Below are 576,716 nucleotides of genomic sequence, written 5' to 3'. Positions count from 1 at the left end.
AAACTAACAATGGTCTAGTCCAGAGTTTGGGGCTTGAGCTGGCCAACATACCATCCTAATCCCTCCTGAGGGCTCTATGGCAGTCATATGGAAGAGATATGACACAGAAAGGAAGATGGCACCACCTCTTGTCCTAGAGTTCCTGGCAAGCTATTTTATGATTAGCCCTTTTAAAAAGATCTGAAGTCACAAAGGAACAAATTTACTGCTGGCCACTGAATATGCAGAGACCAGCTCTTTCTAAACCTGTAAGCATAACAAAAGTAAAGACTGTTGTGGGGACACATAAACTAACTGGTTAGATTATTACTAAGAGAGTCTTAGTATACCAAGGAGGAAAATGTTGTGTTTAATATTTTAAAGTCTTTTTAGTTTCTGTAATAGTGAGCTATGATACATTTCTTTGGGATTAGTTCCACATAAATTTGCTGAGCTAAAGAACCTCTGCTGAATGCTTATTTGTTTCCAAGTTGTTTTACAATTAGCAATACAACATAGAACCACATCTCGTCATACCCAAACTGCTGAACAGTTTCAACACACCAGCATTTTATATGAAATAAGAAGTTACTATTAAAATGCATTTTAGTTTATAGTGATTGGGCCACTCATACACTGAGCAGTTCTAAAAATTCCCATGACCTTTTTTCATAATTTTGTTCCAGCATTTGAGCATCCTGAGTTTAAAAAATACCTTAAATTTAGCTTTCATATAGCCCATTTCTTAACAAAAAGAAGCACATTTCTTTTAATAAAGAAAAAGGTATTATGAAGTTACCTAGACAGGAACATAGTGGTTATCGAGGCCATATACAAAAACATTCCAATGGAAGCAAATGACTTTCAGGGGCATTCTTTTTAATTCCTTGCATTATTCCTGTAACTTCAATGGCTTCGTTATTAAGTCAAAATGAAGGCCTTGGCAGCAAAGTCCCTTGAATGACGAACAAAGAAATTTAATTAGAAGTATTCTCACTTTTCCTAGGTTACAATTTCTCATAAGTAAAAAGAATTGAGTATAAGTCTGATTGCAGGGGGGGAAATGGCATTGTTTTTATACTCCCAGATGAAAAAACTAGACTATAGAAAAAGTAGCATTTATGGAAAATCCATAACAATCGTAAGGTTTTTGTTCCTAAAAATATTGACCTCATGCCATTTTTCTTCTGAAAGTCTTCTCCCTACTGCTATTACAGACTCAGCATTTTTACTTCACATTCTCTTCTTTCCTGTTTTTCTCTGTAGTTGTGAACTCTGTCTTCTAGTCCTTCTTGCCCTGTGTTTGAGAGGAAGCAGATTTTTTTTATGATCACCATGACATACAGTGGCCTTTTAATTACTGTCATGGACGTTTCCACTTCTCAGATTACCTCTGGCGCTTTCTGAGCCAGCTTCTCCCACTGTGCAGCTCGCTCCCAGAATGAATTCCCTGCCATCAGTTGCTGTGTGGGCAGAACATGCAAACTAATTTTAACCTTAACTTAACCAAAGCCAAAGCATCTTTAGAATCTTAAATCCACAGAAAATAAATCGTAATGAACAAACCCAAAACAAATAGGAATGATTTGGTGGTGGAGGGAGGAGTGGAGGTTATTCCAAATTTGGATTCCCTCAATGAATCCCAACAACTGAAAACAGAGTCTATAGCTTTGCATATCAGGCAGACCATATTTATCTTGGTCAGTGATATGGTAAAAATTAGGCCATAAGCATGGACCCTTTCCCCATAGAGACCAGAAAAACTGACTCAAAGGAAAAAACAAACCTATTTCACATTCACAAACTGTACCCCTAAACCTGTCTGGACAACTCACAAATATATGCTGTGAGCAACAATTGGGGTGGTTGAGAGAGAATGTGCTAACTCAGGGTAAATCCAATGCCAGTATTCTAGAGTTGACTCATAGTTGAGGTCCATCAGAAAGCAAGTCAGGGTTGGGATTGTATAGGAGGGTCAAAATTCACACTCTAGATAAAGCAGACACACAGATGCATGTCATTGACACTTGTTTTAGGAAATTGCATCAACATAGACAATACTACCTTATAGAAAATGGTTTGTTTCGAAGAGTTGATTATAAGTTGTTCCACTATTTTCAAGGTGGACTCTACCTTTTGACCACATAAGAAAACATCAAGTGAACATCATAATTTTGGAGTCAGAGAGACCTGAGTTCAGCACCTGCCTTCTTCTTTACCTCTTATGTGGCCTTGGACAAGGTACTCTTAACTTTTTAAACTATGCTTCCTCACATGCAAAATAAGATTATAATAGAGCTGTGCGGAGGATTCAGGGAGATGAGGTATATAAAGCTATTAACTTAGAACCTGGGATATAGAGAGCTCTCTGTTAACGGTGGCTTTTGGGGTAGCATGTGAAAAGTGACTGGTATAGTGTCAGGTTCACAATAGGAAAATAGGCAATCAATAAAGGCTAGTTCCAATCTTCTTCTCATTTTGCTCAGTTTCTGTTGGTCCCCTTAGCACTGTCTCTTTTGTCATTGCATTGCATTTCTGTTCCCTTTGCTGGGCAATCTCCATGCCCCCATCCAGGACCTTCCTACTCATGCAGTCACAGATTAGGTGCTTGGGAATCCTGATGCCACCTACCCACCTCACATATCCAGCCAGTGGCTCAAGCGGGCTGCATCCCACATGGTTTCAGACCTGAGTTGACCATGTTGCAAGGTCCTTGTTTGGATAGTAGCCATCTTGTTATTTAACCTTCTGCAGGGCTCACACACTGGGAGATTTGTTTATCCTTCTAACAGATGTATATTAGTGGTGCTAAAGAAGCCAGATGTGAGATATATATTTGAAAGGTATAGGGCACTTAATTTCCAGAAGGCTGAAAACATTGCCTCTCTATAGACCTTTTATTTATCCAAAAGCTGGATGTTGTGTTGGCTCCACATTTTACCTGCTGAGTTAATTTCTGCATTTCTTTTCCTAAGTGAAATTGAATAGTGGGCTTAATGAAAATAAATTGGTGAGCATGGAAGAAATTTGTAATGAACCTCAACTCTATTTTTGCATGTTAAGTTTCTCCAGGTTTAGTATTAGAGTAGAGATTCTGATTCAGTTTCCACAGTTCAGTGATATAAATGGTAAAAAAATTAGCATAATTTGATTTTTCATTTGCTTCAGGTGCAATGCTTTTAATTCCCCTTTCAAGCCATTAGGGAACAGAAATATCATATGCCCAGAGGCATATTCAAGGCTTTTATGGACTCCAGAAAATTCATGTCCTTAGAGTTCATCCATTCTTGTGGGTGGGAACCAATTATAGATGAGATGTTTTGATTAGATTACTTCAGTAAAACCTGAACCAGGTGGGTGCTCTTACTGGAGTCCTTTATAAACAGGATGAATATGGAGAAAGAGGCAGAGAGAAAGCCAGAGGAAGCCAGAAGCTGAAGCAATGATACCCAGAAGAGAAGGGAGGCCAGCAGATGCCGCCATGTGCCTTGCCTGATGATAGAGGCATTCAGGATTGCTGGCAGCTGGTTTTGGGAAGAAAACCATCACCTAATGAAGCCTTAATTTGGACATTTTCATGGACTCAGAACTGTAAATGTATAAGTTAATAAATTCCCATTTTAGAAGCCAACCTGTTTCTGGTATATCGCATTCTGAGGGTTGGAACACAGGAAGGAAGTTATCTTTGAAATCGGTTGTGAGGCTGATGGTTGGTCTACAGCCTAGGAAATACTCCACCATTTTAATACCATCCTAGGAGAGGGTGGAAGATGTATGGTTCAGTTTATTCATTCATTAAACTAATGCATATTAAGCAATTATATATATGATTAAACACCCAAGATATAAAAGTGAAGACATTGTTGTTCTCCACCATCTAATAGGGGGACACAGATAAAAATTAACCAATTGTAATATAAAGGGATTAATTTATTATATTTTTTTATTTCTTCTCCTCCTCCTCCCCCTCCCCTGCCCTGCTGTTTTTGCTGTCTGTGTCCATTCGCTGTGTGAGCATCTGTATCTATTTCTCTTTTTGTCTTCTCTTCTCAACTTTCTCCTCTAGGATTCACCATGATTCTATCCTAGGCCCCTCTGATGAGGAGAGAGGTTCTCTGTCAATTGTGTCAATTTACCTTGACTCTTCCCTTCATCTCTCTTTTGTTGCATCATTATCTTGCTGAGCGACTCACTTGCACAGGCACTGGCCCACTGCACAGGCACTGGCTCACTGCACGGGCACTGACTAACCAGGTGGGCACCCACGTGGACACTCAGCTCACTGCACGGGCACTCAGCTCACCACATGCGCACTCAGCTTGCTGCGTGGGCACTTGGCTCACCATGCAGGCACTAGGCTCACTGTACGGGCACTCAGCTTGCCACAAAGGCACTTGGCTCACCACATGGGCAGTTGGCTCACCATGTAGGCACTCACACAGGCACTAGACTTGCCATGTGGACACTCATGTAGGCACTCAGTTTGCCACATGGGTGCTTGCATGGGCCCTCAGCTCACCACACAGGCACTCGCCTCACTGCACAGGCACTCAGCTCACCACACCGGCACTTGGCTAGCCACACAGGCACTTGGTTCAGGTACTTGCATAGGCAATTGACCACCATGCAGGCACTGGCTGCTTTCTCTTCTTCCTTTTCACCAGGAGGCCCCAGGGATCGAAACCAGGTCCTCCCATATGGCAGGCGGAGGCCTTACCACTTGAGCTACATCTGCTTCTGGGATTAATTTATTGATAACTGACATGTTTTAGTTTATTTGTTGACAGTATATCTGTTTGCAATAGTATTGAAATATTACAGTTTTTATAGTGGAGTTGGCATCATATGTCTCTCTATGAGCCCGTGTTCTCTAGCTGCATTAGCGTCCCCTACTTTTCAAAAAATTTCTTGCCCTTCCTCTAGGACCCTGGCCCTCAATCAACCAGTTCTGTCTGGTTTTTCCATCGATGAGCTTCAGGGGAAGAATGAGAAAGTTTAGTTGTCTCTTGACCTCAGATTGTTTGCAAAATGTTGTTAAGAACTTAAAGTTATTTGACAGTGCTATTGGTAGAATCTCCAGTAAAATTATACATTGGGTCATACTTGAATCAGAGGCAACAATAGAATACTTTACCATTCCCTTGAGTCAAGGATTCAAATTTTAAGATCAAGTATACTTACACATGGAGTCATTAATAATGTATGTACTCATTAATTCAAGTTGCCTTCACAGCTATTTCAAAAGCCCATTGGATCCAGAATAGCAGGATCATTCCTTAAAAGGATATATATTTAAACAAATTACACAAAGTAAAATATCTTAATTAGTCAAACTAAACTAATTTTATTTACAAAGCTTTACATGGCTTTTTTCCCATAGCTCATCAGCACCTGACAAGTCATTTTCTCTTCTTTTTCTAATAGCAAATGGACTTATTAACAGTGATTACAATGATCAGAAGTGAAATGTTTAACAGAATTGACATTCAGGTGCTCATAATTGGGTTTGAATGTTACCATGGTACTGACATGGATAGGAGGAATTACTACGTCTTTTATCCTGTTGCAATGTGTTCTCCTCCATGAGAAATATTATATTGCCAGAGGGAGGTCAAGAAGTCCATAAAGTTCAAAATAGAATCCAGAACAAATCTCAAAAGAGAGCCATAAATTTTCAGAATTCATAGATTTTGAGCCCTCTCAGGTTTTTGTTGTCTTTGTACAAATTAAGAACTATTATTTGCCCATAATAGCATAACTGAATTTTAGCAATTCAAGTGCTATTTATTAAAGTAGAGAAATCACTGGTAATTAACTTAGGGTAAGAAGAGGTAACATAGACTACCATTCATTAAAAATACAGATCATATGCATTTGTGTGTAGGTGTAGTTTGTCTGTCTATATATTTTCCCTTTATTTCCTTTAGTTACATTTATATTTATTTTTACATATACCTTTTATTTTACATTTCGCCTCTTGAAGAAACTGATTCTTACTAAGTTGCTATAATGTAAGGAGTGCTTCTAATCTGCTGTGTTCATTCTTGGTACCAGAATCCTAAGAGCAAATTTCAGTTGTATTTGTCGATGTCCTAGTTTAAACACCTATATAAAAACATGTAAAAACAAAGAATCAATCTTTACTAAATCTTAATCAAATCACTGAGAGGTAGCTTTACTTAGGGATAGTTTAGTTAGGTTTAATTGTAAATGAAAACTGGTTCTAAAGTTAATATCCAATCCAACTCCTCCTTAAATTGGCAAGGATTCTTAGGTAAATTTGGCTAAAGAGATTGGCTCTGGCTCTGTAAGATTGTATTCTCTTCTTTGATCTTTATGGCTGTGTATTTGTCTCTTGTTAAAAGATAAAGTTCTATAAAGCAGGATGTTTTTCTATTTTGTTTAGTTCTGAATCTCCTGAGCCTAGATGGTGCTAAGTCCTGTTTCTTTGCTAAATATCCCTCCATCTTCTATGATGGTAGTAACTTAGGCTTTTCTGTGTAATTGTCACACATTTGCTTCTATGTAACCTACAAATGAATTTATATATATATATATTTACATCTCCGTATACGTATGCACACACACATAAATATATACACATGGCATATCATCTTTTCTTTTTTGGATAACATGTCACCATTGTATTTATTCTAATTATAAGGAGGATATTAGTTTGAAGTAGCAAGAACAATTTCGCTCTAAAAATGATTCCCACATCTTACTAGCTGGGTAGCATGGGACAAGATAGTTAATTTCTTTGAGCTTAGATTTTCTCATCTATAAAATTATAATGCCTGTCTCACAGGTTGTTGTGAGATTTAAATATGATACGTACACGGAGTGCTTAATCCAATGTTTGGCACCTAGTATATACTCAATAAATGCTATCAGCATAGTAGAGGTGGTTATTCTCTCTGTGATTGAGATGCATGGGATATGATAATTGCAAGGTAATGAAATTACTTGGCGGTATGCAAAGAATGCTTGACCAGAGTTATTGACAGGGAGCTCTTCTATGGATGACAAGGCCTAATCAGCCATAACATGATTGAAATGCTTATTTTGGCTTTATTTAACAATCAGTTCTGCACAGTTAGTTACTATCAAACCATTCAAAATGAATGGCTTTCTTATTAGTGAGACAGTACTTTGCAAGCTATGCCTTTATTTTTTGACCTTTTAAAGTGGGAATTAATGCAGGTTTCAAATAAAAAATCCTTCCCCAATGTCCAAAGTTAAAATACTGGTTAAAAAATGATTTGTATCAAGTCATGTCAATCCATTAGTACCACTGAGTCATAGGTTTCAGATGTTATTCAAATGTCAATTACTCATAAGCTATTTTCTCAGGCACATAGGAATACTGGGTTTATGGAAAGCAGTACTAGAATTCTCTTTGCATATTTATGTGGCATATCCCACACAATAGTTTCAAAGTTTCAAAAAGATGCTTTTATCAAGTCAACAATCCCTTGAAAATTCAATGAAAAAAGCTGCTGGAAAATCACAGCTGGTCACTACACCTACTATTCAGTTATGTCCCGCAACTTCAGTGAGTTCTAGAGAGAAAACCTGGCTTTGTCAATACAGGGTCCACATTTCCAGTGCTACTCTGCTTCTGGAGCTCAGCAGTGCTCCTGGCTGACCTGCATGCCGTGTCAGCTCATTATGGTCACCTTGGGCCCACTTTTGTCAAATTGGTTATATTCTTTGCCCTGAGTTATTAGAGTTCGGGCATCTAAATTTATATCCAGAGGGTGGAACAAAGAGCCTCTTTGCGTAGAAGGAAAGGGAACCTACTCTAAGAGTGGATTCCATAGGGCTGGATGTGTGGGAGGAAATAGGAGAGCCACCAAGGGAAGATGAATGATCCAAGTGAACAGCTGCCAGGAGAGAGGGAGGTACAGTATACAAAAATTAAGGTTTGAGGGTGAGACACGAGGAGGTCAAGTAACTTGCCCAAGTTTCAATGCTAGCAGTAGACTTGTGTCTCAGACTTTAATCCCTGGGATATTACTTCCGAATAAATCATGTCATGATTGTTAAGGATGGAACTCATTGACAGAGGAAGACAAAAAATTAATTTTTTTCCATCCATTACGTATGTTTACCCCATCTTTGTGCCTTATCTCTATCATTTGATTTTGAAAAGACATAATCAGTTTATTATGTTTCATATATGTAGTATTGATTGTATGCCAAACATGCTCTAAGTCCTTTGAAAATATCAACTCAGTGATTCTAGGGTACTATCTGGAGATATTATAGTTGTCACAGTTGTGGGGTAGTAGTGGGTGTTGGTACTGGCATTGAGTGGGTACAAGCCGGGGATGCTGCTGCACATTATACAATACACAGCACAATCCCCATCCCCACCCTCAACAATGATCTTGCCAAAAATTTCAATAATACCTACGGTTGAGAAGCTTTTCTAAACTTATTTATCCTTATAACGGCCCTGTGAAGTAGGTACTGTTATTATCCTCATTCCACAATGAGGAAAGTGAAGTACAGCAAGGTTAGGTAAACTTGCCCAAGGCCACACAGTTGATGAGTAGGGAGACTGGTGTTCAGGGTCAGGCAGCCTGCCTCAATAGTCCATGCCCCACCACCACACCAGATTCCCCTCTCTCAGGGGTTCTATGCAGTTTATCTTTGCTATTTTGAAATCTCACCAAGAAAGACCATGCTCCATTTCATCCCGCATCCTTTCCTCCACACCACAGAGCTCAGGCAACACCGCTTTGTTCCATGTTGACCACCCCTCCCACTGATGCCATCCTTTCCCACCAGCGTGGGCATGTCGCTTGCAAGGCATCTTCTCTTTCCCTAAGTTGAACTCAGCTCACAGTGCATTCTTAACCCCATTCTGAGAGTATTTGGTCCTTTTCATCATGACTTCTATCCTTTTGACTACTTTAGAGCTAATTTGTGTCTGAATCTGAAGGTAGGTAAATGGTAATGAAATACAAATGAATCTGCTTTGTGAGAAGTTAACATTTTTGAAGGAGGTGTGAATACACAGGAAAATTATTAATAAAATTAAAATTAGCCCATTATCTGGGTATTATTTATAATAGGACTTCTTAGATACTTTTCCTCTGATAACTCTAATTTAAGTATAAATATATTGTTTGATGGTTGTAAAAATTGAAGTGAAAGTGTATGATGAATTCACCTTTATCTGAAAAATAAAAGTAAGACTGGGTATTTATTTTATGTCCTTGCAATACTGTGTATATATTAATTGGGAAAACACAGGATTTCCAAGGAATATGTGAATTCTGTCACATAAAAGATCTGAAGGAAAATATACCAAAGTGCATGTTTCAGAAAAACTACTCCGAAATTTGTAAAACACGTGGCGTCCAATAAACCATGTGTGGGTGGACAGACTTACTCTCAGTAAATCAGAGCCAAAGAGCAATAATTAGACTTCTTTTTACTTTCTTCCAGAGTGCTCGATTGTTTATTTTACATATATGTTGTGAGACCATGATACATTAACCAGAAGTGCCTGGATCCTATGGTGCCCTGCCATGGGTGGCCTGTGACTTGGAATGACTCAAGGTGACAAACTGTGGCTGGTTATAAGTCCCTTTTCTTTTGCATCTCATTGCACAGAAAGCATCAATACCAAGCCAGGGTCTGTGTATGGATGCTGATTGACTATACACAGAGGGACACATATAAGGAGAGAGATGGATGCCAATGGACCAACACTTGAGTCCTCCAGCATTTAGAAGAAGAAGAGGAACCAGTGAAGAAGATATGGAAGTCAGTAGGGAAAGAGAAAAACTGGGAGACTGCGGTCTTCCAAAAGTCAAGGAAGAAAATATGTCAATGTTGATACAATAAGCCAATGCTACATTATATGGTATGGATTGAGTAAAATGGTCTGATCATTGATCATTGGGTTTAGCAACATTGTAAAATTTAACAGGGGTTCATTCAGTGGAGTGCTGGGGACAAACTGTATTGTGTTAAGCAGGTGTAGGGAGGTGAGGAAGAGGAGGTAGTCAGCATAGACTTTTCTTTTGAAAAATTTGCTATACATGGGGAACAAATAAAAGAGCAAGAGCTAGAGGGGGACATGGGATCAAGAAAGGATTATTTTGTTTTATTGTTTAGATGGGAGAGAGTATAGCTTGTTTTTATGCTAATTGGATTAACTGGGAAGAGATGAGAGAGAAAAGGGTGGAAAGAAAGCATTGTGAGAGAAATCAGCGAGGTAAGGAGAAATGGAACTCAGTACAGGTTGGAGTAGGTGACCTTGGATATAAACAAGGACACAGGGACAATTCATTTCTTTTAAACAGAGGTTAGCAGTGTATGGGACATGTCTACTGGAGTGCAGCAGATAATCCCACAAATTTCCTTGCCTCCGGCCACCTCTCCATTCACCTTGGTCACATGACTGTCCCATCATGAGATAACCTCTGAGGAGCAGGAGCTGACATCAGATGCTGGGATGGCAAAGAGGAAGAGGGAACAAGAAAGTTCTTCCTGCCCAAGAGTCACCATCTCTCTTACTGAATCTCTTTTATTCTGGGATATCCTCTCCAAACAGAAATTGTCCCCAGGCCATATTCCAATGTTTTTCTGCCAATCTTAGCTGATAACATGGGAAAATGACTTTTACTTTTGCTTCCCTTAGATCATTGGAATGTTGCAGCCAGGCACAGTAGGTCTCTGTGCACAATTTGCAGCAGAAGAAAGAACAGAACATATTGAAGCTGGCCTTTGCCCTTTGAACATTGAAACTAGCTACTTACGAACCATAATTCCTCAAATGAGCCAGGCCCAATACAAATGGCAGAATTGCTAAGTTTATTAATAGAGACTAAAATTCTAACTCTCTTTTGTGTAGTTTATCTTTACTAGTAGAAACTTATATGTGCAGAGGCACCATGACCCTCTGTCATTAGTATAAACAGTGGCCAGAATTCCAGGACACTGGTCTGCTTCTTGATTTGCTGGAGAAAATGTGTTCTATCACACCTTCCCTCAAATAGAGTTATCATGTACCTTCATCCTTTTGAGTTGAGGCCTCTATGCATTAAGAAGCAGCATAAACAATTCTACTATGTTACTTTCTGTTACTATGAGAATATACTTATGGAGAAAGAGCTCCCCTGCCCCACCCAAAAACCAAGTTCAGTTTGTTCTAGAAACTGATCTTCTGATTTCCAGTGTGGGATCCTTATCTGGTTGTTGCTCTCATCACTGCATTTATTTGAAAACTTAAAATGCCCCTTTGAATTGAGAGACAAACAGTTTGCTAAACAAATTTTATTTTATCTTATTTTTTCTGGAAGTGATCATTATTTCTGGTTCCTAGCAATATCAAGCTGAATTACAAATAAAGATGGTGCCAAATAAGAGAGGCTTTGAGATTCTGCTATTGAATCTATTCTAATGTTCTTGTGACTCTGTGAACCACTCTGATATTTGAGGGTATCAGCATTAACTACATAGGATTACAACCCAGGATACTGAGACTGAGCCATAATGAATTTAATAGAATTCCCAAGTTAAAATGTCCAGCAACAACAATAATGAAAATAGGTGGCTTGTACATGGACAACCCATAGAAAGAAGTACAGACTTCCTCAAAAAGAATAGAAATGATGAAGGAGAAAGTGTATGGGACTAGCATCAGACAACCCGGTTCTATTCCAGCTGCCTAAATTCCAGCTGTGTGACTAAGAAAATGATCATCTCTCTGCATCTCAAGCATCATCTGTAAACCAGATGCAATGTAATATTGAACCTGTTCACCTTATTCCTGCATTTCTTCACTCATGCTGCAAAGTTTTGTGATCCACCCTATCTAAGTTCCTACACTGGTGGAAATAGTGGTGAGGAGCCAAGGTTCTGGAGCACCACCACTTCTCCTTACATGGCATCAGGCAAGCTACTCACCCCTCTCTGCCTTGCTCTCTCATCTGCAAAATGGAGAAAATAATAGTACTGCCTCCTAGGACAATTTTGAGGATTAAACGAGTTGCTTAGTTCCTGGAAAACCATCAGTACTGGATATTAGCTGCAATGTTATTCCTGGCCCTGTACTAGATTTGGGGAGTAAGATGTCTTTGGCCTTTGTTCTCACAGAGTTTGCAGTAGAGTGTACAGGCAACTTCATATATTTTTTTAAGGATCAAGCCACATAATAAAGGAAAAAAAGCTTTATAACTTAAGTTCTTTACAAATGCAAAGCATTAGTATTATTTGAATTCCCCATACTCCCAGGGAAGAAAAATGACTTTAATGATGTGCATTAAACTAAATAATGCAGAGTTTAATTAGTTTAAACTGTGGGATTCTGTATGAAAGACTTTTTAGGTGGGCTGGAGCATTGCTTTTTGGAAATAATGAGTCTGTTTTAGGATATTAAATGAGTTCTTCATGCTTTAAAGAATGAAAGCACCCCCTGAAGAGTCCTCCATATGATTGGCTTGGCATGAGGGCAAAGAGAGCTCCTTGTTATCCAGACAGCTATTCCTCCTTCCAATCAACCATCTTGAACTGTGTAGGAATGGTCTGACATTAGGCAAACTTTTCCTACTTGTCTTTTGTTTCCATTCTACTTTAATAGGTTGGACTCTTTCAATGTTTCATTTACTTAAAGGGTTTGAGTGCTCTTCCAATGTCCTTTCTTAAGGAACTGTAAGTTGTCTAGACTGGTATAGGAAATTATTGACAAATATAAATTGATTCAAATTTATAAATCTTATCTGTAAATCAACATACAGTGTATATCAATAATTAGCCTCACAACTGAACTCTTGGGTCACTTGACCATTAAAATATTAGTATAGTCTTCCCATAGTATTTATGTGTTACATCAAACACAGTCAAAAGAGAAATAGATATAATCCAAAAATCTGACAGTTGATAGTGTACACTTTCTGAAATGCCCTACAGAGCTATTCCTAAGGGAAGGGGATATTGGCAATGCTTAAGAGAAGTCTAAGTTCATGGAAATTCCTATCCAATTATCTGTTTCTGGAGGTGGGCACTTTGGGGTTGCATGGGTGGTGATAGAATAAACTAGACATTTTTTGTTGAAATAAAATCTCCAGCACTTCAAGAATTATCTGCTTTCAGAAAACAACAGGATCCATGTTTCATCCTGTTATTTTTAAAGCTAATCTATGAAGAGAGGTTGCTAAACCAATTATATACTTTTGATAGATTTCAAATGCCCAGGCAATCTAAAAATCAAATATATTAGAAAATAAAAACTCAAGCTAACAGTTGTCCATGTCTAATAATCACAAGCGTTAGGTAACATTCATTGAATTTTATATTCTACATTCCTTAATAAGGGATGGAAGGTGACAGGTTAAATGCCTGGAACTTGCAGGAGGAATTAAATTGAGAAGCCATAAAATAGGGCTAAGTAACACAGAATAAATCCAGGGAAGAAATATCAGGAATGGTAGGTAATATCTCTTCTATCATAGTTCAACTTTGTACAAAATGGTGGAAGAAGGAAGATGCTTTGTGAAAGAAAATTTTAATGTCATGCGTTGGAGTAAGCTGGACGTGGGCTTGAATCTTAGTTTTGTCACTTATTAGCTAGTGAGTTATGATGGTTAAGTTCATGTGTTAAGTTGGCCAGATTATGGTGTCCAGTTATTTGGTCAAGCAAGCACTGGTCTGTTTGTTACTGTGAGGGTATTTCATGGATATAAATCATTCATCAGTTGATCTCATCTATTGCTGATTATATCTATAATCAATAAAGGAGATTGCCTTCAGCTATGAGAGAAATTTCGTACAACCAGTTGGAGTTCTTAAAGGAAGAACTGGTGATTTCAGCAGTCAGAAAGAAGAATTTCTCTCTCTTCTTCAGGTAGACAGCTTCTCCTGGGAAATTCACTGAAAACTTCATCAGAGTTCCCAGCTCATGGCCTGCCCTACAGAGTTCAGACTTGTCAATCCCCATAGTTGTGTGAGCCAATTCTTATAATAAATCTTGTAATATTTATAAATATATAGCCTGTCAGTTCTGTTTCCCTGGAGAACCCTGACTAATATATGGGTATATGATTTGAACAAATCTTGGTGCTTTTCTCTGGAGATAGGGTGTAATAATGCTTATCTTTAGCAATGAGAGGAAAGAATGTGATACTGTAATTTATATAAAGCCCCTGGTTCATAGTAAATAATTTCAAATTGTATTTATTTGTGTGTTTCTATGTGTGTATGAGTGTGTGTCTGTGTCTGCATGTGCCCAGACTTTTTCCTCTTATACGTGAACGTTGAGATGCTGGGTCATGAAATTCTTTTTCCAAGGACACATAGCTCTTCAAAGTAGAATATGTGTGTGTGTTTTTTTAAGATTGATTTTTTAATTTATTTCTCTCCACTTCCCCCCACCCCCAATTGTCTGTTCTCTGTGTCCATTTGCTGTGTGTTCTTCTGTGACCGCTTTTATCCTTATCAGCGGCACCGGGAATCTGTGTTTCTTTTTGTTGCATCATCTTGTTGTGTCAGCTCTCTGTGTGTGGCACTATTCTTGGGCAGGCTGCACTTCCTTTCGTGCTGGGCAGCTCTCCTTACGGGGTGCACTCCTTGTGCGTGGGGCTCCCCTACATGGGGGACACCCCTGTGTGGCACGGCACTCCTTGCGTGCATCAGCACTGTGCGTGGGCCAGCTCCACACGGTTCAAAGAGGCCTAGCGTTTGAACTGCGGACTTCCCGTGTGGTAGATGGATGCCCTAACCACTGGGCCAAGTCCACTTCCCGTAGAATAAGTTTTAAATTCCAGACACACCTTTCTCATGGTTAATGTAAGCTTTGTAAAGATCAGTAAGTCAGTAGATCACTCTAATTCCCATTTCTGGCACTGTCAAGGTTGCTCTAATAGATTATCTCTGTACCTGAACCTGACTGAGTACTACAACAAAACAAAACAAAACAAACAAAATGTATATCAGCATTCAAGTGAAATAAACTACAAATCAGCATGATACAAAATGGAGGAAGTCTTCAGGATGCTAACTAGAAGAAAACCAATTAACTTTGGACTCAGCTTAAATGTAAGTAAGGCAGACAACCTGTTGGGTCTTTATTTAGTTTCTGAAATGGGAGAGAAATGTCTATTCCATTCATTATATAATCCAATCCTTATAATAGACATCAAAATATTAGCATTGCCTCAGAGGCTCTAGGGCAAATTCCTGCTGTGTTGTGCCTCTTCCAACTTCTGGTGGCTGCTGAAATTCCTGTGGCTGCCTCACTCCCATCTCTAGCTCGGCCTTCATATGGCCTTCTTATTTGTCTGTCCTAGTCTTCTCTTCTGTATGTGTGTCTCTCATCCAAGTGTCTCTTATAAGAAGACTTGCCATTGGATTTAGGACCCACCCAGATTATCAAGGATGATCTCATGAGATCCTCAATTTAATTACATCTGCAAAGACTTTTTCCAAATAAGGTCACAGACACAGGTTCTGGAGTTTCATTTTGGGGAACAAAATTTGACCCCCTACAACAAGATAGAAGTTTCCTTCTCTCTTACAAAATCTAGGTGAATAACAAAATACTGATATGATTCTCCACACTGTTAGAAATACAGCTCCTTCTATTGGAGAACCAACTTATAACCCAAGATGGGTGGAGAAATAGCACATCTGCTATTATCCAGTAGAAGAAGAATGGGTAAAAGAAGGAAAAGACCCAGAGTTAAAGGTGAAAATTATGCAGCTTTTCCCAAAGTTGTATGCATGTATTTACTCTTACATCTCTTTTCAAAATTTGAAATTTTGTAAAATGTTGGAGGTCAACCTGCAGTCTTATCTACAGAAAATCTGGCAGAGGTTTTTGCCTAGCTAATTTAACACCCTTTCTCCAGCCCTCTTGCCTTTTTCAAATTTGTAATAAAGACAATAAAAATTCATCTCCCTATGGTGGACTCCCTTGCTGGTCAGGGTAATCATATGATCCAGTTTTGGACAATAAAACTTGAACAGAGATTGTTCATGGAAATAAAAAACACACTTTCTTGATGAAAGAGATGGACTTGGCCTGTGCTTGCAGCTGGTGCTCCTGTCTTATAATCATGAGAGGGTTTAATTGTCCCTGATGTCTGAAACTCCTTACTATGTGAGAAATATAAACTCTATATTTTATCCCCTGAGAAGTTAAATTAACTTTTCTGTTACCTTGCAGCAAACACATTCCTAACCAATTCCAGACCTTGAGATATATACATACAGTTTTAAAGGCTATCTAGTCATGTAAGCAGTATAGCATTGGTAGTATAACACAGTCCAGAAGAGAGACCTTCATGGCTCAGATGATCTGGCAGCAGCTGGTTCTTGTACATTGTAAGCATTGGAGAGAGTCGGCCAGGTGGGAAAAATAGATTTCCAGGTGACTTCAAGACTTAATTGAGCTTTCTTGGCCACACAATTCAACCACTTAGATGGTTGTAATAATTTGTTAGCTACAACCACTTTAGATTGCCACATCAGGACAAAAATGTTCTTCAAAAATGTTCTTCAGTATAGTCTCCTATATTGTACTGCTAAATTCTGGGGTTTCGGTGTGATGATGGAGCTTAGCCAGGAAGGAGGACTAGAAGAAACCTAAGATTCTCCTGAGAGAAGAAGGCATATCTCAGGAACAACAACAAAATAGATCTGGAAGTTAAGAGGAGAGGTGAGGAGGTCGAAGTTTTGGGGCATTTCAGGGGGCTGCTGTTGTTTAAAATATGGTCTCTATGCTCTGGCAGTCCACATTTGCCCCCTCTTCAAAAGAATTCCGAACTGACATCCTATTATTGAAGGCTTTTGGAATAATATCTGGGTTTCCTTTTAATGTTAAACCATGTATACAGCAAATCTTAATGTTGGGGCAAAGCTTAGATTTATTTAGGCAGAGCACATGGAAAATTATTTTTACCTCCCAGATTTAAAAACAGACAGAAACAATGTAGAATGTATTCCAATCATGGTCACTCAAAATGATCCTGAAAGTGGATAACTAAGCTAGAGATGCTTGAGAAACTGGACACTGAGCTGTCCTTAAAATAATGGAAAGGTGGGCAGCACACAGAAGACAATTAAATATGGCATTAGCTATTGGTCAGTTGCAGGCTAATTTTTCAATAACATTTTATATTTATTGGTTTTTAAAACTAGTGTGTGTAGCATGCAAATTAGCATCATAAATACATTTTTTTGGTCTTTTTCTCCTCTTTTCCTTCTTTCTTTCTTTCCCCTGTGCTTCAGGTGATCTCCACATTTCTAGGAGCCCCTACCTGAGGAACAGGTGCTTGGTATTTACTTGCAATACAGTTCCACCTGGTGGTGATACTGCAAATTTCAGATACAGAGTCCCTGTGTTCCAGAGTGACTCATGAGGCCATAACTAGAGATGTCAATATAAGATAGAGATGTCAAATAATTAAATATATTGATTAACTTTAAGGAAATTTATCAATTATAAAGATAAATTTATTTGTTAGTTATCAATAGTATTCTTAATATATTGCTAGCATATTCCGAATGAAAATGAACTCAATGAACAAATTGATTCTTAATCCCTGTGCTTTCTTCACGATGAGCTTGTTTCCTTCACCTTAGACTGGGTGAATCAGTTTCACATGAAGCTAGATTGACGCATTAACTATTTGGAACTATTTGGTACTATTTGGAAGTACTCTTTTGAATTAGGTGACACTTCAGTAATTAAGGTCATAGTCCAAAGTCTTGCCTGTTGGAAAATGGAGGAGCTTCAGTAAACACTGGTGGAAATAGAAGTACATTCCTCAAGTTGGTCCAAGACCTTTTCCTTGTTTTCTTCCCAGACCTTGGATTTATGTATATGCAACATCATCTCTGTCTTTATATTTTGCTCCACTGTCCTGCATTGGAATTCACTGTATAATCTGCTTTCCATTAAAAAGGTTGCCTACTTTTCAGTAGACCTTCAGGTGGCCCCTTGCTTCCTTCCAGTAGATGTATATCTTTTGGAGTTAATCAAAGCATGATATTTAAGGTGGCATCTCTTATTGAGCATCTAGATGACTTATGCCATTCATATCAATGAGACCTTTTCAACCCTAATATCTGTTCTGTGATCTATGGAGTACAGCCTTGAAACTTAATTATGGTGATGTTTCAGAGGCTGATGGGCAGCTTTAAGCAACTTGCTTTAACATTATTAGACAGTCCCAAGTTTCAATGCTATGAAAGATTGACGATCAGGCTACTGCTCGTATTATCTTCTTTATGATGTGTAGCTATCAGCCTTCATTTCTCAGACTCTGTCAGATGGTTTCTTATCTTGTGACAGTGATATTTCACCTCATGTGGAACTACTGAAACTTAAAGGTGTTTTTAAAGCCTACTTAAGCCAGTGGATATTGCCCTGTTGCTGTCAAAAAGTATTTTGATTATTTCTATATAGTTGTTTACATTCTTAGACTTGGGCAATGAGTCCTAAAATCAGTCCAGGAGCAAAAGTAGGAACCATTTATGTTATAAATGGTTTTATAAAGTAATCTGGAATAAAATGGTAAATATGCATTTTACAATGTTTAAGCATTATTGGTTCATTGAAACCATTTGAAATATATATATACTTATATATATATATATATATCTCAAAATTCAGAATGTTTTCGTTATCACATTTATCATCAGGAACAATAAATATTTTGGAATTAAAACTAGGTAGCAATTTGGGGATGATGAATTAGCCCTTCTACAGCTATGTTTGCTCTAGAGAGCTGATTAATATAAATGTCAGTTTATTTGTAAACTAGGAATACATAACTGGGAAGGTGCAGGAAATCACTGATACTACCATTTCCAGTCCCTTACTTCAGATCCTAATTAAAATTTAGTCAATTAATGGCCACAGCTGATAAATACTGGATGCACTAATATCTAAAGTAACAAAAAACACAGCAACATCAAGGTTAAGAAGTTACATATACTGTTTTAAGAGCTCAGCATATAAATAGTTTCCAAGAAATTTTAAAGTAATCACTGAAAGCTGTGTGTATCTAACTGCTAAATCAAATGGAAGCCTGTGGTGTTGATCAAACCCAGTAATTACTCTTTAATATCACTGGGGAGGTAGCAGCATGTTGAAAAGGGTAAGGAAGGTATAAATCAAAGGAAGAAATCCAGAGTCATAGACCTTCATTTTTAAAAGACAGAAATTAAAACCACCAAGCTAATAATATCTGCTCAGGGACCCAGAAATATCAGTCAAAATTGTGGAGCGTGTATTCTCCAATGGCAAGTTATTTTCAGATTGGTTTATAAATAATAGTTATCTGCTGAAAACAGATCATTAAACTGTGTTTTAGCTTAAAGTTAATGTTTAGGTAGAGTTCTATAACTAGGATGCCTTATTCATGTATTAGTATTTATGTCTAATGGATAGGAAAGAAAGAAATATTACAAATAAATTTTGCATTAGTTTCATAATTCTGTCCTTCTCTCTGACCTTCCCCTCCTGTTCCCAGTAAAACTGCTTTGCAAATTTCTCCCCCTAATCCAAGATGCTACAGTGATTCTTTTTGACAATATCCATATAACTTCTTCAACTACTTCTGATAATGATACTATCCATTGAATGGTAGTCCTTCACAATAGATTGTAAGGTTCCTTAGAAATAACGTCTGTAATTTTTCTATTTCCAAGGCTATTGTTCCTGACAAATGGAAAGTGCTCAGTACAAAATTGTTGATCTGTAGAATATATAAAATAAAAAGACAAACAACCCATTTAAAAATGCGCAAAGACTTGAGTAGACATTTCTCCAAAGAGGATATACAAATAGGTGAAAAGCACATGAAAAAATGCTCAACATGATTAGCTATTAGGGAAATGCAAATCAAAACCACAATTATATACCTTTTCCCACCTACTAGTTCACCTACCTCTTATTATTACATATCATCTTGAGTCATTATTTATCTTTGTAATTCACAACTAAAATTCCTAAACAAGATTAAGGCTATTCAAGGATGAACATCCGATCTTAGATTTCATTATATGCCAGTTACCTAGGGCAACTGCAATATCACACCCAGGCACTTAGTGAACCTGTGCTCAAGGAATGCTGGTTCAATGATATTCTAATGGTAAGACATTGTAATAAAAATGAGATAGTGCCTGACAGCACAAATACAGAGTATGAGCAAAATCCTGATAAATTGTGTGAAAATATAGGCTAAAACCATGTAACATACATTGATACCTTTGATGATGAAATTAACTTAAAAAAATAAACTTGAATCATTATAGCGGAGAAGCTGGGCAAAAAATCCTACTTATTATTGAAGGTATGAGAAAAAAATGCCACTTTCTTTATGAAAACTTCCTTGTCAATTCCCTTCTCTTTCCCAGACAAATTATAAGCAAGACCTTCCTAAGACAAATACTTAAACATAGCATTTGTTTCTTAGCATTTTTTTTCTAAAAATTTAAGGTATACTTATCATCTCAATCTTGGAATGTATTAATTGAATATAATGTGTTTCGTATTTTTTAAACCATACGTCTTTGAAAGAATGGGATATGTTCAATTTATTTTTTAAATACTCCCAGCACTTGGCATTGTGGCTTAAGGGATTCAATGAATGTGTATACGCAAACATAAATGAATGAAAGTGCATATCATTAACATAGGGGCATGCAAGCTAAAACTTCACTCTTTACAGACCAACAACTCAGGTGTCCTCCCTTGTTTCTAAGAGTCACATTTTTTAATTATAAGGTTTCTGGAATCAGAATGCCTCTTACATTTTATGTGTGCATTTAATAGTGCTATTTTTGGGTGTAAAAGGCAGTCGTTAATCAATGATTCATCTTAGAATACATAGCATCTTTTAACTGTGTAACTAAGGAATAGATAAAAACTTCTCCCTTAAGGATCTGCTATTGGGGATCACATGTGTTCACAACAGAACAGGAATGATTGAAAATGAGGATGCTCTGTCTTCCCAGAGAAGTGCAGAGTTCTTTGAAGTATTTCATTCTTAGAATGGAACTAGTAAGTCCCTGCTATTATTAGAATCTGTTCTATTCTCTAGATAATTCCAAACGTGTTTAAAAGTCACGTGCCCATCTTGTTGTTCCAGGTATGGATTTGTTATCCTTTCATGACCTTATTATCACTGTGATTTTTAAGTATAATTGCATCACTTAGAAATCCCTGTCCATCCTTTCTCTTTTCACTCATGTCTTGCCTAAACTATCTCTTTTGTAATAAAGTCTAAATAGACTAGTTACTTTGGACATAGAAAATCGTAAGGCCATAGCCAAATAACAACTGACGAGTTTGCAAATTAAATCCTTGGTTACAAAGAGGTACAGAAAAGAGTAGAAAATATGCATCACGTAATGTAGTTAGAATTCTACTTCCAGAAAGAAATTCCAAGGCACTAGATGTGCTGACAGCATGACATGAGTATAACCTTAATCACAAAGGACAATTTGTTAAGCTACCTACATCCTAGGACAGGAAATAATCAAGAATGAAGAACCATTTCTGATCTACGGCCACTGAAATTGCAAGGTTTATAAAAATTAATCAAGGAGAGAAAAATCACACACTGCACTAATTTTGGACAGTACCCAGAACAGCAACTGAAAATACATATGAATATTCAGTAAGTCTCTGATAGGACAAGAAGACATTATAATTTCTTTGAAATATATATACATATATAAACACACATATATAAATATATATGGAAATGCTATTGTCGTTTCCCTTTTCTATAACATAAAGTGTCATTACTAAATGAGTGTGTGTTCACACACACCTGGGTAGAGGTAAGGAGGCAATGATAAAAATATATATATATATATATTAAATTGAGGGGTATTAGAGGTTTTATCATTGCTATGAGACACTGCAAATTTTCCTTGTAGGTCTAAAGAGTTAATTTTTTTCTAGTGTTATTTTATTTTACATCCCAAAGAATCAGATTACTTCCAGAAAAATGCCGCTTAAATGGGAAAAATAAAGGAGGCAAGAAAAGGATTGACAAAAAACAGGCTTGAATGCATAATGAATGCTTTGCAACACATTGATAGACAACCCTTAAAACAAAGCATTGTTGTGTGAAATGTTCTAGAGGAAAGAACTCAAGAGTTTATCAAATGAGTTATTGGAGAAAAAATTTTTTTTAATCTGCCAGAAATGTAACAGGCCATTATTGCATCTTATAAATTATTTATTATTCTTAGATATGTCATAAAATCCAACACAAATAGAAGAAAAATGCTGACAAGACAGAAACATCATTGTGAATATAGAGCTAGCTTCCTGAAGCCTTGGAGAAAAGTTCCAAGAATCTTTGCACCCTGCCTGCCACATTTTCACTACTTACATATTTTGCTTGTTTGTGTTTGAGGTTGTCAGCACTTTCCTTTCCCAACAAGACCACCCATTTCCTGTTTCCTTCACATAACTGGGTTAATAGAACACAAACCCTTTTTGCTGTGTGTATGTATGTATGTGTAAGAGAGAGAGGGACAGAGGGAGAATTAACTATGAAAAATTAAGTAAAATATGATAGAGATGAAAAATCCAATTTTAAAATGATCTCTTACTGTGATTGCCTAGCTTACATGCATCTCTGCAAGATTTTGCTCTTGCTCATGACTGCTTTGCTCTCCTTGCGCCTTACTTAACAAACCAGTGAAGTCCCCTATTCTTTTGTTCTTAAGAAACAGGCTAATGAAATACCATAGAAATGGTTTCATTTTAATACTCTGAAGGTATTAAGCATCTGAGTGTAAAATATTTTTCCCTTACTCACTTTTAAAGGTCTTATGAGAGTGAGAATGGCTTTAAGTAAAGAAATTTCAAAGTTTCCTAGTCACATGAAGACTCATTATTTCATCTCTTGCTTTATTCTTGGCCCATTACTTACTTCAGATTCTGAAAGTACACTTTTCTTCCACATGGCCTTTCCTGTGAATGGATGGAACTGGATCCCAAACTCCTTTAGGACAGACACTCTGCCTTGTATGTCTTAGTATCCTATGCAGCACTTCACCAAATGCTGTGCAGACCACAAGTATTTCACAAATACTTGTTGATTTTAACATGCGTGGGATGGGGGTGGGGATCTCTCGCCTCCTACTACTTGGTTTGTAGAACACTCTAGGACACCTAGCATCACACTCCTTTATCTGATCATCTCTGGAGCTGGTATATGGGAGGTCACAGGTCTGCTCTTTTGTATCTGAGAAATAATACTACATAATGCAGATATTTTCTCTTTACCTCCCATTCATAAGCACAACAAACCTAAAAAGACAACCTGCCTACCATCAATCCTCAGTAAAGTGGGTCAAAACTTTCCTTACTTCGTCTTCTTAATCTTATATCTAAATAAATTAACTTTTAATAAATACTTTTCCAGAAACATTCTTACATGCTTTATAACTGGTTGCTCTGGCAATTTTCAAGTGAGATGAATTATAGATGGCCTAATACTTAGCAGTAAGTGAAAAGTTTGCTGCATTGCAGTAAGAACAATCGTAGGAACTAAGATAGACTGAGGGATGTTGAAGTTTGTGCTATCTACCTAATGCCTGTAAATATGTGGCAAATGGGAATTTAGTTCAGTTTTATACTCTTCATTTCATCACCATCAGGATCTGAGAAAAACAAAGATTTGGGCCAGTGACTGGACCTAATGGATTCTATGACTTTAATGTAAGCATGGAGCATACATGCTTACATTAACGCAAAGAGCATTGGTCTGGTGGTGAGTGAATCTTGCACCAACTGGGAGAGACGCTTGGTAAGTATTTCCCCTCCCAAACACAGCATCTCTCTTTTAAAGTAAGGGCATTGGTCTGGAATATTTAATTTTCTATCAGTTCTTATTTTCTATGGGGTCAATTTCTTATTCTTCCTTTTTCCTGGGTCCTCATAACCAACCACTTCACAAGAGCTGCTAGTTTTTCTTGATATTTTTCCATCTCTTCTGGCCACTGTCTTGGTTCAAATCATTTTCCACAAAACCTTCCTAATTTATTCCCTCCTTTTGTCTTTAATGGCTAATTCATGCTGTACATGTAGTCTTCTCAAACCACCTCACTCTCCAGCTCCAGCATCTACAAAGTGGTCTCATGATTAGAGCACATAATTCAACTTCATCCAGGTCTTTCTTTATCCTGGGTTGCATTTATTTTTTATTTCTTCCTTATTGGGAAGTCAGCTACCAGATGACTTCTTAAACATTTTTGTTTCAGTGATAGGCCCAAACTTTTCTCATATCATGATTTCTAAATATAACCCTTGCTGGGTCAAGGGATCAACTTCCTTTCCTAGACCATTATACTGCACAGTGATCTCCTTCCCATCTAAATCTTTACTGTGCTAGCTGTCTGCTCCATTCATTTGCTGCTTTGCAACTTATTGCTTCATAATCATCTGTATCTGCCAGTTATTATCGATGTGGCTTGGGACGAATAACATAATTTCTCAAGTGTTCAATTGCTTTGTGTGTTAAATATGAATAGATGTGTGAATCCATGGATGGTTGTGGATTCCCTCAGATAATACATACAAAGCACTTAGCACTGTACTCAGTCATAATAAGCCCTGAATAAATGGTGACGACTGTTATTATGATCTAGAAAACATGTATATTGTCCTTTGTCATTGGAAGAATTTTGCTCAAATTACAGGAGGGCACAAGGCAAGGAAAAAATAAAAGCAACATGTAAATTTATGTGTAGAAGCACTTGTGAATGCAGGAATCGTTTATCCATTCATTTGTTGGAAGGTCAAAACTTACAAAACAACTGAAGCTGAGGCATAATGAATCATCCACTGGCTACAGGTAAGGAGAGATATGCCACAATGCCACATGTATTAAGACATAACAGAGAAAGAGACATTTCAAATATAAGTGTGAAATAAAAAAATCCTAAGGACAAGTCAAAAGCCAGGAAGAATGTGAGATTTTACCCTATTTTAAAGATAATAAATTAGACTGCCACAGTTTCAAGGATACTGGCAGAAGACACGAGATCCTTGGGTCAAAAAGATAGGATTTCATGAGTTTCATATGTGTATCCGTTTCCCCTTGTACCCCAAGCCTTATGGGTGACATGGAGTGGCCCAGGATGATGCTATGCACAGAGTGAATTTGTGTCATGATCAAGAAAACTTGAGCTGGAATCCAAATCGTTTATTATGGGATGTATGCAAACCCACTTGACCTCTGCTCTGAAAGGGAGACATTATTTTTATTATTCTATACAGTAAACAAATCTGCCTCTACTCCAGAAGAAGCCATTATCTCTATCTTCCAAGATTATAAACTACATAAACATCCTGAAAAGATAATCCAGAACAAAGGCAACCCATAGCTCTGCTCACATATGGGCAGAATTGCAAGAGAACCATGGAAAATTGTTTCTGAACACAGACAGATGCTCTAAATCGCAAATGCTGATTTATAATTGCTCTGCTTCTTACCTGTACAATTCTGTGTATTATGCTTCAGGGTAAATAGAAGCTGGGATTTATGTAACTATGGTTCACGGTTTTTCCAAGCAACCCAGAATAGTTCAGCCAGTGATGTAGAAATCCAAGGGCTAATTATTTAAAAGGGTTTTTTTAAAAAGGAAAAAAGGGAGAGATTTATACTGGTTGGACTGTCTAGAAGAAAAATAACAAACTAAGAAAAAGATAAGTCAGGAAAGGGATATAACCACAGGTAAAGAGGACCCAGAAAAATTATAAGTGACTAAAATACTTAACAGTATAATGCTGATAAAAAATTATGATTTTCTAGGAAAGTGTGAATTACATTTCTTTTTTTGCATTTAACTCTTTAGTTTATCTGATAAAATGTAAGTGTATATTATTATTGAGCCATTAGACTTTTAGAACATTATTTTATCAAATATCCCAATATCATTCATTATGTACTTTGTTTTTAATTCACTGGTATAAACTCTAAGAATAGATGAAAATAGCATAACATTAGCGATAGTAAAACATAAGCGATCAATAGATTTGATTTGTAATTTTATTACTCTCCATCCTACCATAAGAGATAGGGTAGGCTAACACCTAATTAGTGGAGACCAGGCACCTTGACTTCCTGGGTAAGAACTCTGTCCCTGGCCCTGAGTAGCTGAATGACTTGGGGCATGTTGCTTTACCTCTTAACTTCTATGTACCTCTTTGTAAAATTAGGATAATTATTATAACCATCTCTTATTAGGATTAAATGAGTTAATAATTATAGAAGGGTTTACATATTGCCTGGCACAAAGAAAACACCCAAAAAAGTGTTATCTATGACTATTACTTACTATTTTTTTTATTTAGTATAGCAAAATACCACAAATAAATAAAGATGGCAAAAGAAAAGAAGTGACATATCTCAGAGAAAGCCGAGTATTTAATTAGGCAGGGTTCTTCAGTGAAACAGAACTGATACATATAAAGAGACTTATTATAGGAATTGGATCATGCAACCATGGGAATTGGCAAGACCAAACTCCATAGAGCAGACTGCAAGTTGGAAACTCAATGAAGGTGAAGATGAATTCACCAGGAGAAGCTGGCTATCTGAAGAAGAGATAGAAATTCTTCTTTCTGACTGCTCAGATCTTCAGTTCTCCATCTAAGGTCTCCAACTCATTGGATAAAGACACTCCTGTCATTACTGAGGGCAATCTCCTGTGTTAATAGATTCAATCAACTGACTAATAATTTAAATATATCGACAAAATACTCTCAGAGAAACAATCATGCCAGTGCTCCTTCATCAAACAACTGGATAACAAAACCTAGCAAAGTTGACATATGAAATTATTACTGTCACATATCTGAGAAGCAGGTTTGTAGCTTTAATTTATAAGAAAGTTTTACAAATTCTTAAGGAAAAAATACATACCGTAATCAAAAAATTGCTAAGGGACATAAGCAGACAATACACACAAAAATAAATATAATGGAAAATAAACTATTGAAATATTTCATATTTTAACAAGAAAAAGGGAAAGTTGAATCAACCACATTTTCTCTTTTATTTCTAACAGATTGTTAAGATTAAAATACCCAGAAAAATATGTCTGAAAGCTTTCATATACCACTATAGGAAGAAGTATAGAGGGGTATCTATAAAGTCCTGGAAAGAACTATGGTACTGTGGATCAAAAGTCTTCCATCTTTTCAGAAGAAATTGCACTACTGTAAATTTATTCTAATGATAAAATCTAAATATATTCTATTGGTGAAATCAAACATGTCTTTAAATATGTATATACATACTCATCAGTGTTACTCTTAACAGCAAAACATTATAAATCACCCAAATGGACAACTCTTTGGCACTGATTTACATGTAAATTATAGGGCATCTATAGAAGGTGAGGGATAGGATTGAGATTACATTGAGGCCGGAGAGCCACTCAGGGTGCAAAATTTAAGGGATGACTCACTATTTCTGGTTTTGCAAATGCCAACCATGTTCCCTAAGAGGCAAATAGCTCCTTGAATTTTCTGCCCTCACCACCTCTTTTGCCTCACCCTAGTCCAGGTATGAATGTCATTTAAAATCATGTTGTAAAAGACTATCAAATGGTAAACATTCATATTTTTGTGTATTTTAATGAGAAAATGTAGACTAGACATATATACAGAAATATTAGGTTTACCACAGTCTTAATTATTCGTCTACTTATTTTTTTACATTTAATTTCTATTTTTTGTGCTTTGAATAATGTTATGATGATCTTCTTTGTAATAATTCTTTCTGCATATTGTAGATTGTTTTTGTTTGTTTCTTCGAATTGGGATTATTTGTTCAAAGAATATGAACTTTATCTAAGATCCTTGATAATGGTTGATGAATTGTTTTCCAGAAAGACTCTCCATTTTTACACACGAAAGTTGGTAATTTAATTTCCTAAGGTCTCCAGACTATGTATCACCTCTTTTAATGAAGCCCAAAGGCGTGATAAATTTGGGGCATTTCCCCAAATCACCAACTATATTGGATCTCTATGAAGATAGACTTGCTGTAAATATCTTTGTTTTCAAAGATGTTTTGCATATTTAGCCCATATTAGAAACTTCCTAGGCACTAGTTGATTAATAATATCTCAGATATAATTTTTCTACCAGTTTTAGAGCCTTTTTAAACCTGTGAGTTCTTTCTTTTACCTTCTGGTCACAGCAATATGAACAGAGGCTGACCAGAAGTCAAGGGAAAACAAAGGCTACATCTGGCTTTACCTGCTCCTGTTCGCTGCACAAGTCACATTATGAAGGACCCTAAGAAGTGGTGAGTCACTGCAGGGATTTGGAGAGAATTTCTTCCTCTGTGAACTGCTTTTTATTCTTTGATTGCCACTATGCTTGGATTAGGGACAAATTTTACTTTACCACTCAGGCGATATTAAGAATTTACTAAATTAAAATTGAACAACATGAGATAAAAGTCATTTAAAAAAAAAGAAAAGAATTCTGAGTTTTGTTCCCACTGCCAAAGTGTGTTAGAAAAGGATGCAGCTCTCTGAAATGTTTTAATGAGAATGGCATCAGTGTGCAAGTTACTATGTTGATACCCTCAGGCCTTGTCGGAAATGATATAACCAAATTGACCCAAGAATACTCTATTATTTTTGTTTTGTTTTGTTCTCCTGTCTATATGAATGGGAATTGCCACCAAATTATCAAGTCAATGATCTCAGGCTGTAGTCTAGGGCATCTGAGAACACAGAATCAATAGTGCCACAGTTGAGGTTTTCTAAGTCACAAGAACATGGTCTGAGAAGCCACATTAAATACCTTTGGCTTCCAGGACATTGTGGCTGGGCCACAGATGACAATTAACTGTGTGGTTAGAATTTGCTATTTAATGGGCAAACTGACTCACCAAAGAAATGGCATTATGTTTTCCCCTTAAGTTCCTGGAGAGGAGAATTTATTGTTTAAGCTTTGAAGTTTGTTTCATTTTCTCTGTTCCTTCCTCTATCTCCTTCTTTCTCGTATTTACACATTTACATGGCAACTTATAAATGTGCTTTGAATCCAGCAGGAGATTGACAGGCATATTTGCAATGAGACTCAGGCATATTTGCAATGAGACTCAGGTTTTAGTGGTGACACAATTTAAAAAACTAAAATGTCCAACAGCTATTTTCATGATAGGCCCAGAGATAGTTACTTTTTAGATCTATCAGGTTGCATTAGGTTAGATCCAAATAGTTTATTATAAGATGTTCATTCCTCTTTTGGCAGTTTTGATATTGCAAGCAATGACATAGGTTTAAAACTTCTAAAACTATTTCTGATAACAGAAACAAAAGAATTGTAATCCAAAGGGTTTTCTTTCTTTGATCCCTCAGTATCTACGTGGGTCAAACTTTCTTGACCCCTGCTGTCCCCAGTTGTGGTAGCTCCAATCTGGCTATGTAAAAATAGTGCGAATCAGAATTGTGCACCACCAGCTGTACTGTGTTCCCATGCCTTGTCCTCAGGGTCCCGTTCTGATTCTGGTTGACCCAGCTGGTTGTCCTGCAAGTGCTCTGAGCATGAATTATGAACAGCTCACCTGGCCCATCCATCATGTGCACTCTACAGGTCACCTATACTTGTCAGTGGTAGGCAGGTGGGTACTTTGTTAAAGCCTGTAGAAACTAACTTAGCACTTGGAAGAAAGACTAACATTCTCTGCATTGATCTTGTTTGGGCCAGTTCTAAGCCTTCCATTTGCTCTCATTTTGTCAATACAGCTTTCTTCCTTTCTACCCATTAGGAAGTTTTGTAGTCAGAAACCTTCTGACAAACATAAAACACAATGAGAGAAAAGAGTCTTAAGAAGTCGTGAGTCGGGAGTTCTACTTGAGCATGTGAGCACATTTATACAATCTGGACTTGCATATTCATCTAATGAATTCAGTTTGGAAATTTGGCTCCCATCATTACTTCCTAAAAGAGATGGAGTGCCAAAAGGATAGCAGCTGAGAGGGGAGGGACAGAAGGCTGGAGAGTAGGCGAGCCTAATTGGTTTTGTCATATAACACAGATTAGGTTATGTCTGGCTAAAACTAGGAGGGGGAAGGGATATTTAATTACTGTTTATAACAAAAAGATATAAAGCAGAGTATCCTCGTAGGACCAGATGCAGGGATAGAAGCACAAGCTTCTTGACAAGAAAACAAGAAAACTAAGTGTAAGACAATTTTTTAAATGATACAACAGTTTGCTTTTCAACTCTATAAGAGAACTGAGAACCAGAATAGCAAAATAGAACCAGATAAGAATTATAACTTTTGCTAAATCATGAAGGCCAAGGCTAGAACAGAACTTTTCCTTGCTACACTGATCCATTTATTTTTAGAGTGAGAGAAATTGGTGGGATTGTGGAGAGTATTTTAAATACAAAGGAAGACTGACTTTTCAGGAAATTAGAAGTAAACATTTTAATATAAATAACTCATTTAACTGTTAATGATTTTTATTTGTCAATAGAGTAAAGCATATTAAAACCGCTAATATGAGATTACTATTACAATTCAAGTTATTGTATAGTCTACACTGTAAAACTGTACTTTTAAAGATAATAATCTACAAAAACTCATAAACCCAAGGTGAGCTTTCCCTCACTTGCTCTAAATATCTAAGAGCCTTCTGCATTTTGGTTAAATAAACAAAATTACTAAAAATAGAAAACCGATGTATTTATTCTCTACCCTTGCTTCTTCCCCATTTCTTCCCTTTGCTCTCTCTCTCTTTCTTCCTTTCCTGAGATGCTTAGCTCCTTTCTAGAAAGCTCCAGTTATTTCAACATGAAAACATGAGGAAGACATAGAAAGTGTTGATTTGTGACTAAAAGTCTTCTTTAAATTCCATGTAGGCTCCATAGCACACCCTTTCTAGACTCTGGAACTCAAATGAAATAGATATTTCCTAGTGATCATTATCTCTGCTGTCTCTGGCTATGGACTGTAGTTAAATAAACTTCACTGGGTGTTTCATACATACCACATTGACGATCCCAAACACTCCTTGCTATTAAATCCAGCTATGAGATAACTAATGGTACCAAAATAGATTTTTTCTTTCATTTTTACTGTGGGGAAAACACACACCAGAATCATAGCTTCCTGTAAATAGCTGAGCTTGTTCTACAGCTTTTGTGAATAATCTGTGGCTTTATAATGTGAATTTTTAATTTAATTGACTGACCTGGTTTGTCATTGCATTGTGTCAAAGTTAAAGTTTTTGCTATTTTTTAAGCCATTTTCTGAGGATTTTCTCTACTCAAATCTCTGCAAATTTTTCCTTCTTTCTCTACTTTCTATGAAATATCAGTGATATTCCTAGAGATAATACTCTAGGGTTTTGTATTATAAACTTCATACCCATGTTCTCCCTAAAATGCTTTTAGGAAGAGAAATGCTAGGGTAGCATAATTACTGTGAAGGTAAAATGCATCAACTATTAGATGCTCAGAAAATAGCTTTCCTATGAATTAAAACTGGAACAGTTCTTTCTGAAGGAAAGGATATTGGGCAGAAAGCCCTAGTAGGGGAGATTATTCTTTGGCTTTAGAAATATCATAGGGTAATTTACAGCTTTTAACTTTACATGCACATAGTCCAAGACATTGATATGGTGAGGGTAGGGGTGGGCGAGTATCAGATGGAAGGAGTGTAGAGAAAGGAAGGGGGGTATTGTTTCCTGAGGGTATTATGGAAGAGTATTTGGGCTGAATATTCAGTCATGATGAAGTGAAAAAGCATAGGAAGGAACCCTATAATATTATAGTACAAACGGGATTCTCACCTGCCAGGTTACTCCAGGAAAGTCCTAGACATGTCACAGTGAATAGTAACTATTTGAACCTATTTAACCTACTGAAGAATAATTTGAGTAGTTTCCAATTTGGGACTAATACAAATAGAGCTGCTATGACCACTCATGTTCTTATAATACTTGTGTTGAACCTGTACAAATAAGTTTTCACTTCTCCGGGGTGTATGCCTGTATTAGTTTTCTAGAGCTATTGCAACAAATTACCGTGACTTGGTAGCTTAAAACAATAGAAATTTATCCTGTCACAGGTGTGGAGGCCAAAATGTGAAGTCAAGTTGTTGGCAGAGTAGGGTCCTTCTGTAGGCTATGAGTGAGAAAACATCCTGTGCCTCTTTCCTTGATTCTGGGAGTTGCTGGCAATTCTTGGCACAGCTTGGCTAGAAGTCACATCTCGCCAATCTTGGCCTCCATCTCAGGGCATTCTTGCCTGTATCTGTCTTTTTGTCTTCTCTCCTTATCAGGACACCAGTTATATTGAATTTCGGTCTCAGCCTAATCCAGTCCGATCTCATCTTCATTTCACTAGTTTTAACTTCAAAGACTGCTTTTCCAAAGATGATAGCATTCTGAGATTCTGGTTGGACATGAATTTGGGGGGGACACTATACAACCTGGTGCAAACTCCAAGTTTGCCTCAGCTTCCTGGCCGCCAAAACCAAAAGGAAACATGATAAATTACATAGTATTTTCATTGATTTGGGGTGACTCAATTAAAGGCATATCAACCCTCTTCTGAACTGGCCTTTATTTTCATTTTTCTCTTATGCTCCTCTTTCCACATTCATTTTTCTAGTTTCTTTTGAAGGGGTAAGAAAATTGTTATATGTGGTTCCTACGTTTGTAAACCCATATATTGCTAGAATTTATATTAATAGGAGGATTGTTATAAAGTGAATTCCTTTTAAAAAATAAATAAATGAATTTAAATTATGAAACTACATATTTTTGGCTAATCATCTTGGGTCATCAATACTGAAAACCACTAAAGAAATGGATAAAGATTATGAAAAGAGAAATATAAGTATCTGTAAGATATAGCCAATGAGCTGATGAATAAAATTTGACAAAATGCAAAGAGAAAACATTCTGTATTGTTCTCATGTCTCAAAATCTGGAGGTGTTTAGCTCTATCTGTGTGTCTGGGCACAGAAGATTCAAGTAGGACATGTAAAGTTGCTGAGAATGCTTGGTAAAGTCACAGGATGAAAATATTGGAGCATCTTCACAGCAATTGCTTTATTTTCTTTTAATTACTGACCTTTTTTTTTTTTCCTTTTTGAGCATCAACCTGCAAAATCAAGCTTCACAGTCATTAAAAGATTATTTATAGTTTTGAAAAATACCTTCATCTAGACCCAGATACATCAACTGAGCACTACAAACAATATGAAATGTATGTAAGAGAATGGCTTTTAGTTGTTTCCTACAGCTTTTATTCAGTTAAATTTTACTTAGAACTGAGTTTTTACCAATACATTTTCTAGCTGGCATTTTTGTAACCCTTGAACCATTAAAAGAATCATAGTTTCACTAAATTACGAATCTAATACTCTAACAAAATACTTTTCAGACTGTCCTGGTATGCTTTGTTTTATTTTTTTACCTTTAACAACAAAACAACAAAATTCATTACAATCTTATATTTACATCACATTATAGCACTCATGAAATTAGAATGTATATTAACTTGTTTCTGATTTGAATTCTGGGTATTTCCTATACAGAGGATACTATAATTTTAAATACTCTAAATATATTTCATATTGTTTGTAGTGTCTAGCTGAGGTATCTGGCTGTAGAGGAAGGCATATTTTCAGAGATATAAATATATGTATATTTTCCATTCTGGATGTTTTCTACACAGAAAATACTATCATTTTATGGTTAGGAAGAAAATGACAGATAAAAGAAGACAATGAAAAATCTAGAAAAAAAATATTCACAAGAGCTCATGGGATTAGAGAAATCAATTACTTAGAATAATTAAATTCAATGTTTTTGCTGACCAACAGTTTTGATAAATTGTCCTCCTAATTTTAAAGGAAATTGATTTTAAATTTTAATATAATTTCACTCCATGTCCACATCTTTTTGAGAACTGATGTTAAATTTTCCCATACAAAGCAAATTGAAACGTTTCCCAGATTCTAAAGCTAAAAGGACTTTTCATGTCATTATCAGGGCAAGCACAGTAGTGAATCAAATGTACTACCTCGACATCTGCATATGATGCAAAAATGACATAGTAAGCATAAACCACATCTGACTTGACTTGGATTTTTAGTGTTATTACTTGATCATTATAAAGAGGAGGAATTTTGACACAGGAAAGATAAGTCTAAGAAAGCATGATCAAACAAGCTCTCATGTAGAAGCCATGCTAGATTTTATAGATTTTATCTATGATCTATGTTGCCCAAGAGTATATATTTAGTGTCAGTAAGGGTCTATTAGGGAGAGATTGCTTTCAAACATCTACAAAAACTACTTTACATTTAGAGTTTTATGAAGGAATGAATGACATCTATTTTTTTAATGTTTTGTTTTGTTTTGTTTTAATACTGTATCCTAAGCACCTAGAATAGTGCCTGGAAAATAATAGTTATCCTTTAAGTAACAGTTGAATGAATGAATCAGGATTTTAGAAGGAGAAGGGAAGGATTTGCCAGTACTCCAGAGGATCTCCAGAGAATATATTCTATTCACAGGTGGGAGATAGGCTAAAAGCTTGAGAGAGAGCTGCCTGGCCATAATGATGGATACCTTGCAGTTCAGATCATCTAGTTTAAGTGTTGGCAAACATTTCCTGTAAAGGCCAAGTAGTAAACATTTTAAGTATTACAGGCCAGATGATCTTTCTTGCAACTGTTAAACTCTACTATTAAATTGCAAAAGCAGTCATAGACAATAAGTAAATGAAATAGGGTAGCTGAATTCAGCTCTTAGGCGGGCCATAGTTTGTCAACCTCTGATCCAGCTATATATTATTTTGCCTACTTCCTTCATTTAATGTGAACTTTTCATGTGGTTTTATTTAAACATTTCTATAAGGGTTCTATAAGAAATTGAGGAGAGCATGTGCTTGGGCTAGGTTGATTGCAGATGTAATCAGTGATAGATGCAACCAAATTCCTGATGATTTAAGTCCACAGAATATCCTCACAGTAATAATCAAGTCAGTGCTTGCTTCACCATAAAACTGGACAGCATAATCTGGCCAGTTGACACTTGAACTCAACCATCAACCAAAGCATCTTCAGGACATAGTGTTAAGCAATGATTTCTTATTTTATACACCAAAAGTACAAGAAACAAAAGAAAAAAATTGATAAAGGAGACCTCATAAAAATTAAAAACTTTTGTGCATTGAAGGACTTCATTATGTTAGTAAAAAGACAACCTACACCATGAGAGAAAATATTTGGAAACCATATATCTGATAAGGGCTTAATACCTAAAATACATAAAAACTTCTACAACTCAGCAATAAAAAAACAAACAACTTAATTTAAAAATGGGCAAGTTCTCTTCTATTTAAACCTATAGTTAGTACAAGAGTTGATAGGTGTATGTCCAAGAGACTTAAATCTTTGGGCTATGTGCCAATTGGACCCTGAATCTCAACAGAGTTGCAACACCTACTCTCCAGTTCATCAGACTCACCCAGGATGGTGGACAATGCCCATCCCAAAGAGAGTCTGCAAGCAAGATAGTTCCATCAATCTGCCCTATGGAATCGAAGCCACCCCCCTCAATTAGAGACGGAGTGGGCATCACCATCCCAGAATCCTCAGGATTGGGGAATGAAGGATGGATTAGAGTAGCTTTACTGTTATTCTACTACAGACTTATTGTTATTTTAGCAATGGAAGAACTTTTATCATCGATATGGAGGCAGTGGCCACTAGAGGGAAAAATAGGTGTAATTTGGGGGCATTTTTGAGACATTGGAATTATCCCGATGATGTTGCAATGACAAATATAGGCCATTATATTTCTTGTCATAACTTACAAAATTGTGTGGGAGAGAGTTTAATACTATAATGTAAACTATAATCCACACTTAGTGGCAATGCTCCAATATGTGTTCATCAATTGTAACAAATATACCACACTAATGATGGATGTTGCTAATGTGGGACGACGTGGAGGAGTAGGGAGCAGGGTACATAACATCTATGTAATCTAATATTTTTTTAAAAATAAAAATAAATTTAAAATAAAAATAAAAATGGGCAAGATACTTGAATAGACATTTCTCAAAAGAAGATATACAGATAGCCAAAAAGAACATAAAAATTTGCTCAACATCCTTAGTCATTAGAAAAATGCAAATCAAGACTACAATGAGCCATTTCACACCCACTAGAATGGCTACTATTAAAAAAAATGGATCAATTGCAAGTGTTGGAGAGAATGTGGAGAAATAGGAACACTCATTCATTGTTGTCAACAATGTAAAATGGTACAGCTGCTTTGGAAGACATTTTGGCAGTTCCTCAAAAATGGCATATAGAATTACCATATGATCTGGCAATCCCACTTCTAGTAGATATTCAAAACAATTGGATGCAGGAATTCAAGCAGATACTTGCACACTGATGTTCGCAGCAGTACTATTCATAATTGCGAAAAGATGGAAGCAATCTATGTGTCTATCAACCAATGAATAGGTTTAAAAATTCAGCTGTAAAAAGGAATGAAGTCCTAATACATGCAACAACTTGTATGAACCTTGAAGGCATCATGTTAAGTAAAATAAGTCAGATACAAAAAGACAAATATGATTGATCTCACTGATATGAAATATTAGAATATAGATTTAGAATATAGATTACCAGGGATAGGGCGGAAGTAGGGACTAGGGTTTTAAGATGATAAAGATGGGATATAAACACATTAAAAGAGGTTCCACATCCTAGACATTAAGAAAATGCATGTCAAAGCTTAGTTGAGATACCACCACAGACCTACTATAATGGCTAAATTTAAAAACATGGATAATACCAAAGGCTGGTAAATAATGCAAAGCAAATGAAACATAAATTGTTAGTGGGGATGCAAAATGTTACAGCCTCTCTGGAAAACAGTTTGGCAGTTTCTTATAAAGTTTCATATACATTTACCATATTACCTAGTACTCTCACTTCTGGGCATTTACCCTAGAAAACTCAACATTTATGTTGTTCATACAAAAACTTATGCATGGATATTCATAGTCGTTATATTCATTATATTCATGATGGGCCCCAACATGAAACAACCAAGATGTTCTTCAACAAGTGCATATTTAATCAAATGATGGTACATTCGTACAATAGAACACTACTCCCATTAAAGAGAATTGAGCTCTGCTCTCAATACACACAGTTTAGAATGAATCTCAAATGCATTATGCTGGAATAAAACCAGCCAGTTTCAAAAGGTTGCACATGCATGATTCCATTTATGTGACTTTCTCAAAAAGACAAAATATGGTGATGAGGAAGAGTGGTTTGACTACAAAGGGATAGGGAAGTGAGCTTTACGCGTGATTGATGGGTTCTGATTGTAGTGGAGGTTATGTGAATCTATTCACATTATATTTCAGAGAACTGTACATTTAAAAAGCCACTTTACTATATTTTAATTTGAATATAACTCTTTTAAAAATATACTAAATATCTTATTGGGGAAAATAAAATTAAAATGCTGAAGGAACTCTGAGTTGGATGGTCTTCATTGCAAATCTGTCTCTGCTACATGACTTTTATCATGTGAATTCATTTTTTCCTGGCTTCAGTTTCCAATCTGTAAAATAGATATAATAATACTTGACCCCAAATTTCTCTACAGCTGTGGTTTTCAATCCTTTTTGTCTGTTTCCATTCATGATTTTAGAAACTATAAAGAACACAAAATAATTTTTTGTTTATATGAGTTATACTTAAATAGTATCTATACTATAAGAAATTAAAGCTGAGAAATTTTAGATATTTAATTTCAATTCATTTAAAAATAACAAAAATAAATCAATTATATACTAACTCAAATATAGTTTTAATGAAAACTGTATTTTCCAGATTTTAAAAAGTGTGAGTTTTCTAATTGTTAGAAATATATTCAAATCTCTTTAGTGTTCAACTAAATAGTAGACAGCTAGATTTTTGTTATTTTTTTATTATTTTATTTTATTAGAAATGTCTTTAAATATCGGAAAACTATAAAATTTGCTGTGGCTGATATACATTTTCCAAAATTCTAATTATCACTTGGCAAACAATACCATTAGTTATTTTCCTCATGGTGACAGATTCACTTCATTCCTTTTCAGAATATATATACTGAATACCTACAGAATATATGCGCTAAATACCTACATTTGGATAGCCACTGTTTGACTCAACTGTTCTTTCCATTAAAAATGGTGTTACATGGGGGAAAAAAAGGCTAGCTCAGCTCACAAATCAAATTTGACCGGTGTCTTGCCACAACACAACATTTTGTAGTTTGGTATGCAACAGATGTGCTTTATGTCTACTTCCCATTTTGTTATATGGAGTATTAAAAAGATGTGTATCCAATGGTAGAGATTTAATAAAAGAAATACATTTTACTGCCTCTTCAAAGACCTTCTTAAATTAAATTGACTTTTTTCCTTCTATTTTTTTCTTTTTAACCCCAAGTATATGGTGGAAATGTATCAATTATTAAGAGTTTGGTGCCACTGCCCGGATTTGCGCTAAGAAAACAACTTTGCTTTTGTACTCAGTGAAAACATTAACCTGGTTTTTTAAAAAGGCAAATGCTGTTTTAGTATTATTATAGAAATAGTTTTTAATTTTATTTTTTATGAGTCCCTGAATGGGTCTCTCGTTCCCTTGGGGGCTGCAGATGATACTTTGTACCCTACTGCACTATAGGTTAGGAGAAATAATAGGTATTAGATTGCCTTTATCAATGGATGCTTATATACAAATCATCAATATTTTTTTAAATGGTGTGTGTATAGACTCATAGACAGAGCTGTCAGATACTTGTGTCTATCTGTAGGAGGACACAATAAGTTACTGCCTTAGCCAGGACTAGTATCTAAATGTCTTGATCGTAAATCATGTTTTCTTTCACTACGTCATCTAAATGCCTTGCTTAGCACATTATTAACCCTGTTTATTTATTTTTCCTCTGAACTATTTTGGAAGTTAGGTTGAACACTTCTAGAATCATTAGATATTTTTACAGTGAAAAATACTCTTCTGATTTAGCATAGATTTTCTGGGAAAAAAACAAAAAAACAGCTGTTCATTCTCAGGTTGGCTGTGACCCCAAAGCAGCAACAGCACCAAGCCAAGATTCTCTCCTTGACAGCGTCAAGAACACTAACTTTTTTCTGGATTCTGCTCCCTGCTAGATTCCCTTTGTATTTGAACTCATGGGAGATAAGAAGAGGAGTGAAGTTAAATAAAAACAGAATACCTTCTGGAATTTTTGCTTTGGCATATTTAAAAATACTGGGATGTTTCAAATTGCATTAATAAAGAATATATATGCATACTACTGTATGATAAAATTAAAGAATTTGAAGTGCCCTTGAGAGACTATTGTATTTCTCATCATATCAAGAATTGTGTCAAATGACTGCAAATATTTCTCACAAAAGAAAAGTAAGAGAGGCTTACATAAACTTCTTAAGCAACCCATTGTAATAGCTTTTGCTGTATAACATACCATCCCAAAATATATTTTTTTTAGCTGGTGATTCTGTGGGCTAACAATTTGGGCTAAGCTCAGCTGAATAGTTCTTCAGGGCTCAGATGGACTTATTCATTCATCTGTAATTAGTTCTATGGCTTATTTTTGCAACACGAGATCTTATCCTCTAGCAAGCTAGCCCAAAGGTGGCCATTAAGAATTCTGAAACAGGCAAGGCCTCTTGAGGCCTAGACTGTCATTTCTGCCACATTCTATTGACAAGAGCAAGTAACAAGCCCAGGTCAGATTCAAGGAGTAGGAGGGCAGAATCCATCTCTTGATGGGAAAACTCAAATAACATGGTAAGGAGCATGTCTATTAGAAGGAGAGTAACATCACCAGATTTCCACACTATCTACTGCACTCATTTTATAATGTGATCCAGAGAGCTACCCCAAGTCAATTTTCAGCACAAGAAAGAAATTATAAAGATATGGAAGTTGATATAAGAAAATGAGTGGGAAAATATCTAAACAGCCTAAGAGGAACACTTTTGTTGGTGACAGGGAGAGATGGAAAAAGCTGCGCACTAAGGGAAATAAAGAATACTTCAATCATTGCCATGTGGCGATGTAGGGTATAACTAGGGGTAATGGAGGGTGAAATTGAGAAAAAGAAAATTTTGGCAGAATTGCATGAAAGCTCTAAGAGTAAAAATTATTACTCTATAGAGTAATCTTATAGGCAAAGCAAAGTATTGTGGATGACATAAATATTTGAAGAAATCCTATAAAAACATGTTTTAATTCTGTAAGGAACTTACCTTCCATGTTGAAAAGCTGGCCAGTCATTTAATCTTCTTCCCCTCTATACCTATGCTGATGTCACCAATTCTTAAAGTGTGTTAGCCTTTCTCCTCCCTTTTCATAGTCTTTGGACTAGCTCTAATTGCGTCATGCCTGGTATGGGACACATCCCACATGGCCACCCTGTTTCTGTCATTTCTCTTTCCTACATGGTATTGAGAATTGAATTCCAAAGTGTGTTCTTAGAATTACATGCTCCTTAAAAATTTACAGTGCTTTATTTAGACAATCCTTTTTGGTCAATGAACATTTATTCAGTTCCTGTTGTATGCTGGGCAGTCATCAAATTTAGTTTTCCTATCAACAGTTTCCAACTGTATGGCTTCTTCTGAGTCATTTCAAAGAAATTTCTCATCTGTTATTTCATTGGACCTCTGTGAATTGGACAAACAGATGTTGTTTGCCTCCTTTTATACAAGTGGAAATTTAGGCACTGTGATTATATGGGGTTGACTAAAGCCATGTCACTAGTTACTCCACCATCCAGTCTCCCCAGTTAAAAATTAAGACTGAAAGGCCTGAGAAAAAGCTGGTAAAATTATTTTGCACTATTTGAAATGTTTGACCTGTTTATTCCAAAGCATGTCCTCTTCCAAATTGTCCCTCATTAAAAAATCATTGCCCTGTGAGCTATTGATGGGTTCTTCCTTCTGCCAGCTTTCTCTTCAACTCTTCAAAATGTTCAACACTCACCTTCAACAAGGAGTTGTCTCAGAGAATCCCTGGTTATAATACTTTACATTTACACACTGCATTTAGGAGAACATTGACACAGATACTATTTGACCTCAGATGGTGGATTCAGTGGTCATTCCTCCCCACCCCCACTCCGAAACGGCTCCCTCATCTGTCTGCTCGTAGCCACTGCTCACTGTGTCTGCTTGTTGTCTGCTCGTTTTCTTGGGGGTACCAGGAATCGTACCTAGGACCTCCCATGTGGGTGGTAGGCGCCCAACTGCTTGAGTCACATCTGCTCCCCCTTCAGAGGAAATTTTTTTTTTTAAGATTTATTTATTTATTTATTTCTCTCCACTTCCCCACCCCCAGTTGTCTGTTCTCTATGTCCGTTTGCTGTGTGTTCATGTTTCTGTCTGCTTCTGTTGTTGTCAGCAGCATGGGAATCTGTGTTTCTTTTTTTGTTGCGTCATCTTGCTGCGTCAGCTCTCCGTGTGTGTGGTGCCATTCCTGGGCAGGCTGCACTTTCTTTCGCTCTGGGTGGCTCTCCTTAAGGGGCGCACTCCTTGCGCGTGGGGCTCCCCTACACGGGGTACACCCCTGCGTGGCAGGGCACTCCTTGCGTGCATCAGCACTGCGCATGGGCCAGCTCCACATGGGTCAAGGAGGCCCGGGGTTTGAACTGAGGACCTCCCATGTGGTAGACGGATGCCCTAACCACTGGGCCAAGTTCACTTCTCTTCAGTGGTCATTTTAATCCTCTTTTTCAGCTGAAGGATCTAAATGACTCCAAAAAGTTAAGGGATTACCCAGGTTCACAGTCAGTGAAAGATCTCAAAACCAGACAACTGACTTCTACAATTCACTGGTTCTAATTGCGCAGTCAATCCAGCTTCTCCCTGGTGCCTGAGAATGCTGCTATTCCTCATTGCATATTCCTTCTGTTTATGCCTCTGAATTGAAGCAAGGGCTCTCACCCTCTTCAAGCCCTAGGCTACAGTCCTGCTTCCTACTCCTTATAATGTTAGTCTTGTTGTAACGTGACTGTTTTCATTTCCTGGTAGTTTTTGTCTTAACATAAAAGTTTTCATACCTTTATGAAGTTAGGTTTCCACTATCTTTAATCAGAAGGAAAAAATGAAAAACAAAAAACTTTAGCCACATTATTCTTTCCTCAAGATAAATCCTCAAATGATCTGCACTAAAACAACTGTTAAAGGTGTTCAGGTAAGGAAATGGGAAAAGAAAAGGAAATTTGATCTGGCTTGTGTTGTTTGCTATTACTTCATGCAGCTCAAGGATATCAGTTACCAAATATAAAGTGCAAGGCATCCTTCCAATATTTAAATGCTTATCGGGAGTTAGGAAGGTGTTTGTGTAGAAGAGTGTATCTGCTGTGTGATCATAATAACGATGTGTATTGCTGTAATAGAAGGTGTTTTTTCCTGACTATGTGTCCTTTCTTTTTCATACTGGAAGCATCTGATTCCACCAATAGGTTAAAGTTTCCAAACCAAGAAAACAGGGATAATATACATGGCAAACTGTTTAGCAATACTTGGTAAAAGTCTCTTTGGTTCTTCTGGTTTCTACCAGTACCTTCAGTGTTTCCTGATCACTTTTCAAGTGCAGCATTGACTTTGATTTCCAGCCTTGAGAAGACATGGTCATCCCCCAGAAGAAACAGTGTGTGAAATACAGTGAGCAGATGAGACATGGTGTAATGGTTTTACTGTATCTGAGCCCTGGCAAGGACTTGGGAGGGGAAATAACTCAAACCAACGCCATTCGCACCTGCCAGATTTTTGGTCAACTGATGCGCCAAATATTTGACAGAACAGTGATGAATTAACACTGAGAATGTTTATAAAACATTAAAAGGTTGCTTTAATTCTGAGATGTTCAGCACACAGACAAAACCTAACTTGATAGATTAGAGTTACAGTGAAGAAAAAAGAAAATCATGTAGCTACTGTTCCTCAGGCAAAAATCAGTAGCATGATGGAAAAAAGTGTAGTTATATCATTTTTTAGGAACCTATAGGATGTGGGGCATGGCCTCAGCTGTGCTTCTGGTCTGGCATGCTGCCCAGTTCTTGGTCTACACTGAACAGGAGGACTGTGAAGAAGCAAGTACCACTTCTGTTTGACTGCTCTTGGGGACTAACTCAAAGAGGAATGGCCAAAATAAATCCTGTATCTCCTCTTTGCAACAAAGAAACCTCACAGGTTACCCTAGAATTGGAATGGAGTTCCAGACTGAGTAGGAACCAGGACCAGAACAAGGCCTCTTAAGGACTGAGAATCAAATCAAATCCCAGATCTCGCCCAAGAACCAAATCAGCCTCGAAGGCTAGGAAATGAGAATGGAAGAGTATCCTTCATTCTAGACCAAAGCAGGGGGAAAGTCTGTAATCCAGAATTCTTCCTACAAATGTTTCTACATGTTTCCTGTGCTGTGTTGCTATGAAGCCTGGGAAGGACAAGGCATTTTTGTCAGCCGAATTCACTTCTTTTGCCCTTCATGGTTAGCACGTGGGTGGTAGGTAACAGATAAGGAGGCATACCATCCGCCTGAAATCTAATGTTTTTTCTGCTCTATGTACTTCATTAACAGAGAAGACCATGGTGTCAGAGGGAAGATTATGATCTGAAGCAGAGGAAAATATGGCGCAGCTCCCTATGCCTTGAAGCTTCAAAGTGCACATAAATAATTCAAAATGTAGATTATTAACTTGTTCATAAAGTTAACTTTTGCTAGCAATTCAGCATGCCAATATAAATGAAAGAACTTTTTCTCAAAGAGAATCGGAAAACACAGACTTCTATTTTCAGGAAAGAGCTTTTATATCTCTGTAGGCATTTTTCTTTTTATTATAAAATAATGCCTGCTCCTTATACAACAAAATTGAGACAATGCAGAAGGATATGAAGTAGAATATATACTACTCCCCTTTCCCTGCACTGCTCTCTCTTTCTGAATTCAATTCTCTAGGGATAAGAATTGATAAGAATCTAATGTGTAGTCTTATACAAATAGTTCTGTGAGTTAATAATTATACATATACATTATTCACACGCACACCCCATGCCTATGTGTGTGTGTAGTGTGTGTGTAATATATATAGGTTTTTACAGTAATTCAATGATAGAATACACAGTATTCTATTTTTTTTCCATTTAACAATTTAACGTGGATTTGTCCAAAACAGATTATGTAGATGTATCTGATTTTTTAACCAAGGCATAATATTTTAGTATATAGCACACCTTATTAACTAATCCCTTAGATGAAAACTTAGGTTTTTCCAAGTCTCTGCATTTAAAAGAATATTTCCAGAAACATAAATACTATGCCTATATACCAAACCATCCATTGTGCATTGTTTTCTCTTTTAGCACATATTCCCCAAAGTGGAGTTTATGGTTAAAAGGGTACGAACAACTAAAATATGGGCGTATAATGACAAATTGTTCACCAAAGGGTTGTAGTGAATTAATGAACAGACCAAACAATACCATGCAAGAGTGCCAAGTTCCTTCTTTCTCACCCAAACTGGCTATTACCACTCATTGTGTCCTTTGCCAGTCTGATAGGGTGAGGATTGCATCTCTTGATTGTTTTGGCATTCATCTGTGTAGTAAAATTGAACATATTTGATTTGATTTTGGACATTTATACTTCCTGTTTTGTGAGTTGCTTTGTCCATTTAAAAAAGATTATCTTCTTTATCATATTGTTATATAAGAGCTCCTTTTATTTGAAAGATATTAGCTTATGTGACATAATTATGGATGTTGTTAACATTTTGGGGTTTCTTTGTTCAGGCAGAAGTTTTAAATTGTATGTAGTGAAAATACATCTATTTTTCTTTTCTTTATGATGTTTAGATTTTGTGTCAGGCTTGAAAAAGTCTTCCCTAAAAACCTTCCTTAAAATTATCGAAATATGTACTTGTGTTTTATTCCAATATGTCTATGGGTGATCTTGTCTCTTTCAGAGACATTATTTTACATACAATAACTTTATTTTAAAAATTGTAAATCTGATAGGAATATAGCCTCCTGATTATTCTTTCCAGGGGTTTCTATCCAAGTCTTGAATATTTATAATTCTAGAAGATATTCACATTGGGAATTCATTTAATCTATAGATTAAGAATTTATATCATTACATTATTAAGTTTTCCTATTCAAGAATAAAGGTTGTTGACCAATTTTTAAGGCCTTTTTTAATTTCCCTCACTTATGTTTTATGGTTTTCTTAAAAGAGTGCTAAGTGTTTATTTTTTGTTTATTCTTAGTCATTTTATATTTATTTTTGTTATTTCTTTGTTTTAGTTATCTTTACCAATTACTGATTTTTGTATTGTAATTTTTACCTAGTACTAAACTAAGTTTTAAAAAATACAGTTGATACTCAAAGTTTTCTCTACAGGCATGCAGTATTAATGTAACCTGTAAATAATCTACCCCACTAGAATGTAAAGTCCATGAGTATAGCCACCTCATCTATATTTACATGATAGTATATCCTAGGAGCCTATTACATAGTGGTCACTTAATAGATTTCTTAAGCAATACCTGTGGAATGAATGGATAAAATAATAACCTCCCCTCATTTATCAACATTTCATATGTTTCTTTACTAGTCTTGAACACTAACAATAAAAATGGGCATCATTGTCACATTTCTGACAAATTGCTTTGCTTCAAATGTTTTATTCTTTAGCGTGGCACTAACTTAATTGACACAAATAATTTTTTCTGGTCAACAAAATGTCTGTCTATTCTTATTTCTCTGAAAATTATTCTTCTTGGATCAGGAATAGATAATAAAAATTTCCAAATATTATATCAACATATGTGATGCCATCATTTGTTTTTATGTCTCCTTTAACTTATTTATATGCCAAATACTATTAATGTAGTTTTAAATTTTGGATCAGTTTTGGATTTCTGAACCAAATCCCACCTGGACATGGTGAATTATACTTTAAATGTAGTGCTAGAGTCAATATTCACATCAATATTTCTAAGTGAGATTGGTCTTTAGTTTTCTTTTCTATATATACTTTTTATATCTTCATTATGGCTTTCACATAAGGAAATAGGAAGGTTACTCTCTTTTTTGGAGCTATAGCATATTTTAAATAAGATCCAAGGAATTTCTGACTTAGACCCCTTATATTAGTCAGCCAAAGGGATGCTAAGGCAAAACACCAGAAATCCATTGGCTTTTATAAAGACTATTTATTTGGGGTAGAAGCCTACAGTTACCAGGCCACAAAGCGTAAGTTATTTTCCTCACCAAAGTTTGTTGCCACATTTTGGAGAAAGATGGCTGCTGATGTCTGCAAAGATTCAGCCTCCCTCTTCCTTTGAAGGCCGCCTGGTCCCAGCTTCTTCCAATATGAGCTATAGGCTAGGGTAAGTCTTGTCCCTCTCCCGGAGCTTGTTTCTTTCCTGACTCAGCTCCTTGGGGCTCTGGTCTCTGCAACTGTAAACTGTCAGGCAAACAGTTCGTCTCTCTACCACAACCTTTGCTGTGTCTAATGGATCCTTCTCTGATTCCTCACTTATCTGCTTCTCTGTGTTCTTCTCCTGTGTGTTTACTTCCAGGACCCCAGCTCAAAAACCCCTACCTCCCTTCTCTGTGGTGCAGTTTCTCTGTGAGTTCCTGCCCACCAAAGGAGTGGGGACTCAACATCCTTTTGATGTGGCTCAATCAAAAAACCTTATAATCATAACTGAATGAAGTGAAAGTGAAACCTCTGGATCCAATACAATATAATATGCTCAGAGGAAAAGACCAGTTCACAAACATAATCCAATATCTATTTTTGGCATTCATAAACAATATCAAACTGCTACAGCTCTCCTCCCTGCAATTCTGCTGTCCGAAGGAACACTTAACCACAGTCCTAAGAGACATCCTCCTTTTTACAGGTTTAAGCTATGATTCCTGGCCTTTTCAGATTTGGCAAGTTTTAATACTTTTGCATCAAGGGCAAGAAAGCTTTAAAAATTACTCTGTGGGTGTCCTATATGCTGGAATACTTGAGCACACTTTCCTTTCTCCTTCATAACAACTTTGAATTTCACTATGTGATTCTCCTTTCTTTGCGTTACATGTTTATTTTCATAATTCTTATTCATATAAACATGTTACATATTATTAAAGGTCTTGTTTATATGCTTTGCTATAACTAAACATTCTTGTAGAATATTGCTTATCATTCAACTTCCATACAATTATTGTAATAATTTTGCAGTCAAAAGAGAACTGCAAGGTAACATTGCATGGGTTCACCAAAAGATGCTGGTACTTTGATGCGAAAATTCTGACATTGTGGCACTATCTAGGTGAATTTTACAGAATATGGTATTTCACTCACAACAGTATAGGTACAGAAACTTGATTTAATTGAGAATAATTATCTTAACTGAATAACAGATAATGATGCATAACTTGGTATAGTATTTTCTTCATTTACCTTTGAGGAAGATATGAAAGCTTCTTTTGGTGGATATAGAATCAGAATAAGGGAAGATGTTGCTATAAATCACAAATGGAACACTGTCAAAGATACCAAATTATTAAAAACTATGATTTAGGGCAAACTCTTAGCAACAGTTCGACAGTGCTGGCTTCTGATATCCCATTATTCTAGAATACTGAGGTGTTATTAAGTATCAAAATAACCATAGTTTTGTGGCCATAATAACCATATTTTGGTATTTTTTAAAAATCTGAAATATGCATCATCTCTGCCTTAAAATGTCTCCAGAGAATTGTCTGCTATGCTACAATTTTAACTGGAACAAATGTGTATTGGCTCAAAAGCAGTCTTCATTATTAAACTCCTTCTATGTTATCTTACCATCTTTATTCCAAGTATGTGTGTTACCAGTGAGGTTGGGCAAATTATATTTGTTGTCTATTTTTGTTTTGCCAGAGCCTCTTTGGATTCCTCCTCCATTTATAGAATCCCAAAGGGTTTCAGGAAAATGGAAGAAGCCCAGGGAAGAAGGAAAGGGGGATGGTGTTGAGAGGAGGTTGTAGGAAGTTCCCAGGCCCCAATTCAAAACTTCCTCTGTTACTTAATCACCTCTTTTCCCTGGAACTGGATTCCTTTCACTGCCTTCTTTTCTCCCTAAGGACCAAGTCCATTTTCTAAGGGCATACATCTTTCCCTTGCTAAGATAGAGGACACCCATTTATGTGTATCTATTGTATGTGTATATGGTATGTGCTTCTATATATATGCAAATATTATGAGATTTATTATAAAAATTGGCTCACATGTCCATGGGGATTGGCAAGTCCATATTATGTAGAGCAGGCTGCAAGTTGGAAACTCGATGAAGGTGAAATTGGATTCACTAGGGGAAGCTGGTTGGGTGAAGTAAGGATATAAATTCCTCTTTCTGATTGCTCAGCCCCTCAGTTCTCCTTTAAGGCCTCCAGCTGATTTGATGAGAAGACTCCTCTCACTGCTGAAGGTCATGTTGGTTGTAGACATAATCAGCCATAGATGCAGTCGACTGACTAATGGTTTAAATCCAGCCATGAAATATACTCACAGTAACAATCAGGCCAGCGCTTGCTTGACCAAACAACTGGACATTATAACCTAGCTGAGTTGACACATGAAATTTACCATCACACCATGATACCTGATTTTAAATAGGGACTCCTTTCCAGTAATCTGGCTGGGTAAGATTCAAGCATGAAGGACAAAACAACTCAGTCCCAGATGCTGAGGTTTTCTTAGGAGAATATTTTGTTGTAGTATTGAAATCATTAAATGCTTGTACAGACACAGCCAAATATTAAGTCTTTGGGGTTTTCTTTTCTATTTCGCCAAAAAATATATATTAATTGGTAAAATGCTATAATGAATACTGTGAGTCAGAGAAGTAATTTAGGAGATCTAAGATATTGCAGGCAAATGCAAGCACAAGAAACAAGAAAGGGTCACAATATTAATATTGGATACATGTATTTAGCAAAATGTCAGACAAATTTATTTAGCAAAAGGAACATATAACTCTCATGCAAATTTTTGCATTAAGTGACAAGATATAAATGAAAAGTGCAACTGTTATAACCACATCAGTAAATTCTCAAACATAAACAAACTAAACAAGAGGAATGAGAAGTTTAAGGTATAAGGTATAAAGAAGAGTATTATCAAAATTGTGGATTCCAAGGTGGAAATGTTAAGAAAGAGAGATTGCAATGATTGAATGAGCAATAGAGAGGTCAGTGGACTGGTAATTTCACTAGCTTGTTCACCAGTCTTGGTGGCATGTTGAAACCACACAGGATTTGGTTGAATTTGATTTGGAGAAGAATGTGATCAGTTTGTCCATGGGTGCAGTAATGGAGGATGAGTTGACCTGAGTGTGAAACGTAAAAAGTGAAAACTGAAAAGAAAGCCATATATGATTGTTAAATAGAATAGAAGGGTAATTGCTTGGAAGAAACAAAAGGGAGCAATAAAAAATGAAGTCCCATTTCTTGTGACCAAAGGGCCATAAAAATTATAGAATAAACTATCACTTGAGATATCACCCACGGAAACCAGGTCTTCAGATTAGAGGCAAATTTAATTAGGTATTCAGGAGGAGGAAGCACTGTGTGAGTTAGGAGGAGAGGCTGATAATTATGGATGCATAGCTCCAGGAGAAACAGAGGAGGAGGAACCTTGAAATACAAAGCCTTGGGGAAGTAGGGGGTAGTTGCTGATGTTAAAGGTGCAGACTGACAAAACACACATGTGGAGCATGCTGGATTTAGTATCATTTTGAAGAGTGTGGAAACTGTGCCTGATGCTCTAAGGCCTTTACACGTAAAATACTTTAGTGTCTACAATTGACAGAATCAGTATTTACTATTATTGACATAAAACAAGCAGTTATATAGAATACTAAACATAATTTCAGTTAATTCTCTTTTAATCAACGGTTTATACATCTGGTTGGTATTAGGAACTCTTTTATTATTAGCCTGAACAACATAGAATAGGGTAAAACCAAGTAGGAAGCTAATTATTCTGAGATGAGTTCCATGGCCCTTCATACACTAAAATTCAATGACGGAATCCTTAATTCCAAAGTCAAATAGTTGAGTGCAACAGAAACCTGACTTTAAATGTGCTTAGTATTTTCTAAGAAACTGCAATTCTCCTTCCACTGCATCATCCCTATTGTTTTGGTCCTGTTCCCAGGATTAGAATATAATTATTTTATTCAGCTTGCAAACTTCAGGATCATTCTGAGGTCAAGCTTGTTAAGATTCTGATATTGAAATGGATCACATTTCTGGACAGGGCTGTAATATTCCAGAATATTATTTGAGGAAATATGGTCAGAGTGCATATCAACCGTACAAACCTGAAGTGAAATAAACATTATTGGGTTTATTGCAACTATGGTATGATTTTCAAGTTATCAGCAAGGGTAGATATTTGAGACTTTGAGCAGCTTTCTGTGATGAAATATGAAGGAATGCAGAGCTGCCTTAGAATGAGGAAATATGACAATACAGAAATTGAAGTATAGTCTCTTACAGAATTTCTTTTTGTAATTTATACTATAGATTTTCATTGGAGACTACATATGTTCCAAAAGTAGATAAGCATCTTCTTTTTGTTCTCAGTTGAAATACACATACTGAAGCAAACATTAGTGTCAGATATTTTATATTTAAAAATCCCTGAAATATTCATCAATTCTTGTATCTCCCTTGTAAAAGAGTTTTTAGTCTACAACGTCAATGTGTGATAACATTTTCCTCAATAATTTTCCTGTGGACTCACTTGGAATGCAGATGAAAAGTTTAAATTCAGTATCTTCCAGTTGACAGGTATTTATTAAATATAACGTACAAATACAGTATGAATGTCCTAGATTTACTAGATGATTTTAGAGGACATTTAATAAATTAAATTAAATCTTTTGCTGTCCACAAAATATTTCCATATGGCAATTTACTGATAAATTTGAAAGTAGAAATCCTTAGTTTGCATAGCTTTAAATTATCAAGAATATGTCTACTCATTTTATTACTGCATTGTCTAAACATTGTTCAGATTGAGTGAATATATCCTAGAAAAAAATATACTCATTAGTATTCTGAATTTCAATCTCTAACATGAGCACTTTAAATGTATTGCCAGATATATGTGAAAACATGAACAGGTGTTGTTAAAATTAGAATGAGAAAAATGAAAAAAGGAGACTTACCATATCTCAATTCACATTAGCATATAAACACAATGAAATTTATTTTATTTGAGTTGGAGGGGTCATATGGAAATTTGGCCTCTGATTTTATTGCTCAAACCTATACAAAGTAGTAGAATTTGAAATTTTAGTGTATCCATGTGCACATAAAACAACCTCAACCTGAAAAGTAAAGGTGTTGGTATTTTGAAATGTACATACTAAAAAAACAAAAACAAAAATGAAGAACAAAATAGCAAACACTGAAGCACTGCTTAAAATGGTCATTTTCTCTCATTAGCATTGTATTGCATTATACCGTGGAGTGAATTAGATTCTCTGAAGCGCTCTGAAAATATTAACTTACCAAATTCAAGGTAATCCATAGACCATTGGACATATGCCCAGGTGCTTTTGGAGGGCAGTAGAACACTGCATATAAGAAAGAACAATTTAATCATAATAATATCAAACTCTGAAGGTTATGAGAATTTAAAATCAAAGAAGAACTTTCTTAAAAACACCACAATATGCAACGTTTTTTGACATCATAATGACACTCTTAAGTTTTTCATATAAAATCTTCATTATCTCTATGTAGTATGTGTACTATTCTAAGCAGCTTTATATAGGGTGATCTCATTCAAAAATGCTCTCAGTGGACATTAGAGAAATTCTATACACCTTCATGAGTTTTCATGAAGAAAATGAATATGGTGATTTCAATATAAAAAGGATTCCATTTACTTTTTTTGAAAGCATCTAATGCAACTGGGGAAACATATCAAGGTCAAGGTAGTGGGGATGGTCCAATCTCAATGGAAGATAGTGTTTTTTTATAGATAGTGGCGTGTGTGTGCACACATGTGTGCTTAATTTACAGTGCTTCCATTGATACTAGATCTGGCAGCTTTTCAGAAGTGCATGGAAAACTCAACAAATGTGAGTCAAATTTCCATGTAAATCTCCATTAAGCTTGGACCAACTCCAGAATTCAATCTAATGTTAGTGAAAGAACTATACAGTATCTGACTGTGGACACTCTTGCTCAGTTCAAGCTCGCTGAGTTTTTCCTTGTGCAAAATGGCAAAAATATGTCTTTCCAATATGTACCCACTAAATTAAATGACTAGTGCCAGAGCACTGCCCCCCTCACCCTTTACAATTGCCAAATTTCCAAGTCTTAGGACTTGAGTAGTCATGTTGAAATGTTTTCATTCAATACTATTTTAGAACTTTTCCAAAGGGTCGTGCATTTTCCTTTTCCTCGGGAGGAAATGAATGATGTTACTACAGCGTGGTAAAGATCAGAAAACAAATTGGTATTACTATATTCCCTTTCAGGCATCAATTTTCATGAATATCTTGATGACAAGCCTCTGAATAATAGATATTTTCAAAAAGTGTCATTTTCCACTAAATAACACCAATTTAAAACAGGATATTCCAGTCTCTCAATTGCCTGACAGGAACTCTTTTTGGATGAAACAGACCATATGTTTTCCAGGATGGAAAACAAAGACATGAAGGATTTGGTGGGAAATTATTAGACATTCCTCACAAGGGTGAAGGAAAGAAGCAGGAGCATGTTTGAGCTGCACTCTGAAGGAGTGTGTCATAACAAATTTTGGAAATGATAATCCAAGCCAGAGAGAAATATTTAGCTCTTGGGAGGAAGAATACATTTTCTAACCATGAAGCTATTTAACATTTAGTTCCATGGAGCGAAGAGTTTATAGGGGAAATTCTTTGGCTTCCTTGCAAAGATAATTCCCTGAGGAAGCCTCCTCTACCCTTATCTTAAAATACACCACTGAATCTTGGAATGGTAATGATTTCCATTGCTTTTATGGGACTTTGTCAATATTTTCTCAAGTTTGAGTGTGTGAATTATTTATTTCTCAAAAATAACTAGGGAAATATTCACAGATACTATTTAACAAGTATTCCTTCATTCTGAATTCAATTAGAAATAACATTTGCCTGGTTCCATTGCATCTGTAATTATGAAGAGGAATAACATTAATAAATGAAAACTGACATATACTCTGAGCAAAAATGGGATCATGCTAGTGATTCTCATTACGTTTTCTTCATTGTATTGGTAATGTGCAATGCGTTTGTATCATAACTAATCAATATTATAAGATATTCATTTCCTGTCTTTTAATAATAATTTTTTATTAGAGAAGTTGTAGGTTTACAGAAAAAGCATGCAGAAAATACAGAGTTCCCTACAAACACCCCCCCCCCCCCATAATTAACCCTTTGCATTAGTGTGGTATGAGGTCTTTATTTCTTTGGTCAATTAACATTTATAAAAGGCTTCTACATAGCAAACTCTGTACTAGACCCTGGGAAATCAGAAATTATCGAGAAGAATAACCTATAAAATACTACATGTTGTAACTATTAACTTTTTAAGAGCTAAATAATCTATTTATCACAAGATTTTTATGAAGCTTAAGTCCCTAAGACATTCCAGAAACAATTGCTAGTAGCAGGAAATATGAAAGCAGATAAAAAAGATGTGACCACTGCCTACACAGATCATACATACAGGATAGTGAAGGAAGAAGTCTGTTAAAAATAATTAGACCGTGAATTGAAATGTGATCAATTCTGAGAGGTAAGTATAGATTACAGTACAGTAGGTGTACATAGCTGGACCAACCAAATAATTCAAGGTAATGAAGAGGTGAAGCCTTTAAGGAGTAAAAGTATAAGTAGAGACCAAAAGAATTATTAGCAGTTACAAGATCAAGGCAGAGTGGAGAGTGGAGAGGGGAGAATGACAGGCAGAAGTCTGGGAGAAGAGAAGGATCTGAAAGAAGTTCAGTATGCTGAAACCCAGTGTCTGCTGGAGCAGAAGTGACAAGAAATCAGGATAAAGGTAATAAATGCAGGGAGCAGAACCTGAAGGGTTTTAACAGTACCATAATGGAATTGGTCTTCATTTTGATACTAAAACACTAAAATTTTACATAGGGAAACAATTATCACACTTAACCTTTGGAAATAGTACAGTGGCTGCACAATGAAGAATGCAATGAAAGAAGTACAGAGAGACCAATCAAGGCTTTTTAACCGTTATCCAGACATATATATCAGTGTTCTAGACTAGGGAAGTTAAGGTGGAGAAAAAAAATGGATGGATGAAAAATATATTTAGACGTTAAAGTGGCAGTTCTTGGTGACTGGTAAATATGGAGAGAAAAAATACAGGAGGCAAGGCTAGAATAACACAAAATTTCTGGTTTAAGCAACTAGATGTATGTAGTTTCTAATCACATAATCTTGGACTACACAAAGAGGAACTATTATAGAAGATGAGGAGACTTGATGAATTCAGTGTTGGGTATGCTGAATGTCAGAAGTTTGTGAGATCTCTAAATAATAATGTCTAACAAATAGTCTAGGAAGCTGAGGAAAACTTCCAATCCAAGTGGACTGGAAGAATAAATTTGGGAGTCAGTCATCTCTCAAACCAGTAGAGTGTGCTATCATAGAAGCCAAAGGCATCAATAATAGTAATTATTATAAACTTCACTTCTCTACCTGAGGACTGTTTTCCCTGAATGTAAAGTATAACTGGGCCTGTAAATAAGGCACCTCAGAAGTGTCAGTGAGGAAATATCCACCAACAATAGATTTCATTGACTGTTGGATAGGAAACTCATGGATAAATTGCCCCAACTCCCTTATTCCTTTTTTGGATATTTCTGAGGTATGTTCTACACTGTGTTCTAGAGCTGTGCAGTGGGATTAAGCCCCCATTGATCATGGTGATCATCTGCCTGTTAATTCACCCTTCATTGCTTCTGTCTCTGCCTAACTTCATCACTCTTCTACTTTTGTTTCCTGGAATCATCTCCAAAATTAACCAATTGCTCTCATTTCTTTGCTCCAGGATCTGCTTCTGAGGGAACTAAAATTAAGGGATTGGTACAAGAGTTTGTCTTAGGAAGACACTCTCAATGTACTATTATATAATTCAAACATGCACCATTCATATGGCCATAAGGACATCATTGCTGTTAATAAGCAAGGTTGTTATAACTCCTGTTATATTGTAGCCCTATCATTACTGAGGCCCTCATGTAGGTTGAATTGAGATGAATGCAGACAGAAGGGAAGGTGCTGGCTTATGCAATACCTCTAGCCTTAAAGGATATGGAGTCCATGGTAAGCATAAGGATTGTGAAGTAGGTTTATTGTTGCTAACTGCAATAGAGGCCTTGATGGAAGCTCAAGTTAGCCAACGATCAACTCAAAGCATGGGTTAAAAAACTATAACACTTCTATGGCACCATTTAAAGATATTCTCCTTACAACTAGAAAGTGAGCTGGGATAAAATGCACGATGAGAATCTCATAGTAAAAGTAGGAGACTTTCAAAGGGAGCTGAAATCCCAGTTCCTGCAATTTCCCCTACTAAAGTCAAGGCCCTTATAGAGCTCCTAAAATGGAAACATTTGCATGAATATGTTTAAAGAAACCTGGAACTTGAAGATTTCTCTGAGAATCCCCTTGCTAGAGAATGCTATTTACTTGGAGACCATGTAAATATCTCACCTGAGATAGATGCTTCACAAAATGATGTTTGCCTTCCTAAAAATCTGCCCTCACCTCTCCTTAGTGTTTCTGAATCAATAATTAAAGTTAGGTTCAGTAGGGCCACATGGGGAAAAGATGCCTCTGCTATGAAAGGAAAAGAATTACCAAGCAACAGTGGGACCTATCTAGAATATACTGGAAAGATCCAAGAACATATGCCTAGGAATAGATATTGTAAGTGATGGCTCAATGGATAAGGATAAAAGAGTGAATAAGGGAAAGTTTATTGATGTGGGGGCACTTTATCATCACTCAATATTTAATATTCTGGAAATGTCTCCTAGAACTAGTCCTAATAGACTGATGTGTTGGTTCCTTGAAGCACAAACCAAATAATAGTAATTGAGGTGGAGTTATCAGAACTGCCCTGCTAGAGTATTGAGAAAGGGGTCATAAGTCTCAGAGAGGTGGATGTTATAGAGTGGATCTATCATTTAAGTCAGAGATGATTGTTTTCTGAAAGAAAGTCCCAAAGAATATCCCTTTAATCAAGGGATAAGGAATGGGCTAATGAGGGGGTATCTGGTATCCCTGAAGAATTCAAACATGGCTACCTTTTCTAGGTAGTGTAGGTGGTACAGTTAGGTAATGGACCCTTCAATGAGGATGACAAGACTCTGGAATATTGGAGGCCAAGTAAAACCACTTAATCATCAGAGGCAAAATGGATATAATTACCATAATGGACAGAAAAGTCAGAATGGCAACCAGGGGGAACTAACCTGCAGAACTATAATTATAGCAAACAGACCTTGCTGTTTTGAAAGATGGTTGTAGGAAGGGCTAGTGCTAAGTGGAGTTCATGAACTTGAATTATTTGTCTCTGAGCACATAATCAGGATGGATGAAATCAACAGCTTCATGAATCCTCATGTTAATTCCCTAATCTGTAAATTAAGAGTTATAGCGGTAGGCAGAAAAAAGCCAAGTGGAAACTCCTAAAATAGTCCCCTCCCCGGCCAAAATAATAAATTTGTAGTAGAAATGCATTCTCTTTGGAACTGCAGAGATTATTGCCTTCTTCAAAGAGTTAAGTAATGCAAAAGCAGTGGTCCCCATCATATCACCATTGTATTTACCAGTCTGGTGTCTGGAAAAAATAGATGGATCATGGCAGATGATAGGCAATTACTGTGAACTTACACAAACGGCAGCCCCAGTTGTAGCTGCTGTGATGGACATGATACATTTACTAGAGCATATCAAAACATAACTTCTGAAACTATATGGTTATTAAACTGGCAAATGCACTCTTCTCAATCCCTTTCAATGATCTTAAAGGAAGCCCTAAAGAAGGGGTTCAGGGGGTCTGTGAGCTTGAATGAAAAAAAATCAACTTATTGTCTTTATTTTCACTGACCTTCAGTGTTGAGTTTCATAAAACTGTCTGCTGCTACAATCTGAGAAGGGGTCTGTGGTTTTCACCTGACTGGCAAAGGCATTCATGTTACAAAAAAGGTTAAGAACTCTTGTTCTAAGCAACTCACGTTCACCTGGGATGGATAGCAATATACATTATTGGTTTTGTCCCAGGGCTAAGCAATATACATTATTGGTTTTGTCCCAGGGCTAAGCAATATACATTATTGGTTTTGTCCCAGGGCTAAGCTAACGCTTCTTGCTCACTGCCACATAAAGAACAAGTGGCCCCACCTTGTATCTTCTTTAACTAAGAAAGAGGCACAGAAAAAAATGCATCAAACAAGAAGAAGCAAGGGAGAGGGGAAATCTAAGATGGTAACAGAGTAGGGTGCTCTAACAATCAGCTCTTCCCACAGACCAGCTAAATAATCAGTCAGATCTGTCTGGATCAACTGTTTGGAGGGACTGTCTGGAAACCAGAACACCATACACCATCCAGGGAGGAACAGAAGGAGAAGACTGACAATCTGCTGTGGGATTAGTGAGTAGATCCCTTCATGTTGCAGAGACGGTGCCATCCCCCACTGGCAAGGCAGGCCACCTCATTGGGAGGAAACAGGAACTCCATTTCCCAAAAGCAGGAGAGGGAAGTGACCTGGCACCAACTAAGGCTATTGATTAGCAAATTTGAGTAGCCAGATTTCAATTCTGAGCACAGCTGAAGATTAAACCCACCCAAGCAACAAAGAAGTCAGAAACCCTTTGTACCATCTCTGCCCCAGCAGAAATGGAAGCAGGGGTGATTGAAATATACCAGTCCCAGGACAGTAGGGATCAGGTTCAGTATGCCACCAGCAGCCACTGCTTGGGCCCCAGCACCCAGCAGGAGTGAAAGTTGGGTGCAGTTTGATCACTTTCTCAGGGCAGAGAGGGTAGATTTACCCAGTCCACCTTAAAGACCTGGCAGTCTGGCCTCCGATGCACTCCAGACAGGAGAGGAAGTGGGTGGCAGTCTGAATACACTCTTGAGCTACACCTCACCCCCCTTAAAGGGCAGGTGATCCCAGCTTTAATATGCTCCAGACAGGAGATAAAGGAAGGCTCAATGTGAACACTGTCTTGGAGCTGCACAGCCACTTTCATCCTGTTCATCCCTGAGTTCAACTCAGGGGACTCAACACAGGTTGTGGCAGTTAATTAGGGACCTCAGATCCCAGAGACTGGGAGCTGTGCAAGTTTCACCCTTACAAGACTGGCAGCCTCATTCTCACCCATGCCCCCATCAGGGGCTAAGTCAGGTGAAAATTAAAGGCATAGCAACAACTTAGAGCAGCCAAGAAGAACTGAACGGCAGGCGCTATCTGCTGGGTACTTTACAGAAGTGTACATTTGGGAAGCCATCAAAGAGAAGGCTGGTGGCCATTCGGTTCTCCTCCCTAAAGCACATTGGATCTACACCCACATCTTGGGTCCTTGGGCTGTTTTGGCTGAGAAATCTGATCTGGGACATTGAAGACCTAACTTCACACCTGGAAGAACTAGAAAAAGAACAACAAAGTTATCCCAAAACAAGCAGAAGGAAAGAAATAACAAAGATTAGATCAGAAATAAATGAAATTAAGAACAACAACAGCAAAAACAACAGGAATTGTCAAAGAAACCAAAAGTTTCTTTGAGATCAACAAAATTGACAGTTAGCTAGACTAACAAAGAAAAAAATGAAAACAGACCAAATAAATAAAACCAGAAATAAGGAGGGGACATTACTATTGACCTCACTGAAATAAAAGAGATCATATGAGGATACTATGAATAACTGTATGCTAACAAACCTAGAAAAAAATAGACAAATTCTTAGAAGCACACAACCTATACTGATATTAGAAGAAATAGAAAACCTCAACAAAACAATCACAAGTAAAGGGATTGAAATACTCATCAAAAATCTTCCAAGAATGAAAAGCCCAGGACCGGATTGCTTCACAGGTGAATTCTACCAATCCTTCAAAGATTTGATACCAATCTTATTCAACTTCTTCCAAGAAATGTAACAGGAGGGAACACTAGCATACTCATTCGATGAAGCCAACATTATCTTAATAACAAAGCCAGGTAAAGATAGTATGAAAAAAAATTATAGACCAATTTCTCTAATGAATATAAATGCAAAAATCCATAACAAAGTTGCTAATAGACTCCAAAAGAACATTAAAAAAAAGTATATCATGATCAAGTGGGTTTTATGTCAGGTATGCTAAGGTGGTTCAGTGCAAGAAAATCAATTAATGTAATACACCACATTAATAGATCTGGGAAGAAAAAAAGCACATGATCACCTCAATGGGTACAGAAAAAGCATTGGACAGAATGCCAGCATCCTTTTTTGATAAAAACATTTTGAAAGATAGGAATAGAAGGAAACTTTCTCAATATGATAAACTGCATATATGAAAAACCCACAGCTAACATTGTATTCAATGGTAATAAAAGACTGAACGTTTTCCTACTGAGATCAGCAACAAGACAAGCATGCCCATTATCACCACTGTTACGTAGTATTGTGCTAGAAGTTCTAACTATAGCAATTAGACAAAAAATAAATACATAAACAAACAAAAGGCATCCAAATAGGAAAGGAAGAAGTAAAATTTTTGCTGTTTGCTGATGATAGGATCTTATACCTAGAAAATGCCAAAAAATCTACAATAAAGCTACTAGACTTAATAAACAGGTTCAGCAAAGTGGCATGATCTAAGATTAACAAGCAAAAATCAGTAATGTTACTATACACTACCAATGAGCAATCCAAAGAGGAAGTCAGGAAATATATTCCATTTAAAACAGCAATTAAAAGAATTCAATATTGAGAAATAAAGTACATAAAAGTTCTATAATCAAAAACTACAAAACATTGTCAAAAGAAACCAAGAAAGACCTAAATAAATGGAGGCATAGTCTATGTTCATGGATTGGAAGCCTAATTATTGTTAAGATGACAATTCTGCCCAAATTGATTTACATATTCAATGCAATCCAATAAAAATTCCAACAATCTTCTTTGCAGAAATGGAAAAGCAAATTATGAAATTTATTTGAAAGGATAAGGAACCTTGAATAGCTAAAAATGTCTTTAGAAAGAATGAAGTTGGAGACACTTACTTCCAGACTCTAAAGCATATTATCTAGCTAACGTGGTAAAAACAGCAATGTACTGGCATTAGATATACACATTGACAAAAGGAATCGAATTGAAAGTTCAGACATAGAACCTCACATTTATGGTCAAGTGAGTTTTGACAAGGTTGTCAAGACCACCCAGCTGAGTCAGAACAATCTATTCAACAACTGGTGCTAGGAGAACTGGATATCTGAATGAAGGAAGAGGACCCTATCTTACACCTTATACAAAAATTAACTCAAAATGGATCTAGGACCTAAACATAAAAGCCAGAAACATAAAACTCGTAGAAGAAAATGTGATAAAACATCTTCAAGACCTTGTGGTACTAGGCCCTTGATATTGATGGTTGTACTTACGAACCTTTTCTTGTGAAATTTAAACTAAGCCAAGTTTATATTGCCTGAGAGTTACCTCCAGAAAGCATCCTTGTTGCTCAAATGTGGCCTCTTGCTAAGCCAAACTCAGCATATAAATACATTACCTTACCCCCACCACCACCACCATGGTGGGATGTGACTTCTGGGGATGCACCTCCCTGGCACTGAGGCATTAATACCAAGCACCAGCTAGCAATGAATATGGAAAAATACCTTGATCAAAAGGAGGAAATATTAAATAAAAATGAGTATTTTATGGCTAAGGCTTTCAAAATGAGCTGGGAGATTATTTCAGAGATTATGCTTATGCACGTCTCAACAGGATCTCATTGACTGCCACAGTACGCAATGCCTAAAACAGCAGGGCTTCTGAGGGCTCTAGAGACCTCTAGACACTATAGGCAGGGTAGATAATCTCAGTAATTTGGCACACTGTCAATGCCTCTTAATTTGGAATATATGCTCCCCTATGTAACAGAGTTAGACTCATTTATAATTTCCCTACACATGGCTCTTCTGCCCCTTTTTATTTGAGCATAATTAGCATTATATTTGTTAAATATATGTCCCAGAGACTTAAATCTTCAATCTGTTCTTATGCCAGTTGAGCCCTGAATCTCAACAGAGTTGTAACACCTACTCTCCAGTTCATTGGATTCACCCAAGAAAACTAACAAAAGAATGTTGATGGACAACACCCGTCCCAGGAAGCAGAGAGTGTTTACAACTGCAAGCAAGATAGTTCCATCCATCTGCTCCATGGTTTCTAAGTCACCTCTCAATCAGAGGCAGAATGGACTTTACAATCCCCAAATTCTCAAGATTGAGGAATGAACAAACATAAGGGGGGAAAGTAACTATGGACTAAAGTAGATTTGTTTTTATTCTAGCAATGGAAGAATTTGTGTCATTGATGTAAAGGTAGTCATCACTAGAGGTTCTGAGGGGAGGGTGAGGGAAGAATAAGAGCAACATTGGTGCATTTTGGAGACAGTGGATTTGTGCTGCATGACATTGCAATGATGGGTACAAACCATTATCCATTTTGTCAAAACCAATAAAAAATTTTGTGGGGCAAAGTGTACGCTATAAGGTAAACTATAGGCCATGGTTAGTACAATGCTTCCATAAGTGTTCATCAATTGTAACAAATGTACCCCACTAATGCAAGATTTTGTTAGTGTGGGAAAGTGTAGGAGGGGGAGAGGGCATGGGGTATATGGGAATCCCCTATGTTTCTGATGTAGCGTTTATGTAATCTAGAGTTTCTTTAAAAATAAAAAAAAATATTTAAAAAATTGTAACAATATTTTTAAAAAAGAACTTCTGGTAGGTGATATTTTCTTAAACCTTACACACAAAGCATAACAACAACAACAAAAATAGATAAATGACACCTCCTCAAAATTAAATAATTTTGTGCTCCAAAAATTTGTCAAGAAGATTAAAAGGCAGCCTACTGAATATGAAAAATATTTAGGAAACCACATATTTGATAAGGGCTTGATTTTCATGTTATATAAAGCGATCATGCAATTCAATCATAAAAAGATTTTAAAAATTGGCAAAAGAATTGAATAGACATTTTTCCCCAGAAGAAATACAAATGGCCAAATAACACAGGAAAAGTTATACATGGCTTTTCTGCCCCTTTTATTTGAGCTTATAATTTGCACTATACTTGTTAAATATATGCCCTAGAGACTTGTCTTTGGTCCATTTTTTGCCAGTTTTTGCCCTGAATCTCAGCAGAGTTGCAACACCTACTCTCCAGTTCACTGGACTCACACAGGACAACTACGAAGGAGATCATGATGGACAATGCCCATCCCAAAGAATAGAGAGTGTCTGCAACTGCAAGCAAGATAGTTCCATTGATCTGCCCCATGGGACCTAAGCCTCCTTTCAACACAGTGGGCATCACCATCCCCAAATCCTCAAGATTGGGGAATGGACTAACGTAGACATTATTATTCCATTAATGACTTATTATCATCCTAGCAATGGAAGAACTTTCATTGTTGATATAAAAGCAGTGGCCACCAGAGGTTCTGAAGGGAGGGAGAGGAAAAAATAGGTGTAATATGGCTGCATTTTCGGGACATTGGAATTGCCCTGTGTGACATTGCAATGACAGATACAGGTCATATATATATATATTTTTTGAATTTTTATTTTAAAGAAGGTTTAGACTACATAAGTGCTATACAAAAAATATGAAGGTACCCCTATGCCCCACCCACTCCCACTCCCACATTTTTCCTAAAGCAACAACACCATTGTGTGGAACATTTTCTAAAATTAATGAACACATATTGACACATTCCTATTAATTGTGGACTGTAGTTTACATTATAGTTTACACTCTATCCCGCACAATTTTTTTGTAGGTTATGACAAAATATATAATAGCCTGTATCCATCTTTACAATGTTGTGCAGGATAATTCCAATGTCCTGAAAATGCCCCCATATTACACCTATTCTTTCTTCGCTCCCCCTCAGAATCTCTGGTAGCCACTGCCTCAATGATAAAAGTCTTTCCATTGCCATAATAACAATAAGTCTAATAACAGAATAATAATAAGTGTATTTTAGTCCATTGTTCATTCCCCAGTCTTGAGAATTTGGGGATGGTGAGGCCCACTGTTTCTAATTGAGAGGGGGCCTACATTGCATGGAGTATATGGATGGAACTATCTTGCTTGAAGTGGCAGACACTCTGTTTCTTGGGATGGGCCTTGTCAATCATCATCTGCTTGTTAGTTGTCTGGGTGAGTCCAGTGAACTGGAAAGCAGGTGTTGCAACTCTGCTGAGATTCAGGAATCAACTGGTATGTAAATGGACCAAAGATTTAAGTCTCTAGGACATTCATTTAACAAGTATAGTGCTAATTATAGGTTCAAGTAAAAGGAACAGAAGCAGAATATGTAGGGAAACAATAAATGAGTCTAAGTCTGTTACACTGGGGATCATAAATTCCAGAGTAAGGCCCACTGACAGGGTCCTGAATTCCTGAGCTGTCTGCCCTGCTTATAGTGTATGGATATCTCTAGAGCCCTCAGGAGCATCACTGTTTGAGGCACTGTGTACTGTGGCAATCGATGAGATCCTGCTGAGATGTGCATAAGCGTAACTTCTGGAGCTACTTCCTGACTCACTTTGAAATCTCTTAGCCATAAAAGCTCATTTGCATTTAATATTGCCCCGTTTTGGTCAAGGTCTTTTTCAGATGCATTGCTAGTTGGTGCGTGGTAATAATCCCTCGGTCCAGGGAGTCTCATCCCTGGGAGTCATGCCTCAAGCCAGAAGAAGGTATTGCATTTATATGCTGAGTTTGGCTTAGAGAGAGGCCATATTTGAAGAACAAAGAGGCCTTCAGGAGGTAACTCTTAGACCTGGGGCATGCCTCTAAGGCATATGAATATGCTCAACTGTTCATGGGGCATTGTCTTGATGGGTGGAGACCCACAAAAACTGAAAGAATATTGAATTCCTATCCTGGGCAGCCCTACATTCTCTAACAGAATGGCAAGAACCCCCAAGTAAAAGGGCAGTGCCTAGTGAAGAAAGACAAACTTTATGCCAGGTTCTTGATATTGATGATTATACTTATGAGCCTTTTCCTGTGAAATTGAAACTTACACCTACAAATTTTTTTATGTAACATTTATATAAACTTCTTTAAAAATAAAATTAAAAATTTTTTTAAAAGCTGCTAAACATCACTAGCTATTATGGAAATGCAGATCAAAACTGCAATTAGATATTTCACACCTTATAGAATGGCCACTATTTAAAAAAAAAAAACAGACAACTACAAGTACTAGAGAGGATGTGGAGAAACAGGAACACTTTTTCATTGTTAATGGGAAAGAATCAAGTCTCAGTCTCTGTGGAAGACAATTTGGCTGTTCCTTGGGAAACTAAATATAGAACTTCCATGTGATCCAGGAATCCTGCTACTAAGGATATATTCAAAAGAGCTTAAAGCTAGGATGCAAACTGACATTTCACAGTGATGCTCATAGAGGTTTTATTCACAATTACTAAAAGATGGAAACAACCCAGTGTCCATCAACAGATGAATGAGTAAACAAAGTATGTATATACATATGATGGAAAATTATTCAGCTATAGGAAGAAGTAAAATTGGGACACATACGACAATATGGATGAACCTTGAGGACATTATGTTGTATGAAATAAACCAGACACAGAAAAACGAACATTGTATGTTTTCACTAATATGAAGCAAATACAATGAGTAAGCTCATGAAGTTAAAATTTAGAGTATAGGTGACTAGGCAATAGAATAAGGGTTGAGAAAGGGGAGAAGATGCTTAGTGTATGTAGAATTTTTATTAAGATTGATTGTAAAGGCGTGTAAGCGGATAGAGTTGATTGTAATACTTTAAGTGAGTATTACTTACCTGCTGATTTATAAATGTGATGGTGACTGAAAGGGGTTGTTTAGGGATGTAAATGTCATTTGAAAGAAAGCTAGAGGATAAACTAGGGACTTTATATAGTGAACTCGGTGTTGGATGAGGATTGGGAAAATAGTACTAATGCAAGAATGTTCTTCTCTGAACTAGAACAAATGTATGTCACTATTACATGGTGTTAAGAATATGGTGATACATTGGGAAGATATAGGAATATAGTTTACAGAAATATAGTAATGTTCTTTCCTCAATGGCAAATAAGGTACTATATCAATGCTTAGGATCAACAATAGGGGCGTGTGACAGGGTATGAAATTTTTCCTTTTGCAGTAAGGTGATGGCAGTATAACTCTGATGAAACTGAGAACCACTGAGTGTACACTTTGAATGGACTGTATAAGGCACAAGACTGCATAATAAAGAGAAATGTGTGGTAGGGAATGTACTGTGGTTAATAGTACAAATATGAGAACATTCTCTCATGAACTATTGCAAATGTACATACTAATACACGGTATTAATGAGAGGGTAGTTTATGGAAAAAACACACAAATGTAAGCTATGGACTATAGGTAGCAGTAATATTTTGATAACATTCTTTCACCCATTTTAATAAATGTTCCAATTCCACAACAATGCAAGGTTTTGGTAGGAGAGTCATGTATGTTATATAGGATTATTTTTTAGCTCATGTATTTTCTTACAAAAGTGTATTAGATGCATTAAAAAAAAAGAAAAGTCAATGGAGGAGATGCTAAAACCACTAATGCCTTTACAAATAAAGTGATAAAAAAGGAAGAGGCATAGTGCTTGCAAGGTCACTTTGTATTTGGAAGACAGTACATACCACACTTGGGAATGCTGCCCTGACCCATTTATCCAGTGATTTGGAAGCCTGATATTTTTATGGCACCCAGAGGAAAAGAGGGTTACACAGAAGATACAGACTTCTGTACAAACAACTGCAGTACAAACAGACTGCTTGGTCATGCAACCTGGCAGGTCTCATGATATTAGAGGATATATCCATAACAGATAAGGATGTCAAGTGGGTTTGTTAGTAAATCTTGATAGCAAAGTCTTAATGCACTTCATAGATTTCCTGAAACAAGGTTATATTATCTATATAGTAGAACTATTCCTTGTTCAAAAAGGGGCTTTAGCATGCTAGTATGCTTCAGTAGAGACTGAACACTTAACCATGAGACATCAATGACTATGCAATTGGAGCTTCCCATCATGAACTGCATATTATGTCATAAGGTAGATGAGCACAGAAGCAATCTATCATACAATGGAAATGGCATTTTGGAATTGGGCCTGAGCAAGATTTGGAAGCAAAAGTTAGTTACATGAATAGATCGTTCATACCACCACTATGTTATCTACCTCTGTTATATTAATCACTATCTTTTTTTTTTTTAGGTACCAAGGACTGGGGATTGAACCCACGACCTCAATTGTGGAAGCTGGTGCTCAGGCCTGGAGCCACATTGGCTCCCCTGAGTTGGTTCTCACACCTGTTTTGCTTGTCCATTTCTGTCTAGGAGGCACCAGGTACTAATCTGGATCCTCCCACGTGGGAAGCAGGTGCCCAACCACCTGAGCCACAGCTACTCCCCAAATTACTATCTTTCTTAACTCATGCCTAGGGCAATGTGGAGGGTTCCCTATGATCAGGGAATGGAGGGGATGAAACAAAATATAGTTTGTTTCACAGATGGATTGGCTTGATATGTCTGTGAGATCCAAAACTGGACTGAAAATGCAATAAAGTTCCACTCATGGGTGGTCCTAAATGATAGTGGTAAAATATAATATTCCAGCAGGCAGAGCATCAAGCAATACACCTGACCATTAACTTTGTGACATATGTACATATATGATCAGTAGTGAATAGCTTGGTTGTTTGGTCAGTCAGTGGGCCTGTTAGGAAAAAGATGGAACAATCAGAGAAAAAGATGTCCGAGGAAGAAACCTGTGTATAGAAATATGAGAATACATGCAGAATCTATAGTTCTTTGTGTTTCACAATCATACCTGCCAGACAGACTTCTCTAAAGAGAAGGCACTGAATAAATCTGTTGGCAGGAAGACTCTTCCTGTGAATGCCAGCCAACCCCTGCTGTTGGCCACACAATGTTAGCACAAAAGACCCATGAATAGAGTAGCTATAGTGGTAGAGCTGGAGGCTCCGAATAAGCCCAGCAACATATGCTGCCCCTCACCAAAGCTGGTCAAGCTTCTGGGCAGCTGAATAGTCAGTGGATCTGCAACCAAGGCCAACACTGAGCCCTCAATATGGCATACCTTCAAAGAGACCAACAAATCATTTGGAGGGCAGTTAACTATGTCAAACCTCTTTCAACATGGAATGGGTAGGGATTTGGAAATATTGAGATTGATAGTTTCCAACTATGAGTTTGTCTGTCATACTTGCATCATCTTAACCAGCACCACTATTCCAGAATTTACAAAGTGTCTGATTTATCATTGAGGAATCCTGTCAAACTTTGCCTGAGACCAATTTTGTAGGTAAGAAGGTTTGATTACGGGCACATAGCAATGCAATCCTCTATCATTTTTTTTCTTTTCATATATTTTTTTTCTCTTTTCATGATGCTTAAGTGGAGGAGTAGGGAAGGTTTGATGGGGAAGGGAGAAAAGACAATAAGGGTGCATTATTGAACTGGTTAGTCCTGTAGGTAAGTTTGGGCTCAATCCTCTGGAGATTTTGAAGAATGAGATCTTCTGTTCTTACCATTCCCACACAGCCCCAGCCAGAATGATATAGATTAAAATGGTCTCTTAAAGATACCGCAAAGGTTCCAACCTAAAGATGAGGCCCTGCAAAGTTGGGACACTCCTTCAAGAAGTGGTCTATATTTTGAAATAGCCACTATGTGGTATTGTGTCTTTGAAAGGTACAGCACATAGCCTGGGAACCATGGGGTGGGAGAAAGTTCCTTTCCATCATCACTCTCAGTGATACACTTGTAGAAAGGATACTTCCACAGGGGAATCATTAAAGGTTTACCAAATCATTTTGAGATCCTCATGTCAATAGACTAGCAAGCAAAGGATGGAGTTATTTTATAGTTAGTGTTCTTGATTCTAAATATCTTGAAGAGATGTGGTTGCCACTACATAATGTGGCCAAAAAACAGTATATCCAGAATTCAAGAAGTCCATATCCTGTAGGACCACTTGGTGCTTTCACGTCCTCCATTCCTGTGAATAGGGATTTGTAGCAGCCATGGCATCTTTACCAGGAGTTCTAACCCCTCAGAGTTAAAGGTCTGGATTATCCTGCTGGGAAAACCACCTAGATTACAGAGGAGCTGGCCCAGGGAAAGAAATAATAGAAATGGGTTGTAGAAAAGAAAGATAATAAAAACCAGTTACAATCTCAGGACCCACTGCAGCAGGGTAGACTCTAGCTTGTTCCACTAATCTATCTGCTGTAGTCTTTTTATTGGAAATTGTGACCAGCCATCACCTACATGAGTCAGTGACAAAATTGCATGGACTTAATTTGGGACACATGTATACATGAGTGAAACAAGCAGTGAATTGTAGCAGTTGCAGTGAGTAACTATATTTAATGCCATTTGCATACACATATACATGTTGAAATTGCTTACTGCAAAGACCTGACACTCTGCCGTAGGGTTTATATTGTGTCTAGCTATGGGAACTCTCTCTCTGCAGCAAGCAGAAGTACTGGAGAAGTTTTTTCTCAGAGTAACAGCCTTCAGTTGAAGATAGATAGGGAAGGGTTGGATTTTAGGGATCCCATAGCTTTTTAATTCAAATATGTGATCACATTCTTTAATATATTATTCATATATATAAACAGTGCTCACATATACATGTAAGATTTTAAACATTATTTATTTTATAAACTCTAAGAAACATATCAATTTCCACGTTAATGAAAAAGAATATTCGATTTTTCAGTCAAGACTAAATAAGAGTTTGTCATTGGTATGATATATACTTTTAAAATTTTTACATGGACTAGTCAAAAGATTAACTTGGAGTATAGATACATATCAGTTTCCATATGTAGACATAAGATAAGTGGTACTTTTATAGCTTAGTTTGGTGGCATGTACAAGAGATGAAAAATTACGTCTGTTACTGTTAGCACTCTCTTTTGAGACCTGAAAATATTTATTTATTTAAATAAAATGTAAATCATTGTACTCCATTTTACTTATTTCATATGAAAATTTGAAATATCAGAATGGTTTCCCTAAGCAATGTAATATATAGTATCCTATTTAGATATTTACATATGTGCATACATACACCTGTGTGTACATGCACACATACTTATATCTATACATATACACTGTATGACAATAACCAGTGGTATTTCTTTTCTTAGTGTTTTAGTTTCCTGCAGTGGGTTAGTGTAGACAATGGGAATTTATTTGCTTACAGTTTTGAGGCTGGAAAAACAAAGTCCAAATCCATGTGTCATCAAGGCAATGCTTTCTTCCCGAAGACTGGAGTTCTGTGGCTGACTACCAGCGATCCTTGGTCCTTAGACTGTCACATGGCAAGGCAGGTGGTGATGTCTCCTGTTCTCTCCCTTCTCTTCCATGTTCGGATGTTTTTCAGCTTCTGACTGCTCCTTTGTGGGTTTCTGTCAATCTGTTTGAATTTCATTCTTATAAAATACTCCAGTAATAAGTTTAAGACCCATGCTTATTGGGTTGGGTCACACCTTAACTGAAGTAACCTCATTAAAAGGTCCTACTTACAATGAATTTATCACCACAGGTATGGATTAGATTTAAGAACATGGTTTTCTTGGATACATGTATCTTCAAACCACTATGCTTGGATAGAGAGATGCAAAACTTATTTGGATGTGATACTGGGACTCAAAGAATGTGCCGAGAAGGTACTGTAATAGATAACTGATTAGGTTAAACATTTTCTCTTGCAGTTAAAGGAACTCTAACTTGTCTTGGTAGACAAGAATCTACCAAATCTAATTTCACACATTAGAAAATTTCTAAGATGCCTATTAGAAAATTATTATCAATATTAATTAGAAACAATTTTGCATATATGAATGGAGCATTTTTGGTTGTCTAAGAAATAAATTTGAAGAGTATCAGGAAAACATAAAAATGAGGGCTTGTCAGCAAGTAGTCTTTTATGTAAAATAAAAACAGCTGGCAAAGTGTGTGAGAAATCTAATTTTGGAAATAGAAAGAATAGAGCGATTCTGAGCATCTCATGAAGTTGTAAGAATCTGGGTTTCTTGAGCTCATATATAAAAGAGCGCCAGAGTGACTGCTTATGAGAGGAGATCAAGGAAGTGTCAACAAATCATAAAATCCTTGTATTAACAGAAATGGAGCTGAAAACACATGTGGACCAAATAAACTTCCTCCCTTATACTTATTAAATAAGGTGTTTTACCAGTTGATTAAAATTTTATATAGCATAAGATATTTGGAAAAATTATATTATACAGTTATATAGTTATATAGTGATGCTAAACACTTTACTATATATCATGTTACATCTAGAGGTAATGAATACATAATATACATACACACATAAATCCTTTATAGGCAAGATGTGAAAACCTTAGTCAATTCTAACATTTCATGAAACTTCAATGATTCATTGGCAGTGCATATGAACTTATTTTCATGAAAAAAATCAACATAGCAATACATTTTGAGATCAACAGATTTTAATCCACTTATTTATTTTTTAGTATTGTCCAAGTGTCCTCAAACTTCCTTTACATTTATAGATCTTAAATAAAAACCATAAGCACTGTGCCTTACTCCTAGGCCATGATCAATAACTATCTGTTAAATGAATTAATTAAGACCATGCATTATAGAACATTTTATATAGTGGGCATCTTAGAGATCAATTGTTCTAAATCCAATATTTTACACGGATAGATACTAAGGACCAGGGGTTAAATAATTTGCCCAAATCACCCAATTATTTAATGACAGAGCTGGGACAAGAACCCAGTAGATATTAAATGTTTGTTCATTTTCCACACCCTCAGTCCCACCTAGCCACACACACATTCACCCAAAATTAATGCCACTTCATGTTTTAAATAAATAATTTTTATATTACATTTTAAAAATTGTTTTAGGTGCATCTATCTTGCTTTCACAAAATTATAACCTTCGGCTAAAGCATCCCTGATGGGGCAACACAATATTCAATAGTAGTCAATTCAGAGTCTGATGACTTTTCACCACATGATGCTATGATAATCATCTCTATCTGATTACCACATAGCCTCCTAACTTGTTTCCCTGCTTCTGCCCTTGCCTCTTTACAGCCGATTATCTCCACAGCATCTTTAGTGATCCTCTTATGATGTATATTGATCATGTGTCTCTTCCACTCAAATTCTCACGATGTACTATAAATTACTCCATGATTCTATGGTGCTCCCCCATAGATCTCTAACCTCCTTACCTACTATTTGTTCCCTCTCTCCTCCTCTCTGTATCCACAAATGCTGTTAAGCTCCCCACTTAAGGCCTTTGAACTAGCGACTCCTTCTGCCCAGAATGCTATCACTCCACATGTCTACAGAAATATCTTACCTTTTTCATGTATGCTCAGATGTCACCTTTTAAATGGGGCCTACCTGACCACCCAAGTGTGCTCTGTCCTTCACCACAATCTACCTTATGGACTATACTTTTTTTTGTCTTTAGCTTGAATGACTTTCTAACTGGATAAAGGTTGCTTTTTTTTACTATATTATTAATTACCTGTCTCCTCCTACTAGAATGTAAGTTCACAAGGGAAGAGAGCATTATGTTTACCTGACTCATGTAGTGTAACTATTGGTGGCACTTAGTTGGTGTTTAATAAATATTTATTAAATTCAAGTGAAATGACCACATTTTCTAATAGAAGATTACAGAGTTTATTTACAGCATATTATGCATTTTAAATACCTCAAATAATTACATTTATATTAATTATAATGCTAAAATTATAGTATGTAATTACTGATTGGGCAGAAAAAATGAGAAATTAGGTAAGCTATAAACATTTTCTTAGATCTTATATAATTTTGAACTTGATATTTCAGTGTATAAGTTTTTCCTGAATGCAAGTTAGTCATCTTTGAAAGCTACATTAATTCTTTCAGATGACTAAATTGTTATTTAAAACACAGAATAAAAATGGCAGTTTACAAAATAGTCAAAAAATCTGCCTTCGTTTATCATTTTCCTACTTTAAAATTCATATAGAATCATAAAATCAACAATCATTAATTCTTATTGTGCTCTTACATATATAAAAAACTCATTCCTAAGATGTGATCTCATTTTATCTTTTAAATTCAAGTGAAAACAGATTTGACCAAATACAAAGACAAGCACTATAAGGGAACAATATAACTTCACATTTCAGTCCAGTTGGCTTTTCTTCGGTCTAATTATAAATGCATTTTTTTTCCTTCACTATAATGCTTTCTGGTAATTATGCTTTTCCCATAGTAAAAATAATACATTGGAGAAAATCTGTTAAGTAAATTATTGTTTAGGGAAGTCTACAAGTAAATTTTGTGTCCCTCTAGCAAGAGTTAATTGTAAGACAAACATCTTCAAGCATTGCTTTTTTGATAAATATAAAATTTGCTAAATGAAGCAGAGAATCTGTTGAGCTTTTGCTATCCCCAGTAGAGAAGCTAAAACTGCATGAGTTAATATACTGTGACTATGGAGCTCAGATCTATTAACAAGGGGAAAATGAATATGATTCTAGGCCACCATCCATTTTTAGTAACTATATTTCTAGCTATTATTTTCCCTATTGCAAAGGTACATTAGAATCTGATGTGCTTGGCATGCTGTACAGAATGCTAATACACTCTGATTATAGACTGTTTTCTGAAAACCAGGTAGATGCTGCATGTAATGTCCAACACATCTGCACCTGCAGAGTAGCACTTAATTCAAATTACTGAGAAAGCAAGTGATCAGTGAAGACTACTTCTCAATATGGCAGCTTTCATCTTAGTTTGTATTTCCTTTTCAATATATGCCTTTGTCTGAACATTTTCAATTATTTTCCTCTCAAATTTCTTTGTCATCCGGCTTAAAGACTATTTGAAAATTTAAAATACTGTATTTGAATTTTAGAATTTCTCTCCTGGAATGAAAAAAAAACCTCAGTGGATATTCACAAGTTGCAAGAGTAAGGAACTAAAATTAGATTAGATGAAGCTGCTGACAGACAAATTATTATGGTGGGAAGGCAGTGTGCATAGTTGAAAAAGCAGGGGCTTTGGGTTTAGCCCAATCTCAAATCAAATTCTGGGTTGGCTACTTTAAGTAAAACCATAGTTGCCTCATTTCTTATAATGTAATAAGAGAAACCCAGCCCATAGGATTTTTGTGAAGGATGAGAAACCATACAGAATCCAGTACCGTATTTTCCCAAGGTAAATCCTCAATGGATTACAAGTAATTATGTGGATTACTGTGTTAAAAGCTTACTTACATTTTTCTTTTAGATGATTAGAATATCAATACCAATAATTAATCAGCAATCAATAATCCAGTAGGACAAGAACATTAAAATTACACAAAGTCAACTTATTATGGTATCGATAAGTGTTTTTCTTGATTAAATAAAACAAAACAAAACACTGAGGTTTGTGTTAAAATCTCTACTAAACAAAAAATTTAAAGTGAGAGTTGCAAGATGTTGCAAGGTCTCATACCATATGGCTTCTGTAGAAAAATACCTCTGAAATCCAAGCTTCAAGATGAAGTTGGGCTGGTACTAACAAAGGAAAAGAGACGCAGATTGTCTCACTTTAGGGAGACTTCCTGGGGAGATATTCATTATCCCAGTGATTTTTTCATGGTCCAAGGACGGACCACCTAACTTACATGCTACAATAAAAGCTTGTTGTTACTATAATTCTTAAGATATAATTACAGTAGGTGGTAGTTTTGTTTTCTGGTAAAGTTTTTTTATACTGTTGCAAAACCAGAAGAACTGACTCTAATATTATATAATTTATGTAGTTGATATACTGTACCTTTGAAGATTTTTAACACATTTCCCCCTCTGTAAAATTAGAGAGACATATGCCTCTACTTATTCCCCAAATGCTATGTGTATGGCAGAAACATGACTTGATACATCACTCAGGAACAGAATCATATTAGCCAGTATAAGACTAATGTATGAAATTGGAATTCCAATCAATTTATTTATAGTGAATAATCTCTAATTAAACCAAAATTTTCAAAATCTTTACATGTAGACCTATGTGCTAGCCAAATAAATATTAGAAGTGTCTTTTGTAAGCAGAAGTCAGAACAAGGGTCATTAGAAGAAAGGAAATATTCTATACCAATTCCATCTTTTAAAAATACTCTTTATTGGTACAGTACACTCCAAACAGTATAAATTCTAACAGGTTTAACCCGAGATATACTTTTCAAATTGTCAAACTCTCAAGATAAAGAGAGAATACTGAAAGCAGCAAAGAAAAGAAATCCATAACATACAAGTGTCGTTCGATAAAATTAAGTGCTGATTTCTCATCTGACACCATGGAAGCTAAAAGGCAGTGATATTACATAGTTAAAGTGCTGAAAGAAAAAAACTGTCAGCCAAGAATTTTGTATCCAGCAAAGCTGACGTTCAAAAATTAGGGAGAGTTCAAAATATTCACAGATAAACAGAAATTGAGAGAAATACTAAAAGGAGTTCTGCAAATCGAAAGACAAAACAGGAGTGGAAAGGTTGGAGGAGAGTGAAGAAAGGTATATTATTAGTAAGAATAACTAAAAGGATAGAAAGATAAATAAAAGCAACATAAGACATTTTTAAACCTAAAGAAAGATGGCTAATGTAAGTACTTCCTTGACAGTAATAACATTGAATGCTAATGGATTAAACTTTTTAATCAAAAGACACAGATTGGCAGAATGGATAAGGAAATACAACCCATCTATATGCTGTCTACAAGAAATGCACCTTAAACCCAAGGACATAAAGACATGGCAAGTGAATGGTTGGAAAATGATTTTACTTGCAAACAATAAGCAAAAAAGGGTGGGAGTAGCTATACTAATATCAGACAAAATAGACTTTAAATCTAAAACTATTGTAAGAGAAAAAGAAGACCATTATATATTAATAAAAAGAGTAATCTATCAAGAAGAAAGAACAATAATAAACATTTATACACCAAAAATACAGGAGGAAGATATTGGAAAAACTAAGGGGAGAAATAGATACCTCTACAATTATAGTCAGGGATTTTAATATACCATTATCACAATTAGAACATTTCCACAGAGGATCAATAAAGAAACAGAGACCTTGAAGAATACTTTAGAGGATCTAGACGTAATAGACATATACAGAAAGTTACACCCAGTTATAGCAGGATATGCATGGTTCTCAAGCACACATGGATCATTCCCCAAGATAGACCACATGCTAGGTCCTAGAACAAGCCTCAACAAATTCAGAAAAATTGAAATTATACAAAGTAATTTTTCTGACCACATGAAATGAAGCTGGAAATTAATAAGGGGCAGAGAACTAGAATAGACATAAATATATGGAAGTTTAAACAACACTCTAAACAATCAGTGGGTCAAGGAAGGAACTGCAAAAGAAATCAGGGACTATCTTGAAACAAATGAAAATGAGAGCACAACATAGCAAAACCTGTGGGATGCAGCAAAAGCAGTGTTAAGAGGGAAATTCATAGCCATAAATGCTTATATTAAAAAAGAAAAAAGCACTAAAATTGAAGACTTAAGTGCACACCTGGAGGAACTAGAATAAGAACAACTAACGAATCCTAAAATAATTGAAAGAAGGAAATAACAAAGATTAGGGCAGGAAGAAATGAAATTGAGAACAATAACAAAAAATAAGCTATAACAATTAACAAAACCAAAAGCTGGTTCTTTGAGATGATTAATAAAATTGACAAACCCTTAGCTAGATTAATAAAGAAAAAAAAAGAAGATGCAAATACAAAAAATAAAAAAAACTAAAGAGGGATATCACCACTGCACACAGAAGTAAAGGATATCATAAGAGGATATTTTGAAAAATTGTATGAAAACAAGATAGATAACTTAGATAAAATGGTCAGATTTCTAGAAACACATAGCAACTTACATTAATGAAAGAAGATATTGATGAACTCAACAGTCCAACCACAAGTAACAAGATTGAGTTAGTCATCAAAAACTTTCCAACTAAGAAAAGCCCAGGACCAGATGGCTTCACAGATGAATTCTAGCAATCATTCCAGAAAGAACTAACACCAGTCCTGCTAAAACTCTTACAAAAAGTGGAAGTGGGGGGAAAATAGCCAATTTCTTCCTCTGATGCCAACATCACCCTAATATCAAAGCAACATAAAGTGCAACTGGAAAAGAAAACAGACCAATCTCTCTAGTAAATCTGGATGACAAAATCCTCAATAAAATTTCACTAATTGTAATCAGCAACACATCAAACAAATTATACGTCTTGATAAAGTGGATGTCATCTCTGGTATGCAAGATGGTTCAAAGTAAGAAAATCAATCAATGTAATACACCACTTTAACAGAGTGAAAGAAAAAAATCACGTGATCAACTCTATTGATGTAGGAAAAGCATTTGACAAGATACAGCATCCTTTCTTGATTAAAACACTTCAAAAGATAGGAATAGAAGGAAATTTCTTCAACATGATAAATGATATATATGAAATACCCACAGTTAACATCATATTCAATGGTGAAATGCTAAAGGTTTCCCCTCTAAGATCTGGAACAAGACAAGGATGTCTATTGTCACTGCTCTTATTTAACATTCTGTTAGAAGTGCTTGCTCAAGCACTTAAGCAAGGAAAACAAAAAATGGCATCCAAACTGGAAAGAAAGAAGTAAAAATCTCACCACTTGCAGATGACTTTATCCTGTATGTATTATAGAAGCCCTGAAAAGTTTACAACAAATCTTCCAGAACTGATAAACAAGTTCAGTAAAGTGGCAGGATATAAGATTGACTCACAAGAATCAGTAGCATTTCTGTGCACCTATAATAAGCAATCTGAGGGGGAAATCAGGAAAAATGATTCCATTTATAATAGAACTAAAAGAATCAAATATCTAGAAATAAACTTAACTAAAAATGTAAAGGACTTATACACAGAAAACTACACAACATTGTAAAAGGAAATCAAGGAAGACCTAAATAAATGGAAAAATATTCCAAGTTCATCTATTAGAAGACTAAGCATCGTTAAGATATCTATCCTACTCAAAAATAGTTATGCAATCCCAAGAAAAATTATAACAGCACTTCTTACTGAATTGGAAAAGCTCATTATGAAATTTATTCAGAAGGGCAAGGGACCCCAAATAGCCAAAACAAATTGAAAAGAAAATCATAATTGGAGAGATCATATTATCTGATTTTAAAGCATACTACAAAGGTACAGTGGTCAAAACTAAATAGTATTGGCACAAGGATAAATATATTGACCAATGGAAATGAATTGAAAGTTCTGATATAGATCCTCACATATATGGTCAACAAGACCATCAAGCCCACTCAACCGGACAGAATGATCTCTTCAACAAATGGCGCTGGGAGAACTGGATATCCACATCCAAAAGAATGAGTTGGGATCACCATCTCATGCCCGATACAAAAATTAACTCAAGGTAGATCAAAGACCTAAATATAAGACTCAAGACCACAAAGCTCCTAGAAGATAATGTAGAGAAGCATCTATGAGAGCTTATAGTTGGAAATGGTTTCATAAACTACAATCAAACCATGAGCAATGAAAGAAAAAATCCATAAATGAGACCTCCCCCAAATTAAAAACTTTTGCACTTCGAAGGAATTTGTCAAGAAAGTGAAAAGGCAGACTACTCAATAGGAGAAAATATTTGGTAACTATTTATCTGACCTAATATCCAGCATAAATCTGACCTAATATCCAGCATAAATAAAGAAATCCTGTATCTTAAAAGTAAAAAGACAAACAGCCCATTTAAAAAATGGGCTAGAGATTTGAATAGATACTTTTCCAAAGAAGAAATACAAATGACTAAACGGCACATGAAAAGATGCTCAACATCACTAGCTATCAGGGAAATGCATATTAAAACTAAAATGAGATATCATCTTACATCTATTATATTGGCAGCTATTAAAAAACAGAGGACTACAAGTGTTGCAGAGATGTGGAGGAAAGGAAACCCTCGTGAAATGCTGGTGGGAATGTAGCATGGTGAAGCCATTGTGGAGGAGGTTTGGCAGCTCCTCAAGAAGCTAACTATAGAACTGCCTTATGATCTAGCAATCCCAATGCTGGGTATATATCCAGAAGAATTGAAAGCAGGGACTCAAACAGATGTATGCACACCAATGTTCATAGTGGCCGTATTCACTATTGCCAAAAGTTTGCAGCAGCCCAAATGTCCAACAGATGAGTGGATGAGCAAATTGTGGTATATACGTACAATGTGAAATATTACTCAACTGCAGGAAGGAATGAAGTGCTGACATAAAATAATATTAATGAATCTTGAAGACCTTATGTTGCGTGAAGTAAGCCAGTTGGTGAAGGGCAAATATCATATTACCTCACTTATTTGACTAAGCAAATTGAGCAGACTCACAGAGCTAGAGTCTAAAAGATAGGTTAGCAGGGAACAGAAAGGGAGTAGAGTATGGTAAGCCAATGCTCAATATGGGCAAAGCCTACAATAAGGTGAATGGGAACGTTTGGCAGTGGACAGGGGTGATGGTGGTGCAGGGATGTGAGTGGGCTCAACAGTGCTGGAATGTGAGGGTGAGAAGTACTGGGTTGGAATATCCATGGAACTTGGTATGCTTCTATGGAACATGAATGTGTTTAAGTGGTCATGGGGTATTGCCTTGGTAGGTGGAGACCCACAGAATAACTGAAAGAATATTGAATTCCCATCCTGGGTAATCCTGCTACATTCTCTAAAAGAGTGGCAAGAATCCCTAGGATACAAGGGCAATACCTAGTGAAGGAAGTCATACCAATACAACAGGCCTTGATATTGATACTTGTACTTATGAACCTCATTCTCATGAAATTGAAACTTAGCCTAGTATTATTTATTGTGTAAGAGTTACCTCCTGAAGGTCTCCTTATGGCTCAAAAGTGCTTGAGGTACAGTTTACTGTCGCAGTCAGTGAGTTTCTCCTGAGAAACTCATAAGCCTAACTCTGGAATGACTCCCAACTTATATTGAAATCTCTTAGCCATAAAAAAACTCATTTGTATTTAATATTTCCCCCCTTTGGTCAAAGTCTTTTTCCAAATAATTTGCTAGTTGGCATTTGGTAAAAATCCCTCAGTGTCAGGTAGGCTTATCCCCAGGAATCATGTCCCACACTGGGGAGAAGGTAGCGAGCTCATACACTGAGTTCAGCTTAGAGAGAGGCCACATTTAAACAACAAGGAGGCTTCCAGGTGGTAACTCTTGGGCAATATACATTACTAGGCTGTTTCGATATCACAAGAACAAGGTTCATAAGTATAACCACCAATATGAAGGACCTGGTATGTTCATCTGTCCTCCTTTTGCTAGGGAATAATTTTACACTTATAGAAAAGTTGCAGAATAGTACAATGACTGTCATATACCCTTTTCCTAGATTCACCAACTGCTACCATTTTGCCATAATTTCTTATTTTCTCTCACATTCATTTTCTTTCTGGAACCATTTGAAAATAGGTTATAGATTTGGGCCCCTTTGCTTCTGTATGTTTTTCCTCAGAACAAGGACATTCTTTTATGTAATCATAGTACAATAATCAAAATCAGGAAATGTTACCTTGACTTAACACTATTCTACATTCTTATTCAAATTTCATCAATTGTTCTAATACACTTTACAGTCCTTTTTTTTTTCTGGTCTGGGATCCAATCCAGGATCATGATTCCATTAACTTGTCATGTCTCCTGGAACTAGAGACATGGAACTATTCCTCAGACTATATTTGCCATTCACGACATTGAGAATTTTGAAGAAGGGAGGTCAGGCACTTTGTAAAATGAGTTTTCTCCATGATTCAATTTAGGTTTTGTATCTTGAGTAGAAATACTACATAAATAATGTTGTGTCCTCTTCGGTGCATTTCATTAGGAGGCACATTGTGTTAGTTTGTCCCATTATTGATAACATTATCACTGACCATTTGGTTAAGGTGATGTCCATTTTTCTCTCTGTGAAGTTACTATTTTCCCTTTTGCAAGTAATATATAATTGATTAAGAGAGACTTTGAGTTTATATAAATATTCTGCTCCTCATCAAACTTTCAACCACTAGTCTTAGCATCCGCTGATGATTTTTTTCCTTAAACAATTCTTACTATCATGATCGGAAAATGATGATTTAATACTTGAAATTCCACTCTAAGGCAAAACTTCTCTTTCTCACTCATTTATTATTATAATCCTTCATTTAAAAAATATCAGTATGGATTCATGAATTCATATCTTACTCAATGGGTTTTTCAATGAGTTTTTTCAATATACTGCTTCTGTTATTTACTTTGACACTTATATTGTTCCATCTTTTGAGTCCCTTTTGGCTAGGTTTTTTTTCATTTTCTTAACTTCTGAGTATTGGGATAATCTAGGGCTAATTTACAGGTCGAATTTCTTTTCTAGAAACATTCATTATGATAACCTCATCAAATCCAATAGTTTTAAATATCATCTTTACACTGAAGATCCCAAATTTATATCTAACCCAGCCTCTCCCCCCAAACTCTAGATGTGTATTTCCAATTTCCCACTCTACATTCTAGTGTCTAATAGACACCTCAAAATTATACTACCCCCTGATGTTATGTATGTTTGTTTTGTAAGTTTGCAATCTTTACTACACACTTATTGTTTATGTGTATTCATATATGAATGATATACTTCAATAAAAAAAATTTAAAAAAACAAGCAGAGAGGGATCTTAAACTATAAAGAAAAAAATTATACCACCCCTAAAATCTCAATTTACCTGCATGAACCTGCATGCTTCTTCAATATGCACAATATGTACAATTCAATATGCACAATATGTACAATTCTCTTCAACTAATGCTCAAGCCAAAATTCTTGAATCCATGTTGACTTCTTTCTTTTCTTTTTTTCCTCTCTATTTTTTAAAAATGTTACATTAAAAAATATGAGGTCCCCATATACCCCACACCCCCCTTACCCCACTCCTCCCACATCAACAACCTCTTTCATCATCATGGCACATTCATTGCATTTTGTGAATTTATTTTGGAGCACTGCTGCACCACATGGATAGTGGTTTACATTGTAGTTTACACTCTCCGCCAGTCCACCCAGTGGGCCATAGCAGGACATACAGTGTCCAGCATCTGTCCCTGCAGTACCACCCAGGACGACTCCAAGTCCTGAAAATGCCCCCACATCATATCTCTTCTTCCCTCTCCCTACCGTCAGCAGCTACTGTGGCCACTTTCTCCACATCAATGCTACAGTACTTCCATTACTAATCACAATAGTTCTATAGTAGAATATCAGTAAGTCCACTCTAATCCATACTCTATTCCTCCATCCTGTGGACCCTGGGATGGTTATGTCCACTCCACCTCTATATCAAGAGGGGGCTTAGATTCCACATGGATGATGGATGCAATTCTGCTTGCAGTTGTAGGCATTCTTAGCTCCCTGGTGTGGTGGCTGACCTTCTTCACCTCCCTGTTAGCTGGCCAGGTTAAGTCCAATAAACCAGAGGGTAGGAGTTGTCAGTCTGCTGAGGCTCAGGGCTTGGCTGTCACATGGATAGTCCAGAGATTCAGGTCTCCTGAGTATACACCAAACACAGGTTCAGTAAAAGTGACAGAAGAGGCATGTGTTGAAAGGTCACATCTGAGTCCATCAGACTCAGGAACACAAACTCCAAAGTAGACCAACTGACATGGCACTGAACTCCAGAGTCATCTGCTATGACCATAGAACCTGTGGGTCTCTGTAGCCCTCAGAAGAACCAGTACCTGGGGTTGTATCTACTTTGGCTGTCTCTGGGACCCTGCTGAGGTGTGTTTTCATAGTAGTTACAGTTAAAAATGACAACTGAGAGAGTGCTGAGTTTCTAACCAGGGGAGCTCTATCACATTCCCCAATGGAACAGCAACAATCCCTCAAGTGCAATGGCAAAAACCAGTAAAGAAGGATGGTCCAACAATGAGCCCTTGATACTAATACTAATAATTATGCTTATGAGCCTGTGCACCTGAAATATGAACTAGGCCTAGAGCTGCAGGGTGCCTAAGAGTTATCTCATGAAAGCCTCCATGTTGCTCAAATGTGGCCACTCTCTAAGCCAAACTCAGTATGTAAATACATTATCTTCCCCCCAGCATGGGATATGACTCCTGGGGATGAGCCTCCCTGGCACTGAGGGATTACTACCAAGCACCAGCTGGTGATGTAACAAGAACTACATGTAGGATCAGTGTTAAAAACTGCTTTTTGACCTTGAGTAAATGGGGGAAATGGAAAGGACAAATGATTTTATACGGCTATGAATCTCCACAAAATAGTCAGGAGGTCATCTTTCTTTTCTTCTGATCACACCCCAAACCTAATCTCTCAGCAAGTCCTATAGTCTCCAATGTCATAAAATATCCAGTATCTTACTGCTTCACAACAATGTCAATGATACCACACAAATCCAAGTCAACATTATCCTTCAACTGGATTATTGCAATAGTTCCAGGCTGTTACCTCTGCTTCTTCTTTTGCCCACTCTATTATAACATCTCCCCAAACTAGTCAGTGATATTTTCAAAATATATATCATATTACTCTTCTTTACAAAACCTTAACAGCTTATTCTTTCAAATCAAATTCAAAGACCTAATCATGACCTACAAGGGTATAATCTCTCTGGTGATTACCTGTCTGACTCATCACTACCACTGTCCCTCAGTGTACTTGATCCATTCCTGTCTCCCTGATCTTTCTCTAGCCTTCTTCATTAGTACCTGCCTCAGGTTCTTCACATGAACTGTTTTCTAGGACAATTTTTCTCTTCCTTCAGATATTTGCATGGTTTTCTTCTTCACATGCTTCAGGTCTTTACTCAAATATCACCTTCTCACAGAGGATTTTCGTGATAACTTACCTAAAATAGCACTCCTATATCTATTCCTTTACCTATTTTTGTTTTCTCCAGAGCACATTTCACTGTGTGATAGATTTATTTGTTCATTTTTTGTCTATCCACTCTTTTTGAATATGAGCCCTGAAAGCATAGACTTGTCTTTATTATCCCATATTACATTCTCCTGTACATAGAAGAGTCCCTGGCACATAGTAAGAGCCCAATATATATAGTTGTTGAATCAATAGATGAATGAAATATGTTGATGGCATTACACTAAGATGGTCTTATCCATTCCTTTCTAGAGATGGTCTAGCAAACAAGTCCAAAATTCCTGTTGTTTGTTGGTGCCAAGGATTTTCTTCCCAGAACAGACTTGGGTGGCACTACCAAAGTGATTCTCCTTACTTGCTTCCTGTGGCCTACAAACTCCCACCCTCACCCTTGATAGTGTGTGGCATATTATATCTCTAGATTTGGCAATACAGTCAGATTATGGTTTCGTCTTACAGGCCTGGAAGTCATTTTGTCAATACAATGATTTTGCCCATCTATTCTTGCATCTGCTGTGAGCTTACACTTTGTAACTTTGGAAAGCCTATTATGATGCCTCTTTCCCAAGTCCTTGGGGATACCTCATTATTGCTTCTAGTTCTCAAAATTACAATTCCCTATATGAATTCTGCTTACAGAATCATTTGTCCCCTAGAAGAATTTGGCCAATTGTCCATGTACAAAATGGCAGTTCTGATTTAGGTTTTGTTTGCATAGTGCCATTTTGTTACATACTAGCTGATGAAAACTGAATTATAATGGTTAATAGGAATACTCTTTCCTCTTCATACAACACCATGTCTGCTCCCAGAATTGAGCATCTGTGATCGCTCTACACTTTTTCTGTTTCTTTCTGTGAACCAGCAGATTGATTTTTAAGTTATCCTGTTGACATTTTCAGTTCCTAGGAAGTAAGACGTTTGTTTTGCTCTACGCTTTGTCCCTGTAGATAACTCTACCCTGATGGCACCATTCTTTTAGGGATTTCAACAATCCCCCAAATAAGCCTAAGCCCATCTGCTAAAGGACCTAAAAGGAGTCAGAAGTGTGATTAAAGGAAATTGAGACTTTTGGTCTTCCCATTCCCTCTGGATTTTCTTTGTTTGGTTTTCATGAACTTTTGAATTTGCCAGGGAAGAAATATACTGTTCTGCAATCCAATGCTTATGTTCTTAGTAATATTAGAAACAGGGAGGAAAGGTGTTGAATGGAGATGATTATGACTAGAGAATACAAAAGGACTTCAATGAATGTGAAAAGAATATTTCAATATAATGGATTTTTAAAACATTTTTTTCACTATTATGCTTTAATCTGTGCAGGATTGTATCTTCCATGTATGAAGAAAGGACTTGGGCTCCAACTAGGCACTTCTAAGTTTCTCCTCTGGCTTATCCCTGCATTAACTCTATTATCTAAGCTCCAATTAATTTCTTCATCTGTATCATAAAGATATATTCATAGGGTAATTTTGAGAATTATGGAAAACAGTTTACCTGAAGACTGAGATTTCAATATATATTACAATTATTTTAGGTTTCCAGTACATTTCTTTGTATTTTACAATCTTTGGGAAGAGGAATGTCTGATAGGCTCTAACACAGAGGTTGTATTAAAATATTCTAATCATCTAAAATTTGATTTCACAATTTTTTTTTACTTGTTCGTTTTTCTCCTTTCTTTTTTTCACAGCAGTCTGATATAGAGCAGGATAAAATGATGTCTATTATTACTTTTGAAACTAATTGTTCCTCATATGAAATCATTTCTAAAGTAAATGTGCCCACTCTAGAACAGCCCTCTGTGCTCTACTTTGGAAGCAAATCTTAAGTATGCATTAAGCATACATTTGTGTTTTGGAGTCAAGATGGTGCTATGAGTTCATACTTTAAACTTTCCTCTGTAGTTTAAACACCTAGGAATGATAGAACATGTGTGTGTATAGTTGTATAACTAATAAGACATAGTCACTCCTGAGGAAAAAAGCTTAATATCTCTATGCACTATAAATGGAAGAAAGACTCAAAAAGAATCAGAGGCTGAAGTTAGAGACCTGCTGGGTTCTAAGCCCAGAAGTATGCAGAAGGCCCTGAAAGGTGAGGGTAGTTGGGATTGTAGTGGGGCCACCAAGTCTATGAGGGGAGACTGAAAACCTTCAAGTGCCACCTGAAGCTGTAAGGTATATAACGCTCTATACTGTGGATGGTGGAAGCATTGCAACAAGTAATATGGACTAGGACTGAGCTTCTTGGGCTAAATGATAAGATCTGAGAGGGACACAAAACACCTATGTTTTGCTGTCACTATTAGTCCAGATTCTTGGTGGGATAAAAACAAGGATCAGGGTCAGGCAACCACAAAACACAGAGAGAAGTACTAATGATTAAAGAAAGGGAGAAAATGAGAGAGACAAGAGTAAGGAACAAATAAACAATTAGAAATAACCCCTGATAAAATGCGTCTATAAAACACAATATACAAGGATGTGTAGAAAACTAATATATACTATGGAAGACAATCAAGGAAAGAAGAACATATTTTTTAAAAATGCAATGTGAAACAAACTGGCACATATGAATCAAGAATAAATGGATATTTAGAGAAAGGGAAAACAATCAAAGGGAAAGGCAGATAAGGAGAAAAACAATCAAAGGGAAAGCATGGTAAACAGACAGCACAAATGTAGACATAATTCCAAACTCAACAGTCTAAAATGTGATAAACTTAAAAATTAAAAAAAATTTAGACTATGTATTTTGAAACTAAAAGTATTTAAATAGCATAAATTAAATTTTAACTAAAATTTAAAATTATAAAAATTTACAATGAATATCATAATAGTTGATACTACATATTAAAACTAATGGGGGAACAGATGTAGCTCAAGTGGTTGAGAGCCTGCTTTCCACATACAAGGTCCCAGGTTCAATCTCTGGCACCTCCTAAAACAAACAAACAAAGCCAACTCTCACTGGGGCGCAGATGTGGCTCAGTGGTTGAGTGCTTGCTTCCCATGTATGAGGTCCTGGGTTCAAACCCCAGTACCTCCTAAAAAACAAAAACAGAAACTAATGGGATACAGCTACAGCAATGGTAAGAAAGAAAGTTAAGGCAAATACAATTATTTTAAAAATAAGAAAGATTAAAAGATTAGTTACAGACGCTAGTAAAAGAAAAACAGATTATACCTACAGAAAGCAAAACTAAGAAAATGAAAAAGACAAGAACAGACAATAATGAAATAGAAGAAAAAAGTAATATATAATCACAAAAGGAACAAAATGCTTCTTAAAAGATTAATAAACAAATTTCTAGCAAGGCTCTGAAAAGAGTATTCTGCATTTATTAGCTCATTTAATCCTCACACCAACCCTATATGATAGGTACCATCAAAAGAAGCTGTGAATATTCAGTAAGATAGAAAGGAAAAGGAGGACATGGCCACAAATAAAGTAGAGATTTTACAAATCAATGGTAAATTCTGAAGACAATTTGTTTTGCCCATAAATTTGAAACTGTCAGTTTCAATAAACAAAATAAATTAAGAAGGAAAAAACGAAATAACTCAATACCTCTTAAAACAATGAAACTGACAGTACAAAATTTCAACCTCACAAAAAAACATTAGCAAATCCATATAAGTTTATATGTATCTACAAACCCTATCAGATATTAAAGTTTCAGATAATAGAATTAGGGAATGGGTTAACAAGTGTATACTTGGTGGCTAATATAACTTTGAAAATATGACCTGACACAGTTCAAGAAAATCTAAAACTATAGCTAACCTCATGTAGTAATATAGATGTGAAAACCCAAAATATAATTTTTGTAAATCAAATCCAGCAGTGCTAATAAAATCCTTATAACCAAGGAGGATTTATCACATGGATTCAAGAATGGATTCAAGAACTTCAGAAAATACTGCAATGTAATTCATACGTTAAAAAATTAAAAATTTAAATTTAAAGCTTACTAAAGATTAAAACGTATCTAAGGAAAAATTTGTGTATACAGCAATACTTATGAAATATTTTCATTAATCAGGAATAAAACAGCATTGCCCACTATCACTCATAGGATAAATATTGTATTGAAATTTCTAGCCAAGGCAAGGGTACCAGGAAAAAAATAAATACATAAGGATTGGAAAATAAATAAAATAACAATTATTTGCATTGCGTACAGTTATGAACAAAAAAGATATATGATAATCTTCAATTAGAACTTGTAATCAAGTTCAGCACAATGGTTATGTACAAGAGTAATTTGTAAAACTCAAAAAGAATATTTAGTTTTGTATATGAAACATAAAAATTAAAAAAACCTAGTAACCAATTAAATTATAATAGAAAATTACACTGAACAAAATAGCCACAGAAATTATAATATACCGAGGGGGAAAAAAATCTACAAAAAATATGTAAGACCTTTATATCCCCAAGTTTAACTCATTATTTGAGGACATAGAAGATCCTGTCAATGCCCATCACTGAAGACCACTAGAATCACAACTGTAGTCAATTATATTGATTACTTGATACATCAAAGAAAACTGCATGCCATGGGGAATGGTGAATTATCTCAAGGAGAAGAGGGTGTGTATGAGGGGTTTGCGATAGGATTTGGGTTTGTGTTAGGTGATTTGGTGGGGACGCTTAAGGAAACTGGTGTTTGCTCTCAACTGAGTAGTGTCAGAAAGCAGAGGTAACTGTTTGGGGATTTGGGGTTAATGGGGACCTTAATTTTATCTAAGAGGTATAAGGAACAGAGTGGTTCTAATGCTGTGATTGGCAAAGAAGAAACACTGACTCATGTTAGCTGGAAGGAGGGATGCGTGGTCATATCTGTGGTTTGCACAATGTTCTTGATCTTGTCTGTTTCATTAAGTAGTGGACTTGTTTGGGTTTCACCCCATTGCAGTCCAACAGTGACCTCATCTATCACCACCGTCTTGATGTTAAGTACTAGGCCAGTCAGCAGCTGTCAGCTGTCAGGAGAGCTTTCCCTCATCTCACCTGAATAAATGATATAATTTACCATGACCGTGAATATGAATAGTATGAAAATGTCACTTCTACCCAAATTAGCCTATGAAGTCACTTTGTGGGGTAGAAAGACTTTGTGGGGTAGAAAGATGTGTTGGGGACTACGGCAAATTTGAAAGTGCATGCTATTCGCTAAAGGCATTAACATTTTTAGAAGGACAAACACAACTCATCTGTGGAACCCACTCAGTCTCCAGTCTCTGACTAATGACCATATATTCCAATCTGCTTAGAACAGTGCAGGCTCATACCTTGTCCCAGCTTCCAATTTGGTTAGCATTTTCCCTGGGATTTTCATGTTTAACAAAGTATTAATAATTGACTTAAAAATGAGCCAGATAAAGAGACCCATGAGAGTTATGGTCATGGCCGATGGGGTTTACTACCAGGGCAGATGGCCCCTCTCTGGAAATGGTGTTTATGTGTGATGAATCTGGACTCAGTTGGGATCTCCCCTCATAAGACTTTCATACTAATCTGCTGGAGGTGCAGTTAACGTTGGGGTTTAAGATATAGTTAGGGGATTTGAATCTCTGGACTGATAATGTGATAGCCAGGTCCTGAGCCTCAACAGACTCCAGCACCTACAATCTGATTTATTGGACTTATCACACTCAGCTAAGATGGAGTTGAAGAAGGACAATCACCACACCATGGAGCCTAGAGTGATTACAACTGAAAATGGGAGGATGGCAGCCAGCATCCATGTGGAATCTGAGCCTCCTCTTGACATAGAGGTGCAATGGACACAACCAATCCAATGTCCACATAGAAGAGGTGGCATTGGATTGGGAAAAGTGGACATGGTGGACGATGGGTATGGGGAAGGGCAGGAAGAGATGAGAGGTGGGGGCGTATTTGGGACGTGGAGCTGCCCTGGATGGCGCCTCGGGGGTGATCACCGGACATCGTGGATCCTCACAGGGCCCACTGGATGGAATGGGGGAGAGTATGGGCCATGATGTGGACCATTGTCTATGAGGTGCAGAGGTGCCCAAAGATGTACTTACCAAATCCAATGGATGTGTCATGATGATGGGAACGAGTGTTGTTGGGGGGGGAGAGGGGGGGTGGGGGGGGTGGGGTTGAATGGGACCTCACATATATATTTTTAATGTAATATTATTACAAAGTCAATAAAAAAAAAAAAAAAAGAGCCAGAATGGGTTTGGTGATCCTCTATTTTGTACTTGCAGCTTCTACCATAGCCTCATCACACACATCTGGTGTGTGATACATATGCATTGATCAGAGATTTCATTCAACATGTGGTTAATTCAGAAAATCAGTGCTTGATAACCCATCTCATTTTTTCCCCAAACTTTTTCATAATAATGCAACTTATATCTGCTATTTGAAGATAGCATGCAGAGCACTCACCAATAAAACAAACTGTGTGCCAGCAAAAGCAGCTAGAGAAGTCAAACCTTTCGACCTTCAGTTCAGTGGGGATATATTTCATCTGCCGTTCCTGTGGGCCACATGGTCTACCAGACCATTGTGCTGTGGCCACTCTCTTGGTTTGTAAGATGCACAGAACCCTGGAACTCCTGTTGGTGAGGTCAGCAGTGAACATGAGGAATTACAGGTTGGATGTACATGGCACATATGTAGGAAATGGAGGCTGAGTTACAGAACTCCAAGAACACTTTGAATGCTCTTACACAGTGGCTTTATAATTTTGGTAACATTTTTGTTCCTTCTTCCCCTTTTTATTTACTTTATTCAATTATCTATTTATGTATATCAGTATGAACTCATGGACTATTGCTTTCCAATAAATATTTATATTAGGATTCATTTTAGCATTCTACCTTGGCTTATTTATAACTTCTCAGAAAATGAGAAACTCGACTCTAATTACCTGCAATGTCTTTATTTCTTTGTTAAAACCTAGAACACGTATGAAATACTTTCAGAATTGTTAACCCATATATTGTTTGATAATATTTTAATTCCGTGATAATTTCAACTAATTTTAAAACACTTTTTAGCATCCATGAACTCGAGAAACCAAAGTATAGATTTAATTTAAAATTACAGACTGAATTGATTTCTCATAAATTAATAAATAGTTTCCCAGTAGTTATTTTAAGAATACAATGTCCAAAGATGATAACTTAAACATACAGTTTCAGAAGATGTCTTTAAATATAACTGTGACTTTTCTTTTAGATCAATTACTACACTAAATAGATTTTTGTTTATTTTCAATTCTGAGCTTTCTTTGGCTTGTTCTCCAAGTTAAAGCTATAGCGTTTAATATGTTATGTATATTAGCAGAAAAACAACTACACAAAAAAATCATATTATATTTACATCATCAGATCCTATATAGAGAAAAATTAGTTAAGATGATTGCAATAATGGTATGATTTTTTTCATATATTTCATGGAATTTAAATCAAGACTTTTTTGCATTTCATTCTCTCAAAGGTGAAATATCTGACATTACTATGAATACTCTTATAAATTCAATTAAAAAGTTCAACGTTGAAAATAAATGTTTTGTTTATACAGTAGTAATATCAATATAAAATTTATGAAGCATGTAAAACCATATTCTTAAAAAATGAAGAACTTTTGGGGGCAGAAATATTTTTTAAATTAGTTGTAGTGCACACATAATTCATTTTGCTAATAAATAAGCTGCAGTATTTTATCAACAGAAATATAACCTTCAATGGTTATATTTTAAACACACACACATTTGTAACTAAAGCTAAGATACCTTTACTACATAGTTTAGAAAATGACCATAATATTGAAAACAAATCAATGCTTGAGCATAACAAAATGCACTTCCTTTGCTATCCATCATCAATCTTATTTTAGGAATGTTTTGCCTTTAAAGCACTACTTTGTAAATCAACTTAAGTGTCCTACAGTATAGAACTTTTTGTGAGTCCTCTAAATTTTGGTTTCATTTGTTTGGAATAAATAGAAAATCTTTAATAAAATTATTCAACAAATCAAGTTGTCACAAAATGTAATTTTTAAAAGAATTAAGTAATTGAAAATATTGAAAACAAAGCTTGGAAACAGTATAACACAGACATTAATCCACAGAAAAGCAAGGGAGGCAGTGAGCAAATTAAACAATAGCTTAACCAACATTTAAGCTTTAGCTATGAAATTCAATGATTTTCTTTGGTATATCTTGACTGACAAGAACACTATTTCATTGGAGTTATAACATTTTATGTGAAAAATTATGTTCTGAAATGTAATGAAACTAACTGCCTATAATTTTGCAGGATCTAACACTGGGGAAAATACTCAAAAATCACAGAAATTTTATTTATACAATTTTTTCATATGAAATATTTGTTAAAGGAAGTACACTGAACAGAGGCTAAAATTCAGCATCTGTGAAAATAATTGGGTTAAATTTTTTACATGTCAATACAAAAATATTTACAATCAAGAATATCCTCTATGTAGCAAAGTTTGTTCTAAGCTTGCCAGGGAACTTGGAACATATAGAATATTTTCTAAACTAAAAATTTTATACTTTACATAGAAGATTCAGTTGAAGACATCAACACTTTCAAATTTGTTCACCATAAACTTCAGCTTTTAGAAGAATATTGCAGGCTATTTTATGGCAAAAAAAAAAAAAAAGGCCAAATTTGAGAAAAATTCCAATACCATTTTATTAAAGAGTTACAACTAAATAATTTAAGGTGATTTAAAAATGTAAATTTATATCAAGAATAATTATTCTGCTTGTTATTTGCAATGTTCAAATAATCTAAAAAAGTTTTTGCATATTACGTCAGTGTATATAGATGCATATTATTTTTATTTATTAAAAAATTTATTTCTAAAAATAGTTCTTGAGTAGAACTATTTTATAAATCCAGGTCCACAAATACCATAAAGCTATTTTGTTGGACAACAGATAAATAATTTTAGGATTTTAAAAAAATACCACTTTCACTCTCATAACCGACTCAATTTGCATGATACTTATGATCAACCTTTTTTATGACCACTGCCGTGTATATGATTTCTAGGGTTTGCTGGAGAAGCAAAGACTGGAGACTCTCATTTCTTGGTGAAATCTGTGCTAACCTACTTGACTTAATTAAACAGTCTGATTTAAATCCTTTTATTTCAACAAGCATTTCTTAAAAACTTGTCCTATTATGTTAACCTAAATGATTGAGACCAGTATAAATTAGTGCAAAATAACATCAAGAACAAAATAAATGGTGCAGGCAGATCCCATTGGAAGAAGGGAAATAAAGCACTAAGAATTACTGGATTTTCTGGGAAAAGTTTTAAGGTAACATAGGATTGGCTGCCTAGAAGTCTAGCTATACATGAGTAGGGCAAGGAGAAAATGGGAGGGTAGGCTAGATGCCATGAACAAAGGAAGGAACATGTTTTTCTTTGGGTGGTCAAGAGTTTGGTTAATAAAGAAGACTATAGTGCAAATAGGCTAGAATGCAAAGATGAAGATTTGAACTTCAGTTGACAGTCTGGAAAATCATGAAAGATGGATGTATATGACAGGACAGATTTTAATAGAAGGGCCATAAATTGCTAGATGGATTGGAGAGTGGGGACATTTATATCTTAGAAAATTCTGAGACATTTTAAATCTAGACTAGAAATGATAAGGACCTTGACTATGAAGTGAATGTGAGAATAAAAAGAAAGGGACAAACCCGAAAAGCATTTTGAAGAAAGAGTTGGGAGAAATTGGTAAACAACATTACATAAAAAACATGAATTTAAAAAAAAATAATTCTTTTTGGTTGTTAAACTTAGAGACTCTGCGTTGTCTGGGCTGGAGGCTAAGATCAAACAAGTACTTTCCCTATATAAAACCTGAAATAATGTACTACATTGATATAATCATCTAGTCACAGATGTATACTAAGAGGCTCACTTAATCAAAGTCACAACAAACACACAAAACAAAATTTCTAGGTAAGGATGTTTTTGTGTGTCCCTCAAGTGACTTGTACAATGTCTAAAGTTCCCACCATTAGTCACTGAATGAATAGAGAAGCTTTATTAAAATGGGAACAAGGCATTACATGAAGCCATTAGGATCCATTAACACCTTGAACCAACTTGATTGATCATATTAGCTAACCTCTTCCAAGCCTTGTGGAAGAGTGGGATGCAAGCAAGTATAGCAGGGAGGTTTCTTTGCCTGTGAGAAGAGAGACTACCAAAAAACTCAGAGGAAGGCATCTATCATATGGAATATTTTTGTGTGATGGTGCCTAGTCTTGGCTTGGATTATGGATTCTTCTTGTTTCTTTCTTTTTATTACCTACTCCCTTTGTCTTGGGGAGTTAATGTAGAATAAGAGACTGGATTAGGAATCAGAAGATCCCATGCTAATCCAGCTCAGGCACTAACTTGCTGCCTGCCTTTTATGACTCACTTATTCTTCCTGCCTCAATTTGTACTTATTTTTTGATATACTTTATTTTTTTTTAAAAAAAGAAACTTAGATTATGTAAATGTTACATAAAAAATATACGGGATTCCCATATGCTCCACCTCCTTTCCCTCCCACAATTTCCCACATGAACAACATCCTTCACTGGTGTAGTACATTTGTTAACAATTGAACACATTTTGGAGCATTGCCACTCAGTGTGGATTATAGTTTACATTGTAGTTTACAATTTCTCCTGCACAATTTTGTAGGCTATGGGCAAGATATACAATGACCTGTATCTGTCATTACAATGTCATTCAGGACAGTTCCCAAGTCCCAAAAATGCCCCCATATTATACCTGTTTTTCCTTCTCCCTCCCCTCAGAACCTCCAGTGGCCACTGCCTCCACATCAATGATAAAAGTTCTACCATAGCTAAAATCATAATAAGTCTATGGTAGAATAACAGTAAGTCTATACTTGTCCATCATTCATTCACCAATTCTGAGGATTCTGGGATGGCGATGCCCACTCCACCTCTAATTGAGAGTGGGCTTAGATCCCATGGGGCAGATGGATGGAAATATCTTGCTTGCAGTTGTAGACTCTCTCTGTTCCTTGAGATGGTCATTGTCAATCATCATCTCCTTGTTAGTTGTCCTGGGTGAGTCCAATGAACTGGGGAGGAGGTGTTACAAATCTGTTGAGATATAGGGTCCAACTGGTACATGGAGAGCCCAAAGATTTAAGTCTCTTGACAAACACCTATCAACTCTAGTACAAACTATTGTTGCTCAAATGTGGCCTCTTTTTAAGCCAAACTCAGCATATAAATGTATTACCTTCCCTCTAGCATGGGACATGATTCCTGGGGATGAGCCTTCCTGGCTCCAAAGATTACTGCCAAGCACCAACTAGCTATGCAATTGGAAAAAAACCTTGACCAAAAGGGGGAAGGGGTAAAGACAAATTAGTTTATATGGCTAAGGGACTTCAAGGTGAATCAGGAGGTCATTCCAGAGGTTACACTTATGCACATCTCAGCAGGATCTCATTTACTGTCAAAGTAAATATTGCCTCAAATTGTTGAGCTCCTGAGGGCTCTGGAGACATCCAGACACTATGGGCAGGTCTGACAGCTCAGGAGTTTGGTGTCCTGCCAGTGAGCCCTACTTTGGAATTTATGCTTCCCAGTATGACAGACTCAGTGTGGTTTCCCTACACATGGCTTTTCTGCCCCTTCTATCAGTTTGTACCTCTATGAAATGAGGACCCTAGTCTAGATAAATAATACCTGCACCAGCTTCTCAATCCTTTAAAACATTTTCCACTTTTATTTTCACAACTTTTGCCATTATTTTTCTTTTAGTACAAGGGATAGAGTTTTTAAAATAAACTCACATTTTTATCAAGAAAATCACCCATTTTAGATTTCTTTGAAATAAGTTTCAAAGAAATATATTTTCTGACATTTTTACAGATTAGCAAGTTATCTTGGTTATGATGAAAATCTATGAATTTAAATATGCATAAGGCAATATCAGTTTTTCTTTTAAAATATTTTACTTATTGCAAAGCCCCAATGTATGCTCCATTAGTCATTTAACTATCTGAGAGATTTTTGTTCCAGACTAGCCATTACATCAATGTTGAAACTATTAAATTTAAAAGTGTTTTAGTCTTTAATAAACATGTTGTCAAAATGTAGAAAGATTAAATTGATAAATCTCTGCTTATTGTATCCTTTTCATTTTTGTGGATTATATGCATCTGTCAAGCCTCCAGAGTTTCATAAAATTATCATTCCACTATCAAAAATGAAGTTACTTTTCTAATATCATTGATTTTCTTCTATAGAGGATTACTTACATTTTTTACAGAAATATTACTTAGGATATCAAATATGCTTTCTACTAAGCAGTTATACACAGGGAGAAAGGGCAAGTAGGATTGTTTGGGAAAATATGACATGCCAGGAGATCTCATACCTGGCAAAACTGTTTTGAAAAATGCCTCTTAACCTTTAAATACCTTTAAATTGGTAGAACCTTTACTGACTAGCATAATTTAGTAAGTAATGAGGGGGTTGGAATGGGGATAGAAGGAAGGAGGGAAGGAAAATATATGGCTCAGGATTCTTAGTTGAAGATGACAGGGACACACTAGCCATAATAATCAGAAGAGATTTATTATGAATATAGATAACTCAAAAAGTTGTTGGGTTTGCTGAAGTTAAGATGCAGGAGGAATTTCATGAATCACTCCCTGTATCACCCCAGAACTGGTTTGCTAAAATCAGGACACTGAATCAAGAAGTTTCCCTAGAGCTATTGACCTGTGTGGTGATTTGAAACTGTGCGTACCCCAGAAAAACATGTTTTTAAGTTTAATCCATTCCTGTGGATATGAACCCATTGTAAGTAGGACCCTAAATGAGGTTACTTCAGTTAAAGTGTGTGGTCCACCTCAATCAGAATGGGTCATAATTCTATTACTGGAGTCCTTTACAAGCAGAATGAAATCTGATAGAGAGCGAAAGGAGCAGCCAGAAGGTGGTTCAATGGAACCTAGGTCCCAGAAGAGAATGGAGAGTCCAGAAGGGGCCACCAGGGGCACTGCCATGTGGCAGAGGAGCTACGGACCTGTGATCACCAGCAGTCAGCTCAAGAAAGTCTCAGTCTTTGGGAAGAATTCATCACCTTGATGATGCCTTGATTTGGACATTTTCCTGGGCTCAGAATCATGAGCAAATAAATTCCCATTGTTAAACCTGATCCATTCCATGGTATTTGCTTGAGCCGCCTAAGAAATGAAAACAGTCTCAGACCTCCTCAGCCACTGCTAAGAGCTATTCCAGTAGGAGCAGTGCTTTGTGCTTGCCCTTTACACATGCATAACTAATTTCCAAATCAAAGTTTTTCTGTGGGTGCAAGGGAGGCTAAAAATGTTATTTTTAGTTGATGATGATGGTGGTGGTGATGGTGGAAACGGCTGATTTACAATGTGGAAAACTAGCAAAATATGCAGAGACTTCTCAAACTTTAGGAGAATCAAAAATAAAAGTCCAGTATGGTAAAAAAAAAAAATTAATAATCCAAACACTTGAAAATTTAAGCACTGATTCCAAAAAGAGTTAGCAGAGTTTGTTTTTGATGTTTTCAAAAGGAGCAGACTTTAACAAAGCAAGCACATTTGGTCAAAACATTCAGTAAACTTACTAAGAACTTTAGTTGTTTATGATGTTTTCTCCTTCTCTTTCCCCTCATTTGTTTACATTTTTTAATGAGAATTTTTAATTCTTTAGTGTTCTTCCTCAGTGACCCGAAATGAAGAATTACTTCTGAGATGGCAAGTCGATTTTGTATTCACACCATTCTATCATGCCTTCTTTTCTTGTAATCATTTATACAGAAAAGTTTGAGATGGAACAATTCGGTGTTCTTCTCCATTGTTCTAGAAGAGTTGCTTTCAGATAGGCTATTTCTTTGAACTGCAATTGCCCCATGGAATGGGTGCTCTTTATATTAAAAAAATGGTTCTTATCAATATATTATTGAAAATAATACTTGTGATTTTTATTTGAATGGCAACAAACTGAAGTTCTTCAATTTCCAGAAAGAAAAGCAGATGTCTGAATAAAGAAAAAGAAAAATGGTTTTCTTAAAATTGGTGCCAGATGTTTTCAGGAATCTTGACATATTTTGCAAAGGAATTTGCACCAAAATCTTGGAGAAATCACAAAAGACTAGATTATTCAGATATTTTTATGATAAAATTTTAAAACAGAATGATGACTATTTAAGCAGAGCCATTGAAATTTTTCTTAATCCTTAAAATAATGAGGAGTGCAAATTATTTCCTAAGAGAAAAACTGATACATTCTTTTCTTTAACACTAAACTAGACAATATTTCCCAGTTCCCTTGCATTTAGATGGAGCCATGTGATAAATTCTCCTCTTAATGGAATGTGAGTGGAAGTGACATGTTCCAAATTCAGACTGAGGTAGCTACCTACATAGTGGATATGCTTTCTCCACATTCTCTTCCTTTTTTGTCTATTGCCTGGTAGCAAAGATTACAGTAGTAGCCTTAGTGAATGGCAGGGCTATTAAGATGGAAAAAGCCTGAATCTCTGAAAGACTACATGGAGCAAAGTCCCTGCTGACATACACTGCATCATAAAGGAAGCGAAAAAGAAATCATTATTATCCTGAGCCAAAGGGATTTTTAAGGTTGTTTTCGAACGCTGTTAGCCTACCCTGACTAATGCACTTCTGTGAAGATAGTGTGCTTGGGGAGAAGTTAGTTAATATAAAAATTTGGTTACACCTTTTAAAGCTTCCCTAATTCATATTTCTGTGAAAATATATTGCAAACTCTAAGACATTTTACAAATGTATTATTTTTATCAACACTAATAAAAAAATTAATAGTTATATAGAATTTAGTATTTACACTTGTGCTTATTCTTCAGAATGGAAGTTGAATAAAAGAATGGATAGACAAGGTAAACTACCTTTAAACCTGACTTTTCTAAGAAATAATGTATTTTGCAGGATCATTAAAGATAGATTTAAAACTATTCTAATAGCATCATTATTTTAAGAAAAATATAGACATAAGAAAATGTAAAACATAAGACACAGGTAATTTAAAACATGTAACAAACCTAAGTTTTCTTTACATTGTTTCTCCCTCCTTTAAAAAAAAATGCGATTTTGTTTAATTTGGTTTAGCTATTTTAAAGATTATATTACGCTAGTCAGATGCAATGTTTTAGAACTCTGTTGGGTCACAGGAACTCTCTCACCATTCTATTCTAATTTGCAGTTTTGCTATAATAAGAGTCCTAAATATATTGCTACTGTCTAGACATTTTATCTGAAACAAGTGTCCTTTATAGTCTCAGAGGACTTTTCTATTTTATTTCCAGTAAATCAAAGTCTGTGAAGAGCTTTGGTTCTTATTAAGACATACCCTTCACAGTCCAGTGATTGCCAACAGTGGCAAGCCATTGACAGTTCATTTACATATAAGTGATGACTTCCATCAGGTAGTTGGCTCAAAAACACAATGGACATTTAGAGCATATCCAATATTTCTTGTACTTTGATAAGCACCAAGTGCCAATTTTTAAAGAGAAATTGACTACTGAAAAGTGAGGCTTCTTTCCCCTGACCTTACGCTGTCTTCTACTGCTCTAGAGTGACATGTTGTCAGTGAACACAATGTAGGATCACACCTTTAAAAGGCATTCAGTAGCCCTACTTTAGTTCGCTAAAAATCAAGACTAACAATTACATTTAGGAAGCACAAGAAAAGAACAATCACATTTTATTACAGGAAAAATAAATTTCATCTCTATCCTGCCCCATTTGTCATAAATCATAACTTAATTTATATAGTCTATTTTTATAAAGTAATTTTATAAAGTAAGTTTTATATTAATTATTTTTTTAATAAACATATTTACTATTTGAAATACTGATCACACAAGGAAATCCTGTATCCAAGTTTGCATGTACCTTTCATTTTAAGTCCGTGCATTTGCTCTCAATGTTTATGAGGGAGAGGGACAGAGGAAATCTGAATAAGATTTATCTTAATAAGAAATGGGCAGGATGAAGATCTATTACAATGCTGGGATTCAACACAGTGTTTACTTTTCTTTTCCTTTTTTTAAAATTTTGCATTTACCAGCTTTTTTTCAGTACTGAAATAAAGGAAAAATAAACTTTTTTCCTTAAAGTGAAATTCTCTTAATTACTCATAGGGACAACATTAATATTTTTTAAATACCTTTATTGAAATATAATTGGCATTCAATAAATTTGCATACATTTAAACTATATAATTTGATAACTTGATAAATCAGGTGTATCTTTATGATGCTATCATTATAATTAAGATATTGAAGAGATCCTTCACCCCCAAAAGTTTTCTTGTATGCTTTTTCTCTTTTATTCGGGAAGTTGTGGGTTTAAGAACAATCCTGCATAAAATACACGATTCACATATACCAACCCACAACCAAGACTTTTTATTGGTGTGGAACATTTGTTACATAGGATGATAGCAATTTTTAAAAATTGTACTATTAAAGTCCATGATTTAACTTAGAGTTCCTTTTTCGTGTACTATAGTTCTATGGATTTTTTAAAAAATTTATTGTTACCATATATATAATCTAACATTTCTCCTTTTAATCATATTCAGATATATATTTCAGTGCCATTAATTATGTTCTTAAAATTATCCATTGCCAAAACATTCCTATCATTCCACATAGGAACTTTTTACATTTTAAACCTTAACTTCCCATTTGTCAATGTCTACATTTTAGCTAATAATAACTTTTTTCTGATCAAATGTTTTACATGGATGGATGGACGGATGGATAGGTAGGTAGACAGAAAAAATAAATTCAAGATTCTTAAAGGAGCTGATGTTATACACTTTACTTCCAAGTCTTTCAGCACGAAGGTAAAAATATATATATACTGTATATTGACTTGGTTTCTCACTTTACGGTATATTAGGAATGAGAGTAGGAAAAAATAATACTATGACTAATAAAATAATTTTAAAACACATTTTGAGAAACCGTTTCCAAAAATTTGACTAATGAAGGATATTCTGGAATACAAGGAAATTCAGTGGCATAAAATATTTCACAGAAATACCACACTATTGTCATTTTTTTTAAATAAAAAAGAACCTAAAAGTATTTTATAATAGAATCACGCTATTTTGGGAAATAAGAATTTTAAAATTTCTTTATCGTATTTATTGGTAATGAAACAATACAAATTTCAGGCCAGTGAAAGGAATACTATGAATTCCACTTTATTATTATGAGAAAACAGGTTTTCTACAAAGAAGATCAAATGAATGATGTGCATCCAAAGATATTTAGGAATTGATAGACTGACTAGTTTACGTCCTTCATTGCATTGTACTTTATTCCTGTTGAAACAGTTAATCCAATGCTCATGTTAACCTATCTCTTTGAGTAAATAGGTTCAACTGTTATTGTGTTGAAATATTTAATGATTTATAATATTCTTTCATTTTCCTTTCTCTCATGGATCTGGTCACTAACTTTCCAACAATCCGGATATTAGCTCTTTTGAGTATTGGATGTCCAGTCGCTACAAGACAAAATGAATATTTGCATTAATAAACTTTCAATTAATATGCCTTTTTGAAATCCAACAATATTACAGGAAGTCAATTACGATTGTACTAGAACATGCAAAAGATTTGAAATGGGCACATCACTTTCAGATGCCTCATATTATCTTACATATCATGCCAAGAGAACCAGTCAGAGTTACTATTGGGACAAAAGGATTGAGGGAAGGAATGACTGAACCTGGATTACATCGATATATAGAACACTTCAAATAAATTAGATGGAGCATATGTTTCACTACAAAACAACAGTATTGAAATGTTTTACATTACAATATAATCAGTTCCAACACTGACATCTGAATCGATATAAATCAGTATTTGTACAGATTACTTCTATGTGATTCATTTTATGTATAAAATGGCTTTCCAAAAAAGAAATCAAAGCCATAGATTTTTGTGGCCACAATTAAACATACCACTAATCTACAGAGGGAAGCATATCTCTGTTCTTTAGTTTCTATAGTTGCTATTGAACAGAAAGGTAATAAAATGCCAATTATCAGTTAAAGTTAAGGGAATAACCCTCACTGCTAAAAGTAAATGAATGACTTGATGTGTTGTAAGAAACAGGATTTGTTGCTGTTTTCATGTTTGTCTATAGTGTCATTAAATAAAGAGAAAGGCCTTACAACAAGAAAATTAAATTAAACATTAACAATATTAATAAAATAATTCATATTGGTAGTGTGATTACAGAGAAAGGCAACCACAAATTGGTATCCTAGTCCAGTACGATTATATAAGATAAGCCTGAGATAAGCATGTTAATTCTCAACATGAGATATTAAGATGAAATGCTTTCCTATTGTGGGCTTTTTTTTGACAATATGTAATACTAAATTTATATTTCATCAGTTATAAGATAGTTGAAATATGGGATTATTCAAAGGAAGAAAAATAGAAGGAAAAATGCTTCATATAGTCCAAGTTCTTATTCTACCTATTTGTGACTGAATGCTGATTTAGCACTCAGTCTCAGTTTCCTTATTTTTCAAATGTGGATAATATCTTTTTTGATCAGTTGTTGAAAGTATCCAAAAACATTTATCAATTGATATAGTGTCTGACACTTGTTAAGTATTCAAACTATAATTCTGTATTTTTATTATTATCTGTACTATGACACTGTGATGTAGGCTTTTAAAAACAAATTTCCACCAACAATATTTAATTGATTTCATAAAAATTTAAATTAACTAAATATTTCAGTTTGAAGGATAAAATATAAGTACAAATGATGTATTTTTAATTGTTCAGAGTAAATATTCTTGACCTTCATATTTCATGGCAGAATAGATTTACAGAACAATCATTTTGATTAAAACAAGTGAAACCCTGAATAAAATGTTAAATGTATTATAACTTTATTGCTAAGCTGGCAGACAGAGAAGAAAATGTAGAGGCCAGAAATAAACTGAAATCAGTAAACTTAGTGGATACTTGAGTAATAAAGCCAGACTTTTTGGTTTGAGGTTTTTTAGCTGGGCCCTGAGTGTCAGCTTTGAGGAGTGACACTCTTAAGGAGATAAAGTCTAAGATGCCCCCAAAATGGGGTCCAGCATAAGACCAGAATACGTGGCTGGAGACCAAAGGAGCTACATCACAAAGGTAAGAAAAAAAGAAGTAAAAAAAAAAAAAAAAAAACCTTTAAAAAAGGAGACATAAGAAAACTTTCTTGCTTCACTGAGGCTGATTAGATGGATAACACGTATCTTCGGAAAATTCATAAACGCATAACTTGCTTAACTTGCCCCTGAATTGGTGTCCAAATTCATATCATCCATGTGGCTCAAAATAACTCAAATAAATCTGAAGTTTGTTGGGTTCCAAGAATCAAATGAAAAACCTCTCTGGAGAAAAACACTTCAACTGAGATCTTTAAAATATGTCATAGAAGCATATTTTATTAAGCTCCAATATATTACAATGTATTTCCAAATGGAAAAACAAGTTACAAAGCAGTATGCCAGTAACCTGATGCCAGTTTTTTGTTTAAACTTATGCTAAAAGAAAAACAAATACAATATTAAATACCCTGCTATTAAAAGTGGGTAGAAAAATAATTTAACTTTAAATCTTCTTCCACTAATCTGTATCTCTAGCACAAAATATTATTTACATAAAATAACAATATTAGAGTTTTTTAAGTTTCTAGATTGGAATATATGGTAGAAATTCATTTGTATTTCCAATATTGCAGAAATAATCACAAAGTAGATATTTATATTTTAATAATAGAAATTATTTCAAATTTGTAAAATAGTCAAATAAAAATAATATGCTTAATGTGCATTTTATAGGCTGTATTTTCAGAAAAAGACCATTAAATTTTTTTTCTCAGAAGTTCAAAGTATGCTTTTGTCCCCTGTTTTCTTTTAAACCACCTGCAATTTTCATATCTCACAAGTCTATTTTAATATTTTTCATGAAATTTCCTGGACCTATTGAGGATTGCTCATTATTCTACACTACTGGCAACTTACTATGAACTTTTCAAAATTAATCTTTTCTAGGACAACTTGAAAAGAAGTCCAAAACATACTGTATTAGAAAACAAAATATATGTAAGGCCATCAAATATGATTAATAATTGTGCCTATTCAGGCTTGTGCTAACTGCAGTGGGGTAATATAAAAGGCACCAGCTGAGAGATGTCTCCGTCTCTGTTTCATAATCTGGAAACCAACAAACAAATAAACAAAAAGCTGCAATTATTATGCTATTTCATACAGAATTAGTAAAAAGAGGCCCCTACCTATCATAGTATTATGGTCCTGTGAGAAGATGATTATAGTTGCTTTAAAGCAAAATATATCTCTAGATGATAAATAACTATGGATATTTAAATAAGTACATTTGATGATGGTATACAGCAGAAGTCCTATAAGTTAAGCATGAACTTAAGTTTGGTGTGTCTTAGGATTTCAGACAGGGGAATATTTGGAAGATTGGCAGAACAAATCTTTAGGTACTTTTTGCAAAGAAAGATTAAAAAAACCTAGTGGGAAAAACTCCAATATATGACATAATGGCAAGATGCAAGTAGCTAAGCTTTATAGGGATATGGTTTTCATCAAATTTAGAAACATAATTACAAATATACTACTCATGTCTTTTAGAAAATAAAATCTTTATGTCGACTAACTACCACATAATATTTCCTCCCCATTGCCCATGGATATCTCTCCCTTGATTGCCCTCGTTTTTCTCTCTTCATTTACTTATTTCTTGCCCATTCTTCAACATGAAGCCTGAGTTAATGACTGCTTGATAAATTCATAAGCATTGTAAATGCTTTGCCTACTAAGCTTCTTTAATATTTTTACTCTGTGCCAGTGTTTACCTTTTTTTTTTTCCTTAAGCTGTTTTATTACACCCAAGGTATTAAGACAAGTACAAAATAACCTTGTAATCATGATACTGTATCAGTCAATAAAAAAGGAGAAATTCCTATGGTACGAAGAGATTTACAAATGACTAAAACATACAAGTTCTGACAATTAACAGATAACTTGGTAAGGAAGGGGGATGCTCTTTTAGCCATGCTAAGTTTTTTAAACAAAAAAGTACAAATTAAAGACAGTGCTCCAAATAGGTGTAATTAGGAAAAGGTTAAAGAAAAGTTATCTTAACACTTACCACTATCAGCATAACAGACGTTATTGCTTCTATTTAATAGCCTTAGCCAGCACATGCCTACACCCTTTCCTAGCTTTAAAGGACAGTTTCCTCTAAGGGATACTAGTGCAGCAAACCCTTAAATAATTTCATTTATTTTAAAAGTTACAACCTATAGAAAAATTAACACCCTGTCAATCTAGATATAACAATGGTAACCCCTGTTCACATGTACTGCTTTTATTTTATTTTTTTTTAAAGATTTATTTTTATTTATTTAATTCCCCTCCCCTCCCCCAGTTGTCTGTGTCTTTTTGCTGCGTCTTGTTTCTTTGTCCGCTTCTGTTGTCGTCAGCGGCACGGGAAGTGTGGGTGGCGCCATTCCTGGGCAGGCTGCACTTTCTTTCACGCTGGGCGGCTCTCCTTACGGGGCGCACTCTTTGAGTGTGGGGCTCCCCTACGCGGGGGGCACCCCTGCATGGCAGGGCACTCCTTGCGCGCATCAGCACTGCGCATGGCCAGCTCCACACGGGTCAAGGAGGCCCGGGGCTTGAACCGCGGACCTCCCATGTGGTAGACGGACGCCCTAACCACTGGGCCAAAGTCCGTTTCCCACATGTACTGCTTTTAGAACAAGTCCCTGTGGCTAGCTGGGTAAGGTTTCTGCTAGTGTTTACCATTTTTGAGGGCACATTTTTCACTGACCTCCCAAGAGAGTGGTAAGTCCACTGACTGAAAAATTACATGATAGCAAAAGAACTAAACCAAACCAAACTAATAGAAAAAAAAAATTGGGGAGGAAGATGTACTGATAGTCTGTAACTTACTCTGAAATGAATTTTAAAAAAGAGTGAAGGATATATAGAGAGGGAAATAAATGGATATATATGTGATGAAGCAAATATTGTGAATTATTAATGATCAGACCTAGGTGTTCGGTAATTGAGTATCTCCTATAATGTTCTTTAAAATTTTCTGTGTGTTTAATAATTTTCATAAAAAATGTTGAGGCAAAAAGACATAAAAACATTTTAAATGATTGCATATTTTATCAATCACAAAAACAGCATTTGAAAAGTAGAAATTATAAGAATGGTAATAATAGCTTTCATTTATTGTACATTGATGCCATGCCAGGCACTGTGGTGAGCGCTTTGCTTGTATCATTTCAATTATTCTTCTACCAGTGCCTAATGCTCCATTATTATTGTGGGAAACTAACACAGAGACCTTTATGTGGGTTAGACAAGGACTTGCATCTACCGTGGTACATCCATTATTCAATCCCAGGTTTTCCTCCCTCCAAAATGCATGCTCTTAACCACTATACAACACAGACGAGTAGTTTACACATCAGTGACACATTTAATTAGGCTATTGGCAATTCTTGATCCTATATTCACATATTGATTTCAGGACTTTTTCCACTCACTCAGTTGAAACTCAGCACTGTTTATATCACTCATTTTTAAGGAGGTCATGTTACATTACATTGTTGCTTGCCTTCTAACATTTAGACACTGTGTCTTCAGAACAGCGGTATTTTACTAAGTCTCACTACACTAATATCTAGGTAAATGTCTTACAATATGAGTGCTCAATAAATAATTTTGATAATGCTTATATTTGTTTTACAAAAATGACGTATTATGCATATTCTGCTTTCTTTATTCAAGAAGAATCCATGAAAGTCCCTCCAGAACAACTAGTATAGCCTTAGTTCATTATTTTAAATGGCACATAATATTCATATGATTGTAGCATAATATATTCCTCTATTGATGAGTATTTACAGTTCCCCAATTTTCCTAATTAAAAATAATACTAAACTAAGCATGCTTTTAAACATACCAGTGCTTTTATTTCCATGCAGTAGATTCCAAGGTGAAATGAAGAGCCAATGTGTATATATCTATTAAAATAGTTGTTTTCCATAACTCTTTGAAATTCATATTTCCACCAGCAACATATGATACCCTCTCTTTGCTCATATCTCAGTCAGAAATAGCAGTTATCATTTTTTTTGTTTTAATTTTGACCATTCCAATAGCTAATAATCTCACAGCATTTCCTCATCTACTAAAGACCTTGAGCATCTTTGCATAATTTGATAGCTGTTGGATTTGCTGTTCTGTGAACTGTTGATATTTTTTTTTCTGTTTTGCTAATAGATTGTTTGTCCCCTTGTCAATTTTAAATAGCTCATTATATTTTACAGGTATATTAAACATTTGTCTTTTAAAATGTAATTCCGCCAAAACCCCAGTTGTGTTATTTATTTGTGGTATATATTAATAAGAAATTTATAAAATTTTTATAAATTCAAAGTCATTTATATTCTCTTTTATGTTCTTTGTTAAGAAAATCTTTCACGTTACTAGATTCCTGTTCAAAATGCCTTTCAGAATTAATTTGAACTTCTCACTGAATTTTATCAATTGCTTTTATTTCTATTTATTGATATTATCTTCTGATTTTAATCCTTAAAAGTGTTGATATTATAAACTATGGAAATATTATAGAATTCCTACTATGATTCGACCCTTATATTCCTGAAATAGAATGTGTTAAGCCTCAAAGTATATTATCCTCTAATATTTGGCTGGACAACTTCCTTTTCTACAAGTATTCATTACTCATGACTACTAAGGCAAAAATGCCCAACTATTTCCACTCTGTTAGAAACCTCTTTGGATCCTTCAGATTCAATTACAAGAAATCCACTCTCAGTAAGAGCTCTTCAGCCAGGTTTATATAAAAGTGCCTGGAGCTGCTTCGATTACATGGATCTCATTCTCTACGCAGTGGCTGTGTGATAAGTCTTCCAAGCAAGGACATGAGAGGTAAAAAGATAAGAAGTGATTTTAGGGTTTACAACTTGAAATTGTCCCGCGTCATATTTCTTCGTTTGAGGCTTTAAATGGGTGACAGCAAAGACGGGGCAAAAAAGCTGAAAACTTGATAGTCTATGTAAAAGGCACAAATAAATTTCTCTGGACTGACTTACATCCTAATATCTCAAATAAATATATGAGATTAACATATTAACATTTAAAAATGTAGAAAATGTGCACAAATGCATTTTATCCCAGGAGTTCTACATAACTTGGTATATCCCTTGATTGTCATTTGTTTTTCATCTCCTTCTCACAAATGAAGACCTTGTGATTTTATTAGAATAATCCACTAGTAAATACTCAAACAAGTGTGTCATTATTCATTTTAATCTGACTACTTCAGAACAATTCAGAATTGCCTCTGAGAAGAAATAATCACAAGAAAATTAAACAAGTGTTTCAATATATGTGCACAATGGAAAAAGAGCAAAGAAGGTTCAAACCATTTGCACTTGTAATCTATTGTGCCCTAATTGAAATACAATTGATCTTAATGGGTTTTAGATAAGGGCATTGAACTGACAAATTTTTCAAAGCAGGATGGTCAATATATCACTAGGAAGTGATAAAAATTCTAGAGACACTTTCAGCACAGTGCTTAAGAAAATATTCTTTGGAATTCGAAAGACCAGCCTTAGGATACTGGCTCTTCCTCCTATCATCTGTGTGATTTAGAAATGTTGAGCTTGCAATTCTTCACCTGTAAAATTATGATAATCATTTTATCTTAATTTTAATCCTCTTCAAAGGCTTCTTGTAGGAATTCAATGAGATACACATAAAGTACTTGATTGGGATTTCAAGGCATGGTAATTTCTCAAGAAATTTATTATTATTCCTCTTCTCTACCTTTTTTGTCCTCCACTCTGAGGAACAATAATATTTTGATGCATATTCCCTAATCTACATTTATTTGTTCATTGGGTTATTGTCTATCTCCTCCCACTAGAATATAAGATCCCTAAAATAGGACTTGGTCTTATATACCTCTGTATTCCATAGCACATAGCAGCTAGCCAAAAGGTATTAATTAAATAAATACATGAAAGCATATATAAATGAAGTGAATTCATATCTTATGTCAGGAACTGTCCTGAGCCCTCCTATTATTGTTTAACAATTCTGTTGGGTATGTCATTGTACTCAAATATGAGTGAAACCTTAGTGTAATCCAGTCTTGAATTCCAGAATTAGTAGCCCAGTAACAAAAAACAATCAAAAGCAATTCTATCTACCCAATTATCCACTCTCTCAAGCACACACCTAAATGGGAAGTGGTGAGTAATGTAGAGTAAAAAGTATTTTAAAATACTCAAGAAAATTAAATGACAAGCAATTCAAAATCTTCACTCTTGATTTTTCTGATTTTTGTTTCTACTTCCTCACATATGTACAACTCTTCTTTCTCTCCTAAAACATCATTCTCAAGGAATCTGATGGAAATATCTTCTCATTCTCTGCCCTTCCTTCCTTGCTTCTCTTTCATCGGTCACCCATCATAATCCTAATTTGCTTTTCCTTCCTCTTCCCCCATTGTTCCCATATGTGCACATGCATGGGCACACACAGAGTGCACATACTGCCCACACACTCACCTGGCCCTTTAGCACTGCTCAATCTCATTGAGCACTGCTTTACAGTCATCCCCAACCAAATATAATATTTATGCCAAAAAGCTGTCCTTGCTATGTGAATGCAACTTCCAAAAATGTAAGCAACCCCCTTCCAATGCTCCAGCATATTGCCTCCTCTGCCTACATTCTGATGTGCAGACCCTTGAATGTAAAATTATTCTTCTCTCTGATTTATAAAACAGTCTGTATCCTCCTCTGCACACACACACCAAAAGAAATTCTGAGAAATATAAATTCTTTGTTTTGTTAACTCTTCTCAGATAAATCAGATAAAAATCTGTTTGATGTTTCCAAGAGCTCTACCAACACACAGTCCAATTTTCCTGTCTTCCTATTGTCACTTTTCCTACTATGATCATGACTCTAAAAATATTTTAAGAATCAACCTGGGGAGGCGCAACAAATTTCTTTATTCTGGAACTGGAACTAGACAATGAGAACTTGTGAATAAGCAGATTTTTGAAAGGTGAGTATACATCCCTTTTCATCCAGGGCTCATGTCTGTGGAAGGGCTTAGAACAGATATGTTTAGAGGGTAAATACATTCACGTTGTACATTACCACTAGATGTCACTGTTTGTTACTGCTAAGTAAATATGGGGCCACATCTTATTACCAAAATATTCTACAGCTTAGACCTTGTCCCACACCTGAGAAACACCTTGAAATAACATTGATTTTGCTGGTGACCCACTGCATCACAAGAAGTAAATAATAAGGATTAATCTCCAACATAGGACCAAAGCTGGCTCTGAGTGTTCTGTGGTCAGTAGAGGAGAATCCACTTGTCTCCACCCACCATTTAATAGGTACCCACCTCCAAAAGGCTGAGGCACACCTACCTCATCATCATGAGGGCTAACGGACTCATCTTTTTTCTTTTATTCCCTCAGGTTGTATGAGTGTCACTAGCAGGAACTCAGATGGACCTTTGGTTTTGTGATGAAAATCAATGTTAGTCAAAAAAGCTTTAATGTGTCAAGGTCCCACATTAAGCTGATTCAACTATTCCTGATTAGGACTCTTTCTATCAATAGTGACAGACAGATGATGGAAGTTAATTTTCAGGCTGAGGGAAGCAGCTCAACTGATAGAGCATCCGTCTACCATATGGAGGGTCCGGGGTTCAATCCCCAGGGCCTCCTGACCCGTTTGGTAAGGTGGCCCATGTGCAGTGCTGCTGCACTGCACAAGGAGTGCCATGCCATGCAGGCACTTCCCCACATGGGGTCCTCCATGTGCAAGGAGTGTGCCCCGCAAGGAGAGCCACCCTGTGTAAAAAAAGCGCAGCCTGCCCAGGAGTGGCGCTGCATACACGGAGAGCTGATGCGTCAAGATGATGCAACAAAAAAGAGATGCAGTTTCCTAGTGCCGCAGGATAATGCAAGCAAACACAGAACACAAGCAAATGCACACAGCAGACAACAGGGGGGAGGGGAGAGGAATAAATAAAATAAATCTTTAAAAAATAAACAAAAATTTTTTTCAGGCTGAAACCAGTGCTTTTCTTTCTCAAAGATACAGATAGATTCCAGCAAATATTTCTCAATGAGAAATATCACCTCAGCTAGACATTTTTGTGGTGTTGAGTCAATGAAAAAACCCAGTGCCAGGTCTTTCAGATATCACTTTGCATTTCTCTGCTTCCAAATATGGCCATCCCTAGAGATATCAGTGGCATGTTCTAACCATGATCAAGCCCTTTCTCTTCATTTGCTGCTTCTCTCAAATTCTCAAGTTTAAAAAAAATTCCAGTTTAGCTTGAATTGATCATTAAAAACAACAACAATTTGCTTGACTATGAATTCCACAGTGGTGGGCACATTCTCACATTCTCAGAAGTCTGGCCAGACTTCTTTGGCCAGAGGAATTTTAAATTCTTTATAAACTAGGTTTCCATTGAAAGTTTGTTAAAACTATGTCTAATTGGAAATTTAATGAAGTTCTTTATATTTCCTCAATTTAGAGAATTTACACATTGCTGCATAAATTTGCTTCTTTTTCTGTTATATCTCATCCATTTTTGACTTCAGAATCATTAGCACACTGTTTCTTTGGAATTCTGATATTATTCCAAAAAAAACCATTTAGTTCAGCTTTTATAATGCCCTATCCTTTATAGCATTATTTGCCCAAGAAAAATAAATGGGGAAATTCACTTGACTCAGGTACAGAGTAATATTAATGCTGATTACACAGCAACTTAGATCTAAAACTCTAGACTGTAGTTCACAGTGTAACCCAAATATAATTTGGGATCCATGTCATCTCATTTCTGACACAACCTAAGGCAATGATAAAAGAATTCTAATTTTTACCAAGTCTCATGAGAAAATGCCCCCAAAGCATTTAAACTTCTTAAAAATTATTTTAAAGTAATTTTTAGATATCTTTTAAAAGCCAATATATTCACACACCCATCAGAAGATGCCGTTAAAAACATACTCTACTTTTCTTTTTCGAATCACCAATGTTCTCTAATACCCAGCCCATGGCTCCCCTTGTCACTATCTCCAGTCACAGTAGCTGCTAAACATCTCTCTCTTTTTCATCCAACCATTAAGTGGTCTCCCCATGGTCATACCCCTTCCTTACTCTCTTCCTTCTAGTTCCATACAGTTCATGTATTCATTGCTCCTGAAATGCTGTCCTCATCCTGCATCTCCACTGCATTCTTGTGACTCTCTAGAAAGATATCTTTCTTCTACTGTGATTGATTTTTAGGTGAGACTAAATCTATCCTTACCCCTCAACTTTCTAATTAGTGTTGCTGAGATTGTTGTATGGTTAAGGAAGCTCAAGCTTGGAGGGCACAGTAATTTGTCTAACTCAGTGGTTGATTGTGAATTAAAACCCAAGTCAGTACTACTCCAAGAGTTTGAGTTAGAGAGACAGCATTTGATGGTGATTGTGAAAACCAAGTCTGGCCGTACTGCCTGGGTTTGGATCTTCATTCTGCTGCTTACTATCCATGTGAACTTGAAACAATTACTTAATCTCACTATGCTCTAGTTTCTACATCTGTAAAATGAGGATGATGATCTTATCTCTGCCTAGAGATGTTGTTGTGATTAAATAAGTTAATGGATATGCAAAATGCAAAGAGTAACTACTACTTAGTTATTTTTAACCACTATACTGTATTACCTCTCAAATTCAAAAGCTATTTTAAAGATAAAGATAAATGCAAATTATTATTTGAAATAATATAAAAGTTTCTCCAACTCAATTTGTAAATATGAAGTTAACTGGACTTTTTTTAAAAGAGGCACATTCACTTACCTGACTATCTATGCCAAATACTTCACTAGGTGAATACTTGATCAGAGTATGAAATATATAGTGGATGCTTGATCATGATGATGATGACGATGATGACGATGATGATACAGAAAATAATAATAGCTAACATTTATTGAGACTTACTATGTACTAAGCACTCTTTTGATGTGTTCAACAACTCTGTGATAGGTGCTTTCTTTATCTCCATTTATAGATGAGGAAACTGCTGCTAAGTTTAGTAAGCTGTACGTACTCAAAGAAACATATTCTTAAATTTAATCCATTCTTGTGGGTGTAAACACATTGTAAGTAGAACCTTTTGATGAGGTGACTTCAGTTAAGGTGTGTCCCACATCAATCAGGATGGGTCATAATTCTATTACTGGAGACCTTTATACAAGAGTGAAATTCAGACAGAGAGAGGGAGAGCCACAGAAGCGAGAATTGGAAAACAATGAAATGCAGAAGATAAGGGAGAGAGAAGCAGATATTACCATGTGCCTTGTCATGTGACAGAGGAGCCAAGGATTGCTGGCAATCAGACTTCAGGAAGAAAGCATCACCTTGATGATGCCTTGATTTGAGCATTCTTTCTGGCCTCAAAACTAAGACTGAATACATTCCCGTTGTTTAACCTGACCCATTTCATGGTATTTGCTTTGAGGAGGCTATGAAACTCAGTTAGTTTAAGCTTAAGTAATTTCTTCAAGATCAAAAAGGTGCTAAATTTCAAAGTGTGAGGTTCAATCCACTTGGTGTGATTACAGTCCACAACTGACACATAAACCACACATAAATATAACCTTAATTTTCAGATAAATATGTTTCAATTATTTTTAAAGCAAGTTGTCTTTCTTCAGTTATCATTAAAGTGCATTTACACTTAATTTGATAAACTAAAATCATAGTATTTGTTATAGTCTAGTAGAATCTGCTACTGATTATAAATTTTAGGAGTAAATAATAATTGCTTAACACAAAAATATCCTCTGAATATTAGAATAAGAACTCCAGGAGGGGAGCAGATTTGGCTCAAGCATTTGACCACCTACTTCCCACATCGTAGGTCCCGGGTTCGGATCCCAGGACCTCCTAAAAAAAATAAAAACAACAAGTAAAACAAACAAGAAAACCAATTCAGGGAAGCCGATGTGGCTCAGTGATTGAGCACTGACTTCCTACATATGAGGTCCTGGGTTCAATCCCCAGCCCCTGGTACCTATAAAATGAAACAAAATAAAATTAAAAAAAAAACTCCAGAAAAAATGTGTCTGCTCAACCTACAGACATGCAGATATGTATAAATGTAAACCCAGTCTTCCCAAGAACCCTGCAAGGTAACTTCATTTTAGAATGGAGTAACAACAACCCAGGGACATTGATAATAGGTCTAAGGTCACAGCCAGTAAGTCTCAGAATGGGGATTTGAGCACAGGTTGGTTTTTCTGATCACAAAGTAGCTTCTACTAAACTGAGCAATCTTAGTTTAGTTTAGTAGTAAACCCAAGTGGGTAGGTGTTGTTTCTTAAATTTGCCTGTTATGACTTAAAAAAAAAAAAACAACAACTTATAAACAAACCTATTATCTTGAACAACATAAATCTGTAATTATTCTCTCAAATGCATCTCTTTTTCTTAGTTTTTTCTATTGTCATAGTTCATGTAAGGTGTGACTATATGAAATAATGAACAGATTATGCCTCCCAGGAAGACAGCAAAAACTAAGGCCTGATATTTTATCTTCAGAAAGAAAATGCTGACTGAACTAAAATTGTTCAAGCAAATTCAATAATTAAATGTAAAATATTTAAAATAAATATCCTGGATCGTATTCTCTCGGATATGATTATAAGCACTTTATCTGTATTATTTATTTCTTTTCACAATCTTATATGGGAGGTACCACTATAATCTCAATTTATATGCAAGAAAACTAAAGCACAAAAATTTAGAAGTAAATTCACATAGCCACCAGTCAAATAGTTAGTTAACTCCATAATTGAACTTCAAACCCAAGCTGTCCAGAGGAGGTACCTGACTCCAATATACAATAATAACAGCAACGAGGCAAGCTCTCTCTAAGCACTTCACACATACTTTCTCACTTATTCTCAATAACAACCCTTTGAGAGATTACTATTACAACTCTCGTTTTACAGATCAGAAAACTAAGGTTGAGAAGAAATTAAATAACTTCTTCACACAATTAATGAATGGCAAGACCAGGATTTGAATCTAGCCAGTCAATAGACCCCTTACTTTTGCCTTTTATCTGAATATAAATAACTAGTTTAAAAATTTAATTCAGATACATATGTGACTTTATGCAAATATTTTACTCACATTATGATCTTAGCTCCCAGAATTTAAATATAAAATAAAAGTACATATAAATATTTTCCATTCTTGAATATTGATTCTGTGGTGAATATAATGGATTGACTTCTCTGTTTTACTTTGCCTCTAGATCTAGAGTAACTGGAAATAAAGAACCATATATTTGAGGCACACTTGCAACTAAGACTCTAGATGTTAATTCTACCAATTAGCTACACTTACTTGAGATTTGGAAGGTAGAAGAGAGGTTAAGTGGAGATATTCGTTCTGTCCACCCCCCTTTCCTTTCATTTTTTCTACTAGCAAGTTCGAGGAGAGTCTGCTGCTGTGTTCTAAACACTGCTCTCCAGATTCTCTCTGAGTCAATTCTGGACACAAACTAGAAACCACCCTTTCAGCCCTTCAAGAAATTTTTAAGCATTTAATTCATTCTATTAAGTATGTATCTTCTTAACATTTCTGGTATGCTTTTTATTTCCTTTGCTGAACCTTGACTGATAAAGTATTAATGGTTTGCATTGCCTTACTGGGGTCTGACAGAAGTTCTTAAGCTGATGCTGTTCAGAGACTGTGGAGCTACTGTCTTAGAGTTTTGCCTCTTCATGCATTTCAGGTCCTCTTTTGCCCATTCTTTAGTATGCCTGTCCATTTACTACTCCAAGATCATTTTTGAAAGAGTAAAAGAGTCTTGACAGCTAAGTTCAACACACCCTTTGGTTCTAGTATAGGAATGTTAATATCATTTTGAAGGAAAATTTTATATAAATAAGCTGTCCAGATTTTGACTTGTTTTAAATGATGTTCCTAATGAAAGGTCTTTTTATTTCCTTTCTTCCACTTACCACAAATTTTGACAGCCTATTAACAAACTCCACTTCTCCCCAGCCCCCTCTTCTTTGGTGTGTTTCAACTGGGAAATAAGTCCCTGTACCTCCCTCCCAACTCTCTGGCAGTCTTGAATTTTCTACTAATTTCTGACCAGGGTTTTATTGCCACTGTTGCTGCTTCTGTTATTGCTGCTTAACTCTTCCCTTGAAAATTTTGCCTCAGATGAAGTGTATTTCCGTGTCCTGTAGTATATATAGGTATCCTAAACTGAATACTGTACAAAGTGTACTGAGTGTACTATACCTGGCACACAGTATTTGCCACACAATGTAAATGTCTTTTAAAAATGTTTATGAAAACTAGAGGTCAAGATCATGCAAATTCTTTGCTTCTGTCACAATACTATGAAGCCTAAGTATTGAGAATCCCGTCATCTTTCATTTCTTCTTTTTCTTTTCTTTTGCATTCTTTTCCTTCACTTATATTAGGATGCTCTCTATTAGCAGAAATTAGCCTAGGAGTAGCAGTAAGGAAGTCCTAAATCCATTCAGTTAAAAAGCTCAATAAAGTCACATCAAAGAATAATTTTTAAAAAAAATTTTTGCAAAGAAGCAATAGCTCTGGGGTCTCTATATAAATAATAATCAAAACTCAATAGCTCAAAGCCTCACATTAATAAAAATACTAAAAACTCATTAAAAATGGAGCCTGAGGGAAGGTTCCCCAACATTTACTGGTGGCAGCCTGAGAAGAGATTTGGGAATTAAGAAGAAAGAGTGGGGCCACAGCCAGTGAACAAGCAGTTCTTCCAAGTGCATAGTGTTTAATTTACACTTAGCTCCATGCAAAAATAAATGCCATACCTACTTATACATGGTGGTTGTTGGGAAGAATATCAACATGGTATACAACATTTGCAAATGCAACAGCCATTTGCTTCTTTGTACCTAATCAAAAATACATTTAGCTGGTATTTGTGTTACTACAAAGATGGGTGCCTATGGGCCATCTGATACTTTTACTCCCATACTCTTTCCCTGCAGAAGGAAGGAAGGCAGAGAAATGAAGATCTATACTCAAGCCCCAAAATGCCTGATGAAACCAGAGGGGTATCCTAATGAAGGAGAAAGTCCACACTGCCAGAAGTTAGGTTAGCTTCTACCTCTTGATTTCTGGGTGGCAATTGGGAAGAGGTTTGTAGAAAAAAAAAATTAAATAAAATGAATGCTTCACTTTGAAACTACTTTAAACGTTAGTTTGAAAGTTAGGGCAGGGACTTTTGCACTCTTTTTTCTTTCCTGTTCTACTACAAAACTATTAATATAATTAGTGTTGCTATTTTCTTGCTACTCCATTGTGTATTCAATATATTATAATTTAATTCAATGACTTTTCCTCCCACTTTGTATCTCTTTAAATTAAGATTGGCTACGGGGATGGTCAGAAGATGGCAAAGAAGGATGCTCCAGACATCAATCTCTCCACCAGAATAACTATTCAAAATGCAGGAACTACCTGAATCAAATATTTTGAAAACTATGGAGTCTAGCAGAAACTGTGCAACATCTTAGGATGGGCAAGAGGAAGAAGCTGGTAAATCATGGTAAATACCAGTGAGTTGAACTCTCCCAGCAGTGGTCACCATTATCTATCTCCCAGCCTCACAGGAGGCAGCAGTAAGGTGCTCAAGCCTGTCCTGTGACGCAGCTCGCTGGTGCCAGGATAAGATATAAAGACCTAGTTCCCCAAGACTCAAGGGTCTGTGGCCCACTGATGGCTGTTTTGATTAGCTACTTCAGGTCACTGGGTGTTAAACTCTGAAGGCAGGCATTGTCACAACCTGATTTGGGCAAAAATTGCCGGAGGGGACTGAAAAACAGTACCCTTCCTCAAAACTTCAGAAAACAGTTAAAGGGCTATAATGACTGGGCAAGTGCCAAATACAGAAAATGCAATTTCAGAGAGTCACAGGAGGTTCTGGCCCATTTATTAGTCTGTACCTCACTCCTGCCCGAGGAAATGTGAGCCTTGTTCTAGTTGGGAAAGACTGAAATGGGAAACTTCTCTCTAGCTCACCTCCCTCCCAGAATATGACATCCAGGCAAAGCAGCTTGAAATAGCAAAAGTGGTATAAGAAACAACTGACTCAGGAAGCCTGGTGCAAAGGCTTGTTTAAAGTCCTGGGGTGGAGAATCTGGAAGAGGGAGAAGGTGTGCTTCCTTGGGAGTAAAGGGGCATTCAAATTCCTATAAACAGGGGAGCCAATGAGTTCACCAAAAAGCACAAGCCCAGGACAATACACAGGCCCAGAAAAGACAAGGAGAAAGCTGTACTTTGCCTTCCCCTAGGGCTGAATTTCTTGATAGGAAGGCTGAACTCTGAAGGACAGTACCTCTCAATACAAATTCAATTTGCAAGGATGATGAAAGGTGTTTTTTGCATTGGTTCATTTGGTTTTGTTAACTCCTGGCACTCAAGAAAATCACTGTCATATCACTACCTGGATACAAACTTAAGAAACAGACATCTCAAGGAAGAAACCACAGATTTAATATTATAAAATATTAAAATGTACAGTGTGCAACAAAAGGTCACGAGACCAACAAAGAAAAAGAAAATGAGCGCCCATCCAAAGGAAGAGGATAAAAATCCAGAAAACAACAATGAAGAAGGTCAAACTGTGGACATAGTGGACAAAAACTTAAATTATTTTCAATATGTTCAAGGAGATGGAGGAAAATACTGAGAAAGAATTAAAAGATACCAAGAAAACAATGAATATATAATATGAGAATCTTAATAAAAAGATAGAATTTTCAAAATGAATTACTGGGGTTGAAGACCAAAATAACTAGGAAGGTTTTAAGAGCAGATTGGAACTAGCAGAAGAAATAATCAGTTAACTTGAAAATAAGAAACTTGAAATGTGTCAGACTGAGGAATTAGAAAGAATAAAGAATTGTTAAAAACAAAATTAGTCTAAGAGACCTGTGGCACACCATCAAGCATACCAATATACTCATTATGGGAGTCCCAGAAGGAGAAGGAAGGAATGAAGGGAGGGAGAGAGGAAAGAAGGAAGGAAGGAGCAAGGAATACTCAAAGAAATAATGAGAGAAAACTTTGAACACTTGGCAAAAGACGTGAATATACACATCCAAGAAACATAATGAACAACAAACATGATAAACTTGAAGAGAAATACACACAGATAAAAATGCAAAGAACAAGGAGTGATTTTGAAATCTACAAAAGAAAAGCTGTGTGTTATATACAGGGAGTCCCAATAAGACTGAGTGTTGATAACTCATCAGTAACCATGGAGCCAAGAAGGCAATGGTTTGAAATACATAAAGTGATGAAAGCAAACAATTGCCAGCCAAGAATTTTATATCTGGTGAGACTTTCTTTCAAAAGTAAGTGAGAGGAGTTCCAGGAAGATGACATTGGAGTAGGCAGGAAGGGCTCAACCCTGACCAAAAAATAAAAAAAGGAAAAAGGGACAAAAGCTGTCTAAGTAATCTGCCTTGGGGATCAGCAGACCAGGATGCTTCTACATACTCCCAGGAGGGTGAGGGACAGAGAGTTGAAGAACTTAACAAAACAAATGTGAGTTATGAAACCACAGTGGCACCCAGAAAGAGCTCCCCTTCCACATATCCAAGATTGAAAGACGGGGTAAAACCCCTGAGTGCAGCCGACTGAGAGGGGAACAGATGGCTTCTTCCCTGTCATCCATTACAAGGGAAAAGGGAGGGAAAGCTGGAGGTTTCCTTTCAGTAAAATCAGTCAGGAGAGCTGGCTTTGAATCTTGTCTCTGGTCAGACCAAAACACAGAAAAATGGAGATTGAAACAGACACCTCCTTGGAAGGGTGCACTGATAAGCACCATCTGCTGAGTCCAGAAATTGTGTGGAGAAAAAATGCATTTAGGATTCCCTTACTGCTGGGTATATACCCAGCAGAACTGAAAATAAGGACACAAACCGATATATGCACACCAATGTTCATAGCAGCATTGTTCACTATCGCCAAAAGTTGGAATCAACCCAAATGCCCATCAACAGATGAATGGATAAATAAACTGTGGTATATACATACAATGGAATACTACTCGGCTTTAAGAACAAATACACTATGAACACACGTGATAACATGGATGAATCTTGAGAACCTTATGTTGAGTGAAGCAACCCAGGCATTGAAGGACAAATACTACGTGACCTCAATGATATGAAATAAGTAAACCAAGCTAACTCAGAGAGCTAGAGACTGGATGATAGGCTTACAGGAAATTGGGGGGGTAGAGGAAGGATGTAAACTGACATCTACATGGGTGAAATCTATGATAAGCTGGAGGTAAATATGTGTACAAGGAAGGGATAAAATGGGGGCATAGGGTTACCTTTGGGTGGGGCTTTGTGGGCTTGAGGGGGGCTAGGGATGGGAGAATGGGTAATATTGCCCAAGAAATTGGGGGGAGGGTGGGGCAACATACAAACATAGGAGATTGTCAGGTGTTCGTTGAGAGTATAATGCTGAGAAAACCTTTTCAAAAATATAATAAGGAAAGTTACCTGTTTAAGATGCTTAAAGGGGATAATCTGACACAGGACAGACTCCTAGGGAATATGTGAATGCTCATTTTGCCAGAGTGGGTTATATCATTGGGTAGAGACCCATATAATGAGAGTGAAGGTATACCCACATCCTGGGGAGGACTGATGCCTTCAAATAGAGGGAACTGTATCTCTCAAGAGAAATGGTGGCTCCCAGGGCATTAGGCCAGATGAGCATGTCAAGCCCTCAACACTGTTGCAAGTATCTCTGAACATGGCTCTTCAAGAAATGAAGATTGACGGTCACTGTGGGCCCTAAGGGGAGGGGGAAATAGGTATTGAATAGATGGAACCAATGTAACTGTGAGGGCAATAGAAGTGTTTCACAAGAGTATGCAGGATGGATATAAGACATGTAAAATTACACCAAAAATACATAGGGGATGATAGGCTAAAATGTAAATCATGATGTAAAACATAAGATAACTAAAAATTTAGAAAATTGTATAGTCTAAAATATAAACCACAATGTAAACACAAATGTTACCTTGTTTGAAAGCTACTGTCTCAATATCTGTACATCAGTTTCAGTAAATATGTTATGAATATGTTAAAAGATTATTGCTGTGGAAGGGAAAAGGTTTTATGTTGGATATGTGGGAGTACTGTATATTGTATATATGAATTACTGTGATCTAAAACTCTTGTGAAGATAAGTTTAATAATTAGAAGAAATAAAAGAAAAAGATAGGATGTAGAATTTTTCCAAATTAATATGTATTCTATATCTAACCTTTAAACTCATTGCTATATTCCATTTTACTATTAAGGGAACCTGGCAATATAGTGGGCTTCACTTTTCAGGAAGTTTTGGATCACAGAGAGGTTCAACAATGGCAGCAGAGGAATACTGGTGTGGGATGTTATTGACAGGGGACACATGGTTGGCAGGGAGTTCTACAGGGCATATATCCAGGGTACATAAAAATGTTTGGATATTTTCATATTGGAAACAATTAAAAACAACAAATGCGGGAGTGCTGAGATCCTAGCCAGGGGAGCTCTATCACAGTCCCTAAAGGAACAGCAACAATCCCCCAAGTGCAATGGCAAAGACCAAAAAGGAATGAAAGTCCAACAATGAGCCTCTGATACTAATGACTATGCTTGTGAGCCTGTGCACCTGAAATAAGAACAAACCTAGAGCAGCAGTGTGCCTAAGAGTTCCCTCCTGAGAGCCTCCATGTTGCTCAAATGTGGCCAGTCTCGAAGCCAAACTCAGCATGTAAATGCATTGCCTTCCCCCCAGTGTGGGACATGACTCCCAGGGATGAGCCTTCCTGGCACCGAGGGTCACTACCAAGTACCAGTTGATGACATAACTAGAAAATGACCTTGAATAAAAGGCTCAATTCGGACCAGCAGAATATCTCTATCTACATATAATAACAGGAGTTAAAGATGCTTTTTGACCTAAATCATGAAGGAAATGGAAAGGACAAATGAGTTTATATGGCTATGAGTCTCTAAAAAAGAGCCAGGAGGTTATCAGAGGGGTTGCCCTTATGCACACCTGAACAGAGTCCCTGAGACAGCTAAAGTAGATACAACCCCAGGTACTGGTTCTTCTGAGGGCTACAAAGACCCACAGGTTTTATGGTCATGGCAGATGGAGTTCACTGCTATGTCAGTTGGCCCTTCTTTGGAGTTGGTGTTTCTGTGTGATGGAGCTGGACTCAGATGTGATCTCTTTTCACAAGGCTTTCCTGTTACTTTACCAGAATTGTAGTTGGTGCTGGGGTTTAAGATATACCCAGGGGATCTGAATCTCTGGACTGACGATATGATAACCAGGCCCTGAGCCTCAACAGATGTCAGCTCCTACACTCTGGTTTATTGGACTTACCCCACTCAGCTAACATGGAGTTGAAGAATGTCAATCACCACACGATGGAGCCAAGAGTGCCTACAACTGAAAGCAGAAGGATTGCATCCAGCATCCATGTGGAATCTAAGCCCCCTTTTGACATATATGTGGAATGGACACAACCAATCCGAGGTCCACAGGATGGAGGAATAGAATATGGATTAGAGTGGACTTACTGACATTCTATTCATGAACTATTGTGGTTAGTAATAGAAGAAAATGTGGCATTGGTGTGGAAAAAGTGGCCATGGTGGCTGCTGGGTGTGTGGAATGGGAGGAAGAGATGAGATGTGGAGGCATTTTCGGGACTTGGCGTTGTCCTTGGTGGTGCTGCAGGGACAATTACCGGACATTGTAGATCCTCCCATGGCCCACTGGATGGAACATGGGAGAGTGTGGGCTATGATGTGGACCATTGACCATGAGGTACAGCAATGCTCAGAGATGTATTCACCAAATGCAATGAATGTGTCATGATGATGGAGGAGAATGTTGCTATGGGGGGAGTAGTGGGTTGAAGGGGGGGGGACCTCATTTTTTTAAATGTAATATTTAAAAAAATGAATTTAAAAAGAGGATTCCCTTAACCTGAACTACTGGAAGAAAACCTGTGCCACATTAGTGAGTCCATGGCCCAATTTTGATAACTTAAACTGGGCAATTTCAAAGACTGAGAATAAGTTGAACCAAATATCAAAGAACAGCTGTGGGAGAAAAAAAAAAAAAAAGCAAGAGGCAAGAGTGAGAAATTGGCCATCAGAGTAAATTCACCAACATATGCAGATGACCAGATATCAGAAAAAAATTACAAGCCATACTAGGAAACAGGAAGAAATGGCCCAGGCAAAACAACAAACCAGATATCCTGAAGAGATACAGGATTTGAGATGATCAGTAATAATCAAATAAATCTCCTGAATCAATTCAAAGAATTGAAAGAAAATAAGACTAAAGAGATAAAAGATAATAAAAAGACACTGGGTAAGCATAAAGAACAATTTGAAAGCCTGCAAAGAAATTTAACAGAATTTATGGTAATGAAAAACACAATGGATGAGATTAAAGATATATTAGAGGCACACAAGAGCAGATTTGAATTGCTCAAAGACAGAATTAATGACTTTGAAGACAGAATATCTAAACCGGAAGAGACTGCAAAAAAGAAATAGAAGAGAATGGAAAAAATCGAACAGATTCTCAGGTAACTGAATGACAACATGAAATGTGCAAACATATGCATTATCAGAGCCCCAAAAGAAAAAGGTCAGAAATAATATTTGTAAAAATAATGATTGAAAACTTCCCAATCATTATGAAAGACATAAATATCAATATCCAAGAAGGACAACACACTCCAAACAGAATAAATCTGAATAGAACTATCCTGAGACACCAACTGTTCACAGTGAAAATGTCAGAGATAAAAAAAGATTCTGTATGTAGCAAGAGAAAAGAAGAGCAACACATATAAGAGAACCTCGATAAGATTAAGTGCTGACCTCTCATCGGAAACAATGGAGGAGAGGAAAAGTGATATGATGTAATTAAAGTACTGATAGAGAAAAACTGCCAGCCAAGAACTCTGTATCTAGCAAAACTGTTATTCAAAAAAGAGAGTGAACTCAAAGTCTTCACAGAAAAATACAAAATAATAGAACATGTTACCATAAGACTAGAATGTCAAGAGATATTATAGAAAGTGCTGCAGACTGAAAGGGAAAAAAAAAAGGGCAAGAGAACTGGAGAAGAGTGTAGAATTGAAGATTATTAAGAAGGGTAAGTAAACCTGTAAAAAGACAGCCAATAGTAAGGCATGACAACAGAAAGCCAAAGGAAAAATGGATGAGGTAAGTAATGCCTTTACAGTAAAAACTTTGAATGTTAATGACTTGAACTTCCAAATCAAACACATAGACTGATAGAATAGAAAAAACAAATATGAGCCATCTCTATGCTGTCTGCAAGAGACTCACCTCAGATGTAAGGACACAACCGGGTTAAAATTGAAAAGTTGAAAAAAGATATTCCATGCAAACAGTACAAAATAGGTTTGAAATGCAAAAGTGTTTTAAGTGATGAAGAAGGTCATTATATATTTAAAATAGAAGCAATTAACGAAGAAGAAATAAGTATACTAAATATTTATGTGCCTAACCTCGGTGCCCCAAGATGCATGAAGCACACATTGGCAAAACTCAAGGGAGAAATAGATGTCTCCATAATAATAGTTGGAGACATCAATACACCACTCTCAGTATTGGATAGAACATTTGGAGAGATGATAAATAAAGAAATAGAGAGCTTGATTAATATGATAAAAGAACTTTACTTAACAGAAATCTATAGAGCATTGCACACGAAAACAGCAAGAAATTCATTCTTTTCAAGCACTCGTGGATCCTTCTCCAGGATAGACCATCTTGGAGAAGTCGCAAGACAAGTCTCAATAAATTTAAAAAGATTGAAATTATACAAAATACTTTCTCTGATCATAATGGAATGAAGCTGAAAATGAATAGTGGAAAGAAAATGGGAAAATTCGTAAATATATGGAGATTAAACAACACATTCTTAAATAATCAATAAGTCAAAGAAGAATTGTAAGAGAATTCAGCAAATATCTTGAGAGACAGAAAATGAGAACACAATATATCAAAACTGATGGGACACTGCAAAGGTAGTGCTGAGAAGGAAATTTATAGTCCTCAATGCTTACATTTTTTAAAAAAAGAGCTAAAATTGAAGATCTAACTGCACACCTGAAGGAACTAGAAAAAGAACAGCAAATTAATCCTAAACCAAGCCGCAGGAAAGGAACAGTAAAGATCAGTGAGAAAATAAATGAAATTGAAACAAAAAAAACAATAGAGAGAATCAACAAATTTAAAAGTTGGTTCTTTGAGAAGATCAACAAAATCAACAAAACCTTAGCTAGACTAATAAAGAAAAAAAAAAGGGAGAAGACGCAAATAGATAAAATCAGAAATAAGAGGGGGGCATTATGATGGCCTCACAGGAATAAGAGAGATCATAGGAGGATATTATGAACAACTGTATGGAATAAACTTGTTTTACTAATAGACAAGTTTAGCAGACTGGCAGGATACAAAATTAATGTGCAAAAATCAAGAATGTTTCTATGTACTACTGATGTGCAATCTGAGGAGAAAATCGGAAAAAAAATTCCATTTATAATAGCTACTAACACAATCAAATACTTAGGAATAAACTTAACCTAGTAAATAAAGGACCTGTATTCAGAAAACAACAAAAATTGCTAAAATAAACTGAAGAAGACTTAAATAAATGGAAAGATATTCCATGTTCTTGGATTGGAAGACTAAATATTGTTAAGATGTCAATTCTACCCATACTGATTTACAGATTCAATGCAATACCAATAAAAACCCCATCAGCCTTTTTTGCAGAAATGGAAAAGCCAATTATCAAATTTATTTGGAAGGATAAGGAGTCTCCTGAATAGCCAAAAACATCTTAAAAATGAAGAATGAAGTTGGAGGACTCTCTCTTCCTGAATTTAAAGCAAATTACTTAGCTACAGTGGTAAAAACAACATGGTACTGGCTGAAGACAGACACATGGACCAACGGAATAGAATCAAGAACTCAGAAATAGACCACCATATCTACAGTCAAGTGATTTTTCACAAGGCTCTCAAGCCCTCCCAACTATGCCAGAAGAGTCTATTCAACAAATGGTGTTGGCAGAACTAGATATTCATGTCCAAAAGAAAGAAAGAAGACCCCTATCTCACACTTTATACAAAAATTAAGTCAAAATGGATCAAGAACCCAAATATAAAAATGACAGCAAGGAAACTTCTAGAAGAAAATGTAGGAAAACATCTGCAAGATCTTGTGGTGGGCAGTTTCCCTCATACTCAAATCACAAGTAACAAAAGAAAAAATAGATAAATGGGACCTCCTCAAAATTAAACATTTTTACATCTCAAAGGACTTTGTCAAAAGGATGAAAAGGTAGCCAACTCAATGGGAAAAAATATTTGGCAATTATATATCTAATTAAAGTTTAATATCCAAAATATATAAGGAGATCATCTAACTCAACAATAAAAAGACAAACTACTCAATTAAAAATGGATATAAAACTTGAGAAGACAATTGCCCAAAGAAGAAATACAAATAGTGAAGAAACATGTAAAAATGTTCACCATCACTAACGATTAGGGAAATGCAAATCAAAACTACAATGAGATTCACATCTATTAGACTGGCTATTATTAAAAAGTTGGAAAACTGTAAATGTTGGAGAGGAGGTGGAGAGATAGGAACACTTATTCATTGTTGGTGGGAATGTAGAATGGTTCAGCCACTGTGAAGGACTGTTTGGCATTTCCTTAGGAATTTGAATATAGACTGGCCACATGACCTGGAAATACCATTACTAGGTATACACCTAGAAGAACTGAGAGCAGTGACACAAATAGACATCTGCACCTGAGGATCACAGTGGCATTATTCACCGTAGCCAAAAGTTGGAAACAAACCAGGTATCCACCAGCTGATGAATGGATAAACAAATTGTGATGTATATATATATATATGATGAATATTATGCAGCATTAAGAAGAAATGAAGCCCCCTAAGGCATATGAAAACATGGATGAACATTATGCTGAGAAAGCAAGCCAGACACAAAAGACAAATACTATATGATTGTGCTGTTATGAACTAAATATATGGTACAAACTCATGGAATTAATAATTACAATATAGGTCACCAGAAAATAGAAGGAGGGTAGAGAATGGAAAGGTGATGGCTAATCTGTGCAGAATTGATAAAAAGTTTATTTGTAAATCTTTGGAAATGAAAAGAAATGGTGAAATCACATCATAGTGTTTGTAACTTTCAGAGCTATTATATGGGTATGACAGTGGTTGAAAGGGTAAGTTTAATATCATGTATATTACTAGAAGGAAAGCTAAAAATTGTAACATAGGGCCATCTAACATAGTGAGACCTCCTGAAAATACGAATATGGGTGATATTGCATATAAGTCTGTTTTTAGAAAACATAAATACAAATATATTAGAGAGAAGAAAATAGAATACCAGCTGTGTATGGCAGAGGAAGCACAGATACCTTGAGAGGTGATGAGTTTTGTTTCTTTGTTATTGTCATTATTATTGGAATAATGAAAATGCTTTAAAAAGGATTAAAGTGATGAATTCACTACTATGTGATTATACTGAAGACCATTGAAAGTACACTTTGGTGGTGGATTTATGCCTTATTAGTATGTATCAATAAAATTGATTTCTTAAAAAAATGAGGGAGATATTAAGATGTTCGCAGATAAGCAAAAACTGAGGGAATTCATCACCACCTACAAACAATCCTAAATTGATCCTAGATAGTGGATCAAGCAGCATAAAGAAATAAAATCCTCTGGTAAAGGTAACCATTTGGCTAATATAAATGCTAAAACTATTGTATTTTTTGGTGTGTAACTTCACTTCTTAATTCTTACAGGTAGTAAAATGAAAATCCATAAAATGTCACGATAAATCCATAGTTTTTACATGGAATGTACAAAAATATACAAGTACAAAAATGGGAAGATGGAAGGTTATCAAAATAATACATGTTTATACTAATGAACTTAACTTGTTTCCAAATAAAAAATGATTGTTATATATTTAGTATGTTAAATTTTAACCTCATAGTTTTAACACAAAGAAAATATATAAAAAATATATACAGAAAGAAATGTGAAGGGACTTAATATGGTACAATACAAAAGAAAACAGACACAAAAATATTAAATCAGGCACTAATGGAAGAATTCAGGGTCACAAAAGGTATCAGACTTCCAAAGACCAAAAAGCAAAATGGCAGTAAAAGTCCTGAATTATCAGTAGCTACTTTAAATATAAATAGATTAAATTCTCAATTCAAAGGCAGAGATTGGCAGAATGGATAAAAGAGTCTGATCCAACTATATGCTCTTTACAATAGACACACCCTAAATTCAAAGACATAAACAAGTTGATAGTGAAAGGGTGGAAAAACATATACCATGCAAACAGTAACCAAGAGAGCTGCCAAGAGTAGCTAGCTATACTATTAGATAAAATGGACTCTAAGACAAAAACTGTTACAAGGGACCAAGAAGGTCATTACATAATGATAAAAGGGTCAGTTCAATAAGAAGATGTAACAATTATACACACACACACACATAACAGTAGAACCCCAAAATATATGAAACAAATATTAGCAGATCTGAAGGGAAAAATAGGTGGTTTTACATTACTACTTGGAGAAATTAATATACCACTTTCAATAGGGAATAGAACATCTAGACAGAAGATCAATGTGGAAATAGAACACTTGAGCAATACTCCAAATCAACTAGACCTAACAGGTATATAAAGAATGCTTCATCTAAGAGCAGCAGAAAACATATTCTTCTCTAGTGTACATGAATAATTCTTCAGGAAAGACATTATGTTAAATCACAAAACAAGTCTCAATAAATAAAAAACACTGAAATCATATAATTTGTCATCTCTGACCACAAGAGAGTAAAACAAAAAATCAATAATGAAGGGAGAAAAGGAAAATTCACAAATTTGTGGAAAGTAAACAACATACTCTTTAACAACCAATGGGAAAGAATAAAGTGCAAGGGAAATTAGAAAATATCTTCAGGTGAGGAAAATGAAAGCATAACATATCAAAACTTATTGGATGCGATAAAGGTGGTGCTGAGAGGGAAGGTTTTAACTATAAATGTTCACATTAAAAAGGAAGAAAGAGCTGAAATCAGAGACCTAATCTCAACACTGGAGGATCTAGAAAACAAGAACAAATTAAACTGAGGTGAGCAGAAGAAAAGAAATAACAATGATTAAATTAGAGATAAATAAAATAGAGGATAAGTAAAAAAGAGGAACAACAAAATCAAAGGGGGGTTCATTGAAAAGATTGACAACACAAAAAAATCTTTAGCTATAATGACAAAGAAAAAGAGAATAGAAATAACTAAAATCAGAAATGAAATTACTACTGTCCCCATAGAAATAAAAAGGACTATAAGAGGACACTATGTACAACTGTACATTAACAAATTAGAGAACCTAGATGAAACCAACAAGTTCCTAGACACACAAACTATCTATACCAACTCAAGAAGAAATAGAAGATTGAAATAAAATAACTAGTGAAGAGATAGAAGTAATCCAAAAAAACCCTGACTTACTTAGGATTCTCTAGGGAAACAGAACCAACAGGAGATATATGTAAATATTACAAGTTTTTTTTTTTATAAGAATTCTTATGTGACTGTGGGTTTGAGCAAGTTCAAAATCCATAGAGCAGGCCACAAGCTGAGGACTCCAATAGTTTACATTGAATTCCCCAGGAAAAGCTGTCTGCCTGAAATAGAAATGGAAAATCTTCTGGCTGCTGAAATCATCATTTCTCCCTTTAAAGCTCTCAAGTAATTGGATAAGACTTTTCTCACTGTTGGAGGTAACTTCTTGAGTTGTTTTACACATAATCATCCATAAATACAATCAGATTACTGCTGCTTAAAGTCCATGAAATATCCTCACAGTAAAAATAAGACCACTGTTGCTTAACCAAACAACTGGATACCATCACCTCGCCAAGTTGACACCTAAAATTAACCAACGCACTTCCAACAAAATAAAACTCAAGATGAGATGGCTTCACAGGAGAATTTATCAAACATGTCAAGAAGAATTAACACCAATAAGGTACAGTAACTCTTTCCAAAAAATTGAAGTGAAGGGAACACTCCTTAATTCATTAAGTGAGGCCAACATCACCCTCATACCAAAGCCAGATAAAGATGCCACAAGAAAGGGAAAATATAGACCAATGTCTCTTATGAAAATAGATGCAAAAATCCTCAGCAAAATACTAGCAACCAAATCCAACAGCATATTATAAGAATTGTACATTATGATCAATTGGGACTTATCCCTGGTATGCAAGCGTAGCTCAACATGAGAAAATTAATTTAATACACCATATTAATAGAATGAAGGGGAAAAAACACATGAGCACCTCAATTGAAGGGAAAAAAGGCATTTGACAAAATCCAGCACTCCTTCTTGATAAAAACAATTAGAAAACTAGGAATAGAAGGAAAGCTTAACATGATAAAGGAAATAAATGAAAAACCCACAGCTAACATCAAACTTAATAGAGAAAGACTGAAAGTTTTCCCTCTAATATCAAGAACAAGACAGGGATGCCCACTGCAACCACTGTCTTTCAACATTGAATGGGAAATTCTAGTCAGAGAAATTAGGGAAGAAAAAGAAATAAAAGGCATCCAAACTGGAAGAAATAGGAAGAATTAAAACTTTTCCTACTTGCAGATAATATGATCCTATTACAGAAAATCTTGAAAAATCCACAACAAAGCTATTAGTGATAATAAATGAATTCAACAATGCAGCAGGGTAAAATATCAACACCCAAAATTCAGTAGTGTTTCTATACTCCAGTAATGAACAATCTGAAGAAGAAATCAAGAAAAAAGCATTCCCTTTTTAATAGCAACTTAAAGAATCAAATATCTAGGAATAAGTCTAACCAAGAATGTAAAGGATTTATACATGGGTCACTAAAAAGCATTAATAAAAGAAATCAAAGAAGACCTAAATAAATGGAAGGAATTCAAGTTCATGAATTGGAAGAATAAATATTGTTAAGATATCAATTCTACCCAAAGGCATTTACAGACCCAATGCAATCCCCGTTAAAATTACAACAGCCTTCCTCATAGAAATGGAAGTGACAATCATCAAAATTATATGTAAGGAAATGTAAAATATGGATCATAATTAGTAGTAATGTTTTGACGATATTCTTTCATAATCATAATTTGTAACAAATATTTCACAATAATGCAAGATGTTGGTGGTAGGATGATGTATGGGACTCCTGCATGATGTTATGCATGTTTGTTTTGTAAGTTCACAATTTTACCATACACTTATTGTTTATATATGTTCATGTATAAATGATATAAATCAATAAAATTTATTAAAAGAAATTTTTAAAAACTAGATGGAAGAATAAAAGACATCAAATAACCAAAGCAATCTTGAAAAAGATTGACTCTTGTATCCCAAAATTATAATTTATTACAAAGCCACAGTAATAAAAGCAAATAGTACTGGCATAAGGACAGGTACCTAGATCAATGGAATAGAATTGAGAGTTCAGAAGTCAGCCCTCACATCTACAGTATTTTTGACAAGGGTGACAAGTCTATTCAACTGGGAAAGAACCATTTCTTCAAAAAATGGTGTTGGGAAAACTGGATGACCATATGCAAAGGATGAAACTTGAACAGTACCTCACACAATATACAAAATCAACTCAAAATGAGGCAAAGACCTAACTATAAAATCCAGAACTATAAAACTCCTAAAAGAAAATAGAAACATCTTTAGGAGCTTGTTTTAGGCAATGGTTTCTTAAACTTTATACTGAAACATGGGCAACAAAAGAAAAAAAGTAGATGGAGAGGGACCTCAATAAAATTAAAAAAAAAAAATTTCTGCATCTCAAAGAACTTCATCATGAAAGTAAAACAACCTATGCAATGGTAGAAAATACTTGGAAACCACATATCTAACAAGGGTTTAAGATCCAGAATCTATAAAGTAATCCTAAAGTGTAACAACAGAAAGACAAACAACCATTTAAAAACTGGGCAAAATACTTGAATAGACATTTCCCCAAAGTGGATATACAAATGGCCAAAAGGCACATAAAAAACACTCAACATCATTAGCTATTAGGGAAAAGCAAATCAAAACCACAATGAGATACTATTTCACACGCACTAGAATGGCTATTATATTAATAATGTTAATTTACCAGTGTTGGAGAGGATGTGGAGAAATAGGATCATTCACTGATTGTTCTTGGGAATTTAAAATGATGCAGCTACTGTGAATGATAGATTGGTAGTTCCTCCGAAAGTTAAATATAAAATTACCATATGACCTGACAATCCCACTTCTAGGTATATATCCCAAAGAATTGAAAGCAGGGACTCAAAGAGATATTTGCTGGTGTTCATAGTAGCATTAATCACAATTACCAAAAGATGGAAGCAACCACGTGTCCATCAATCAATGACTGGATAAGCAAAATATGGCATAGACACACAATGGTATATTATTCAGTCTTAAAAAGGAATGAAGTTCTGATAAATGTGACAACATGGATGACCTTTCATGACAGCATGCTGGATGAAATAAGCCAGAAACAAAAGCACAAATATTGTATAATCTCACTAATATGAAATACTTTGAATAAGCAAATTCAGAGTCAGACTCCAGAATACAGGTTACCAGGGGCTGGGATGAAGGTAGTGAATGCTTATATTTTACAGTTCTGATTTGGGATAATGGAAAAGTTTTGTTATTGAAAGATGGTGATGGAAGCATAACATTGTGAATGCAATTAATAGCACTGAAATATATATTTGAATGTGATTAAAGAACTTTCATATTGCATATATGTTACTAAATTAAAATTTGTAAAAAAATATATATATCCTTAGGACTCTACAACACAGTAATCCCTAGAGTAACCATGGAATATAGTTAAAATATATTTTTCCATCAATCGCAGCAAATCTACCACACTAGTGCAAGGTCTTAATAATTGAGTAGTACACAAGAATTCCATACTTTAGACATGACTTTTCTAATAAAAAAATTGAATTGGAAGTATGGAATTTCCTCAGCAAACATAATTTGATGGTTCAGGATTAATAATTTAAATTTATTATAATCATTTGATAAAACAAATAAATGTATATTCCACTTTCATCTGATAGGTTCGTCACACAGCAGGGAATATAATGAATCTTGTTTCCAACAATTTACTATGGACAATTCAAGTACTCAAAAAATATGTACTAATTATACAATGCAAACCACAAAGATTCTATAATTAATATTTACTATATTTTCCTTATCATGTATTTTTCCATTTATCTTTCCAGTTTGACAATTTTGTAATCACTGCAGAAACAAATCAGTTGATAAACATTTAAAAGGATATGATATAAAGAAATATCCCTACTCCATTCCTTAATAAAGTTTTCCTGAATCCTTGACTTTGCTTTTTCCTAAACAGAAATGACTATAAAAATTGGGGGGAATGTTTGAAATGAATCATGTATTTATGATTCACTTCTCTATTTTTTTCAGGATCTCACATGTTTTTCAATAAAGTAAGGTTTGTTGAGCAGTAGAGGAGAAAGGGTTATCACTGAGTATCAGATTAATATATAAAGTTCCTTACATGCCTTCACTCTGCCCTCAGTTTTTAAATAATGGGATTTTATAAAAAGACTGAAGAAAGGACTCTAAAGTGATAAACTACAGAGAGATACAAGATGCTATTGCCAAAAAAAAAGAAAAAGAAACAGCATTCAATTAGTTTTTTTAAAAGGGATTCTTATCACATCTCCTCCTAATATTAGCTTTCTCAATGAACAATAGCCTGCTGCGATATTGCCAGGGCTGCCCAGCTGAGATGACAATGTGCAATGACAGATGATTGGGATTGTGTGAAACTGCTGATGTTATGCACAAGTGACACACACTGCCCTTTCAGTTTTTAAGATTATTCTGTGACTTTAACATGAAACCAGTTTAATATTTATATGGTAAGAGAGATAAGAAATGCATTTTTTTCTGCAATAAAAAACTAAAAATATTTCGTGAGTCCATTTTTAGCTACTAACTTTTATTTAGTGACCCAATGTGTACACAAAAAGCAACAAACAAATCTTTCTACTTTGTACAAAGGTTTTAAATCTTAGATGCCTATTCACAACTCCATTTAGGTTCTCAGATTGTATTTGCTTTAAATGAAGTAAAAAAAGAGCAAGGGAAAAAAAATCTCTACAATTTAACATAATACTATCATCATTCACACTGGGTTATTCCAGTCTCAGAACACATGAGTTACTGAGCCACATTACACTAACAGGCCAATTAAAAGTTTAGGATAATATTTTATAATGTTCTTTTTCTCCAGAGCAAAGAAAATTTCTAGTTTTTAAAACAAAAATAATCATTATTTTAAACCATCTAACTAGAAAGTATTTTATCAAGATGTTTGGACCAATCTGATAGGATTGAATCATTTCATCTTCTCACAAGAAATTACATTTTATTAAGGTGCCAAAACTAAAAGAAGACATATTGAAATCTTTATGGCATAATGATATTTGGAATTCATGACATAAAGCAATTGCTGGCTTATGATAAACACAAAATTGATTAACATAATTTATGAGGCCCTGAAAAGTCTGGCCCCTTCCTATTTTTCCAGTCTCCTCTAGTTTCCAGGTGAGTTGACTGACTAGTTTCTCCTACCTTAATGAGCTAATTCTTCGCAGTTTCTTTTAAGGATTTTTTCCTCCTTCTCTGAAATGGAGTCATTATCTGAAATTTGTGTTTTTCTTTATCTTTGCCCCTTGGTTGCTGTTCTCATCCAGTCCCATGTTTTAAATATTTTGAATTTGTTAATGACTTGAAAATTTACATCTTCAACCTGCATGTCTTCTTGAGCTCCAGACTTGGTGTGGAAAGGGGTCCTAAGATCCACTGCATCTCAGAACAATTCTGCGTTCAGTGACATCACTCTGGTAGCTTGAACTTGGCCAAGTTGGGAGTATTCAGTTTACGGAAATCAGCAAATGCTATAAATTGCCCCTAACCCTTGTTCCCAAGCACACAATTGTCGCTAATAATCTGTGGGGTCCAGGACAACCAAGACCGACACAATCATAAGTAATCAAAGTCTTCCTTTTTGTGGGTAAAACTGATGTTTTAGTTATTCTCTAAAGACCACTTTTAAGATCCACTGGTTCAGGGAAGCAGATGTGGCTCAACTGATAGAGCATCCATCTACCATATGGAGGGTCCAGGGTTCGCGCTCAAGGGCCTCCTGACCCATGTGGTAAGCTGACCCACACACAGTGGTGCCGCACGCAAGATGTGCTGTACCACAAGGAGAACCGACCTGTGTGAAAAATGGGCAGCCCTCCCAGGAGTGGTGCCACACACACGGAGAGCTGATACAGCAAGATGATGCAACAAAAAAGAGACACAGTTTCCCAGTGCCACCAGATAATGCGAGTGGACACAGAAGAACACACAGCGAATGGACACACAGAGCAGGCAATAGGGGGAAGGGGAGAGAAATAAATAAAATAAATCTTAAAAAAAATCCATTGGTTCAATTTATTTAAAGTGGCTCTAGACAATACTAAAAAACAATAAAACAATAAAAAATAAAATAAAATAAAGTGGCTCTATACAGATGACCAGCTAGATTTGATGACCATGAGATATTTAGCCTCTTCATTCAGATGGAATTACAAGGTTATGACAATATGTGAAGTCAGAGGAGAAAAAAAAATGACTTTAAGGAAATTTGGCTAAAAATTATTAATATTGTCTATGATACTGATCTCTAACCTCTCCCCAATTCAGATATTTACATCAGGAGGGGACTTTTAACTCAGACTGGCTCAATCATGCTTGCTCTTCTGGAACTTGTAGGTCAGTTAGCTGACTGGTAGCCAAGTTAGAAAGTCATGTGTATATACCATCCCTGACATTGCTGCTGTGAAGAGCCATGCGTTATAGGGCAGAGGAAATGAGCAGTGGAGGAGAAATGCACAAAAAGAAAAAGTGCTAGAGATCCTGTGGTCCAGGTCAAAGAGGGAGAGAAGGCCACCTTGACATTGTATGACCCCAAATCCCCTGCAGCATGGTTGTACTCCCTGCAATTGGGTTTCATGTGCTTCCATTTTGTTCTTTAAATAAACACATTTTTTGTTTATCAATTTATCTAATTTAATTTTTGGAATAAAAGTTATTAACAATTGCTATTTAAGATTTAGTTTTTAAAAAATGGATATTTATTACCCAGATTTAGTATTCAATTGACCCCTTGATGTCTCAGCTTAGCTGTGTAATATTTGTAAAATTAACATATCTAAAAGTGAACTCCTGAATTTCCCCCAAAGCTACTTCATTCACGTTTCTTCTAGTTCTCCAGCTCAGTAAATCTCTCCGTCTTTCAGTTCCTCAGAATAAAATCCGTGGATGTATCTTTGACTCCTTTACATAATTACATCCAACCCCATAGCCTGTCCTGCTGGCTCTATCTTCAGAATAATTAGAATCTGCACACTTTTCACCATCTCCATTACCACCACCTTCTTGCAAATCATTATTATCTCCTGCCTGAGTTATTGCAATAATTCTTAATGGTCCCTGCTTCTATCCCTAAGCCCCCTACAGTTTATTTTCTAAATAGTGTCACTCTTCTGGTCAATCTCCATTAAGTTTCCCATTTCCCCTCAGAACAAAAGCCAAAGACCTTAGGACGGCTCTGCCCATTTAGTTATCTGACCTCGCCTCTAATTACTTACCTCCTCACTCCTTCCTTTCCAACTGTACTGACTAAACTACTGTTCCTGAAACACAGACACTCTTCCTTCAGGCTCTTTGTAGTTACCATTCTCTCTGTTCCTTGGAATTTCTCCTCAATTAACCACGTGGCTCATTTCCTTACATCCCCATGTCTTTGCTCAAATATGGCCATTTAAGGGCAACTTCTCCTGATCATTCAACTTAAATTGAAGTATCATATACTTGCACATCTCCCTATCATCACTCTGATTCTTTCCCCCATAGTATTTACAAGGCTATTACAAGGGATATATTTTATTCATTTTGTTTCTTGTTATTGTTTTTTCTCTCCATTAAAATATAAGCTCTTTTGACAGCAGGGGTTTTTTGACTACTTCATTTGCAGCTGCATCATTATGTACCTAGCAAGATGCGTGGCATATGTGTGGCATGTAGTAGATGCTCAACAAATCCTTGAACAAATGAATGAGGGACTTGAGATAACTAAAAATTCTTGTTGGGGTGGGGTTTGGGAACTGGTTGAATTTCACAAACTATTTATCTTCACTGTCCTAATTCAGTGGAATATTGCCAAGTGTTTACTCTGCTTTGTTCTATTTAGATTCTGCATCTGTGTAGATTTCATTTCCAAAATCTGGGGATGTATAGTAATTTAGTCATTGAAAAAAACTTTCCATGGATGTCTCATAAACTGACTACAATGAAATTGGCACTGGGTCCCAGTTTTAATGTGACACTATGATATAGTATAATTCTAATATCTACTATAAAGTTTTTACAGTGGCAGAATGAGTGCTTTCCCAGGTCCTTTTTTCCTACAGACTTAGATAAAAAGCTCATGTTGTATTTGGCATGTGATTGCTTACAGCAATCTTCTCAGATAAAAACACAATATCAGTAAGAAGGAGAAGAAAGGAAAAACCTCCTGCAAAAAATGAAGGGAATGATCCCTTGCAAAACTGTCTCTGGATGCTAATGAGTCAACAATAAAGACCCTATTATGTGATTGCTTTGAGTGATGTTGTTCATAATAAGTTCCAGTGCTGCCAAAGGCAAAATCATCCTGAGCCTTGCATACATAAGAACAATGACACAGATTTAAGCTCATCAGTTTTGCTAATGGTTGGAGAATCTAGTTTAGATCAAAAATGAAAAATGAGATGAGTTTTATTTTACTCTTATTTTTATATGTTGACCAGAATCTTGAGTAGAAATAAGAAAAATTACATTGAGGCACCAATACCCTGAAACACACACAAATATGTATCCTAAAAAGACAAAACAACATGAAAAGGATATGATTCTCTCTGCTCCCCCAGGACTGAAAGAGTAACACTACTTGTGGATATCTTTAATTTCTTGTGTTCTAATACTGTAAGACTTTGAAGCCTGATTGGATCGGTAATTGCTTCCATTCTCAAATGTTGAACACTTTAAATAATAATACAGGTAGCATGCACTGGGGACAAAATGCATATTCAATACATTTTGACTTGCTCATAAATCTGGAAAATTTAGAAAATCTCTAGTCATTAAATAATGTCTGAAAAGATATGTGAATAATGAATTCCTCTTTGGCCCTCTAAGGATAATGCAGATTCTAATTTAGGCTCTAGAATTTTTTACCACATGAATGTGATACTGAGATAAAATGGACAGCATTTTGGCATATGCAATAAACTACATTTGTCACAATTCTTCCTTTACGGTATATAATTAAAGTTATGTCACAAACCAAGTAGCTGATTTCAGAAATTTTTAAATCTTTGGCCGTAAAATTGAGAATTAAATTTGAATAGCTGGATCTGTCTTGGTAAACTATGTTTATAAAGGGATGGATTAAACTCCATTATTAATCCTCATACTCTCTACAGAACATTCTGGAGTATATCCTTGATTAGAAATTCTAATAAAATGATAGTTGCTATGAATGTGAAGATCACATAGGGAGATGATAAGAATGTCTTGTAATGAAATTTGATATCTGAGAAGAACAATGGAGATCATCTTAGTTCAATTTCTTCATCTTACAGAGAAGAAACTGAGGCCCAGTAATATGATGTTGATCCATACTAGTCGGTATAATTGTATTATGTCACACACTTGATAGGAATGCCATTTGAATAAAGAGCTAGAATTAAGAATTTCCTCAGAAACAGCTCCTTCTGTGATTGTTTTATAACCCAGCTGTTGATGATTTAACTACATTATTGAAAATGTACTTTTATACATCCTTACAGTTTTCCACGCTACCCACTCCAGAGCTCCACTCCCTATTTACCATACCTGTTGTGAGTAGGTGCTGGGGGGAATGCGAAGGGGGTACGGTGAGGGGTTGGGGAGTGGGAGGATTCTGACTGCCATTCATCCTAAAAAGCCGCTTGAGAAAGGTAACAGAGGGAGCCTACTTTCTTAGTGTTAGACACTAGTGTTAGACATCCCGGGGTTTAGTTGTTAAATGATCTTAATCTGCCTCCTTAAAGGTAACTTTAACCCAATTATTGCCTACAAATGTCAGACACTTGCTAAACTATGGACACAAAGGATGTCATGATACGTATCCCCAAAGGCCTTGAACTCTAATGAGGAGACAGCTGAAAACCACGTAAGTGCAAGGAAGAGGTGACAGATGCCATGACAGCAGAAAGTACCAGAATACAAAGCATCAAGGCCGGAGTAGACAACTTTAACTTGGGATGGGTTTACAAAAATTAATAGAGGTGAACCATGATATGATGAAAATATGCTTGTTAAGGGCAGTGTCCTAATATATGCCAATTAAATATTGATAGAGCACAGATTTATCTCTCTCCCCCAAGAACAGACCCATGTATCCAACCAACTTACCTGATAAATCCATAAAGCTTAGCATGTTCAGAACAGAACTTAGGATCTTGCCTTACAAACCCGGTCTTTTTAAACTGCAGCTATTCCATCCTGTTTCTCAAGTTATTCTGTTTCTTCTCTATTACCAAACCATTGCCAAGACTTTTTCTAATTTTACCCCCAAAATATTTTTTCAAATAAGTCCAATACTTTCAACATTCTCCATTATTATAGTACCTTAACTCAAATTATGATCATCTACCACCTCTACAATTATATTAGTTCAACACCTAGAAGTGTGCCTAGCACATATTAAATGTTGAATAAGTAGATTTGAATGAATAAATTACTGACTGAACTGGATCACTTGCATCTCCTTTGTTTACACTCTAATACATTTTCCAGGGGGTGGGGGGTAGTCATGGTGATATTTTCAGTTCTTTAATGAGATCCTGTCATTCTCCTCTTTAAAACTCTTCATCAGCTTCCCACTGCTTTTAAAGAAAAAAAAAAATAGTAAGACATAGAAGGTCCTGCATGAATGGGTTGGTTAAGGCTCTGTCTTATACAAAACAAGATGAGAAATGTGAGTCCTGCACCTGCAATTTATTACCGCCATATAGGATTTGCTCTGTGATGTCACCTCAAGATTGAATAATCAGAAACTCTGAGTGTGCCATCCTTTAGTGGATGCAAGAGGAGAGAGAAGAGTGGGAAAGGCAACCATCCCTCGGAGAACACATCTTTTTAAAATAAATTTTTATTTTAAAAATTTCCAAACACAAACTATTTAGAGAATACATATAACAAACTCCATATACTTTCATCACACAGATTTAATAATTATCAATATTTTGTATTCTACTGTATCCAAGGCTTATCAATGTTTAGCTCAAATATTTTAGGCATTTAACCATACCTTGATGTTCATTTAAAATATGCATAATTTCTTACAAACCACAATGTCATTGCCACATCTAACAAAAATAGTAAGAATTCTTTGGTATTGTCTAATAGTAAAGCCATTCTGAAATTTTTTCAATTGTCTCAAAAGAAGTATTCTTAGAATCAGGATCCAAATAAGGTCCATGTTGTGTTTTGTTGTTACATCTCCTAAGTCTGTTCATCTCTAACAGTCCTCTCCCTGCTTTTTAAAAACATCATTCCATAGACTTGTTGAAGAGACTGGGTCAATTGTCCTGTAGTATGTCCTATCCTCTGGATTTTTTGGTTTGATTTCTTTGTAGTCACATTTAATTGCTTCACTAGCAATCCACATTTTCTGCAAATTGAAAGTTAGCTCAAAAGCCTTGAATAGATTCAGGTTTAATGTCTCTTATTCCCTGCCCCATCCCCACCCCTGCGCCCCAATTCATATAGCATCACAGAGGAGGCATATAATATCTAGTTATCTACCTCTTAGTGACGTTAAGGTAGAGGTGGGTTCAGGTGGTAACAGACTGATACTTCCATTATAAAATTTCCAATTAGACTTTTCCTCAATAGCTTCATTCTTTGACGACTTTGTTCTGAATTCCTTTTTAAGGTCCACAAAATGATTATTTTCTAATTCTTCTATATTTATTTGCTAGAATTTCTCTGTAAGAGAAATTTTCCCTTATCAATTAAGACTCCTTGTTTACCCTAACATATAGTTTATGTAGATATGGCAAGATTATTCTTCATGATCTCCTTTTAGTTAACAATAGAAGCTGGTCTAAGGCACAATTCTTTTTTGCAGCCTTAGTAGGATATATTTCACATGCCATAAAATACACCCCTGTAAAGTATACATTTTGATGGCTTTTATTGTATTCATAGAATTCTGAAACCATCAACAAAATCTAATTGTCTGAAAAAGTAGACTTTCAATACCCCAAAAAGGAGCCCATACCTATTAGAAGTCACTCTCCATCTCTCCCACTCTCCAGTCCTAAGCACCCACTAATAGAATTTCTGTCTCTATGAATTTGACTATTCTGGACATTTCACATAACTGGAATCATATAATACATGATTTTTGTGACTGGTTTCTTTAATATAGCATGATATTTCCAAGGCGTATCCATGTTGAAGCATGTTTCAGTACTTAATTTTTCTATTGCTGAATAATAATTCCTTTGTATGGATATACCACGCCTTATTTATTTATTCATCAGTCGATAGACATTTAGTTTATTTCTACTTTGGAGCTATTATGAATCATGCTGCTCTGAAAATTCATGTATAAGTTATGTGAAAATATGTTTGTATTGCTCTGGCATAGATATCTAAGAATGGAATTACTGGGTCATATGGTAACTCTATGTTTAGCCTTTTGAGGAACTGCTGAACTGTTCTGCAAAGCAGCTATACTATTTTACATTCCCACCAGAAATATGAGTGCTTCAATTTCTCCATACTTCCATCAAGACTTGTTATTGTCTGTCATTTTTATTTTAGCCACCCTAGTGTGTTTCTCATTGTGCTTTTGATTTTCCTTTCCTTAATAACTACAAATGTTAAATACTGTATATCTTCTTTGGAGAAATGTTTATTCAAATTCTTTACCAATATTTTCATTGAGTCATTTGTCCTTTTATTTCTAAGTTGTAAGAGTTTTTATATAGTCTGGAAGCAAGTCCATTATTACAAACATTATTTACAGATATTTTTCTCCCAAGTTGTGTGTTGTCTTTTCATTTCCTTGGTGGTGCCCTTTGAAACACAAAGTTTTTCATTTTGATGAGTGTAATTCACACATTTTTTGTTTCATTACTTGTGCTCTGGGTGTTGTTCCTAAGAAACCACTGCACTTCCTACAAGAATCATCCATATTTTCACGTCAGAACTTCATTCCTTTTTATAGCTGAATAATATTCCATTGTATGTATAAACAATGTTTTTTTATCCACTCATTAGTTTATGGACACTTGATTGCTTCCTTCTTTTGGCAATTGTGAAAAATGCTGCTATGAACATTGGTGTGCAAATATCTGTTCAAATTCCCGCTTTCAATTCTTTTAGGTATATACCAGTAGTAGGATAACTGGACAATATGGCAATGTTATACTTAACTTCATGGAACTACCAAACTCTTTTCCATAGTGGCTGCACCACTTTACATCCCACTAAAAATGAATGAGTATTCCTCCTCTCCAACACCTGCTATTTTCCTTTTTTTTTTTTAGAATAGTCATTCTAGTGGATATGAAATGGTATTTCATGGTTTTGATTCACATTTCCCTAATGGCTAATGATGTTGAGCATCTTTTCTTGTGATTATTGATCATATGCATATCTTCTTTGGAGAGATGTCTATTCATATATTTTGCCCATTTTTTAATTGGGCTGTTTATCTTTGTACTGTTGAGTTGAAGGTTTTCTTTATATATCCTACATATTAAACTTTCATTGGATATATGATCTTCAAATATTTTTCTCACTGTGTAGGTTGTCATTTACAGAATAAGAAAACTCATAGAGTCAAAACCTAAAATATATATTACTAGGGATGGCTGGGGATAGGGACTATTAAGTTAAGGTCTAAACGGTATAGAATCCTTGTGGAACTCTTAGTGTGGAACAATTGAAATGTTTTGGTAATGGATGGTGGTGACGGTAGCACAACATTATGAATGTAATTAATAGTAATGAAATACATATATGAATGTGGTTAAAAGGGGAAATTTTTGGTTGTCTATATGTTACTAGAATAATTTTTTTAAAAATTCATGGAAGTGCACAACACAGTAAACCCTAAGTTAAACCATGGACTATAGTTACATAGTACCATTATAAAAAATGTGGTTTAATCAATATAACAAATGTACCATATCAAAGCAAGATATTAAAATTGGTTGGTATATGGGAATCCTGTATTCAGTACATGATTTTTCTATAAATTCATAATTTCTCTAATAAAAAATAAAAATCACTGTCTAATACAAGGTCATAAAGATTACTCCAATGTTTTCTTCTAGGATTTTTATAGTTTAAGTTCTTACATTCTTGCATTTAAGTTTATAACTCATTTTGAGTTAATTTTTGTGTGGTATGAGGTAGGGTCCAAATTCATTCTTTTCTAAGTGGGTATCCAGTTGTTTCAGCATCATCTGTTGAAATGATTATTATTTCCACATTTAATTGTCTTGGCATTCTGGTAAAAAAAATAAATTGATTATAATATGAGGGCTTATTTCTGGACTTTATATATTATCCATTGATCTGTATGTCTATCCTTATGCCTGTAGTGCAATGTCTTAATTGCAGTTGCTTTGCATTAAATTTTGAAATCAAGAATCATGAGTCCTCCAATATGTCTTCCTTTTCAAGATTATTTTAACTATTCTGGGTCCCTTACAATTCCATATGAATTTTAAGACCAACTTAAAAATTTCTTCAACCAAAAAAAATCCAGCTTGACCTTTCATAAGGTTTTTGTTGAAACTGTAGGTCAATTTGGGGAGTATTGCCAATCTTAAAAAATGTTGATTATTATAATGAAAATGGAATATTTTTCCCATTTATAAGCTTTTCATTCTAAGGTCCACAGGATGGAGGAGTAGAGTATGGATTAAAATGGACTTACTGATATTCTATTCATGAACTATTGTGATTAGCAATCGAAGAAAATGTGGCATTGGTGTGGAGAAAGTGGCCATGGTGGCTGCTGGGGGTAGGGAGTGGGAGGAAGAGATGAGATGTGGGGGCATTTTCAGGACTTGGAGTTGTCCTGGGTGGTGCTACAGGGACAGTTACTGGACATTGTATGGCCTCCCATGGCCCACTGGGTGGAATGTGGGAGAGTGTGGGCTATTATGTGGACCATTGACCATGAGGTGCAGCGGTGCTCAGAGATGTATTCACCAAATGCAATGAATGTCTCGTGATGATGGAGGAGATTGTTGTTATGGGGGGAGGAGTGGGGTGAGGGGGGTGGGGGGTATATGGGGACCTCATATTTTTTAATGTAATATTAAAAAAGTAAAGACAAAAAAGAAAAAAGAGAAAAATGCATTATAGCTTTCAGCGTAAAAGTCTTGAATTTAAAAAGTTAAAGTTATCCCAGGAATTTTATTTTTTGTGCTGCTTTTTTAAAATGAATTTTTAAAATTTTATTATGTTGCTCATTGCTAGTATATACAGATATAATTGATTTTTGTAAATTGATTGGTCTTGCATCCTGGCACATTGTTGAACTCATTTATTAGTACTATTAGGTTTCATGTGCATGGATTCCTTAGAATTTTCTATATAAGATCATGTTATTCTCAAATAAAGAAACTTTTATTTCCTTCCAAAATGGATGACTTTTATTTCTTTTCCTTTCTTAAGTACCCTGACTAGAATATCTAGGAAAATGTTGTAATGAAAGGGAATGTCCTGGTCTTGTTTTTTCTTAGGGGAAGGCATTCAATATTGCTCTATTAAGTATGATGTTAACTGTAGGTTTTTCATGGACACTATCAGGTTGAGGAGTTTCTTTCTATTCCCAGTTTGTTGAGTGCTTTTTAATCATAAAACTCTTGGATTTTATTACGTGCTTTTCTTGCATCTATTGAGATTATGGTTTTTTAAAATCATTTGTTCTATCAATATGCTGTATTATATTGACTGATTTTTGAAAATCAACTAATCTTGCATCCCTTGAATAAAGGCACTTGGTTCCAGTGAATATTTTTTATATGTTGCTTTAATCAGTTTGATAGCATTTTGTGGAGGACTTTTGCATTTATATTTCATAAGAGAAATCCTGTGTAGTTTTCTTTTCTTGCAATATTTTTGTCTCGATTGTTAATACTGGCCTCAGAAAATAACTTGAGAAGTATTCTCTCCTTTTCAATAATTTTTAGAAGAATTTAAGAAGAATTGGTGTTAATTTCTTCTTTAGATGTTTGATAGAATTGAACAATGAAGCCACCTGAGCCTGGGGTTTTGTTAGAAGATTTTTTTGATTATTAATTCAAGGTCTCTACATGTTATAGGTTTATTCAGACTTTCTATTTTCTTGAGTCAGTTTTGATAATTTGTGTGTTCCTATGAATCTGTCCATTTCATGTAACTTTTCTAATTTTCAGCATAGAGTTTATCATTTTATTTTCTTATTAACTTTTTATTTCTGTAAGCTCAGTAGTGGTGTTTGAGCTTTCATTTTTTAATTTAGTTTTTTGAGTCTTCATTCTTTTTATCTTGGTCAGTTTATCTAAAGATTTGTCACTTTTGTTAGTATTTTCAAAGAACCAAATTTGGCTTCATTGAGTCTCTATATTCTTTCTTTAACACTTTATTTCATTTATTTGTATTCTAAACTTTATTATTTTCTTCCTTCTTCATGCCTTGGAATGAAGCTCTTACATTTTCATTTCATCAAGTGGAAGTTTATGCTGTTGATTTGAGAGCTTACTTCTTTTTTAGATATTGGCATTTGTATATAATTATTTCTCTAAACACTATTTTAACTGTGTTTGATAAGTTTTTGTATGTTGGATTTCTGTTTTCATTTGTGTCAAAGTATTTTCTAATGTCCCTTATAATTTCTTCTTTGACACATTGGTTATTTTGGAGTATATTTCTTTATTTTCCACATATTATAATTTTATCACATTTTCTTGTTAACTTCTAATATAATTACATTGGTGTCAGAGAACACACTTTGTATAATTCTTTTACACTAATTGAGACTTATGTTATGGCCTAGCATATGGTCTATCCTGGAGAATGTTCTAGTATGCTTGAGAAGAATGTGTACTCTCCTGTTGATGGGTGGTGTATTCTATTGATATTTGTAAAGTCTAGCTGGTTTTTAGTGATATTCAAATTTTCTATATCCTTGTTGATCTTCTGAACTGTTTTATTCATTACTGAAGGTTGGGCATTAAAAGCCCCAGTTATTATTATTGAATTGTCTGGTACTTCCTTTGTATCAATTTTTGCTTCATGTAATTTGGGGCTCTTTTGGTAGGTAAATTATGTTTATAACTATTTTCTTGTAGAAGTTTGGGAGGTATTCTTCTTAGCAAAACTTCATTAGCTATTAATTTGTTTTACTGACTGATTTAGTTTCCTAGGCTGCTCAAAGCAATACCATGAAATGGGTCAGATTAAACAATGGGGATTTATTCACTCACAGTTTCAAAGCCAGGAAAATATCTAAATAAAAGCATCAACAAGGTGATGCTTTCTCCAAGAAGACTGACTGCTAGGATCCTTGGTTCCTCTTTCACATGGCAAGGCACATGGTAGCATCTACTGGTCTCTCCCTTCTCTTCAGGGTTTTGTTGATTTCAGCTTCTTGCTTCTTTGGCTTTCTTTCTCTGTGTCTAAATTTCATTCTCTTATAAACAATCTCTTATAAACAATGGATTTAGACCCATTCTGATTGATGTGGGATTCACCTTAACTGAAGTAATCATACCAAAAGGTTCTATATACTATGGGTTTGCATCCACAAGAATGGATTAGATTTAAGAATATGTTTTCCTAGGGTACATACAGCTTCAAACCACAATAATTTAAGAGCAATAACTCTGAAAATGCCTGTAAGAGATTCTGCTCATATATTTTGTTGATCTATCTCATGTTCTCTCAATTCATCAAAATAAGTGAGGTTTTAATACACATGTAAAATTTCCATACCCTAATAAAATAGTTTTCGTTAATCTATGTGTGAAAATAAGCCAATTCCTAAACAATATGATACAATAGTTTAATTCATGCTTTTTCCTTTCAAAATAAATCCCTTAAAATAATCATTTTGGTATGAAAATAAAAATCACCATTATGATTTTAAAAATTGTGAAATGGGTCAGCAGAATGAATAAAGCTTATCAAATATAAACACAAATCTGGTAATAACATGCAAATAATAAATGAAGTAAAAACGTGATCACAAAATGAGGGCTGAAACATCATTAAAATAATTTCATGCCTGATAACATAATTCATGCATGGGCTCTGAGAAAACTTTGTAAGAATGTTATATTTAAACACTGGAATCATGGAAAGATAGAGGGAGGAGGTGGATAGCTCATATCCATTGCAAACACCCTATGAATCACCTACTTTTGTAAAGAAAATGCACATGGGGCAAAAATGAATAGAGTGATACAGACAGGAGTGTACGCCTGAAGATAAAGCTTTTGCTACTAAGGGGTCATTTGTTAATCTTCGGCATTTCTAACTGCCACAGCTGTGAACAGAGGACAGGAGACAAGCCATAAGGTGAGGAGGTGGAACTACTATCTTCATATAATATTCTTGAATGTTACAACCTCATTGAAAGAATGGACTAGACAAAACTCTAGCCTTGAGGGAAGGGAAATATGAAAACATGTATGATTGACCTGAATAATTGGCACAGAAAAAAAATTTCATTAAGAATATATAATCATGGGAAGCAGACTTGGCCAGGCAGTTAGGGCGTCCCTCTACCACATGGGAGGTCTGCAGTTCAAACCCTGGGCCTCCTTGACCGGTGTGCAGCTGGCCCATGCGCAGTGCTGATGCGCACAAGGAGTGCCGCGCCACGCAGGGGTGTCCCCCACATAGGGGAGCCCCACGCGCAAGGAGTGCACCCCGTAAGGAGAGCCACCCAGCGCCAGAGAAAGTGCAGCCTGCCCAGGAATGGCGCCGCACACACGGAGAGCTGACACAACAAGATGACGCAACAAAAAGAGACACAGATTCCCGTGCTGCTGACAACAACAGAAGCGGACAAAGAAGATGCAGCAAATAGACACAGAGAACAGACAACCAAGTGGGGGGAAGGGGAGAGAAATAAATAAATAAATAAAATTCTTAAAAAAAAAAAAAGAATATGTATATAATCATATTTCTTTCTTCATTGGGTTAGGCTTAAAATTCAAACTATGTGGTTCCAAAACTTTAAACTGAGAAATTAACTTATACTTGATCCCTATTAGAAGTGTTCCAGAACACCTTTAAAGAAGCCAAGACAAATCTTCACAGGGATTAATAAACTCAAGATCTGAAATTTACATAGTGCACCAGGAAAAAGGAAACTATCAGTGAAAGCAGGGAAAACACATAGCAGACTTAGAACTCCAAGAAATTCAAAATTTTTAAAAATGAAATATGATGGAACTTTAAAACATTAAATAAATTAAAATTTAAGAAAATGAGTGAATCAAAAACATGAAAAATTAACAACATACTATAAAAATCTCAATGTGGAAAGGAGTTAAATAGATTGCTAGAAAGTTAGAAATGAGAAATATAATAATTAAAGTGATAAACTTGCATATTAGTTAAATACTAAAATAGATACAGCTAAAGACAAATAAGTAAATTAGAATAAAGTGGTAGAAAATATGAAAGATAAATTATGACATATGAATAAAAAGGGAGGTTACAATATAAAATTAATGGGAATTTTAGAAAAAAAGCATATAATGAAAAAGATTAATTATTATAAAAGGTAGTGGATGAGAATTTTAAAGAGCATAATGGAATATAGAAACCCAAGATTCTGGAATCCCAAGCAGGATGAATAAAAACAGATCCACAATGAAACACTTTTTGATGAAGCTTTAGGAAATTAAAGTAAAATAAATTATAAAAGCATGCAGAGAGAAAAGCTGGGTTGCATAAAAAAGACTGATAATAAAAATAGCAGCAGAACCCTCAAAAGCACCAATAGTTCCATCATACTATCTTTAAAGAAAAGAGAGAAAATTACCATAGACCAAGAATTAATGTCCAGAAAAACAATCATTCCTGATTGAAAATAAAAAACAAAGATAATTTCAGAAAAATACAAATGAGAAAATTTAGCATCAATAGGCTCTGAAAAATTTCTAAAAGGCATGTTTTGGGGGGAGGGAAATAATGCCAGAAGGAAAGTCTGAGATTTAAGAATTGTTGGACAAAGAAATTTATTTTAAAAAATCTAAACAAATAAAATAATAAACATGATGGATCTGAAAATACTAAAAACAATCTCCAAGTTGGGGGAGATAATTTAAAGAAAAAATTCTCCAGAGATTCTGGTCAACCAAGATGGCAGAGTAAAACAAAACAGGATGCCATGACCCCACAGGATCTTTTAACTAGTAAAAAATTCGCATAGTCATCTTCCTCAAGACTCCAGAAAACAGCAAAAGGGTTTCAGTGACTGAGAGAATGCCAGATTAAGAAAACACGCTTTAAAAAGCATAGGCACATTTGCTGTCTGCCCAAACCCTTCACCTGAGCTATGTGGAGCCAGCCTGACCTCCCATTGTGGGTCCCTGGCACTGTTTTGAAGGGAGCACAGTAACCCCTATGTACATACTGGGAGGCCTGTAGGTTGAGGCCCATCTATTGGGTGACAGCTTGGAAGACTTAATATTGTCAAGATGCCAATTCTACTCCAAAATGATTTACAGATTGAATATGATCTTAATCAAAATTCCAGCAGCTGCCATTGCAGAAATGGAAAATACAACATCAAATTTATATGGAAGATAAGGGTCCTGAATAACCAAAAATATCTTTAAAAAGAACTAAGTTGGAGGACTCACACTTCTCAATTTTAAAACTACTACAAAGCCACATTGGTCAAAGTAGCATGGTAGTAGCCCAAGGACAGATTTATAGACTGATGGAATTGAATTGAGAGCTCAGAAATAGACCCTCACATCTATGTCCAATTGATTTTTGAGAAGGATGAGAAGTGCACTCAATTGGGAAATAGTCTCTGTAACATCATGGCACTGAGAAAAAAATATGCCTAGGCAAAAGAATGAAGATGGAGCCCTACCTTATTCCATATATAAAAATTAACTCAAAACAGATCAAAGACCTACATAAAAGAACCAAAACTATAAAACCCCTGAAAGAAAATTTAGGCATATATCTTCAGGGCCTTGTGTTCAGGAATGGTTTCTAAGACTTTACACCCAAAGCATGAACAACAAAAGAAAAATAGATAAATAAGACTTCATCAAAAATTTTGAAATTTTGTATATCAAAGGATTTCATCATGGAAGTAAAATAACAACTTACAGAATGGGAGAAAATATTTAGAAACCATATATCTTATAAGGGCTTAGTATCCAGAATTTAAAAAAAAATCTTACAACTCAACCACAAAAAAAACAAACAACCTAATAACAAAATGGGCAAAACACAGAGTAGACATTTCTTTATATGAAGATATATAAATGGCCAAAAAGCACATGAAAAAAAAAATGCTCAATGTCATTAACAATTATGGAAATGCAAAATAAAACCACAATGAACTACCATTTCATACCCACTAGAATAACTATTGAAAAAAATAACAAGTGTTGAGAGAATGTGGTGAAATAGGAACATTTGTTCATTGTTGTTGGGAGGGTCAAATGGTGCAACTACTGTGAAAAAGTTTCACGGTTCCTCAAAAAGTTGAGTATAGAATTATTATATGCCCTATCAAACCCACTTATAGGTATATACAACAAATAATTGAAAGCAGGGACTCAAACAGATATTTGCAGAACAATTTTCATAGTGGCATTATTCACACTTGCCAAAAGATGGAATTAATCCAAGTGCCCATCACCAGATAGATGGATTAGGAAAATGTGATATATGCATACAATGGAATGATAAGTAGCTATGAAAAGGGATGAAATTCTTTTTTTTAAAAAAAGATTTATTTATTTATTTAAATCCCCCCCGTCCCCTGGTTGTCTGCTCTCTGTGTCTATTTGCTGCATCTTGTTTCTTTGTCCGTTTCTGTTGTCGTCAGTGGCATGGGAAGTGTGGGCAGCGCCATTCCTGGGCAGGCTGCACATTCTTTCGTGCTGGGCAGCTCTCCTTACGGGTGCACTCCTTGCGCGTCGGGCTCCCCTACGCGGGGGACACCCCTGCGTGGCAGGGCACTCCTTGCGCGCATCAGCACTGCGCATGGGCCAGCTCCACACGGGTCAAGGGGGCCTGGGGTTTGAACCGCGGACCTGCCATGTGGTAGATGGATGCCCTAACCACTGGGCCAAGTCCGTTTCCCTGAAATTCTGATACATGTAAAAACTGGATGAAACTTGAAGTCATCATGTTGAGTGAAATAAGTCAGACATAAAAAGACTGATAGGAAATAATTAGAATAAGCAAACTCATAGAGTCAGAAACCAGAATACAGGTAACCAGGGCCTGGGCTGGAAGTATGGATGAGGAGTTAACTTTTACTTGGTACAGAGTTTCTATCTGGGGTGATGGAATAGTTTTGGTAACGTATAATGGTGATAGTATAGAGATGTAAATGGAATTAACACCACTAAACTATAAATATATATATATATAGATATAGATATATATGAATGTTGCTAAAAAGGAAAATTTAGGTGGTAAATATATTGCTAGCATGGAAATTAAAAACAACAACAACAAGGGACTTCTGGGAAGATGGCACCAGAATAGGTAGGCAGGACTCAATTCTCTCACAAAAACAATGGAGAAAGGGCAAAAAGCTGTCTGAGGGAGCTGCTCTGGGGATCTACAGAACTCAAAAGTGCTATGTATCTTTCAGGAGGGCAAAGAAGTCAAGAGACAGAGAAACAGAGAAGCCAAAATGAAAACTATGAAATACTAGACACTGTGGCAAGGAATACACCCATTCCCTACCCTCAAAGGAAACAACCTGGGTAAAACTCATGACACACTGCAGCCAACTGAGAGGGGAACAGGCGTCTCCCTCCCTGGTTAAAGGGAGGTGTGGCAGAGGGTGGAAAGTGGTTTCTCTTCAGTAAGTTTGGTCATCAGAATCCACTTTAAATCTCAGCTCTGGTCAGATCAGAATGATGGGCAAGTGAAGGTTGAAAGAGATACCTCTGTGGAAAGATTCACCAACAAGCACCATCTGCTGTCCTGCCAGGAATATGCAAGGACAAAAAAACAATTTGAAGTCTCTCATCCAAGATCCTTGGACTGGACTATGTGCCCCATTAATGGATACTGGTCCAATTTCAACAAATTAAGCTAGGCAATTTAAAAGACTTAGAATAAGTTGAACTAAAAATCAAAGAATAACTGTGAAATAAAACCACTAGGCAACAAAGAAAAATTGACCATCAGAGTGAATTCACCAACATAATCAGATGCCAAGACATCAGCAAAAAATTACAAACCATACTAAGAAACAGGAAGATATGGCCCAATCACAAGAACAAAGCAAAAGTCTTGAAGAACACAGGATTTAGGACAACTAAGCCATCATAATCACACAAATCTCCTAAATCAATTCTAGAAGCTAAAGGAAAATATCACTAAAGAGATAAAGGATACTGAGAAGACACTGGATGAGCATAAAGAACAATTTGAAAGCCTACATAGAAAAGGAAAAGAACTTATGGGAATGAAAAGCACAATGAATAAGATTAAAAATATATTAGAGGCAGATTTGAAATGGCAGAAGAATGAATAAGTGGAATCAAGGAGAGAACATCTGAACTTGAAAAGACAGGAGAACAGACAAGTAAAAGAATGGAATAAATTCAACTGGGTCTGAGGGATTTGAATAGCATATGAAACTAATGCAGTGTCCCAGAAAGAAAAAAGAAAGGAAAGGGACAGAAAGAATATTTGAGGAAATAATGAATGAAAAGTTCCCAACCCTTATGAAATTATAAATATCAATATCCAAGAAGGACAATGCACTCCAAATGGAATAAATCCAAAGAGATCTCTTTGAGAGGAGGTCAGACAATTAAATATATGACATAAGAAAGTCAAGCATTAAAATGATCTTAGTAATAATGTCTTTACAGTAATAACATTTAAAGTTAATGGAAAGAACTTCCCAATCAAAAGACATAGATTGGGGAAGCAGACTTGACCCAGTGGTTAGGGTGTCCGCAGTTCAAACCCCAGGCCTCCTTGACCCGTGTGGCGCTGATCCATGTGCAGTGCTGATGCATGAAAGAAGTGCCCTGCCATGCAGGGGTGTCCCCCATGTAGGGGAGCCGCACGCGCAAGGAGTACTCTCCATAAGGAGAGCTTCCCAGCACGAAAGAAAGTGCAGCCTGCCCAGAAATGGCACCGCACACATGGAAAACTGACGCAGCAAGATGACGCAACAAAAAGAGACACAGATTCCCATGCCACAGACAACAACGGAAGCGGACAAAGAAGAATATGCAGCAAAATGGACACAGAGAACAGACAACTGGGGGGGAGGGGAAAGGGGAGAGAAATAAATAAAAATAAATCTTAAAAAAAAAGACATAGATTGACAAAATGAATAAAAAAATATGAGCCATCTATGTGCTATCTAAAAGAGATTCACCTCAGATATACAGATAGAATCAGGTTAAAGTGAATGGTTGTAAAAGGTATCCCAAGCAAATAATATAGAAAAAAAATCTGGGGTAGAAATATTAATATTGATCAAAATAGATTTTATATGCAAAACTGTTATAAAAGATTAAGAAGGTTATTATATATTAATAAAAGGAACAATTGACCAAGAAGAAATAACTATGATAAATATTTATGCACCTAACCTGGGTGCCACAAGATACATTAGGTACACACTGGCAAAACTGAGGGAAGAAATAAATGTTTCTACAATAAGAATTTGATACTTCAGGATACCACTCTCATCATTGGACAAAACAACTGGACAAAGCATAAATAAGGTAACAGAGAGCATGAATAACAGACCTAACAGACATTTTAGAGTATTACACCCCAAAAAGTAGGATACATATTCTTTTCAAGTGCTTTTGATACTTTTTCTAGGATACACCATATGTTGGGTCACAAGACAGGTCTCCATAAAATAAAAAATATTGAAATTATATACAGCATTTTCTCTGATCATAATGGAATGAAGCTGGCAATCAATGGGTAGAAAAAGGGAAAATCCACAAATATATGGAGATCAAACAATATATTCAAATAATCACTGGGTCAATGAAGAAATTGCAAGAGAAAACAGTAAATATCTTGAGATGAAAGATGAATGAAAATGAAAACACACCTATCAAAACCTATGGGATATTGCAAAGGCAGGGCTGAGAGAAAAATTTACAGAGCTTAATGCTTACATTAGAAGAGAAGAAAGAACTAAAATTGACGACTTAACTGCCACATCCAGAGGAACTAGAAAAAGAATAGCAAACTTTTCCCAAACCAAGCAGAAGGAAGGAAATAAAGATCAGAGCAAATATAAATGAGTTTGAGAAAAAAAAATAAAGAGAATTGACAAAACCAAATGTTGGTTCTTCAAGATCAACAAAATCAACAAACCCTTAGCTAGATTGACAAAAAAAAAAAAAAGAGAGAGAGAGAAGATGCAAATAAATAAAATCAGAAATGAAAATGGGGACATTACTACTGACCTCACAGAAATAAGAGGCCTTATAAGAGGATACTATGAACAATTGTATGCTACCATGCTAGACAATGGTGATGAAATGGAGATATTTCTAGAAACCCATGAACAACCTACACTGACTCTAGAAAAAAGAGATGATCTAAACAACCAATCAGAAGTAGAATTTGAAACAGTCATCAAAAACCTCCCCAAAATGAAAAGCCCAGTATCAGATGGCTTCACAGGTGAATTCTATCAATCAATCAAAGATAATTTAATACCACTCCTGTTCAAGCTGTTCCAAAAATATTTAACAGGAAGGAATGTTATCAAACTCATTCTATATAGTGAACATTGACCTAATAACAAAGCCAGATAAAGATACTACAAAAAAAGAAAATTACAGGCCAGTTTCTCTTGGAATATAGATGCCAAAATAATTTCAAACCAAATCCAAAAGCACATTAAGTATGTACCAGCATCAAGTAGGTTTTATCCTAGTTATACAAGGGTTTTTTGACATAAGAACATCAATTAGTGTAATAAACCACATTAATAAATTTAAGAAGAAAAATCACACAATCCTCTCCATTGCTGCCTGTCAAGGCATTGACAAAATACAGCAACCTTTCTTTATAAAAACAATCCAAACTATAGGAATAGAAGAAAGTTTTCTCAATATGGTAAAGTGCATATAGAATAAACCTATAGCTATCATTTTACTCAAGGGTGAAAGAACAAAAGCTTTCCTATTGAGATCAGGAACAAGACAAGGATGCACACTATCACAACTGTTATTCAGTATTGTGCTAGAATTTCTATCTACAGTAATTAGGGAAGAAAAAGAAATAAGGCTCCCCTAAATAGTAAAGGAAGAAGTAAAACCTGCATTATCCACTGATGACATGATGCTATATCCAGGAAATCCTGAAAAATCCACCACAAAGCTACTAAAACTAATAGATGAGTTCAGAAAAGTGGCAGGTTACAAGATTAATACACAAAAATCTGTAGCATTTTTAAATACTACTGAAGGGTAACCTGAGGAGGAAGTCTTAAACACAATCCATTTTAATAGCAAATCAAGAATCTCATATTAAGGAATAAACTTAAGCAAGTACATAAATGACCTGTATTCAGGTAAACTACAAAACATTGCTAAAAGAAACCAAAGAAAACTTAAATAAATGGAAAAACATTCCATGTTCATGGATTGGAAAACTACATTTCATGTTCATTCTACCCAAACTGATTTACAGATTCAATGCAATCCAAATAAAACTCACTAGCCTTTTTTGCAGAAATGAAAAAGTCAAATATATTTGGAAAGGTAAGAAGTGCCAAATAGCCAAAAACATCTTTAAAAAAGGGAAGAACAAAGTTGGAGGATTCTCACATCCTGACTTTAATTCATATTACTTAGCTAAAGTGTTAAAAAGAGCATGGTACTGTCTAAAGATAGACAGATAGACCAATGGAACTGAATTGAGGATTCAGAAATAGACCCTCACATTTATAGTCAAGTAACTTTTGATTTGGCTGTCAAGCCCACCCAGCTTGGACAGAAAATCTATTCAACAAATGGTACTGGGAGAACTGGATATCCATATCCAAAAGAAAGAAAGAGGACCACTATCTCACACCTTACACTAATTTTTTAAAAAATGGACCAAGGACCTGAATATAAAATTTACATCCATAAATCTATAAGAAATTGTTAGGAAACATCTTCAAGCTTTTGTAGTAGGCAGTAGTTTCTTAAATATTATGCCTAAAGCATGAGTAATTCAAAATATTTTGTCAAGAAAGTAAAAATACAGGTTATTCAATAGGAGAAAATATTTGGAAACCTCATATCTGATGAAGGTATGATATCCATGTTATCTAAAGATCATACAACTTAATGATAAAAAGACAAGCAACCCAATTTAAAACTGGGTAAAAGAATTGAATAAACATTTTCCCAAAGAGGAAATGCAAATGACAAAAAAATCATGAATAAATATTCAGCATAACTAGAGATTAGGATTTTGCAGATCAAAACTACCAGATGTCATTTCACACCTCAGAGATGGCCATTATAAACAAAAAAAAAAATTAACAGGAGAAGATCCATGATGGCGAAGTAGGGAATGGCAAATTAACTTGAGTATTGGAGTAAAGTTGGACACCCACATGCCACCCCACCAAATCCAGTCCCACCAATTCCAAACTCACAGGAAGCTCATTGGATCTGTCTTCCACAATAGCAATTACATTACACACTGTGAAGAGTTAATCTGGAAGATATATTGTAAATAGTTTTGTGTTATCTAACATCCTTATCTTTAAAAAGTATTAATTTGAATATTTTTACCTAGTTGGTCATGGCTTATGTCAAAGAAAGGAACGTACATCAACTACTTCTAGAGGATTTTCTTGATTAATCAATTACACTACTTTGAATTCCACATCACTGTTTCTACACAATTTTATTTTATTTTTTTACTGGCTTAAAATTTCACTGACTCAGAAAACATCTTAGAAGAAAACCCAATGAAATAAAAACCTAGTTCCAGAGCACGTGTCCACAAATAGGTTTCTTAAGCTGTCCCAGTGAATCTAAGAATTTAAAAGAGGCCAATTCAAATGGGAAAGATGTCACAAAGCAAAACATATAAACATATCTATAGCTAACATTTGTTTTGATCACACATTCCTCTAGGAAGCACATGGCAACTAGGAAGAAAATTCTATTTTCTTTGCCAGCAGTTAAAGGGCTAACCTGTCTTGGAATCCAAAGTATTAGGGGTGTTGTGTATGTTTTAAAACTCAGTGTCACTTTACACAAATGGTAAAGACTCACTTTTGCAATAACGATAAGTGTGTCTATTACATAAATATCATTTGCTGACTATGTCTTTCAGGCAAAAAACAGTATGTGATATGATAGATTGTAGGTATAATTAAGTGATACTCTTCTGAGAATAGTTTACGTATGTGCAGCTTGGATTTATTGTTTTCTTGAAATCTAGTTTGTTTTACATAACAAAGGATGGGAAGTATAAAAGGATAAGTTGAAAAGATCCCAAGGGGTTTTGTATTACTTCTCTTTAACCACTGGAGAATTGTACAACCCACCTGTCATGGGGTTGTCTGTTCTTTGCCAAATAATGAGGGTGAATATTAAATTATTCCAGGTAGCACACTTCAATTTCCTACAAAAATTCCTGTCAGGAGACAAAAACTAACAAAAAATGCTATGCAAATGCTAGTAGCTTTAATTAGTATTAGGTCTGTTTACTATTCCCAGAAGAGGAAAATGACTACACATTTGCATCTTATAAAAATCATTGTAACCCTGAAATACTTAATGTGATAGTCATCGGCTTTCTCTATACAAATAAACTCAAATATTTCTTTTTCCAATTAGTCCTACTTCTCACCTGATTTCATTCTCCCTGTTGAACAATTGCCAAATTTAGCATGCCCCACCTTTAAAACAAGACAATTAGCAAAAACTGGGTTGGTGTTTATTAAATTTTAATATTCTTAATATTTTTAGCGATAAGGTCGACATCTCATTCAAGTCAATCATGTCTAATATTTACATTTTAACTTTTTACAAGTTATGAATATTATAACACACAGAAAATTGAAAGAATACTACAAAGAATACCTGCATTACCAGGCAATCAATTTGATTAAATAATTATCAACTTTTTATCATATTTACTTATCTATCACACAGAGAGATTTGCCAAATTATTTGAAAATTGCAAATGTAATTGTCCTACATAACAATGGTACCATTTTCTCATAAAAATATAGCAATTCCCTCATCTCATGCAATGCCCACTCCATAATCAAATTGCCACTATGGTCCCCCAAATGTCTTACCACAGTCTATGTAATAATTTTAATTAGTTTATGGCTTATTTATTTTTTTGAAAAGTATATATATATAGTTTTTCTTATTAAAAAAGTAGCACATTCATAGAATCCTACACTATGCTTTGTTCATTTAAAACTATATCCTGGCGATCTCTGCATGTAAGTGTATAGTAGTCATCCTCATTCTTTCTTGTGGCAGAATAATGCTTCACGTGTAGATATACTACACTTCGTGCAACCAGCCCCCTTTGATAGACATTTGGCTTGTTTCCAGTATTTTGCTGCTACAGATAATGACAGAGTAAATAACCTTATGTACATGTATCATGTTTATGAATCTAGCAACATTCATAAACAATCAAGGGACTCTTTTCTCTGAGTCAATCACACAAGGTGCTTTCCTTCAATGTCCTTGAGGTTTTTACTCAAATACCACCTTCTTGGTACAGCCTTCCCATACCACCCCCATTTAAAATGACGACCTTTAACCCAGCACTTTTTTACCTCCCACTAGAATTAAGATCCATGCAAGCAAGGACTTATCATTCAAGTACAGAAATGAATCAAAGATGATATTCACCTTGACCACTATTATTTCACATTGTTTGGAGACTCCTGACAATTCCAAAACAGATGAATTAGAGGTAAACTAAGAGAAAGAAGAGGCAAGAAATTTCATTTGGGGCCACCTAGAAAATGTGTACATTTATAGAATCTGAACAAATTAACAAAAAGATATTGAATTCTTAATATTTTTGAGGAAGTGGCCAGTTAAGGGCTGTTATAGTATAAAAAAAGAACTCCAAAATATGTATTAAGGACAGGAAGGGAAGGAGGGAGCAAGGAAGAAAGGGAGATTATAGACCTCTGTCTCAAATAACAATAATACGCTAAATATTTAGAAGTACATTAAAGACATTTGTTATTGTATAAAGAAAAACTACCACTTCCCCCTACTCATCTCACCTTCTGAAAATGGGCAGGTTCAAGTAATGATTAGGAAATTGGACCCTGAAGTCAAATTGCCTGGGCTTAAATCCTATCTCTTCTACTCTTTGACTGACTTTGGGCATGTTGCTTCATCGTCCTATGCCTGAGTTTCCTAATTTATAAAATGGAAATAATAATTCTAAAATTTCATAGGGTTGCTGTAAGTATGGGTTAATATATGGAAAAATTTTAGCACAATGCCTAGAACATAGCAATCTCTCAGGGAATGCTAATTTGTAGTCTTTTAGAGAATTACAAAAGAAGACTTGAATTTATGGAGAAAAACAACCTGCTTTTCACACACACACATGTATACACTTTTACTCCTAGATTATTTACTAATTTAGTGCAATAGGATTGCAGGCTCTAGATTGACTATTAAAAGCAGTAGCATTATCTTTATTGCTTGTAGTCTTTAACTTTAGAGCCTAGAAACCTCTAAGGCACAACCTTCTAGCCTCCATTGCAGCTACTGATGTCATGGAATACAAGTAATGTCAGCGAGGGTAGGTGAGAGTTCCTGAGTTTCTCATTTCATAAAGAGGCAACATAGTACAAAGAGGCCAAATTTTCCTTTTCATTCCATCTTTGTTCTTGGAACTTAGACCTGATATCCAGCGTACTTGAGCTATCTTAAAACCATTATTTAAGACACTTGAAAACAAAGCTTTACAAGTTGAAGAAAGAATGGAAAATAGAAAAAAACCTGATGGAAAATGGAAAATAAGGTCCTTGATGGCACCATTGAGCCCTTGTGCCAACTCTAGCTCACCTACTTGCATATGTCACATTGCATGAGACAAATTTCTCTTTTTAATAAGCTGCCTCTTTGTCTGGTTTCTATTTTTATTTCCATCCAAAGCATTCCTGATACAAATCAAAATCAAAATCCCAACATAATTTTTCTTAAAATAGGATTATCTTATTTTAAATTTCATTTTTTGGTGAATTAGTACTTGTGAATATCAAAGACTATTTGGAAAAAGAATGATAGTGAGCACTAATACTATCAGCTCTTCTGTATATGAATAAACATTATGAAGCAAAATGAATTAAATTGGTATATTATGGGTCACACATAAATGATAGATTAATGGAAGATTATTAAAGTCAATAAATATCTAAAAAGTATAGCTCATGATAAATCAAGCATGATCAAATGATGGAGAAAGAAATATTTGAAAACTGAAAAAAATAATAATAATCAATTCGGAAAACAAATTGAGTTGTTTGTTCCCAAATCCTCTCTATATAGGTTTATAAATCAATCCTTATGATATGCTACATCTACAAAGAAACTAATATGCCCTTTCCTGTGCTATCACTGCATTATTTGCATACTCCTAACACTTTTCACAAATATTTTGAGTGTTGGCACTCCAGCTCCTAAAAGAGTACCTGCATGTTCAACAATAAACAATAAGTTAATGCATATCCCTTTACATATTTCCAGGGCTGTGCTATATTTCATAAATAAGACATCCACTTTCAAAAACATCACCTTACCAAGCAATAATACAAGTTGAATGTTATAAATGTCTTAAGGTGGATGCCAATAGAGTATTCTATGAATTTACAATATTTGAATGAAGTTGAAGAAGACAGACATAAATGTTTATGTTTTGTCAAATAAGTGGATTCTGCTTGGGGAATCCAAACCCTACAAGTAATACCCATACATATCTAGACAAAAATTTTGCACACAATTTTGGGAGATTCAGAGAGTCCCTTGAAGTTGGACCCTGAACCCTCTTTTAAGGACCCTTAGTATAAATATTTGTAGTCAAGCTTTTATCAATATTTGGGTAATAAAAATTTAATTGTTCCTTAAATATAGACTAGCAGACAGCTTGTAGAACTATATTGTGATTTTCTTTTTAATAGAACAGAAACAAAGCTGGAGACTCAGGATATAATGAAAGTATAATTTAAAGTGCTGGTATCAAAGATCACATACATATGGTTAGGTGCATGTTTTTCTTGCCAAATAGGTTGATAAAGAGTATGATTATAGAGTGATGAAACTATTTCTAAATGATAATTTTCAGGATAGCTAGTGAAAATGACTTTTTAAAACAATTACTTTGTGTACAGTACAATTTAAAGATTATTTTATTTTATAAATATTTGATAGTTTCTAGTATATTGAGAGCATTTTGTCCATGCAGTTTTAATTAAAATTCATTTAATAACATTTTTAATGCACAACTATAAATGTGCAATTGTATCATGTGTAGATAGACTCAAAATACTTCTACATGGGGGAGAGGATCATGCAATGTCATTCTTTGTGATATTTAATGATGACCAGATCTATGGTGGGCTTCTGGGACCAAAGTTATTCCTTGTGATCTTCTACCTTTACCACTGAAGAAATTCAAGGCAGAAGAAGCACAATACACAGGCAGAGGTGTGTTAGCCAAAAAAAGTGTTTCAGAAATTTGCACTTGAGGGCAATAATGCTATCTTAGTGGTCATCTATCGGCTCTCAAAACGGCTTTCAAATATAAAGCCAACATCAAACTCTTGGCCATCATTGATTCCTTCTGTCTATGAAAGGGAAAGGATAGGCTTGGCCTAATAAGATGGAGGCACAGTAGAGAAAAGAGAACCACTGACAATGATAAACACTTATTCACGTTCAATAAACACTGTTGTTTTTATATAAAATAACCATATAGGGATCAACACACATAAAATTGAAAATTATCGAACAATGCTTTAATCAACATATGGAATATATAACTACTTATTACCTATGTATTAAGAATTTTTCTCCTTTTGATTATCCTATGTAAAATATTATTTTAAATGAGTATGCCTTCATTTGCAAGCTGCTTCACAATTTACAAGGCATTTTCACCAAAAAATAGTTTATTTAAACCTCGTAACCTTTGAGTAGTTCGCTCCAATTTTTAAAGGACGAAACCTAGGTTTTTCAATAACATATGCCTAGTAAATAGCCAAGCCAAGATGTTATTCAAGGTCTTTCAATTCTATCTTATTTCCATTTCAACATGATTGCTTGCATTTTATAATACAGAAAATGTACTTGTTTTAACATTTTTCATTTATAAAATAATTTATCATAATCCTCAGATGCCATTATTTGAAAATTCATAAAAATAAATTCAGTATAAGCATTTTTAAGTGAATGGAATATTTGGAGTATCTTAAGCATTTTATTTCTTGAGACTGAATTTAGTTAGTGTTAAATTCTCTTTAAGAGAGATATTTATAGATTAAAATTACCTTTCCAGACTGCTGGTTTCTTTCCAAACAAAATTTCTTTTTTACTTTTTTTCTCTCTGGCACACATTTCTGCATGTAACAGCAGAATACAAATTATGTCCAAAGCACTTACGTAGTTGGCAGAAGTATTTTCTCTTCTGTTATAAATTTAACAAAAAATTTTCAAAACAGTAAATCCCTGAAAACAAGGGCTGAATTCCAAATAGGATCATCATAGTTAGGCCATTTACAATGTTTTAGTTAAAGGAATCTTCAATTATCCATTGTAAAGACCCTAAATTTGAAAGCAATAACAATTTGCTATAGATCTGAACTGGCAGACTAATTTTCAGCCTCAGCAACTCTTTTTTTTTTCTTGAAACTTTAGGCCAATTTTTTTGCTATGGAAATGCATTGCTAATTGACAATGCATTCCTGCATAGGTCTTTTCACTCAGCCTATGAATGTGTGTGTCATTATGGACAGTAGCATCATAATCACATCAGAAGTATAATGGGACAGTTGGAAGAGAAAGGAAGAGCTTTGAGAAGTCAGAAGACAAAATTGAGTGCGTGAGACATCATTTATAATGTTCTTATGTGTGCAAATTCAATTAGAGGTAAAACATTGATTAGGTAGTTGATGTCACAGATAATACATTGTGGAAAAGTAATTAAACATTTTCAATTTTTCATTTCTTAACTATTCACAACACTAGAGCAGAATTAAAGATGAGTGATTTAGGAAGTAAATGGTGCTCATGAAGGAGAGAAATGACTTGAGTCTGAACGAAGAGTCAAATGAGTATTTTTCAAATCATCACGTATTCAGCAAATGTTACTAAATGCCTAATATTTGCTAGGCACTCTGCCAAAAAAAATAAATATGAAGATGGATACAGCAAGTGAGGCACAATTTCTTCCCTCCGAGAGCTCACATCTCTCGAGAGCCATGAAGAGACTTCTTTCTTTAAAACACCTTGCACCATGCTTAAATTCACTCAGAAGTTTACCTGGAGTTATGGAACTACAACTGATATGCCGAGACACCTCCAGTTACAGTGTTAGCTTCACTTGTCTACCAATCCAGCCAGCATGAGAAAACTTTCATCCGTCCACAGACTTCGTTAGATCTTCCCAGATTCTGAATATTTGACCTGTATTTCTAATCTGTGCTAGGAAATATTAGATAGATGAAAGCTTAGAGAAGAGTGCCTAAGCTCTTGACAGTTTGTCAGATGAAAAGATACCCCGTGAATACAAACATAAGTTTGAATAATCATTACAAAGAACAATTGAATACACAGGAATCAGCCATGATATGAAAATTCCCAATTTATGAATATAGAGGTCGGAGTGAATTTAAGAAATGCACTCAGAGGAGGTGTTGGTTATTTCTTGGGGTACAAAATAAAGAATTCATACAGCTGGTGAAAGCTCAAGGAAAAAATCAAATCAGATATGAAACAAAAGGCAGTGCAGTTTTAGACTATAGATAGGCAAGTGTTGGATTATATAAAGGAAATGAAAGAATATAGTTTCCAAGAGTGAGGAAAAAGAACAGTACAGAAATATATATACAATCATGGGTTTTTTCATAACAGATTTTTATGGAAACAGATGAATTAACCTGTTAATCACAAAGTGTCATTCTGTAAAGAAAGCAGGGAAATGTATTTACCAGAGGCAAATAGACATCAATCTACATTGTGAGAAATGGGTAGCAAGAATAATTTGAATAAAGTAATAAATTGAAATCCTTTGTTAAAGTTTCCCAGTATGAAGAAGCAACAATTCAGAAAATATATTTTAAAGATTCCACCTTGAAACAGAAAAGTATGTCTTGGAGTAAAACGATACTTCATTTAGTTAGAGGTCTCTTGCCAAGTACATCTGAAAATTCAGAACAGGAAGAAAATTAGAACAAAAAAGAAGAATCTTCTAAAAAGTCAGAAGAGACTATGTAAAGTCTCTATACACACACCAAACAGTTCCTAGTACAGTGCCTGTTATGGATCAAAGAATTAGTCAAAGAGAAACTTCTCAGGCCTCTGTTCCACAGCCATTTAACTTGTATCTTAGACACTTTTCTAGCATTGCCACCTATATTCTTAGCCCACAAAAGATTCTAGATGGAAACACATAACCAGATAAAAACAAATAATAGCTTACATTCAGCCACTGAGGAGGGGATGGAAAATAAAAGTTGAGTAAGCCACAAGAAAACTCAATATCAGTAGTCTAGTATCACTTAATGTTGAGATATACCCCTGAAATAATTCTGGGGGAAATGTTGTGCAGCACAAAAATTATTATTTTTAGTCGTGAACATGTGTTATTTGTCCATTAAATATGTACTGATTATCTATCTCTAAAATTTTTTTCATGTTTGTGACCTAAGGAGCCTTTTTAGACATTTTTTTTTCTTATTTGTTTCCTCCTCATGAATTTTAATACAACAAATACACTGCTTATCTGTTTATGCACTGTGGCTCTTTGGATGACCACAAACCATTGTAATATCTAAGATTTCTTTGCACCCCAAGAACCAAACTTTGCCTCTTTGGGGGTGATAGCACTCCCATTGACAATGCATGTTCTGCCTTGTGCCAAGCACTGCCCAATGGTGAGAAAAAAAGAAAAGGTCTCTGCCCCTATGCAGCTCATTGCCTAGAGAAACAGGTAATTAATCCAGGCCTGGCATAGTGACAAATGCTAATATTAAATATTCCAAATAGTACCAAGCTCATAATACAGGATTTCACCACCAGTCAAAGAGGTAAGAGAACGCTTTCTTGAAAAAGTGACACAAAGGGAGATTGAAGGATGGGTAGGAATTATCTAGTAAAGAAGGGGATGGGGCGGGGGCGGGAAAGAACGTTCAAGGCAGAAAGAACAGCATGTGCAACGTTCCTGTGACAGGACAGAGCACAGTAAGATCCAGAACCCCAAAGACATCTATGACAGAAGTAAAGAGGACATCAGGGAGCTCAGTGAGCGATGAGGTTGCAGAAAGGGACAAGTGGGTCATAAGAAGGATTTTAGTTACTAGTTTAAGAACAAAGCAAAGGAATGAATGGTTTTAAACAAGAGCAGTGTCTGTTATATGATCAGAGTAACAATAATTAGATGCACACACAAATCAAATAATGTCCAAAGTGTTGTTTATGAATGGCTGAAACTAGGGAGGTTGTAAAATCTGCAGTACTCTCCATTAGAATGGCTATTTTTAGCAAAGCATACTTCTGAAGTAACTTTCAACTATCTGGAAAATTAAATTGATGAAACAGTTAATTCTCAACAATGCCAGGAAACACAGGTATTTTTCTACTAAAGAACCAGTTTATTTGTGATATTTGGAGAAATAAAAAAGTGAATAATGAATGTATGCAACATATGATTATGTTTAAAGTATGACAAGTAAAATGGTTATGAAATAATTGATGCTGATAAAGAGCATAAGATAGGCTAACTTGAAAGAATATCTGATGTTCTGCTGCCATTAGTATTTAAATAAACACCAGAAATAAAGTTTTATTTGCTTTTTATTAAAACCTTTTCTATTATATAGGAAATTTCCATTGGAAACTAGGCAATTTTAAGAAATGGCTTTAGCAGTTGTTCCATCTCTATTCTTTGGTACTGTAACAACAGGAGGTGAGTCTTAAAGAAATAAAAAATTTGTTTAAATTTAAGGTTCCATTAAGTTCCAAATATGCTTTTTATTATTATTCTCAGTATGTTTATATGTGTACATGTGTGTGTTCATACAACATTACTAGGTTATAAATATCACAAAATATCCTTTCAGGCTTTGCTATTTTTAATTTCTTTTATTTTATAGTTTTATTTCAATACTGGTTAATACCGATAGAAAGGAAACACTCTTTTTATTTTTCTTTTTTAAGAGCATACTATGCTTACAAATTGAAGCTTTCAGGCTAACAAGGAAGAACACAATGTGAAAGAAAAAGGAGGGTTATCTAGGTTTGCTTTTCTTTTTTCTTCCTCTTCTTCTTCTTCATACCGCTCAAGGAAAATCTCACCTTGCTCTGACCTATCTGTTCAACAATTTGATCAGATATGTGCACACAACACAACCTTCAACAAAATTATTTCCTGCAGTTCCTTTATTTTCCAAATAAGGTACAATTGTGTGTCAGTCTGGAAAAAAAAAAAAAAAAAGGTGGGCTCCCATACTAGCAGAGGCCCTGAGTTAAATCAGGGTCCTTGGAAACTCATCCGATAGGTGAGAAGCAGGATCAGAAAATATTTACTGAAAAGATTCGCAAAAGGTCAGTCAAGATGAGGCCTCCAAAGACATTACAAATGCAGGTCCAACGAGGTGTGTGTGAATGAAGTAATGAAAGGCCTGGCAGGAGTCAGACTGTTGTCCATGCCAGGAGTCCCAAAGCCTAGCCGTCCATGGCCCACACCAGAATGGTCTCCACTCAGACATTCTGGCACTCCCTTCAGCTCACACTGAGTCATAGGATGTGGCAAATAGTCCAGCAATTATTGCTCTGGCATTTCACAAGGTAAAACTCAACGGGGTTGCTTTTGTTCTATTTTGTGAGCATCAAACTAGCTGACAAACAACAGAACAAAAAGATGGCAGGAATTTTTTTTCTTATGTTTCTTCACCAAAGCCTTTTATGAAGTCAATTAGAAATTTGCATGGTAGCAAAGAATATAAATATTTTTATAAATAAAAGGAAGAGAGTACCAGGAGCATGCGGAGTAGCTTGTAAACAGCTCTGATTACTGCTTGAGATCCGGGCTCCTGAAAATGTTTCTGTTCTTGTCTTTTTTTATGGTCACCCTCCACCCCTCCTCTCTCTCTCCAAGCAATAGCATGGGTGTAGTGGAGCAGTAACACAGAGAAGGTATGCAGACATTAGTGATAGCCTTTTATTAAGGCTACAGCTTCCCGGAGGCAGGCCCTACACTTACTGCCTCCAAAAGAACTAACGCTCCAGACCTCAAAGACAAAACTGCTCAAGTTTGCACACTAGCATTCCTTGAGATCCCAATTTCAACTATTACACTTAAGAGTACTATTTTATAGAGCTCTTTATAAAGTATATAATGTGGTGCTCAAGCATGAAACTAAACTTTGCCTCTATTTCTTAAACAACTTAAGGGTTGGTTGTTCTACAAACATACATATATATATGCTATATATAAATATGTATTATAGTACTTTCATTTTGAAATTTACAAATCACTGGTTTGTCATGGAAAATGTTTATTTCTATGTACTTGAATTCAAGACCAAAGAATTTAAACCATAGCACTTACATTGTCACAACTTTTTTTTTAGGAAGAAAACTGCCCAATAGCCTTAAGAAGGTCTATTTTCAATGACATCTTAGACAAAAATCAGCAAAAGTCACCTTTCTATCTTTGTCTAGTGATATCTGATGAATAAGAAATTTTGTGGCTTTAACTAAGTCTCTTAAGGAAGCTACACAATAGTTTTTACAGATCAAGGACCTATTCCCAACCCCTCAACAGAGGGTCCTTTTGATTCATTTCACCTTGCAAGATTTTTTTTTTATATTGAAACTGTGCATAATAGACCAGTGAAAAAATGAGCAAAAATTTTTTATTGTTATTTTAAATTATGGAAAAAAACTTAATTAATTATCTTACTATGTTTTTGAAAAGCTGAGAGTTGTCCTCTCTGTTGCCATGGATATGAGTGTCCTGTTTACAATCTTGGTCTTTTCAAAGACATTCAAGATCATTAAAATCACCAATTACAAAGTAGTACTTCTACTGCAATATCCCATAAAATTTATAAAATTTATGCATCCTCAGTATTTCACTTCCAATGAGTCTTTAGTAGCAGTTTTTCCTACAATATGTTTTTCAAATGTCATTTTAAATGATTAATATTTTAGAGTATTTTTAAACAAAATACAGATTTCTTTTCATTACAGATCTGTTGGAGAAAACATAATTGTTTAACAGTTCAAAATATGTTTGTAGTTTTACACATATTGTGGTCATGGAAAATAGGTTAAAAAAATCTGTCAGTTAAAAAGCCAATAGCAGCTAACATTTTCAGAGTGATTACTATGTGTCAGGGCTTCTTTGAAATGATTTATATATATTAATTAGTTTGTATTTTAGACTAGATATTTATTTGTCATTTTTAATGACAATAAGTAAAGTACTTTAATATGTAGAAAATGAAATATATTTGTTAAATATTCTACACAAAGAAATAAAAGTAAAAGCAAATGAAAAGAATCTCTCACATATTTTTCATTAGGTTAGTTTATCTCTAGTTCACCTAGAGATCCATTTTGTTAGAGTGATTAGGGAGTAGAAAAATAAGAATGACTAATAGGTATTAGGTTTTACTTATCAGGCATTATGCTATGTTATTTATATGTCTTACATTATTTAATTCACACAATATCATTTTCAAAATATTCTTATTACACACATGAAAACTGGTGCTAAGTAAATAATTTGTCCAAAATATACTATTCATGATGGAGATGGAATTGAACCCAGGTGTTCTATGATTCTATTCCTGAAGACAAGTTCTAAAATAATTTAGGTATTATATATATTTATCTTCATATGTATTCTTATATGTTCACATATATAAAATTTAGCTGGTTTTTATATATAGTTAATTACTATGTATTATGTAAAATACATATGCTCATATATATTTTATGTATCTTCATATATATTTATATATATATATCTTCATATATGTGGATATAATAGTCAAATAGTTATGTCTTTGAGGTCTTTGGCACAAAAGACATGCAAGCCCATGTCACCATGGATTTAAGACATATATTGAGACTTAATAACACCAGTGAGGTTTTCTCTTCTAGCGTATTTAAATTGTAGTATGTTTTGACCACTGAAAAGTTCATTAAGGATACCTAGAGCCCTCCAAAATAGTACCGCACTTTTACATTTGTTTTCTAACATCTTTGAATTAACCAAATTTAAAGTCATATATTAATTTTCCTTAGTTTAGTGCTGTAAGGAGTATAGTGTCTCCATAATATATCCTCACATTGTGGAAGCAGACTTGGCCCAGTGGTTAGGGCATCCGTCTACCACATGGGAGGTCCGCGGTTCAAACCCCAGGCCTCCTTGACCCATGTGGAACTGGCCCATGCGCAGTGCTGATGCGCGCAAGGAGTGCCCTGCCACACATGGGTGTCCCCCACGTAGAGGAGCCCCACGTGCAAGGAGTGTGCCCCGCAAGGAGAGCCGCCCATCGCAAAAGAAAGTCCAGCCTGCCCAGGATTGGCACCACACACACGGAGAGCTGACACAACAAGATGACGCAACAAAAAGAAACACAGATTTCCAGTGCCACTGATAAGGATAGAAGTGGTCACAGAAGAACACACAGTAAATGGATGCAGAGAGCAGACAATTAGGGGTGGGGGGAAAAGAGGAGAGAAAAAATTAATTAATTAATTAATTTAAAAACCTCACATTGCTACTCATTTTCCAAAAACATATATTGAGAATCCATGATGTACCAGATAGCGTGCAAGTTACTAGAGATGTAAGAACTAATAAAAATGCCTCCTGCCTTTTGTAACTCACAGTGGAATCTGGATTTGCAAGCAAGGGGAAGGGAAGGGCTTTTTTATAAGAGGCAACCTGTACTGAGCCATGTACAGGGAAAGTCAAAAAGTTCAGACTGGCAAAGAGGTAGGAAAGCGGTAGGTGATAGGATGGAGAAATAAGTCTTGGGGCCAGACTACACAGGAGGTCGAATTTTGTTCTTGAAAGCAGTGGTCTCTAAAATTGTTTTATTGTGCACCTCTATTAGCATGAACCCCCAGTGTAGGTTTATTTATTTATGTATTGATAAACATATATATGCCCATTATAAAACATTCATTAAAAGTACCAATTTCAAAATTGCAAGATAAACTAAAAAGCGGTGCTGATATTTTCTTCTCTTTTCCCAATGGATCACTCTTTGTCCGTGCACCTCACTCTAGAACCTACTTCTTTAGGCAATGGCAATCCAAGAGATATGAAAACAAAGGAAGGCTGTGATCTGCTTCGATTTTTTTCTAACAGACTAACTCAGAGAGAAGTGAAGAGAACAGATTCAAAGAGGAAAACTGGTGGTAGGGAGATTAGGTAGCACCTAGAGCAGGTATCCAAAAGAGATGGTGGGAACCTATAAAACCTGTAGCATAGAACTGAGCTATGGCTGATCAGATATGGCGAGGAGAGTGTGTGAGTGCCACACTGAGGTTTCTAACCATCCATCTACCACGGCTACTCAGAAGCATATAATGCACAGTTTCTGAGGGAACTACTTATTTCCCTGCATGAGTTTTATCAAGACTTTTTTAAGAGAAGACGAAGAAATGAAATAGAATTAAAAATAAAGAGAAACATATAAACAAAATTTTAGCAGTTATCTATGGCCAGCGAGTATATAGGTATTCATTATACTAGTCACTATATTTCTCTATATTTTTGAAATATATTATAAGAAAAACAAAACTATAGCTTATTTACATGCTTTTATTTTAATCAACTTAATGAACTTACAGAGAAACTAGATATGAATGATTATAAGACATTAATGTTTCCTTACAGAAACTTAAGAAGTTTTATTAAATTCAGTGAAATGTTGACATGTGAGAATTTCTTTCCTTAAAATGACTAAACATTTCATACATCTGCAGGTAGGTGCAAAATTGCTATCAACTCCCCTCTTCTGTTAGAAAATTAATGAGTGTTCAGTGAAGCCATAACAAAGAATTTTCCTCTAGGCAAATTTTAAAAACATTTCTAGTTCTAGTATAAATGCAAAGCCTTGTTTGAGGCCCAATGATATAAAATATGCATACTTTGAAGATGAATGCCACACAAAAAAATTCTTTTGATTTTTCTCCAATAGTAAAACCCCTGTCCTACCTTATCAACTGACATACAATGAATGTTTTCTTAAGGGAAGTTAGAGAAAAACAATTAATGATTAAATTCAGAGCATTCTGTTCATTTCGTCTGACTACTTAAAGATCAGAACTCCAAAAAACTTCAAGTATCACCAAAGTATTCAATCAATACCACTGTGTCTTCTTCATAAAGGATGATTTAGTCCACAACCAATATACCTCAGATTACCTCTGGAGTGAGGAATTTGATTTTACTTTAACAGTTTATCCTATTACATAATAATATTGGGGTTCTGACTTCCTGTCTTTGATTCATAGTATATTCACTTTAGTTTCAGTAAAAGGGAAAAGCAGTGCTGGAAAGATGAGATATGAGCCTGTGAAAGTGCATAGAGCCATATATTCACAATACAAACAATCATTGATGCACTTCAAGTTTGTCCCTCATGCTCCACATAAGAAAAAATTTAATTTTTTTATTTTATCTTTCCTAAACCTTTTTAAAAATGTATTATTTAATTTTTAATTTTATTTAATTTTATTTTTTGAGGTACCGGGGGCTGGGGATTGAACCTGGGACCTCTTATGTGGGAAGCTGGTGCTTAACCATTGAATCACATCAACATTCCTAAGTTGGTTTTTTCATTTGTTTTCCTGGGGTTTTTTTTTTGTTTTTTTCAGGAGGCACCTGGATAGGAAACCAGGACCTCCCATGTGGGAGGTGGTTGCTCAACTGCTTGAGTCACAACCGCTCCCCCTCCAACCTTTTTCAAGAGTCCCTGTGAGAACTGTCTATATTTTATGCTTTTCAATTACATAATTAATATTTATTTCATTAGTCTTTACAGATTAAAAATCACAATCCAAAAATACTCCTAGCATCAATAGTCCTATTTAGCAATTTTACTTTCACATTTATAGAACAACAATCAGAAATTTCCAATGTAGAACTTAATAAAATAGATTTAAAATGTTAATTGACTCATAGGATAAGAAGTCATATAGGAAAAAAAACTGCAATTATCTTACTGAAGTAAGAAAATACCCTATGTTTTGTAAATTCATTGAGGAAAATGATATACATCAAATCTAACAAAAAGATAGTTTATAATATAGACCCAACTATAGGTATGTTTCCCTTGCAATTCTTATTTTTCCATTTATATTCCACAGTACTTATATCTAGTTGAAAATAAACTCATTTTATATAACTTCTAAAAATGTTATGTTAGAAAAAAAATGGATACTCCTGTTAAAATGCCATGTCACATTTTCATCATTATTTAAAAACGCATGCAGAGAAGGACAGCCTTGAACACTTGTAGTTTTGATATAACCTAGAAAATTATATAGCCATCATTGGTTTGTGAAGAAAGCTCAATCATCATTTCGTGCTTATCATTCTTTGTAATAAATGATACCACTGTCTCAAAAGAAGCCCACCATAAACTGACTGTGGAATCTTGGGTGAGAGTACTTCTTTAAATATTGCTTTTCCACTCTGAAATTATATGAATAAAGAAATACCTATAATACACATGCAAGTGTATACACATACATACAAATATACTCACACACACATATATATCTTTTGCCTCAGTTTCACTGAAATGATTACAGAAGTCAATATGTTTTATAATGCTTTGTGTAAATCACACAGCAAATGCAAATAGTCCCAAGGAAGACAACTGGATCATGCGATCTGTCTTTACCAGAAAACTTGATGACTGTAATTCTTCTTTCTGACTCCTGATTTTTTACAACAGCCTGAGTGATTTTTAAAATTCCCCAACCTAATAGAAATGTTCATTTTATATCTATTCATAAATTGCAACCAAGCTAGGGAAAAGTAGGTCAGGGAAGGGACTAATGGTAACATATTCCATTCTGGGAGGTGTAAGATAATAAAGCAGCAGTGAGCTCTGCAAGGATAACTTTCCATGAACTCATCTATTCAGTCAGAGAGCCAGACAGTGAGGTTGGAACAAGATCCCATTTAGTCCAGGAGAACTAGACTGTGTAAAACCTGATGGTGAGTTAGTTTAGAAGCCCCCAGCAATTTATCAGAAGAGTAAGTGGCTGTGTCATAATAAGATGGTCAACACCAGCTTCAGACATATTTTTCTTCATTCAGGAATGAAGAACAGCAAACACACTCACATGCACACACACAAACAATATAGAAATAAAATCCTGCAGAAGCAAAGTGATCCTGAAGATTCACAGGAAAAATATATCCCTGATATATTATCAATTGCTGGATTAAAAATAAAATATTTGAAATTTTGGTACAGGGTGTCTATGAATTCAAATTACACACTTATTCATTTGTTAAAGAAAAGACTATTGAGCACATTTCATGTCGGGAATTTTCATAAGGCATTGTTTCTCCAGCCTTGGTATACATTAAAATCACATGGTGGGTCTGAAAAAAATAATGATGCCTTGGCCCCACCACAGACCAATTCGGTCTTATTCAGAGCTGCCCAGGTGATTCTAACGTGTAGCCAGGACTGAGACCCACTCAAGGCAAGTGGTTAAGGATACAGCTGTGAATTTACCCACAAAATTCTGGCTGGCATGGAGTCATGGTTCTTGGGGTAGGAGTTGGACTAAGAAAAGAGAAGTAACATAACTTAGATGGTGACAAAACCATAGTGAGAACAAAACACTTGTGTACTTGAGAAAGGGACTTGCAGGCATGGGGCAGGACATTTTTTTATTCTAAAGCCTTACCTGGTGTTCTCTTGATGAAGTTGAGCAACAAAGAGGTGGCCCGACAACATGGGAGTGAAAATTGTGAGAGTGACGTGAGTGGAAGACAGCAGACAGGTCAGGAAGGTCTCGTAGGGCAAGGTCAGAATCCTGGTTTTTAAAATTTAATGAGCAGGCTAGAGGGGTTTTAGGTAGGGGAATAGCTTGATCTGATTTGCCAGGTTATAGATCATTCTGACTTTGTGTAAAAAATAAACTGTATGTGGGCACGAATATAAACAGGAAGACTATTACAGAAGCATTAGAGAGAGCCCCGTATGTTTTTAAAACTGAAAAATGTGCTGATAACTGGTGAAGATGGGTGATGAGCTTCATTATCTCTTTACTCTTACTGGTTATGTTGAAAACTTTTGTAACAAAAAGTTTCTAAATGTGTAAGACAATTGAGGAATTGCTATAGATTTTTTGAGGAAAAGATTTTTACCCAATAATTTCATACCCTTTCTAGTTTGATGAAGGAAAGAGAAAGACTTCCTCATGTATATGTGGATTTAATATAGCAATTTCAAGTTATTTTAGGCATACTTTAACACATGGAGAGAGTAATCAAAACTAAACCTCAAGAGTAGAAATGTATATGATAAGTCTTTTCTTATTTCCTTCTTGTGGTAGTATATATAACAAAAAAATTTCCCATTTTACCCATTTTAAGTACATATCAGTGGCATTACATCCACAATGTTGTGCTACCATCAACACCATAACCCAAACAGAAATTCTTTACCTATTCTTCATGATGCTAAACAGAAACACTGTACCTATTAGACAAAACCTCCTGTGGCAGTTAGGTATTGTTTAAGAATTCCAAAAATTGATATTGGATTTTGTTTATAAACTGGTCTTTTCCTCTGGGCGTATTAGATTGTATTAGATTCAGAGGTTTCACTTTTATTTTATTAAATCGAGTTTAGGGTTTTTATTTGACCACATCATCAGGGTGGGTAGGATTGAGTCCCCACCCCTTGGTGGGGATAAAACAGACTCTCATTTGGAAGTAAACACAGGGAGAAGGAGTACACAGAGTTGAGTTTTTGACCCTGGAGTCTTGGGGAGAGAGCTAAGCCATTCTCTTGACAGTTCACAGTTGGCCTTGTAGAGAGAGCACAGATGCTGAGCACAAAAGAGGCAATCTCCAGGAAGAGAGATGAATGTTAAGCCAGCCTACAGCTGAGATCAGAAGAAGCTGAGACCATGAAGCCTTAAGAGGAAGGAGGAAAGCTGAACCTGTGCAGACATTGTCCGCTATCTTGCGTCAACATGTGGCATCAGACTTTGGGTAAGAAGTACCTCTCACAGTATGTAGGGTTGGATTCTTTAGGACCTGGCAACTGAAAGCTTCTACCCCAAATAAATACCCTTTATAAAAGCCAACAGAGTTCTGGTATATTGCATCAGCACCCCCTTGGCTAATACACCTTCCAATTCCCTTTATCCCTGGCTCTTAGGAACCTCTTATTTACTTTTTGTCTCTATAAATTTGCTTATTCTAGATATTTCATACAAGTGGAATCATACAATTTTTGTCTTTTTAGGTCTGGCTCATTCACGCAGCATAATGTTTCCTAGGTTCATCCATGTTGTAGCTTGTCTCAGAACTTAATGACTTCTTATAGCAGAATGTTAATACATTGTGTTTATGTCCATATTTTATTTACTCACTCATTTGTTGATGGTCATTTGAGTTGTTTCCACTATTGGGCTATTGTGAATAATGCTGCTATGAACAATGATTAAAAAAAAATCTGTTTGAGTCCATGTTTTCACTTTTTTGGGTGTATATACCTAAGAGTGGAATTGCTAGGTCCTGTGGTAATTCTATATTTAACTTTCTAAAGAACTGCCAAAATGTTTTACACAGTGGTGACATTTTTCTTTCCCACCAACAATGTACAAGGGTTACTATTTCTCCACATCCTCGCCAAAACTTGTTTATTTCCACTCTTTAAAATGTAACTGTAATTATTCTAGTGGTTATGAAGAGGTATCTCCCTGTGGTTTTGATTTGCATTTCTCTAATGACTAATGATGTTGATATATTTTCATGTGTTTTTTTGCCATTTGTATATTTTCTTTGGTGAAATATCTATTTATGAACTTTTCCCAAAAAATTTTTAATGCATTTGTTTGTCTTTTAGTTGCTGAGTTGTAGCAGTTCTTATATATATTATGGATATTAAAATCTGATCAGATACATGATTCGCGACTATTTTTTTCCATTCATTGTGTTACCTTTTTACTTTCTTAATAATGTCCTTTAATGCACAAATCTTTTTAATTTTAATGAAGTCGAGTTTATCTAGTTTTTCTTTTGTTCTTTCTGCTTTTAGTTGTTATATCTGAAAAATGATTGCCAAATCCAAGGTCAAAAAGCTTTTCTCCTATGTTTTCTTCCAATATTTTCATACTTTTGGCTCTTAGGGTTGATCCTTGATCCATGAGTCAATTTATGTATATGGTGTGAGGTAGGGGTAACTTAATTCTTTTGCACACAAATATAGTTTTCCCAACACCATTTCTTGGAGACACTATTTTCTTTCCCTATTTGATGTGTAATACTTGGCAACCCTGTCAAAAATGTTTTGGCCATAGATGTGTGAGTTCATTTCTGGACTCTTGGTTCCATTGCATTGGTCTTTATGTCTATCCCTGTGCCAGTACCACACAGTTTTGATTACTGTGGCTTTTTAGTAAACTTGAGATCAGGAAGTATGATTGTATTCACTTTTGAGCCAACGGATTACATGTTGCCATAACATTTGTGCATCCTATTCTAACTTTGTCCTGCACTATTTCTCTTAGCAGTATTCCTACTTTTGTTGCTTTCCCAGTCTCAAGAAATGTGTCTTTTGTGCTACATCCTTTAATCCACAATTCAGATGGAATTTCCTTCCAGGTTGATGACTGCTAAGATTTCCCTAAAACTGATAGGATGGACCCTGAAGTTCCACACATCTCATTGTGTCTCTCCTTGTGCATGGGTCTCTATTGCCCCATGCAAAAAGAAATATGATGTGGCTTACACATTGGGACTCAGCGTTCTGCAGACTAGTTGTTCTGGGGGCATTTTGCTTCCAGTGGAACTAGTCCTTCCTGGAGATATTTCTGAAGTGGTGCCTGATTCCAGTAGATAAAGATCATTGGAATTTAATTAAGTAATCTTCTGATGTGAATAAATTAGAATCATAATTCATTATAATTCACAGAGTACACTTGATGAGTATGTCACAGATTAGTACATAAAACCTGCTAGACTCAAAGTCCACAATCTAATATTTAAAGTATTAATATTGACTCAACTCCTCTCTTCTATACAAGAGAAAGATGTGCTTTATTGCTTTCTCTCCCACGATTGACCCTTCAGGCTAGAATTTTCCAAGCTAGTGGTTATATGTTCAGATACTAGATGCTAAGAAAGCATTTCCTATTTTCCATTTAACCTTATTTTTTATTGAAGTTTCTATAAATAGCAATTTAAAGACTTGGGAATAAGCCAAAAGAAATTAGGTTCATGGCATGAGTAAGGAGTATTACCTATATATACTCACAGCAAAAGCAATGATTGGTTATAGAAAGCCTTTAAAATAGTTGAACTATTTATACAGTTCGACACTGCTGGGAGTACTACTAAATTCTTTTTTCTTGAAAATAAACAGAAGTGCATTGAGAAACAGAATTATGATTGATACTGTTCTGCATCTTTTACATTCATGTTGAGTGACCTAGTCACTCAGTTATTCAATCCAGAAAGATTACTAATCCTCCCCAAAACTAACAGTATCTGTCTATAATTTTCTTCATTATCATCTTTCATCCAGATTTGTAAATATTCCTTGGTCAACTATGATAAAAATCAATACATGCAAATAAATATAGATTCAGTAACATATACTTAATGCAATATGCTCAAATATTAACAGAGATTATTTCTAGGAGGTGGAATTTCCAAGTATTTTATTTCTATAATGAGCATGTATCACTTTTTAAATTTTTTTATTTTATCTTTTCTATGTATTACTTTTAAAACCAGAAAAATTGATTTAAAATCCATGTGTGCATATAATATTTTATATCTAATATAATTACAATTATGTAAAAGTAAAAGAACATAACTCTACCACTCTCCAGCTATGGATTTTAGGTATGTTGGCTCTTAATGACTCAGTGCTCTTATTGTACCTAGCCCATTGGACTTCTATGGTGATTAAATAAGATTACTTAAATAAAATCAGATAAATCATGTAGCACAATGCTTGGCAAATAATAAGTATTCAAGATGTGAGCTATAGTTATTTTGTTTTTTTTCTTAATACCGTAGCACCTGAAGCACAATTATGTGTTGACTAAATGTTGATTTGCTTTAACTTTAAAAAATTCCAACTAACCTCAAACCTAAAATGTGACACTGATATCATAAGGATTTTTCTTCTACAGAGAGTATACATTGGAAGGCACAGTTGAGTGTGTTCTATACTGCAGAAGAACTGATTTACTAATAACATAGACTGTATATTATATAAGAAAATGCAATTCTATTTCAAGGATAAAAAGTTATTTTGCCTTCTGCCAGTACCTAAGCGAATGCATAGCATTGTTTTGCAAATAATTTGGCACCAGCATGTACTATAAAATTTCCATTCCCATCCATCTCTTCCTTACTTTCCTCTCCCCTGCCTTCTTTAATTTTTATTCTTAAAATCTCTTACAGTTGTCCACTATACGGACCATCAGATGGAGGTTAACATAGATAATCATGAGAAACACGGAAAGTGTCACATTAAACTGACAATTTCTTAATGTAACAAAATATTATATGATTTGCATGTTTTTTTAGTTAAGGGGTCATGGGACTCTACCTCCCATATTGACTAAAAAGAAATCTACTCATAGTCTAAACTGCTTTATAATTCTTTTATGTTTAAATCCCTAGAAGTTCTTGGTACATAGTGTATATGTCAGAGTAGCCCTTGAACAAATAAATATAAAAATAAATGAAGGTTTGAACTTCTTTAAATACGTTGAGGTAGCAGTGTTCATTTTTTTTGGCACAGATGATTATCAAATTAACTCTTAACAAAAAGGGCCATAGGGAGTGGATGTGGCCCAAGCAGTTGAGCACCCATCTTCCACATGGCAGGTCTTAGGTTCACTTCCTGGTGCTTCCTAAAGAAGACAAACAAGAACAGACAACAAGCAGACAACAGGCTAAAACAAAAACCAAGAGGGAGCAGATGTGGCTCAAGCAGTTAAGCACCTGCCTCCCTAATGGAAGGTACCAGGTTTAGTTCCCAGTGCCCCCCAAAGAAAAAAGAAAAAGCAAAAACAAAAAGAGACAACAAGCAAAAAAAATGAGCAGACAATGAGCACAAAACAATGAGCAAACAGATGAGGGAGCCATCTGGGGTGGTGGATACAAAAAAAAATTTAAGAAATAAATTATAACAAAAAAAGTATTCTGTTAAAAATAAAAAAGGCCATACCCCTTACCCCCAAGAATGGACAGTATGTGCCTGTGATGTGAATGCATAAAAACGTATATGTGATAGTCATGATCACTGAACCATTCCAATCCATGAATAAAGGAAGTATGAATAAAATTGCCGGAGGACCTCTATTTACAACATCCCTTATTTGCAAAAAAGATAAAATTTTAATAAAATTATAGGTGATTTGTATAAGCAGCCTTCAATGCATTTGTTAAATAGCTCCAACATCCAGATAGTTGCATAAAATGAAACCTGGGGCCTCCACCTGTTTTTTAATTGAACACTATCTTCCCACAATATGCAATCAAGAGCTGAGTAAATCATTTATCAGTTGATTTTAAGTCTAAAATATCTACATTTATATAGAAATATCTATGCTCCAAATTTTAAAGGCTTTAAGGAAGAAAAACAATTATGTGTTTTAGCACAGGATTTACATACTTCTTTAAACTAATGTTAACTTTAAAGGATTTAGAATGTTCTATGCCCTCCAGGTAAGCTTATTTAACAAGCTAATTTATTCTAATATTATATAATCAAAATAGGATTCGGGCAAACTATATTTGAACCAAGATTAACATAATGACATACCTTTAATAGAAGTCTTATCAGCTCCCTACAATTATCAAATGTTCTAATTTAACTGACAGTCAAACAATACAGAGGACAATTATAAAAAAATTCCAAAGTATTGTGAAAACATTTTTACCTCATTATACTGCAATCCTAGGGGAAGACTCCATTATTCTCCCTTAATACTATTAAATGATTTTCAGCTTAAACAAAGTTTGTATCTAATAAGAATCATTTTTGTTGTTGTCTCATGTGAGATTTCAAGATGATATGCTATTTCCTACTATTTAATATTGGACTTAAAAGAGTTGAGCAAAGCAAGATTTGTAGGACCAAAAGAATGCATAGTCAGATCTTTCCAAAGACGATGGAACACTCTCTGTCCACAGGCAATTTTGCAGTGCCAGAATGCCCCAGCTCAGGACTTTACCACGTCTCCATTCCTAAGTCAGAGCAAAGGGGCATCCAGTAGTACTAGCGTTTCTTTGTTTTTTACTTCAGAAAATATTCAGAGGACAAAATTCAGCAGGCAATTTTGAAGCTTAAGGAAAACAAAAAGAACAAATAAAAACTAGTACATAGATATGGTGCTTATTTTGTCCAGGGAAATTGCTTTTCATAAAAAACCAGCATGGTTTGGGGAGCATGTGCATGTACAGGGGGGACTCAAACCGAACAAATGAAGCAAGGTATGGGCATGATAAGATTTGAACTTAAATCACTGTCCCAGTTATCATCAAGGATGTGACCTTGAAGAAGCCACTTAGCCTCTGTGACCCCAGAGCCTTAATTCAATGATACTTTTCTAAAATGTCCTAACTGGCTCCCTGTAATCAAACAGAGGTAGGACAAAATGCCATATAATGCCACTTCCAGGGCTTAACATTCAATAGCTACAAACAGTTTCAAAAAATGCCAGAAGAAAATAAGCCAAAAATAATTTTTTTAAAATGGTTATATTAGAGAGTAAGGTTTTGGCAATATTTTCCTTTTTTACAAATTTTCAGCATTTCACATTTATATTAAGTTTCTAAATAAAAATATCAGTGTATAGGGCATTATAGTCAGTGTCTACATAATGAAGTACTATTTACTCCTTAGTAAACAGTGTACTATTTTTAAGTATTATTATATTGGAAGGGCTGGTTAAGCATATAGTGACTATTTTACTTGACAAAACTTTTTCTCTGAGTATAGAATAATGTCAGGGAAGTGTTCATGTTCTCTGAAGATTTAGCTCATGCTCCACTTACCTGCAAAAGCTTCCCCTCCTCTCTGTCAATACTGCTTAGTAGAGAAACTGGGCACTTCATTTAGGCTCACTTTATATCACTCATCTTTTTATATCTTTTATTCTAGTCATTATGTCTATGTACCTTTTCCCAGCCTTAATCATAAACACACGAGGGGGAATCTGTTTTATCTATCTTTGAATCCCCCTCATGCCCATCACAGAGTCTTACACACAAAGCACTCAATATTTGTGAAGTGAATAAATAATGTTCTAGTCTCCCCCTGGATTTTTAACTCCATTATGGTTAACTTATATTTTTTTATTCAATAAAATTTTAAAAATATTAAAGTACTGAGGCATATTATGTTGCAGTAATCTTTGAAGAAATCCAGAGAGAACAAGCAAAAATACTTTCAATATTTTAATAATGGATAAAAGAATTTATCCTTAATATCAAAAAAAAATAGCAAAACTGTTTAATAATATTTCATGTACTCATTCACATAACAGTTAATGCATAAATTCCCACTGTATGCAAGAATTATAGTGAGGAGTAAGGATAATTAAATATAAATAAGTGTTCTCAAAATTTATAGAACTATGAGAGAAAGAGGTAATCCAAATAATTACATTTTTACATATCTTAATATAGTTTTATTTTTTTATTTCATTTCTCTCCCCACCCCAGTTGTCTGTTCTCTGTGTCCATTTGCTGTGTATTCTTCTTTGTCTGCTTCTGTTGTTGTCAGTGGCACGGGAATCTGTGTTTCTTTTTGTTGCATCATCTTGTTGTGTCAGCTCTCCGTGTGTGTGGCACCATTCCTGGGCAGGATGAACTTTCTTTCGCGCTGGGCGGCTCTCCTGACAGGGTGCACTCCTTGCGCATGGGGCTCCCCTATGAGGGGGACAACCCTGCATGGTAGAGCACTCCTTGCATGCATCAGCACTGCATGTAGGCCAGCTCCGGGTCAAGGAGGCCCGGGGTTTGAACCGCAGGCCTCCCATGTGGTAGACGGATGCCCTATCCACTGGGCCAAGTCTGCTTCTCCTTAATATAGTTTTAAATGCAAAAGCATTCGTAAATAGTTTTGATCCATGAAATTAGAAAACAGCTTCATGTATTCCTATTTTAGTTTTTGAAAGGATATATTTTATTTTGATAGTATAATTATCTCTTTTACTATAGTTTAGTAAGGCATAATCAAAATAAATAGGATCATTGTAATCTGATAAAAAGATTTAGATAAAAAGAGAACAATGTAAAATGTATAGAACTTTTATTGTTCTTTTAATTTTGAGAATAAACATTTATTTAACCATTCCCCTATTATGGGCACATACAGTTTCAACATTTGCATTTTTCTATTTATAAATATATGCATTTTTAGACTATTATACACATTTCACTGAGTTCTGAAAAATACACTGATCATCATTTAAACTCTTCTTGATGATTCAATATCCTTTCCATCAAAATAAAGCACAATATTTGCTGCAGTGAAGAGTAAGGTGGTAAGTGCTTGCTCTAGAGTCAGAATGTCTGAGCTGAAACTCTTGGTGACCTTAGGCAAGTGATTTAGCCTCCCTAAGACATAGTTATCTTCATTTGTAAAATGAAACTGATAATAACACATCTCACATATATTATGAAGATAGAAATGCATGTAAAATGCATAGCCCTAAGTCTGATAAGAGTATGAACGGAATAAACATTCACATTTAATGAAATATTCCATTGTGTAATCATAACAATCATAGTAGATACCATAAATGGCTAAATTTTTCAAACTTATTTACCCTTCATTCAATAAACTCAAACTAAAATTGAATGGCAACTTAAAAATACATTATGTATTTTTTCTTTTATAATTGTAAAATTATTATATTATTAAATATATTTATTTTGGACCCAGAGAATCTTATCAGGGTGTCATAATGCCTGGGGGTGGGGTGGGGCAGATAAAATTGCTTTTAGTCTGTAGGAACCTGGGATACACAAGATTCTGTAATAAATAAAACAGTCTTGTGCAACAAAGAAAGGACCCATATTATAAACAAAATTTAAATATCCTTCTATACTCTTGAGTGTGAAAATACTATTCATAATTATTTGAGCATAGAATGCATCTTCATTTTACATATAAACTCAAAGATTTTTTTGTTTTTAGCACTATGTTTATATACACCAAGTATGCAGGAATAAAAACACAATGTAAAATACAAGAAGACTACACTCTCTCTTAATTAGAACTTTACCAAGAGTTGTTCATCATTCATTATTATGAAAATCACCATCTCCAAAAGCAACACTGCACAGAGAATTTGAGCCAACAATACAAAATACTTTCATTAGTCTAAATTTGCTGCTGTCATATTCAAGGTAGGTCTATGTATTGCTGCAAGCATGTATTGTATCTTCTAGTAGTCATGCCTAGGCATTTATACAAAAGTACATATTTTTACAAGTCACCTTTCCTTTTATTTTTTTCAAATACATATGCACACATTATGTATAGAGGTAATTAATATCACCTGTGTATTTCATTTCAGGAGGGCAAAAATAAATTTCAAAATATTTACTACATATTTTGTATTTTGCATTGGGTCTAATAAAGCTGAAAATGATCACACTCAGATCAATTTCTCTCAATCAAGAATATGCTTCCTCCAGGGTCTAAAGAGTAAATGGGCAACAGACAACAGGGCCAACAGACAACATGGCTGCAAGATTTCACTGAGACCTTGAATTTAACCTTGAGGTCCCAGTTTCTCTTTCCAGGACCTCCATTTGGCCCTGGATATTCCAAACAGGCTTCACCATTTGCCCCCACCATTGGTGGGGTAACCAGTAACAATTAGGGCCCCTCCCCTTAGCATTAGGAAGGGGTAAGAATAATTAACAGTTTAAAAGGTAACCAGACAAGGCAGAGCTCGCTTTTTCTGCTCGAAGGAGCCCGCACCAAATTGTGGTGTGTATTTCCATCTTTTACTGTCATTTCTTAGCAAGCTGTTCCTATCTTCCATTTCCCAATAAATTCTTTCTACCGGCCTAACTAAAAAAAAAAAAAGAGTGAATGGGCTTTGAGTGAGTTATTTCATGTGAGTTTCAAAATTTTTCATTTTTTTATCAGTTTTGACTGGATGAGACACTTTCATGTTTTATGTTTTAGATTTATGAAACTAAATGCTTGTATTCTGAAAACTTGAATTTATTAAATAAGATACTCTTTAACATGAGGAGTTACTCTAGTTAAGAAGAAATAAATATATATAATTTATCATAAATTATGTGAAAAATACATGAATAAAGACATACATTTCCAAAGAATTATTTTACTTGCCATTATATATATTATGTCACCAGTTTTTCAGCCTCTGTGAAACCACAGACTTCGAAATGTCCTGTACTAGGTTGTACCGTATAAACCAATTTTTTAAAATTCATAAAAAATTCAAAAAATTTCATCATATTTGTAACTTTCACAACACTTTCTTCTTTTTTTCTACCTAGTGAGCTGCAGCCTATTCTGTAAGAACAAACTCATAAACATCTTTATAAAATTATCCCTTATCCTCCCAGATATAGTCTCTCTCTTTTCCTAGGCTCACAATTATATTTAATTACTTCTGTTATATCAACTAGCAATAAAATCTCTAATTTTTCTTCATGTGTCTGTTTATTGAGAATAAAATTTCCCTGCACTCTTAAGAAAAGCCTAACAGTTCTATAACCATGGTACTGATTTAACACTAGAATTTTTTAAACCCCTGTTTAACCAATCTTTAAAGTGGAAGACTCTGGGAGTAAATAGGTGGTAGAAAGAGAGATGAACAGGTATATACCCAAACAACTTTTTCAAATCTGATTGGGTATAAAATATAGTTTTCAGCAAACTATATTATTGTCTTTGAAAAATGCAGATACTCTATAGGAAAAGCATGACATTGAACTAGCTATAATACATTTAAACCTATCCAATTCATAACAAATATTCCCCTATATTTGACCAGATATAAATGATATAAAATATAGAGAGCTCATTTCAAACCAGAATTTGAGTTTTTCGTTTTGCAATAATTAGTCATACAGAACACCTAAAAGAATGAGCTCAAAACTCAACTTAGTTCTGACTACAATAATAAATGTCGGTATCTTAAATGAGTGCAGAAAAATCAGGGCAATTCAGAGTAGCAAATTTAAATAAACAAAATGAATTATTCACATATGAGATGGCTACTGAACTTATTGCCAAAAAAGATTAGATTAAAATTGTACATAGAAATCCAAGAAAATGCTTATATTGTTTAAGCCTGAAAATTAGTATAAAAATATAAGCAGAACATGCAGCAACTAAGATAATATTCACAAGAAATGAGACATACACTGTATTACCATGTCTTATTCTGAGCTCCATCATTAGAAGAAATTAGAAAATTTAAGAAATGTTAAGATAGAAATTTCAAAAGACATAAGAAGGGCTTATGAGTAATAATATTTTAAATGGCCTATTTTAGAAAAGAAAATTTTAATTACCTGTGTATATCTTTTATTTTGTGGATAGTGAAAAAGTTCAGCTGTAATAAAGGCTGTATAAGAAAACAAAGTCTTATGTTGCAAAATAGAAAATTCTGAGAGAGAAGATCATAAAAAATCAGTCAACTCTCAAGTACAATCGCGTAATTGCTCAAATCTTTGAAGATCAGGTAGATTCTCATTTGACTAATGTAAATCAGGTATTGCCTAAAGGCAGAGTTTATCATTGAATGACATAAAAAGACATCGTGTAATTTTGTAATGAATAAAAAAACAGTGATGAGGCCAAGAAATCAGGCTATAGTATTAATTACATGACTTTAATAACCATATTCTATGAGTAAGTAGAATTTATTATATGAAGAGCTGGAAATTATATATGAAAAAGAAGCAGAACTAGAGGTATTTGCTCATTATTCAGGAGCTTAACTAATTAGAAATCATATTAATGCACGAATTTGTTTCAGTTAAGAATTGACCATTGGCTTCAGAAAATAATCATTCATTTGTATTCCCTACATGATTTCCTTGAAAGATAATGGCTAATCTACCCCTGCAAGGTATCCCCATCAGAATTCCAAGAGCTATAGGGAGAAGATGTTCCTTAATATAATTTACAGCTTCCAGGTTGAAAATTAACCAAGGTCACAAAAGCTTAATGGAGAGGAAGATGTCCTGTGTATTTGTGATAGGCTAGTGGGACAGGGGATCTCTAGCTAGGACAGACAGCTCATAAGGAAAGAAAAACAAGACATGTTTAAAAACTGACCTTCCAAAATAGCCTTTATGAAAAGAAATTTGACAAAACATATATTCCTTGGAAAATTATGTTTTTGTTTGTACTTATACTTCATTGTATTTCATAAAGACTTGTACTTTGTTGATGTTCTAAAACTATAAAGTCATGATCAAGAAGAAATGTTCTGTGCAAATTAAGCAACTTAAAACGGTTAATGCAGCATTTCAGTAAAATTAAGCCATTGTGCAAGGAATTATGGTATATAAAAATATGGGTATACTGGATGTTTTGGGAGCACATATAGTACTAATATTAGATTGTTCAGAACCCATGTCATTTAGACAGCAGAGCATTCAGTAACTCTCTTAACTATTCTTGAGTTCTTGCTCTCATACATCTCTGATTCTTCAGCGAAAAATCAATGAACAGGAGTGCCTGCATTGTCGAGGACTATTGCAGGTCTTGATGCTGGAACACATAATAAATTCTCAGAGCTATCTTTCCCTAAAACATTTATAGTGGAGAAGTTAACTGAGTTTCAAAAAGCACTTCTGTAATAGACTAATCTTTTTCAAGGCAAATGCTGTGACTCACTTGTCAGTCAATTTAGTAACAACTGTAATTCAAAAGAAGCAAGGCCCTGGCCACTTACTCAAAAGAAAAGGAAAAAGATCAGCATAAAAATTGAAAAATACAGTCCTCAACTTACAACATAATGCCTCTCACAGAACTGTACACCAATATGAGTGAATTTTGCTGTATGTGAAAAAAATAAATTAAACAAACCTATTATAAAAAGAGAATAATTTATATGAATTTTAAACAAGGACATAAAAAATAGAAACCATCATTAGTTATTAAGGAAATATATAATGGAAACCACAATGTGGTATTACTATATACCTACTGACATGTCTAAAATTAAAAAGGTGGCCATAATAGATATCAAGAGAAATGTACAGGAACTGCAACTCTAATACTCTGCTGGTGCAAATGTAAAATATTAAAAACACTTTGCAAAATAGTTTGGCTCTTTGTTAAAAAGTTAAACATTCACCTACTTTGTGATCCAACTATTCAACTAGGTATTTACCCAAGAGAAATAAAGGCCTATGTCCTTACAAAAACATATACAAATATTCAAAGAGCCCTTTTTTTGTAATAGCCCCAATTTAAAACAGTTCAAATCCCCTCTACAGCTGAATGGATAAGCAAACTGTGATATATCCATATAGTATAAAACTACTTATCAATATAAAAGAATGAGCTATTGCTAGTATTAGTACATGTAACATCATGGATGGGTTGTAATATAATTTTGCTGAGTGAAAGAAACCAGAAAAAACATATATTGGATGATTCCATTGATATAAAATTCTAGAAAATGAAAATTAACTCATAGTAACAGAAGCAGATCTGTAGTTACCTGAGGAAGTGGGTATAGGAGTGAGAGGTGATGGATTACAAAATGCACTAGGAAACTTTTGGGGTTGGAAATTTTTATTATCTTGACTGTGGTGATGATTTCATGGTTATAAACATATGTTAAAATTCATCAAATTGTATACTTTCAATATTTGCAGTTTTTATCATTTATACTTCAATAAAAGTATTTTAAAAAGTTGAAATATTTTGGTAATATTTATGAAAGATAATCTTTCTGTAAGTAGTATTTTAGAATTTCACCAAATGATCACAAATTCAATGCAATTCAATTGTGCTAACGAATTAAAAAGTATATTTAAGTTCCCAGTTCTGTGGCAGGAAGAAGTGAGAAAGAAAGATTGGGTGGGACATATTAAAGTAACCTCATCAAAAGGTCCTATTTACAAGGGTCACACCCACAGAATGGATTAATTTAAGAACATGTTTTTCTGGGTTATATACAGCTCCAAACCACCACCACCACCACACCTATCAGGATAGAGAATAGTCTCAGCACCCTAAGAACTCCCTCATGCTACTTTTTTTGTTTTCAAATCCTCCCACCAGTCTTAAGTTCTGGCAACCATGGATCTGAGCTTCTTCCCTATAATTTGCCATTTCCATAGTGTCACTTAAATGGAATCACATAAGATATAGTCTTTAAATGTGGCTTATTTCATTTAGCATGATGTGTTTGAGATCCATCAATGTTGTTAGTATCATTTATTCCTTTTCACTGCTGAATAGCATTCTATTCCATGGAAGTCCCAATTTTTTATCAATTCATCAGCTGAAGAACATTTATGTTTCCTTCAAGTTTTGAGTAATTATGAATAGAGCTGTTATATATATATCTATGTATAGATTTTCATGGAAACAAAAGTTTTCATTACTCTTGGGTAAAGAGCAAGAAGTATGGATTTTCTGGTTAGAATTTATTTAACTTTATAAGGAAGTGCCGAAATATTTCCAAATTTACTGAACCATTTTAGATTTCAACCAACAATGTATGAGTGCTCCAGTTGCTCTAAATCTTTGCCAGACTTAGTATTATCTGATTTTTAAATTTCACTTTCACCATTCAAAAGAGTACTAGTGTCATACAACTGTCATACAAATAACAAATAAGCACATGAAAACCTAATCAACATCATTAGCCATTAGGTAAATGCAAATTAAAATCACAGTGGGGAAAAGTGATGTCCTCAACATGGTGACATAAGGCATCCCATAGAAAATTCTCCCCACAGAAACAACTAATGGAAAGACCAATCCCACTAACTTGGAACTCTGGAGGACAATAGACACTGAAGAAGGACAATACAATACTCACCATTTGTAAATGACATCTATATATAAAAAGTACTGAAAAAACTACAACACAGCTACTAGAGCTAATAATTCAGCAAAGTGACAGGGTACAAGATCAACATAAAAAAAATCAATCGTGTTTCTAAACATGAGCAATCTGAGGATAAATCAAGAAAAAGTTGATTTATAATAGAAACTAAGAGAATCAAATGTCTAGAAATAAATTTAGCCAAGGATACAAATGACTTATTCTTGTAATACTACAAAACTTTGCTAAAAAGAAATCACAAAATAGATTGGAAGACTAAATATTGTTAAGATGCCAATTCTGCCCAAAGTGATCAACAGATTCAACGTAATTGCAAACAAAATTCCAACGGCATTCTTTGCAGAAATGGAAAGCCAATCATAACTTTTATTTGGAAGGATAAGGAATCCCAAATAGCCCAAAAATTCTTTAACAAAAGAACAAAGTTGGAAGACTCAAATTCATGACTTTAAAATACATTGCAGATTTATGGAAAGACGGCATTGGATTACGCAGGCAGGGCTCAGCTGTCTCACAAAAAAAATGGAGAAAGAGCAAAAAGCTGTCTGAGGGAACTTCTTTGGAGATAAGCAGACCAGAACAATGCTTCACAACTCCCAGAAGCATGAGGGACAGAGAGATGAAGAAAAAAACAACAAACGTGAGTTACCAAACCCTCACAGCAGCCTGGAAAGTCTCCCCTCTGCTATCCCATATTAAGCTGCGGTAAAACTGCTGGCTCACTGAAGCTGATGAGAGGGAACAGACATCATCCTCTCTGTCAATTGTTACAAAGGAAAAGGGAAGGGAAGTCAGAGGGCTTTTCTTCAGTCAATTGGCCAGCGAAGCCTTCTTTGAATCATGGCTCTGACCACATCAAAATAAAGGAAAATAGGTATTTCCTCTCCCTGGAAAGGTGTGCAGATGAATTTCATCTGCTGACCAGTCTGAAAATTGCATGGACAAAAACTGCTTTTGGGTTTCTTTGTTCTCTAACTCTTGGGAGAAAATTTATGACATATAATTGAGTCCCTGCCCTGATTTAGATAAATTAAGCTGGGCAATTTTAAAGACTTAGAATAAGTTGAACCAAATATAAAAGAAGATTTGGGGGGGAAAAAAAAAACTATAGGCAAAAGAGAGAATTTGGCCATCATATTCAGTAATTTGCCCAACATATTCAGATGCCTAGACATAAGCAAAAACTTACAAGCCATACTAGGAACTAGGAAGATATGGGCCAGCAAAAGAAACAAAGCAAACATTTTGAGGAGACACAAGATTATTTAAGATAACTAATAAATGATAATCACACAAATCTCTTAAATCAATTCAAGGAGCTGAAGGAAAACATGACTAAAGGTTAAAGGATATTAAGAAGACACTGGGTGAGCATAAAGAACAATTTGAAAGCTTACTAAGAAAAGTAAAAGAGCTTCTGGGAATGACAGTCACAATGAATGAGATTAAAAATACATTAGACAGAGATTTGAAGTGGCAGAGGAATGAATAAGTGAAATAAAGAAGAGAATATCTGAACTTGAAAAGACAGGAGAACAGACAGAAAAAAGAATGGAATAAATTGAACCAGATCTCAGGGAATTGAACGACAATATGAAATGCACAAATGTACACAGTATCAGTGTCTCAGGAGAAGAGAATAGAAAGGAGCAGAAAGAACATTTAAAGAAATAATGACTGAAAACTTCTCAACCCCTATGAAAGATATAAATCATCAATATCCAAGAAGGACAATGCACCCCAAAGAGAATAAATCCAAAGAAACCCACTTTGAGACACCTACTATTCAGAATGACAAATTCCACAGATAAGGAGAGGATTCTGAAAACAAGAGAAAGCAATGCATGCCATATAAAGAATTTTCAATAAGAAAAACATATCAGACTAAGGAAATGAGAAGAAAGTGGAATGATGTATTTAAGGTACTGAGAGAAAAAAAACTGCCAACCAAGAATTCTTTGTTAAGCAAAACTGTCCTTCAAAAAACAGGGTGAGTTTAAAGTCTTCAAAGACAAACAAACCTGAAAGGGCTGAAAGGGTATGTTACCTAAAGATCAGATTTCAAGAGATATTAAAAGGAGTGTTATGTCCTGAAAGGAAAAGACAAGAAGAGAGACTTGTAGGGGAATGTAGAAATTAAGATTATTAGTAAGGGTAATAAAAGGGTAATAATACAGACAATAAAAGATATGACACAAGAAAGCCAAATGATAAAATGGTCTTAGTAAGTAATGCCTTTACAGTAATAACATTGAAAGTTAATGGATTAAGCTCCACAATCAAAAGACATACATTGACAGAAATGATTTTTTAAAAAGCCATCTATATGCTGTCTAAAACACACTCACCTCAGATATAAGGATACAAATCAGATTGAAAGTGAATGGTTGGAAAAAGATATCCCATGCAAATAGTAACAGAAAAAAATCTGGAGTAGTGATATTAATATTGATCAAAATAGATTTTAACTGCAAAACTGTTATAAGAGATTAAGGTCATTATATATTCATAAAAAGGGCAATTGACCAAGAAGAAATAACTATAAATATTTATGCACCTAACCTGGGTGCTACAAGATACATGAGGCACACACTGGCAAAACTGAAGAAAGAAATAGGTGATTCTACAGTAAGAGTTGGATACTTGATACAATTCTCAGTACTGGATAGAACATCAGAACAGAGGATAAATAAGGAATGCTAGAGAGCTTCAATAATAGACCAAACAGACATTTATAGAGCATTACACCCCAAAACAGCAGGATACAAATTATTTTCAAGTGCTTTTGGATTTTTATCTAGGAGAGACCTTATGTTTATCTAGGATAGACCACAAGACAGGTCTCAATAAATTTTAAAAAGATGGAAATTATATGCATTTTCTCTAATCATAAAGGAATGAAGTTGGAAATCAATAATGGGTGGGAAAAGGGAAAATTCACAAACATATGGAGATTAAACAATATACTCCTAAACAATCAGTGGGTCAAAGAAGAAATTGCAAGATAAATCAGTAAATATATCAAGATGAATGAAAACGAGAACACAACATATCAAAACCTATGGGATACCTCAAAGGCAGTGCTGAGAGAAGTTTATAGCCCTGAATGCTTACATTAGAAAAGAAGAAAGAGCTAAAATTGAAGACTTACCTGCCACATTTAGAGGAACTACAAAAAGAATAGCAAACTAATCCCAAACTAAGCAAAAGGAAGGAAATAAAGATCAAAGAAAATATAAATAAATTTGAGGAAAAAAAATAAAGAGAATTAACAAAACCAAAAGTTGGTTCTTTGAGATCCACAAAATTGACAAACCCTTACCCAAGACTGACAAAGAAAAAAAGAAGATACAAATAAATAAAGTCAGAAATGAAAATGGGGAAATTACTACTGACCCTGCAGAAATAAGAGAGATCATAAAAAGATACTATGAACAACTGTATGCCAACAAACTAGGCAATGGAGATGAAAATGGAGAAATTTTTAGAAACACACAAGCAACCTACACTGACTCTAGAAGAAATAGATGACCTCAAGAAACAAATCAGAAGAGTTTCAAATAGCTAAAACCTCCCCAAAATGAAAAGCCTAGTATCAGATGGCTTTACAGGTGAATTCTACCAATCATTCAAAGATTATCTAATACCAATCTTGTTCAAACTGTTTCAAAAACATTTAACAGGAAGGAATGCTATAAAACTCATTTTATGAAATGAGCATCACCCTAGTAGCAAATCCAGATAAAGATATTATGAGAAAAGAAAATTACAAACCAATTGTTCTTGGGAATATTGATGCCAAAATCCATACCCCCCCCCAAATACTTGCAACCAAATCCAATAGCTCATTAATTATTAACGAAGATCAAGTGGGTTTTTTCCTAGTTATGCAAGGGTTTTTCAACATATGAACATCAACAATAAACCACATTAATAAATTGAAGAAGAAAAGTCACATGATCCACTGATGTAGAAAAGATGTTTGACAAAATACAGCATTCTTTCTTTATAAAAACACTCCAAACTATAGGCATAGAAGGAAGCCTTCTCATTATGGTTAAGTGCATATAGGAAAAACGTTAGTAGCATTTTACTCAAGGGCGAACGAATGATAGCTTCCCTGCTAAGATCAGGAACAAGACAAAAATGCACACTATCACCACTGTTGTTCAGTATGTGCTAGAATTTCTATATAGAGCAATTAGGCAAGAAAAAGAAATAAGGTTCCCTTAAATAGTAAAGGAAGAAGTAAAACGTGCACTATTCACTAACAAAATGATCTTATATCTAGAAAATCCTGAAAAATCCACACGAAAGATACTAAAACTTATAGTTGAGTTCAGCAAAGAGGCAGGTTACAAGATTAATACACAAAAATCTGTAGCATTTTTATACACTACTGAAAGGCAACCTGAGGAAGAAGTCTTAAAAACAATCCATTTTAATAGCAACTAAAATAATCTAATATTAAGGAATAAACTTAGCCAAGTACATAAATGACCTGTATTCAGAAGACTACAAAACATTGCTAAAAGAAACTAAAGAAGATCTAAATAAATGGAAGAACATTCCTAGTTCGTGGATTGGAAAACTACATTTCATTAAAATGTTAATTCTATCCAAACTGATTTAGAGATTCAAGACCATCTGAATAAAACCCCATCAGCCTATTTTTCTGAAATGGTAAAGCAAAATTTATTTGGAAGAGTACAAGGTCCTGAATAGTCAAAAATGTCTTAAAAAAGAAAAATTAATTTGGAGGACTCTCACTTCCTAACTTTAATTCATATTACTTAGTTACAGTATGAAAAAGTACATTTTACTGGCATAAAGATAGACAGACTCACAAATGGAACTGAACTGAGAACTCAGAAATATAGTCCTTCACATTTACAGTCATGTGATTTTTTATTAGGCCGTCAAGCTCACCCAACTTGGCCAGAAAAATCTATTCAACAAAAGGTGCTGGGAGAACTGGATATCCATATCCAAAAGAAAGAAAGAGGACTCCTATCTCATACCTTATAAAAATTAACTCAAAATGGATCAAGGACTTCAATATAAAAGCTACAATGATATAACACCTACAAGAAAATGTAAGGAAACATCTTCAAGATTTTGTGATAGGCAGTAGTTTCTTAAACATTATACCAAAAGCACAAGTAACCAAAGAATAATAAATAAATAGGACCTACTAAAAAAGAAAGAAGATTCAAATAAATAAAATCAGAAATGAGAGGAGGGCATTACAACTGACTCTGCAGAAATTAGAGAGATCATAATAGGATACTATGCACAAATAACTGTATGGAAAAAATACTAGACAATGTAGATGAGATGGACACATTCCCAGAAACATGAACCACCTATATTGACCCTAGAAGAAACAGAAAACCTCAACAAACCAATCACAAGTGAAGAGATTGAAACTGTCATCAAAAACCTCCCAAAGATGAAAAGTCTGGGAACAGACGGCTTCACATGTGAATTCTACCAACTACTCAAAGACAATCTAATACCAACTTTGCTCTTCCAAAAATAGAACAGGAAAGAACACTACTAAACTCACTGTATGAAGCCAACATCACCCTAATACCAAAACCAGATAAAGATACTATGAGGGAAACGGACTTTGGCCCAGTGGTTAGGGCGTCCGTCTACCACATGGGAGGTCCGTGGTTCAAGCCCCGGGCCTCCTTGACCTGTGTGGAGCTGGCCCATGCGCAGTGCTGATGTGCGCAAGGAGTGCTGTGCTACACAGGGGTGTCCCCCATGTAGGGGAGCCCCACGCGCAAAGAGTGCACTCATAAGGAGAGCCGCCCAGCGCAAAGGAGGGAGCAGCCTGCTGAGGAATGGCGCCGCCCACACTTCCCGTGCCGCTGACGACAACAGAAGCGGACAAAGAAACAAGATGCAGCAAAAAGACACAGAAAACAGACAACCAGGGGAGGGGAATTAAATAAATAAAAATAAATCTTTAAAAAAAAAAAAAGATACTATGAAATAAGAAAATTACAGAGCAATATCTACAATGAATATACATGCAAAATCCTCACAAAATATTTTTAAAATGAATCCAAAAGCACATTAAAAGAACTATACACTATGATCAAGTAGATTTTATCCCAGGTATGCAAAGGTGGTTTAACACAAGAAAATCAATTAGTATAATAAACTACATTGATAATTTGAAGAAAAAAATCATACGATTTTCACAATTAATGCAAAAAAGGAATTTGACAAAATACAGCATCCTTTCTTGATAAAAACACTCCAAACTACAGTAATAGGAGGAAGCTTTCTCAACATGGTAAAGTGCATATATTAAAAACCTACAGCTAGAATTGTACTCAAAAATGAAAGACTGAAAGCTTTCCTGCTGAGATTAGGAACAAGAGAGAAAGGTCTCCTGTCACTATTATTATTCAATATTTTGTTAAAAGTTCTAGCTAGAGTAATTAGGCTATGTAAAGAAATAAATGGCACCCAAATAGGAAAAGAAGAAAAATTTTCACTCTTCACTGATGCTACAATCCTATATCTAGAATATCCTGAAAAATACACAATAATGCTACTAGAATTAATACAAGAGTTCAACAAAGTGGCAGGGTACAAGATTAATACACAAAATCAATAGCATTTCTATACACTATGTGCAATCTGAGGAGGAAAACAGAAAAAAATTCATTTACAATAGCTACTAAAAAATAAATATTTAGGAATAAACTTAACCAAGGAAACAAATGAATTGTAGTTAGAAAACCATAAAATATTGCTAAAAGAAACTGAAAAAGACTTAAATAAATGGAAGGACAGTCCATGTTCATGTATTGGAAGACTAAATATTGTTATGATTTACACACTAATTTACAGATTCAACACAATCATGATAAAAATACCAATAGCCTTTTTTTTTTTTTTTTGGCAGAAATCAAAAGTCAATAATGAAATTCATTTGAAGGTCAAGAAGCCCCAAATAGCCAAAAATGTGTTCAAAAAGAATGACTTTGAAAGACTCTCACTTCCTGAATTGAAAGTAAATTACTTAAATACAGTGGTAAAAACAGCATGGTACTGGCATAAAGACAGACAAATTGACAAATGGAACTGAATTATGAACTCAGAAATAGACCTTCACATCTATGGTCAAGTGATTTTTGACAAGGCTGTTAAACCCACCCAGCTGGGCTAGACCAGTCTATTCAACCAATGGTGCTGAGAGAACTGTTTTGTCATATCCAAAAGATAGAAATAGAACCCCTATCTTATGCCTTATATGAAAATTAACTCTAAATGGATCAAGGACCTAAATTAAAAAACTACAACCATAAAACTTACAGAAGAAAATGTAGGAAAACATCTTTAAGTTCTTGTGGTAGGCAGTAGTTTCTTAAACCGTACAGTCAACGCACAAGTAACAAAATGAAAAATAGACAAATGGGATTCCCTCAAAATTAACACTTATATATCTCAAAGGACTTTGCCAAAATGGAGATAAAGCACCTGACTCAATGGAAGAAAATATTTGGCAATCACCTATCTGTTAAGGGTTTAATATCAATGATATATACAGAGATCATACAACTTAACAAGAAAAAGACAAAATATCCAATTAAAAACTGGGCAAAAGACTTGAAAAAGTAATTGTCCAAAGAAGAAATATAAATGGTGAAGAAACACATGAAAAAATGTTCAATATCACTAGCGACTAGAGAAATGCAAATCAAAACTACAATGAGATATCATTTCACACTAATTAGACTGCCCACTTTTAAAAAGCCGGAAAACTATAAATGTTGAAGAGGATGTTGAGAGTTAGGAATGCTTATTCACTGTTGGTGGGAATGTAGAATTGTACAGACGCTTTGGAGGACTGTTTGGTAGTTTCTAAGGAAGTTGAAAATAGGCTTACCATGGGACCCAGCAATACCAGAAAAACTGAAAGCAGTGATATGAACAGACATCTGCACATTGATTTTCATAGCAGTGATATTCACAATTGCCAAATGTTGGAAACAACCCAGGTGTCCATCAACTGATGAATGGGTAAACAAAGTGTGGTATATGCACACAATGGGATATTATGTAGCAGTAAGAATAAATGAAGTCCTGAAGCATATGACAACATGGATGGAGAACATTACGTTGAGTGAAGCAAGCCAGACACAAAAGGAGAAATATTGTATGATTGCTCTATTATGCACTAAATATATTATGTAAACTCATGGAATTAATAATTAGAATACAGGCCACAAGAATATAGAAGAGGGAAGAGAATAGAAAACTGAGGGTTAATCTGTGCAGAACTGTTAAAAAGTTGTTTGTAAATCTTTGGAAATGAATGGAAATGGTGAGAACACATCGTGGTGTTTGTGACTAGCAGAGATATTAGTTGGGTATGACATTGGTTGAACAGGAAAGTCTAAGGACATTTTTGTACCAGAGGGAAAGCTAAAAAATGTAACATGGGATTGTATAACATAATGAAACCTCATGTAAAATATGAATATGGGTGATATTAAATATATAATACTTTTTTACTCAACAAAATTCAAATATGCTAGAGAGATGGAAACAGAATAGCAGCTATATATGGTAGGGGAAGCACAGAGAGATTGAGAGGTGATGAGTTTTATTTGTTTGGTTGGTTTTTGTTTATTAATATTATTATTATTATTATTGGAATAATGAAAATGTTCTAAAGATAACTGGAATGATGAGTACACAATATGAGATTATACTGAATACCATTATTTTATACTTTGGATGTAATTATGCTTTATTAATATGTATCAATAAAATTGATTTGTTAAAAAAAGTTTATTACAAAGCTATAGTAGTCAAAACTGCATGGTAATAGAACAAGGATCAATATATAGACCAATGGAATTGAATTGAGAGTTGAGAAATAAACCCTTACATATATGGGTGATTGATTTTTGATAAGGCCACCATGTCACTAGGAAAGAATAGTCTCTTCAAGAAATGGTGCTTTGAGTATTCAATATGCATATGCAAAAGAATGAAGATGGGTCCTTCTCTCACCCCATATTTGGAAATTAACTCAAAATGGATTAAACTTTAATACAAGAACAGTTCCATAAAATTCCTGGAAGAAATGTAGAGAAACCTCTTCGGGATTTTGTGTTAAGCAATGGTTTCTTATGCTTTATACCCAAAGCATAAGCAACAGAAGAAAAAATATAAAAATGGGACCTCATTGAAATTAAAAACATTTGTGTGTCAAAAGCACTTTACAAAGAAAGAGAAAAGACAAACTACTGAATGGGAGAATATATTTGGAAACCACGTATCCAATTAGGTATTAATACATAAGGAAATCCTACAATTCAACAATTAAAAAGACAAATAATCCAATTTAAAAATGGGCAGAAGACTTGAATAGATATTTCTCCAAAGAGGATATGCAAATGATTAAAAAGATGAAAAGATGCTCAACATTATTAACTATTAGGGAAATGCAAATCAAAATACACTAAGATACCATTTCACAGCCATTAGAATTTATTAAATTAAAGCAGAAAAGTACAAGTGTTGGAGAGGATGGGGAAAAGTGGAAGCACTTATTCATTGTTGGTTGGAATGGAAAACTGTGGCACTTTCTCAGAAATTTAAGTATAGAATTATCATACGACCTGGAAATCCTATTTCTGGGTATATACCCCAAACAACTGAAAGCAGGGACTCAAACAGATATTTGCACACCAAAGTTCACAGTGGTATTATTCACAATTGCCAAAAAAATGGAAGTAACCCCAGTCTCTATCAATTGATGAAAAGATAAATAAATTGGCATATACACATGATAGAATATTATTCAGCATTAAAAAATGAATTTAGGATTCAAGCAACAACATAGATGAACCTTGATGTCATCATGTTGAGTGAAATAAGGCAGATACAAAAGGGCAAATATTGTAGGACTTCACTAATATGCAATAACTAGAATAAGCAAATTCATAGATTCAGATGCCAAAGTACAGGTTAGCAGGGGCTGGATTGGGTGTAAGGAATGTAGAGTTAATTTTTGAGTTGTAAAGCTTTAATTGGGTTGATGGTAAAGTTTTGGTAATAGATGGTGTTGATGGTAGCACAACAATGTCAATGTAATTAACAGCACTGAATTACATATATAAATGTGGTTAAAAGGGGAAATTTTAGGTGTGTTTACTTTACTAGTTGTATTGTTTTAACAAAAACAACATAGGACTGTAGAACACAGTGAACACTATTGTAAATGCTGGATTATAAAATAGTACAATTATAGTTAATAGTACAACTGTAAAGGTGTTCTTCCATGAATTGTAGCGAATAAACCACACTAATGGTGTTAATATGTGAGAACTCTGTATTTTATGAATGACTTTTTCGTAAACCTACAAATTTTTCTAATAAAAAGTAAAGAATGTAAAACTACAATTGGATAATAATAAACACTGATGAGAATGGCTAAAATTTTTAAAAACTAGTTATACCAAGTGTTGATAGGGATATGCAGTAATAAAATCCTCATATCTTTGCTGATCATCTACATGAAATGGTGTAACTACTTTGAAAAACAGTTTCGCCATTTTTTAAAGTATGATATGTGCATATAGTCTATGATGCAGGCTCTCAACTCCTAGTTATTTACCCCCAAGAAATGCAAGCATATGCCTTTATAAAGTCCTATACATTAATATTCATAGCAGCTTTACTTGTAGTAGCCAAAAAAAGTGGTAACAACTCAGATGGCTATCAACAGGTGAATGGATAAATATAATGTAGAATATGTACACAGTGAAATACTACTGAGAAATAAAAAGGAATGAATTACTCATACATACTGCAACATGGAAAAATCTGCGAATCCTTGAAGAGAGTCTGCTTGGCCCCACCTTCTCTTCCTAACTTTGTAGTAGAGACTTGTCAAAACTTTAGTCAAAACTTTAGTGTGGACTTCCCCAATGCTAGGCCATGGCCCTGGGTAGACTCCTGATGCTATGCTGAGTTCTGACCCAAGCTAAACCACAGAATGGACTGTAGTCAGAAGGACTGCACAACGCTACTGTTCTTGGAAAGGCTACACAATTACCTGCTTCTCTTCTGTAAGTCCATCCAGACCCCCTAAGACTTCTCCCAGACCCCTCTCAGTAATTTCCCAGTTCCCCATTTCCTTTCCTTTCATGCCTTTAAAAAAATTCTAGCTATCTCTGTGCTAATCAAAATTGAGACCAACTGTTTTTGTCTGTCCTGCCCCTTTAACTACTGTCCTGTATTTCCCTTTGATAGTGAAAGAACACAGAAAATAAGAGTACATATGGTACGATTTCATATACATGAAATTCTATAAAATTCAAAATAATCTATAGTGACAGAAAGCAGATCAATATTTACATGGGTATGAGGGTGGCAGAGAGGTATGAGAAAGAAGTAGTGCAAAGAGGTATCTTCTTGGATGTGATGGATGTGTTCTTTGTCTTGATTTGGTTATGGTCTCATGAGTATATATATTTGTCAAAATACACACTTTAAATATGTACTATTTCATATGTTTCAATTATATTTCAGTAAAGCTGTTAAAAAGCATACTATGAAGTACATGAATAGTCAAGTCACAACTGGGAGAAATATTCACAATATGTATATCTGACAAATGGTGTATATCCAGAATATATAAAGCACTCCTATAATTCAATTATAAAATCACAACTTCTTCCACCTTTTATAAGTATTTTATAAAAGAATGCATACAAGTGGCCACTGAGTACATGAAAACATTCTCAAAATCATTAGTTATTGCATTAGTCAGTTGAAAGGGGTGCTAATGCAAAGAACCAGAAATCTGTTGGCTTTTATAAAGGGTATTTATTTGAGCTAGAAGCTTTACAGTCACAAGGCCTTAAAGAGTCCATGTCAAAGTACCGTAAGAGGTACTTTGTCACCCAAAAGTCTGTTGCCAAGTGTTGATACAATATGGCAGGCAATGTCTGTGAGACATCAGCCTTCCTTCTTCCTCTTAAGGCTCCATAGTTCCAGCTTCTTCCAATTTCAGCTGTAGGCTGGCTTAAGGCCGTTCTCTTTCCCTAGATTCATTTCTTTCTGGGCTCACCTATCTTCCCTGAGCCTCTGCCATGTCTAATGAGCTGTCTCTCTTCCTCTGTGTTCTTCTTCTCTATATCTCTACTTCCATGTTTCAGTCTGTTTTATCAGCACCAAGAGGGCTAGGACTCAACGCTGCATCACACTTTAATGATGTGGTTGAATCAAAGCCCTAATCTTAACAATTTATCAGACATCTCAGCTGAATCTCATACAATCAAAGGGTTATCAGACCCAGAGGAACAGACCAGTTTACAAACATAATCTCTCTTCTTGGAATTTATAAACAATATCAAACTGCCACAGTTATCAAGGAAATAAAAATTACATTAATATGGCATTGCATACCAACAAAAGTGAGTAAATCTGAAAAACTGGCAAAATCCAGTCTTAATGTGATATGGTATAATTGAAACTTGAATGCGTTGCTTTGAAGGGCAGTACAACACAGAATCAATTATGTTATAATAATAACTAATACATTCTTGAAGTTTTCTAATCCTTTTTGTCTTGGTATAGATAGGCACTACAATGTAAAATGGCCACTTTTTAAATTCCAGACATAATACATAAGAATTAATGAGACAATTCTATAGGGCCTATGTATTATCCTATATCATCTAAGAAACAAATAAGAGCTGCATACTTTAAAGTCTATTTTTTTTCTTTATTTTCAAAGAAATAAAAAGATCCAGCACCTTACCTATATATTTATATCCTTCTTCCCCATTTACTATGGGTCTCAGCCAAGTTGATTTAAGTCGTGCTTTATTAGGCACATGGGCACCTTGAGGAGGATACAGCGTAAACAACATTTCAACAGCTTTGAACTTCGTGATTAGTTCAGAATATCTTTCATGATCTTCTGTCAAATAAAAAAGAATACTAAAAATCAAAAAACAAGTTTAGACATTTTACAATATGTTCTTCTTCTTCTTTTCTTTTTTTTTTTTAGGCAGTGCTGGGGATTGGACCCAGGACCTCGTACATGGGAAACAGGCACTCAGCCACTAAGCTATATCAACTCCACACGGCATATAAACGTAAAACTATTAAACAATTTGAATGCTGTTACCGTGAAAACATAGATTTTCTTTGGCCAAAGATACTTCCTAGCAAATAGATAATTCCTAGCAAATTTAAGGAGTAAGGGCCTTACTAATATCATCTTCAAGCACTATCAGTTTAAGGCAGTATTGTGAATAGCTGTGGGGAAAATATTAAAATAATCAACAAACAGCTTTCACATTACATACAACCATAATCATATATTTTGTTTTTTAGTAGCCATTAAAAATAAAATTAGATTACTATGGCAAAAAGTTCAGTAAATGTAAAGTAACAAAAACTAGAATTATTGAACAAATTTATATTCTTAGACTTTAGTTTGGAGACAATATTACACATATTGTGACTTTTTTTGACAACCATTATATAACACTATGTGCAAGGAATTGTTCCAAGTGGTTTAAAATATGAACTCATTTAATTTTCACAACACATCTATGAGCTAGGTCCTATTATTATTTCCATTTTACATGAAGAAACTGAATCCCAGAGAATTTAAGCAACTTGCCCATATTTCACAGTCCATGTGATGTAACTAGAATTCAGAATATCTAAGGAAGGTCTTATTTAAAACACATTTTTGTAAACTGAATATGACCTGCATTAACTAGTAAATGGGAAACTTGCAATTAAAAAATAATTTGAATTAAGAGTAAAAATCTCTGATTATGGAACTTAGGTCTCCAGTTTGTAATCCCCACTTATTCCATTTAATGATTGATAAACCAGTGTCCTAAAATTCAATAAAGCAGTCTCCTGAACAAATTAACTTAAATGACTCTACCTAGAACATTAAAAAATATTCATACTGACATAAATCTCCATTTATATAACCCTTACTCCTCTTCCCTTCCCTTCCCTCCCTTCTGCCTTTTTTTTTGTTATATTTCATATACTCTGCTATATTAAGTATAAGACAGTTTTACATAGTGATTATTAAGAAAGTAGTTTGTTAGTGGAGAATGTGTTGGTTATCAATCAATTGCCTTTCTGCTCTAAATCCAGCCTTCATTTTCCATCTCAGGAGGCTAGAACATTTCTCCCTTGCCATATGGCAAGTTTTTAAGCATCATAAGTAGAGGAAATGGAGGGAATTGGAGGGTGAAGGGGCTCTTCCTGGTTCTGAAGCAGGCTTCTCATGGCAGGCTTCTACAGGCTCAGCAGCCAGCAGGCAGAGCACCTTCTGGGCCAGTTCCCTGGCATACCATACAGTACCGTCCACTGGGAGCTTCCTACTGATGAACAGGCTCCCAGTGAAATACCAGTGAGTGTGTGACGCCTCCCTATGGACAGTTTCTTCTGGAACCTCAGAAAGTTTCTTTCCAGTGAGGTTCACTAGCAGGCCATCTCAGTGACCTCTCCCATTCACTGGGCCACAGCCATCCTCTTTCCCAAGTAGTCTGGACCCCAACTCTGGGGCAAACGTGGCATCTTTAAAATTTGTTCTTCCCTTGGATGCTTTGCCTCAGTGCTAGGGGTAGTGGCCACTCTCTATGTCTATTCTTCTCTAGAGTCCTTTTTACCCCTAAGTAGCTGGATTCTAATTCCCAATCATGGTTAATAATCTTTAAATTTAATTTTTCATGCTCAAATTCCTGTGTAGTTTCCATCTCCTGATTAAATCTGAGTGATACAGACAAAGCTGGGCTCTTATCCTAGAACCACCAGGCTATGAAATATTAGACACCCCAAGGTGATATTACTGACCTGGTTATTATTAGAATTAAATGAGACAAGGAATATAAAATATTTATAGCACCATGTCTACAAGTATTGGATGAATGCATTACCATTATTCATCCCACATTATTTTAATAATAAAAATTATAAAAGTCAGGAAATACTAAATAACATGTTGTTGTACTTTTATTTATAATCATCCTACATGGGGATGTCTCTGCCTCTAGTTTTCCTTCCTCAGATTCTGATTTTTTTAAATCAAAGAAGTTGTAAATTTACAGAACAATCATGTATAAAATACAAGAGTCCGATATACTACCCTTTCTTATAATTGTTCTATTACCTATAGCCCATGTTTTAACTTTAGTCTGTCTCTTTTTAAAGTGGAAAATTCAAAATCACTTCCTTCAAACTGAAAAAAAAAATATTCTCACATGTGTTCAGATGTGTGAACAGATATTATATATATCTTCTATATAATTCTAAATTTGTCTGTCAAGAGAAGAAAGAAAGCTAGAACTATTATAAAACAAATGCTGAAGAATAAATCCTTTTTGACTTAAGTAATACTTCTTCAAGATGTTGAGCAGAGGGGATACTCAGGCAGTAGATGTCTTTTCCAGTTGGGAAGGAAGCTAAGAATGGAGTATTAAATCTACAGGAAATTATATGGCTCAACTAAAGATAGCCCTCAGTTTTCCATAACAAGCAAAATTGATCACAGCTCCTCTCCTTCACACCATAGAGAAAAATAAAATCAAGTAGGAAAAACTAGAAGTAATAGTAGCTGTTTAGTAGAAAAGGGTCAAATTGCTCTTAAGGTGTCCACTATCCCCAACATCTTTCTAATTCATTTAGTTTTAAAAAAAAAAGATATTTTGCAACATTATTGGGATTATGGGATTATGTTTATCAGTTTTAATAAAGCATTTTATTTTCCGTAATGGCAAATGCTTCAATTTCAAGCAAAATAAAATGCCTATACTAAAATCTAAGTAGAGGTAAATTTAGAACTGCTATTTTCTATTACTAGCTTATCCTGATTGAATACTACATAAAAAAAACGTAAGTGTTGAATTTGCAAGGATAACATCATAGAGTGATAAGCATATCATCCAAAACATGTTGAAAGTTTTTATCTCAATGTCTTACTAATGCTACCATTTGCCATTGCATAATGCAAATGAAGTCTTGAGGCTTATGTAAATAAGGCACCATGAATTTTGAATGAATTTTCTTTCCTTCACAGTATTGTTCAAATTTGATTACAAACAAGCATTTTTTTCACTTTTAAAAATATATATCATGTACTAAAAATATAACATGTTCTCTTCATTTTATTTATTACATATGATATCTCAAGAGAAAAACAGGACATTTTTGTTATTGCTACTTATAATGTTTGCTATTTATGGAGTACCTTTTCTTTAATACACTTTTAAGTCAATATTACTGCATTGGATTTAATGTGGATGGTAACAGTATCCTCAGAACTCAAAAGATTAAGAGCTCTTCCTTACCCCTTCTTTACCAGATTATATATGTAGTAAAATCTGAAGATCATAGATTTATGATCTTTATAGTAGGCCTGGTACTGGGGCAAGAGCCAGAGTGGAATTTCCATAACTCTCTGTATCAGCCAGGTCACCCAGTGTTTCATTAACTTCCCTGAGAGGCAGTGGCAGTGGTTGAGAATAGGGGCTCTGGAGTTACAGCACTTGAGTGGGAATCTTGGATCTGCCACTTACCAGTTGTGTGACCTGAAGCAAGCCTGTCAACTTCTCTTTGCCTAGCATCAGAGTAAAAGTATCCACATGATAGGGTTGTCATGTGGACTAAGTATTAATAGGTTAATATAAATAAAGTTGTGATGGTTAGGTTCATGTGTCGACTTGGCCAGGCAACGGTGCCCAGTTGTTTGGTCAAGCAAGCACTGGCATAATTGTTACTGTGAGGATATTTCATGGACTTAAATCATCAGTGACTTGATTACATATATAGCTGATTACATCTATACTCAACTGAGGAGATTGCTGTCAGCAATGAGATACATCTTATCCAACCAGTTGAAGGTGTTAAAAGGAAAAGTGATTATTTCAGCAGTCAGAAGAGAGAATTTCCATATCAACTTCAGTCAGCCAACTTCTCATGGAATATGCATAGAAAACCTTCATCAGAGTTTCCAGCTTGCAGCTTGCCATATAGAATTTGGACTCATGCTTTCCCTACTATTGTATAAGATGATTATATAAAATCTTATATTTACAGACATCTCCTCTTTGTTCTGTTTCCATAGAAAACCCTGACGAATACAAAAGTTTTTAGAGAAACAACATTATTTAAATATTATTTATTACTATTATTACAATTCTGTTTATTCAGCAGATGCTGGTACAGAATATATCCTATTTATATCACAACAGCATCTTTCAATCTCCTCTCCCTCTTGCTTGTGCTCTGGTGGGTGAGCGGCAAAAGAACTGTCTTCCTGAAGTCACTGTCCTTTCACCCTCATGATATTTTGTGTGCTTTAGTGGTCAGTGGTTCCTGTTGGATACTGATCAGTGTCCTGGCAGTTTCTGCCATTTTCAGAAGGTTTTTGGCTCATCATTGCTCTTTGGCTACTAATTGGCATTGTGACAATCTTCCTTTTATTTGTAGTAATAACAGCAGTAATTACCAAATTTGATTGAATCTAAGACATTCCACATTGTGATGACCCCATCTCTTTATTTTCCTCTAAGAAATATAAAAATCTCACCATTTACTGTGGCAGTCAATGAAAGCCTGTTGAGACATGCATAAGCATGACCACTGGAATGAACTCCCAACTCTGTGAAGTCTCTTAGCCATAAAAACTCATTTGTATATCCTTTCCCCCATTTTGGTCAAGGTCTTTTTCCAAATGTATCACTAGTCATTGCTTGGTAATAATTCCTCAGTGCCAGAGAGGCTCATTCCTGGGAGTCATGTCCCACACTGGGGGCAAGGGGAGGCTGTGCATTTATATGCTGAGTTTGAGCCCTCTAGAGACATCTAGATATTACAGGCCAGGTAGACAGCTCAGGAGTTTAGCACCTTGTCAGTGGGCCTTACTTTGAAATTTATGCTCCCCAGTGTGACAAAGTTGGACTCATTTGTGGTTTTCCTGCACATGGCTCTTCTGCCCCTTCTATTTGAACCTATAGTTAGTACTATACTTGATAGGTATATGTCCAAGAGACTTAAATCTTTGGTCTGCCCATGTGCCAGTTGAACCTGACTCTCAGCTGAGTTGCAACACCTACTCTCCAGTTCATTAGATTTACCCAAGACAACTAACAAGGGGATGGTGATGCACAATGACCATCTCAAGGAACAGAGAGTGTCTGCAACTGCAAGCAAGACAGTTCTATCCATGTCCCTCATGGGATCTACACCTCCTCTCAATTAGAAATAGAGTGGGCATCACCAACTCAAAAGCTTCAAGATTGGGGAATGAACAATGGACTAAAGTAGACTTGTTATTATTCATTGTAGACTTATTATTATTCTAGCAATGGAAGAACCTGCATCCTTGATATAAAGGCAGTGGCCACTAGATGTTCTGAGAGGAGGGAGAGAGAAGAAAAGGTGTAATATGGTGGCATTTGCAGGACATTGGAATTGTCCTTCATGATGTCACACAATGATGGATACAAGCCATTATATATTTTGTCATAAATTACAAAATTGTGTGGGACAGAGTGTAAACTATAATGTAAACTATGATGCCTGGTTAGTGGCAATGCTTCAATATGCATTCATCAATTGTAACAAATGTACCGTACTAATGAAAAATGTTAATGTGGGAAAGTGTGAGGAGGGTAGGGAGTGGGGCATATGGGAATCTCCTATAGTTTTTATGTAACATTTATGTAATCTAAAGTATCATAAAAAATGTTTAATGTCTTTTAAAAAATGAATTTATGCTCTGTCAGAAGAATCTTAGGAAAAATTCTATTGGTACTTTGTTGTCTAAGTCTCACCTTCATCTGGTACTTCCCCAAATATAAATCCAAGATCCAATTTTATGCAAATTTAAAATTTAGCTTATTGTAGAAAGCATTCAAAGTTACATATCTGCTTTATTATAAAATATTAATCTTATGTGATGCATTTCAATTCCTCATTAAATTTTTTCTTCTCAAAAAAAAAGTTTTGCCATTTAAGTATGACATGCCATTGATTTTAAGACAGCCCAACTTTAGAGACGATCAAGTGTGAAATACACATCTTGGAATTACAAATATAGTAAAAGCAACATCTCTAATTGCCTAATTGACAAATACACTTGCCTAACTAAATGTCTCCTCAAACTCTACATGACAAATCTGTCCTGTAGCAGAATTTCCTGTCTCAGTAAATAACATCCAGCTAATAGTATAATCTGGAAAATGTGAAGACATCCTTGAAATTTGCTTCACTCCTCACTGCCACCATTCTAGAAAAACTATCAATCATTATTCAGATCCATTCGACTCCTACGTGGTCTTCATGAGACCACTCTGGGCCCCTTTCCATTTTTTTTTTGTTTGTAATATTTTAAAAGTATGAACCCAACCACACATTTTCCTATTCAGTGTTTCTCGATGGCTCCTTACAATGGCCTAACAGACTCTGAACAATCTGGCTCCTGCCTTGTCCTCCATCTGTGCTCTAGCTACCTTGTTTTCTTTGTTTCTTAAATATATCTGCTTCCTCCTTTTTCAGAACCTTTTCAAAGGACGGTCTGTCTACCTGACCTTTTCTCCCAAACCCTTCCCTCTGTTGTCTTATTAACTTCAATATCTTCACATTTCTCCCCAAAGCTTCCTGTGACTCCCATCCAAACTAGGTCAAGTCTACAAGTTATATGATCTAAAAATTACTGCTCTGAGTACTTTTTCTCCATTATACTTATTACAGTCTGTAACTATATGTTTTACCCTATTATTTGATTTACAACTGTTTCATTAGCAAGATTATAAACTCTAGGAAGGCAAGGTCCATGACTCTTTGCTAACCATTATATCCCCTAGCATTAGTATTGTACCTGATGCTTAGAAAGGGTCAGAGTCCTTTTAATTAATTCCTGAATACAACAATTGCTAGAATTTATTGAGAGTTTAGCATATGCAGGAAGGCAGTGGGCTATGTAGGTTACATACATTATCGCATTTAATCCTAAAATCACATACTTTTAATTTTCGGACAATCCTATGAACTCAATATTATCATACTCATGTTAAAGCTCAAGACACTGAGCCACATAGAGGTTAGAGAGCATTTTCAAGATCTCCCAGCTAATTAGTGGTAGAACCAGAATCAAAATCCAATTCGGCCTAACTTTAAACCCTGCTCTTTTAACCATTACACCTTACTCTTCTAACAAACAGTTCCAAATATCATGGGACTGTTAGTGGTGCCATAGATTGCTGGTCAATTAGTGGTCTCTCCAAGCTTCCAATTCTTTCAAATCCCTTCAAATCCTTCAGCTGACCCTATAAAATATAGTCAGCTAGTCAGCACTATACTTTTCTCACAGAACGGCAGGTCATAGTTTTCCCCAGGCAGTTTTCTGATTTTGATCTCCTTCACCAGATCTTATTTTGTAGGGACCACTGCAGAGCCCTCAAGTCCAAACCACTATTGTAGACTGAGTAAAATCCTCTAAGTTTGCTCAGGATATAAATCAATATAAAATCCCAGTATGACCTTTTTATCTACCTCTAGTTTCCCCTGACTCTCAGATAATGAGGCTCATCATATTTAATGTTCAAGATGGTGACTTCTCAGAAAACTCAAAGATGACCTACCGAAGCTCTCCCAAACAGGACACTATGTTACTGAAAGTTTAGTATCTCCCTCCTACAGAGTGTGAATTTGAACATTTAAGACAGTGGACTCCTAGACATGTAATCTGGGTATCACAAAGATTTTAAAAATTAATTATAAAAGTTAAAAATTAGGAAAATGACATAAACACTTCTACTTATAAATTCTGCTAAGGAAAGATGATAAAAAGGAAGAGCATCTATTATCACAATTCTTATTATTTTTAAGACTATTTTAACACCAAATATCCAATGAGTAACAAAATCTTAGAAGAATAGCATTTAATGTTGAATGGTGAGAATCTTGAACGTACAGAATTTTTAAGAGTATCAGCTTCTTACTAATGTGCCTGATCCTCAATATAAATTCCAACATAAACATAATATGTAAAAACGGCATGTAACAATGAAAAGACAAACACCCCAATTCAAAAATGGGCAAAAGGCTTAAATAGACATTTCTCCATTGAGGATATAAGATGGCCAAAAAGCACATGAAAAGATGTTCGACATCAAATGCCATTAAGGAGTGGCACAGGTGTAGCTCAGTGGTTGAGCACCTGCTTTGAATGTACCAGGTCTAGAGTTCAATCACTGGTACTTTCTAAAAAATAAAATAAAGTTGTCTTTAAAAAAAAAAGCCATTAAGGAAATGCAAATCAGAACCACAATGAGAGACCATTTTATACCCACTAGAATAACTACTATTAAAAAAAACAGAAAATAAGTAATGGAGAGGATGTGGAGAAAGAGGAACACTTATGTATTGTGGGAAGGCATATAAGATGGTGTAACCTCTGAAGAAGACAGTTGAATAGTTCCTCAGAAAGTTAAGCATAGAATTACCATATAAACAGGCAATTCCATTCCTGTATATACACCCCAAAGAACTGAAGACAGGGACTTACACAGGTAGTTGCACATTTTTGGCAGCAATCCAAGTGTCCACTGACAGATGAATGGATAAACAAAATGTGTATATGCACGCAGCAGATTATTATTCAGTCGTAAAAAGGAAAGAAATTATGATACATGCTACAATGGCTGAACCTTGAAGACATCTGTTGAGTGAAATAAGCCAAACCCAAATTTTGAAACATCGTTTGACCTCACCGGTATTAAATAATTAGAATATGCAAATTCAGAGTCAGAAACCAGAATACTGGTTACCAGGGACCCAGGGATCAGGAGTTGGGGGTATGCGTGGGGAGAAATAGGGGTTAATGCTAAATAGGTCAGAGTTTTTGTCTGGGGTGATGGAAAAATTTGGTAATGGATGGTGGTGCTGGTGCCACAGCATTGTGAGTATAATTAGTGCTGAATTGGAGTGGTTGAAGTGGAAAATTTTAGGTTAGATATGTTATCAGAATAAAATTTAAAACAAAACTGTACAACACAAAGAGTGAAGCCTCATGTAAACTATAGACTACAGTTAGTATAATTTTAATAATATTGTTTCATCAATTGTAATAAAGGCACCACACAAATATACATGTTATTAGGGAAAACTGTGTGTATGTGGTGTGTATGGAGGGGTGATGGGAACTCTACTTTCTGTATGTTTTTCTGTAAACCTATAACTGCTGTAATTTTAAAAAAAAGAAAACACATCAAATCAAAGGGTACATGCACAAATTGTTAAGGTCAGGACCAGTCCTACGTGCATCATAGAAAGTTAGTTGGCTAACAAAGCTTTACTAGGTGACCTTAAACTACTGTACCAGAATGACAGACCTAATTATTGAAGTCTATTTTAATAACTATTTACAAGTATGGGTAGAAATAGCCTAGTCCTTTGCCTTTACCTAGTACCAGAACTCTTGTGTAACTAACTTTATACTAATCTAGGCAAAAATCAACTTTACAGACTTCATCCTAACATACCATTCACAGGCTAAAAACAATGATAACAGGTAATGGAGGTTTTATCCCATTGTGAATATTATGCATTCAAAATGCTAATGTATCTCCTAAGGGCCATTGAACACCTGAGATTTTCAGTATGGGGTTATAACTGAACTTGAACTAGTTGTCAAATAATCTACAACCCATTATAAATGACCAGTTTCTAAATTTTACACTTTTAATATCATGTCGCCATTCAGTTAAATCACTTAAGGTTGCATTCATTTTCTTCTATTTGAAATAAGTGAATGTCATACTTTTTTGGCATGCCATTTTTTTCTAAGCTTTTTCTATTCATTACCAAATTTAAAAAGAAAGATACCAATTTATCAACATGAAAAATTATATATGTCTTCAAGAAGCAAAAGTGAATCTAAAGACAGCCCAATTCCTAAATTAATGGAACTTTCTGACATTTAATTTCTTTTAAGCTGAAATATAAGATCTCAAAGATCACTGATGAAGGAGTAAAACATTAATATTCAGAACCAAAGGGCAAAATGGTTAAGAAGGCAGTTTAACAATATGTCACTGAATAATATAACCTGTAAAAATAAATGCAAGAACAATTGATCTCTTACATTACAATTAAGTACTGACAGTACTTAATTTAAACAAGAGCAAAAATGTTCATTAACTCTTGACTGAGAGTAAAGGATCAAAATGAGGGTGTAAATTAATTAAAAATGGTTGACATATAGCAAATAGTACTACTTTTAAATACCCTCAGTTCATGAAAACAGGCACATATTGTAAATTTCACCAGAAAGTTTTTCACTAATTCAAAGGTTAAATTTTTGAAAATCAAGCACTTACTACATCCTTTTATAAATTCATTCAAAACACTATTTTAAAACAGAAAATTAGGGGATCATAGTCATTTGATTTGATTGTATCAAAGTACAGTTATTTTAAAAGGTCTGCTTCTTTAGAATTTTAAATATACAGAGTTCATAAATATCCTAATATCATAATTTTATTTCCATGCTAGTTTTTTATTTTTACTTTTTAATCTTACAAGTAAATTAGATATATTTCTAAGTGTTGGATAGCAAAAGCTCAAAGACTTTTCTCTTTTTCTTCTTCATGGAATTTAGGTAGAAACAGATCATATTACTATGCATAAATAAATCAGGTAGCTTGCCTAAAGTGCTAAAATAATTATTGGTTAATAATTTAAGTATTCCTTCTGAGGGGCATTTTCTATCTTCTAAAAAACTGTGTGTATGTGTATACTGGAGGTAATACAAATATTGTCTCAAATGATTGGTATATTACAATTAATTTTAAGTACTCTGTTTTAAAACATATACCCTCTAATTCTCTCAAGGTATGAGTCTCAAGATGGCCACATTAAATCCAGTAATATGACAAGGTATTTATTTTTATTTTGTTTTTTGATAGAGTATTTTGACAAAGAAACTTACCTCTTAGGTTAGCAGCAGTTAATAATACAACTATTATTAATTGTTAATTAATTTTTAAAAGATTTATTATTACTTTACTTCTCTCCCCTCCCCCCCCCCCCAGTTGTCTGCTTTCTGTGTCCATTCACTGTGTGTTATTCTATGTCCGCTTATATTTTTGTCAGCGGTCCTGGAATCTGTGTCTCTTTTTTTTGCATCATCTTGCTGCATCAGCTCTCAGTGTGTGCGGCACCATTCCTGGGCAGGCTGCACTTTTTTCACACTGGGCATCTCTCCTTATGGGGCACATTCCTTGCATGTGGGGTTCCCCTACACAGGGAACACCCCTGCATGGAATGGCACTCCTTGCGTGTATCAGCACTGCGTGTGAGCCAGCTCATCACGCAGGTCAGGAGGCCCTGGGTTTGAACCCTGGACCTCCCATCTTGTAGGCGGATGCTCTAGCCATTGAGCCAAATCTGCTTCCCTGTTAATTAAATTTTGAATTATCCATTCCTTTTGTTTTTCTTGCCACAGATTACCACTGTTTTGTCATTTTCCTAAATGTGTACATATCCTTAAAGGCAAGGAGAGGTGAATTCTAACCAATTCATTAGTAGTATCAGTTTTAAAATATGCTTTGGGGAGAAAGTTGGAGTTAATTATACATGCTCAATATTTTAAATATTTTTTGTCCCATAGTACTTCAATCCCTTAGGAAAAACACAATAATTGGCAGTTGACTATAGCAGGATTAGTTCTATATCCTTTACTCACAATTATATCAGCAAGGCATGCAAAAACATTAAGAAAAGTAAATCTTTACCCTGCTCTTTCTACTTAGGACTTTCTCTAGATTCAGGAGGCAAAATAATACTGGTGGTAGGTTGAATTATGTATCCCAGAAAAACATGTTCCTAATCTTAGTACAATCCTGTGGGTATGAATCTATTGAAAATAGGACCTTTTGAAGATGTTATTTTTAGTTAAGGTGTGGCCATCTGAATCAGGATGGGTCTTAATCCTATTACCAATGGTCTTACAAAGAAGGCCACCAGGAGAAAGTCACCAGGGAGGAGAGAAGCTGGAAGTCCATGGAACCAGGAAGAAGAAAGATAAGTCATCCCCAAGTGCATTGCTATGTGAAAGAAAATCCAAGGGCCCATGGATGCTAGTTGTCAGCCCCAGGACCCCACAGTCTTGGGGAGGAAGCATCACCTCACTGACACTTAGATTGTGGACTGCTCCTAGCGTCTAAACTATGAGCCTATAAATTCAGGTTTGTAAACCAACTCATTGTGTGGTATTTGCTTTAGCAGCTAGGAAATACTATACTATACTATACTATACTATACTATACTATACTATACTATACTATACTATACTATACTATATAATGAACTCCAAATAGACAGTAAGTAATGAACCACTCTCTAGCTTTATGTACTTCATTTGCCAGGTGATGTAGATTTCTACAAACTGGTAAAGGGGTTGATAATTTGAGGCCTGTTTATTGATTATTAAGGTTACCCAAAATTCTTTCTGAAACAAAGGTGGGTACAAGCCAATTAATAAAGGGATGAAATTAGTTATTTAACAAATGTCCAATTTACTGACTCTTGTTTACAGGTATTCCAGTAGTTTGAATTATGTACCACTTCTCAGTACATGTTCTTAATCTTAATTCTCATTCCTGTAAGTGTAGATTTATTTGTAAATAAGACTTTTTGAAGATGTTATCATTACTTAAGGTGTTGCCAACTGAATCTGGGTTGGTTATAATTCATATTACTATAAGTCTTATAAAGAGAAGAAACTGGAAGAGAAGTCCGCAGAGGAAAACACTAGCCATCAGCAGAAACCAGAAGAGAAGACACAAAGGGAGAGATGGCCATTTGCTGGGAGGCAGAGATACAAGCCAATGGATCCCAAGGCTTGTGGCGAGCCACCACCAGAATGCTACAGATTTTAGTGAGACAATGGCTTTGTCAACACCTGGATTTTGGACTTCTAGCCTCCAAACCCATGAGAAAATAAATTCCCATTGTTTAAACCAACACATTGTGGTACTTTCCACAGCAGCATGGCAAACCAAAACAATTTTCAATAGGTAATAATATCCCTATCTAAAGGTGGCAGAAAAAAGGAAATTCTCCCATGGTAGCCAATAAAAACATTTTTAATCTACAAAAAATACAAATACCACAACTGCATTTTTAGTTAAACATGGAAATTCTACAACCTCAAATAATTTTGAAGAATATATGACAGAAACAGTCAATATTTAGACATAAATGAGAAAGAATGCCTAGAATTGGCATAAAACTCCTTATATCTTGACAAGATTGAGAAATCTCTGAAAGGAAGAGTCAGAGTCCTGAAGGAACCCTCCAGGGATCTCAAGGAAGTAACAAGACCTGGGTGTGAATGGACCAAGGGAGAAGCAGAGAACTTAACAAAGGGGCCCGATCTACACAACACCTCAGAATGACAGTTGAGATGGAACTGTTGGAAGAAAGATTCATGTCCATCCCACATATAAAATACATTTACCCCATCCCAATATGCCAAAATTCTCAATCCCAACAGCATCAATTTAAGGTCAAAATTTCATCCAAATCTTATTTTCACCAACATCCCCAATCTCATCATATAGGTCATCTAAATTTGGTATAGAAGAGGCTCTGGGTATAATCCATCCTAGGGCACAATTCTTCTCCATTTATGGACCAGTGAATTTCAAGAAAAGCTGTCTGCTCCCAAAATACAATGGTGAGATAGGCATAAGATAACAGTTATAAGCATTCCTTTTCAAAAAAGAGAAAATAGAAAGAAAAATAAGGAGTCACTGGTTTGAAGCAATTTTGAAATCCTAACTGTTAGGTTCCAAGGCCTAGGAATAATCCTCTGTGGTTCTCAGCTCCACCACTGAGCCATTCTTCCATTTGATGAAAAGTAGCACAGATTTGCAGCTGACTAATTTCATCAGTTTGTTTTCTACCTATACACTCTCATTTCATACTATCTTCTTCCCTTTTAGTCCAAGCTGGCAGTGTCCTGCTGGTATAATATTCTCATAAAACGTGTGGCTCCCCCATGCATGTCATGGATATTCGCTCCCTTAGAGATTGTTGCACAGTTTTTTTCCTGGATAATCCTAGCTCTCTTTCTTGTTAATACAGAGATGACTGAGGGGGATCTATCAATCAATTACACTTGCATCTCTTCAAAGAACATATGTGTGACTGGACATATGGACCTCTTAACCTTTTTGAAGTATTAGCAAAATCTTGTTCAGTCACATACTCAAATTTTCCTCTAGAGCATGCTTTCCTGACAGTGGACTTCTAATGTCAGCTTCTTTCATAACCTAGATAGGTTGAGAATTTCCCAAATCACCAAGTCCTGGTTCTTTATTGTTTAACAGGTCTTCTCACAATGTACCCTCTTATATTTTACTATAAGCAGTAAAAAGGAACAAATTTTTTTTTTAAATGCCTACATTTTCAATACTTTGCTTGGAAATCTCTTCAGCTAAATGCCCAAGTCCAAAGTTTACACATTCTTCTTTCTACATAACTGTAGGGCATAATTCTACTAAGTCTTCTGCCATTATATAACAAGAATCCTTTTCCCTCCAGTTCCTGACATATTCCTCATCACCTTCTGAGGAGCCAGCAATGAGCAGTCTTCACCAGCAGCATATCCTTCTCTCTACTGACATATATTCTAAAGTGATTTAGGAATTCTCTGCCATGCTTCTCCCTGCCCTCTGAATCCTTACTAGCAGAGACATTAACATCCATATTCTTCTCTGTCTATTCAAGACAATCTAGGTTTTTCTGTTATGCCCCTCAAAAGTCTTCCAGCTCTTACCCACTGCCTAATTCCATATTTTTAGGTATTTGATGCACAAGCAGCCACTCTCAGTACCAAAATCTGTATCAGTCATGTTCAACTGGAGAAGTAGAACTGATAGGAGAGATACATTAAGAGACTTATTGAAAAGAATTGGCTTATGCAATCTTAAGGACTGGCTAGGCAGGAAGGGCAATCTAGAACTCCAGAGCATGAGCTGAAGTGTTTGTTTGCAGGCAGAATTTCTTCTTCAGAGAAGCCTTCACTCTGCTTTAAAGGCCTTTCAACTGGTTGATCAGGCCCAGCCAGATTATCTAGCTAATCTCCCTTACTTAAAGTCAATTGATTATTGACTTTGGTCTAACTACAAAATATCTTCACAGCCACACTTAGGTTAGTGTTTGACTGAAAAACTAGGATCTGAAACCATGCCAAACTGACATCAAAACACCATGGCAAGCCTAAGTAATGTAAGAATATAGAAAGTGCACTTGGGAACCCAAATCATTTCCAAGAAGTGATAAACTGGCTTCAGATTTTCCAAAACAACATTTGATTAAAGAAGAAAATTTGGAGAAAAAATGTAATCCAAGAGTTTTATGGAAGCCAAGTACATGAATAAAGACAGCAAAAAAAAAAAAAAAAAAAAAATCTCAGGAAATAAAGCATCTAAACCTCTTCCTGAAAGAAAAGAAAACATGATACTACAATGTAAAATCCTAGAGCCAAACAGAGTTGAATCAAGATGCACATGGGAGGAAGGGAGAGAAGGAAGGAACAGAGGGAGAGAGGGAGGAAGGGAGGAAGGAAGGGAAGGAAGGTGATAAAGGAAAAAGAAAAAATTATAGGCTTAATAGAAAAAGGGTACAAATGCTAGAAACTTGAAAATATTTTAAAAATCATAAGTTTTGTTTTTTTTTTTACTTGGGAGATGTTTGAGAGAAAAGGTAGAAGGAAGCTTAAATGTGATAATTTTCTCATTTTGTTAGTAGTGTGACAGTAGAGGTTTTGATAAATATTTAAAGTTCTAAAAGCATTCATTAAAGGTATCAAAAATTTAGACTAATGCCTAATAAAGCTAAACTCCCAGTAGGTAATGTAGCATTATAGCTAGATATATTATTGCCTCCAATAAATTAGTAGCTTAGTTACCAATGAAAAAGGGGGAAAGGCCATATATGAGTTTATTTATATTTGTCTTTCACCACTCTCCAAATAAAGGTGTTTTATTCCTGTTTTAAAAAAATAAAATTAAACATCTGTTTCCTTAATTCTCATAGCATATATATTCTATAAATACATAAGTAGCACATTTTTTCCTTTATATAAATATATCACTTTATGCTGTCTTCTAGATCTAATAAAACATTTGTCAAGCATATTATCTAACAATTACATTTAGAAGAAAAATTGTTGGGGAGAAATACTTCTTATATCTGAGATAAGGTAAGGAGCAAAATTCTAGTGTTTTGTATATGCTGTTTCTTGGAAATACTAGACAATTTGGGTTATTTCCCTTTGAGACTTTTCCCAAAAGAGCAAGATTAATTACTTGAATAAAGATAGGCTTGCATAATTTATAAATGTATATGTGGTCCAGTGTGCTGTATTTAATTTCTTTCATAGGATAACAAGCTTAAAGGATAAAGAAAATTAGAGACCTGCATCTCTCTATGGTAATTGGCCTATAAAGTAGATTTTGTAAAAAAATTATATGAAAACTAAAGAAAAACAGATTATCAGGCACTGAAGTAAATGGATTAACAGATATAATAAACAGGCTGTTTTTAGTGGACCATGGCAAATTGACAGGAGATATTAGTTAAATTGATAACAAATATGAGCCTGATATATTGTATTGTATTGTGGAAAAAGGTAAAAGGTTAATATATTGTAGTTTAGAAAATATATTTGAATAATCACAAGACGTAGTACAAAGGAGAGGGAAAAAAGGTAGATGGATTTGACTACATTAAAATTAAGAGCTATGTTTATCAAAAGACCACCTTTCCACTTCTTAGTTTACCACAGGGCTGCTGATGCAAAGTGCCAGAAATGGACTGGCTTTTATAAGGGTGATTTTATTTAAGATAAAAGCTTACAGTCCCCAGGCTGCCAAATGTCCAAATCAAGGCATCAGCAGATATGCTTTCTCACCAAAGTCAGTTACTGGTGATCCTGGGTCCTGCCATGTAGTGAAATGAGATGATGGCTGATTTCTTCCAAGGTTCCTGCCTTCCCTCCAGAATCTACCAGCTCCCAGATCTCAACATGGGCAGCCAGACATAGGGCTTGTATCTTTCTCAGCCTCTTCTCTCAGCCTTGTCTCCTTTGCTTTCTTCCTGAGTTCCCCTGTGGGCTATCAGGTATTTGGCTTCTTTTCTCAGCATTGAGCTGCTCCATGGGGCCAGCCTCATAGGGACTTCATGGTTAGGCTTTTGTTGCTAGCAATCCTCAACTCTTCTCTCACATGGCAGGACCAAAAATGGCAAAGCTCCCTTTTCCTGTGTGTCTCTCTCTATGTCTCCATTTATATAAGACCTAGCAAGTGGGTGGAGACTCAATATGAGTCACATTTCATTGACACAGTCCTTTCAAAAGGGTCTCACATCCACAGAAATAGATTAGTTTAAAAACATAATCTTTTTCTTTTGGGGATTCATAAAAGAATGACATAGATGTCATACCATCTATGAATTACCTCCACAGCAATAACTAGGCCAGTGTCTAACCAAACAACTGGACACCGTAACCTGTTCAAGTTGATACATAAAATTAACCATCAGAGTAGGGTAACTTGGATTCCTGAAAAAGGTCATGTAAATGTGTGTATGTCTGTGTTTGAATATATGAATTTGTATAAATCTTTAAGTTTTAGACTATTTAACAGAAGACATAGGATACATGCATAGAAATTTCTAATGCAAATAATCATGCTTCTTAGTTGTTATACATTTGATGCTCCAGAGACCTAATTTCAAAAACAGGTTGAAGTCAATATAATAAACCAGCCACCTAGTGGGTAAAAATATGACCCAACAAGACAAATTATAAAATCAATATATACACCCTTACTTTCTGGGCAAAATGATAGTATATAGGGAACCAATTTAATGACTCTGCTGAATGCTGCCTGTGCTTAAAGTAATTGTTACAAACATTGGGTGTAAACGCAAAAGTTTTCTTGAGTTCATCCTTTTCATTGGTATAGTTACACTTTGCATTTCTTTCCTAACAGACCTGATGATTTACCCTAAAATCTAGGATCCTGATTCAGTTTTTTAATGAGAAATTTATGTTTCAAGTAGTATCAACATTTTTCACTTAGACTGGATTTGGGAGAAAAGGGAATATCTTTGTTTCGTTTTTCCCTTAGAAATCAAGTGACCATTCATTTTTGTTGTCATGTGATCTATTACTCATAAAAAAATGTCCTCCATATTTACTCCAATGAGATTTAAATTAGTGTTACAAACTAAAGTATATTCTCTATGTATTCCTCAATAGTGTTAGCATGTAAACATTTCCTTCCCCAAAATGTTTGACATTATTTTATCTAAATTTCAGAAAAATAACCAAGGACTAAATGCAAATATGCAAGGCTTACTATATTTTTATGTGTAATATTTTGGATAGAATTATCATGTTACTGACTTAAAATACTAAAAATAGTATAAAGTTTTGTTTCTTTTATTAGCAGTCATGAGGAATATGGAATGAGTCATTCATGCTCTCCCATATGATCCCTGAGATATATTAAAAAGACTGTTGCCTAAAGAAAGGAATTCAGAGCAAGATGGCAGCAGAGTAAGGTGCTCCTAGAGTCAGCTTGTGGTACAGGGCAGTTAATAATCACCCTGCACTATCTAAAGCACCTGTTTTAGGTCTCCAGGAGACCAAAAGAGCATCCTGCAACATCCTTGAAAGAATAGAAGCAGGAGACTGCCACTCTGCAGAGAAGATTCTTAAGTAGAGCTCTCTACACCATGGAGGCTAGTGCCAATCCTGCACTGACAGCACAAGCCATCTCAGGAACTATTCTGTGGATGGAATTGGAAGCTCCATTTCCCAAAAACGGGGGAGGAAGAGATGGTTGGGCACTGACTTCAGCTACTGACTAGTAAACTCAGCTGGCTAAAGTATAATCCTAAGAATAGCTAAAGTTTGAACCTATCCAAGTCAGAAAGAGGCTGGTAGCTGCCATTTTAACTCTACCCCTGTCATGAGGGAAAGTGGGGCAGACTGAAAATCCAGTGCTGGCGGAAACTGGCTTCTTTCCATCCAGATCAGATTGCAGCTCTAGCATAAGCCCCAGCCCCACCTCCAGTAGGAAGGAAGCCAGGGTTACCTGTGCCAGCCTCTCCAGGAAAATATGGGCCATGCTGCAGAGGCCAGTGATCATACTACTTTAGCAGCACAAGCCACCCAGGAGCTATTCTGTGACTAGAATTGAAAATTCCATTTCCCAAAAACAGGGGAGGAAGAAACGGTTGGCCACCAATTTCAGGTACTGATTAGTAAATTTAGCTGGCTAAAGCATAACCCTAAGAATAGCTAAAGTTTGAACCTGTCCAAGTAAGTAAGAGGCTGGTAGCTGACATTTGACTCTACCTCCAGCATGAGGGGAAGCCAGGTTGACTGAAAATCACAGTGAAAATAGAGACCAATTTCTTTCACTCAGACTGGCCTGCAACCCTAGTCTAGACTTCAGCCCTACTCCTAGCAGGGCGGAACCTGGTGGGCTCTGCACCAGCCTCTCTGGGTAATTGCAGGTATATTCAGCATAGACTAAATGGCCAGAAGTCTACTGGGGCAACTGCAGTCATTCTGAACCAACACAGCATAGATTGCTGCCCACACCTGCACACCATCCCTGCCCCAGGCAGGGGAGAGAGAGGTATGAACCTTCATCGGTCTCTCTGGGCAACTACAGTCTAGGCCCTCATGACGTGGATTATTATACCTGGCTGTGGCTCTGTCCCTACCCCTGGCAAAGGAGAAAGTTGTGAGAAGTTTCATCAGTCCCTGTGGCAATGATGGCAGCTTGAGTCTCCATAGATTACAGCACCCCTACATCTTTGGCTCCTACTACACAACCAGCAAGGGAGAAAAGGCAAGAAAGCCCTAAACAAAAGAGAGGAACTGCACCCAGAAGAAACACTCTAGTAAGCCAGATGCCAAGACACAACAACAAAATTACAATCCACACCAAGAAACAGGACAATATGCAGTTAAAGGAACAAGAGAAGCCTCTGGATGACATAAAGGAATTGAGAGAACTCATCATAGATATTCAAACAAATCTACTTAATAAATTCAATGAGATGGCTAAAGAGATTAAGGATATTAAGAAGACATTGGATGAGCACAAAGAAGAATTTGAAAGCATATACAGAAAAATAGATCTTACAGGAATGAAAGGTACAATAAATGAAATAAAAATCATTGGAATCATATAATAGCAGAATAAAGGAGGTAGAAGAAAGCATTGGCAAGCTTAAAGACATGGTCTCTTAAAGCAAACATACAAAAAACAGATAAAGAAAAGAATGAAAATAATTGAACAAGGTCTCAGGTAACTGAATGACAGCAAGAGACATGCAAACATACATGTCATGGGGGTCCCAGAAGGAGAAAAGAAAGGAAAAGGGGTGAAGGAGTATTTGCAAAAACAATGGTAGAAGATTTCCCAACACTACTGAAGGACATAGATATCCATGTCCAAGAAGCACAATATACTCTGATCTGAATAAATCCAAATAGACCAACTCTGAGACACATTAACCAGAATGTCAAATATCAAAGACAGAGATAATTCTGAGAGCAGCAAGAGAAAAGCAATGCATAATATATAAGGAGTACCCAATAAGATTAAGCACCAATTTCTCATCAGAAACCATGGAGGCAAGAAGACAGTGGTATGATATATTAAAGATACTAAAAGAAAAACTTCCAGCCAAGAATCTTATATCCAGCAAGATTGTCTTTCAAAAATTAGAGCAAATTTAGTATATTCACAGATAAACAGAAACTAAGAGAGTTTGTAACCAAGAGACCTGCTTTGCAGGAAAAACTAAAGGGTGTGCAACAGCCTGAAAAGAAAAGACAGGAGAGCAAGGCCTGGAAGAAAGTCTAGAAATGAAGATTATATCAATAAAAGTAACTAAAATTGTCAAAAAAGTGGTGAAAATAAAATATGATAGATAAAACCCAAATATTCAGGAATAACCTTTACCAATGATACAAAACATTTGTATTCAGAAAACTGCAACTCATTGTTAAAAGAAATTTAAAAAGACCTAAATAATTGGAAAAACATTCCATAATCACAGATTGGAAGACTAAATATCATTAATATACAAATTCAGCACAATCCCAATAAAAATTCCAGCAGCATTTTTAAAATAAATGAAAAACATGATGATCAAATTTATTTGGAAGGTTAAGGGGTCCTGAATGGAGAGAAAAATCTTAAAAAGGAAAAGCAAAGTTGGAGGACTCTCATTTATGGACTTTAAATCATATTACCTAGCTATAGTCGTAAAAACAGCATGGTACTGGCATGAAGACAGACATAGAACAATGAAACTCAATTGATGGTTCAGGAATAGACCCTCACATGTATGGTCAAGTGATTTTTGACTAGACTGTCAAACCTACCCAGCTCAGGCAGACTAGTCCATTCAAAAAATGGTACTGAGAGAACTGGATATTCATAGCCAAAAGAAGGAAAGAGGACTGACCCCTGTCTCACACTTACGCAAAGATGAAATCAAAATGGATCAAAACCTAAATATAAAAGCAAGAACCATAAGGCTTCTAGAAGAAAATGTAGGAAAACATCTTCCAGATCTAGTGGTAGGTGATGGGTTCTTAATGGAGCTAAGAGGAGGACTGAGATGGACTACTTTTGTTTAATATATGTAGAAGTTTTAATTAACTTTACTGTAAATTGTGGAAATGTACGGAGTTGATGGCGACACATTATAGTAACAGCTGGTTTTTAAATGGGAATGTGACTGAAAATGGTTGTCTAGGATGTAAATAGCAATTGACAGAAAGCTAGAGAATAATCTAGAAACTGAAAAACACAGTAAACCCAGTAGTGGATGAGAATTGTCATTAATATACAGATGCAAGAGTGTCCTTTGTGAGCTAGAAGATGTACATCATTATTGCAGGGTGGTGGGAATATGGAGAAGCATGGGAAAAATACAACTTGAGTGACCCATGGACTGTGTTAACAGTAATAATGTAATATTCATGCTTCTATGCCAAAGATGTAGTGTGTTGATAATGGGGAGTATGAGCCAAATATACACTAATGACATGGTAATAATCTGATAATGTTATCTCATAATATGTAACAAATGTTCCACCATGGTGTGGTGTGGTGTGTTGATAGAAACATATTTGAGAATTCTGTGCATTGTTTTCTAAGTTTACAACTTCTGTCATAAAGATATTTGTTAAAAATAATAATAGGGTGGTTTGGGAGAAAAACACACCAAATATAAGATAAGGACTAAATTAGTAGTAAGATTTTGACAATATTCTTTCATAATTTGTAATGAATGTCTCATGACAATGCAAGGTGTTGGTAGTAGGTTGATCTATGGGACCCCTGTATGATGTTATGCATGTTTGCTTAATAAGGTCACAACTTTTACTATACACTTATAGTTTATGTATGTTTATGTAAAAATGATATAAAAAAATAATAATAATAGGGTAGGTTGGGGGGAAATACTTTGGTTAGTAGTAATATTTTTAGGATGATCTTTAATCATTAGTTTAAAATGTTTCACAACAATGCAAGGTATTACTGGTAGGGTGAGGTACGAGAACCCTGCATGAAGTTATGTATGTTTGTTTTGTAAGTTCACAACTATTACTATACACTTATTGTTTATGTATGTTTATGTTTGTGTGATATATTTCAATAAACTTTTAAAAAGTTAAGAAAAAAGTAATTCATTTCTGTACAATTAAACACAATGAATTCTCTATGTCAAGCTAACTGGCCCATGAGATAACTGAATTCATGATATTAAGTCTTTACAATATTCTCCACTTAAAAAAGGTAGATGGCTCAAATGTCTATTATACTTAAAACTTTGAACCGTAATAGAAATCTGGGTTAAAGGCATGATTAATTTTCTTAAATTTTCTAAGATGCAAAGTGGCATTTTACTGGACGGCAACTTGCACAGGCATGGGGAAAACTTGAGAAACTTTTTAGCAAATTAAAACTTAGAATTTCTCACAGGACACTACACCTTAATTTTAATCATCTCTGGAAGTATCTTTGATGGACATAATGGGCCTTACATTTATTTATTTACTAACAATACAATTAGAATAGAATTGATGTTAAGGATTCAAATTAAAGGCAGGCATTCTTCCAAATTGTACATTTGAAATATTTTCCTGAAACATTCATTTTAGTTGACTACTTAATAGGGAAAAATATACTAGTTTAAATTCACTTAAAACAAACTAAGGATAATTGGTAACAGTTCCACAGAATCAGAATTATGAAGCCAGAAGATGGCTTATATTTCAAATTTATTAGAGTGAAATTCAAATGTTACCAAGAAGGTTAAGTCCCCCCCCATCCAACTTTTAATCTATGATGATGTTAAAAAAGAAGAAATAAAAAATTATTTATTGAGCAATATTTATTTGGCAATCCATATTTATTAGACACTGTTAGGTAATAGGGATCAAGAGAAAACAAAGTGATCATTCCCCCATGGATCTAATAGTCTAGGATATGAGATAGATAATAAAGAAGTAAATGAACAAGTATATACATAATTACAAATAATTACTCAAGTTGCAAAGGAAAATAGCATAGTGATGTGAGAGAAATAACATGGTGGAGTATGCTATATAATATATACTTATAAATAATATATTAAATACTTAAGATAAATCAAAGGGCATGAAAGACCTAAACAATAAAAGCTATTGAAATATTTTTGAGAAAAATTAAAGACACTGATAGTAATTAGAAAAGATTTATTTCTAGTGGAAAGAAAATATTTGCTTTAAAATAAACCAAGTTTGATTTTCAAAATTCCTCAGTGGTATCCTCAGAAATCATAGTGTTATATCAGTTTGAAAATTTTCTGTTAAAAAAAAATCAACGTCAAAATAGGCCACAAAGGTAGTATTTTATGCTAAACAAATAAAGGGTCCCATGGAATGCTACTGTCCATGGTAATGTAACATCTCTGACCATTTTACCATGTTGTGAATTACCTAATCATTCTATTTACAAAAGTTGGCCATCTGAGAAATAATGTAATTTCATTACACACAAATAAAGCCTGCGAAGAATATAACAGAAAATTCCTTAAGCAATAAACATGTTATTATTGTTTAGTAGATAATTTTTAATATATGAACAAAATAATTTCAGTAAAAAAGAATAATGAAACCTCTTATTTAAACTTCATAGGAAAATACACACAGTAAATAATTTTAGGGACCAAGATTAATGAAAGGCAATAATGAATGAAAATACTAAGAGCATTTAAGCTCAAAAGTCTAAGATTATTCTCTAATCCCCTTAGTGTTTTTGCCTTTTAAAGCATGTCAACATTTTAAAATTAAGTAGCCCTGCTGTGTGGTAGGTTTTAATTTGTTGCTACCCAATTTGCAAGACAGAAAAACAAAAACCTACGAATTATTCTGCACGTAGAAAACACTAGAAAAGAGATATTCAGACTATTTTAACCACTGTTTTTCTTATAGACAATTAGTTTGGTGCCATAAACATTTTACAAGATAATTTAGAATTTCATATTTTAGTCAATATCATTCCTACAAGTGGTAAGGAAAAGAGAAATTTAAAAACTGATTTATAGGTTGCAAACAAACAAATCCATCCCATAAAAACTATTCAGTTTCCATTATCCTCTAAAAAGCACTAGGTTTTGGGGATTATGCTTTACCATAGATTAAATAGTTTATTGTTTGGGTGCCCTAGGCAGTCATCCAGTTAGTAAATGGCTAATGTAAGTCATAATAATAAAACTAGACGTAGGCTTTCTGTTGTTATTTTACTTTCAGCAGCACAAAACTATAGAGCAGTGGGAGTCTGAATCCCTGCCTCATGCCTTGAAAATACTCCCATATGTTTCACAGAGTGACTTTGACTATGCTAAAACAAAAAACTTCGGAATAGCTCAAGAAACATTAAACTCTCTATTCAGAAAGACTATATGATCATGTGTTCAAGAGGAATATAAAATAATTGTTGCTTTTATTTCAATGGGATAAAACAGTCACAATATGGAATAAAGGATGCTTTGTATTGAAGCTCTTATCACATTGCCTCCCCTTAAGGTCAGTTTTTGCATCACTCTCCGCTATTTACCTGTCTTGGTAGCATCTGGCACTTAAAAGGAATTTAATAAATTCTAACATTGGACTAACTGAAAAGGGAGCTACAAAGAAGTGATTGCAAAACCAAAGATCATAAAAAGATTCCCAATTTATTTTTCACTTCACAATCTAATTTTAACTTGGTTCCAAGGTTTTAGGAATGGGGAAGAGATTAAAATCTCTGGGATCAAAGAGGGGATTTTTCATTTTTAATCAAGCAGAGTGTCCCATAATAGAGGATCAATAGTCATATACTGAAAGAAGGAAAATAAGAACAAAAAAGGAAGAAAATAAGAACAAAAAAGGAAAAAAGGGAGGAAGGGATGGAAGGGGGACAGGAAGAAAACTAGAGCAAATGACTAAAACAGAAACCAAAAACTGAACATACAACTTGTCTTTTCCAAATTTCACTGCTGCCATGTGGATCAAAATGTACTGATAATCATTAGAATATATATATTTCTAGTGGACTAAAGATATCTGCTATTAAAAATGTCAAGTGCCTGTTGGCACACTCAGACATAATAGTGTTATACTAGATGGAATTTTTTTTTCTGTTAAAAAAAGTCAAAGTCAAAATAAGTCACTAAGGAAGTATATCACTGTAAAGGGTCCCATGGAATGCTACTGTCCACCATAAGGTAACATCTAAGGTCACTTCACCATGTTATGCCATCAAAAACCATTTCCATTTCTTAGGAATTTAAAAAATACCCTTTATGCTTATTGTTTCAGTTTGCTGAAGACTGACAAAGCAATATACCAGAAAGGAGTTGACTTTTACAATAGGGATTTATTAACTTTATAAGCTTACAGTTCTGAGTCTGTGAAGGTGTCCAAATCAAGGCTTTCTCCCCAAACTGCTGCTAAGAACAATCAGGAACATGGTGGCATCCACTTGTCTCTCCCCTCTCCCCCAGGCCTCGTTGCTTTCAGCTTTTGGCTTCAGAGGCTTCCTCTTGCTTTCTGTATTCTGTTGATTTCATCTTCCAGCTCCTGACTTTTTCTCTCTCAGCTTCTAGGAATTGTTTTTTTCTTTCTGTTTCTCTGCATGTTTCTCCATTAATAAAGGACTCCAGCAATAGGATTAAGACCCACCCTGGGTTATGCAATCTAATCAAAGGCCCTTCACTAAAATGATTTAACCAAAAGGTCACACCTACAATAGGTTTCCATGCACAGGAATGGATTAGCTTTAAGAACAGCATTTTCTGGGTCCCACCCAGCTTCCAAGTTAAAGGAAAGGTGCAGAATACTGAAAACTGTTAAGAGACAAACTTCTATTGGGCAAGGACCTTCTTTTTTAAATAAAATATTAGAAAATGTGAAAGTGAAGATCCTACATTATAAAAGTCAGTTGCTTTTATAGGCTTTGTCCATTGCATATACATATTAATATTATGCTTCTCTGTAGACAAATTGTGCCTTAAAGGATTTTATATATATAGTATCTATTGAGTTATCTATGAATTATTTGAGGATCTTTTTAATGCTAATGGTAATTTTCTGTAGCCATGCTGCCCAAATGCAGACCATGATTTGGTAGGTCTGGGGTGGGGCCTGAGATGCTGCATTTCTAGCCTATCCCAAGGGATGTCAATGCTGCTGCTCCTCATGCCACACATTGAATCAAAGATTCTATAAGGCTGGTTGGCCAATGCAGTGGGAAGTTCTGCTCCAGAGGAAGATCCAAAGCAGAATAATGACACTTCTTCATAACTAAAATGACTCATACTTCAGAAGGAAAATGACTCCGTCAAATCAACTGTGAAGAATAGCCAAGAATGGTAGGCCAGCCCAGCTGTCTTACTCTCTGTGTGATTACCTTAACCATCTAAAGAGAAGGGAGAGCAAGGAGGCAGTGTTACAGGGATAGATGTAAATGGAAAACGACTCATCTTTTCCCATCTCCACAACTGCACCAATTACCTACAGTACACGGAAATTACTTTTCAGTAAAGCAACAGGCCTCCTTTCCATGGTTTGAATTTCTGTCTTTTCCTCTTCATCTGCCATATGTCTTTTTCTGCCTTTTCCACTTAGTCCATTAGTTATTATGCACACAATGACTCGGGGGTGCATGAGGAAGAGTGACGTAAGTATTTTCAACTGAGGCAACGTGCCACAAGTTGCATTCAATTCTCAGAGCAGGATTTACACCACAGTTGGAGAGCAGCAAAATTAAATCAGAAATTAGAATGTTGCATTATTCTGGATTCAACTGTAAAAGTCAGGCTGCTAGTCTCTGCAGGAGAACATAAGAGTCAGAGCTGCATATAATGATTAGGCAATGAACAATGCACTGGGAGAAAATGATTTGTAGGAGGAAGGGAAAAATGGAAAAATAAAAGTACTCTGTTTCTTTTCTAAAATTTTTAAGTATCCATTTGGTATGAGGCTCTGGGATTACTGCATTGAAGAAACTGTTAGTAAGATCATAGGCAAATAGCATTATTTCTATCATTTAGGGAATAATCTCTAGTTAGGAAAAATTTTAAAAGATACCCACATGATATAAGAGTTCCATTTATACACACAAGCAAGGTGAAGATTACTAAGGCTGGAGGTGTCCAGTGAAAATCCAAACCTGATTCATTAAGGCATGAAGACCAATGACAATCAAACAGAGCACTTTAAAATGAACTGCCATAAGCAACAAGAGTACAGCTTACCCCTGCTATTAGCCATAATTGGGTTTTGGAAGGAAACAGAAGCAGAATGCAACACAGGTAATTAAGGAACAAGCTTTTGTTAACACTGGCAATCAAGAGGTTGTGATTTTACAGACTTTGAACCTATTATGGTACCCTGCAACTAGTCTATTTTTACACAAGTGGTGTATTTTTCCTTCTTAAAGCACTAAGTATAATTCTGGCTAACAGACAGGTCTTTTGCTAATCAAACTATTTACTCTCCATTTAGGGCAAAGATGAGCATTTTCAGAATCCAGAATTACCATGGAAACCATATTCTTAATCCCTGAGGACTGAGGAACAATTGTTTATGAAACTGTGATAGCTAAATTATGAGTCCCCGAATAGTGCATTATTGTAACTACCATCTCATCACTAAGCATATGGGTTTTATTTTGTTTTCCTTTAAAATAAACTCATTGCTCTTTATTAGAAGCCTATAACATTTTGATTAGGTAACCTAAAGCAAATCTGGTATTTCAAAACATGATGTCTGAGAATCAAAATTAAAAGCATAATGAATATAAAAGAATGATTACAATTGTCAAACCAGATGTTCAGCATTTCTGGAAAAATAACAACTTTAGCATAAAAATTTCAGAAGTAAAACATGAAAATGACATTAGTAGACCAATAAGTAGAAATCTTTCTTGAATCTCAAAGAGTAGCTCTTCAGATAAAAATTTAGTGACTTCATATTTCTTTCTAGGTTAGGTACAAAAGTAGAATTACAATTAATGACAGTCATCCTTTATCTGTTTTATCTTACATATAAAATACTTCTACTCAATTAATTAAAATGTACTATTAATCTAAGACTCTTCATACCTCCAATCACCACAGAAAGAGCACTTAACCCCACCTGATGGTTCTGCTCTGCCCCACGTTCTTATTCATGAGACGCTTAGATTGCTCTTAGCATTAGCCTTATTCTTATGTTTAATCTAATTCTACTAACTGGTTTCTAGACTTGGCTTTCATAAATAACCCAAAACTCCATCTTAAATTCTTTCCAAATCCAGGACCCAGATCTCTGCTGTCTCCCAAACTAAGTTTTCGACAGAGTATCTTATGTGTTTCTAGACCCATCTGGAATCAGAGTCTATTCTGTTTTTACCTTGCCAGAGCTCTGTGGATTAGGATTCTGCCATGTGACAGAAAGGAGAGGCTCAAACCACTGTGTCACTGGGGAGAGATGAGCCATTGGCCTGATAGGTTAGAGTCAAACTTGGGAAGATCGGATCAGGAGAGACTAATAATATAGGAGACCCAGAAAGAAACAAGTGCTATGCCAGGAGAAATAGGAATACAGGATCGCTTACGCACAAAGCTCAAGAGGAAAGGGCGAGCGCAGAGTGGAAGACTGAAATCTGGGCAGGTACCATCAGCCATCTTGCTTCACCACATGGCAACACACCAGGATCAACAGTAGCTGACTTTGGTGAGAAAGCATCACTAATGGTACTTTGGTTTGGACTTTTCATGCCCTTGGAACTGTAAGCTTTTACCCCATATAAATCCCTTTTATAAAAGCCAACCGATTTCTGATACTTTACAGCCTTTAGGCAAACTAAAACAATGACTAAAGAAATTAACTTTAATTTGTTAAATTTGATTAGTTGGATACTATACTGGAAAGCACAAGTTTATATCCTCCCCTAACCTCTTTACAAATTAAAATCATGATATAACATTAAATAATAATAGTTATAAAGTCTAAAATGAGGGTGTGCACACAGATGCAGATAGAAGAAAACTGTAACTATTTTTTTCTGCCCTGCCCTCAATTTCATTATACCTGTGACACTAACAAGCCTACGGAAAGAAAAAAAGGAAAAAAAAAACCATATTCAAGATGATATGTAAGGAAGACTGTATTAGTCTGCCAAAGGGATACTGATGCAAAGTACCATAAATCTGTTGGCTTTTATAAAGGGTATTTATTTGGGGTAAAAATGTACCATTAAAAGATCCTAAAGGGTTCAACTCAAGGCTGCTTTCTCACCAAAGTCAGTTGCTACGTGTTGAAGCAAGATGGTTGCCAATCTCTGCAAAAGTTCAGCCTTCCTATCTCTCAGCTTCAGCCTGGCATGGGGCTTGTTTCTTTCCAGGACTCTCAGCTGCTCAGCTGATCTCATCTCTTTCCAAGGTCAGCTATAAACTAATAGTCAAATGGCTCATCTCTCTCCAGGGCCCCAATATCAAACATGACAGAACTCTCTCTTCCCATATTTTTTCTGTATGTCTTCTTGAGTGTGTTTCCATTTATATAAGCCAAAGCAGGCAGGGACTCAACCCGAGTTACACCTTACTGAGTAGCCCAATCAGAAGTCCTAAATTGATTTTATGGAGTAAACTTAATCAGAGGCCCCTCACCAAATCTAATACAATCAAAAGTCATCACACCAAGAGGAACAAACTAGTTTACAAACATAATCCTTGTCTTTTTTGGATTCATAAGTAAATCCTAAAAAAATCATAAATAATTTCTAAATGAGAGGATACTTAGATGTAAGATACTTTTTCATAAGGTATTGGATATAAAGAATTTCAATGAACAGCAAGATAGTTTTACATTTTGATTTTTTAATCAAATATATAACACAGAGTGAGATATATGGTTTGACAAGCACAATTTATATAAAGAATGCACAAGCTTTAAATTGTTTCTCTAGCTCTATTAAAAGCACTTGTGACATGGTAACTAAAAACATAGTGTTTCTCTATATATTGAGATATACCAGAAGCCAAGGGAAAAAACAGGCAACTAATACTCCCAAATGAGTCCAAGAGAAGATTCCTAGAAGAAGGAATGGTTGTTGCATGGCTGTGAGGTCCTAAACAAATGAACAAACAAACCACACGGAGGTCAGTGTAACAGCACAGAGTTAGTGAGGACTAAAGTAGTAAGAGATGGGGCCAGAACAGTATCGGGGTGCCAGATAATTCAGGGTGTTGAAGGCTATTGAAAGGTCTTTAGTTCTTACTCAGGTGAAGGGGAAACCAAAGGAAGGTTGTGAGCAGAGTAAAGATACAACCTGACACATTTTAAAGTAATCATTCTGGCTGCTGTGTTGGAAATGTACTAGGGGCGGTGGTGGGGGGTGGGGCAGATGGCACAGGGCTACCTGTAAGTAGGTTATTACAACATCCAGGTAAGATGATGGCTCTGACTATGGCTTAGCAGCAAAGGTTAAGTTTTTAGTCAGATTTTGAATATATTTGAAGATTGAACCAATAGGATTTCCAAACACATGAGATATAAGGAGTGAAAGAAAAGAGTCAAGAAAGTATTTAGATTCTGGGCCTTAGAATGATGGAAAGGATGGGATTGCCATTAACTAGATGGGTAAGAATGTTGTGAGGCTGATGTGAACCTGCAGATCAGGAATCCAGTTTGGACATGTTGAATCTGGAGAATCTATCAGAATTCTAAGTAGAAATATTGAATAGGGAGTTACACATACAAGCCTGGAGTTGGGAGAGATGTCTGGGGTAAAAACATTTGGGAGTGATCATTTAAATACATGGTATTTAAAGTCATGAGATGAAATCACCAAGTGAGTGAGTAAGAATAGAGAAGGGAAAAGAACCAAATACTGAGGCTTGGGGAATCACAACACTAAGATGAAGGAGACAGGATGAGAAATCAGCAAAAAGACTGAGAAAGACACACCAGTGAGGGGGGAAGAAAACCAGGGGAATGCGATGCCTTTAAATAACAAAAACAACAAAAAGTGTACCAAAGAGATCAACTGTGGGAAATGCTACTGGTAGGCCAAGTAAGAGGACAGCAGAAAATTGACCATTGGATTTTGCAAATTGAAGGTTATTGGTGCCTTTGACAAAAGAAGTGTGAAGGTTAAGTTCATGCACCAACTCGGCCAGATTTTGGTGTCAGTTGTTTAGCCAAGCAAGCACTGGCTTAATTGTTACTATGATGATATTTTGTGGACTTAAATTATCAGTAGGTTGATTGCATCTATGGCTGATTATATCTACAAAAAACTAAAGAGACTGCTTTCAGCAATGAGAGAGATCTCATCTAACCATCTGAAAGCTTTAAAAGGAGAACTCAGTTATGTAATCTAAACCTTCTTTAAAAATAATAATAGTAATTAATTTTTAAAAAGGAGAACTGATGATCCCAGCCATCAAAAGAGAGAATTTCCACTTCTATTTCAGCCAGCCAGTTTCTTCTTGGGAATTCATTGAAAACCATCACCAGACTTCCCACCTTGGAGCCTGCCCTACAGAATTGGACTTGCCCAGCCCCATAGTTGCATGAGACAATTCTTATTTTTTTTTAAATCTCTTAATATTTACAGATATCTCCTGTCAGTTCTGTTTCTCTAGAGGACCCTGCCTAATACAAGCAGTTGGAGTAATGGAAGGTGAAAAAAGAGGAGAGGAACTGAGAATACTGAGTAGAAGCCAACTCTTTTGAGAATGTTTTGCTGTGAAAGAGTGGTAGAAAGGGAAGAAAGATTTTTTTCTTAAGATAGAAAGAATAATAGCATGTTTGTATATTGATGGGAATAATCCAGTAAAAAGAAAACAAATGATGATTTGGAGAGGTGGGTTTGCTGGAGCAATGTTCTTGGGGAGGTGAAATGGGTCAGGATCTAGGGTATGAGTAAAGAGATTAATTTCAGATTGGAGCATGTATAGATTGGTGCATCTATGGTATCAAGATGAAGGCAGATATGACTTAAGTATATTGAGCAGACTCACAGAGATAGAGTCTGGAAGATAGGTTAACAGGAGACAAAGAGGGAGTAGAGTGGGAAGCAGATGCTCAATCTGAACAGAACCTATCATAAGGTGGATGGGGATGTTTTGCAGTGGATGGGCATGATGGTGGGGCAGCAAATAGTGAGTGGGGTCGACAGCACTGGAGGGTGAGTGTGAACAGGGCTGGAGGAGTAGTTTGGACTATCTATGGAATGGGGGAAAAGCTAGAGGAAGGACCAGGTGAACTCTGGGAAGGTGGAGGTCTGTGGTTGAAAATACAGTTGTGAGAATATCTTTTGGCAAATATAGCACAGAAGGGTCACTGGTACAGGATGTGGGTGGTGGGGAGGATGTATGGAAAAGGGTGTGTCTGGGGCATACTTCTATGGTATATGGATGTTTTCACCTTGTGTTATCTCAGTGGGTGGAGACCCACAACTATAAACAACAAAATATTAAACTCTTATCCTAGGGAGTCCTGCTATGTTCTCAGATAAAGGGGCAAGAAACTGTCCAGTATATAGGCAGTGCCTAAATAAAGAAAAAAGACCAATATGTCAAGCTCTCAATATTAATGCATGAAACTTGAACCTTTTTCTTATAAAATGGAAACTTAGTGGTTACCATAAGTTTTGAGGGACGGGATATGGAAGAATAGATGGTACATAGGTCATTTTTAGGGAATTGGAATTGTTCTGCCTGATTTTTCAATGACAGATACAGGCCATTATACATTTTGTCAAACTATAAAAGTAAATGGCACAAAATAGAAACCATAATGTAAACCATTGACCATGGTTAGTAGTAATGCGTCAATATTTGTTCATCAATTGTAACAAATGTGCCATACAAATATAAGATCTTATTAATAGGGTAAAATGTGAGGGTGGGGTGGGGTATAGGGAAGTCCCCTACATTTTTAATGTAACTCTTCTGTAGTTTAAAACTTGTTTAAAAATAAAGTTAAAAGATTAAAAAACAACAGATAGGACTGTACAACACAGTGAACTCAAATGTAAACTATTTGCTGTGAGTAGTATAATTATAACAATACTTTTCTCAATTATAACGAAAGTATCACACTAATTCAAAGTGTTAACAGAAAAAGTTAGAGGAGGGCAGAGTAATTGACGGACATGACAAAAGTAAAGACATTTCTACTTTTTGTGGGAAAAATATGTATCAGCCAATATTCCTAATGGTATAAACAAAATTCAGAGTCCTTCTCAATTTTACATCAGTATGGCAAGAGGAGCATAGGTTCTCTATTATTAATGCAGATTCATATTAAGATATTGAATTAGATTGTAGGCAAAAATATCTCTAAGGCTTAAGTGACAAGCAGTAAGATCAGGCTGCTTGAATTCCAACATGGCCACTGAGTCTACTCAAGTCAGTAACAGTCTGGGCTACAGTGCTGCAATGACATTCGTATTAGTGTGTTGTAGTTTGGGGAAAGAATGAATTTTTAATTATCTTTAAAACTCCAAAAAAAGACATCAGCCTAGAGAAAGAAGAAGTCAGTTCCTAGGTATCTCCTATAGGCCTGATTTATTCTAAGCTCTAGGGAAGGAAATGCCCTTAATTTTTTTTTCTTTAAACCATTTATTGGTAACCTTAAGAGCCAATATGAGAAGAAAAAGAAAAAAAAAAGCAAACTGAGAGGGTAAGCTTCTCTGCTCACGAGACCCAAGAGAAAGGGAAAGTCTTCTCCCTTTCGGGTCAGTGGCAGACAGTCCCATTGCTCTATATAATGTCATTACTATTAGCACAACAGCAACTTTTCATTTGAATAGCATTTACAATTTACAAAGCTTGTTACATACATTAAATGAAAATCAAATTGAAAGGAATTTCACAAATTAAGGAGAGGCAAATCTGACCTCTTTGAAAGCAGCTGGGTACAAAGAACTTTATAGGCCATCAGCCCCTGCCTGTATTCTCTTCACTTTTATTTAACCACATATCAGAGACAAGAAATTTCAGGGGAAAAGAAACAGCAATACATTTTACATCTATCAAAAGACATTGTTTTTGTGAAATATGCCTGTGTTCATAAAGTTAAAACTAAAAGTCTATATGCCCTTCCTGCTGTCGTTGATCAATCAATTGTTGGTGTTCACTCAGGGCTTATCTTAGGCTACCTTTATTGAAGTTATTTTTTCCTGTCTTAGCTGAACCTAAACCACGACTGATATTAGGCTTTTTTTTTTTTTTTTTTTGATAATCTGACAGGCTGTGATCACCCAGGAACCTGTTAACAAGAGCTGATGTTCACAAGGGGAAGGAATTCTGTAAAGGAGAAATTTCTCTCTGGTGAGATGGGGCAGAAATGTTAATAAGCATGTGGATATTTAATTTGTAGCACACACTGTGTTAAGCATTTGGGGAAAAGTAACCAAGAATAGATGTTCTTGCCCTCACAGAACTTATTTTCAGGTAGGATCTGTGGGAGACAAACATTAAACCAAATGTTCTCAAAGACAAATGCAAACAATAGTGGAGCAGTATGAGTAATGGCAAGGGATATGTCAGGATTTTTGAGTGGGGTGACCAAAGTGGAGTGAAGAAGGTTATTGTAAATGAAGTGGTCTTGTCCTGTCAGTTGGATGTTGAAATCGCCTAGGATGGAGTAGCTGGATGTCAAAGACCTCAGAGAAAGATGATAGATAGATAGATAGATAGATAGATAGATAGATAGATAGATAGATAGATAGATAGATAGATAGATAGATAGATAGATAGAAGATTGATAGATATAGATATGGATATGGATATGGATATGGATATAGATATAGATATAGATATAGATATAGATATAGATATAGATATAGATATAGATATAGATATAGATATAGATAGATACATGTTGTGGGGACAGGGATGATATAGTCAAATGGCACAGACCTCTTAAAACAAGAGGGATTTATGGTCTGGAAGCAAAACAGAAATCAGAAACATATCAACTCTTGCCCTAAGGTCTATGGTTTTAAAGAATACTTCAGATGTGACCTTTCTACACATGCCTCTTCTGTCACTTTTACTGGACCTGTGGTTGGAGCTGGTGTTGGTGTATACTCAGGAGACCTGAATCTCTGGACTGTCCATGTGACAACAAATATTAAACATCAATATGTCCCAAAGCTAAAGATATAGTAGACTAAAAAGTATGAAAAGCAGATACAGAACTAAGAGAAGCAGGTCTGAACAGAGTGGTTAGTAGCACTGACGCAAGAGCCAGATTTAAGGGATTAAATTCTAGTTACAATAGTTATTAGCTGTGTGACCCTGGGAAAAATTCTTGATGTTTCTGAGCTTTGATTGCCTCATTTATAAAAAATAATTAACCTGCTAAGAAGCTCTTGGTGAGAATTATATGAATTAGTCCATGTAAAGCACCTTTAACTTGGTAAGAACTATATACCTGTCAGCTAGCATATTAGGAGGCTTACATTCTTAAGGGAAACAACAAAAAATGATCAACAAAAAGATAATCCAGATGGTAGCCATGCTGTGAAGGAATTAGAGAGATGTGGAGTCAGCCACAAAGAGCCATGGCTAGTTTACTGGGGTGAAGACTTGAGTGCTCTGGTGCCTGACTGCCGAGGGTCAGACCCTGACGCTTCATTTTCAAATAAGTGATCTTGGGCAAATTTCTTAAGCCATTTGTCTCCATTTATTCAGCTCTAAAATGAGGATAATGATAGTAGTACTTATCCTGTGAGGTTGTTCTGAGGAATAGGCAAGTTAACACCTTTAAGTTACTTGGAATCATGCCAGAGATAGAGTAAGTGTACAGTAAGCATTGGCTATTCTTATTACTGCTATTTTCATTTCAAATACGGGGAAAGCCTGTGCAAAATCCCTGAAACATGTTCAAGGAACAGAAAGAAGGCCTGTGTGACTGGAAGTGAGTGAGCAAGGAGAGCCATAAGAGGAGTGTGGTGGATGGAGTTAATTTCAACAGTCGGGAGGCAGATGGGCACTGGGCCTAGAAGCTAGAGGTCTTGTCTTTCTTGTTTGGGGAATGGCAGACCAAAGAGTGCACATGCATGTGGGACCAGTAGATTCTTATGGGACCTGTAGATTCTTAGGTTCTGACAGGCTGGATCTATTCTACCAGCTGGCACAGGCTTGGTGGACCTCTTATGTCACAGGGCATTCTGATACAAGGGGAACAAATTCTGTGTTTTAGGTACTAGGGCATAAGAATGCCATGATACACTATTAGTGAGAGGACAATTTTCCAATGTAGACACCAAACATGGCAAGTTTCTGGCTTAGCGAGGCCTGCAGGGAGCATCTCATGACTGTATTGGTAGGGTTCTGCAACTTTGAATCACCAGGAAACACATCCAAGATCAATTTCATGGAGTAAACAGGCAACAGAGAGCATCATAACAGCCCTGAGCCTACCTCAAATGGTTTGAGAATAGAAGGAGGGCACAGGTGGTCTTGTGCCTGAGAATCTGTAAATATCCCATTTCAGGTTATAATTAGGGAAAATTTGAATATTAACAGTGTGATTTCATTTGTACCCCCATGCTGCTGCTGATAGTGGACATTTGGGTTATATTTTCTTATTATTTTCCCAAATCAAATGAAAATGGCTAGAGTGTAAGGGTTGTGACCCCCAAATTACTAATAAAAAAAAGTAATTTGATAAATAATAGTTGATGATGATGAAGGTAAGTCCTGGTTTCAATGGAATAATGGAGGCAATAATTCTAGATCTTAGAACTTAAGAACCCTTCAGTTTCCCTCTGCATCAAAAGAGACAACTGTTGCTGGAGAGAAAATAGCACAACAGGATTAAAAAACCCTTTAGATTATAACAGGAAAAATTCATATTTGAATTACTTAATTCCAATAACTGGTCACACTGACCTTATGAGCTTGAGTATGAGATGGAAATACAACATGATGAACATGTTGATCCAAATGCTGTGGGATATAGAAGGAAAAACACTGCTCCACGGGTAGGAGTTACAGGTTCTAATTCTGCCACATGGCCTAAGTTATGATATTTTGAAAAAATAATAATGATAATTATTATAATATAAACAGCTAAAATGTGTGATTTGTTTTTCTCACATCAGATGGGTAATATGCTAACATTGCAACAAGGTTTGAGGGAGGGACATCTCAAACAAATCTTAAATACCTATTCATCATGCTTATGAACCACAAAAGAATCTCATTTGTTGTTGTTTTTTTTCCTATATAGACATTGTTCTAAGGGTTGACATGTGTCAACTCCTTTCTTCTTCCTGCCAACTCTGATAGGCACTCTTATTACTCCCAATTAAGGAAGACCATCCTGGGAAACAGATGGATAAAATTACGGTCACAAGATCACATCAATTTTAAGTGGCAGAGGCAAGATAAGAATTCAGGGAGCCCCCTCTTTTCTGTGTATCTCCCTCTTTTTGAGTGACTGTCCATTTATATAGCCCACAAAGGGGGTGGGGACTCAAACTGAGTCACCCTAAAGATGTGGTGGCATCAAAGCCCTAATCTTCATTTAATAAAGTAAAAGTGAATTTAATACAATCTAGGGGTATCATGCCAAGAGGAACAGACCAGTTTACAAACATAATCAATAACTCTTTTTTGAATCCATAAATAATATCAAACTGCTACAGTAAACACTTAGACAATGTACAAAGTACAAAGAGAAACAGAGGTGTCATTAAATGCTATTGTCAGAAATTAAAAGTCAATCTTTATGACTTCTGATATGTAAAAAAGTCTTCTATTCGAACACCACAAGCATGGTTAGTATGATATTAGTAGATGCACCTTTAATCACTGTGAATTAACAGTGTATTTCTAAAGATTTACATAGAAAGAGAGAGAGAGAGAGAAAAAGAGAGAGAGATAGATAGATGAAAGAAAGGTAGGGAGATGTTTTAAAAGATATTTTATCTTGATATTTGATTCTTTAAACATATAAAACTGTAAGAGTTTATAGGAGGTGTTACTATGCTCTTAAGTATTTCAATAACTGAATTTATAGGTGAAAAATGAACTTACCATGTAATATTTATCTACTACAAAGAAAAATAAAGCATTCAGAAATAAATCTATTATTTTGCCTTACAAATACTTACCTGTGAATCCAGAATTATAAGGAATACTCTGATTGTAAAATAAGCATTAAAAAACAATAGCTACGCTAAAGTGAGAAAATAAATTTCAAGATGTTAAAAATTTTCTCTGAAAATACAGTTCACTTTTTAAAAACAAATTTGGGACAGGAATTAGATATAACCAAATTTTGAAACCTCTAAGTTAATTTTCATATCCATTTTATTTCCAGTCAAGAACACAAATACATTATGGATTTGTTAATAGTATTTTTCCAGGTACATCATTGCTAATAACAAAATTTACACTGTTATTTTTCAGGTTGTCCCTTAATATAGAGAGAGTAGATTGCATTAAAAAGTGTAAAGATGAAAGTGACAGGTTTCTCCTTAAGGACTGAAAAGAGGCAGGTATAACCAAACGGAAGCTGTTTTGCATCTTAATTTGGAGTGCTTTGTTAACAAGTAAATTCTAGAGAAAATAGAAGAGGCAGAGTAAGGTAGATAATTCCCAAGATGAGAAAAGGCAAGATCAGACACTTTATCTACTAAACAGGTAACATCAGCTGATAGTGAATCTTGAAACAAAAAGTTGGGTGTTCTGTATATGACACTTTGAGAAAGTAGAACTTTTGATGGCCTGAATGCTAGAGTGAAAAGAGAGCAATATTTAAAACATTTTAACTAAACTACAGATCAAACAAATTCTAGTGATTTATAATGAATATTCCAAGATCCCATTCAGTTAAAAAACTCCTATGATCTAGCCCTCTCCAAATACATTTGGAATGGGGATTTAATTGGCTGTTCTATTTTGAGGCTGTGCTATTGAAATAGGCTTTTATCAACATCAAATGGGCATGGTAACACAAGCAAGCAAGTAATGGAATGGAATTAAACAAAGGAAAACATACACCCACAAAGGTGAATTTAGTGTTGGAAGACTTCAGCTGCTTTTTTAAAAAAATTCTGAATTAAACACAAAATGTCCAGCATAGTTCTCCCAGCAAGTACATTTTTTGTTGGAAGTCAGAATGCTGCTTCAATGCATTCTGATCCCTTATTTTGTTATATAATAATATGCTTAAAAAGCAACACATTGTGAGCTTGGGAGCTGTTAGGCATTTATTTACCATGGTGGGTTAATCTCATTCAGTGAGGTATAGAAACTCAATAATGAGTGCTACAGTATATAAGCTAATTGCTAGGATAAAGCCAAATGAATAATTACTTAACTTCAGAATGAGGCCTGCGGGAATTTTTCTTTAATAAAGGTTTAATTCACCAGTGATAATGAATGCAATCTCACATACTACTGAATAACACCATTAGCATAATGGCTGTGATACAAAAACTATAATTAGAACTAAACAGAAACGTTAATTACAACCACCTAGGTACTGAATGAAATACTGTTGTTTAAGAAATTGACCTGCTTTGCTGTCACACATTCTGGACTTAAGGATATCTCTATAATTAAATGTGTTTATAAATATATACATATATTATAATAGGGTTTTAATCATTTTATTGAAATCCTTTTAAATGTAATAAATATATTAATGAGGAATTGTCTAGAATTTGAAATGTATGCTTTTTTATCTTGGCTAAATACAAACAGCCTTTTGTGTTAAAAAGGCCCAATATTAGGGAGATAAATATATTAGGTTTTGAATTTTACTGGTGTTTGCGCTATGAACTTAAAACACAGTTCCAGAAAACAGATTGACAAAGTGTGAAATATTATTGTAATAATTTGGAAAAATAAGTTGCATAATCAATGAAAAACATCAAAATCCCAAGCTAATGGTTCTAAAAAGACTCAGTTGTGATTCTTAAAATTCTCTGAATTTCAATGATCAGATATATAAATATATATATTATTTAACTACACACATAATAGAAGATTTATGTATGGAGGTACATACATATTAATAAGCATCATGAAGCCAAGCGGCGCACTTCATTAAACATCTAAAATAATAACAATAAGAACCGTCTATTATTATATAGACAATTTAAATGGGTTATGCTTAGAACTATTTTCAAAATGATAAAGCCATATGCCTCAAATATGGTTTATTGCCAACTCTAATGGCTTGAGATTTCCTCAGAAATTGATTTTTATTTTTAAGATAGAATTCAATAGAAAATAAGAAATCTCCTATGAGCTCAATCAGTAAGTCTGGAAAAATGTTCTGGAATCATATTAATAATTTATCCCTGGCTATTCTTTATCCTTTTACACCATTGTTCTATTTTAACTGAATAAATGTATTTCCCATTAATTTTCTATCAATCCTTCCCCTGAATTACAATGCATGTTTTCAAAATTCCAACAATATTTTTGAGGTCTCATGTGTAGCATCTCCCGTAATGTATCTGGAAATGTATCTTTTCCCATTATCAACCAGCCCATATAAACTCCACTCCTTAATTAAAGATTACCTCCTTGCAAAAAATGAATATGAGAGACGTATTTATCATTATAGCACTTAGTACAATATGCTGTCTTCTAGATGATTTCTCACCACAAGTGGACTGCTCATCATGGTTTTCACCATGACAAAGGCCCATGAGGAACAGAAGGAAGGCACTAGAATGAAGCATTGGCTTAAATGTATCTTTCCCTATGCTGCTCTCATAACTTCTTATGCTACTAAAGTGAGAGTAGAATTGATTGCTATTTGCAAGTTTCTCTTTTGCCATCTACCACCGTGTGGATTTGTACCTAAAACAATTCCTACCCCTAAACTGCCAGCTTTAACATTTGAACTCCAGATTCGTGTTTGAGATTCTACTTGGTGAATATAACCTTTTAATAGGTCTTTGACCAAAGAAAACATTCCTTATGTCTGGAAAGTTCACTCTCTTGCCCAACTTTGGATGGGAAAGAGAATGTAGAGTAGAAAGAGAAGAAAAGACTATTATCTAGCAAATTAGATGACTAAAATCAACTCTGACACCAATGGGAGATCACTTTCATTTCTTATACACAAATATCTAATTGCCTGTTGGGGATCTCCAGCTAAATGATCCAAAAAATACTAACTTGGCATTGGTCTGCAAAATGTATTCCTCCTCTTAAATTCCATCCCTCAGTAATGGTAACACTATCAGGTCAACCACCCAAGCAGGACATCCAGAAATCTGATATTTTAAATTTTATTTTTCTTGTCTTGCTCAATTCCCTCAGTTTTTTTCTCACTGAGGAGGGAGTATGGAAGAAAAAAATAATTTTCTCACAACAAAACTTCAATGAACTTTAATTTGCCTTGATAACTATTTTAGAGCAATTAAGAGAGAACACCAGGGGTTTTAAAATAGCACTTTAATCTGGACAGCATAATTTTATCATTCCTGGAAAACGTGTCACCAACTGACTATAACCGATATTAATTAAATACTAGTCATTAATCCACTACATAGAAAGACCTGTTATCATATATTAACTCCCCAAAACATATAGGTTGAAATAACCTCTAATCATATGGTCAGGGAGAGATCTCATATTTCCTGCAATAAGCAATCGAGTGACTAGCCTGTCTTTCTAAAGAAAGATAAGGGGGGCCCTAATGACTGCCACCAATCAGTGCTTCCACCCATGTGTGATCTCTGCAGCTAGACACTGTGTGCAAAGTCTGAGAAGGATTCACCTTGCTATGTACCTTGAAACATTCTGCAAACACACTGAAAAATAAATCAATTCAAGTACTGTGGGAGCTGCTAACATTGTCCTTCACTGAACAGAAAAAGAACTAAGTGGCTGCAGGTTGTGTGGAGGATCACAGGGAGGGAAATTTGGAAATAGCACAAATATCTACATTCTGCCTAGAGCTTGCTAACATACATTTCTGAAAAGAAGAATCATAATCAAACACAAGCCATCTATTTTTTATAAAAATTAGCAACCACAGTTCAAGCATGTAGATCTATCCACACAAGGCTTTTATTTTTTGCTTTTTGCTGTTTTGTGTTTTTTTTGCTTTGCACTTTCCACTCCTGTCCAAACAGAGCCTGATACTACACCCACGATAAGATTCAGCCTCCTCTGTATTTTTAATTAACTCAGGCCCAGCAGTCGTTTTTAACAGCTAACATTTCTTGTGAATTACAGTATGTACACTGCTGAGACATAAATGCAAAGTAGTCACTCTAATAAGTAGATATAAACATTTACAACAATTGCAACAAGTTTCTGCAACAAATAAAGGAATATAAAGAAAAATAACCAACAGCAAGCTGGGAAATAAGTCTCAATACAACTGCATGGGTATGAATGTCATTCAAAGCTCTGAGCTTTTTGTTGCCTCTAATAATTTCAGTTCCCCAAAGTTCTAATGAGCTTGTATTTTCATTGCCAAAAATGAGAACCCTGATTAGGAAACAAAAACAAAAACCCAATCTTCCATTTTCATGTGTGTGCCAAAGACACCAGAGAGAACCAAGGTACTTGGGTGACGGCATCATTTCCATCACAGAAAGAAATGATAATTCCCTAGTCCAGGAATAAACAGGGCAAGCTTTCAGCACTCCACCCCCAAAAGAACAATGGCCTTAAGATGGGAAGAAGCTTGAGAGGCATGAAGAGCAGATAGCATGCCAGCGAGGCTGGAGCATAGGGGATAAGGGGAGGAGAGAACAAGATGAGGTCAAAGAACCAGGCAGTGACTGGGTTATGGAGAGTTTGGCAGGATAGGATAAGGGGCACAGATTTTATTCTAATGTAATAAAGATATGAGAGGGTTTTAAGCACACAACACAATCTGATTTATGTTTTTTTATACATTACTTTGTCTGCTGGTTAAAGAATTGATTGTATTGGGCAAGAGTGAAATCAAGGAAACCATGCAGGAGCTATCGCAGTAGGATGTTTGGTCACAGTGGTACGACTAGGGCTAGAGGCAGAAAGGATGAAACAGATCAATGAGGGGTATTAGAGGAGGAAGCAAATGATAAAGAATGACTCCCAAGTTTGGGACCTGGCTGATAGGAGAATGATTATATCATTCACAGAGACAAGGAATACAAAGAAAAGGGAAAGAATAAAGACTTAGACAGAATTCACTTAAACAATTTTCAGGTTTCTACTCTACTCCAAGAATTCTGTCTACATACCATGATGTATGTCACGATGAATTGTCATTGCACTCTAACAGTTTATCATCTATTGTGACAGAGAGACAAATGCATAAGCAATCACTGGAAGATCACTGTATCTATTAAAGCCAATGTAGAATTTATTAAGTATGAGCCTAAAGGCTTTACTCACTTAATCCTAAAAAAACAAAACAAAACAAAAAAACAACCAAATAAAGAAAACCAAGACTAATCACTACCCATTATACAGGTAAGAAAATTGGAATCCAGAGAAGTATAGTGACTAGTCCAAAGTCACCTAGCTGGTAAGCATTAGAGTCAGGATTCAAAACTGGGATAAATTGGCTCCAAAGTCTACAGTCTGAGCCATTTTCACTATACTTTTTAAAAAACACATATGTTTGTGTATATGTGTGTGTGTGCTTTTGAACACACACACACAAACTCTGAAAGTTCTATGGTAGGTACAGGTATAAGAGAAGTTCCATAGGATGAAAACAGAAGCTTGATTCTAACCCTAAGGATCTGGTAATATGGAGAAGTTCTTTTGAAGAGGGCAGTTAAGAAGAATGAGCCTTAATGGTTAGACAAGTTTTTTAAAGAAAAGGGAGGTAGGGTGGGGTTGCTTGGCAAAATAGGAAGCATACGCAAAGGCACCTTGGTTAGATCATCCAAAGAAAGCACGGGAAATTACTTACCAAGGATAATTTGCATCAGGCATGATTTGTCAAAAACATTTGACACTGAAAACAAATGCCTACTCTAAGCTGGTAGAGTGACTTATCTGATTAGTTTTAGTAATAATGAGAACCTGATAGCTACTCACTTACATGGTCCCAGAATATAGTGTTCCATTATCTCATAGGAAGAGAAGATATTTAGCGACTTGAGATTAAGCAAATAGAACATGTTTGTGATGCCCTGTGACCTGGTAGCTTCCATGAAAACCTTTGGTATGGGGATGTGGAAATACCTTTGAGGAATGGCCAGCCATTCCTTTTATTCCCTAAAAGGAGAGTCAGACAGGGGAGGGTGAGAAAAGGAGAGTGTTGGCATCTCCTAGCCCCAGGAGTCCAGCACAAACCCAATATGATTCTCCCTTATCCTTGATGGGATCAAGAATTATGAGCTAAAAGCCTATATAAGAGCTAAAAAGCCTATATAAGAAACAACAGTCTGTACTTTTTGTACTTGCCCTTCTTATTATTTTTACTGTTTTTTGTATTTAGTATTAATATATCCCTTCATGCATTTTTATCAAGCTTCATGGTTTGCCAAGACTTCTTTTGATAACTAAAATATAATGGCAAACAGGGTAAGGCCCTTGCTACCCAAATGCTCACTGTCTAGTGGAGGGGACAGAAAACAAGTAAGTGCAATAAGGTGTTTTAAGCAAAAATGTAGGATGGTGGAGAGAGGGAGAAGGTAGATGGCAGAGCCATCCATTCAGTTGTGGGGAGGAGTGGTGTACAGAAAGACTTCATGGCATCTTTCGCCTCTGTCTTCCCCCTTTTTTTTTCCTGTGAGAGAGTAACTATAAAATTCTGAGTTGGAAAACACTATGAAGTTGTCCTTGGGAGTTGCAAAAATAGGGAGACAATAGAAAGTGTATCCCATTCCCCAGTCTTTGAAAGAATGGAATGCCAAAAGGTAAAATGATGACTCGTGCCTGCTACTGCCTCCACTAGATCCTGAGCTGCTGGGAGGAAGGAGAGGAACCTCAGTGAGGATCTAAGCCAGAGGTCTCTCTCTCTCAAGCAAACAAAAGAGAAGTCTTAGGGCTTTCAGGCACGGGTAGACTCCACAAAAGTAAGTCTTTTTTTTTAAAGAAAACTACTACCAAATTCCCTGTGGGTTTCTTTCATTTGCAAATTTGTATGTGTCCTCTGATTTATATTTTGTCTTTGCTTTTCTTTTTTCAATCCACAAGTCTACATGTTATTCCCACATGGCTGAATGGGTTATAGTCTGCTGTTCCAAAGTTGTGACTAATGGCCCAAAGTTAAATGTCGTAAGTGCAATAAAATACCACGTTCTAATGAGAACCCCAGACCTGACCATGGGAAACTTCCTACAAGAAGTTAGAACTGACCCTCCACCATTCCCCTTCCCTGTTCCAGGTCTGCCTACCTATTTATACAGAAATTAGGAACATAAAAGAATATTTGGAGCGATGAATCAGTGGGCCACAGAAAAAGTAATGTGATTTTCTTCTCCTCTCCCACAAGAGAATAGAAAAGTATGATCCCCCACCCAAAGCCAAATGATGACAAAATCTCAAGTGATAATAAAAATCAGGTGGGGCTGCAAGGAGGGAAGACGATATTCAATCTCCCAATTAGATATTTGTTCATGTAGCAGACTTGCTCTGTGACTACTGGACCAAAAGAAAAGGCATTGCAGAAAGTAGCAGAATGGGACAGAAGTAAACAGTGAGAAATGCCACCACTTCCACTATTTGGTGTGGCAAGGATTCCATGTTTCCGGCAGATCAAGTACACTTGATCTGGCTAGGGCTGCCTCATGGTATTCGACCAAGTAGGCAGCGTGCTGGCCAAGGGGTATCGAGGCTCTGTGGTGGACCACAGGGTAGGGCAAAAGCTAAGAGGAAGTCAGTCTAGAATAAGATCTCTATCAGGAAACTGCAGTGTGGAATCCATCAGAGGGGACTATGAAGGACACCTGTGTCTCATAAGGAGCAAACCATTTTCTCTAATCCGTCCACCAGCTCTCCACACTCCAGTGCATGCTTCATCTCTGGCATGATATCTTCATTTCTGGAGATAGAAGAGAAGCAAAAGAAGTAGTGCTAGCACAGCTAGGAGGAGAGAATAAAGTTACAAGAAATGTTCAGTTTCCACCCAGCTTTCTAGCCAAAACCTGGTTGGCTGGCAGTGGAAAGAGATGGGATAAGAGAAAGAAACAAAACAGAAGTTTTGCATTGGAATAAACTGCACTGGACTTTTTTCTTTTCTTTCTTTTTTTTTTTTTTTTTGTTGTTGCTCTTCTTTTAATATACAAATGAACAAGAAATCTATGGACATGTCTGAGAGATTGTTATAGGACAGAAAGAGGACACATTTGAAGGCAGTGAATAAAGGAAGAAAAAACAAAATAGATGTCTCCCACCAAGCTCAAACTGTTCCATAACTGATGATTACCAGCAGAGTTGGGTATTTCAAGAAGAGATTTTTGGAAGTGATATTGTGCTGGTTACAATATTTGACACCACAATTTACTTGTTTAAATGAGCATAGAAAAGCACATACTCAATTCTTCAGTTCTTCAAAGTTCCTAACAGAAACACAATGCCTGGCTCCTGGGAAGTACAAGGGGGAAGAGGTGATACTTCAGAGAACTAGAAATGTTAGGTGCAAATTCTGCTTATTTGAACATTATGTATTACTCTTTATGTTAGAAAAAAACACACATGTATATACCTGTTACTTTTCTTAGGACCATAAATGTACAGTCAGCATAGTTTTATATTTCTTTAATTTTCTCAAGGAAACAATATTTTTCATCAAAATATTAGAAAAAAATATATAATTTGTCTTCATAAAGGAGAATGCAAACATAATAACTCTAATTTGGAAAGCTACTGAACCTATACTTATTGCACTAATCAAATATATTGTAAAAACAGAAAGGCACAGCAATATTTAAAATCTAGCTGATTACCCTTTGGAGGCAGATGACTAACAGCTTATCTCAGCAAAGCAAAAATTGCCACAAGATTTTTTCTTACATAGAAATGGCCCTTATTTATTATCTAAAATAACAGCTGTATATGCCATAGGCAAGAAGTGAAAACTCTTAAAAGGCATGATAAAAAAAATCCAAACTTTGTTACAATATTATGATGCTAATTAAGGTGGCTTAAAAATAAATTCAAGATTTCTAAGCTTCATAATCCACAGTAATGAAAAAAAGGAAATGTAGTTTGCCGAAAATAGTGGACAGAGAGTCAGTTTTATTTACTTTGGGATGGAATTTTTATTCCAGTGCTCAAGCCGGTAGGGAAAACGCCTCAGAAATAGCCTTAAGACTATCACTATCCAGGTTCTTCTGTCTGACCCATACTCGACAAGTTCCTCTACCTCACTCCATCCTGAGAATACACAGCTCTCCCTCCAGTTGACACAAGGCTCCAGCCCTTCCAAGCTTAATAGACCTTCCAAACACTCTCGGGTAAAAAGTAGTTTTAATCAACACCAGTTTGTGAGCTCCTATTTTGTGCAAATACTACATGGTAAAAAAATTTTTGCTTCCAAGGCCTTTCTTTCAGTATTTGAAAAATAAGGAATGAGAGAGAATAAAAACATGATAAATGAGAATGGTCTCAACTACCAATAAAGGGAGATATTACTATAAAATGAATGCTTTAATTTTCCCTTTTAGAAGTTGCATGATTAGTTATGCCTTAAACCAGCAAAGTGCCAAGCGACCTGCAGGCTTAAGTCAGTATCTTTTGGATAATATAAGCAATCTCTGTATTCATCTAGGAAAGAACAAGAATAATCTTCTGTTAGACACAGGGAATTGAAGCTCAAGATAATTGAGATGAAATTAAAAGAATATTTAGGTGTATGAAAAGAGTTCAACGTTCAGAACAGATGACTGAATCTGACATGGCTAAACCATTTCGAGATATGAACACACAACCAACTTGAATTAACTTTCAGAAGTCATAAACTTGAAAAGGTATGAGAAGACTGAGACCGGCAAAAGGTGTTCTTATTCCTTTTTTTTAAAAGTTTCAGAAACCACAGAAATGTGGAAGTCAATCTCAGGAGAAAAATCTGGAACAGGTTTTTAAGCAAATGGTTTACCTATTATTGGAGGGAGGTAGGAATCAAAGAAGTCTAGTCAGGGTCAATAAGAAAATTCAGATCAAATCAATATTAATTCCTTTAAAAAAAAAAAACTGTTTCTCCATTAGAAGAAGAGAGGAACAACCCAGACATACGAGGCCCTGATTTCATTAATGTATTCAATAAAATCACATGGTATTATGGTAGATAATGTGGAAAGATACAGAACAATGAATTGACATCAACCTGGAGTGCTATGCTGTCACAGGCTGCTGATTTCTTTCCTTTGGTGATATTGTTTCTCCCTAACTGAAAAGAAGACAAAGAAGTCATGATTATCAAATTTTAGAAGACAAAAATCTTGTAAGAAAAGTAATCAATGAATTACAGATTAAAGATTTAAAATTATTTCATGCCTTGTAACTTAATGATATAGAGCCATTAAAATAAAATCTACAAGAATAAATGCAATACCATAATTAGAATTCTAACAACTATTTTGGGTAATAACCAACAATACAGTTTAAGGAAAAATAACCAGAAGCTGGTTTGCAGGGTCCTATGAAATAAGGATGGTTGTTTTCTACAAAGAATACACAAGGTACCCATGTACGGTTGCCAAAACTGATGCATAAATAAGCAACCATGAGCCCTTGAGGAAAGGGACAATGTTTTCTCTTTGTAAATGCTCAACCCCTACCACTGTTCCTGTATCAAAGCGGACACAAAAGAAAATAAAGGTACCCTAATTTGAACTTCTTCTATGCCCTGTTCCCCTTTAACCACATTATGCACACCCATCATTACTGTTTTCCTCAAGTCATCAGCACTTGGGATCTATTAGCTTTCAATTTGCCCCATCACTTACCCCTTCTCTTCTATATCATAAGGCTTTCCCTTTTTTCTGGATTCAATTGAACAGACTTCAAGTTATCTAACAAACTCCATCTCTCTTCTTTCTTCCGCTTGAACTCTGACCACTCTCTCTACTCTGTGATCTCCCCTTCAATTATCTTTATGTCCACAACTGATAGAACTACTAGTCTACATATCACTTGTGTACACTATGGACTTGCTTCTTTTGCCACTCCCTTTTTCTTAAATATCTCCCTTCCTTGGGTTTTATTATACTACCCCTGATTCTTCTCCTAGGTTCCTGAGAGCACCTTTTCAGACTTCCCCATGTATGTGTATAATATATTGTAGGGACTGAACAAATATATAGTAAATGAAAGAACTTTAAACATTTATTTTGACTAAGTCTGTCCTCTGTTTTATTCCCTTTTTACTTTATGTACCTCCTCTAGGCAGTATAACTCATGCCTATGGCATTATACCCTGATGACTCACATAGCTTTAGCTCTAGCTCAGACCTTTCTCCTACGCTCTAGATTTCTAACTTTAAATTTAAATGTTACAATTCAATAGTAAAAAACTAAACAGAACTTCCCCCCAGAAAACAATTTTAACCTCCCTTCACAATTAAACAGGAATCTCCACTTCTTCCCTTTCTCTAAAGTTTTCCATAAAATTTATGACCAAGTCTTAATAATGGACTTTTTTTAAAGATGTATTTATTTATTTATCTCTCTCCCTCCCCCCTCCCCCACCCCAGTTGTCTGTTCTCTGTGTCTATTTGCTGCCTCTTCTTTGTCTGCTTCTGTTGCTGTCAGCAGCACAAGAATCTGTGTTTCTTTTTGTTGCGTCATCTTGTTGTGTCGGCTCTCCGTGTGGGCAGTGCCATTCTTGGGCAGGCTGCACTTTCTTTCACGCTGGGCGGCTCTCCTTACGGGGTGCACCCCTTGCGCATAGGGCTTCCCTATGGTGGGGACACCCCTGCATGGCACAGCACACCTTGCGCACATCGGCACTGCGTGTGGGCCAGCACCACATGGGTCAAGGAGGCCCACGGTTTGAACCACAGACCTCCCATGTGGTAGACGGACGTCCTAACCACTGGGCCAAGTCCACTGCCAATAATGGACTTTTAAAGCATTGCTTGACTCTGTCCTCTTCTCTTTAACCCTACCATTATTGCATTAGCTTATTTGTTGTTTTCTCAAGTCGACTACCTCAGTTGTTTCCTAATTGTTCTTTCATCTTCTATCTAGACATATTCCAACCTATCTACCATGCCACTGCCAGAATGAACTTTCTAAAACAATTTCACTTCCATGATAAAAATGTTTCAGTGGCACTTTAAACCACAATAGAGTGTCTAAATCCCTTAGCATAAGATATAACACCATTCATGATATGCTTCCTGACCTTTATTCCACCCTCATCTTCAGTCATTTTCATACTTATATCCTTAGGTCCAAACAGCATGAACTACTTAAAGTTCTTTTACTTTCATACTTCAGGCTTCTGTCCATGCTGTTACTTCTGTCTACAATGACTATCCCCTACCCTCCTTGATTTGTCTAAGAGAAAAACTCCTAGATTTCCACCAAATCTGTTTGACCTAAAGTTATATCCTCTTGGATGCCTTCCCCAATGAGCTGCAGAAATATTTTTCCCATATCTGAATGAATGAACTTATCACATTGTGCTGTAAAGTAGTTAATTACTTGCCATTTAGCCATCTAGACAAGGGTTCTTAACAACAGGTCAATGAGTTTGAATTTTAGTTAAAAAAAAACAACATTATTCTTGTGGGGACATGTTGGTGCGGGTGAGATATATTTATTAAATAATACACAGTAGAGTGTGGACTTAGTAAGAGGTCCGTGGTCTTCACCTGACTGCCAAAGGGGTCCAAGGGACAAAAAAGGTTAAGCACTCCCGATCTAGGCTATGATTGTCTTGAAGAAAGGATTAAAAAAATCATCTTGTTATCCTGCATGCCTGAAACATAATAGGTATTCAGTGTTTGAGGCATGAAAGACTCATTAAGCACTTTTCCTGATTCTAGAAGAGGTTAATCAGGAAAGAAAGAAACTACTATCAGAAACTGCAGAAGAAAATTGCAGCTGTCTAGATTATAGAAAGAAAATTTCTGGTAACATACTGACAAAAGTATAGGCATTTGACTTGTATTGCTCCAGATTGATATTGAAATGACCCATAGAATGTAAAAAGTAAGGGGGAGAGGGTGCAATCTGATCAGCTCTGATCATCAATGAAAACAAAGAGAAGAAACCACCAAATGACAATGCTTTTTTAGTAAATTATACAAAAATAGTACCGATGGGATCAGATTGAGCACAGGAAATTCCCCTGCTGAGAAAGCCCATAATCACCAGGAAGGAGGGAAAATCTGGACAAAACCTACAAATACTTTGAAGAGTGAACAGTGGCATCAAGGACAACCCATGAACAACGTGGAGCACTCCATTTAGACTTTGCTTGTCACTGGGAAATTAGTGGCCCTGAGAGGCTGCAGGGTTGCTGTCTGAGCTATAATCATCAGCATGAGTTGCGCTGCAGCAAGTACTAGGAAGGTTTATCAGGATGTAACGCTATAAACCAAAAGGAGACATGTCATCAGAAAGACAGTTCCCAATGCATCAGTGTCATTCATAAAGAAGAAATTCCTCAACAATGAAGTTTCCCTGTTTGCACTTCCTATAACTTTAGTTCCCTTCCAGTTCAACTTAGACTACTGGAACACTGTTACATAAATTTACATCCATCAGCCAATAATCTTAACGATAAATAATTTTTCCTGCAACTGTTTAGACAATGAGAACCTATCAAATCAAACCATTTAGCCTTGTATGGGCAATTAGTAGCTCTGAATACACCTCTCCTATTCAAGAATAATTAAATATATATATATATATATATGCGCACATATGTATATATGTATGTTTATATATGAATATATACTATACTCCAAGATAAAATACATATACTTTCAGCAAATTATTTTACCATTAGAAACAAAATTGAAAACTATAAATTTATCAATTTTGTGCTCACAATAAAGTTCAAGGAAAAAGAAATGAATTCTGAAACCAGAGAGGAAGAATAAAATGGTAAAACAACAGGCTGAGAAGAAAAAGATACAAAGAGCGCAATGAGGTAAGGGAAATTGAAGAAATGCAGTTGCAGAATTGAAGTATGCACCAGGAGCAATAAATAGTAAGATTTGACACTACAGGGGATTTGCATTCATTATGTGGAGGACAAATGGGAGAAAATATCCAGTTATTCGGAGGAAGGTCAAACAGAGGAAGTCTAGAAAATCGGTATCCAGTAGACATCTGTGAGTTATTGCTAAAGAAAAGATGAGAAAAATATTTGAGTAAAAATACAGATTAATAATTTTAAAAAGCTTGTCTGACCTACAGAAACACCTGAATGTACATATCCCATAACCTCACTGAAAACCAGGAAAATTAATACAGAGAAAAATAAATGATTATATAATAATGGCATTTTTAAATTTCAAAGACAAATAAATACTTTCCTAATCGTAAAGTTTATAGGAGAAGGAGGGAGGAGGGGAATCAAAATCAAGGTGGAATCAGCATTTTTCCCAAAATATTAAATTCTAGAATGAAACAAAAATAACATTTACAGAGCTTTTAGAGAAAATTTTGATGTACAGCCAAACTGTAGGTCATGTGTGAACACAAATGAAAGAAATTCCCAGAATGCAAGTACTCAGAAACTAGAATATTAGCTATTTTTCCTATAACTATTATTTGAAGGCATACACCAGCCTACCAAGAGGTAAACCACAGGAAAAAATAAATAAAAATCTCAAATGGACCAGTGAAATACTAACATCATTGAAATTTCTGAATATATTATGTATAAGATACAAAGGAAAGAAAACAGAAATTTCAGAAGCCACCAATGGCTTAGGTATAATTTTTAAATAATCTTTATTAAACACATCTATTTGTTGAGCTGGGGTCTTGGTTCTTGGATACATTGCAAGAAAGGATTCAAAGATGTGCCAGGTGGGTGGGCTAGTAAAAGGGTTTATTGAGAAAGGAGAGAAAGGGAAAGTACATACCTAAGACATAGTCGCGCGTGTGCAAGAGACGTGCCACGTGGCTGGGGCTGGGGTCCTTTTAAGTCTGGTCTTCCTTTGCCCCTATTCTCCGTATTCAGGAGGCATCTTACCTATTTGCTGTCCTAACTGGCTGCCTTTCTGCCTTCCTGTTGGTTTATACTATGGGCCACTCAGAATGCCCTGCTGGCTTTCAGGGATCCAGTGGGGAGGCCTTTTTTATTTGGCCTTATCCAGGGCTTCTTTTAGCTTCAAATGGGACCATGTGATCAGAGTCTTGGTGGACTTTTGGGTTGTAAGGGTTACAGCCTTGTTTTCAAGCAGCTGCCTTCCCTCAGGGCATTTCTGGACAGGGCTTCGTGGCGTGTTCTTTGCTGAGTCTGAGCTGTGATGTTACAGCTTAGTTCTGACCAGCAGCCTTCCCTCTAGTCTCCTGTGCTAACCTGCCTCACATTGAGGAAGCATTTCTTAAAGATGTTTCCCTATTTGAAAAGGGGAATAGTGGGTTGCATCACATGGACCAATAATCTTCGAGAGTCCCAATATATGTTACAAAATTGAAGGCTCTGAAGACTTCTAAAATAGGATATCTTTTTTATTTTCTTGAGTTTGCCACTTAAATGTAGCTGTGTAGTTTTTCATGGTCATATAAAAATACATTTAAAATACTGTCACAAAAAATAGTATAAAGAGGTGAGTAATAAATCATCTGAAATAACCAAATTCTGAGATAACCACCATAAACATTTTGCTGCTGACCTTCCTTTTTTCATTTTTCCATGTCTACATATCCATATCCACTGAAGAATTTACAAGTACGTTCCCAAGAGAAAGAGCTAGAGTCATTCAGACCTTTGTCATGATGGAGAAAAGAACTCCAAACACCATCAGCCTTTTCCCCATTACCTCCCATTTCTCTTCCCTGCTCTGACACTGGAGGAATCAGATGCAGTAGAGAGAGTGAGGGAGAAAAGCAAGAACTAAACAGATGAATAGAGAAAGAACAGACAATGCCACCCTCTCCCCTCTCATCTTCATCACTACTGTTTCTCAGAAGCAGGGATCCAGCTAAACTAGGAGCAATAGAGAAGATTTGAATTGGTTGAGAGATTAAAGTTTTCTTTTTTGATTAGAATGGAATTTTTATTATCAGAAAAAATGACTTGAAAAGCATAGAGATCTGAGATGAAGATATAATCTACCAACAGGAAAGGGAGATGTAACTAAGTCTTTTTTGGTCAGCAGTAAAGAAAAATAGTTATTTCCTATTACATCTGCTTAAGACAGGCACATTTAATAAAAAGATCTTATATGTATTTTTGTCATCATTAAATTTACAAAATACCATTATTTTATACATTTCCTTTATATTGTGTTTTTTTAAAATAATACACTGTGGCAAGCACTCCAAACTTTAGTTCTAATTTATTTATAATGGTTACTGTTGAGTCCTTCATATTGATGTACCCAAGTTTGCTCATCATTCCCATATTTTGAGACTGTCATTTCAGTTCCATTTTAATTTTTGCCACAAAAACTGCAGTAAGCCTCTTTATTTTATACTAACTTTTATCTTTATGGGATAATTTTCCAGGATTCTGATTGCTATGAAAATGTATGCATATTATATTCTAGTATATTGCCAAACTGATTTCCACAGAGACAATAACAAAATTTCCACCAGCAATATGTTAGGAGCCCATGTTCTTGAAATCCCCATCAGTGCTGGATACTCTCACATTCTAATTTTTAGCAGCCTAACAGGTGAAAGCAGTACCTCATTGTTATGTTAACTTGCCTTTCCCTGACTACCAGTAAGGTTGAGCATATACACTGGCCATTTGAATTTTCTTTTCTGGGAAATTCCTTATTTTGCCTATTTTTTTACTGAATTGTCTTTTCTTATTAATATAAAGGACTTTGTCTAATACAGAATTTAAATATTCATCTCCTAAATATGATAAATATTTGCAAATCAAACAAATTTTAGCCATTCGTCACCACATTAAAATAAGCTCTTTATTATGAATAAGTTTAGATTTACAGAAAATTACAAAGGTGGCACAAAGAATTCCTAGATACCTCTCACCTACTTTCAGTTTTCCCTAATGTTATCATCTCACATTATTGTTGGACATTCGTCAAATCTAAGAAAAAAGTTGGTACATTGCTAATAGTTAAAGTGCAGACTTTATTCTGATTTCACCAGTTTTTCCATTAATGTTCTCCTTTTGGTCTAGTATTCCATCCATGATACCACACTGCATTTATTTATGTCTTTTTAGTGTCCTCTGGTTTGTGACAGTTTCTTAATATATTACTGTTTCTTTTATGACCTTGGCAATTTTGAGGAATGCTCAAAATTGAGAATGTCTCTCAATTTGGGTTTGTCTGATATTTTTCCTGTTAGACTGAGGCTATGAATTTTTGGAAAGAATACAATAGGGATGAAGTGCCCTTCTCATCACATCATATCAGGGGATACCTGATCTCCATGTGACATTAGTCTTGATCCCACTTGAGAAAGATGGCCTTTCCTGTGTCTCTACACTATAAAGGCACCATTTTTCTCTTTCCAGAATCTATTCTTTAGAAGCAAGTCACAAGTCACTAAAGCCATATTTTTTTAAATCAGATATATGATTTTCACTTAAACTTCTGGGTTTCCTAACTTAAAATAGCTCCTCATGGCTTTCAGAATAAAGCTCCACAACACTTAACTAGACCTGTAAGTCCACAACAAATGTGATCCTTGCTATCTTCCTCAGCCTCAATAAGACATAATAATAATATTCTTTCTTTCTCTTCCTAATCCCCTGCTTTCACTGAATTAAATCCCAATCTTTCTGCATATCTCAACTTACATATCATTTCTTTCAGATATGTGTTTGTTGAGATCCCAGTCAGAGGTAAAGCTCACCAGTTTGGGTCTGGTGACATGTCTCTCTGCTCCCTTGGCACATAGTTCTAACCCATCACTGACCTTAGTAATGTGTGTTATAATCCTCTGTATCCTGCACTAGATTACATATTACAATAGTAAAGCAATAGTGTCTCTTTTGCTTCCTTTCATGTCTCCAGAGCCTAGCATAGTGCCTGACACATAATGCATATTTAATATACAATGGCAAATAAATGCTATTTTAGAATGTCATGGGCCTTGACTGTGGTCTTCAAAAATATTGCTTATTCTTCTTAATTTTTCATTTATCCATCCATCCATCCCATCAATATTTATTACACATCTTCTATGTGCCAGATACTAGGCACAGATATTGTGGCCCAGCAAATAAGACACATACAATCATGCAATGCATGAAGTCACCAAAATTTTGAAAAGGCTAGGCCATTCCTCCAAATCATCCATGGACCACACATGGTGGCTGTCAACACTGAACAACACCTTAAGTTTCCAGTAGAATGGATTATACTTTAATGGAGAATGTAAATCAAGTTTTCTTATCCCATTAGAGCAACTTCCCTTAGAAAGCACAAGGGAGTTTTGAGGAGGTGGGAGAGGGACTGAAGAGTAGAAACATGGAGGGGAAATGGTTTAGATATTAGAGTTTTCAAAAGTGTGGAAATACCATTCCAAAACTTAGATCTGCACATTTTATTTAAAATGCTAAGCTAAGAAATTTGGCAATAGAAATGGCAGTGGCATTTTTAAATGCTTTACTACAGATATTTACTTAGCTTAACTTGAGAGAATTCAGATATAAATTTTAATGGAGAGCTTTTGACCTTCCATATTAGGTTTAATTTATTTCTCTTTTAAATTGTTTGAGTATTTTATTTGATTCTGTGTTGTCAGTTGAATTATTCTACCAAGTCAGAGGTAAAGCTTACAATTATGAAATCCAAGCACACTTATGACTTATGACCCAACCACTGCATATTACTGCTGACTGGGTGAACACGACCTCCTAAAATATTAATTGTGTAATTTCCTGCTGAGGCCCTTGCTATTTCTCATAAATATGTGTTTCTGAAATAATGAAGTCACTACAATCATCCAGCATTCTGGATAACGTTTATCTCATAAACCTGAACTGAAATGTTTTAATAAAGGTACCCTCAGTTTTCTACAATATGATTACTTAGATTGCTATGTGACTATAACAAGGGGGATTCAATCTAAATTTAAAAATACCTTGCTTAGATTTCTATTTTCTAGTCCATAAAATGCTTCCAGTTTACTGATATATAAATGAATGTCAGCCATGTCTTAGATGACATGCTAAACAACAGAGCAAATGCAGACTGAGTGACATGTGTCCCATACCCACTATAGCTATCTAGGGGACCATAAAGTCTAAAGTTAGTAGAGAAAGTAAATCTAGTCATTTTATCCCAAAGAGAATCTTTGAAAGATTTACAATTTCTCCTCTTATGTTTTACTTCTAAAGGGTAAGGAATAATTTAAAACTTGGACAACACACTCAGTGAGGAGAGGGAATTGGTTATTTCTTAGTATAATGAGCCAATTCCTGAAGGTGAACAAGACTTCTGCAGTTAGTATACTCATCTTATTTATAGTGCCCAAGTAATCCTTATGTTCTTCATTTCAACACAGCTCTAAGAGCTATTATTCATCGCTTTACAAGAAAATACAAATATTTTTCACCCAATGAGTAAGTGTGAAATGAAAAGAAAGGAAGTGTCACATTGCTCTATTTAGTTGTAATACATAATACAAGCTTTCCAAGTGGAAGTACTAGAATAATTAAACTAATTTTCTAAAATTATTCTAGTGTATTCAATTATGGATTTTAATTATTTTAGAGAAGCAACTCACAGTGTTAATGAAAGAGACAGTAGTAAAAATCATGATGGAGTTAGGTTTCATGTTTCTGCATTCCATAAGCCTTATTTGACAATGTTAATCAAATATTTGATGAATTCTAAGAGCCTTTTGGGATAGTAAAATGAATATTACCATCATGATTCCAAGAGCTAGGTTGAAGTATAATCAAAGTCAGGTAAGGTAAATGGACTTCACTGCCAAAGGGAACATTGGTTGTTGAAAAGAGGTCTCTGGAGAACTTTTTGGTATTAAATAGAAATACTACTAAAACAAAAATTAAATCATGCTGAGTTTATGACATAAACTACTGGAAACCACAAATACTAAGATAATGTTGTTATTCTATCTTCAACTAATAATGGATAAAAAGATTCAGCAGTGTATATGAGAATAAATTCTACCATTTCACTTCCTACCTTATTTTTATTTTATGTAATCTGAACGCATATTAATTTTCTCTCTAAGGCATCTTAAAAAAAGAAAAAGAGAAGGAAACAAAGAAAGAAAATGTAACAAAATGAAACCAATGTTTCTTGGACTGCATGCTTCATAATCATCTGCTAATATAGATGCTAAGTACAGATTCCTAATACTCACCCATAATCTAATGACCTAAGTGATTCTTCATCACATTAAGGTTTGATATCTAATAAATAAGACTTTTGAGTGAAAGTACATGCTCATATCTATTAGAATACCTTTCTTTTCATGAAACATTATAATGACAATCTTTATTAAACATACGGATTCATTTTACCTCCATTAATAAATATAACTTAATAAAATATGTTGCTTATTTGAAGTTTAAAAAAATCTTCTGGAAACAGACAGTTATTATTGTGAAACAAACAACAGATTATCAGGAGCATACAATGATAAGCATTTATTTAGCTCCCATATCTTTATTATTATGAATGATAAGCATTTATCTAGCTCATATGAATCAGCTGGGAGTCAGTTCAACTAAGCTGGGCTTATCCAGGAAGTTATAAAAGCTTTCAGTCTGTTCCTTGTCTCTTATCCTCCTTGAACCAGAAGGTTAGTTGGGACATGTCTTTCTGATAGCAATGAGAGAGGTACAAGAGGACTAGCTCAACCACATGAGCAAATGTCAAGCCTCTGTTGGTATAACATACACTAATATCCCATTGGCCAAAGTGAGTCACATGGCTGAGGCCAAATATAAAAGGTGAAGAAGAATATTCCAACCAAAAAGCTAGTGACATGGTCAAATCCAATATCAAGAGCATGGGGAAGTATGCTTCCATGGAGGTGGTAGGAAGAAAATGACTATTTCATTTTCCATGACAATTTCACAAGCCTAAAAGTCATAATTTTCCTTACCCAAAATTAGAGTAGGCTTCCGGTAACTTGGTTCTAGCAACTTTAAGTGGTCTTCTCCTACTCACTGCCACCTAAAACATCACTATTTAAATTCATTCCTTTGAGTTACATCTCTTTGAGGTAAAGGAATCCTCTAGTGTAACTCAAGCTCCCTAGAAAAGAGGAAATATTAAGCCTGAACAAAGCAATGCATTTATTTTTGTATCTTTTTCCAAATAAGAGAACATTTGGAGGGTGTCACAGTTGCATATTCATAAGTTATATGGTCCAGGAGAATGGAGAGGAAGGAAAGGAAGCCAGAGGTACTATGAGAACTTGGCAACTGATTGGATGTTACAAGGCAAGTGGAAAGAATCATGTAGGATTTTAGGTTCCAGTGAATATCAAGATGAAAAGGAACCACAAAATTTTGGAAATGTGAGAAGATAGCTCAGACTAGAGGTCAGACCAGAGAGGAAGATATGAACATCTTAGATAAAGAAGTGACAATGGAGTCACTGAGTGAAAGCACTGAGAAAACGTATAGAAAGCAGTCAAGTAGATACTGTTAGGGAGTTCCTGAATTTAGGAAAGAACAAGGAAAGGAAAGAGAAAGAATATCTGAATCATGTTTACAACAGTTAAGAGATAACAGATCATATCATTTGATATAGAGAAGATAGCAGACAGGTGACAATGAATCCCTAAATTTTTATTTCTTGTCAAACAGTGAGAAAGGTATTTTTAACAGAATGAAATACTTTTTTCTTAGATATAAATCATCTTTATGAATCCAATAAAAATGAAGATCAACTTGATATTATCTACAACATAGAGAAAATATTATACAAAGTTGAGATTATTTGTCTATTGGTAGTTGGTAACTGATCCTTCATATCATTACAGATATTTGGAAGATGCATTTTATTTCTTGAAATGAGTTATAATTGCTTTTATTTGAATCAGACCATACCCTTGAAACATGTTTTCTTGAAAATTTGCTGTTTAAAATATACTATGCTTTTAAAATGCTGTCATATGTGATACCCATTAAATAATATGCAGTTGACTTGGTTAAGACATGCCCATCAAATAGTAATGGTTTGGTAATGATAGTCAACATTTTAAAGCACTTAACAATATTCCAGGCACTGATCAAAGTGCTTTCTATATATTAACTTGTTTATTCTATACAAAAACCTTATGGGGTGGATACCATCATTATCTCTTTATTATTTTTTTTCTTTATTAAAGAAGTTGTGGCTTTACAGAATAATTATGCATAAAATAGAGGATTCCCATATACCACACTGTTATTAACACCTTGCATTGGTGTGGAACATCTGTTACAATTGATGATGGAATATTCTTATAATTGTACTAGTAACTATAGCCCATGGTTAATCTTAGGGTTCACCTTTCATGTAGTGTACTTCCATGAATTTTTAAAAATTTTTTTATTCTATTACCATATATATCCCCTTTTAACCACATTCAGATATATACATTAGTGTTGTAAATTATATTCACAATGTTGTGCTACCATCATCACCATCCATTACCAAAACATTTTAATCATTCCAAATTGGAATCCTGTACATTTTAAGCCTTCATGATATTGGCCTGGTAGAATCCATTAGGGAGTGTTCCTTCCTCTTCAGGTTTTTTGCAATAAGCTGAGCAAATTGGAATTGTCTTCTTGGAAGGTTTGGTAGAATTCCCCTTTGAAACTGTCAGGTCTTGGGCTTTTCTTTGTTGGGAGGTTTTTGATTACTGACTCAATCTCTTTGCTAACAATTGGGTTGCTGAGATCTTTTATTTCTTCTTGAGTGAAGGGAGTTTGTGGGTTTCTAAATATTTATCCATTTCATTTTGATTATATAATTTATTGGTGTACAGTTGTTCATAGAATACTTTCATAGTCCTTTTAATTCAGCAGCATCAATAGTAATTTCTCTATTTTCATTTCTGATTTTCAATATCCTTTCTCTTTTTTTTCTCATACTGGCTAATGGTTTGCCAACTTCATTGATCATTTCAAAGAGCCAATTTATGGTTTTGTTGATTCTCTCTATTGTACTTTTTTTCTATAGCAAATATCTACACTTTTACTGTTATGTCTTTCCTTCTGCTTGCTTTATGTTTAGTTTGCTCTTCTTTTTTTATTGTTCCAGTTTTGAGGTTAGGCCTCTAATTTGAAGTCTTTCATCTTTTTTAATGTAAGCATTCGAACCTATACATTTCCCTCTCAGCACTGTGTTTGATGTGTCCCATAGGTTTTGGTGTGTTGTATTTTCATTTTCATTTGCCTCTGGATATTCCCCAGTTTTACTTGTGATTTCCTGTTTAACCCATTGGGTGTTTAAGAGTATGTTATTTCATTTCCACATATTTCTAAATTTTCCATTTTCCCTCTGTTATTGATAGTAAAGAGAAATTCTTGATAGAGTCTACCAATTTCTGCCTTTCAACTGAAGAGCTTAATCCATTTACATTTAAAGTCACTACTGATAAAGCAGGACTTTCTTTTGCCATTTTCTTATTTAGCCTTTAATGTCTTACATCTTTCTTGTCCCTCAAATCTTCCATTAATGTCTACTTTTATATTTATTGATGTGGCATGTTGTACCCTATTAAATGCCTTTTTTATCTGGTTATATTTTTCATATATTTCCCACAAGATTATTATGGGATTCAAAATTTAAAGTCTAAATATTTAAATAACAGTCATATTTGGTCTGATACAAATTTAACTTCAATAGTATACACATATAATTCTCCTATATCCCTCTGTCCCCAATCCTTTTATTTTGTTACAACTTATATCTTTGTACATATAATTTTTCTATATCCCTCTGTCCCCCTCCTTTTATTTTACTTGTTACAACATATATCTTCATACATTGTATGTCTAAAACCACATATTTATGATTATTTTATATGTATTTGCATTTTAGCTCCTGTAGTAATTAAGAAATGAAGCTACATACCAAACAATTTACTATAATAATACTGGCATTTGTAATTACAAAATGGTTACCTTTAATACACGTCTTTATTTCTTTATGCCACCTTGAACGACTGTCTTATGCCCTTTCCTTTCAGTGTGAAGACAGCCTTGAGCACTGCTTGTAAGGCAGGTCTAGCGGTGATGAACTCCCTCAGCTTTTGTTTATCTGCAAATATTTAATCCCTCATTTCTGAAAGTAAGTCTCCTGGCTATAAAATTCTTGTTTGGTTGTTGTTTTCTTTCAGTTCTTTAAGTAGTTCAACCTACTGCCTTCTTTCCTCTATAGTTTCTGATGAGAAATCAGCACTCAGTATAATTGGGACTCATCTCTACAAACACATTGGTTTTCTTTGTCAGCTTTAAGAAATCTCTCATCTTTGCATTTGACAGTGTAATCAGTATATGATGGGATGTAATTTTTTATCTTTATCCTGTTTGATGCTATCTGGGCTTCTTTGATGTATATATTCACATCTCTTGCTAAATTTTATTTCTTTTTTTTCCCATTTATTTACTTATTTATTGTTTGTCTTGCTAAGTTTGAGGAGTTCTCTTCATTATTTCTTTGAATATTCCTTATGTCCCTTTCTGTCTTTTCCTTCTGGGGTTCCCATAATGCATATATTAGTATGCTAGGTGGTGTGTCCCAGAGGTTTTTAGGGTGATTTCATTCTCTATAATTCTTTCTGATTTCTATTCCTCAGCCCAACTCATTTAAAGTATATTGTCTTCTGCCAGAATCAAGAATCCACTCTTGAAACCCTCTTGGGAATTTTCCATTCCAGTTATTGTGGTCTTCAACTTCAGTAGTTCTGTTTGGTTCCTTTTTAAAAAATGTCTCTCTACTAAGATTCTTATATTTCTCATACATTGTTTTCCTGGTATCATTTAGTTCTTTCTCTGTATTATCCTTCTTCTCCTTGAGCACTGTTAAGATAATTTCCTTAAAGATTTTGTTTGGTATGTATACCCAACATTCTGGTTGGCATTTTCTGGTTTTTATCTTCTTCTTTTGGATGGACCATCATTTTCTGTTTAGGTATTTGTCTTGTACTTTTTTGTGCACACTGTACATTTTAACATTTTAAAATGCTAACTCTGGGACTTATTCCCTGAGATGTTTGTCTCTTGATTTTGTAACCAGCTGATGATAAGACAGAGATTTTCTTGAGTTTCATCCCTCCTATCAGAAAGATCTACTCAAGGGAAATGCAGTGTGCAAGATTTTGTCTGTCTTTCTGGACCTGTGTCTTGTCGTGGGAGTTCCTCTATTTACAGGAATTTAGTTGTTCCCTTATTTCCCAGGAGGCATACCCTCCCCTCCCAGGTATTTTAAGCAAAATGGTAAGCTATTGCCCTAGACTTTCAGCCTCTAGTTTCTTATACTCCTTTAGTAGGAAAAAGCAGCTTGAAACTCTAAAAAGAGTGTAAGAAACTATAGAGGCAAAAGGTTTTGGGGAAAGGCTTGTGTACATCAAAGACCCAGAAGAGAGGAAGCCTGTCTCCTGGGAAATAGAGAGGCATTCAAACTCCTACAAGCAGGGAAACTTCCAAACAACTAATAAGCAAAAGTCTAGGAGAAAAGTATTTGACTCGAGGGTAAATTCTAGGAGGAAGGGCATTCCAGAAAGGACTTTCCCAATTCAGTCTTTCCTAGCTGAAAAAGGGTCAGGGACCTATAAAGGGCACCCAGACCAGCTCAAAAGTCCCCTGGTTAGGGGGTCAGGAAGGGCACCAAGAGCTTTTGGTATGCCTCTCCAAAGTTGAACTTTCCTAACTATCTAGAAAATGCAATCCTTCAACTAACTGTCCTATGCAGCCCTGTGGAAGCATAGGGCCTTTAAGCCTCCTCTGCCCTATCCAGGGCAGGCTGAAACAATGGCAAAAACACGGCCTTTGTTTGGAGCTTGTTGAAACGAGTACCTTCAGAGACAGGTTCTGGACCCCAGTGATCTGTTGTCACAAATCAAAAACCATAATCGCCAGTGCCCACCACTGTTCTTGGGGAAAGGATTTTTATGTTCCTTTCTGTTACCAGAGAGTTGTCCAGGGCTGGACCACATAGAGGCCTCCCAAGAGAATGAGGAATGAGTGCCAGCAGTCACTGCGCTGGAAGCAATTTATCATTCTTTACCATAATTTATCAGTCTCTTCCTCTCACTCTTCCCTGGATGCTGTATAGTTTCCTCTGGCTTCCATAGCTTCAAAATAATTGTTTCAGACAGTACCTGCCTTTTTAAAAACTGTTCTGGTAGAAGAACTGAATCCTGGAGCTCCCTACTCCACCATCTCCCCACTGTCCCTTTTCATTATCTCTTTATGCAAATAAGAAAACCTGAGTAAAGCAATTTTGAGTAATATACCCAGGCACTGATGACTGGCAGATACATATCTCAAACCCACATGGTTGCACCCCAGAGACCAGCTGACAAGTCTCTCTTTACTCTGGGGATTCGAAAATGTTCCTGTTGCCCACCTTTCCTGCTGCTCTGGGCACTGCAGGTCTCTGCTGATGGCCTTTATGCGACTATGGTGTCCAGGGGGCAGAAGGATTCAATAACCCACTCTTGTTGAATTTACTAAATGCTGCCAATGTAATATACCAAAAAGTGTTGGCTTCTACAATGGAATTATTAATTTATAAGCATACAGTTCTGAGGTTGGGGAAAATGTTCAAAGCAACATCAAGTGAAGCTCTGTCCCCCACTATGTGGCAATGCACAGTAGCAGTTCTGCTTGTCTCTCCCTTCTTGAGGCTCACTTTCTCCCTGAGCTCTCTGAGCTTAGCTATATATTGCTTCCAATATTCAAAGAGGGACAATCACAGGATAAACATTCCCATTGTTTTGGTGAGAAATTGGAAGCAAAACAGGGATCACAAACAGTTCTGAAAATCTGCAGGGCATACTCAATCAGATCTCAAAGTTTGAGTGTCATCTGTAGAACCATGGTTTCTTCTCCTCAGGGACTTATGGAGTGGCAGTCCCATTCCTTCCAGAGCTTGCCCAATGGCCATCTTTTTGGCTCTACACTCATCAAGCATTTGGGTGGTGGCCAAACTCTAGGCTGTCACACTGGGGTGATGGCCACAGTCCCCCCCCAATCTACAAACACTGGGGTGACAGCTACAGTCTCCCCAGTCCACAGAACACAGGCTCAACCTCCTTATCATGGTGGGGTAGGGACCAAATTCTCACCACTCAAACTCTCACCAATCCCTAGGGAATAATTCTACCCCCATAGAAGCCTGGGGCAGCATCACTCTTCCTGAGCAAAGGGGTGGAAGGCCTGCCCTCTCCAAGTGCCAAGACATACTTACTGTGGCAGTTCAGTATTGTTTATGAATTCCAAAAATAGATATTGGATTGTGCTTGTAAACTGGTTTGTTCCTCTGGGTATATTCGATTGTATTAGATTCAGAGGTTTCACTTTTACTTTATTAAATCAAGATTAGGGCTTTTATTTGACCACATCATTAGGGTGTACAGGGTTGAGTCCACCCCCTTGGTGGGGATAAAACATACTCATATATGGAGTATGTGTAGACACACAGAGAAACAGAAATGTGAGAAAAGAGAGAAGGCTCCATTAGACACAACAGAAGCCCTGTGAAGAGAGATGAGCCTGAGAGTCTTCAGCCAACCTTGTAAAAAGAGCAGATCAGTTGAGTCCAGAAAGAAATGAGCCCAGGGAGAGAGACAAGCCTTATGCCAGGCAAGGGCTGAGTTTGGAAGAAGCTGGCACCATGGAGCCTTAAGAGGAAGAAGGAAGGCTGAACCCTCGCAGACTTTACTTGCCATCTTGCTTCAACATGTGGCCAATGACTTAGGGTGAACAAGCACCTTGTATGGTACCTGAAGTTGGACTCTTTAGGGCCTTGTGACTATAATCTTCTACCCTAAATAAATACCTTTTATAAAAGCATCATCACTCCTTTGGCTGACTAATATACTTACCCTTTTCACACACATGGGTGGGGTCTCTCTCTTGGCCCAAAAATATGTCTTAAGTCCAGACCTCAGCTTACACAGTTTTGCCCTTAAAGTCATTTTTCCTTCAATCTCTCCCTTTTCTATCCCTTTCAGTCCAGGCTGGCAGTGGTTTCATTCATACATATATCACAAAAAGCTTGTTGGTTTCACATGCAGTTCACAGGGGTCTTAATCATCACACAATTGGACTTTCCACAGATCCTTTCTGAATAACTGCATTTCCCATCCTGACTTACAATAAAATGACTCGCTGGTCCCAAATTCAGTTAAGTCCTCACATGAGGCACTATTCTCTGGGGTCTCGCTTTCCAGAAGCTTTGGCTTTTATTCTTCCATTTATGAAGGACTCCAGTAAGAGTATCAAGACCCCTCCTGGGCAATGCCCTATTACAGCAATCTAATCAAATGTCCCCTTATTGACCTAATGATCTAATCACAGGTCCAATTTAAGAAAATAAGCTCCTGGGGTCCACAAAAAACTAAAACTAACACAACTCTGGACTGTGCTTTCTCACCTGGGCTGTAAGAATAGCTTTTACCCAAAGTCTCACAAAGTTTTTCATTAATTGTTTCTTCTGATTGAGGATATAACCTCTTTTTACACAAGGCCTCAAATCCAGGCTTTAGGAGAATGAGAGGTTGGAAGGGAAGAGTCGGACTCCTCAATTTTCCTCTTGGCTATTTCTCTTAGAAACCATGCAATAAAAGAAAAAGAAAGAGGAGGAGGAAGAGGATGAAGAGAAAGATAAAGAGAAGGAAAAAGAAAAGGAGGAAAAAGAAAGGGAAAAAGTAATCTTTAAAAATGGTTCCCTTATATTTTTACAAAAAAAAAAAAAAATAGTTACCTGCTCATAATTTCCATAAAGAATAACTCAGTTTCCATCTCACAGACAGAAAGAAGTACCCAATACTCTGAAATGATTTAATTCAGTTTAATTTCAGAATCTTTAAAGTTTTCTCAGAAAAGATCAAAGTTTTAGGGTAAAATTCATTCAGATGTCAATGTGCTACAGAATCTCTAAGTCACTTGACCCTTTAGACAAAGTTTTGACTGAGTTATTTTTCCAAAACATAACTTATTATTTAAGTATCTGTAACAAAAACAACAATGCTATTGTAGCAAAGAATGAATTTTATAATACCTCAGTTTTCCATGTTGGGAAATAATGATAGCAGTTTCCAAGTATATTAATCAGGTTATATTGGTTCTTTGGACTTATACCTGGTGCTCTCCTTTCCCAATCCAGTCCAAGAGATTGGAGAGCATGCTTTGTTCTGGACCTCCAGCTAGCTGGACCTGGAAGGTCTGATTGAGACCTAGGGATCTACCAAGGGACAGTTGACTCCTCTGGAGGCTGAGGTATAGAATTCTGGGGAAAGAACCAGATACCACTCTTATTCTGAGAGAGGGTCAACCAGAAATGAGAAGAACTTGGAAGCAAAGGGCTGCCTATTACAGAGAGAATATGCTAGCCCTGCTTGCCCTGGAAGAATTTCAGGGTGGCCAATAGGTGAACCAAGAGGTTCTGAGACCTAAGGCTGAGAGAGCACCTGCCATTGAGATCACCAGGGAGCAGACAGAGTTCTTCCAGTTCTTCCTCTTTCCTCTCCGGGGACTGCCAGTTTACCAGCCAGTGGCTGGAAATCCATAGGGCAGGACCACTACTCCTCCCAGCATTCTCCAGACTGTTATGACTTAAGGTCCTCCAGCAGCTGGCCTTAGTTGCCAAGATATAAAGAATCACAAGAAATCAAAGGAAAATAACTCTACATTCCAGGAATCCAAGAGCCAGGTAGTAGAAGAAGAAACAGAACATTCAAAACAGATGGCTCCTAATGAAATAGAATTTCTGGTAGACGAGAAAACCACTTGAACAAAGTACAATAAGAATACTGAAGTACAGTTAAAGACCAAAAAAAGACTTTCTGTAACAACAAAAATATAATTTTCTAATTTAAAGAGTCAGGGGGTAAATTTAAAGAGGATAATCACTAATGAAGGCTGATTTTGTAGCCTAGAAGAGAGTAGGGGAAATACTTCAAGACATAACTGGGAGAAGAAAATTTAATACCTCCATAGAAAGATAAGCAACATGTCAATCAGACCCAAGAAATATAACATGCACATAAAAGTTTCATAAGGAGAATCTAATTGACAGGAGGAGTAGCTATTATTCAAGTAACAGAAAATAATTTTGCCTCATTCAATCAAGATGAGTCTACACGTTGAAAGGGTTCACCAAGTTCCACAGTTCCATCAGGACTGATAAAAGAAGACAAAAAAACAGGTATATTCTGGCAAAAATTCTAAGCTTTAAAAATAAAGAAGAAAAAAATATCTTATATGATTCCGTATTGGAAATTGCATTTAGTTACAAAGGAAAAAAAATAGACAGACATTGAACTTCTTATCACCAATATATGAAGTTAGAAGATAGAATAATATTCTCAAACTGCCAAGAGAAAGGAATAAAAACATGGCCAAGGGATAGCTCGCATGTCAGAAAAACAAGAAAGGATATTTATAGACATGCTAGGATTTTGAGGTCACATTATCCATGTATTTATCTAAGGATAATGGTCAACATAAAATGAATCAGAAGAAAAACTACAAGACAGAGGAAATTGAAGGACAGACGAGACAGTGGTTAGCAATAACCCTGGAATATCTATACCAATATCAATCGATCAATAGATAAATAGATAGATAGTTAGATAGATAGATAGATAGATAGATAGATAGATAGATAGATAGATAGATATAGAGGATAGGTTTATATCAAAGTGGGTAATGAGAAAGAATTTGAGATTATTCATACACCAAATTCTAACTAATACTCCTGGAAACAGAATATTAATACCGTAGGGGAAAAATCTAATACTCTGGAAGTAAAAATACTTAACTATCTCTGAAAAACCTAAGACTTGAGAAGAAAGCAGAGTAAAAGTATCCTAGAGTGAAAAGAGTAGATGGAAATGTTTATCTTGTTCATGAATAATAGCAGACAGATATGTTCAGATATGATTAAATAGAAAGAGGTGATTAAAATTGATCTAATGAAATATTGTGGGAAAACTTGTTAATTAACATAAGATAAAGGAAAAAATGTAGCCTAATTAAACCAGCAAAATATAGGGAAAAGGAATAAAAAGAAACAAAGCAATATTGTAACCATAAAATAATTGATTGATAAATAAAAATCCAATATGTAATTTACCAAATAAGAATTTTAAAAAGTGAAAGCAGAATACTGAAAATATAGGACTGGGTGAAGAGATAACAGGCAAATAAATGACCCAAGGAATTGGGGGGAGGGATGTGGGGAACAGATAAACATGGGAGATAGTCAGGTATGTGATTGAAACTATAATGTTGAGAAAACTCTTGAGAAAATATAATAAGGAAGGGTTACCTGTTTAAGGTGCTTAATGGGGGGCATCTGGCACAGGGGCAGGTTTCTAGGGAGTGTGTGAGTGCTCATTTTGTCATAGTGTGCTACATCATTGGGTGGAGATACACACAATATGTGGGAAGATGTACCCCTATCCTGGGGAGGCCTGATGTTCTCAAACATAGGGAATTGTGTCTCTCAAGAGAATTGGTGGCTCCTAATGGGGTAGGACAGTCTAGCGTGTAAAGCCCTCAGCATTGTTGCAAGTATCTGTGAATCTGGTCCTTCAAGCAGTGAAGCTTGGTTGTCACTGTGGGCCATGAGGGGAAAGGGAGAGAGGAGTAGAATAGATGGAAGCAGGGCAGCTGGGGGGCAATGGAAGTATTCCACAAGATCGTGCAATGATGAATATAGGACATATAAAATTTCACCAAAAATGTATAAAAGTCTATAGGCCAAAATGTAAACCATAATGTAAACCATAATGTAACTAAAAATTTAGAAAATTATACAGTTTAAAATATAATCCATAATGTAAACCAAAATGGAACCATATTTGGTAGCTATGTTTCAATATCTCTACATCAGCTACAGCAAATATAACTTGAACATGTAAAAAGATCATTGCTGGGAAAGGGGGAAAAGGGTTTGATGTTGGATATATGGGAATCCCCTACATTGTATATGTGACTCTACTGTTATCTAAAACTTTTTTGAAGACAAAATTAAAAATATTTTTTAAAAAGGATGTGTGCACTGAGGAAAGAATGAAAGAAATTGCCTTGCCACTGTACATACAGAGCAAAACCTATTACAGTGATGAAAGGCAAAATGCCAAAAACAAGGTTTTATGATATTTTTCATTTTTAATACCCCAATTTATTTCTTACTTTATTTTAGTTTTTCTAATAGTATGTATTTTATTGCTAATCTTTAAACCTATCATTACTATTACATTTTCCTACTAATTGAATTTGGCAATATATTAGGCTTCATTTTTTAAGGCGTTTTGAAACACAGACAGGTTCAACTATGGCAGGGGAGGAACACTGGTGTGGGGTGTTATTGATGGGGGACACATGGTTGGGAGGGAGTTCTCCAGGGCATGTATATAGGGCATATAAAAATGTTTGGATATTCATTGGGTATTTTCATAGTAGTTACAGTTACGAACAACAACTGAGGGAGTGCTGAGTTCCTAGCCAGGGGAGCTCTGTCACATTCCCCAGTGGAACATCAACAATCCCCCAAGTGCAAGGACAGAGACCAGTGAAGAAGGATGGTCCAATGATGAGCCCTTGATACCAATGGCTATGCTTATGAGCCTGTGTGCCTGAAATTCGAACTAGGCCTAGAGCTGCAGGGTGCCCAAGAGTTACCTCCTAAGAGCTTCCATGTTGCTCAAATGCAGCCACTCTCTAAGCCAAACTCAGCATGTAAATGCATTTCCTTCCCCCCCAGTGTGGGACATGACTCCTGGGGATGAGCCTCCCTGGTGCCGAGGGATTACTACCAATCACTAACTGGTGATACAACTAGAAACAGACCTTGAATAAAAGGGGGAAAAGGTAAAGACAAATGAGTTTATATGGCTAAGAAACTTCAAAATGAATCAGGAGGTCATCAGGGGTGTCACATTTACACATGTCTCAGCAGGATTCCAGAGACAGTCAAAGTAGATACAACCCCAGGTACTGGTGCTCCTGAGGACTATGAAGACACACAGGTTCTACAGTCATGGCAGACAGCTCTGGAGTTCAGTGCCTTTTCAGTGGATCCTACTTTAGAATTTGTGTTCCTAAATGTGATGAAGTTGACATTTCTAAACATGCTTCCTCTGTCACCTTTATTGAACCTGTGGTTGGCGCTGTGGTTGGTATATACTCCAGAGATTCAAATCTCTGGACTGGCCATGTGCCAACTGGGCCCTGAGCCTCAGCAGAGTTGCAACTCCTACTCTCTATTCACTGGACTTCCCCAGGTCAGCTAACAGGGAGGTGAAGATAGTCAACCACCACACCAGGGAACTAAGAGTACCTACAACCGCAAGCAGGAGAATCACATCCATCAACCATGTGAGATCAAAGCCCCCTCTCGAAATAGAGGTGGAGTGGACATCACTATCTCAGGGTCCTCAGGATGGAGGAATAAAATATGGATTAGAGTGGACTCACTTGTATTCTACTATAGAACTATTGAGATTAGTAATGGAAGTACTGTAGTATTGATGTGGAGAAAGTGGCCATGGTAGTTGCTGAGGGCAGGGAGAGGGAAGAAGAGATGTGATATGGGGGCATTTTTGGGACTTGGAATTGTCCTAAATGATATTGCAGGGACAGATGCTGGACATTATATATCCTGTCAAAACTCACTGAATGGAATGGGGGAGAGTGTAAACTACAATGTAAACTATTATCTATGTGGTGCAGCATTGCTCCAAAATGTATTCACCAAATGCAATAAATGTGCCACAATGATTAAAAAGGTAGTTGACGTGGGAGGAGTGGAGGTGGGATGGGGTGTGAGGTATATGGGAGCCTCTAATATTTTTTAATGTAACATTTTTTGTGATCTATGTATCTTTGAAAAAAATACAATTAAGAAAATAAACATACAAGCTTACATTTTGAGGTTGAGAAAAAAAATTCAGAGTGCCAATATTAATTTTAGAGTTGGCACCACACAGGGTTAAAATCACTAAACAGAATAATGAAGGATAGAATGGAATGATGGTAAACATAAAATTTATGAAGAAAATATAATCATAAATCTCTGTGTACCAAACATCAGCCAAATATATAAGGCAAAAGTCTATTGGAATTATAAGAATAATTAATTGAAATTAATAAAAGTTAATAAATAAAATAAAAATGGGAGTTTTTATTCACTTTCAGAATTATACAGATCTAATAGACAAAACAAAAACTGGTAAAGACATAACAAGATAAAATAAAAAATAATAAACCTGGTTGAATATTGTTTTCCAAATGTTCAAAAATTTAAAAATAATTTTTAAGAACCAAATTGATATTTTACATATCCTTTGGACATAATCTAAAACATTAGAAATGAATAACAGAAATATTAATTAAAATATTTAACTTGGAAATTAAGAACACACTTTGAAAGTAATACTTGAAGCAATCTAACAATTCCATTCCAAAAAGAGATATCCTAAAGTAATGAGTACATATATCCACCAAAAGATAAATGTAAGAATGTTCATAACAGTTTTATGATGAGTTCTAAACAGACTATAAGGCAAATGTCCATCAATGGGAGATGGGATAAATAAATTGTGAGGAGTCCATTCAATGGAATTCCAAATAACAATAAAAAGAACAAAATACTGTCTGTCACACACAATGACATAGATGGCACCCACAGATGGTAAAAGTGAAAGAAGTCAGACACAGAAAAGTATATACTGTATGATTTCATTTATATGAAGATGTGAAAAGGACTTGTGGTGGTAGAAGTCAATTGACAACTATCTCTTGTGAGTGGTGTTTTGACTGAGAAAGGACACAAGCAACCTTCTAGGGTGCTGTAAGTGTTCTCTCTGCTGATCTAGATGGAAGTTACAAACATGTGTACATATGTGCAATTCATCTGGCTTTTTACTAAATATTTGTGCAATTTAGGTTATATAAGTTTTACCTTGAAGAAGAAATATTTAAAATAAAGGAACTGAAAATACCCTCTATCTAAAAAGGAATGAAAAGGAGAATACTTCATACCAAAACAATGAAAATAGCTAAAGCTTTACTTAGCTCAAATTTATAGCTTTATATTCCTTCATTATTAAAATATAAAGAATAACTATAAAGGAACTTAAAAGTCATGTTAAAGTACTTAAAAAACAAATAAAAATTAAGAAAAAGAGAAAGTATTAATATATAGAAGAGTAAAAACAATTTGGTTGTAATATACTTGTAAATCTAAAGAAATCAATAATTTCCTAAATCTAACGAAAATTACCACTATTATTCCAAATATTAATATAGTTATTGCTTTAAAGTAGATTTAAGGAGCAATTCATGACCTTTCTTTTAATGACATACCTGTACCAAATGTTCCAAAACACAATTTTACATAAATTTTAAAAGAATGAGTTAATTCCAATATTTTAATTATACATTTCTGAGCCATAGAAAATTATGTAAGAAATTTAACTTATTTTATAAAACCAACAGCTATTTCAAAACAGCTACAGTCTCACATATGAAAATAGATGAAGACATTCTAAATAAAATATTAGAAAATAGAATCCACTGGGATTTCATTTTTAAAAAGTGTTAGTTTATTCAAGGTGAATCACTATTCAATGCCAGAAAAATCTATCAATAAATTGTATCAAATCAAAATATTAAAGCAGAAAAAGCATGTGATCAATAGATGCTGAATTGGCTTGGCAATAGATTGAATTCAGCAGTCATTCCTAACAAAAACTCTAGCATAGATAAGGTCAACAGAACAAAGAGTCTGTATCATAATATAAGCATATATGTGAATTTAATATAAGAAAAGTTGGTAATTTTATTTAATGGGCAAAGGACAGTTAACTGAATACTGATGTTAATATAAGCAGATATCCATCTGGAAGAAAATAGAGTTCAGCCCCTACCTCACATCATGTCCAGATGTAAATTCCAATTTATCAAACATATGTAAAATATGATCATTTTAGAAGAAAATTTTAGTAGGCTATATGTGTAACTTAGACTTCAGAAAACCTTTTTGAACAAGAAATGAAAACCAAAGTGTAAAAGAAAAGATATATACATCGATTACCTAGAAATTTTAAGTTTTGCATTACAAAAAGAACATAAAGTACATAATTAAATGAGGAAATGGTTATAAAATATTTAAAAAGTAAAAGGCTAATATATACAATATACTGAAAAGCACATTAAAAGACAAAGGCAAAAATGAAAAAAATAGGCAAAAAGTATAAATAGACAATTCATAGAAGAAACTCAAAATATGAAAAGAAATCAATTGACACAAAGAGAAATGTAAATTAAATTCTCATCATTCCTCACTTAACAATTGCACATATACCTGCTACTGAGAATTCAGGGGAAACAAAAGAATATTCTAAAATATTACTGGTGGAACTTGAATTGTTAAACCCTTTCTTGAAAATCATTCTGTACATATTAATTACATTTTAAAAATATCTTGACATCCTTTGATCCAATAACCTCACTCTGCGAAATCCATCCCATGGAAATAAAAGCACTGAACAACAGAAGAATGACTGAATAAATTGAGGTATATTCATATTATAGAATGTCAAAAACACATTAAAAAGAGCTCAAGGATTCTCATGATGCATTTCTAAGTGAGAATTTAGAGAAATGCATATGATCCTGTTCTGTAAAATAATCAATGACCACAAAGAATATGTTCAAATGCATATGTAGGTATGAAGAATAATTTTTTTTTAAATTTCCACAAAAAAATATGATTTACTAGTCAAAAAAGCCTTTATCCCTTATGAAAATATTCAAAGTTATAAAATTGTGTAGAATTATTACTCCTTGAATAGGTACAGCCTGCTTGAATTACAGAAATGAAAATCTAATCTAAACAATATGAAAGCTACTTCTCTGTGTAATCAACATGAGATGCAAATCCATGTTTAATTCATAAATAAATCACATAAGGATGAAATGCCTTAAATAGAATTTAAACAAGTTAAAATTGCATTTGACAATTGAGTACATTTTTAAACATTGAAACAAGGAAATTCCATAAAAACACTTATTATGGCAATATTTTAAATACATAGTTAACAAGGAATGTGAAGGATTAATATCCAGAATAAAACATAATCATTTTAGTATGCTTCTTATTTTATTTTCTTATTTGGGATACATTTATTTATTGATGAGTGTTATATTCTGTTTTAAGGCAATAATTTATTATAAAAATGTAGATAATTGATTCTATTATTTATTTTTATAACCTCTCAAAAAAGTAATTACATATCATATAGATTTTAGAGCATTTACAGATCAGCAAAGTAAGGGCAATTCTAGTTACACACCAAATTGTACTCTTGAAATTATGATCACAGCAAGAACTAAATTATAGCAGTGATACTAAACTGAGAAGGCAATCACCAGAACAACCTACAATAAAATAATTATCACTCTTATGAAGTTGGAAATACTAAACTAAACATGATGTTGGCCATACCCACAAGAGAAGATTTAATAGTTGAGTATATTCTCCAGAATAGGAAGGGGAAATGATGTGAAACAATTCACACTTATGTTATGAAACTGTAGATGTGTTGGTTTATATATAATATGTAATCTATCAACCTTAGTAGGTATTATTCTGTTTCAGAAATGAGTTTCAAAATGATAACTTGTCCCACATTACATAGGTAGTTAGTGGTGGAACCAGAATAAAAACACATTTCTATCTCACTCAGGTTTGTTTGCATCCACCATTGCATTCTGCACTAATACACATACAGCCAGGCAACAATATGAACCAAAAATCAGTGTAATTTTCTAGAGAATGCTTAAATAATCATGCCACATTCCTCTTTCTGATATTAGCAATTTACCCAGTAACAATATTGCTTTCCAAGTCATGTTGCACATAGTAAGTACTTAATTGTGTTGCATGGTTTTCCATGAGAGACAATCTTGATTTTGAATGGAATACTCAATTTTCTCAACCAAGGCACCATGAAGAACCCCCAAAGCTCCCTAGCTTGACCTTCCAACAATCAATTATCATACCTTTGGGATGAGGCATTAAAGAGTTGTGTAAAATCACTTATCCTCTATATGACAAGGATAATAGTATGTATCTATTACTGTTTAATCAGTTATTACAATAATGTAAGTTATCTCGAACTCAGAAAAGAAGTAAAAAGGTAATCAGTCAATTGGTTTATCATGGGAGAGTCAATCAAGAACTTTAAAGCAGGAGTAAATTAGGAAAAGAGAAGCCCAAGGAATCCAGGTAACAGAAAATAAAATTAGGATTCTGGATATAGGAAATGACTATGAGGGTACTGAAGATAATGGAGGAGTGTTTTAAAAAACTTTTGCACATCCAACCGTTTTGTCCTATGTTCATTTAAATCCTGAGTCTGTAAGTCTGACTATCAGATAACATAAGAGGCATTCTAGATAGCTCTATGGAAGCTTTCTGGAGGCAGGATGGTATATTTGAGATGAGTCTGACAAGGACCTGAAGAGAAATTTTTCCTGTTGGAAGTGAAAGTGCTTCCTTCGATTCTGATGCTCTGAAAAGTTCTCATTAAATAACATACTCCTTTAATAATGGGAAAAGTAGCAAAAAAGTAAAAGAGAAATTGAGCACAGAATCGCAATAGGGAATGAGCAAGATACATTATTAAAAGCAAATATTATTAAGGAACAGTACATTTTAAAAGGATGATTTTCTTCATTTGAAATCTTTCACTTTTAAATTTTCATATGTAATTGTTCTTGAATTGATGCATGATTTTTTTTTCATAAGTTCATAATGATCTCATCCCATCTCATACTTTCATTGACATTGCCCAACAGTGTTTTCCTATAAGCCATATCACATTTTAAAGGGATTTTAGAAGCAGTGCCATGTTCCAAATAAAAAGTATCACTATTACCAAAGCCCACATCTACAAAGAACATCTTCTGGACCTGGGTCAGGTTTTAGTAGCAAGGAGCCCACAAAGTTAAGAAATGCTTCACTCAGGAATTTCCTGAATTGAACCGCTCTTATCAGCCCCACTGAAAACTATTTGAGTAAGATTGCTTCATCTCTCACTGAGATCCACCACAATAGCCTCCTAACCTACTCCCTTGTTTCTACCACTATACCCTACAGTCTATTCATACAGCAGTCATGGAAATTCTGTTGCAACAGATAAAAGTGGCTCGGTCACCTTTAGAATATAACCTAAAGTCTTGAACATGGCCTCCCAGGTCCTTTTTGATCTGGTCCCTAGAGAATATTCTACTCTCATCTCCTCATTTCCTTCTACTATCTTGTTCTATCAGATCCACACTCTGGTCTCCTTGCTATCTCTTAGTAAATACTCCTACCTGAGAGAATATGTACAGTCATCTGCCTGGCTCCTTCTCACTTCATTCAGATCACTGTTCAAATATCACCTTAATAGAAAAGATTTTCCAGTGCACTCTATATTTTAAAAGCCCTCACATTGTTCTATGTTCTACATTCCCTTGCCATGCTGTATTTTCATTCATAGGACTTACCACTGACTTTATATATTTTTTCTTCTCCCACCAGAATGTAAGCTTCATGAGGACAGGGAATTTGCTTTATTCATGCCATATCCATAGAACTTAAAATTGCATCAGGCATATGAGATGCTCAATCAGTATTTGTTGAAAGAGTGAATGGTATAAAACAACTATGTATCCATGACAACAGCGGAGAAGATGTGGAACAGACAACTAGACCAAATAAACTGCAAGAACAGTAGAAATAGTTTTGAAGTATGATATTAATCATGAAAGGGTATCTTTGTGAACAGATTGAAATTTTAGGTTAAATTCTAAGTCTTAAATTATATCCATTTAATTTTTCCTACTGTTTTCCTTTACCACTGTTAGCTTCCATCTGTGACTTAACTGAGTTACCTCTGGTCTTAACTAGGCAATCAAATTTATTTTCAGGTAAAAATAAAAAACAAAATAAGAAAGTTAATAAAATATTTCATTAAGAATTATCTAGCTACCATGTTCTCTACCACACACACACACAAGTACACACGCATATTTATTAGTAAATCATTTAATGTCATATTCTGTCTTAAACTGTACAAATTCCCAGGTAGAGGGACAGATTCCTAAAATGTATAGGCTACTTTGTTTGAATCTTCTATATATAATTACCCACTATTTATTTGTGGGGGGGGGGGGGGCGGATAGGCTAGTAGCATTTGGAACTTATTTGCAAGGATATTTTAAGAATAAATCTATTTTTAGAAACCTTCTGAATTTTATTTATATATTTGGCAAGATCAGAATTCATGTGAAAAAGTAGTACTCAGGAATAGTGAAAATGAAGTTTTAACCTTGTATTAACATGTTGAACTTATTATATTAATGTATAAGATTGTATGTAGAACTTTTCGGATTTTTCTCTTTGTTGATATACAGTAAGTAAAACCATAACCTAGGAAGTAATGTTTTTCACCTCTGAGGATCAAAGGTGATCATAACCTAGGAAGTAATGTTTTTCACCTCTGAGTAAAGTCCTCTCTAATCATCTCAAGTGGTAAGGAAAAATAGTAATAAGATGAGCATTTGAGAAGAGTTTTTTTCTCTGATCTTGATAACTATTTGTTTCAAACCCCTAAGATTAAAAAATACTAGAATCCTCACTTATTGTTTCTTTCCTTCCTTCCTTTATTTTTCCTTTCCTTCCTCCACTTTCCTTTATCCTTTCCCCCAATCCATTGCTGTTTCCCTCCTTCCCATCTGCCCTCCCTTCTTTCCCTTCAACAAACATATATTAGTTATCTTTAAATTTAATACTTATCCTGAGGATAGAAAGCCACAAGTTAGTGATACTCTCCTCAGTGTGCCTATGATCCAGTGGGAGAAAGAGATAAAGAATTTACTACATGTACAAACATGCATCCTTCTCCTCCTTTTGTGTTACTGTGTTTTGCAGATATTGCATTTTCTTTTACAAAATGAAAGTCTGTGGCAACCTTGAACCAAGCAAGTCTATCGGCACCATTTTTCAAACAGCATGTGCTCAACTTTGTGTCTCTGTGTCACATTTTGGTAGTTCTCACAATATTTCAAACTTTTTCATTATCAGTTATGGTGATCCCTGATCAATGATTTTTGATGTTACAATGGTAATTGTTTTGGGACTCCGAGAACCAAGACCATTTAAGAATATGGACTTAATTTATAAATGTTGTGTTTGTTCTGACTGCTCCACTAACTGACTGTTCCCTGTTTCTCTCCCTCCCCTTGGGCCTCCCTATTCCCTGAGATACAATATTGAAATTAGACCAGTTAATAACCCTACGATGGCCTCTAAGTATCCAAGTGAAAGGAAGAGTTGCAAGTCTCTCACTTTAAATCAAAGTTAAAAATGATTAAGCTTAGCAAAGAAGGCATATTGAAAACTAAATTAGGCCAAAAGCTAGGTTTCTTGCTCCAAACAGTTAGCCAAACTGTGAATGCAAAGAAAAAGTGCTTGGAGGAAATTCAAAGTACTACTCCAGTGAATACAGCGAACACATGAATGATAGGAAAGAAAAACAACCTTATTGATGATTTGGAGGAAGTTTTAGTGGTCTGGAATGAAAGATCAAGCTAGCCACAACATTCTCTTAAGACAAAGCCCAATCCAGAGCAAGGCCCTAACTCTCTTCAGTTCTACAAAGGCTAAGAGAAGTTCACAGAAGAAAAGTTTGATGCTAAGAGAGGATGGCTCATGAGGTTTAAGGAAAGAATTCAACTCCATAATATCAAAGTGCAAGGTGAAACAGCAAGTGCTGATATAGAAGCTGCAGCAAGTTATTTAAATGATTTAGATAGGATAATTGATGAAGTGGCTACAGTAAACAACAGATTTTCAATGTAAATTAAACAGCCTTATATTGGAAGAAGATGCTATCTAGGACTTTCATAGCTAGAGAGAAGAAGTCAACACCTGGCTTCAAAGGACAGGTTGACTTTCTGGTTAGGGGATAATGCAGTTGCTGACTTAAAGTTGAAGTCAATATTCATTTATCATTCTGAAAATCCTAAGGCCCTTAAGAATTATGCTGTGTCTACTCTGCCAGTGCTCTATAAACTGAACAACAAAGCCTGGATGACAGAACATCTGTTTATAACATGGTTTAATGAATATTTTAAGCCCACTGTTGAGAACTAATGCTCAAGAAGAAAGATTCCTTTCAAAAGATTACTAGTCATTGACAAGGCACCTAGTCACCCAAGAGCTCAGATGGAGATGTGTAATGAGATTAATGTTGCTTTATGCCTGTTAACACAGTATCTATTCTGCAGCCCAATGATCAAGGAGTCATTTTGCCTTTTAAGTCTTGTTTTGTTTTTGACTTTCAAGTCTTTATTATTTTTTTCTCTTTATTTTTTTTAATGTTACCTTAAAAATATATGAGGTCCCTATATACCCCCCATCCCCCTCACCCCACTCCTGCCACATCAACAACCTCTTTCATGGTACATTCATTGCATTTGGTGAACACATTTTGGAGCACTACTGTACCACATGGATAATGGTTTACATTGTAGTTTACACTCTCCCTCAGTCCACCCAGTGTGCCATGGCAGGACCTACAATGTCGAGCATCTGTCCCTGCAGTACCACCCAGGACAACTCCAAGTCCTGGAAATGCCCCCACATCATATCTCTTCTTCCCTTTCCCTACCCTCAGCAGCTACCGTGGCCACTTTCTCCACATCACTGCTACAATTCCTTCCATTACTAATCACAATAGCTCCATAGTTCAATATTAGTAAGTCCACTCTAATCCATACTCTATTCCTCCATCCTGTGGACCCTGGGATAGTTATGTCCACTCCACCTCTATATCAAGAGGTGGCTTAGATTCCATATGGATGATGGATGCAATTCTCCTGCTTGCAGTTGTGTATTTCATAAGCCTATAGCTGCCATAGATAGTGACTCCTTTGATGGATCTTGGCAAAGTAAATTGAAAATTTTCTGGAAAGAATCCAACATTCTAGACACCATGAAGACATTCATGATTCATGGGAGGAGGTCAAAATATCAACATTAACAGAAGTTTGGAAGAAGTTGATTCCAACCCTCATTGATTACTTTAAGGGGATCAAGACTTTAGTGGCGGACGTAAGTTCCAATATGGTAGAAAAAGCAGGATGCACTAGGATAACTAGTTTATCTAGATAAATTATGTAAAAATTCTAGTTTATCTAGCAGGATAAACTAGAATTAGAAGTGAAGACTGAAGATGTGACTGAATTGCAGCAATCTCATGATAAAACTTGAATGGACGAGGTGTTGCTTTTTATGGATAAGCAAAGAAAGTGTTTTCTTGAGATAGAATCTATTCCTGGTGAGCACTGTTGAAATGACAATAAAAAGGACTTAGAAGATTACATCAACTTAGTTGTTAAAGCAGCAGCAGGGTTTGAGAAGATTAACTCAAATTTTGAAAGATGTTCTACTGTGGTAAATGCTATCAAACATCGTCACATGCTGCAGAGAAAATGTCCATGAAAGAATGAGTCAGTTGATGCAGCAAACTTCAGTACTGTCTTATTTTAAGATATAATCATAGCCACCCCAACCTTCAGTAGCCAACACTCAGAAAAGTCAGCTGCCATCATCATCAAGGCAAGATCCTCCTAAATCAAAAATACTATAATTTGCTGAAGGTTCAGAAGATGCTAGCATTTTTTTTAGGAATAAAGTATTTTTAATTAATGTATATAAAATATATTTTTAGACATAATGCTATTGTACACTTAATAGACTATAGTGAAGGCATAATTTTTATATGCACTAGAAAACCAAAAATCCATCTGACTTTTTATTGTGATATTCACTTCATTGTGGTGTTCTAGAACCAAGCATACAATAGTGTGAGGTATGTCTGTATTGATAAAATAAAACTATATTTAATTTCAATGCATTTGTCATCAGAAATTGTTAAAAATATTAATTTCTTAGATGTAAGCAGTCAGCCAGTGGTTTTAAATGGATTTTGGTTGTTAATAATATAAATACAGGAATGTTCCACTATAGGGTGTTAAGAATGTGGTAATACATTGGGAAAATATAACTAAGGTAATTTATAGACTACAGTTAACAAGAACTTTGTAATATTTTTGTAACAAAAGCAAAATTGATACTTTATTAATTCTAGTGGTAAAAAAAGGGAATATGGAGTTTGATTTTGTGATATATGAATACACTTAAGCATTTTTTTCCTCTTCTTCAATTTTTTTTCATTACTAAAAAGACCTTGACTATGAAAAAAAAATTCATTATATGCAGCATTAGGAAAAACAGGCCCCATAGAGGGACTTCATGCTAGTTATCACTCTGTTTTATTTTTATTTTAACAATTAGAATAATAATCCTTTTTAATATTTAAACATTTGCTCTGATTAAACAGTCCATTTCCGCTGACTCATAACAGACACTTGCCTGGTACTGTTTATTAACTTTCGTATAAACATATTGTTTATAGCAGGTGTCTGATTAACATAACCGGTCACTCATAGCTCATTGTTGGCCACAGAAAGCAGGGTCAACTCCTCCATCATCTAATCTCTTTGAATCCTGATCTGATCTAATCCCTTCCTAGCTTTCTCTTTTGCTGGGTGCCTTGTACTTGGCTGGTTACACAAGTATGTCCTAAGTTTATCATGTCATTGCAGCAGACTCTAATTGCAGAAAACTCTTATTTGAATATGCCTGTATAGATACAGCCTCAGAATACATGAAAGCTTTTTTCACCTAAAAAAAATTCCATGAAACATGCAAACTAAGAGTGACAAGATATCCTTAAGGAGCCTGGTAAACAGAGGTGATGCTGGTGAGACATCAGGAGTAATACCATTCTCAACTCCTACAAAGCGATACATTTGCAATAGATCTATAAGAATGTTAAAATCATTTCCTGAAAAAACTAAGCAGCCCACTCATGAACAAGAAAGGATACCATAGGTAATATTATAGGATCCCCTGGTACTTATCTAGGGAAGAGTTTTAGAAAGTTTGAAAGGAGCAGACTTTTTCTAGAGGTGTTTTAGTTTGCCAAAGAGCTGCCAATGCAAAGTGTCAGAATATTTTGGCTTTTATAAAGGGTATTTTCTGGGGGGTAAAACCTACAGTTCCAAGGCCATGAGAAGTCCAACTTGAAGCACCGTAAGAGGTGCTTTTTCACCAAATTCAGCTACTGTTGATCCTGGCATGTTGTCACATGGTGAAGCAAGATGGTGGGCAATCTCTGCCTGGTCTCTGTCTTCCCCTCCAGACATCCACTCTCAGGCTCAGCTTCCTCACTTTCTTCCCAATTTCAGCTGCAAACTGGCATAGGGCTCGTCTCTTTCTAGGTCTGCTATATCAGTCTCAGCTGTTCTGTTCTCCTCCCAAGTTCAGCTATAGGCTCTCAGGCATATAACAGGGCTGGTGTCATCTTGAGCTGTTCCACAGGTCCAGTTTCTTGGGGGCTTCGTGCTTAAGCAATCCTCTTTCTCACATTGTAGAATCAAAAATAGGCCAGGTCCCTTTACCCTTCTCTGTCTATGTGAGTTCATTTCATCAGTCCCAGCAAGAGGGAAGGGAGTCAGCCTGAGTCACGCCTCACTGACATACTCCAATAAAAAGCACTATGCAATCTTAACAGGTAATCTAACCAAAGTACCCCTCAACTAAATTTTGTACAATCAAAGAGTATCACACCCAGAGGACTACTTTAGTTTTACACACATAATCTTTCTTTTTGGGGAATTCATAAAATAATCTCAAACTGCCATAAGAGGGTAACTTTTTTTTTTCTTGGCCACAAGACAACAAATAAAAAGACACAACAGTCTACTTTCTGTCATTTATAGGACTATCTGGGCTTAACCTACATTTAAAAAAAAATGTTTTTCCTACTCTACTCAAAAGAAAAGGAGCAATTTTCCTTTCCTCACTCTTATCTTAGCACTGGTATGTGTTCTTCATTCTGCTGCTCCTGGTGCTACATTTCTCCCCTGATTTCTGCGTATAAGATTCTATTTTGTGGACTGGATTACATCAGTGAAGAAAACAGAGAAGGTCCCTTCCATATTGGAAATCAACAGATGAACAATAAACAAATACATGTGTAGTAATAATTTCAAGTAGTGATAAGAAGTATGAGGGAAAATAAGTCACATAAAACAGATGGAGCAGGAATCGCGGTTAGAGGACAGTAAGAGGAGGGTGGGATCTTTCAGGGAGGAAAGTCAGAAAGAGTCGTTTTAAGCAATTGATAGTGGAACAGAGACCAGAGTGAAATGCTTGCAAAGAACACCATGAAGGGAGAAAAATCTACAAAAAAGAAGTAGCAAGTACAAAGCATTCAGTGTATTCATGAAAGTAAAGTCATTCACCTGGCTGGAGTGCAGTAAGCAAGAAGAAGAGTAGTAGAAGTTAAGGTCAGAAAAGTTGAAAATATATTTCCGGTTAAGTGTTTGGATTTTATTCTGTGATTGGAATAAAATGGAGGGATATGAAAAATATGGAGGATTTTAAATTTTGAAACATTTCAGATATATCAGAAGAGGTTTTTTAAAAGTTGAACATTTGTGTAACCAGGACCCAACTTAATAAACATTTCTAGAGGACTGAATCTCCCTTATACCCCAATACCAACAAAAAAAGAAGGTGCCTGTAAATAAACAAAAGATAAAAATTTTAGGGAGAACAAAATTAAGAAAACATTATCATAAAGTATTTAAGAAAACTTAAGAGAGAGCTTTTTCAAAATGAAGTTAATTCTTCACAAATTCCCTAGATATTAACTTCATTTTAATGGAACTAGGAAAGCTAATTCTCACATTTCTGCAGAACTAAAAAGGGACAAGAAAATATAAGACAAAAAAAAAAGTGTCAGAACTTTCCCTACCAGTTATAACAATTAAGTTATACCATTTAGGGTATTGGTGCAGGGATAGACTAAGAAAAAAAAGGGATAAAATTAAGAATCCAGAATTTGACCCAAATTTAAATGGAAATTTAGTACATGGTTGAATCAGCATTGTAGATCAGTGACAAATAATTAATTGTTCAATAACATGTGCCGGGACAACTGGTTACTCAAAAGGAAAAATAAAACAATAATACCTTATTCCCAATATCTGCTTGCAAGAAGTCAATTGACGCCCTTTGTACTCTTTTCTCAGTTGTATTATCTTATTTCTTCCCTCCCTCCTTCCCAGCGTTAATCACTACTAAGCAAAACCATTGTAATAGGACCTTATGAAAATGTTATTTTTAGTTAAAATGTGACTCATTGAATCAGGATGGGTCTTAATTCTATTACTGGAGGCCTTATAGAAAAAAGCCATGGGAGGCTTGGGAGATTGGAAGTAAAGAAAACTAGTAATACAAGGGAGAGGGCATCCCCACATGATGGGAATGCTGAGGAACCCAAGGATTGCCTGCCAGAATACTAGAGCCAGCCAGAATACTAGAGACCCCAGGAGGAAGCCAGCCTTCTAGCCTCTGAAACTGTTAGACATCTTCCCATGGCTTAAGCCAGCCCATTGTGTGGTATATTTCTTAGTAACTGGGAAACTAAGACAGGACGTAAGGAAGTAGAAATGGCAAAAAGAATCAACAGTTTTGAAAAAGAGAACAGAGAAACTGAATGGTGACTGATGAGGGAAAAACGAAAAGATTCTGTGGCATCTAGGAAGAAAGTGTTTGTAAAATGGAAAAGATCACAGCGTATTTATATGCTGGTGGGAAATGATCCAGGAGAGAAGAAATACATGATACCTAAGAGAAATAAACGATACGTAAGAGTAAAGGCAGTGAAGATGGGAGTGAATCCTTGAGTAGACAAGAGGGGATGGGCTCCTATGGTCAAGAAGACAGGATCAGCCTAGATTTGAGGAAGGAAACTCATCCACTGCAGGAGGAAGAACAGATTATGTGGGTATAGATGCAAATTGGTTGACAGATTTAGAGGTGTGAAGATATGATGGTATTTTCTAATTTCCTCTGCTATAGCAATTTAATTAGAGATAAGGTCATCAGCAGAGAGGAGGAACATGGAGTTGTTTATAGTTTGAAGACAGATGAGATGGTGTGGACTAGTAATCAGGGAAAGGAGAAGACTGAATTAACTCAAAAAAGTAAAATTTGATGGCCTGGCAGTGCTGAGTGTCCACTTGATATTTGTGGACACTAAAAGCTAAATACATCCACATGGTTGCATTTTTTTTCCAGCTATGTTTAGCTGCTTGAACTAGAAAGAGAGTTTGTTTTATCAGAGTCAACATTTTGGAAACTAAGTGCAAGGGGAATAAGGGAGTTAAGATGAATGCAGAGGTACGTGGAGTATATCTAAGCTGTGGAAGGTGAAAGGTAAAGCTCTGAGGGGTTATGATTACAGTAAACATAGGAAAGCCAATGTTTTGAATGCCCCCCTGTGATGGAAGATTCATTGAGCCAGAAAGGCATGAGGAGGTAGTCAGAGAATATAAGGCCTGAAAGAATGATAATGGAAGCTTGCAGTAATTGCGAATGACTAAGCCTAGTTAAGACCAGGGAAATAAATGGCTTCTGGAAAATTATCATTAGTAATGAATACTCAAGAAAATGAGGCCCAGAATGTGCTGGAAACTACCATCTGCAAATGCCTCTGGAATACTGAATGAATGAACCAAGACAACCGGAAATAAGCAGATAAAAAGCCCTTGAAATATTACAAATGCTATATTCTAGAAAATGCTATGGATAGGAATATAATTATCTGCACACTAACCCTCTTAATATATGGCAGTTAGTAATAGGCCTCTTTGCCTTTTAATATAACTAAAAATATCAGGAGAAAATGGTATTAGCTAGTTTCTAACAATGATTGGTTCTGGGTACCTGCAGAAAACAAAAGTATCTCATAAACAGGATGTTCAGAGAAGGTATTTTAGCAAACATCTCAAAGATGAGAAGCAGTACTACTCTTTACTCTGTATTATAATCAGCATTTTTTTAAAGAGTAGATTAATTAGATTATGGTTGGCCTGCTATAAAATAGGCAGCTGATATGACATTAATGCAAGACAGGGGTTCTCATTTTGTTTCTGGCTACAACCGTCCAGTGGTGAGGCACCCCACCTGCTACATGCACAAAGCCCCGCAGTGGTTGGCAGAGCTCCCAGGACACTAGTGATAGGTCTGTCCTTTCTCTCCTCAAGAAAGTCTTTAGAATCTAAGTGAGTGAGAGTGAAGGGATTATCTTTGAATCCCTTCAAATTTATTTTTTATTTTAAAATCTGGTTGCCCTAACTTTATTAGAATCAAATTATTTGGTACTCACTTTACAACTTATTTAAATATATGAATATGATGTGAGACCTTGCTTAAGAGCCACTAGTTTAAGTGATTATTTAGTCTTAAATGTAAATCTAAATGCTAGGTTCTATGCATAATAAACTGTTGGTGTACATTCAATTTTGTGTGTTTTGTGATTTGTGCTATGAATTAAAAGCCACAAGAACGAAGATGAAGAAAGAACTCTGCTATTTGTCTTTAGACCATGATTAGTGCTGTAGGGAGTCATTAACTCCCTACACATTATGCACATATATTTATACCTGTGTGCCTATATTTGAGCACTTCAGAAGATAACAAGTGAAGATGAGGAAGCATATGAAAATCAAGTTCTCTATCTACAAATTACTAAACTACATTAGCCAAAACGATTTTTGGCTCTTACCATGCTAAAACAATGTCAACATCGGTGCATAAAGAATCACTGGCAGGAATACTCCTGAAGAATAGAAACAACATCTTAACATGAAATAGTTACATATTATGCCCCAAAGGAAGCTTGCTCTTGCAGAGTAGGCCACCATAGTTCCAATAAAAGATACAATCACACAACAGCATTCCTATTTTGGTCTCAACAAAGAAACAGTCACAGTTTTTGTGGGCTTTTTGGTTTTCTTTTGTTTTAATAAAGTTTATTTCAGAGCACTGGTTCTCATCTCTGCCACTATTTCAGAATTTTAGAATTTTAAATTTTAAATTTTGAAAATTTTAATACTAAGAAGAAATTCTAATGAGCCTATCACACCTCTGGAGATAAATTTTAAGGAAACAAGCTTTCTCAGACATTAACAATTGGCCTCTATGCTGCCAAATTGGCAACTTCAAGCAAAACGCATGGTTTGGCAAGTATGAATCATGAGCTTTCATTTCAATACCACTTGCAATTTGTATAGTACATGGAAAGTATCATGGCACCATACTAAACAAAGTTTCTTTGAAAAGTTTGATTCAGAAATGCCCAAAAATACCCATTTCTAAGGTGACTTAAGTGAACTGAGTGAGAATGGCACAATTAACTATGACTGTAGAAGGCCAAAAACTACATGAAGTCCTATGGAAGTTTTCAGTTCACTGTGGGAATTAAAGGACTCTAGATCAAAAGAAATGCCAGAAAAAACAAAGCTCTTTAATGCTGTTTATGATATTGGAATAATTACAGTATTTTATAAAGCTTTATATTGTATAATTTGTGATTAAATATTTTGTTACTAATGTTTCCATTTATCAGAGACTTGCATGATAAAGTTGTTCTCACCAGGGAGTTTATATTTCTGATATTATAGTAATTTAATCATATAAAACAAAGACTTGCTAGTGGATCTCTGCATGTTATGGGTACTGGGTGTATAATCTTAATAAACAGTGATCTAACAAATGGAGCCCAAAGCCTTGCTCTCTAACAGACTTATGAAAGTAATTATACCTTTATTGAAGTTACACTACTCAAACCCCTGCTGTTCCTGCTGTTCCTTAAAGACGGGGTTTTTTTCTACTTAAAGAAAACACACTTTGAAAGAATAGCTAGTATTAATATTATAAAATGTAATCAGATTCATTGTGCAACTTGTAAAACAATGGTACAAATATTTCAACCTAAATAATAAAAGCTCAAAGATTAAAAAATAAAAAAGGATAATTAGAGAAGCTCAGTAATTGGAGAAATAACTCATGTGACCATTGGTTAGGACAGAAAAAAGGGAAAGGCTGAAAGTCTTTTGCCAGCTATGACCTTTCCCAGGGCATATCAGCACAGGCTTTAACAGGCCTTGTACAGTCAAGGCCTGGGTGAAAGAAGACATTAATAGAGTTAAATGAGGTAAGATGAGACCAAATATCAAGAACCAAAAAGTGCTCAGGGAGAGAGCCAGGGGAACTGTAGGAGCAGTTTCTTGGATTAGGTAGTTGAAGCAAGGTGATGACAGATAGATCTTTCAGGGTTGCTCTTTGCCCCCATGGTTTTGGTCTCTAGTTTTTACAGGGTTATTCAAATTCTAGGAAAAATGGCTAAATAGCTCATACAAATCTGATTTATATCCAAAATCAAATTTGCTGTGCATATTTGGAAATAGCCTTTTCCAGTAGACAGATGATAGGTGAATAAAGGGCTCAAAACAAGAATCATAATGTTCCTAGGTCAACTAGCTACCACAGTCAACTAGATGTCTATGAATGATCTGACACCTTTTAGTTGGAAGTTTTAGAAACATTGTGCTCTCTCTAGTTACCCACCCTACAGATTATGACTTTCCCCTATTCAGTGTTAGAAGCTGTCCTGAAAATTCTTAATTTGCCTTGAACACAATTTCTCTTTTATGTAGTAAACCCCTGTCTTTCTTTTCTCATCTAGTTAACTCATCCTACAATGATTAACTCAAGTCTTAATCACTCTCTATAACTTTCTCTAATCTCCAAAATTAAGGCATAATCAATATGTATCATCTTAGCACTTAATATATGTGTGATTGAATAAGCACAACACTGTTTATTTAGCTAGTCATGTGCATGACCTTCCACTTATTATGGGGGCTCTGAGATCTTTGAACCATATTACTTTTCACAGCACACATTAAGTGCTCAAAAGATGTTCATTGAATATATTTGCAACAACTTGATCATCTAGATGATCATGAGTTACCTCAACCAATGTAATATGCTCTGTTGCATTTCTTTCACTTTATTTCTTATTCTTGAAGTTATGGACCATAAAGGAGAAAGTGCTTTTACTTCTCACATGACTGAAATCATTATGGAATGCTCACTGAATACCTGAATAGTGACATTCTGCTACATGGCATTGTAGATACCACTGCCAAAAACCTTTTATCTTCATAATGCATAAAAAGAGTGTGTGTTCATGGAACATGAGTAGTAATCCCAAAGGAGCAGGTAGGACAACCATAAAATACTTCTCAAGTCATTCAGTGTTCCATAGCACACGTATCTGAAATCCTGCTAAAAACTTCATGGTAGCACAATTCAGGGGTCTCCTTCCATTGGTAGGTGAAGGTGATAGTGAAAAGGAAAATCCCATCATTTAGTCATTAGAATAGGTGCCAGACTTTCTGATACTGACCACATGTTAAATCTTCCTTTTTGTCCCTATTCTGATTATCTGATTTTGTGCTATGAATTCTACTCCTTTATCTGTCTCCATATGTTTGAGCATAAAAAGAGATTGTATACAAGGAAAATTAGAATTTTCAGGGCAGCTTGTAGCACTGAGTTGGGGAAACTGTGTCTGCTGGGTGGGTAACTAGAGAGGCATGATGTTACTAAAACTTGTCAAGTAAGACCTGAACCAATATTAATATGCCTAAAATTAAGATGATTATTTTCTCCCTCTAACCAGCCATCAGAAGGGGCTAAGTTGTTTGAAGTAGAGGACAAAACCCGCACCCAGTTGCATTGACAGTACAAGTCACAGATTAGGTAGGAAATGAATTGAGAAAATTTGCAACTCTATTAGCATGATATGTAGTCCCAGTTGGGGCAACCAAAGGACAAGGCAGAAATTTAATAGGTAGGTTCTGGAAATGAGAGAGCCATAGAAGGGCTTAATAATTTCTACACACATTCTGAGCTGACTAGAAACCATAATCATGAGCACAGAAGATCAAAGCGAGCCAGTGGAAAATAAAACATGAGGAAAACACAAAAATGGACTTACCTTTAAATATGGTCCCCAATCTACACAGAGTTCCATATGCAGAGGGTATCTGAGCAAACCTTCTGTTTAATCATTGGATGATCATTACATCGTGTACAGAGGAGATCCCTAGAGGACCAGTCTAAAAGCTAAGAATTAAAAAATTATAACTGAGCAGACATGAGCAGCCAAATGCCATAAGGAAGAAATATCAGATTATGCATATTAAGTTCAGGCTAGTTAGTAAATAAAACCTTGGAGAGGAAAAAGGTCAGAGTCCAGAGTTGCAATAATATGTTCTCTAAATTATCCAATACTCAACTAAAAATAGTGAGCCATGCAAAGAAATAGAAGTATGATGCATACTCAGAAGAAAAAATGCAGACAAAAAGAAGAGACTCTAAGTGGACCCAGATGTTAGACTTTGCACACAAAGTTTTCAAAGTGCTGTTGTAAATATATTCAAATAATTTGAATAAATTATATTTAAAGAAAGAAAAGAAAATATGATGGAAAGTACTCAAAAGAGAGATTATCAATAGGGAAATAAAATCTAAAAAAGGAACTAAATGGACTCTAGAGTTGAAAAATACAATAACAAAATGAAAAATTCACTAAATGGTCTCAGCAGCAGATTCGAGAAGGCAGAAGGAGGAAAAGAGTAAACTTCATGAAGAAAGGCAAATAAATGTTATCAAATCTGAAGAACAGCAAGAAATGACTAAAGAAAAATGAACAGAGCCTCCAAGATTTCTGGAATAACAAAAAAGCACTAACATAAGTATAATAGGAGTCCTCAAAGGAATGGAGAGAGAAAAATATACAGAAAAAAATTGTCTAAAAAAGCACCAAAGCTGATGAAAAATATCAACCTATGGATACAAGAACTGAAATGAACCCCAAGTATGATAAACACAAACTAAACCACCAAGACACACCACAGTCAAAGGTATCCTGAAAGGCAAAGACCAGGACAAAGAGAGAATCTTAAAAACAAAAAGGGAGAAACACCTCATCATATACAAGAGAACAAAAACAATATGCATGGCTCATTTCTCATATGAATCAATGGTAGACAAGAGAGTGAAATTACATATTCAAAGTACTAAAAGGAAAAAACTGCCAACAAAGAATTCTATATTCAATAAAACTATTCTTCAAAATTAAAGATGATAACGACATTTCCAGATCAAAACATTGAGGGAATCCACTGCTAGAAGACATGCTCAAAGGAAAATACACCAAATGGTTACTCATATCCTAAGATACAAATGAAGAACACTGGATATGGGTAAATGTATTGGTAAATATAAAAAAAAATACTTCTACTAATATCTAGGAAACTGTGGCAGGCTAACTTGTCAGCTTTAAATAGGGTAAAATCTCAGATCTTTCACAGTTCTTGACAATTATAAATGAAGAAAGTTCTCAAATCAATAATCTAAGTTCCCACTTTATGAAAATGGGGGAAAAAGAAATAAATTGAACACATAACTAACAGAAGGAAGAGAATAATTAAGATTAGAGCAGAAACCAATAACATACAAAACACACATAAAAAAAGCCACAGATGTGGCTCAAGTGATTGGACTCCTGTCTACCATATAGGAGGTCCAGGGTTTGATTCCCAGGGTCTCCTTGTGAAAGGCATGCTGGGATGTGGCAAGCTGGCCTGAACAGAGTACTGGCCCATGTGGAGTGCTGGCCCATGCAGAATGCTGGCCTGGACAAGAGTGCTGGGCTGTGCAGGAGGGCTGGCACAGCAATATGATGCAACAAAAAGAGACACAGAGGAGAGACAGTAAGAGACTCAACAGACCAGGTAGCTGAGGTGGCACAAATGATTGAGAGCCTCTCTCCTACTTTGGAAGGTCCTAGGATCAGTTCCTGGTGCTGCCCAAAGAGAAGACAAGCAGACACAGAAGGACTCAGAAAGCAGATAGTGAGTGCAAAACAGTGAAGCAGGGGGTGGGGTGGGGGGAATAAATAAAGTAAATCTTAAACAAAAAAATAGTGAAAAAACTTTTAAATCAAAAGTAGATTCTTTAACATAATCAACATTGATTTAAAAAAATAAAATAAAAATTAAAAAACTTACCTGGAATGACTCAGCAAAAAACAGAAAAACTACAGCTCACCAGAATTAGGAGTAAAGAAGGTGGCATCACTACTAACCGTACAAAAAAATAATTATAAGAGAATATGATGAACATTATTCTAATAAATTAAACAATTTAGATAAAACAGAAAAATTCCTAGAAAGGCACTGAAACTTAAAAATAAAGAGAAACTATGAATAGATCTACAGTAAGTCAAAAATTGAATTAGAAATTTAAAATCTTCCCATAAAGAGAATCCCAGAGCTAAATGACTTCACTCTTGAATCTTAATAAATGCTTAAAGAAGTAACACCAGTCCTACACAAACTCTTACAAAAAATAGAGAAGGTGATACTTCCTAACTCATTCTTTGCAGTCAATATTATTAAAATATGGAATCCAAAAATTATAAGAAATATCAAAACAAAACAAAACAAAAAATACTACAGACCAACCAATATCCCTCATGATTTTAAGTGCAAAAATCTTCAAAAAAATCAATGTGAAACTAACACCATGTAAAAATTATTATACATTATAGCCACGTGGAATTTTTCCCAAGTATACAAGGTTAGAGTAGCATGCAAAAATGAATTAATGTAATGCCCCATATTAATAAAAAAAACATGAAAAAAAAACACCTGACCAACTCAGTGGACAAATAGACACTTTAAAAATTACCTAGTCATGAGTCAAAATTCTCAGCAAAACAGGAATAGAAGAGTACTTCCTACCCTGATAAAAGGCATCTATGAAAAACCTACAGCTATAATAATATCCAACTAACTTATGAGAGACTGAATGCTTTCTCGCTACAATCAGGAACAAAGCAAGGATGTCTGCCCTCAACACTTCTACTCAACATTGCATTAGTGGCTCTAGACAGTAAAAGAAGGAAAGAAAAGTGAAGACATAAAACTGGCTTCATTCTTGATCCACAAGAAGCTAAATGTAGAAAATTCTACAGAATCTTTTCAAAAGACAACTAGAACTATTAAATGAGTTTTCAAGTTTATAGGATACAAGATTAATAAAGAAAACAATTATATTTCAATATACTAGAAAGGAACTACCCAAAAAAGAAATGAAGAAAATAATTCCATTCAAAATAACATCAAAAAGAATAAAAAACTCAAGAAAAAATGTAACAAAAAAGTGTGGACATGCACACTGAAAACTACAAAACATTGCTGAGAGAAAGATTTAAATAAAAGGATATATATTCTATGCCAATTCAATAAATTGGAAGACAGACTAATGTTATGAAAGCAGTTCTCTCCAAACTGATCTATAGATTCAATCCAATTCCTTTAAAAACCCAGTATACTTTATTTGGAGAAAGTGAGAAGCTGGTTTCAAATCTATATGCAAATGTGAAGGATCTAGAACAGTCTAAACAATTTTGTAAAAGATGAACAAACTCAGAGGACATAAACTCCTTGATTTCAAAACACTCTACGGAGTTACAATAATCAAAGCAGTGTGCTGTAAGTATATGGATAGACATAGATTTCAGTGAAACAAAAAGGAAAGTCTAGAAATAAATCCCCATATTTATGGTCAATTGATTTGTGACAAAGGTACCAAGGAAATTCAATGTGGAAAGGATAATCTTTCCAACAAATGGTGCTGAAACAACTGAATATCATTATATAAACAACAAATGAGGAAATAGACTCTTCCCTCATACAATGTGAGTTTGAAGCTGGGTGGGCCCTAGAAAATGCTGTTCTTAAAGCTAATCCATTCCTATGCATGTAAGCCTATTGCAAGTGGGAACTTTTGATCAAATTACTTCAGGTAATGGTCACTGATTAGATTGCTGGACCCAGAGTGGGTCTTAATCCTCTTACTGGACTCATTTATAAACAGAGGAATAAAAAGCCACAGATACAGAAAAAAAGCTGAAGAGGCAGAGAGAAGCCTCCAAAGTTAAAATCAATGAACCAGAAGGAGAGAAAAGACACAGATGGAGCAGCCAAAAGCTGAAGGCAAGGAGGCCTAGGGGAGAAGGAAACAGATGCTTCCATAGGCCTGAGTGCCCACAGCTGCAGCTCCAAGAAGGGGTCTCCTGATGATGTCTTGATTTGGACACTCACAGCCTCAAAACTGTAGGCTTTTAACCTAGTAAATTCCCATTGAAAAAGCCAACCCATTTCTGGTATGTTCCTTTGGCAGCATTTAGCAAACTAAAATAGATCATAAACAATAATTACTTCAAATTGAATTGTAGACCAAAACTTCTAGGAACAATAGAAGAAAATCACTGTTACCTTGGATAGGCAAAGATTTCTTAGATATGACACTAAAAGCCTATTCCAGAAAAGAAAAATATCTGAATTAGACTTCATAAAAATTAAAACCATTTTCTCTTCAGACATACCATTAAGAAATCAAAAAGACATATAGACTAGGAAAATAAAATTCAAATTATATGTGTATATATATATATTTATACACACACATATCCAGATACATAAAGAACTCTTATAATTCAATATTAAGAAAATAAAGCTCTCAATTAGAAAAATGCGCAAAAGTTTTGAATAGAGACTTCTCCAAAGAAGATATATGAACGCATAAACATGATCATCATTAGTTATTAGGATAATGCCCATTGAATCCACAATGATATGTTTTTAGAAGCATTATTCATAAAAACCAAAACATGGAAACAGCCTAAATGTCCTTCAAATGATAAACAGATAAGCAAAATGTGATATCCATACAATGGAATATTATTCAGACACAAAAAATAAAGTACTGATACCTGTTACAACATGGTGAGCCTAAAAAGCATTATGCTAAGTGAAAGAAGCCAGTCAGAAAGACCTTATATTTCATGATTCCATTTACACGAATTGTCCAAAATGGGAAAATCTACAGAGACAGAATGTAGACTAGTGTTTGCCCTAGATGTGAGTTGGTGGGGGAGGGAAGGGGGTTGGAAAGTGACCACAAATGGGTATGGGATTTCTTTTGGGGGTGAGGAAAATGTTCTAAGCTTAGCTTGTGGTGATGGTTCCACAAATCTGTGAATATACTGAAAACTATGGAATTGTATACTTTACATAGATGAATTGTATGGTATGTATATTATATTGCAATAAAAGATTAAACACAAGCTCCATCATATATTCACTATAAAAACTAAAATTTAAAAGGCTGACAGCAGCACATTGCTGAAGGGTAAACAAAATGTTATAGCCATTTTGGAAAACAATTTGGTCCTTTCTTACAAAGGAAACATGTAATTACCACATGAATCAGCAATTAAAGAATGAAAACCTATGTCCACATGAAGACTTGTCTTTTAATTTTTATTAGCAGGATTTTTTCTTAATAGCCAAAAGCTGAAAACAATCCAAAGATCCATAAATGTGAATGGCTAAACAAAATGTGGTGTCACCAATAAAAAGGAGCAAATTACGATGATATACAGATGAAGCTCAAAAACGTTACATTAAGTGAAAGAAGCCATACACAATAGACTAAATATTGTATGATTCCATTTACATGAAATTTCCAGAAATGGCAAATCTATATAGAAAAAGATGGTGGGGTGGGGTGGGGTAGCAGTAGGTATTGACCACAGATGGGCACAAGAAAACATTTTTAGGTTAAGGAAACCTTTTAAAACTGGATATGGTAATGGTTTCACAACATTATAAATTTACTAAAAATCACTTAACTGTACACTTAAAATGGGTAAAATTTTTGGTATATAAATTACACTTCAATAAAGTTCTTAAAAAATAAAAAGATAATCTCTTCTTAGACTGATAACTGTCAATAGTCAAAAGGCTATCCCAGGAAATGCCAATGTCATCAGATGACACTGTGGATCACGTGAACAGCCCACATACTATGTCACTACATGAATGCCCTCCATCCCTATTTAGCCACAATCTTAGAAAAAGAAAATGAAAAGCCAAATTGACTGAAATTAAATTTCTCACAAGTAGTAAGTAGAAATAAAAATTAAGTTACTATAAAAAAACAATGAGTTTGTAGACTTAGATCTGTATCAGCAAACTATGTATAGCAAGAGCACATTTTTATTATATAAAGAAGATAATCAGACAAATTCCCTAAATGTTAATACTGGCACTGGGGGGTCCCTACAAAACCTGCCAACCAATTCTAGCTGACCCCAGTGTCATGCCATTGTGGAACATAAAATGGCCAATATTTTTCATTTCATGTTTTGTTTTTAGTGTATATTTTCAAAATATACAATAGTAATATGTTTCATTTCATGTTATTTAAAGTAATACCTCTGTAACATGTTACCTCTGATACTTTTGCTTTGTTTTGCCATCAAAATTTGTCACTCTCATATTTTTATATGCTAAAATCATCTACGAATTTTCAAAAAATCTTTAATCCTTATACTATGGAGTCAAAATCATACTGCTAGAGTTCCTATTCCTGTGCAAAACTGTTTAAAAGAAAGCAAGTGTATGCTTCCCATTTAATAACATAATATCTTCAGAAAATAGCAGAAACAGCAGTTATCTGCCTGTGGTGGAAAAAAGTGTGTCCCAAGGAACAGAGGGTCCAAAATGGAGTTACAGTTTGCTACTAAATAGTCAGGTAGCCTAAAATGATAGATACCACATTTCAGACCTTAGTTTCTTCAGATGCCATGGGTATTTTCAGTTTAAATAAAATGTAAGTAACTTCCACATTTATGATTTTAAGGTTTTTGTCTAGGACTCCACAGGAAAAATGTACTTGACTTCAATGCTGAGTTTTCTGTTCATTTTAACTGCAAAAAAATAAACTAGAAATTCTATTTTCATGCTGGAAAAATACTGGCAAACCTTCACCATTCAAACTTCTAAAATTAGGCAGATGAGTAACAGATAATAGAACTATGTTGTATTATTTTTCCTTATTTTCAATCCTGCCATACTATATTAATTTCTTTTGTTGGTATTTAAATGTATATTTTGTAAAGGTTTTTATGATTGCATAGTCTGCCACTTCTAAGATCAGTCTACACATGAAATCTGAAGTTGCTTCATTTTCCCAAAGGAAGATTTTCAGATGAAATTCATGTCCTCAGTCAGATATATTTTTGTACCATAGTGATAAGAATAAAAAATGAAAAAAAAAAGAAACTAAAAATATCTAAATGCATACAGACAGTTTTAGGAATTTGACCTACTTGGTGTCATACACTGAAGAAGTTAATCAATTGAATTGACTACATATGTGTTAGGTGACATAGTCTACTGGATGAAAAAATGTGTTGGTTGCACATCTGAAGCTATTATCCACAATCAAAGAAGTCAGTATGAATGAAGATGACTGACAGTCTAAAATGCATAAAATCAGAGTCTCTTAAAAAGGGAATGTATACCAGAAGCAAGTAGAAAATCATTATTTTAACTACTAACCCCATAAATTTTGTTTTCTTTCCATTATTTAAAAATATCTCCAATTTAAATTCATCAAAATAATTTTTTCAAACTACAAGGAGCAATGTATTTAAAATTATATCAGAGTGGCACCTTTCTGTAAAGTAAAACTTTCTAATCTTATGGATTATAATAATCATGTTGTTAAACTGTTTTCTTTTGAAAATTCTAGTTTTAATAACAAATGTAATAAACTCAGTCATTTACAAAATAACTACTATCTTGTAAGGCATTGAGAGAGAATCTGAAAAATGAATAAAGGCAATCATACTGCCAAGAAAATTTTAATCATTTATCTAACTATATTTTTAATTAATTTTAAAGTGTCTCCACATAGTAAACTAGAATGAGCATTGAATTTGGCTTGAAGAGATGAAAAATCTCTTCCTAGGTCTCACTGTTCTCATCTATAAAAAGGGCATAAATGAACATATCTCTTCCTCAGTCCACAAGTCATTAGAATTGAAAGAGATGATGGGGGTGGAGGTACACTGATAACATTGAATACAAAATCTCTATAAAGTGAGTGAGTAATTAGATTCAACATTTAAACATTTCAAGAGCCACTTTTATGTAAATAAAAATTTTAAAAAATTGTTAAAATGTTCTTGAAAATGATTTAAAATATTTAATAATTATTTAAGAATTACTTAGAATAACAAACATTTACTGAGCAATTATGATGAGTCAAGCATTTTATAAGAATCATTTCATTTAAATTTCTCAACAGTCCAATAAGTTAGATATTATGATCTCCCTTTAATAGATGAGGAAGATAAAGCATAGAAGTGATAAATAACTTGTTCAAAAAGAGTTACTGGTTTCTAGAGTGGGAAATTAAACCAGGTAAGTTAATTTCTTAAATGCTACAAATTTAAGTCATTTTGGTGTACTTCAAAATAATCAGTAGAGAAGAATTTATCTATGAAACTCTTGATTTGAAAAAAAAAACACCTATATTTTAAATTACTAAAACCAATCAGTACAAGACTCTGGAACACTTGGCTGATGCTAACATAGCCTATTCATGGATTCAAACTTATCTAATTCTGTATCCAAGTGTGCCTGGTTTGTAGAAAGCCAATTAAGTGATATAGGACCTATAGGCTTTGAATTTTCAGAAAGGATGTAGACTGAATGTGTATTCAAAGTTACATCCAGATGGAATGTGGGCAATATGTTAATTCAAGCTTATCTGGAATGCAGGTGATATGCTAATTCAAGTTTAGCTCGTATTCAAACAAATGGCTAAACCCTAAACTAACAATGAAAGTCTTTTTGACCTCTAAACCTCTCCTGGCCCTACCATGTATGTCTCTTATATAAAAATAACCTAAAACCCCTACTTGGGGCTCAGCTTTTTGGATAGGAGTCCACTGGGCCCGGCTGGTCATAATAAATCTTCCTTCTCAGAGATTCCTGAGTCCTAGCCTTCAATACAGGATCACTGAATCCTATCTGCTTCCACTACATTTCCTGAGGGCTCATCTGGAATCGCAATGAAGGCCAGAGACGGCAACATTTTGTTGTCCTTTTCAGATGCCTCTGAGGAAGCCAAGAATGCCCAGGCAAATCCCCAGCTCAGGGCACCCCTGGACCCTGTTTGGTCCAGAAAGAGGTTGTGGACTCCACTGCAGTCCTCATGGGAAAAAAAAACAGATGCACCAAAGGGTCTGAAAGGAAATCCTGAGAACAAAAAAGGAGCTCTGCATGCTACACAGGTAAGACCCCCAGGGGCATAGTTGTAAGAAAAGCCTAACTGTAAATGTTAGAAGGGGAGCCTGATCAGCTCCCAAGAGAACCCTAGTACCCCCAAAAGTTTGGGGGAAGCTGTCTTCTCCAGGTCTGAAAAGAAAAAAAAGCCTGATGTTTGGCTTTAGCTGACTGTGGGTTGGCATCTGGTTTGCTTTCACTAAGACAGTGAAGGTTTGATTACAGTGGGAGAGGCATTGATGGGTTTAAGTCCCGCTCCCTACCTCAATTTAAGAAAAAGGCCTGCTGTCTCTTGTGCCTTTATTTTGGCTGCTCTCTCTCTCTCTCTGCCACCATAGGAAATGAGCCATAAGTATCCTAGTGCTTTCACTGGGATGCATCCTGAAGAAATGGTCTAAATTTGAAAGATCTTGGTTCCAGAAAAATGAATTGGTTTTTATCATACAACTTAGTCTGAATATAAATTGAGCAATGGAGAAGTTTAGCCAGAAATGCTGGATTGCAATTGAGCTTGTTTTATAAACAGCAAGGGTAGGCAAAGAACAGTGTTAGAAGTTCCCCCTCGCTAAAGTTGCAATAATTAACTAGCTGTAACTCAGTTCCCCCGATATGCATTAAAGAAAAATAAACCCCCTCCCCCCATAGCCTACAACAGCACTTCCCAAAAGTTAAACAAAGAAACCTCCTAGAAATAAAGTCAAATGTAGAAAACTTGGAAACAGTCACACCAGAGAAAAAAAGTTATGAGTTGTATTAATGGGCTTTGTGTTTCTGTCTGTGTACCATGACTCCATAGTGTTTGTCCACTTATTCAATGCCAGTGTATGTTTTCATGCCTCTGGATAGTGGTATTGAATTGTGTGAAATGGTGAACTTTGGTTAGGCTGGAACTCTGGGATGCCAGGTCAGTCAACTAAAAGGGTGTCTCTTCATTCTTCCTAGGATAATAAGCACAGTTTCTGTCATGCCAGCAGGCTCCCCACAGGAGTCTCTTCTCAGGAATTGGGAAGTTCTGCCTGCTGCTGGTCCATGTGACCAAAGAGCAGTCTCTATGTGGAACCCTGAACTCCAGTGAAACCAGCATAAAAAAAGGAGAGCAGATAGATCTGAGACCCAGAAATTTCATGTCATGTCTCCTTATAAAAAATGAGAAAATGTCAAACTTCTCAATTTAAACTCATTTGTGTCTATAAAAGGTGTGAATAGTAATCAAAATAAAGAAACCTCGTGTGCCATCAATTAAGGTCAAAGAATTCCTAGAAATGCTAAAGATATAAAATTCTTCTGTTTTAATCTGTGCATACCTTGTGTTCAACTTTGAAATCTGTGTTTAACTTTGTCAGTTTGCTTGTGCCTAGGAAATCAGATTTGGGGTTCACCTGTTACAAGTTGGATAATGGTGAAATGTAACCTAAAAATGAATCTTTAAATGCCAATACTGTCTTGCTAGTGGATTTAATGCATAAATAACAAGAGAAATTTATTTAATTGCTGGAAAAGCAGAAAAACTATACAATGTTGTTACTAATAAAATTGTTTTAATTGCATAGTTAATAAATAAAGATGCCCAAATTGATTTTAAGTAAGAACTTTCTAGAAAACTAAGAGTTTAAATCATTGTGTAAGTGCCTTCATATATAAAACAGTAAAAAAAAATTAATAACTGAAATTATATCAGCAGAGTAGATGTAGCCTAGATTTCAGCTATTGTAATGGTAATCTTAAACTAATTTAACTTTGTTTATGGCTACTTTAAGTCTATCTAGTGCTAACTATAGTAAAGGTAATTATAACCTAAACTTACCTTTAATTATGGTTATTTTATAACTAACTTCATCAATGCCCCTAGACTTCAACTATTGTGATGGTAATTATAAACTGGGTTTGCCTTTGTTTATGGTTACTGCAAGTCTGGCCCTACCCCTTGCCTCTGCTTACAGTTCTGAAGCAAAGAAAAATCGTACCATAGCATTGGAAACATATTGGTTATAAGACATTAATTAAGAAAGCCCAAAGAGGGGAAACTATGAACCTCTAGTCTGCAGAAGCCAACAAAGAAAAGCCATCAGGGAGATCTTTCAAGTGTCATTTTATAGTTGAGCTTGTTTTGTAAAAAAAGGAAAGTTTAAAGTAACTAAATTGTGTTTCTGTATCAAACTATTCATGTCTGCCTATTTGTTCAGTGTATATCTTCATACATCAGGATAATAATATCAAGCTAACAAATAATTCTTTAAAAAACTCTATTCAAATTGTTAAAAATTAAATATGCAGCTATATATGTAATAAATATTCCTAGAACCCAAATTATGCTATGCAGTATGAAAAGGTCATATAGAAATTTGTATATAGAAACTATTGGGAAAGGGAAAAAAATTTTTCTGAGCTCTTTGACCTGCCCAGTCCCTAGGGCCTTCTCTTTGCAAGAGCTGTGAGGGAGGAGCCAGGTTTGGCAGATTAAAACTCTGTCTTCTAGGCTGGGGAATGAAGTTGGTTTTTCCTGTAGGTCCCCATTTTAAACCTTTAACAGCCTTAAATAAGGGTAATTACTAATCCTATTACCAAATTTCAGTAAGTAAAGGAAAAGTCCTTAAAAGCTATAAAAAGATCCTTACTAAATTATAATTAAATCAAATTAAATAATTATAATATATTCCAGAGCCTAGTAGTAAGTATGCTTTTAAGATTATTCACAGTTTTAGAATTTTATCAGACAAGAGGGTTTAGCCCCCTGTAAAGAAATGAAAAAAACAAAAACAAAAAAAACATTCTTTGTATAAACTATAACAGTTTCAATTTATTTAGCTTGGGTATTATCTCTTTAGTTTGTAAAATACCAAGTTAATAAATTAACATTATATTGTCTTTAATATCATAAAATTCTAAGTTCATATCTAATGCAATTAAGTTTAAGAAATGTAGATCTGCCTTCTCCTACATGCATAAAGTAAAATCCATCAGTTGCTAATTGTAATCTAAAGTAAATTAACCAGTCTATGTAGTTGTGTTTAATTATAAAAAGTTTGTAAGAGCATCTTCCAAACTGAAGCATTTGAATGGCTACTTCTAAAAAGGCATTATTAAAAACCTAAATTAATATTAATGGCAAAAAGTAAATTCATAGCAATAAAACCTGTCTGGAAATCACCTCAATGTGCATATTCAAGTGGTAGTAATGAGGAGTTACTTTGGTTCCATTGGAAATCTTCCGTTTTCATTTTAAAAACAGAAAAAGTAGCTCTTCCTCTACTGCTAAAATAAAATACCTGTGTAATTTACGTCTTCATGGTAAAAGTGTAAAAGTAAAAAGCAAATACTAAAAGCTCATTTAATATATAACACAATGCATTAAAAATGTTAAAAAGATGTATGAAAATCAAAAGATAGACTTCAGCATTGTCAAACTCTCTTGTGCATTTAAACCAGGTGTCCAATACACCGCAGGGTACCTCTCTATGTAAGTTATTGGCTAGGTTGGTCACTGACCCTTAGCCAATAAAAGTATCTACTACATCTCTGTTCGTGTTCCTGAAGTGGATGGGAACTATTTTGCAGTTTCAAACTCCTGCAGCAACCAACAATGGCTCTGTACAGCCAAATGTACAATGGATATTGTCTCCAGACTGGCATTGTTTCATACTGCCAAAGAGCTCTATGCACCAGGCCAGTAAAATACTGGAATCTATTTTCCTAGCTTCTCTCTAGGGTCAATGGTGCTGTAGCTTCTGTGAAGAACATATGCAGTGGTGCAATGAATACCAGAGTACTGTGAGTAAAAATTAAACACAATTGGCACTATAGCTTACTTCCATGGAGAGATAACCTGTACAGCATTGCAAACCTGAAACTTAAAGCTATTAATTGCAGCCCAAGGAAAAACTTATGCATTGAGTAGTACATTAATTAGTATTAAATACTGTACCTATACCCTATTCTAAATATATGTTTGATGATTATGGCAATATTTCTAATAAATCATATGCAGAAGGACACTAAACATGTTAAAAGTCTTGGTCGACTTCATTTTCTAAGTAATTAATAAACTTGTCTGTGAAATTAAAAAAAAAATAGCCACCTTCCCTGAAAACAGTGGGGCCAAAAGCCCTTTTAATTAAAAAAAAAAACCCACCAAGTTAACTTGGGAGCAACCTCTCACAATCTTTACACCATGCCAGGTGAAAGATGTGCTTACTGATAGCCAGTTAATTAATACCAGTCTGAATTACTAAAAACCCCTGAGGTACAGAGAAGGGTTGGTCAAACTCTCAACCCAGCCACCCTACTCCTTGTAGAGGGCCCAAAGTCAGATCCTGAAGAACCCCTTCTCCACTCCTGTCTTGAGACTCTTTACCAAAACTAATCAAGCAAGCCAGGTCCAAAGGATGAGCCTCTTGTGAACCCAAACATTAAGTGGTTCACAAATGAAAGCAGTTTTATTAAGAGAGGAATTAAAAAGGCAGGTTATGCAGTGGTTTCTTAACTTAAAACCATAGAGAGCAGAGCTCTTCCCCCTGAAACTTCAACCCTGGAAAAAGAGAGCTAATTGCCCTTACCTGAAGTTTAAAGTCAGCAGCTGGGAAATGAGTTAATATTTACACAGACTCTAAGTATGCTTTCCTTGTCCTTCACACTCACTCTGCTGTGTAACAAGAACAAGGCCTGCTTACTAACAGTGTGTCAACTCTTAAACACAGGCAAAAATCCTAGATTTACTTAGAAGCCATGCTAGTACCTCAGTAAATAGCAGTTATGCATCATCCAAGGCATCAGAAAACAAACACTGCTATAGAAAAAAGAAATGCTTAAGGTAACACAGCTGCTAAAGCAGCAGCACAAACCCAGGTTTCCCTCCTACCCTTTATTCCAGCACCTGTACCAGTACTTGAAGATCCACAGTAGATCCAGGGCGAACAAGCCAGGGCAGCTAGCTGGGGGTTCACCCTAGAAACTGATGGGTGACTTGTTAAAAATCCTCAAGTCCACCTGCCAGGAGCAGTGTAGTGAAAAGTCCTTAATGAACTTCACCAAGGCACTCATCTGGGGAGGGATGTCCTAACCAGCTTAGCCAAATGGGTTTTCAAAAGACAAAGCCTGGTTAAAAACAGTCAAAGAAATTACCAGGAGTTGCTCAATTAAAGCCAAAATATAAAAACTTTACTCTGTAGTTCTGATCACTCCCACAGCTATTAATGCTAGAGGAATGTCCAGCTTGGTGTACTAAACCTGAACAAAGTCAGCTGCCCAAGAGTACCAGTTCACCAGAAGCATCTGATGGAACACACAAGTGCCAATCATTGGACAGGCTGAAATACCTCTTCAAAAGACAAAGCTAAGTAGTATCTATGTCAAAATCACCTGTTTCCTCTAACTCTAGCCCAAATGCTTATTACTAGAAAAGAGCAAACCAGATTTCCCTTTAAAAACCCTTGCCTCTTTTCATCTCCTTTAGCTTAACTGAAAAGAGAAATACCTCTTCTCATTCCTCTCCTCCACCATAGGAACTGGGATTGACAATTTATACCTAACCCCATTGACTATTGCAATTTCTCTCTGAAGTTAACCAACAGCATGAAATAACTTTATATATATATGTATACTCTTTTCCACCAACTTTAGGAAAATGCAGCCTTTGCAGGCACCTGACCTTTTCTACTTCTGTGGTCCAGTGTCCTCTTAGTGAGACTATATATTCTCAAAATTCTAATTATGTTTATTTCTTCCAGAATCTACATCTTGTTAGCCATATGAAAACTTCATCCAGCTTCACCCAGGATGCCAGATCCATCTTCCTCCAACTGAGATAAAATAGAGAGTTTCACATCTTGTCAGGTAGGGTCAACTGCCCCTGACCAGCAGGAAGTAGTTACAGAAAAAAAGATCATCTCCTTCAGCACCCCCTTTAAGATTAAAGGTGTAAACTCTCTAAATGAAAAACTAGGACAGGCTAGTAAGATAGGAAATTGGTAGATGGATCTGGAACCTAGAAAAAAAAATCTTCCCAAGATTCCACCACTTGGAAGAAGACTTCCTCCCAAAGCCAAGAAAAGCCCCAGATATTCCCAGAGACTTCATCATTAAGCCCTCCTGAAAAATGAGCAGTCGAGATGATGAACAGCTGAAACTCCTCCTATGCTTTTATCATACTTCCCTGCTTCCTCCCCTTAATAATAACTAAAGTGCAAACTTAATAATGAAGTAAGAACACAGACAGCAGCTCACCTCATAACTCCAAAAATAGTAAGCAAGGCATCAAAGGGGGAGGGGGTTATAATATTGCCTGTGCATGAATTCAAACCTATATAATTCTGTATTCAAGTGTGCCTAGCTTCTAGAAAGCCAATTAAGTGATATAGGCCCTATAGGCTTTGAATATTCAGAAAGGATGTAGACTGAATGGGTATTCAAAGTTACCTCCAGATGGAATGTGGGCAATATGTTAATTCAAGCTTATCTGGAATGTGATATGCTAATTCAAGGTAATTCAAACAAATGGCTAAACACTAAACCAACAAAGAACGTCGTTTTGACCCCTAAGCCTCTCCTGGTCCCACCACGTGTGTCTCTTGTATAAAAATAAACTAAAACCCCTACTCAGTGCTCAGCTTTTTGAACAGGAGTCTGCCGGGCCCAGCTGGTCATAATAAATCTTCCTTTTCAGAGATTCCTGAGTCCTAGCCTTCAATACATAATCACTGAATACTCTCTGCTTCCACTACAATCCCATTTCACTGCACTTAATTTTTTTCATTTTATTATTATTAACTATAAAAAAACAGAAATAATTTAAATGTATAGTGGTAAAAACATTATAGAACATCCATATGACAGATTATCACTCACATATAAATAGTGTAAAAGAATATTTAATGGCTTGGAAACCTATCCATGAATATTGCTAAGCAAAAAGAGCAGGTTTTTAAAGAATTTGCAGAAAATAGTCTCAATTTTCATAAAAATAATGTCATATGCACAGAAGAAAAAACAGAAAGATAATCAAAATGTTAACAACTACTTTTTCTTAGAGATTTCTATATATTTCTATGTTTTCCAAAATTTTATAATAGACATTTGATATTTTTATCATCAGAAAAATGTTAAGCAGTCATGACCTCTGAAGCAAAAAGTTATCTGGTGCTTATGCAGTTGGTAAACAATTATTTACCTAGTCTAGAAAAGTGTTCTAGAAACTAGGAAGACAGCAGTATCAAAAGAAAATCTCACCCCCCAAAAAATAACAACAACAAAGTTCCATAAGTAAAGAATTGAGGTATTTACATTAAGAACTAATTAAGAAGGAAAATGTCAATCACATAATGAAGCTTCTCCAACACTGACCCTCTGACCTCACTCACATCTACCTATTACATGAAGCCTTTTCATATAATATAAGGGCCCTAAAAAGTTTTGCTTTGTTTTGTTTAACCTCTTCTCTCCATTAAATTATGGACACATCAAGCATCCCCTCCCAACATTGTAACCATAGAATTAGTATGGACATAGAAAGAAAAATTAAGAAGAATCTTGAGGACCTAAGGAAAATTCATTGAGATTTCTCACACCCTAGTGACCATTCCTACCTGCTTACTAGTTTTAGAGATGGGAGGAATATCACTCCATTTACATTTACTTAATATTTTTCATACAATAATTTTCTTCTATTAATTTACTGCTCAAAAAATAAATGAGAATCTAACTACAAAATTGTATTTTATTGAAATGGTTTACAACGTTTAAAACATTTAAACTTGGCTATGTTCTTCAGTGCTGAAGTTTACATTCCAGGAATGAAACTTTTTAGCATTAATATTTAAAATATGATTGTTTAAAACAGGTTCTTAACCAGGGTCCATGGACCTCCAAGGGGTTTGTGGCAAGATCTCAGGGGGTCAGTGAGCTTGAATTGAAAAAAATCAATTTATTAGCTTTATTTTCTCTGACCTCTAACTGAAGTCTAACATTGCCTTCACTTATGAATGCGTGCCTTAAGTTATAGTAGTACTCATTTCATATCACATTACAGTGGTATATCTCAAAAAATCGCTTATGCTTATCAATACTTCAAAATTATGGTAGTTGTTAGACCTGATGCTAGTTGAGTGTCATAAAACTACCTCCTGCTACTTTCTGAAAAGGGTCTGTGATTTTCACCTGACTGGCAAAGGGGTCTGTGGAACAAAAAAGGTTAAGAACCTCTGGTTTAAAATATACTCAGAAGAACTAACTTATTTTATATCAATAAAAAAAGTATATTTAAAAGCTGAATTTATCTTCTCCCATCCCTCAAAAAAATAACTTTTATCACATCAAATTTTTTTAATCTGTTCTTTAAATTTCTTCCTTTGTATATTTCAGAAGATACAAAGGAATTTGAAGAAAGGGATTCATAAGATAAGTTGAATAAAAGTAAGAGAATAAAGGAAGGGAGGAAGAAAAGTGAAGAAAAGAAGTGAGAAACTACTCACCTCTATTAACCAAGTTCCAAGTTTCATCAATTTGTTTCTGGGTTGGGAAATGACCACATTCATTGAAGTATTTAGGGAGCTCACTTCTTTCTAATCCCTGCCAATCTTCTCTCTTAGAAAATATTGTTTCATAGACTAAAAGAAAAATGTAAAAGAAAATATTTTCTTGATAAACAATATGGCAGTCACAAGGCATCACAAAGGTTCATCTGGATTTGAAGCAAATTATCTCCAGATTTGTCACGTTTACTGATAAGCTTCCATGGTTAGTGTATGACTCCTTGGGGAGGTTAAAGGGAAATAGGTGTGTTTCTCCTCCCCAAATTCCATAATAGTGTAATTTTCCTTCCCCAAGGAGAACAGTGTCATTCTCCAGCCTAAGCGAGATGGCAACTGTCCACAGACCTTACATATATCAATGCTCAAACCTCATCATAAGACATGTGCAGCTCCTGCATTAAATGTCAGAATTCCTTGGAGTTTCACCCTTGCTGATGCATTTCAGTATTCCTTATTCATTACCTCCCCTGATTTTTTCTTCTCTTTTGGTTTCCACTCATACTCTACTTTAATTGGTGATTCTGCTTTGAACTGCTTATTCTAGTTCTGATTTGGCCCCTAACTTGGGAATGATGTCTACATTTTCTTCACTGGCTTCATGCATTCCTACTCCCTGGTATAAGGTATTTTGCCACTCCTGGCCCAAGGCTACAACAGAAAACCACTTGATTAGAACACTCCTCAGGTATCTCCCACACTTGACACTAGATGAGGCTAGACAATGACCAAAAGAAATGGGTCCATGCATTTTATCAGTATAAGTCTCCAGAAACATTTTATTTTCTGTCTTTAAAGAGGTAGTATATTAGTCAGCCAAAGGGATGTTGATTCAAAGTACCAGAAATCTGTTGGCTTTCATAAAGGGTATTTATTTGGGGTAGAAGCTTACAGTTGCAAGGCTCTGAAGAGTCCAAACTTAGGTTACTTCCTCACCAAAGTCTGTTGCCACATATTGCAGCAAGATGGTGATGACCTCCACCTGGTCTTTCCTTCCTTTTTCCTCTTAAGGCTCTGTGGGCCCAGCTTCTTCTGATATCAGCTATAGGCTGGCATCAGGACTTGTTTCTCTTCCCAGGGCTTTAGCTGTTTGAGCCTTCTCCTTTCTGTCACACAGCAGGACCAAAATGACCAAGTTCTCCCCTCTACTGTATCTTCTGTGTGTCTTCTTAGGTAAGTGTATGTTTCTATCAGCCCACAAGGGGGCAGAGACTCAACTTTGAGTCATGCCCTACTGATGTGGTTGAATCAAAGCCTTAATTTTAATCAAGTAAACATAAAATCTTTGAATTTAATACAATCAAAGGGTCTCATGTTCAGAGGAACAGACCAGTTTACACGCATAATCAATATCTTTTTTAGAATTCATAAATAATATCAAACTGCTACACTCACTCCACCTTCTGAATTCCAAAATAGACTTTGCAATATTAAAAAAAAAAAAAAAAACTTATTTCAGTAGCAATGCTGAGTACAAAATCACATCACAATCAGTTTACAGAAATATAGTTTCTTTTTGGGCAAAGTCCCCTTTGGCTGCAGACCTGTGAAACTTAAAAAACAATTTATCTGCTTTCTATATACAAAGGGACAGACATAGGATAAACATTTGAATTACCATAAGGAAAATTTGGGAGGGAAACATGAGTCACTGGTCACCAACAGTTCTGAAAACCTGCAGGGCATACTCCATTAGATTTCAAAGTCTGAGAGTCATTCTTAAGATGATGATTTCTTCTCCCTGGGGCCTCTTGGTAGCACACTCTTTCCACAGGCTTGCCCAATGGCCATTTTCTTGGTTCCACCCTCATCAAGCATCTGCTTGGTGACTGAGCTCAGATCTTACCCTCCAAGAACACTAGGGTGATGACCACTCTTTACCCAAACTCTGGAGTACAGTCTCAACCACTTTAGTACAGTGAGGTAGCAGCAACATTCTCCCTAATCTCTGTTGTACAGGCCCAACCCTCTCACAACAGTGAGTTGGTGACCTAGCCTTCCTTATTCTATGGCAGACAGGCCCACCCCTCTCACAGCAATGCAGTGTGGACTTCACTCTCCCCTACCTATGGGGAACAGGCCCACCCCTCTCAGAGGACTGGGATGATAACCTCATTCTCCCCAACTCTTAGGGAATGTGCTTCATCCTCTCTGTAGCCTGGGGCAGCAAAACTCTCCCTGAACAGGGGCTGGAACATCCACCCTCTTCAAATGTCAGGGCAAACTCACCCTCTCTATACACGAGTGGGGTTCCTCTCTTGGTCCAAGGAGATCTCTTAATTCCAGACCACAAGTTCCATGGTTTCCTTCTTAATGTTGTTTTCCCTTCCATCTCTCCCCTCCATGTCCCTTTCAGTTCAGGCTGACAGTGGTTTTGTTCATATAGCTGTCACAAAAAGCTGGTTGGCTTAGAATTTAGGAAGTAGGGGTCCAAGCATCAGACAGACTTTCCACAAGTCTTTCCTGGATAATTGCATTTTCAATCCCGGCTTAAAAGTTTTAAGTTTAGTTAATTCCTCAAATGGCATACTATCATCTGGAGGCTTGATTTCCAGAGGCTTGGAATTTCTGGAATCAGTTAATGATTTTGTTGTGCCCAACAATTCAGTTCTCAGCTTATCCCTCTGCTATAAGCTGCAAGGAGAAGCCAGTCTGCATTCTCCAAGTATACTCTGGAAAGGTCTTCAGTTAAATGTCCAACCTTGTCATTTTAAAATTCTGCCTTCCATATAACATTAGTCAATCTTGCTAAGTTCTCTGCAACTTTCAAAAACAGATTGCCTTTCTTCCAGTTTGCAATAATAGTTTCATTTTCTTCTAAGGCCTTATCAGAAATAGCCTTAGGTTCCATATTTCTACCAAAGTCTCTTAAAAACAATCTAGACCTTTTCCATCAAACATCTCATAATTCCTCCAAAAAATACCCCTTAAACATTTATAAAACTATTCTAGCATTTTTGGTAATTACAAAAGCACCATGTACCATAAATCTGTTGGCTTTTATAAAGGGTACTTATTTGGGGTAGAAGCTTACAGTTATAAAGCCCTAAAGAAGCCAACTCAGGTTACTTCTTCACCAAAGTCTGTTGCCACATGTTGAAGCAAGGTGGTGGGCAACTTCTGCCTGGTCTTTCCTTCCTTTTTCCTCTTAAGGCTCTGTGGGCCCAACTTCTTCCAAACTCAGCTGTAGGTTGGCATTTAGCTCATCTCTCTTTACCCAGGGCTTTAGTTGTTTGAGCCTTCTCCTTTCTGTCACATGGCAGGACCAAAATGAGCAAGTTCTTTCCTCTTCTGTATCCTCTTCTGAGTATCTTCTTGAGTGTCTGTTTCTGTCAACCCACCAAGAGGATGGGGACTCAACTGTGAGTCATGCCCTACTGTCATGGTCAAATCAAAACCCTAATCCTGATTTAATCATGTAAATGTAAAATCTTTGAATTTAATACAATCAAAGGATATCATGCCCAAAGGAACTGACCAGTTTATGAACATAATCAATATCTTTTTTTAAATTCATAAATAATATCAAACTGCTACAGGTAACATCTAGGTCTCTACTCTTAAAATTGACAGATTAACCTCATGAAGCTGATTGTTAGTCAGCATTTAGAGGAAGACAGGGTCTGCTGAAGTATAGGCTCAGCCCTGAAAATTGTTCCAAATGACAGAGGCACCAAAAAGGTTTCCACCAGAAGTTAACACATCAACCTGACATTCAACCATATGGATTTCAGCTTTCCATTCTATCATTCACTCACTCATTTATTTTTTTGAGGGGGCAGGGGTGTTAGTCATGAGATGTCTACCATTAAAGAAATATTTAGTGGTTGCCTAACTACAAGAAGCTATTCCACTTCCTGAAAAGCAGCAGTGAAAGGGAGAGAGGGAGTGAAGGAGGGAGATTTAGACTTAAATCTTATAATAATATAACTGGCTTTCCTCCTCTTTCAAATAAGCAAATATAACTTTTCTTCTCTTTCAAATAAACAAATTAGAACAATTTTTTCTCAGTGCCCCATCCTTACCTCCTTATTTCATACCATTTCTGTATATGCTGGCTTGACTTTAAATTGCCAGCACTTTCACAGCTTAACAATAAAAAGACAAATGACCTGATTTAAAAAAACAGTCAAGACTTGAATTGGCATTTGTCCAAAGAAGAAATACAAATGGTGAAAAAACACATGAAAATTTTTATATATCTCTAGCAAGTAGGGAAATGCAAATCAAAGCTACAATAAGATATTATTTCATACCTATTAGAATGGACACTAGTAACAAGACAGAGAACTAGAATTGTTAGAGGTTGTACTGAGATAGGAACTCTTATTCACTATTGGTGGGAACGTAGGATGGCACAGCCATTATGGAGGACCATGTGGCAATTCCTAAAGAAGTTGAGTATAGATTTGCCATATCACCTGGCAATACCATTACTAGGTATATACCCACAAGAACTGAGAGCAGTGGCACAAACAGACATCTGCACATTGATGTTCATAGCAGTGGTATTCATGATTGCCAAAAGATGGAAACAACTCATGTGTCCATCAACTGATGAATGGATAAACAAATTGTGGTATGTACACAGATGGAATATTATGCAGCTGTAAGAAGAAATAAAGTCATGAAGCCTATGACAACATGGGTGAACTTGGAGGACATTATGTTGAGAGAAGCAAGCCAGACACAAAAGGACAGATAGAGTATGTTTGTGCTATTACGAACTAAATATATTGTGTAATCTCATGGAGTTAATAACTTGAATGTGGGTCACCAAGAAATAGATAATGTTAGAGAATGGTAAGCTGAGGGTCAACGTGCAGAATTGATAAAAAGGACGTGTGTTAATCTTTGGAAATGAATAGAAAAGATAAAAGCACATCATAGTGTTTGTAACTGCAGTATTATTATATGGGTATGACAGTGGTCAAAAGGGAAAGTCTATGGACATGTGTATTACTAAGAGGAAAACTAAAAAAATATAACATGGCACTGTATAGCACTGTAAAACCTCACGTGAAATATGAATATGGATAATATTGCATATATAAAACTGTTTTTCTTTGAAACTGAACCAATGTATATTAGTGTTACAAGACGTTAATATCAGACAAAAACCTACATTATGCTAAATAAAAGTAACCAGACATAAGTATTACATATTTTATGAGTCCATGTATATAAAATGTAAATATAAATCAATTTATAAAGATGAATTTGGATTAGTGGTTATGTAGGGTTGGGGACTGAGAGGTAACTACTTAAGGGGGGGTGGAGTTTTTCTTTTTGGAGTAATGAAAGTGTTCTAAAACATTTGTGGTGATGAAAGTGGAACATTGTGATTATACTAAAGGCCATTGTTTATATACTTTGGATAGATTTAATGGTATATGAATATATCTCAATAAAACTGCTTTTAAATAAAAAAAGAAATAATTAACTAAATAAGCAAGAATAGCCTGAAATAGCAGCTACGTACAGTAGAGGAAGCATAGAGAAATTGAGAGGTGATGAATTTTTGTTTGTCTGTTTTTTATTATTATTTTTGAACTAATGGAAATGCTCTAATAATGATTAAAGTGATGAATGCATAATTATGTGATTATACCAAGTACCACTGACTGTACACTTTGGATAGACTGTATGCTTTATTATTATATATCAATAAAATTGATTTGTTTTAAAAAATTAATTTGAAAAAATTTACCAAGACTTTCATAATCTAAGGGCTTTTGCTGTCCACTGGGCACCACACTTCCCACTTGTGCAGCAGGCTAGATGTGCCAGGGAATAAATTATCCCCTAGCTCCCACCCCTTGGAACAGCCCACAAACAATGTAATGACTGGGGGGAGATGTTGGTAAAGACCCAGCACTAGTCTAGTTTGCTACTCTGTTTCCTCAAGATCCCTAGAAATAATAACTTCCAGTTGCCCGCATGCTAATTTGCTTGAGCTTGCACACTTCTTTGACTTTCTTTACCTGTATTCCTTCTCTACTTAGCTAACAGAATTTCCTGTGATCAATTCCCAAATATACTAGTTATACTTGAATTAATTTCTCAGAGTCTGATTCTGGAGAAACCCAAACTAAGATACAAACAATGCCATTTTCTATTTTCTGTTCAAGTAAATATATTTCTCCATGAATAAATACATATACCTCTTATTCTTTGGGCCTTAATCAGTTTTAGATGCCTGTCACAATATAGAATAATGCATGTATTAACATATATTTAAGTGACCATAGTGTGTCCTACTATAGATAAACTTCCAGTAGTATACTAGCAGAACAAATATTCTGGGTAGCTATAATCAGGGCACATATAAATCTTAAATCATATAAATTAATGAAATATTCTGATCATTGAAGATGCATAAAAAGCTGCATAGCTATCTGCCAAATAAGGACAAATTAATAATCAATGCATGGAAACGTTGAGGAATTCACTAAGGACCATGAAGAAATAGAAGAACTTACAAATTCTGTGGACTGTAGAATTACTTTCACCCTCAGTGTATGTGGATGCTTTGGTTGACAAAAATATTCATTTATTTTTACTTAAATTTTATTTTTATATTTTATCAAATTTATAAATGTATATAATTTTAAGAAGTAAATAATACTAAAAAATAAATGAAAACAACAGAACTTTGCCCCATTTCTCTCCATGCTTCAATTCCAAATCACACCAGAGGCATCCACTTTCAATTCCTTTTGCTCTTTCTTTTGTTACTTACATTCATATTTACAAATAGATACTGAAGATTTTTTTTTCAATTTAAATATTTTTTACTGACCAACACTTTAGGATAATGATAATGATGTCTTATATTCCATTCACTTATACATACATATATATATAAACACAAGTCAACTTTTCCCATGGTTTTAATGAATTTTGATAAAATATATCCAGTGTTTTCAATTTTTGAACATATAACTTTAGTTCACTGCTGAGTGATATTTTCTTTTCTAAACAATGTTTTTCTTGGAGTTAATACTTTTGCCCCTTCACTTATATTGCTTTCTTTGATTACTTGCTAATTCTTCTTATTCTCTCCATTCGTTCTGTGTAAAATACTTCTCAATTCAATTTTCAACAGTTATATTATCTCTCTCTCCCTTTTAATATTAAAGACATCACTCCTGGAGCCTTTATCCTTTTCTCCAATCTGGCTCCCTAATACAGTGTCATTGTGAGACTTCCATTTACTTTCCCTGTGTAGTTCCCCTGTTTCCTTAAACATCATTTTGCCTGGTTTTGATAAAGCACCTCCTCCAGTCAGTACCTGAGAATGAGTATGAGGTAAAAAACTTTGAGAACTTGAGCTCTGAAAATATTTTTGTCTACAATCACTACTGATAGTTTGGTAGGGTGTAGAAGTCTGGTTTAGAAATCCTTTTTCTAATCATTATAGAATTCTGAAAGCATTGCTTCAATTTTTTGCTTGCAGTGAAACTGTATTGAAGAGATTGATACAATTTTCCCCAGCCTTCTGTTTGTGACCTATTTTTCTCTTTCACTGGAAATTAGAGAATCTTCTCTTTTGATCTAGCATTCTGAAGTTTCATGCTGGTGTGTATCCATGTGGGACTGGAACACTCAAAGGACAATTCCATACTTTAAAACTCATATCCATCCATTCTAGAAAACTTACATTCTTCTTTCCCTCCCTCATTGTTCTTTGCACTCTTTTTCTAGAATCTCTAAGTACTGTTGCTGGGAACTCCTAGGTTGATACTTTCATTTTCTTATCTTTTCTATTGTCTTAGTCATCTTTTATCTTTTTGCTGTATATTCTAGGATGTTTCTTCAGCTTTTTCTTTTAACCCTTCAATAGAATTTTTAATTATCACTTCCATATTTATAAGAAACAAGATATTTCTTCTTCTTTAAAAATTCCTCTTTTAAGGTTTCCTGTCCTTGTTTAATAAAGTCAATATCATCTCTTAGCTCTCTCAGAGTATTAATTATAATTGATGATAGCACATTTTTATATTTGTACTATTAATTGAAGTCCATGGTTTCATTTAGTGTTCACTGTTTCTGTAGTGTACTTCCATGGAGTTTTAAAAAACAATTATGGTGTATCAATATATACAATCTACTATTTCCCCTTTTTAATCGCATTCAGATATATATTTCAGTGCTGCTAATTACATTCATAGTGTCATGCTACCATCACCACCATTCATTACTGTGACAATTTGAAATTACTTTATGAATCCAAAAAAGAATATTTTCTTAATCTATTCCTGTGAGCGTGGTACCCTTTGGTTGCATTGGATTCACTTTAGATCACTTGATTAGATTACATTTGATGAGACTATGTCAGTGAGGTGTGACTTAGGTTGAATCTCCACTCTCTTACTGGAGCTTGGTATAAATGGAGACACAGAAAGAGGAAACTGCCATTGTATTATATTGATCCTGCCATGTGAGAGAGAGGACTGCAAGAAAACAGAGAAGCCTGAAAATCTCAAGGAACCAAGTCTCAGGAAGAGAGAAGCTTTATGCCTGATATCTCACAGCTGAACTCAGGAAGAAAGTGGAGCAGCCGGAATGAATGAAGAGGCTGAGAAGGAGACAAGCCCTATGCCTGGTTTCCCACAGCTAAGCCCGGGAGAGGGTAGGTTCTGGAGGGGAAGGTAGAGATCAGTGGCCATCTTTGCCAAGTTGCAGAACAGTAGGATCAACAGTAGCTGACTTTGGTGAGAAAGCACCTCTAATGGTGCCTTGGTTTAGACATACCATGGCCTCAGAACTGTAAACTTTTACCACAAATAAATCCCCTTTATAAAAGCTAACCCACTTCTGGTACTTTGCACCAACAGCTCTATGGCAAACTAAGACAGTTACCAAAATATTTCAAACAGGAACTCTGTATATTTTAAGCCTTAACTTCCCATTCCCTATCCCCATCCCATACCTTGGTAAACTGTATTTTAGATACAGACTGAGTTTGCTTATTCTAATTGATTCAAATAGTGAAATCATACATTTGTCCTTTTGTATGTGGCTTATGTCTTCAAGATTCATCCATGTTGTGGCATGTATCAGGACTTCATTCCATTTTCTCAGCAGAATAATATTCCATTGTATATATATGCCACATTTTGTTCATTCGTTCATCAGCTGATGGACACTTGAGTTGCTTCCATCTTTTGGCAACTGTGAATAATGTCACTATGAACATAAGTATGCAAATATCTGTTTGAGTCCCTGCTTTCAATTCTTTGGGTATATACCCATTAGTGGGATTGCCAGGTCAAATGGTAATTTCATATCTAATTTTCAGAGGAATCATCAAATTGTCCTCCAGAGTCGGGGGCACCATTTTACATTGCCTCCATCAGTGAATGCATGTTTGCATTTCTCCACATCCTCTCCAACACTTGTTATTTTCCATTTTTTAATAGCAGCCATTCCAATGGGTGTGAAATGGTATCTCATTGTGGTTTTGATTTGCATTTCCCTAATGGTTAATGATGCTGAGCATTTTTTCATGTGCTTTCTGGACATCTGTACATCTTCTTTGGAGTGATGTCTTTTTCCCATTTTTAAATTGTGTTGGTTACATTTTTGTTGTTAAGTTGAAGGATTTCTTTAAATATTCTGACTATTAAACCTTTATTGGATTTGTGGTCTCCAAATATTTTTCCCACTCTGTGGATTATTGTTTTACTCTCATGATAAATTCCTTTGAAGAATAAAAGTTTAATTTTGATGAAGTCCCATTTATCTCCTTTTTTCTTTTGTTGCTTGTATCCTGAGTGTAAAGTCTAAGAAATCATTGCCTAATCAAGGTCCTGAGGATGCTTTCCTATGTTTTCTTCTAGAAATTGGATGACTCTAGCTTTATGTTTAGGTCTTTAATCCATTTCTAGTTGATTTTTAAATATGGTATGAGATAGGGGTTCTCCTTCTTTTTTTTTTTTTTTTTTTTTTGGTTCTTTGCAAAATGCAGAGACCAGTTTCCCCAGTACCATTTCTTGAAGAGACTGTTCTTTCCCAACTGAGTGATCTTTGCCACCTTGTCAAACATTAGTTGTCCATAAAAGTGTGGCTTGAAAAAAAACTAAATAAATAAATAAATAAATAAGTGTGGCTTGATTTCCAAGACCAATATGTATATACTTGTGCCAGTACCATGCCATTTAGATTACTATGGCTTTGAAATAAGTTTTAAGGTCAGGAATTTGAGTCTCCAACTTCATTCTTCTTTGTCAAGATGGCTTTAGCTATTTGGACCCCTTATCTTTCCATATAAGTTTGATGATTGGCTTTTCTATTTTTTTAAAGAAGGTTTTTTTAAAGAATCACAAAATGGAATTTTGTGATTGCATTGAATCTGTAAATTGCTTTGACATCTTAAGGATATTTACTCCTCCAATCCATGAACATAAAATACCCTTCCATTTATTTAGGTCTTCTTTAATTTATTTTAGCAATGTTTTGTAGATTTCTGTGTACAAGTTCTTAATGCTTGGTTAGATTTAGTCCTAAATATTTGAGAATTTTATTTGATATTGTAAGCAGAATTTTTTTTCTTAATTTCTTTGTCTGATTTTTCATTGCTTGTGTTCAGAAACACTATTGATTTTTGGGTGTTGATCTTGTGCCCATCACTTTACTGAATTCATCTAACAGCTCTAGAAGCTTTCTTGTGGATTTTTCAGGATTTTTTTGTACTTAATATCTGAAAATAGGGTATGTTTTACTTTTCCTTTCCAGTTTGAATGCCTTTATATATTTTTTCTTGATTAATGCTCTGGTAAAAGCTTCCAATACAATGTTGAATAACAGTGGTGGCAGTAAGCATCCTTGCCATGTTTCTGATCTTAGAGGGAAAGTTTTCAGTCTTTCACTATTAAGTCGGATGTTGGCTGTGGGCTTTTCATGTATGGCCTTTATCATATTGATGAAATTTCCTTCTATTCCTCAAGTTCTAAGTGTTTTTATCAAGAAAGTGTGCTGGTTTTTGTCAAATGCATTGTCTGCATCAATTGAGATGATCATGTGTGTTTTTTTTCCTTCATTCTGTTAATGTCATATATTACATTAATTGATTTTATGAACCAATTTTGCATACCAGGGATAAATCCCCCTTGATCACGGTATATAATGCTTTTAACAAGTTGTTTAATTCAGATTGCCAGTACTTTGTTGAGAATATGCGCATCTATATTTATAAGAGACACTAGTTGTAGTTTTCTTTCCTTGTGGTATCTTTGTTATGAGGGTAATGGCCTCATAGATTAAGTTAGAGAGTACTTCCTCCTCTTCAATTGTTTGGAAGTTTGCCCAGAATTGGAGTAAAGTCTTCTTGGAATGTTTTATAGAATTCCCCTGTGGACTTTTTCTTGTTAGGAAATTTTTGATTATTGATTCAATCTCCTTACCAGTATTTGGTTTGTTAAGATCTTTTATTTCTTCCTGAGTCAATGTAGGTGGTTTCTAGGAATCTCCATCTCATCAAGGTAATCCAATTTATTGGCATACAGTTGTTCATAGTATACAGTTATAGTTCTTTTAATTTCAGCAACCCAGTAATTTAACCTTTTTTATTTCTGATTTTTGTAATTTGTATCCTCTTATTTTCTTTGACAGTCTACTTAAAGATTTGTTGTCTTCATTTAATCTTTTCAAAGAAGCAACTTTCGGTTTTGTTGAGTTTAATCTATTTACTTTTAAAGTCAGTCTAACAATACAGGTCTCTCTTGTGCTGTTTTGCTATTTAGCTTTTGTAAGTCTTAAATCTTTCTTATCTTGCTTCAGTTTAAGCTTACTTTTATATTCGTTTTGTTTTCTTGTATTGTACCATATTGAATGGCTTTTCATTTCTATCTTGATATATTTTTCATCTGTTTTCCTCGTGGTTACCAAGGGTTATAATTTAACATCCTATTTATATAACAATTATATTTGTTTTAAGACAAACTCACCCTCAATAGCATGTACATTGCTTCTCCATTACCCCTCTCTCCCCCCACCATTTTCCATACTTGCTACCATTTATATCTCTGTACATTGTATATCCAAAAACCTAGATTTATCATTACTTTCTATGCATTTGCATTTTAGCACCTGTAGGAAATAAGTAAAATTACATACCAATCTATACAATACAATAATACTGGCACTTATAAATACCCAAATGGTTACCATTGCTGCAGGTCTTCATTTATTTATGCTGCTCTGAACCACTGTCTAGTGTTCTTTTGTTTCAGTCTGAAAATGTAGCATTGCTTGCAGGGCACGTCTAATGGTGCTGTACCCCCTTAGCTCTTTTTAAAATCTGAGAATGTCTTAATTGCCCCCTCATTTTTGAAAGAGTCTATCCAGATATAATATTCTTGACTGGCAGTTGTTTTCCTTCAGCATTTTAAGGATTTCAGCCCACTGCTTTTTTGCCTCCACGGTTTCTGATGAGAAACTGGCACCCAATGTTATTGGAACTCCCATGTATATAACATGTTGCTCATCTCTTGCAGCTTTCAGAACCCTCCCCTTGTCCTTTGCATTTGATGGTGCAATCAATACATGATGGGTGTGATGATTAGGCTAATTTATCAACTCAGTTTTTAACCATCAGTGAGTTTATTGCGTAGATGGCTGATTATATCCACAATTAACCAGGGAGATTGCCATCAGCAATGTGAGACATTTTACCCAATCAGTTGAATGCCTTAAAAAGGAAAGTGATTTCAGCATTCAGAGTGAATTTCGCAGCTCATCTTTGGACAGCCAACATCTCCTGGGACCTCATTAAGGTCCTTCATAAAAGTCCCTGGTTTGGAGCCTGCCTGAGGAATCTGGACTTGTGCATCCCCACGGTCATGTCAGAGAATTTTATTAAATCTCATACTATTTACAGAAATTTCTTGTTTATTCTGTTTCCCTAGAGAACAGTGGCTAATACAATGGAGTGGATTTTTCTTCATAATTATCATGTTTGGTGTTTTCTGAGTTTCTTGGATATGCATATTTCTATGTTTGAAAGTTCTCTGTCATTATTTCTTTGACTATTCCTTTTGCCTCTTTCTCTCTTTCTTTGTGGGACTCCCATAATGCGTATTTTGTTGTTCCTGATGGTGTCCCATAGCTGTTTTAGGCTATTTTCACTTTTATTGTTTCTTTTTTCTTTCTGTTACTCAGCCTGACTCATTTCAAGTCTCTTGTCTTCAAGTTCACTGATTCTTCTTCCAGCTCCAATCTACTCTTAAAACCCTTGTGGGCATTTTTTATTTCAGTTATTTTGGTCTTCAACTCTAGTAATTCTGTTTGGTTCCTTTTTAAATTTTATATCTCCTTACTTAGACTTCCATATGGTTCACTCATTGTTTTCCTGATATCCTGTAGTTTTTTCTTCATACTTTCCTTCATCTCCTTAATCATTTTTTATAATATTTTTAGGAGGTACCAGAGATTGAAACCAGGACCTTGTACTTGGGAAGTAGGCATTCAACCACTGAACTACATCCACTCCCCAGATCACTTATTAAAAAGTTCTTTTCGGTATGTCCACATTCTTATCTTCTTATCTTCTTCGTTGGTGTTTCCTGTATTTTTATCCTCTCCCTTTGAGTGGGTCCTCATTCCCTGTTTGTCTTGTATACTTTTGTTTCACACTGTGCAATTTATTTTATTTTTAAAGATTTATTTTTATTTATTTCTCTCCCCTTCCCCCACCCCAGTTGTCTACTCTCTGTCCATTTGCTGTGTGTTCTTCTTTTTGTCCACTTCTGTTGTTGTCAGCAGCACAAGAATCTGTGTCTCTTTTTGTTGTGTCATCTTGCTGCATCAACTCCCCATGTGTGTGGTGCCATTCCTGGGCAGGCTGAACTTTCTTTCTTATGGGGTGCACTACTTGTGCATGGGGCTCCCCTATGCGGGGAGCATCCCCACATGGCAGGGCACTCCTTGCACGCATCAGCACTGTGCATGGGCCAACTCCAGGGTTTGAACCGCAGACCTCCTATGTGGTAGGCAGACGCCCTATCCACTGGGCTAAGTCTGCTTCCCACACAATGTGCTTTTTAATATTTCAAAGTGTTAACTTTGGAATATGCTCCCTCGGAAGTCTGTTTCTTGGTTTTGTAACCAGCTGATGATAATAAGACAAGGGTTTCCCCTATCAGGAAGTTCTGCCTAATGGAAATGCAATGTGCAGGGTTTTCCTGTCTTTTACTTGTTAGTTGTTTTGAGGTCCCGCTGTGTACAGGAGTTCTGTTGTCCCAGGGGACAAAGATCCTTCTCACATGTATCTGACGTGAGCAGGCCTTTGTCCCATACTACCAGCCTTCATAGTTTTTCATACTCCTTTTGTTGTTTCATGCTGCTTTTTCTCAAATTCTAGGAGTATGTCACCCTGGGGAGAGCTATCTCAATTTGCTTTTACCCAGCCAAAACAGGGCCAGGAATCCAAGAAAAGAGGCAAAAAGAAGGGCTCCAAAGTGCTCTGTGACGGGAACCAGGAAGGGTGTCGCCAACTTCTCCAATAACTCTCCAAAGCTGAGTTTCCCAGCATGCCCAGCAAATACAGCCCTTCAGCTAACTCCCCCCACCATACCGAGCAAGCCCTGCATCTTTAAATCTCTACCACATCTGCCCCTTCCAGGGAGGGTTGAAACAATGGCTGCCATGGACTTTGTCTGAGATGCATTGAAACCACAGCTGCCCTCAGAGCTGGGACCCAGCCAGGATCTGAATTAGCTAATCAAAAGCCATGGTTAGTGATCAGCAGTGCACACCTCTGTTCTTGGGGAAGAGTATTTTTACATCCCTTTCTGCCAGCAGCAGTCAACCAGGCACTGGAATCCAGGGCAGCCTACTGCAAGAGCAGATGTTAGGAACTGGTAGCCACTGTGTAGAGAGAGCAATTTATAGTTCTATACCATAATTTATCAGCCTCCTGCTCCTCCCTGGATGCTGTACAGTGTTCTTGTGGCCTCTGGAATTTCAAAATAGTTGTTTCAGACAATTACTACCTGTTTACTATTTATTCTGGTGGAAGGATTGAGTCCTGGAGCTCCCTACTCCACTGTCTTCCCTGGAAGTTCCTGTTGCTTGCTTATTTTGTGACTTAACTCAGTTGCAAGTGCTTAATTTTAAGCCTCCTCTTTTCTACTAAATTCAGTTACCTCTACATAGATTGATCATTTACCTGCTGAGGTCAGCTTTTGTTTTATTATTCTTGTGATTTTTTGTCTTTTCTCTAATGTAGTTTCATTGTGGCTTTTTTAATGATTGGACATAAATTCAAGTGTTCAGTTTGCCTATTTAACAGAAAATTACATTTAATATATTCTTTGTTCACCTCATCACTGAAACATGAGGAGACTTTAGCTAAAATACTGTAACTGAAAGCCTTGGTAGTACTTCACAAAGTACTGTAGCATTTAATGTAACATGGGGAAATGTAGGTATTTCATACTTAGAATAAAAATTAAAAATGCACTTATTCCATTGGTTTTTAAAGACTTTAACATGACAGCTTTTAGATTTAACATTATAAAAGTAATACATGTTCATATTTGAAAAATTAGAAAAAAATGCATTAAAGTAAAGAAAACTAATGGCAACTCCAGTTGCTCATTCCTAACATTTGGATATATAGTCTTCTAGTTTTTCTCTTTTCCTTTTGTTCTTCTGATTGACTTCCTTCCTTCTCTGTGTCTTCCTTTCTACCTTTTTTTCTTCCTGCATATCCCTCTATCTATCCATCTACTACCTAATTTTTGTTGAGAGGAACACAATTCAGATCATTCTATTTTTACTATTTTGATATCTACTTAATTCATTTAACTTACCAAGAACATTAAAAGTTAGGTCAATCCTCATTTTTGATATTAATTTTAAAATGCAACAATGGCCATTACATAAAACTATTTGAAGAATTCTAAATTCCTAGAAGTCCTTTTACTGAGTCAAAAGGCAGACTTATATACTATAGTTATGTACCTCTTTTCTTTTAAGCCTTTGAATTGGAGGCAGTTGGGTCGATTAATAGAGAACAGTTTAAAATGAAGTTGAAAGTTGAAAATGAAGACCACTTTCATAAGTTTAAACTGTCAACCTTAGATGTAAATGTCTTTAGCCTGTGTAAATGAAACGTCCGATTTCAAACCACACTCCTTCCATTGCCACTGAAGATAATAAACATAAAAAAAAATAAAAATAACTATCTTTTATTGCAGACTCACTACCTGGAAAGCACACTACTGGAAATCTTTTTTTTAAGATTATTTTATTTATTTCCCCCCATCCCTAATTATCTGTACTCTCTGTGTGTTCTTTGTGTCCATTTGCTGTCTGCTTGTCTTCTCTTTAGGAGGCACTGGGAACTGAACTTGGGACCTCCCATGTGGGAGAGAGGCACTCAGTCACTTGAGCCACCTCAGTTCCCTGCTTTCTTGAGTCTCTCATTATCTTTCTTCTTTTGTGTTTCCCCTTGTTGCATCATCTTGTTGTGTCAGCTCACCATGCCTGCCTGTCACATCAACTCATTGTCTTGCTCATCTTCTCCATGAGGCACTGGAAATCAAACCCAGGGCCTCCCATGTGGTAGGCAGGAGCTCAATTGCTTCAGTCACATCTGCTTCCTACTAGTGGGAATTTTATATGTAGTATGTCTCATCTTTTAAAAAACCTGCAAGATAATACTATCTTACTTTTTAAAATGAGGAAAAATAATGCTCAGAAAAACTGATGTAAAATATTTGTTGGAAAGACCACAAAGCCTTCAAATTGAGAAATGGCATGCTAATCAAAGTGGGCAATCCATCCCAAGTTGTCCAACAGAAATAACATAATCACTCTTCCTAATACAGTGATCATGTAACAGATATAGATGAGTACATTTTTATCTGTTGCACACACTCAAAACACATGTAATAGGTTCAAATTGTGTACATTTACTCTGATGTACAAAAAATACAAAAAATAATATTTTCTCTTTATTTTCCCCAGCTGACCTTATCTTATTCTCTGATGACAATTATTTGGTGATAGTGAGGGTAATCCTAAAATTGTCAGTTAAGGGTAGGTCACTTCCAGTTTAAAGCCTCTTTTGAATAAGTGATTGAAATTCCAAATTATTAGGGCTCCCCTTTCCCTTTTGACTAATTTGATATCTGGGTGCTAGTAATCAGTCTATTCTCAACAAAGCTGAACTGGGTAGATTAATTTAAATGACCCTATATCTTATGTGGAAACTCTCTCTAGCCATAGGAAAAGACCCATTCTAACTGAAAGATTTATGGTTATTTTAAAATATTTAAATATATAAGTTTAGCACAACTAATAAAATTTAAAACTATCCATTCAACAAATATTTTTGAACCCTCAGTATTAATTAATGAACAAAACAGACACGGCTCCTGTCTTCATTGAACGTAGAGCCCAATGTAAAATAATTATTTTATGACTAAGATTACTAAAAATTTAGGACTTTTTACTATAAAAAAAATAAGATGCTGATTCTAAGTAAATGTAATTTACCAAATTATTTTATTCAATAGTTAAGAAATTGGCTCTCAGAGATGTACTTACCAGGTGCAATGGATGTGTCATGATGATGGGAAAGAGTGTTGCTGTGGGAGGAGTGGGGGGTGGTGGCGATGGGGTTGAATGGGACCTCATATTTTTTGAATGTAATGTTTTTTTTTTAAATGAATAAAAAATTAAAAAAAAAAAAAGAAATTGGCTCTCATACTCAACCAAATCCCAAGCATTTTTGAATTCATTAAATATAAATAGAGATCAGGATCTTAGAAAGTTAAGGTGCAACTGGAGACTTAATCGTGCTAGAATTCTAACACTAATAAACAGTGAGTAATGGATATCTGTCATTTTGTCTGTTCAGTGTCCATTAACTCCTCTTCTGGCATCAGTATTTAATTTCCTTTGAGGACTTAGTCCTCACCCAATGGATAGTTGTGTGCAATTCTCATAGATACCTGCCTGGAATATAATCTATGTGCAAATCTTACATGAGAGAGCAGAAAGGGTTTCCTGCCCAACCACAACCAGCCGTTCAGACATATGACTCCAGCTAAACCAATCAGGTGCACTCCTCCTGGAATTTGAATTTAAAGCCTTAATGTGATAGAGGCTTATCCATCTCCCAGTGGCACACAAAGAGATTGTCCCATAGTTCCTGCTTCTATATCTCTACAACACCCCCAATTCATGTTCTGTCTGAAATCTTATTTCTTGGTCATCTTTCCAGTATTCTTCCTTTAAATTTCCATTTTGCTTTGGATAGTCAGAATTAGATTTCTGTTGCTTGTAAACACTGAATCCTAATAAATTAATCCAAATACACTATGCTAACTGAAAATGCAAATAGCCTGCAGCAAAATAAAATATTCTCTACCTTTGACATCTGTGGTGGTTTGTAGCTGTATCCCAGAAAAACATGTTCTTAAGTTATCTTAAATTTAATCCAGTCCTGTGTGTGTGAGCCCATTGTAAATAGGTTACTTCAGTTAAGGCATGGCCCAGGATAGGTCTTAATCCATAACTGGAGTCCTTTATCAGAGAGTGAAACTCAGACAAAAAGCCAGAGGAAGCAAGGAACTACATCAATAGAATCCGGAAAAGAAGAGAGAGACCAAGAAACAGCACTATGTGCTTTGCCATGTGACAGACGAGCCAAGAGATCAGGGAACCAGCCCCCAAATCCCAGTCTTCAGGGAGAAAGTATCACCTTGATGATGCTTGGTTTGAACTTTCTTTTAGTTTCAAAACCATAAGCTAATAAATTCCATTTTTTTAAGCCAACCCACTTCATGGTACCTGCTTGAACAGCTAGAAAACTAAAACAGTATCTATGGGATATTATACATAAATTATATGTACATTTTTCAATAATTAAATTTATTTCAAACCTGAAACAACTGCATTGCTTACATTTTTTTCTGTCCATCCATTCCTCCAGTTCTGTGAAGTTTATGATTTGTCTTGTCCTCCAAAGACCAAGTCGATATCTAACCCGATGGATTGTTTGGCAATACATGTTCAAAACTATTCTCAAACTCGGTCCATGATAAAAAGCCTATAAAATAGTAATATAGACAGTAAAGCTCCTTAAATATTTTTGCTATTTACATCTTATTTAACTTTGCCCCTTTCATCTGCCCCATCCAATTATTTTATAAATGTATTTATTAATGTTTGTTGCCTAGGTTGGTTAACGATATGCACTGGAGAGGGAGAATATCTCCCAGGAATTCAGAAAGCTTCATTTATATACTGTTCATACTTCCCATTGAAGAGAGGTCTTGATTAGGTATACTTTATAAGAAGCTGCCTAAGTAGGTGTCCAGATTTCTAAAATATGCAAACCACTCATGGACTTTGTCTCATTTTTTATTTTTTGGAAAAATGGATATTCATGTCTTCTGATCATTGTTAAATTAGCCTTTCCAGGTTTTTTTTCTTGTTGATTTCTAAAATCTCTTTGATAATTAAAGAAATTAGTTCTTTTTGGCATATGTGCCAGTTTTTTTATCAGTTTATCCTTTAACTTTGCTTTGACTACCTTTTTCTCTATATGCTTATTCTACAATCTCCTACCACAGACTTAAAAGAATTAAAGTTTTAAAATTCATCTAATGCAGGATTTTTTTCCCTAAATAGACAGTTCTATTTTATTTACCAATTCAATTGTTTTTACATGTTATATTTTCTGATTCATTTCTCTACTTTTCTTTATTAATCCCTTTATTTTTTCTTTAGGTTTATTTTCTTGTTCTTGACTTCTTGAATTAATGATTTCTTTCATTTATTTTCATTATTTCTTATTTAATAATGTGTGTATTAATTTCTCTCTGAGTCAACTTTCCTTTGGTATGCTGCACATACTATTTCACCAGTGAAAAAACTGAGGCATAGAATCTTTAAATAACTTTCCCAAGGTCCTATAGCTAGTAAGTCTCAAAATTGGTTTTGAAATCCAAGTGGGGTTACTCAAGAACTTACACGTTAAACTATATTATGTATTCCTCTTCATTTAGTTGAATTTTGTGTTTTTCCACCCTTTCTGCAATTTTTTTTTTAGTTTCTTCATAGCATATTTCATTTTATCACACATAGGATTGCTCTTGCTCCTGTCATTTTAGTTTCTGTTTTCTCTAATTCTCTCATGGTTGTTTTATTATTTTATTTTTCTTCACCTTAATTTAATTTCATAGTTCTTCTCTAAAAAGTTTAAATGCTATGCTTAAACTTATATTTCTTAATTTATTAATACTGTAAATGAGATATCTCAATTTGCTTGAATGAAAAAATTAGCATAACTTTACCACCTTCTTCCCTTCTTCCACCTATTGACAGATTCTCTATGCCTTTCAATAACATCTTCTGATGTGTACTTTTAATTTGTCTTTCATTTGATATGCTCTTGTTCTTTATAATAATAATAATAATGAATTGGTTACACATTTGGAGAATTCTACATCATGTGACTCTTAGTGAGAGGCATAATTCATCTCCCATAATTTAAAGCTAAAAGTCAGATACTCATGATCCACGTCTCCCTTGTTGCTAGGATGCGCACGTGTGACAAGCTTCATCCATTATCTGCACCAGTCCCAGACTTTGAATCAGAAACTAAAATGCAAAACAGTTAAACAGTGGGGAATCTATTTGCATGGTAGATTAACCATAGCAGTAATATCCATTTATCAAGGCAGCATTAGTCAAACAGGAACACCCAGGATTCAGTAACTGCATCAAATTCTTTCAGGATTTAGCGGGAGTTCTAGGAGCATTCATTGCTCCTTCATGTTTCTAAGCGTAGTTATCAAGACCTTCCCAAAATAGTCTCTTTAATATAGTTCTACTTAAATCAGTAGGTTTCTTTGGTTTATAATTAAGAATCAAGCCATGCTTTGATTATACATTTAGAAAATGCCCTTAAAGGTCCCTGCATGGCATATTCTTAGAGGTTCAATGGCAGTTGTGAAGAGAATTGGGTCACTGGGTAGCCATTGACTTCAATCTGAGTGTTGCTCACTCTGAATATAATAAATCCTCTTTTTGGGACCCAACCCATTTTGTGAGGGAACCCGCCACAAGTCAGACATTCTTAAGGTCAACTAAGTGGGTTTTTTGGTTAGGAAACTGAGGAAGAAAAAATGAAAATGGCCCATTTATGTGGTTCCCCTGTTACACAGAGCACTTCCATGTCAATCTTCTACATGGAAATGTGCCTCAGATGCTGTGCAATGTATATCTGCATAAACTTTTTACCATATCTCTAATAGTTTCTCAGGATAGGATTACTGACTACAGTTTTCCAATATCTGCTAATCAATGGGCAAACAAAATTTATTTATCACACATATGATAAAATTTTCCAAATGCATTTTTCTTTCACCTTTTGTTTCATATGTTCTGTTTTTTCATTTCTTTTTCTGTTCTTTTTCCTTTCAAGTAATGACTTGGTTGTTTGGACAATTCAACCACCAAGTAAAAATTAGTAGGATTTAATTTTTCTTTGATTACTAGGAAGACTGGCCTCTTTCCTTATGTTTACAAGACATTTGTGTTCTTTTTATTCTGAAGTACTAATTTACATCTTCTGTATATTTTTCGACTATGTGTACAGTGTGATTACTACTGTTTTTAAGTGAATTTGTTAAGTTTTTTTAAACCTTGTGTCATATTTCAGAAAAAGTTTTCCCACAAATTGCCTCACCCATATATCACCTTATTATTACGAACTTGCATTGATGTAGAACATTAGTTACAAATGATGAAAGCACATTATTATAATTGTACTATTACCTATAGTCAATAGTTTAATTTTGGGTTCACTGTTTTATAGTGTACTTCTATGGATTTTTAAAGAATTTTCTATTATCATATATAACCTAGTATTTCTTCTTCTAACCACATTCAGTGCTGTTAATTACATTCACAATGTTGAACTAACATTACCACCATCCATTACCAAAGTATTTCCATTGTTCCAAATAAGAACACTGTACATTTAAACCTGAACTTTCCATTCCCTATCCCATCCCATACCATAGTAAACTATAATACATTCCAGATTCTGACTCTATGGGTCTGTTTATTATAATTTATTAAAATCATGAAACCATACAATATTTGTCCTTTTGTGTGTGACTTGTTTCACCTAATATGATGTCTTCAAGGTTCATTGATGCTATTGCATGTATTGGGACTTCATTCCTTTTTACAGGAGAATAATTTTCCATGTTATGTATGTACCACATTTTGTTTAGCCATTCATCAGCTGATGGACACTTGAGTTGCTTCCATCTTTTGGCAATTGTGAATAATGCTGCTATGGACATAAGGATACAAATATGTTTGAGTCTCTGCTTTTAATTCTTCTTGGTGCATACCTAAGAATAGAATTCCCAGGTAATATGGAAATTTCATACTTAACTTTCTGAGGAACCTCTTAACTGTCTTCCACAGCAGCTACTACCAATTTACGAGAGTTTCTATTTCTCTGCCTCCTCCCCAACACTTGTAATTTTCCATTTCTTAAATATCAGCTTTTCTAATGGGTGTCAAATGGTATCTCATGGTGGTTTTGATTTCCATTTTCTTGATGGCTAATGATGTTAAGCATCTTTTCATGTGCTTTCTGGCCATTTGTAGATTTCTTCTTTGGAGTGATGTCTTTTTTAAATTTTTAAGTTGGGCTGTCTTTTTGTTTTTAAATTGGGCTGTCTTTTTGTTAAATTTAAGAATTTCTTCATATATACTGAATATTAATCCTTTGTCAGATATATGGTTTCCAAATATTTTCTCCCATTGTGTGGGTTGTCCTAATACTTTCGTTAATAGAGCCCCTGAGGAACAAAAGTTTTACATTTTGATGAGGACCCATTTATCTATTTTTTCTTTTGATCTTGTGCATTGGGTGTAAAGTCTCAGAAACCATTGCCTAACAAATGATCATGAGACTGCTTCCCCACATTTTCTTCTAGGAGTTTGATAGTACTATTTCTTATATTTAGGTCTTTGATCCATTTTGAGTTGATTTTCATATGTGATGTGAGATAATGTCCTTCTTTTATTGCAAATGGAGATCCAGTTTCCCCATCACTATTTGTTGAAGAGACTATTCTTTCCGATTTGAATGATCCTTGTCTTTTTGTCAAAAACCTGGCAACCATAAATATGAGGCTTGAATTCTAAGCTCTCAGTTCAATTCTATTGGTCTATAGGTCTGTCCTTGCACCAATATTATGGTGTTTTCATTCCTGTAGCTTTGTGATAAGTTTGGGAAATGTGAGTCTTCCAACTTCATTTGTCTTCCAAGATGGCTTTAGCTCTTTGGTGCCCTTACCCTTTCATATAAATTTGATGATTGGCTTTTCCATTTCTGCAAAAAAGGTTGTTGAAATTTTGATTGGGATTGCATTGACCTATAAATCACTTTGGGTAGGATTGACATCTAAACAATATTTATTTATTTTTATTTTTTTAAAGATTTTTTATTTATTTAATTCCCCTCCCCTCCCCCAGTTGTCTGTTTTCTGTGTCTTTTTGCTGCGTCTTGTTTCTTTGTCCGCTTCTGTTGTCGTCAGCGGCACAGAAGTGTGGGCGGCGCCATTCCTCGGCAGGCTGCTCCCTCCTTTGCGCTGGGCGGCTCTCCTTATGGGTGCACTCCTTGCGCGTGGGGTTCCCCTACGCGGGGGGCACCCCTGTGTGGCACCGCACTCCTTGCGCGCATCAGCACTGCACATGGGCTAGCTCCACACGGGTCAAGGAGGCCCGGGGCTTGAACCGCGGACCTCCCATGTGGTAGACGGACGCCCTAACCACTGGGCCAAAGTCGGTTTCCCTCTAAACAATATTTAGTGTTCTAATCCATGAACATGGAAATTCCTTCCATTTATTTAGGTCTTCTTTGATTTCTTTTAGAGGTATTTTGTAATTTTCTGTATACAAGTCCTTAAAAACCTTGGTTAGATTTATTCCTAGATATTTTATTCCCTTATTTTCTATTTCAAATAGAAGATTTTATTGATTTCTTCTTCTGATTGCTCATTGCTTATGCATAATAACATGAGTGTTGATCTCCTACTCCACTTCTTTCATGAATTCATTTATTAGCACTAGAAGATTTGGTGTGGATTTTTCAGTATTTTCTGAACATAGACTCATGTCGTTAGCAAATAGGGAAATTTTCACTTCTTCTTTTCCAATTGGAATGCCTTTTATATATTTTAATGCCTAATTGCTCCGGCTTGTACTTCCAGAAAAATGTTGAGTAACAGTGGTGAAACTGGGCATCTTGTCTTCTTCCTAATCTTAGAGAGAAAGCCTCCAGTTATTTTTTTTTTTTTTCCATGTTGAGGAAGTTTCCCTCTATTCCTAGTGTACTAAGTGTTTTTATCAAGAAGGGGTGCTGGATTTTGTCAAATGTCCTTTCTGCATGAATTGAGGTTTTTGTTCCTTCATTTTGTTAATGTGGTGTTTTACATTAATTGATTTTATGTTTAACCAACCTTGCATATCAAGGATAAATCCCACATGCCCATGCTATATAATTCTTTTAATATGTTCTTGGATTTGGTTTGTATTTTGTTGAGGATTTTTGCAACTGTATTCATAAGAGATATTGATCTATAATTTTCTTTTCTTGTGGTATCTTTATCTGGCTTTGGAATGAGGATGACACTGGCCTCATAGAATGAATTAGGTGCTGTTACCTCTTTTTTGATTTTTTGGAAAAGACTGAACAGATTTGGGGTTAAGTCTTGGAATGTTTGATAAAATCCCCCTTTGAAGTCATGTAGTCCCAGACTTTACTCTATTGGGAGGTTTTTGATTACTAATTCAATCTCTTTACTAGTAATTGGTTTGTTGAGATCTTCTATTTCTTCTTGAGTCAATTTAGGTAGATTATGTGTCTTTAAGAATTTGTCCACTTTATCTAGGTTATCTAACACATTGATGCACAGTTGTTCATAGTATCCTCTTATAATCCTTTTTATCATTTTTATTAATTTTTTGTTAGAGAATTTATAGGTATATAGGAATACCATACATATAATATATAAAATACAGAATTCCCATACATCCTATCAACACCTTGCATTAGGGAGGTATATTTGCTATAATTTGTTTTAGTTTTCTCTGCTACCAAAATGCAATTTACCAGAAATGGGTTGGCTTTTACAACAGGGATTTGCTTGCAAGATCCCAGTTTTGGAAAAATAGGAAGGCCCAACACCCACCTACCTGCTTTAATAAACATTTCATGTAGTAAACACCAACAGGGCCAGTTTTGAGGCCATGAAAATGTCCAAATCAAGAATCAACAGATAATACTTTCTCCCTAAAGACTGGTTGCTAGCAATTCTGGAATTTTCTGTCATATGGCAAGGCAAATGGTGGCCTCTGCTCATCTCTTCCTTCTCCTTTGGGTTTCATTGCTTTACTTCTGGCTTTCTCTCTCTTTGTCTGAATTCATCCCATTTATAAAGGAGTACAGTAAGATGCATGCTGGGCCATGCCTTACTGAAGAAACCTAATCAAAAGGCCCCAACTACAATAGGTACACACCTACAGGAATGGATTAACTTTAAAAGCATGATGTTCTGGGGTCCATTCAGCTTCAAACTGTCACAGAATTCTTGAAAGAACATTTTTATAATTTTACTATTATCTATAATCTATATTTACAATAGAACTCATTGTATTGTATAGTCCTTTTTCACCCCTGTTATTTTTTATTGTAGTAACATATATATAACCTACAATTTCCCCTTTAACCACACTGACATATATAAATCAGTGCTGTTAATGACATTCACTCTTTTGTGCTACCATAATCACCATCCATTTTCTAAACTTTACAATCAACCCAAATATAAATTCTGTATAAAGTAAGCATTATCTCTCCATCCACTATCCCCAAACTACCCCCTGGTAACTTATATCCTAGGTTTGGATTCTTTGATTATAATTATTCAATTATTTCATATCAGTGAGAGCATACAATATTTTTCCCTTGGTATCTGACTTATTTCACTCAACATGATATCTTTTTTTTTCAGTAGTAACAAATCATTTAATTGATTAGAGACTATTAAAATAAGATATATACCAAAGGTATAAAAACAAAGAATGAAAAGAGATTTTATAAAATTTACTTATATTTGTATACTATTTTGAGTCTTATTCTTCCAGTACTTCTTTTTTTTTTTTTTATTGATTTTGTAAAAATATTACATTAAAAAATATGAGGTCCCATTCAACCCTACCACCCCCACCCCACCACTCCCCCCTCAGCAACCCTCACTCCCATCATCATGACTCATGCATTGCACCTGGTAAGTACATCTCTGGGCATCTCTGCACCCCATGGTCAATGGTCTACATCATGGCCCATACTCTCCCACATTCCATCCAGTGGGCCCTGGGAGGATTTACAATGTCTGGTGATTGCCCCTGAAGCACCATCCAGGGCAACTCTAAGTCCCAAAGGCGCCTCCACCTCTCATCTCTTCCTGCCATTCCCCATACCCATCAGCCACCATGTCCACGTTTCCCACTCCAATGCCACCTTTTCTCTGTGGCCCTTGGATTGGTTGTGTCCGTTGCACCTCTATGTCAAGAGGAGGCTCAGATTCCACATGGATACTGCATGCAATCCTCTTGCTTTCAGTTGTAGGCCCTCTAGACTCCATGGTGTGGTGGTTGTCCTTCTTCAACTCCATCTTAGCTGAGTGAGGTGAGTCCAATAAATCAGATTGTAGGAGCTGAAGTCTGTTGTGGCTCAGGGCCTGGCTATCATATTGTCAGTCCAGAGATTCAAATCCCCTAAATATATCTTAAACCCCAACACCAACTACAATTCCAGTAAAGTAGCATGAAAGTCTTGTGCAAAGAGATCCCATCTGAGTCCAGCTCCATCACGCAGAAACACCGGCTCCAAAGAAGGGCCATCTGCCATGACCATAGAACCCGTGGGTCTCTTTAGCCCTCAAAGGAACGAATACCTGGGGTTGTATCTACTTTATCTGTCTCTTAGACTCTGCTCAGTTGTGCTTAAGGGCAATCCTTTTGAAAGCCTCCAGACTCTTTTTTAGAGACTCGTGGCCATATAAACTCATTTGGTCTTTCCATTTCCCCCTTACATTAGGTCAAACAGCAATTTAAAGTCATGTTATTATATGTAGACAGTGATATTCTGCTGATCCGCATTGAACCTTCAATTCAAGGTCATTTTTCAGTTGCATCATCAGTTGGTACTTGGTAGTGATCCCTCGGTGCCAGGGAGGCTCATCCCCGGGTGTCATGTCCCACGCTGGGGGGAAGGCATTGCATTTACATACTGAGTTTGGCTTCGAGACTGGCCACATTTGAGTAACATGAAGGCTGTCAGGAGGAAAATTCCCAGGCACAGTGCTGCTCTAGGCCTTGTTCTTATTTCAGGCATATAGGCTCACAAGCATAGTCATTAGTATCATGCTCTCCCTGTTGGACCCTCATTCCTTCCTGGTCCTTACCGTTGCACCTGGGGGACTGCCGCTGCTCCCCTAGGAGCCACGACAGAGCACCCCCGGCCAGGAACCCAGTACGCCCCAGCTTTAGTTTTTAATTGTTGCCACTATAAGTATATCCAAACATTACCATGCACCCTGGACATATGCCCTGTATAGCTCCCTGTCAGCTCTATATCACCTGTCAATAGTGTCCTATACCAGTATTCCTCCCCCGCCACTGCCGAACCACTCTGTGACCCAAAACCTCCCGAAAATTGAAGCCCAATATAATGTCAGGATCCCTTACTAGCAAAATGGGATAAGGCGATGGGTTTAAAGGTCAGGTACAGAATACGTGTTGACTTGGAAAAATTCTACATCCTATCTTTTTCTTTTTCTTTTTTTTTCCTAATTATTGAACTTCTCTTCATAAGAGCCCTAGACCACAGCAATTCATATATACAATATACAGTACTCCCACACATCCACCATAGAACCTTTTCCCTTCCACAGTGATATTCTTATAACTTATTCATATCATATTTACTTAAAGTGATGTACAGACTCTGAGACAATAGCTTTCAAACAAGGCGACATCCGTGCTTACATTGTGGTCCATACTTTAGGATATAGTTTTCTAAATTTTTAGTTATCCTATGTTTTACATTATGGTTTACATTATTAGTCTGTCGTCCCCTATATGTTTATGGTGTAATATTACATGTTTTATATCCATCCATGTGCACTCTCATGAAACTCCTCTCTTACCCCACATTTACTTTGCTTTCACACATTTAACATCCATTTTCCCATCCCCTTGGTGCCCACAGTGACAGCCAACTTCCATTTCCCGAGGAGCCATGTCCAGAGACACTTGCAACAGTGTTCAGGGCCCAACTTGCTCAACTGCTCCAATGCCCTGGGAGCCACCCTTTCTCTCGAGAGATATGGTTCCCTCTATTTGATGGCATTAGTCCTCCCCAGGATGTGGGTCCACCCCCACTCTCACTGCTTGGGTCTCTATCCAATGGTACAACCCACTCTGGCAAAATGAGCATTCAGACATTTCCCAGGAGCCCGTCCCGCATTAGACCATCCCCTCCAAGCATCCTAAATGAGTAACCCTCTTAATTATATTTTGATACGATTTTCTCAACATTTTACTCTCAACCAACAACTGACACTCTCCTATGTTCGTATGTTACCCCTCCTTCCCCCCACTTTTTGGGCAATATTACCCATCCACCCGTCCCTAGCCCCCCTCAAACTGGCTTAGCCCCACCCAAAGGCAACCCCTTGCCCCCATTTTATCTCTTCTTTGTGTTCATACTTACCGCCAGCTCATCATAAATTCCACCCCTGCAGACGTCGGCTCACATCCTTCCTCCACCCCCCAATTTCCTGTAAGCCTATCGTTCAGTCTCTAGCTCTCTGAGGCAGCTTTCTTATTTCATATCATTGAGGTCATGTAGTATTTGTCCTTCAATGCCCGAGTTGCTTCACTCAACATAAGATTCTCAAGATTCATCCATGTTATCATGTGTGTTTGTAGTGTATTTGTTCTTACAGCCGAGTAGTATTCCATTGTGTGTATATACCACATTTTATCGATCCACTCATCTGTTGATGGGCATTTGGGTTGATTCCAAATTTTGGGAATAGTGAACAATGCTGCTATGAACATTGGTGTACATATATCAGTTTGTGTCCTTGTTTTCAGTTCTGCTGGGTCATATGGCAAATCTATGGTTAGTTTTTTGAGAAACCGCCAAACTGTCCTCCAGAATGGTTGGATCCTTCTGCATTCCCACCAGCAGTGGATGAGTGTTCCCCTTTCTTCACATCCTCTCCAGCATTTGTATTCTTCTGTTTTTCTCATAGCTGCCAATCTTATGGGAGTAAGATGGTATCTCATTGTAGTTTTGATTTGCATTTCCCTGATAGCTAGAGATTTGGAGCATTTTTTCATGTGCTTTTTAGCCATTTGTATTTCTTCTTTAGAGAAGTGTCTATTTAAATCTTTTTCCCATTTTTAAAATGGGTTGTTTATCTTTTTATTTTCAAGAAATAGGAGTTCTTTATATATGCAAGTTATAAGTTTCTTATCAGATATATGGTTGCCAAATATTTTCTCCCACTGTGTGGGCTCCCTTTTTACTTTCTTGACAAACTCCTTTGAGGTGCAGAAGGCTTTAATTTTGAGGAAGTCCCATTTATCTATTAGTTCTTTTGCTGCTCGTGCTTTTGGTGTGATATTCATGAAGCCATTTCCTATTACAAGGTCCTGTAGATGTTTCCCTACATTGCTTTCCAAGGTTTTTATGGTCTTGGCTCTTATATTTAGGTCTTTGATCCATCTTGAGTTGATCTTTGTATAAGGTGTGAGATGGTAATCCTCTTTCATTCTTCTACATATGGATATCCAGTTCTCCAGGCACCATTTGTTGAATAGGCCACTCTCTCCCAGTTGAGAGGGTTTGGTGGCTTTATCAACTATTATATGGCTATATATGTGAGGTTCTATATCAGAGCTTTCAATTCGATTCCATTGGTCTGTGTGTCTCTCCTTATGCCAATACCATGCTGTTTTCACTACTGTAGCTTTGTACTGTTTTGAAGTCCGGTAGTGTGATTCCTCCAATTTCGTTTTTCTTTTTCAATATGTCTTTGGCTATTCGGGGCCTCTTTCCTTTCCAAATAAATTTCATAGTTAGTTTTTCTAGTTTCTTAAAGAAGGCTGTGTTGATTTTTATTGGGATTGCATTGAATGTGTAGATCAGTTTTGGTAGGATAGACATCTTAATAATATTCAGTCTTCCTATCCATGAACAAGGAATATTCTTCCATTTATTTAGGTCTTCTTTGATTTCCTTGAACAGTCTTGTATAGTTCTCGGTATATAAGTTTTTTACCTCTTTAGTTAAATTTATTCCTAAGTATTTGATTTTTTAATTTACTATTGTGAATGGTATTTGTTTCTTGATTTCCTCCTGATCTTGCTCATTATTGGTATACAGAAATGCTACTGATTTTTGCGCATTGATCTTATAACCCGTGACTTTACTAAACTCATTTATGAGTTCTAGAAGCTTTGTTGTAGATCTCTCAGGGTTTTCTATGTATAGGATCATGTCATCTGCAAATAATGAAATTTTGACTTCTTCCTTTCCAATTTGAATGCCTTTTATATCTGGTTCTTGACTCAGTGCTAGAGGAAGTACTTCTAAGACAATGTTAAATAGGAGCGGAGACAATGGGCATCCTTGTCTTGTTCCTGAGTTTAGAGGGAAGGATTTTAGGACTTCTCCATTGTAAATAATGTTGGCTGTAGGTTTTTCATATATACTCTTTATCATGTTCAAAAAATTTCCTTGTATTCCAATCTTTTGGAGTGTTTTTATCAAGAAAGGGTGCTTTATTTTGTCAAATGCTTTTTCTGCATCTATAGAGATAATCATGTGATTTTTTTCCTTCAATCTGTTTATATGGTGTATTATGTTGATTGATTTTCTTATGTTGAACCATCCTTGCATACCTGGAATAAATCCCACTTGGTCGTGGTGTATAATTCGTTTAATGTGTTGTTGAATATGATTAGCAAGTATTTTGTTAAGTATTTTTGCGTCTAGGTTCATTAGAGAAATTGGTCTGTAATTTTCCTTTCTTGTGGTGTCTTTGTTTGCCTTTGGTACTAGGGTAATGTTGGCATCATAGATCGAGTTCGGCAATGTTCCTTCTGTTTCAATTTTTTGGAATAGTTTCAGCAGGATTGGTGTTAGTTCTTTCCAGAATGTTTTGTAGAATTCACCTGTGAAGCCGTCTGGCCCTGGGCTCTTCTTAGTTGGGAGATTTTTAATGACTGATTCTATCTCTCTGCTTGTGATTGGTTTGTTAAGATCATCAATTTCTTCTTTCGTCAATATGTGTTGCTTATGTGTTTCTAGGAATTTGTCCATTTCCTCTAAATTGTCATTTTTGTTGGAATATAGTTTTTCAAAGTATCCTCTTATGATAGTCTTTATTTCTGTGGGGTCGGTGGTGATATCGCCTTTCTCATTTCTTATTTTGTGTATTTGCATCTTCTCTCTTTTTTTCTTTGTTAGTCTCGCTAAAGGTTTGTCAATTTTGTTGATCATCTCGAAGAACCATCTCTTGGTCTTGTTTATCTTTTCAAGTGCTTTCTTATTTTCTATTTCATTTAGTTCTGCTCTTATCTTTGTTATTTCCTTCCTTCTTCTTCCTGTTGGGTTACTTTGTTGTTGTTTTTCTAATTCCTTCAAATGTGCAGTTAGCTCTTCAATTTTTGCTCTTTCTTCTTTTTTGATATATGAATTTATGGCTATAAATTTACCTCTCAGTACTGCTTTTGCTGCATCCCATAAATTTTGTTATGTTGTGTTATCATTATCATTTGTTTCAAGGTAGTCGTTGATTTCTTTTGAGATTTCCTCTTTGACCCACTGTTTTTCTAAGAGTGTGCTGTTTAATTTCCAAATCGTGGTGTGAAATCCAGGCCTCTGTCCCTTGCAAATTTCCAGCTTGACTCCACTGTGGTCAGAGATATTTTTTTGTATGATTTCCATCTTTTTGAATTCATTCAGCCTTTCTTTGTGGCCTAGCATATGGTCTATCTTGGAGAATGATCCATGTGCACTTGAGAAAAATGTATATCCTGCTGTGTTAGGGTGTAATGATCTATATATGTCTATTAGATCCACCTCCTCTAATATACTGTTCAAATGTTTTGTTTCTTTAGTGATTCTCTTTTGAGATGTTCTGTCCAGAGTTGATAGTGGTGTATTAAAATCCCCCACTATAATTGAAGATGTATCTATTGTTTCACTTAGTTTTTCCAGTGTTTGCCTCACATATTTAGGGGCACACTTGTTAGGAGCATAAATATTTATGATTGTTCGATCTTCTTGACAGATTTTCCCTTTCACTAAAATGTAGTATCCTTCTTTGTCTCTCACAATTGTTTCACATTTAAAGTCTATTTTGTCTGATATTAATATAGCTACTCCTGCCTTTTTTTTGTTATTGTTTGCTTGTATGATTGTTTTCCAGCCATTCACTTTCAATCTCCATACGTCTCTGGGTCTAAGATGTGTCTCTTGTAGACAGCATACGGATGGGTCATATTTCCTCATCCAATGTTCCAGTCTGAATCTTTTGATAGGTGAGTTTAATCCGTTGACATTCAGTGTTATTACTTTCAAGGAATTATTTGTGTTAGCCATATTTTGATTGGATTTGTGTTTGTGATATTTTGTTTGTATTTTTTTCCCTTCTATTTTTGTCTTTTTTTGTTGCTCTTATACTCTCCTCCAACTTTGCCTGTCCAGTTTTTTCCTTTCTTCCTGCAGAACTCCCTTTAGAATTTCTTGAAGGGGAGGTTTCTTGTTGGTATACACTTTCAGTTTCTGTTTGTCTGCAAATATTTTGAACTCTCCATCATGTTTGAATGCTAGTTTAGCTGGATAGAGTATTCTTGGTTGGAAATTTTTTTCCTTTAGTACCTTAACTATATCATACCACTGCCTTCTTGTATCCATGGTTTCAGATGAGAAATCAGCACTTAATCTTATGGAGCTTTCCTTGTATATGAAGGTTTTCTTTTCTCTTGCTGCTTTTAGGATTTTCTCTTTGTCTTGAGAATTGGATAATTTGACAAGTATATGTCTTGGGGTGGACTGTTGGGGTTTATGACTATTGGAGTGCGCTGTGCTTCTTGGGTATGTACATCTGTCTCTTTCAGTAGATTTGGGAAGTTTTCAGCCATTATTTCCTGCAACACTCCTTCTGACCCCTTTCCCTTCTCTTCTCCTTCTGGAATGCCTATAATATGTATGTTTGAGCATTTTGCATTGTCATTCAGGTCCCTATGTCCTAGCTGGATTTTTTCTATATTTTTATCAACCCCTTCTACTATCTGTTTGATTTCTGATGTACTGTCTTCCACATCACTAATTCTCTGCTCTGCCTCTTCTAGTCAGCTGATATTTGCTGCAAGTGTATTTTTGATTTCTTGAACTGTGGTGTTCATTCCCATCATATCTGTTATGTTTTTGCATATGTCTGCAATTTCCCCTCCAAGTGTTGTCTTCATGTTGTTAACCTCTTTCATTACTTCATCAAATTTGTCGGTGATAAATGTTCTGAGATCTTTCATTGCTTGTGCGAAGTTCTGCCCCCCTTCCTGATTTTTAGTTTGTTGATTGGATTCAGCCATGTTTTCCTGAATACTGGTTTGGTTTGTAGATTTTTGTTGCTGTCTCATCATCATTTTATGTTGATGGGTTTAATCAGCTCCTTAGCTTCTTTGTCTAGTCTTGGAGATTAATTAGCTGTTGTTTTTACGTAAGTGTTATATCTTCTCTTTGTCCCTTTGTTCTTCTTATTCTGATTTATTGTTGCTGGTTAAGTTCACTTTAAAGGAAAGTATTAGTGCCAGGGAAAGGCAATTGTGTAAGCAAGGGAAAAGTGTAAAGTAGTATTGGTAATATATGTTAACAAAGTAAGAATATGAGATCTGGGAGGATTTAAATTCATGTAAATTGTGTAGAGTTATAGCAGTAGGTAGAGTATCTATTATGAGGTAGATGAGTGAATATGGGAGGAATATGGTATGAGCTAGAAAGCTATTGTTTTCATGAGAGAAGGAAAGAGAAAAGAAAGGTAATAGTTTCAAGAGTGGATAACAGACAGAAGACAAAACAAAGGTATTATAAATTAAGTTAGACACTTTGTGGATCAAAGAAAGGGAGATGGGAGGTGGAATATAGGAGAGACAGTAGATGATGGCGGATATCAAGATGTAGGGGAAAGGGGAGAGTGTAGGTAGTCTAAATCGGTTCACACAGAAATGAGGGAGTGGAGGATGAGAAAACCCAGCAACTGTGAGGTGTTCCCTGTAGCACCTATTATATAATTGAGTTAAAATAAAATAAGTAGAAAATGAGGGACAAGAGGGAGAGAGAAAACAGAAAAAGAGAAAAAGAAAAGATAAAGAAAAAAGAAAGAAGAGAAGAAAGGAAGAAAGAAAAAAGGGGGTGGGCAAAGGGTCGGGAACAAGTAGGGGAAAGACAAAAATAGATATACACAAACCACAATTACAACAGGAACTACACCAACAAAAAAACCCTAAATAACTGAATTTTTAAAAAAAGGGGGGGTTTGAGGGATACGCTGGGAGAAAAGACTAGGGGATAATGCAATATTAGCAATCAGGACATTAAAAAAAGTAAAAAATAAGATTAAATGAAAATAAAAACAAAACAAAATGAAACAATAAGGAAAAAATGCAAACATTGAAGGCTAGGGCATTCAAGGACCTCAGATGGACCTCAGGGCATGATGGATTCAGGGGTGGAAAGTCTGAGATATTGAAGACTCAAGAGGTGTGAGTCTCTGGGGTGTGGGCCACCAGAGTTTAGGGGATTCAGACCTGGCCACCTCAAATCTGGTCAACAGGAAGCCTAGGAGCCCCGCAGTGTAACACAGCCCTCAGGGATCCCCGCAGCTGGGTGCCAGCCCTATGGGGGAGTCAGAGCCACAAATTCTATATTATGTCTGAATCCTGCATTTCACTTACTCAGTTTATTATATTAGGATATATCGTCAGTTCACTTTTGGACACCTCCCACCCTGTGATTCTACACAACGGCCGCCTGAGGGCGCCTCTACACCGCAGCCAATTTAATGGCACAGATCAGAAGTCCGGCCGGTGGGTGGGGCTCCAGTTGGAAACTCAGACAAAACCGGCGTTCCCAAGCTTCACAAAATATTCCCCAATCGGCTACCAGATGTGTTCCCCTCCCTCGCCGCACCCAAAACAAGCTCCCAATTACGTCCCTTTATTGTCTACAATCTAATTCCATTGCAGATCGGCAGCCGGGCTTGTGGGGGCGGGGCTCCAGGTGGAAGCGCTATTATTTGTGTCCGCAATAAAAAATTCCCCTGCTTCACCACAAAACACCGTCTGTCTCCCCAAATCTATCTGCAAAGGCGTCCCGTCCCATCCACCCAACAGCCCACCCAGGACTTGCGAATTCCCCAGCACCGCAGAACCACCAAAAAACGCCGCGGCAGCAGCGATACTGCAGCTCCCCCCACCCCCAAGGAGGGGGCAGCCTGTGTGCAGGTCTCACCTCCGGGCAATAGAACCCAAATTATATCTTATAGACCAATCCTCTCCATTACCTTCCCTCCAAATCTATGTCCAGACACTTTCTGCCCTGCAAAAATCCCGAAAAAGCCTGTTCTCGGAGAACCTCCAGTGGCGCCCAGCTGCCTCTTCCCAGGAGAGACTGAAAGGCAAGCTCAGTCAGCCACCATCTTACTTCCTACCTCTCCAACATGATGTCTTCAAGAGTCATTCATGTTATTACATGAATCAGAACCTCATTCCTTTTTAATGCAGAATAATATTCCATTATTCATCTATACCACATTTAGTTTATCCATTCATCAGTTGACAGACATTTGGGTTACTTCCATCTTTTGGCAATTTAATAATGTCACCTTGACTATTAATGTGAATATATTTGTTTAAGTCCTTCTTTCATTTCCTTTTGTGTATATGTACTAGAGGAATTGCTAAGTCAAATAGTAGTTCTGTACTTAGACTTCACAGGTACAGCCAAACTGTTTTCCACAGCAGCTGCACCATTTTACATTCTCCCCAACAATGAATGAGTGTTCCCTTTTCTCCACATTCTCTCCAATACTTGCAATTTCCTGTTTTTTAATAGTAGCTATTCTAGTGGGTATGAAATGGTATCTCACTGTGGTTTTGATTTGCACTGCCTAATAGCTAGTAATGGTTGAGCATCTTTACATGTACTTTTTAATTGTTTGCATACTCTCTTCAGAGAAATGTCTATTAAAGTCTTTTGCCCATTTTTATTTGGGTTGTCTTTTTATTGTTGAATAGTAGGATTTTCTGTATGTCCTAGATATTAAACATTCATTGAATATGTGTTTTCCAAATATTTTCTCACAATGGGTAGAATTTATTTTCACTTTTGTGATAATGTCCTTTGATGCACAAAAGTTTTTAATTTTGATAAGATCCAATTTCTCTATTTTTTCTTTTGTTGCTTGTGCTTTGGGTTTAAAGTCTAAGAAACCATTGCCTAGCACAAGACCCTGAAGATGTTTGCCTCTATTTTCTTCTGTGAGTTTTATAGTCCTAATGCTTATATTTAGGTCTTTGATGCATTTTCAATTTATTTTTGTATATAGTATGAGATAGGATTCCTCCTTCATTCTTTTGCTTATGGGTGTCCAGTTCTCCAGCACCTTTTGTGTATCTATTCTTCCCCAATAGATAGGACTTGACAGCCTTGTCTAAATCAATTGACCCTAGATGGGAGGGCCTATTTCTGAACTCTCATTTAATTCCATTGGTCTATATATCTGTCCTTGTTCCAGTACCATTTTGATTCAACAACTGTAGCTTTGTAAAAAAATTTTATGAAGTCAGGAAGTGTAAATCCTCCAACTTCCTTCTTCTTTCAAGATGGCTTTGGCTATGCAGAACACTTTACCCTTCCAGATAAATTTGATGATTAGATTCTGCATTTATACAAAGTAGGCTGTTGGAATTTTTATTTGAGTGGGTGTATTGTCAGTAAATCATTTTGGGAGTAATTGAAATTGTGACAAAATTTAGTCTTCCAGTTCATGAACATGGAATGACCTTCCATTCATTTAGATCTTCTTTGATTTCTTCTGGCAAAGTTTTATAGTTAGCTCTGTATAAATCTTTTACATCATTGTTTAAATTTATTCTGAGATATTTTACTTTTTTAGTTGCTATTGTAAATGGGAATTTTTTCTTAATTTCTTCCTAAGATAGTTCATTACTAATGTATATAAACACTACTAATTTTTTTGTATGTTGATCATGTGTCCTGCCACGTAATTCATTTATTAGCTCTAGGAGCTCTGATGTAGTTTTCTCTGACTTTCTATATATAGAATTATCTCTTTACTTGTAATTGAGCTTTTGAGATCTTTTATTTCTTCTACAGTGTAGGCTGTTTTAATGTTTCTAGGAATTTGTACATTTCATCTAGGTTGTCTAATTTGTTAACATATAGTTGTTCATAGTATCCTTTTATGATCCTTTATAATTTTAAAGAAACCTTTAGATTACATAAATGATACATCAACATTAGTGATACATCTTCGTTAGTGTGATACATTTGTTACAACTGAACACATATTGAAGTATTCCTACTAACCATGGTCAATAGCTCACGTTATCATTTTACACTTTGTACCCCACATTTTCACAGTTTTAACAAAATGTATAATGGCCTGTATACATCATTGCAATGTTAAGCAGGACAACTCCAATGTCCCCAAAATACCCCATGTTACACCTATTCTTCTGTCTCCCTCCCCTCAGAACCTTTGGTGACCATTGTTTTTATATAATTGCTACAAGATCTTCCATTGCTAGAGTAATGATGTCTACTTTAGTCCTCAGTTTCATTCCCCCCTTATGCATCACGAGTTATTTGAGTCATATCCCACACTTGGGGGAAAGTAGTGCATTTATATGCTGAGTTTGTCTTAGAGAGAGGCTACACTTAAGCAACAAGGAGACTTTCAGGAAGTAACTCTTAGGCAATATATATTAGTAAGCTAAGTTTTAATTTAACAAGAATAAGGTTCATAAGCACAAACATGAATGTCAAGAGCCTGGAATATTGGTATTTTCTCCTTTGCTAGAAACTGCCCATGCACTCTAGAAATTCTAGAATCTCTATTAGAGAATGTAGCAGGACTTCCCAGGACAGGAATTCAATATTATTTTGGTTTTTCTGTGGGTCTCCAGTCACCAAGACAATACTTCATGACCACTTGAACATATTCATATTCCATAAAGGCATGTCCCAGGTATACCCCTCCCCACACATCCCCCATCACTGACACCCCACACCAGTGATCCTCCCCTGCCACAACCCTTCTGCAATCCAAAACCTCTCCAAAAACAAGCCAAAAAATAAACTAATAAAAATTCATAAATAATTAAAAACAAATAAAATACAAAAATATATAACTAATTTTTTCATTGTACCTTTCATCACCATAAGATATATTATCTTTTATGTACAATGACAATTTCTTCCATATGTTCCCACAGTTTCTTATCTTTTACTTTATTTTCAAAAGGTTTCAGGTTACAGGAAGGCACATAGAAAATATAGGGGATTCCCCTATATGCCACTCCCTCCCCTTCTCACACTTTCCCCTATTGATTCATTTCACATGAGTATGGTGCATTTGTTACAGTTGATGGACAAATATTTAGGCATTGCTGCTAATCATATATTATGGATTACATTTTGTACCGTACACTTCCATAGGTTCTGACAAAACTTATAGTGGCCTGTATTCATCAATACAAGATCAGGCAGAAAAATTCCAATGTCCAAAAATGCCTATGTTCCATCTATTCTATTCTTCCCTACCCCTCCCCTGTTTCTTGCCTGATTGCTTTTAGTAGTAACCAATAAGTTGCAATTTTTGAGGACTAAGGTTCATAATTCCATACATTAATATCTAGAGTTTGACATATTCACCTGTTTTATTAGGCACTTGCGGTCACCCCTCGGGCTGAAGTGTGGTTTGCTGGCCTGGCGGGGGAGCAGCCGTGGCAGGCCAAGCTGCTGCCCCCATAATAGGGTGGCTCGTCGGACTCACCGCCACCCCTGAAGGGAGCTCAGCATGGGTGCAGAGTGCCCTTGGGTCTCCCCTTCTCGGCAGCCATGCTTCCGCGGCCGCCCCTCCTCCCAAATAGCGCCACACAATGCCTTTTTTCTCCCTGCGCAGGCGCAGGGCGGAAAAATCCAGTCTGCCCTTTTCCCTCCCCCCGACAGCAGCAACAGCCAGGCGTGGGCGGAAAAATCCAGTCTGCCCTTTTCCCTCCCCCCGACAGCAGCAACAGCCAGGCGTGGGCGGGAAACTCCAGTCTGCCCTCTACCCCAGCAACAGCAGCCACCAATCACTAAGCCCTGCCACTTCCCCCAGCAACAGCAACAGCCAATCCCTAATCACCACCCCTCCCCCGTCCAGTACCTCCCACTGACCTTTCGCCGGTAACCAATCAGAACAGGGCGTGGCTTCGACCAATCAGCCTTCCCCAGCCCCTATAAAACTGTTGTCTCTCCCTCAATAAAGTGGACTTGCGTGTTTACCTTGTCTCCGCGGTAGTTCTTCTGCCGTGCGCCCTCCAGTTCTGAGAGCTCCCGACAAGGGCCTGGCCTCCCTTGTCCCCAGTTCGTTGCCTGCTTCTCCGGGCGACCCCTTCATTGCCAGCTTCACCGGGCGACCCCATCAGCCAAACCGCGCAACCCCTGTGAGACCGACCCCTCGTGTGCTGCCGGACCGACCACTCGTCCCAAGTGGGACCGACCCCTCGTCCTAAACTGGACCGACCCCTTGTCCGCAGCCAGACCCCACCTCTACCAACCGAGCAACCCGCCGCAGTTGGCGCCCAACGTGGGGCCAGGTAACTCCACCACAGCCTCACTCTATAATCTGGCGCCCCCCCCCTCCTCTCTTCTCACCGTGGGACTTCTCTCATGCAACATTGCTGCTACCTGAGCCTTGGCTACCTCATATGATCCACGGCGGTTTGGGAGAATCGCTGGATGGCTTTCTCCTTCCATGTTGGGGGCTTATACCGACCCGCTATGATTAAGAGGAGCCTTGGATTTCTCAGGAGCGCACGCTTGCACGTCTGAAGTAACCCTACCACAGCCCTACACCCTCCTCTCTTCTCACCCCTATCTTTTCGCTCTGCATTGCTGCTCCTGAACCTTGGTGACCTCATACGATCCACGGCGGTCTGGGAGAATCGCTGGATGGCTTTCTCCTTCCATGTCAGGGGCTTATACCGACCCGCTATGATTAAGAGGCGCCAATAAAACTCTCAGGAGCGCATGCCTGAGCACCTCCACCCCTGCCTTCACCTCTGCCTCCTCCCCTCCGCGCTTGCTCCCCTTTGCCTTGCTCCACTGCTTGTCGTTCCGCCCTCCCCTCGTCGGGGCCTTCTTTTGGCCCGCGACCACCGTCGGAGTCCCATCGGCTCTGACCCCTCGTCTCACCGCGCACCTCGGCTCCCATTGCCGCGCTCTCAAGGTAAGGGCCCCTTTTCTTATCGGCTCCAAAAGGCCATTAGCAATGGGTAACATCCTATCTGCTAAGCAAGCCCCACAAGTTCGGGCCCTCGCCGGTCTCCTAGACACTCACCGGTGTAAGATCTCTTTGAAACAGCCCCAAGTCTTCTGTAACCGCGGCCCCCCATGCCGCCATCGCTCTCAAGCAGCTCCAGCCCCGCTAAACGGCCCGCAACCCGCTTTCCCCGGCCCACGGCCTGCTTTCTAGCATCTAATAATGTTTCTGCTTTTGCCTCCCCATACTTCTGCGGAGCTTCCTCCTGTCTCGACCTCACTCCTCTTCTCAGCCATCCAAAGCGTCCTTTCTCGTCCCCCGCCCCCCTCCTTTTTTTTGCTTGAATCCCCATTGCGTTGCAGATTGGGCCGCCCCATGTCAGCCCGCCCCGTTAACATCGGCCTCTCTCGCGCCTATGGAGACTTTGGCCTTCTTGCTGTCCTCGCCTACGTCTCCACCACTCCCGACACTGCCGCCACCACCGCCGCTGGTGCCCTGACGTGACTTGTCCTCACAGCTGCGATCCTCCAGACCATCACACAGTCTGCCTCTGCCACTCTTCGCCGCCAAGAAGAGATCAGCTACCTGTAACGCGCTGTCATCCTGGACTTTTAACAGCAGATGGACCTTATAGCCGCTGAGATCAACAAGAATTGGACATTGGCCACCCTTGCTTGCAACGGCAAGATACCGCCCCCCAAATTGTACATTTATATCCCCATCATACTCACCTCCCTCTTCAGCCCCGCTTCCCTCATTGCTTACTGCCTCTTGGGCCTCGGCTACTTGTTGCTGCTGCCATCCTGGCCCTTATTTGAAAAGAAGGGGGAAATGCGGTCACCCCTCGGGCTGAAGTGTGGTTTGCTGGCCTGGCGGGGGAGCAGCCGCGGCAGGCCAAGCCACTGCCCCCATAATAGGGTGGCTCGTCGGACTCACCGCCACCCCTGAAGGGAGCTCAGCATGGGTGCAGAGTGCCCTCGGGTCTCCCCTTCTCGGCAGCCATGCTTCCGCGGCCGCCCCTCCTCCCAAATAGCGCCACACGATGCCTTTTTTCTCCCTGCGCAGGCGCAGGGCGGAAAAATCCAGTCTGCCCTTTCCCTCCCCCCGACAGCAGCAACAGCCAGGCGTGGGCGGAAAAATCCAGTCTGCCCTTTTCCCTCCCCGACAGCAGCAACAGCCAGGCGTGGGAGGGAAACTCCAGTCTGCCCTCTACCCCAGCAACAGCAGCCACCAATCACTAAGCCCTGCCACTTCCCCCAGCAACAGCAACAGCAACAGCAACAGCCAATCCCTAATCACCACCCCTCCCCCATCCAGTACCTCCCACTGACCTTTCGCCGGTAACCAATCAGAACAGGGAGTGGCTTCGACCAATCAGCCTTCCCCAGCCCCTATAAAACTGTTGCCTCTCCCTCAATAAAGTGGACTTGCGTGTTTACCTTGTCTCCGCGGTAGTTCTTCTGCCGTGCGCCCTCCAGTCCTGAGAGCCCCCGACAAGGGCCTGGCCTCCCTTGTCCCCAGTTCGTTGCCTGCTTCTCCGGGCGACCCCTTCATCGCCGGCTTCGCCGGGCGACCCCATCAGCCAAACTGCGCAACCCCTGTGAGACCGACCCCTCGTGTGCTGCCGGACTGACCGCTCGTCCCAAGTGGGACCGACCCCTCGTCCTAAACTGGACCGACCCCTCGTCCGCAGCCAGACCCCACCTCTACCGACCGAGCAACCCGCCGCAGGCACTGACTATGTTCTCAAGAGATTCTTGCTCCTCTAATTGAGAGCACAGCCAGACTCCCCAGGATGGGAGTTTAATATTTCCTTGTTGTATGTATCTTCACCCAGTGAGATAACACACTATGACAAGATGAATATTTTCATATTCCATATAAGCATGCCCTGGTTGCACCCTATCACTGTATCCCCCCCCATCCCCAATGATCTGCACCATATTCCTGCCATATTTGCCAAAAGAACTTTCCACAATTGTAGTTTTAACCACAGAAGTATAAATTCCCAGAGTTCACTTGTTCCTTCCTCCAGCCCTTCTCTCAGTTCCATGAATAATCCAACCCAACCCTCCTACTTTACTCCCCCTCACATTCCAGCACCTTCAACCCCCCACATATCCCAGCATCAACATCACCCCATATACAGTTCAATCACCCTCTTCTACCTTATCAAAGGTTTTGCCCATATTGAGCATCAGCTCACACACTCTACTCCCTTTCTGCCTTCTGATAATCTATCTTCCAAATTCTTCCTCTGTGAGCCTGTTTAATTTGCCTAAGTCATAATAGCAAGGTCATGTAATATTTCTCCTGCAGTGGCTGACTTACTTCATTCAACATAAGGTCTTCAAGATTCATCCATGTTGTTCCATTGTTAATACCACAACCCTTCTTACAGCTGAGTAATATTCCATTGTATGTATATACTCTCATGATCCTTTTTACTTTTGTGAGGTCAGTAGTAGTGCCCCTCTCTCATCTCTGATTGTATTTGCATCTTTTCCTTTTTCCTTTGTAAATTTTGGTAAACATTTATCAATTTTATTTATTTGAATGACCAAAGTGTTAAGTTTGAGGAGGTCCCATTTATCCATGTTTTTTCATGTTTGTTTGTTTGTTCATTTGTTTGCTGCTCATGCCTTTCAGTGAAAGTTTAAGAAACCAACACCAACTACCAGGTCTTAAAGATGTTTCCCTACATTTTTTATAGGAGCCTTATGGTTGAAGATTTTATATTTAGCTCTTTCATCCATTTTGAGTTCATGTTTTGTATAAGGTGTGAAATAGCAGTCCTCTTTCTTTCTTTTGGATATGGATATCCAGTTCGCCCAGCACAATTTGTTGAGTAGAGAGTTTTGCCCCAGCTGGACATGTTTGACAGTCTTGTCAAAAATCACTAGACCAAGAAATGAAGATTATATCAATAAAAGTAACTAAAAGTGTCAAAAGAGTGGTGAAAATAAAATATGACAGATAAAACTCAAATAGTCAGGAATAAACTTAACCAATGATGTAAAGCACTTGTATTCAAAAAAACCGCAACTCAATGTTAAAACAAATTTAAAAAAACCCTAACCCCCTAAATAACTGGAAGAATATTCCATGCTCATGGATTGGAAGACTAAATATCATTAAGATGTCAATTCTATTCAAATTAATATATAGACTTAATGCAATTCCGATAAAAGTAACACCAGCTTTAAAGAAAAAATTGAAAACATGATCATTAAATTTATTTCGAAGGGTAAGGAGTCCTGAATAGCCAGAAACATCACAAAAAGGAAAAGTGAACCCTCATCTCCAAACTTTAAATCATAATACCTACCTATAGTGAGTGGACTACTGATGTTTAATGTATGTAGAAGTTTTAATTAGCTTAACTGTAAAATTGTGGAAATGTGTAGAGTGGATGGTAACACACAATGAGTAACAACTAGTTTATAAATGGGGATGTGACTGAAAATGGTAGTCTAGTTATGTAAATGCCAATTGACAGAATGCTTGAAAATGATCTAGGAACTGGATAGCACAGTAAAAGAAGAGGTGGGTGAAAATTGTGGTTGATGGTACAGATGCAAGAGTGTCCATTGTTAGCTAGAACAAATGTATATCACTACTGCAGGGTGATGGGAATGTGGAGAAGCATGGGAAAAATACAGCTGGAGTGACCTATGGACTGTGGTTAGTAGTAATAATATAATATTCTTGCACCTATGCAAAAGATGTACTGTGTTGATACTGAGCCAAAGGTACACTATGGATGTGGTAACAATCAGATGATATTATTTTATCTGTAGCAAATGACACACCACATTGTGGTATGTTGATGGAGGGATGTTGTTTGGGAATTCTGCCCATGTGCATGATTGTTTGGATGACTTTTATTTCTTTTTCTTGCCTGTTTGCTCTAACTAGAACCTAACTGAACAACAATGGTGACAGTGGGCATCTTTGTCTTCTTCCTGATTTCACTGGGAAAGTTTTTAGTCTTTCACCATTAAGCACAATGTTAGTTGTGGGGTTTTCATATATTGATTTTATCATGTTGAGAAAGTTTCCTTCAATGCCTCTCTTTTGGTGTGTTTTTATCAAGAAAGGATGCTGTATTTTATCAAATGCCTTTTCTGCATCATCAATAGGATGTGATTTTTTCCCTTTGATTTATAATGTGGTGTATTATGTTGGTTGTTTTTCTTGTGTTCAACCACCCTTGCATACCTGTTTCAAAATTCACTTGATCAAGATGAGTAATTCTTTTAATATGTTGTTGGATTTGACTAGCAAGTGTTTTGTTGAGGATTTTTGCATGTGTATTCATAAGGGAAATGGATCTGTAATTTTCTTTTTTTATAATATCTTTATCTGACTTTAGTGTTAGGGTAATATTGGTTTCAAGAATAAATTCACTCTGGACTGACAATGTGATAGCCAGGTCCTGAGCCTCAACAGACTCAAGCACCTACAATCTGATTTATTGGACTTACCACACTCAGCTAAGATGGAGTTGAAGAAGGACAACCACCACACCATGGAGCCTAGAGTGATTACAACTGAAAGTGGGAGGATTGCATCCAGCATCCATGTGGAATCTGAGCCTCCTCTTGACATAGAGGTGCAATGGACACAACCAATCCAATGTCCACATAGAAGAGGTGGCATTGGATTGGGAAAAGTGGACATGGTGGCTGATGGGTACGGGGAAAGGCAGGAAGAGATGAGAGGTGGAGGCGTCTTAGGGACATGGAGCTGCCCTGGATGGTACTTCAGAGGCAATCACCGGACATTGTAAATCCTCACAGGGCCCACTGGATGAAATGGAGGAGAGTATGGGCCATGATGTGGACCATTGACTATGAGGTGCAGAGGTGCCCAAAGATGTACTTACCAAATCCAATGGATGTGTCATGATGATGGGAACGAGTGTTGCTGGGGGGGGGGGGGGGAGAGGTGGGGTGGGGGGGGTTGAATGGGACCTCACATATATATTTTTAATGTAATATTATTACAAAGTCAATAAAAAAATAAAAAAATAAAAAAAAAGAATAAATTCAGTAGCATTCCATCTTTTTCAATTTTTTGTGAGTTTGAGTAAGATTGGCATTAAATCTTTGAATGCTTGGCAGAATTCAGCAGTGAAACCATCTCGTCCTGGGCTTTTCATGTGAGAATATTGTTTGATTATGGTTTCGATCTCTTTCCTTGTGATTGATTGGTTTATAGATGACTTCTATTTCTTCTAGAGTCAGTGTAGGTGGTTCATATGTTGCTAGGAATTTTTTCATTTCATCATCATTGTCTAGTTTGTTAGCATACAGTTGTTCATAGCATCCTCTTAAGAACTTTTATTTCAGTGGGATCAGTCGTAATGTCTCCATTTTCATTTTTTATTTTATTTATTTGCATCTGCTCTCTTTTTTCTTTGTCAGTCTATCTAAGGGTTTGTTGATTTTGTAATCTTCATAAAGAAACACCTTTTGGTATTGTTAATTCTCCCTACTGGTTTTTTGTTGTTGTTTTTCTCAATTTTCATTCATTTCTGCTCTTATATTTGTCATTTTATTCCTTCTGATTCCTTTGGGAATAGTTTGCTGCTTTTTCTAGTTCCTCCAGCTGTGTATTGAAGTCACTGATTTTAGCTCTTTCTTTTTTTTTTTAAATGTAAGTATTGAGGGCTATAAATTTACCTGCCAGCACTGCCTCCAGTGCATCCTGTAGGTTCTTATGTGCTCTATTCTCATTTTCATTCATCTCAAGATATTTCTTGATTTCTCTTGCAATTTAATTTTTTACCCAATGGTTATTTAATAGTGTATTGTTTAAATTCCATATATTTGTGAATTTTCCTTTTTTCCACTGGTTGCTGATTTCCAACTTTATTCCATTATGATCAGAGAAAAAGCTTTGTATAATTTCAAACTTGCTGAACTTATTTAGATCCCCTTTGTGACCCAACACATTGTTTATCCTGGAGAAATATCCAAGAGTACTTGAGTAGAATTTATATCCTGTTGTTTTGGCATGCAATGTCCTATATATGTCTATTAAGTTAAGTCCATTTATCATATTATTCAAGCTCTCTGTTACTTTATTGATCCTCTACCCAGATATTCTATCCAATGCTGAGAATGGTTTATTGAGGTCTCCAACTATTATTGTAGAGACATCTATTTCTCACTTCCATTTTGCCAGTGTTTGTCTCATGTAATTTGAGGCATCCTGTTTAGGCAAATATATGTTTATGATTGTTATTTTTTCTTGATGAATTGCTCCATTTTTAAAATACATAATATCCTTCTTTGTCTCTAATAACAATTTTACCTTTAAAGTGTATTTCATCTGATATAAGTATAGCTAATCCATCTTTTTGTTGGGGGGGGGTACTGAACATGTGGAATATCTTTTCCCAGACTTTCACTTTCAGTCTATTGGTATCCTTTTACCTAAAATGAGTCTCTTGTAGACAGCATGTAGATGGCTCATACTTTCTTATCCATTCCACCAGTCTGTGTCTTTTGAGTGGGGAGTTTGTTCCATTAGCACCCAATGTTAATACTGTAGTGGCAATTCTTCATTCACCCATTTTGACCTTTGGGTTTTATCTGCCATGTTTTATTTTCACCACACTTTTTATACTTTTATTACTTTTACTGTTATAATCTTCATTTCTAGACTCTTCTAAGGTTTTCTCACCTCTTTTCTTTTCAGGCTGTAGCACTCCCTTATAATTTCATGCAAAACCAGTCTCTTGGTTACAAACTTTCAGCTTCCATTTATCTGTGAATATTCTAAACTCACGTTCATTTTTGAAAGACAGATTTGTCAGATATAAGATTCTTGACTGGCAGTTTTTCCTCTTGCAGTATCTTAAATATATCATACCACAGCCTTCTTGCCTCCATGGTTTCTGATTAGAAATCAGTACTTAATATTACTGGGTATCCCTTGTATCTGATTCAATACTTTTCTCTTGCTGCTTTCAGAATTCTCTGTTTTTGGTATTGGGCATTCTGATTAGTATGTGTCTCAGAATAGGTCTATTCAGATTTATTTGGATGGGAGAATTTTGTGCTTCTTGGACATGAAAATCTATGTTCTTTTATAGGTTTGGGAAATTTCTACTGGTATTTCTTCAAATGTCTATTCTGACCCCTTTCCTTCTCTTCTCCCTCTGGGACACCCACAACATGCATGTTTGCACATCTCTTGTTATCATTTAGTTCCTGAGACCCTGTTCAATTTTTTCCATTTTTTTCTTTATCTGTTCATTTGTATGTTTGCTTTCAGGGACCATATCTTCAAGCTCACTGATACTTTCTTCTTTCTACTCAAATCTGTTGTACAATGCCACCAGTGTGTTTTTAATTTCATTTATTGCACCTTTCATTCTCATAAGATCTGCTACTTTTCTGTGTATGCTTTTTTTTTTCTTCTTTGTGTTCTCATGGTGTCTTCTTTATATCCTTTAGCCATCTCATTGAATTTATTAAGGAAATTTATTTGAACATCAACTCCTTTATGTCATCTGGAGGCTTAGTTTGCTCTTTTGTCTGGGCCATATCTTCCTGTTTCTTAGAACGGATTGCAATTTTTTGTTGGTTTCTTGGCACCTGGATTACTAGATGTTTTTATTCTGGGTACAGTTTCTCTAATTTAGGGATTTCTGGCCTTCTCCCTTACTGGAGGATGTAGTTGGTACTGTAAATTGTGGAGGTTGAAGTTGCCTGCATTGCCCAAAACAAACCAATGAAACTTCTCCCACCTTTCTCTTCTGCCAGGGGTAGAGATGGAGACACAGCTCTGTGTGTGAAGTAATGCAAGCCATGCAGGCCAATTCCATTTGTAGTTGGCTAGAGAGACTGATGAAGCTTCATACCCTTCACTCCCCTGCCTGGGGAGGGGGTTGAATTGCAGATATAGGCAGCAAACTAAGTCATGCAAATCAAAACTGACTGCAGTTGCCCAGGTAGACTGATGTAGCATCAGTCCCCCTCCACTCCTGTCGGGGGGGGGGGATGGATCCTCCAGAGTGCTGACAGTCTAATCTGTGTGGGTCAAAAGTGCCTGCAGTTGCCTGGAAAGTGTGAGGCACTTCTGCCTTTTAAAGGGTGGGGACAGAACCACAGGCACCCAACAAACCAGTCCTTGTGGGCCAAAAGCACCTGCGGTTGCCCAGAGAGGCTGAGGAAACATAGCACTCCTCCTATCCTATTGGGAAGTGGGGTGGAGCCACAGATGCTCACAAGCAAGACATGTTAAAAGTGAATGCTATTTCCCAGAGAGGCTGCAGAAACACCAGCACCCTCCTTTCATATGGGTCGGAGGTAAGGATAGAGCCATAGGACCTCAACAAACCAGACCATGTGGGCCAAAAGTGTCTGCAGTTACCTAGAGAGGTTAGGAAACACTGCCTCCTTCTTTTCCTTTCAGATATGGGGGTGGAACCACAGGTGCCTAAAGTCCAATTCATGCAGGCCCAAAGCACTTGCAGTTGCCCAGAAAGGCTGAGGAGCACAGCTCCCTTACTATCCTATTGGGGTACAGAAATGGAGCCCAGGTGTCAAACAATCCAGTCTGTGCTTGTGGAAAGTGCCTGCAGTTGCTTGGAGAGCCTGGTGTAGGACCCCCAGATTCCTTCCTGCCAAGGGTGGGGCTGGAGCCTAGGCTAGGGCTGCAATTTAATCTGCATGGAAAGAAACTTGTTCCTACCATTACTGTGATTTTCAATCAGCCCTGCTACCCCCAATGATGGGGAAAGAATTAAAATGGCAACTACTGGACTTTCCCTGCTTGGACAGGTTCAAGCATTAGCTGTTCTTAGGATCATACTTTAGCCAGCTGAATTTACTAATAAGTAGCTGAGGGCAGTGCCTTATTGTCCCTTCATCCCCCATTTTTGGTAAATGGAACTTCCAACGCCAGCCACAGAATAACTCCCAAGGTGGTTTGCGCCACCAGTGGAGGTTGGGCACCACAAATCTTCATGGCAGGTGTGCTCTATCTTCCTTCCATTCTTTCAAGGATGTTGCAGGATGCTCTACCATTCTCCTGCCCCTCTGCCAACAGATGCTTGAGATAGCTCTGGATGATTACTAACTACCCATCAGAAAGAGCTGACTCTTGGAGCTCCTTACTCTGCCACCATCTTCCCTCGGAAGTTTTAATTAGTTCCTTTGAACGTCTTTCTTTTTCTTTTATGGGTTGCAGTTTTTTTGCTTATGTCTGGGCTTCTGATTATTTTCATGTTAACTCTCAAGGGCAGTTTCTCCTTCTTGCCTGGGGTTTAATTATTGACTGGATTGGTGTTATGTCTTTGATGCTTGGTCCAACTTATTCTGGACCTTTAGAGTAATCAGTGTTTTAACTGTTCAGACTTTCTCAATTCTGTATGTGATTCCTGCCCTGGATATGCAATATAATATTTAATTGCACTTTTTGCATGTAATTATTTCCCTTCCAGTAGAAAATGTCATTTCTTCTGTTCCTTCTCCAGGAATCTTAATGTGTATTGTTTGTTATTTTGCAGAATTTTCTCCTCAGTTCCTATGATCTAAGAAAATTTCCCCCTCACTCAGTTATCCCATTTCTTTACACTATTCAGTTATGAGATGCATCCTGTCTTTCAGGGGGTCTATTTTCCCCTTGGCCTTTTCCCCTGTGAGAAGCCTCCAGCTTCTTCCATGTTAGGTAGTCCAGCCACAGAAAGCTAGATGGGGTCAATGCAGAAAGGTCGGTTTTGTGTTTAGATGGTCCAAGAAACAGGAGATTAAGTCAAGTGAGTGCACCTCTTCCAACAGTTCTGCTGTGGTCACTTTATTTCCCTGGGACACCCTTGTTTGTCATACTCCTCAGCTACTTGTATTCAACTACAGGTCTTTGAAGTCTTGGGTCCTTGTGCTTGGATATGTGTGGGGTTCTATCTCACTGTTGTGAGTGGTTCTACAGTCTGTGTCAGTCTAGCTAATTGTTTCTCAAATGTATTGCTCTTTACCAAGAACCAACTTTTGCTTTTGTTAATTCTACTTTTTTTACTCTATTTCATTTATTTCTACCCTAATGTTTGTTATTTCATTGTTTCTGTTTGCTTTGGGTTTAGTTTGCTCTTCTTTTCCTAGTTCTTACAGCTTTTAGGTTAGGTTTCTGATTTTAAGCTTTTTAATGTAAGCATTTTAGAGCTATCAATTTTCCTCACCATATTGCCTTTGCTCTATCCCATAAGTCTTTGTATGCTTTATTTTCATTATCATTCATCACATATGTTTCCTGGCTTCTCTTGTGATTTCCTCTTTAACTCTTTTGCAATTTCCTGTTTAAGAGTGTGTTGTTTAATTTCCACATATTTGTGAATTTTCTATTTCTGCCTCTGTTATTGATTTCTAGCTTCATTCCACTATGATCATAGAAGATACATGGCATGATTTCAATATTTTAAAATTATTGACTTCTGTTTTGTGACATTACCTGTGGCCTATCCTGGAAAATGATTCATGTGCACTTGAGAAGAATTTGTATTATGTTATTGTTAGGTGAGGTGCTCTATACATGTCTGGTAGGTCTAGTTGGATTAGAATATTGTTCAAGTTTTATATATCCTTATTGGTCTCCTGACTAGATATTCTATCCATTATTCAAAGTGGTATATGAAAATCTTCTACTATTATTTTAGAACCATCTATTTCTCACTTCAAATCTGTCAGTATTTGATTCATATGTTTTGAGCTTTGCTGTTAAGTGCATATATATAGGTGTGTGTGTGTATATATATATATGTGTGCATATATATATATATATAATTGGTATATTTTCTTGTTGTAATGACCCCTTTATCAGTATATGATGGCTATCTTTGTCACTTATAGCTGTTTTTGACTTAAAGTATATTTTATCTGATATTAGTATGGCTAATCCAGTTTTCTTTTGGTTATTACACATTATATGTACATAACACATTGCTTTTCTCTTGCAGCTTTCAGAATGTCATCCTTGTTCTTTGCATTTGATAGTGTGATTAATATATGACAGGTGTAATTTTCTTCATGTATATACTGTTAGCTGTCCTCTGGGCTTCTTGGATGTGCATATCCATGTCTTTTGCCAAGTTTGGGAAGGTCTCTGTCATTATTTCTTTGTATATTCCTTCTGCCCCTTTTTCTCTTGTTCTCCCTCTGGTACTCCCAGAATGCCTATATTGGTATGCTTGATGGTGTCCCAGGGTATCTTGGGCTGTTTTCACTTTTTTAAATCCTTTCTTCTTCTGAGTATGACTCATTTCTATTGTCTTGTCTTCAAGTTTGCTAAGTCTTTCTTCTGCTAGCTCCAGTCTACTTTTGAAACCCTCTTGGGAATTTTTCATTTCATTTATTGTGTTCTTCAACTTCAGTAGTTCTGTTTGGTTTCTTATTAAAATTTCTACCTCTTTACTAAGATTCTCATATTGTGCATTAGTTGTTTTCCTGAATCTGTTCTTTTTCTGTATTTTCCTTCATCAACTTGAGCATTTTTAAAAAGCTTTTTTTCAGTCTGTCCACATTTTGGTGCTTATTGTTGGTGTTTTCTGGATTTTTCTCCTCTTCTGTTGTTGGAACAGCATCACCTGTTCCTTTGTTTTGTACTCTTTTGATACACACTGTACATTTTAATATTTTAAAATATTAAATCTGAGATTGATTCCCTCAGTTATCTGTTTCTTGAGTTTGTAACCACCTGGTGATAAGATGGGTTTTTTTGAACTCCAACTTTCTGAACAGGAAGGTCTGCAGCAGGCAAATGCAGTATGTAGGACCCCCTTTTATTTCCTGGACCTATATCTTATCCTTGGCTCTTCCTTGTTAGTTGTTTTGGAGTTTACCTATTTATAGGCTTTTGAATGCCCCTTTATTTCCCAGGAGACAGACTTTCCTCTACCATGTGTTTGAAGCAGGCAACCCTTTGTCCAAGACTTTTTGGCCTCTATAGTTTCTTACACTCCTTTTGTTGTCTCAAACTGCTTTTGCCTGGAGGTCAAATTCTGAGAGGGGTGGTGCACCAAAGAGGAGTTTCCAAAATCAGTCTTTCCCAGCAGAAATGGGTCCAGGAACTCAGAAAGGGAGTACAGACCAGCTCCAGAGTGCCCTGGGGAGAAGGTCAGGAAAGGCGTCAAGAGCTTCTTTCACAGCCCCCCATAGCTGAGCTTTCTTGACCAACCCAGCAAATCGAGCCTTTCTACTAAATCTTCCCTACAGTTCTGAAGAAGCATAGCTTCTTTCTGTCTCTCCTCCCACCCCTTTGTCCAGGTTGGATTGGAACACTCAGAGCCAGTCTCCCAGGGATCTAAAGTCACTAATCAAAAGCTGTGTTCAGCGATTGGCCTTGCCCAACATTGGTTTTTATTTCCCTATCTGCCACCAGTGAGCTATTCAGTGGCTGGATCAGATGGTGGCCTACCATTAGAGTGGGATATGTATGCCAGTAACCACCATAAAGAAAGAGCAATTTACTGGTCTTTACCATAATTTACCAGTCTTGTCCTCTTGCTCTTGCATAGATGCTGTATCGTATTCTACGGGGCTCTGGGGTTTCAATATCATTGTTTCAAAGAGTTCCTGCCTGTTTATTAGTTGCTCTGGTGGAAGGACTGAATCCTGGAGTTCCCTACTTTGCCATCTTCCCACAATTGGTTGCTGAGATTATGATCACAGTTTGTCTTTTTAACTTTTAAAAACTATAAGCAGATATATTTTTTGCTAAAAAAATAGGATAATTTTAAAAAATTGACTATGCCTATATGCAATAAAATAAAAAATGGAATACTTTTCTTAAGTGTACACACATAAACACACACTTACAAATATGCAAGTCATAAATAATAGTAAGTGTGTTCCTTGTATTTACTTTCCTGTTCACTTCACTAAAGGATTACTGAAACCATTAATCAGGAGTAGCTAAAGCACATGTGTCTCTCTCCAGGGTTTGACTTCTCTTCCTGTTTTAGGCTCTCCTCCATGTACCCTGCTATTGGTCCCTGGGCTGATGTACTTGATATACATACTCAATCCCTCTATCTTTTTTTTTTTAGATATTATTTGTTTATTTATTTCTCTCCCCTTCCCCCCGCCCCCACCCCGGGTTGTCAGTTCTCTGTGTCTATTTGTTGCATCTTCTTTGGCCGCTTCTGTTGTTGTCAGCAGCACGGGAATCTGTGTTTCTTTTTGTTGTATCATCTTATTGTGTCAGCTCTCCATGTGGGAAGTGCCATTCTTGGGCAGGATGCACTTTCTTTTGCGCTGGGCGGCTCTCTTTACGGGGCTCACTCCTTACGCGTGGGGCTCCCCTATACGGGGGACACCCCTGCGTGGCAGGGCACTCCTTGCGCGCATCAGTACTGCGCATGGGCCAGCTCCACATGGGTCAAGGAGGCCCAGGGTTTGAACTGCAGACCTCCCATGTGGTAGACAGACTAACTGGGCCAAGTCCACTTCCCTAACCACTGGGCCAAGTCCGCTTCCCCAATCCCTCTATCTTTACTTGCTTAGAGACTTACAGTATAAATTCTTAGTCAGCTATATCACTAAAATATTGTTTTCCCCTAATAAACTCTTCAAAACATTAATAGCAGCTCTTGCTTGACACAGAAATGGTGACTTTCCATTTGTGTATAGCTGTGCTTCTCTGCTTAGTCTTTCTGATGTGAATATACAGATTGGCTTTACAGGGTTTGGTGGAGTTTTAATTAGACTTCGCTTTTGGCAGGAGAGGCCAATGTCCATGTTAAGACTCATCTGAGAAAAGACATTATAATTTAGCAATGATTACTGAAAACTGCTGTTATCAGAATGGCCTACTATGTTAAAATGCTCTGAAGCCAGACAGAGTTTGTTTGATTCTCAAAATTGACCATGTTCCTTACTAGATGTGTTACTTTATATTAGTTATGTTACCTCTCCGTGCCTCAGTTTTCAGAACTACTAAAGATAATTATACAACCTGGAGTAATGGTGCTATTACAGTTCTTTATTGCCACAATTATATGGGTTCTTAAAGCAGCCTGACATTTCATCTGTGTTTTTCTAGACATCTCACCTTCTGCCATTTTTTTTACTGGAGTTCAATCTCCTCAGACATTCAAAGTCACCATCTAAATATTCATTCTCAGCAAATTACCTCTCCCCCACTTCACCAAGGAATAAACAGACAAAACTTTCAACTCATTGCTCTCTCAGCTTCCATCACCAAATTTAAACACTTACTGCATTTACAAGATCCTTTGTACATGCTACAACAGAAAAAAATATGTCCCCTCTTATTTCAGTTAATCCTGTCACGTCTCATAAATCCATCCCCTTCATTTTTCTCAGGAACATTATAATATAGATTATCATCCTCTCTCTTCTATCATCAACATCTCCCTCTTATTAGCCTTTACCAATAAGCATTTAAATTCACTTAAGTATTTCCTATCTTACACTATCCATCTCTAAACCTCATAGTATCTCAGATTTATCTACTCTAGCCATTTCCACTTTCTTGCTTATTCTTATCACCTTATGACTCCAACGAAACTTGCCAAGGTTACTCATATACTTCTGCCTAGACCATCATCCCTCACAACACAGGAAAGTGCTCACTTAACCCTCCTTCTTGTATGCCCTCTTTCTGAACTTCCTTGATCCGACACATTTCTAGTTTTCTTCTTACTTTCTGGTCATTGCTTCTGTGTTTACAGAACCCTCACCTTCTGCCTTTTCCTTGAATACTGGTCTTCCTCACACTTTCCTTTACATAATTTTCTCCTCACTCCATATACTCTCCCTGGACAATGACATCTACTTAGTATCACTAGTGTGATTCTCAAATCTAGAGATGAGAGCAGCGTACAAGTTGGACAACCTCAGTCTGGGGGCTGTATAAAAAATTTAGAAGAGATTTTTCAAATTCCACATCTCCTGTACTCAATATGCCATTATGCATCCTCCACCCTGTTGAAAATAATTTACTCAAAAACATTTATTATGCATTTAGTATGAGTAGGAACCTAAGAAAGTAGTGAACACGAAAGACAAAACTGCTATCAGAGAGTTGCATACTAGTAGAATGAAACAATAATCCAATAACCAAATGCATGCTAGGTAACAGTAAGTGTCATGAAGAACAATGAAGTAGAATAAATGGAGTAGGGAGTGACCATAGGACCTTGTTTTATATAGAATAATAAGGGGTAGCAGCCTTCCTGAGAAAGTGACAATGACCAGAAAGCTAGGCAGGCACCTGGGGTAGAGGTCTCTTGGAGATAAGATGAGAGTTAATGCCAAATTAAGCTACTTTTCTAGTTTGTCAGGGTTGCTATGACAAATACCACACACTGAATTGCTTAATAACAGGGATCTATTGGATCACAGTTTTGGAGGGGAAAAGTTCAAATTCAAGCTCTTGACAGGCCACGCTTTCTTACCAAAGGCTATAGATTCTGATGCTGGCTTGCTGCAATTCTTGTGGTTCCTTGACTTGTTTCTCTTTCTCCTCTGTATCTCCCCATGGCTTTCTCTAGCTAACTGTTTCCAGATTTCCTCTGCCTTACAAGGACTCAATTCGTATGGATTAAGGCCTACCCTGATTCAGTTTGGCCTAATCTAATATGAATAGGTTCATAAATGAGCCCACACCTTAATTAATAATAACATCTTCAAAGGTCCTATTTACAAATGGGTTCACATCCACAGGAATATGGATTAAGATTGAACAAGTCTTTTGTGGGGGAATATAAAACCCACCTCAACAGGAGGGTTTTATATTTCTGTTGAGGGTTTTATATTCCTCAGGTATACTAAGGTAGAACAGAACTTAACCACTGATGAATCACAGACCTTTCTCGAAGGACTGAATCACCCTTCTGGATTTTGGGTCCATGTATCCAACTGCCTCCTGGACATCTAAACTTGGATTTCCCACAGGTATTTCAAACTGCCAGTGCTAGAAACTGGATTCTATCTCCTTCCTTTCTTCCCTGGCTCCCTTACTTGCTCTTCCTCTTATGTTCTATATTTCACAACCATCTACCAGGCTAAGGCAAAAAACTGGAAATCATTTTTGATTCCTTCTTCCTTACCTCCAAATCCAGTCAAATCCAAATTCCTATCTATTGCCCATTCTCCAGTGATACTTCAAGTTACCATCACCGTCCCCTGGATTATTTAAAAATGTATACCACTCTCCAGTCCATCAGATTCACTCAGGACAACTAACAAGAAATGATGATAAACAATGACCATCCCAAGGAACAGAGAGTGTCTGCAGATGCAAACAAGATTGCTCCATCTATCTGCCCCATGGGATCTAAGCCCCCTCTCAATTAGAAGAAGACTGGGTATCACCATCCCCAAATCCTCAAGATTGGGGAATAAAGAATTGATTAAAGTAGACTTATTATCATTCTGCTATAGATTTATTATTTTAGCAATGGAAGTACTCTTATTAATATAAAGGCAATGGCTACCAGAGATTCTGAGGGATGGGTAAGGGAAGAATAGGTATAATATGGAAGCATTTTCAGTACATTGAATTTGTCCTGCATGACACTGCAGTGGCAGATACAGGCCATTGTATATTTTGTCATAACCTACAAAATTTTGCAGGACAGAGTATAAACTATAATGTAAACTATAGTCCATGGTTAGTAGCAATGCTCCAATATGTGTTCATCAATTTTAACAAATGTACCACACTAATGAAGGATATTGTTGATGTGGGAAAGTGTGGGAGAGGGAGGGCATGGGGCATATGGGAATTCCTTATATTTTTTATGTAACACTTATATAATCTAAAGCTTCTTTAAAAATAAAAAAAATAAAAATAATTTTTAAAAAAGGATACCAATTGTTCTCCTTCAAGTCTTTTCACCATCCCCCAACCCAGTGGCCAGTGTTAATCATTTTTCTAAAATACAAAACTCTTCAGGATATTGGTCTAGTTTCAAGCCATCCATTCTTTTACACTAAACAGAAAACAAAATCCTTAGCAGGTTTTTTAAAAAATACACTTCGTTTGACCCCTACCTTCAGGTTTCTCCATTAGCCACTGTGCTCCTAACCAAAATACCTGAGGACATTGGTACTGCCTTTCTCTGTGCCTACAACTCTCTTAGGCTTCCATGCTGACACAAGTCCCTCTTGCTTTCCAGATCTCAGTTTATATGCACTATCCAATTCCAATACCAGATACATACCCTTTGTGTTAGATGTCTTTTCTAAGTGTTCTCACGGTACTTGAGACTTATTTTAGCCATATTGTATACCTCTGGACTACATGCTCTTTGAGATCATGTGGCAATCAGAAAACTGGATTCCGTACACATATTTTTATCATCAAATGAAAAATATTGTTGAATAAATAATCAAAATTATCTATCTTCCTAGGAGCTAACTATTTATGTAGTTACACAGCTCTTTTCAAGGCCACCTGTGCCTCGGGGACCATGAATGGGCTTCAGATTTTTATTTCTGTTTTGCTCTCTGAGATAATGAGAGGAAATTCATACTTCATCAAATTTTCAAAGGATTCTGTAATCTCCAAAAGATTATGTTATGTATTGTTATGTATGAAATAATACTATGGTAACCTTAAAACTCAGATTTTACAAGAATATTCCAATTGCATTTATTCAACAAATATTTTTTCAAAGCCAACTTTACTCTTTCATATTGTAACCACCAGCCATTCAAATGTCCTAGGATTTTCAGTGTTTTTGGCAAACAATAACTGAATGAATCAAGTCAGTAAGGACTGAAAAAAATTTAAATAGCAATCAAAAATATTCACAGGAAAAATTTTGAAATTACACGAAAATCTTAAGGACACTGTTGTAATATAAGGAAAATAGCCTATTGTATCTTTATGACATTTTTTAGATCATTGTAACTTATACCAAAACACATGTAAACAATACCAATATTTTGATTGGTGAAAATAAATAATACTGATTGTTAAATATACCATTCTCTGTGTTTCCCTGACGCATGACTGTTAATAATTCAATGCTGCTTCTTCATTCTTTTCAAATAAATCCAAGCTAAGAGCATTTCACAGGAAATGGTGGAATTGTAGAGTCCCTTGAGTAATCTTAAAGCTATATTCCAGCAGGTACTGTCCATGGCTTCAGGCACTAAAGTTGCAGCCAAGCAATAAGACTATTGGAGGTTCCCAGGGGAGGGATGGCCACAGTGCTGACAATTATCTCATGATTTGCTATGCAGCCTCTAGAGCAAGAATTTCCCCAACAGCAACTCTTCACATGTACACAGTCCTGGAAACTTGCTCTTTGTTACATACAGGCCTGCCCACTACATTTCAACAGGAGGCAAAACAACTTAAACCATATCAACATAACAGCCATCTGACATAAAGTGCCTTGTAAGTGACAGAGCAAAAAGAAAATCAATGACAATAACACATTTTAAAACCAAATAAAATCAGTGATCTAGTTTATAACTGCCCTGACCCTTTAAAAGTGCTTTCCATTCTTTTCATCTCAAATTTTCCTTCAATATAAAAGTTCAGCTTTTTTCCTCATCACCCTCTCCTTTTACCCTCATCTTGGGTCCAGTTTTGCTCTCTACGTTTTCTAGACCCATTTTCAGTCCAGGTTTTAGAACATTAATACTATCTCCAAGAGCAGAGAATACTGTCCAATGCTATCTATGTGAATCTTGTCTATGTGGATAAACTTGTCCAAAAATATTTTGTGGAGTTAGTTTATCCATTCAATAGATATTTGTTGAGTACCTACCATGTGCCAAGTACACTTCTAGGCATTTGAATACAATAGCAAACAAGACAGACAGGTTCTTGTCCTTATACACTTTACAAACTAGTTAGCTGAAATAAACAAATACAAACAAAAGAAAATGGACACAAAAAAATTACATATAATAAGTACATAGAATTTAAATTGGTTGATGTGACAGAGACTTTCTATTATGTGTCAAGATGGTATGTGGTTCTATTGATACAAAAATAAAGAGTATTTTCCCCCGAATAGGTCACATAAATTATAATGCTCAGTGACAAACATATAAATGGAATATCACAAAGTAGAGAACTGGACATGAAAGAGACGGAAAGAATGGAGAGGTCAGCTTCGTTTGGTGGACCAGAGAAGGTGTCCAAGGGCATATATCTAAGGCTGTGTTGTAAATTCAGAAGATATGGGAAGAGGGGTATTCTAGACTCAGTGGACAGCATGAAAAGTCAGAAGCAGGAAACCACCAGGAATTAAAGGATTTGGGGTTTGCTAAAGCACAGAGAGTGTGTGAGGGAGGGTCTGGTCAGTGGGCAGAAGACAGACCAGGGAGGTCATATGTACTATGTAAGAAAGTTCATACTTTTATCCTATAAGGAACATAGGGTCATCAAAAGATTATAAGAAATGGAATAAGGTGATCAGAGTTATATTTTTTTTAAATGCATATGGCAAGTAGATCAGTTGCGCACAGGTCTGCAGGTAGGGAGACCAGTCAGCAGACTACGGCAATTCTCCACATGAAGGCTGGCAAATGGAAGCTCTGACAAGAAGGACAGAAGAGGAGCAGCACAAAAATGTGATGGAGCCAGCAGTCCTTGGTCTGTTGAATATGAGGTGAAAAGTTGGAATCTAAGAACACTCCAAGTTTATGGGTTGGGCAATGGGTAATAAAGTAGTTCATCAACATAGTACAGACAGGAGCAGCTTTGTGGAATAAGAAAATGAGGTCATATTAGGTTATGTGAAGTGTGATTTAATTATAAAATGTTTAAGTGGGCAATTTAATGTCTGGATCCAAAGCTAGAGATACAGGTATGAACATGACTTTAGATTAGGGAGCCATTAGCTCCTTGTCTGATGTATAGAATATATGATAGGCAGAACAGGCATGATGTTTGGAGTTGGATGGACATGAGTTTGAATTCCAGCTCTGTCACTAAGCTAGAGCAGCTATGTGACTTTGAGCAAATGACTTGATTTCTCTGAACATCAGTTTCTTCATCTATAAAATGGGTTTAGCAACTACCAAACTGAACCGCTGTAGGATCAAGTGAAATAGTGATAGAGTGTTTACATTTTACCAGGGTTTTACATGCATTATCATGTTTAAGTGTCAGAACTACTTATGTGTATTACATGTACACATTAATTTATGTACAGATACACACAGAGAGAAAGAGAGAATAATTGGAAGTTTTATACATACTATACATAATACAATAATTTTAACTTCTACTTAAAATCATTTATTGATGTTCTTCTGTTATATCATATTGCCTCAACAACTTTATCACCAACAAACAAAGTAGGACTTTCTCCTTGAAAACTTTTTTCACTTGCTTGTTTGGGTATTTATCTTGGTAGTGAAAGAAAACATCCTGATTATTTCAACCAGAAATTGTGTCTAGGAAGCACTATTGTGGGTATGTGTGAAAATCTAAGGAGAGTAACAGGGATAGGGGAGTTAAGGTGCAGTAAGACACTCATGGAAGAGCTTCTGAGGTCTAATAGCCTGGCCACCAGAGTGCTGATGATAATTTCAAAAGTCACCATTCTGGTATGATCCGTGAGTGGTGAGATGAGACCGCTACTGTTAGAGAAAACAAAAGATTCTAATCTTTCTCTCTCTCTCTTTTAAACCTTGATTCAACAAATTAGGCTACACCCACTCCTTCTTAGCCCTAGAGAAAGGTAGTGATCTCACACCCAAGTAACCAAACAATACTTCTTTCTAGAAATGAATACGTCAGTTTTAAAAGATGATTTATTAGACTTAACCAGAAATTCTAAGAGACGTTATTATAAATCACAAGGTTTCATATGAAGCTCTTTGTTCATTTTTCCTAAAATTACCCAGGATTTTTTGAGGCATTCATAATTCGCACTTACAAATAATCTGGAATTCAGACCTATAGGCAATACTGTTTGTCTCAGCCCTATAGACTTATGTTTGTTCATTTGACACATGAAAGGAATCAGCAAGATATATTCTTAGAATCGAATTCAGAATTTCTTTTCTATGTTCATCAAACAGTTAAGAAGAATACTTTTCACCTGACACCTGTGTGATAGTGTACGATAGTGTACAATATATTAGCCACTACTTTAATGGAAATGACATGGTATGTGGTATATTTAGGTAGCCATGTAACCAAGGCCTCACTATTACTGAACACATGTGTCCATATCCAAACAAAAACAAACATCCTGGATAGCTCCATTTTGCATAATGACTCACTTCCCTCAATTCATAAGTCTGTGTCATTATCAGCCTAGAGGGGGTCTACAAGGAAATGTTATATTAAAGCACCGGGTGAGCTGATTTGATGGAAGGCTATTCTGGATCTTCTGAGAAACTTTCAATACCCAGACTAATTTGGAAATTTGTTGAATTCTGAGAGGCCTTGAGGACCAGATATCAGAATGATCCACAACCACATTGGCCTTAGTGTTACTCCAAGCCAAGGCTCAGGTCTCTTCAGAACTTGACCAATAGAGAAAATAAAGAACTAAATGTGCATCTAGCATAGCAAGTTGAAAACAAATTCACCAAAGCACCTAAAATTTATTTCAGCATTCTAAATTTACCTTTTTAAGAGCATATTACAAAACAACATAAAGACCTTTCATTAAAGAAATAAATACTTCAAACACATAAAACTTTGAATATAATGCCAGGGAATTTATGAGACCTTTTAAGTACCTACAACAATTTATGAGACCTTGTAAGTCCCTATTAAGAATCACTGGCTCCAAAGAATATTTTAGTATTTTAGAATGTGATGTGGCAAGAGACCTGAGTAATCCTAATTTTAAATCGACCATATGAAAACTTTAGATCTATGTAGAACCTCTGCCTTTTCAAAATAATTTCAGAGCATTATTTCATTTTAAGCTACTAACAGTCCTGGGGAATAGACTTGGTAAAATTATCCCCAAAGGAGGACAATGAAACTGGGGCAGTTAATAGAAGTTATAATAATTTACAAAACTGCACAACTCGTAAAGGCAGACTCACATTTAAAGTCCAGGCCTTCCACCCTGTGTCTTTGCTCATTCCATTGGACCAATGATTTTCAGTCTTTGGATCCTTAGAAATATATTATCCTCTGGCTTTAATTAATTAAACAGGAGAAATAAATGTTTACTTAATAAAACCAATGGATTCAACAGAGAAAAGCTTTCAAAATAAACATTGATCAGAGGGGAAAAAAGGAATAGAGCAGTACTCAATAGTGGAAAAGTCGGCACCAATCACCTTAACAGCCCCCATTCTTGGGGAACTATGTAGTATATAATGGATGTTAAAAAAAGGTCTTTGAGCTAAACTGTGAGGATTCAAATTCCAGGTCTGTCTCTTACAGTGTGACCTGGGGTGAACAATTCATGTCTTGTGCCTCAGTTTCTTCAAGTAGAAAATGATTTCAACCAATAATAGTACTGTCTCATAAGATTGCTGTGAGAGTCAATGAGTTAAGAGATATAAATCCTTAGAACAGTGCTTGGCATATACTATGCAAGCTCTTATATAAGTGTAAGCTCTTTCAATTATGTTCTTATTTCATACTTTTAAATATAGAACTCCATGGTTGTCTCTGTTAACTTCCTATGGTGGCGGTAAGATTATTTTAACTTTAATCCTCAGGTGGCTACTATCTATATATACACACACATACATGCCCTTAATTCCTTGACTAACTACAAGGGGAGTGTGAGTAGGAGAGGTAAAGCTGCTCTGAGTTCATCTTCTCTTGAAGGTTTGTCCCTCAGCAATCCTTATGCATCCTCCTTCAATCCTATCTTTTTCTCTAAAGTTTCTTGGCTACTGGGGTTAACCCTTTTCATAAAAAATTGCTCACAGAGTCTCTATTCCATCTCCTATATTATTCATTCCATGGGATATAATTCATTGAGAAAAGATACACCAAATTGTCAAGCAAACTTTTAAAAATACTAAGCATTCAAATCATTTGTTTCTCATGCCTTTTTCAGTGTTTTCAGGTAGCCCATACCAGGCCTTCCAAATGTGTAGGGAAAATAATCTATTTCCCTTATTATTAAAAAGTGATACGTGACAAGTTTATTGGTAGAATTTCATACATATGTAATGCCTCAAACAGTGAGAAATCTTTGTAAAGAACAAGACAGAAACTACTAAAACACCCGACAAATGCCTAAAACCAACTCTAGATTTAAGGGAACATGCTTAACTACATTTAAGTCACACACACATCAGACACTATAAATGTTTTAACTAACTGAAGAGTAGGGTTTATGAACAAGAGGTGCTACAATCCTTAAAGGAAAAATGTAGAGGGTATCATCCAGTCTAGTCAATGGCTTTGGATTAACTTGAATACTTTTCAGAAGCCCTTCATGAGGACATTCTTTAAACACAGGCATTAGTGTTCTCATATCTCTATCCTCTTGAATCATGAAGAGGGCTGGGACTCCTTATACTACGCAGTATAAGAAATAGTATAGGAGGTTCCCATATGCCCCACTCCTATATTTTTTAATGTAACATTTTGTGTGATCTATGTATCTTTTAAAAATAAATTCAAAATACATTTTAAAAAAATAAATAAAAATAAAAAGAATAAATAACAAAAAAATTAATTAAATATCCTGAAAATTTTACATATACCCTATTTCACTGAATCTAAGATACAATCAATTTCAACTTTATGTACCACTAAGAAACAAAGTTGTCAATGAAACCATGACATGCCAGTTTTAAGATAGCATACTATCTCAGATATGCAACTTAAAAAAAAATGAAATACTTTACTTATAAATCATAAATATGTGAGTAAATATGCATAGTAAATTTTAAAAAATAAAATAATATCACATAGAACACAGGTCACACTAGCCCTGGATTTCACACTTAATTTTCAGATACAAGAGATAAAGTAAGCATTGCACACAGAGCGAAGCATCTATTTGGAAGTCAGAAGCAGAGAGGAATCATGATTTTCTCAGATTTTTAAATATCGGGTATTCAGGGGGACATGGTGGTGATGATGACATTGATGATGATCATACTGATAAATCTACAAATCGGATATATTTGGAATCACCTAATTTTTTTCCAGCTTGGTTTTTGTAAATATGCTAGATATGCATAGCAGAGACACTCTGCAAAGAGTAAAGTATCCTCCTTCAATCCTAAGCTAGCAAATCAACCTACATAAGCAGATTTTCTAACATGAGCAGCTCTCTTGAAATATTTGTAGGTCTTCCTTAGGGAAATGGGAAACTAAAGTTTTTTTTGGTTAGCAGATTATTTACCATATTTTAATTCCAGATGACTTAAAAAACCACACATACAAATATTTCCTTAAATAGGGTCCATGGCACTGATGGCACCTTTTGCTCCATCTCCTCTCCCCTTGCCCGCTACAGAGGCCACTACATTACCCTCAGGGCCAGGATTACCTTGTATCAGCATCACCGTGTTGGGAGAGATGTGCTTGGGATGCCTGCAACAAGGCCATTCAAGAGGACTCCTTCCCAAGCAGCCAGGAATTGGAATGCATACCCCTGCCCTATTCTGCTTGCAGTTGGTTTCCAAAATTTCAAATTAAGAGTCAAACTTTTGCCCTCCATGTGAAGTCTTTTGGATTCTCTCAAAATTTTGCTAAAATCCATCCTTTAAGATTTTTCTGCATTTACCTAGCCAAAATGGTTCCTTTTATTTTATTTTGAAAGTCAGGATTGCTATTTATAAAGTTAGCCAAGGTAGATGTGTTTGTACGAGAGAGAGAGAGTGTGTGTGTGTGTGTGTAGTTCTGTTTAAATTGAATATTTATGTTCTGCAAGAGTACGCAGGAGTATGAGAAGTAAAGACAGAGAATAAACAGAGAGTAAAGGAGAAAGAACTCTACCTCAAGTACAGCTGATCCTGGCTTACAAGTATGTGACCCCACAACTGCTGGGTTAAGGATAAGCAAGGTCTTTTTTTTTTTTTAGAGTATCTAACTTGGCATAGTCTGAACATGTCAGAAGAGCAGATAATTCATAATATTTCCTTAATCAGAAGAATGCAGATAGTACTTTACATACATAAATTATAGACATATTAACTAGGTAATTATTAAATTATACTTAAAAGAATTTAGATAAAAAAATTTTAAATACATTATGAAACCTAACACATTCCTTACCTTGGTCATTATTCTTTTGTACCTTTGGCGTTCAAGCCACCCCCTGACACGTGCCTGCACGATGACAATCATTCTGACTACTTTTTTGGTGATCACAAATTTGTTCTTTTCTCGGAACACTTGGAAGATTTCTATGTGTGGTCCAATTCTTCTAACTTTATTGTCACTTTTCTCACTTTTACTGACAATAGATTTTGTCCTGAAAATAAAATTTAAAACTTTCCTATTAAAGATAAGAAAAATAAATACTTCTATAAACAGTCTTCAATTCATTTCAAAGACTAATTTATTGAAATAGGAAATATATTGTATCTGTACATAGACATCATTTATGGTACTAATAATAATGTTCCCCAAAGATGGTTGAATATGCCAGAATCAATTTAACATGCATAAAATTAACCATCTGCAGAAAGGAAATCCAAAAGAAAAAGACTTCGTCAAAGTTTATCCACAGTTATTCAAAAGAGAGGTATAGTGTCTGAGGAATAAAACATTCTCATATGAGAGATATGGCCGAGTTAGTCAAAAAAATCTTTGTGTCCCAGAACCTGTTTTAAACTCAAGGCTACTTCAAAACCATTTGGCACTGATATTCTCCTTACCAAACATCATCCAAAAAGTAATTTTGGTTCTAAGTACTCTCTGTTGAGAGACACTGTGGTGTAGTGGTAGGTTCACGGACTCTAGGATCAACAGAAGCTGATTTATATACACTACTGGAAACTACAAAATGCCCTGCAATACTGAGATGGGTGACCCTTGCAGTGAGGATAACATGTGAGAAAACTGTTGATATTCTACCTTGAACAGATGATCTGTAAACTTGGTAACCTGGTGTGCTTTTTCCCTTCATATAACTTTTGTATTTATTATATGGTAGTCTGTTTTCCCAAAGCCTTCCAAAATTTAAAGTCTAGTTCCCTTGTCATTCTGAGCATATAAAAATCATTTATTTTTTTTAAGGCTTTTGTTTCTGAATATCCCTTTCACAGTCAGAGATGTTCAAGTCAATTCATCTACCAGAGCTGGGTCTTGCCCAAGAGGTATACAGTTTGTGGACCTGTGAATTCCAAGTCCAAATATCTTGATTCCAAGAGTGAGTCTCACTGACTCTGCTTCTGAATATTTTTTTCCTCTTTATCTGTTTTAATTTCTACATTAAGCTGGTTCTGGACTAAGTCTGATTCTGTTTTGGACACAGCCATCCTTTTTATTCCCTTTATGACTAAAATGTCAGGGAGTTAACTTTGGTTATTTGACCCAGCCATCTAAATCTCTGTTGGGCTGTAAATGATAGGGAATCCAGCTGTCTTTGGCATTGGTCTTTTTTGCTAGTTTGTCTTGAAGCTTGCAGTATCTTCTGATTTCCTTTGTGCTGTACATTGTTTGTACGTCACTATAGCTAAAATCATTCAGGAAATAATTTTGTGTCCACTAGAATACTTATCAACTCCAGATCAGGAAACTTTCATAAAAAGTATTACTTGCGTCCTATTTGATTCTCTGGTTTTCCTACTACCAAGATGCCACAATAGACCAGGGAGATTTTCTGAGTCACAGCAAATTGTGCTGTGCATTTACTTTAGACCCCATAAATAAGGATGAAAAAACAAAACTGAGATTCATATTTCCCTCTGTACCCGTGTGTGTGAAATGAGTAAGTCCTTTTCCCTTCTTGGGAAGCTATCCTTTGTCTTGGTTTACACATGGGGCTGCCAAGGCAAAGTACCAGAAATGGCTTTTACAATAGGAATTTTATTAGGGTTAAAAGCTTACAGTTCCAAGGCTATGAAATGTCCAAATCAAGGCATCAGCAGATATACTTCCTCGTGGCAAAGATTATCGCAGATCTCTGCTGAGGTCCCTGCCTTCCCCAGTAGAATCTACCGCCTCCCAGAGCTTGGCTGTGGGCAACCAGGCATAGGGTTTGTCTCTTTCTCTGCCTCCTTTCTCAGTCTTGGCTGCTTAGCTTTCTTCCTGAGTTCAGCTCTGAACTATCAGGCATATGGCTCATCTCCTCAACCCTGAGCTGCTCCATGGGCCCAGCCTCTTGGGGGCTTTGTGCCTAAGCTTTGGCTGCTAGCGATCTTCGAGCCTTCTCTCACAAAGTAGGGTCAAATTGGTAGAGCTCCATTTTCCAGTGCGCCTATCTCTCTGTCGCCATTTGTATCAGACCCAGCAAGAGGGCAGAGACTCAATCTGAGTCACACCTCACTGCTGTAGTCCAATCAAAAGGCTCTCACACCCAGAAGAACAGACTAATTCAAAACCATAATCTTTTTCTTTTTTAGGATTTACCAAATTCAAACTGTCACAGCCTTTACATTGTTCATATAACTGTAACTTTATTTTTGCATTTGTAGCTAGTTCTTCCTCTCAAGAAAACTTCTAGGGATAAGGAGTCATAAAAATATACCTTTTTGTGCACTAAAGGGATATCTTATTCAAACAGACAAACCTGCCACAAAGAGGTAGAAAATGAGGCAAAGTTTTGTTTGTCTGTTTGGATTTTTGTTGAAGTAAAGACTGATTTTGCATGGCTTAGAAAATAGGGAGCTTTGCTTTCTAAGAGGATATTTTACTTTATATATATAACGATTTTTAGGAATGAGTCTTGATATAGGAGATAAAATAGGAGTGCAGATAAAATGGAAACGATTGCTTCTGGCTTGTCCAGAACTTCAAGACTTACTGTGAAATCTGAGGGATTCTGAGTTTATGGCTTTTTGTCCTTCTCAGAAGAAATAAATGCAGTGCAATGGAATGCCCAGCTGACACAAGCCAAGAAGTAAGAGAAAGCTCCAAGTTCTAATAACCAGATATAAGAAAATCTTAAGGGGGATATGGGTGATAGTAGGATGATATGTGATGTGTACCACTCAGGCATCGGCAGTCATCTCTGGAAATCTGCTCATCCTAGGTGACCTCGAACGGCACACAATTCTCAGTTACCTACTTCAATAGTGTGTGCACATGTGTATCTCTGAAAAAATAAGTATTAGTTATTTTGGCTGAGTGCAGTAGTTGATATGAGTGATTGGGACCATATTAAATAAAATAATTCCAAAGAAATGCAAATATGTTTATAAAATGATGACACTGTTTTGTCTTTTTTTAATAGAAAAAGAAAAGAATTTTATCTTAGATGCCCCCAACATATGGATTTCAATAAACAGTTCATCTCTAGATACTTGGAATGCTAAAAAATAAAGGAATAGAAATTTAAGGCTGTAGAATAATTTCTAGAAGGCATGAGGGATAGTAAATTGTATTTTCTAAGATTGAATTTGAAAAGTAGTTCTGAAATACACCAAATTTTGCTAAAGTTAGGTCAGTTTTGATGAGTTGAACTATAAAACAGACATTCTTGTGAATCCTTGACTATAAACTGTTCCATGGTTGGTGTACAAAAAGAATAAAATTAGAATTTGATTTCCTGTCTATTACATTGACCAACTGATTGTTCAATATATAGTCTGCTCTTAATTTGATAGAGAAAAAAATCATTCGGTGCCTTCAAGATATTTTACCTAGATGATAAAAATTCCTCATATCACAAAAATATTCTTTATTATGCTTGTGAATCTTACTTTTACTCTTCATGATCCCCTTCTTGCAAAAATCTGGTGTTCCTAATATTTAATGTTACTTGTAACTGTTTCTTTTTTTACTCTAAAGGTACTTACGACTTTTGCTCATACTTTGCCTCCTCTAACAATTGTTTTTCCCAAATGCAAAGCTCGATTTTAAAAGATTTTTTCCTCAGTGTATAAAATGAGGAATTCTAGAAATGACCAGACATATGTGGAGGGTTACATATTTTTATCTATCTCAGCACTATAGTGAAAGCTATTCTATTTATCAAAGCCAAAAATATGAAAAGAGGTGACTAATCAAGGAAAAGTTCTGCCTCATTAAATATGTAACAGCTAAAATATTACTATAAATGTATTAGAAGCACATTGTGGTAAATGGACTAACATTGTTGGCCCAATTAATGCCTTCCAATATCCATATCTTTGCACTGTTACTTTGTAGAGGTAGAGTCTATTTATCCACCCTGTGAATCTGGACTGGACATGTAAATTGCTTTGGGCAACAGAATCCATGGAAGTGGTGATGTACCAGTTCTGGGCATGTTCCTGAAGGGGCCTTAAGCAATTCCGTTCTCTCAGAATTCTGTAAGTATATGACAAATCAACAAGCCTCTAAAGGATGAGAAACCACATGGAGAAGAGACAGGTTGTCTTGCTTGAGTGAGCCCAAGCGACAGCAGCTGAATCTTATCTAGATCATCAGAATAGCCTCATGAGAAGTACTAAATAGGTGTTACTAGGCTTGGTGATATTATTGCAGCAATACATAATTGATATATATAACTATTTACATTCATCCACAAAACCAGTGCAATCACTGTCAAATTGATAATTTAAAAGATTTTATTTCAAATGTAAATTATCCCTGTCAAATAATGGCACGCATTACATAAACTTTGTGGGATTAACTTTTTAAAACCTTGAGGTTTGTTAATGTTCTCACTGTCAATAATATGTTCTTATTTCAAGGTGATCAATGACTAATAGAATGATTTACTCAACAGAGGACTCTATTCTCCTCTTCTCTGATACTGTTGGTTATTATATCAAACATACTAAATATTTAACAGCATTCAGTCTGATTATCAACTGGTGAGTTCTGCTTTTCCCTCACACTTTCCCAAATCTCCTGCTACAAGTTATAGGTCATAAACTGAGTCTTTGGAAAAAAAAATCAAAAGAATGATAGCCTTTTGAAGAATGCATATCCTTAACAATTTATGCTAGAAGGAAAGACCTATGGTTACCAGCTTCTGAGCTTAAACAGATACCATGAGTAAAAACCTACTGGGCAATATCAAAGAACTGATTCAGATTTCAAGACTTGGTTCATCCAGAGACAGACAACTTTGTGGTGGTAGTCTGCTTAATCCAAGATCATCAGAATAAGAAATAATTATCTAGGATTAAATAAACTGATTAAATTGTGAGTAATATCTATTTTCTAATAAAAAATACGAGAAAACTCCCTTTCCTGATTTGGATCTATTTATAAATTTCAATTTATTTGGCTTTGTATGTACAAACTACAATAAAACATCCTTTAAATGGTATATAAATGATTAGAACTAACCCCTCAGAACTTGGGGAAAATCCTAATGAAAATTTTAATGTAGATTTTAAGTTAATAAATCATCAGGAATAATGATTCTACAGAAAGTAAGAACACATTAATTTATTGTGCCTACAAAACAAGTTAGAACAATAGTTAAGGCCTTGATGGAGTTCATTATATTTTGTAAGTGTGTAGTTATTTACAGAACTATAATAAAAATGCTTTTTCCTGCCATGATGCCATTGAAAAATCTAGTTTGTATCCATTTCCTGACAAAGAGGCCATATTTAAAGACAAGTCATTTAACTAGAGGTAATAGCCACTATTAAGGAACATGGACTCACTTTATTTGTGAAAATGATGCCACCAAGTTCTCCTAGAAAACTGGCCAGGTATCTCCTCTTTTGCTTAAGATAGTTCCCTCTTCTAGATTGAAGTCATATGATTCTAGTTTTGTTAACCATCCAAAAATGGAGGTCTTTATATTTTAATCAACATTTCTTGCTTCTTTGTAAATGACACTACCCCCAACAAAACACCAAATTAATGATATTGAATCAGAAGTTGCTGAACAAAATTTTGTGGTCAAAGCAGAGCCTTATGAGTAGAACTTGATCATAAGATAAGGCTGAGAAAGCAAATTGACAACTTGTCTCTATCATGAATATGTGTACCCACAATATCTCGGTCTGGGGGAAAGATATATTTTTCCTGGTGATAACCAAAACCAGGCAATTCTGACTAGACTAATCTCCAAAATAGTTGAATCCTACAGCCATTATCTGTAAGTTATTACTTAGCACATAACAAAACAACTTTTTCTTTAACTCTTGAAATACTAATATATGATGGTTCTTAAAGAATGACAGTCATGACAGGAAACTGCCCTTTATACACCAAGACCAGATTAGCTGTAACATTAGAAATGTTGGCTTTTCACATATCTCTTTATATTCTTCACTCAGAGACCCAGTTGTTCTACCATATTCACTTCTTGGAAATTTTCACAAGTAAAAATTGTTTTCTCTTCTCAATTATTTATTCTTTGAGTTTTGCTTTTAGCCCCAATCATCTACCTGCATGAGGACCATTCTGCAGAAAACCAGTGAACCTCTAAATATATTATGAAATTCCTAATTCTTAACTACAGTTTACAGTTATTCAAGTTTCCATGTTATTTAATCTAAAAATACAATGAGTAGGAAGGTGTACCCCCTTCCTGGGGAGGTCTGATGTTCTCAAACATAGGGAAGGGTGTCTCTCAAGAGAATTGGTGGCTCCCAATGGGGGAGGACAGTCTAGTGTGTCAAGCCCTCAGCATTTGTTGCAAGTATCTGTGAATCTGGTCCTTTAAGGAGTGAAGCTTGGTTGTCACTGTGGGCCCTGAGGGGAGGGGGAGAGAGGAATAGAACAGATGGAAGCAGGGGTAACTGGGGCAAATGGAAGTGTTCCACAAGGTCATGCAATGATGGATATAGGATATGTTAAATTTCACCAAAGATTTATAAAAGTGTATAATCTAAAATGTAAACCATAATGTAACTAAAAATTTAGCAAAGTGTACACTCTGAAATAGAAACCATAATGGAACCATGTTTGGTAGCTATGTTTCAATATCTATACATCAGTTGCAGCAAATATAACATGAACATGTAAAAAGATCATTGCTGAGTAAGGGGAAAAAGGGTTTAATGTTGGATATATCAGAGGCCCCTATATTGTATATGTGGCTTTACTGTGATCTAAAATTTTGTTGAAGACAAAATTAAAATTAAAAAAAAAGGATGTAAACACTGAGGAAGGAATGAAAGAAATTGCTTTGCCGCTGTCCATACAGGGCAACACCTATTATATTGATGAAAGGCAAAATGTCAAAAACAAAGTTTTATGATATTTTTCATTTTTTAATACCCCAATTTATTTCTTACTTTATTTCAGTTTTTCTAAATTAGTATGTATTCTATTTCTAATCTTTAAACCTATCATTACTATTTCATTTCCCTACTAATTGAACTTGCCAATATATCAGGCTTCATTTTTTAAGAAGTTTTGGACAACAGAGGGGTACATGGCAGGGGAGGTACACTGGTGTGGTGTGTTATTGATGGGGACACATGGTTGGGAGTAAATTCTCCAGGGTACACAAAATGTATATAGTGTATACAAAAATGTTCAGATATTCATTGGGTATTGTCATAGTAGTTAGAGTTACAAATGACAACTGAGGGAGTACTGAGATCCAAGCCAGGAGAGCTCTGCCACATTCCACAATGGAACAACAACAATCCCCCAAGTGCAAGGACAGAGACCAGTGAAGGATGGTCCAAAGATGAGCCTTGATACTGATGACTATACTTATGAACCAGTGTGCCTGAAATTCCAACTAGGCCTAGAGATGAAGGGTGCCTAAAAGTTACCTCCTGAGAACCCCCATGTTGCTCAAATGTGGCCACTCTCTAAGCCAAACTTAGCATGTAAATGCATTACCTTCCCCCCAGTGTGGGACATGACTCCCAGGGATGAGCCTCCCTGGCACCAAGGGATTACTACCAATAACCAGCTGGTGATGCAACTAGAAAGAGACCTTGAATAAAAGGGGGAAATGATAAAGACAAATGAGTTTATATGGCTAAGAGACTTCAAAATGAGTCAGGAGGTCATTAGAGGGGTCACAATTATGCACATCTCAGCAGGATCTCAGAGACAGACAAAGTAGATACAACCCCAGGTACTGGTGCTCCTGAGGGCTATGGGGACACACAGGTTCCACAGTCATGGCAGATGGCTCTGGAGTTCAGCGCGTTGTCAGGTGGGTCCTAATTTGGAATTTGTGCTCCTGAGTGTGATGGAGTTGGACTCAGATGTGATCTTTCTACACATGCCTCTTCTGCCACTTTTACAGAACCTGTGGTTGGCACTGGGGTTAGTGTATTTTCAGGAACTTGAAACTCTGGACAGGCCATGTACCAGCTGGGCCCTGAGCCTCAGCAGAGTTGCAACTCCTACTCTGCAGTTCATTGGACTTACCCAGGTCAGCTAACAGAGAGGTGAAGATTGTCAACCACCACACCAGAGAACCGAGAGTGTCAACAACTGCAAGCAGGAGAATCACATCCATCAACCATGTGTGATCTAAGCCTCCTCTCGATTTAGAGGTGAAGTGGACCACAGCATCCTAGGGTCCACAGGATAGAGGAATAAAATATGGATTAACGTGGGCTTACTGATATTCTACTATATAACTATTGTGACTCTAGCAATGGAAGAAATTGTATCATTGATGTGCAGACAGTGGCCATGGTAATTGCTGAGGGCAGGGAGAGGGAAGAAAAGATGTGATGTGGGGACATTTTCGGGACTTGGAGTTGTCCTAAATGGTACTGCAGGGATGGATGCTGGATATTACATATCCTGCCATAACCCACTGAATGGACTTGGGAAGAGTATAAACTACCATGTAAACTATAATCAATGCAGTTCAGAGTGCTCCAAAATGTACTCACCCAATGCAATGAATGTGTCACAATGATGAAAGAGGTTGTTGATGTGAGAGGAGTTGGGGGATATGGGGTATATGGGAACCTCTTATATTTTTTAATGTAACATTTTTTGTGATCTATGTATCTTTAAAAAAATGCAATTAAAAATAATGAAAATATATATATGTCTTGCCCCTACATACAAGAAATGTATCTTTTAGTATTAAGGATAATATAGATATAAATAAACATAGATAAAGATATAGATTAACTATAGATATAGACAAAGATTAGATAGAGGTCCCCTACTATAATAAAAATATAAAATAAAACAAATGTCATAAACAAGCTCCAACAACATCAAAAGAAAGAAAACACATGCCTTTGGAGTGGCATATGACAGGACAGGAAACAGAAACTGCTGGTGAATATTAGAGAAAGAACTATGCTAATCACTTTAATGCATGACCTCATTTAGACCTCATTCTACTCCTGAGCATCTCATTTTACATATGGAAAAATTTAGGCTTAAAGAGGTTATATTATTTTCCCCTGACCACACAAATACTAAGATACAGAGCCTGGATTTGAATTCAAGTCTAATGACTTCAAAGTCTGTTTTTAAAATCTCATGCAGGGATTTATATGGTACTAAGAAGATAGAAATCACAATGAATAGCGTTCCAGTGGCAGGCTGAGGAAACTTGAATGTTGAATTAAGGATTAAAGCATGCTTCATGGAGCAAAAGACTGATAAGAACTAAAAAGTGGGGCAGTAACTTGATGGCTACTTCTAGAAGGAATTAGAAAAAGCATAGAGGTAGATAAAAGGCTAAGAAGAAATAAAGAAATTTCTAACCCAGATGACCAAGAAAACTATAATGCCATCAGCATAGGCAGTCCTGGGCAGTGCAGCCAATGTGAGTGGGTGGAGTGACTATATCTAAGATCAGAGTATTTCAGAGTGTCTTGGTAATTTTTATGGTTGCAACATGAATAAAGGTTACATGGCCAAAGTTTTGTGGTGATTTAAACAAGATGAGCAGTTCTTTAGTGTCCCTCACCTCACAATGGGTTCAGATTATGCTAAATAATCCAGAGGGAAAGGATAAACGTTAGTTATTCAGTTATTGTCCACCTAATAGAATCCAAGACTAGTATACAGAATAAACAAAAGGGATTAGTTCCCTTTATCTTATATCAGATTTACACTCATTTCCTGGGTAAAACAACATCTATCAAAGAAGAAACCATATGCTGAACTTTTATCTTTTAGTTTCCAACACCCAAGCCTGTCTTCAAAAAAGTATATTTCATGCCATTTCAAATTCTTTATCCACATTAAAAGATAGCACATACTCCCCAAAATGAAAGCCCTATATTTTATCTATAGAATATTTTCAAAATTTGGAATACTTTTTTCTACAATGACCACAATGTCTTAAAAGTTTCATCATATTATGAAATAAAAAGTTTATTACAATTAATTAAAACATAAACCTGGCAAAATATGAATCGGAAACATACTGAGAGAAAAATGTTCCAATAATTTTAAATTAAAAGTGAAACAACAAGGCACCATTTCTCACTTCCAAAATTTGGAGGAAAACTCTATAACAAATATCCAATTTCAGAAAGTTTGGTTAAAGAAGCACTTCTAAAATTATTCTTGGCTGTATAATAAATTTGAAAAGTGTTTTGGCAATATGAATGAAGAGCATATGATCTATTAATTTCCTTTCTGAAATCTATCTCAAGTATGAAAAAAACTATATGTTTGAAGATGTCTATCATAACTTCTTTTTGATGGGGGGAGTTTAGAAACAAATAACTAAGCAAATTGTACTGTAGTCAAGCAACAGACTTCTATGTGAGATTATAGAAGTGTGGTTTATAAAGTTTATGTATGTGGGATATAAGTCCCCTCTCGATTTAGAGGTGGAGTGGGCATCACTATCCCAGGGTCCTCAGGATGGAGGAATAAAACATTGATTAGAGTGGACTTAACTGGTATTCTACTACAGAATTATTGTGACTCTAGCAATGGAAGAAATTATATCATTGATGTGGAGACAGTGGCCACAGAAGTTGCTGACAGCAGGGAGAGGAAAAAAGAGGTGGGATATGGGGGCATTTTGGGAACTTGGAGTTGTCCTGAATGATATTGCAGAGACAGATGCAGGACATTATATATCCTGCCATAACCCAATAAATGGACTGGGAAAGAGTATAAAGTGCAATGTAAACTATAATCCATGCTGTGTAGCAGTGCTCCAAAATACACTTATCAAATGCAATGAATGTACCACACTAATGAAAGAAGTTGTTGATGTAGGAAGAGTGGGGCGGGGGGGAATGGGGTATATGGAAACCTCTTATATTTTTCAATGTAACATTTTGTGTGATTTATGTATCTTTAAAAAAAGATGATAAATTTTTTAAAAGTTTATATATAACTTGAGAAAAACTTTTTGATTTAATAAAATGGCGTTAAGAGAATGAAGATGGTAAATCATATGCATTATATGATTGTAATGTGTTTTTTTTTTTTAAGATTCCTATCAGTAAGAAAAAGAAAGAAACATGCCAAAACGTCATAAGTGATTGTATTAAAGCAGTGGTTCTGAATCAAAGGTTACATCAGAATCATGGAAGAAGTATTTTCAATGAACTTCTACACAGGATCTGCCCTCAGGGATTGTGATTCACTGACTCATCCAGTTAAATCAATACTTTTTCTAATTTTGTTCAGATTTTCTGAAACATGCATATACATTATGTAATATAAAAGAAAAATGTAACAATTAAATCTGTTAAGAGCAGTGGTAGTAACCTTTAATTAGCATTTATTTCAGACAGAGTCTCTCCTTTAATCCTCAAAATAATTTTATTGGATGTTACTACTATTCTGATTTTATAAATGAGGAAACTAATGCAGAGAGAAACTAAATGACTTCCCAAGATCATGCAGTTTTAATTAGCACACTCAGAATTGGAAGCCCTCCTCTTATTGTATGTGATAAAACCAAGCAAGGGCAAAATTATATCATGATTTCAGAGAAGTTGCCACTGGCAGTTGCTGATTCTTTTTGTTTGTTTCAGCTACACTGAAAAGATACAGCAATACCAAATATACTGACTTCATTATAGAACTGTTCAATATTATGAAGGATAGAAGAATGAGTACAATTTAACTGTGGGAAATGTAAATATAGTAACTGTTAAGTGACATTTTCCAAAGAAAGAATCAGAGGAACTATCCTTAGCTTACCCTTCAACTGCTATTTTTAAATGTATCTTGTTCCACAATATCTGAGCCCAATTCTGATATGGAGAGGATTGTCACATTTTATAGAGATTCTTAACCACTGAAGAGTCTCCATTGAACTCTTTTAGAAAATCTTTCTGAAAATTAAAATGTGAATCATAGGGCTAGACACAAAACCCGCTTTTACCATTAGAAGTGACCACCCTGTTTGCCACATGCCACCTCCCACAAAAGTCACTCCAAAGAAAAGGTGAGAGAAGAACAAGGCTGAGTAGCTGAATTTTCCTTTCTCACTTAAGTTTGACAAGTCTAAGATCAAAGTACCAAATCAAATAATGTTTTCAGGGAGAGAAGAAAGCATTAAGCAAGGTAACATGAGGAAAGATAAAACAATGTTAATTAGTAAGTTAATCATGTCCGAACATTAGACACTGAGCTTGGCTAACATTTGAACAGGGAATTTCCTTTCAACTGCTAATGCTTATACAATAATATATATTAAGCACTAAATCAGTTTTAGAGCTTGGTTTAGATATTGCTACTAATTAGTTTTGGCTGATATTGAAGTATTTTGTATGCCCCATTTATAAAAGCACTGTTTGCCCATCTGTTCATAGGTTGAAAGTGATTAAAGGATACTTATTTTGGCTGTTGTAAAAGCCAAACACTTTTTAAGCTGCAAATATGTGACAAAACCAGTTTGGATTGCCAAGTTCAGAAACATATTAAAAGAGATTTGCAGTGTCTTCCTCCCCCAATTCATCTTCCAACCTAAATTATAGAAAAGTAAATATCACCACTTTCCTGATTAAACTAGCATGTCTGCTTTGTCCAAATGCTTTGCAATTTAGTTATAATTTACACAATTTACTCTGATTTGGATCCTCTGTTCCCAAGCTGTGTCGAGGGCTTTAGTTTCCTGTAAGTGCAGCCTTGAAGGAGAAACATGTGATGCCCTCCTGCTCTGAATGCCAGATTTGGAAGCAACTTAGGTAACAAGTGAACCAACTTTGTAGCCTATTTTAATCCCTTGAATGAGGTCTGTTCAATTTGAAAACAATGTATTCAAAATCAACATAGGTTGATTTTTAACAACAGTGATGTAACACATTTCCATGAAACTAATATGTGTGTCCCAAAATTATTTTAGTACCTGTATTAGTCAGCCAAAGGGGTGCTGATGCAAAGAACAAGAAATCTGTAGGCCTTTATAAGGGTTTATATCTGGGGTAGAAGCTTACAGTCATAAGATCACAAAGTGTAAGTTACTTCCCTCACCAAAGTCTGTTCCCATGTGCTGGAACAAGATGGCTGCTGGTTTCTGCCAGGATTCAGCCTTCTTCAGGCTCCAAGGTCACAGCTTCTTCTGGTCTCAGATGTAGGCTGGAATAAGGTTCATCTCTCTCTTTCGGGGCTCATTTCTTCCCAGGCTCAGCTGCTCTGGTCTCTCCACAAGGTCAGCTGTACACTATCAGACTCTGTCTCTTCTGGGGGACTCTCCTGTGTCTGTTGTACCATCTCAATTCCTCTGTGTTCTTCTCCTGTATGCTGACTTAATGGGGCTCCAGCATCAAAACTCCAATTCTCTCCTCTGCCATGTCATTTTCTCTGGGAGTTCCCACCCACCAAGCGGGCAGGAACTCAACACCTACTGACATGGCCCAATCAAAGCCCTAATCATAATTTAGCCAAGTAAAAGTGAAACCTCTGAATGTAATACAACTAATATGCCCAGAGGAACAGACCAGTTCACAAACATAATCCAATATCTATTTTTGGAATTCATAAATAATATCAAACTGTTACAGTATCTCATTTCTAAATCCTCCCATGAGTTTAATACTATATGTTAGTAAAACATGTTCACTTCGAAAAGCAGAGCAGGCCTTCTCTGACTTTCTAAAATTGCCGGAAAGTGGAAGATAACACCACCAGTCAACATTTTTAAATGGCTTATTATCTGAATGGGATTTGTTTCCTTTTGGGCTTTCTTTTCTTCCTTTGTACCCCTCCATTCCCCAATGCTACTCTGCCCCAATCCCTCACAATCAAGCCCCCTCCCCACCATTTTTGGTTGCCCCAACCCTAAGGATCATATTAAAGAGTGGAGGCTGATAATCTCTTCAAAGCCTCCACATGTATTTCTTGCTAGGTCACTCTCTACCTAAAGCCTGTTATGTGTTTGCTTAGGAAAGTCAGGTTTTGTTGTTACTGCTGCTGACTACTGCTGCTCCGTGGCTTCAATTTTTCAACAGCTTTTCCTCAAAGCAAAACACATATTTTTAAATTCCAAATTCAGTTCAAAAATATAATTATTCCTTCCTCTTAGCACAGATGAAAACTTTGGAGGAGCACTATTTATTATGAATTAAATTTAGATCATCATTTCACATAAAAGAAAAGCAAAAGTAGAAAGGAAAGAGTTTTTGTTGGAAATTTAGTTGGTTCTGGCTTTGGGATCAAAGTAACATATGATGTGCTTTCAGGGAATTCTCTTTACCCAAGACATTTAAAACTCCTTTTTTATTGTTCTTCTACATTTCACCTGAAGGGCATTGAAAAAAAGAAAATTACCCTTGAAGAAAACTGAAATTACTAGGCCATTTATGCCAAAGGCATAATGGGAGATGATTTTTCAGAAGCACAGTGACCAGAGCTGTCCATTTTTCACAGGCTTATCTACAGAATAGAGAAAGTAATGAGTTGTTCTACTCTTCCTCCTAATTCAGATATTTATTCTTCCTGGGGTAGCCCACTGCTCCCAAAACATATATTAGTCAGTCATGGGGGCAAACTGGCTCTACCCACTATCATCCACTCTGTCACCTCTGTTCAAAAAGGGCAGAACTAATGAAGATTCGGTACCTATTCACACAGATTTGTTACCCTTAAAATAGAGCTTTGGATAATAGGGCTTCAGATAATGAAAAAAATTACCACACAATTAAAGTAATTCTAAAAGTAACTTCTGATATCCTACTCAATATTTTATTCCTAACCACATTTAAGTTTTAGAGAGTATCATTTCCAGGAGATATAGGAGACCATCAAGCAGACATACAGAGAGTGATGGTCTGTAGGTCAAAAGGCTATTAGAATTCTTTTGGGTATGTACCACAGTAACAAAAGATGTTGTTAATGGGGAAAGTATGGGATGGGGAGAAGTGGGGGTACATGGGAATCCCCTATATTTTCAATGTAACATGTATGTAATCTAAAGCTCCTTTAAAAATAAAGAAAAAATTATTTTAAAAAAGGTAGAGAGTAAGAATGGTTTAATAAAATGCATTATCCATAGTTAAAAAAAGGCTATTAGAAAAAGTAGGGAATGTGGAGGACAGATCACACAACAGCCTAGAGGGAGGGAGGGAGAGAGAAAGATGACCCTCTTTATCCCCTTTCCTTATGCTTCTGCCTCCCTACTCTCTTTAAGAATTTTTCTATGAAAAATAATTGAAAATTTGGTTGGACCCTACTTGAGACACTCATTTATCCTTTTACTTGTAGGCAATATTACCGCACTTTAAAGATCATAATTTGTGTCTTCTTCCTCTTGCTTTTCTGCTTGCTCCTCCTCAGGATTTTTCCCTTTTGATTCTACATGGAAATTCATATTTACACAGGGCCTTCCCCTTCAACCAAGCCTGACCATTCTCTCTTTCCCAGTTACTGACTCCATGTGGCCAGTGTTTTCCCCTTACTCTCTTCTGCAGCCTTCAGCAAACACTAGCGGAATGATGTTCCTCCCGCATATAAGTGAGGAATTAGACTCAAGGCTTCTCTCAGTGCTCAGTTTCATCAGAGAGCCCAGCTAGTAGTACTTGTGTACTTTCTTTCCTCTTTGGCCTGCCTATGATTATGGTATTTTTTCCATCCACTCAGGCCAGATTGAAACACCAGAATGGGGCTGACATGCTGATTGTCATGACTCTCATTGACCTTGGGCTCTGGACATGTTCAGGGATCTGGGCTACTGAGAGTCCACTGCCCAACCCAGCTCACACTTGGGTGTACAACTATCTTAAGCAGGAACCTTAGACAAGAGGATATGTGGTTATAATAAAACAATAAAACCCCACAATTGGCAACTAAGAGGAAGTTCAAAATTCTTGGCAATAGTCATAAGCAAGGGATGAGTCATTCCTGAAGATGCAGAGAAAAGTAGACATTCTAAAGGCCAGAGAAAGATTCATAATCCACAAAAATGAGGGGAAACAGAGGGCCAGGACATACCAAACACCATAAAAAGATCTCAAGGAAAGGAAATTGAACATTGAGGCAATTGTTTGACCTAGATCTGGCTTTTATTCTCCTCTTATGCCAGAGAAACAATCCTGAAGAAGGCACACCTGGAAGATGGAAGATGCAGCTATTCAACAGAATTAGCTTAGAAATTGGTATGCAAATGTGGAGATGTTCACATTTTTCAAAAGATGAAGTTCTCTGACAATTATATTCCAAGATTTCTTCTGATCACAAGATTATGGATCTGAGCTATCACTTAGTTGATTTACTAGAGATCTCTGCATTATCTAGAGAGCCCAGGCAGATAGCAAATAAGTCATCCTTGGAACTGGCAAAGCCAGGGATGGAAGTACTGGACATAGGTGAATAGATCTTCTAGCTTGCTACTCAAAGAGTGGTCTGCAAAACAGCAGCATCAGTATTACCTGGGAGATTATTGGAAATGCAGAATCTCAGTCTGTATTGATCTACTTTGCTTGATAGAATGACTATCAGACTGAAAAGGATACAAAAAATACTGGTAGCACAGAACTGAAGCCCAAGCCAAGGAACGATATTATAAACAAAATTGAAGCTGTTCTTAATTAAAGTTTCTGGGCTCAGGCAAATTATTTTCCAGATTCATCTGTTGATCTGCTGTCTTTAAGAAATTTGAAAATGACTGAAATCTGAGAATTCTGGAGAATGGCAAATGCCCTCCTCTTCAAAAAAGGAAAGAATTTATGAATTTCAAAGTGTGGTCAATAAATCTGATACCATATTCTAATATCAGTTATTAACTGAGGACTTAAAGAAATAAGTAGTGGTGCCAAGAGCCAGAATATATATAAGAAGAATAAGTCATGGCATCTGGAATTCATTTCCTTCGTTTTAATTTAATTTAATTTTGTTTTGTTTCTACTAGACTAGTAGACCAAAAATTAATTCTGATGAGTCTGAATTTCAAAAAGGCAATTTTCAGGGTTCTCATAAAATCTTTTTAAACAAGGTGGGGCTATACGGGCTGCTTGGGTGGTCTTAGGTGATTAGATGGACAGTATCATTATAAAGACAGGGACTATAGGAAGAGAAGTTTGGGGGAGGTGAATACATACCTATTTCAATTTTGAGATATAGTTATGGGATAATCCAATGAAGTTAGTCAGGAAGCAATAGAGGGCTTGATATAGGAGCCATAAGTGGCTGGAAGGAATAGAAAAAGGATTAGAAAGCAGGGAAAGATCCAAAAACTTAATTCAGACAATGAATTTATTTATTTATTTATTTATTTAAAGGTGCTGTTCTAGAACTTGAATAAAACATACTAAAACCCCTTTCCTTAATTGAGCTTATATTCTAATTGGAAAGACAGTAATTACATTAAGCACTTATGAATTACAGAATATGTACGAAAGTGATCATGCTAGGGTAAAGAATAAAGCAGGGTAGGAGGTTTGGTGAATGCTGGGAGGTGTGAAGGATGCAATTTTAAATAGTGTGTTATAAGTGGGGAGGATGTTACTGAAAAGGTAACACATGAGCTAATTATCTGAGGAAAATGTGACAAGAAGCTAAATCCATCATTGAAATGTAGTAGTGTTACTTGTAAAGGTCTGTAATTAGTTAATATATATATGACTGCCCATATAATTCCTCTTTCGACCCTGAGTATAGTTAGGTGCTTTTCCTCCATTATTGTAGTTACATTATTTGTTAAATAAAAGTCTCTGAGTCTATCTCCCCTCTATACTCTGAAATCCAGGAGAGCAACTACTTTCTTTGCATGCTTGACAATATATAATAGATGAAGGGAGGAAGAAAGGGGTGGAGAGGGAGAGAAGAATGGAGAACAGAATGGGAACACGTTAGAATATCCAGATATGTCTCAGATTTTTTTCCAAAATTCAAGTAAATGTGAGTTATTGGCCTTAGGAGGTAGACTGCTGAAGCTGGCATAATTATGGATTTTATGAACTGCTCTGTAGTGTCTTGGGCTTGGTCCCACTCTACACTGAGTCAATAAAATTATATCTAAAATACTGTGTTTCACAATTCAAGAGGGAGACTTTTGAGTAAGGTGGGCAACTGTTCTTTTTCTTTGCCTGGCACCTCTTCCTTTGGGAAATTGCACTTCTCCTAGCAAGTCATGTCACTTCCCCATAATTTGTCTAGAGCAGGTCATATCATCCAAGCTAGGTGTTCAGCCAGAATATTGTTTCAGGTTTTTGTTGTTGTTGTTGTTTGGGTTTGTTTGTTTGTGTGTGTGTGTGTGAAAAGAAGAGATCTTTCTTTTTGGTGAGCAGGAAGTAAGTGAATCAAAGACAGCTTGAAGCCAGTAATTTTCCCTGCCACATGGAGAAAAATTGCAGTAAAAAGTATTAAAATCAAGCAAGAGTAGCAGAAGTTATAAATGAATGAAAAGAGCACATCCCAAAGATCATACTGGAGTCTCTTGAATTGGTTGAGCTTGAAGTGCTAAAGATAAACAAAGAATAGATGTTGATCCTACATTAGATAATTTAAGGCCCATTTTTGCTTATGCTAGTTTGAACTACCATCCTAATGAAGATATTGTAGACCACTCAACACAAAATCAGTTGAAATAAGCCAACGGGCTTAATTTTAAAAGAGAAAATTGATAACAAGGGGTGGCTCAAGAAGACAGAATAGGACAAATGGGAACATCTCAAGGGAAATGAATGTAGTGTAATATGGAAAACTGTCTAACAATTAAAACAGTTCTTAGAATTAAATGGAATGCCACTTGAAAAGAGTGTTACGAATCCATAGAGCTTTCAAGTAGATGCTATATGGGCATCATGTTATAAGGAGCTTCACCCTTTGGACAGATGTTTTCAGTAGAAAATATCAAAGGTTCCTTAAACTCTGAGAGTCTATAATTCTCCAAATACAGTCCCACAAGTGGAAATGTCAATGGAGAAATGTTATCCACAATAAATTTATTATCAAATAAAGGCTAGGTACTAACCCAGAAAAATTGTTCACGGAGGATATCTAGTGATACACAAATTTATTTTCCATTAATAAATAATATTATTATTTATTTACTATTTATTATTTATTTATTTATTATTTATTAATTATTATTATTTATCCAAAGAGAACAAAGGAAAGTTAGTAGGTGGTAAATTGTAATTTTTAAAGATAAAATAAGACGAATTGAACCCTTTCCAGAAAAAATGGTGATGAGCAATCAGAGTAAGTAATTTTAGAGATAAAGGATACAGTCATATACTTATCTTAATCTTCAGACTATGAAATGTCAATTTCATACTTAGATATTGCCAGTAGTTGAAAAATATTTCATCAAAACAAAAAAGATCATTTAGAATTGATAATTCTATTTTGCCTCTTGGTAACCTATTAGTGCATCATATCTTGCCACCTCAGTATGTTATAAAATAGGAAGAAGGAAGTATGCAACTATTCCTCACCTATTTATATAAATAAATTCTCTTAGAAAACTAAAGATCCGAAAATAAAAAGAGGAATTATTAAGGGTTCCAAGTTGGTCCACTTTAATTTATAGATAGTTTATTTAAATAATATTTTCATCAGCTAGAACTGAACCAAAAGTAAATACTTAAAGGGTGAAAGGCTGACTATTGGTTTATGAAATTATCACAACTACAAATTTAATATTTTGAATCATCAATAGAATGTGCTTCCTCTATGAATTAAAGACCCATCTCCTTGTTCTATTCTATTTAGAAATCAGTCAGGCATTTTTATATGCCCTAGAAGTTCAACAAAAAGAATATTTATCACTGAAGTCATATTAGTCTGCAAGGAATTAAGGAGTTCACTATGGAAAGACTTCAAAAGAGCCTAAGTGTTTTATTCATGGACTCCAATAGGTTATCTGAAAGAAAATGAATATTTTTTTGAGAGTATAGTTAGAGGTTCTAAACTAATTCAAATGGACCTCAAAAAAAAAAAGAATGTTTATATACAAAGTAAATTGTTTCCATGGAAAGTAAAAAGACAATGTTATTGCATTGGTACAGTAGATCGCAATCTGTAGAGCTCTTGGCTCATAATTTTTGCACAGGCTCTGATTTAGTTTGCCGAAGGCTGACAAAGCAATATACCAGAAATGGATTGGCTTTTACAATGAGGATTTTTATTTTAAAAGCTTACAGTTCTGAGGCCATGAAAATGTCCAAATCAAGGCTTTATCAGGAGATGCTTTTCACCCCAACACTGGTCACTGGTGTCCTGGACTTCTCTCTCACGTGACAAGGCATGTGGTGGCATCTTCCTTCTCCTGTTGACCCTTTCAGCTTCTGCTGCTCCATCTGTGACCTTCTCTCTCAGCCTCAGCGAGTTTTTCTCTGTCTCTATGGCTTCCTCTCTCCAATATTCACCCATTTATAAAGGACTCCAGTAAAAGGATTAAGACCCCTGATCCCCCACACCGGGGTCACGCAATCTAAGGCCCTTAACTGAAATAATTTAATAAAAAGATCCCACCTACACTAGGTTCACACTCACAGAATGGTTTAGCTCTAAGGATATGATCTTCTGGATTCCCCACAGCTTCAAACTGTCACAGGTAGTGAGAATGAATTCTGTTTGCTGATGCATTATTTCCCTTTACCTAATAAAGTAAAACACATTTGGCAATTTATATTAAAGATAGCATGCAAAAATGAGAAAAATGGGTTGAACATAACGAAGTCAATGAAGAGATTAAAAAGAAGTCACTAGGAAAAATGAGATCCCACTTCATTGCAAAACATTAAAACTTTATCTTTATTAAGATAAAAAATATATATATAATGTTAACTTTAACAGCGTATCATGACTGCACATTACATTTTTAAAAAACCAAAAATTTAGAGTGACAACTATTTGACTTTAATGCTTTCTGGTTTGGAAATTTTGCATAAGGCGTTTTGCTTAAAAACATACAGATAAATATTTCTTTAGTAATTCTGATTGAACTTCTATAAAATATTTAACATAAACTCTTTAAAAAAGATTTCATTCATAAATGCTCATCTATGAAAATTATGTTCTATAAATTTTTCTGAGCAAGTGTGCATATGAAATGCATTTTTATATAGCAGAATTATAAAACCAAGGCAAAGAGATGATCTTTCACTCATAAAAATGCACAAATATATATTTAAGAACACAAAAATAAAACAAATGGTTACTGCATTCACTTCCTAGCCCAGTAAATTCATCCTATACTTGCTGGATTTGAACACTATAGTACTTTCTTAAAAATTCTGCTAATGAAAAGTCTTGTGTACATTTATACATATATTTGTATAAACAAATGTATCAAGCACTACAGTACCATCTTTTCTCATCTTTCTAAATTTTGAGATCTTCACAGTTGGAAAAAAACAGGAAAATGGCCAAAAATGTAGAAATGTGAAAACTTGTTTTTAGGTTTATGATCATTGAAGATTAAGACAGAAGTAATCAAGATTCTAAGGCAACAGAGTCCATACCCTACCAAGAATAGGAGTGGGTGCAAACATTATCAGTAATTCTAAATCAGGTGCAGCAGAAACACTTTGGTTTGCTTAACCCTCCCACTTTTAGCAGCCGCCTCCTTAAAAAATACCACTCTCTGAGTACATGAGCCAGTCTTATTTGACATTTGTAGATGGTTCCTGTAAAGAATGTGTGTGTAAATGTATACCACCATCTTATTTTCTATAACTAAGAAGGGAGAGAGAAACAAACTCTCTTGTATTTACTGTAGTTTGCCAATGGTAATATATGTGTGACATATTTTTACCCTTGAAATGCAAAAGTACTTTAGATTTTGGCCAATATATTGCTGAAGCTGACTGGAGATGAATGGGAGATAATAATGCACTGTGCCTCACTTAGACTCTAAGGCTCTCTCTAGCTGAAAATATATGGGATAGTCATCTCTACCAAGAAAAGTCCTTCAGGCCAACCTATAGAGTCTCAACATATTTATTCTAAAGTTTCATGGAGTTTTTATTACAGAAATGGTACAAGGTTTCAAGAAGAAAATCTTAATATTGATTTCAATTATGCTGAGCGGGCATAGCTCAGTGGTTGAGTGCCAGATTTGCATATACAAGGTCCCAGGTTCAATCCCTAGTACCTCCGAAAAAAAAAAAAAATGATTTCACTTATACATTTATTTTAAACATATATGTAATTTTACATTGTTCTTTACTTTGCTTTATTTCCATATTCTGTTTCACTCATTTCTCTCTTTTGCCAAGATTCTTTTCTAGTACACCTTAAAATCACTAGAGCCACTCTTAGTTTTGCTAATTCATTAGTAAAGTTTTAGTTTACTTCTCTTAAATAATCATCAGAAAGGTTGTTAATATTATACAAATGGCATAAAAGCAGCATGACTGAGTAAAAATAAAACTATACTATGACTTTAGGGTTGGCTTCTAGTCACAGATATATTTCATTTGTGACCTTGAAGAAGTCACATCATCTTTTTGAAGCTCCGTTTTCTAAACTGGAAAATAAAGGGAAGGAATCAGATGAACTCTAGATTTCCTTCTAGTCACTGTTCTCTAAAGTGATTAAGTCACACCTGCAAAACCTACCTAGACATCCCCCAAAAACTTTGTCACAGATCTTTATGACTTCAACAGATGGCAGACTGCACAAGAACATGTTTAGCATTCAGATTAACAGACTCCAGGCAAATAACTACAGTAAAGAAACTTGTTTCAGGTTGCATCACTTTCTCATTCAAAGAGCTGTAATTAATTTCAGTTTAGTAAGACTTATGAGGAAATTTTCTTCCTAATCAAATTAACCAGGTAAGAATATTTGCAGGAAGAAGGTTTAAGCAAGAAGACAGGTGCTTAAAAAGGGAAGCGATTTCAGCATTCAGAGAGAACTTCCCCATTTGTCTTTGGACAGCCAACATCTCCCAGAAACTCATCAAGGACCTTCATTGGACTTTCATCAGAGCCCCTGGTTTGTAGCCTGCCTGCAGAACCTGGACTTATGCATCCCTAAGGCATGTGAGAGAATCTTATAAATCTCATCCTATTTACAGATACCTCCTGTTAATTCTGTTTCTCAAAAGAACCCTGACTAATGCAATAATAAACACAGACTTAGTGTTATTACTAAATTTATTATTTGGCTATCTCTCAGGTAATATCCAATTTCAGCATTTAAATAATTGTATTGCATTGCATTGTTTCATAAGCACATTTGGTTTAGATTAATAATATTTGATAAAATTCCATATTACTTGAGACTTAGAAGCAGATTTGGAATTCAGATTTTTTTTTCATTTTTTAGAAAATCAATACAGTGTATGTACCATATATTATGTAGCACACAAGCAAGATCTAGGGACCCTCCCTGACATTAAGTATACTAATGTTAAGTAATGAATATATTAATATTTCTGCAAAACATGAATATTCACATGAAGTGAAGAAATTAAATACTATAAATAATCATCATCACCTGTCAGTTCAGGTCACGTTTGACAGCAAGACTTTTGGCACGACCTTAGGTGGCATCAACTTTCAGTTTCTAGAGTTTTGTGGATTTTGGAATTGTGGGTGAGGGATTATGGACCTGTGTAGCTGTATGTTTTGAGTAATTGACAGGGGAAATGAAGAAATATGTCTGGCAACTGAAGACAGCCTAAATAATGGATCTAAATAAGCCTTTGTTTAGTTGGGGTGGGGGGAAGCAGGTAAACTATCAGATTCAGTTGTCCTAGGGGTTTGTAAAACTTTCCCTTAGATTTCCAAACTGGTGGCTTCAAACAAACATCTAACAAATGTCACTCTCCCTTATTTGCTATTTATACCTTTATGGCCTGGCATGGTGCTTTACTCCTAGCTGGAAATAAAATAATATTTGGTAAATTAATGAATGAATGTACTCCCAATAAATAAGAATACAAAAGTATGAAGGCTGAGCTTTTAAAACTTAGCTTTCCACAGTCCTTTCTTTCCATCTCATCCACCCTTTTTTCTTATAAAACCAGTAATATTTCAAAAAAATTTGCCACCAAATTTAGTGCATAAAGAGCAAAGCAATCTAAGAATCCCTAGCAGAGCCATTGAAAGGTTTTACCACAGTGCATTGTAATACATAGTTTCTAATACACTTTAAAAAGTTAAATATTCTTCCTGGCAGTATTGTTAACACTGCTTTCTTCCTAGATACTACAAAGTAAACTTCACCCCAGCCTCCTGAATAATCATTAATACACTTGGAAAAAATAGTTTTTTCTCCTTGCCTGAGTAAAATTAAATGGTAACATTGAAAAACCTGTATTAGAACCTTGAGCTTTCAACAATCTATACTGATTTAGACCTAAAAACTAAAGTCAGCAATTGCATTAATTAAAAACAGGTCCTTTAATTTATACTTTTCTGCCATCATATAAAAGAAATACCTGGGTTGTGGCTTTGGTTCTGGCTTGATAGATTGTTGCTCTTTTTTCACATGAGTTTTCTAGAATAAGACAAAGCAGAATTGAAATAAATAGAAAAAAGTTTCATCACCTGTAAAATTTCAGTTTTATTGATATCTGTTATCAGAGGGAGAAAGGATCATTCCAATAAAATATGCATATATGTATTATAAACCTAAGCCACCAATATAAACTTGTAAGTATACTCAAAGGAGCAAGTTCCCTGAACCTTCTCCAACATCTTTTGGCACACAGGAACAATTCCTACTCATCATTGCAATGAGCAAATATTCATAAACACCTATTGCATGGATTTTTATTTATTTATTTATTTACTTATTTGTCCTCTGCCTTACCAAAAAATGTTTAAGACAGCTTACAAAAAAGGCAGTACATATGAAAAGTAACATAAGAAAATCAGTTTAAAGGGAAAGTAGAAAATAATGTCAAATATTTTCTGACATTGCTTAAGGTGTAACACAAATTTGGCTCTGAAACTCTTAGATATCAAAGTAATGAATAAAATACAGTTCTAGCATTCACAATGTCTGTAAGAGAAGCAAAGTTATCTCCTGTGGGAAATTTTTCCTGCGATTTCTCTAAAAGAAGTCGGGTATAATGTAATGGTCGTTTTCAACAGCTTCTCTTCAACAATTACACATAAGTGTTTAGTATGGATGTTTCTCACACATTCCTTCAAAATAGTCCAGCAGTAAAAAGAACAACTCAGGAAAGTAAGTCAAAGAAAATAAAAGCCCAGACCAGAAGCCTACCTTTATGGGTATCTGTAACTTAAAGTAATTGATGCATTGTCTATCCACTTTGTAATCTACTATGACAATTCTTTTGCACAAGATTGCTTTTGGAAAAAAAAATAAGCAGAGAAGATTAATGGAGGCAATCTTTGCAAATGAATGAAAGGTTAGCGGATTGAGATTGTTAGCACTATTGCCTCCCTCAGCCTTAAGAAGTCAGAAGCAGAAAGTTTCTTGGCTATTGACATATGGTGTTCTCATGATATCACAAGAAAAATGCTTATTTCAGTTTTACTTTTTAACTTTCAAATATGTAATTAGTCACTCCTTAATAACTGAAGCCAAGAAAAGTCTCCTTTATAAAATTCCAAAAGATATAAAGGGTCAAGGTAAAGACGAATGTGGAAGAAAGTTGCGTTTCTGCACAAATACATAGCATTAAGACATGGAGGGAATGTTAACATTTAAACAAATCATAAATATCTCCTCTGGAATTCAGTTCACTCTATCTTACACTGCTCTCAAATACAATCTGAATTTGTATATGTTAATTTGTATTTCATGCCATTTATGATTTAAGATTTAAGATTACCATAGTTTCTGAGAGGAGGGGAAGGGGAGAATAGAATAGATAGAACATAGGGCAATTTTTGGGCATTAGGATTATTCTGCATGATCTTGCAATAATGGATACAGGCCATTTTAAATTTCGCCAAAACCTATAAAAGTGTATGATCTGAAATGTAAGCCATAATGTAAACCATTGACCATGGTTAGTAGCAATGCCTCAACTTTTGTACATCAATTGTAACAAATGTACCAACCACATGTAAAACATTATTAATAGGGGAGAATAGAAAAAGGGGAAGAATGGGGTATATGGGAATACCCTATATTTTCTATGTGACTTTTCTGTAACCTAGAGTTTCTTTGAATATAAAATGGAAAAAATAAGACACTAGGGGAATAGGAAGAAAATCTCAATTTGTACAAGACAACAGACCTTAAAATGATGAAAGAAACAATGTCTAAATTTTTTATATTACTTCAATTAAAATTTTTTTTGTAATTTGTTATTTTAAAAATATTATTATTTCATTTTATTATGAATTTTATTTGGTTATTTTGTTGGCTTCATTTTTGGAGACGTTTTGGATTACAGAAGGGTCACAACTGTGGCAAGGGAGGATCACTGGTGCAGGGTATCAGCGATAGGGAGATGCATGGGAAGGAGTTCCACCTGGGGCATCCCTCTAAGGAATATGAATATGTTCAAGCATTCATGGGGTATTGTCTGGGTAGGTGGAGACCCACACAATAACCGAAAGAATACTGAATTCCTATCCTGGAGAGTCCTGCTACATTCTCTAATGAAATGGCAAGAATACCCCAAATACAAGAGCAGTGCCTAGTGAAGGAGGACAGACCATTATGCTAGGCCCTTGATATTGATGATTGTACTTATGAAACTTTTCTCATGAAACTGAAACTTAGCCTAGTATTTTATATTGCCTAAGAGTTACCTCCTCAAAGCCTCCTTGCTACTCAAATGCAGCCTTGCTCTAAGCCAAAGTCAGCATATAAATACACTACATCCTCCACCTCACCCCACCCTTGTGTGGGACATGACTCCTGGGGATGAGCCTCCCTGGACCTAGGGATTATTACCAAGTACCAACAAGCAATGCATCTGGAAAAGATCTTGACCAAAAGGGGAAATATTAAATACAAATGAGTTTTTTATGGCTAAGAAATTTCAAAACGGGTCAGGAGGTCATTCCAGAGGTTACACTTATGCAGATCTCAGCAGAATATCATTGATTGCTACAATAAACAGTGCCTCAAAGAGCAGGGCTCCTGGGAGCTCTAGAGACATCCAGACACTGTAAGTAGGGCAGACAAGCTCAGGAATTTGCCACCCTGTCAGTGAACCTTACTCTGGAATTTATGCTCTCCAGTGTAACAGACTTAGACTCATTTATAGTTTTCCTACACATGACTCTTCTGCCCCTTTTATAAGAACCTAGAATTAGCAATATACTTGTTAAATATATGTCCAGGAACTTAAATCTTTAGTCTATTCATGGGCCAGTTGAGCTCTGAATCTCAGCAGAGTTGCAACACCTACTCTCCAGTTCATTGGACTCACCCAGGACAACTAACAAGGAGATGATGATGCACAATGCCCATCCTAAGGAAAAGAGAGTGTTTGCAACTGCAAGCAAGATAGTTCCATCCATCTGCCCCATGCAACCTAAGCACCCTCTAAATTAGAAGTAGAGTGGTCATCACCATCCCAAATCCTCAAGATTGGGGAATGAACAAGGAACTAAAGAAGACTCATTATAATTCTATTTTAGAATTATTATTTTTCCAGCCATTATAGAACTTTTATCATTGATATAAAGTCAGTGTCCATGAAAGGTTATGAAGGGAGGGAGAGGAAAGAACAGGTGTAATATGGGGGCATTTTGGGGACACTGAAATGTACTGCATGATTTTGCAATGATGGATACAGGCCATTAAATATTTTGTCATAACCTACAAAGTTGTGCAGGATGGAGTGTAAACTATAATGTAAATTATAGTCCATTGTTAGTAGCAATACTTCAATACATGTTCACCAATTGTAACAAATGCACTACACTAAAGAAGGATGCTGTTAATGTGGGAAAGTGTGGGGGGGGAGGGAGTAGGGCATATAAGAATCCCCCATATTTTGTATGTAACGTTTATGTAATCTAAAACTTCTTTAAAAATAAAAATTTTAAAATTTAAAAAAGATTAACCTTCCATATTAGTCAGCCAAAGAAGTGCTGATGCAAAGTACCAGAAATCTGTTGGTACTTATAAAGCATATTTATTTGGGGTAGTAGCTTACGGCTTCTAAAGAGTCACACAGCCCTAAAGTGTTCAACTTGAGGTTCCTTCCTTACCAAAATCTGTTGCCACGTGTTGAAGCAAGATGGCAGGTGATGTCACTGAGGGTTCAGCCTTCCTTCTTCCTCTTAAGCTGGGAGTGGGAGGCTCCCAGCTTCTTCTGATCTCAGCTGTAGGCTGGCATAAGGCTCCTCTCTCTCCCCAGGTTCATTTTTTTCTGACCTCTTCTGCTCTTCTCTCTTCACAAGGCTACCAAGAGAAATGAGACTACCAGGTTCATCTCTCTTCCAGGGGCCACAGGATCCTCTGTGTCTATTCTCTGTGTATCTATTTCTGAGTGTTCTTGATTTAGCATCCATTTATATAGCCTACCAAGGGGGGCAGGCACTCAACCCTGCATGCCCTAATGGCATGGTCGAATCAAAACTCTAATCTTAACATAATCTAATCAGACGTCTTAACTGAATCTAATACAATCAAAAGGTTATCACACCCAGAGGAACAGACAAGCTTACAAACATAATCAATATCTCTTTTGGAACTGAAAAAAAAATATCAAACTGCCACACCTTCTTATGCAATTATGTTAGAACACAACAATAACCGTGAGAATTTGTTTGTATCATCACTCAAGTATTTGTTACTTTTAGAGTTCCTGATCATGTTTTTTCTAAGCAATCAATCTCAAGAATAATACTATAATTTTTAACACATATGTGCAACATAAGGTGCAACAAAACATGAAGCTACTATATTTATAGTGTTGCCCTCAAGATGTTCCATAACATATACTTAGGGTCGCAGGAATTAATTTTGACACTTCTATACTTTGCACAAAACAATGTAATAAGGCATGCTCTTGGCTTGGAACACTGTCCTTATGTGATTCTACTGTTTATACTTGCCAGCTTACTTTTTTTTTAACTGCTTCCTTTTTGGCCAAACTACTGAATTGGGGGCTTTCCATGATGAAGGGTGTCAAATGTGAAGATTGCTAACACAGTCTCAAACGTTATTGAGGATTTTCCTTCCCTGGATGTTTTCTGTGACTTTTTTCATTTACTGTCTTAAAATGTCATTGCCTTTCAAACTCCATGTGTGTTTCTTTCTTCCAACCTAACATAATTATATACTGTTTTGTTTGGGGATGGGTGCCTTCTTTTTGCAAAGTAAATAGCAGTCCCTCTCTTAAAGGGTGTGTTTTCCTAAGTCTTTAGTTTTCTACCTATTTATAAATTAAAGTCTCAAGTCCATTCTCCCAAAATCTTTCTCTTCTTTCCATAGCTTTCACCTACTTCTTTCAACTTCTTCAAGTTCCTACTCTCTCCACAGCAATGCATATGGAGTGACACATCCTAAAGGCTTAGCTGAAGATTTAAGTTATTTATTCAAACTCTCCTCTCAAATATTACCAATTTTTTAACAACCTGTGTGAATTTATTTCAACCATTTTTCAGACTGTTTTCCCTCACATAGTTTCTCAAAGCCCACAATTTAACTGGTACCAAGTCTTCTTTTGGTACTCTACACAGTATTATTACACTTTAGGATTCTTTCTGGAAGCAGCTGTCTAATCCCTCAGTTCCCCTCTACTTTCCATATCTCATCTCAAAGTACACTTTTTTTCCTTTTGACAATGCTGCTGATTTATCTGAGAATCTAATGATTAAAATCTTACATTGATTAACCATAATTCTAATCTACCTTTTTACTTTACATCATGTGCTAGACAAATTTCTATATTCTACTAATAATGTGAGATTATGGAATATGTTTGCCATAAAAAGGTAATCTATAATTGGCATGTCATACCCAACACTCACCCCCTTCCCAAAAAATGTGGTTAAAGGGTATTTTCTAAGTAGTAAGTAATTTTCTGTTTTAAACAGCCTGTGATCCTACCAGAATCATAAGTAAATATACCATTAAAGGTGAAATGAAAGGTTTGTTGAAAAATAGGTAACTGTAAAGAGAAAGTCATTACTAGCATATACATATAAAATTACAATTACACATTAAAACATGTGAAATAAACTGAAAAGCTTTTTCTGCCAGACTTGAATATTAACATTTGTGTTTCCCCTGAAGAAGTCAGTCATGTCACTAGCACCTTCTGTGAAATAGCAGTTAGTACATTCCTTATACTGCTGGGGCTTCTGGTATGAGAAATGGTTTAAATGAGAAAATGTCAATAGCTTGTACACATGTAAAACCAGAAGGTATCAAACACATCTTTGTGGGATTTTTCACAAGTCGATCTCTTGGCATTATTGAATTTTAGAGCTCCAAGAACACGCACAACCACAGGAGAGTTTTGGAGACAGAACCACCCTTAGGAAGCTGTGATAGAACTGGGAACCCACAGGTTCCCAAAATCTTCCCTTGGAGTCAGACAAGCCCCATTTTGGAAGGTGATGCTCAAGCATGCTATCTCCTTTGTATATCTCTTCAGAGAGGATGAGGAATTCTCAAAGTAATACTGGTCATTCTGTAATGGATATAACCTTAAAAATCGATTCAACTTCTAGAATAAGTTTGACTGGAGAAGGTGACCCAGCAAAACACACATTTATTTATTTGTCACTTGAGAAAGTTTCTTTAACCTCAAGACAAATCAGAGCTCTTATGTATGTATTTAAGTATGGCTTAGGAGGCAATAAGAAGACTAAAGAGGGGGAAGATAAATAGGGAAGTTTACATCCCAATATAAGACCCTATGAAGGTTGAAGCCAATTTGCAAAAGTTATAAGGGGACTGCTGTTTTCCATGAATATGTTCTTATTAAAAAAAACACACACACAATATGAAAATAAATTCTAAAAACCATTAAAATTAAAGATGTTTTTAATGCATGGGTGAGATGATGGGAAAGAAAGAGAATTCTTTTTTGGCCAAAAAACAATTATAAATATTGAATTTACTGGTTTATGAACACTGGAACCTCTTTACCTTGGTGGTTGTATGATAATTCGTCATGGCCTAGGTTTCAAAGAGCTACATGCCCTGATATTAGAAGACAAAAACTATACCCCAGAGTATAAAGGAAGGTCAGATCTAAGAATACCCATCATGAAACCTGGTCCTGGAAGAGAAATATGTTTAGATCCATAGATGATGCCACCATATGCCTGATCACCCACAGCTGAAACTTGGTGAGACAGCATCCCAATCTCTCTCTCTCCCTCTCTTTTTTTTTTTCTTCTGGCCTTTATAATGGTAAATTTATTAGGGTAAAAGATTGCAGTTCTGAGGCCATGAAATGTCCAAATCAAGGCACCATCACCAATGCTTTCTTACCAAAGTTAGCTACTATTGATCCTAGCATCCTGCCACATGGAGATCAGGCAAGCCTGATCAGGCAGGTCTGCTGTCCTCTCAATATTTTCTCCTTGAACTCAGTTGTGGCTAATCAGCTCTCCCTGGGCCTTGGCTCATAAGCCTGTCGGGGCTTCTCTACTTGAGCTCAGCTGTGGGCAAACCTGCGCACCTGGAGTACTTTCTCCCACTGGGCCCCATCAAATAAGGCAGCTTCCTTTCTCCCTGTGATCCAGCGTCTCTTGATAATGACTTGATTTGGACACCTTTCACAACCTCTGAAATGTCAGTTTTGAGCCTAATAAATTCATACTATAAAAGCAAACCTATTTCTGATGTATTGATTTTAGCAAACTAAAACAACCTCATTCACATGGACTTGGGTCCTGAATTAAAAACACCTGCAATGCCACCTCACCAAAAAAAGGCCAAAAATTCAGAATAAACTGTTCCCAGGTTGGTAGTACCCTGAAGTACTTGATAAAAACAAATATCAATGACCTTTTTACATGTTCATGTTATATTTGCTGTAGGTGATGTACAGTTATTGAAATATAGCCACCAAACATGGTTCCATTATGGATAACGTTATGGTTTATATTTTAGACTGTAAATTTTCTAAAATATTAGTTACATTATGGTTTACATTTTAGTCTATAAATTTTTATACATTTTTGGTGAAATTTAATATGTCCTATTATCCATCGTTGCACAATCTTGCGGAACACTTCCATTGCCCCCAGTTACCCTGCTTCCATCTATTCTATTCCTCTCTTCCCCTCCCCTCAGGGCCCACAGTAACAACCAACCTTCACTGCTTGAAGGATCAGATTCACAGATACTTCCAACAATACTGAGGGCTTGACACTCTAGGCTGTCCTACCCCATTGGGAGCTACCATGTCTCTCGAGAGACACAATTCCCAATGTTTGATAACATCAGGACTTCCCAGGATGGGGGTACATCTTCCCACACAGTTTATGGTTCTCCACCCAATGATGTAACACACTATGCAAGAGGAGCACCCACAAACTCCCTAGAAGCCTGCCCCTGTGCCAGATGCCCCCCATTAAGCACCTTAAACAAGTAACCCTTCCTTATTTCCTAAAGAGTTTCCTCAACATTATAGCTTCAACCACATACCCAACAATCTCTAATGTTCATTTGTTCCCCTTAACCCTCCTTCCAAATGCTTGTGTGAACTGACCCACCCTCCCAACCCTAGCCCCCCTCAAGCCTGCCCCACCCAATTGTATCCCTTGCCTCTGTCTTATCCCTTCCCTGTACAAATACCTCCACTTTATCATAGATTTCACCCATGTAGGCATTAGCTCACAACCTTCCTCTCCCCACCAATTTCCTGTGCTTATCATACAGTCTCTAGCTCTCTGAGACAGCTTGGTTTGCTTATTTCATATCAGAGATGTCATGTAGTATTTGTCCTTCAATGCCTGGGTTGCTTCATTCAACATTAGGTTCTCAAGATTCTATCCATGTTATCCCATGTGCTTGTACTGTATTCCTTCTTATAGCTGAGTAGTATTCCATTGTATGTATGTACCACATTGTGTTTATCCAGTCAGATATCTGTTGATGAGCATTTAGGTTGATTCCAACTTTTGGCAATACTGAATAATGCTGCTATGAACATTGGTGTGCATGTATTGGTTTGTGTCCTTATTTTCATTTCTTCTGGGTATATACCCAGCAGTGGAATTGCTGGGTCATATTGTAAATCTATAACTAGTTTTTTGAGAAACCACCAAACTGTCCTCCAGAATGGCTGGATCCTTCTGCATCTCCACCAGCATTGCATGAGTGTTCCCATTCCTCCACATCCTTTCCAACACTTGCAGTCTTCTGTTTTTTTTTTAATAGCCACCAGTCCCATGGGAGTAAGATAATATCTAATCACAGTTTTTATTTGCATTTCCCTAATAGCTAGTGATTTTGAGCATCTTTTCATGCGCTTTTTAGCCATTTGTATTTTTTCTTTGGAGAAGCATCTGTTCAAATCTCTTTTATTTTTTAAATGGGTTGTTTCTCTTTTTACTTTCGAGATACAGGGTTTCTTTATATATGCAGACTATTAGTCTCCTATCAGATATATGGTCACCAAATATTTTCTGCATTTGGGTAGGCTGTCTTTCTACTTTCTTGACAAACTCCTTTGAGGTGCAAAAGGCTTTAATTTTGAGGAGATCCCATTTATTTATTTGTTCTTTTGCTGCTCATGCTTTGAATGTGAAGTTTATGAAGCCATTTCCTATTACAAGGTCCTGTAGATGTTTCCCTACATTGTTTTCCAAGGTCTTTATGGTCATGGCTCTATTTAGGTCTTTGATCCATCTTGAATTGTTTTTTGCATAAGGTATGAAATGGTAATTCTCTTTCATTCTTTTGCATATGGATATCCAGTTCTCCAAGCACCATTTGTGGAAGAGGCCAATCTCTCCCAGTTGAGTGGGTTTAGTGGCCTTGTCGAATATCAGATGACTGTATATGTGAGGATCTATATCAGTACTCTCAATTCAATTCCTTTGGTCAGTATGTCTATCCTTGTGCCAATACCATGTCATTTTCACCACTGTAGCTGTGTAGTATGTTTTGAAGTCAAATAGTGTGATTCCTCCAATTTCATTTTTCTTTTTCAATATGTCTTTGGCTATTCCAGGCCTCTTTCCTTTCCAAATAAATTTCATAGTTTTTCTAGTTCATTAAAAAATGCTGTGTTGATTTTTATTGGGACTGCATTGAATCTCTAGATCAGTTTGGGTAGGATAGACATCCCAGGGTCCACAGGATGGAGGAATAAAATATGGATTAGAGTGGACTTACTGGTATTTTACTATAGAACTATCGTGACTAGTAATGGAAAAAGTTGTAGTATTGATATGGAGAAAGTGGTCACGATAGTTGCTGAGGGCAGGAAGAGGGAAGAAGAGATGTGATGTGGGAGCATTTTGGGGACTTTGAGTTGTCCTAAATGCTATTGCAGGGACAGATGCTGGACATTATATATCCTGTCATAGCTCACTGAATGTACTGGGGGAGAGTATATACTACAATGTAAACTATAATTCATGCGGTACAGCATTGCTCCAAAATGTATTCACCAAATGCAATGAATGTGCCACAATGATGAAAGAGGTTGTTGATATGAGAGGAGTGGATGAGGTGAGGTGTGGGGTATATGGGAGCCTCTTATATTTTTTAATGTAACATTTTTTGTTACAAAAGAATACAATTTTAAAAATAAATAAAGCAAATATCGTTTTTAGAAGAGTGCAGTTTAAACTCAGGTTACAAAGAATTCTCACAATAAAAACACCAAGTAAAAGTGAGCTCAAAATCAGAAAGGTCATTACACATAACAAAACAAGTAATCAAGAAGTCAGAAGAACCAACTAACTACATATTCAGAACTCAAAGACTATGTACTGAATATAAAATAAGAATGCTTTATATGTTTAAAGAAATCTATTAAGGGAAACAAAATCTATCAAAATGATTAGGCAGATTTGGAAAATAACAAGTAGAAATTATAGAAAAGAAAAATAATTTAAATCGGAAACTAAGTGAATGCAAAAGAAAATAATTGTGTCTAATGTGTGGTTGAAAGTATTAAGAAAATTAAATTCTAGTAAAGGCAATCTATGACTTCTGTTTGGAGTGGGAGGAAAGTAAATACTGATTAGCATTACACTTTAAAGTTAAACGTGTATATTAAAATTTATAGGTTAGCCAGTTATGCATAGTAAAAACAAGAATATAAATGCCAAACTAGTTGAAAGAAGAGTGGAATGAGAGAGGAAAAGTATGTTGATTTTTTTTTAAAAGAACGGGGCAAACAAAAAATACAAAATGGAAAGAGCAAATAAAGCGTGTAAAGTAAAGTGGTAGAAATGCACCTGAATTCATTTTTAAAAATATAACCGCATGGTATTCACAAAGAAGAAGTAATGGTGGCTCAGAAACCTATGAAAAGATGCTCAACTTTATTAGTAATTAGGAAAATGCAAATTGAAAGCACAAAAATGCCATTCCACACCATCAAATTGGCAGAAGTTAAATTCTGAATATATTTAGTATTGCTAAGTATGAAGCAATGGGGACTCTCATAAACTGCTGCTGGGAATGAAATGCTGTTTGCTTTTGCCTAGCAAAGTTGAGCATATGCCCACTGAATAGCATAGCCATTCCATTCCTAAGGATAAAAGGTACCAGTGGTGGGGTAAAGAGAATAGGCTGCCTGTGTCTAGGGACAATCAATTATAGAACTCCCAATGCCTAGGCCCTTGCCACCTGTCCCTAGGCCTAAAGAGATCAAATATTCTAGCATATATATAACCCATTCTTGATGGAACAGGATGCCTGTTCATATTGCTGTTGGGAATATGCACCCTAGATAAACTTGTACCTATGCTTCAGAAGACATATAAAAGAGTACTTGTTTCAGTTTGTTAAATGCTGTCCAAGCAAAATACAAGGAATGGGTTGGCTTTTATAATGGGAATTTATTAGGGTACAATCTTACAGTTCTGAGGCTGTGAATATATCCAAATCAAAGCTTCCTCACCAAAGGTAGGCTGCTGGTGATGCTCTACTCTTTACATGCAGAAAAACAAAACGGTGGCCAGGCTCTGCCTTCTCCTCCAGGCTCACTTTCTTTCCAAGCTCAGCTGTGGACCATCAGGCAGATGGCTCCTCTCTTCCCTCTCCTCCCAGCGTTGCTTCAGCTTCACCTGCTCCTTTGATTCCAGCCTCCAGCCGCTCTCTCTCACCCTCTAGAGGTTTCTCTGTCTTTCTACAGCTCCAGGGAATCCTGGAGTCCTCTCACATGGCAGGGTAAAATGGCAGTTCTATTTATCTGTGCCTCTAATTTCAGTCCTCAGTTTATATAAGACTCCAGTAAAAGGATCAGGACCCACCCTGGGGCCCACAATCTAATCAAAGGCCCTTAACTGAAATTATTTAATCAGAAGTGATCAAACGATACCTTAACTGAATCTAACCAAAAAAGTCCGCTTAAGAACAAAATTTTCTGGGGCCCACTAAAGACTCAAACCAGGAAAATGCTTATAGAAAAATTGCTCATAATAGGAAATAACACAAAAAAGGCCAAATATCTCTCAGCAACAGAAAGGATAATTAAACTATAATGAATTTAGTCTATGGACTGGTGTATGTTGATGAACCTGAATTTGATCATGAGCATATATCACCATTAATGAAGATTGATGGATCTCAAAAATACATTGTTGAGCAAAAAGACGGAGAGAAGATATTATGGTTTCATTTACATAAAACTAAAGTTAGAAAAAAGCAAAACTAACAAAATGCTAATGAGTGATATGTATACATGTGCTAAAACTATAACAAAAAAAGCAAGGGAACAATTAACATAAAATCAAGGAGACTGGTTTCTTCAGGATACAGAGGGAGGGATTTTACTCAGAGTTCTATTACTTAAGTTTGTGACTATTTTAGTATTATTTAAGCTATGCATATATTTTTTACATACTCTTTTGAATGTTATATTAAACAACAAAATTTTAAAAAATAATATGTTAGAAGAATTCCTTAAGCTTAATATGAGAGTCTCTCTTTGACAGAGAATAAAATGAAGAGATATGGGGAAACTATATGGCTTTAAAACTTTCCAGTGGTTTGTGGGTATTCTTAGAAGCTCTAAAAATCAAGAATGGCAAGCCATTGAAAATCTGCTAAATTTTTAAACGGTATGATTCTGTAAACACATATGACTAATTTTTCTTCTTTTTATCTGAGGAATTACTTTATATCTACAAGGACAAATTGAGCAAATGAGGTTGCTCTCATACATTTTGGAGGCATTTTGATACACTCACATTCATAGTGCTCATTTGGTTTTATTTCTAATTTACTTTTTCTTAAATTAATTTATTGAAGTATATTACTCATACATAAACATACATAAATAAGTGTATAATAATAGTTGTTATACACTATATAAAATCATACAGGACTCTCATAACTCATCCTACCACCAATAACTTGCATTGTTGTTAAACCTTTTTAACTAATGATTAAAGAGCATTGTCAAAATATTACTACTAACCAAAGTATTTTCCCCCAACCAACCCTATTATTACCCTTATACCATTTATATATGAACATACATAAACAATTAAGTGTATAGTTAAAAAGTTGTGAAATTACAAAGTAAACATGCATAACATCATACAGGGGTTCCATACATCAACCCTCCACCAACACCTTGCATTGTCATGAGATATTTGTTACAAATTATGAAAGAATATTGTCAAAATCTTAATATTACTCATAGACCTTATCTTACATTTGGTATGATTTCCCCCAACCCATCCTATTAATATTGTTTAAATATATTTTTTTATGACAGAAGTTGTAAACTTATAAAACAACATGTGCATATGCAGAATTCCCAAACAATACTCTTCCATCAACACACCAAACTGTGGTGGAATATTTGCTACAGATAAGATAATTTCATCTGATTGTTACCATGTCCATAGTGTACATTTGGCTCACATTTTCCATACTGCCTCATTTATTAACACAGTATATCATTCACATAAATGCAAGACTATAATATTACTATTAACCACAATCCATAGGTCACTCCAGCTGTATTTTTCCCATGCTTGTCCACATTCCCAACACCCAGCAGTAGTGATACATTTACTCTAGTTCACAAAGAAACACTTTGCATCTGTACCATAAACCACAATTATCATCTGCTTCTTGGTTTGCTGTGCTATTCAGTTCCTACTCCCTAGCATTCTGTCAATTGGCATTTACATACCTAGACTACCATTTTCAGTCACATCCCCATTTATAAACTAGCTATTACTCACTATGTTTTACCATCCACTTTTACAGTAAACCTAATTAAAACTTCCACATACCTTGAACATCAGTAGTCCATCTCAGTCCTCCTCTTATCTCCTTTAAGAATCCACCACCTACCACCAGGTCTTGAAGATATTTTCCTACAATTTTTTCTAGAAGCTTTATGGGACTTGCTTTCCATTTTGAGTTAATTTTTTGATAAAGTGTGAGATAGGGGTCCTCCTTCCTTCTTTCAGCTATGGATATCCAATTTTTCAGCACCTTTTGTTGAATGGACTGTTCTGCCCAAGCTGTTTAGTTTTCACAGGCTAGTCAAAAATCACTAGACCATACATATAAGGGTCTGTTTCTGAACCATAAATTTGGTTCCATTGGACTATGTGTTTGTCTTTAGGCCAGTACCATGCTGTTTTTACCACTATAGCTAGGTAATATGATTTAAAGTCTGGAGATGAGGGTTTGCTTTTCCTTTTTATGATGTTTCTGGCTATTTGGGACCCCTTACTCTTCCAAATAAATTTGATGAACATGTCTTCAATTTTTTTTTTTAATGCTGGTGGAATTTTTATCGAGATTGCATTGAATCTGCATATCAATTTGAGTAGAATTGACATCTTAATGATATTTAGTCTTCCAATCCATGAGCCCAGAATGTTCTTCCAATTATTTAGGTCTTTATTGATTTCTTTTAACACTGATTTGCAGTTTTCTGAATACAAGTGCTTTACATCATTGGTTAAGTTTATTCCTATTTGACTTTTATCTGTCATATTTTATTTTCACCACTCTGTTGACACTTTTGATTACTATTATTGATATAATCTTGATTTCTAGACACTCTTCCAGGCCCCTCTCTCCTGTCTTTTCTTTTCAGGCTCTAGCACACCCTTTAGTATTTCCTGAAAATCTGGTCTCTTGCATAGAAATTCTCTCAGTTTCTGTTTATCTGTGAATATTCTAATCTTGCCCTCATTTTTGAAAGACAATCTAGCTGGATATAAGATTCTTGGCTAGAAGTTTTTCTCTCATAGTATCTTAAATATATCAGACCACTGTCTTCTTGCCTCCATGGTTTCTGGTAAGAAATGAGCATTTAATCTTATTGCAAAGCCCTTATATGTTATGCATTGTTTTTCTCTTGCTGTTCTCAGAATTCTTTCTTTCTCATTGGCATTTGACATTCTGATGAGTATATGTCTTGGAGTTGGTCTATTTGGATTTTTTCAGATGTGAGTATGTTGCACTTCTTGGACATGGATATCTATGTCTTTCAATAGGGTTGGGAATTTTCTACCATTATTTCTTCAAATATTCCTTCTGCCCCTTTTCCCTTCTCTTCTCCTTCTGGGACACCCATGACACATATGTTTGCATGCCTTTTGCTGTTATTTATTTCCCTGAGACCTTGTTCAATTTTTTCCATTCTTTTCTTCATCTGTTCTTTTGTATGTTCACTTTCAGGGGACATTTCTTCAAGCTTACCAATCCTTCCTTCTGCCTCCTCAAATCTCCTATTATATGATTTCAATGTTTTTTATTTTTATTTTTGTTTTTTGCTTTTTAAAGATTTATTTATTTATTTAATTCCCCCCCCCCCCCCGGTTGTCTGTTCTCTGTGTCTATTTGCTGCATCTTGTTTCTTTGTCCGCTTCTGTTGTCATCAGCGGCACGGGAAGTGTGGGCGGCGCCATTCCTGGGCAGGCTGCACTTTCTTTCACGCTGGGCGGCTCTCCTTATGTGTGCACTCCTTGCGCGTGGGGCTCCCCTACGCAGGGGACACCCTTGCATGGTGCGGCACTCCTTGCGCATCAGCACTGCGCATGGGCCAGCTCCACACGGGTCAAGGAGGCCCGGGGTTTGAACCGCGGACCTCCCATGTGGTAGACAGACACCCTAACCACTGGGCCAAGTCCATTTCCCTCAATGTTTTTTAAATTCCATTTATTGCACCTTTCATTCCCACAAGATCTGCTATTTTTCTTCTATGTATGCTTTCAAATTCTTTTTTGTGCTCCCCCAGTGTGTTCTGAATATCCTTAATCTCTTTAGCCATCTCATTGAATTTATTAAGGAGATTTGTTTGGACATCTATGATTAGTTTTCTCAACTCCTTTATGTTCTCTGGAGGCTTATCTTGTTCCTTTAACTGGGCCATAGCTTCCTGTTTCTTGATGTGGATTGTATTTTTTGTTGGTGTCTTAGCATCTGGATTACTAGAGTATTTTTTCTGGGTGCAGTTTTTCTCTTTAGTTTAGGGCTTCCTGCCCTTTCTCCCTTGCTCATTGTGTTGTAGGAGCCAAGCATGCAGTTGGTAAGCTGTGGAGGCTCAAGCTCCCCTCATTGCACCAGGGACCGATGAAGCTTTTGCCAACTTTCTCCTTTGCCAGGGGTAGGGACAGAGTCACAGCTGTGTGGAATAATCCAAATTGTGCAGACATAGACCGTAGTTGCCCAGAGAGAGTAATGAAGCTTCATGTCCTTTCTCTCCTGCCTGGGGTGGGGATGGAGCTGCAGGTGTGGGCAGCAACCTATATAGTGTGGGTCCAAGTTGCCCCAGTAGACTTCTGATTTTCAGTCTGTGCCAGCCAAATGTACCTGCAGTTACCTGGATAGGCTGGTGCAGGGCCCACCACTCTCCTCCCTGCCAGAGGCTGGGCTGAAGCCTAGTCTAGGGCTGTAGGCTGATCTGGGTGAAAGAAACCAGTTCCTACCATCACTGTGAGTTTTGGTCAGCCTGCTTCCCCTCAGACTAGGGGCAGAGTCAAAATGGCTGCCACAGCCCTCTTTCCAACTTGGGAAGATTCACATCCCAGCTGTTCCCAGGGTTATATCTTAGCCAGCTGAGTCTACCAATCAGTAGCTGACATCATTGGCCAACCGTCTCCTCCTCCCCTGTTTCAGGGAAATGGAGCTTCCAATTCCAGCCACAGAATAGCTCCTGGGGCGACTCGTGCCAACAGGTAGGATATTCACTGGCCTCCACGGCTTGGCCAGTAACTTCCCAGAGAGGCTGGTGCAGGTCCCCGCAGCTTCCTCCCTGCTGGAGGTGGCACTGGGGCCTAGGCTAGAGCTTCAATCTGATCTGGTTGGAAAGAAGCCAGTCCCCACCAGCACTGGGATTTTCAGTCCACCCTGCTTCCCCTCATGCCAGGTGTGGAGTTAAGATTTCTGACTTGGACAGGCTCAAACTTTAGCTATTCTCAGGATTATACTTTAGCCCGCTGAATTTTACTCATCGTTAGCTGAAGTTGGTGTCCAACCCTCTCTTCCTCCCCCATTTTTGGGAAGTAGAGCTTTAAATTCCAGCTGTGGAACAGCTCCCAAAGCAACTTGTGCCTCCAGTGGTGGAAACCAGCTTCCAGGACATGGAGCATTCTACTTATGAGTCTTCTTGCAGATGGGTAGGCTCCTCCTTCCATTCCTCCAAGTATGTTGCAGAATGCTCTTCTGACCTTCTGGAGCCCCCAGAGAGCTGCTTCACCTAGCTACAGAGAGCTCTGTGTGTTTACTAACTGCCCTATAGCAGGAGTTGACTCTAGGAGCTCCTTACTCTGCTGCCATCTTGCTTTCATTTGGTTTTTGAATGTGCTTCTCCTTTTGATATCTAAGGAATTCCTTTATAAACTGGGCAGTATTGAAAATATTGTATTCAGTCCTTTTTACTTGTGTAATAATTTTGAATTATTGTGAATGTAGAACCACTCTAAATGGTGAGTTGGATTATTAATAAGAGATTTATATACTATGTGGTAGGGCTGGAGCCACATTACAGAATTAATGAACGTTATAACTCACAATTTATAATCACCTACTGTGTACTTCATGAACATTATCTTCAGCGTTCACTAAGACTCTGCAGAGTAGATATTTTAATTTCCACTTTCCTGAAGAAATTGAGGCTTAAAGAAGTTTAGTATCTTTATCTTGATTACACAAGTAGGAGGTAGCTGACAATCAAATTCAAACTATTACTCTATTCTCAGATTATAAAATGGATGATACAGGCAGAAACAACAATGGAATTTAATTGGAATTTTTAATTGTTGGCACAGGCAATTATATTTGTTTACCAGTTTTATTTCATTTAGTGAAGATCTGGGGATTTTGAAGGGAGTTGCTGGATTTAATCATAATGGAATTTAGAACTGCCAGTCAAGTGCATATGGGTCAAAGCCTGCCCTAGCCCCTAGATTACAATTCAACCATCATTTCTTGTTTAGAAGACTTGAGATCTGATTCCAAGAGACTCAGGATATAATTCAAAGGATAAATCAAATTATAGAAATTGTCCAGATTACTCCATTTGGAGGAAAGCTCTGTTATCAAAATACTTGGCAAATTCTCCTAGGCCACTTTCGGTATTTGGTTTCAATTTATTTCATTATTTGATAATGAGTTTTCTAATATCTTTGATTGGTTATAACCATACTCCTTAGGTTTCACAAGAAAATTCATTCCTATCCCAACACATGACTATAAATTTAACATAGAATATCTGCACTTCAGATGTTTGTCAGGGAAAAAAATACACTTTACACATTGTCACTGTAATACACTGTACACTATTTATCAAAAGTCAGAAAAACAGATTAATATTATGGGTAATTACTTAATGTACAATGCTTCTCAAACTTTAATATGCTTATAAATAAATCATATGGACCTTGTTAAAATACAGGTGCTGATTTTATGATCTGGGATGGGTCCTGAGTATCTACATTTCTAACAAGTTCCCAGATGAAAATGATGCTAATTTTCCATGGCCCACACTTGCTGTAGGAAGGGCCTAAAGAATACAACCCTCACCCCCCACACACACACACACTCCATAAAATATCCTAAAATCTATCTCTGCTTTAAACCAAGCAAGCAGAGAATTCAACATTAAGATCATATATTTCTAATACTACCTCCACTGCAATAAACTATACCTCCAAGCCCTCCCACCACTGCAAAAATGCTTTCACCAAATTGTGCTTTGGCCTATGATTAATATGTAATATATTACCACAATTTCTGAAAATATATTTTGAGCACATAATTCACTACATTTTTTCACAGTACCCTCTTCATAATCATCTACATAGTGTATAGTGTATTTCTTCTGGTTTGTTTTTATTTTATGGAAACTGAATCCAGTGACTAACCATTATATCCTATTTTAGCTAGCTGCTGTGGCAGTTTGATATTATTTATGAATTCCAAAAAGAAACATGTTTATAAACTGGTCTGTTCCTCTGGCAATAACCCTTTGATTGTATTAGATTCAACTGAGAAGTCTGATTAAATTATGTTACGATTAGGGCTTTGATCCAGTCAGGTCATTAGAATGCAACTCAGTGTCAAGTCCCAGGCCCTGTGGGCCAATAAAACAGACTCTCACATGGAAGTAGACAAACAGAAGCAGACACTCAGGAAGAGAATGTGCTTCTTAAACAGGGCCCCAGAAAGAGAGATGAGCCTGATAGTCTACAGATGACCTTGAGAAAAGACCAGAGCAGCTGAGCCCAGAGGCAGATGAGCCCCAGGAAGAAAAACAACCCTTATCCCAGCCTACAGCTGAGATTGGAAGAAGCCACGGAGCCTTAAGAGGAAGGAGGAAGGTTGAACCTGTGTGAACATCGCACACCATCTTGCAATAGACTTCGGGTGAGAAAGTACCTCTCTTGGTCCCTTGAGTTCGACTCTTTAGGACCTGGTAACTATAAGCTTCTACCCCAAATAAATACCCTTTATAAAAGCCAACGGGGTTCTGGTTCTTTGCACTAGCACCCCTTGGGCTGACTAATACAGCTGCTTAAATCTCCACAGCTGAATTTATGGCCTACTTAATACAAATATATAAAATACCAAACTATGAAATCTGTATACTTACTGTACTCTTAACTTGAGCTTTTCGATCTCTTTTCCACAAACTCTGATGTAGTGTTTTACATTGTTTATATTTAAGTTAGCATAAATCCTATATAAATAAATATATAGTGAACTACATTCTCCATTAATGAAAATATGAACTTTTGATTACTGTTTTATGTTGAAGATTTACTTATCTTCTTAACTTTCTAAAATTCAAAAATTTGTGAATTCCTAAAAATATCTGGTCCCAAGGGTTTCAAGTAAAGGATTAAGATCTGTACAACTACTACAATCAATGACTCTTACTGCTGCTACTTTGTTATAAAATTTTGCCTTTGAATAGCTCTATATTTGTTACTCCAAATCATTCAAATATCTTGTCAGCTTAAAAGTATATAACTGAAGAGAATACCTTTTGCTAAATCCATTTATATTGTTTAATGAATACACCTGACTTTTAAAACTTATTTATGATCATTTAAAAAGGCAAATAACAGCAAATCCAAATCCACACAATATTAACAGGGCAATATCCATGACCTAAACCCATAACTCTGCCATCAGTACTTTCTACCTACTTATTATTACTACTGAAGTTTCCATTCATATTCAACATGCATGTCTGGTGCATTTTGTTTGAAAAAACAAGCTAATTAGTGCTGAACCTTCCCCAGTTCATAAATTTATTCCTTAGAACATTAAAAGGAAGTCAAGTGAGACATGTTCAGTAACAGATGTTTGCCGTTTTTTGGCTGCCTTTTTACAGTTTGTACTCTTTCATTACTTTTTAAGAAATTTAGTTAATGTTCCCTTTACTAGAGAACAAGCGTACCTGACTTCCCAGGAGGGGGATTCCCCAGGGCAGTCACAGTCTGTTCATTCCCTTAACCTAATATCTGCTCAAATGCTCTCCATATTCAATTTTTCATTCGTCTATCTAGATTGTGGTAACAATCACACTCCAGTTCAACAAAGAACGCATGTGTTAACTCACAATTGTAGAACTACAGCTATTGTCAACAATAATATGAATGCAGATAGCCCTAGTTCTCCTCAAACACCTTTCCTCCCAAGGATATCTCGGAATAGGAAGTTGTTTACTACTGAGGGAATGTGGTTGAATATTTTGGTTTCTAAAATAAAGAAATATTGTGATGTGGCTTCCAAAAGTAAAATTCTAATGATATTTTATGATAAAAGACATGAAAAGCATAGATTAGCATTTTTCTCCATAAAACAAAATTAATCCCAAAATACAAAGTTATCCTATTTATTTACCTAAACCCCAATTTTGAAAATCATTTAATATGGGTAGAACTGGGATGGCATTTAAGTGGTGGTACACTGGCAAATCTGGGCAACATTACAAACCAAATCATGCGTTCACGAATAGTATTTTCTTTTAAAAATTAGCAAGAACAGTAGAAAATACGTGAACTTATTACTAAATTCAATTTATTTATTACTAAAGGAATTTTGCATGGAATACCTCCTTTATTTTTCACATTGGCATCTACCTAACTAGAATAACACTAGGAAATTTTATAGAAGTAAAAATTCAACAAGATAAAATAGATGATAAGTACACAAGTAAACTTCGGGCCCAGGTAATACTACTGTATGGCAACATGGCTATTGAAATGTGGGCTTTTAAATATAATGCAAATCAAAAAAATTTTTTTCAAAGTAAATGTTAATGTCATTCAGTCACAAAGATTCAAAATTTTAATTTTTCATTGGAAAACAATTGGCATTTCAAAATTAAAATTTGAAAGTTGAAAATAATGTATAGCACTGAGCATAACTACTTCCTATGGCAGGACCAAAACAAAAAGCCAAAGTCAATAAAAGTAAACTGCTAAAGTAGTGTCCAAAGGAAGAAGTTGTAGTTCCATACCTTACCTGGTTTAATTCCAAAGCTTACCAAAGGATTTTCAAAAATTATTTTATTTCTACCCAAAATAACAACAACAAAAAATTTGGTTATCATTTGATTAAACAGAAATTTTAAATTTAATGGTTGAAATTATTTTTGTTATTGTTTAGAAATATCAGAAAATTGAATCAGATTGCTTTCTTTTATAAAATACTGCCCACCTGGAGAGAAAATAATGAGTATGAAAATAATTTTGAAATCTCCTAAAAAAGTTTTGGAAGAAGGAAGAAAATGAGCAGAGAGAAGAATATGTATTGGGGGGCGGGGAATTGAGAAAATTATGTCAAAGCCATGGGCAGTAGCTTTTGTAGCCCTAATTACCACTTAGCAATGGATAGTACTCTTGGCCTTGCATTCAGAGCTCTCTACAACCTAGTTCATCCTTGCCAGATGTACTGCCCAAAGAAACATGCCTTACTGTCCTCCTCACACAGCTAAGAGTAGTCTGTAAATTGTCAGCTTAGAAGAGGACAGGGCTGGGAGGCTTGGATGCTGCAAATCAGTTTCTCAATTTTCCTTGATGATAATTCAAACAGCTTTCTATGGATATGATTTTTGTTAAGGACATGTATGCATTAGAAATATATATTCTGTTAACTAGAGATTACTGTTTATACTGTGATTAATAAATATGTTCTAAAAGTACTAGTTTACCAAGACTTAGCATTTCTGACAACAGAACAATGTTAGTCATATAAATTTGTTGTCTAAACAGGGTTGGAATGATTTAACTTTAGTAAAGTTGACCCACAAGGAATTTAGCAACATAAGCTAACTATGACATAATTCAAAGTTTTGTTTCACAGAACAAATGTAAGTCAATACATATTTTTTAAAATACCAGAGAAAGAACTATCTCAATAGTGAAAAAGAAATCAAATAGGCTTAATTTATCTTATGGCTAGTCAAGAAGAAAAATTAGTAATATGAAAAGAAAGAAAAAAAAAACCAACCAGAAGTGATGAGAAAGACACATTCATGCCAAGAATGTAACACATGAAATATAAGAAACCTAGATATGAATATAGATACAGTTAGACAATTCTATAAAATAGAATTTTGTGGTCTTTTAAGAAATTCTTGCTGAAGATGTCTGAATCACACAAGTTTCCACTGCTATTTACTTAAAGACATCTTGTGGCTTGCCCAGATAAATAGATGAACTTAAAATGAAGCTCCACCCACTTTCAAGTCACAGGTTCTCATACTCTGAATTAGGAAGCCCTCATTCAGAAAATTATCAATGTGTGGCAGTGAAAAGTCTTGGAAGTTTTACTCTCCAATTATCACTCTCCTAATAAAGGTCATTGTTCCCTGTTGGGCTCCACTGTATTTTCTTGAGAGTTTATGTATTATTAGTCTCTACTATTACATTTGGGACAAACCATGTGATGATCACTTTGAATCTTATTGTTCTTCAAATAAAAAATTATACATATATTTTTAAGTTAAGGTATTCAGCAAGATTTACTTTCTTGTGGAACACAAGACAGGTTAACACAAAACACAATAAAAGAATTGAAGCATTCTTCATAAAAAAGGTGACTTTCAATGGAGAATCATCTTAGGAATGAAATAGGTCCATAGTAAAATATCAAGTGTTACATCAAAATTAATCCAATATTTCCTAAATAAAATGGTAATTCGCTCTATGTCTAGTTTTACAAATACTTACAATACTATAATCCCGCAATACTGATGATTCAGAGAAAGTAGACTGACTGGATTGTTGAGATAAATGAAAAGACCTTGAAACAATCCCTCTCCAGTCATAGATTGTTTTATCTGTAAGAAATATCAATATAGGTTTAAACACTATTTATGCAGGAAAACTACACACTGATCATTTTGCTTAATGTTATAAAGAGGAAAGTAAACCATCTTTACGGGCCCACTAGTCTGTATTAAAATCACATCTTGTCATCTAATCACAAAGAGATGAAAAAGCAATAGCAACATAGAGGCTTCAATTAATTGACACTTCAATACAGTAAAGCTTTCATTTTATTGCACACAGTTTGCCCATCAGAAAACTAATAGGTTCATTCTTTTCCCATTCTTTTCTTCAAGAGCACTGCCTTCTTTTTGAAAGGAGACTTAAAACAAAATCATATTTGTGAATAGCACTTACAAAGCTAAAAGGAAGGAGATCCAAGATGGCAGAGTAGGGAATGACAGGCTGCACTATTTCTCTAGAATCCGTGGCAAGTTAGGAAGGTTTACCTGGCAGAAGGGAAGCCACTCCACTTGGCTGGGGGAGAGGAAAGCTCGGATTTGGCTAGAAGAGCAACATTCAGTCAGCTCTGAGAGTGAGGAAAGCCACTGGACAACCAGGGGTGCATCCTGGTGCCCAGCAAACTCTCAAGGTGGGGATTTGCAGTGCAATCAGTGTGGGTACAGGCACCCAGATGGCTCAGGGTGGAGAGAAGCAGAGGGAAAAGGAGATATGGCAGGCAGACCAGATGTCAGCCAATTTTGGGAAAAAGAGAGACACCAGCCGGCACTGAAGTGACTCCAGGGAGAGGGTCAGGGGGAACTGATCAGAAGGCCTGTCACATCCACTCGCCCAGGGAGAGAGGAACTGGGTCACTGAGGGATGTTGCTGTTTTCCTAGGCTTGCTCCTTTCGTCAGGGCCTCGCCGGGCGGGGCTAGCGGGTTTGCTCTCTCAACCTACCGTTGCTGCCTACTTCCTGCTCAGCCACTTATGCCGCCTGCTTGACCCCACTGGAGCGGGGGAGACAGAGGGTGCCTGGAGAGGGTCGGTAGGAGCCAGATCAGAGAGGGCACACCACTGTGCCGAGGTTACCACGGCCAAGGAGGGCCCAGAAAAGGAGCCGAGCAGGTAAGGACACGCAGAGACTTTCACACACAGCGACCGCTCTGGAGACGCAGGCTCGTGGCGCAGGTCTGGTTTATTGAGGAAGTGCTACAGCTTATGTGGGCAGGGAGAGGGGGTTGGTGAGGCGTGGCGAATCTTTATAGGCTGCGGCATGGTGGCGATGTTGATAGGCTGTTGGATTCTTGTTACCAGGGGAAGAGGAAGACTTCAGTTTGGCACGCGCTGGAAAGGCAGCGTGAGCCGTAGCCATTTGGCGTTATTGGCCATTTTAGGAACAGCTGCTGCATGCCTACAAAGGGATTGGGCCGACAGGCGCACAACAGCCCAGGTGAGAGGGAAGCCAGGAGAGACAGCCAGCAAACTGTCAGAACCCAACCAAACTGATAGAAATAGGGGTATGTAGAGGCAGCCAGCAAACTGTCAGGTACCCTACTGGCCTGGAAGAGAAGGGAGCCAGAGAGAGATCCAGTGAGTTGTCAGGAACCCAGCTGGCTCCCTTGGGGAAGAGGAGCTGTGGGACGAGCAGCCTTATGACAAGAAACTTAAACTGACATTTTATTTTAGGTTTTTTATTTTTATGTTATTTATTTTTTATTCTTTATTCTTTTTTTTTCTACATCCAGGTGCCTTACCTGCAGAGGGCAAGCCACAGGATGATTGACTGGTAAGCATTGGCAGACTGAGATAGTTGTTACTGGCCTGTGAGAAAGCATGCTTCTTCTAATTTTTTTTCTTTGTTTTTTATTTCTTTTTTCTCCTTATTTTCTTAATTTCTTTCTTTCTTTCTTTTGCCTTTCACTTCGCCTTGTCTTGATTAGTCTTCATTTTCTTTCTTCTCATCTTTCCAGTCTTTTATTTTATTTTTTGTATTTGTTTTTATTTTCTTCTTCTCCTGACTTTCATATTCCTATTCCTTTTTACTTTTCATGATTTTTCACTCATTACTTATTTTTCTTCCTGGCTCTTTTATGGCTCCTTTCCTGTATATATGTTTTTCTCTTCTTTCTTTCCTGTTTTATGGTCTTAATATTTTTTTGAAGGAGCACAGACAACTACACGGATACAGAAAATATTAAAGAGAATGCTTAACCAAGTGTAAAAGAGGACCTTAACACACACACACACAAAAACCAAAATAAAACCTTAGAGTAGAAAGAGAAGCAACCAACTGAATAACCCCATCAAGATAAACAAATGCCTAGACACCAGCAAAAAATTACAAGCAATACTAAGAAATAAGAAGACATGGCCCAGTCTAATTAACAAACTAAAAAGCAAGAAGAGATGCAGAATGTGGAACAACTAATCAAGGATGTCCAAACAAATATCATGAATCAACTTAATGAAGTGAAAGAGATGCATGATATTAAGAAGACACTGGAGGAACAAACAGAAGAAATCATAAACATACATAAAAAGATAAACAGATTGATGGTGATGAAAGGCACAATGCAAGAAATTAAATATACACTGGAAGCACATAACAGCAGAGTTCAACAGGAGGAGGAAAGAATTAGTGATATTGAAGACTGAATATCTGAAATTGCACAGATAGTAAAACAAGTAGATTTTAAAAAATGGGGAAAATTCAACAGGGATTCAGGGAATTGAATTATAACATAAAATGCACAAACATACACACTATAGGCGTCCCAGAGGGATAAGAAAAGGGAAAAGGAGCAGAAGTGTTAGAAGAAATAGTGGTTGAAAATTTCCCAACTCTGAGAAGGAACATGGATGTACATGTCCAGGAAGTGCAGTACACTCCAAGCAGTATAAATCCTAATAGACATGCCCTGAGGCATATACTTATCAGATTGCCAAAGATCAAGACAAAGAGAATTCTTAAAGCAAAAAAAAAAAAAAAAGAGATCTATCACATATAAGGGAAAATCGATAAGATTAAGCACTGATTTCTCATCTAAACCATGTCAGTGAGAAGGCAGTGGTATGACATAGTTAAGATGCTAAAAGAAAAAAAAAACTGCCAGCCAAGAATTCTGAATCCAGCAAATTTGGCATTCAAAAATGAGAGAGAGGGAAACAGACTTGGCCCAGTGGTTAGGGCATCCATCTACCACATGGGAGGTCCGTGGTTCAAGCCCCGGGCCTCCTTGACCCATGTGGAGCTGGCCCACGCGCAGTGCTGATGCGCGCAAGTAGTGCCATGCCATGCAGCAGTGTCCACCGTGTAGGGGAGCCCCACGCTCAAGGAGTGCGCCCCACAAGGAGAGCCGCCCAGCGTGAAAGAAAGTGCAGCCTGCCCAGGAATGGCGCCGCCCACTCTTCCCGTGCCGCTGACGACAACAGAAGTGGACAAAGAAACAAGACGCAGCAAATAGACACAAAGAACAGACAACCAGGGGGGTGGGGGGGATTAAATAAATAATAAATCTTTAAAAAAAAATGAGAGAGAGTTCAAAATATTCAAAAACAGAATTTAAGAGTTTGTCAACATGAAATCTGCCCTTCAATATATATAAAAAGGGAGTTTTTCACATTGAAAGAATAAAATGGGAGAGAGAAGGATGGAGAAGAGTGAAGAAAGAAAGAGTATTAGTAAGAATAATTTAAAAAGATAAAAAGAGAAATAAAAACAAAATATGACATATAGGAACCTAAAGAGAAAATGGCTAATGTATGTACTGCCTTGACAGTAATAACATAGAATGTTAATGGATTAAACTCTCCAAATCAAAAGACACAGATTGGCAAAATGGATAAGGTAATGTGACTCATCTACATGCTATCTACAAGAAACTCACCTTACATCCAAGGATGTAAGGAGGTCACAAGTGAATGTATTTTACATACAAACAAAAATAATAATAATAATAATAAAGGGTGGGAGGAATAGCTACACTAATATTGGACAAAAGAGACTTTAAATGCAAAACTACTGTAAGAGACAAAGGACACTATATATTAATAAAAGAGTTAATCTGTCAAGAAGGAGCAATCATAAATCATAATGTGGGATTTTAATGCATCATTAACACTATTAGACAGAACATCTTGACAGAGGGTCAATGAAGAAACAGAGACCTTAGTAATATGTTAGATGAATAAGACCTAACAGACATCTACAGAACATTACACCCAAATACAGCAAGATATATATTATTCTCAAGTGCACATAAATCATTCTTCAGTATCGACCACATGCTACATCACAGAAAAAGTCTTAACAATTTTATAAAGATTGAAAGTATACAAACTAATTTTTCTTACCACAATGGAATGAAACTGGAAATTAATAAGGGCAGATAACTAGAATAGGCATAAATACATGGAAGATAAACAACACACTCAGGCAAACAGTATGTCAAGGAAGAAACTTCAAAAGAAAATAGTAGCTACTTTGAAATGAATAAAAATGAGAACACAACTTATCAAAACTTAGGGGATGCAGCTGAAGCAGTGCTGAGAGGGAAATTTATACCCATAAATGCCTATATTAAAAAAGAAGGAAGAACTAAAATCTAAGACCTAACTGCACTCCTGGTTGAATTAGAAAAAGAAAAAAAAAATCTAATCCCAAAGCAAGCAGAAAAAAAGGAAATAACAAAGATTAGAACAGAACTAAATGAAACAGAGAAAAAACACTAGAAGGAAGTGGATGTAATTCAAGCAGTTGAACACCCACCTCCCACTTGGGAGGTCCTGGTTTTGGTTCCTGATGCTTCCTGAAAGAACAAAAACAACAAGCAAATCAAACAAAAAACCAACTCAGGGAAGCCTACGTGGCTCTGATATCACCACTGATCCCACAGAAATGAAGAGCATCATAAGATGGATAACTTAGATGAAATGGACAAATTTCTAGAAACACACAAACAACCTACATTGACAAGGAAGAAATAAAAGAATTCAACAGAGCAGTCACAAGTAGCAAGATTGAATTAGTCATCAAGAACCTCCCAACCAAGAAAAGCCCAGGACCAGATGGCTTCACAATTGAAATCCTACCAATCATTCCAGAAAAAAACAACACAAATCCTGCTTAAACTCTTCCAAAAATAGAAGTGGAGGGAACATTACCTAACTCATTCTATGACGCTAAAATCACCCTATTACCAAAGCTACATAAAGATGCCACAAGAAAAGAAACTACAGACCAATCTCTCTAATGAACTTAGATGTTAAACTTCTCAACAAAATGCTTGCCGATCATATTCAACAACACATCAAATGAATTATGCACCACAATCAAATGGGTTTTATCCCAGGTATGCAAAGATGGTTCAACATAAGAAAATCAATGTAATACAGCACTGTATTATTCTGAAAAGGGATGCCAATACAAAGTTCCAGAAAGCTTTTGGTTTTCATAATGGGCATTTATCTGTGGATAAAAGCTTACAGTTCATACGTGGCAACATATCAGGATCAACAGTAGCTGAATTTGGTGAAAAAGCATCTCTGCTGATGCCTTGATTTGGTCTTTGAACAGAAAGTATCTACAACTGCAAACAAAATAGACCCTTATATGTGCTCCATGAGTTCTAAGCCCTCTCTCAACCTAAGGCAAAGTGGGCATCACCATCCCCAAATCCTCAAGGTTCAAGAATAAAGAAACATAAGGGGGTGGGGTGGCAATGCAACCATGGACAAAATAAACTTATTAATATTGTAGTAATGGAAGAACATGTAACATTGTTGTGAAGATAGTGGTTACTAGAGTTTCTGAGAGGAGGGGAAAGGAAAATACAGCATTTTAGGGCATTGGAATTAAGTATAAACCACACTGTAAACTATAGACCTTGGTTAGTAGCAATGCTTCAATATTTATTCATCAATTGTAACAAATGTACCACACAATTGTAATATGTTAATAGGGGAAGATGTGGGAGGGGGAGGCAGAGGTACATTGCAATCCCTTACACTTTCCATGTAAGTTTTCTGTAATCGATAACCTATTTAAAAATAAAGTTTATTATATAAAAAAGGAAAACTTTTCTCTCTTTCATAAGCACTTTAAAAGAAAACTCAGAATATTTAAGCATGGGTTTTAAAATAACACAACAAATGAAATTACTAAGAGTTCAAGATAAATATATTGAAAAATCAAAGGGTTAGTCGCATTTACCCATGTATTTCTTCTGCCTCATGGCACTTGTTAGATGGCATTTTTGCAGAAGCCTTTCCTTTTTAATGATAGAGATGAAATTTAAGGTTTAGTTGTACATGTATAGCTCAAAAGTATTAATCCTTAAAAAAGGAAAAATTCAGTTCAAACCTGCCATCCAAATAAATCAAACTATTTTCACATTTGCAATTTTCCTTCTAGTTCTTGCTAACTTGTATATAATATTTCCTAAAACTTGTAATTTAATAGAGTCATCCATAGATGGGATAATTTCATATAAAATTCTTTTTCATTGCTTTGATTTATTTACAGGATAATAAGTGTCCCAAAGGGAGGCAGAAAGTTAATGTAAAGTAATAAGGGTAATAAAGTAAAGTAAAATAATAAAAGAGGTGATGTGATCTCAGGGACACCCTAACCAATAGATGCAACTTCACAATCTTACTCTATTTTAATTTTATATGTATTCCTTCCATTTCAGTCAAAAAGGGTCACTGTCATCAAAAAGTAAAAATATCTACAAGAGGCAATATAATAAATAGTGAATTCAATCACAACTCAATGAAAAGAAATGAGATTCTTTAATAGAAGCAAATACCAATAACAGGGAGAGTGTAGACATGTGTAGACATGATACATTAGCATCCTAGCAGAGGATAGAAAGGTAAGGACATACACTTTATGCTTTTCTTAGAGACTTTTATAAACCCAAAGGTTATATAAAAGGATATTATAAGAGCTATTAGAGCTATGTCAGCCCCCATATTTCTTATGAAGCTTTTTACACTAATTTGAAGAAATTCTCCAACTCACAGACACAATCCTTCAGTGTACTTCCACAATGAGTATCCTCACATGTTTTAGATATTATGCTGCTCTGCCCAATATCCTTTTGGAACTTATAAACTCTTCAAGGGCAAGAACAATACCTTACTTAGAATTGCTCTGTATTTCTGGTTCATTAGCAATGTGATTAAATAAAGGTGGGCAAGAATTAGCCTCAAGGGCTAAAACATCACAGGCACAAATGGAATTGTTTTCATCTTCAAGAACCCAACACAGTATGAAACTGAAAGCTATTTGACTTATTTTACCAAGAAAATAAAGAACATTTTCAAATATTTTATCTTATTTACCCACAAAACAGACTCACACAGTTAAAAGGCTATGTATTAATTCCTCCAGTACATAGCCATCACAGCAGAAAATAGAGCTACAATTTTTCTACTTCAGGAAGTGTAACCAGATTCCGTCTAGGTTCTTGACTATGCTGGAGAAATGAATTTCAAGAGCACTTCAGGTTAGTTAGGCCTGTAATTTATTAAGTTAGGAAGGGAAGAGAAATGGGAGAAAATAACAAATCCCAGGTAGATCTGTTAGAAAATAACAGGTCCTTGGGTCCCAGGTAGAGAGAAAGGGGCTGAAAAGTGATAAAGCAGGCTGATTTACAGCCTGCAATTTCCCATTATTAATTACAAATTGCCCCGGTTTTACTTGTCTGGTAATCAGGGCAGGGGAAAACAGTGAGAGCAGGATACAGAAGGCAGGAACAGGCACACAGGTCGAAGGCAAAAGAGCAAGAGAGAGATGTGACCTTTGTGCTTGCTCTTTGAACCATTGCCATTCTGCCTCTTTGCTAATGGCATGGGAGGAGTTCCAGGTGATTGCAGTTTTGATTGATTACCCCACCCATCAATCCCCCAGGAGGACCCCATAATAAGGAAGCTGGAGAATATCTGGAGCGTCTCCTGGCTTCAGGAGGAAATCTCGTTCTGAATGGCAGAATTTTGTGAGGGTCCTCCAGCAGCCATCTTGGGGGTAACGGAGGTCACATGTTCAATGGTGGTGGTTTTTCTGCCAGGTTCCAGATCTGTTTATTGATATCCTATCTAGCCTGCTTCAAAAGCAGTAAGGTCTCCATCAGTCATGTGGGATCTAAGCCCCTCTTGATTTAGAGGTGGAGTGGACATTGCCATCCCAGGGTTCTCAGGTTGGAGGAATAAAGTATAGACTAGAGTGGACTTACTGGCATCCTACTTTAGAATTATTGTGACTCTAGCAATGGAATAAATTATCATTGAGGTGGAGACAGTGGCCACTGGAGTTGCTAAAGGCAGGGAGAGGGGAAAGGAAGTGAGATATGGGACATTTGGGGACTAGGAGTTGTCCTGAATGATACTGCAGGGACAGATGCAGGATATTATATATGATGCCATAGCCCACTGAGTGGACTGGGAGAGAATATAAAATACAATGTAAACTATAATCCATGCTGTGTAGCCATGCTCTAAAATGTATTCATCAAATGCAATGAATGTACCACTCTAATAAAAGAAGTTGTTGATGTGGGAAATGTGGGGGTGTGGGAAGTGGGGCATATGGGAAACCCCTATATTTTTTAAAATAACATTTTGTGAGATCTATATATCTTTAAAAAATAAATAAATATATATTTTTTTAAATTTTGGAAAGGAGCCAAATGGTCCCATCAAGTCAAGAATGAATTATTAGCTAAATAGTAACTAACCTTGAACATAAAATGAGTTTGCTAAATAATATACCCATTCTTAAGTCTCATTCACTTCACATTTCCTCAATACTTATTTTTACATTATACCACCACTACTAGTTAGTGCTAGTTGTTGTCTTCTGCACACATACAGTCCTATGTAGAATGAAAAGTCTTTCACTTGCTTAGTATTTACCATAAAACTGAATATAATGCTGAGCCCCCAACATATGTTCAATGTATGCTCCTAGATTAAGTGGCTGAGTCAGCAATGATTGAAAGGCCAATCAGCATAGCTGTGAGAATCTAAGGCCCCACACAACACAACTGACATAAACTCCTGAATAAATAGAAAAGCCTTAAAAACAGGTTTTAAAAAAACTACTTTTTTCAGGTCCAAATACTTTTCACCAAATTTATATTGAAATTTATATGGTTAACAAAAGATCAATTATTTACATGGGTGGGAAATATTTCTAAAACCTAATAAGCATAGTTATTTTAGAAACTCAGATGACTCACAAAAAACTGATAAGATTGTATACCACATGGAACTTTGCCAAATGAAAGAGAAAGAAGAGAGAGGAGTAAAAAATAAAAACTTATTAACTAATTAAAAAACATACACTACTATGATTTTATAATTTCATTATATTAAATACATTATATTATGTATACATTATATAAATGTAATTACAAATAATTACTTATAAACATTCCCCCAATTGCAAATTAATATTTGTCCAATTTACCTGAATATCAGCAAAAGACTCAAAGACAATAGCAATTCAAACTTTTCAAATGCACTGTTTCAGTCAACAAGGAAGCTAAATGCTCTTAAGAAATAGTCTATAAAATTGCCTTGACAGAGCAGAAGGAATTCAAATAAAACTGCAATATTTATTAGGACATGATACAACCCAGGACTCTACTGAGTTCAGTGGTCCTGTGTCCCCAGAGCCTCTTTGATGCCAAGCCCTTCTGTTTCCCTTTTATCAATTCCCTCATATCAATTAATTCTTGAGTTAATTGCACATGCAGCTTTAATCTGTAGGTAATTACAGCCAATTAATAGTTAGGAGACAGAATTAGCAGTTCTTGGTTTGATTATCTATATAATTAAAAGGGGTGGTAAACTAGAGTTGACAAATAGCATCTTAATCATTTGCATAATCAAACCCCAGATTCTTGCTTGGGCAGCTGAATTCCATCTGTTGTATTAGTTTAAATTTTAGAATAAATGACAGAAATATTTATTTAAATCAATTCATATGTGTTTATTTACAAATATGAACAGGGTATATATTCCAAAATTACTTAAACTATTTACCTGGTTTTTGTTTTGTTAATACTGAGCTGCCTCTAAAAAGATTCAATAAAAATAAAGATTCAACAGACTAAGTTTTGTATACCAGCCAAATCCATGACTGCAATTTTTTATTTTAGTAATATAAAACATCTAACTATGGCTCTTTCTGTACTTCTTTATTAGGTTTTATTTGACAATTTCATTTAAGTGTGTACTGATAGAAAGCAAATAAGACATATATTCAATGATTTTAATCCTTTTTTTACTATCTAATGGTAGCAGATGTTTGTAGATACATAGCAAATAGAAGCAAGATAAGTTTAACATGAGAAAAATAATAGGAGAACTTTATTCTGGTTAAGAAAAAATATAGAACAGTGGCATCATGGTGGAATAGTATCTTTCAGAATTGCCAAATATCTGAACAAGTGTGGCAGGTATTTCCTAGCTAGTAGTGAATTTAAAAAGTTCAAAAAGAATGATTGGTTTTGAGTTCGAAATGGCTTGTTACCTTCAGATGTGAGGCAGCCCCTTTTAAAGGCCCACTAAGACATTATAATGAGAAAAGGAACGATGAAAATTCTCAAAGTCACTGTAGCAGTTTGATATTATTGATGAATTCCAAAAAGAAATACTGATTGCATTAGTAAACTGGTTTGTTCCTCTGGGCATGATTAAATTAGGATTAGGGCTTTGATTGGGTCACATCAGTAGGACGTTGAGTCCCCAGAGGTGGAGGTGGAGCACTGACAGAGAAAACCACACAGCAGAACAGAGAGTGGAGTTTTGAGCTGGAGCTCCAGGAAGTAAACACACAGGAGAAGAACACAGGCATAAAGATGGTTTCATAGACACAGCAGAGGCTTGGGAAGAGAGAGAGCCTGAAAGTCTACAGCTGACCTTTGTAGAGAACAGAGCAGCTGAGACTGGAGAGGAACAAGCCCCAGGAGAGAGATGAGACTTATCCCAGCCTACTGCTGAAATTGGAACAATCTGGGACCACGGAGCCTTAAGAGGTAGATGTCGGCAGCCATCTTGCTCCAAAACATGACAACAGACTTTGGTGAGGGAAGTAACTTACACTTTATAGCCTCATAACTATAAGTTTCTACCCCAAATAAAATACCCTTTAAAAAGCCAACAGATTTCTGGTATTTTGCATCAGCAACCCTTTGGCTGAATAATACAGTCATGAAAAATTAATTCTATTACCAATTTGAAGATGAGAAGGAAATTTCCTCTAATCATTAGAATGATGGAAGAGAATTAAGGAAAGAAATCGGTAACATTCACATTCTTGCCCTTATTAATACTAAAACCCCTCTCCATCTGAATGACAGAAAAAGAGACTTAATCCATACCCTGAAAAATAAACAGAGAAACCTTTATCTACAATGTGGGTCTGTTTTTGAAGAACTACTTTCCTTTCCCTAACCTCATCTACCAAAATCTCCAAGAAAACAACTAGAAAAAGAAGTAATCCTGGCTTTTTGGAAGTAAAGAGCTCTATGCAGAGGCTGAGACAGGAAGTTCTTGATAGCAATACATAGTGGGAATTGTAATTTTTCATGTAATAAATAGCAGAAAATAATAAAGAATGAAGGAATAGAATAGGAAAGATCCCACCTCAATGAAGTGAAAGTGTTCCAGATGGATGTCTGCATGTTCCTGGGAATTAAGCGGAGAACTGAGCAATGACCTCTGTTCATCAACTGTAGAACTAGACAAGTTAATCAGTGCACGAAAGTGAACATGGAGCAGAGCTGAGAAAAATCTACATATTCTGTTTCTACTCATTATCTCTGCATAGACCTATTTCTCCTTATTCGGGGTAGAGGAAACAAAAAATGATACACAAGTAATCATGGAATGCTAGTTAATATTTATCGAGGACTCAGATTGCTAGGTGCTCACCACACATTACCTCCTCTAATTTACACAGTAATCCATGTTATCCCCATTTTATAGAGAGCACTACAATTTAGTAACCTGCCCAAATCCACACAGCTGGTAAGAGTATGTGTGAATCCAGGTCTGTCTGAATTTGGAGTCCATGTGACTGTGATATAAAGGATAGGTCTGTGAGGTTGGCTGAAAAATGGCCCCCAAAGACACACCCATCCTAATTCTGGAACATGAAAATGTTAGTTTATATTACAAAAGGGACACTGCAGGTATGATTAGTTAAGGATTTTGGAATGGGGAGAATATCCTGGATCCTCCAGGTAGGCCCTAAATGTAATCACAACTGTCCTGATAAGATAGATGGAGGCAGAAGGAGATTTGACTACCAAAGAGGAGAAGGAGATGTGACTATGGAATCAAAATGTTGGAGTGATGGAGGAAAGAATCACAAACCAAAGAATGCAGGTGCCTTCAGAAGCTAGAAAAGGTAAGAAACAGATTCTTCTTTAGAGCCTCAAGGAATAACTAGCCTTGCCAACAACTAGATAGCCCGGTGAAACTGATTTTGGGCTTCTGGCCTCTAGAACTGCAAGAGAATAAATATGCTGTTTTCAACACCAAGACTGTGGTAATTTGTTATGGCAAAATAGGAAACTAATATAATCCACAATTCTGATAATCCAGTAAAAGAATTTAGGACTGAAAATAATCTCCTGGACCCAGAAGAAAATTCTAGAAAACTCTTTGGCATCATCAGTATATAAAAAGGCAACTCTGTAAAATAGGAGCCAAAAGCAATAAGGAGAAAATGTAGAATAGGACTTCCAAGATAAATAAAAATGGAAATCAAGACTTTTATAAAGGTAAGAATGACAAAGAAACCAAAAAATGCAATGGCAGAATAAAATGTATTTCAGAGTTACTGGGTCGTGACAGGGCAGGATATCAAACGATGGAGAAAGAATTGACAAACACTCCTGGAATACAGAAAAGGAGTACCCAAGATGAACATTATAAAAGGAGACTATAATTTTAAAAGTACAAAAAATAAATATGTCAAAGGAATCATATTGAAGGTGAAACCATAACAATCAAAAATGATGAATATTTGCTCTTGAAGAAAAATTTTCTGAGTTAAAAAATATATTTGACTCTTCAGAGTTTTAAAACTCACTGCATTCCAGAAAAAAAAATTATTTAAAAGAGACTCATATGCAAATACATTTTGCAAAATGTTAAAATCACAAGAATAAAGTAAAACTATGAGCAATCAGAAAGAAAAATAATCTGCAAAGGTGCACAATTCAGGTTGTTCTCAAATTTCTTTTGCAAAACAACAAAAGAATAATATTGACAGAATTTTTAGGGAAAAGAAAAGGTGTGAAACAAAAATTTCAGAATGAATAAAATTGTCTTTGATGTACAAAGGCCACGGGAAAAACATTCCTAAATATACCAAGTCTCTGAAAATCTGCTCAGAAAACCATGTGCTTTTGGATAAATAAACGAATTAATAAATTTTAAAAATCACTTCTATAATGACCAAAACATGAACCAAAATTAAGGAGAAAAGAATTTAGACACATGGCATCAGTAATTTTTCCCATAATTACTGTGGTACATGTGGCACATGTGGCACATGTAGGCACATGGGTTGTATAGACTGGAATTAAGGTTTGGTGTTGCCAAGTTTTGCCCCACAGTTTCTTTCCTGCTTATTCTTCTTTTCTAGGAAACAAGTAATTCGTTTACTAGGGTATAAACTTGAACTCACTGATATTTCAAATGAACTGTATTTTCAAATAGAATCTATTTCTATGATTACATAAATAATAACCAGTACTACTCTATCATGCACTTACAATGACTTAACATTTTATTTGGTTTGGAACTAGTGTCCAAAGACCCTAGTAACAACAGAATAACAAAGAACAATATGGTGGCTCTGATCATTTCCAAAGAACTTAAAATTGTGATTTGTCTCCTCTCCTATAAAATTCAACCCAATCACCAGAATAATGCCATGCTCCTTATTAGGCACCTTTTTAAATCACAGGAAAAATGTATGCATGTTTCTTTGAAGCTGTGTGATTTAACTAAGGGAAGCCATATATCTGAAAAACATATAGTAAGAAAATATACCAAAATGTTAATGATTATCTCTGTATTGAAGACTACTAGATAATTTTTATTTTTGTGTGTGATAGGACCCTATATTTTCAAAAATTTCTACATTTATAATTAATTCCAGTTATAGAGAAAACACATTAAAATAAGCCTATATAGTTTTATTTAAATAGGTAAAAGTAATGTAAAAAATAAATGACCAAAAACAGCGTCCAGAGAAAGCATCATAGAACTTTAGGAATGCCTTGGATTGAGACACAATTTTATTCCTTTTTTTTCTAAAAATACAATCACAATTTGCTAAACAAATTTGCTTGAACTTCTATTACCTAAAGTAGATATTTCCTTTAAATGTGACCACAAACAATAAGCACAACATTTTTAATATGTTAGAACACATGTCCCCCTCCCAGGAAGAGGGAGGAAGAATACCCGCTGTTGTCCTAGTATCTTTAGCAAACTTTGGTCTTGGGCTTGGAATATGAAGATGATTGGTTAACAAATACATGAACCCAGGGCCTAGATTTCTCAGAGATTTACTTGCACAATGCCAGAGCAGCTACCTGAGTTCATGATTTGAACACCCCATGAGAGGCAATTCACTTGTTATCTTTACCAAGAAGCACTCTTACAAAGCTCATGCTGGTAACAGATTGCAAACACCAGGAGGACAGGGACTGTATCCAGTTCAGTGTCTTATCTCCCACACAACCACAATACCTGGGACCGAATATGTGCTAACATTACATGAATGAATATTAAAATAAATTGGATGATGTGTGTTTTGCATGTGATGGGAAAGTCCCAAGTTTCTAGGCAAAAAGACTGAGGAGAAAAGTGGTGGCAGTTGGGTAACATTTCCATGGGAGTGATCTCAGCAGTCCCCCCAAAAGGAAGTTAAAATTAACCTTTAGTTAGTCTTTTAGTTGTCTCATATAATTCTAAATTTTGAAAAGTTCTTTCAGGTTTATTACATATTAATATATGAACCATACAGATCTTACCTATTTTAATCAAGGCTCCAGTGCCTATGCTCTTACATGCTTAGTGAAAACATAAATTTGAGCAAACGTTTCAGAAAGTAATTTGTCAATATGAATGAAAAGTCTTTAAAATGTTCATATATTTATGTAATATCAATTTCTAGGAATATTCATAAAGAATATTCATAAAGAATTGCCAAAGATTCATTAACAAAAGTGTTTATTATTGTATGATTCATAGTAATTGTGCATAAAACAGTTAACATAGCATGCTTGAGAATACTGTCTTTAGAAATGCCTGCTGGGAAGATTGGTTCTTGGTTGGCCTCTGGGAACTTGGCTGGTAGTTTCCTACATTGAAGGCCAAGAGCTACAGGGTGCCTAAGAGTTGCCTCCTGAGAGTCTCCATGTCGCTCAAATATGACCACTCTCTAAGCCAAACTCAGCCTCAGCATTACCTTCCCTCAAGTGTGAGACATGACTCCCAGGGATGAGCCTCCCTGGCACCAAGGGATTACTACCAATAACCAGCTGATGATGCAACTAGAAAAAGACCATGAATAAAAGAGGGAAATGGTAAAGACAAATGAGTTCATATGGCTAAGAGACTTCAAAATGAGTCAGAAGGTCAACAGAGGTATCACACTTCACATCTCAGCAGGATAGCTGAGACAGTCAAAGTAGATTCAACCCCAGGTAATATGGCCTGTGCATAAATTCAAACTTATTCTATATCCAAGTATGCCTAGTTCCTGGAAAGCCAATTAAATGATATAGGCTCTATAGGCTTTGGATACTCAGGGAGGATGCAGACTAAATGTGTTAATTCAAGCTTACCTGGAATGTGGGGGATATGTATTAATTCAAGACCTATCTGGTACTCAGATAAAACACTTAAAACTCTACGAAACTAACAAAGAAAGTCCTTTTGCATAAAAGCACTGTTTGACACCCCACTCCTACATCCTCTGTAGAAAAGGGACCAAAAATTCTATTTGGGGCTTGGTTTTTATTAGGGCTGAAGTCTGCCGAGCCCGTTGGCTGTTAATAAATCTTCCTTTTCAGATTCTTGCATCCTGGCCTTCAATACCACGTTCACCTGACTTCTCTCTGCCACACACAGATACTGGTGCTCCTGAAGGCTACAGAGACACACAGGTTCTATGGTCATGGCAGATGGCTCTAGAGTTCAGTGCCTTGCCAGTGGGCCCTACTTTGGAATTTGTGTTCCTGAGTGTAATGGAGTTGGACTCAGATGTGACCTGTCTACACATGCCCCTTCTGTCACTTTTACTGAAACTGCGGTTGGCTCTGGGGCTGGTGTATACTCTGAAGACTTAAATCTCTGGATGGTCCATGTGCCAGCTTGGCCCTAAGCCTCAGCAGAGTTGTGACACCTACTCTCCGGTTTGTTGGACTTACCCAGGTCAGCTAACAAGGAAGTGAAGATGATCAACCACCATACCAGGGAGCCATGAGTGTCCACAACTGAAGCAGAAGAATTGCATCCATCAACCATGTGGGATATAAGCCCCCTCTCATTTAGAGGTGGAGTGAACATGACCATCCAAGGATCCACAGGATGGAGGAATAAAATATGGATTAGAGTGGACTTACTAGTATTCTACTATAGAACTATTGTGACTCTAGCAATGGAAATATTTATCACTGATGTGGAGAGAGTGGCCACGGGAGTTGCTGAGGGCAGGGTTAGGGAAGAAGAGGTGTGATGTGGGGACATTTTTGGGACTTGGAGTTTCCCTGAATAATATTGCAGGGACAGATGCAGAACATTATATATCCTGCCATAACCTACTGAATGCACTGGGGGAGAGTGTAAACTATAATCCATGTGGTGTAGCAGTGCTCCAAAATGTATTTTAAAAATGTAATGAATATGCCACAATGATAAAAGAGGTTGTTGATGTGGGAGGAGTTGGGGGGGGGGGTATAGGGAACATTTTTGTGATCTATGTATCTCTTTTTAAAAAAGACATTTTTTTAAAAAATTAAAAATAAATAAATAGTTCCCTACATTGAAATAAAACTCCCCATAAATGTTAAGAGTAGCGTTCATTTTACCTAGACTGTGCAAACAATATGATTTACACTGAACACCTGTCCCTTAGCTTGCTTGAGCTATGGCAAACACCACACAATGAGTTGGTTTAAGCAGTGAGAATTTATTGGCTCATAGTTTTGAGGCTACAAGTCCAAAATCAAGAAAACGGCAAGATTTGCTTTCTCCTAGAAAATTGTAGCATTCTGGTGCTGGCTGCCAGCAATTCTTGTGATTCCTTGCTTTTATATTTCTGCCTACTGTCACATGGAGATGTTCTCTCCTGTTTTAGTTGGTTAGGCCGCTGAAAGCATATACCATAAAATAGGTTGGCTTTAAAAATGAGAATTTATTAGCTTATAAGCTTACAGTTTTTAGGCCATGAAAATGTCCAAATCAAGGCATAATGAAAAAAAAAAAAAAAGCACCATCAATGCAATGCTTTCTTCCTAAAGACCAGCTGCAGGAGATTCTTGGATCCCCTGCCACATGGCAAGGCACATGGCAATGTCTGTTGGTGACTCCCTTCTCCTCCAGTTTCAATGCTTTCAGCTCTTTGTTTCTGTGGCATTCTCTCCTTTTGTCTGAATTTCATTCTCTTATATAAAGGACTCTAGTAAGAGAATTAAGACCCACCCTGGGCCTTGCCTTAACTGAAGTAACCTAATCTAAATGTGTACAATAGATGTACACCCACAGGAATGGATTAACTTTAAGAACATGATTTTTGGGGGGTACACACAGTTCCAAACCACCACATCCTTTCTGGATCTTCCAGTTTCCACTGACTTCCATCTTCCCATTCTCCATAGTCTTCTCTCCTATTCCTCTTTATAAGGTCTCCAGTAATCTGGATTAAGACCCATCCTTATCTGTTTGGGTCACATCTTAACTAAAAATAACATCTTCAAGAGATCCAATTTAATGGCTTCATGCCCACAGGATGTGGATTAAGATTACAAACATGTCAAATGGGGTTCTTAATTCAATCTACTACAACCTCCTTTCCTTCTAGGAGTACGGAATCTTGGACTGTGCTAGGCAAAGGATGCCTTCAAAACTATTCCCAATAGAAATCTTGGGGCACTGAGTCTCTAATGAGCTTCCTTGTTATAAAGCACTTTGCATAAATTGTTACCACTTGTTGCTAGAGAAATTAAAACGTCCTATGACTCCACTGGGAAAGGACTCTTGGAAGCTTGGGCCTGGTTTCATCTGACTCATACACCTCACCCCATGCATCTTTTCCTTTGTTGATTTCCCTTTATATCATTTCACTGTAATATGTATTAGCAGTAAGTACAACCATATGTTGAGTCCTGTAAGTTCTGGCAAATCACTAAACCTGGGAGTGATCTTAGAGACTCATGACATAATAATAAGAGAGAAGAAGCATAAATGTCTAGTAATATGAAACTGGTTAAATAAATTATAATTCATCCATGGAATTGATTATTTTGCAAAAATAAATAATGTTTATGAAGCATTTTTTATATATAACTATAATATAATAAAATTAAAAATATTATATACCTTATATTCTTAGTTATTAACAAAATATATCCATAAACAAAAGACTAAACAAAAATGTACCATATGGTAAAAGTGATAACTTCTGCTTTGATCTTTTTTTCTATAGTCTATTCTTTTCTTTTGCTCTAAATAGGATACCTGTGGAGTTCATGAACCCTTAAGTGCCTGACTAAGAAGCAGCCACTTTTTGAAGAAAGTTATTCTAATTGTTTTTCCCCAAACTTGCTGCTTGGGCTTCAGCAGTCTACAAACACACACATATGAGCTAGACATAAGGAGTTTGGCAACTTTTATGTAGTTTGGCTCAAACTCTACCAGTTTGGTCTCTATACTACATAAAAACAGTATAACACAATCAAACCTCTTCTTTTAACAGTTTAAATGCCAAGTGAATTGACAGAAGCAGGTTATGTTGGCTGAGAAGTTAAGCAACTTTTCTAGCTGTCTCTAAAGTTGATTGATAGCCTCAAGTGTTGGGCAATGTGGAGCCTGGACTGATTGTGGGGATAAGGGGATGACTTTCCATGATGCCTCCATGTATGTGCTCTATCACAAAAGGAAATTCATACATGCAACCTCCTTTAAGTTAAAAGGAGCCTGACCTGAACTTCAGTTTTCCAGAATTTCTTTTAGGAAGATATTTGTTTGTGTCTGTGTCTGTGTTTTGTAATATGAAAGGATATTTAAACTTCAGAAAAAAACTATCTATAAAGTGTTTCATTACAAATTTTTGGTATTTTATTTATTCACAGGTTATGCACCAGAATTATTGTGCAAATTCTATAATGAGTTAGTCTTTTTAGAAAGAATCTAATCTCCTAAAAAAAGGTTAATTTTTAGTTATTTCTACCTGTCTTTAATGATTGGCTTGTCAGAAGACTGAACTTCATTAATGTATCATTATCTTGACTAAAGCTCATTGAAACAATGTTTTCAAAAGAGGACAAATATTCTTGTGCACAAAGTGGCAAAACAAAAGGATAATCCCATAGATTTTTCTTTTGGGCTAAGGAAAACATATACCTATACTGTAAACCACAATATAAAAATGACAGCATTCCATCATCAATTATAACAAATGTGCAAGACTAATACATGGTGTTAATAATAGGGGGTTGTAGGAACAGAAAGATACACCAAATGTAAGCTATGGAACATAATAGGTATATGTTGATGATGCTCTTTCATAATCTGTAACAATTCTCCCACAACAATCCAGGTGTTGATGGAGGGGTATAGTATGGGAATTCCACAGGTTAAGTATGACTGTTCTGTAAGATCACAATTTCTCTAATAAAAAAAATTTAAGGTTAATTCCAGAAAAAAAAAGTTAGCCCTGTTTATTTCTGCATGCTTATTCCACATGTTTCACTCTCCTAATCATAACCAGGAGAAAGCCAGCTTTTTAACTTGCAAGATAGAGCCCATATACACTTGGGAGGGTCCTAACTAAACTTCAGACAGTCTGTGGAGAATTAAATTAAAACTTCACAGGACTTCTGGAAACATGGTGAACTAGAAAAACATGGGATTCTCTTCTCAGAAAACAACTAGAGGACAGGCAGAAATGGCCTGGGGAAAAAAATCTTCTAGGGTTTAGGACAACAGGGGAAGAATGGATACCACCCAGAGGAGAGAGGAACAAGGAAAAGAATCACTAAGGCAAAATTGTGAGTTAAAAGCCACAGATGCAAATACCAGTATTCTCTCCTACACTATAAACACTTTTGAATTCCCAGGCCTTGGAGCCACTGCCTTCAGAAAAAGGGGCCCCAGGCATTCACCTCCCCAGACAAGGGGAAAGAGAAGGACACAGCCTAAGGCTGATTCAACTTTTGACCCACAAGTGTGGTCTGCTGTGTCCCACAAGCCATTCCAGGCTGGCTGGGACTGCACCATTTTTTGTCTTGAGTGCTTGCAAGGGATTAAAGAGATCCAACCCTCTCAATCTCCCTCTCTACTGACCAGAACTGGTTGCTGGGGATACAGAGGAGAGTGGAATTACTTCCTACCCAAGAAAAAGGAGGGGGCTACCACAATGGTTAGAGAACTGCCTCTGAGAAAGTTTGAATTAGGAGGCTCTTAGCCTCCAAGCAAGAGTAACTGTCACATTGATCCAGTCTGTGTTGCAGCAAACACACTCTGACCAGACAGTGAACTGAGAGGGCTGCCAAAATGCACCATCACCTGGCAGACCAAAGAAGTGCATGTGAGGAAATTAAAAGTAAGTAAGAGAGGCTTTTTCCCACCTTTACAGTCTCCCTCCCCAAAGCCCTAGGAAGGAGGGCTGAAATCCATTACTGGGTCCAGGGCCCAGATTTGAGCAACTAACAGGAACAATCCTAAAGACCCAGAACAAGTTGAACCAAAAATCAAAGAACAGCAGTAACACACAGCCTCCCACCACTAAAACCTTACAAGAGAGAGATTGAGTATCTGAGTAAACTCACTATCCTAATCAGATGCCTAGAAAAGCAAAAATATTATAAGCCATGCTAAGAAAATGGAATAAATGACCCAAGCAAAGGAATACATCAAAGCCCCAGAAGAGACTCAGGATTTGAGACAAATAATTAACAAGACCCATGCAAATTTCCAAAATCAAATTAATGAGGTGAAACAATATAGCTAAAAAGCGAAAGGACATCAAGAAGACACAGAATGAGCACAAAGAATTCGAAAACCTGAATAAAAAAGTAACAGATCTTATAGGAATGAAAGACATAATAGGTGAGATCCAACAGCATAACAGAAGACTTATACATCATGACCAAGTGTTATTAGTCCTGGTATGCAAGGGTGGGTCAACATAAGAATATCGAACAACATAATACAGACATTAACAAATCGAAGGGAAAAAAATGCATGACCTTTTCAATCAATGCAGATAGGCATTCAACAACATCCAGCATCATTTCTTGATTAAAAAAAAAGCACTTCAAAAGATAGGAAAACAAGAAAAATTCTTCAATATGATAAAAGGCATATATTAAAAACCCACTGTCAACATCATTCTCAATGGGGAAAGGTTGAAATTTTCTCTGTAAAGACTGGGAACAAGACAATGATGCCCACTGTCACCATAGTTATTCAACATTGTATTAGCAGTTCTAGCTAGAGCAATTAGAAAGAAAAATAATAATAAAAGGCATTCAAATAGGAAAAGAGGAAGTAAAATTCTGTGGATGACATGATCTTATATTTAGAAAATTCTGAAATATCTGTGACAAAGCTACTTAAGCTAAAAAATGAGTTCAGCAAAGTGGTAAGATATAAGATGAACAAGCAAAAATCAGAAATGTTCCTGTACACTAGTATTGAACAATCTGAGGAGGAAATCAGGGGGGGAATTCCATTTACAATAGCAACAAAAGGACTCAAATACATAGGAATAAATTTAACCAAGGAAGCAGAGAACCTATATGCAGAAAACTACAAAACAATGCTAAAAGAAATCAATGAAGACCTAAACATATAGAAAGACACTGAGTGTTCACTGACTGGAAGACTAAATATTGTGAAGATGTCACTCCTATCCAAAGTGATTTATAGATTCCATGCAATATCAATCAAAATTCCAACAGCCTACTTTACAGAAATAGAAAAGGTAATTACCAAATTCATTTGGGAGGCAAAGTGCACTGAAATAGCCCAAAAGTATTCTAAAAAAGAAGAGCAACATGGGAGGAATCTCACTGTCTGACCTTAAAACATTCAAAGCTACCGTGGTCAAAACAGCATGATATTGGCATAAATATAGACAGGTTGATCAGTGGAATAGAATAGAGAATACAGAAATAAACCCTCACCTCTAAAGCCAAATAGTTTTTTGACAACCCTAACATGTTGATGGGACAAAACTATCTCTTCAAGAAGTAGTTCTGGGGGGACTGGATAACCATAACCAAACAAATGAAAGAGGAACCCATCTCACTCCCTATACAAGAATCAATTCAAAGTGGATCAAAGATCTAAATATAAAAGCCAGGACCATAAAATTACTGGAAGAAAATGTAGGGAAACCTTGTGGTATGTGGTGGTTTCTTGGACCTTACACTCAAAGTATGCCCAAAGAAAGATAAAATAGAAAAATGTGACCTCCTCAAAATTAAACACTTTGTACCTCACAGGAGTTTGTCAAGAGGGTAAAAAGGCAACCAACTCAGTGGGAGAAAATATTTAGAAGGAACATGTCTGATAAGGGTTTAATATCTGTGATATATAAAGAGATGCTACAATTCAACAATAAAAAGGCAAACAACCTGGTTAAAAAATGGGCAAAAGACTTGAATAGGCATTTGTCCAAAGAAGAAATACAAATGGCAAAAAGAAAACCCACATGAAAACATGTTCAACTTCATCAGCAACTAGGGAAATGCAAATCAAAACAATGAGATATCATTTCATACCCATCAGAATGGTGACTATTAAGAAAAAGAGAACTACAAATGTTGGAGAAGATGTGGAGAGATAGAAACACTCACTGTTGGTGGGAATGTAGTATGGTACAGCTATTGTGGAGGACTGTTTGGCAGTTCCTAAAGAAATTGAATATAAATTTGCAACATGACCCAGCAATAGCCCTATTGGATATATACTCAGAAGAACTGAGAGCTGCGGCAAGAACAGACATCTGAACACCAATGTTCATAGGGGTGTTATTCACAATTGCCAAAAGTTAGAATAACCCAAGTGTCCATCAACGAATGAATGGATAAACAAACTGTGGTGGATTCACATGATGTAATATTATACAGCTGTAAGAAGAAATGAAGTTATAAAACATATGGCAACATGGATGAACTTGGAATACAATATGTTGAGTGAAGCAAGCCAGATATAGAAGGAAAAATACTGTATGATTGCACTGCTATGAATTAAATATACTGTGTAACCTCAAGGAGTTACCAACTTGAATCTGGGTCAACAGAAAATAGAATGAGGTTAGAGAATGGAAAGCTAAGGGTTAACTTGTGCAGAATTGGTAAAAAGGACATGTGTTAATCTTTGGAAATGAATAAAAGATGAAATCCCAACATAATGTTTGTAACTAGTTGTACTATTATAAGGATATTAAAGTATTTTAAAAGGAAAATCTAAGCCATATATATTACTGAAAGGAAAACTAAAAAACGTAACATGGAACTGTACAGCATAGTAAAACCACATGTGAAATATGGGGGTGGGATTGTGGGAAGATAGTGATGGACTAATAGGCAGAGGTAAAAGCTCTCACAAACACAATGGAGAAAGAGCCAAAAACTGCCTGAGGTCAGCAGATCAGAACAGTGCTACACAGTTTCCAGGAGGGTGAGGGACAGAGAGATGATGAAGCTCCCATGGCAGCTGGGAAGGGCTCCCCTCCTCCACCCCCAAGATACTAAGCTGAGATAAAACACCTGGCTCACTGCAGCTTATTGAGAGGGGAACAGACATCTTCCTCCCTGTCATTTATTTCAAGGGATAAAGGAAGTGAGGTCAGGGTATTTTCTTCACTGAATTTGGCTATCAGAGTCTGCTTTGAATCTCCAGTCTGGACTTTCAACACAGGAAAGCCAAGACTGAAACACTTTCATGGACAGGTGCCCTGACTACTGGCATCTACTGTCCAGTCTGGAAATTGCATGGACAAAAACGGCTCGCTCTGTATCCAACCCCTGGGAGAAAATCTGCTCCCCACTGGTGAGTCCCTGGCCCAACTGTGATACCTTAAACTGGGCAATTTTAAATACCCAGAGTAAGTTGAAAATATATATATCAAAGAAGAGCTGTGGGGAAAAAAAATAGGCAAGAGAGAGAAATTAACCATCAGAGTAAATTCACCAACATATTCAGATGCCTAGACATCAGTAAAAAATTACAAGGCATACTAGGAAACAGGAAGAGATGGCCCAGCCAAAAGAACAAACCAAATATCCTGAAAAGATACTGGATTTACAATTAATCAGTGATAATCACACAACTATCCTAAATCACTTCAAAAAATTTAAAGAAAATATGGCTAAAGAAATAAAGAATATTTAAAAGACACTGAGAATGCATAAAGAACTATTTGAAAGCCTTCAAAGAAAAGTAACAGACCTTATGGGTATGAAAGACATGATGGATGAGATTTAAAAAAAAACACATTAGAGGCACATAAGAGTAGCTTCGACTTGCTTGAAGATAGAATTAGTGATTTCAAAGACAACATTGGAACTGGAAAAGGAGAACAGAAAGAAGAAAAAGGAAAATATCACACAAACATTTGCATTATTGGTGTCCCAAAAGAAAAAGAGAATGGAAAAGGGCCAGAAAGAATATTTGAGTAAATAATGACTGAAAACTTTCCAAATCTTATAAAGGACATAAATATCAATATCTAAGAAGGTCAACACACGCCAAGAAGAATTCATCTGAATAGACCTACCCTGAACTACATACTATACAGAATGACAAATATCAGAGATAAAGAAAGGATTCTGAAAACAGAAGCAGAAAAACTAAGCATCACATGCAAGGGAAACCCAGTAAAATTAAGTACCAACCTCTCATCAGAAACCATGGAGGAGAGAAGAAAGTGGTATGATATATTTAAGGTACTGAAAGAGAAAAACTGCCTGCCAAGAATTCTGTATCTGGCAAAGCTGCCCTTCAAAAATGAGGGTGAGTTCAAAGTCTTCACAGATAAACTAAAACTGATAGACTATATTACCAGAAGACCAAATTTGTAAGAGATACTAAAGGGAGTACTGTAGCCTGAAAAGAAAAAACAAGGGTGAGAGATTTGGAGAAGAGTTTAGAAATGAGGATTATTAGGAAGGGTAAACTAAAGGATAAGAAGACAGACAATAGAACAATATGGCAACAGAGAGTTGAAAGACAAAATGAATTAAGTAAGTAATGCCTTTAGAGTAATCACACTGAATGCTAATGGATTGAACTCCCCAATCAAAAGACATGGACTGATAGAATGGATTGAAAAATGTATGAGCCATCTACAAGTTGTCTATAGGAAGCCCACCTCAGATGTAAGGTTAAAGATGTAAGGTTAAATGCAAAGAGTGACTGAAAAAGAGCTAAAGTAGACCAGATAAATGTAAATAACAACATTATAGTATATGAACAATACTTACTCAAAGCAACTGGCAGATTGTTCCTGTGATCAATATTCCATGATTTTTTAAATACAAAATAAACATGTGCTTTTAATTGAGGAGGACTGGAGAAGAGATATATTTTTGGATATTTCATTTTTCTTTAATCCTTCCTTATTTATATTCTTTAATTAAAATAATCTATCTGAATCTATAATGATTTAGCATGACTACTGTTGAACAAGATTTTGAGTTTTTCTGCCTCATAAAATTATGAGTTGGCAAATGTGCTGTAATTCATTCCAATAGCATGTGACGAATTCGCAAATAGGAATTTTATTATCTAGAAAGAATTATAGCCTAAATGGAAATTAAATAACTAAACCAATAATTTATTAATTCTTAGAGATTTTTATGCCCAATAATTAGAATTGTAATATAAAAATTAGAATTATGTTATAATTAATTTCTATTATATTTATTATTTACACTTATAAATGTTTGTTGCTATGCTATTTTTTATAATTGATTATATTAAATCTAACCTGACCTTGCACTTGAACTCTCTTTTAAAATTTGCAATTTCTTTCAATCTATTTTTCTATTTATTTTACAATTTTACAATAAAGGACTTTTTAACAGCTAACAAAAGTCATTAATTATATATTTTTGGTAGATCATATGGTATGTGAATATATCTCCATAAAACTGCTTAATAAACAAATAAATAATTGTGTAAGAATAGCCAGAAATAGCAGCTATGTACAGCAGGGGAAGCATAGAGAGAATGAGAGGTGAGGAATTTCCTTGTTTGTTTGTTTTTTGTTTATTTTTATTATTATTGAAATAATGCAAATACTTTAATGATTGAAGTGATGAATGTACAACTAGGTGATTATACCAAATACCACTGATAAGTTGTATGCTTTATTTATATGTATCAATAAAATTGATATATTTAAAATATATATATGAATAAGGGTAAAATTGCATATATAAGACCAATTTTGAGGCTGAACAAATGTATATTAATACTACAAAATGTTAATATCAGACAAAAAATTATGTTAAGTGAAAGAAGCCAGACACATAGTTCTATATAATGTATGATTCCATTTATACAAAATGTAAATATAAATCAATTTATAAAGATGAAATTAGATTAGTGTTTGTGTAAGGCTCAGGACGGATGCTAAGGGGTATGGGGTTTTTCTTTTTGGTGTAATGAAATTGTTCTAAAATTTTTTGCGGTGATGAAGGCACAACATTGTGATTATATTAATAGCCATTGATTATACACTTTAGATAGATTGTATGGTATGTGAATATATCTCAATAAAACTGCTTAATGAATAGGTAAATAATTGTGTAAAAACAGCCAGAACTAGCAGCTATATACAGCCAGGGAAACAGATAGATTGAGGTAAAGAATTTTCTTGTTTATTTTTATTTATTATTATTATTGAAATAATGAAAATGCTCTAATAATGATTGAACTGATGAATGCCCAACTATGTCATTATACAAAATACCATTGATTGTATACTTTGACACATTGTATGTTTTATTAATATGCACCAATAAAATTGATTTGTTTAAAAAATTTCATGTAACTGAAAAAAATGAAAAAACTTTAAGTACTAAGAAGCACACAGAACCTAAGAATATAAAGCTAGAGCAAATGCCACACATAAATACAACAAACAGGATTATTGAAATGAATACAGGCAAGAACTTTCCATTATTATGATCAATATTTACTCTTATTGGACTTCAACTTTAGCCAATTCTTACTTTTCAGTCTTTCAAGCATCATCGAAAGAAAGCAAAAGTGAAACATAAATCAGTTTCTACTTGTATATACAAGTAAACGACTGAGTCCTGGAAGTATGATAAAAATTGAAGATATTAATTCTTTAGAACTTATCGCTGAAGCTCAGTCAGCCATGTGGACCCTGTACCATTATTACTAATAATTGAAAATTGACTGTATTAATAAAATATTTCACAGATGCTCTGTCTTCTCCCTCCTACACACCAACAGATCAAACTTAACAAGATTTGGTTCTTTGGAGAAACATAATATGTGTTATTTTAACAGGAATTTTAAGAGTAACAGGACAAAATTAAGCTCGTGTCTCAACCTACCTTCCTCAATATACTAAATACTACATCCATATATCAACCTCATCTTCAGTTTAACTGGTCTACTTGCCTTAACCTAAAAGAGCAGCATCAGGTGATGATACCTACCTTCCCAAATCACACACAATTTTCACAGTCAAGCTCAAACTCTGCCTTCTCTATGCTGTTATAAAAGGGTATTGGGCTTCAAAGGAATGGAATTGGCATGGTTGCAAATACAACCCTGAATCTACTCTAATTTATTAAAAAGTTAAATAATTTGAAAAATGTTATTTATTTATTATTAAGAAAAAATGCTTTGCAATCACCTCACTGATGATACAACAATGTGAATGGAGTATGAGACTGACAATTACTAGTCTACATCACTAGGACAGAACACAACACAACCCATTGCCTTGTTTTGTGAGTTACTTTCCTTATGTTTTTTTTTTAGTTTTTAAAATTGAATTTCATCATTCATACATGAACATCCATAAACAATAAGTGTACAGTAAAAGTTGTGAACTTACAAAACAAACATGTGTATCATCATATATTATGCCAACAACACCACCTTGCATAGCTGTGAAACAATTTTTCAAACTATGAAAGAGTATCATCAAAACATTACTAGTAACTATAGCCAATGTCTAATATTTGGTGTATTTTTCCTCCAACCTATCCACCCAGTTAAGGATACCCTGTATTAATACTATACAGTTGTTAAAGTTCATGAGAGAATGTTCTCGTATTTATTCATTAAACCACAGTCCATCTTCCACCACAAGATTCATTTTGTTATACAGTCCTGTGACTTATACAATCCATTCAAAACAGCTCTCATGTTCATCACAGAGTTATGCTGTCATCACCTCAATTTTAGAATGCATTACTCCAAAAGGAAAAATTCCATACTCCTTTATACCCTATTGTTGTCCCTTAGAATTGATATAATATCTTTTTTGTCATTGCTATAAAATATTACAATATTATTAACTATAACCCATAAATTACATTAGTCATAGTTTTCCTGTGTATCATCATAGGCTTAACACTCTGTAAAAGAATATTCTTATACTATTAACCTCAATCTTCATCCATCACTAAAATCACTATATTAAACAGTCCCTACATTATTCTCTAGCTTCCTTTCAAATGAAATCTTACATCCACAGACTAACCATTTCATCCACAATCACATTTATAAATGAGCAGTGTTAGTTATGCTCACTATAATGTATTACCATCAAATCTATTCATTTCCAGACATTTATGATAATCCTTATTAAAATTTGACCTACATTAAACCCCAGCTCCCATTCTAAACCCACATTCTAATTCCTAGTAGCCTGTCTTACTCTAGAGTTTGCCTCCGTGAGCTTACTCTTTGTTTTAGTTCGAATTAGTGAGACCATACAATATTTGTCCTTTTTTGTCTGGCTTATTTCATTCAACATAATGTCCTCAAGGTTCATCCATGTTGTCATATGCATTCTGATTTCATTTCTTCTGATAGCTGAGTACTGTGAGCCACATTTTGTTTGTCCATTTGTCAGTAGATGGATACTTGTGTTGTTTCCATATTTTAGCAAACGTGAATAATGTTGCTATGAACATCAGTATGAAAATTTCAGTTTGCATCCTTGCTTTCAGTTCTTCTCAACAGAGTAACAGGATTGCTAGATCATATGGCAGTTCTATATTTAGTTTCTTAAGGAACCACCAAACCGTCTTCCTCAGAGGCTGCAGCATTCTACAGTTGCATAACAGTGAAGGAGTGTTCCTATTTCTCCACATCCTCTCCAGCACTTGTAGTTTTCTGGGGCTTTTTAAAGTATTGACCATTCTATAAATTGTGAAATGATATCTCAGTGTAGTTTTGATCTGCATTTCCTTAATAGCTAATGATGTTGAACATTTGTTCGTGTGCTTTTTTTTTTTTTTTTTTTTTTTGGGGCCATTTGTACTTCCTCTTTGGAGCAATGTCTATTCAAGTCTTTTGCCCATTTTTTAATTGGGTTGCTTGCCTTTTTATCATTGGGTTGTATGATCTCTTTATATAACATGGATATAAAATCTTCATTAGATATGTGGTTTCCAAATATTTTTCCCATTGAATAGGCTGCCTTTAGCTATAACCATAAAACTCCTAGAAGAAAATGTAGGGAAGCATCTCCAAAATCTTGTGGTTTCTTAAACCTTATCCCCAAAGCATGAATAACAAAAGAATTGTATTAGTCAGCCAAAGGAGTGCTGATGCAAAATACCAGAAGTCAGTTGGCTTTTATAAAGGGTATTTATTTGGGGTAGGAGTTTATAGATACCTGGCCATAAAGCATAAGTTACTTCCCTCACCAGAATCTATTTCCACATGGTGGAGCAAAATGGCTGCTGACATCTGCCAGGTTTCACACTTCCTGGGTTCTTCTCTTCCCAGGTCTTGCTTCTCTCTGGACTCAGGTCCTCTGTTTCCTCCACAAGGTCAGTTGTAGACTTTGAAGCACTCTAGGCTTTGTCTCTCTCCACAAGGTCAGCTGTAGACTATCAGGTGAATGGCTCTGTCTCTCTCCCCAGGGTTTCTGCCATGTCTAAGGAGCTGTCTCTATTCCTCTCCTGGCTCAGGTCCTCTCTTCCTGCGCTTGCTTCTTTCCTCTGTCTGCTTACTTCCCAGGGCTCAAGTTCAAGACTCCAGCATCAAACTCCAAATCAAAATCTCCAACTCTGTCCTTTGCCATGTCTTTTATCTGTGAGTCCCCATCCACCAAGGGGCAGGGACTCAACATACTACTTATGTGGCCCAACCAAAGCCCTAATCATAATTTAATCATGCCCGGTGCAGACCAGTTTACAAACATAATCCAATATCTATTTTGGAATGGAATTCATAACTATATCAAACTGCTACAGACCTCCTCAAATACTTCTGCGTATCAAAGGACATTGTCAAGAAGGTGAAAAAGTACCTTTCTTGTGCTGGTGTCTAAAATACATGCTTATTTCTCTATACCTAGCACAGCCTTTTGTATGGTGAATATATTAGTTTTCCAGGGCTGTTATAATCAAATATCAAAGACTGGGTGGCTTAAATAACAGGAATTTATTATCTCACTTCAGGATCAGGCTTTCTCCAATGTCTGTAGCATTCTGGTGGTGGCTTCCCAGCAAGCCATAATTCAATCTCTACCTCTGTCACATCAATATTTATCTTCTCTCTCCTCCTCTGGCTTCTACTGATGGACTGCCTCCAAATTTTCTTTGCTTATAAGGACTTCATTCATATTGGACTAAGGCCCATCCTGATTCAGTTTGGCTTTTAACATCTTCAAACACCCTATTTACAAATGAGTTCATATCTATGGAACTTGAATATGTCTTTGTTGGCGACATGATTCAATCTATCAGTCTGCACAATGTATATTAATACGTTATAATTATTATATATTGTAAAGAATTGGTTCATGGTATCTTGGAGGGTGGCAAGTCCAAATTTTGTAGGGAAGGCCACAAGCTAGAAACTCCCATATAGATGATGGAGTCCTCAGTCTGAATTCCCCTGGGGAAGCTGGCTGGCTAGAAATTATGAAAAGAGCCAGTGTTGAAGTTGAGGCAGAAATTCTTCTGCTGACCTCTGAAACCCTCACTTCTGACTTTTAAGACCTCTAACTGATTAGATGAGGCCCTTACCCATCTTGCTGAAGGCAATCTCCTTTGTTGACCATTGATTCAATCAACTGCTTATAGACAATCACCTTTATGAGCAAGCCGGTGCTTGATCAAACAACTGGGAACAATAAACTATCCAGGTTGACACATGAAATTAACCATCACAGTCTTCCAAAAGTAATTCTAAAAAGCAAAACTGTAATCAACCCCTCTGTGCTTTCCAAATTCAGGTACTTTTACTTTCTCTATATACTCTTATGCTAAATGTCTTTATTCCTGTATAAGATGAAAGTAAGGAAGGTATGACAAGTCCTCTGTCTCTATATGAATGAGTCACTTATGAAAATATGATTAATCCTATTGACATTTGAACAATTACTGGATTTTGGTTGATATTAAATGCCATTTTAATTTTAGATGAGATAATGACTACTTTGGTTGTGCTTTAAAAAGAGATACCTTATCTCTTTGAAAGGTAAATTCATGAATGTAATGATATAATATCAAGAAATTTCCTTCAAATAATCAAGCTGAGTAGGGTCATTGGATGTCAAATGGATGGAATTATACTGGCCATGAGTTGATAATCATTAAAAATAGGTAATGGGTACATGGGAGTTTATTATTCTAGCCTTCTTACTTTGGTATATATTAAATTTTCCATAATAAAATATGTTATTCTCCTTATTCCAAAATACATAAACTTTTCCCATTCCAAGAAGAGTTTGAATTAAGCAACTAATCATCAGGAAAAGAGTAGACCTCAGATTAAAACATGAATAATATTACTTTTCTATTTGGGAAAAATGTGACTTCACCAAAAAAAAAAAAAGGAAGAACAAAACCACACAATAAGTGAAAAGAAGCTCAGCTCAGCTCCTCCTCCACCAACTCCTCACAGGGTGACTTTGTTGAAAATATTGAAAAATCCTATGTCATAATGATCCTTAAGAAGAGAAGAACATTAGAAATTTGCTCATCAGTGTATTGTCTATCTCCTCCCCCAGAAAGTAAGATCTACAAGGTTAATGACTTCATCATGTTCAACTTTGTATATTCAGCAAGAAGCAAGACTATCTAGCTAGCATACATAGTAGAAGCTCAATAAATATTTTTCAGTGATTCCTATATATAAAATATGCCTTATCCTGCCTACTGACACAAGTCCATAAAGTTCTATAGGTATTAACTTTTAAAGTAAAAAATTCATTTCAAAGATTCAAGCTTTATTTATATATGTTCTTTACTGAAAAGTTTATCAGTAATTTTCACTATTTACAAATAACATCCACTTGCATTTGAGCCTCAAACTCACTGAAAGGTAGATAAGACAGGGATTAAGTCCCTGTTTTAGAAAAAAATATAGAAATTAGAAATATATTTATGATCTGCTGATATTTAGCCATGGTTTTTTTTGACTAATAGTCCTTCATTCTTTCAATTGCAAAACTATCTGCATATTCTTTTTAAGTCAAGTCACTGCTAATTAAGCAAGCAGTTTCACTCACTATTATTACTTCCAGTATGTAAGAAGTTGAGCCCAAACCCAAAGGATGAGAGAAAATCAAACTCACAGGAAATTTGAGTACAATATTATAGAATATTATTTCAAAGTTTTAAAAAAGATAGGTAGAGTTCTACTTTCACTTTAGATGTGGAAAGCCACAAAAGAATACCATTCCCACCCATTTAAACAATGAGAATAGGGCAGGTTTTCTAAAAAGCAATTATTTTTTTGAGAGAATCAGAGAGCAGAGGTCACAAGACTATATAGTGAATTGCTATACAAAGGGTGAAAATTTTCCTTCAAGGAAAGATGAAACATGAAGTCTTTCACCTCTGACAGACATTAGCAGGAAGATATGGCCACCATAAAAGCAAACAGTAGAAATCTTAATAAATATTTAAAGATTTATATAGTATAAAATACTTTCAAGTCCCACATACCAAGAACTTCCACTAAGAGCTCATGGGAAACACAGAGGCAGGGCAGGAGACATTATACAGGAGTGCAGAGCCTGTCTTCATTTAAGAGTGGAGCATAATACCTGCCTCCACTCCAGACACCACACAAGATAGTGGTTGGCAGCTGCTAGAAAGAAGCAGGAAACCCACTCAAGGATCAGGCTCTATAGTAACACCAGGTAAAAGCTCTCTGCTGCTGTGGGAGGAGCAGGAAACCCAAGTCACTTAGTGAAGCCATTATAACCCTGATGATAAAACCAGACAAGTGTATTACAAGAAAGGAAAATTACAGACCAATAAACTCCATAAGCATATCAACAAATTGAATTCATCAATATATGAAAAAAGAATAACATATCATGATCGATTGGTTGTAGCCCAATCTTTATGCAAGGTTGGTTCAACATATGAAATCTAATACGTGCAATTTAATCTAATATCTGTGTAAGAAAGAAACGTCAAATAATAATTTAATAGATGTGGAAAATACATTTTATGAAATTCAATGCCCAGTGTAATTTTTTTAAAAAATTCATGCAAACTGAGAATAAAAGAAATTTCCTTATTCCAATACTGGGGACTAAAAAATGTACAGCTAATGTCATACATGATGGTAAAATATTTCATGCCTTTCTCCTAAGAGCAGAAGCAAGAAAAGGCTATCTGTAATCACAGTTCTATTCAGCATTGCGCTAGAGCTCCTTTTCAATGCAGTAAGACAAGTAAAAGAAATAAAAGACACTTAATTTAGAAAGAAAAATGTAAAATTACGCTTAACAGATCATATGACTGTATATGTATAAAATCATCATGAATCCAGAAGAATACTAGTAGAATTACTGAATTTAGCAATATATTAGTATACAAAGTCAATTTAAAAAGCATTTTATTCTGTATAGTAGCAAGAACATTAGAAAAAGTAAATAAAATCAATACCATTTGCAAAAGCTTTAAAAATCAAATAGATAAGAATGAATTCTGTAAATGGTATGGCTGATCTCTACACTAAAATATATAATATTGTTGAGAAAAAAAAATATCTAGCAAAGCGGGTGAAGCTCAGTGGCTGAGCTCCTGTTTCTCATGTACAAGGTCCCAGGTTCAATCCCTTGTACTTCCTAAAAAGGAAAAGAAAAAAGAATATCTAAATAAATAAAGCAATATACTATGTCCATAGATATATGTACTATGTCCATAGGCTTAAGGTTGAATTGATATTGAGATGCAAAACAATCCCAATCAAACTCACAGCAGGAATTTTTCTGAAAAGTCACAATATAACTTAAAATTGATTAAGGCAAAGGAATAAGAATAGCAAAAAATATCTTGAAAAGGAACAAAAATGGAGTATATATATACCACATGACTTCAAAGCATCAAGACTTCCTATAAAGCTGTAAGATAATGAGGCACTGGAAAAATGATAAATAGACCAGTGGAACAGAATAAAGTCCTGACATAGAATGCGCAAATATGATTAAAGATTTTTGACAAGGGTGCCAAAGAAATTAACAAATGGTGCTACCGTAAACCATGCACAAAAGATCAACTTGAGATAGATTATAGGTTGAAATATAAAAGCTAAAGCAAGCCTACCACTAAAGAAATAAAGGAGAAGATCTTCCCAACCTTGGAACAAAGATTCTTGGAGAAGACACAGAAAGCACAATCCATTAAATAAAATATAAGTCAGACTTTGTCAAAAATAAATCCTTCTGTTCATAAAGGCAAGAAAGAAATAGTCAAGTTAAAGACTAGGCATAAATATTCAAAACATGTATATTTGACAGAATATACACCCAAAATACAGAGTCTTGCATCTCAGTGGTAAAAAGACAAATCACCAAATTTAAAAATGGGCAAAAGACACAGACACTTCACAAAATATATGCGAATGTACATGAAAAAATGCTCACCATCATTAGTTATCAGGAAAAAAACACAAATTAAAACCCAGTGAGATATCCCCACTGAAATAGTAAAAATGAAAAAGATTGACAGCATCAAATGTTGGGGATGATGTGGAGCAAATGAAGCACTGCCACTTTGAAAAATCTTGTTCCTTAAATAAACATCCATCTATGGTGTAATCCAGCAATTCTATATCTAATTATTAATCCAAGAAAAATGAAAACATATGTGCATGCAAATACTTTTACACAAACCCATATAGAAACCTTATTCATAATAGTTAAAGAGAAAATCCATTATCTTGCTTGAAAATCCTTTAATTGATTTTATTTTTACTGTTTTTCTTCTTGATTATTTGAATCTAACCATATTTTCCACCTCTATACCATTTCTCTTTGAGGCTTTCCTCTTACGATTCTCAGTTTTCTTAAATAAATATTATCCAAGTGATGGTGGTGTGTTTTTTTTTTTTCATTTTGAAGCTGGTTTTGTGATACAGGGGTACCCAGGAATATATTAATAATTTTAAACAACCATATAACATCCTGATGTAGCCTTGGAAAATATCTCATTTTTACCATTGCTCCAATGTTAACCTAACTCTAACAAATTTTAAAAAATAGAAAAACAGAAGAAAATACAACAAGAAGAGAATAAAACTAATTTTAGTTAGTTATTTTACTTGTTTTCTCTATATACATATATCATTTTATTAATTCTAATGGAATTTGTTTTTTTAAATATCTATGGTATTAAACCACATGCAAAATCCTTACCTATTTTGAATTATTATTTCAAAAATATTAAGGATTTGAAAAATATGCAAATTCTATTTTTAAAACTAACATACTCTACAGATTAATTTGTAAAAAACACTTTCATTCACATTAATTGGATAAAAATTATTAAGGGGGAAATGAAATTCTTAAAAAAACATACGAATAATTTTTAAACTTTACATTTTCCTTTTTTTGTAAATGGAAAAAAATGGTCTTATTTTTAAACGCAAGAGGAACTGCATCAATGTTTTTTCAAAGCAACATTTCCCAACAAAACTTTGCCCCAAAGAGGAATTTAAGCTAAACACCAGTTCAGATAAAGAAAAAGCTATAATATTGGAATTATCCTTATTTCCACGCTTGCAAAATGTTATACTAAATACTTGTAAATTACTGTATTATTATTAATTCTAAATTTTAAAACTTATGCAAGAGAAACTACCATAAGTATAAAAAGGGGATTACAAACATGGTCAGAAATTTGCCATTAAAAAAAAGGCAAATTAAAGATAAGATCTTGCTTTTTGTGTTCTAAAACCTAATTTAAAGTAACTTTAAGTAAATTACCAATACTAACATTTTGGCTAGTAGACTATGGACAAAGTTAAATCCTCAGAGTACATACTAAAAAAATACTCCAGACAGATATTGAATAGAGGAAGAAAAAAAAACTTCAGAAAATGCTCTCACAGAGATTTGCTTTTCTTAATGGATGGTATAAGTGATTAGTATAACATTTAATAAAATTCACTTTGAAGAACCGCTAAGGCCCAGTAAACCTTCAAATTATTAAACACAAGCTTTTATTTTTTTAAGCAATACAATCCTAATATATTTTGCGAGCATAGTTTCACAAATTCTTGTTTAAAAGATTAATGAGTGCAAAATTCTTGAACAAAACATCTCTTATATACATCTACTGTATTTCCCAGTGGTCATCACTTAGCACAACTGATAAAAGAGGAAATCTATTTTCTTACTATTCATTTGTAACTGAATAGATTCTTTAAATAATTATGATAAATTAATTCTAACTTAAAAACTATGAGATATTTTATCTCTTGCAAAGTAACCAGGAATGACAAAAGTCTTCTTTCCCCCTTCAGTGAAGAAGGGATATTCTGTGCACTCTATAGTTATTGCCTTCATCTATCTAAACTACAAATCCATCTCATGGACCACGCAGGAAAATTTGGAGCTCCTACAAAGCCCAGCCATCCAAAGAAAAACAGACATTCTCATTGGTTTAAAACACATTTCAGAACACTAGGATATTGTTACAGGATATTAAATGAGAATGACTGGCTTTGGTTTCCCTATGAATAGGACACAGTAATGAATAGCTTGCTTCAGATTTAGCATAGATTCAAAAATATATGTAGGGAAACAAAAATGTCTACTGGTCCACAAAATTTGTATTACCCTTTGTCATATGTATTAGAGAAAAAACATGCCAGTTTCATTTTTAATTTTAGGAATAATGAATGTGGTTTTTACCTATTAGAACTCACACACTATATAGAAGCTGCCCTGGAGGTGTTTATGTTGTTTGTTTATATTCAATGAGTCAAAAGCTTACAAATTTGTGCTGACCTTTTCTTTTTACTTAAAAAAAAAATCAGTTATTTATCACAGCAGCATTCAATCACGTAAGCAGTACTAACTAGACATGTGAGTAATATCATGGTTTTCTCCAGGACCAAATTAATTATTATACCTATCATTTCAGTTAAATACATGATTTTATTGTCTACAAACTCGGCAAGTATTTATTTCATGTTTACTGGGTACGGCTAAATGCTGAACACCTATGACATGCCAGGCCTTGTGCTAAGTGTTGAGAACACAAGGTAGACAAGATCCAGCTCTGGCTTTTAAGAAGTACACAGCCTAATGGGGGAAAGTATGTAAGATACACCACTACCACTTTGTGACAAGCACTGTAATAGATTTATGTGGTGGGACCCACCCAGAGGAGGAAGCAATGCTACATAGGAAGACCAAGGATAGCTTCACAGGTGATGTGATGATTGAGCTGGGTATTGAAGGATGATAAGTGTAGGTCTAGCAGGGTGTGGCAGTTTCCCTCAGAGGAGGAGAGCAACAATAAATATGAAGAGATGGGCTCAGAGTCCCACATTCTTTTTAGATCCCTAGAACCTAAGCACAGAGCACTATTGCCAGACAAGAGGGTATATGTAAGAGAATCCAGTTCAAATGCAGACATTGTTCATTATATCCAGAGAGGCTGGTCAGACAACATAGCACTGAGCATTCAGGAGCTTCACAAAAAAGTTAACAAAATGCATGCCACTGTGGCCTTTTCTTAACTGTTATCATTAGAAACTCCAAATAAATCTCTCCAATGGGTTAGCCTTCAGATTCTTGCTCCTATGTAGAATGTTTAAAGACTCTGCTTTCTTGATGTTAATGTGTTTCCCAGTACAATTTTACAATAGCACCTAGGCCTGGCCCTTCATCTAGATGATTAACTACCCTAGTGTTTCCAAGACTGCTTCAGGTTTACTACTAAAAGTTTGCATCTTGGGAAAACTCCCCAGTCCAGGGTAAACTGAGCTGCTGTTTGGCTACCATGATACTTCCAGTCCCCAAATGTCTAAGGGAACATGAGTTCAACATTAATTTTCCTAGTGAATTTGTCCTATTAAAAATATCCTATTGTAAAATAAACCATGAATAGAGAAAAGCACAAAAGATTTTGTGTTCAGATTAACTAATAATATACCACTTAGTTACAAGAAAAAACATATATGCCGGCACCTCAAAATCCTCTCTTCTTTATCAAAGCTATTTCTCTTCCCCAGGAGCTAACCATTTTTCTGACTTTTCTCGTAAATATTTGTCTTTTTTTTTTTTAAATTTTGCCAGTGGTAGTAAAATATAAAGCTTAGTTTTATTTTTTTAATTTCAAATTAATCAGAATACTTTTTAGTTATTTTTGTTTTATAGCTAATATGACATTTATGAAATTCTTCTATGTTGTTGCATGTGGGAAAAAATTGTTCACCTTCTTGCTATATACTGCTCCCAGAATGCATGCATTAGTCAAAGTTCTACAGGAAAACAAAACCAGCAGGATATACCTATACATGAAGGGATTTAATGTAAGGAATTAGCTAATGTTACTGTGAGGTTTGGGAAGTCCAAACTCCACAGAACAAGCCTCAAGCTGGAAACTCCAATGAAGGTGATGTTTAAGTCCTTAGTCCAAATTCCTCAGGGGAAGCAGCTGGAAATGCCAACAACAGTCAGTGTTGAAGTTGAGGCAGAAATTCTTCTGACCTCTGAAACCTTCAGTTCTGGTTTTCAAGACCCCCAAATGATTGGATGGGGAGATTACCCACTTTATTGAAGGCAATCTTGGTTGCTTGTATATTCAATCAACTGATGGCAGAGGCAAATCCCAACTACTAAATATCCTCACAGTAATAAGCAGCACAGTGCTTGACTAAGCCACTGAGCACTGTAACCTAGCCAAGTTGACATATGAAATAACCACCACCATGCATTTACCACCATGTATTTATCTGTTGTACTGCTGATGATGTTCGAATTGTTTCGAACAATTGGGGTTATTACAAAGTCTACTGCTGTGAACACATTTGAACATGCATCCTAGTGCATATGTGAAAGAGGTTCTCTAAGGACACGCTGGTCCAATGATCAGTAGAATCCACATCATATGGGAGTGTGATAGAAATGCACCCTCTCAGGCCCCAACCCAGGCCAATCAGAAAGTCTATTTTAACAAGAGTTGTTTATACATTAAAGTCTGTGTAATAATATGCACAGCAAAGAATGGAAAGAATATGTAATAATATGCACAGCAAAGAATGGAAAACCGTGATTTAGAGTACATCCCTCGTAATGGCATTACTAGAAAGCAGCTTTTCTTGACACCAGCAGGGTAGGAGATTTCAGCCTCACCAACACTATACAGTCAGTCTTGTAGATTATTAATATCAGGTGGGTGTGGAATGGAATCTCCTAGATTTCCTTTGCATAAACCTAATTATTAAGGAGTTTGAGCAGAATTTTACAAATTCATTGAGAATTTGGATATATTCATTTAAACTTTCTTCTCAGGCTTTTGTCCCGTTTTCTATTGGGTTGTTTCTCATTTTCTCCTTAGGCAGGGGTTCTTAACAATGGATCTGTGAGCTTGAATTTAAATTCAAAAACACATTATTCTTGTGGGGATATGTTTGGTGCAGGTGTGAAATATTTATTAAGTAATGCAAAGTATAGTATGAACTTAGTAAGGGGTCCATGGTTTTCACCTGACTGGCAAAGGTGGCACAAAAAAAGATTAAAAACCCCTGGTTTAGAGAAAATTTTTACCAATTCTGGGTTTTAGAAAACTGTTGGTTATATGTATTGCAATTTTTTCCTCCCACTCTGTGACTGGTCTTTTTACTTTTTTATGGTGCATTTGATGAATAAAGGTTTTAATTTTAATATAGGGTAAATTTATCCGTTTTTTTCATTTATTTTTGGTGTTTTTGTACCTATTAAAAGAAATACCTTCCTACTTAAAGGTCATGAGTGTATTTCCCTATATTGTCTCCTAAAGTAAAAAGTCATATTTTTAACTTTATCAACATGTAATTCATGTAGAAAACTGGACATAAGTATTAAACATAAGTATTGTCATTTCATAAATATTGAGTATATGAATTTTCATAAACATACTTGTTAATAGCATTCAAATTAAGAATCAAAATATTTCCAGCACTCTAGAAACCTCTCTGATGCTCACTATTAGTCACTACCACTCAAGGATGAGATGATGTAAGAGAGTAGCCCAATTTTGTCTTTTTATATAAAAATAATTATAATTTTTCTAACAACATGTATTGAAAAATTCCTCCTTTCTCCAGATATATGCAATGTCACCTCTACTGTAGTATATCAGATATTCATATAGGATGTTGATCTCATGACAAACTCACAGCTCTAGCCTGGCCCAGCAATCATCTTCCCGAGCCCTCACAATATGAACAGCTCACTCCAGACCTTTTGCTAGTACTGGCACCACAACTCCCTGTGTTCACTCATCCCTTCCCTGGAAGTTTGTCACCCATGGCCCTTCCAAGTGGATATCAGAAGTCCCAGACCTCCTATGAACAGTAGTGTCCCCACTCCCTGTGCATGCCAGCATATTTTGCACCCAGTTACAGCAGAGACTTGCTTGTAACCCTACCTGCCCAGTGACTGTAGACCAGCTCTGCCCAGGCAATCCCACAACTTCTCTGCCATTCAGTGGGCTGCAACAACCCTCTCCAATGAGGTCTGAATCCAAGTCCTTGGGGACATTTTTCCATTCTGGCTACCCTCCTTCAACCTTAGGGAGTTTTCTTCCATCTTATATAGTAACTCTTTTATCATACCTTAATATTTCTTTATACTGCATTTTCCTTGTTTAAATCACTATGTGGTTTCTGTCTCCTGATTGGCTATAAATTTTTTCTATTTCTCCAAAATATAAATTTTTTACATTGTCTAAATATAAGTTTAGGGTTATTTCTTCCTTTAATGTTTGATAGAATTTGCCAGTGAAGCCATCTGCCCTGGCATTTTGTGCAGAAATATTTTTCAGAAAAGGTTACCGTATTAGTCAGGGTTCTCCAGAAAAACAAAATTGATAGGAGATAGAGATACATAAATATTAAGAGATTTGTTACAGAAATTGGCTTACATGACCAGGGGATTGGCAAGTCCAAATTCTGTAGGGCAGGCTGCAAGTTGGAAACTCAATGAAGGTGATGATTATTTCTCCAGGAGAAGATGTGCTAACTGAAGTAGAGATAGAAATTCTGACTCCTGAAATCCTGTTTTCGCTTTAAGCCTTATGATTGGATGAGAAGACTCCTCATTCCTGAAGGCAACCTCCTTTGTTGATTATAAACAGCAGTAGATGCAATCAACAAGCATATGATTTAAATACATGAAATACCCTCACTGCAACAATTAGGCCAGTGCTTGTTAATCAAATAACTGGATACCATAACCTAGCCAAGTTGACCCATGGGATTAATCAAGCCAGTCAGTTTCTTAAATGGTTATAAAAGGCTTTAGGTTTTCTGTTTTTTGTTTAGTCAGTTTAGATAGATTTTATTTTTATACAAGTTTTCTTTTTATGTCTAAATTATTGAAATTATTTTTCTCTTTATAATGTCTTTATTGATATCATGTTATATATTCTTAATATTGATAAAAGGATATTAAAAACATATACCATGTAAGCAATAATTAAAAGAGAGCTGACAATAATTTTACTTCAACTTTCTATATCTTTATGTTTTAAATGTGTCTCTTATGGGCAGGATAGCTGGATTTCTTTTTACTACAGTCTGAAAATCTTTGACCCTGGACTATTTTGTTCATTTATGTTCAATAAATGAATAATTTTAAAATGTATATCTAGCTTCTAAATTTGGTTTATATTTTCCTACTTGTCACTTTCCTGTTTTTCCCTCAATCTCATTTTATTAAATATTGTTTATTATGCTGTTTCTAACCCTCTGTGAAGTTACAGTTTTGAAGTAATACAGTGTTTCTCTTTTTAGTGATATTCTACATATTTAAAAATGCATACTTAAAAACTTTACCCTCTTCTTTGATAAAGCAAGTGCCCTAGTACATTTCAACATAAAATTGGTATTTAATATTTTAATTATATTTTGCTTTCCTCATGCATACCATAACAACAAAAGCCTTCATGGCATAAACAAGTCTGTTGCCCCAATATTTTGCTTACCACTCTGGTTATATGTGGACAACCAAAACGTTATCTGTAGAGTTCCCCATTATATTTTCATTTCTTTGATGGTTTTAAGATAATATTTTTTTAAAAGCTTACCTAACAGAGGGTAGCCAAGATGGCAGCAGAGTAAGGAATTCCTGGAGTCAGCTTGTGCAAGTTGGTAATCACCCAGAATCTAAAGCACCTATTTGGGGGCCCCAGGAGACCAGAAGAGTATCAACATCCTTGCAAGTATAGAAGGAGGAGACTGCCCACATGCAGAGAAGATTCATGAGTAGAGCCCTCCACACTGCCTCACTAGTTATTCCGTGGCTGGAGTTGGAAGTCCATTTTCCAAATACTATGGAGGAAGACACAGTGTGGCACTGACGTCAGCTACAGATTAATAAATTCAGCAGGCTAAAGTATAATCCAAAGGACAGCTAAACTTTGAACCTGACCTAGTCAGAAAGAGGCCAATAGCCACCATTTTTACTCTACCCCTGGCATGAGGGGAAGTGGGGGTTATTAAAAATAACAGTGCTGGTAGGAGCCAGCTTCCTTCCACCCAGATTGGATTGCAGCTCTAGCTTAAACCCTAACTCCACCTCCAGCAGGGAGGAAGCTAGAGACACCTGCACCACCTCTTGAGGAAACTGCAAGTCATGCCACAGAGGCCAGTGCCCATCCTACTCTAGCGGCATAAGCTGCCTCAAAAGCTATTCCATGGATTTAGAGGCTCCATTTCCCATAAACATGAGAGGTAGAGACAGTTGTCCACTGACTTTAGATACTGATTAGTGGACTCACTAGCTAAAAGTTTTTTTGTTTTTTTTTTAAAGATTTATTTATTTATTTCTCTCCCCTCCCTCCCACCCCGGTTGTCTGTTCTCCATGTCTATTTGCTGTGTCTTGTTTCTTTGTCCGCTTCTGTTGTTGTCAGTGGCAAGGGAATCTGTGTTTCTTTTTGTTGCATCATCTTATTGTGTCAGCTCTCCATGTGTGTGGCGCCATTCCTGGGCAGGCTGCACTTTCTTTGACACTGGGCGGCTCTCCCTACAGGGTGCACTCCTTGTGCATGGGGGACACCACTGCGTGGCATGGCACTCCTTGCACGCATCAGCACTGCGCATGGGCCAGCTCCACATGGGTCAAGGAGGCCCAGGGTTTGAACCGCGGACCTCCCATGTGGTAGACGGATGCCCTAACCACTGGGCCAAGTCCGTTTCCACTAGCTAAAAGTTAATCCTAGGAGCAGCTAGGGTTTGAGCCTATCCAAGTTGGAAAAAGGCAGGTAGCTGCCATTTTGACACCACCACCAGCATGAGGGGAAGCTGGGTGAAGTTAGGGACTAACTTCTTTCCACCAAGATTGGAATGCAGCCCTTGCCTAGACTCCAGTCTCACCTCCAGCAGGGAGGAAGATGGTGAGAACTGTACCAGGCTTTCCAGGCAACTGCAGGTACTTTTGGCCAGCACAGACTGAATAGTCAGGCATCCCCACACCCCAGTAGGAGAGGTGAGGATCTGGGTTTCCTCAACCTCTCTGGGCAATTGTAGGCATTTTCAGCCTACACAAACAGTTTTTTGAGTGCCTTCAAGTTCATCTCCACATCAGCTCCCCATAGGATAGAAGGGGGCTGGTGTTCCCCCAGCCTCTCAGGGCAACTGCAGGTGCTTTTGGCCTGCACAAACCCAACCATTGGGCACCTGTGGCTCCACACCTGTCCTCAATAGGACAAGAGACAGATTGTGTTTGCCCAGCTCTCTGGGTAACTGCAGGTGCTTTTGGCCCATACAGCCTGGACTGGTGGGTACTCAGGGATCCACCCTCGCACCCCAATAAAAAAGGAGGGGTTTGGTGTCTCCACAGCCTCTCCAGGCAATGGCGGGTACTTTCAGCCTACAGGGAATGAGCTGTCGGGCATTCCACCCCCTAAAGGGCAGAAAGGACAGTATTATTTCAGCCTCTCAGGGCAACTGCAGGCATATTCAGCCACACATAGTAGATTGTTGGGCATTACAGAGGGTCCATCCCCACCACTGCCTGGGAGGGGGTCTGGTGCCATATCTGTTTAACTGGGCAACTGTGGTCATTTTGGACCCACCAGGCATAAATTGCTGCCCGCGCCTACAGCTCCATCCCCACCCAAGATAGGGAAGAAAGGGGTATGAAAATTCATCAGTCTCTACAGGCAACTACACAGGCAGACTTGTCCTGCCCAACTTGAATTATTACACATGGTCGCAGCTCTGTCCCTACCCCTGACAGAGAGGAAAGGTGGGAGAAGCTTCATCAATTCCTGTGGCAATGTAGGCAGCCTCCATAAATTACAGCACCAACTACATCCTTGACTCCTACTACACAATGAGCAAGAGAGAAAAGACAAGAAAGCCTAAACTAAAGGGAGAAACTACATCTGGAAAAAGTACATCTAGTAAGCCAGATGCGAAAACACCAGCAAAAAAATTACAATCCATACCAAGAAACAGAAAGGTATGGACCAGTTAAAGGGGCAAGATAAGCCTGCAGATGACATAAAGGAGTTGAGACAACTAATCATAGATGTTCAAACAAATCTCCTTAATAAATTCAATGAGATAGCTAAAGAGATTAAGGATATTAAGAAGACACTGGGGGAGCACAAAAAAGAATTTGGAAGCATACATAGAAAAATAGCAGACCTTATGGGAATGAAAGTTGCAATAAATGAAATTAAAAATACACTGGAGGCATATAACAGGATATTTGAGGAAGCAGAAGAAAGGATCGGTGAGCTTGAAGATATGGCCTCCAAAAGCAAATATACTACAGAACAAATTAAGAAAAGAATGGAAAAAATTGAAAAGGGTCTCAAAAAACTAAATGACAGCAAGAGCCATCCAAACATATGTGTCATGGGTGTCCCAGAAGGAGAAGAAAAGGGAAAAGGGGCAGAAGGAATATTTGAAGAAATAATGGTGGAAACTCCCAACTCTATTGAAGGACACAGGTATCTGTGTCCAAGAAACACAACATATTCCTATCTGAATAAATCCAAATAGACAAATCTGAGACACATACTAATCAGAATATCAAATGCCAAAGATAAAGAACTCTGAGAGCAGCAAGAGAAAAGCAGTGCATAAATATAAGGGATACACAATAAGATTAAGTGCCAATTTCTCATCAGAAACTGTGGAAGCAAGAAGGCAGTGGTATGATAAGATACAGCAAGTGAAAAACTTCCAGCCAAGAATTTTATATCTGGCAAAATTATCTTTCAAAAATAAGGATGAGATTAGAATATTCACAGATAAACAGAAACTGAGAGATTTAAAAAGACCAGCTTTGCAGGAAATACTAAAGGGAGTGTTACAGCCTGAAAAGAAAAGGAGAGAGTCTAGAAATGATGGCTGTATCAGTAATAATAACTAAAAGTGTCAAAAAAGTGGTGAAAATGACAGATAAGACCCAAAGATCAAAATGGATGTAATAAAAACTTCCTTTATAGTAATAACATTGAATGATAATGGATTAAGCTCCCCAATCAAAAGACACAGACTGGCAGAATGGATAAGAAAATAGGAGTCATCTATTTGCTGTCTGAGGGAGATTCACCTTAGATCCAAGGTTACCAATAGATTGAAAGTGAAAGGGTGGAAAAAAGATATTCCACACATGCAGTAACCAAAAAAAAAAAAAAAAAAAAAAGCTGGCATAGCTATACTTATAGCAGAGGATATAGACTTTACTTTTTTTCTTTTTAAAAAATTTTAATTGTGATAACATACATACAAAATGTGAATATTTCCATTTTAACTATTTTTAAGTGTTCAATTCAGTCACAGTAATTATATTCACAATGTTGCCCTATCATCCCCATCATCTATTACCAAAAATTTTATTTATTTGTTTAACAAATCAACTTTCATGATACATATTAATAAGGCATCAAATCATTCAAAGTGTACAATCAATGGTATTCAATATAATCACATAGTTGTGCATTCATTACTTGAATCATTTTCGAGCATTTTCATTACTCCAATAATAATAAAAATAATAATAAACAAAAAACAAACAAAACTCATCACCTCTCACTCAATCTCTCTGCTTCCCCTACCATGCATTGCTGCTGTTCTATTTTTTTAATTAAAGTTAATAGATCACAAAGAACGTTACATTAAAAAACATGAGATTCCCATATAGCCCATTCCCCACCTCCCCACACCCATCATTTTGTAAATTGTATTTTTTGAAGATATATACATCTCAAAAAATGTTACATTAAAAACATAAGAGGTTCCCATATACCCCCACCTCCCCACCCCACTGCTTCCACACCAACAACGTCCCCCATCATTGTGGCACACTTGTTGCACTCGGCGAACACATTCTGGAGCACTGCTGCACCACATGGATAATAGTTTACCCTGCAGTTCACACTCTCCCCCAGTACATTCAGTGGTTTATGGCAGGATATATAAAGTCCAGCATCTGACACTGCAATATCATTTAGGACAACTCAAAAGTCCCAAAAATGCCCCCACATCACATCTCTTCTTCCCTCTCCCTGCCCTCAGCAACTACTGTGGCCACTTTCTCCATATCAATGCTACAATTTCTTCCATTAATAGTCACCAATAGTTTTTTATAGTAGAATATCAGTTCATCCACTCTAATCAATATTTTATTCCTCTAGTCTGTGGACCCTGGGATGGTGATATCCACTCCACCTCTAGATCAAAAGGATGATGATGGATACAATTCTTCTGCTTGCAGTTGTAGGCACTTTTGTTTCCCTGGTGTGGTGTTTGACCATCTTCACCTCCCTGTTGGCTGACCTGGGTAAGTCCAATAAACCAGAGAGTAGGAGTTGGCAACTCTGCTGAGGCTCAGGGCAAGCTGGCACATGGGCAGTCCAGAGATTCAAGTCCCCTGAGTATACACCATCCCTAGCGCCAACCACAGGTCCAGTAAACGTGACAGAAGAGGCATGTATAGAAAGGTCACATCTGAGTCCAGCTTCATCACACTCAGGAGCACAAATTCCAAAGTAGGGCCCTCTGATATGGCATAGAACTCCAAATCCATCTGCCATTACCATATATTCTGTGGGTCTCTGTAGCCTTCAGGAGAACCAGTACCTAGGGTTGTCTCTACTTTGGCTTTTTCTGGAGTCCTGCTGAGGTATGCATAAGTGTGACCCCACTAATGACCTCCTGACTCTTTTTTGAAAACTCTTAGCCATATAAATTCATTTGTCTTTGCCATTTCTCCCTTTTATTCAAGGTCAAAGCAGTTTTTAACACATGATCCTAGATGTAGGCTGGGATATTCTGCTGGTCTGAGTTGACCCTTTTATTCAAGGTCTCTTTCTAATTGCATCACCAGTTAGTGATTGGTGGTAATCCCTCAGCGCCAGGGAGGCTCATCCCCAGGAGTCATGTCCCACACTGGAGGGAAGGTCATGCATTTACATGCTGAGTTTGGCTTAGAGATTGACCACGTTTGAGAAACATGGAGGCTTTCAGGAGGTAACTCTTAGGCACCCTGCAGCTCTATGCCTAGTGCATATTTCAGGCACACAGGCTCATAAGCATAGTCATCAGTATCAAGAGCTCATTACTGGACCATCCTTCCCTGTTGGTCTTTGCCTTTGCACTTGGGAGATTATTGCTGTTCCATTGGGGAATGTGACAGAGTTCCCCTGGGTAGGAACTTGGTACTCCCTCAGTTGATGTTTATAACTGTTAACTACTATGAAAATACCCAACATATATCAGAGTATTTTTATGTCTCCTACATATATGTTCTGGAGAGCTCCCTAGAGCAAAACTGTTTTTAGAGATAAGGAAGGGCATTACATATTAATAAAAAGGGTGATTCACCAGGAAAAAATAACAAACATAAATACATATGCACCTAACCAGGATGCCCCAAGATACATGAGGCAAACACTGGTAAAACTGAAGGGAGAAATAGACATCTCTACAATAATAGTTGGAGAATTTAGTAGACCACTCTCAGCATTGGATAGAACATCTGGGCTGAGGATCAGTAAAGAAACAGAGAGCTTGAATTATATGATAAATGAACTAAACTATATATAAAACATATATATATATACACACACACATTCTTTTCAAGTACTCATGGATCTTTCTCCAGGCTAGACCATATGTTGGGTCACAAAGCAGATCTCAATAAATTCAACAAAATCAAAATTATACAAAATGCTTTCTCTGATCATAATAGAATAAAATCAGAAATTAACAAGCAGCAGAAAAAGGGAAAATTCACAAATATATGGAGATTAAACAATACATTTTTAAATAATCAGTAGGTCAAAGAAGAAATTTCAAGAGAAGTCAGTAAATATCTCAAGATAAATGACAATGAGAACACAACATATTAGAACCTGTGCAGCCAGTGTAGTGCTGAGAGGAAAATTTATAGCACTCATGCTTACATTCAAAAAGAAGAAAGAGCTAAAATCAATGACATGACTATTGGCTGGAGGAACTAGACAGAGAATGGCAAACTAATACCAAAGCAAGTAGAAGAAATGAAATAACAAAGAGCAGAGCAGAAATAAATGAAACTGAGAACAAAAAACAATACAAAAAATTAACAAAACCAAAAGTTGATTCTTTGAGAAGATTAATAAAATCAACAAACTCTTAGTTAGACTGACTAAGAAAAACAGGGAGAAGATGCAAATAAATGAAATAAAAAATGAAAATGGAAACATTACTATTGACCTCACAGAAATAAGAGAGCTCATAAGAGGAGACTATGAACAACTTTATGCCAAAAAACTAGACAATATAGATGAAATGGAAAAATTCCTACAAACAATGTACACTGACCCTAAAAGAAATAGAAGACTTCAACAAACCAAACAAAATTAAAGAGATTTAAACAGTCATCAAACAGCTCCCCAAAATGGAAGGCCCAGGACCAGATGGTTTCACAGGTGCACTCTACCAAGCACTCAAAGAAGATTTAATACCAATATTACTCAAGCTCTTCCAAAACACTGAACAAGGAAAAATGCTACCAAACACATTCTATGAAGCCAATGTCACCCTAATACCAAAGCCAGATAAAGATATTATGAAAAAAGAAAATTACAGACACATTTCCCTAATGAATAGAGATGCAAAAATCCTCAATAAAATACTTGCTAATCAAATACAACAACACATTAAAAGAATTATCCATCATGATCAGTGAGTTTTATATCAGGCATGCAAGGATAATTCAACACAAGAAAATTAATCAGCATAATACACCACATTAATATATCAAAGAAGAAAAAATCACATGATCTCATCAAATAACACAGAAAAGGCATTTGACAAAATACAGCATCCTTTCTTGATAAAAATACTAAAGATAGAAATTGAAGGAAACTGTCTCAACATGATAAAAGCCATACATGAAAATTCCACAGTTAACATTGTACTCAATGGTGGAAGACTGAAAGCTTTCTGGTTGAGATCAGGGACAAGAAAAGGATGCACATTGTCACCACTGTTGTCAATATAGTGCTAGACATTCTATCTAGAGCAATCAGGCAAGAAAAAGAAAAGGTATCCAAATCAGAAAGGAAGAAGTAAAACTTCCACTATTCGCAGATGATATGATCCTGTATCTATATCTAGAAAGCCCTGAAAAATGAAACCAAAGCTGCTAGAGCTAATACATGATTTCAGTAGAGTGTCAGGATATAAGATCAATATGCAAAAATCAGTACTGTCTCTATACAATTGTAATGCACAATCAGAGGAGGAAGTCAGGGGGAAAATTCCATTTACAATAGTGACTAAAAGAATCAAATATTTAGGAGTAAACTTAACCAAAGATGTAAAGCATTTGTATTCAGAAAACTACAAGGCATTGCTAAAAGAACTTTAAAAAGATCTAAATAACTGGAAGAACATTCCATGCTCATGGATTGGAAGACTAAATATCATTAAGATATCAATTCTACCCAAATCAATACACAGATTCAATGCAACCCCAATAAATATTCCACCAGCACTTTTTAAACAAATGGAAAACACAATTATTAAATTTATCTGGAAGGGTCAAAGGTCCCAAATAGCCAGAAATATTTGAAAGGAAAAGTGAAGTTAGAGGACTCTTACTTCCAGACTTTAAATCATAATACCTAGATACAGTGGTAAAAACAGCATGGTATTAGCATAAAGATAAACACATAGGCCAATGGAACCAAAACTGATAATTCAGAAACAGACCTTCACATTTATAGTCCAGTGATTTCTGACAAGCCTGTCAAACCCACCCAGCTGTAACAGAACAGTCTATTCAACAAACAGTGCTGGGAATATTGGATATCCATAGCCAAAAGAAATAAAGAAGACCCCTATCTCACACCTTATACAAAAATTAACTCAAAATGTATCAAAGACTTAAATATAAAAGCAAGTACCATAATTCAGCTCCTAGAAGAAAATGTAGGAAAACATCTTCAAGACCTGGTGATAGCTGGTGGATTCTTAAACCTTTCACTGAAAGCATGAGCAATGAAAGGAAACATGGATAAATGGAACCTCCTCATATTTAAACACTTCTGTCATTCAAAGGACTTCATCAAGAAGGTGAAAAGGCAGCCCACTCAATGGGAGAAAATATTTGGAAAGCATATGTCTGAAAAGGGTTTGATTCCCATTCTATATAAAGAGATCATATAACTCAACAATAAAAGAGCAAGCAATCCAATTTTAAAATGGGCAAAAAATTTAACTAGACATTTTTCCAAAGAGGAAATACAAATGACCAAAAAGCACATGAAAACAATGTTCCATATCACTAGCTATTAGAGAAATGCAAATCAAAACAACAATGAGATATCGTCTGACACTGTATAGAATGGCCATTATTGAAAAAACATAAAATAAGTGCTGGAAAGGATGTGAAGAAATCGGAGCACTCCTTCATGGTGGTGGGATTGTAAAATGGTGGAGCCGCTATGGAAGACAGTTTGGCATTTCCTCAGGAAGCTGAATATAGAACTGCCATATGATCCAGCAATTCCTCTACTAAGAATATATCCAGAAGAACTAAAAACATGGCACAGACATCTGCCCACCTATGTTCATAGCAGTGTTATTCACAATTGCCAAAGATGGAAACAACCCAAGAGTCCATCAACTAATGAATGGAAAACAAAATGCTACATAAATACAATAGAATACTATGCTGCAGTAAGAAGAAGTAAAATTGGGACACATACAATAACACAGATGAATCTTGAAGACATTATACCAAATGAATTAAGCCAGACACAAAAGAATGAATACTGCATGGTCTCATTAATATGAACTAAATATGAAGAATGAACACATAGAGTTAAAACCTAGAGTACAGGTTATTAGGAAATAAGAGGAGGGTTGAGAAATAAGAGGAGGGTTAATATATGTAGAAGTTTTAATTAACTGTAAAAATGTGGAAATGGATAGAGTTGATGGTTACACGCTTTAGTGAGTAGCAGCTAGCTTATAAATGGGATCATGGCTAAAAAGGGTAGTCTGGGGAAACATAATTCAATTGAGAGAAAGCTAAAGAATAATCTAGGGACTGAATAACACAGTGAACCCAGAGGTGGATGAAAATTGTGGTTGATGGTACAAATGCAAGATTGTCCTTCTGTGAGCTAGCGCGGATGTACATCACTGTTGTAGGGTGGTGGGAATGTGGAGAACTATGGGAAAACTACAATTGGTGTGACCTACGGACTGTGGTAAACAGCAATACTGTAATACTCTTGCATCTATGCCAAAGATGTACTATGTTCATAATGGGGTATATGGAAAAAGTATGCCAAATGTATGCTATTGACCATGGGTGGTAGTAATAGTCTGATGATATTATCTCATAATCTGTAACAAATGTTCCACCATGGTGTGGTGTGCTGGTGAAGGGGCATTGTATGGGAATTCTATACTTTTGCAAGATTGCTTTGTAAGTTCACAACCTCTGTAATAAAAACATATTTTTAAAAAATAAGGTGGGTTGGGAGAAAATACACCAAATATAAGTAGGGGTTATAGTTAATAGTAATATTTTGATGATGCTCTTGCATAGTTTGTAACAAATGTTTCACAACAATGCAAGGCGTTGGTGTGGGGGGTGATGCACAAGATCCCTCTATGGTGTTATGCATGTTTATTTTACAAGTTCACAACATTTACTATACACTTATTGTTTATCCATGTTCATGTATGAATTATATATTTCAATAAAAAATATATTTTAGAAAAGATTACCTAACATAATATATTCTTTCAAAAGGAATGATTCATCCAAATAAATCCACTGTTAACTTAAACAAATATGTCATTAGAATTGCCAAATAATTAAAGTCAGATCTTAATTTATTTCATTACTCACAAACTACAAAAATAAAGTGCTTAATCCAATATCCCCATTTCTTTAGCTATGTGGTAACAATTGTAGAGTCGAATGTTTAAGTATTTATCTGTCCATAAAATAGAAAACTAAGCAATGTTGGACTATATTTACATTTCCTGAGATAATACTGTCTGGCAGTTTTCCAAAAATCTTTACCCAACTTAAAGAAAATGCAAATTCAAAAACAGTATTAAAAAAAGGGAAATCAGCATATTCAATGGTGCAATACCATTGTTATAAAAAGCACAATGTTAGGTTTCTTTAAAGAATACTTAGTATGGTTTCACAAAAACCATGCTTATCTCTTAAAAATAGATGGTGAGTCCAAATAGCCATCAAAACGGTAAACAGCTGGAACCCCTCCCCTGTCATTAGCAAAAAGGTGGAATAATTAACAGTTCAAAATTCTCTCTCTCTCTCTCTCTCTCTCTCTCTCGTGCATGCGCGCCTGTCAACCAATCCTGCCCTCTGCGCACCTCTCTCGCTACTTTCCCTCTGCCATGTGGCCACACAAGTAAACCTGGGGATTTATAATCTATATGGGAAATTGTAGCCTGTAAATCAACCTGCTTTATCACTTTTCAACTCCTTCCTCTCTATCTGGACCATGATCTGTTATTTTCTCCCATTTCTCGTCCCTCCCTAAACAAATAAATTACTGGCCTAACAACAACAACAAAGAGATATGGACCATAGTTAGTAATAAGATTTCAATGATATTCTTTCATAATTTGTAATAAATGTCACAATAACAGCAAACTATTGGGTGGGGGGTTATGTATGGAACCCCTGTATGATGTTGGTGGTTTCCAAATTGCCAAAAGCTAAGAGGGGAAATAGCGGGGCAACTGCTTAATGGGTACAAGGTTTCCTTTTGGGTGATGAAATGCTTTGAAACTAAATAAAGGTGAATGGTTCACGACATTGTGACTGTACTAAGTTGTTTATTTTTAAATGGTTAATATATCTTAGTGAATTTCACCTCAATTAAAATAAGTTGTAAAAAGTTATATTCTTATTTATAATTGTGAAGTAAATGAACCGTATTTGCCTCCTTTTCTTCTAGAAATACTCCAAAGCCAGTAATAAAAATGAAAAGTCAGAAATGCAAATTCCTTAGCTTAAATGAGGAGAAATCTATAATCCTGAAGCACATTATATGAGAAAGAGTTTCCAAAAATAAATGGAAGGTGAAGATGCTCACAATTGCAGTTCAGGCAAAGCAAACAGAAAATAGCTCCCTGAAATATGGGGTCATATCCTAAGGAGCAAATCGACCTGGAGAAACAGAACTAAGGTGCTTAAGCTCACAGCAGAAGCATCCCTCAACCACATATTCCCAAAGTATCAAGAAGATGGGAAGGCAGGGATGAATTAAGAATCACCCAGAAGACTCACATTTTCAGGAATCAACCTACAAATGAAGCAAAGGTAAAGAGAGGGACTCAGCAATGTGTGGACATAAAATGCAAGTGGACACAGAAGAACACATAGCGAATGGACACAGAGAGCAGACAACAGGGTGGGGGAAAAGGGAGAGAAATAAATAAATCTTTTTTGAGAAATGGCATGGGTGAAGTAAAGGCTTAAAGAATTCATGCAAACATGATCCTGTGTTACTGAAGACGTTTCCCACTAACATGGAACTTTTCCCTGGCCATTCTCTTATACCACTTCCTCAAAACAGACAATCCAGGAAGAACTCACCACATGCAAAGTGAGTATAAATGATATAAAATGGATTTACATATACGAAGCTACTATAGAAACAAAGAAAAGAGAACTAGATGAAAACCTTAAGTATGTTGCCAGAAAAAAAAAAAAAGATGAAAAATGTTGCCACAAACAATATGAACATTTAGACCAAATAATATTGCATAAGAAGTTCTGAGGACAAGGAAAGGAGGTAACCACCTGTATAAAAATAACCAAAAAGGGATACAAGAGCTGAAGAAAGATATGGCAAAATAATAAGAGATAACACTTGAGCTGACACAATGCAAGAAAGAAATAAAAGGAAAAAAAATAAAAACATTTGCAGAAATGAAGAGAGCATGGGAAATTTAAAACAGGATTGGTAAGAAGTGGAAAACATGAACCATAACAGAAAAATAATTTAAAATGATCAGTCAATTGGCCTTCTTTGGAGTTTGTGTTCCTGAGTGTGATGGAGCTGGACTCAGATGTGACCTTTCTACACATGCCTCTTCTGTCACTTTTACTGGACCTGTGGTTGGCGCTAGGGTTGGTGTATACTCAGGAGACCTGAATCTCTGGATTGTCCATGTGATACCCAGGTCCTGAACCTCAGTAGACTTGTACCTCCTACCCTCTGGTTTATTGGACTTACCCCGGCCAGTAAATAGGGAGGTGAAGTAGGTCAACCACCATACCAGAGAGCCAAGAGTGCCTACAACTGCAAGCAGGTGAATTGCATTCATCATCCATGTGGAATCTAAGCAAACTTTTGATACAGAGGTGGAGTGGACATAACCATCCCCGGGCCCACAGGATTGAGGAATAGAGTATGGATTAGAGAGGATTTACCGATACTCTACTATGGATCTATTGTGATTAGTCATGGAAGAAACTGTAGCATTGATCTGGAGAAAGTGGCCACAATAGCTACCACAGTAGGGTAGGGAGAGGGAAGAAGAGATATGATGTGGGGGCATTTTCAGGACTTGGAGTTGTCCTGGGTGGTACTGCAGGGACAGATGCTGGACATTGTGTGTCCTACCATGGCCCACTGGGTGAACTGTAAACTACAATGTAAACCATTATCTATGTGGTGTAGCAGTGCTCCAAAATGTATTCACCAAATGCAATGCATGTCCCATGATGATGAAAGAGGTTGTTGATGTGGGAGGAGTGGGGTGAGAGGGGTAGGGGTATATGGGGACCTCTTACATTTTTTTAATGAAACATTTTTTAAAAAATAAAGAGAGAAAAAAAGAAAAAAATGATCAAAAGAAGAAGAATAGACATAGAAAACAGGCAGAAGACTAAAAGCAAAACAATAGGACATAAACATATTATAGTCAAAGTTTAAGAAATAATTACTGAAATAAAATGGGATTGGAATCTTCAAATTGAAGGGCATGTCTTTTCTCAGGGGAATAAATTGACATAGTCTGATACTCATCAAAACATATGCCAGAAATATTACTATAATTCAGGTATAAATAATCCTTTGAATAAACATGCAATAAGAACAAGCCACATACATACACAGCAAAGCTCCAACTAGAAAGCAGTGGAGAAATGCCTTCAAAATACTCAGAAAAATGAATATGACACAAGAAATTTATCCTAGCCTAGGAGACATAACCAGTAAACAAAGTAATTAATCAAAGTTTGCGGGGGGGGGGGGGGGGGGGAATTTGTAAAAGGTGTTTGTAACTTCTCTTACAGCTAATTGACAAAAGTACCAAAGTTGATATCACATGATCAAAAATAGGTATATTTAAAGCATAATGGCATACACTAAAAGAAATAATGTATCTGATAAAAATGAGTAGTGGAGGAAGTGGAGGGGAAGAAAAAATAAACAGATACATACAAATGGAAAGACTTCATCTTCTACTTAAAAGTATTGACTGCTATGATAATTGGCCCTCCTTTCACAAGCCATAGAGCTGGAGACACTTTTTTTTCTAACACATGCAAGTGACAAAGATTACAGGTTATGCTATTTTTTAAAGATTTTTACAACTCGATAAGGAAAAGGAGGCAACATAAAAGAAAAATGAACAAAAGTACCCAAATAAGATTTCATAAAAGAGGAAATCCATATGAGTGGGAAACATTTTAAGAAGAGTTCATCAACTTCATCAATAATCAGGGAAATGCAAATGAAAGCAAACTTTTAAAAAGCACTAATTCCCACCAGATAGGCACAAATTTACAAATTTAACAATCACAAGAGCTGAAGAGGGCATGAAGTAATGGGAATGCTTTATGAGATTAAGAATTAGTATTAAACTTTAGGAAAACTCTTGGCATTACTGAGAAGTTGAAGGTAAATATAACCGATGAGCCAGAAAATCCTCTCCTTGATATATACCCTAGAGAAATGTTTATGTATGCACACCAGGAGACAGGTACAGTATTGTTCATAACAATCCAAAACTGAAACAACGTAAATGTCCATTAATAATGAGCTAAATGCTTCACCACATGTTCCTACAAAGGAATGTTGTACTGCAATGAAAATGAACAACTTATAGTAGCATGTAGCAGGATGGATGTATTTTACAAGTATATTGAGCAAAGCATAAGGCACAAAAATTCATGCAGTGTGATTTGAGTTACACAAATTATAAAAATAGGGAAAACAATTTATCATCATTCTAGGTGATAAAACTAGAATAAAGAGTGAGGAAATGATCAGTGCAAAACTAAGGTTAGTGGTTAACTGAGAGGTGAATAAGAGTGTTTTGCTTGGGAAGGGACAATGGGGAACTGCTGGGTGCCGACCATGTTCTACTTTACATCCTGTGTAGTGGCTGTATAGGATTCATTGTGTAATTATTCACCCCATCCTACCAGGGCTGGTTACACAATTTGCAGGGTCCAAGATAAAATAAAAAGATAGGGAGAGCCCCATGTTCAAAAAGGAGGTAAAAAAAAAAAAACTTCATTTGCTCAGCAGTCTCTCTCAACCTCCAAGATATTTTTTATTTGCTATTTAATGCTGTGTTCCCTTGAGCATAGGGATACTTCCCAGACCAGTGCAGACCCTCACAGATCTGCAGGTACACATGCCTGAAACCCAACCCTCCTTGCTCCTGCACCCAGACCCCCACTGGGGACAGAGGGTGGCTGCAGTCTCTGGGCAGGTCCCAGGGAAGTGGGGAGGGGACTGGGAGGTAGGACCAATTGTGAGCCAAGGCTGAGCTTATTTACCAAAATGTAGACCTGTGTGTTTAGAGGCTGTTTTATAAATTAAGTATTTATAATTAAGATCACGGGCAATTAATTCCACAGCATGCTAAACAATTTAACATAATTGTCCTAGTCTATAATCTTGATGCCAAGAACCTCCTACTTTCTGATACCAGTTTTCTTCCTTTCCATTCACTTGTTACTGAAAAATTAAACTATGTTTGATGGTGCAATTTATAAAAATCTAATAAAAGTCAACACTATCAGATCAAGCCATAAAATATATGATAATTCAGATTTCAGAAATGGAACAGGATGGGAGGAAACCAGGTAGGTATTTTACCTGTATTTCTCCCTTTAATTCTTTCACAATATTTCTGAAAGACAGATACAAATACCTCTATTCCTACAAAGAATACTGAGTTTAGGCAGAGTAAGTATCCTAACAAAGATCATTCAATTAGTAAGTGGATAATGTAGTTCTGACTACAAAATTCTTTGCCTTCCGTTTTTCTTTATTTATTTAATCATTTACTGTACAAGTGCTATGAGAGGCGATATAAAGTAATGACCCAACTCTTGTGGAGCCCATAGCCCAAGACTGAGCAGTGCTGTCAATACGGGAACCACTAGTCATCTGTGGCTATTGAGCACATAAACGTGGCTTCTCTAAATTGAGGTTAAATACACATGAGATTTCAAAGACTTAGTAAGAAAAAAAATAGGGAAATACCATAATTTTTATATTGACTACATGATGAAATGATGTATTTTGAATATATTGGGTTAAATAAAACAAATGTTTAACGTTTATACCATATTATATCACCAGTTTATCTTTCATTTTAATGTGGCTACCAGAAAATTTTAAATGCCTCATTTTATTTCTATTGTATATCATTTGTTTAAAGATGTCCTCTAAAACTTGCTTTAGGATATATAAATGTATTACCTACCTGAATTAAATGTTATATTTCAAGATTTTTTAGCCTAAGAAATACCTGTAATCCACTGTGGCATTTAATCTTCTTGTCACTATCAGTAATTATTGGCTGTATGTTCAGTTTCTCTTAAATTTTCAGAAATAAGCTTAACTAAAACGAACTAAACCCTGTTGCCTTTCCTGACAAGAGTACACAACGAACTGAGAGAGAAATGGATTCAAGAGACAAGTGTTCTTGTAATGAATTAAAAACCACTTTTTTTTACATCCCACAAGTATCTTCAGAGATTTGCTGAGCATATTTAATATCAATAGCATGCATTTCTCCCAGCAGTAAAAACTTTTATTGTATAGAATTTGGCACACTGAAAAGTCAAATCACATTTTCCTAAAAGATGAAGCAAGATGTGTTTTCAGATGATAAAACACTTCTATTTTTATGGAATACCTTTTAACATAAGCAGTGGGAAATTATATAAGAAAGGCATCTTTCCTATTATACTGTTATATTTCCTATTATTTTGTTACATAGTTACAGAGAAATTGAAAGTAATTTATGATACAACATAAAGGCTAACACATCAACATTTTGTAAGTAATATATTAATAATAATAATAATATTGACAAACATGTAAGATTGGGTGAAATGGAATTCTAAAATATAGAGAGAGCTGTAGGAAACACCAACTTTAGATTATCTGGGATCACATGAACACAAACTGTCAAAATTCTGCAAATTTACATGACTCAATATTGTATGTACCAAAAAATACTTGCTTTTAATGCTCATCCTACATTAAATCACTTTGTTTTGCATTGAAATATTCCAATTTTATAATCAAAGAATACAAGTCATAATGAATATGAATAAATGAAAGACAATATGAGCATATATAAAGAAACATAGTAAAATGGAACAAGTAAAGAATCAGGAGCTTGACACATGTTGTGAGCCTTGAGTAGCACATTTTCACAGAAAAAATGTGAAATAATACTAGTCATGTGTGATGATCCTATGAAAATCAGAGGGGATGGTATGTTTTAAAAAATCTTATAACCAGCAAGATGTGGTTCAAATTATGTTATTATATTAAAAAGAAATTTATTCTAATATTTTATTATAAGATTCTTAATTAATGTTTTGAGTACCTATTATGACAAAAATATTTTCAATATATTAAACTTCAGCTTTTTCAAATCATCTTTGGAAGTGGTGTTGGTATAAATACTAAAATTGCATTAATATATGAAGCTGTTTATGAGAAAGTACTTGAGGACTACAGCATAATTTGGGGAGTTGGGTGGCCATAGAATTAAAAGGGCAAGTAGCAACAGTCTAAACATACACAGGCAGGCATCAGTTACCTACTGCTCCACTTGTCATGATAGCTTCTTGCATAAAATTAAATCTATTTAGTACATTTAGATTTCCTTATTAGAAAAACATATTTTGACCCCAAAACTAGGGTCTAGAATCTTTGTCGCCCTTCCTTTCTTCCTTCAACTGCCTTCATACATACAGTCAGAGAGCAGGAAGCAGGAACAAAGAGCATGAGTTTTTCATTTTCTGATACTGAGCAACCCCACTGGAACAGGCAAGTGGGGAAGTTGGAGAGTTTGCTGCAGTGAGTACACTGGGGAAGAATTCTCTTACAAAGGTTGGAAGGAAATGCAGTGAACATTTCTGCCCAATTAATGAAATGAAATCATTACATTAGACTTACCTAGAAAAATAAGTTCAAATCTAGTCACTTCAAAAATACTAAAATCTGTTTTTAAAAGATGCAAGGAAAATAAAATTAGAAGTAAATAAACTAAAATGTCAATCATGACTATGACAGGGGGATGGTGTAACAGAAAAATAATTTTTCTTTTTTCCAAATATTCTTTTTATGATTCTCTATTTTTTTATAATGGTAAAATGAAGCAAAAACTTTTTCTTTTCTTTCTCACTATAACTTGAGTCTAACAGCAAGGGTGTTGTTTACTTTAAGCTCTTTTTAAGGGGAACTAAAGCCGTCTTCTGTGATCCCACATATCTTACACTCTGAGATATTTTCAAAGATATTTCAAAATTTTGTCCTCGAAAAAGTCATCAGTTTTATTGAGAGAAGGTTGCATCACACTAAGCAATAATATGCTGTTATACTACATATAGAGCATATAGAAAAATGTTCATTTTACAAGTAAACATTATGGTACAATTGAACAAAAAACAAGTTCTGAAAGAGTAAAAAAACAACAGGGTCAAAGGTGACCAACATAATGAGCAGTTTCAATAAAGATGAATATAGAAATCATAAATAGGAAAAAAAAACTGCTATAGAGAAAATTGGCAAAGCTAAAAATTGGTTTTAAAGAAATAACATTAGTAAACTACTAACAAAACTTACCAAAGGGTAACTTTACAAGGGTAAAGATAGGGGAAGGGGGAAGCGGACTTGGCCCAGTGATTAGGGCATCTGTCTACCACATGGGAGGTCCGCAGTTCAAACCGTGGGCCTCCTTGACCCGTGTGGAGCTGGCCCATGGGCAGTGCTGATGCGCGCAAGGAGTGCCATGCCACACAGGGGTGTCCCTCGCATAGGGGAGCCCTACTCACAAGGAGTGCACCCCGTAAGGAGAGCTGCCCAGCACAAAAGAAATTTCAGCCTGCCCAGGAATGGCACCACACACGCGGAGAGCTGACGCAGCAAGATGACGTAACAAAAAAGAGACACAGATTCCCGTGCTGCTGACAACAGAAGCAAACAAAGAACACACAGCAAATGGACACAGGGAACAGACAACTGGGGCGGAGGGGGGAAGGGGAGAGAAATAAATAAAATAAATCTTAAAAAAAAAAAAAGATAGGGGAAGGGAATGGTAAACAACATCAAAAATGTAAAAAGAGACGTCAGTAGAGATGTTACTATGGACAAATTTAAAGCAATTATTTTGACAAATTACATGAAATAAATTCCTAAAATCACACTTACTAAAACTCATAGAAGATGAAAAAAGATAGTCCTAATTTCATTAAAGATGTTTAATCTATGATTTTAAAAAGCCACATAAAGAAATATCTAGGAACAAATTTCTTCAAGAGATTTCTTCCCCAAAATTAAAAAAAATAGCACAATTTTACCTAAACTCTTCCATAAAACAGAAAAAGAGGGATACTTTCCAACTTAATGTATAGTTCCAGGATGAACTCAATACAAATCCTAACAAGGGCATTATATCAAAGGGAAATTACAGGCCAATTTCTATCCTGAATATTGATAGGAAACCCTAAAGAAAATATCAAATCGAATTCAACATAGATTTATTCCAAAATTGAAGATTAATTCAGTATGTGAAAATCAATCAATATAATTCACTGCATTAAGAGAATACAAGAGAGGATTGTGGGAAGATAGCAGTATAGGAAGCTCCAGGAATCAGTCCCTTTACAAAAACAACAATTAAACTGGCAGGTACTGTCTGAAACAACCACTCTGAAACTCCAGAATCTAGGGGAATGCTGGGCAGCATCCAGAGAGGGGCAGGAGGAAGAAACTGGTAAACTGTGATCAAGACTGATCCTGATGTTCTTTTGACAAATATGGAAGGGAAGGGTTATTGGTGCAGGTTGTTGATACTGGGGGATATGTGGGAAAAGGTGCATCTGGGCCAGGCTTCTATGGACTATGAATGTGTTCATCTTGTCATTGGGTGTTAGCTCAGTGAGTGGAGACCCACACAATAAACAAGAAAATATTAAACTCCCACTTAAGGAGTCCTGCTATGTTCTCAAACAGAAGGCAAGAATTTCTTGAATCCATAAGCAATGCCTAATAAAAGAAAGCACACCAATAAGCTGAGCCCGCATTATTGAAGCATGTAACTATGATCCTCATTCTTGTAAACTGAAACTTAGTCTAACAATAACTATTGCCTACGAGTTACCTGCTGAAAATCTCCTTGTTACTCAAATGTGGCCTCTCTAAGCCAGCAGTTTTTAACCGTTTTTGTTCCATTGACCCCTTTGCCAGTTAGGTGAAAACCACAGATCCATTACTAAGTCCACACTATACTGTGTTTTATTTAATAAATATATCACACTCACATCAACACATCCCCACAAGAATAATGGTTTTTTTTTAATTTAAATTCAAACCCACAGACCCCTTATCAAGAACCCTGATCTAAACCAAATTCAGCAAACAAATACACTACCTCCCCCCAGCATGGGACATGACTCCCAGGGCTGAGTATCCCAGGCACAGAGGGATTAATACCAAGCATAAACCAGAAAAGCATGTGGAAAAAGACCTTGACCAAAAGGGGGAACCATCAAATACAAAAGAGTTTTTATGGCTAAGAGGTTTCAAAATGAGTCGGGAGGTCATTCCAGACGTTACACTTACACATGTCTCAGGCAGATCTCACTGCCAATGTGAACAAAGCTTCAAATAGGGGTGCTCCTGAGGGCTCTAGAGCCATCTGGGCACTATAGGTAAGACATACAACCCCATGAAATCAGCACCCTACAAGTGGGCCTTACCTTGGAATATACAACAAACTATTTCCCTAATATAACACAGACTCATTCATAATTTCCCTACACAATTCCTCTAACCCTTTTATTTGATCCTATAATTAGCACTACACCTGTTAAATATATGTCTCAGAGATTTAAATCTTCAGTCTCTTCATATGCCAGTTGAGCCATGAATCTCAGAAGGGTTGTGGTCCACTCCTACTCTCCAGTTTATCTAACTCACCCAAGACAACAAACAAAATGATGATGACGGAGAACTCCCATCCCAAAAATAAGAGAGCATCTACAACTGCAAGCAAAAACAATTCCTCGTATTTGCCCTATAAGATCTAAATTCCCTCTCAATAGAAAGCATCACCATCCCAAAATTGTCAAGGTTGAGGAATGAACAAACATAAGGGGGGAATGCAACCATGGACAATGTAAACTTATTAACATTGTAGTAATGGAAGAACATGGGACATTGTTATAGTGTTTGCTATCTTTACAGTAGATAAAGAGGTTCTGAGAGAAGGAGAGCGAATAATAGGTGGAAGATAGGGCATTTTTAGGGCATTGAAATTAAGTTTAACCACACTGTAAACTATAGACCTTGGCCTCAATATTTAGTCCTATATTGTAACAAATGTACCACACTATTGTAAGATGTTATTTACAGGGGAAGATGTGGGAAGGTGAGGGATGTAGGATATGTGGGACTCCCCTATACATTTCAATGGAAATTTTCTGCTATCTAAAACCTCTTTAAAAACAAAGTTTATTATATAAAAAAAACAGCTTCTGGCTTTCAAGAAAGTATTTTTCATATCACCTGCTGCACACAAACTTAAGGGATACCCCAGGGACTAAATCCCAAACTTAACACCATTAAAATATTAAAATGTACAGCATGAAACAAAAAGTATACAGCAAATAAAAAAACAGGACATGAGGACCTATCCAAGCAATAATATAAAAATCCAGAATCTATCAATGAACTGGACCAGACTTTGGACTTAATAGACAGAGACTTTAAAATAATGATCTTTAATATGCTCAAGGAGATTAAAGAAAACACAGGGAAAGAAATAATGAATTTAAGGAAAACAATGAATAACAATATGGGAATCTCTGCATAGAAGTACTGGAGTTGAAGAGACAATAACTGGAATGAAAAATTCCCTAAATCATTTCAACAGTAGAAGAAAGGGTCAGTGAACTTGAATATGAGTCAACTGAAATGATCCAGGCTGAGGAGCAGAAATATGAAAGAATGAAAAGAATAAACATAGCCTTAGATAAAATACCTGTGGGACATCATCAAGTGTCCCAATATATGCTTTATGAGAGTCTCGGAGGAGAAGAAAGACAGAAAGGGGAAGAATTAATATTCAAAGAAATAATGGCAGAAAATTTCCCAAATTAAATGAAAGACATGAATATACACATTCAAAACCTCAATGAACCCCAAAAGATAAACTTAAAGAGAACCTTGCCCAAACTCATAGCAATCAAATTGTTCAATGCTAAGAGCAAGAAGGGTTAGGGTTAGGGTTAGGGTTAGAGTTACATACAAGGGAATCCCAATACGTTTAAATGCAGATTTCTCATCAGAAAACATGGAGGCAAGAGGGCAGTGGTACACAGCTAGGTCAGAAAACAAGTTACATAAATTCAAAAATACAGAAATCATTCAATGTAGTTGATCCTACAACAATAGAATGAAGCTAGAATTAAAAACAGGAAGAAATGGGAAATGCACAATTATGTGTAAATTAAACAATGTATCTTAACCAACCTATGTGTCGAAGAAAAAATCAGAAGGGAAATTAGGAAATTCCTTGAGGCAATGAAAATGGAAACACAACATACTAAAACTTAAGGGATGCAGCAAAGACAGAGCTGAGAGGGAGATCCATAGTTCTAAATGCTTCCAATTAAAAAGAAGAAAATCACAGACCAATATTGCATGTTGAATACAGATTCAAAATTCATCAACAAAATACTAACTAACCAAATCCAAGAGCATATCAAAAGAATTATATATCATGATCAAGTAGGATTCATCTAAGGTATACAAGTGTAGTTAAACATAAGAAAATCAATAAATCAATATACCACATTAAGAGAACAATGGAAGAACACATGATGATCTCAATTAATGCAGAAAAGACATTTGTCAAAATCCAGCACCCTTCTTGACAAAAACACTTAGACAACTAGTAATAGAAGGAAACATCCTCAACAAGATAAAGGGCATCTATGAAAAACCAACAGCTAAAATCATCCTGAATGGTGAAAAACAACTGTCCCTCTAAGACAAGGAACAAGACAAAGATGTCTATTGTAACCACTGTTTTTCAACATTGTACTGGAAGTTCTAGTTAGAACAATTAGGCAAGAAAAAGACATAAAAAGCATCCACATTGGAAAGGAAGAAGCAAAACTTTCCCTGTTTGCAAATGACATGATCCTTTATACAGAAAATCCTGAAAAAATCCACAACACTACTACTGGACTTAATATATTCATCAAAGTAGCAGGGTATAAGCTCAACACCCAGAAATCAGTAGTGTTTCTATGCATAAGCAAGGAACAATCTGAAGTAGAAATCTAGAAAAAAGTTCCAATTACAGTCAAAACTAAAAGAATGAAATATCTAGGAATGAGTCTAAAAAAGGATATAAAGAACTTGTAAAATGAAAATTACAAGAAATTGCTAAAAAAATCAAAGAAGACCTCAATAAATGGAAAAACATTCTCTGTTCATGGACTGGAAGACTAAATATTGTCAAGATGTAATTACGCCCAAAGCAATTTAAAATTCAGTGCACTCTCAATAAAAATTCCAACAGCCTTCTTTACAGAAATGGAAAAGCCAATCACCAAATTTAAATGGGTGGGTAAGGGCCCCTACTAACCAAAACCATCTTGAAAAAGAACAAAATGGGAGGACTCACACTTTCCAATCTTAAACCCTAATACAAAGCCAGAGGAACCAAAACAACACAGTACTGGCCCAAACCAGATATACAGACCAATTGAATAAAATTGAGAATTCAGAAATAAACCCTCATATTTATGGTCAACCTTTTTTGATAAGGGTGCCAAGTCCACTCAATGGGGAAAGAATAGTCCCTTCAATAAATGCTGCTGGCAAAACTGGATGCCTACATTCAAAAGAATAAAGGTAGAACCCTACCTCATAACATATACAAAAATAAACTCAAAATGGATCAAAGACCTAAATCTAAGAGCCAGAACTAAAAGTCCTAGAAGTAAACATAGGGAAGCATCTTCAAGACCTTGTGTTGGCAATTGTCTCTTAGACTTTCTACCCAAAACACATGCAACAAAAGAAATAATAGATAAATTGGATCTCATCAAAATTAAAACCTTTTGGACTTCAAAGACCTTTATCATGAAAGTAAAACAAGAATCTACTCAAGGGAGAAACTATTTTGGAACCACATATCTGCTAAAGTTTTACTATCCAGGATAAGTAAAGAACTCCTGCAACTCTACAATAAAGAGACAGACAACCTATGAAAAAAATGGGCAAAAGACTTCAATAGACATTTCTCAAAAAAAGATATACAAATGACCCAAAAGCACATGAAAAGATGCTCAACATCATTAGTTATTATGGTTATACAAGTCAAAACCACAATGAGATGCCATTTCACACATGAGAATGGCTAATACTAAAAAACAAAACAAAATTACAAATGTTGGAAAGGATGCAGAGAAATAGGAACGCTCATTCATTGTTGCTGGGAAGGTAAAATGGTGAGGCCATTGTGAAAGATAGTTTGACAGTTCCTCAGAAAGTTAGTGTGGAATTACCATAGACATAGCAATTCTACTTCTAGCTATATATACCTAAGAAGATGAAAGCAGAGACTCAAATAGATATTTGCACAACCAATGTCCATGGTGGTATTATTCAAAATTGCCAAAAGGTGGAAGCAACCCAAGTGTCTATCAACTAATGAATGGATAAATAAAATGTGGTATAAGCATACAATATAATATTATTCAACCATAAACAGGAATGAATTTCTGATACATGTGACAACATGCACAAAACTCAAAGATATTGTATTGCGTGAAATAAGTCAAACACAAAAGGACAAATATTTTTTTACTTCACTGATATGAAATTATTAGAATAAGAAAACTCATAGCCAGAATCTAGAATATAGATCAACAGGGGATGGAGTTAAAGGTAGGGAAAGTGCTTAAATGGTACAAATTTTTATTTGGGTTGGCCACAAATTTTTAGTAATTAATTTTGCTGATGGCAGCACAACATTGTGAATAAAACGAACAGCATCTAATTATATATATGAATGTGATTAAAAATGGAACTTTTAGGTTGAATATATGTTATTAGAATAAAAATTTTTAAAAACATAAGGCTATACAAAACAATAAGTGAACCCTACTATAAATGATGGACTGTGGACTGTAGTTAATAGTACAATTATAAAAATATTATTTCATGAATTATAACAAAAGTACCCATTAATGCAAGGTATAATAATAGGGTACTCTATGGGAACTCTATGTTACACACAATTTTTCTATAAAAATAGAACTCTATAACAAAAAATAAAGAAGATGAGTTACTGAGGGCAGGAAGAGGGAAGAAGAGGTGTGATATGGGGGCATTTTCAGGACTTGGAGTTGGCCTGAATGACATTGCAGGGACAGATACAAGACATATATCCTACCATAACCCACTGAATGGACTGGGAAAGAGTGTAAACTACAACAAAAACTATAATCCATCCGGTATAGCAATGCTCCAAAATGTATTCATCAAATGCAATGAATATGCCACACTGATTAAAAGGTTGTTGATGTGAAAGGAGTGGGGGGTGTGGGGAGTAGGGTATATGGGATCCTCCTATAATTTTTAGTGTAACATTTTACGTGATCTATGTATCTTTTTTTTAAAGATAATAAAAAAGGGGAAAAAAGAATGAGAGAAATTATATAATCATCTTAAGAGATTCATAAAAATAATTTCACAAAATTCAAAACTGGTTAATGTTATAATTCTTGGTAACAAGGAACTTTCTTAGTCTTTTAAAGATAATCTATAGCAAACATCATACTCAATGTTAATATATAGAAAGACTTCCTGCTGAGATGGGATGTGGAACAAGAAAGCTTTCTGTCTCTATTTCTATTTCACATTTTACTGGAGGCTTTAACTAATGCAATAAAATATGAAAAAAAGAAGTACAGAATAAGAAGGGAACAACTAAAACTGCCATCATTCATTCATGTTGGATATAGAGAAAATCTAGAATAGTCTACAGATAAACTACTAGAACTAGTAAGCTAATTTAGAAAGTCCACGGAATACAAGGTCCATATAAAAAGATTGGCTGTGTTTCTATGTTCTAAAAGAAAAAAAAAAGAGGGAGGCAGAAATAAAATTTTATCTACCATTTAAAATAGCATCAAAAATAACAAATGCATACAAATACATCTAACAAAAGATAGGTAGAATTTATTATTGATAAAACTTTAAAAGGCCTTTGAAAAAAAAGGGTTATTCCATGTTCATCCATATTTTATTCTAAAAATTTGAGGGCTTTTTTTTTTTTTTTTTTTGATATTTAATGCCTAAGCTACCTAGGGGCAGGTAAAGCTAAGCAAACATTCTCTTTATAAAATAATAATATTGTGAGGTTAAAATTTGAAAAGACAAAGTTGAAACAATAGGTAGAGACAATAAGAAATATCTCAAGGGAAACCAAACTTAAAAATGCTTCACAATCATTTTACTGTCCCAGAGAATGCCCATTACTATTAAATTTTACTATATCAAAATCAATAATGCTTGTTTATCAAAAGGCACTTTAAAAAAAGTAAAAAGACAAGCCACAGTATATCAGAAAAAGGATTAGTATGAAGAATTACATAGAACTCCTGCAAATCTAGGGTGGAAGCTGAGGACTAGAATTAGGGAAAAGAATACAAATGTTATCGAAGTTATATAGTTCTTTTACTGTTATCAATTTTAAGTAGTCTTTTCACTGTGCGGGGATTGCCTTTGTGTTCATTATAAAATTAAATAATACAAAAATAAATAAATTGAACAAAAGTGGGCAATTCATACACAAGTGAGAATGGTGTGTCATGAACAAGGATTTCTATTACTTCAATTCTGGTTACCTACAGCCTGACAGTATATACATACACGTATACAAACAGGCATATATGCATGCATGCATGCATATATACATATATGAATGACTGATAGATGATATAGATATATGGATGGATAGATAGATAGACAAATAGATATGAGAAAGACAGAAAAAGGGAGACCAACTGTTTTGTTTTTCAACTATGAAAGTTCTAGGCTATCAGGAAAAAGTGTGAGCCCTGAAAGCGAATTCCAGCTAAAGAACATTTAAAGCCCTATGGAATCAGGCCTTCACATATTTTCTGGTTTTATTATTTTCATGCATTTCTGTCAGTTCAGCCAGGTTTTAAAAATTATCTTTTAATATTTAACCAGAAGGCTTTCCCTGCACAATTGTTTACCGTGTTCCCAGGAAAAGAAAAAAGGAAAAAAAAAGCTTTATTTTTTTTTCAGCTGTATTTTTATTCAAAATGAAAACAGCATTATTGAGCTCCATGAGTGAAAATATTTGTTCAAATAAATTAGATAATTTTCCTCATTGAAAAGAAAAAATATATATGACAAAATTAGTACAAGTCTTTTAAAAATAAAATAGAAGTATCTTCATTCATCCAAAAAGATAGAGTAAGCACCTTATACGTACCGGACATTATTTTCGGCATATATATTTGACTGAACAAATCAGTCAAATGTATCTGCCTTCATAGAGTTTACATTCTAACAGAAGGCAGACAAAGCATGTAAGTAAAATGGGTAATATGTCCAGTGATCTTAAGAGCTAGAGATCAAAATAAAGCAGGAGAGGCTGATCAGGCTGAGAGATGTGATTGCTGCTATAATTGGATGGTCAGGGATGTGTAAATGATAAGGAGGCATTTCAATAAAACTCTGAAAGTTGTGAGGAAGTGATGCCTGTTATATCTAAGGAAAAGATATCCAGGCAGAGAGAACAAAGTTTCTGAGTTGGATACTGTAGCAGTTTCATATTACTTATGAATTCCAAAAATAGATGTTGGATTATATCTGTAAACTGGTCTATCTGAGATTTCACTTTTACTTGATTAAACTATGATTATGGCTTTGATTGGGCCACATCAGTAGGGCATTGAATCCCCACCGCTTGGTGGGTGGGATTCACAGAAAAAAGACATGGCAACCCAGGAAGTCTTAACTCTGGCAGACATTGGCAGCCATCTTGCTCCAACCCATGGGAAAAGGCTTTGGTGAGGAAAGCAACTTATGCTTTATGGCCTGGTAACTGTAAGCTTCTACCCCAAATAAGTACCCTTTATCAAAACCAACCGATTTCTGGTATTTTGCATCAGCACCCCTTTGGCTGACTAATACAGACACATTAGGTTTGAAATGCCTATAAAAATCCAGGTAGAAATGCTGATTAAGCTGTTGAATGTGAGCTGGAGTTTAGGGTAATTAATATCAGGCTGGAGATACAAGTGTAGAGTCAACAGCATATAAATGGTATTTAAAGTCATGGAACTCAATAAGCAAGGGAATTGTAACTAGAGAAGAAATGCAAAAATCAAGACTCAGACCTCCTATAAACATTGGAGCCCAAGACTCCATTTATGGTCTGAGTGGCAGTTAAATATTTTTGAGGTTTAAGAGTGTTATGGTTGGAGGGAGGTGTGCTTCAAAGTGAAATTTTGGAAGTATTGTAATTATTCGTAAAGACAAGTTCTCTAAGACATAAGTATCAGAAAATATCTGTGGTATGATGGAGAGCAAATCATTGAAGAAGAAAAGCTCAAAGAGTTGATAAACTACTGAATTGCAGAGCATATTTATTTGGATATCAAAATAGCCAAGAATTATAGCAGGGCTAGTGTTAGAGAGAGTGACAAGGAACCAGGGACTAAACTCTTCAAGGAATGAGAGGAAGGTTATAAATCAATAGATTAAACAAGAAAGAGAGGTAATGGAGTATATAATTTGATGAAATGAAATTCAAAGGTAGGAATTTTTAGGGAAGAGAAAGGGAGACTGGTCTGGAAACAATAAGGAACAAGGACACAAATCCCTCAGGTGGGAAACCTAAGAGAGAAAAGTGGTATCATTTGACAGGAGAACAGAGGAATAAATACCCTCAGGATTCAGGGGCAGGGCATAGATTTCAGTTAGACCAAGAAGGTAAAGGAAACCTTTACAATATTTTAAGGATTTAGAGTTTTAACTGGTTATTGGCTATGAGTTATGAGAGCATAGCAAATAGGTTTCAGGTGGAGGAGGATGAAAAATGAGGTCAAAAAAGACATACAGAATTATGTAGGGTGGGATTTTGGTGATAAGAGGTGATCTGGAAATTCTAGTGTCTTGGAGACCCAGGTAGAGAGATTTAAAGAACATAGTTCATGAGGTTCATCTTTAATGTCTCAAGGCAGAGGGTGGTGGCAAGGCTGTGACCACGGGCAAGTAGGGAAAGTTAAGGAATCTTGTCAAGAGAAGAATCTGCGAGACCGCTCTTCTTTCCTGCCAAAGGCAATGTGGAGATGAGAAGCAACCATACAGAAAAAAAGATTTTTCTAATCTTTCATCTCTTTGAGGGCAGTTTCATTCTTTCTTTGAGGATTACAGATGGAAAAACTAAAGGCCAGAGCATTGAAGGGATTTGCACAAGACCATACAGGGAGTTGGTTTTGATGTAGAGCAATGTAGCCTTCTCTGACACAACCTCCTCCTTCCAAGAACTTCCTTTTGAAAACATCTACCAGTGTGTTTTTTCTAAATAAAAGAGTATCTATCATGGGCCTATTCCCTTAAAATCATGAAGACAGGGAGGAAGTTCTGAAATTACACAGTGAAAGTGTATTTGAGAAATACCAATGTAGTAGTTTGATATTGTTTATGAATTCCAAAAATAGATATTGGATTATGTTTGTAAACTAGTCTGTTCCTCTGGGCATATTGGATTATACTGGAAGCGTCTGACCTGGAAATCCAGCCTCCTTGCCTGGCCTTGCTCTCACGGCCTGCCTGTTCTTGGTCCTGCTCATGGCGCAGAACACCTTCCACTATGGCCATCTCAGCAAGTTCCCACTTGATCAAAGGCATCAAGCAGCTTTATATGGCTCTGTCTCAGGGCAAGAAAGTCCAAGACATGTATATCTGGATCGATGGCACTGGAGAAGGACTGTGCTGCAAGATATGCATCCTGGACAGTGAGCCCAAGTTATAGAAGAGCTGCCCAAATGGAATTTTTATGGCTCTAGTACTTTTCAGTCTGAAGGTTCCAACAGTGACAAGTATCTCAGCCCTATTGCCATGTTTTGGGACTCTTTCCACAAGGACCCAGCAGGTTGGTGTTCTATGAAGTGTTCAAGTACAACTGAAAGCCTACAGACCAATTTGAGGTACACCTGCAAACAGATAACGGACAGGGTGAGCAACCAGCATCCCTGGTCTGCTGGTCTGGAATGGAGTGGGAATATATCCTTATGGGAACAGATGGGCACCCCTTCAGTTGGCGTTCCAATGGCTTCCCTGGGCCCCAAGGTCCCTATTACTGTAGCGTGGGAGCAGACAGAGCCTACACCAGAGACATTGTGGAGGCACACTACCAGGCCTGCTTGTACGTGAGCATCAAGATTGGAGGAACAAATGTTGAGGTCATGCCTGCTCAGTGGGGGAATTCCAGATAGGGCCCTGTGAAGGAATTGACATGGGAGACCATCTCTGGGTGGCCTGTTTCATCTTGCATTGTGTATGCAAGGACATTGGTGTGATAGCAACCTTTGATCCTAAGCTCATTCTGTGGAACTGGAATGGTACAGGCTACCATACCAACTTCAGCACCAAGGCCATGTGAGAAAAGAATGGTCTGAAGTACATTGAGGAGTCCATCAAGAAACTAAGTAAGTGTCTACAATCCCAAGTGGGGGCTGGACAATGCCTGGCACCTAGCCGAAACCTCAAACATCAATGATTTTTCTGCTGGCGTGGCCAACAGTAGCACCATTATCTGCATTCCCTGGACTGTTGGCCAAGAGAAGAAGGGTTATCTTAAAGACCGCTGCCCATCTGCCAACTGTGACCCCTTTGCAGTGACAGAATCCCCCATTCGCACGTGTCTTCTCAACGACACTGGCAATGAGCCCTTCCAGTATGAAAACTAAGTGGACTAGACCTTCAGCCATCAAACTCCTCCCAGTTCTTCATCCCTCGCCCACTTTCCCTCTCTTCCAATTGTCCTACTAGCTGTAACTCAAAGGGCAGAATATTATTCCTCAGGTCCAGTTAATAACTCTTGCTTTTTCGGGTCAGGGTTGAGGGGTCAAATTCTTAATCTCTGTACACCCATCCCACCCCACCCCTTTTTTCCTCTCATTGAAGCTTTAGAAGACTGAGTCAATAGCACATTAGTGGGGAGGGGGGTGAGGAGACCTAACCACTGCTTGCATTTAATCAGGTGTGTTTGTCCAGTGGGCACAGCTGTCTGGACAGAGAGCATCTGAGTTTGTGAAGGGAGAGCAGTACTTTTTCTGTGAGGTAGCTGAAGGTGAGGGGTCCTGACTGCTCTATAGTTAGAATACTTCCTCCCTTTGGGGGGAAGTTCCATTTTTAAAACATTATAACCAACTTAGAAGTGGGAATTAGTAAATAAAGAAGGTTAGGGAGATCAGAAGGAAAATGCTCTTGGTCTCTTGGGTGTTATGCTTCCCTGGCTCAGGGCTAAATGCCCTAGCCTAAAGACAAAGCTCAAAGGATTAACTGATAGATACCTCTACCTTAAGAAGAAAAAGTTCCTATCACTTGGTCCTCCATTTATGACACAAAGCAGAGTAGTATTTTTATATTTAAATGTAAAAGCAAAAAAAATTATGTAATTGGGTATGTGCATATGTGTGTTTTTCTAAAGGCAAAGAAACAAAAACCAAAAAAAACCCCAAAACATTCTAAGCACCAGGAGGCAAATTTGATGCAAGTCTGATTAGAAGAAGGATCTCCTTTTGAGTGGGGGTGGGAGAGACATTGCTTGAAAAGTTGGCTACTTAGGGCCATTATTCCTTCCCTACCACTTAAGGACTTTGGTTGTGCCCTGTCTACATTTTTGAAGGAAAAGGAAATGGGTCCATTATCAGGTCGAAGCAGGTTCCTCTAGCAGTGGCAGTCACTGAGTCTGGTGGCTCTGCATTAAAAGATACACGTGTGCTTGTACACACATGGGGTGTTAGCATTATGAGTTGGCTGGTCAGCTTAAGCATGTTCCCAACCAAGGCGGGGCGGGGGGGAGTGCTGGGGTTATTTTCTGGTGGGAGTAGCATGCCACTAAAGCAGGCCTTTTGATATATTAAAAAAAAATTTAAAGCAAAACAAATTTAGATTTTAATCATATTTGTAGGATTTCTAAGTATTTCTATTTTACAGAATTGCTTGTTGGCTTCAAGTCTTCCCACCTCTGCCCTTTGAAGAGATTGGGAAAGCCTGGAGTGGCACAATTGTAATTTTGTATTCCAGTGTCTTTTTCCATGAGTGCAAGGTATTCCTTTCCTTTAAGATTTCTGAAGAGTCATTTTTTTTTTCCTTTTATAATAAGAAAAACAAGCTAATCCTACCTTAACCCTACATTTTCCCTACTGTTTTCTGGTTATTTTTGTCTTGGCTGTAGCAAATAGGCTGTGGTTTTCTCTTGCCATGATGACTTCTAATTGCCATGCACAAGTATGTTCACAGTTAGATAATTCCTCATTGTAAACAAACTGTAACAGCCCAGAGCATCTCTTAAAAATCAACCTAACATTAAAAAACAAAAAGATTAGATTGGATTCAGAGGTTTCACTTTCATTTGATTAAATTATGATTAAGGTTTTTTTTTAAAGATTTATTTTTTATTTATTTCTCTCCCCTTGCCCACCCCACTGCACCCCACCCCAAGTTGTCTGTTCTCTGTGTCCATTCACTATTTGTTCTTCTGTGTCCACTTCTATCCTTATCAGTGGCACCGGGAATCTGTGTTTCTTTTTGTTGCATCATCTTGTTGTGTCAGCTCTCCGTGTGGGCGGTGCCATTCCTGGGCAGGCTGCACTTTCTTTCGCACTGGGTGACTCTCCTTGCAGGGCGCACTCCCTGTGCATGGGGCTTCCCTATGCGGGGGACACCCCTGCGTGGCATGGCATTCCTTGCATGCATCAGCACTGCACATGGGCCAGCTCCACATGGGTCAAGGAGGCCCAGGGTTTGAACCGTGGACCTCCCATATTGTAGGTGGACACCCTATCCATTGGGCCAAGTCTGCTTCCCTGATTAAGGTTTTGATTGGGCCACATCAGTAAGAGATTGAGTCCCCACCCCCTTGGTGGGTGGGGGCTCACAGAGGAAACTACACGGCAGAAGAGTTAGTTGGAGTTTTAATGCTGGAGCCCTGGGAAGTAAATGCACAGAGAAGCAGATACATGAGAAAAGAGAGAAGGCTCAATCAGATGGCAGAGGCCAGCGGAAGAGAGATGAGCCATTTGCTTGACAGTTTACAGCTGGCCTTGTGGAGAGAGCAGGAACAGCAAAGTCCCAGAGAGAAACAAGTCCCAGGAGAGAGAAGAGACTTACCCCAGCCTACAGCTGATATTGGAAGAAGTTGGGACCATGGAGCCTTGAAAGGAAGAGGAAGCCTGAACCCTTGCAGACGCTGGCAGTCATCTTGCTTGAACACATGGCTTTGGTGAGGGAAGAAACTAGCATTTTATGGCCTGGTAACTGTAACCTTCTATCCCAAATAAATACCCTTTATAAAAGCCAACAGATTTTTGGTATTTTGCGTCAGCACCCCTTTGGCCGACTAATACAACCAGTATGAGTGACCTACAAATTTACTGAAATAGGAAGGTAAGAAACAGCAAAATGCTAACAATGACAATGGTGAAAACAATTGAGTCCATGAAGGAATACAAACGATGTATTTAAAAAATAATAAACTGTACTTCCTGAGTTCAGTGCAGTGACAGTATTAGTAAATCAGTATTGTAATGAGGCATGCCTTGTGCTAATAGTAACAAATCCTTTAAGAAAGAATCAAGTCTAGGTCACCAAATACCAGATTTTTTTTAGTCTATTATGTTTTACAATTTGTTTTTACCTAGAGAATTGTAGCTAATACTCATAATTCAATTTTATTAAGCACCAGGAATTACATTATGCACTTTACAAGCATTATCAAAAACTTCAAGCTTGTTAGTCATTATTGCTCATTTTACAAATAAGGAAACTGAGTCACAGACTGATTAAGTAACCTGTAAGAAGTTTCCCAGCTGGAAACTGGCAGAGCCAGAATTCAAATCTCATTAGACTAACTTCAGTGCCCTCATGCTTAAACACTATGCTGTGCTCCTTTAAAAGGCAAAGTTCCAAGCACATAACACATTATTTAAATAAAAAATTTTGACTTAATTGCTGTTATAATTCTCTGTTCTTTCTCCTTAGTAATAACCATTTATGTATTTATTCTAAAAAAGATTGGACAATATTAATCGAAGAATCCAGTAAATTACCATACACCAAAGAGAAAATGGCAAGAGTTACATTGTCTCACCATTTAAGTTACATTCTATTAATAGACAGACCTCAGTGAATTTTTCAGACATTCACTGAAGCTATAACTTACTAAACTAAATACTATTATAATAAGAACAGGGAGAAAAAGCTTTGTTGTGCAGATTTTTTAGACTGTAGACAGAAAATGAACTAAAAGAATTAAGCAGAGAGGTGTCATCATTATTTTTCACCCAAAATACAAAACAAGGACCACACCAAGGTTATACAGATAGGAAAAAAAACAATTTTTTTTTTCACACTTTACCAATAGGTTACAATAATAAATTGCTGGCCATAGGCCATCAGACATTTCTTACTTTTAAAAAAAAATGTTGTTGCAATTATGAAAGTGTGGTTTGGCTGCAAACAAAACAAAATGAAACTTCACATACAACAAAGGAATCATGAAATCCCTGTTTTTATTTAATTAAAGATACATTTCCTTGCAAAGAAGAAAGAATAGTTGCCCTATAGAATTTGGAAATACTCATTTTATTGCAAGTTTTTATACTTTCAGCATTTTCAACCTTCCAATTCCTCATGGAAGTTATAAAAGTATTGAGAGAACTATAATATCATAAAACCAATAACCTGACCGATAATTTGGTTTTAAAATATGAAACTAAAGCACATAAGATTTACTTATTTTGCTGTTAATGTTTAGATTCTCCATATAAACAGTTTAAATAAAAATGGTAACAGTAATATCCAGTGCCTTCTTTTACATGTTTATACTCATTGTTGTTATTATTCTAGTTTACTTCCCCAAATGCTTTTTCTTTAACAGTTTTCATCAAGATTTAGCCTACTATGCAGAAACAGGCATATCTTTAAATTATATTCATTCATTCACTCATTCACTTATTTGCCTTCTCTGTGCCAGGCACTATGATGGCATCCATGAAACTATGGTCCCATTAGTATATATTTCTCATATTACTGCAGATCACAGCTGCATCGGTAGACCTTCCAGCAAATCTCAAAACATATCATATAGGTGACTGCAAATTCTGCCAGTCTTCCACTTCATAATAATCTGTACCTGGAAGCCGGGATTCCTTCAACAAACATTTTAGAAAGGTCCACCATCTTTTATTTATCATTAAATAAACAAGGCTCAAACCTTTACAGCAAGCTCCAGACACGTGGAAGAAGAAGATGAAAATGGGGAAACGGACTTTGGCCCAGTGGTTAGGACGTCCGTCTACCACATGGGAGGTCCACGGTTCAAACCCCGGGCCTCCTTGACCCGTGTGGAGCTGGCCCATGCGCAGTGCTGATGCGCGCAAGGAGTGCCGTGTCACACAGGGGTGTCCCCCACGTAGGGGAGCCCCACGCGCAAGGAGTGCACCCATGGGGAGAGCTGCCCAGCGCGAAAGAAAGTGCAGCCTGCCCAGGAATGGCGCCGCCCACACTTCCTCTGCCGCTGACGACAACAGAAGCGGACAAAAGAAACAAGACGCAGCAAATAGACACCAAGAACAGACAACCGGGGGAGGGGAGGGGAATAGGGGAATTAAATAAATAAAAATAAAAATCTTTAAAAAAAAAAAAAAGAAGATGAAAATGAATTTTTATATTCACACTGAAGGCATGAAAACTACCAAACCCTTCAACAAGTTAAGAAGCTACTCTGCAAAACGAAAGTATATGTGATTCATCTGAGGTGGATGGCATTTGAATAGCAGAAGCTTTCATTAATCTTAGATAATCTCCAAAAACTCTAAATGTCACAGAATTAGAATTTTAAGAGGATAAGGTAGTCAAGGGTTATAGACCTCAGCTTTCAGGGTTGTCATATTTCAAGATTATTTTCTGTTAAAACTATCTCCCACCCATCAGATTCTATACCTGATGAGGAATATTTGCTATTATTTACTTCTCACATACTTATTCACTTCGAGATTCAATAGAGATCCATGCAATTATTTTGTTACTCTGATTTTGATCAAGCCTTTAAAGAATTTAAGTCATGGACCAAAATAGCAATCAAAATTCAAAAACTGACCTACTGTACATCTTCACAATTCTGACATTACATTCACAAATATGTCTTGGTGAATATTGATGGGGTTAATGAGAATGTGTTTCAAAGAATTCAAGTTGGAAATGAACCTCCACTTGATGCTTGAATTCTTTCTATAATAAGCTATATAAATATAGACTGGTAAAACTATAGTGGAGTAAAAGACATTTTATGCAAGAGCTCCTTGAAAACCCAAGGAGGAATTTATTCTGCAAACTTAGAAAACTTTCTTCCAAAATCAATGTCCCACTAAGAGTTTTCTCTTAATGACAGCCTGAAGCTGAAGAACATAAGTAGCAAATTAAAAGAAGGAAAACTATAAAATAGTTTCTTTGAATCAATAGGCCCCTAGGTCTTCAAATAGCTCACCTAGTTCCAGAGAGTTCCTCAAACTCACTTGGGGGACTTCAAAGAATCATACATATTTTCTTTTAAATAATTATATATTTTTTAAAAATAACAATAAATCAACTATAGTAAAAGTTTTTGCTTTTTTTCAATAAACTTTTTTAAAGATTTTTTTTTTATTTATTTCTCTCCCCTTCCCTCTCCCCCAGTTGTCTGCTCTCTGTGTCCATTCGCTGTGTGTTCTTCTGTGACCACTTCTATCTTTATCAGCGGCACAAGGAGTCTGTGTTTCTTTTGGTTACATCATCTTGTGTCAGCTCTCTGTGTGTGAAGCACCATTCCTGGGCAGGCTGTACTTTCTTTCACACTGGGTGGCTCTCCTTACGGGGTGCACTCCTTGCGCGTGGGGCTCCCCTACATGGGGAACACCCCTGCGTGGCAGGGCACTCCTTGTGCTCATCAGCACTGCACGTGGGCCAGCTCCACACAGGTCAAGGAGGCCCAGGGTTTGAACTGTGGACCTCCCATGTGATAGGCGGATGCCCTATCCATTGGGCCAAGTCTACTTCCCAGTAAAAGTTTTTAAATTACAGGAATTCATCTTTATAATATCCTTATTCACACACATGGAAAACATCTGACTCTCAAGTTCAAATAAAGAAGCTGAAAATTAGTTATAAGTGGTTGTTTCCAAAATCTCTTTATCTTTTGATATAGTATTTGAAATGAAATATAAAGGAAGTACTCTGTTCAATACTAGCTCTTTGTTTTACATTATATGAATGCAAAATAATGAAAGTCATTGGGCTTCTATTGACATTTATACTGTGAGACTCACCATTTCCCTTCAGAAGTCCCATGGAAGAAGAGGTCAAATGTTGCAAGGGCAAGCCAAGGTGGATGGGGAAGGTATCCAATATCCTATTTTCAAAACATAAAGTTAGCTCTTAAGTGATTGACTAGGCCTATTGTGTAATATGAATCTTCAAGATTAATGTTACAGGATCAGATGGGAATCACAGAAACAAAACCACTTTTCTCCTGTCAATCGAGACTACATGTGTAGTACCTCAGAGCCTGGAAGAATGAGGGACACCATTGTAGGCCATCCATGAATATTTGTTGTTGAAAGAAAGAAAAATTTTGCAGGCTCTGAAAAAGGATAACAAATGGCAACATTTGCTTTCTGAACAAGCCCCATCTTACAGAATGTCAAGAAAATGAACAAATGCCCTATCTACTTCTTCACTGTTTTTGCAAATCTTTTAAGTAACATGTTTTCCTATCATGACTTGGAGAGCCTCAATAAAGTCATCTAAATCAAAAATCAGGTACAACCTGGAAACTTTTGAAACTGTAATTAAGTAAGCAAGGAAGAAAATCAAAATTACCCTAAATGCACCATACCACTGTTTAGCAATAATTTCAAACCCTTATATATTCACTACAGGCCGGGTGCTATTCTAAGCCTTCTGAAATGGGACTTCTGAAACTAAGTTCCTTATTACTACTTTACACTGACTCCATTTGCCACTGCTGACAAGTGCCATATATCCCATATCTTTGCTATGTTTATGTGTACACAAATTTCTGTGAACTTTTTAACCAAGATTTTATACTTACTAATATATTACGAATATCTTCCTTGGTAAAGGCACACAGATGTACCCTGTTATTTTGTCCCATTATACAGTAGTATTCCATTGTATGTTTTTAACATATGGATTGTTGTTTTTTTACCAATTTCCTTTTGCTAGATATTTAGACTGATTCCACCTTTTTATTATTTATACACAAGGATGACAATCTATGAACATTCATATCTGTGCACCATCTAATTATTTCCTTTATTTAATACAAGTGCCTAGAAGGGGAATTGCTGGATCAAAGTTTATATAAATTTTTTATGACTTTAAAATATTTTGTCAATGGCCCACCAAAAAACTAGGGTCTATGAGGAAAGGGATTGTGACTGTCCCGTTCAGATCTTTAGCACATTACATACAGTAGGTACTCAATTATCAGTAAATGAATGCTGAACTCAGAGAATCTGTTAGTTTAACTCTCACTCATGTGGTCACACAAGTAGTGCTAGCCAGAGGATTAAGATATCTCATATTGTTCAAGGAAAAACACTAGAGACTTGACTTTGCGGGTAGCTTTGCAAAATTCCATTTGAAATTCTAAAATTTATTTGTATGACACCATAAATGGGGCCAAGGCACACTGATCAGACCACAGTTTACTTTGCTTTCTAATACCTGGTCCATAGTTAAATATATTTAACTTCAGAATAAGAACTACTAATTATATTTTATTCAATAGTTTCCCATTAATGAGAGATTCTAATAGAAATAGACCACAATTCATCCACTTAAAATATTTTGCAAACATTAAGGTGAAATGGCAGGATTGTTTGAAAACAAATGTGAAACGCCACAAGGGATACTATCATTATTTTATAATGGCCTCATTTGGTTAAAATTAAATTGATCAGAATAATGTAAACACAAATTGTCATGAAACAACATAGAAAACCCTAACTAGTCAGGAAATTAAGATAGGACATCAAGGCTAATGTGCCTGAATTATAGAATTCAGTTACAGAACGGTAGTTATCATATTTTCAAAGGTGCAGAATACTATTAACTAAGAAATCAGCACTTATAAATAAGTGAATAATGAATGAATTTTGTTGATGGAAAATTAACATTTAGAATGTACCCATATCTTACCATTATTGTAATAAAAAGAATATTTTAATGTATGACAATCTTTGAATTTATAATTTAAATATATATTGAAGAACTTCACTTCTTTAACTTTAAATGTGGAAATGCAGAAGTATTCAATTTTGACCTTTTACAAGTTAAAAAATAGAAAAAATTTTGGGAAAAGGAAGAAATCATAAGTTAGTAAGATTCTGCCCTATTTCTTCATGTTTTGTCTAAGGAAATATCTTTTGTTTGGACCAATATTTTTATGATCTAGCTAAAAATGTTATGTACCAGTTAAAAAATTAGTATTTTCCATGGTATTTTCAGGGGAATTTTAATAGTGTATTATACAACTTCTCTCACAGAGGTCTATTTTTCTTATACAGACACCTATTGGAAGTATCACAAAGAATTGGGTAACAGTTGCTAATTAGTCCTAGAGACTGTCCTTGCACTGTTATCAGTTACCTTCCTGATTTCCAGAGAGATCCTTGTTTCTTTCTGCTGCTTAGATCCTCATTGCTAAGTTTCCTTGTCTTCATTTATGTGGTGAACTACGTTTCAATAAAAATCTCAGTCTAATAGCATTCTATTTGTCTAGTTAAACACAGGTATTCTAAAACCCCGAGTCACCATGTCCCAAAGCATATATTTGTATTTCCCTCTACATTCCCATCACATTTCTAACATTAATGAAATGAAGCTAACTGCTAAGGTAGAAAACGAGGTAGCACAAATAGCCAGCAATGTATAAAGGCAAGGCAACCCAGGTGGAATGAAGTTCAGGCTTTATGTGCCCCAATTTGTCACTGGAAGCACATGCACTTGCTCTTAATTTCAAAGGGTGTTGATCTTTCTCATTAAGCAGGACATGTTTTAAGTGAAAATGGGAATTTAGGGTGCCAAGAGACCTTTATTTTCCACCAGTTGCAGAAGAAGCAATTCTTTGGGAAATATTCATTTCTCTTGAGAAAGACATTATACGGACCAATATTATATCTGATCAGGTTTATTATTAGTGATGATCCACTTGCCCCTAAGTCATTACCATCCTTCCTTGTATTACTGACCTCATAAAGCTTGCTTGAAATTCTAAACTATTTGTTTAAATTACTGTGTTAACTCCTCTTTAAACAGCTACTACTCTGCTGGAACCACTCAGGGACTTGGGCTAAATTGTGTAACAGGAAATTTTTAAAACTGGTAAATTCTCAACACAATAATTTCTTTCTCTTTGCAATTAATATCTTTCCTTACCAGAGATAAAACCAAACCCCCAGTGTTAAAACAGCAAATATATGCCACTCTTCCAAATACACTTAAGCCAAGAAAGTGTTTACTTCTATGCATGGATCTTCTGATGTTAAAAATCACATTCACAGCATAGATCCATGATAGTCTTCATACCTGTGGCATTGTTTTCCTCAAATTTCTATTATTTATACCTGTGCCATTTGTCCAGAATTTCTGACCTTGAATTAATGCTAAACAGGCCACTGAAAAATACATTTGAACAGAGCAGTATTTATATTCTACAAGTATAATTGTTTCTACAAAATATGTGCTGAAGGGCCATTAGAAGCTGCATCTGTAGTTTTAGAGCCAACAATTTTATCCATGATTTTAAAGTTTTCTTGAAGACTGTGATCCTAATTGGTGGAATAATGCAAAAGAGTAACTTATCCATATCTAGTCACCTTTGGAAAGCAGAGGCAATGCTAAAAATTCCTGCGCTCAAACTGCTCTGTAGAACCAGCCTCACCTCCTGTGAAAGACTAACTTTAAAATTATTAGATTTAAAAAGGAAAGTTATAACTTAGTCTGCTCCATAATTCTACAGATGAGCTATTAAAATTCTAAACTTATGTAATATTATCATAAAATATGGCATTTTTCTCAAGAAAGCCACAAATTAGATTTGAGCTTATGCACTGTAAAACCCAGATGGTTTGCTTAGCTACTCAGACATCCTCCAGTTCAAAAGTTAATTGAACTGAAAACTAAAATTTTGATAATTGGTATTCTTTGAGGGACTCAAACAGAAGGATAAATTAGCCTCATGCATACAGTGTTAATAGGTAGACTTGAGAAACCACGACAAACGGTCAGAGAATATTAGCAAAGTAGAACAAATGTACATATTTTCTATAGGTTAGCTAATTACACAGTACCTGGACTTCCCATAGGGCTGTTGCTTTTCTTTCTCCAATTTTTTACTCACTGATTCAATATCAGTTACTATATTCCCCAGTTTAACTTGTTCTGGAATTAAAACACAACAAAACAAAAAGCTTTAATCATGTGCTCCTATTAGTTTTCAAGCTCTTAATGCCTATTTTCAAATTAAATTGCAAATCATGGATTTTTTAATAACAAGAGGTACAATATTTTTCAAAAAAATTACTAACGCAGAGATACTCTAAAAACACATTTGAGTGTTTTTTTCACCCCATGCTACATAGATGTTTTGCAATTACTAAAATTTAGAACTGAAAAATATAGAGTAAATGAACTACATATATCAGAAAGGAGGGCACACAGAGAAATGTCAGCACAGCACAGCACACACCCGTGGATATAAACGGCCTCGTTTATACAGGTCAGCATTATTATCATTATCATTATACAGCTTAGTTTTATAGGAGGGCCTGCTCTTTTAAAATAATTTAGCAATCATTAGTTAATGCAAATAGGAACGCTCTCCCACCCAAAATCTCATCCATTTGAAAGAAAGTACAACTGAAGTCCAGAAAAAGCAAAGGTCCTGCTTCAAACAACTACCACCAAAAATTTTTAAAAATAAAAACAAACACACACACAAAAACCTAGTTTTGGGAGTCTAAACAGAAATTAAATAAATATTTTTAAAGATCTATTATTTTCTCTTAATCTACAATAGGCCTAATATATGGTTTGAAACATCATAGCAAAAATATTAAATCGAGTTTAAATCTGGTATCTACTGAGCACATCCTAGTGACTAGATCAGTGATGTTGAGACACAGAACACATGAGACCAGACCCTCTGTTTTAGACGATCCCACTTACACGATGGTTGGGCTTTCAATGTTAACCAATAGAAGAATACAGGACATCACTTTACGTAATTTAGAGATTAAATTTATAAAACAGAATATAAAGATTTTGGAGGCATGGAAAACAGAATGCTAATATTTATTGAATATTTATAATGTACCAGGAGTTTTGGTTAGCATTTCCTGTGAAGTATCTCATTTCAGCCTCAGAAAAGTCTTTCTGATGTAGTACTGTGATTATTCCCTTTCACAGATGAAGAAAAGCAGTCTGCCCAAGATCTTACAGATTATCAGGTGCAGAGTCAGGAGCTGAACCCACGGCTCTCTGCCTCTAAACCCATACTCATCACTGCTGTGCTCCACTGCCTGATCCCCGCTCCTCCCGCCTCCCCTCCCCTCCACTCCCCTCTAGGAGCTCTCAGGGCCTGAGGTTCCTCATCAGTGAAGGGGTAAGTTCTGCCTCGCTTCCATTGGAGTGTGGCTTAGAGCTGAAAAGACAAGTCTTACATAGGGCGCATGGTAGTTTGAAAAGTATCATATTAAGATGAAGAACTACAGTTCATGAGAAAGAATTTGTAAGTTTGAGTCTTATAAAATAGCAACATTTTAAAAACATTTACCATATGCTAAGTATGCTAATCGCCATATATCTATTATCATATTTTATTCTCACAACCATTCCATGAAGCAAGCACTATTCTCTTTGACAGATGAGCAAATTAAAGCAGAGATAGTGATGGACTTTCCCAAGGTTACACAGCTAGTAGTCCAAACCCAGGCAGGCAGTCCTCCAGAGCTTGGATTGTTAATCACTCTGACAGTCGATATGATTTTTGTTTATTTGATTTATTTAACGAGTATCCACCTAGAAAAAAACTCCTAAAGCGTAAGGATGTGGGATGTAACAATAAATAAAACTTGATTACTGCCCTCAATGGGAACCATGACTATAATAGCGAAAAACACTGTAGACAAGAGAAGGAGAACAGTGGGACATGAGAAGTGGTAATCAGGGTAACTAGAGCGTGAATTGTACCATGATGGTGACGGAAATAAGAGTGCAGCACAAGAATAACTATGATGGTGCCTAAAGAAAACATTAGGATCTAGGGAAAGGAAATGGTGTGCTTGTTTTGTTTTGTTTTTCAAGGCAAGGAGACTGTTGTATGTGTATAGTCAAATGAGGAAGGAACCAATCTAGATCAAGAGTTTGCAGATGTGTACATATAACACACAGGAATTGAAGACATGAGGGTGGGAGCAGGGTTTCGCATATCTAGGAAGGATATGATGAAGTTCATAAGTGAAAGTATTATTTAAGAAAGAATTGTATCCTATTGAAAATAATATGAAGATAAATGTTCATTAACTATATTCTTTATGATCTCACATTTATATTAATAAAAACATGCATATATACACACATGCATAATTGTGTGCATATTGGTTTATTTAATTATTTGCAAATGCACAGGGAGAACACGGAAGAATGCACACCAGGGAAGAGACCATTAGGACTCACTACATATCCAAGTGCTCCCCTGTATTTTTCAGACCCCCTTATGGGTTGAAACCATGTGATTAGAATCTGTCCAATAGTACAAGGCCGATGAGATTAAAGTCAATTCCAGATCTAGACCTTAAACTCTTTCTTAGCCCACTCCTTCCCTTCCACAGTGCCTAGGGAAGCCAGATTCACAAGGCACAATTCAATGCTTTATTAAATGTCAAGCCACTAAGAATCAGAGGTTTATTTGTTGCTCAACAGAGCCCTTCCTATCCTATCTAATATTTACACCAAACTAAATGTACCCAAAGTGCCTATCTTTAGAGAGAAGGGGGGTTTTCCCTTTCCACTTTATATATGTCTGTATTTTTTAACTTTCTGTAATGAGCTTGTGTTTACAATAATTAATAAAACAAAAGATAAGTCCATTTTTAAAAAATATAATGTTAAAAACTTTGAACATAATCCACTTAAAATGTTCACCTGAAAGCCCTCTTTGGCACTATTTAATTAAATCATGGAAAGATTATTACAAAATACTAAATGACTACAGTTATGGTCACTCTACCTCCAAAGAAGCAGTGTAAAGTTAAAGATTTTTAAAAGGCAATTAAAACATATGAATACACTACATTTCTTTTATTAGTTTGCATAAACATTTTTAGAGGTTTAGTCTTGCTGTATGACTTTGAGCAAGTTACAACATCTTTGAAATTGTAATAATTCCCTTTAGTAAAATCTAGTCTCTAAAATAATTTCACCATAATCTAGGATTTCAGTTCTGGAATACATAAATTATAAGTCACTTTTGATTAGGATATTTAGTAAAAGAGTAGACAGAAGGGAAACCAGAAAAGAAAATGCAGGTAAAGGAGATGAATATTTGGGGTGTTAGGAACAAAATGAAACAAAAGGCACACAAGGCTTTAGAACTGTCAATCGAAGGACTCCAGTTTTCACCTATAGCATTTGATACTATTTAGCATGCCCTCTCCAGCATTCCCGTGGGATCAATCACTCCTTCACCTGGATCATCCTTTCTTTTTCCCCTTCATTTCTGACTATTTCATCAGTCTGCTTGATGGGCTCATTTTGCTTTGACCACTCCACAGCTATTGTTCATTCCTCACAGCTCTTTCCATGGACTTCTTAAATGATTTCGTCCACTACTATGGCTTCATTTATCACTTAAATGTAGATGACTCACAAATCTAGATACCTTGCTCAGAACACTAATAAATATAGCTTCTCAATTTAATTGTTCAAGTCAAATATCTTGTATCTGTACTGACATATGTGTATCTGCACACTTGTATATATATGTATAAATAATTTTTTGCTAAATCATTTGAAATTAAATTGCAAACAGTATGACATTTTACCCTTAAATACCTTATCATCATCTACCTCCTAAGAATATCTCCTACATAACACAACCAATTCAAGAAATTTAACAAGGATAAAATACTATCATCTAATACCTGTATTCAAATTCCCCTAATTGTTTCCAAAAAAATCCTTTATGTTTGCTTATTTTTTTCCTTTCCAGGATTAATCAAGGATTGCATAAATCTACTACATCTACTTTAAACTAGAATTGCAGTATCCTGTATAAAGCCACTAGCCTATGACTACAGAATGCTTAGAATGTAGCTACTCCAAATTGATGTGCTATAAGTATAAAATATACTCCTGATTTCTAAAACTTACTGCCAAAAATGTATGGTATATGATTAATAATTTTATAGTAAGTACATGCTGAAATAATATTTTCATATATTGGATTAAATAAAATACTTCACTGACATTAATTTTACCTTATTCACTTTCCTTTTTTAGGTGGCCAATTAGAACATTTTAAATTACATCTATTGCTTGTGTTGTCTTTCAACTGGACAGCACTGAATTAGAACATCCTTCCCACCCTTTTTCATCTTTTGAGTACTCTTAAATGTAATCTGCATTCTTCTCATTGTTTCCTTATAAGTAGATTGAGATTAATCATTATGACAGGAAAAATATCTAATTTATGCTGTACCCTTCCCATTACATCACATCAAAAGAAATATTATTGGTATACCTAAATCTGTTTATTTGATTAAGGTGGTAACAACCAAATCTTTCCATTATAAAGGAACATTTTCCTCTTTGTAATTAATTGATAATCTTTGGGTGATAATTTGAGGCCAAGTTAATATCCTGTTCCCAAGGACCTTTCATGAAATGGTTTTAGCATCCACTGATAATTCTTCCCCATATCAATCATTATACTGGTAGTTGTAAAATGATTATTTTGTAAGTCTATCATTCGTTCTACAGTTATAAGCTGAATTCTTCTGTAAAGAAGAGATTTATTCCTGTACCTCTTTTCGCGATTCATGATGGATTCTTTTTTTCTCAACGTGTTACAATCTTCTTTTACCATTATTCTTTTTAATGCTTACCATGCCAAAATTTGCCAGAGTCTATTCAAGTCAGCTCCTGTACAGGTCTCTATTCCTCTTAAGCATTCCTTGCTTTCTGCCACAATAAGAGTTCCAAGGGCATTTTGTCCTTTCCTCATCTCAGACCTGGAACCAGTTTCAAGAAGTTGTGGTCATTATGTCCTCTAAAATTATCCTCCTCCCTATTCATTAGTGTTTCCTGATTAGAAAATACTGGTTAGATATACATTGAAACTTCTCAATATATTTTACAGAGCTCTTAATTTTTCATATTTTCCAACTGTTTGTCTTCTTGTGCTTCATTTTGGATATATCTTTTTTTTTAATATGTATTTATTTCTCTTCCCTTTCTCCTCCCCCCTTCCCCCCACCCCAGTTGTTGGCTTTCTGTATTCATTTGCTGTGTGATCTTCTGTGTCCACCTGTATTCTTTTCAAGGGAACCAGAATCTGTGTCTCGTTTTGTTGCGTCATCTTGCTGCGTCATCTCTCCCTGTGTGTGGCGCCATTCCTGAGCAGGCTGCACTTTCTCATGCTGGACGGCTCTTTACGGGGCGCCCTCCTTACACATGGGCCTCCCCTACGCAGAGGACACCCCTGCAAGGCATGGCATCCTTGCACACATCAGCACTGCACGTGGGCCAGCTCATCACACAGGTCAGAAGGCCCTGGGTTTGAACCTCCCATGTGATAGGCAGATACCCTATCCATTGTGCCAAATCTGCCTCCCTATATATATTTTAAGAAACATCTTCTAGTCTATTATTTCTATCTTCAGCCCTACTAAAATTTCTGCTATTTAATACAACTATAACATTTCTTATTCAATTATTACATATTTTTTCCAGAAGTTTCTGTTGGTTCTCTATCAAATCTTCCTGAGCATTTTTTTAAATTATTTATTTATTATTATTTTTTTTAATTACATTAAAAAAAAATGAGGTCCCATTCAACCCCACCGCCCCCACCCCCCACTCCCCCCACAGCAACACTCTCTCCCATCATCATGACACATCCATTGCACCTGGTAAGTTCATCTCTGAGCATTACTGCACATCATAGCCCAGACTCTCTCACGTTCCATCCAGTGGACCCTGGGGGGATCTACAGTGTCCCGTAATTGTCCGTGAAGCACTATCCAGGACAACTCCATGTCCTGAAAACACCTCCACATCTCATCTCTTCCTCCCATTCCCCAAACCCAGCAGCCCCCATGGCTACCGTTCCCACACCCATTCCACATTTTCTCTGTGGACATTGGATTGGTTGTGTCCATTGCACACCTATGTCAAGTGATGGCTTAGATTCCACATGGGTACTGGATGCACTCCTTCCGCTTCTAGTTGTAGACACTCTAGGCTCCATGTTGTGGTGGTTGACCTTCTTCAACTCCATGTTAGCTGAGTGGAGTAAGTCCAATAAATCAAAGTGTAGGAGCTGAAGTCTGTTGAGGCTCTGGGCCTGGGTGTCATATTATCAGTCCAGAGATTCAAATCCCCTACATATATCTTAAATCCAGCACCAACTACAATTCCAATAAAGTAGCATGCAAGTCTTGTGAAAAGAGATCCCCTCTGAGTCCAATTCCATCACGCAGAAACACCAGCTCCAAAGAAGGGCCATCTGTCATGGCAGTGAACCCCTTCTGCCATGACCATAGAACCCATGGGTCTCTTTATCCCTCAAAAGAACCAATACCTGGGGTTGTATCTACCTTATCTGTCTCTTAGACTCTGTTCAGTTGTACATAGGGGTATTCCTTCCGACAACCTCCATACTCTTTTTTAGAGACTCACAGCCTTATAATCTCATTTCTCCTTTCCATTTCCCCCTTACATTAGGTCAAACCGCTTCCCGAAGTCATGTTATTATATGTAGACAGGTATATTCTGCTGTTCCGCATTGAATCTTTAATTCAAGGTCATTTTCTAGTTGCTTCTTCAGCTGGTATGTGGTAGTGATCCCTCGGTGCCAGGGAGGCTCATCCCCGGGTGTCGTGTCCCATGCTGGGGGGAATGCATCGCATCTACACGCTGAGTTTGGCTGTGAGAGTGGCCACATTTGAGTAACATGAAGGCTGTCAGGAGGAAACCCCCAGGCACAATGCTACTCTAGGCCTTGTTCTTATTGCAGGTGTATAGGCTCAAAAGTGTAGTATCAAGAGCCCACTGTTGGACCCTCCTTCCTTCCTGGTTCTTGCCGTTGCACCTGGAGGATTGCCGCTGCTCTCCCAGGGCCCACAACAGTGACCCCCCAGCCAGGAGCCCAGTACCCAGCTGTTGTTTTTAATTGTTTCCACTATGAGTATATATAGACATTACCATATACCCTGGGCATATGCCCTGTATAACTCCCTGTCAACCATATATATCCTGTCAATAACATCCCATATTCCTGAGCATTTTTATATTCTCTAGTTCATTCATATTTTATGCCTTTATTGTTAAGCATATTAAGCATACTTATTTCTCTTCTACACCAGATAATACTATTTTCTTTGCAAGTATAAATCCATTTTGGGGTGTGGGGGTTGGATCTCACTCAGTTGCTAATTTCCTCTTGCATTTTATGATTTTTTAAAATTATAAATTCATATTCCATAGGTGGGGATTATTTGTGCATGGGGGTTTAGATTCTTTCCTTAAGAAACTACTTGTGTTTGTTTCCTTCAGACAATTGAGGGCAATTTCAACTCCTGAAAAAGTTAAACTAATTTCTCACTTTATGGAATTACAAGACAAAGGTAATATGAATTCTGATTCAATCCCAAGTGTTTGTGATTATTAATTATTAGAAGAAACCTTTTCTCTCAGAGCCAAGGATGAGACAGTCAAGTTTCCATTTCGTACTGCAAAGCAAGGCTTTTATTTTCCTTATTCAGTCTTTCACTGATAGCATCAGCACTTACAGGTTTTCAGATTTAGGAGAGTCTCTGACCTGACTTCCCATCCTGCATTTGCCATAGGTATGGTATCTGTACTTTGCTAGTGCAAGGGCCATTGAAACTGAAAGCTCAAGGACACCAGTAATAGGCAAACAATTCCAGAAGCAGAAACCAGTCTCCGCCCTAAGATACTCCTTCAGATTTTTTTCTTTTGTATTTTTTTGTTTTGGGTTCTCAGGTGCTCTATAAAACTTTGTTGGATGAAGGAATGCCTTGACTACTCTGTCCCACTTTACTAGTCATTCACATTTCAAGACACAGCTCAAGGGGCATTATTTAGTCTTTCTTAACATCTGAACAATTTTCAGTACCATAATTTATGTAGCCCATCTCCCACTTACTAGTCTGTAAGCTCTTGATGACATAGGCTAGAACTTACTCTCCTTGAAGCCTCAATAGCACACTATAATACCTGGCACATTCATCTAACTTTAGTTATAAGACTCAATCTTTAAGACTGAATGCCTCTTATTCAGTCACATACAATTTTTCATCTATTTTTTGTCTGCCAGTGACATGGATTAATTTCGCTTTATTTTTTTTTTCTCATGTTCCAAAGACACAATAAATAAATCTCCTTCAATTGACTCCCATTTCTCCTCAACATTCATAAAGAACCCCTATTTTCCCTCTTCCACAAAAACCAAGGATCTCTAGTTCAGATTGCTAAAAGCAGTCAATCTGAAATGGCTAATTAAGGCAGGAAAAGTGGAGCCATGTAAGGCTGGGAATTTCTTTTCTAAAATGTGGATTTTTGATAAGTTAGAAATTGGATACCATAAAAAGGAATGTGCAGGAGTGTCTTCTGGCAGACACTGGCAACTTTCTTGAGAACATTCCAGAAGGGTTTTATGTCATGAAAATGGTAGGGCTAGAAGAGCTTTAAGGCCTCTTCTACACAAAGACTTAATGTCCTGAAAGTGTTTTGTAACAGTTAAATCCAGATCATTTTAATTCAAAAATGAGATTTTATTTTCTGTATATTGATAGATTGTAAAACTGAAATTCCTGTCTTTCCCTATTTTATGATCCACTATTTAAATTTTATTCAATTTTATAAGAGGTAACTTATAATAAATTTTTTAAATGAAAATGTTTCAAATTTATACACAGATTCATTAGTCAAGAATGACAGATTGCAATTTACTGACATTTCACATTCTAGTGTGTGGGCTGGGTAGATGTCATATGATTTTCTACTATTGGAATTTCCAGCACATGTGTGTTATATAGAATGCCAACTCCTCACTAGACTGTGAACTCTTTGATGGTCTCATGAGGATAGGGACTGTGTTTTTATGTATCTAACCATTTATTCAATCATTCATTCAACAAATATCTACCAAATGCCTGCAGTGTGACAGGTAGTCGCTAGGCACTAGGGACGCAGAAATAACCTGGGGGTTATAGAGTCTATACTCTGGGGAATGAAATTAACTAAGTAATTACAGTAAAATTATTCATATATACTTACAATGCTATGGAAATGTATTTCTGTTATGAATTTAAGACAGGGTCTTAAGCTTTGTAATTGGGAGGTTATCAATGGCCCATTTAATAGAAAGATGGTAGGAAAACAAGATTTCATTATGTTGAAGAAATAAGGGTACTGGAGATAATAAATGTAGACACTCCTTCAAGAAATGTGATTTGAAAGGAAGGAGAGAGAGGTGAAATGATTACCAGAAAAACCTAAGTTTAAGAGTGTTTTGGTACCAACACATTTTCACAATGGGAGAGACTTTACTCTGCTTTTAGGCTGTAGGGAAGGAGAAAGTGGATACACAAAAGAAAGCAAATAATATATAAAAGATAAATGGTTTTCTGAAAGAGATGGGAAGGGATGGGTTGGATTGGATTTGGCCTTGACCTAGAAAAAAAGGAGGCCTCTTCTTCTAAAACTATAGATAGGGTTTTAGGTGACTATTAATAAGTTTCCAGTGAGTTCACCATGAAGACACCTATTTCCTCCATAAAGTTCACTTGTTCAAAACAGAAACTCATTACCTACCATGAAAATATATCTCAGATTAGTCGATTTCTCTCCGATTCCACCAACACCACAACTGCCAAAATAATGCGTAACAAAACTAAGACTCAACAGCTTACAAGTTTAGATTTTTCTTGCTCAGGGTTCTGTGAGTTGGCCAGGGCAACTGTGCTTCAGGCTGCTGTGGGTGGGCCAGGCTGGAGGGGAGCACCTGCCTGGGACCTGCTCAACTCAAGGCAGATCAGGAAGTATAAGAGACAAGCTAAACCACTAAGAACATTTATAGTCATTGTTTGCCTGATGCCTTTTCACATTCTATTGGCAAATGCAAACACATGGTCAATCTCAAAGTCAAAAGGGCAGGAAAGTATACTCCAGCCCAAGGTGGAGAAGGAAAGGGGTGAATATGTGTTGATATCATTCAATCTATCATATCAATTATGACTAAGCCACCATTTTCTCTCACTTGGATTGAATGAGAGAATTTAAATTTGTCTCTTGTTTTTCCCTCTTGCCACTATCCATTCCTTTCTAGAGTCCTGCATATCTTTCAGAAATGGAAATCAGATCATAACACTTTCCTTAAAACCTTTCAATGAGACTTTTCACCTCTCTTAAAATAAAAATCAATCCCTTGCCCTTACCTACAAAGCCCTAAGACATCTGAACCCTGCACATTTCTCTCTTGAGTTCATATTACTCTCCCATTTTTTTAGTCATTACACAGTAGCCACAATGGTGTTCTTCCTGGAGCTTGAATAAATCAATCCCTTCCCTTCCTCAGGGCTTTTTCACAGCCTGAAATGTTCTTCCCCAGATTTTTGAATGCTGCCAGGAGCTTGCTGCTGCTGGCTTATACCAACAAATTCCATTGTTAAATTTCCTGAAATTTTGCAATTCATTTCTTAAATCATTGGGAGCCTGAAATCAGCCATGGTGGGAGGAGTACTTACAGCATGAAAGTCAGCAAATGCTGACTTAAAAATAATAATAATAATCCTTAGAGTGCCAGTTTATCAGCATACCTTCTTCTTCCAATCTCAGATCAAGTATCACTTTCTCAGAGAGGTCCCCACAGTTAGTCTATTACATCATTTTATTTATTTCTTCATTGCCTATATCTTTCCGATTTGCTTGTTTGTTAACTGCCTTTTTCCTAACCTCCCTCAGCAAAATGTAAGTTCCATTTATTCATTACTGTATCTTCAGTGTCAAAGGGTGACTGGCATATAATAGATGCTCAATAAATATTTATTGAATGAATGAATCTTTCCTCTAATGTGTTGTGAGCTATTTAAGAATGGATACATCTCTTCTTCTTTTCCAACTCAGGTCTAGAATTATAAAGCATCAGATCAATAAATATTGAGTAAATTAAAGCATTTATTAATGTGTTTACTAGGTACAAATGTGATGGATTTCAGATTCAATAACCAGAAGAGCAATGACACATTTTGTACTAGACAGGTTGTCTGAATACTTCATATTCACTTTACAGACTTTTTTCTACTCCTTCATGTAGATATTATTATCATCAAGATAATAAGATTATTCAACTAATAAATTGTTATTGATTACTTCCTTCAGCCGTATGTCAGGTGCCATGGAGATTGTAAAAAAATTGGAAAACATAATCCCCACTTCTCAAACTTTATATTCTTTTTTTAAGATTTATTTTATTTATTCCACCCCTATCCCATACCCCCATTGTCTGTTCACTGTGTGTTCTTCTGTGTCTGCTTGTATTCTCACTAGACGACTCTGGGAACCAATCCTAGATCTTCCAGAGTAGGAGAGAGGCGATTACACTCTTGTACCACATCAACTCCCTGTTTTGCTACATCTTCTTATTTTCTCTACTGTGTCTCTTGTTGCATCATCTTGCTGTGCCATCTCTCCATGTTGACCAGCACTCCTGCACAGGGTGGCTTTCCCATGCTGGGTGGCATTCCCATGCAGGGTGGCATTCGTGCGCAGGATGGCACTCCTGTATGGGGTGGAATTCCCAAGTGGGCTGGCAATCCGCATGGGCCAACTCACTGTGTGGGCCAGCCTGCCCTCACCAGGAGGCCCCAGGCATCAAACCCTGGACCTCCTATATGGTAGTCGGGAGCCCAATTGGTTGAGCCACATCCATTTCCCTTATATTCTTTTTAATCCTACAATAGAGGTAATCATTCATTCATTTATTGAATAAATATCTGTGCCTAGCCTAACATATACTAAGCACTCAATAAATGTTTATTGAATGAATGAATGAACAAACTCAGCCAGGAACTGAGAGCAGAGCTGAATTAAATGCATAAGAATATACAGTTATTTCTGATTTCAGTAGATTACTAGAAATTAATCCATATTATGTCAATGAAATTTAACTCAACCATGAGGTCTCAATTTATAAAACAATAGTGGAAAATGTAGTAAAACACTAAATGGATGATTATTTTCTGAAATCTAAAATTATAATCTGTTAATGGAAAGGGAGGTTACAAAATTCCAAAAAGCTTTAAGACAATAAATTCAATGTCTACTAGGTACAAATTATTATGCTGATATGATATTTCTGAATCTCATCCTCCAGGTGTATATATTGCATTATGTATGAGAGATAATAAAGAGAAGTAGTTAAAAAGGCATTGGAGTCAGACAGACTTGAGTGGGTATAAATTTGAACTTTATGATTTATCAGCAATACGACCTTTGGCAAGATAAGTCACATCCTTGAATTAAGCTTCCTCATTTTTAAAAATGTATATGATGATAATAGACTGCCTGAGGATTGGGTGAAATGATACATGCAAAGTACTTAGCACATGCCCAGTACATAGTAAGTGCTCAAGAAAATTAATGAAGGCCATGGTTATAATAACATGACATCAATCCCAGTGTACCCACAAAATGAGGCAGGCATGTAACATGTTATAAAATGGAAGTCCATAAAATAAAATGCTATAAAAATATTATTCCAAGTACATAAACTTTCAGTATATACTAATATACTTAAGACAAAATACAAATTTAAATTATGCTAAATAAATATTCCTGTACCTATAACTTCTCTATCGGTCATTCATTTTCTCCTCCAGTCATAAACTATAACAGCATTCATCAAGCCTTTGGCAAATTAGGTAGAATACACTTTTCCTCCCAAAAGGAAAATAACACCAGTTATCCCCCAGCAAGATACCTGAGTCCCCCACTAGGTGAATATCATAGTCAAAGGCTTAACAAAATCGCCCAAAAGAAACATATTTATATTGATCTTTCCTGGGCTACCCTCCCCAAGAAGAAAACAAAGACATGGCTACAGTTCAACGACGCTCACAAATCTGAGCCCTTGCTCAGAGTTTCTGGGCTCACCAGGACAGCTGACAGAAAAATAGCAATCTAGGTCCCTAGTGGGCCAAACCTGATCTTTCCCCTCAACCAACTTAAACAGTTATCAGGACACGATTCACATTTCTGCAGTCAGGGCTTTCTGAACAAAGATTTCTGGCACGGGGGTTAAAGCATACTTGATGGAAGCCTGCCCTGGAAGTTAAAGATTGATGACCTCAGTAGAGATTTAGAGGCACCTCCCCTGGAGCCATTCATTTACATTCCTGAATGTAACAGACCTAGGGACTTTTGCCTCCTCTTTCCCCAGAGGACTGTTTACATTCTAAGAGAAAGCCCTCTCTCGCTGTACCGCTCACCCCCACCTCCCAGGAGTAAAGGTGCCAAATGCCTTACATAAGCTCTAAAATTCATAATAGCAGAGGCCCTCTTCCGTGATACTAACAACACTGTATATCTGCATGATATCTGCCTTCATTCTGTTGCCTTGTGTAAGGTTGGGCCTGGGGAACTGAGGCAAGATGCTCAGTGAGCAATTAAAAGTCTACAACTGATCTAGAAATCTTGAGTTTGTCAGTAGAGAGAAAGATGACAGATAGATGACAGAAAAATACAGATAGACAAGATGATAGATGATAGATATAAAGACAGATAATTATAGGTACATAAACAAATAAAGATATAAACACTTAAAACAAGCAGGTTGACATGCTCCTTTCCTTCACAGTTGACTCACAGAGAGGTAGTTCGGAACTACTTCCCAGATATTTGAGCCTTCTTTAGTCCAGTAACAGCTGTTGTCCAAGCTTGAGCATCTCTGAGTTCTTGTGCATTTCTCTGGGCAACTCCTAATAACTCAAATTAATTGCTTTTGGAGCAGGTCCTTAGTCCAGCTCTGTCAGGTCCCACCACCCCTTGTTGGTTTCCCTTGCTCTTCCACCACCGTATAGAAGGAAGATGTCTTCTGTGCCATTAGGGCTTCAACTGAACATCTGAGTGCTATTCTCTTTAGGCACTATAAACACTCATTCATTCAGGAAATACATCATACCCTAGAGAGTGCCATCTCCTTAAGGAACAGGGTATGGTACCTCTTGAGGAAGAATGTTGCATCTGAGCCAAAATCCTCAATCTGCTGATCCCACTCTGCCCTTGGGCAAGCCACTTAGCCTCTCTGAGCCTCAATTTCCTTAATCTTAAAACTTGGTAGACGGACACTTAACTTCTAAGTGTTATAAATTGTGATATTTTATAAACTAAATGCACATAAAGCACTGAGTATATAAGCACTCAGGAAATAAACTATTGCTCTTGTCACTAGCATTTGTATTGTCTCTTTTGCTTTTTTCTGAAACAAAAGAGAAACTCACTATTGCTTGGTTTGCCTGGCAGGATTCCCGTATCTGCTAAAGATATCACCAGGGGTATTTTCATGCTTCTTACCTTTCCATCCCATGGTGTCTGGTACGCAAAAATATGAGATGTCATATTAGTTTTAAATTTCTCTTAATGTGCTTCATATAAAAGGCAGATGCACATATACAAACTGAGTCTCAAGATAGGTAAATGTATAAGGAAACTCTACCATAGGCCCAAATTATATTTTGAGAGCTCAAAGGACTCATTCAACTCTACCTGGAATATTGTCTGAAGAAATCTGGGAAGGGAGCATTCAGTGGTAGGTGACAGACAAATACAAACCAACGCAATGACCAAGACTAACTATATTCATGTGTTTTGTTCCATGGGCCCCTTTGTCAGTCAGGTGAAAACCACAGACCCCTTACTAAGTCCACACTATTCTGTGTATTATTTAATAAATATATCACACCTGCACCAACATGTCCCCACAAGAATAATATTTTTTTGAATTTCAGTTCAAGCTCACGGACCACCCTGGTTAAGAACCCCTGATCTACAGAGAAGCTTATAATACCACAGCCCCTTCTCACAGTCATTTAGTAACCTTAACATAGCAAGAAGGATATTCATTTACATTTTTCTTCCTCATAGCAGATATTCATGGGGAGAGAAGGTTTAATTACTAGGGCAGGACTGCTAAACATAAAGTGGTTACTTCAAAGCACTAGGGAGCATTTGTAAATGAAGGTTGTTTTATTTTTTTGCAGCATTAATCAGGTTGCATCTCGAGGTGGGGTTGTCATTTTTCTCACAGGCGCACACTGAATTACTGATCATTGCTATGCAATGTGTCTCACACTCCCTGGCACTTCCATTTCATACTTCACAGTTTTAGTGTCACTTGTAGGTTTGAAGTATTTCACAGTTATTTGCTATATGTGGGTGCCAAAAAAAAAAAAAAAGCCAGCCTATATCACTGAAAAAAGAGACTGTAAGTATAGAAACTGATTATGGTCAGATGGGAAATTTTGCCCTATTAGCATTCAGAACTTTATCAAGAATCAATTTGCTTTTATCAAAATCTAATTTATGTTTTACAGATGCATGGTTGCTTACAATTACTTCTCTCACCACTTAGAATTCTTATAAACTTAAACTTGTATTATAGATGTAGATAAGATTCTATAATTAGAAGGAAATTGGAAACCCTGTACATCTTTTCTAGTCTCAACACTTGCCGTTATGCTCGAACATAATAAACCCCAAAACTTCATTCCAGTCAGCTGATCTGATCCAGTATAAATATTGATTTGCTCTCTCTGTATATCGCTTTGCACTTTTCATTTTAGTATGTTAAAGTCAATCTATTTAAACAAAGAGAGAATGACTTATATCAGCCACAAATGTAAATGCACTAAAACTGATCAAACACTGAACAATGTATTGACCTACACTTACAAATAATGACATGTTTTTCAGCATCATTTTTGTAAAGCACTATCACACCTGCCGATTCCCTATACTCTCCATATACACTCTTAGAAACGACACTGCACACACAGACACACACTCACAGCGTTATGACATTTGACCACCCAAACATTATGTCAGGTAGCCAGCCAAAAATAAATAAATAAAAATAAATATAAACACCTTAATGTCCATTAAAAGAAGCTCTTCACAAAGACTTCTGGAATATCGTCCAACATAAATTAAGTACTAAGGAAAGATTCATCATCCTCTCTTTGTCTTTTCAGCCGCACAAGATGCTGTCTCGAGTTCAAATGCCTGGTTTGTTTCCTTACCAATGGAACTTGAGAACCACTTGTGGGCATAAAAAGAAATCAAAAAGAGAAATAAGCAAATACAGATGGAAACTTAAATAGTGACATCTTTAAGGGTGCTGTGAATAGATATTTTAAATCTGAAATTCTTTTTTTTTTCCTCAGAGAGTTTAAAATAAAAATTTCCTCTTAAGAAAAGGGAATTTGCACTTGCAATTTTGTTTATCAAAAAGATTACAGTTAACCCAAAGACTGTGGGACCATGGCAGAGTAGGAAGCTCCAGGACTCAGTCCTTCCACCAAAACAACTAGCAAACAGGGAGGAACTGTCAAAACAATTATTTTGAAACTCCAGAAGCCGGAAGAATACTGTAGAGCATGCAGGGAAGAGCGGGAGGAAGAGGCTGATGGTGAGGAAGGAAGAGTAAATTACTCTCTGCGCCCATCCCCCCACTGTCATGGCAGGCTGCTGGGAAGTCCAGCCCCTGGTGAGCTGCTGAGGACAGAAAGGGCTTAAAAATCCTCTTCCTAAAGAACAAGGGTGGGCACAGCCTTCACTTATCAGGGCTTTTGATGAGTGAATTCAGACCACTAGGGGCTGGCTCTGAGGACAGCAGTTGTTTCTACCCATCCTGGACAAGGGTGGCAATGGTCACTGTTTCAACCTTTAAGTCTCCATCGCCCCAACAGCAGTGAAGACTTCCAGGTGCTGCACTTCCTCAGGACTGTGGGGAACAGTTCACTGAAGGAAAACAGGAGCACTCATTCACTGCTGGGGGGGATGTAAATTGGTGAAGCTGCTGGGGAAGACAGTTTGGCAGTTCCTCAGAAAATACAGAACTACCATATGACCCAGCAATTCCACTTTTAGTTTATACCCAAAAGAAGCAAAAGCAGGAACTCGAACAGATATTTGGGTACCAATGTTCACAGGAATATTGTTCACCATTGCCAAAAGATGGCAGCAACCCAAGTGTTCATCAGCCAATGAATGAATAAGTAAAATGTAGTATTAATATATACATATGATGGAATATTATTCAGCCATAACAAGGAATGAAGTCCTGATAGATGCAGCAAAATGGAAGAGCCCTGAAGACATCTTTGTGAGCAAAATAATCCAGATACAAAAGTATAAATATTGCATGATATCATTGATTTGAAACAATTAGAATAAGAAAATGCATAGAGTCAGAATTTAGAATGTCAGTTACCAGAGAATGGGGTGGGTATAGGGAATGGGAAGTTAAGGTTTAAAATATACAGGGTTTCTATTTGGAATGAAAGAAATGTTTAGGTAATGGATGGTAGCACAACATTGTGGATGCAATTAAAAGCACTGAAATACATATCTGAGTATGATTAAAGGATGAAATGTTAGACTGTATATATGTAACAGAATAAAAATTTTAAAAATAATCAATGGAACTATCCTACACAAACAGGGGGCCCTAAGCTAAACTGTGTACTCTAATTAATACTACAATTATAAAAATGTGCTATCATCAACTGTAACAAATATTCCATACCAACACAAGGTGTAAACCCACAACTTCTCTAATAAGAAAAATTGGGGGAATGTTAAAAAAGAAAGGAAAAGAAAAAAAAGATTATAATTAATTACTAGAAAGTAAAAAAATATCTTTTCTATATGAGAGAACTAGCACGTAGAGAAACAGATACTAATAATGTTAGCATGGTGACAGCCCTACTAAGGGACAATGGGCCTACTCTCATTTCAAATATACAGAGAGGAATTCAGGGTAATTCTAAAATTGGGTATGTGGAGATAGTGTCAACCTCCCATGAAATGGACAAAGAAACCTGATGAAGAAAGCATGTTAGTGTGGTCTGTTTTGTGTTCTCAACTTAATCTGAATTCTAACTCTTAGCCATACCAAAATGCAAAATTGTCTCTTCTATTTAATAGATTTTACATTTGCAACACTCTCTTTAAAAATCACACATAACGAAATTTGAAACATACAACTTCTCTATTGAAAGGATGCAAGTTGCTACTAACCACTTTTCAGTGTTACACTATTGAAAAGATTTTGATTCACCTTCACCAATTCTCTAATGGTTATCTTTATTGGTATTCTGACACTTGATTTATAATAGCCAAAAATTAATTGACATTGCATCAGTTTCATGAAATTTTTTATAAGGTTCTCAAAATAACATTAACTGCAATTCATGTTATAGTTAAAATTAATACTTCCTAGTGGCATATTTTAGGAATGGAGGGGAGGTAGAAGGAATGGATCATAAAATACATATAAAACTCCACAATGATCATTTCAAAAACAAAGGTATGGAAGCATTGGCCTGGACAATGGTCTCTAAAGAAAATTAACTCTGTACTCTAAAGAGACCCTAGGGTTTTCAGTCAACTATGTTTCATTTACTTTTTATTTAGTTATGAACATGTTGTTCTTTACATAGCAAACATTCTGTCAGATACTGTGGGAGTAACAAATTCGCAATATATGGTCTAAGTCATCAATAAAATTATAAGATGAAACTTAATACAGAGTAGGAAGTTATTTTAATGTTTATAAAGCAGTAATTCAAATTATGAATGTCATAGGAAAATGATTACTGTTAAAGGGAAAATTGGACTAATGATCTAAAATTGAATGGCTGAGATGGTTCCAATAAAACTGTTGGGAGAGGGAGAAGAAACTAATATGATCCTAAAACTTTCTAGAATTCCTTCCCTATCCACAACTCCATACTCACTACTCCTTATGCTAAGAAAGCCTTTTTCTTGTATGAGCACAGGAGAGGCATATTTTCAAATGCAGTCTTTGTGAAGAATGTAAAAAGTTGGAGCAGGAGCCTCCAATCTATTTTCCAATCTTGTCTTCACTTTGCTATCAGAAAAAAATTAAGCAGGTACCCCAACACATGTGTAGTTATTTATGTATAAATTATATTCACATTCCAGTTTATTAATTTATTTTGTACATTATAAAGCAAACACAAAATAGACATTATACTTGGAAGATAATGAAAAAATATAAATCGAAGTTTCTTTCTATACAATAAGGTATCATCTTACTCAACCCTTAGAGTAAGGTCTCCCTAGTTTGATACCAACGGATTAGAGCAGAGTTTGGCAAACCATGGCCAAGTCAAAGTTGGCCCACCACCTGTTTTTAAAAATGACTTTGCATTGGAACACGACCACATCCATTTGGTTACCTAGTATCTCCAACTGCTTTCATGCTACAAAGGCAGAGATGAGTCACTGTGATAGAGATCTATGGCAAACAAAGCAAAAAACATGTACTATCTGGCCCTTTATAGAAAAAGTTTGCTGACCCCCAGATGAGGATTAATGTCAAGGTAACTATTTAATAACTATAAAGGAAGATTTCTACAGATAGAGCAGTAAGACTGAGGATATGAGATAGAGAGAAAGAAAGGGAAAGAAGTAACAAATCTGATAGAGTTGCCCACCATGTGCCAAAATGCAAATGAAAGGGATTTCCAGGTGGATAAAACTATTAGTGTAAGGCTCATGGTAATATAATAAAGCATGAAAACAGAACTTTACAGCGCTGAAAACAAGACATAAATCAAAAGGCATAGAGGACCATCATTTGTTGTTGTTGTTTTTAAATGATATTTGTTAGAACCCCCTGGTCAGCATAACCTATAACTGGCATGCCTTTTACATCTATTAATACTTCAGCAGTTGCTATACATGCCAAAATGGAGCCAAGGAGATATTTAAGGTATCAATGGACAAAAAAAAAATATTTTAACATTAAGAATGAATATCACAGATTCCAATTCAATAGCTAACACACACACATATACATAAACAATTTTAATGTTGGGTTCCTCCAGCAAATACAATATTCCTTTAGCCATGACAGAGGTTTACTTAAAGACACATGTTAGAATATTGAGACTAAGGCCTTTAAGTCCCCAATAATCTCTCTTTTTTTCTCAACTTTTACTATATTTAAAGTCAATTCCAAAGATTCTAGCATTCAGTTATTCTCCCATATTAGGTTTTGACTCCTTCAACTAGAGGAAACAGAAACAAAGAAAAAAAGGTGTCATATATTATTGTATGACCCGTGTCACTTAGCATGGACATGCGGTAATATACTCAATAAAGAATTATTGATTGCTTCTTAAGAAGCCACCTGCAAACGGTATAACTGCATATGAAATATGATATTCCCATTGCTTTTCATTGAAAAATTGAACATTCTTTTTTAAAAAGTTTCAAGATGAAGTATAAGAACACAGAACTAGGAGTTTGGAAATCTGGTTCTAATTACAACTGGTGTCACCAACTAGCTTTGTGTACTTCAGTAAGTCACTGAAGCACCTTTGTTTCCCTTTCATCATATGAGGGTTTAGAGAAGCTGATGACTATAATCCCATTTAGTTCTAAAAGTATATATGACAAAATCACACGTAAGGATATAGAAAACCTTTTAAAACTCAAATTATTCAAGACAGGTATTGCAAAATGGTAGCTAGAGGGCAAGTACCACAAGCAGATATGTTTTAGAAATGTTGAATGAAAATGTGCTAAATGGGTGTGTTTTCTCTAGTTTGCCATAGACTCTATCCTTCCCATTCCTTCCATATAGTTATGTGACCTACTAAGCTTAGAAGGTCATTTGAGTTTATAATCCATCATTTAAAAGTATCATAAATCTGTTATTTCAATAGTTACATTATCTTCTCTGTAAAAATAAAGAAGTATTGCTAATAAACTGAACTGTAGTACACATGATGAGAAGGCATTAAGCTTCTACCAATATCCTAGAATTATTTTCCTTTCAGAATGCAATGTAGTAAAATGACAAGAACACTGGATTTGAGATATAGAAAAAGAAAGAAAGAAAGCCTGGGTTCTAGTCTTGTCTTTACCACTAATTAATAAGACCTTGGCAACAATTCATTGAGGCTTTCTGAACCTCTGCTTTCTCTTTATAAAATGAAGGTGAGTGATTAGATTAAATTGTGTCTAATGTACATGTTATTTCTACAACTCTGCAATTCTATGAAAATAGGTAATTTCATTGATTTCACTCTATTTCCCAGAACTTTGTGAAAGCTACAGGACTTTAGAAATAAATGGATTTATCAGTTTTATGTAAGCTAAAGAGAGGAAACAATATAGGAACATAGTTGACCAAGAGAGTGAAAATTCAGTAGTCAATGAATGAAAGGAAAGCTCATTTCCTGAAATGTTGACAGTGGTAAATAAAATAATGGAAAAGCACTTCACTAAAACAGAGTCAGGATAGACTAATTATTCTTTAGCGGTAATCCAAAAGCAGTCTTACAGTAATAACAACAGACTATGAATTTAAAATGCTATAATGTCGTACCTGTTGTGTTATAAACTTTGTCATTTTAGCATCTGATTTAAGAGCAAGAAGCCTCAACTTCCTTATTTGTAATAAAAAGGGAATAATGCTCTAAAAATGCAAATACATGCGCAAAGAGTTTATGCATGTTACAACAGGAGTACATTGCTTATAAGATAATTTTCTTGATTTCCTGAGTGTGGGAAAATGTACTCCCCCATGAGCCCTCAGCATCCCTGATAACTGTACTGGGTATGTCAAGAAAGCAAGGCCCTGGCTACTCTTTCTACCCAGGCCATTTCTCAGGGTTGTGTTTGCAGCAAGTAACCTTGGGTGATGAGACAATGTCTCTCTCCTGAACAAAGAGCAAGCTTACTATAAAAGTGATAGATTCTCCAAGTTTATGTCCCTCCCTGTAAAACAGACTTAATACATGTGCAACATCCACCTAGACCCTCCACATCACCCCTGCAGAACTTGGGAGTTGGGGGACCTTTGGCCAACATTAAGCTTCATTCGCTTGATGTGCTGTAAGTCATAATGTCCTTTGCCTCTGACCCAGGAGTCTTCTGTCTCCTGCCAGCATCCATGAAACTGTGGCAGGCTACCTTGTTAGTTGGTAAATTGGTTAAAATCCCAGACCCTTCACAGACCCTGTGAAGATGCTTAGTAAATGTATGATCACTGGATAAACGCAACTGTTAGGGTATCGCATGTATATTCCATTACCTTTTCTTAGAATAAATCACAGTCCTGTATTTTAATCTGGACCCAGGAAGAGAATGCGTGTGATATTTGTGATCTTCCCTCTTCCTGGTTCTCACAAACTGTCAACCCTTAGGTAATTCGGGGAACTACCATCTACATCCTACTCTGCCAACTGCTCAACATTACCAATGACAAATGCCAAACCTTAACCCCCCCTTTTCCTTACTTTTGCATGGTCAGAATTTCTCCCACAATCAAAGCTAAAATCTTTACTACTGAGGTTCCTTTGATCCTGAATCCCAGATCTTCCACACTAATTATAAAGCAAGTTATTGTTATCCTATCTAACACCAAAACCAACAAAATGTTCTCCTTATAGAAACTTTAAAAAGTGTACTTCTGTGCTTTAATTGCACTTGAAATTGTTACAGAAAACAAGTAGAGCTGAAAAGACCATAAAATTGCTTAGGATCATAGACAGGAACTTGAAGATTTAAGTGCTACCTCTACTATATTTTGTCAGAATGTAAATATAACTGCAGGTGCTTAGAAAAAAAGAGAAAGTATACCAATAAAAATCTTACATGCTGAATAGGAGGAAAGCAATAATACTTCTATTATAAACCATTTTATGTGATAATTGCCTTTTGAGAAATAAGGATAGGGATATTATCACTAACAGAAAGACTTCAAAGAAATGTAAATTCCTGATTAGGATAGTTTTCAGGGGAGATCAACAGCTATTTGTAAATGAATATTTCTTTTTTTATATTTTCTCATAAGCTCATAGCTTTCTTCACATTCTATACCATTATTTGCTTTAGGTAAAATATCTCAAACACCTTTCTTTAGGCCTCAGAGTCTTTCCATGCCTAAAACTAAGTCTACAAGTGATGTTCTCCACACCATGATTTATTGTTTCTCCGCAGATGGGTTTGGCACTCTTTTTGTTGTTTATCTACATAGACTTGCCAATAGTATTAACAACCAGACAGAACAGGAATCTGACTCATTTGCAGCCAATCCCAAAGCCTGGCTAAAAACCTGACCAGTTTTGGGACTCATAGCAGAAGCAGAAATTATAGTGAAATAAAGGATGGAACCTGGTCCTACTCCTAATTACGGTACTGCTGCAGGAAATCCCATCTCCCAGGATATGTGATGCCAAAAGTATTTATTATGTCATTCCCCAGCAGTTAATTAAGTCCTTAAAGTTTCATTAACTCTTAAAGCCACAGGATACACTAAACTGAACTCTAAAACCACATGATACACTTGGGCACAAATGTAGCTTGTGCAGTTACATAAAACTGGAACATTAGTTTTCAGAACTGCCAGGAAACTGTAGCATACACACTAAGCTTTAGATTTCCTACCAAATGCAATGTTTGAATGCAAACTCTTGACCATGGGCAAGTAAAGGAACAAGAACATTCAATCCACTCATATTTTCAAAAAGTTTTCTTTTTACAATAGCACTTTGTAATTGCTTTGCGCTGGTATACAACCATCAGCATTTCTATCTCAGCATATATGTCCTCAGGACCCATTCAAATGAGTCATTATTAACTTATCTAGGATTTTATAGTTTAGATTGTATTTTCACACACAAATCTCATTTGAGCCTCACAAAAATTCAGTCAGGAAGTTATTTTGTAATATAGGAATCCAAGGCTCCAATATGTTAAAGAGTTTGGCCAGAATCACTCAGCTGGTGAATCAAAATTTAAGTTTTGAACTTTGGTCTCTAAATCCCAGATTCTCTCCCAAGGAGATATAGAGAGTTCATTAAGTTTGGCACATTTAATTAGAGCCCCATTATCCATGAACAGATCATTCTGGAATATGTTTACAGTATCGGTGTTCAAATGCAAGGTCTTTTTCTTATCAACCATCTACAAACACAGAAACTGCTCCTTTAGCAGTGCAAATATTTCTTCATATAAGGAATGTTTATTTCAGGGCTACAAACACAGGAACAAATCTGGGAAAATGTGATATTTTCTCCATGCTCAAGAAAGTAAAACTTGGTGGTCAACCATAAAAGGAATGCAACCTCTTATAACAGTAAAAGTCACTACTGTGACAGAAAGAACATTCCGTTTTCAAGGGGAAAAGGGATCCAAATCTAATGATCTGAGCTATTAAAATTTCTGTAGGAAATAAATGACTTGATAAGTTATACATTCATTTACTTTTACTGCTGATGTGACAAAATTTTTTCTAAATGTAATTATACTTATCAGTAAATAAAAATCAGCTACAAAAGGCAGATCCAAACAAATTAGGGTCCCAGAAAAGGAAGATATTGTAATTTCCCCCTTAAAATAAGGCAAATGTACTGTGTGCAAATTTAATTAAGATTCATTTAAAAGCCAACCAAAGAAATGTCTTGGACAATACAAACCCAAGACCTGGTAATTCTAGTGCTGGAAACTAGACTTCTAAAACAGGCATACTGTCTTGGCTAAGTTCTAAGTACTCATGTAATTTGATGTAAGAAATTCTCTAAGAGCATTACAAACACTTTGGCCATTTTGGACAATTGATTATTGTTGGGCCAGCAAAATAATCACGCCATTACCTCTTTAACAGAAACAGTCCACCTAGCCCCATATTCCTCCCGGTCCTCCCACTAGACAAAATCATCAGTGCTTCATTACTGAATGTGGAATTCCTAGAAAGGATTCCCTGGGTGGAGGTGGGAATAGTCACTATTCTCACAATAAAAGAGAAAAAAAAAAATATTGTGACTGCCAAAGCTCATCCCAAAATTAATATTCTAACCTTGAAAATATCTTAAAAACACTAGTCCTCTTTTCATTTTATGGGCAAAAATATATTAGTTTCCTGGGATTTCTTGAGCTCTCAAAGCCATCGCACAATACCTCCCTTAGACATCATTTCTTGTCTGGTGAAGTTTCCAAAATGCATCAGGTCTTCGGGGTTTGGGTCAGACAGGAAAGGGGAAGCAGCAGACTAGCTGGATACTTCACTACCAACCCGAACAAGCTATTGGCAGCTGAAGTACCTAGCTGTCATCACTCCCTGGCATTCTTCGACTTCATCCACAGGACACCTCTGTGAGGATCTGCTGAAAATGCCACTGCCACTGCAGAACAACTTTGGAAGAACCAGGAAAGCATTCAATTGCCAAAGGACATTACTGACAGTAGTGCTGTTTTCATCATTATCTAAGGGTGATGTTGGGCACTTTAAATGCCATCTCTCTTCTGAAAGTGCACAGTTTTAAATGAAAATAAAATAGCCTTTTTAAGCAGCAAGGATTAGATCAGTTTTATGGCACAAACTGAGGCACTGAGAAGAAAAGTGCCTTGCTCAATACAATAAATCAGGAAAAGACCTAGTGTCACTCCCACACCAAACTCTCAAGGCACTCAAGAGACCCTCATTCCTCCAAGCACCTCAGACTGCTCAAAACTGCACAAGAAAGAGGATGGTGCTACCTGGCAGTATACTGCATGAGTTGTTAGAGTGCAGGCCTTGGAGTTAGAAAGACTTCAGTCAAATCCTGGTTCTGCCATTTACTTTACAGCATTAATGTGCGCATCTCTCTTTCTTTCTTTTTTTTTTTATTTTTTAAATTTATTTATTTTTTTATTACATTCAGAAAATATGAGGTCCCCATATACCCCTCACCCCCTTCACCCCACTCCTCCACCCATAGCAACAATCTCCTCCATCATCATGAGACATTCATTGCACTTGGTGAATACATCTCTGAGCACTGCTGCACCTCATGGTCAATGGTCCACACCATAGCCCACACTCTCCCATGTTCCATCCAGTGGGCCATGGGAGGACACACAATGTCTGGTGAACCTGAGTTTCCTTATCTGTAAAATGCAACTAACAATATGTCTACCTGGCAAAATTTTGGATCATGAATGGCTCTAAACAGTGCCTGATGAGTAGTAGATGCCTAACATATGTGAATTATTTTTTAGCTCCTTGTTCCTATTCTCAATGAATTGACTTCCAGGAGAACAGTGGAAATATTTAGAGTTTCTTAAAACTAAAAATCAGTTTGTATTTCAGTATATTTCTATAAGTGCACTAAAGAAGTAAAAAAAAACAAAGGTCATTCATTTACGGGCTACAACTTATGTATCCCAGTCTATTTTTGAATGCTGCTTAAAAGGCCACACTGAGCAGTTTAGTATAGTTGGAAACCAGGAAATTAGGTAGAAACTGCCATCAAGTCAACCACAAAGGAGGTACTTATTGAGCACCTATTTAACAATAAACGTCTTCATGAATGTCTTTGGGACGACTGCATGTAGCACTTTTTAAATCTTTCCATAGTCTGAGTACTCAATGGACCTCTGGAATAATTTTTAAAATAAAGTGTCTCTAAAATAATGTTTTGATTCATTAAGTGCAATGGGATCAAAACCAGACAGATTTGGCAGCAGTCTCGTTCCCTTGGTTTTCAGGCTGCTTCCGAGCAGTGCCAGCTCAGAGAAGAGATGATCAATGTCACACATTCCATACTTCAGGCACTAATAGATCCTTGGCTCCAGGTTTCCCAGTGTTCAGATGGAATGCCAGAATGCACATGCTGTGACAGAATAATTTTGGCCATGCAGGCCAGAGGAATGAATAACTACCTCAGCCACTCAACTGTCCAGGCAGCAGCAGTTTTACACTGGACAATGATTGGGACAGATTCCTTTACTCTGTGGAGAAACTGCCACACTGTCAGTGTTCACTTCTCACACACACACCTGCACCCACATAAAACCATAGCTCTTCCTAAGGGGTAACCCAGGGGTAACTCAGGACCTTATAAAAGAAGCCCCCACTCATTGGTACATGGAACAGTTTGGAGAACCACACGACTTGCTTAAACATGGTTAGCAAATTACATTCACATTTACACTCACACTCCCCTTCATTCCTTTCTTTGGCTAGCCTTTCTAAAATACCTTTCAGTTTGCAAAGAGTCCATCATTCTGCTGCTTAGGCAATGGGGATACAGATGCAAATGAGAGAGACAAGACCCTTTCCCTCTACAGCTTACATTCTAGCAGAGAATACAGATCAGCACTCAGGCAAACCAAACTGATGCAAGATATTCTCTGAACTACAAATATGAGGAATAACTAATACCCTTCCAAAATGCTAATAAGATACTGGCTTGCTCATGTTAGAAGATTGTTTGTGTTTCATGAAGCTACTGCCCAAGAGCCTTACAGAGCCTGCTCAATCAGCACCCCTGCAGTAGAGGGCTATGAAAGAAGGTTTTTTTTAAATTTTGAAATATTTGCTCTGAAAAATAACTTACCGTCATATGTTCTGGTACAAACTAACTGCCTAGGTCAGGTATGAATAAGAGGCATCATCAGGGAAAAATAGAAAGAACTTTATATAAAGATACTAGTTGGCCATGGTTAGCCAATAGTAATTCAATGGTAACTAACGAATTAATATTAGCTAGTTGGTAAGATTATCTCCTACTGAACTTCTACTGAAACAAAAGATAAAATTATAGCAGTCAAAACTTATATTCTTATAAATACAGGAATATTTCTCCTCAATTTACAGTAGGTCCCACTTTGTCCTACCTGATCCCCTCCCTAACTAACGTGCAGATGGTTTGGGTCCCTTGCTCCACACAGCCCTCTTCCCATAACTAGTCTCTGCTGTGAGGTTGGGCCAAAATGGGTGCATTGGTACTTCATCGTCACCTCCACTCTGTCATGACCATGGCTTAGGAACCACCTAGAAATACGAACACTAAGAAAATGAGGCAGGAAGATATGGGGAGTGAAGCTAAAGGTCATGACAACTTGGGACCTAAGGTGGTGACCATGGTGGGTTATGTGTAGTAAGAAAAGGAGGAGAGACCAATCTGTGAGGGAAAGGAGGGAAACAAGTTCCACAGAGTGAAGCAGGGATGAGAGGCCAGTCAGTCCTCAGAAGACTGAAAGGGCAGCTTCTGTTCCTGGTGGATTTTCCATTCTCATGAGGTCTGGCTATATTCCATGGTCCCATTCTCTACATTTAGTGTAACTTGAAATAACTTCCTTTTACTTGAGTTAGATTTAAGTGCCTCTCTGTTCTGTGAACTACCAAAATCTAAAAGGACAACTGTGGTTGTTAATTCCGAAATTTACTCAAGTGACATACTCTCCCCACCTTCCTTTTATCCTGATACTCAACCTTTTCTCTGCATTCATTCAGAAATATTTATGGAAGCCCCATCAGGCTGAGGTACAGGTAATAAAAACATGAATGATACTGTTGTCTGTCTTCAAGGAACTATTCACTTCGATATCCACATACTCGCCATACCAATCCCTGCTACTACATGGTTGCAGCTGGAAGCATCCTGCTCTCTAATCATTTCCCCCTTGTTTTTCTATCATATTCTGCATCACCGATAATTTTTGACCACCAGGAGGAACTGTAATTCATTGATGCTATCACCTTTTCACTTTCTCTTGCCTGCTTAAATTCCAAAGTCAATTCCCATGACCATTCTTCCTCAACCCCATTGCCCCTCTCCATTTTTGTCACATTCATTTGAGAAAACACAAAACTTTAGTTGAAACTAAGTCTGTACCTACTCTGTGCTTGCACCCTGCATGTGATGGAGGAGAATTAAAACACAATGACTGGTTTCGTCTCATGTTAATTAACATGACCTAAGTGGACCTCAAAGACATCCTTTAATCATAGTAAAATTCCTTAGTCCATTCACTTTCCCCTTTCTATTTCATATTTATTACTCTTTCTTCAAACTCCAGCACTGCCCCCTCCACCCTCCTTGCTTTCAGCTGATATTCTTACTTCCTAATTCACTGAGAAGTCAGAAGCAATCAAAAGAGACCTTCCCAAAGTCCCCTTCTGCCAGCATCTGCACCCATACACTGTGGACCCTCCCAATGCTACAGTTGAAAACAATCCACATTCCTATCTGAGGCCAACCCCTCTACTTGAAAAACAATTCCCATCTACTCTCACCTTCTCCTGGACCTTGTTCCAGCAATTCTCTCCTCTCCTTCCTTCATTGCTGATTTTCCCTCTCTTTTGATTGTTCCCATCAGTATCAAATCATGTTGTCATTTCTCCCATCTTAAAAATAAAAACCTAATTACCTTTGCTTGAGTATACCTTCCCAACAGGCACCCAATTTCTGTGTTCTCCTTTAAAATAGAGCTCCTTGAAATAACTCCCTATATATACCTAATTTCTCTCCTCCTATTCTCATTTGAACTGAGCATTCTAATAAAATTGCAAGTATCAAGGTCATCACTGACCTTAACATTGCTAAGTCCAATGTCAATTTTCAGTCCTCATCTTACTTGATCTATGAACAGAATTTGACACAATTGATCAATCACTCCCTGCTCCTTGGAATACTCTCTTCACTCACTTTCCAGCATATTTTAGTTTCCAAGGCTGCTCAAAGCAAATATCATGAAATGGTTTTCACTCAACAATGGAAACTTATTAGCTAACAAGCTTATTTTTGAGGTCATTTAAATGTCCAAATTAGGCATCATGAAGGTGATGCTTTCTTCCCAAAGACTGGCTGCTGGATATCCTTGGCTCCTCTGCCACATGGCAAGGCACATGGCAGCAGCATCTCTCCCATCTCTCCCAGATTTTGTTGCTTTCAACTTCTTGCTTTATGGTGTTCTCTCTCCCCGCCCCCCGCCCCCACATCATTGTATTCATTCTGTTTATAAAGGACTCCAGTAAGAGGATTAAGACCCATCCCAAATGAGGTAAGCCACACCTTAAATGAAGTTGCCTCATCAAAAGGTCCTACTTACAATGGGTCCACACCCACAGGAAAGGATTCATTTTAAGAACATGCCTCTCTGGGGTACATACAGCTTCAAACCACCACTCAGCATATCTCCATCTCCCGCCTTTTATCCCCTTCCTAATGTATTGCTCTTTCTCAGTCTTCTTTGATAGTTTCTCCTCATTTCCCTGACCTCTAAGCACTCCAAGGGTTAGCTCCTGGACTTTTCTATCTCACTCCCTTGGTGAGATCATATCACCTTGTGACATTACCTATCATTGATAAGCTGAGGTATCCCAAATTTATATTTGAGACTGGACCTCTCCCATGAACTCCAAACCCAGGTATCCATCTTCCTAATCAATAGCCACACCTTGAAGTCTTACAGACATCTCAGACTTTATATGTTAAAGCTGAACTCCTGATCATACCCATCAAACCTGTTCTTCCCATAGAACTTCCTATCTTAATAAATGGCAACTTCATCTCACAGTAAATCAGGGCAAAAACGTATGAGTTAACTTTGACTCTTTTCTTTTTCTCACATCCAATAACCAATTCATCAGCAAATCCTGTAAGAGCTACCCTCAAAACACATCCAAAATTTAAACTTTTGCCATCCAGCTAAACCTAGTCACTGTCATATTGTGTCTGTTTTTCAGGAGTAGCTTCCTATCTGTTTCTCTGCTTCTGCCTTTCCTCCCTATCAATAGTGGATACAGATTTTTGTGGGAACTGAATTTATAAAGTTGGGTGGTCATACTAAAGAAAATGACAACAAAGGTACAACTACAAAGTTAGGTGTGAAAGTACATACTTACTTATAATTAAAGATTATACCACAAATAACAAATTCTAAAAAACTGGCAAATAACTATAAAATCTCAAAATCCAGAAAAATAACATTTTTATTAACTACCTAACACAACTTTATAATATACATTTCCTACTTTTTTTACTATATACTGTATTTATAATCTTTTCATGCAGCAAAATTTCATAGTATTTTCCATAAAGTGAATAGAAAGATAATTTAGTCTTTCTTCTATCATGGTTGATCAAAATATGTCTTTTAATATTGAAAGTTGGGATACATAAGACACATGACTTCACACTCCCTTGTAACGTAGGCACTGAAGAAACATTGAGTGATTTCAGAAAAAGGAGAGAGTATGGATTTGCATTTTACAAAAATCACTCTGGCATAAGTTTTCTGAAAGATTGTCAGGTTTAGACCAGAGGCAAGAGGACAAGTTAGGAAAGCATGTGAGTTACGTAGTTGAAAATGACAAAAAGATTTTCTCTTACTAGAAATGGGATTGCTTTCTTTAGCACATTCTTTAGCCTATGTAGAACACAATGAGAAAACTCCACTTCAACATTAGTAAAAGAAAGAAAGGAGTCAATTAAGTTAGCCTATGCTTATTTTGTTTATAGAAGTGTATTTCAATCTCATCAAGTTATTATCCCAGTTGAGATCTTAATAAGAAGTTCAACCTTACATGTTTATAGTTCAGTTTACTTGATTTACTAATTTAGGGTGATGATCACAATTGTAACACAAACATTAGTGGATGGGGTTGATCAATATACCCACAGAAGGGCAGAAATAATTACAGGTCCTTTGGCTATACATAAAACAGTGAGAGGAGGGAAGTGTTTCATGGCTTAGCTTTTTGGGGATGTCCCAAAGTAACTACCATTGCTAGGAGGAAATTTTGTGTCACTCAGTGAAGGATTTAATTACTTTAATACTCAGTTTATGGCTGTTCCATGGCCATTCCCTCCAAAGATATATAAAGTTCCCAATATAGGTGAATCCCCAATGCCTGCAAGAAGTTAGTGGCATGGTGGCCTCTGACAAAGGAATTTACATCATTAGGGAGCACTTATTTATTTATGTACTTTCTCTTAGTTCAGAGACATGGGAGAAAAAAAAGAGTATGGCTCAGAGGGAAGGTTTATAGCTTTGGTAAGTGAGATCACTTAGTCAAAGCCTGCCAGCCTGGAACAAGCAAGCACACTGCCTTCTCCACTACAAGGCTTAGTTACAGGACAGGTGCTACTTGCACAGGAGGGAGGAGGAGGAGGGCTGCTATTGCCAAGTACTGGAAGAGGATTGACAGGCCATTGGGTCACTTTTTCAGAGCCATGTTCTCTCTTCTGCTTTCTCAATAATAAAATGAACATTTTCATCTCCATTTGCCCCATTCTTGTGACATTTCTGAATTCAATTAGTCCTAAATTCAAGAAAGAAAAAGGGTGTTTTGCTTATTATATCCCTGAACCTCCTCAATAAAACCCTGCAATAACTATACTTTTAAGAGAAAGAAGGCAATTACTGCTCAACTGAAAGTTACATGAGGGTAGGAATCATGGTACTCAGTGCCTGGTCCAAGTAGGAGCTCAAAGGAGCTGAAGGAGGAATACGTACAAGCGTGGAAATGAAAGTGGAAACAAGTTGCCTATTGCTTGCACTTCTGTACTTACAACGAAGAGGAAATGTATTTTCAAAAAATGATGGCTAGCGGTGAAACTTATTGGTTAAAGCACACATAAAGTGACTGGATAAGGAAAAGCGTTAACAGTCAGAACTCCAGTTACAATCAACAGAAAACCAGATTAGCTTATCCAAAAGAAGAAACTAACAACTGATAAGGCTGAGATGTTAATCTAAGGAGTTGAACTATATTGCCTTCCTAAAAGGGAAAAATGCATTCTTTCACAAAAACTGAAAACTCCAGGTGAAGTCTGACTTCAGCAAAGCTTGGTTTAGAAGCTTAAACAATGTTACCAGGACTTGATTTCTCATCACATTCAGCTCTTTCTTTTAGTGCCAGCTTTATTCTAGGAGTCCATGCTGTGTCCTCTGGTACCTTCAAACTCATAACATCCTTAGTTTAAGCTCAGTCACTCAATCCATCACTGTGACCAGGAGAATATGCTATTTTCATTGAAATTACCTGGATCACTGCCCAACCCTGGAACTTGGCAATGAAGTAACAGTCCCACTGAAGGTGCACATATTCAAAGTGAAAGGAGTGATTCTCCAAAATCAAATCAGAGTACTATAATCATAGCTAAAGATAAAGGAGGCTCAGAAGCCAAAAACAACACATGTTCACTGAAAGTTTTCACTATGGAGGAGGAAACATTTCTAGGGAGCTACTTTCCTCATTTTATTTCCTCAGGGGACCTGGTATTATTTACTTCTACATGAAGCTTATGAAATGATCCTGACCCTCTGTGAAACATTCCACTAGCCTGTTAACTCTTCGCTGGCTGTATTTCTAGTCAAGTGCAAAACATGGAAACTAACTTAATTAGAAACCCTCTACAAGTCACTACTTAGTTCTAAAACCCTCTACAAGTCACTACTTAGTCCTAAAATTTCTCTTATTCCCTAGTTCTTCCTCTGGGCTAATAACATCAGAGTTAGTAGAAAGCAGACAAGAAGATTTTTGCAAATGTCTCCAAACATTTTAGTGTTTTAATCATTTTCCTATTTAAGGTACTATTAGTTTATTAAAAGCTAATGAACTTTACAGCTGTTTTAATGAAATACACCATAATACTACAAATACAACCTATCTCGTCTTACTGCTCTATTAAAATCTATTAAAATCTATTAAAATGATTTTGCTCTATTAAAATCTATTGGCATATAGATTTTTTATTTCAGATCTTTTTAATTCAGATCTTACCCAGTCAGTGCAAAAAATGAAGTATATAGAAGAAAAGACTGTGCCCAAGACATTTATCACTCAGATATATAATTCTATTTTTGTAATTCTACTAATTTTGGTAAATCTGTTTACGCTCTTTCAGTAGGAACATGGGTAAACAAAGGAAAATTCCTGGCAAGAAATGGGAATAAACAGCAGTCTAAACCAGGAAGAAACCAAGAAAAGCAAATAAGTAGTTACAAAATTATCTAAGTGTGATTATCTCTAAAGAGATTAGCCCAAATTTATTCCCTAATTTAAAATTTCTCAACAAGGGTCTGATTTTATACATGAGTGAGAGTAGTGTGTTTCAAGTTCCAAAAGTTTACAGAGCAGATTCTTTTGTAATATCAAATTCAATGTAATTTTCCATGCCATTGAAAAAAAATCTCTTATTACTTTTTTGTAAATTATCATAGATCTTGACCTTAAATTCTTTCATTCTAGCAAATAATTTTGTAAGAAAAAGCAAAAGTTTTAACAGGCTTATTACTATCAGATATATACTTGAAATCATTAAAATAAAAAGTAGAAGATTTTACCAACATTTTTTAACCAAAAGATTGCTTGCTAAGCTGTCATCTCTAGAGGCAAAAAAAAGAAGCATTGCACAAAATCATTTTTCATGATAGGTTTCTCCAGTGATTCTAGTTATGCAGTTATTTTACAGCATGATTCAAATTCAACACTCCATTTTATATTTAAAGGAAAAGACTTATGATTTGGAATACAAAAGAAAATATACACACATACATGTCTACCTCTTTCCAGACTGGTTCAGGGACAATCCGACAGCAACCAGATATACATATGCTTGAATATGGATATCATTAAATCTTCCTAAGTCTAATTAAATCTTGTTTTCAAATGTAAAAGAATCAAAATTAGATCTAAATAGTTATTATTTACAAGGGAATGCATAAGTAGATGAATACTATGCAACACATGGCAATTATAAACAAATATACACAATAAAATCTGATTTTAGATGTGATTTCTAATTTATCAAGATTCATGAATTATCAGAATGACAAGAGAAACCTGTTAAGCAATACTATAGATTATTTATATATTCAAAGAGGAAATAATATTACGTCTTCCTGATTTTGCTCTATTAAAATCTATTGGCATATAGTATATGTCTGCAGCAAGAACACATTTACTAAAGATATTTGATAATATAACTGTCATAATATTTTTAAAGTTGATATCCTCAAATCAAAATCAAATAATCTTTGGCCTCTTCTCACATAAGATATTCAGCTTATGGAAAATAATGCAAAAGAATTTGTCAGTGCAGCATAAGCACAGAATACATATGCTACCCACACAGAACCTGCTTTTTTCCTAATCTCATGAACCTTAATCAAGTTCTAGAATTAATGCACTAATATCTTAGATCATGCTTCCATTCACACTGAAGTAAATATTGGGAATACATTTTTAAAAAATCAGTCCATAGTACAGACTTAGTATATACTTTTCAAGATAAGAACTTTGAGAAATGAATTGTAATTTCAAATCAGGTATACACTCTCACATCAGCACTTCACAACTGCTGCTGGGAGGGACACATGCAAAGGCTCCTGGTAAAATGGTTCTGCCCTCAACAGCTCCCAAGGAAGGTCACAGTCCTCCTTGTGCTCTTGACAAAACCTTCACTCCCTTTTCACAGCTCCCTCCCGCCTCAACAGCCTTGGCCTCAACCACAGACTACTAAGGAAGGAGCCCCCAAAAGAGACTATACTTAGAACATATTACCCATTATCCCTAAAAGACCCTCGGAACTAATTTCTCACTTTTCACTGTTTACTTCCATTTCCACAGACCCTCAGTCTCTCATGCTTTCTTGAACCACTTCTCCAAACCCTTTCATCAGCACAACTGATGTCCCCAGCACCATCTTTTTATGGCCCCCATCTGTTTGTTCTAACTGCACCCTTATTTTTCTAAGGACACAGCTTCTTCAGTAGCCCTCTGAAGGCGTGGCTAATTTTCCTCTTTCCCTTCACATACTCCAGGGCTACAGAGAAAGTTACTTTCTTCTTTGATCATCATTGTCACCTCCCAACCATTTCTCTTTTCTCCTCAAAAAAAATCAATGGGATTTCATAATTTCAAGGAAAATTGTCTACATTTCCATAATCCATGCACTTTCACACTCCCCTATATATGATTTCACCCTTCTGCTAACTCCACAAAACTCCAATGCTTCCAGTCCCATCCACCCTCAAATGAAAACTTCCATTTCATTGAAAAATTAGAAGCAATCCCACCGCCCTTATCTGCCAGTCCACCTGCATCTCTGCTCATGCCCTGGTCTCTCTCCTGTGGCAACAGATGAATAGTTCCTGTTCCTGTCTAAAGCAATCCTCCTACTTGACTGAAATATGAGTAACATATTTCACACTCTGATTTTCCACATAGTTGTTCATCTTCAATGCCCTTTACTCCTTCTCCTCTTCTTGCCCTGTAAATATTGGAATGTTCCAGGGCTTAGTTCTCAGATTTTTTTCTCCACCTACATTTTCTCCCTAGGTGATCTTATCTAAGTCTATGACTGCAAATGATATCTAAACCTGTGCTGTCCAATATGGTACCCCTTGCCACCTGTGGCTGTTGAGCACTTGAAATATAGCTAGTCTAATTTGAGAGGTGCTGCAAATGTAAAATCTACTCTGGATTTTGAAGACAATATGACAAAGATATACAATATCCCATGAACAATTTTTATACTTATTAACTGCTTCACTGGAAATATTTTGGTTACATTAGGCTAAATAAATATACTCTTTGAATTAATTTTACCTGTTATGTTTACTTTTTAATGTGATCACTAGAAAATTTTATATTATGTGTCTCATATTATATTGCTATTGAAAAATACTAACCTGTACATTAATGACACCAACCTTTCCCATCAGCCTATAGTTATGTAACTACCCCTTTGGCCTTTCTATTTGTATGTCTAATAGGGACCACAAACTTAACATGTCCAAATCTCAGCTCTTGGTTTTTCTGCATCCAAACATGCATCTCCCACTCTTGCCCATTTCAGAAAGTGGCAATTCTCATCTTCCAGTTCATCAGGGCTAAACCCTAAGAGTCATCTTTGATTCCCCCTTTTCCTCATATCCCACACCCAATCCTTCAGCAAGTACTGGCAATTCTGCCATAAAAATATATACAATCTTTTTTAAATACCTCCACTCCTACCACTGGCTACTATTTGCCCTGGCTTATACTACTATAATCAACTCCTAGTTGGTCTCCGAGCTTATGGGTTTTTCCTTATATAAGTCAATTCTCAGTGTAGATACCTGCTCAAAACCCTACAATGGCTTCCAATCATACAGAGCATAAATTCTAAACCCCTAATTGGACCTAAAATTGCCATACATACTTAGTCCTGCCTTTATCTACTAATTTCCTACTGCCACTCTCCCCCTCACTGACTCTGGCTCAGCCATCTTGGCTTTTTTGTAGTCTTGGAAATATGTCAAGAGAATTCTGTCCCAAGGCTTTCTACTTCTGTTCTGTCACTGCATCCACGTACTTCAAATGACACCTCCTCAGACCACCTTTCTCTGAGAAACTCCCACTGAAGCAGGCTAGATAGGAAATCAATAGACAAATCTGGAACCTGGCAAAGAGTCCACGTGGACATCAATACCCCAAGATGGCTGCTGGAAGACCTCACCAGATTCCACCATCTGGAACAATATTTCCTCCAGAAGCCAGGAAAAGCCCTGGATATTCTCCAGGGGCCTTATTATTGGGCCCTCCTGAGGGATTGATGGGTAGAGCAATCAATCAAAACAGCAAACACCTGGGACTCCTCCCATGTCATTAGCAAAGGAGTGGAATAATTAATGGCTTAAAAAGCAAGCTTTTGCCCACTTGCTTTCACCCTGTCCTGGTGCCAGTCTGTGTACCTGTTCCTGCTCTCTGTGCCCTGCTCTTGCCATTTTCCCCTGCCATGATGACCACTCAAGTAAAACCTGGGCATTTATAATTTATAATGGGAAATTGTAGCCTGTAAATCAGCCCACTTTATCACTTCCTCTCTACCTGGGACCCATGATCTATTATTTCTCTCACTTCTCTTCCCTCCCTACCTTAATAAATTACTGGCCTAACTAACCCAAAGTGTTCTTGGAATTTATTTCTGCAGCATAGTCAAGAACCTAGACAAAATCTGGTTCCACACTTTCTAATTACCATCTAAAGCCTTACTATTTTTCACATAGAATTTTAAATCCTTCTATGACTTCCCTCTTCCTATAGGTTCAAAGATATGTCCATCTTAGCCTGGGTCCCCACCCCACCCCAAACAAAACCAAAGACATAAAGAAGTCTCCTTGGTAAGTGGGCCTAGAAAACAGGTATGATGGGAAGGGAAATAGAAAAAGCAGGAGGGTGGGCTAAGGTCAGAATCCTTTTTGAGGTGACCATTAATATAAGCTACTGATTGCTTAATTCCTTTTGATATAGATTAGGGGCTATTCATCTCTTCGTAGATAACCTGAGCTGTGTGTGTCACATGAGACCTGCAGCCCTGCCCTTGGTAACCATGCCAACAACTTCAGTCCCAGAAAAACACTTAAATGATGTAAATTCTATAAACTTTAAATATTCAGGAAGGATGCAAACCAAATGTGTTAAAAAGCTTACATGGAATGTATGAAGTTCATGCTAAAAGCTTACCTAGAATGTATAGGATTCGTGCTAAAAACTTACCTAGAATGTGGATGAATATGTGCTAATTCAAACTTATTGAGCACTGAAACAAAGGACCATATAACTCTTCCTCCGTATAAAAAGAACTTGAAAATCTTATTTGGGGCTCAGGTTTTGGATGAGAAGCTCCTGAGCCCAACCAGTCATAAATGAATTTTTTTTCCTTCCCAAAATTATTACTGAGTCCTGGCCTTTCCATATGCAATAATTGAACCTCTCTCGACATCTACAAATTGGGGGCTTGTCCGGGATTTGCAAATGAAGGCCAGAGAAGGTAGCATTTCACTACTCCTTCTAGATCCCTGAAGAAGCTGGGAGGACTCAGGCGAACCCCAAATCTGGGCACCCCTGGACTATGTTTAGTCCAGAAAAAGATTTGTGCTCCACCAGAATCCTCCTGATGAAAATCGGGGGCAACAGAAGGTCTGGAAAAATTCTGGGAATGAAAAAAACTCCAAACATGGAAAAAGGTGAGACTCCCCTGGGGGAACATAGTGTCAGGAAAACCCTAGTTTTAATTATTAGGAAGGGGAGCCTGATCACCTCCCAAGGAGACCCCATTACCTCCAGAAATTGGGGGAAATTCATCTCCTCTAGGTCTGAAAGGAAAGAAGAAAAAAGGGGAAAAAAGCCTGGTGTTTGGGTTTGGCTGAGTATTATCCTCTGGTTTTAATCTTGCCTCCACTAAGGTAGTGAAGGCTTGATTATAATAGGAAAGGATGTTGATAGGTTTAAGTTAAAATCCTGAAAATTGGTCTGGATTTAGAAAATCTTGGTTATGGAAAAATGAATCAGCTTTGCAATGAGACTTGATCTGAATGTAAGGTTAAACAGTGAAAAAGGTTTAGCCAGAATCTTTTGTTTTGGTGCTGGATTGCAGATGAATTCACTTTGTAGACAGCAAGTGTAAGCAGGAAATCCTGTTCAGATTTAAATGTTAAGTGTTCTTTCTTTCTAAAGTTTATAATAGTTGTAGGGGCAGCTGTGAAGGAAAAAAATAGAAATTGTAAGTCAGATTAATAGGCTTTGTACTTCTGTCTGTGTCTGTCCAGTGCTGGTGTTAAATTGTGTAATTATGTAAAGTGGTAAAATTTGGTTGAGCAGGACTCTCCCTTGCCATTAGCAAAGGAGTGAAATGATTGTAGTTTATAAAGCAAAACCACACATGCTCTGCTGTCTTGCCTCTCTGGGTCCACCCCATTTGCTGGAGCTTGGGGGTTGTCCGTGTCCACACACACACCCAAGTTTATTCAAATTGGCCCCAGTCAGGATGGCTGATGAAACCAGTAATTTAAATCATAGCCCTGCCCAGGAAAGCACCAAGCCTAGAAAGTTCTTTTCAGGCCATTTTAGTAGCCTGAACTCGCCACCATTACCATCCCCCCTCCTCCCTTTAGTAGGATGCATAGCAAAAGAGGAGAGCTGGGAAAGAGGGGAGGTGAAAGGGAACCAAACAGGATCAGGATAAATACAATAAAAATTCCTTCCCTAGGGCCAAAAATATATTTGCATATGGTAAAGTATTTTTGTCTAAAAAAGGAAGGCTATTGCCTGAAACAAACTTCTCAGTTTAAACTCAGTTGTGCCTATGAAAGGAGTAAATGGTAATCAAAATAAAACCTCATGTGCCATCAATTAGGGCCAGGGAGTTCCTTAAAATGCTAAAGATATGGATTTCTTCTGTTTTGATCTGTGCTTAACTTTGTGTTCAACTTTAAAATCTGCATTTAGTTTTTGTCAGTTTGCTTGTGCCCGAGAAATCATGGGAAAAAGTAACTCAAAAATAAATCTTTGCATGCCAATGCTGTCTTACTGGTAAATTAATTGCGTAGCTCACAGATAAAATTTGTTCAGTTACTAAAAAAACAAGGAAGCTTCACAGGGTTGTTACTAATAAGGTTCTTGTAACTTAATTAATAAAGGTATCCAACTCATCTTAAAGTAAAAACATACTAAAAACTGTGACTAAGAATTAAAATCATTGTATAAGTACCTTTATATATATACATAAATTTATAACTAAAGCTATTACAATGGAGTAAATGTGGCCTGGATTTCAGCTATTGTAATAGTGAGACTGAATTAATTTGCCTCTATTTATGGCTACTTCAGGTTTATCTAGTGCTTACTGTTATGGTGGTAGTTATTACTTAAACTTATCCTATAATTATTTTATAAATAATTTCACACCTGGTCTTCAACTATTGTGATGGTAATTATAAACTGCACTTGCATTTGCCTTAGCTTACGGTTCCACCCCTTAACAATTCAACTTAATAATTAAACTTTAAAAACTTATAGTTAAATTAAAAAGAAAGGGGTTTATGCATATCACTTTTATGCCATTCTAAATATTTTTGGTCTTCTCATTTCCTCTTTACCCTTTTAAAGGAAAAGCTGTCTTCTTCCTTGACTTTTAAAATAATATAAATTAATTCTAATTGGCCATTTCCACCAGGAATCAAAATTAACTGTTACCAGGTTTTCCAAGAGTAGGCAATACATTTCCCAGTGTACCAAGCCTTCCTAAGCAACCCCCCCATTGTTCAGACTGTCTCAAAAAGGAAAAAAAAATGAGTAAAAGCTACCCGGTTTCTTTCTAGTCTAAACAGAAGCCCATATGCTTGCCAGATTCCCTCCAAACAGCAATATAATCAGGAAAGCCTGTAAGGGAAGTATACTTTGAATTAACCAGCAAAGAAAAGGGTTTTAAATAACTAAATGGTGTTTCTGTATCAAACTATTCATATTTGCTCAAATTATTAAACTTAAATATGCAATTACATAAGTAATATATATTCCTAAAACCCAAATTAAACTACACGGTATAAAAGGTCATGTAAAAATCTAAATATAAAAACTGTTGAAAAAGCTATAAAATCCTTATAAAGTTATAATTAAAACAGGTTAAATAACTGCTTTATATTCCAGAGCCTTAAAATTAATACGCTTTTAAAATTATTCACAGTTTTAAAATGATCAAAAACAAAGGTTTTAAACCTCTGTAAAAAAAGAATCTTTGTTTAATCAATAACAATTTCAACTTGTTTAGCTTAAGTATTATCTCTTTAGTTTATAAAATACCAGGTTAATAAGTTAACATTATATATGTTAAATCTTTAAAATAATAAAAACTCTAAGCTCATGTTTAATGAGATAAAGTTAAATATAGAGCTGCCCTCTCTTAAATGCATATGGTAAATTCCATTGGTTGCTAACTGTAATCTAAAGTAAATTTGCCAGTCTGTAATTGTAATCAATTGTAAAAAGTTTATAAAAGCACCTTCCAAACTGAAGCATTTAAATGGTTCTACTTCTAAAACGTTAACTAAAAACCTGGATTAATATTAATAGCAAAAAATAACTTCATAGCAATGAAACCTGTCTAAAGGTCACCACAAGATGCATATTTAAGTAACTGTAATAAAAATTTACCTTAATTCCATTAGGAATCTTCCATTTTCATTTTAACAATGAAAAATAGTTTTTCCTCTACTACTAAAGTAAAATCATAGTAAAAAATATAAAAATAAGCAAAGTCATTTGATATGTAACATATTGCATTGAAAATGTTTAAAGATGTATAAAAATCAAGGGATAAACTTCAAATTGTCAAACTCTCTTGTACATTGAAACCAGACTTGAATACATTGCAGGTTGCCTCTCCATATGAATTATTGGCTAATTTAGTCACTAATTTTTAAAACAATAAAATATCTACTACCTTTCTGGTCATGCTCCTGAAGTGGATGGAAACTACTTAGCAGTTTAAAGCTCCTGCAGCAGCCAATAGTGGCTAAGAACAGCCAAATGTACAATGAATATCTTCAAACTGGCACTGTTTCATAGTGCCAGAGAGTGCTATGTACCAGGCTGGTAAAATCTACTCCCTAATTTCTCTCTAGGATCAATGATACTGCAGCTTCTGTGGAGCAATAAATACCAGAATACTATAAGTAGAACTTAAACACAATTTGCATTATGGCTTGTTCCCATGGAGAGATAATATGTAAAGTATTACAAACCTGAAACTTAAAACTATTAATTGCAACTCAGAATCCTTATGCATTAAGTAATGCATTAATTAATATTAAGAGCTATACCTTTATCCTATTCTAAATATATGCCTAAAAATTATATTATCTTTTCTATTCTAAATCATGTACAAAAGTACATTAGACATGTTAAATTCCTGGTAAACTTCATTTTCTAAATAGTTAATAAACATGTCTATAAAATAAAATAGCCATCTTAGCTAAAAACAATGGGGCCACCAGTGGCTTACAGGTAAACAGTTAATTAATAGCACGCTCAGCCACCCTACTACTCTACTGTACTCTACTGTGTAGCAAAACGAGGCTTGCTTACTAGCAGTGGGTTACCGATTAAACAGTCAATATTATAGAAATTATTCAATTAAAACAAAAATGTAAAAAACTTTATCCTGTAGTTCTGATCACTCCCACAGCTAAAAGAATTTCCAACTTGGTGTACTAATCCTGAATAAAACCAACTGCCAAAGAAAGTGTCAGTTCACCAGAAATACTTGATGAAGAACATGAGTGTCAATCATTAAACAACTTGAAATGCACCTTCAAAACAAAGCTAAGTACCTAATACTGCTATCTATTACAATATCTCTGCGAACATAAAATAACTTTATATATATATATATATTTTATATATATACTATTTCCCACCAACTTTTTAAAAAGTGCCATCTTTGTAGGCACCTATCTCTGTAATCCAGTATCCTCTTTTAACAAACAGATATTCCAAAATTCTAATTAAACTTCTTTCTTTCAGAATGGACATCTCATTAGCCATATGAAAATTTCATCCAACTTCATACAGAATGCCAGACCATCTTCCTCCAGTCAAAATAAATACCAAAGTTTTTACACCTTGTTAAGGACTACAACTCATGGCCAGCAGGAAGTCATTACAGAAAAGAGGTCATCTCCCTTCAGCAGCCCTTTAAGATTAAAGGTGTAAACTCTCTAAGGGTAAAATAAAAGCACCAGTAACCCCCAGGATGGCTGCTATGGGGGCCCCACCCCCAGAATTCTGCTGTCCAGGACAGAACTTCTTCTGAAAATAGGATAAGCCCTGGATATTACCCAGGAACTTTGTCTTTAGGCCCTCATTGGGAAATTGATAAGTGGGGTAATCAATCAAAACAACAAACAGCCACCCACCTCAAGACTCCAATGATAATTATGCCAAAGCTTAGCAAGTTAAGCTGGCATAAAGAGGGGGAATGACATAGGCTATGGGTGGGAGCTGTTCGTCTCTTCATAGATAACCTGAGCTGTGTGTGTCGGATGGTGAGAGTTGCAGCCCTGCCCTTGGTAACCATGCCAACAACTCCAGTCCCAGAAAAACACTTAAGCAATGTAAACTCTATAAACTTTAAATATTCAGGAAGGATGCAAACCAAATGTATTAAAAGCTTACAGAGAATGCTAAAAGCTTACCTAGAATGTGGGGGATCTGTGTTAATTCAAACTTACTGAGCGCTGAAACAAAGGACCATTTAACTAAGACTCAAAAGTCTTATTTGGGACTTGGGTTTTGGATGAGACGCTCCCAAACCCAGCCAGTCATAAATAAATTCTTTTTTTCCTTCCCAAAATTATTACTGGCCTCTCCACATGCAATAATTGAACCTCTCTCAATGTCTACAACACTTTGGAACTTCTGAGAAGCTGTAGTTTGTTTCTGAGATCCTTGTGCTCAGGGAAAGAAAAAATGAAACATTTACCAATCAGCTTTCATTTCCTTTCTGGGTTGCTCATGTATCCAGGCTGAGACCTGGCCTGGAGGCATCACAATACAAGAAGGATTCAGGGAAGCCTGGAGCAGGAATCAGTCACACACTAGTAGGTGGAATAAGAGGTGAGACTGAGAGGATTTCAAGTGGTAACTCAACCATGTTTGACAGGATGACCTACTTGCAGTGGTGTGCTGAAGCTAGCTCATACCTGTTCAGGAAAGTCAGCATCTCTTCCCCACCCTACAGTGAATGATGATGAAATTGACCACCTTACAGATTTTATACCATGGAAATTAGCCAACACTACAAACAGGGCTTCTTCCCTCCCAGCACCTGAGCGAATAGTTAAACTATATTAGCATGCCCCTGCCTCCCAGGCCATTTCTTTCAGATAGCCTAGACTCATCCCTCTCCAGCTCATTCAGAACTGCAGCCTATCAGCCCTTTTCTCACTTCTTTGAAAGCAGTTCTATGCTTATCCCACATTGGGCCATTGCAGATGGTTTTCTCATCAACTGGAATTCCCTATTCTAAATAATTTCTACTCATCATCTGTCATCCCTCAATTCAAGAATCACTTCCTCTAGGAGACCTCTCCTGATCTCCAGTCCAGTTCCAACTTCTTTTTTATCTACTCTCAAGGAAGCTCGTTCTTTTCCTTTCCTCAATCTGTAGTTACATGATTATTTAATTGATACTTGTTTCTCCAGGTAGATGACAGATTCCATTTGGGCACAAGTCATATCCCATTTTTCCTCACTTTTCTATCCTCTGCACTAAGTTTAGTACACTTACTGAAGGAATGAACAAAGGTTTTTTTTTTCTCTCTCATCACGTACTAAAAGCACTATTACTAAGTCCTCATGAGTGAAATTGCAATTGTTTTTAGAACATTGAAAAATAGTCTTCATACTTGAAAATGAGGGGAGCCACACTGGGAAGAGAGCACAAGGCCTTTTTATGGGCCAGGCCTGGAAGTGCTATCATCAGTTCTAACCATAATCCATTCCATAAGCAGGAGTGCCACGGCACTGGGAGCCCCTATTTGCCAGGAGATCACTGCCCGAGGTCAAACAGCGCCCCTCTGAGGCAGAAGGATTGTCACTGTATGCTGCTTCTGTTATTTCTAGCAATGATTTTTCTAACAATAAAATATCATTAGAATGTATCCTTTTACAAATATTTTACTGTTCTAAAATTTTACTTCTCAAACTCTGGGAACACAATTTTAAAAACACAAAACAAAACAAAAAAATATATCATCTCCTGACGTTCTCAGCTTTCCAGGCCTTTTATATAGAAATCCTGTGAGATCTGAAATTTGCAACTCTGTGAGCTAGGAAGATAGGTGTTATTTTCTTGATTTTACAAAAGACAGAACCGGGGCTCAAAGATATTACGAGACTTTCTCAAGGTCCACTTATAAATTGCAGAGCTTGTAATTAAGCACTTTTAATTGTTTTGGAGTCCTTCCCATGGTTTATAACATGATTTATAACAATATATTATATATATATATTTGAGTTATTTTCTCCTATGTTCATCTAGCTCCCAGCATTATTGATTACATGTCTATCAAGTTAATTTTATTGGTTAGGATATGTACTGTGTAAGCATCAAATCCCAAGTCTCAGTGGCTCAGCTTACTTCTAGTTCACAGTCCAAAAAAGGTGTGGGAGTGAGAGAGTGGGCTGCCACAAGCAGGCTCCTTCCCTCTAGTGGCCCCACCATCTTCTGAATTTCAGAGCCCTCCCCTGGATCCTCCATATCCACGGAGAGACAGCAGAAGAGAGAGATCATGCAGAAGAGCAAGGAGATTTTTATGGGCCATCCTAGAACTACTGAGCATCACTTCCACCAATAATTTATTGAGCCACATTGCCCCACCTAACTGGAACAGACATGAGAAATACATTTTAGTCAAGTGCCCAGAAAGAAAAGGAGATACAACTGGTGAGTGTCTAGCCAGTCTCGGCAACAGTCTGCCCTTTTTGACAATGCATATCCACTCATTCTTATTCCCTGACAGAACAAATTCTGTTTCTCCTTTAAAGAAACAACCCGAAGTTCCCCCAGGCACTGCATACAGCTCAGAGTGGAGGTAGAGTCAAGTCTTCTCCATCAAGTCCAGATCTGACACCTTGTGGTCCAGTAACATATGAACCAAATATAAAGGTAATCTCCACCTCCCCACAAAAGCCCACAAAACACACCATAGGATGACCTCAGTAGAAACCCATTAGTGAGAGGGAAGAAAAGAAGACACAGTACAGTCACTAATCCAAAGGAGCTCAAGAAACCTGCTGCTGAGTCACTAAGAAGGTCTCATAACATAAAGGAGGGGGAGTTCCTTGTTTAGACAATGATTCTGCTCTGGAAAGCACCCCCTTGTTCACCGCTCTTGGCAACTCTTAGTGAGTGCACTCTCTGGGAATTTTTTTTCCTGCTCCTTGGCCACATCTTGCTAGTATCCTCCTTGGCAGTTATATAGCTTTTATAGCCCACTTCCTGATGAAGCCAGGTTATGTCACACTGAACACTCAAAGACTCTTTTTTAAGAAAAAACAATCAATCAAGGTTCCTGCTTTCTTTGGTAATGAAATTCTCTTTAAATTTTTAAAAATCTATTTGTTTCTAATTATATGCCAATAACAACATTCAAAATTCTTTTTTATACATATTCTAAAATCCACTCTATTTCTTTGCTTACTTATCTATTCCCTTAGTCTCTAATTTAATGGTGGCTGCCTTGAGGTTACCTAAGATAATGAGCTGGATGGGAAAGCCAGATCCTTTATCTGATTTTTGCTGAGAGACCAAGCTATAATGGACATTTGCTCAAAACCAAAGGTCCAAAGAGCAGGTCTCTCTTTATTCCCTTTCATTTCTGCTTGAAACCAGCCAATACTTAGTTCATCTCTTTCTTATAATAAATTCCTAGAGGCAGTCAAAAACAATCAACAGATTTTAATGCATTGCCATAACTTCTTCACCTGGAGCTACAAAGCTCAGGGAGTACATGGACTAAATTCTAACTTTTTGCTGGTGGAAGTTTCTCCACTGCATAAGATGCATCTCTAATACTTTACTGGCTATATCTGTTTTCATGCTGCCACTTAGTGCAAACCACAAAAACCAATGCCACTGCCCTACGCTATGCCATACATTCTACTAGAGTATTGATGAAGGCTAGATGATTCTACCTCCTAATATCTTTAAAGTCTCTCTGCTCAAACACTGCCCCCAGTTTCACTGCCCTTCTCATAGGAATTACTGTCTCCAGCCTGGCCTTTATGCCTTAAAAATTTATCATACCTCCATCTCTACTGCCAGAGTAAATGTTACAGCATGGAAATGTGACTTCTTACAGCTCTTCTTTAAAACATTTGGGTGGTTTCTATAACTTTTAGGTTAAGTCAGTGTTTTTCAAAACCTTGTCTTTTATCACTTATCATTCTTCAATCCCTAGGTCTTAACCATATAAAACCATTCAATTCCCCAAATCAACCATGATCATTTTCTCAGATGTCCATTACCAGGAGATGCTAGGCCATCTAACTAGGTAGGATTTTCCTTCTTTCTTAAATGAGCTCTTATTTATCCTTCAAGATTTACTGAAAACTTTTATCTCCTGAAATCTATCCCTGATTCCTCAAGTCTGGATTAAGTATCCTTTCTATTGATTTCATAGCAGTAGAGCTTGCTTCTGTTGCAATACCAATTACACTATATTATAATTATCTGTTTATTTATCCTCTTTTTCCCCAGTACAGATACTTACCAAATTTGAACTTTGGAGAGCAAGTAGCATCTCTTGTCTCAATATACCTCATGTAATAAATAAATTTTGGTTGAATATATGCATGAACCACCACAATTCTGGTATGGCAATGACTTCCAAACATCTCCTCCAATCTTAACCTACTTATCTCTTACAGCTAAATCTCCATTTCCAACTCCATAATGGTTATCTATGTCTAGATAACTGCTATGCATGTCTACTCAGCAGATCTAAAACTGAGTTATCTTTCCCTATTCCTTTCCCTACCTGCCCAAATTTGCTTCTCCCCCTGAATTCCTTTCTAAACAAAATGATGTCTGCCCAGTTTCCCAGTCTAGAAATCTTAATATTTTTCTTAACAACTTCATTTTCATAATTCTATATAATCAGTTATTTTTCCAAAGCCTATTAAAAAATTCCCTGAATCTGGATTTACCAAAATATGTTAAAAGAAGAACTAGGGGAGCAGGTGTTGTCAAGCAGTTAAGTGCCTGCCTCCCACATGGGAGGTCCCAGGTTTGGTTCCTGGTGCCGCTAAAGAAATAAACACACAAACAATGAGCAGGCAATGAGCAAAAACAATGAGCAAACAGATGAGGGAGCCATCTTGGGGAGGTAGGAAGGAGAATTAGTCTTAAGACATTATTGGCATAATGTGAGAAAATGGAGGTTCTTTGGTCAAATATTAACTATTAAATGGTAAACAGATTTCTACTGTATTTCTCAGAACTTTTAATACCCTACTGCATAATACAAATCTCCAAGAAGAGAATATTTTATGCATTTTCTTTCTAACTTATCTGACTAAAGAACCCATTCATCAGGGTAAATCATGCAGGGCTAGTTTTCTGAAAACTACACTTTGAGGACTGGTGTTTAACCTTCCTCCTTCATACCTCATGCTTCACTACTGCCCTAATTCAGGCCCATGCCATCTCTTACCTGGGTCATCTCTGTCCTGGACAACCTCCCCACTTATCACTCTGCCCTCACAGTCTCTGTTGCCAGATCTATTTTTCTAACAAAAAGATCTGGCTATGCCTTGCACTTCTTTAAAAGCACCATTGGCTTTCTATTATAAATAGGCTCAAACTCTAGGTCTGCTACAGTATTCCTTTCAAAATCTAGTCCCACCCATCCTCCCTACTTCATTTCCTACCACTTCTTTCCTTGTCTTAATGAAAATATATCATACTTTTTGTCCTTAAGAGATTTAACACACTTTGCTCCCACTGCTCAAAATTGTTCCTTTGTTTTCATCCTATTTCTAACAAATATCTCCCTGATATTCATTTATAACGAGATCTCTTCTGAGAAATATTCATTCTGGCATTTGGTTAGTGTGATGGTTTAGAGCTCTGTACCCCAGAAAAACATATTCTTAAATGTAATCCATTCTTGTGGGTGTGAATCCCTTGTTAAGTAGGATCTTTTGATGAAGCACCAAGTGTGGCCCAGCTGAATCAGGATGAGTCTTAAACCTATTACTAAAGGCCTGATAGGGAAGGTCACAGAGAGATAGAAAGCCAAAGGGAGCAGCCAGAAATTGAATGCCAACAGAACCCAAAAATCATCACCATGATGTTACCTTGATTTAGAACTTCTCCTAGCCTCAAAACCATGAGCCGATAAATTCCCATTGTTTGGCTAACCCACTGCATGGTATTTGTTTTAGCAAAAAGGAAACTAAAACAGTCAGTTGCTCCTCAATGCCATAATGCTTTGCACTGACCTCTGGAAGAGCAATTTTCACTTTATATGATAAGAAATTACCTGGGTGTTTATCTCCACCTTTCCTTCTTTGTTTACCAGCCTCTAACAAAGCACCTGACAGAGCAGGCACTCATTGTTGGATAAAATATTCAAATGAATGAACAAATGAGTAAAGATCTTCAGAAACAACATAAGAGGGAAAAACTAAGATGGGGGTGTAGAAAAAACCAAGAAGGCTATAACTAGAAATGCATTTTAAGAGGCCATTTATTCCAACCATTAGTCACTTTGCTTAAATAAACCTCCAGTTTTCATCATACCAAGTTCCTGATAGAGACCAAACCTTAACTACAATTTATCTTAAGTGAAAACCCTATAGCTCTCAAAAATGTTTTGAGGGTTTTGTGGAAACTCAAAAATAGTTTGCCCTTCCCTGTTCAACAGTAGGATTCAGGGCTATAAAATACTGGCTACTGTGGTGGCAATGAAATAAGCAGTCTATGAGGACTCATACTATAAAGAAATATCATTCTTTTGGGAGATGCAGCTAACCAATTTTGTTCCCCCAAATTCCTTTTTCCCATGGATGCTTTCTTCTCAATTTCTGGTGGCCACCAGGTGTTAGCAGCTCTATTAATCATGTCTCTCTACCTTCCATTACTAAACTTTCAAAATTTCAGGGTGTTGTCTTAAGGAAATTTCATTACAAGCACAGCAGAAGTAAACAATTTTGCCTGTTGGTTTGCTGAATTTCTTTACCAAAAACTTACCTTTTGCAATCAGATCTCTAGATTCCTTGCATTTTTCTTTTACATTAAACAAACGCGGCTCCTTGAAAGCAGCTTTTTGTGATGGCTCCTCAAAAGTTTTACTTTTGAAAAGATCCTTTGGAAAATAAGTATTTTTGTGTGGTGACTGGCATTTTTGGACCACATCAAGTGCTTCCTTTTTTTTAATCTCCAAAGGTATATATTTACCAGATTTCCTTTTTTGGTGTTTATTTCTAAAAACATTAACAGAAGTACCTTGAAATTTATACTGTGAATAAAACAAAAATAAATTTTAATAAAATTGTATATCTAGTAAATAAACTTTACAAGATGCTTTACTGTATAAGACATTGGCTATAAACAACACGACAGTAATCAAATAAATCAGATGTTACCCTGTGTAATTCCCAAAAGATCCCTTACACGCATGAAGGTTACATTCCACTTCAAAAAAATATGTAAGCTTTAAAAGCACAATTTACTCTTCAAATTGATGTTTTTAAATATACCTTTAAAGACCATTTGAAAATAGGAATTTTCTTACTAACATATTAGAATTCAGTTTTCAACCATCTATGAATTTTCAAATGTCTATAAAATATTAATACCCCAAACCTTTCTGTGAAGTAGAAACAACTGAGCTTACGTGGAATAGGCTGTTAAGTAAAACACATTAATAACAGGATTTGTATTTCAGATCTCTTCAATCATCTATTGCTTCTTAATTTTGACCACCTTGAACAACAGAAAAATAATACAGCTACATGTCTTTGATAGAGTATTACCCAAATAACTGTACTTGTTCATCTCATTCTACCGCACTTAGAGAGAGCTATAGCCAAAAAAACAAACAAACAAAACCCTTAGTCAAATTCAAATTGATGTCAATTCAAGATGCCAAACAAGGAGGGTTTGGTATGCTAGTTTTAGGCTTTGGTTTGCACATGTAACCAAAAATGGAATATTATGCTGTTATTATTAAACTTCTAAAACAGGCCAAGGCATATCTGTCTAACTCTGAAGACTGTGAAGTTTTCATGCTGTATGCCTGTTAGTGAAATCAAAATAATTTAAAATTATTTTTAAATTGGGTAGGGGATAGACTTTTAAAATGCTAACCTTAGGGCAAGTTTCAGCTTAGAGGACCATTCAATTAAAAAAATACTGTAAGTAAAAATTACAACTCCCTATCCCCCATAATATGCATTGAAAAAATATTTTAAATCCCTGTTTAAAAGTCTGTAAAAAATACACACACATACACACACACACACACACACACACATATACATATACATATATCCAATAGGGGAATAGAATAGTGTGGCACACAGTAAACCATCCTGAGATACCTTCTATCCCCTGTTTCCCAAAGATCCATTTGTAACAATAGTTGCTCCTCCCCAAACATTTCCTCCATCATTTCCGTAGAGACCCTTCTCCAAAATTTCACGCTGTGTTGACTCTCTTCTCTTTGCCTTTCTCTTTGCCTTTCGCCTTTTCCACTCACTTTCCAAATCAATACCATTCAGCAAATATTTATTGAGCCAGGCACAGTGCTCCTTGCTGGAGATGCAACATTTGAAAAAGACAGCCTCTGCCCTCAAGGAGTTATCAGACCAGTAAACAGTTCTAATGCAAAGTGACATGGGAGGAGATACGGGAAAGCAATGTCAGGCTAGGGACAGAGAAGACATACATCTAATAGTGTATTTTCTAGTAATGGGATATTTACTTGAGATTAGAATATATAAATTGAAGTATACATAAAGTTTATAAATGTGTAAATAATTTTTATAACTGAAAATTCTTATTTTTAAATGAATTCTCAAATCAATTTTTATAGTTATTGAGGATTACATCTTCTATTCTATTCTGTTCAGAACCTGTCACATATTAGGGTTCATGAAATCTTTTGGAATAATCATTGCAGTGTACAACAAGTTATTAGATCCTAAAAACCATAATGTTAGATAAATGCAAAGCATTAACCTCATTTATTTTCTCATAATGTTGGGCAATGAGAGTTTTTGCTTCTTGGAAGAAGTTTTGCCTGATGATCTCTAATGTAGAACCTAAAAGAGAAACAGAGAGAAAATTTTGTTTTTTTAATGTAATGGTTAATGTAGTTTCCTCAATCAAAAATGTTGAAAAGTATGAAGTTAAAATTGTTGGGCAGTTATGACTCTTACAAGACTTTATAAATATTTAAGTGGATAAAAAAAAATAGTGTAATGCTCCTGAAAGTAAAATTTTACTTTTTAACAAGAAAAGTCAGATTATCATAGCCTGAGTGCTAAGATAGGTTATCCTAAATTGGTAAAAAAAAAAAAAAAATTATCAAATAAAACACACAAAATTGAAATCCCCTCCAGTTCTGAAAGTTCATTGAATGTTACCATACAGAAAAAAAATCACATAATATTTTGGGCACAAAAGTTACTAACAAGCCTACCTGTGTTCTTTAATGTATACCTGGTAAATAAGACATACAGCTACACATTTCTTCAAGAACGTTTACCTTCAATTTTCCAAGAAAATTATAACTGCAAACTAAATTCTCTTGATAGGTTTACTAAGTAGGAATAACACTGAAATAAAAAAATGAAACTCCTAAAAATGAATAGCATTATTATAATTACCTCATTTATATTTTCCCTAAAATTCCTATTTTTTAACTAGAGCTATGTATAGAATTCTATAGCATGTATATAAATACCTTATCATTCTCATTTATTTTCACCTAAGATTTCCTCTTTATATATTTCCTTTATTTTTTTGCTGATTCTGACATTGGGCATTTCTCAGCTTCTTCCAGTTAACCTGGGCTCAGTAAAGATTTAAAATATTATCCTATCCAAATCAGCTTTTAAGTCTGACCAGTAGGTTTCCATTTCTATAACTCTATTTCCTTTAGTACTCTTAGGATCAGTGCTTTATTTTTCTTCTTTTCACTGGCTCAGATTTTGAGCCGTTAAAAACTCTGTCTTCATGCAAACCAAAGCCATAATGAGATACCACCACACATCCACCAGAATGGCTAAAATTAAAAAGGCCGATAACACTAAAAGTTAGAAAGATGTGGAGCTACTAGAACCCTCACAGGTTATTGTTGGAAATATAAACTAGAAGAATCCATTTGGAAAATATATGGCAACTCTTTCTAAAAGTAAATATACGCCTCTTCTATGATCCAGCAAGGTCCTCTTAGGTATTTACCAAAGAGAATGAAAATATGTGTTATGTAAAGACTTGCACAAGAATTTTCATAACAACTTTATTCATAACCGCTCCAAATTGGAAACAACACAGATGTGCATCAACAAGAGAATGGATAAACAAACCTTTGAATACTTATACAATGAAATATACTCAGCAAAAAATAAGAATCAAATCCCAGATACACAATATTAATATTAAAAATATTATGCCAAGTAAAAGATTTACACGCAAAAACGTGCACACTGTATGATTCCACTTACATGACATTCTAGTACAGAAAAAACTAATCCATGGTAGAAAAAAAAGCAGAACAGTATTCTTCTAATGGGGACTGGCATGGATTGACTGAGAAGAGACATGAAGGAAATTTATGGAGTGATGGTAATATACTTTATCTTGACAGGGATTTGGGTTACACAGGCATATGCAATTATCAAAACTCAATGAATATATACCTACGATTTGTGCATCTCACTATATGTGTATTTTATATCAAAAGGAAAAAAACTAAATAAATATTGAATTCTAACTAATGATATGTATGTTGATTAATGGATGAATAAAAGGATGGATAAATATGTGATCAAACAAGTAATTTAAATAGGGTATGCACTTAAAATTCTTTCAAACCTAAAGTATGAATATTTTACAATAAAATAATGGGCATTTCTCTTCATTCCTGCGAAAAATTGCCCCCAATTTTCACCTTGTAGACTCATGGTCCACAGGCAGCTGCTACCTTGAGGCAATGAAGATCAGCACAGCCTGAGAAGAGCCTTGCAATAAAGGAGAGGAACAACTGGATTCTAGCCAACCACAGAAGTGCTAGGTTGGGAGAGGAAGTGTCGACTAAAGTTCCCCATCAAAATCAACACCACTGGAATTGTCCTCTGCAGTTATTCTAGAAATAGCAACACTTCCCCTTGCTCTCTAGCTTCTTCCTTCCTTCCACGCTTACCAAACTCAAATCTCCTCGTCCTGCATTTTGACACTATATCGCCCACATTCAGGATATCTTCATTTCTAATAATATTGACTGATGGATTTTCTTCTTTTAAATAAAATAAATGCCAAGACTTCACGCATATGTTCAAGAAGTGTACACATTCCAGAGCATCAAGTCAAACTTATCCTTGAACATGTGCGTGAAGTCTTGACTTTTCAACTAAAATCTAAACCTACTTCTGTGGCGCCTCTTAACTAGAGCACTTACTTCCTAAAGGTACAGCAAGTGTAGCTTTATAGCTCGTTCCTCATTTTCCGCTTCTCGTGATAATCCGTTCCTCTTTTAATTATCTTCTTCTGACTAATCAAACCTATCTTGTCACTATTTTGCTTCTGTCATACACATGATAAGTAATACAATTTATTAATATTTGAAATAGATAAGTCAACGGCTTTTGTTAAAACTGTAGCTCTGTAAAAACCCTGGCTTCTTTATACCAGATGAGACGGAAGAGATAAGGCAGTCTTCACTGAAAGGCAAAGTTCCTAGACAGAGAGGGCACAGATAACTTCTAAAGTCACCCAGCTGTCCTGTGAGGCCCTGGCAGCTTTTCCCACATATCTGCCTTTACATCCTATTAAGACTGGAGACCTCTCTGAGACTGGCATGGCCCTCTTTGGTGAAACACTCGCATTTCACTAGAGACACTTTCACCTCAAGCTGGTGTCCTGTGCCTTTGTTGTCTTTTAATGGCTGATGCAGCTGTTCTGATTTCCCCCCTTAACTGAAAATTAGCCATTGGCAGAGGAGTTAAATTCTCATGTGCCATCTTCTTCCCATCTGGGCTTTTTGTTGATCAATAAGTGTGTCTGGTTTTCCCTGCTCCCAACTGCTATTGATCTACTGTACACTCGGGCAACCCAATAGCTTCTTTGGGGCCAGCAAAGAAGCTCCAACTCATCAAGGCCCTGCCACAGCATGCCCAGTCAGGCCATGAGGTTCCTGAACAGACAGGGCCTAGTGTCTTCATAAAGGAACAGAAAACAGCAGCTGTAGGCAACATACAGCCAATTTCATCTGGACCCCGAAACATCCAGGCTGCCTTCAAGCTGGCAGACCTAGGCGTTCATCGTGAATGGTGCTCAGGCAGCTGTTCTGATTTTCTCCATAACTAAAAAGTCGCTTGTCAACAAAAGAGTTAAATTCTCAAGGTAGCAAAAGGTAACTCAGATCACAACGCCTCACAAAAGGCAAAGGAGAGTCTGCTCTTTATTTTTGGAATTTCCAAGGATATGAACAAGTTCAATGGATGAGTCTAAAGATTACAACACATTAAACAAGTTGCATATTAAGGATCCATACAGTTAATTATCTCTGAGGCTTCTGTTTCTTTGCTAACAAGGGGATAACTAATAAGCATGCAGCTTTTAATACTTTCAAGTGTACAATATAACTTTAGCAATTAAGAGGGAATTGCTAATGGCTATTCCTTCTTTTTAAAAAGCGTATAATTAGGACTTTATTTGCAAATACATATCCATAGCATATAGAATGACTTCAAAGAGTTCTCATTCCCAATTCATAATATTTTAGAATTGAATTCCAAAACTTGCTTATGAATCTTACTTCATCCCCTTACCTTTAGTTTTCTCATTTGCAAAATGAGGATAATAATAACATTCCTCACACAGAGTTATTGTGAAGATTAACTTAGATATTGTTACAAAGTACTTAGCACAGTCTGGCACATAATAAGCTTTCAATAAATGTGAGCAATTATTATTACTGTTATTATTGTATTACTATAATTTTGCTAAACTTTTCCCCCACCATGTTTATACAATTAGTTTCATTAGTCAATCCTCATTTCTTCAATAGCACAAAGGTAAAGTTAACTTTCTAAATTAGTTTGAATGAATTAGGTCTTATAATTGTTCTTTTTATCTAAAGTTAATTAATTAATATGTGCACAGATAATAAAATCTCTTCATACTTTGGATTTTTTTTAAGTTATAACTAAATCCCAAACTCACAATAATAAATCATTATAAGCCATAACAATTTTTTTAATGATGAAGTTAATGAAGAGGTTGAAATAGTCATATTAAACTTATCTAAAACATAATGTCTATAAATAGTGACATTTCCATGGCAGCGGGGTGGGGGATGGGGGGGAGGGGCAAGGGGCGGGAATATGAGTACCTGTAATCCCAAAGGTTTTCACTAGCTTAAAATATATTTTTATCTATTTTACCTTTTTAAAAAATCTATCATGCATCATCAGTTTAATGTTATTGCAATTGGTGGTCAAGAAAGCTATGAATTTGTCTTTCTTCTTTCGAGGTTCTACAGAGTTGCTCTAGTAAACCTCTGAAGCCCCTCGGCAGAAGAGGATCTAATTATGGAAAGGATGACAGGGAATGAGCCGTGACAGTCTCTTGACTGCAATGGTGGAGGGAGTCTTTCCTGCATCCAAAAAGACCCAGAGGTTTACAAACAGGTGTTTTTCATAGGCATAACAAAAATACTTGGCCTTACTTGGAGGGTTTGATTTTCCATCCTTTCCCCTAATAGGCTGCATTCTTCAAAGAGAATTCACAAAAATGCCCTTTGGAATATATCCTGAAAATAGACATGGCTAAAGTCTTCCTTAAGTATGTGTAGTTAGAGAAAAAGCTCTTCTGGCCCTGTTGTTGGATTTCATAGGTGTTAAGAAAGCCCCCACCTCAGGTTCAATTCAGTTCAGCATACATTCATTAGGCACCTACTAAGTGCCAGATGTCGTTTTGGTGCTAAATGTGCTGGTGTACAGAGGATACTACTATCCCTGCCTTCCAGATGCTTTAAGAGTGGTGCCAGAAACTTTTGTAAATAAATACCATGCCATCTGCAGCAATAGAAGCAAACATAAACCACCAACACCCCTTACTGCCAGCTCACTAATGTATGAATTTCCTTTCAAAGAAATAAAGCTTTCCAATGCATTATTAGAGATAAGGTTTAAAAGTGAAATATCTCAAGAGAAATAACACCGTAATCAAATCCAGCCTAGGAAAGTGGTTTTAAAATTGTGCTTCATTAATTTCACGTGCCTTGGGGCTCTTCCTTCTTTCAATCAGAGCAACTCAGACCTTATCTCTTCTACATATATTTTTCTCTTTTTTTTGTCTTTTTTTTTAATGTTACATTCAAAAAATATGAGGTCCCCATATACCCCCCCACCCCCCTCACCCCACTCCTCCCCCCATCATCATGAGACATTCATTGCACTTGGTAAATACATCTCTGCGCACTGCTGCACCTCATGGTCAATGGTCCATACCATAGCCCACACTCTCCCACAGTCCACCCAGTAGGCCATGGGAGGACATACAATGTCTGGTAACTGTCCCTGCAGCACCACCCAGGACAACTCCAAGTCTCGAAAATGCCCCCACATCATATCTCTTCCTCCCACTCCCTACCCCCAGCAGCCACCATGGCCACTTTCTCCATACCAATGCCACATTTTCTTTGATTACTAATCACAATAGTTCATGAATAGAATATCAGTAAGTCCACTCTAATCCATCCTGTGGACCTTGGAATGGTTGTGTCCACTCCACATCTATATCAATGTCGTATATCTATGTCGTATGTGTCCATGGATGCTGGATGCAATTCTCCTGCTTTCAGCTCTTTCTAAGGTGTACTTTGAAGAAAAGAATTCCTTGGCTAAAATAGCAAACACCAAGCAAGTAAATACCAAACATGTTTTGAGTGCCGCTGCATGTGTTAAAAGATCTCTTTCTAAAATACAGACCCAGAAGGAGGGAAGAATTAGGAAACCCAAGGAGAAAGGAGAGGTTGAGGAGGGAAGAAGCTAGAACTAAGGTCATTAGTTCTAGGATAAAGAGTTGTAAAGGCAAATCTCTGGAAAGGAAATAGAAACTCTTTGAAAAAAACCTCTAGTAATTTACATTCAAATCCATTACATGTAAGTGAAGAAAGCACATATAATTTCTAATTTCTTTTCAAAAAGAGTTAGAGACACAAGTAAAATCCAAATTTCAAGTGTCTTATGGTTATCTTCTTCTAAAGCACATACTCCACTATCTTTTCTCCCAACACACATTCTGCATTAGGACCCATCTCTTCAGTTCCAAATTAAAGACATTTCATTGAGTTGTCTCACATTGACATACTTTTCCTCACTTCTCACTTTCTTTGTTCGTTGGTCTTCCTTAGCAAAGTATCCTATTCTCTTTGGAACAATAAGTAATTAATAGGTTCCCTACATACCTCAGAGAGACTTTGCAAAGTGTATCAAAAAAGATCTCTCTATATTAAAATTTCTCAGACTGGGGTTAGGTTACTAGGGAGATGTAGGGGAATTCCAAGCTCACAAGCATCAGGATTTCAAATATAATTTAATTATGAACATGACCTGAAGGCAAAATTAAACTAGAGAACATTCCTCCTCCACTTCATGGATCTTCCTCCCTTCGTGCCCTTTCTGTCTTTAAACTGCATTGCATTATTCAAACAGGAAGAGAGTTAAAGGGATCCACTGAGCGCTGCTATTGATAGCCTTGGACAGGTGCCAGCTGCCCTGGCTTATATGCCTGGAGTCAAGAGAGCCAAGGGGAGGTAGCAGAGCCAGAAATCAAGAATCCCAGCCCTCCATGCAGCATGATGTGGTTTTCAGTTGTACTTACTAAGCCTGAGTTTAGGGTTACTTGCAGTGTTGCAAAGTCCAGATCAGCTCTGTCCAACAGAAATGTAACATGAGCCAATATGTAATTTAAAATTTTCTACTAGCAACATTAAAAAAGTGAAAAAGGTAAAATTAATTTTAATAACATATGATTAATTTTATAGAATATTCCATTAAAAATATATCCTGATATTTCAAAATTAATCAATATTTTTAAACAGTTAGTGAGATAGTTTACATTCTTCGTTGTTGTTCTGAATCTTCAAAATCCAATATGTATTTTGCCCTTATACACATCCCCATTCAGATATTAAATTTTCATCAGTTATACTTGATCTGCTAGTTAGATTTCATAAAATGTTCCCTTGAAAATATAGATTCACGTCACCAAGTTACTCCAAATATTCTTAAAAGTTTTCCAATAACCAAGTTATCAGTTTTTAATTTCAAATTAAAATTAACTTAAATCACATATTCAGTTTTTATTTCAAGCACCCAGTAGCCACATGTGGATCATGGATACTGTATTGGACAGTGGTTAATTTTAAAAGTTGCTATAGCTCTTTCAAAATCTGGTCATATTTCAATAGAAGGAATGGGATGATTCTTATCAGGTACATCAATAAGTTTAGTCTTCTAAGAGATCTTAGGTAATAGAAAAGATACATCGAACAGGAGAGAGTCAGGCAATGTATGTCAAGTTGACAGGTAAGCTGAATACTCACAGTTTTCTTTTTTGGTCATAGGCTCCTCAGTATCCATGATGGGCAAATGGGGTGATCTTTTTTTTTCCCCAAAAGCTGGACTCTGGATCCCTAAAATACAATAACATTCAGTAATTCAGTGATGATGATATTTTTAGCTAATTCCTTCACTCACTGATGAAGAAATAGAATGGACAACAATATAATGAATAATTATAACATTATTCCTCTGCTCTAAAACCTTCAATGCCTTCCCCTCCAAAAGATAACAACACTAGTTAGCATTAGGTAGGACCTTATCGTTTATCAAGTATTTCCTTACACGTTACCTAACTTGTTCCAAACAACCTGAAAGGAACTATTGTCCCACATTGAGCAGATGTGGAAACTGGAGTTCAAAGAAGTGAAATTACTTGTCAGCATCAGAAGCTATCTAGTGGCATGTAGGGAGCACGAATCCAGGCCTTGGGCCCAGGTCCCCATCAGGCCCATCTGATGTCTCCCCACCTTCGGGGATCTGCTGCCTGCCACACACCTTCCACACTCCTGCCTGTGCTTAAGTTTAAGCTCATCTTCCCAGAATGCCCTCACGGCTCTCTATCTACTCTACCTATAGCCTTCTCATCCTTAGAGCCTAGGTTCAAGTTTAACCCCCTTCATGACCACCCTGGCCTCCAGTGATCTGCTCCTCTCATAACACAGCAGTTCTGCTGTCTGTGCCTCTCACTTGAAGCTTATATTCTGTATGTTTAAGGAGGTTAAAAAATAGAGAGTATTGTTATATTTGGAAGTCCTATATTCCCATTTAGACCCCAAATGCCTTGAAAAACAAACTACACTTTATACTTTTATACTACTGGGTCATATGACATAAACAGTGATTATGATGTAATTTAAAATAGTGATTTACCTATGAAGTGGTGCCAGAGAACTAAACCTGCATCGAGGGTTATACCAGTGGGCGTAAACTGGGAATGAATATTAGAATCAGGGGAGTTTTTAAAAAGTGTATCAGTCTATGATATTATTTCATATTCTGCAACAAATATTCCACCATGGTGTGGTATGTTGGTAAAGGAGTATTGTATGGGAATTCTACATATGTGCAGGATTGTTTTTTAAGTTCACAACCTCTGTAATAAAAATATATTTTAAAAAAGTAGGATGGGCTGGGAGAAAAATACACTAAATATAAGATATGGACTATAGTTAGTAGTAATATTTTGATGATGCTATTGCATAGTTTGTAACAAATGTTTTACAACAATGCAAGGTGCTGGAGGAGGGGAGATGTATGCAACCCCTGTATGATGTTATGCATGTTTATTTTACAAGTTCACAACTTTTACTATATACTTATTGTTTATGTATGTTCATATATGAATTATATACCTCAATAAAAAAACATTTTTTAAAAAGCTATAATATATATATATATATATATACACACACACACACAGAGGGAGAGTCATGGTCTAGACTAGGGCCCAGACATCTGCATTTTATTTCTAAAAGTTTCCCAGAAGATTTGACTGTCCAGTGGGTAGAGAGTTCCTCAGCATTCATGGTGCCCAACTCACGCATTGCATGCTTCATTAGAGGGCTGACGAATGGCTTGACTGAGCTGAACCCTTCCTCCTATATTTGACATTATCATTGTTTCCAAAGCATTATCCAAAACATTTCATATATTACCCCTACAGCCAATGAGTCAGTTAACACTGATGCATACAACTGTGTGCTCACACAACTTTATAATTAGAAATAGGAATATTAAATGCTTTATGAAGCCTGCTAGGCCTCATGTTCTAAAACTCCAAGTGTCATTGTTTGGTTGGCTGACCCGACCACCAGCTTACCAGTAAAGTATCCAAAACTTGTTAGGGAACAATTTGGGGATGATTTGAGTAAATCTGTAAGCCAGCTTGGACCTATGGATGCCATATGTCTGAAGCTATATGCTCTTAGATAGACGCTAATATACTTTTATCAGCTTCTAATCATATTTTTCCCATGGGGAGGAAATATTGCAATTACCACTTTAAAATAACAAATCTGGAACATCCAAAAATGATTCATTCTCAAATTGTCAGCATTATATCACAGGCAAGAGCACAGAACATGGACCTTATCTGCCTAGTTCTGTAAACAAATTGAGATAAATTAAAACACTGCACCTCCCTTAGCAATTAACAATCAGAATGCATCTTGTGGTCTGGCTTAATTACTGTCTTCTTTCTACTTAAATGTAAGAAGGAAATAAAGGTGTTTTGTGCTCTGTCATTTTCCTGTTTTAATCTCCATAGAAAAGGATCCTTCTCCAGGGCTGTTGGCGCCTACACCTTAATTCAGTGTGCCAGCAGTGTCAGCCTGCATTAAATTTGCTGGCAAGCAAGACATCCCACTGTCCTTTTAATGCAGCAAACTAGTCAAGCATTCTAAGGGGTGCTGGCACGGTAATGCCCCCACAAACCAGAGGTGATGAAGGACAACTCTGAGACAGGAGGTGGGAGTGAAAGAAGGCCCTGCAGGATGGAATTGCTTAGTGATGGGCACACTGACGCATAATATCAGCAATTGGGTCATTCCCCACTGTACATCCCTGGGAGATACTTAGGAAATGCTGAGTCTCTTCTAATGTATTAATTTATTAATAAATGAATATTTAGTGCATGAGGGGGGGACTGTCATCTAATTTGGAAAAAAGGGCATAAATATACATCAACTACAAATCAATCAAATTTTTAAATAAAGATGTAAAGTTGTAAAGCAATAATATGCCAGATGTAATAAGAAAGTCTGTGGACTTTTTATGGAAAAAAAAAAAAGGTATACATAAACCAGTGAGTGCCATTAGTTCAAGTGAAGGTGAGACCACTGAAGGCTGAGAAAGCAGCCTACAAAAGTATTCGGGAGGGACTGAGCTACACCTAGAAGGGTGAACTGGGGAAAAAGGAAATTTTTAAGAAATGGTTCAGCAGAGTCACAAACCAATCAGAATCCAATGCTGCCCAGCACACCCCAATGTGCTGAATAATAGCCCTGAATGGGTCAGATTGCCTAATTTAAAAGAAAGAGAGAAGGCAGGCAGGTGAGAAAAATAGCACAAGCAAACACATAGGGGTTAGTTTTTTTAAAAGCACATAGTTTGGGAGAGAGACAGTAGTGGGTCTGTTTGATTTTAGCAGATGGTTAGATTTTAAGCCACTGAGATTGTAAGTAATCATTCAAAGTGTTTTTAATTACCATCCCCTGTCCCCTAGATGGTTCTCTCATCTGTCTGCTCTTTGTTTGCTTTGCTTCTCCAGGAGGCACTGGGAACTGAACCCAGGACCTCCCAGATGGGATGCCAGTGCCCAATGGGCTGAGCCACATTCACTCCCCAAAGAGTTTACAGGACACTGGCATAATCATTGTTCTGGAAGGTAGCTTCTATAAAGGCAAAGACTTGGTTTTCTTCCCTGCCATAGCTCCTGTACATTGAAAAGGACCTGGCAGGAAGAAGGATCACAAAAACATTTGTAGAAGAGTAAGTATGGCAACAGCATACTGGACAGAGTTGCCCTAACATTTGTAAAAAAATCCTTGCACCCTTCTCCCCTACTTGATGACTCACCTAAATTGGGTTAAAGAAATGCTGAGGATTTCTTGTTCCATTTCTGCATGGATAAAAGGCAAGTGGAGGTAGAAACAGTAGTTCCCTACTTTGTCTCCTTAGCTTGTCCTTCCTAAAACAGAAGGTTGGTTAAGACTTTATAATGATACCCTGTATGTTTAAGTATCTTGGTGGAAAAGAACTACCCTATGTTATTCATCAGGACACATGGAAAGAAGCCACATGATAGCTCTGGACAACCAGTTTTGGCTGTTGATATAAAGGTGCAAGGAAGAAGATCTTCATATACTACCCCAAACTCTCCCCCATACCTGTTTCCTCCACTCTAACTCTCCCTGCTTCAATCACAATTTCACCCCTCTCCATTTCACCACATTAGAACTTTACCTATATGTCCAAAGTTGCTCAAGTCATAAATTGACTCCTCCCATCTCCTTACTAGCACATCCAGTCCATCAAGTCAACATACACCTGCTTCTCCCCTTCCTCACAATCCCAGTCACAAGTCCATTTCATTCCTGGACTTCTGAAGTAGCCTCCTAACTGCTCTCTTGATTTCCACTCTTACCCTTTTCCAATCCATTTTCCACACAGCAGAAGGTGCCATGTTCTTATATGTGTGTCAGATCCTATACTTTCCCCTGGTGGCTTCCAAATGTATTTAGAATAAAATGCATTTTTATTTTCTTCTTGGCATGGCCTACCAGGGTCCTTCATGATCTGTACTAACCTGCTTCTCTGATTTCTAATTCTGCCCCTTGCTGACCACACAAAGCCAAGCTCTTAGTAGCTTCAGGACATTTGCACCCACTGTTCTCTCAGCCTCAGATACTCTTCTCCCTACTCTTCTAACGGTGAGTACCTTCTCATCCCTCAGGTCTCAGCTTAAATGTGAATTGTCATAACCTATAAAATTGTGTGGGGGAGAGGGTAAACTATAATGTAAACTATAGTCCATGGTTAGTAGCAATGCTTCAATATGTGCTCAGAAACTGTAGTAAATGTACCACATTAATGAAAGATGTTGGTCATGTGGGAAAGTGTGGGAGGGGGGAGGGGGGCATATGGGAGTCCCCTATATTTTTTATGTAACATTTATGTAATCCAAAACTTCCTTAAAAATTTAAAAAAAAATTTTTATGTGAATTGCTTAAAGAGAACTTGCCTGACTACACCAGTAAAGCACTACCAGACCTGTTCCCCCTTGCACCCGAGGTTTTTATTCTGTATTTTAGCATCTGGGTTATTTCCTAGATAGCACTTATTAAAATCTTTATTCTGCTAGTCTTGTGTATTATTCCACTAGAATGTAAACTCCATTTGGACAGGAACCATGTCCATTTCACTGTTTTAATTAAGAACCCACTGCACAGTTTATCTTGCCCCAGGCCACTGTCACATACTATAGGGATGACGATGGCCTCAAATCACAGTCCAAAGACTGATGGCCTCTACCCTAGTAGACATTGAACCTCTGGATGATTTAGTGTATTAGAGTCTAGAGTCCTTGTTTCCTTGTTTTCTGGGATATTTTCTCTCATGCAACTGAGTAAATATGGATAAAAGGCCCAGGACTGGCATTCCACATCTCCACCATAACTGAAACAAGGGACTTGCTTTGACTTTTGGCTTTAGTTTCTTCATTTGCAAAACAAAATTGTTAAACAGGAAGACTTCTAATGCCCCATCTGTTTCTAAAACTTTTTATTTTTTATTTTTTGATTTTGTATATTATGCTAAAAAATAGCTGGCCCTAAATCCCCCAAATTGACTGCATGGCCATGAGTCCCTACCTCCCTCTTATCCCTCTCCCCTTTCCTCTGTTCTTTGCAGCTCTAGAACAGAATTAGTCTTTGGATTTCTAGAGGGAGAAGTATAGCCCTGACTTCTTTCAGTCCCTCCCTGCAACCCTTCTTCTGTGGCTCTCAAGCCTTGTCACAGGGGCCTCCCAGGTTTGTCATGGTA

At 36.1% G+C, this 576,716-nt stretch overlaps 1 protein-coding gene, 1 non-coding gene and 1 pseudogene across 2 annotated transcripts; 1 reads left to right on the top strand and 2 right to left on the bottom strand.

The window, feature by feature from the left end:
• Positions 1–100,985: 100,985 nt before the first annotated feature.
• IQCM (IQ motif containing M) lies at positions 100,986–571,240 on the bottom strand. Its single transcript, XM_004479990.3, has 12 exons — positions 571,157–571,240; positions 563,560–563,642; positions 561,568–561,835; positions 511,000–511,090; positions 506,950–507,032; positions 426,307–426,416; positions 402,999–403,057; positions 378,461–378,659; positions 331,536–331,680; positions 312,558–312,692; positions 202,777–202,938; positions 100,986–101,107 (listed from the first exon to the last, which is right to left on the bottom strand). The coding sequence occupies exons 1-12, from the start codon at positions 571,191–571,193 to the stop codon at positions 100,986–100,988; spliced, it is 1,494 nt and encodes a 497-aa protein (XP_004480047.2). The 5' UTR covers positions 571,194–571,240.
• Positions 240,740–240,842, bottom strand: LOC111761028 (small nucleolar RNA U13). The gene has a single exon (XR_002794510.1). It is a non-coding gene; the product is annotated as a small nucleolar RNA U13 (small nucleolar RNA).
• Positions 499,230–500,328, top strand: LOC101442354 (glutamine synthetase pseudogene; annotated as a pseudogene).
• Positions 571,241–576,716: the final 5,476 nt, after the last annotated feature.

Source organism: Dasypus novemcinctus, chromosome 1 (assembly GCF_030445035.2).
Source record: "Dasypus novemcinctus isolate mDasNov1 chromosome 1, mDasNov1.1.hap2, whole genome shotgun sequence".
NCBI lineage: Eukaryota > Metazoa > Chordata > Mammalia > Cingulata > Dasypodidae > Dasypus > Dasypus novemcinctus.
The sequence above is the reverse complement of the archived record's forward strand: the minus strand, read 5'-3'. Positions and strand labels throughout refer to the sequence as shown.

What these genes read in the sequence shown, in the direction of transcription:
- IQCM (XM_004479990.3), bottom strand. Translation starts at nt 571,193, where the DNA reads ATGGATACTGAGGAGCCTATGACCAAAAAAGAAAACT. An exon ending in TATGACCAAAAAAGAAAACT is followed by an intron (nt 563,643 to 571,156) that starts GTGAGTATTCAG and finishes TTTCTCTTTTAG; the next exon opens with GTTCTACATTAGAGATCATC. An exon ending in GGGACTTCTGAAGGGAAATG is followed by an intron (nt 426,417 to 506,949) that starts GTGAGTCTCACA and finishes TATTTCTTACAG; the next exon opens with ATAAAACAATCTATGACTGG.